The sequence below is a fragment of the Ranitomeya imitator genome, chromosome 2 (genome assembly GCF_032444005.1).
Source record: "Ranitomeya imitator isolate aRanImi1 chromosome 2, aRanImi1.pri, whole genome shotgun sequence".
Lineage (NCBI taxonomy): Eukaryota > Metazoa > Chordata > Amphibia > Anura > Dendrobatidae > Ranitomeya > Ranitomeya imitator.
Genome location: NC_091283.1, coordinates 362,154,579 through 362,717,849, shown reverse-complemented (window position 1 = coordinate 362,717,849; position 563,271 = coordinate 362,154,579). Strand labels below are relative to the sequence as shown.

At 45.8% G+C, this 563,271-nt stretch overlaps 2 protein-coding genes and 1 pseudogene across 3 annotated transcripts; all 3 read left to right on the top strand.

Annotated features, from left to right (window-relative positions):
* Positions 1–111,332: 111,332 nt before the first annotated feature.
* On the top strand, positions 111,333–195,896 carry LOC138663858 (zinc finger protein 665-like). The gene is made up of 11 exons (XM_069750213.1): positions 111,333–111,398; positions 131,008–131,157; positions 131,283–131,462; positions 131,537–131,660; positions 131,745–131,842; positions 153,956–154,105; positions 154,235–154,414; positions 154,498–154,621; positions 154,701–154,798; positions 156,414–156,504; positions 193,093–195,896. The coding sequence occupies exons 2-11, from the start codon at positions 131,080–131,082 to the stop codon at positions 194,865–194,867; spliced, it is 2,898 nt and encodes a 965-aa protein (XP_069606314.1). The 5' UTR covers positions 111,333–111,398; positions 131,008–131,079; the 3' UTR covers positions 194,868–195,896.
* Positions 195,897–214,102: 18,206 nt separating this feature from the next.
* Positions 214,103–428,773, top strand: LOC138663855 (zinc finger protein 182-like). Of its 2 annotated transcripts, XM_069750208.1 has the most exons (12): positions 214,103–214,201; positions 242,305–242,348; positions 281,129–281,278; positions 282,796–282,975; positions 283,059–283,182; positions 283,262–283,359; positions 391,127–391,276; positions 397,673–397,852; positions 397,936–398,059; positions 398,137–398,234; positions 398,426–398,516; positions 426,793–428,773. In XM_069750208.1, exons 3-12 carry the CDS (start codon positions 281,201–281,203, stop codon positions 428,322–428,324), a joined length of 2,655 nt encoding a protein of 884 aa, XP_069606309.1. In that variant the 5' UTR covers positions 214,103–214,201; positions 242,305–242,348; positions 281,129–281,200; the 3' UTR covers positions 428,325–428,773. The 2 variants fall into 2 exon arrangements, with proteins under 2 accessions (XP_069606309.1, XP_069606311.1); XM_069750210.1 differs by lacking the exon at positions 242,305–242,348 and having other exon boundaries at positions 214,126–214,201.
* A 44,287-nt stretch (positions 428,774–473,060) lies between these two features.
* LOC138663856 (zinc finger protein 605-like) lies at positions 473,061–512,875 on the top strand (annotated as a pseudogene).
* The last annotated feature ends 50,396 nt before the right edge of the window (positions 512,876–563,271 follow it).

Here is a 563,271-nt window from a genome sequence, read left to right as displayed (position 1 = left end):
CTATTAGGAGGACTGTAGGTTACGCTCTATTAGGAGGACTGTCAGTTGCGCTCTATTAGGAGAACTGTCGGTTGCGCTCTATTAGGACTGTCGGTTGCGCTCTATTAGGACTGTCGGTTTCGCTCTATTAGGACTGTCGGTAGCGCTCTATTAGGACTATCGGTAGCGCTCTATTAGGACTGTCGGTTGCGCTCTATTAAGAGGACTGTAGGTTGCGCTCTATTAGGACTGTCGGTTGCGCTCTATTAGGACTGTCGGTTTCGCTCTATTAGGACTGTCGGTAGCGCTCTATTAGGACTGTCGGTAGCGCTCTATTAGGACTGTCGGTTGCGCTCTATTAGGAGGACTGTAGGTTACGCTCTATTAGGAGGACTGTCGGTTGCGCTCTATTAGGAGGACTGTAGTTTGCGCTCTATTAGGACTGTCGGTAGCGCTCTATTAGGACTGTCGGTTGCGCTCTATTAGGACTGTCGGTTTCGCTCCATTAGGACTGTAGGTTGCGCTCTATTAGGAGGACTGTCGGTTGCGCTCTATTAGAACTGTCGGTAGCGCTCTATTAGGACTGTCGGTTGCGCTCTATTAGGACTGTCGGTTTCGCTCCATTAGGACTGTAGGTTGCGCTCTATTAGGAGAACTGTCGGTTGCGCTCTATTAGGACTGTCGGTTGCGCTCTATTAGGACTGTCGGTTTCGCTCTATTAGGACTGTCGGTTTCGCTCTATTAGGACTGAAGGTTGCGCTCTATTAGGAGGACTGTCGGTTGCGCTCTATTAGGACTGTCGGTAGCGCTCTATTAGGAGAACTGTCGGTTGCGCTCTATTAGGACTGTCGGTTGAGCTCTATTAGGACTGTAGGTTGCGCTCTATTAGGAGGACTGTCGGTTTCGCTCTATTAGGACTGTAGGTTGCGCTCTATTAGGAGGACTGTCGGTTGCGCTCTATTAGGACTGTCGGTAGCGCTCTATTAGGAGAACTGTCGGTTGCGCTCTATTACGACTGTCGGTTGCGCTCTATTAGGAGGACTGTCGATTTCGCTCTATTAGGACTGTAGGTTGCGCTCTATTAGGAGGACTGTCGGTTGCGCTCTATTAGGAGGACTGTCGGTTGCGCTCTATTAGGACTGTCGGTTGCGCTCTATTAGGACTGTAGGTTGCCCTCTATTAGGAGCACTGTCGGTTTCGCTCTATTAGGACTGTAGGTTGCGCTCTATTATTAGGACTGTCGGTTGCGCTCTATTAGGAGAACTGTCGGTTGCGCTCTATTAGGACTGTCGGCAGCGCTCTATTAGGAGAACTGTCGGTTGCGCTCTATTAGGACTGTCGGTTGCGCTCTATTAGGACTGTAGGTTGTGCTCTATTAGGAGGACTGTCGGTTTCGCTCTATTAGGAGGACTGTCGGCTGTGCTCTATTAAGACTGTCGGTAGCGCTCTATTAGGACTGTCGGTTGCGCTCTATTAGGAGGACTGTCGGTTGCGCTCTATTAGGAGGACTGTCGGTTGCGCTCTATTAGGACTGTCGGTTGCGCTCTATTAGGACTGTAGGTTGCGCTCTATTAGGACTGTCAGTTGCGCTCTATTAGGACTGTCGGTTGCGCTCTATTAGGACTGTCGGTAGCGCTCTATTAGGAGGACTGTCGGTTGCGCTCTATTAGGACTGTAGGTTGCGCTCTATTAGGACTGTCGGTTGCGCTCTATTAGGACTGTCGGTAGCGCTCTATTAGGAGGACTGTCAGTTGCGCTCTATTAGGAGGACTGTCGGTTGCGCTTTATTAGGAGGACTGTCGGTTGCGCTCTATTAGGACTGTCAGTTGCGCTCTATTAGGACTGTAGGTTGCGCTCTATTAGGACTGTCGGTTGTGCTCTATTAGGACTGTCGGTTGCGCTCTATTAGGACTGTCGGTAGCGCTCTATTAGGAGGACTGTCAGTTGCGCTCTATTAGGACTGTAGGTTGCGCTCTATTAGGACTGTCGGTTGCGCTCTATTAAGACTGTCGGTAGCGCTCTATTAGGACTGTCGGTTGCGCTCTATTAGGACTGAAGGTTGTGCTCTATTAGGAGGACTGTCGGTTTCGCTCTATTAGGACTGTCGGTTGCGCTCTATTAGGAGGACTGTCGGTTGCGCTCTATTAGGAGGACTGTCGGTTGTGCTCTATTAGGAGGACTGTCGGTTGCGCTCTATTAGGAGGACTGTCGGTTGCGCTCTATTAGGACTGTCGGTTGCGCTCTATTAGGACTGTAGGTTGCGCTCTATTAGGACTGTCGGTTGCGCTCTATTAGGACTGTCGGTTGCGCTCTATTAGGACTCGGTAGCGCTCTATTAGGAGGACTGTCGGTTGCGCTCTATTAGGACTGTAGGTTGCGCTCTATTAGGACTGTCGGTTGCGCTCTATTAGGACTGTCGGTAGCGCTCTATTAGGACTGTCGGTTGCGCTCTATTAGGAGGACTGTCGGTTGCGCTCTATTAGGAGGACTGTCGGTTGCGCTTTATTAGGAGGACTGTCGGTTGCGCTCTATTAGGACTGTCAGTTGCGCTCTATTAGGACTGTAGGTTGCGCTCTATTAGGACTGTCGGTTGTGCTCTATTAGGACTGTCGGTTGCGCTCTATTAGGACTGTCGGTAGCGCTCTATTAGGACTGTCGGTAGCGCTCTATTAGGACTGTCGGTTGCGCTCTATTAGGACTGTAGGTTGTGCTCTATTAGGAGGACTGTCGGTTTCGCTCTATTAGGACTGTAGGTTGCGCTCTATTAGGAGGACTGTCGGTTGCGCTCTATTAGGAGGACTGTCGGTTGCGCTCTATTAGGAGGACTGTCGGTTGCGCTCTATTAGGAGGACTGTCGGTTGCGCTCTATTAGGAGGACTGTCGGTTGCGCTCTATTAGGACTGTAGGTTGCGCTCTATTAGGACTGTCGGTTGCGCTCTATTAGGACTGTCGGTTGCGCTCTATTAGGACTGTCGGTAGCGCTCTATTAGGAGGACTGTCGGTTGCGCTCTATTAGGACTGTAGGTTGCGCTCTATTAGGACTGTCGGTTGCGCTCTATTAGGACTGTTGGTAGCGCTCTATTAGGACTGTCGGTTGCGCTCTATTAGGAGGACTGTCGGTTGCGCTCTATTAGGAGGACTGTCGGTTGCGCTTTATTAGGAGGACTGTCGGTTGCGCTCTATTAGGACTGTCAGTTGCGCTCTATTAGGACTGTAGGTTGCGCTCTATTAGGACTGTCGGTTGTGCTCTATTAGGACTGTCGGTTGCGCTCTATTAGGACTGTCGGTAGCGCTCTATTAGGAGGACTGTCAGTTGCGCTCTATTAGGACTGTAGGTTGCGCTCTATTAGGACTGTCGGTTGCGCTCTATTAGGACTGTCGGTAGCGCTCTATTAGGAGGACTGTCGGTTGCGCTCTATTAGGACTTTAGGTTGCGCTCTATTAGGACTGTCGTTATCGCTCTATTAGGAGGACTGTCGGTTGCGCTCTATTAGGATTTTAGGTTGCGCTCTATTAGGACTGTCGGTTGCGCTCTTTTAGGACTGTCGGTTGCGCTCTATTAGGAGGACTGTCGGTTGCGCTCTATTAGGACTGTCGGTTGCGCTCTATTAGGACTGTCGGTAGCGCTCTATTAGGAGGACTGTCGGTTGCGCTCTATTAGGACTTTAGGTTGCGCTCTATTAGGACTGTCGGTAGCGCCCTATTGGAGGACTGTCGGTTGCGCTCTATTAGGACTTTAGGTTGCGCTCTATTAGGACTGTCGGTTGCGCTCTATTAGGACTTTAGGTTGCGCTCTATTAGGACTGTCGGTTGTGCTCTATTAGGACTGTCGGTTGTGCTCTATTAGGACTGTCGGTAGCGCTCTATTAGGAGGACTGTCAGTTGCGCTCTATTAGGACTGTAGGTTGCGCTCTATTAGGACTGTCGGTTGCGCTCTATTAGGACTGTCGGTAGCGCTCTATTAGGACTGTCGTTTGCGCTCTATTAGGACTGTCGGTAGCGCTCTATTAGGAGGACTGTCGGTTGCGCTCTATTAGGACTTTAGGTTGCGCTCTATTAGGACTGTCGTTATCGCTCTATTAGGAGGACTGTCGGTTGCTCTCTATTAGGATTTTAGGTTACGCTCTATTAGGACTGTCGGTTGCGCTCTTTTAGGACTGTCGGTTGCGCTCTATTAGGAGGACTGTCGGTTGCGCTCTATTAGGACTGTCGGTTGCGCTCTATTAGGACTGTCGGTAGCGCTCTATTAGGAGGACTGTCGGTTGCGCTCTATTAGGACTTTAGGTTGCGCTCTATTAGGACTGTCGGTAGCGCTCTATTGGAGGACTGTCGGTTGCGCTCTATTAGGACTTTAGGTTGCGCTCTATTAGGACTGTCGGTTGCGCTCTATTAGGACTTTAGGTTGCGCTCTATTAGGACTGTCGGTTGCGCTCTTTTAGGACTGTCGGTTGTGCTCGATTAGGACTGTCGGTTGCGCTCTATTAGGAGGACTGTCGGTTGCGCTCTATTAGGACTGTCGGTAGCGCTCTATTAGGACTGTCGGTTGCGCTCTATTAGGAGGACTGTCGGTTGCGCTCTATTAGGACTTTAGGTTGCGCTCTATTAGGACTGTCGGTTGCGCTCTTTTAGGAGGACTGTCGGTTACGCTCTGTTAGGAGGACTGTCGGTTGTGCTCTATTAGGAGGACTGTCGGTTGCGCTCTATTAGGAGGAGTGTCGGTTGCGCTCTATTAGGACTGTCGGTTGCGCTCTTTTAGGAGGAGTGTCGGTTGCGCTCTATTAGGAGGACTGTCGGTTGTTCTCTGTTAGGAGGACTGTCGGTTGTGCTCTATTAGGAGGACTGTCGGTTGCGCAATATTAGGAGGAGTGTCGGTTGCGCTCTAATAGGACTGTCGGTTGCGCTCTATTAAAAGGAGTGTCGGTTGCGCTCTATTAGGATTGTCGGTTGCGCTCTATTAGGAGGACTGTCGGTTGCGCTCTATTAGGACTTTAGGTTGCGCTCTATTAGGACTGTCGGTTGCGCTCTTTTAGGACTGTCGGTTGCGCTCTATTAGGAGGACTGTCGGTTGTGCTCTATTAGGAGGACTGTCGGTTGCGCTCTATTAGGAGGAGTGTCGGTTGCGCTCTATTAGGAGGACTGTCGGTTGTGCTCTATTAGGAGGACTGTCGGTTGCTCTCTATTAGGAGGAGTGTCGGTTGCTCTCTATTAGGAGGAGTGTCGGTTGCGCTCTATTAGGAGGACTGTCGGTTGCTCTCTGTTAGGAGGACTGTCGGTTGCTCTCTATTAGGAGGACTGTCGGTTGTGCTCTATTAGGAGGACTGTCGGTTGTGCTCTATTAGGAGGACTGTCGGTTGCGCTCTATTAGGAGGACTGTCGGTTGCGCTCTATTAGGAGGACTGTCGGTTGCTCTGTATTAGGAGGACTGTCGGTTGCTCTCTATTAGGAGGACTGTTGGTTGCGCTCTATTAGGAGGAGTGTCGGTTGCGCTCTATTAGGACTGTCGGTTGCGCACTATTAGGACTGTCGGTTGGGCTCTATTAGGAGGAGTGTCGGTTGCGCTCTATTAGGAGGACTGTCGGTTGCGCTCTATTCGGACTGTCGGTTGCGCTCTATTAGAAGGAGTGTCGGTTGCGCTCTTTTAGGACTGTAGGTTGCGCTCTATTAGGAGGAGTGTCGGTTGCGCTCTATTAGGACTGTCGGTTGGGCTCTATTAGGAGGAGTGTCGGTTGCGCTCTATTAGGAGGACTGTTGGTTGTGCTCTATTAGGAGGAGTGTCGGTTGTGCTCTATTAGGAGGATTGTCGGTTGTGCTCTATTAGGAGGACTGTCGGTTGCTCTCTATTAGGAGGACTGTTGGTTGCGCTCTATTAGGAGGAGTGTCGGTTGTGCTCTATTAGGACTGTCGGTTGCGCTCTATTAGGACTGTCGGATGGGCTCTATTTGGAGGAGTGTCGATTGCGCTCTATTAGGAGGACTGTAGGTTGCGCTCTATTAGGACTGTCGGTTGCGCTCTATTAGGAGGAGTGTCGGTTGCGCTATATTAGGACTGTCGGTTGCGCTCTATTAGGACTGTCGGTTGCGCTCTATTAGGACTATCGGTTGCGCTCTATTAGGACTGTTGGTTGCGCTCTATTAGGAGGACTGTTGATTGCACTCTATTAGGAGGACTGTCGGTTGCGCTCTATTAGGAGGACTGTCGGTTGCGCTCTATTAGGAGGACTGTTGGTTGCGCTCTATGAGGACTGTCGGTTGCGCTCTATTAGGACTGTCGGTTGCGCTCTATTAGGACTGTCGGCTGCGCTCTATTAGGACTGTTGGTTGCGCTCTATTAGGACTGTCGGTTGTGCTCTATTAGGAGGACTGTAGGTTGCGCTCTATTAGGACTGTCGGTTGCGCTCTATTAGGACTGTCGGTTGCGCTCTATTAGGACTGTCGGTTGCGCTCTATTAGGACTGTAGGTTGCGCTCTATTAGGAGGACTGTTGGTTGCGCTCTATTAGGAGGACTGTCGGTTGCGCTCTATTAGGAGGACTGTCGGTTGCGCTCTATTAGGAGGACTGTCGGTTGCGCTCTATTAGGAGGACTGTCGGTTGCGCTCTATTAGGACTGTGGGTAGCGCTCTATTAGGAGGACTGTCGGTTGCGCTCTATTAGGAGGACTGTCGGTTGCGCTCTATGAGGACTGTCGGTTGCGCTCTATTAGGACTGTCGGTTGCGCTCTATTAGGACTGTCAGTTGCGCTCTATTAGGACTGTCGGTTGCGCTCTATTAGGACTGTCAGTTGCGCTCTATTAGGAGGACTGTAGGTTGCGCTCTATTAGGACTGTCGGTTGCGCTCTATTAGGACTGTCGGTTGCGCTCTATTAGGACTGTCGGTTGCGCTCTATTAGGACTGTCGGTTGCGCTCTATTAGGAGGACTGTCGGTTGCGCTCTATTAGGAGGACTGTCAGTTGCGCTCTATTAGGAGGACTGTAGGTTGCGCTCTATTAGGACTGTCGGTTGCGCTCTATTAGGACAGTCGGTTGCGCTCTATTAGGACTGTCGGTTGCGCTCTATTAGGACTGTCGGTTGCGCTCTATTAGGACTGTCGGTTGCGCTCTATTAGGACTGTCAGTTGCGCTCTATTAGGAGGACTGTAGGTTGCGCTCTATTAGGACTGTCGGTTGCGCTCTATTAGGACTGTCGGTTGCGCTCTATTAGGACTGTCGGTTGCGCTCTATTAGGACTGTAGGTTGCGCTCTATTAGGACTGTAGGTTGCGCTCTATTAGGAGGACTGTAGGTTGCGCTCTTAGGACTGTCGGTTGCGCTCTATTAGGAGGACTGTCGGTTGCGCTCTATTAGGACTGTCGGTTGCGCTCTATTAGGAGGACTGTCGGTCGCGCTCTATTAGGACTGTCGGTAGCGCTCTATTAGGACTGTCGGTTGCGCTCTATTAGGACTGTCGGTTGCGTTCTATTAGGAGGACTGTCGGTTGCGCTCTATTAGGACTGTCGGTAGCGCTCTATTAGGACTGTCGGTTGCGCTCTATTAGGAGGACTGTCGGTTGCGCTCTATTAGGACTTTAGGTTGCGCTCTATTAGGACTGTCGGTTGCGCTCTTTTAGGACTGTCGGTTGCGCTCTATTTGGAGGACTGTCGGTTGTGCTCTATTAGGAGGACTGTCGGTTGCGCTCTATTAGGAGGAGTGTCGGTTGCGCTCTATTAGGACTGTCGGTTGCGCTCTATTAGGAGGAGTGTCGGTTGCGCTCTATTAGGAGGACTGTCGGTTGTGCTCTATTAGGAGGACTGTCGGTTGTGCTCTATTAGGACTGCCGGTTGCGCTCTATTAGGAGGAGTGTCGGTTGCGCTCTATTAGGACTGTCGGTTGCGCTCTATTAGGACTGTCGGTTGCGCTCTATTAGGAGGACTGTCGGTCGCGCTCTATTAGGACTGTCGGTTGCGCTCTATTAGGAGGACTGTCGGTTGCGCTCTATTAGGACTGTCGGTTGCGCTCTATTAGGACTGTCGGTAGCGCACTATTAGGACTGTTGGTTGCGGTCTATTAGGAGGAGTGTCGGTTGAGCTCTATTAGGACTGTCGGTTGCGCTCTTTTAGGACTGCCGGTTGCGCTCTATTAGGAGGACTGTTGGTTGTGCTCTATTAGGAGGACTGTCGGTTGCGCTCTATTAGGAGGAGTGTCGGTTGCGCTCTATTAGGACTGTCGGTTGCGCTCTATTAGGAGGAGTGTCAGTTGCGCTCTATTAGGACTTTAGGTTGCGCTCTATTAGGACTGTCGGTTGCGCTCTTTTAGGACTTTAGGTTGCGCTCTATTAGGACTGTCGGTTGCGCTCTATTAGGAGGACTGTCGTTTGCGCTCTATTAGGAGGACTGTCGGTCGCGCTCTATTAGGACTGTCGGTTGCGCTCTATTAGGACTGTCGGTAGCGCTCTATTAGGACTGTCGGTTGCGCTCTATTAGGACTGTCGGTTGCGCTCTATTAGTAGGACTGTCGGCTGCGCTCTATTAGGACTGTCATTAGCGCTCTATTAGTACTGTCGGTTGCGCTCTATTAGGAGGACAGTCGGTTGCGCTCTATTAGGACTTTAGGTTGCGCTCTATTAGGACTGTCGGTTGCGCTCTTTTAGGACTGTCGGTTACGATCTGTTAGCAGGACTGTCGGTTGTGCTCTATTAGGACTGTCGATTGCGCTCTATTAGGAGGAGTGTCGGTTGCGCTCTATTAGGACTGTCGGTTGCGCTCTATTAGGAGGAGTGTCGGTTGCGCTCTATTAGGAGGACTGTCGGTTGTGCCCTATTAGGAGGACTGTCGGTTGTGCTCTATTAGGAGGACTGTCGGTTGCGCTCTATTAGGAGGAGTGTCGGTTGCGCTCTATTAGGACTGTCGGTTGCGCTCTATTAGGAGGAGTGTCGGTTGCGCTCTATTAGGACTGTCGGTTGCGCTCTATTAGGAGGACTGTCGGTTGCGCTCTATTAGACTGTGGAGACCTGGGTGTCGTAACCAGTGCCTTCCCCCCTCCCATCACTCCCGTAATGAAACACACACAGTCCTAGGTGGGTTGAACAGGCCGGTCACAGTTTATTAATTACATAAGCAGAGAAAGGCAATTACATATCGTAACGAGCGGCTCGCGCCGAGCTCCTGTCCGTGATCGACAGGGGAATTGGCCCAACGAGCGGTTACGACCTTTGCCCTCCTCCGCTTCTTCCGCTGTGACTTAATAAAGGCTACCAGGGTTAGTTATATCAACATACGTATGTAAATACATTTTTTTTTTTTTTTTATAAATATTACAACATAATTCACACATTTAATTACACATTTACATTATCCTGCGGGTTAGTTTCATCATTAGCCTTTAAAAGGGAGGGTGGGTGGGACAAAAGCTTCCAGGTGTCCGCCGAGAGTGAAAGAGAAAGTTCCCGGCTGGACACCAGGATTTAACCCCTGTAGGAGTGGCCGTAGGACCCCTCCCCTCTAGTGACTACTGGCCGGCTGGGGGTCTTCTAATTAGTGCATCACTAAGGGGGGAGTGATGCTAGGGGGGAACTGGCACGGACATCCTTTTCGTGCAGCTCTCTCTGTGTGCTCCCCAGTCAGAGACGCGCACCTTATTCAGTACCGCGTCTGCCAGACTGTGGAGACCTGGGTGTCGTAACCAGTGCCTTCCCCCCTCCCATCACTCCCGTAATGAAACACACACAGTCCTAGGTGGGTTGAACAGGTCGGTCACAGTTTATTAATTAAATAAGCAGAGAAAGGCAATTACATATCATAGTAACATAGTAACATAGTTAGTAAGGCCGAAAAAAGACATTTGTCCATCCAGTTCAGCCTATATTCCATCATAATAAATACCCAGATCTACGTCCTTCTACAGAACCTAATAATTGTATGATACAATATTGTTCTGCTCCAGGAAGACATCCAGGCCTCTCTTGAACCCCTCTACTGAGTTCGCCATCACCACCTCCTCAGGCAAGCAATTCCAGATTCTCACTGCCCTAACAGTAAAGAATCCTCTTCTATGTTGGTGGAAAAACCTTCTCTCCTCCAGACGCAAAGAATGCCCCCTTGTGCCCGTCACCTTCCTTGGTATAAACAGATCCTCAGCGAGATATTTGTATTGTCCCCTTATATACTTATACATGGTTATTAGATCGCCCCTCAGTCGTCTTTTTTCTAGACTAAATAATCCTAATTTCGCTAATCTATCTGGGTATTGTAGTTCTCCCATCCCCTTTATTAATTTTGTTGCCCTCCTTTGTACTCTCTAGTTCCATTATATCCTTCCTGAGCACCGGTGCCCAAAACTGGACACAGTACTCCATGTGCGGTCTAACTAGGGATTTGTACAGAGGCAGTATAATGCTCTCATCATGTGTATCCAGACCTCTTTTAATGCACCCCATGATCCTGTTTGCCTTGGCAGCTGCTGCCTGGCACTGGCTGCTCCAGGTAAGTTTATCATTAACTAGGATCCCCAAGTCCTTCTCCGTCAGATTTACCCAGTGGTTTCCCGTTCAGTGTGTAATGGTGATATTGATTCCCTCTTCCCATGTGTATAACCTTACATTTATCATTGTTAAACCTCATCTGCCACCTTTCAGCCCAAGTTTCCAACTTATCCAGATCCATCTGTAGCAGAATACTATCTTCTCTTGTATTAACTGCTTTACATAGTTTTGTATCATCTGCAAATATCGATATTTTACTGTGTAAACCTTCTACCAGATCATTAATGAATATGTTGAAGAGAACAGGTCCCAATACTGACCCCTGTGGTACCCCACTGGTCACAGCGACCCAGTTAGAGACTATACCATTTATAACCACCCTCTGCTTTCTATCACTAAGCCAGTTACTAACCCATTTACACACATTTTCCCCCAGACCAAGCATTCTCATTTTGTGTACCAACCTCTTGTGCGGCACGGTATCAAACGCTTTGGAAAAATCGAGATATACCACGTCCAATGACTCACCGTGGTCCAGTCTATAGCTTACCTCTTCATAAAAACTGATTAGATTGGTTTGACAGGAGCGATTTCTCATAAACCCATGCTGATATGGAGTTAAACAGTTATTCTCATTGAGATAATCCAGAATAACATCCCTCAGAAACCCTTCAAATATTTTACCAACAATAGAGGTTAGACTTACTGGCCTATAATTTCCAGGTTCACTTTTAGAGCCCTTTTTGAATATTGGCACCACATTTGCTATGCGCCAGTCCTGCGGAACAGACCCTGTCGCTATAGAGTCCCTAAAAATAAGAAATAATGGTTTATCTATTACATTACTTAGTTCTCTTAGTACTCGTGGGTGTATGCCATCCGGACCCGGAGATTTATCTATTTTAATCTTATTTAGCCGGTTTCGCACCTCTTCTTGGGTTAGATTGGTGACCCTTAATATAGGGTTTTCATTGTTTCTTGGGATTTCACCTAGCATTTCATTTTCCACCGTGAATACCGTGGAGAAGAAGGTGTTTAATATGTTAGCTTTTTCCTCGTCATCTACAACCATTCTTTCCTCACTATTTTTTAAGGGGCCTACATTTTCAGTTTTTATTCTTTTACTATTGATATAGTTGAAGAACAGTTTGGGATTAGTTTTACTCTCCTTAGCAATGTGCTTCTCTGTTTCCTTTTTGGCAGCTTTAATTAGTTTTTTAGATAAAGTATTTTTCTCCCTATAGTTTTTTAGAGCTTCAATGGTGCCATCCTGCTTTAGTAGTGCAAATGCTTTCTTTTTACTGTTAATTGCCTGTCTTACTTCTTTGTTTAGCCACATTGGGTTTTTCCAATTTCTAGTCCTTTTATTCCCACAAGGTATAAACCGCTTACACTGCCTATTTAGGATGTTCTTAAACATTTCCCATTTATTATCTGTATTCTCATTTCTGAGGATATTGTCCCAGTCTACCAGATTAAGGGCATCTCTAAGCTGTTCAAACTTTGCCTTCCTAAAGTTCAATGTTTTTGTGACTCGTAACGAGCGGCTCGCGCCAAGCTCCTGTCCGTGATCGACAGGGGAATTGGCCCAACGAGCGGTTACGACCTTTGCCCTCCTCCGCTTCTTCCGCCACGGAGGATCCCGTGTATTACCTACGCGGGACTCCGACCCCACCCATCAATGTTAGGGCCTGTTCAACCCCATCCTGTAAACCCAACAAAAAAATATTGAGGCCAATGTCCGTTAGGTGAACTCCGTCTGGTCTTAATTGTGGCGTGTTATCCCCTTGTAGCGGGCGGTGAAGGATCACGATACCGCCTCTTCCTCTCACATATTTTCCCATCCGAGCATTGAATTTGCTCCTTGTCCGCTCTATGGCTTTTTTATCTCTTGCTCCTCACCAAACGGCCCGTGGTGTTATATCCGACCACACCAGTATTATGTTCCTGAATAGACAGCTGAACCTTTCCATATCCGTTGTCACCCATTTGTACAATTCGGCCACCTTTTGTTTGCCAAGGTCATTGCCACCCGCGTGTACCACCATTATCACCGGGTATTCCGCCATCCTTGCTATGCCAACCATCTCCTTGAACACCTGTTTCCACTGGAGGCCTCTGACACCCCTCCAGTTAACTTTTATGCCCGGGAGGTAAAGATTTGTTCCTCCTGGCCGCAGTTTGGCCCTCTTTTCGGCCCAGTAAACGTAGGAATCTCCTACAACCCAAACTTCAACCCCTGTAAGAGACAACACATGTTAATTAAGCAAGTCAGGTCTTATGTATCTGGCGAAGCATGCGGACTTCCGACAACCCATTCTCTGCACTTCGTCCTCTGACACACCTGCCCTAGCTTTTAGGGGGCCGCCCCCTATCCGGAACGAATGTGTCCCATACTCTTTTGGATTTGTGCCAGTTTTTTCCAAGCATAGCTTGAACATCGCCTGGAATTGGTACTTGGTCAGAGGGGACCCGTCTGTATGAGTGAAGAAAAATCTACCAGCGTGTCTTATCATGGCGTATATTCTAACCATTTTTAGCGGACAAGCTGGGCCATCTGTGGAGTTAACCAGTACCCATATGCCCCTACCGGTGGGATCGCATTTGGATTTTCTAACCCTGATGCGCAGGGCGTCGCTGCATATAACTATGTCCTCATTAATTAGGCCTCCTTCCGACGCGTTTTTTGACCACGGTAGCAATTCGCTGATACGCAGTGCTCCGAAAAAGACGGTCGCAAAAGCTGCTGATATGAGGGCCGCCTCATATTGTGATGAGCAGACTGACGGGGATATCGCAATCCGGTCCTGCAATAGTCTCAGTGTAATGGGGCGGCGACATTCTTGGCTTGGCTGAAGCCTTTTCCAACCTTTTATGGCCTGTCTTATGCAGAAGGACTTAGTTACATCTACCCATCCCAATAATTGAAAGAAAAATGCTAGCCCCGATAACTTCCGTTGTGCCGAGGTGCCCGACGCCCCACCTTCCCTCAACCGTAGTAGAAAATCAGTTGCCACCGCGCTTCGTGCTCCGTCGCATTCATCGACTGGCCTACCCTGAATTAGTGAGCACCACTCCTCCCAAGCCTTACCATACACCTGCCAGGTAGCTGGCGAAACGGAGGCCCGGATTAAGGGCATCAATGATTGGCCACTGTATCCCACAGGGACAGTGGACAGAATACCCCGGGGTTGCGCGTTGGGCTGCTGGATTCTGAAAGCCTGCCAATTGTAAAATAACAATGGGTTAATGGTATTATCGTCGACCTCCACCACCACGGTGGCTCTACACCAAATATTGTTATCAAGGCATATCAGCGCTAGCCGGCGCAAGAGAGCGAGTATGGGCAGGGATGAAGAAGACATGTGATTTAAACTCTTCGCTGTTTTCGCATTTTTGTTTGGAAACGAATGTTCATGTTCCTCAACTGATCGGCCCATATCTCCATCGCTGCTGCTACCGCAAACAATTCCCATAGGGCTGGGTCTTGCCCCCACTTTGTTGCCGTCCATTTCTCTGGCCAACCAGATTTGCACCATTGGTTTTTATAGATTGCTGCAAAACCCTCTTTTTTGTTCCACCCTATTGTCAGCCCTAAATCCCCGCTTGCGATCTCACTAGCCATGACGCGCGTGTGACCGTTGTACGATTGTAGGAACGTCTGCCATACTAGCAGATCTGCTTTTAGCAAACGAGTGAGTCTAATTCTATGGCCGGGCTGAGAAGCGCCTTTTGTAACCAGAGATAGTCTGCGCGAGAAAGCTCTGCCGAGAGGCATTACACGGCAGGCAAACGTCAGAAGACCCAATAACGCCTGTATTTGCTGTAGGGTTACCTTGTTAACTTCGCGGAAGCCTTTCAACGTTTGCAGGGTTTTTTGTATTTTACCCTCTGGTAAGCGGAACACCATCATGTTGGTATCTATTTCAATGCCCAAGAAAGGCAATACATTACATGGTCCCTCCGTTTTCTCCGGTGACAAGGGCACGCCGAATTTGAGTGAGATAGATTTGAATTTTTCTAGTAGGTCATAGCAGAGTTTAGAATTTCTGGGGCCGACGAACAGGAAATCGTCGAGGTAGTAGATTAGGGATTTATTGCCCGTCTCGTACCGAACTACCCAATCTAGGAAGATGCTGAATAGCTCGAAATAGTGACATGAGATGGAACATCCCATTGGGAGGCACCTGTCGAAGTAATAGTATTGGTCCACTTTACAGCCCAGAAGGTGGAAACATTCGGGGTGTAAGGGTAGTAAACGGAATGCCGATTCTATGTCGAATTTGGCTAGCAGGGCGCCAGGTCCGGCAGCCCGGACTAATTCTACCGCTTTATCGAACGACGCGTATGAGACGGAAGCTTCTTCTGGGGAAATTGCGTCGTTAACCGAATCGCCCTTTGGGTGAGATAAATGATGAATTCAGCAGTATTTACCGGGTTCCTTTTTTGGTATAATGCCTAACGGTGATATTTCCATGTTTTTGAAGGGGAGCGACTGAAAAGGGCTGGGTGTCCCCCCCGCAAGCGGAGCAATCATGTCTGAATTTGCATAACACGTGGAATCGACAGTTTCCCTCGTTGAATAGCCAGCAGGCCCCGGGTTTTCGCACGACCACTGAGTTCTGACCTGCGGCTGCGGAGTAATTAGTGGTCGTGGCCGAAAAGGGGGGCTGCTTTTGGGACAACATCAGACGCAACCACAAGTCTGTCGCTTTCACCCCCCAGCCTAGATTGGGCTGTAGGGCCAGACGCCTGCGGAACTCCTCGTCGTACCGACGCCAGGCTGAACCGCCGTGCGACTTGTATGAACTATATATCATGTCCTGATATATAAACATTTCAGAGCAGCGTTCCGGATGCTTCTGGCCCATAATACAGCCCAATACTGAGAAGGCCTGGAGCCAATTATTCTTGGTTAAAGCAATTCTTGATCTCCCCCTATTGGTCCGCTGATAACAGCGACCATATATCAATATAATCGTTGCTCCATATCTTCTGTCTAGTTTCCTGATCGATATGAGCGCCTAGCGGGCTGATCCCGCAGAAGAAGGCATCCTTGTGTAGGTTAGCGGACTGTGGTCTTGTATTGTTCACCACTTTCCCACCAGAGTGTGATAATTGCAGGATTAACTCCTTTACCGCTGAGGTTAGCTCCATTTCTTGTAACATTTCCTTGCCACCCTTGGCACACTCACCGCTGTGGGACTCTGGACGAGTGTACTCCGATCCTGAAGGAACCCCCACAAATGTTGACGGGGTGATTTCACAGGACGGGGAAACTCTGACTCCCGCTACAGCGAGGGACTGGCCGATGTGCTGGCCGATGCACTGATTATCGTGCGTTGGAGCCCGATTACAACCACATAGTGGCGGATTAATGGCTCTGTCTTCAGCGACTGTGTGGTTGTTGTGGCTGGAACCCGCGGGGGATTGTTCTCCCCGGCTGATAGCCCTAGAGGGTGCCCGCGAATGTACAGCACCATGGAATTAATGGGGGTTATATAAATAAATAAAACAAATAATAATAATAATAATAATATATGCCGGGGTACAGCCATCTATATATATACTGAGGTGCAGCTAACATCAGGGGTACAACGTATATATAGGTGAAGCGAATATCTTCCCAGTGGAACTGGCATGTTCCCCTCAGGGCCTCACCCCTCCCCCAGCATACAGCCTGTTGTAATAGGCATCACACTACTGGAAGTACAGGCCTCCCCCCTCCTTCCTTTGGGACACATGGTAATGGCGTCTCACTGTAATGGTGTTAAGATGGTTGTAGTATATACATGACTATATGCCATACCCTATACTGAGTTATCTGATATATCAGCAATGAATAATGCAAAATATCTGTAGGTCCGACACCCGTACTATACAAAAGCATATACCTATATATCCATATACATATATACACATGCATATACACATATATATATATATCTACATATAATGTAATACCGATAAATCCGCCATGAATCCTCCAGCAATATGTATATACCATCATATATTATACCCAGTGTCTATGATATATAATAATAATGCATAAGGATATTAATAGAGTGAGATATTGATGTAACCCCTTTGCACCATGAAATTAATGGCAGTATATAAATAATATAATAGTATCAAAATACATTATCCAGGACATTAGCTTCAATTTTAACATATGCGTCAACTAAGTACTGTTGTGTCAGTTTCCCACCGTTTAAAATAGTATTGAAGTAATTTCGGACAGACAGACGAAAACTGTAGTATTGCAGCTGTGTAATTCTTCTTGAAGTTCCTTGTTGGTTTAGGTTTTCATGCCACCCTTGTTCACCTCTTGGAAAGAATGGCAGACGCGGTACTGAATAAGGAACGCGTCTCTGACTGGGGAGCACACAGAGAGAGCTGCATGTAAAGGTTGTCAGTGCCAGTTCCCCCCTAGCATCACTCCCCCCTTAGTGATGCACTAATTGGAAGACCTCCAGCCGGCCAGTGGGCACTAGAGGGGAGGGGTCCTACGGCCACTCCTACAGGGGTTAAATCCTGGTGTCCAGCCGGGAACTTTCTCTTTCACTCTCGGCGGACACCTGGAAGCTTTTGTCTGTCCCTGCTGTGATGTCGGACCCCCTTCTTGTTGAGGCCTTGCTGATGAGAGCGGTGCAGGAAGGTGAGTTCTGGCTTCAGGCCGTTTTCATAGGCAGCAGGGCTCACCTCCCTGTGCCCTCTCCTGACCCCCTGCTCACTGTTCCCTTATCCGGTCCGGAAAATTTGTCCTCCCTCCCCCCCTGCGTCTCCGGGTCCCCCCCTAGGCCTAGCTCACCCCCGCTGCGTGCCAGCCCGCCGGCTCCCGACGGGTTGGAGGTCGGAGCTGTCCAGAGCCATGTGCGAAGGCTCTCTGCTGCCGGCGGTCAGGTGGCCTCCAGAAGGCGGCCCTCAGGAAGCGGCGGGGGAGGGCCGGGCGCCGCACTCATCGCAAACGAGGGGTAATCCCCCCGGGCGTCGCGGCCCGCGCCGTGCAGCTGGCAGCGTCGCCTCCTCCCCCTGTGCCTCTGGTGGCCGGCGGTGTGCTGGCTAGCGGCGCCGGGCGGCGTGAGGCTTCGCCTCCTTCCCTGGCCGCTCCGGCGGGTGCCGCGGCTGTGCGGGGGGGGAAGGCGGTCTGCCCGCCTACCCCGCGCCCCGGAGCGGCTCCAGGTCGGTGAAGGGGCGGCCTCGCCGCGGCCGGCGTCCTCGGGCACCGCTTGCTGCATCGGTCCGACGCTCGGTGGAAGCTCCGCCCACCAACTTCTTGTCCCCGCCCACGTCCGGTCACCGCCTCTCATTAGCGCTGGTAGCAGCGCCGGCCAGGCCTCTGTTACTTTCCCTGCGGGCACATAAATACCGCCCGCAAGGTGTAACCTGGAGGCTACCAATAGCCCCCCACGTTCCCCAGATTTCTCACCAGGTCTGACCTCCTGCCCACCCCCGGCAGACGTCGCGCTGATGCCTGCTCGGGGGTATCAGGGGTCGGGACGAAGCGGTTACAGCGCAGCTGGAGAGCGCATTGTTCGGTCCCATAGGACCGAGCAGGGCGCTCAACAGCTGCACAACGGGAATCACTGCGTAACTAGGCCTGACCCCCAGCCTACCCCCCGGCAGACGTTGCACTAATGCCTGCACGTGGGTATCATGGGTCAGGCTGTACAAGGCTCAAGGCATCTGAAGAGCGCATTGTTCGGTCCAATAGGACCGAGCAGGGCGCTCAACAGCTGCACAACGCGAATCACTGCGAAATATCAGTAAAAGCACAAAAAACATGGACACATTCACACCTCCCCCCACAGCCCAAATTCATAATAAAGATTATCCGTTAACCGCTGCCCCGTCAAAGCCCAGCAATGGGATTGAATACAGTTATCTCTTAACATCCCCCCCCTTCCTCCTTCTAATTAGTACTACGGGGCCATATACTGTCATTAATCCCCCTTGGAATAATGTTAGAATCCCCCCCGCTTAGTGACGGCGGAAGAACGTCTTCCCAATCCTCATATGATAACTCCCGTCGCCATCCGCTCTACCCCTCTAAACACCCCTCCCGGCGCAGACGCAGCTCTCATACGGGCCGCCGCAGATCGCGGGCCTCAGGATAGCTGTCATCAGCAACATCCGAGGGGTCCGAAGTATCGCAGAGAACGTATAGGAGTTATCGTGCACGTGAAAAAACCCGTAAATCACGCTCACATGCTAGGGCTATCAGCCAGGGAAGGACAATCCCCCGCGGCTTCCAGCCACGACAACTGCAATGCAGTCGCTGAAGACAGAGCCATTAATCCGCCACCACGTGGTAGTAATCGGGCTCCAATGCATGATACTCAGTGCATCGGACAGCACATCGGCCAATCCCTCGCTGTAGCGGGAGCCAGAGTTTCCCCGTCCTGCGACATCACCCCGTCAACATCTGCGGGGGTTCCTCCAGGATCGGAGCACACTCGTCCAGAGTCACACAGCGGTGAGTGGGCCAAGGGTAACGAGGAAATCTTACGCTACACGGTTAACATAAAGGAAATGGAGCTAACTTCAGTGGTAAAGGAGTTGAGCCTACAACTATCACATCCAAACGGAAAAGTGGTGAACAAAAGATCTGGATCAAAAATAGCTTTAATTATAGATCAGGAAATTAGACAGAAAATCAAGGGCAACGATTATATTGACATATGGTCGCTGTTATCAGCGGACCAACAAACGGTGGATAAAGCTAACAATAGGGGTTTCGATAGGGGGAGATAAAAAATCGGATTAACCATGAATAATTGGCTCCAGGCCTTCGCAGTATTGGGCTGTATTATGGGTGGCCCCCTGGCTAAAGCTCTACCCCAATAAGGAAGCGGCTCAGCAACTGCAATCAGGCTTCTCCGACGGGTTCTTTATTCCCTTTAGGCTAACAAGAACGCCAACCCTATCCGATAACCTAAAATCGGCTCGCGAATTCCCCAAAATTCTTAGACAAAAAATTGGGAAGGAGGTAGAATTGGGTAGGGTAGCAGGCCCCTTTAAGTCGCTCCCCTTCAAAAACATTAAAATTTCTCCGTTAGGCATCATACCAAAAAAGGAACCCGGTAAATACCGTTTAATCCATCAGTTATCTCACCCAAAGGGCGATTCGGTTAACAATGCTATTTCCCCAGAAGAAGCTTCTGTCTCGTATGCGTCTTTCGATAAAGCGGTAGAATTAGTCCGGGCAGCCGGACCCGGCACCCTGCTAGCCAAATCCGACATTGAATCGGCATTCCGTTTACTACCCGTGCACCCCGAATGTTTCCACCTTCTGGGCTGTAAAGTGGACCAACACTATTACTTCGACATGTGCCTCCCGATGGGATGTTCCATCTCGTGTCACTATTTCGAGCTGTTCAGCACCTTCCTAGATTGGTAGTTCAGTACGAGACGGGCAGTAAATCCCTAATTCACTACCTCGATGATTTCCTGTTCGTCGGCCCCAGTGATTTTAATCTCTGCTCCGATTTACAAGAAAATTCAAATCTATCTCACTCTAATTCGGCGTGCCATTGTCACCGAAAAAAAAACGGGGGGACCATGTAATGTATTGCCCTTCTTGGGCATCGAAATAGATACCAACATGATGGTGTTCCGCTTACCAGAGGATAGAATACAAAAAAAAAAAAAAAAAAAAAACAACAAATGTTGAAAGGCTTCTGCGAAGTTAAGAAGGTAACCCTGCAGCAAATGCAGGCGTTATTGGGTCTACTGACCTTCGCCTGCCGTGTAATGCCGGTCGGCAGAGCATTCTCACGCAGACTATCTCTGGCAACAAAAGGCGCTTCTCAGCCCGGCCATAGAATTAGGCTCACTCGTTTGCTAAAAGCAGATCTGCTGGTATGGCAGACGTTCTTACAATCGTACAACGGTCACACGGGCGTCATGGCTAGAGAGATCACAAGCAAGGAATTAGGGCTGACATTAGGGTGGAACAAAACAGAGGGTTTTGGCAACAATCTATAAAAAACAATGGTGCCAATCTGGTTGGCCAGAGAAATGGACGACAACAAAGTGGGGGCAAGACCCAGCCCTATGGGAATTGTTTGCGGTAGTAGCAGCGTTGGAGATATGGGCCGATCAGTTGAGAAACATGAACATTCGTTTCCAAACTAAAAATACGAAAACAGCGAAGAGTTTAAATCACATGTCTTCTTCATCCTTGCCCATACTCGCTCTCTTGCGCCGGCTAGCGATGATATGCCTTGAAAACAATATCTGGTGTAGAGCCACCGTGGTGGCGGAAGTAGACGATAATATCATTAACCCATTGTTGTTTTCCAATTGGCAGGCTTTCAGAATCCAGCAGCCCAACGCGCAACCCCGGGGTATTCTGTCCACTGTCCCTGTGGGATACAGTGGCCAATCATTGATGCCCTTAATCCGGGCCTCCGTTTCGCCAGCTACCTGGCAGGTGTATGGTAAGGCTTGGGAGGAGTGGTGCTCACTAATTCAGGGTAGGCCAGTCGATGAATGCGACGGAGCACGAAGCGCGGTGACAACTGATTTTCTACTACGGTTGAGGGAAGGTGGGGCGTCGGGCACCTCGGCACAACGGAAGTTATCGGGGCTAGCATTTTTCTTTCAATTATTGGGATGGGTAGATGTAACTAAGTCCTTCTGCATAAGACAGGCCATAAAAGGTTGGAAAAGGCTTCAGCCAAGCCAAGAATGTCGCCGCCCCATTTCACTGAGACTATTGCATGACCTGATTGCGATATCCCCGTCAGTCTGCTCATCACAATATGAGGTGGCCCTCATATCAGCAGCTTTTGCGACCGTCTTTTTCGGAGCACTGCGTATCAGCGAATTGCTACCGTGGTCAAAAAACGCGTCGGAAGGAGGCCTAATTAATGAGGACATAGTTATATGTAGCGACGCCCTGCGCATCAGGGTTAGAAAATCCAAATGCGATCCCACCGGTAGGGGCATATGGGTACTGGTTAACTCCACAGATGGCCCAGCTTGTCCGCTAAAAATGGTTAGAATATACGCCATGATAAGACACGCTGGTAGATTTTTTCTTCACTCATACAGACGGGTCCCCTCTGACCAAGTACCAATTCCAGGCGATGTTCAAGCTATGCTTGGAAAAAACTGGCACAAATCCAAAAGAGTATGGGACACATTCGTTCCGGATAGGGGGCGGCCCCCTAAAAGCTAGGGCAGGTGTGTCAGAGGACGAAGTGCAGAGAATGGGTTGTCGGAAGTCCGCATGCTTCGCCAGATACATAAGACCTGACTTGCTTAATTAACATGTGTTGTCTCTTACAGGGGTTGAAGTTTGGGTTGTAGGAGATTCCTACGTTTACTGGGCCGAAAAGAGGGCCAAACTGCGGCCAGGAGGAACAAATCTTTACCTCCCGGGCATAAAAGTTAACTGGAGGGGTATCAGAGGCCTCCAGTGGAAACAGGTGTTCAAAGAGATGGTTGGCATAGCAAGGATGGCGGAACACCCGGTGATAATGGTGGTACACGCGGGTGGCAATGACCTTGGCAAACAAAAGGTGGCCGAATTGTACAAATGGGTGACAACGGATATGGAAAGGTTCAGCTGTCTATTCAGGAACATAATACTGGTGTGGTCGGATATAACACCACGGGCCGTTTGGTGAGGAGCAAGAGATAAAAAAGCCATAGAGCGGACAAGGAGCAAATTCAATGCTCGGATGGGAAAATATGTGAGAGTATCGTGATCCTTCACCGCCCGCTACAAGGGGATAACACGCCACAATTAAGACCGGACGGAGTTCACCTAACGGACATTGCCCTCAATATTTTTTTTGTTGGGTTTACAGGATGGGGTTGAACAGGCCCTAACATTGATGGGTGGGGTCGGAGTCCCGCGTAGGTAATACACGGGATCCTCCGTGGCGGAAGAAGCGGAGGAGGGCAAAGGTCGTAACCGCTCGTTGGGCCAATTCCCCTGTCGATCACGGACAGGAGCTCGGCGCGAGCCGCTCGTTACGATATGTAATTGCCTTTCTCTGCTTATTTAATTAATAAACTGTGACCGACCTGTTCAACCCACCTAGGACTGTGTGTGTTTCATTACGGGAGTGATGGGAGGGGGGAAGGCACTGGTTACGACACCCAGGTCTCCACAGTCTAGCGGATACAGAAGAGCATCAAGGTTGCTGTGCAAAATGCTAATTCGTTGTGTCTTAGGAACCAAAGGGTTGTTTTGGTCTGGCTTAAGATGGACTAATATATCCCTTTGAAAAGGAGGTTCTCCATCATCGTTTTGAAAAACAACTGCGACCTCACTTACACGTGGTTTGTTGTAAAGTCGGGGATCCTGTTTACGTTCTTGTTTAATGGCCATGACAATAAAAGGCATTTCAGTACCATTTTGTATAGCCCTCTGTTCCTCCTCAGCTTGAACGTCTTTTAGCATGCGATATGCGGCAGCAAATGGGCTTATTTTTTGTAAATGTACAGCAATTTGGCTCATCAGTTCAGCATCACACTTTTCGTTTTCTTTTAGGTTCATCCTTTGTTCTGTAGCCTCATTTGTATCAATGATGTATAATTGTGCAAATTTTGGTGGTTGTCCTATTTCTGGGTGAAGTGTTCCAGTGCGATGGTAGATCTGGCCATGAATTTTAAAACAATAAGGTCCGAATCCAGGGGGCGGTGCAATGTTGGCACCGAATGAAGCAAACGCATGAGAACTGTTGATGCTTCTGATATTTTCCATAAAATTTCTACTATGTTGATGCATTCCTTTCATTAACTGCTCAAACAGATCTGAGTAGTGAGGTCTCGGTAGCATAACTTTTCCTTTTTGGCAGCATTGAGTAAACTGATTGTCAGATGGTTTTTCATCAATGAAATTCAGAGAGTCGCATTTAGAGCAAACTGCATTCATATTCCCACAGTAGTGTTCATGAATTGTACTTTCATTGTCTGTTACATAATGTGCAAGTTGTTGAATATTGTCCTGGTCGTGCCTTAGTTGGTAGAGCGTTCGTTTTTTATGAATTTGGCGATCATGTTGTTCCTGTTGCACAACAGTTTGTTGTGGTGTCTCTGGCTGACGACAGTGTATGTGAGATTCCGTATCCTGGGCTTGTCTGGCGGCAGTTTGTTGTGGTGTCTCCTGTTGGCAAAGTTGTCTGTGAGATTCCACATCCTGGGCTTGTCTGGCGTCAGTTTCTTTTGGTGTCTCCTGTTGGCGACGTTGTCTGTGAGATTCCACATCCTGGGATTGTGGCCCGATTCTAACGCATCGGGTATTCTAGAATATGCATGTCCCCGTAGTATATGGACAATGATGATTCCAGAATTCGCGGCAGACTGTGCCCGTCGCTGATTGTTCGAGGCAACCTATGACATCATCGTCGCCATGGCAACCATTATGACATCTATGTCGATACTGTGCCCGTCGCTGAATCAGAAACGTGAGATGTCTACGTCCTTTATGACATCATCGTCGCTGTGCCCGTTGCTGATTGGTCGAGGCCTGGCGGCCTCGACCAATCAGACGCGGGATTTCTACGTCCTTTATGACATCATCGTCGCTGCGCCCGTTGCTGATTGGTCGAGGCCTGGCGGCCTCGACCAATCAGAGATGCCGGATTTCTACGTCGATGCTGTGCCGGTCTCTGATTGGTCGAGGCCTGGCGGCCTCGACCAATCAGAGAGCCGGGATTTCCAAGACAGACAGACAGACAGACAGACGGAAAAACCCTTAGGCAATTATATATATAGATATAATAGTATCAAAATACATTATCCAGGACCCATATACCGGATAGTTTGCCCTAGTAGTACTTGTGATACATCCGTTATATATATCAAACCCTTAATAGTCAATAATATCCATGTTGTTTTGGGGAGGTTATATAAAACAGTATCCATACAAGCACCATGCCTGTAATGGGGTATATCCCTGGACTAAATTGCAGTATATACATCCTTGTCATGCATTATATTGAAGAATCCCATATACTCACCATGCACTCATCTGCAAAACGTCTACCTCATCGCCATACACCAACTTACTACAGTATCTATAAATACCCCCAGTCCCATATATAAACCCTATGGCAGTATGCATATATGTATGTATATCTATATACACATGTCTGCTATGAATAATCGGGCAGTAATCCATGGCATAACAGCCCTGCAGTACATAATAGAACAGCATTGTCTATATATATTACTATATATGTACCCGTGTCTGCAGCCATGCCACAGGTAAACTTGAGGCAGCTAACATATAGAAATCCCTGAGGGCAAAGACCTCCCAGGATATAATGATCCTATATATATATACAGGATCAGATACTGCAGCAGTACATGGTGTATAAGGTACATGTCCCCGCATCCCTCATAATGATGTCCCCAATATTATACTCTCTGCAGCAGCAGACATGCTTCCTGTTTTCATTGTTTGCTTGAAGGATTGTGTATGTGAAATGATGAGGGGAGTAGTTGTCTGAGGATTTCCAGTGTCTTTCCAGAAGCTTCCAGGTGTCCGCCAAGAGTGAAAGAGAAAGTTCCCGGCTGGACACCAGGATTTAACCCCTGTAGGAGTGGCCGTAGGACCCCTCCCCTCTAGTGACCACTGGCCGGCTGGGGGTCTTCTAATTAGTGCATCACTAAGGGGGGAGTGATGCTAGGGGGGAACTGGCACGGACATCCTTTTCGTGCAGCTCTCTCTGTGTGCTCCCCAGTCAGAGACGCGCACCTTATTCAGTACCGCGTCTGCCAGGACTTTAGGTTGCGCTCTATTAGGACTGTCGGTTGCGCTCTTTTAGGACTGTCGGTTGCGCTCTATTAGGAGGACTGTCGGTTGTGCTCTATTAGGAGGAGTGTCGGTTGCGCTCTATTAGGAGGACTGTCGGTTGTGCTCTATTAGGAGGACTGTCGGTTGCTCTCTATTAGGAGGAGTGTCGGTTGCTCTCTATTAGGAGGACTGTCGGTTGCGCTCTATTAGGAGGACTGTCGGTTGCTCTCTATTAGGAGGACTGTCGGTTGTGCTCTATTAGGAGGACTGTCGGTTGCGCTCTATTAGGAGGAGTGTCGGTTGCGCTCTATTAGGAGGACTGTCGGTTGCTCTCTATTAGGAGGACTGTCGGTTGCTCTCTATTAGGAGGACTGTTGGTTGCGCTCTATTAGGAAGACTGTCGGTTGCGCTCTATTAGGACTGTCGGTTGCGCACTATTAGGACTGTCGGTTGGGCTCTATTAGGAGGAGTGTCGGTTGCGCTCTATTAGGAGGACTGTCGGTTGCGCTCTATGAGGAGGACTGTCGGTTGCGCTCTATTAGGACTGTCGGTTGCGCTCTTTTAGGAGGAGTGTCGGTTGCGCTCTATTAGGACTGTCGGTTGGGCTCTATTAGGAGGACTGTCGGTTGCGCTCTATTAGGAGGACTGTTGGTTGCGCTCTATTAGGAGGAGTGTCGGTTGTGCTCTATTAGGAGGACTGTCGGTTGTGCTCTATTAGGAGGAATGTTGGTTGCGCTCTATTAGGAGGAGTGTCGGTTGCGCTCTATTAGGACTGTCGGTTGCGCTCTATTAGGACTGTCGGTTGCGCTCTATTAGGAGGACTGTAGGTTGCGCTCTATTAGGAGGAGTGTCGGTTGCGCTCTATTAGGACTGTCGGTTGCGCTCTATTAGGACTGTCGGTTGCGCTCTATTAGGAGGACTGTAGGTTGCGCTCTACTAGGACTGTCGGTTGCGCTCTATTAGGAGGAGTGTCGGTTGTGCTGTATTAGGACTGTCGTTTGCGCTCTATTAGGACTGTCGGTTGCGCTCTATTAGGACTGTTGGTTGCGCTCTATTAGGACTGTTGGTTGCGCTCTATTAGGAGGACTGTCGGTTGCGCTCTATTAGGACTGTGGGTAGCACTCTATTAGGAGGACTGTCGGTTGCGCTCTATTAGGAGGACTGTCGGTTGCGCTCTATGAGGACTGTCGGTTGCGCTCTATTAGGACTGTCGGTTGCGCTCTATTAGGACTGTCGGTTGCGCTCTATTATGACTGTTGTTTGCGCTCTATTAGGACTGTCGGTTGCGCTCTATTAGGAGGAGTGTCGGTTGCGCTCTATTAGGAGGACTGTCGGTTGCTCTCTATTAGGAGGACTGTCGGTTGCTCTCTATTAGGAGGACTGTTGGTTGCGCTCTATTAGGAGGAGTGTCGGTTGCGCTCTATTAGGAGGACTGTCGGTTGCGCTCTATTAGGAGGAGTGTCGGTTGCGCTCTATTAGGAGGACTGTCGGTTGCTCTCTATTAGGAGGACTGTCGGTTGCTCTCTATTAGGAGGACTGTTGGTTGCGCTCTATTAGGAAGACTGTCGGTTGCGCTCTATTAGGACTGTCGGTTGCGCACTATTAGGACTGTCGGTTGGGCTCTATTAGGAGGAGTGTCGGTTGCGCTCTATTAGGAGGACTGTCGGTTGCGCTCTATTAGGAGGACTGTCGGTTGCGCTCTATTAGGACTGTCGGTTGCGCTCTTTTAGGAGGAGTGTCGGTTGCGCTCTATTAGGACTGTCGGTTGGGCTCTATTAGGAGGACTGTCGGTTGCGCTCTATTAGGAGGACTGTTGGTTGCGCTCTATTAGGAGGAGTGTCGGTTGTGCTCTATTAGGAGGACTGTCGGTTGTGCTCTATTAGGAGGAATGTTGGTTGCGCTCTATTAGGAGGAGTGTCGGTTGCGCTCTATTAGGACTGTCGGTTGCGCTCTATTAGGACTGTCGGTTGCGCTCTATTAGGAGGACTGTAGGTTGCGCTCTATTAGGAGGAGTGTCGGTTGCGCTCTATTAGGACTGTCGGTTGCGCTCTATTAGGACTGTCGGTTGCGCTCTATTAGGAGGACTGTAGGTTGCGCTCTATTAGGACTGTCGGTTGCGCTCTATTAGGAGGAGTGTCGGTTGTGCTGTATTAGGACTGTCGTTTGCGCTCTATTAGGACTGTCGGTTGCGCTCTATTAGGACTGTCGGTTGCGCTCTATTAGAAATGTTGGTTGCGCTCTACTAGGAGGACTGTCGGTTGCGCTCTATTAGGACTGTGGGTAGCACTCTATTAGGAGGACTGTCGGTTGCGCTCTATTAGGAGGACTGTCGGTTGCGCTCTATGAGGACTGTCGGTTGCGCTCTATTAGGACTGTCGGTTGCGCTCTATTAGGACTGTCGGTTGCGCTCTATTATGACTGTTGTTTGCGCTCTATTAGGACTGTCGGTTGCGCTCTATTAGGAGGAGTGTCGGTTGCGCTCTATTAGGAGGACTGTCGGTTGCTCTCTATTAGGAGGACTGTCGGTTGCTCTCTATTAGGAGGACTGTTGGTTGCGCTCTATTAGGAAGAGTGTCGGTTGCGCTCTATTAGGACTGTCGGTTGCGCACTATTAGGACTGTCGGTTGGGCTCTATTAGGAGGAGTGTCGGTTGCGCTCTATTAGGAGGACTGTCGGTTGCGCTCTATTAGGACTGTCGGTTGCGCTCTTTTAGGAGGAGTGTCGGTTGCGCTCTATTAGGACTGTCGGTTGGGCTCTATTAGGAGGAGTGTCGGTTGCGCTCTATTAGGAGGACTGTTGGTTGCGCTCTATTAGGAGGAGTGTCGGTTGTGCTCTATTAGGAGGACTGTCGGTTGCTCTCTATTAGGAGGACTGTTGGTTGCGCTCTATTAGGAGGAGTGTCGGTTGCGCTCTATTAGGACTGTCGGTTGCGCTCTATTAGGACTGTCGGTTGGGCTCTATTAGGAGGAGTGTCGGTTGCGCTCTATTAGGAGGACTGTAGGTTGCGCTCTATTAGGACTGTCAGTTGCGCTCTATTAGGAGGAGTGTCGGTTGTGCTGTATTAGGACTGTCGGTTGCGCTCTATTAGGACTGTCGGTTGCGCTCTATTAGGACTGTCGGTTGCGCTCTATTAGGACTGTTGGTTGCGCTCTATTAGGAGGACTGTTGGTTGCGCTCTATTAGGAGGACTGTCGGTTGCGCTCTATTATGAGGACTGTCGGTTGCGCTCTATTAGGACTGTGGGTAGCACTCTATTAGGAGGACTGTCGGTTGCGCTCTATTAGGAGGACTGTCGGTTGCGCTCTATGAGGACTGTCGGTTGCGCTCTATTAGGACTGTCGGTTGCGCTCTATTAGGACTGACGGTTGCGCTCTATTATGACTGTTGTTTGCGCTCTATTAGGACTGTCGGTTGCGCTCTATTAGGAGGACTGCAGGTTGCGCTCTACTAGGACTGTCGGTTGCGCTCTATTAGGACTGTCGGTTGCGCTCTATTAGGACTGTTGTTTGCGCTCTATTAGGACTGTCGGTTGCTGTCACGATATGGTATGAAATATCATAAGTAGTTCTCTAGCCTGTGTGGGCTAAGCCCCCCTTCTTGGAGCAACAGTTTGTAGCTGCAAATTCCTGGCTTTCCTTCTCTGAGAGTATGGGGGAAGAGAGGTTTTATTGCTCTGGGGTTGTAAATTCCAGGCTCAGAGGAAAGTCCCTCACCCCTCCCACATTCTCTAGTTCAAACTGGAAAAGTGGCTCCAAGATTCAGGAAAGATTCTTTGTTTAGTTTTTGTTAGATATTAGGCAAACGATTTAAGCTAGAAATACGAAAATATATATTTTTATTCTCACTCGGTGTATCTACACAACCCGCGAAACACGAGCTTCTAACTCCATCTGGTAAAGAAGTAGGGATTTCTCTGGAAATATGTATCCCAGATAGGACATATTTGATCTCATTAGAATGCCCACGTTAATCTGAGATGAATTATGAGTTTGGTCTGACTCTGACATGTTTTGTAGTGAAGTTATAGAAATCAGAGAGAATAGTTTAAAGTTTAGGCAGAATGTAGAGAGAGGAGGGTCTGGATAAGCCAGCCTTTCTGTGATGTCACAGCCTTAATGTTTTAAGTGTCTGGCAGGCTCTGAGGAGTCACTTTCTGCTAGATTTCTTCCTGACTTCTTGTCCTCTCCTGAAGCCAGCAGCATCCCATGGACTGGGATATATGGAAACTGCCCTAGCCTGATTGCCTGCAATGCGTTGAACATGTGAGTGATACTTTTTTCTCATTTAATCCCTGTTTATTTCATAATTACCCTTGTACATATTTGCAATTGTCTCATTTGTAACTTCTTTATAAAATATTTTTTCATAAAGCACTGCCTAATTAATTTCAATGGAATATACTATTATATATTAGTTCATTCATCCATGCTCTAAACTTACCCAGTCTTCTGAAGTGAAATACGCTACTGTTACTGTTGAGTTGGGTTAGCTTCGGACCCGTTTAATCGAAGCTGGTGGCAGCGAAAGTGTGCAGACTGTTGAGCGATGCTGAAGCGACTGCGGGGTTAATAATTATTGTTCCTGCCTGTGTGGGAGTAGTTATCGCGTCGCTGCAGCGTGCCCAATAGCCAGTACATAGCAGGCAGCCTTTCTGGCGACTAATTACCCAGGGTGCAGTACCTAATCTGACCTGAGAGAAAGGGGGGCGCCAGAGAGCTGCAAGTGTTAAGTGGAACTGTAAGCGGGATATATATAAATCCCTGCAGTTTGTGGTATATTGAAAGCAGTGGGATACCTAGAATAAGCCCCTGCTGTAAGCTAAGAGGTCAATAGCCTTGTGTGTGGTTTTTTTCATCACATCGTGGAGTGGAGGGATAACTAAGATAAGCCCCCTGCACATGTGATAGCCGTCTGTTGGCCTAAAGTCACCTCAATCCGTGACGTAGGGGTGACGGTCACGGTGTGAATCCTGACCCATTGGTGACAGCAGTCAGGGGGAATCGTGACAATTGGTGGCAAGGCGGTGGGATATCTTAGAGCATTAGTGATTTGGTTTGAGTAATCATTCCTCTCACTAAAAACTTGCAGAAAGTTATTGCGAGGACTCTGCGCAAATAAGTTTGGAGAACGAACTCAGTGCTTTTTAGTTGTGAGACAATTGCGTACTGGTAATTATCCCTTCCCTTTCTCTTTGTTTTTCTATCCTATCTTTTATTTGGCAACCATGGCTGCGAAAGGGGAAGCCTGGTACAACCAGCAGAAGAAGGACTTTCTTGCTGGGATATGCACGTGCCATGGCCTGAACCCCCAGGGCAAGACCAAGGCTCAAATGGTCGCTGAACTGGTGCAATTTGAAGCAGACCAAGCCAGGCCACAGAGCCCAGAGGCCGCAGAAGCCAGCACGAGCGAACATGGTGCTGCAGCAGAGGTCCAACCACTGAATACGGGCCCTACTGGCAACCAGGGGGGTGCAGACCTCCTCCTGCAGCTGGCTCTGCAACAATGCTCTGCAGATGACCTAGAGAGGCGTCTGCAGCTGATCCAGCAATACCAGGAGCGAGCCGAGCGAGAGGCCGAGCGGGAGGCTGAGAGAGCCGAGCGCCAAGCCCAGCGAGCACATGAACTGGAGATGCTCCGGCAGGGGGGGATGCCCTCCACCGCCCAGAGACGTGAGCCCAGCAGCGCTCAGATACCTAAGCCCCGGCCCGATCACTTTCCTGTTATGGAGAAGGACGGGGACTTGGACACTTTTCTGCGGGCCTTTGAGAAAGCCTGCAGGCAGTACCAGCTGCCTACAGATGAATGGGCCCGATACCTGACACCAGGGCTGAGAGGTAAAGCTCTGGAGGCGTTTGCTGCCCTCCCTCAAGAACAAGATGGTGACTATGAGGCCATCAAAAAGGCTCTGATAGCCAAGTACCAGCTTACACCCGAGGTGTACCGTAGAAAGTTCCGGACCCTCCAACGTGGCCCACACGACAGTTACAGTGATGTGGTGCATGGACTGGGGACCCACTTTGACCAGTGGACCCAAGGACTGTCAGTGACCACCTTTGCACAGCTGCGAGACCTGATGATCAAAGACCAGTTCTTTCATCTTTGCCCAGCTGAGGTGCGACAGTTCGTGATGGACAGAGAACCCAAAGACGTGACGAAAGCAGCACAGATTGCCGATGCCTATGAGGCCAACCGTAGATCGGAAGGGCGGAAGCCAGTCACCACCAGCTGGAGAGGGGGTAAGCCTGCAACCAACGCCAGTACCCCTGCCAGCCAACACACCAGAGGTCCTGGCCCCGTGGCCAACAGCACCAGACCGACCACCGAACCTCGCACGTGTTACACCTGCCGTCAGACTGGTCATATCAGTCTCTCCTGCCCAACCAAGCAGAAGAACACCCAAGCCAAGGACCCAGGGCCTAATGCAGCAGTTCTTTTAGTGGGTGGTGTGGTTGGGAGGGTGTGTGACAACGTACAGCCCGTCACTGTGGGAGGCCATGTTGCTACAGGCCTCAAAGACACCGGGGCTGAACGAACCCTCATCCGACCTGAACTGGCGGCCCCTGAAGAAATCATTCCGGGGAAAACCCTAACTGTCACTGGGATTGGGGGCATCAGCTGTCCCTTACCGATGGCCCGGGTTTTTATTGATTGGGGTGCTGGGAGCGGGGTGAAGGAAGTGGGGCTGTCTGATAATTTGCCCACTGATGTTTTGTTGGGGACTGATTTGGGGAGGTTGGTTGCCCACTACGTCACTGATACCCCTCCCCAATCTACTAATGAGGGTAAAGTTAACCCTGATGATGATGATGATGGGAGATCGCATGTGTTACCTGATCATGCTTTATCTTGTAATGATGCATCTATTAACCATTTTTTCCCTAGGATTGATGGTGAAAATGTTGTACCTGTGCCAGCTGAACCTGATAATGATTTTTCTGTGAAGGTTAATGTGTCCATAGGTACAGGCGTGCCCAGCCACGTCGCTCTGCGGAGTGAGACGGTTGAGGAACCCCTAACAGGGGCAAGTGTCGGTGCTACAGGAAATGGGGAGATGCATGGGAACCGTGAGGAAGGTGATGCCATGAAAGTGACCAGTGCCACCGAGGAAGGTAACTGGCCCATAAGTAGCACTGCCCCTGAAGTGTTGGGGGTGGATGGGGAGGTAGAGCCCATAGCAGCGCCGGCTGATGGGCCTGTAGAAATCCCCGGGGAGACAGCCTACGTAGCTGCTGTCACCCGCAGTCAGAGTGCCCGGAACGCAGATAACTGTCAGCCTTCCGGACCCTCCTCAGTCATTACTGTGACTGAACCAGAGGTGGACCCAGAACAGGTCCAAGAGGGTTCCCGTGGGGAAGGGACCCTGACGTCGCTTCTGGCTTCCCCTAGCCAGGAGTTTCAGGCCGCTCTGCACACAGATGCGAGCCTAGAGAGTTTGAGACAACTTGCCGGGACGCCCTTCTCCGAGACTGATAAAGAGAAGGTGTTCTGGGAACAAGGAAGGTTGTACCGGGAGACAGTACCCGGAGAATCACAAAAGGAGTGGTTGAGGGAAAGACAGCTGGTCGTCCCGCAGCAATTCCGGGGTGAGTTGTTGCGGATTGCCCATGAGATCCCGCTAGCTGGACACTTGGGGATCAGCAAAACTAAGGCCCGGCTGTCTCAACACTTCTATTGGCCTAAGATGGGGACAGATGTGTCAAACTACTGCCGCTCCTGTATCACTTGTCAAAGAGTGGGGAAGGCGGGGCCTGCTCTTAAGGCTCCCCTGATCCCTTTGCCAGTGATAGAGGAGCCTTTCCAGAGGATCGCGGTGGACATTGTGGTCCCGCTGGCCGTCCCCAGCAGCTCTGGAAAGCAATATATCCTTACTGTGGTAGACTACGCTACCCGGTACCCAGAGGCAGTAGCTCTGTCGTCAACTAGGGCAGATAAGGTGGCGGATGCCCTGTTGGCCATCTTTTCACGTGTAGGGTTTCCCAGGGAAATGCTTACTGATCAAGGGACCCAATTTATGTCTCGCCTAATGGAGGCTCTCTGTAAGAGAATGCAGGTGAAGCACCTGGTATCGAGTGCGTATCACCCACAGACCAATGGCTTGTGTGAACGCTTCAATGGTACCCTCAAACAGATGCTACGCATGCTGGTTGAGACTCAAGGGCGCGACTGGGAGCGGTACCTCCCACACCTGCTGTTCGCTTACCGAGAGGTTCCGCAGGCCTCGACGGGGTTCTCACCCTTCGAGCTCCTGTACGGCAGGCGAGTCCGGGGACCCCTTGGGTTGGTAAGAGAATTCTGGGAAGAGGAGCCGAACCCTTCTGAAGTGTCCATAGTGGAGTATGTCATGCGCTTCCGTGACAAGATGCAGACCTTGACGCAGTTGGTGCATGACAACATGACGCAGGCTCAGGCTGATCAGAAGCACTGGTACGACCAGAACGCCCGGGAGCGGACCTACCACGTGGGTCAAAAGGTGTGGGTGCTGGTCCCTGTACCAACGGATAAGCTTCAGGCAGCCTGGGAGGGCCCGTACGTCGTCCACCAACAGCTCAACCCGGTCACGTACGTGGTCACGCTTGACCACGCTCGGGGTAGGCGAAAGGCCTTTCACGTCAACATGATGAAGGCTCATCACGAACGTGAACCTTTCGTCCTACCGGTCTGCAGATTACCCGAAGACGGGGAGGAAGACACCCTCCTGTACTTGCTGGCCCAAGCCAAGGCCAATGGGTCCATCGAGGATGTGGAGGTAAGCGCCTTGTTAACTGAACCCCAGCGGGTGCAGTTGCAAACCACACTGGAACCCTTCCGGGTCGTATTCTCCAACCGACCTGGGAGGACTGAGTTAGCAGTCCACGAGGTGGACACCGGGAATCACGCCCCACTACGGCGAACACCCTATCGAATCTCTGACCAGGTGCAGCAGACTATGCGCCAAGAGATCGATGAGATGTTACAGCTGGGGGTGATTCGACGGTCAAAGAGCGCGTGGGCATCACCTGTAGTTCTCGTGCCAAAGAAGGACCGGACCACCCGGTTCTGCGTGGACTACAGGGGGCTCAACGCCATCACAGCCTCGGATGCGCACCCAATGCCGCGCATGGAGGAGCTGCTTGAGAAGTTAGCTGGCGCAGATTACCTAACAATAATGGATCTGAGTCGAGGATACTGGCAGATTCCCCTGAGCCCTGAGGCGCAGGAAAAGTCCGCCTTTATCACACCCTTTGGACTGTACGAGTCCACGGTCATGCCCTTCGGCATGAATAATGCCCCTGCCACTTTCCAGCGGATGGTCAACCTCCTGCTTCAGGGACTGGAGACGTACGCCGTGGCGTACTTGGATGACATTGCCATCTTCTGTCCTTCCTGGAAGGAACACCTGCAGCATCTCGAGGAGGTGCTCGGGCGAATTCACCAAGCAGGACTGACTATCAAGCCGGGAAAGTGTCAGATGGGCATGAGGGAGGTTCACTACCTGGGGCACCGGGTAGGCGGGAACACCCTGAAGCCAGAGCCTGACAAAGTGGGAGTGATCGTGAACTGGCCCACTCCCGTGACCAAGAAACAGGTGATGTCCTTCTTGGGCACTGCAGGGTACTATAGGCGCTTCGTAAAGCACTATAGTAGCCTGGCAAAACCTTTGACAGACCTCACCAGGAAGAAGCTACCTCACATTGTCAACTGGACAGATGGCTGTGAGGGGGCCTTCCAGGCGTTGAAAACCGCACTGTGCAACGCCCCTGTGTTGAAAGCAGTCGACAGCAGTCGACCGTTCTTGGTGCAGACCGACGCCAGCGAGTTTGGCCTTGGTGCTGTGCTCAGCCAGGTTGACTCGGAGGACCAAGAGCACCCCGTGTTATACCTGAGCCGGAAACTTTTGCCGAGGGAAGTGGCCTACTCCACAATTGAGAAGGAGTGCCTGGCCATAGTCTGGGCCCTGCAGCGCTTGCAGCCCTACTTGTATGGTCACACTTTCACTGTGGTGACCGACCACAACCCTCTTTGCTGGCTAAACGCCATGTGTGGAACCAACGGCAGGTTGCTACGCTGGAGCCTTGCCCTTCAGCAGTTTGACTTCACCATTGAACATAAAACGGGCAAAGAGCATGGGAATGCAGATGGACTCTCCCGCCAGGGTGAACCTACTGAGGTGCCCATGGAGGCATACCATGGGGTACTGCCTCCCTAGCGCACACCAAAAGGGGGAGGTGTCACGATATGGTATGAAATATCATAAGTAGTTCTCTAGCCTGTGTGGGCTAAGCCCCCCTTCTTGGAGCAACAGTTTGTAGCTGCAAATTCCTGGCTTTCCTTCTCTGAGAGTATGGGGGAAGAGAGGTTTTATTGCTCTGGGGTCGTAAATTCCAGGCTCAGAGGAAAGTCCCTCACCCCTCCCACATTCTCTAGTTCAAACTGGAAAAGTGGCTCCAAGATTCAGGAAAGATTCTTTGTTTAGTTTTTGTTAGATATTAGGCAAACGATTTAAGCTAGAAATACGAAAATATATATTTTTATTCTCACTCGGTGTATCTACACAACCCGCGAAACACGAGCTTCTAACTCCATCTGGTAAAGAAGTAGGGATTTCTCTGGAAATATGTATCCCAGATAGGACATATTTGATCTCATTAGAATGCCCACGTTAATCTGAGATGAATGATGAGTTTGGTCTGACTCTGCCATGTTTTGTAGTGAAGTTATAGAAATCAGAGAGAATAGTTTAAAGTTTAGGCAGAATGTAGAGAGAGGAGGGTCTGGATAAGCCAGCTTTCTGTGATGTCACAGCCTTAATGTTTTAAGTGTCTGGCAGGCTCTGAGGAGTCACTTTCTGCTAGATTTCTTCCTGACTTCTTGTCCTCTCCTGAAGCCAGCAGCATCCCATGGACTGGGATATATGGAAACTGCCCTAGCCTGATTGCCTGCAATGCGTTGAACATGTGAGTGATACTTTTTTCTCATTTAATCCCTGTTTATTTCATAATTACCCTTGTACATATTTGCAATTGTCTCATTTGTAACTTCTTTATAAAATATTTTTTCATAAAGCACTGCCTAATTAATTTCAATGGAATATACTATTATATATTAGTTCGTTCATCCATGCTCTAAACTTACCCAGTCTTCTGAAGTGAAATACGCTACTGTTACTGTTGAGTTGGGTTAGCTTCGGACCCGTTTAATCGAAGCTGGTGGCAGCGAAAGTGTGCAGACTGTTGAGCGATGCTGAAGCGACTGCGGGGTTAATAATTATTGTTCCTGCCTGTGTGGGAGTAGTTATCGCGTCGCTGCAGCGTGCCCAATAGCCAGTACATAGCAGGCAGCCTTTCTGGCGACTAATTACCCAGGGTGCAGTACCTAATCTGACCTGAGAGAAAGGGGGGCGCCAGAGAGCTGCAAGTGTTAAGTGGAACTGTAAGCGGGATATACATAAATCCCTGCAGTTTGTGGTATATTGAAAGCAGTGGGATACCTAGAATAAGCCCCTGCTGTAAGCTAAGAGGTCAATAGCCTTGTGTGTGGTTTTTTTCATCACATCGTGGAGTGGAGGGATAACTAAGATAAGCCCCCTGCACATGTGATAGCCGTCTGTTGGCCTAAAGTCACCTCAATCCGTGACGTAGGGGTGACGGTCACGGTGTGAATCCTGACCCATTGGTGACAGCGGTCAGGGGGAATCGTGACAGTTGCGCTCTATTAGGAGGACTGTTGGTTGCGCTCTATTAGGAGGACTGTCGGTTGCGCTCTATTAGGAGGACTGTCGGTTGCGCTCTATTAGGAGGACTGTCGGATGCGCTCTATTAGGACTGTGGGTAGCGCTCTATTAGGACTGTCGGTTGCGCTCTATTAGGAGGACTGTCGGTTGCGCTCTATGAGGACTGTCGGTTGCGCTCTATTAGGACTGTCGGTTGCGCTCTATTAGGACTGTTGGTTGCGCTCTATTAGGACTTCGGTTGCGCTCTATTAGGAGGACTGTAGGTTGCGCTCTATTAGGACTGTCGGTTGCGCTCTATTAGGACTGTCGGTTGCGCTCTATTAGGACTGTCGGTTGCGCTCTATTAGGACTGTCGGTTGCGCTCTATTAGGACTGTCGGTTGTGCTCTATTAGGACTGTAGGTTGCGCTCTATTAGGACTGTAGGTTGCGCTCTATTAGGAGGACTGTAGGTTGCGCTCTATTAGGACTGTGGGTTGCGCTCTATTAGGAGGACTGTCGGTTGCGCTCTATTAGGACTGTCGGTTGCGCTCTATTAGGAGGACTGTCGGTTGTGCTCTATTAGGACTGTCGGTTGCGCTCTATTAGGAGGAGTGTAGGTTGCGCTCTATTAGGACTGTCGGTTGCGCTCTATTAGGAGGACTGTCAGTTGCGCTCTATTAGGACTGTCGGTTGTGCTCTATTAGGAGGACTGTCGGTTGCGCTCTATTAGGACTGTCGGTTGCGCTCTATTAGGACTGTAGGTTGCGCTCTATTAGGAGAACTGTCGGTTGCGCTCTATTAGGAGGACTGTCGGTTGTGCTCTATTAGGACTGTCGGTTGCGCTCTATTAGGACTGTCGGTTGCGCTCTATTAGGACTGTAGGTTGCCCTCTATTAGGAAGACTGTCGGTTTCGCTCTATAAGGACTGTAGGTTGCGCTCTATTATTAGGATTGTCGGTTGCGCTCTATTAGGAGGACTGTAGGTTGCGCTCTATTAGTACTGTCGGTTATGCTCTATTATTAGGACTGTCGGTTGCGCTCTATTAGGAGGACTGTAGGTTGCGCTCTATTAGGACTGTCGGTTGCGCTCTATTAGGACTGTCGGTTGCGCTCTATTAGGACTGTCGGTTGCGCTCTATTAGGACTGTCGGTTGCGCTCTATTAGGACTGTAGGTTGCGCTCTATTAGGACTGTAGGTTGCACTCTATTAGGAGGACTGTAGGTTGCGCTCTATTAGGACTGTCGGTTGCGCTCTATTAGGAGGACTGTCGGTTGCAGTCTATTAGGACTGTCGGTTGTGCTCTATTAGGAGGACTGTCGGTTGCGCTCTATTAGGACTGTCGGTTGCGCTCTATTAGGAGGACTGTCGGTTGTGCTCTATTAGGAGGACTGTCGGTTGTGCTCTATTAGGAGGACTGTCGGTTGCGCTCTATTAGGAGAACTGTAGGTTGTGCTCTATTAGGAGAACTGTCGGTTGCGCTCTATTAGGAGGACTGTCGGTTGCGCTCTATTAGGAGGACTGTCGGTTTCGCTCTATTAGGACTGTAGGTTGCGCTCTATTATTAGGACTGTCGGTTGCGCTCTATTAGGAGGACTGTAGGTTGCGCTCTATTAGGACTGTCGGTTGCGCTCTATTAGGAGGACTGTCGGTTGTGCTCTATTAGGACTGTCGGTTGCGCTCTTTTAGGACTGTCGGTTGCGCTCTATTAGGAGGACTGTAGGTTGCGATCTATTAGGACTGTCGGTTGCGCTCTATTAGGACTGTCGTTTGCGCTCTATTAGGAGGACTGTCGGTTGCGCTCTATTAGGACTGTCGGTTGCGCTCTTTTAGGACTGTCGGTTGCGCTCTATTAGGAGGACTGTAGGTTGCGCTCTATTAGGACTGTCGGTTGCGCTCTATTAGGAGGACTGTCGGTTGTGCTCTATTAGGACTGTCAGTTGCGCTCTATTAGGACTGTCGGTTGGGCTCTATTAGGACTGTCGGTTGCGCTGTATTAGGAGGAGTGTCGGTAGCGCTCTATTAGGACTGTGGGTAGCGCTCTATTAGGAGGACTGTCGGTTGCGCTCTATTAGGAGGACTGTAGGTTGCGCTCTATTAGGACTGTCGGTTGCGCTCTATTAGGAGGACTGTCGGTTGCAGTCTATTAGGAGGACTGTCGGTTGCGCTCTATTAGGACTGTCGGTTGCGCTCTATTAGGAGGACTGTCGGTTGCGCTCTATTAGGACTGTCGGTTGCGCTCTATTAGGAGGACTGTCGGTTGCGCTCTATTAGGACTGTCGGTTGCAGTCTATTAGGAGGACTGTCGGTTGCGCTCTATTAGGACTGTCGGTTGCGCTCTATTAGGAGGACTGTCGGTTGCGCTCTATTAGGACTGTCGGTTGCGCTCTATTAGAACTGTCGGTTGCGCTCTATTAGGAGGACTGTCGGTAGCGCTCCATTAGGAGGACTGTCGGTTGCGCTCTATTAGGACTGTCGGTTGCGCTCTATTAGGAGGACTGTCGGTTGCGCTCTATTAGGAGGACTGTCGGTTTCGCTCCATTAGGACTGTAGGTTGCGCTCTATTATTAGGACTGTCGGTTGCGCTCTATTAGGACTGTCGGTTGCGCTCTATTAGGAGGACTGTCGGTAGCGCTCTATTAGGAGGACTGTCGGTTGCGCTCTATTAGGACTGTCGGTTGTGCTCTATTAGGAGGACTGTCGGTTGCGCTCTATTAGGAGGACTGTCGGTTTCGCTCTATTAGGACTGTAGGTTGCTCTCTATTATTAGGACTGTCGGTTGCGCTCTATTAGGAGGACTGTAGGTTGCGCTCTATTAGGACTGTCGGTTGTGCTCTATTAGGAGGACTGTCGGTTGCGCTCTATTAGGAGGAGTGTCGGTTGCGCTCTATTAGGACTGTCGGTTGCGCTCTATTAGGAGTGTCGGTTGCGCTCTATTAGGACTGTCGGTTGCGCTCTATTAGGAGGACTGTCGGTTGCGCTCTATTAGGACTTTAGGTTGCGCTCTATTAGGACTGTCGGTTGCGCTCTTTTAGGACTGTCGGTTGCGTTCTATTAGGAGGACTGTCGGTTGTGCTCTATTAGGAGGACTGTCGGTTGCGCTCTATTAGGAGGAGTGTCGGTTGTGCTCTATTAGGAGGACTGTCGGTTGCTCTCTATTAGGAGGACTGTTGGTTGCGCTCTAGTAGGAGTGTCGGTTGCGCTCTATTAGGACTGTCGGTTGCGCTCTATTAGGACTGTCGGTTGGGCTCTATTAGGAGGAGTGTCGGTAGCGCTCTATTAGGAGGACTGTAGGTTGCGCTCTATTAGGACTGTCGGTTGCGCTCTATTAGGAGGAGTGTCGGTTGTGCTGTATTAGGACTGTCGTTTGCGCTCTATTAGGACTGTCGGTTGCGCTCTATTAGGACTGTCGGTTGCGCTCTATTAGGACTGTTGGTTGCGCTCTATTAGGAGGACTGTTGGTTGCGCTCTATTAGGAGGACTGTCGGTTGCGCTCTATTATGAGGACTATCGGTTGCGCTCTATTTGGACTGTGGGTAGCACTCTATTAGGAGGACTGTCGGTTGCGCTCTATTAGGAGGACTGTCGGTTGCGCTCTATGAGGACTGTCGGTTGCGCTCTATTAGGACTGTCGGTTGCGCTCTATTAGGAAGACTGTCGGTTGCCCTCTATTAGGACTGTCGGTTGCGCTCTATTAGGAGGACTGTCGGTTGCGCTCTATTAGGACTGTCGGTTGCGCTCTATTAGGACTGTCGGTTGCGCTCTATTAGGAGGACTGTCGGTTGCGCTCTATTAGGAGGAGTGTCGGTTGCGCTCTATTAGGAGGACTGTCGGTTGTGCTCTATTAGGAGGACTGTCGGTTGCTCTCTATTAGGAGGAGTGTCGGTTGCTCTCTATTAGGAGGACTGTCGGTTGTGCTCTATTAGGAGGACTGTCGGTTGCGCTTTATTAGGAGGAGTGTCGGTTGCGCTCTATTAGGAGGACTGTCGGTTGCTCTCTATTAGGAGGACTGTCGGTTGCTCTCTATTAGGAGGACTGTTGGTTGCGCTCTATTAGGAAGACTGTCGGTTGCGCTCTATTAGGACTGTCGGTTGCGCACTATTAGGACTGTCGGTTGGGCTCTATTAGGAGGAGTGTCGGTTGCGCTCTATTAGGAGGACTGTCGGTTGCGCTCTATTAGGACTGTCGGTTGCGCTCTTTTAGGAGGAGTGTCGGTTGCGCTCTATTAGGACTGTCGGTTGGGCTCTATTAGGAGGAGTGTCGGTTGCGCTCTATTAGGAGGACTGTTGGTTGCGCTCTATGAGGAGGAGTGTCGGTTGTGCTCTATTAGGACTGTCGGTTGGGCTCTATTAGGAGGACTGTCGGTTGTGCTCTATTAGGAGGACTGTCGGTTGCTCTCTATTAGGAGGACTGTTGGTTGCGCTCTATTAGGAGTGTCGGTTGCGCTCTATTAGGACTGTCGGTTGCGCTCTATTAAGACTGTCGGTTGGGCTCTATTAGGAGGACTGTCGGTTGTGCTCTATTAGGAGGACTGTCGGTTGCTCTCTATTAGGAGGACTGTTGGTTGCGCTCTAGTAGGAGTGTCGGTTGCGCTCTATTAGGACTGTCGGTTGCGCTCTATTAGGACTGTCGGTTGGGCTCTATTAGGAGGAGTGTCGGTAGCGCTCTATTAGGAGGACTGTAGGTTGCGCTCTATTAGGACTGTCGGTTGCGCTCTATTAGGAGGAGTGTCGGTTGTGCTGTATTAGGACTGTCGTTTGCGCTCTATTAGGACTGTCGGTTGCGCTCTATTAGGACTGTCGGTTGCGCTCTATTAGGACTGTTGGTTGCGCTCTATTAGGAGGACTGTTGGTTGCGCTCTATTAGGAGGACTGTCGGTTGCGCTCTATTATGAGGACTATCGGTTGCGCTCTATTTGGACTGTGGGTAGCACTCTATTAGGAGGACTGTCGGTTGCGCTCTATTAGGAGGACTGTCGGTTGCGCTCTATGAGGACTGTCGGTTGCGCTCTATTAGGACTGTCGGTTGCGCTCTATTAGGAAGACTGTCGGTTGCCCTCTATTAGGACTGTCGGTTGCGCTCTATTAGGAGGACTGTCGGTTGCGCTCTATTAGGACTGTCGGTTGCGCTCTATTAGGACTGTCGGTTGCGCTCTATTAGGAGGACTGTCGGTTGCGCTCTATTAGGACTGTCGGTTGCGCTCTATTAGGACTGTGGGTTGCGCTCTATTAGGAGGAGTGTCGGTAGCGCTCTATTAGGACTGTGGGTAGCGCTCTATTAGGAGGACTGTCGGTTGCGCTCTATTAGGAGGACTGTCGGTTGCGCTCTATTAGGAGGACTGTCGGTTGCGCTCTATTAGGAGGACTGTCGGTTGCGCTCTATTAGGACTGTCGGTTGCGCTCTATTAGGAGGACTGTCGGTTGCGCTCTATTAGGACTGTCGGTTGCGCTCTATTAGAACTGTCGGTTGCGCTCTATTAGGAGGACTGTCGGTAGCGCTCCATTAGGAGGACTGTCGGTTGCGCTCTATTAGGACTGTCGGTTGCGCTCTATTAGGAGGACTGTCGGTTGCGCTCTATTAGGAGGACTGTCGGTTTCGCTCCATTAGGACTGTAGGTTGCGCTCTATTATTAGGACTGTCGGTTGCGCTCTATTAGGACTGTCGGTTGCGCTCTATTAGGAGGACTGTCGGTAGCGCTCTATTAGGAGGACTGTCGGTTGCGCTCTATTAGGACTGTCGGTTGTGCTCTATTAGGAGGACTGTCGGTTGCGCTCTATTAGGAGGACTGTCGGTTTCGCTCTATTAGGACTGTAGGTTGCTCTCTATTATTAGGACTGTCGGTTGCGCTCTATTAGGAGGACTGTAGGTTGCGCTCTATTAGGACTGTCGGTTGTGCTCTATTAGGAGGACTGTCGGTTGCGCTCTATTAGGAGGAGTGTCGGTTGCGCTCTATTAGGACTGTCGGTTGCGCTCTATTAGGAGTGTCGGTTGCGCTCTATTAGGACTCTCGGTTGCGCTCTATTAGGAGGACTGTCGGTTGCGCTCTATTAGGACTTTAGGTTGCGCTCTATTAGGACTGTCGGTTGCGCTCTTTTAGGACTGTCGGTTGCGTTCTATTAGGAGGACTGTCGGTTGTGCTCTATTAGGAGGACTGTCGGTTGCGCTCTATTAGGAGGAGTGTCGGTTGCGCTCTATTAGGAGGACTGTCGGTTGTGCTCTATTAGGAGGACTGTCGGTTGCTCTCTATTAGGAGGAGTGTCGGTTGCTCTCTATTAGGAGGACTGTCGGTTGTGCTCTATTAGGAGGACTGTCGGTTGCGCTTTATTAGGAGGAGTGTCGGTTGCGCTCTATTAGGAGGACTGTCGGTTGCTCTCTATTAGGAGGACTGTCGGTTGCTCTCTATTAGGAGGACTGTTGGTTGCGCTCTATTAGGAAGACTGTCGGTTGCGCTCTATTAGGACTGTCGGTTGCGCACTATTAGGACTGTCGGTTGGGCTCTATTAGGAGGAGTGTCGGTTGCGCTCTATTAGGAGGACTGTCGGTTGCGCTCTATTAGGACTGTCGGTTGCGCTCTTTTAGGAGGAGTGTCGGTTGCGCTCTATTAGGACTGTCGGTTGGGCTCTATTAGGAGGAGTGTCGGTTGCGCTCTATTAGGAGGACTGTTGGTTGCGCTCTATGAGGAGGAGTGTCGGTTGTGCTCTATTAGGACTGTCGGTTGGGCTCTATTAGGAGGACTGTCGGTTGTGCTCTATTAGGAGGACTGTCGGTTGCTCTCTATTAGGAGGACTGTTGGTTGCGCTCTATTAGGAGTGTCGGTTGCGCTCTATTAGGACTGTCGGTTGCGCTCTATTAAGACTGTCGGTTGGGCTCTATTAGGAGGACTGTCGGTTGTGCTCTATTAGGAGGACTGTCGGTTGCTCTCTATTAGGAGGACTGTTGGTTGCGCTCTAGTAGGAGTGTCGGTTGCGCTCTATTAGGACTGTCGGTTGCGCTCTATTAGGACTGTCGGTTGGGCTCTATTAGGAGGAGTGTCGGTAGCGCTCTATTAGGAGGACTGTAGGTTGCGCTCTATTAGGACTGTCGGTTGCGCTCTATTAGGAGGAGTGTCGGTTGTGCTGTATTAGGACTGTCGTTTGCGCTCTATTAGGACTGTCGGTTGCGCTCTATTAGGACTGTCGGTTGCGCTCTATTAGGACTGTTGGTTGCGCTCTATTAGGAGGACTGTTGGTTGCGCTCTATTAGGAGGACTGTCGGTTGCGCTCTATTATGAGGACTATCGGTTGCGCTCTATTTGGACTGTGGGTAGCACTCTATTAGGAGGACTGTCGGTTGCGCTCTATTAGGAGGACTGTCGGTTGCGCTCTATGAGGACTGTCGGTTGCGCTCTATTAGGACTGTCGGTTGCGCTCTATTAGGAAGACTGTCGGTTGCCCTCTATTAGGACTGTCGGTTGCGCTCTATTAGGAGGACTGTCGGTTGCGCTCTATTAGGACTGTCGGTTGCGCTCTATTAGGACTGTCGGTTGCGCTCTATTAGGAGGACTGTCGGTTGCGCTCTATTAGGACTGTCGGTTGCGCTCTATTAGGACTGTGGGTTGCGCTCTATTAGGAGGAGTGTCGGTTGCGCTCTATTAGGACTGTCGGTTGCGCTCTATTAGGACTGTCGGTTGCGCTCTATTAGGAGGACTGTCGGTTGCGCTCTATTAGGACTGTCGGTTGCGCTCTATTAGGAGGACTGTCGGTTGCTCTCTATTAGGAGGACTGTCGGTTGCGCTCTATTAGGACTGTCGGTTGCGCTCTATTAGGACTGTCGGTTGCGCTCTATTAGGACTGTCTGTTGCGCTCTATTAGGACTGTCGGTTGCGCTCTATTAGGAGGACTGTCGGTTGCGCTCTATTAGGACTGTCGGTTGCGCTCTATTAGGAGGACTGTCGGTTGCGCTCTATGAGGACTGTCGGTTGCGCTCTATTAGGAGGACTGTCGGTTGCCCTCTATTAGGACTGTCGGTTGCGCTCTATTAGGAGGACTGTCGGTTGCGCTCTATTAGGACTGTCGGTTGCGCTCTATTAGGACTGTCGGTTGCGCTCTATTAGGACTGTCGGTTGCGCTCTATTAGGACTGTCAGTTGCGCACTATTAGGACTGTCGGTTGGGCTCTATTAGGAGGAGTGTCGGTTGCGCTCTATTAGGAGGACTGTCGGTTACGCTCTATTAGGACTGTTGGTTGCGCTCTTTTAGGAGGAGTGTCGGTTGCGCTCTATTAGGACTGTCGGTTGGGCTCTATTAGGAGGAGTGTCGGTTGCGCTCTATTAGCAGGACTGTTGGTTGCGCTCTATGAGGAGGAGTGTCGGTTGTGCTCTATTAGGAGGACTGTCAGTTGTGCTCTATTAGGAGGACTGTCGGTTGCTCTCTATTAGGAGGACTGTTGGTTGCGCTCTATTAGGAGGAGTGTCGGTTGCGCTCTATTAGGACTGTCGGTTGCGCTCTATTAGGACTGTCGGTTGGGCTCTATTAGGAGGAGTGTCGGTAGCGCTCTATTAGGAGGACTGTAGGTTGCGCTCTATTAGGACTGTCGGTTGCGCTCTATTAGGAGGAGTGTCGGTTGTGCTGTATTAGGACTGTCGTTTGCGCTCTATTAGGACTGTCGGTTGCGCTCTATTAGGACTGTCGGTTGCGCTCTATTAGGACTGTTGGTTGCGCTCTATTAGGAGGACTGTTGGTTGCGCTCTATTAGGAGGACTGTCGGTTGCGCTCTATTATGAGGACTGTCGGTTGCGCTCTATTAGGACTGTGGGTAGCACTCTATTAGGAGGACTGTCGGTTGCGCTCTATTAGGAGGACTGTCGGTTGCGCTCTATGAGGACTGTCGGTTGCGCTCTATTAGGACTGTCGGTTGCGCTCTATTAGGCAGACTGTCGGTTGCCCTCTATTAGGACTGTCGGTTGCGCTCTATTAGGAGGACTGTCGGTTGCGTTCTATTAGGACTGTCGGTTGCGCTCTATTAGGACTGTCGGTTGCGCTCTATTAGGAGGACTGTCGGTTGCGCTCTATTAGGACTGTCGGTTGCGCTCTATTAGGACTGTGGGTTGCCCTCTATTAGGAGGAGTGTCGGTTGCGCTCTATTAGGACTGTCGGTTGCGCTCTATTAGGACTGTCAGTTGCGCTCTATTAGGAGGACTGTCGGTTGCGCTCTATTAGGACTGTCGGTTGCGCTCTATTAGGAGGACTGTCGGTTGCTCTCTATTAGGAGGACTGTCGGTTGCGCTCTATTAGGACTGTCGGTTGCGCTCTATTAGGACTGTCGGTTGCGCTCTATTAGGACTGTCTGTTGCGCTCTATTAGGACTGTCGGTTGCGCTCTATTAGGAGGACTGTCGGTTGCGCTCTATTAGGACTGTCGGTTGCGCTCTATTAGGAGGACTGTCGGTTGCGCTCTATGAGGACTGTCGGTTGCGCTCTATTAGGACTGTAGGTTGCGCTCTATTAGGAGGACTGTCGGTTGCCCTCTATTAGGACAGTCGGTTGCGCTCTATTAGGAGGACTGTCGGTTGCGCTCTATTAGGACTGTCGGTTGCGCTCTATTAGGACTGTCGGTTGCGCTCTATTAGGACTGTCGGTTGCGCTCTATTAGGACTGTCGGTTGCGCTCTATTAGGAGGACTGTCGGTTGCTCTCTATTAGGAGGACTGTCGGTTGCGCTCTATTAGGACTGTCGGTTGCGCTCTATTAGGACTGTCGGTTGCGTTCTATTAGGACTGTCTGTTGCGCTCTATTAGGACTGTCGGTTGCGCTCTATTAGGAGGACTGTCGGTTGCGCTCTATTAGGACTGTCGGTTGCGCTCTATTAGGAGGACTGTCGGTTGTGCTCTATTAGGACTGTCTGTTGCGATCTATTAGGACTGTCGGTTGCGCTCTTTTAGGACTGTCTGTTGCGCTCTATTAGGAGGACTGTAGGTTGCGCTCTATTAGGACTGTGGGTTGCGCTCTATTAGGATTGTCGGTTGCGCTCTATTAGGACTGTTGGTTGCGCTCTATTAGGAGGACTGTCGGTTGCGCTCTATTAGGACTGTCGGTTTACTCTCTATTAGGACTGTGGGTTGCGCTCTATTAGGAGGAGTGTCGGTTGCGCTCTATTAGGACTGTCGGTTGCGCTCTATTAGGACTGTCGGTTGCGCTCTATTAGGAGGACTGTCGGTTGCGCTCTATTAGAACTGTGGGTTGCGCTCTATTAGGACTGTCGGTTGCGCTCTATTAGGACTGTGGGTTGCGCTCTATTAGGACTGTCGGTTGCGCTCTATTAGGACTGTCTGTTGCGCTCTATTAGGAGGACTGTAGGTTGCGCTCTATTAGGACTGTCGGTTGCGCTCTATTAGGACTGTCGGTTGCGCTCTATTAGGACTGTCGGTTGCGCTCTATTAGGAGGACTGTCGGTTGCGCTCTATTAGGACTGTCGGTTGCGCTCTATTAGGACTGTGGGTTGCGTTCTATTAGGAGGAGTGTCGGTTGCGCTCTATTAGGACTGTCGGTGGCGCTCTATTAGGACTGTCGGTTGCGCTCTATTAGGAGGACTGTCGGTTGCGCTCTATTAGGACTGTCGGTTGCGCTCTATTAGGACTGTCGGTTGCGCTCTATTAGGACTGTGGGTTGCGCTCTATTAGGACTGTCGGTTGCGCTCTATTAGGACTGTCGGTTGCGCTCTATTAGGAAGACTGTCGGTTGCCCTCTATTAGGACTGTCGGTTGCGCTCTATTAGGACTGTCGGTTGCGCTCTATTAGGAGGACTGTCGGTTGCGCTCTATTAGGACTGTCGGTTGCGCTCTATTAGGACTGTCGGTTGCGCTCTATTAGGAGGACTGTCGGTTGCTCTCTATTAGGAGGACTGTCGGTTGCGCTCTATTAGGACTGTGGGTTGCGCTCTATTAGGACTGTCGGTTGCGCTCTATTAGGACTGTCGGTTGCGCTCTATTAGGACTGTCGGTTGCGCTCTATTAGGACTGTCGGTTGCGCTCTATTAGGAGGACTGTCGGTTGCGCTCTATTAGGACTGTCGGTTGCGCTCTATTAGGAGGACTGTCGGTTGCGCTCTATGAGGACTGTCGGTTGCGCTCTATTAGGACTGTCGGTTGCGCTCTATTAGGAGGACTGTCGGTTGCCCTCTATTAGGACTGTCGGTTGCGCTCTATTAGGAGGACTGTCGGTTGCGCTCTATTAGGACTGTCGGTTGCGCTCTATTAGGACTGTTGGTTGCGCTCTATTAGGAGGACTGTCGGTTGCTCTCTATTAGGAGGACTGTCGGTTGCGCTCTATTAGGACTGTCGGTTGCGCTCTATTTGGACTGTCGGTTGCGCTCTATTAGGACTGTCGGTTGCGCTCTATTAGGACTGTCGGTTGCGCTCTATTAGGAGGACTGTCGGTTGCGCTCTATTAGGACTGTCGGTTGCGCTCTATTAGGAGGACTGTCGGTTGCGCTCTATGAGGACTGTCGGTTGCGCTCTATTAGGACTGTCGGTTGCGCTCTTTTAGGAGGAGTGTCGGTTGCGCTCTATTAGGACTGTCGGTTGGGCTCTATTAGGAGGAGTGTCGGTTGCGCTCTATTAGGAGGACTGTTGGTTGCGCTCTATGAGGAGGAGTGTCGGTTGTGCTCTATTAGGAGGACTGTCGGTTGTGCTCTATTAGGAGGACTGTCGGTTGCTCTCTATTAGGAGGACTGTCGGTTGCGCTCTATTAGGAGGAGTGTCGGTTGCGCTCTATTAGGACTGTCGGTTGCGCTCTATTAGGACTGTCGGTTGGGCTCTATTAGGAGGAGTGTCGGTTGCGCTCTATTAGGAGGACTGTAGGTTGCGCTCTATTAGGACTGTCGGTTGCGCTCTATTAGGAGGAGTGTCGGTTGTGCTGTATTAGGACTGTCGTTTGCGCTCTATTAGGACTGTCAGTTGCGCTCTATTAGGACTGTCGGTTGCGCTCTATTAGGACTGTTGGTTGCGCTCTATTAGGAGGACTGTTGGTTGCGCTCTATTAGGAGGACTGTCGGTTGCGCTCTATTATGAGGACTGTCGGTTGCGCTCTATTAGGACTGTGGGTAGCACTCTATTAGGAGGACTGTCGGTTGCGCTCTATTAGGAGGACTGTCGGTTGCGCTCTATGAGGACTGTCGGTTGCGCTCTATTAGGACTGTCGGTTGCGCTCTATTAGGAGGACTGTCGGTTGCCCTTTATTAGGACTGTCGGTTGCGCTCTATTAGGAGGACTGTCGGTTGCGCTCTATTAGGACTGTCGGTTGCGCTCTATTAGGACTGTCGGTTGCGCTCTATTAGGAGGACTGTCGGTTGCGCTCTATTAGGACTGTCGGTTGCGCTCTATTAGGACTGTGGGTTGCGCTCTATTAGGAGGAGTGTCGGTTGCGCTCTATTAGGACTGTCGGTTGCGCTCTATTAGGACTGTCGGTTGCGCTCTATTAGGAGGACTGTCGGTTACGCTCTATTAGGACTGTCGGTTGCGCTCTATTAGGAGGACTGTCGGTTGCTCTCTATTAGGAGGACTGTCGGTTGCGCTCTATTAGGACTGTCGGTTGCGCTCTATTAGGACTGTCGGTTGCGCTCTATTAGGAGGACTGTCGGTTGCGCTCTATTAGGACTGTCGGTTGCGCTCTATTAGGAGGACTGTCGGTTGCGCTCTATGAGGACTGTCGGTTGCGCTCTATTAGGACTGTCGGTTGCGCTCTATTAGGAGGACTGTCGGTTGCCCTTTATTAGGACTGTCGGTTGCGCTCTATTAGGAGGACTGTCGGTTGCGCTCTATTAGGACTGTCGGTTGCGCTCTATTAGGACTGTCGGTTGCGCTCTATTAGGACTGTCGGTTGCGCTCTATTAGGACTGTCGGTTGCGCTCTATTAGGAGGACTGTCGGTTGCTCTCTATTAGGACTGTCGGTTGCGCTCTATTAGGACTGTCGGTTGCGCTCTATTAGGACTGTCGGTTGCGCTCTATTAGGACTGTCTGTTGCGCTCTATTAGGACTGTCGGTTGCGCTCTATTAGGAGGACTGTCGGTTGCGCTCTATTAGGACTGTCGGTTGCGCTCTATTAGGAGGACTGTCGGTTGTGCTCAATTAGGACTGTCTGTTGCGCTCTATTAGGACTGTCGGTTGCGCTCTTTTAGGACTGTCTGTTGCGCTCTATTAGGAGGACTGTAGGTTGCGCTCTATTAGGACTGTGGGTTGCGCTCTATTAGGAGGATTGTCGGTTGCGCTCTATTAGGACTGTCGGTTGCGCTCTATTAGGAGGACTGTCGGTTGCGCTCTATTAGGACTGTCGGTTGCGCTCTATTAGGACTGTGGGTTGCGCTCTATTAGGAGGAGTGTCGGTTGCGCTCTATTAGGACTGTCGGTTGCGCTCTATTAGGACTGTCGGTTGCGCTCTATTAGGAGGACTGTCGGTTGCGCTCTTTTAGGACTGTGGGTTGCGCTCTATTAGGACTGTCGGTTGCGCTCTATTAGGAATGTGTGTTGCGCTCTATTAGGACTGTCGGTTGCGCTCTATTAGGACTGTCTGTTGCGCTCTATTAGGAGGACTGTAGGTTGCGCTCTATTAGGACTGTCGGTTGCGCTCTATTAGGACTGTCGGTTGCGCTCTATTAGGAGGACTGTCGGTTGCGCTCTATTAGGACTGTCGGTTGCGCTCTATTACGACTGTGGGTTGCGCTCTATTAGGAGGAGTGTCGGTTGCGCTCTATTAGGACTGTCGGTTCCGCTCTATTAGGACTGTCGGTTGCGCTCTATTAGGAGGACTGTCGGTTGCGCTCTATTAGGACTGTCGGTTGCGCTCTATTAGGACTGTCGGTTGCGCTCTATTAGGACTGTGGGTTGCGCTCTATTAGGACTGTCGGTTGCGCTCTATTAGGACTGTCGGTTGCGCTCTTTTAGGAAGACTGTCGGTTGCCCTCTATTAGGACTGTCGGTTGCGCTCTATTAGGACTGTCGGTTGCGCTCTATTAGGACTGTCGGTTGCGCTCTATTAGGAGGACTGTCGGTTGCGCTCTATTAGGACTGTCGGTTGCGCTCTATTAGGACTGTCGGTTGCGCTCTATTAGGAGGACTGTCGGTTGCTCTCTATTAGGAGGACTGTCGGTTGCGCTCTATTAGGACTGTGGGTTGTGCTCTATTAGGACGGTCGGTTGCGCTCTATTAGGACTGTCGGTTGCGCTCTATTAGGACTGTCGGTTGCGCTCTATTAGGACTGTCGGTTGCGCTCTATTAGGAGGACTGTCGGTTGCGCTCTATGAGGACTGTCGGTTGCGCTCTATTAGGACTGTCGGTTGCGCTCTATTAGGAAGACTGTCGGTTGCCCTCTATTAGGACTGTCGGTTGCGCTCTATTAGGAGGACTGTCGGTTGCGCTCTATTAGGACTGTCGGTTGCGCTCTATTAGGACTGTCGGTTGCGCTCTATTAGGACTGTCGGTTGCGCTCTATTAGGAGAACTGTCGGTTGCTCTCTATTAGGAGGACTGTCGGTTGCGCTCTATTAGGACTGTCGGTTGCGCTCTATTAGGACTGTCGGTTGCGCTCTATTAGGACTGTCTGTTGCGCTCTATTAGGACTGTCGGTTGCGCTCTATTAGGAGGACTGTCGGTTGCGCTCTATTAGGACTGTCGGTTGCGCTCTATTAGGAGGACTGTCGGTTGCGCTCTATGAGGACTGTCGGTTGCGCTCTATTAGGACTGTCGGTTGCGCTCTATTAGGAGGACTGTCGGTTGCCCTCTATTAGGACTGTCGGTTGCGCTCTATTAGGAGGACTGTCGGTTGCGCTCTATTAGGACTGTCGGTTGCGCTCTATTAGGACAGTTGGTTGCGCTCTATTAGGACTGTCGGTTGCGCTCTATTAGGAGGATTGTCGGTTGCTCTCTATTAGGAGGACTGTCGGTTGCGCTCTATTAGGACTGTCGGTTGCGCTCTATTAGGACTGTCGGTTGCGCTCTGTTAGGACTGTCGGTTGCGCTCTATTAGGACTGTCGGTTGCGCTCTATTAGGAGGATTGTCGGTTGCGCTCTATTAGGACTGTCGGTTGCGCTCTATTAGAACTGTCGGTTGCGCTCTATTAGGACTGTCTGTTGCGCTCTATTAGGACTGTCGGTTGCGCTCTATTAGGAGGACTGTCGGTTGCGCTCTATTAGGACTGTCGGTTGCGCTCTATTAGGACTGTCGGTTGCGCTCTATTAGGACTGTCGGTTGCGCTCTATTAGGTGGAGTGTCGGTTGCGCTCTTTTAGGACTGTCTGTTGCGCTCTATTAGGAGGACTGTAGGTTGCGCTCTATTAGGACTGTCGGTTGCGCTCTATTAGGAGGACTGTCGGTTGCTCTCTATTAGGAGGACTGTCGGTTGCTCTCTATTAGGACTGTCGGTTGCGCTCTATTAGGACTGTCGGTTGCGCTCTATTAGGACTGTCTGTTGCGCTCTATTAGGACTGTCGGTTGCGCTCTATTAGGAAGACTGTCGGTTGCGCTCTATTAGGACTGTCGGTTGCGTTCTATTAGGACTGTCGGTTGCGCTCTATTAGGACTGTCTGTTGCGCTCTATTAGGACTGTCGGTTGCGCTCTATTAGAAGGACTGTCGGTTGCGCTCTATTAGGACTGTCGGTTGCGCTCTATTAGGACTGTCGGTTGCGCTCTATTAGGAGGAGTGTCGGTTGCGCTCTTTTAGGACTGTCTGTTGCGCTCTATTAGGAGGACTGTCGGTTGCGCTCTATTAGGACTGTCGGTTGCGCTCTATTAGGACTGTCGGTTGCGCTCTATTAGGAGGACTGTAGGTTGCGCTCTATTAGGACTGTCGGTTGCGCTCTATTAGGACTGTGGGTTGCGCTCTATTAGGAGGAGTGTCGGTTGCGCTCTATTAGGACTGTCGGTTGCGCTCTATTAGGACTGTCGGTTGCGCTCTATTAGGAGGACTGTCGGTTACGCTCTATTAGGACTGTCGGTTGCGCTCTATTAGGAGGACTGTCGGTTGCTCTCTATTAGGAGGACTGTCGGTTGCGCTCTATTAGGACTGTCGGTTGCGCTCTATTAGGACTGTCGGTTGCGCTCTATTAGGAGGACTGTCGGTTGCGCTCTATTAGGACTGTCGGTTGCGCTCTATTAGGAGGACTGTCGGTTGCGCTCTATGAGGACTGTCGGTTGCGCTCTATTAGGACTGTCGGTTGCGCTCTATTAGGAGGACTGTCGGTTGCCCTTTATTAGGACTGTCGGTTGCGCTCTATTAGGAGGACTGTCGGTTGCGCTCTATTAGGACTGTCGGTTGCGCTCTATTAGGACTGTCGGTTGCGCTCTATTAGGACTGTCGGTTGCGCTCTATTAGGACTGTCGGTTGCGCTCTATTAGGAGGACTGTCGGTTGCTCTCTATTAGGAGGACTGTCGGTTGCGCTCTATTAGGACTGTCGGTTGCGCTCTATTAGGACTGTCGGTTGCGCTCTATTAGGACTGTCTGTTGCGCTCTATTAGGACTGTCGGTTGCGCTCTATTAGGAGGACTGTCGGTTGCGCTCTATTAGGACTGTCGGTTGCGCTCTATTAGGAGGACTGTCGGTTGTGCTCAATTAGGACTGTCTGTTGCGCTCTATTAGGACTGTCGGTTGCGCTCTTTTAGGACTGTCTGTTGCGCTCTATTAGGAGGACTGTAGGTTGCGCTCTATTAGGACTGTGGGTTGCGCTCTATTAGGAGGATTGTCGGTTGCGCTCTATTAGGACTGTCGGTTGCGCTCTATTAGGAGGACTGTCGGTTGCGCTCTATTAGGACTGTGGGTTGCGCTCTATTAGGAGGAGTGTCGGTTGCGCTCTATTAGGACTGTCGGTTGCGCTCTATTAGGACTGTCGGTTGCGCTCTATTAGGAGGACTGTCGGTTGCGCTCTTTTAGGACTGTGGGTTGCGCTCTATTAGGACTGTCGGTTGCGCTCTATTAGGAATGTGTGTTGCGCTCTATTAGGACTGTCGGTTGCGCTCTATTAGGACTGTCTGTTGCGCTCTATTAGGAGGACTGTAGGTTGCGCTCTATTAGGACTGTTGGTTGCGCTCTATTAGGACTGTCGGTTGCGCTCTATTAGGAGGACTGTCGGTTGCGCTCTATTAGGACTGTCGGTTGCGCTCTATTACGACTGTGGGTTGCGCTCTATTAGGAGGAGTGTCGGTTGCGCTCTATTAGGACTGTCGGTTCCGCTCTATTAGGACTGTCGGTTGCGCTCTATTAGGAGGACTGTCGGTTGCGCTCTATTAGGACTGTCGGTTGCGCTCTATTAGGACTGTCGGTTGCGCTCTATTAGGACTGTGGGTTGCGCTCTATTAGGACTGTCGGTTGCGCTCTATTAGGACTGTCGGTTGCGCTCTTTTAGGAAGACTGTCGGTTGCCCTCTATTAGGACTGTCGGTTGCGCTCTATTAGGACTGTCGGTTGCGCTCTATTAGGACTGTCGGTTGCGCTCTATTAGGAGGACTGTCGGTTGCGCTCTATTAGGACTGTCGGTTGCGCTCTATTAGGACTGTCGGTTGCGCTCTATTAGGAGGACTGTCGGTTGCTCTCTATTAGGAGGACTGTCGGTTGCGCTCTATTAGGACTGTGGGTTGTGCTCTATTAGGACGGTCGGTTGCGCTCTATTAGGACTGTCGGTTGCGCTCTATTAGGACTGTCGGTTGCGCTCTATTAGGACTGTCGGTTGCGCTCTATTAGGAGGACTGTCGGTTGCGCTCTATGAGGACTGTCGGTTGCGCTCTATTAGGACTGTCGGTTGCGCTCTATTAGGAAGACTGTCGGTTGCCCTCTATTAGGACTGTCGGTTGCGCTCTATTAGGAGGACTGTCGGTTGCGCTCTATTAGGACTGTCGGTTGCGCTCTATTAGGACTGTCGGTTGCGCTCTATTAGGACTGTCGGTTGCGCTCTATTAGGAGAACTGTCGGTTGCTCTCTATTAGGAGGACTGTCGGTTGCGCTCTATTAGGACTGTCGGTTGCGCTCTATTAGGACTGTCGGTTGCGCTCTATTAGGACTGTCTGTTGCGCTCTATTAGGACTGTCGGTTGCGCTCTATTAGGAGGACTGTCGGTTGCGCTCTATTAGGACTGTCGGTTGCGCTCTATTAGGAGGACTGTCGGTTGCGCTCTATGAGGACTGTCGGTTGCGCTCTATTAGGACTGTCGGTTGCGCTCTATTAGGAGGACTGTCGGTTGCCCTCTATTAGGACTGTCGGTTGCGCTCTATTAGGAGGACTGTCGGTTGCGCTCTATTAGGACTGTCGGTTGCGCTCTATTAGGACAGTTGGTTGCGCTCTATTAGGACTGTCGGTTGCGCTCTATTAGGAGGATTGTCGGTTGCTCTCTATTAGGAGGACTGTCGGTTGCGCTCTATTAGGACTGTCGGTTGCGCTCTATTAGGACTGTCGGTTGCGCTCTGTTAGGACTGTCGGTTGCGCTCTATTAGGACTGTCGGTTGCGCTCTATTAGGAGGATTGTCGGTTGCGCTCTATTAGGACTGTCGGTTGCGCTCTATTAGAACTGTCGGTTGCGCTCTATTAGGACTGTCTGTTGCGCTCTATTAGGACTGTCGGTTGCGCTCTATTAGGAGGACTGTCGGTTGCGCTCTATTAGGACTGTCGGTTGCGCTCTATTAGGACTGTCGGTTGCGCTCTATTAGGACTGTCGGTTGCGCTCTATTAGGTGGAGTGTCGGTTGCGCTCTTTTAGGACTGTCTGTTGCGCTCTATTAGGAGGACTGTAGGTTGCGCTCTATTAGGACTGTCGGTTGCGCTCTATTAGGAGGACTGTCGGTTGCTCTCTATTAGGAGGACTGTCGGTTGCTCTCTATTAGGACTGTCGGTTGCGCTCTATTAGGACTGTCGGTTGCGCTCTATTAGGACTGTCTGTTGCGCTCTATTAGGACTGTCGGTTGCGCTCTATTAGGAAGACTGTCGGTTGCGCTCTATTAGGACTGTCGGTTGCGTTCTATTAGGACTGTCGGTTGCGCTCTATTAGGACTGTCTGTTGCGCTCTATTAGGACTGTCGGTTGCGCTCTATTAGAAGGACTGTCGGTTGCGCTCTATTAGGACTGTCGGTTGCGCTCTATTAGGACTGTCGGTTGCGCTCTATTAGGAGGAGTGTCGGTTGCGCTCTTTTAGGACTGTCTGTTGCGCTCTATTAGGAGGACTGTCGGTTGCGCTCTATTAGGACTGTCGGTTGCGCTCTATTAGGACTGTCGGTTGCGCTCTATTAGGAGGACTGTAGGTTGCGCTCTATTAGGACTGTGGGTTGCGCTCTATTAGGACTGTCGGTTGCGCTCTATTAGGAGGACTGTCGGTTGCGCTCTATTAGGACTGTCGGTTGCGCTCTATTAGGAGGACTGTCGGTTGCGCTCTATTAGGACTGTGGGTTGCGCTCTATTAGGACTGTCGGTTGCGCTCTTTTAGGACTGTCTGTTGCGCTCTATTAGGAGGACTGTAGGTTGGCTCTATTAGGAGGACTGTCGGTTGCGCTCTATTAGGACTGTCGGTTGCGCTCTATTAGGAGGACTGTCGGTTGTGCTCAATTAGGACTGTCTGTTGCGCTCTATTAGGACTGTCGGTTGCGCTCTTTTAGGACTGTCTGTTGCGCTCTATTAGGAGGACTGTAGGTTGCGCTCTATTAGGACTGTGGGTTGCGCTCTATTAGGAGGATTGTCGGTTGCGCTCTATTAGGACTGTCGGTTGCGCTCTATTAGGAGGACTGTCGGTTGCGCTCTATTAGGACTGTCGGTTGCGCTCTATTAGGACTGTGGGTTGCGCTCTATTAGGAGGAGTGTCGGTTGCGCTCTATTAGGACTGTCGGTTGCGCTCTATTAGGACTGTCGGTTGCGCTCTATTAGGAGGACTGTCGGTTGCGCTCTTTTAGGACTGTGGGTTGCGCTCTATTAGGACTGTCGGTTGCGCTCTATTAGGACTGTGGGTTGCGCTCTATTAGGACTGTCGGTTGCGCTCTATTAGGACTGTCTGTTGCGCTCTATTAGGAGGACTGTAGGTTGCGCTCTATTAGGACTGTCGGTTGCGCTCTATTAGGACTGTCGGTTGCGCTCTATTAGGAGGACTGTCGGTTGCGCTCTATTAGGACTGTCGGTTGCGCTCTATTACGACTGTGGGTTGCGCTCTATTAGGAGGAGTGTCGGTTGCGCTCTATTAGGACTGTCGGTTCCGCTCTATTAGGACTGTCGGTTGCGCTCTATTAGGAGGACTGTCGGTTGCGCTCTATTAGGACTGTCGGTTGCGCTCTATTAGGACTGTCGGTTGCGCTCTATTAGGACTGTGGGTTGCGCTCTATTAGGACTGTCGGTTGCGCTCTATTAGGACTGTCGGTTGCGCTCTATTAGGAAGACTGTCGGTTGCCCTCTATTAGGACTGTCGGTTGCGCTCTATTAGGACTGTCGGTTGCGCTCTATTAGGACTGTCGGTTGCGCTCTATTAGGAGGACTGTCGGTTGCGCTCTATTAGGACTGTCGGTTGCGCTCTATTAGGACTGTCGGTTGCGCTCTATTAGGAGGACTGTCGGTTGCTCTCTATTAGGAGGACTGTCTGTTGCGCTCTATTAGGACTGTGGGTTGTGCTCTATTAGGACTGTCGGTTGCGCTCTATTAGGACTGTCGGTTGCGCTCTATTAGGACTGTCGGTTGCGCTCTGTTAGGACTGTCGGTTGCGCTCTATTAGGAGGACTGTCGGTTGCGCTCTATGAGGACTGTCGGTTGCGCTCTATTAGGACTGTCGGTTGCGCTCTATTAGGAGGACTGTCGGTTGCCCTCTATTAGGACTGTCGGTTGCGCTCTATTAGGAGGACTGTCGGTTGCGCTCTATTAGGACTGTCGGTTGCGCTCTATTAGGACTGTCGGTTGCGCTCTATTAGGACTGTCGGTTGCGCTCTATTAGGAGGACTGTCGGTTGCTCTCTATTAGGAGGACTGTCGGTTGCGCTTTATTAGGACTGTCGGTTGCGCTCTATTAGGACTGTCGGTTGCGCTCTATTAGGACTGTCTGTTGCGCTCTATTAGGACTGTCGGTTGCGCTCTATTAGGAGGACTGTCGGTTGCGCTCTATTAGGACTGTCGGTTGCGCTCTATTAGGAGGACTGTCGGTTGCGCTCTATGAGGACTGTCGGTTGCGCTCTATTAGGACTGTCGGTTGCGCTCTATTAGGAGGACTGTCGGTTGCCCTCTATTAGGACTGTCGGTTGCGCTCTATTAGGAGGACTGTCGGTTGCGCTCTATTAGGACTGTCGGTTGCGCTCTATTAGGACAGTTGGTTGCGCTCTATTAGGACTGTCGGTTGCGCTCTATTAGGAGGACTGTCGGTTGCTCTCTATTAGGAGGACTGTCGGTTGCGCTCTATTAGGACTGTCGGTTGCGCTCTATTAGGACTGTCGGTTGCGCTCTATTAGGACTGTCGGTTGCGCTCTATTAGGACTGTCGGTTGCGCTCTATTAGGAGGATTGTCGGTTGCGCTCTATTAGGACTGTCGGTTGCGCTCTATTAGAACTGTCGGTTGCGCTCTATTAGGACTGTCTGTTGCGCTCTATTAGGACTGTCGGTTGCGCTCTATTAGGAGGACTGTCGGTTGCGCTCTATTAGGACTGTCGGTTGCGCTCTATTAGGACTGTCGGTTGCGCTCTATTAGGTGGAGTGTCGGTTGCGCTCTTTTAGGACTGTCTGTTGCGCTCTATTAGGAGGACTGTAGGTTGCGCTCTATTAGGAGGACTGTCGGTTGCTCTCTATTAGGAGGACTGTCGGTTGCTCTCTATTAGGACTGTCGGTTGCGCTCTATTAGGACTGTCGGTTGCGCTCTATTAGGACTGTCTGTTGCGCTCTATTAGGACTGTCGGTTGCGCTCTATTAGGAAGACTGTCGGTTGCGCTCTATTAGGACTGTCGGTTGCGTTCTATTAGGACTGTCGGTTGCGCTCTATTAGGACTGTCTGTTGCGCTCTATTAGGACTGTCGGTTGCGCTCTATTAGGAGGACTGTCGGTTGCGCTCTATTAGGACTGTTGGTTGCGCTCTATTAGGACTGTCGGTTGCGCTCTATTAGGAGGACTGTCGGTTGCGCTCTTTTAGGACTGTCTGTTGCGCTCTATTAGGAGGACTGTCGGTTGCGCTCTATTAGGACTGTCGGTTGCGCTCTATTAGGACTGTCGGTTGCGCTCTATTAGGAGGACTGTAGTTTGCGCTCTATTAGGACTGTGGGTTGCGCTCTATTAGGACTGTCGGTTGCGCTCTATTAGGAGGACTGTCGGTTGCGCTCTATTAGGACTGTCGGTTGCGCTCTATTAGGACTGTCGGTTGCGCTCTATTAGGAGGACTGTCGGTTGCGCTCTATTAGGACTGTGGGTTGCGCTCTATTAGGACTGTCGGTTGCGCTCTTTTAGGACTGTCTGTTGCGCTCTATTAGGAGGACTGTAGGTTGCGCTCTATTAGGACTGTCGGTTGCGCTCTATTAGGAGGACTGTCGGTTGCGCTCTATTAGGACTGTGGGTTGCGCTCTATTAGGACTGTCGGTTGCGCTCTATTAGGAGGACTGTCGGTTGCGCTCTATTAGGACTGTCGGTTGCGCTCTATTAGGACAGTCGGTTGCGCTCTATTAGGAGGACTGTCGGTTGCGCTCTATTAGGACTGTGGGTTGCGCTCTATTAGGACTGTCGGTTGTGCTCTTTTAGGACTGTCTGTTACGCTCTATTAGGAGGACTGTCGGTTGCGCTCTATTAGGACTGTCGGTTGCGCTCTATTAGGACTGTGGGTTGCGCTCTATTAGGACTGTCGGTTGCGCTCTTTTAGTACTGTCTGTTGCGCTCTATTAGGAGGACTGTAGGTTGCGCTCTATTAGGACTGTCGGTTGCGCTCTATTAGGAGGACTGTCGGTTGCGCTCTATTAGGACTGTGGGTTGCGCTCTATTAGGACTGTCGGTTGTGCTCTATTAGGACTGTCTGTTGCGCTCTATTAGGAGGACTGTCGGTTGCGCTCTATTAGGACTGTTGGTTGCGCTCTATTAGGACTGTAGGTTGCGCTCTATTAGGAGGACTGTCGGTTGCGCTCTATTAGGACTGTCGGTTGCGCTCTATTAGGACTGTCGGTTGCGCTCTTTTAGGACTGTCGGTTGCGCTCTATTAGGAGGACTGTAGGTTGCGCTCTATTAGGAATGTCGGTTGCGCTCTATTAGGAGGACTGTCGGTTGCGCTCTATTAGGACTGTGGGTTGCGCTCTATTAGGACTGTCGGTTGCGCTCTTTTAGGACTGTCTGTTGCGCTCTATTAGGAGGACTGTAGGTTGCGCTCTATTAGGACTGTCGGTTGCGCTCTATTAGGACTGTCGGTTGTGCTCTATTAGGAGGACTGTTGGTTGCGCTCTATTAGGACTGTCGGTTGCGCTCTATTAGGACTGTCGGTTGTGCTCTATTAGGAGGACTGTAGGTTGCGCTCTATAAGGAGGACTGTCAGTTGCGCTCTATTAGGAGGACTGTCGGTTGCGCTCTATTAGGAGGACTGTTGGTTGCGCTCTATTAGGAGGACTGTCGGTTGCGCTCTATTAGGACTGTGGGTTGCGCTCTATTAGGACTGTCGGTTGTGCTCTATTAGGACTGTCTGTTGCGCTCTATTAGGAGAACTGTCGGTTGCGCTCTATTAGGACTGTCGGTTGCGCTCTATTAGGACTGTAGGTTGCGCTCTATTAGGAGGACTGTCGGTTGCGCTCTAATAGGAGGACTGTCGGTTGCGCTCTATTAGGACTGTGGGTTGCGCTCTATTAGGACTGTCGGTTGCGCTCTTTTAGGACTGTCTGTTGCGCTCTATTAGGAGGACTGTCGGTTGCGCTCTATTAGGAGGACTGTCTGTTGCGCTCTATTAGGAGGACTGTCGGTTGCGCTCTATTAGGACTGTGGTTTGCGCTCTATTAGGACTGTCGGTTGCCCTCTTTTAGGACTGTCTGTTGCGCTCTATTAGGAGGACTGTAGGTTGCGCTCTATTAGGACTGTCGGTTGTGCTCTATTAGGAGGACTGTTGGTTGCGCTCTATTAGGACTGTCGGTTGCGCTCTATTAGGACTGTCGGTTGTGCTTTATTAGGAGGACTGTAGGTTGCGCTCTATTTGGAGGACTGTCAGTTGCGCTCTATTAGGAGGACTGTCGGTTGCGCTCTATTAGGACTGTAGGTTGGGCTCTATTAGGAGGACTGTCGGTTGCGCTCTATTAGGAGGACTGTCGGTTGCGCTCTATTAGGACTGTCGGTTGCGCTCTATTAGGACTGTCTGTTGCGCTCTATTAGGACTGTAGGTTGCGCTCTATTAGGACTGTAGGTTGGGCTCTATTAGGACTGTCGGTTGCGCTCTATTAGGACTGTAGGTTGCGCTCTATTAGGACTGTCGGTTGCGCTCTATTAGGACTGTCTGTTGCGCTCTATTAGGACTGTAGGTTGCGCTCTATTAGGACTGTCGGTTGGGCTCTATTAGGAGGACTGTCGGTTGCGCTCTATTAGGAGGACTGTCGGTTGCGCTCTATTAGGACTGTAGGTTGCGCTCTATTAGGACTGTCGGTTACGCTCTATTAGGACTGTCGGTTGCGCTCTATTAGGACTGTCGGTTGCGCTCTATTAGGACTGTCGGTTGCGCTCTATTAGGACTGTCGGTTGCGCTCTATTAGGACTGTCGGTTGCGCTCTATTAGGACTGTCGGTTGCGCTCTATTAGGACTGTAGGTTGCGCTCTATTAGGACTGTCGGTTGCGCTCTATTAGGAGGACTGTCGGTTGCGCTCTATTAGGACTGTCGGTTGCGCTCTATTAGGACTTTAGGTTGCGCTCTATTTGGAGGACTGTCGGTTGCGCTCTATTAGGACTTTCGGTTGCGCTCTATTAGGACTGTCGGTTGCGCTCTATTAGGACTGTAGGTTGCGCTCTATTAGGACTGTCGGTTGCGCTCTATTAGGACTGTAGGTTGCGCTCTATTAGGAGGACTGTCGGTTGCGCTCTATTAGGACTGTCGGTTGCGCTCTATTAGGACTGTAGGTTGCGCTCTATTAGGAGGACTGTCGGTTGCGCTCTATTAGGACTGTCGGTTGCGCTCTATTAGGACTGTCGGTTGCGCTCTATTAGGACTGTAGGTTGCGCTCTATTAGGACTGTCGGTTGCGCTCTATTAGGACTGTCGGTTGCGCTCTATTAGGAGGACTGTCGGTTGCGCTCTATTAGGACTGTCGGTTGCGCTCTATTAGGACTGTCGGTTGCGCTCTATTAGGACTGTAGGTTGCGCTCTATTAGGACTGTCGGTTGCGCTCTATTAGGACTGTCGTTTGCGCTCTATTAGGAGGACTGTCGGTTGCGCTCTATTAGGACTGTCGGTTGCGCTCTATTAGGACTGTAGGTTGCGATCTATTAGGAGGACTGTCGGTTGCGCTCTATTAGGACTGTCGGTTGCGCTCTATTAGGACTGTAGGTTGCGCTCTATTAGGACTGTCGGTTGCGCTCTATTAGGAGGACTGTCGGTTGCGCTCTATTAGGACTGTAGGTTGCGCTCTATTAGGACTGTCGGTTGCGCTCTATTAGGACTGTGGGTTGCGCTCTATTAGGACTGTCGGTTGCGCTCTATTAGGACTGTCTGTTGCGCTCTATTAGGAGGACTGTAGGTTGCGCTCTATTAGGACTGTCGGTTGCGCTCTATTAGGACTGTCGGTTGCGCTCTATTAGGAGGACTGTCGGTTGCGCTCTATTAGGACTGTCGGTTGCGCTCTATTACGACTGTGGGTTGCGCTCTATTAGGAGGAGTGTCGGTTGCGCTCTATTAGGACTGTCGGTTGCGCTCTATTAGGACTGTCGGTTGCGCTCTATTGGGATGACTGTGGGTTGCGCTCTATTAGGACTGTCGGTTGCGCTCTATTAGGACTGTCGGTTGCGCTCTATTAGGACTGTGGGTTGCGCTCTATTAGGACTGTCGGTTGCGCTCTATTAGGACTGTCGGTTGCGCTCTATTAGGAGGACTGTCGGTTGCTCTCTATTAGGAGGACTGTCGGTTGCGCTCTATTAGGACTGTGGGTTGCGCTCTATTAGGACTGTCGGTTGCGCTCTATTAGGACTGTCGGTTGCGCTCTATTAGGACTGTCGGTTGCGCTCTATTAGGACTGTCGGTTGCGCTCTATTAGGACTGTCGGTTGCGCTCTATTAGGAGGACTGTCGGTTGCTCTCTATTAGGAGGACTGTCGGTTGCGCTCTATTAGGACTGTCGGTTGCGCTCTATTAGGACTGTCGGTTGCGCTCTATTAGGACTGTCGGTTGCGCTCTATTAGGACTGTCTGTTGCGCTCTATTAGGACTGTCGGTTGCGCTCTATTAGGAGGACTGTCGGTTGCGCTCTATTAGGACTGTCGGTTGCGCTCTATTAGGAGGACTGTCGGTTGCACTCTATGAGGACTGTCGGTTGCGCTCTATTAGGACTGTCGGTTGCGCTCTATTAGGAGGACTGTCGGTTGCCCTCTATTAGGACTGTCGGTTGCGCTCTATTAGGAGGACTGTCGGTTGCGCTCTATTAGGACTGTCGGTTGCGCTCTATTAGGACTGTCGGTTGCGCTCTATTAGGAGGACTGTCGGTTGCTCTCTATTACGAGGACTGTCGGTTGCGCTCTATTAGGACTGTCGGTTGCGCTCTATTAGGACTGTCGGTTGCGCTCTATTAGGACTGTCTGTTGCGCTCTATTAGGACTGTCGGTTGCGCTCTATTAGGAGGACTGTCGGTTGCGCTCTATTAGGACTGTCGGTTGCGCTCTATTAGGACTGTCGGTTGCGCTCTATTAGGAGGAGTGTCGGTTGCGCTCTTTTAGGACTGTCTGTTGCGCTCTATTAGGAGGACTGTAGGTTGCGCTCTATTAGGACTGTCGGTTGCGCTCTATTAGGAGGACTGTCGGTTGCTCTCTATTAGGAGGACTGTCGGTTGCGCTCTATTAGGACTGTCGGTTGCGCTCTATTAGGACTGTCGGTTGCGCTCTATTAGGACTGTCTGTTGCGCTCTATTAGGACTGTCGGTTGCGCTCTATTAGGAAGACTGTCGGTTGCGCTCTATTAGGACTGTCGGTTGCGTTCTATTAGGACTGTCGGTTGCGCTCTATTAGGACTGTCTGTTGCGCTCTATTAGGACTGTCGGTTGCGCTCTATTAGGAGGACTGTCGGTTGCGCTCTATTAGGACTGTTGGTTGCGCTCTATTAGGACTGTCGGTTGCGCTCTATTAGGAGGAGTGTCGGTTGCGCTCTTTTAGGACTGTCTGTTGCGCTCTATTAGGAGGACTGTCGGTTGCGCTCTATTAGGACTGTCGATTGCGCTCTATTAGGACTGTCGGTTGCGCTCTATTAGGAGGACTGTAGGTTGCGCTCTATTAGGACAGTGGGTTGCGCTCTATTAGGACTGTCGGTTGCGCTCTATTAGGAGGACTGTCGGTTGCGCTCTATTAGGACTGTCGGTTGCGCTCTATTAGGACTGTCGGTTGCGCTCTATTAGGAGGACTGTCGGTTGCGCTCTATTAGGACTGTGGGTTGCGCTCTATTAGGACTGTCGGTTGCGCTCTTTTAGGACTGTCTGTTGCGCTCTATTAGGAGGACTGTAGGTTGCGCTCTATTAGGACTGTCGGTTGCGCTCTATTAGGAGGACTGTCGGTTGCGCTCTATTAGGACTGTGGGTTGCGCTCTATTAGGACTGTCGGTTGCGCTCCTTTAGGACTGTCTGTTGCGCTCTATTAGGAGGACTGTAGGTTGCACTCTATTAGGACTGTCGGTTGCGCTCTCTTAGGAGGACTGTCGGTTGCGCTCTATTAGGACTGTGGGTTGCGCTCTATTAGGACTGTCGGTTGTGCTCTATTAGGACTGTCTGTTGCGCTCTATTAGGAGGACTGTCGGTTGCGCTCTATTAGGACTGTCGGTTGCGCTCTATTAGGACTGTAGGTTGCGCTCTATTAGGAGGACTGTCGGTTGCGCTCTATTAGGACTGTCGGTTGCGCTCTATTAGGACTGTCGGTTGCGCTCTTTTAGGACTGTCGGTTGCGCTCTATTAGGAGGACTGTAGGTTGCGCTCTATTAGGACTGTCGGTTGCGCTCTATTAGGAGGACTGTCGGTTGCGCTCTATTAGGACTGTGGGTTGCGCTCTATTAGGACTGTCGGTTGCGCTCTTTTAGGACTGTCTGTTGCGCTCTATTAGGAGGACTGTAGGTTGCGCTCTATTAGGACTGTCGGTTGCGCTCTATTAGGAGGACTGTCGGTTGCGCTCTATTAGGACTGTGGGTTGCGCTCTATTAGGACTGTCGGTTGCGCTCTATTAGGACTGTCGGTTGCGCTCTATTAGGACTGTCGGTTGCGCTCTATTAGGAGGACTGTGGGTTGCGCTCTATTAGGACTGTGGGTTGCGCTCTATTAGGACTGTCGGTTGCGCTCTTTTAGGACTGTCTGTTACGCTCTATTAGGAGGACTGTAGGTTGCGCTCTATTAGGACTGTCGGTTGCGCTCTATTAGGACTGTCGGTTGCACTCTATTAGGACTGTGGGTTGCGCTCTATTAGGACTGTCGGTTGCGCTCTTTTAGTACTGTCTGTTGCGCTCTATTAGGAGGACTGTAGGTTGCGCTCTATTAGGACTGTCGGTTGCGCTCTATTAGGAGGACTGTCGGTTGCGCTCTATTAGGACTGTGGGTTGCGCTCTATTAGGACTGTCGGTTGTGCTCTATTAGGACTGTCTGTTGCGCTCTATTAGGAGGACTGTCGGTTGCGCTCTATTAGGACTGTTGGTTGCGCTCTATTAGGACTGTCGGTTGCGCTCTATTAGGACTGTGGGTTGCGCTCTATTAGGACTGTCGGTTGCGCTCTTTTAGGACTGTCTGTTACGCTCTATTAGGAGGACTGTAGGTTGCGCTCTATTAGGACTGCCGGTTGCGCTCTATTAGGACTGTCGGTTGCGCTCTATTAGGACTGTGGGTTGCGCTCTATTAGGACTGTCGGTTGCGCTCTTTTAGTACTGTCTGTTGCGCTCTATTAGGAGGACTGTAGGTTGCGCTCTATTAGGACTGTCGGTTGCGCTCTATTAGGAGGACTGTCGGTTGCGCTCTATTAGGACTGTGGGTTGCGCTCTATTAGGACTGTCGGTTGCGCTCTTTTAGGACTGTCTGTTGCGCTCTATTAGGAGGACTGTAGGTTGCGCTCTATTAGGACTGTCGGTTGCGCTCTATTAGGAGGACTGTCGGTTGCGCTCTATTAGGACTGTGGGTTGCGCTCTATTAGGACTGTCGGTTGCGCTCTATTAGGAGGACTGTCGGTTGCGCTCTATTAGGACTGTCGGTTGCGCTCTATTAGGACTGTCGGTTGCGCTCTATTAGGAGGACTGTCGGTTGCGCTCTATTAGGACTGTGGGTTGCGCTCTATTAGGACTGTCGGTTGCGCTCTTTTAGGACTGTCTGTTACGCTCTATTAGGAGGACTGTAGGTTGCGCTCTATTAGGACTGTCGGTTGCGCTCTATTAGGACTGTCGGTTGCGCTCTATTAGGACTGTGGGTTGCGCTCTATTAGGACTGTCGGTTGCGCTCTTTTAGTACTGTCTGTTGCACTCTATTAAGAGGACTGTAGGTTGCGCTCTATTAGGACTGTCGGTTGCGCTCTATTAGGAGGACTGTCGGTTGCGCTCTATTAGGACTGTGGGTTGCGCTCTATTAGGACTGTCGGTTGTGCTCTATTAGGACTGTCTGTTGCGCTCTATTAGGAGGACTGTCGGTTGCGCTCTATTAGGACTGTTGGTTGCGCTCTATTAGGACTGTCGGTTGCGCTCTATTAGGACTGTGGGTTGCGCTCTATTAGGACTGTCGGTTGCGCTCTTTTAGGACTGTCTGTTACGCTCTATTAGGAGGACTGTAGGTTGCGCTCTATTAGGACTGTCGGTTGCGCTCTATTAGGACTGTCGGTTGCGCTCTATTAGGACTGTGGGTTGCGCTCTATTAGGACTGTCGGTTGCGCTCTTTTAGTACTGTCTGTTGCGCTCTATTAGGAGGACTGTAGGTTGCGCTCTATTAGGACTGTCTGTTGCGCTCTATTAGGACTGTCGGTTGCGCTCTATTAGGAGGACTGTCGGTTGCGCTCTATTAGGACTGTCGGTTGCGCTCTATTAGGACTGTCGGCTGCGCTCTATTAAGAGGAGTGTCGGTTGCGCTCTTTTAGGACTGTCTGTTGCGCTCTATTAGGAGGACTGTCGGTTGCGCTCTATTAGGACTGTCGATTGCGCTCTATTAGGACTGTCGGTTGCGCTCTATTAGGAGGACTGTAGGTTGCGCTCTATTAGGACAGTGGGTTGCGCTCTATTAGAACTGTCGGTTGCGCTCTATTAGGAGGACTGTCGGTTGCGCTCTATTAGGACTGTCGGTTGCGCTCTATTAGGACTGTCGGTTGCGCTCTATTAGGAGGACTGTCGGTTGCGCTCTATTAGGACTGTGGGTTGCGCTCTATTAGGACTGTCGGTTGCGCTCTTTTAGGACTGTCTGTTGCGCTCTATTAGGAGGACTGTAGGTTGCGCTCTATTAGGACTGTCGGTTGCGCTCTATTAGGAGGACTGTCGGTTGCGCTCTATTAGGACTGTGGGTTGCGCTCTATTAGGACTGTCGGTTGCGCTCTTTTAGGACTGTCTGTTGCGCTCTATTAGGAGGACTGTAGGTTGCACTCTATTAGGACTGTCGGTTGCGCTCTATTAGGAGGACTGTCGGTTGCGCTCTATTAGGACTGTGGGTTGCGCTCTATTAGGACTGTCGGTTGTGCTCTATTAGGACTGTCTGTTGCGCTCTATTAGGAGGACTGTCGGTTGCGCTCTATTAGGACTGTCGGTTGCGCTCTATTAGGACTGTAGGTTGCGCTCTATTAGGAGGACTGTCGGTTGCGCTCTATTAGGACTGTCGGTTGCGCTCTATTAGGACTGTCGGTTGCGCTCTTTTAGGACTGTCGGTTGCGCTCTATTAGGAGGACTGTAGGTTGCGCTCTATTAGGACTGTCGGTTGCGCTCTATTAGGAGGACTGTCGGTTGCGCTCTATTAGGACTGTGGGTTGCGCTCTATTAGGACTGTCGGTTGCGCTCTTTTAGGACTGTCTGTTGCGCTCTATTAGGAGGACTGTAGGTTGCGCTCTATTAGGACTGTCGGTTGCGCTCTATTAGGAGGACTGTCGGTTGCGCTCTATTAGGACTGTGGGTTGCGCTCTATTAGGACTGTCGGTTGCGCTCTATTAGGAGGACTGTCGGTTGCGCTCTATTAGGACTGTCGGTTGCGCTCTATTAGGACTGTCGGTTGCGCTCTATTAGGAGGACTGTCGGTTGCGCTCTATTAGGACTGTGGGTTGCGCTCTATTAGGACTGTCGGTTGCGCTCTTTTAGGACTGTCTGTTACGCTCTATTAGGAGGACTGTAGGTTGCGCTCTATTAGGACTGTCGGTTGCGCTCTATTAGGACTGTCGGTTGCGCTCTATTAGGACTGTGGGTTGCGCTCTTTTAGGACTGTCGGTTGCGCTCTTTTAGTACTGTCTGTTGCGCTCTATTAGGAGGACTGTAGGTTGCGCTCTATTAGGACTGTCGGTTGCGCTCTATTAGGAGGACTGTCGGTTGCGCTCTATTAGGACTGTGGGTTGCGCTCTATTAGGACTGTCGGTTGTGCTGTATTAGGACTGTCTGTTGCGCTCTATTAGGAGGACTGTCGGTTGCGCTCTATTAGGACTGTTGGTTGCGCTCTATTAGGACTGTAGGTTGCGCTCTATTAGGAGGACTGTCGGTTGCGCTCTATTAGGACTGTCGTTTGCGCTCTATTAGGACTGTCGGTTGCGCTCTTTTAGGACTGTCGGTTGCGCTCTATTAGGAGGACTGTAGGTTGCGCTCTATTAGGAATGTCGGTTGCGCTCTATTAGGAGGACTGTCGGTTGCGCTCTATTAGGACTGTGGGTTGCGCTCTATTAGGACTGTCGGTTGCGCTCTTTTAGGACTGTCTGTTGCGCTCTATTAGGAGGACTGTAGGTTGCGCTCTATTAGGACTGTCGGTTGCGCTCTATTAGGACTGTCGGTTGTGCTCTATTAGGAGGACTGTTGGTTGCGCTCTATTAGGACTGTCGGTTGCGCTCTATTAGGACTGTCGGTTGTGCTCTATTAGGAGGACTGTAGGTTGCGCTCTATTAGGAGGACTGTCAGTTGCGCTCTATTAGGAGGACTGTCGGTTGCGCTCTATTAGGAGGACTGTTGGTTGCGCTCTATTAGGAGGACTGTCAGTTGCGCTCTATTAGGACTGTGGGTTGCGCTCTATTAGGACTGTCGGTTGTGCTCTATTAGGACTGTCTGTTGCGCTCTATTAGGAGGACTGTCGGTTGCGCTCTATTAGGACTGTCGGTTGCGCTCTATTAGGACTGTAGGTTGCGCTCTATTAGGAGGACTGTCGGTTGCGCTCTATTAGGAGGACTGTCGGTTGCGCTCTATTAGGACTGTGGGTTGCGCTCTATTAGGACTGTCGGTTGCGCTCTTTTAGGACTGTCTGTTGCGCTCTATTAGGAGGACTGTCGGTTGCGCTCTATTAGGAGGACTGTCGGTTGCGCTCTATTAGGACTGTGGGTTGCGCTCTATTAGGACTGTCGGTTGCGCTCTTTTAGGACTGTCTGTTGCGCTCTATTAGGAGGACTGTAGGTTGCGCTCTATTAGGACTGTCGGTTGTGCTCTATTAGGAGGACTGTTGGTTGCGCTCTATTAGGACTGTCGGTTGCGCTCTATTAGGACTGTCGGTTGTGCTTTATTAGGAGGACTGTAGGTTGCGCTCTATTAGGAGGATTGTCAGTTGCGCTCTATTAGGAGGACTGTCGGTTGCGCTCTATTAGGACTGTAGGTTGGGCTCTATTAGGAGGACTGTCGGTTGCGCTCTATTAGGAGGACTGTCGGTTGCGCTCTATTAGGACTGTCGGTTGCGCTCTATTAGGACTGTCGGTTGCGCTCTATTTGGACTGTTGGTTGCGCTCTATTAGGACTGTCGGTTGCGCTCTATTAGGACTGTCGGTTGCGCTCTATTAGGACTGTCGGTTGCGCTCTATTAGGACTGTAGGTTGCGCTCTATTAGGACTGTCGCTTGCGCTCTATTAGGACTGTCGGTTGCGCTCTATTAGGAGGACTGTCGGTTGCGCTCTATTAGGACTGTCGGTTGCGCTCTATTAGGACTGTCGGTTGCGCTCTATTAGGACTGTAGGTTGCGCTCTATTAGGACTGTCGCTTGCGCTCTATTAGGACTGTCGGTTGCGCTCTATTAGGAGGACTGTCGGTTGCGCTCTATTAGGACTGTCGGTTGCGCTCTATTAGGACTGTAGGTTGCGCTCTATTAGGAGGACTGTCGGTTGCGCTCTATTAGGACTGTCGGTTGCGCTCTATTAGGACTGTCGGTTGCGCTCTATTAGGACTGTAGGTTGCGCTCTATTAGGACTGTCGGTTGCGCTCTATTAGGACTGTAGGTTGCGCTCTATTAGGAGGACTGTCGGTTGCGCTCTATTAGGACTGTCGGTTGCGCTCTATTAGGACTGTAGGTTGCGCTCTATTAGGAGGACTGTCGGTTGCACTCTATTAGGACTGTCGGTTGCGCTCTATTAGGACTGTCGGTTGCGCTCTATTAGGACTGTAGGTTGCGCTCTATTAGGACTGTCGGTTGCGCTCTATTAGGACTGTCGGTTGCGCTCTATTAGGAGGACTGTCGGTTGCGCTCTATTAGGACTGTCGGTTGCGCTCTATTAGGACTGTCGGTTGCGCTCTATTAGGACTGTAGGTTGCGCTCTATTAGGACTGTCGGTTGCGCTCTATTAGGACTGTCGGTTGCGCTCTATTAGGAGGACTGTCGGTTGCGCTCTATTAGGGCTGTCGGTTGCGCTCTATTAGGACTGTAGGTTGCGCTCTATTAGGAGGACTGTCGGTTGCGCTCTATTAGGACTGTCGGTTGCGCTCTATTAGGACTGTAGGTTGCGCTCTATTAGGACTGTTGGTTGCGCTCTATTAGGACTGTCGGTTGCGCTCTATTAGGAGGACTGTCGGTTGCGCTCTATTAGGACTGTAGGTTGCGCTCTATTAGGACTGTCGGTTGCGCTCTATTAGGACTGTCGGTTGCGCTCTATTAGGAGGACTGTCGGTTGCGCTCTATTAGGACTGTCGGTTGCGCTCTATTAGGACTGTCGGTTGCGCTCTATTAGGAGGACTGTCGGTTGCGCTCTATTAGGACTGTAGGTTGCGCTCTATTAGGAGGACTGTCGGTTGCGCTCTATTAGGACTGTCGGTTGCGCTCTATTAGGAGGAGTGTCGGTTGCGCTCTATTAGGACTGTCTGTTGCGCTCTATTAGGACTGTCGGTTGCGCTCTATTAGGAGGACTGTCGGTTGCGCTCTATTAGGACTGTCGGTTGCGCTCTATTAGAACTGTCGGTTGCGCTCTATTAGGACTGTCTGTTGCGCTCTATTAGGACTGTCGGTTGCGCTCTATTAGGAGGACTGTCGGTTGCGCTCTATTAGGACTGTCGGTTGCGCTCTATTAGGACTGTCGGTTGCGCTCTATTAGGACTGTCGGTTGCGCTCTATTAGGACTGTAGGTTGCGCTCTATTAGGAGGACTGTCGGTTGCACTCTATTAGGACTGTCGGTTGCGCTCTATTAGGACTGTCGGTTGCGCTCTATTAGGACTGTAGGTTGCGCTCTATTAGGACTGTCGGTTGCGCTCTATTAGGACTGTCGGTTGCGCTCTATTAGGAGGACTGTCGGTTGCGCTCTATTAGGACTGTCGGTTGCGCTCTATTAGGACTGTCGGTTGCGCTCTATTAGGACTGTAGGTTGCGCTCTATTAGGACTGTCGGTTGCGCTCTATTAGGACTGTCGGTTGCGCTCTATTAGGAGGACTGTCGGTTGCGCTCTATTAGGACTGTCGGTTGCGCTCTATTAGGACTGTAGGTTGCGCTCTATTAGGAGGACTGTCGGTTGCGCTCTATTAGGACTGTCGGTTGCGCTCTATTAGGACTGTAGGTTGCGCTCTATTAGGACTGTTGGTTGCGCTCTATTAGGACTGTCGGTTGCGCTCTATTAGGAGGACTGTCGGTTGCGCTCTATTAGGACTGTAGGTTGCGCTCTATTAGGACTGTCGGTTGCGCTCTGTTAGGACTGTCGGTTGCGCTCTATTAGGAGGACTGTCGGTTGCGCTCTATTAGGACTGTCGGTTGCGCTCTATTAGGACTGTCGGTTGCGCTCTATTAGGAGGACTGTCGGTTGCGCTCTATTAGGACTGTAGGTTGCGCTCTATTAGGAGGACTGTCGGTTGCGCTCTATTAGGACTGTCGGTTGCGCTCTATTAGGAGGAGTGTCGGTTGCGCTCTATTAGGACTGTCTGTTGCGCTCTATTAGGACTGTCGGTTGCGCTCTATTAGGAGGACTGTCGGTTGCGCTCTATTAGGACTGTCGGTTGCGCTCTATTAGAACTGTCGGTTGCGCTCTATTAGGAATGTCTGTTGCGCTCTATTAGGACTGTCGGTTGCGCTCTATTAGGAGGACTGTCGGTTGCGCTCTATTAGGACTGTCGGTTGCGCTCTATTAGGACTGTCGGTTGCGCTCTATTAGGACTGTCGGTTGCGCTCTATTAGGACTGTCGGTTGCGCTCTATTAGGAGGAGTGTCGGTTGCGCTCTTTTAGGACTGTCTGTTGCGCTCTATTTGGAGGACTGTAGGTTGTGCTCTATTAGGACTGTCGGTTGCGCTCTATTAGGAGGACTGTCGGTTGCTCTCTATTAGGAGGACTGTCGGTTGCGCTCTATTAGGACTGTCGGTTGCGCTCTATTAGGACTGTCGGTTGCGCTCTATTAGGACTGTCTGTTGCGCTCTATTAGGACTGTCGGTTGCGCTCTATTAGGAAGACTGTCGGTTGCGCTCTATTAGGACTGTCGGTTGCGTTCTATTAGGACTGTCGGTTGCGCTCTATTAGGACTGTCTGTTGCGCTCTATTAGGACTGTCGGTTGCGCTCTATTAGGAGGACTGTCGGTTGCGCTCTATTAGGACTGTCGGTTGCGCTCTATTAGGACTGTCGGTTGCGCTCTATTAGGAGGAGTGTCGGTTGTGCTCTATTAGGACTGTCGGTTGCGCTCTATTAGGAGGACTGTCGGTTGCGCTCTATTAGGACTGTCGGTTGCGCTCTATTAGGACTGTCGGTTGCGCTCTATTAGGAGGACTGTAGGTTGCGCTCTATTAGGACTGTGGGTTGCGCTCTATTAGGACTGTCGGTTGCGCTCTATTAGGAGGACTGTCGGTTGCGCTCTATTAGGACTGTCGGTTGCGCTCTATTAGGACTGTCGGTTGCGCTCTATTAGGAGGACTGTCGGTTGCGCTCTATTAGGACTGTGGGTTGCACTCTATTAGGACTGTCGGTTGCGCTCTTTTAGGACTGTCTGTTGCGCTCTATTAGGAGGACTGTAGGTTGCGCTCTATTAGGACTGTCGGTTGCGCTCTATTAGGAGGACTGTCGGTTGCGCTCTATTAGGACTGTGGGTTGCGCTCTATTAGGACTGTCGGTTGCGCTCTTTTAGGACTGTCTGTTGCGCTCTATTAGGAGGACTGTAGGTTGCACTCTGTTAGGACTGTCGGTTGCGCTCTATTAGGAGGACTGTCGGTTGCGCTCTATTAGGACTGTGGGTTGCGCTCTATTAGGACTGTCGGTTGTGCTCTATTAGGACTGTCTGTTGCGCTCTATTAGGAGGACTGTCGGTTGCGCTCTATTAGGACTGTCGGTTGCGCTCTATTAGGACTGTAGGTTGCGCTCTATTAGGAGGACTGTCGGTTGCGCTCTATTAGGACTGTCGGTTGCGCTCTATTAGGACTGTCGGTTGCGCTCTTTTAGGACTGTCGGTTGCGCTCTATTAGGAGGACTGTAGGTTGCGCTCTATTAGGACTGTCGGTTGCGCTCTATTAGGAGGACTGTCGGTTGCGCTCTATTAGGACTGTGGGTTGCGCTCTATTAGGACTGTCGGTTGCGCTCTTTTAGGACTGTCGGTTGCGCTCTATTAGGAGGACTGTAGGTTGCGCTCTATTAGGACTGTCGGTTGCGCTCTATTAGGAGAACTGTCGGTTGCGCTCTATTAGGACTGTGGGTTGCGCTCTATTAGGACTGTCGGTTGCGCTCTATTAGGAGGACTGTCGGTTGCGCTCTATTAGGACTGTCGGTTGCGCTCTATTAGGACTGTCGGTTGCGCTCTATTAGGAGGACTGTCGGTTGCGCTCTATTAGGACTGTGGGTTGCACTCTATTAGGACTGTCGGTTGCGCTCTTTTAGGACTGTCTGTTACGCTCTATTAGGAGGACTGTAGGTTGCGCTCTATTAGGACTGTCGGTTGCGCTCTATTAGGACTGTCGGTTGCGCTCTATTAGGACTGTGGGTTGCGCTCTATTAGGACTGTCGGTTGCGCTCTTTTAGTACTGTCTGTTGCGCTCTATTAGGAGGACTGTAGGTTGCACTCTATTAGGACTGTCGGTTGCGCTCTATTGGGAGGACTGTCGGTTGCGCTCTATTAGGACTGTGGGTTGCGCTCTATTAGGACTGTCGGTTGTGCTCTATTAGGACTGTCTGTTGCGCTCTATTAGGAGGACTGTCGGTTGCGCTCAATTAGGACTGTTGGTTGCGCTCTATTAGGACTGTAGGTTGCGCTCTATTAGGAGGACTGTCGGTTGCGCTCTATTAGGACTGTCGGTTGCGCTCTATTAGGACTGTCGGTTGCGCTCTTTTAGGACTGTCGGTTGCGCTCTATTAGGAGGACTGAAGGTTGCGCTCTATTAGGACTGTCGGTTGCGCTCTATTATGAGGACTGTCGGTTGCGCTCTATTAGGACTGTGGGTTGCGCTCTATTAGGACTGTCGGTTGCGCTCTATTAGGACTGTAGGTTGCGCTCTATTAGGAGGACTGTCAGTTGCGCTCTATTAGGAGGACTGTCGGTTGCGCTCTATTAGGAGGACTGTTGGTTGCGCTCTATTAGGAGGACTGTCGGTTGCGCTCGATTAGGACTGTGGGTTGCGCTCTATTAGGACTGTCGGTTGTGCTCTATTAGGACTGTCTGTTGCGCTCTATTAGGAAGACTGTCGGTTGCGCTCTATTAGGACTGTCGGTTGCGCTCTATTAGGACTGTAGGTTGCGCTCTATTAGGAGGACTGTCGGTTGCGCTCTATTAGGAGGACTGTCGGTTGCGCTCTATTAGGACTGTGGGTTGCGCTCTATTAGGACTGTCGGTTGCGCTCTTTTAGGACTGTCTGTTGCGCTCTATTAGGAGGACTGTCGGTTGCGCTCTATTAGGAGGACTGTCGGTTGCGCTCTATTAGGAGGACTGTCGGTTGCGCTCTATTAGGAGGACTGTCGGTTGCGCTCTATTAGGACTGTGGGTTGCGCTCTATTAGGACTGTCGGTTGCGCTCTTTTAGGACTGTCTGTTGCGCTCTATTAGGAGGACTGTAGGTTGCGCTCTATTAGGACTGTCGGTTGTGCTCTATTAGGAGGACTGTTGGTTGCGCTCTATTAGGACTGTCGGTTGCGCTCTATTAGGACTGTCGGTTGTGCTTTATTAGGAGGACTGTAGGTTGCGCTCTATTAGGAGGACTGTCAGTTGCGCTCTATTAGGAGGACTGTCGGTTGCGCTCTATTAGGACTGTAGGTTGGGCTCTATTAGGAGGACTGTCGGTTGCGATCTATTAGGAGGACTGTCGGTTGCGCTCTATTAGGACTGTCGGTTGCGCTCTATTAGGACTGTCTGTTGCGCTCTATTAGGACTGTAGGTTGCGCTCTATTAGGACTGTAGGTTGGGCTCTATTAGGACTGTCGGTTGCGCTCTATTAGGACTGTAGGTTGCGCTCTCTTAGGACTGTCGGTTGCGCTCTATTAGGACTGTCTGTTGCGCTCTATTAGGACTGTAGGTTGCGCTCTATTAGGACTGTCGGTTGGGCTCTATTAGGAGGACTGTCGGTTGCGCTCTATTAGGAGGACTGTCGGTTGCGCTCTATTAGGACTGTCGGTTGCGCTCTATTAGGACTGTAGGTTGCGCTCTATTAGGACTGTCGGTTGCGCTCTATTAGGACTGTCTGTTGCGCTCTATTAGGACTGTAGGTTGCGCTCTATTAGGACTGTCGGTTGCGCTCTATTAGGACTGTCGGTTGCGCTCTATTAGGACTGTCGGTTGCGCTCTATTTGGACTGTCGGTTGCGCTCTATTAGGACTGTCGGTTGCGCTCTATTAGGACTGTCGGTTGCGCTCTATTAGGAGGACTGTCGGTTGCGCTCTATTAGGACTGTCGGTTGCGCTCTATTAGGAGGACTGTCGGTTGCGCTCTATTAGGACTGTCGGTTGCGCTCTATTAGGACTGTAGGTTGCGCTCTATTAGGAGGACTGTCGGTTGCGCTCTATTAGGACTGTCGGTTGCGCTCTATCAGGACTGTCGGTTGCGCTCTATTAGGACTGTAGGTTGCGCTCTATTAGGACTGTTGGTTGCGCTCTATTAGGAGGACTGTCGGTTGCGCTCTATTAGGACTGTCGGTTGCGCTCTATTAGGACTGTCGGTTGCGCTCTATTAGGACTGTCGGTTGCGCTCTATTAGGACTGTCGGTTGCGCTCTATTAGGAGGACTGTCGGTTGCGCTCTATTAGGACTGTCGGTTGCGCTCTATTAGGACTGTCGGTTGCGCTCTATTAGGACTGTAGGTTGCGCTCTATTAGGACTGTCGGTTGCGCTCTATTAGGAGGACTGTCGGTTGCGCTCTATTAGGACTGTGGGTTGCGCTCTATTAGGACTGTCGGTTGTGCTCTATTAGGACTGTCTGTTGCGCTCTATTAGGAGGACTGTCGGTTGCGCTCTATTAGGACTGTTGGTTGCGCTCTATTAGGACTGTAGGTTGCGCTCTATTAGGAGGACTGTAGGTTGCGCTCTATTAGGACTGTCGGTTGCGCTCTATTATGAGGACTGTTGGTTGCGATCTATTAGGACTGTGGGTTGCGCTCTATTAGGACTGTCGGTTGCGCTCTTTTAGGACTGTCTGTTGCGCTCTATTAGGAGGACTGTAGGTTGCGCTCTATTAGGACTGTCGGTTGCGCTCTATTAGGACTGTCGGTTGTGCTCTATTAGGAGGACTGTTGGTTGCGCTCTATTAGGACTGTGGGTTGCGCTCTATTAGGACTGTCGGTTGTGCTCTATTAGGACTGTCTGTTGCGCTCTATTAGGAGGACTGTCGGTTGCGCTCTATTAGGACTGTCGGTTGCGCTCTATTAGGACTGTAGGTTGCGCTCTATTAGGAGGACTGTCGGTTGCGCTCTATTAGGAGGACTGTCGGTTGCGCTCTATTAGGACTGTGGGTTGCGCTCTATTAGGACTGTCGGTTGCGCTCTTTTAGGACTGTCTGTTACGCTCTATTAGGAGGACTGTCGGTTGCGCTCTATTAGGAGGACTGTCGGTTGCGCTCTATTAGGAGGACTGTCGGTTGCGCTCTATTAGGACTGTGGGTTGCGCTCTATTAGGACTGTCGGTTGCGCTCTTTTAGGACTGTCTGTTGCGCTCTATTAGGAGGACTGTAGGTTGCGCTCTATTAGGACTGTCGGTTGTGCTCTATTAGGAGGACTGTTGGTTGCGCTCTATTAGGACTGTCGGTTGCGCTCTATTAGGACTGTCGGTTGTGCTTTATTAGGAGGACTGTAGGTTGCGCTCTATTAGGAGGACTGTCAGTTGCGCTCTATTAGGAGGACTGTCGGTTGCGCTCTATTAGGACTGTAGGTTGGGCTCTATTAGGAGGACTGTCGGTTGCGCTCTATTAGGAGGACTGTCGGTTGCGCTCTATTAGGACTGTCGGTTGCGCTCTATTAGGACTGTCTGTTGCGCTCTATTAGGACTGTAGGTTGCGCTCTATTAGGACTGTAGGTTGGGCTCTATTAGGACTGTCGGTTGCGCTCTATTAGGACTGTAGGTTGCGCTCTATTAGGACTGTCGGTTGCGCTCTATTAGGACTGTCTGTTGCGCTCTATTAGGACTGTAGGTTGCGCTCTATTAGGACTGTCGGTTGGGCTCTATTAGGAGGACTGTCGGTTGCGCTCTATTAGGAGGACTGTCGGTTGCGCTCTATTAGGACTGTCGGTTGCGCTCTATTAGGACTGTAGGTTGCGCTCTATTAGGACTGTCGGTTGCGCTCTATTAGGACTGTCGGTTGCGCTCTATTAGGACTGTAGGTTGCGCTCTATTAGGACTGTCGGTTGCGCTCTATTAGGACTGTCGGTTGCGCTCTATTAGGACTGTCGGTTGCGCTCTATTAGGACTGTCGGTTGCGCTCTATTAGGACTGTCGGTTGCGCTCTATTAGGACTGTCGGTTGCGCTCTATTAGGACTGACGGTTGCGCTCTATTAGGACTGTCGGTTGCGCTCTATTAGGACTGTCGGTTGCGCTCTATTAGGAGGACTGTCGGTTGCGCTCTATTAGGACTGTCGGTTGCGCTCTATTAGGAGGACTGTCGGTTGCGCTCTATTAAGACTGTCGGTTGCGCTCTATTAGGACTGTAGGTTGCGCTCTATTAGGAGGACTGTCGGTTGCGCTCTATTAGGACTGTCGGTTGCGCTCTATTAGGACTGTCGGTTGCGCTCTATTAGGAGGACTGTCGGTTGCGCTCTATTAGGACTGTCGGTTGCGCTCTATTAGGACTGCCGGTTGCGCTCTATTAGGACTGTAGGTTGCGCTCTATTAGGAGGACTGTCGGTTGCGCTCTATTAGGAATGTCGGTTGCGCTCTATTAGGACTGTAGGTTGCGCTCTATTAGGACTGTAGGTTGCGCTCTATTAGGACTGTAGGTTGCGCTCTATTAGGACTGTAGGTTGCGCTCTATTAGGACTGTTGGTTGCGCTCTATTAGGACTGTAGGTTGCGCTCTATTAGGAGGACTGTCGGTTGCGCTCTATTAGGAGGACTGTCGGTTGCGCTCTATTAGGACTGTCGGTTGCGCTCTATTAGGACTGTCGGTTGCGCTCTATTAGGACTGTCGGTTGCGCTCTATTAGGACTGTAGGTTGCGCTCTATTAGGACTGTAGGTTGCGCTCTATTAGGACTGTCGGTTGCGCTCTATTAGGACTGTCGGTTGCGCTCTATTAGGACTGTCGGTTGCGCTCTATTAGGACTGTCGGTTGCGCTCTATTAGGAGGACTGTCGGTTGCGCTCTATTAGGACTGTCGGTTGCGCTCTATTAGGACTGCCGGTTGCGCTCTATTAGGACTGTAGGTTGCGCTCTATTAGGAGGACTGTCGGTTGCGCTCTATTAGGAATGTCGGTTGCGCTCTATTAGGACTGTAGGTTGCGCTCTATTAGGACTGTAGGTTGCGCTCTATTAGGACTGTAGGTTGCGCTCTATTAGGACTGTAGGTTGCGCTCTATTAGGACTGTTGGTTGCGCTCTATTAGGACTGTAGGTTGCGCTCTATTAGGAGGACTGTCGGTTGCGCTCTATTAGGAGGACTGTCGGTTGCGCTCTATTAGGACTGTCGGTTGCGCTCTATTAGGACTGTCGGTTGCGCTCTATTAGGACTGTCGGTTGCGCTCTATTAGGACTGTCGGTTGCGCTCTATTAGGAGGACTGTCGGTTGCGCTCTATTAGGACTGTCGGTTGCGCTCTATTAGGACTGTAGGTTGCGCTCTATTAGGACTGTCGGTTGCGCTCTATTAGGACTGTCGGTTGTGCTCTATTAGGAGGACTGTTGGTTGCGCTCTATTAGGACTGTCGGTTGCGCTCTATTAGGACTGTCGGTTGTGCTCTATTAGGAGGACTGTAGGTTGCGCTCTATTAGGAGGACTGTCAGTTGCGCTCTATTAGGAGGACTGTCGGTTGCGCTCTATTAGGAGGACTGTTGGTTGCGCTCTATTAGGAGGACTGTCGGTTGCGCTCTATTAGGACTGTCGGTTGCGCTCTATTAGGACTGTCAGTTGTGCTCTATTAGGACTGTCTGTTGCGCTCTATTAGGAGGACTGTCGGTTGCGCTCTATTAGGACTGTCGGTTGCGCTCTATTAGGACTGTAGGTTGCGCTCTATTAGGAGGACTGTCGGTTGCGCTCTATTAGGAGGACTGTCGGTTGCGCTCTATTAGGACTGTGGGTTGCGCTCTATTAGGACTGTCGGTTGCGCTCTTTTAGGACTGTCTGTTGCGCTCTATTAGGAGGACTGTCGGTTGCGCTCTATTAGGAGGACTGTCGGTTGCGCTCTATTAGGAGGACTGTCGGTTGCGCTCTATTAGGACTGTGGGTTGCGCTCTATTAGGACTGTCGGTTGCGCTCTTTTAGGACTGTCTGTTGCGCTCTATTAGGAGGACTGTAGGTTGCGCTCTATTAGGACTGTCGGTTGTGCTCTATTAGGAGGACTGTTGGTTGCGCTCTATTAGGACTGTCGGTTGCGCTCTATTAGGACTGTCGGTTGTGCTTTATTAGGAGGACTGTAGGTTGCGCTCTATTAGGAGGACTGTCAGTTGCGCTCTATTAGGAGGACTGTCGGTTGCGCTCTATTAGGACTGTAGGTTGGGCTCTATTAGGAGGCCTGTCGGTTGCGCTCTATTAGGAGGACTGTCGGTTGCGCTCTATTAGGACTGTCGGTTGCGCTCTATTAGGACTGTCTGTTGCGTTCTATTAGGACTGTAGGTTGCGCTCTATTAGGACTGTAGGTTGGGCTCTATTAGGACTGTCGGTTGCGCTCTATTAGGACTGTAGGTTGCGCTCTATTAGGACTGTCGGTTGCGCTCTATTAGGACTGTCTGTTGCGCTCTATTAGGACTGTAGGTTGCGCTCTATTAGGACTGTCGGTTGGGCTCTATTAGGAGGACTGTCGGTTGCGCTCTATTAGGAGGACTGTCGGTTGCGCTCTATTAGGACTGTCGGTTGCGCTCTATTAGGACTGTAGGTTGCGCTCTATTAGGACTGTCGGTTGCGCTCTATTAGGACTGTCGGTTGCGCTCTATTAGGACTGTAGGTTGCGCTCTATTAGGACTGTCGGTTGCGCTCTATTAGGACTGTCGGTTGCGCTCTATTAGGACTGTCGGTTGCGCTCTATTAGGACTGTCGGTTGCGCTCTATTAGGACTGTCGGTTGCGCTCTATTAGGACTGTCGGTTGCGCTCTATTAGGACTGTCGGTTGCGCTCTATTAGGAGGACTGTCGGTTGCGCTCTATTAGGACTGTCGGTTGCGCTCTATTAGGAGGACTGTTGGTTGCGCTCTATTAGGACTGTCGGTTGCGCTCTATTAGGACTGTAGGTTGCGCTCTATTAGGAGGACTGTCGGTTGCGCTCTATTAGGAGGACTGTCAGTTGCGCTCTATTAGGACTGTCGGTTGCGCTCTATTAGGAGGACTGTCGGTTGCGCTCTATTAGGAGGACTGTTGGTTGCGCTCTATTAGGACTGTCGGTTGCGCTCTATTAGGACTGTCGGTTGCGCTCTATTAGGACTGTCGGTTGCGCTCTATTAGGACTGTAGGTTGCGCTCTATTAGGAGGACTGTCGGTTGCGCTCTATTAGGAATGTCGGTTGCGCTCTATTAGGAGGACTGTCGGTTGCGCTCTATTAGGACTGTGGGTTGCGCTCTATTAGGACTGTCGGTTGCGCTCTATTAGGACTGTAGGTTGCGCTCTATTAGGACTGTCGGTTGCGCTCTATTAGGACTGTCGGTTGCGCTCTATTAGGACTGTCGGTTGCGCTCTATTAGGAGGACTGTCGGTTGCGCTCTATTAGGACTGTCGGTTGCGCTCTATTAGGAGGACTGTCGGTTGCGCTCTATTAGGACTGTGGGTTGCGCTCTATTAGGACTGTCGGTTGCGCTCTATTAGGACTGTAGGTTGCGCTCTATTAGGACTGTAGGTTGCGCTCTATTAGGACTGTAGGTTGCGCTCTATTAGGACTGTTGGTTGCGCTCTATTAGGACTGTAGGTTGCGCTCTATTAGGAGGACTGTCGGTTGCGCTCTATTAGGAAGACTGTCGGTTGCGCTCTATTAGGACTGTCGGTTGCGCTCTATTAGGACTGTCGGTTGCGCTCTATTAGGACTGTCGGTTGCGCTCTATTAGGACTGTCGGTTGCGCTCTATTAGGAGGACTGTCGGTTGCGCTCTATTAGGACTGTCGGTTGCGCTCTATTAGGACTGTAGGTTGCGCTCTATTAGGACTGTCGGTTGCGCTCTATTAGGACTGTCGGTTGTGCTCTATTAGGAGGACTGTTGGTTGCGCTCTATTAGGACTGTCGGTTGCGCTCTATTAGGACTGTCGGTTGTGCTCTATTAGGAGGACTGTAGGTTGCGCTCTATTAGGAGGACTGTCAGTTGCGCTCTATTAGGAGGACTGTCGGTTGCGCTCTATTAGGAGGACTGTTGGTTGCGCTCTATTAGGAGGACTGTCGGTTGCGCTCTATTAGGACTGTGGGTTGCGCTCTATTAGGACTGTCGGTTGTGCTCTATTAGGACTGTCTGTTGCGCTCTATTAGGAGGACTGTCGGTTGCGCTCTATTAGGACTGTCGGTTGCGCTCTATTAGGACTGTAGGTTGCGCTCTATTAGGAGGACTGTCGGTTGCGCTCTATTAGGAGGACTGTCGGTTGCGCTCTATTAGGACTGTGGGTTGCGCTCTATTAGGACTGTCGGTTGCGCTCTTTTAGGACTGTCTGTTGCGCTCTATTAGGAGGACTGTCGGTTGCGCTCTATTAGGAGGACTGTCGGTTGCGCTCTATTAGGAGGACTGTCGGTTGCGCTCTATTAGGACTGTGGGTTGCGCTCTATTAGGACTGTCGGTTGCGCTCTTTTAGGACTGTCTGTTGCGCTCTATTAGGAGGACTGTAGGTTGCGCTCTATTAGGACTGTCGGTTGTGCTCTATTAGGAGGACTGTTGGTTGCGCTCTATTAGGACTGTCGGTTGCGCTCTATTAGGACTGTCGGTTGTGCTTTATTAGGAGGACTGTAGGTTGCGCTCTATTAGGAGGACTGTCAGTTGCGCTCTATTAGGAGGACTGTCGGTTGCGCTCTATTAGGACTGTAGGTTGGGCTCTATTAGGAGGACTGTCGGTTGCGCTCTATTAGGAGGACTGTCGGTTGCGCTCTATTAGGACTGTCGGTTGCGCTCTATTAGGACTGTCTGTTGCGCTCTATTAGGACTGTAGGTTGCGCTCTATTAGGACTGTAGGTTGGGCTCTATTAGGACTGTCGGTTGCGCTCTATTAGGACTGTAGGTTGCGCTCTATTAGGACTGTCGGTTGCGCTCTATTAGGACTGTCTGTTGCGCTCTATTAGGACTGTAGGTTGCGCTCTATTAGGACTGTCGGTTGGGCTCTATTAGGAGGACTGTCGGTTGCGCTCTATTAGGAGGACTGTCGGTTGCGCTCTATTAGGACTGTCGGTTGCGCTCTATTAGGACTGTAGGTTGCGCTCTATTAGGACTGTCGGTTGCGCTCTATTAGGACTGTCGGTTGCGCTCTATTAGGACTGTAGGTTGCGCTCTATTAGGACTGTCGGTTGCGCTCTATTAGGACTGTCGGTTGCGCTCTATTAGGACTGTCGGTTGCGCTCTATTAGGACTGTCGGTTGCGCTCTATTAGGACTGTCGGATGCGCTCTATTAGGACTGTCGGTTGCGCTCTATTAGGACTGTCGGTTGCGCTCTATTAGGACTGTCGGTTGCGCTCTATTAGGAGGACTGTCGGTTGCGCTCTATTAGGAGGACTGTCGGTTGCGCTCTATTAGGACTGTCGGTTGCGCTCTTTTAGGACTGTCTGTTGCGCTCTATTAGGAGGACTGTCGGTTGCGCTCTATTAGGAGGACTGTCGGTTGCGCTCTATTAGGAGGACTGTCGGTTGCGCTCTATTAGGACTGTGGGTTGCGCTCTATTAGGACTGTCGGTTGCGCTCTTTTAGGACTGTCTGTTGCGCTCTATTAGGAGGACTGTAGGTTGCGCTCTATTAGGACTGTCGGTTGTGCTCTATTAGGAGGACTGTTGGTTGCGCTCTATTAGGACTGTCGGTTGCGCTCTATTAGGACTGTCGGTTGTGCTTTATTAGGAGGACTGTAGGTTGCGCTCTATTAGGAGGACTGTCAGTTGCGCTCTATTAGGAGGACTGTCGGTTGCGCTCTATTAGGACTGTAGGTTGGGCTCTATTAGGAGGACTGTCGGTTGCGCTCTATTAGGAGGACTGTCGGTTGCGCTCTATTAGGACTGTCGGTTGCGCTCTATTAGGACTGTCTGTTGCGCTCTATTAGGACTGTAGGTTGCGCTCTATTAGGACTGTAGGTTGGGCTCTATTAGGACTGTCGGTTGCGCTCTATTAGGACTGTAGGTTGCGCTCTATTAGGACTGTCGGTTGCGCTCTATTAGGACTGTCTGTTGCGCTCTATTAGGACTGTAGGTTGCGCTCTATTAGGACTGTCGGTTGGGCTCTATTAGGAGGACTGTCGGTTGCGCTCTATTAGGAGGACTGTCGGTTGCGCTCTATTAGGACTGTCGGTTGCGCTCTATTAGGACTGTAGGTTGCGCTCTATTAGGACTGTCGGTTGCGCTCTATTAGGACTGTCGGTTGCGCTCTATTAGGACTGTAGGTTGCGCTCTATTAGGACTGTCGGTTGCGCTCTATTAGGACTGTCGGTTGCGCTCTATTAGGACTGTCGGTTGCGCTCTATTAGGACTGTCGGTTGCGCTCTATTAGGACTGTCGGATGCGCTCTATTAGGACTGTCGGTTGCGCTCTATTAGGACTGTCGGTTGCGCTCTATTAGGACTGTCGGTTGCGCTCTATTAGGAGGACTGTCGGTTGCGCTCTATTAGGAGGACTGTCGGTTGCGCTCTATTAGGACTGTCGGTTGCGCTCTTTTAGGACTGTCTGTTGCGCTCTATTAGGAGGACTGTCGGTTGCGCTCTATTAGGAGGACTGTCGGTTGCGCTCTATTAGGAGGACTGTCGGTTGCGCTCTATTAGGACTGTGGGTTGCGCTCTATTAGGACTGTCGGTTGCGCTCTTTTAGGACTGTCTGTTGCGCTCTATTAGGAGGACTGTAGGTTGCGCTCTATTAGGACTGTCGGTTGTGCTCTATTAGGAGGACTGTTGGTTGCGCTCTATTAGGACTGTCGGTTGCGCTCTATTAGGACTGTCGGTTGTGCTTTATTAGGAGGACTGTAGGTTGCGCTCTATTAGGAGGACTGTCAGTTGCGCTCTATTAGGAGGACTGTCGGTTGCGCTCTATTAGGACTGTAGGTTGGGCTCTATTAGGAGGACTGTCGGTTGCGCTCTATTAGGAGGACTGTCGGTTGCGCTCTATTAGGACTGTCGGTTGCGCTCTATTAGGACTGTCTGTTGCGCTCTATTAGGACTGTAGGTTGCGCTCTATTAGGACTGTAGGTTGGGCTCTATTAGGACTGTCGGTTGCGCTCTATTAGGACTGTAGGTTGCGCTCTATTAGGACTGTCGGTTGCGCTCTATTAGGACTGTCTGTTGCGCTCTATTAGGACTGTAGGTTGCGCTCTATTAGGACTGTCGGTTGGGCTCTATTAGGAGGACTGTCGGTTGCGCTCTATTAGGAGGACTGTCGGTTGCGCTCTATTAGGACTGTAGGTTGCGCTCTATTAGGACTGTCGGTTGCGCTCTATTAGGACTGTCGGTTGCGCTCTATTAGGACTGTAGGTTGCGCTCTATTAGGACTGTCGGTTGCGCTCTATTAGGACTGTCGGTTGCGCTCTATTAGGACTGTCGGTTGCGCTCTATTAGGACTGTCGGTTGCGCTCTATTAGGACTGTCGGATGCGCTCTATTAGGACTGTCGGTTGCGCTCTATTAGGACTGTCGGTTGCGCTCTATTAGGACTGTCGGTTGCGCTCTATTAGGAGGACTGTCGGTTGCGCTCTATTAGGACTGTCGGTTGCGCTCTATTAGGAGGACTGTCGGTTGCGCTCTATTAGGACTGTCGGTTGCGCTCTATTAGGACTGTAGGTTGCGCTCTATTAGGAGGACTGTCGGTTGCGCTCTATTAGGACTGTCGGTTGCGCTCTATTAGGACTGTCGGTTGCGCTCTATTAGGACTGTAGGTTGCGCTCTATTAGGACTGTTGGTTGCGCTCTATTAGGACTGTAGGTTGCGCTCTATTAGGAGGACTGTCGGTCGCGCTCTATTAGGACTGTCGGTTGCGCTCTATTAGGACTGTCGGTTGCGCTCTATTAGGACTGTCGGTTGCGCTCTATTAGGAGGACTGTCGGTTGCGCTCTATTAGGAATGTCGGTTGCGCTCTATTAGGAGGACTGTCGGTTGCGCTCTATTAGGACTGTGGGTTGCGCTCTATTAGGACTGTCGGTTGCGCTCTATTAGGACTGTAGGTTGCGCTCTATTAGGACTGTCGGTTGCGCTCTATTAGGACTGTCGGTTGCGCTCTATTAGGACTGTAGGTTGCGCTCTATTAGGACTGTCGGTTGCGCTCTATTAGGACTGTCGGTTGCGCTCTATTAGGACTGTCGGTTGCGCTCTATTAGGACTGTCGGTTGCGCTCTATTAGGACTGTCGGATGCGCTCTATTAGGACTGTCGGTTGCGCTCTATTAGGACTGTCGGTTGCGCTCTATTAGGACTGTCGGTTGCGCTCTATTAGGAGGACTGTCGGTTGCGCTCTATTAGGACTGTCGGTTGCGCTCTATTAGGAGGACTGTCGGTTGCGCTCTATTAGGACTGTCGGTTGCGCTCTATTAGGACTGTAGGTTGCGCTCTATTAGGAGGACTGTCGGTTGCGCTCTATTAGGACTGTCGGTTGCGCTCTATTAGGACTGTCGGTTGCGCTCTATTAGGACTGTAGGTTGCGCTCTATTAGGACTGTTGGTTGCGCTCTATTAGGACTGTAGGTTGCGCTCTATTAGGAGGACTGTCGGTCGCGCTCTATTAGGACTGTCGGTTGCGCTCTATTAGGACTGTCGGTTGCGCTCTATTAGGACTGTCGGTTGCGCTCTATTAGGAGTACTGTCGGTTGCGCTCTATTAGGAATGTCGGTTGCGCTCTATTAGGAGGACTGTCGGTTGCGCTCTATTAGGACTGTGGGTTGCGCTCTATTAGGACTGTCGGTTGCGCTCTATTAGGACTGTAGGTTGCGCTCTATTAGGACTGTCGGTTGCGCTCTATTAGGACTGTCGGTTGCGCTCTATTAGGACTGTCGGTTGCGCTCTATTAGGACTGTCAGTTGCGCTCTATTAGGACTGTCGGTTGCGCTCTATTAGGACTGTCAGTTGCGCTCTATTAGGAGGACTGTAGGTTGCGCTCTATTAGGACTGTCGGTTGCGCTCTATTAGGACTGTCGGTTGCGCTCTATTAGGACTGTCGGTTGCGCTCTATTAGGACTGTCGGTTGCGCTCTATTAGGAGGACTGTCGGTTGCGCTCTATTAGGAGGACTGTCAGTTGCGCTCTATTAGGAGGACTGTAGGTTGCGCTCTATTAGGACTGTCGGTTGCGCTCTATTAGGACAGTCGGTTGCGCTCTATTAGGACTGTCGGTTGCGCTCTATTAGGACTGTCGGTTGCGCTCTATTAGGACTGTCGGTTGCGCTCTATTAGGACTGTCAGTTGCGCTCTATTAGGAGGACTGTAGGTTGCGCTCTATTAGGACTGTCGGTTGCGCTCTATTAGGACTGTCGGTTGCGCTCTATTAGGACTGTCGGTTGCGCTCTATTAGGACTGTAGGTTGCGCTCTATTAGGACTGTAGGTTGCGCTCTATTAGGAGGACTGTAGGTTGCGCTCTTAGGACTGTCGGTTGCGCTCTATTAGGAGGACTGTCGGTTGCGCTCTATTAGGACTGTCGGTTGCGCTCTATTAGGAGGACTGTCGGTCGCGCTCTATTAGGACTGTCGGTAGCGCTCTATTAGGACTGTCGGTTGCGCTCTATTAGGACTGTCGGTTGCGTTCTATTAGGAGGACTGTCGGTTGCGCTCTATTAGGACTGTCGGTAGCGCTCTATTAGGACTGTCGGTTGCGCTCTATTAGGAGGACTGTCGGTTGCGCTCTATTAGGACTTTAGGTTGCGCTCTATTAGGACTGTCGGTTGCGCTCTTTTAGGACTGTCGGTTGCGCTCTATTTGGAGGACTGTCGGTTGTGCTCTATTAGGAGGACTGTCGGTTGCGCTCTATTAGGAGGAGTGTCGGTTGCGCTCTATTAGGACTGTCGGTTGCGCTCTATTAGGAGGAGTGTCGGTTGCGCTCTATTAGGAGGACTGTCGGTTGTGCTCTATTAGGAGGACTGTCGGTTGTGCTCTATTAGGACTGCCGGTTGCGCTCTATTAGGAGGAGTGTCGGTTGCGCTCTATTAGGACTGTCGGTTGCGCTCTATTAGGACTGTCGGTTGCGCTCTATTAGGAGGACTGTCGGTCGCGCTCTATTAGGACTGTCGGTTGCGCTCTATTAGGAGGACTGTCGGTTGCGCTCTATTAGGACTGTCGGTTGCGCTCTATTAGGACTGTCGGTAGCGCACTATTAGGACTGTTGGTTGCGGTCTATTAGGAGGAGTGTCGGTTGAGCTCTATTAGGACTGTCGGTTGCGCTCTTTTAGGACTGCCGGTTGCGCTCTATTAGGAGGACTGTTGGTTGTGCTCTATTAGGAGGACTGTCGGTTGCGCTCTATTAGGAGGAGTGTCGGTTGCGCTCTATTAGGACTGTCGGTTGCGCTCTATTAGGAGGAGTGTCAGTTGCGCTCTATTAGGACTTTAGGTTGCGCTCTATTAGGACTGTCGGTTGCGCTCTTTTAGGACTTTAGGTTGCGCTCTATTAGGACTGTCGGTTGCGCTCTATTAGGAGGACTGTCGTTTGCGCTCTATTAGGAGGACTGTCGGTCGCGCTCTATTAGGACTGTCGGTTGCGCTCTATTAGGACTGTCGGTAGCGCTCTATTAGGACTGTCGGTTGCGCTCTATTAGGACTGTCGGTTGCGCTCTATTAGTAGGACTGTCGGCTGCGCTCTATTAGGACTGTCATTAGCGCTCTATTAGTACTGTCGGTTGCGCTCTATTAGGAGGACAGTCGGTTGCGCTCTATTAGGACTTTAGGTTGCGCTCTATTAGGACTGTCGGTTGCGCTCTTTTAGGACTGTCGGTTACGATCTGTTAGCAGGACTGTCGGTTGTGCTCTATTAGGACTGTCGATTGCGCTCTATTAGGAGGAGTGTCGGTTGCGCTCTATTAGGACTGTCGGTTGCGCTCTATTAGGAGGAGTGTCGGTTGCGCTCTATTAGGAGGACTGTCGGTTGTGCCCTATTAGGAGGACTGTCGGTTGTGCTCTATTAGGAGGACTGTCGGTTGCGCTCTATTAGGAGGAGTGTCGGTTGCGCTCTATTAGGACTGTCGGTTGCGCTCTATTAGGAGGAGTGTCGGTTGCGCTCTATTAGGACTGTCGGTTGCGCTCTATTAGGAGGACTGTCGGTTGCGCTCTATTAGACTGTGGAGACCTGGGTGTCGTAACCAGTGCCTTCCCCCCTCCCATCACTCCCGTAATGAAACACACACAGTCCTAGGTGGGTTGAACAGGCCGGTCACAGTTTATTAATTACATAAGCAGAGAAAGGCAATTACATATCGTAACGAGCGGCTCGCGCCGAGCTCCTGTCCGTGATCGACAGGGGAATTGGCCCAACGAGCGGTTACGACCTTTGCCCTCCTCCGCTTCTTCCGCTGTGACTTAATAAAGGCTACCAGGGTTAGTTATATCAACATACGTATGTAAATACATTTTTTTTTTTTTTTTATAAATATTACAACATAATTCACACATTTAATTACACATTTACATTATCCTGCGGGTTAGTTTCATCATTAGCCTTTAAAAGGGAGGGTGGGTGGGACAAAAGCTTCCAGGTGTCCGCCGAGAGTGAAAGAGAAAGTTCCCGGCTGGACACCAGGATTTAACCCCTGTAGGAGTGGCCGTAGGACCCCTCCCCTCTAGTGACTACTGGCCGGCTGGGGGTCTTCTAATTAGTGCATCACTAAGGGGGGAGTGATGCTAGGGGGGAACTGGCACGGACATCCTTTTCGTGCAGCTCTCTCTGTGTGCTCCCCAGTCAGAGACGCGCACCTTATTCAGTACCGCGTCTGCCAGACTGTGGAGACCTGGGTGTCGTAACCAGTGCCTTCCCCCCTCCCATCACTCCCGTAATGAAACACACACAGTCCTAGGTGGGTTGAACAGGTCGGTCACAGTTTATTAATTAAATAAGCAGAGAAAGGCAATTACATATCATAGTAACATAGTAACATAGTTAGTAAGGCCGAAAAAAGACATTTGTCCATCCAGTTCAGCCTATATTCCATCATAATAAATACCCAGATCTACGTCCTTCTACAGAACCTAATAATTGTATGATACAATATTGTTCTGCTCCAGGAAGACATCCAGGCCTCTCTTGAACCCCTCTACTGAGTTCGCCATCACCACCTCCTCAGGCAAGCAATTCCAGATTCTCACTGCCCTAACAGTAAAGAATCCTCTTCTATGTTGGTGGAAAAACCTTCTCTCCTCCAGACGCAAAGAATGCCCCCTTGTGCCCGTCACCTTCCTTGGTATAAACAGATCCTCAGCGAGATATTTGTATTGTCCCCTTATATACTTATACATGGTTATTAGATCGCCCCTCAGTCGTCTTTTTTCTAGACTAAATAATCCTAATTTCGCTAATCTATCTGGGTATTGTAGTTCTCCCATCCCCTTTATTAATTTTGTTGCCCTCCTTTGTACTCTCTAGTTCCATTATATCCTTCCTGAGCACCGGTGCCCAAAACTGGACACAGTACTCCATGTGCGGTCTAACTAGGGATTTGTACAGAGGCAGTATAATGCTCTCATCATGTGTATCCAGACCTCTTTTAATGCACCCCATGATCCTGTTTGCCTTGGCAGCTGCTGCCTGGCACTGGCTGCTCCAGGTAAGTTTATCATTAACTAGGATCCCCAAGTCCTTCTCCGTCAGATTTACCCAGTGGTTTCCCGTTCAGTGTGTAATGGTGATATTGATTCCCTCTTCCCATGTGTATAACCTTACATTTATCATTGTTAAACCTCATCTGCCACCTTTCAGCCCAAGTTTCCAACTTATCCAGATCCATCTGTAGCAGAATACTATCTTCTCTTGTATTAACTGCTTTACATAGTTTTGTATCATCTGCAAATATCGATATTTTACTGTGTAAACCTTCTACCAGATCATTAATGAATATGTTGAAGAGAACAGGTCCCAATACTGACCCCTGTGGTACCCCACTGGTCACAGCGACCCAGTTAGAGACTATACCATTTATAACCACCCTCTGCTTTCTATCACTAAGCCAGTTACTAACCCATTTACACACATTTTCCCCCAGACCAAGCATTCTCATTTTGTGTACCAACCTCTTGTGCGGCACGGTATCAAACGCTTTGGAAAAATCGAGATATACCACGTCCAATGACTCACCGTGGTCCAGTCTATAGCTTACCTCTTCATAAAAACTGATTAGATTGGTTTGACAGGAGCGATTTCTCATAAACCCATGCTGATATGGAGTTAAACAGTTATTCTCATTGAGATAATCCAGAATAACATCCCTCAGAAACCCTTCAAATATTTTACCAACAATAGAGGTTAGACTTACTGGCCTATAATTTCCAGGTTCACTTTTAGAGCCCTTTTTGAATATTGGCACCACATTTGCTATGCGCCAGTCCTGCGGAACAGACCCTGTCGCTATAGAGTCCCTAAAAATAAGAAATAATGGTTTATCTATTACATTACTTAGTTCTCTTAGTACTCGTGGGTGTATGCCATCCGGACCCGGAGATTTATCTATTTTAATCTTATTTAGCCGGTTTCGCACCTCTTCTTGGGTTAGATTGGTGACCCTTAATATAGGGTTTTCATTGTTTCTTGGGATTTCACCTAGCATTTCATTTTCCACCGTGAATACCGTGGAGAAGAAGGTGTTTAATATGTTAGCTTTTTCCTCGTCATCTACAACCATTCTTTCCTCACTATTTTTTAAGGGGCCTACATTTTCAGTTTTTATTCTTTTACTATTGATATAGTTGAAGAACAGTTTGGGATTAGTTTTACTCTCCTTAGCAATGTGCTTCTCTGTTTCCTTTTTGGCAGCTTTAATTAGTTTTTTAGATAAAGTATTTTTCTCCCTATAGTTTTTTAGAGCTTCAATGGTGCCATCCTGCTTTAGTAGTGCAAATGCTTTCTTTTTACTGTTAATTGCCTGTCTTACTTCTTTGTTTAGCCACATTGGGTTTTTCCAATTTCTAGTCCTTTTATTCCCACAAGGTATAAACCGCTTACACTGCCTATTTAGGATGTTCTTAAACATTTCCCATTTATTATCTGTATTCTCATTTCTGAGGATATTGTCCCAGTCTACCAGATTAAGGGCATCTCTAAGCTGTTCAAACTTTGCCTTCCTAAAGTTCAATGTTTTTGTGACTCGTAACGAGCGGCTCGCGCCAAGCTCCTGTCCGTGATCGACAGGGGAATTGGCCCAACGAGCGGTTACGACCTTTGCCCTCCTCCGCTTCTTCCGCCACGGAGGATCCCGTGTATTACCTACGCGGGACTCCGACCCCACCCATCAATGTTAGGGCCTGTTCAACCCCATCCTGTAAACCCAACAAAAAAATATTGAGGCCAATGTCCGTTAGGTGAACTCCGTCTGGTCTTAATTGTGGCGTGTTATCCCCTTGTAGCGGGCGGTGAAGGATCACGATACCGCCTCTTCCTCTCACATATTTTCCCATCCGAGCATTGAATTTGCTCCTTGTCCGCTCTATGGCTTTTTTATCTCTTGCTCCTCACCAAACGGCCCGTGGTGTTATATCCGACCACACCAGTATTATGTTCCTGAATAGACAGCTGAACCTTTCCATATCCGTTGTCACCCATTTGTACAATTCGGCCACCTTTTGTTTGCCAAGGTCATTGCCACCCGCGTGTACCACCATTATCACCGGGTATTCCGCCATCCTTGCTATGCCAACCATCTCCTTGAACACCTGTTTCCACTGGAGGCCTCTGACACCCCTCCAGTTAACTTTTATGCCCGGGAGGTAAAGATTTGTTCCTCCTGGCCGCAGTTTGGCCCTCTTTTCGGCCCAGTAAACGTAGGAATCTCCTACAACCCAAACTTCAACCCCTGTAAGAGACAACACATGTTAATTAAGCAAGTCAGGTCTTATGTATCTGGCGAAGCATGCGGACTTCCGACAACCCATTCTCTGCACTTCGTCCTCTGACACACCTGCCCTAGCTTTTAGGGGGCCGCCCCCTATCCGGAACGAATGTGTCCCATACTCTTTTGGATTTGTGCCAGTTTTTTCCAAGCATAGCTTGAACATCGCCTGGAATTGGTACTTGGTCAGAGGGGACCCGTCTGTATGAGTGAAGAAAAATCTACCAGCGTGTCTTATCATGGCGTATATTCTAACCATTTTTAGCGGACAAGCTGGGCCATCTGTGGAGTTAACCAGTACCCATATGCCCCTACCGGTGGGATCGCATTTGGATTTTCTAACCCTGATGCGCAGGGCGTCGCTGCATATAACTATGTCCTCATTAATTAGGCCTCCTTCCGACGCGTTTTTTGACCACGGTAGCAATTCGCTGATACGCAGTGCTCCGAAAAAGACGGTCGCAAAAGCTGCTGATATGAGGGCCGCCTCATATTGTGATGAGCAGACTGACGGGGATATCGCAATCCGGTCCTGCAATAGTCTCAGTGTAATGGGGCGGCGACATTCTTGGCTTGGCTGAAGCCTTTTCCAACCTTTTATGGCCTGTCTTATGCAGAAGGACTTAGTTACATCTACCCATCCCAATAATTGAAAGAAAAATGCTAGCCCCGATAACTTCCGTTGTGCCGAGGTGCCCGACGCCCCACCTTCCCTCAACCGTAGTAGAAAATCAGTTGTCACCGCGCTTCGTGCTTGATCGCATTTATCGACTGGCCTACCCCGAATTAGTGAGCACCACTCCTCCCAAGCCTTACCATACACCTGCCAGGTAGCTGGCGAAACGGAGGCCCGGATTAAGGGCATCAATGATTGGCCACTGTATCCCACAGGGACAGTGGACAGAATACCCCGGGGTTGCGCGTTGGGCTGCTGGATTCTGAAAGCCTGCCAATTGTAAAATAACAATGGGTTAATGGTATTATCGTCGACCTCCACCACCACGGTGGCTCTACACCAAATATTGTTATCAAGGCATATCAGCGCTAGCCGGCGCAAGAGAGCGAGTATGGGCAGGGATGAAGAAGACATGTGATTTAAACTCTTCGCTGTTTTCGCATTTTTGTTTGGAAACGAATGTTCATGTTCCTCAACTGATCGGCCCATATCTCCATCGCTGCTACTACCGCAAACAATTCCCATAGGGCTGGGTCTTGCCCCCACTTTGTTGCCGTCCATTTCTCTGGCCAACCAGATTTGCACCATTGGTTTTTATAGATTGCTGCAAAACCCTCTTTTTTGTTCCACCCTATTGTCAGCCCTAAATCCCCGCTTGCGATCTCACTAGCCATGACGCACGTGTGACCGTTGTACGATTGTAGGAACGTCTGCCATACTAGCAGATCTGCTTTTAGCAAACGAGTGAGTCTAATTCTATGGCCGGGCTGAGAAGCGCCTTTTGTAACCAGAGATAGTCTGCGCGAGAAAGCTCTGCCGACAGGCATTACACGGCAGGCAAACGTCAGAAGACCCAATAACGCCTGTATTTGCTGTAGGGTTACCTTGTTAACTTCGCGGAAGCCTTTCAACGTTTGCAGGGTTTTTTGTATTTTACCCTCTGGTAAGCGGAACACCATCATGTTGGTATCTATTTCAATGCCCAAGAAAGGCAATACATTACATGGTCCCTCCGTTTTCTCCGGTGACAAGGGCACGCCGAATTTGAGTGAGATAGATTTGAATTTTTCTAGTAGGTCATAGCAGAGTTTAGAATTTCTGGGGCCGACGAACAGGAAATCGTCGAGGTAGTAGATTAGGGATTTATTGCCCGTCTCGTACCGAACTACCCAATCTAGGAAGATGCTGAATAGCTCGAAATAGTGACATGAGATGGAACATCCCATTGGGAGGCACCTGTCGAAGTAATAGTATTGGTCCACTTTGCAGCCCAGAAGGTGGAAACATTCGGGGTGTAAGGGTAGTAAACGGAATGCCGATTCTATGTCGAATTTGGCTAGCAGGGCGCCAGGTCCGGCAGCCCGGACTAATTCTACCGCTTTATCGAACGACGCGTATGAGACGGAAGCTTCTTCTGGGGAAATTGCGTCGTTAACCGAATCGCCCTTTGGGTGAGATAAATGATGAATTCAGCAGTATTTACCGGGTTCCTTTTTTGGTATAATGCCTAACGGTGATATTTCCATGTTTTTGAAGGGGAGCGACTGAAAAGGGCTGGGTGTCCCCCCCGCAAGCGGAGCAATCATGTCTGAATTTGCATAACACGTGGAATCGACAGTTTCCCTCGTTGAATAGCCAGCAGGCCCCGGGTTTTCGCACGACCACTGAGTTCTGACCTGCGGCTGCGGAGTAATTAGTGGTCGTGGCCGAAAAGGGGGGCTGCTTTTGGGACAACATCAGACGCAACCACACGTCTGTCGCTTTCACCCCCCAGCCTAGATTGGGCTGTAGGGCCAGACGCCTGCGGAACTCCTCGTCGTACCGACGCCAGGCTGAACCGCCGTGCGACTTGTACGAACTATATATCATGTCCTGATATATAAACATTTCAGAGCAGCGTTCCGGATGCTTCTGGCCCATAATACAGCCCAATACTGAGAAGGCCTGGAGCCAATTATTCTTGGTTAAAGCAATTCTTGATCTCCCCCTATTGGTCCGCTGATAACAGCGACCATATATCAATATAATCGTTGCTCCATATCTTCTGTCTAGTTTCCTGATCGATATGAGCGCCTAGCGGGCTGATCCCGCAGAAGAAGGCATCCTTGTGTAGGTTAGCGGACTGTGGTCTTGTATTGTTCACCACTTTCCCACCAGAGTGTGATAATTGCAGGATTAACTCCTTTACCGCTGAGGTTAGCTCCATTTCTTGTAACATTTCCTTGCCACCCTTGGCACACTCACCGCTGTGTGACTCTGGACGAGTGTACTCCGATCCTGAAGGAACCCCCGCAAATGTTACGGGGTGATTTCACAGGACGGGGAAACTCTGACTCCCGCTACAGCGAGGGACTGGCCGATGTGCTGGCCGATGCACTGATTATCGTGCGTTGGAGCCCGATTACAACCACATAGTGGCGGATTAATGGCTCTGTCTTCAGCGACTGTGTGGTTGTTGTGGCTGGAAGCCGCGGGGGATTGTTCTCCCCGGCTGATAGCCCTAGAGGGTGCCCGCGAATGTACAGCACCATGGAATTAATGGGGGTTATATAAATAAATAAAACAAATAATAATAATAATAATATATGCCGGGGTACAGCCATCTATATATATACTGAGGTGCAGCTAACATCAGGGGTACAACGTATATATAGGTGAAGCGAATATCTTCCCAGTGGAACTGGCATGTTCCCCTCAGGGCCTCACCCCTCCCCCAGCATACAGCCTGTTGTAATAGGCATCACACTACTGGAAGTACAGGCCTCCCCCCTCCTTCCTTTGGGACACATGGTAATGGCGTCTCACTGTAATGGTGTTAAGATGGTTGTAGTATATACATGACTATATGCCATACCCTATACTGAGTTATCTGCTATATCAGCAATGAATAATGCAAAATATCTGTAGGTCCGACACCCGTACTATACAAAAGCATATACCTATATATCCATATACATATATACACATGCATATACACATATATATATATATCTACATATAATGTAATACCGATAAATCCGCCATGAATCCTCCAGCAATATGTATATACCATCATATATTATACCCAGTGTCTATGATATATAATAATAATGCATAAGGATATTAATAGAGTGTGATATTGATGTAACCCCTTTGCACCATGAAATTAATGGCAGTATATAAATAATATAATAGTATCAAAATACATTATCCAGGACCCATATACCGGATAGTCTGCCCTAGTAGTACTTGTGATACATCCGTTATATATATCAAACCCTTAATAGTCAATAATATCCAAGTTGTTTTGGGGAGGTTATATAAAACAGTATCCATACAAGCACCATGCCTGTAATGGGGTATATCCCTGGACTAAATTGCAGTATATACATCCTTGTCATGCATTATATTGAAGAATCCCATATACTCACCATGCACTCATCTGCAAAACGTCTACCTCATCGCCATACACCAACTTACTACAGTATCTATAAATACCCCCAGTCCCATATATAAACCCTATGGCAGTATGCATATATGTATGTATATCTATATACACATGTCTGCTATGAATAATCGGGCAGTAATCCATGGCATAACAGCCCTGCAGTACATAATAGAACAGCATTGTCTATATATATTACTATATATGTACCCGTGTCTGCAGCCATGCCACAGGTAAACTTGAGGCAGCTAACATATAGAAATCCCTGAGGGCAAAGACCTCCCAGGATATAATGATCCTATATATATATACAGGATCAGATACTGCAGCAGTACATGGTGTATAAGGTACATGTCCCCGCATCCCTCATAATGATGTCCCCAATATTATACTCCCTGCAGCAGCAGACATGCTTCCTGTTTTCATTGTTTGCTTGAAGGATTGTGTATGTGAAATGATGAGGGGAGTAGTTGTCTGAGGATTTCCAGTGTCTTTCCAAAAGCTTCCAGGTGTCCGCTGAGAATGAAAGAGAAAGTTCCCGGCTGGACACCAGGATTTAACCCCTGTAGGAGTGGCCGTAGGACCCCTCCCCTCTAGTGCCCACTGGCCGGCTGGGGGTCTTCCAATTAGTGCATCACTAAGGGGGAGTGATGCTAGGGGGGATCTGGCACTTACAACCTTTACGTGCAGCTCTCTGTGTGCTCCCCAGTCAGAGACGCGTTCCTTATTCAGTACCGCGTCTGCCAGGACTGTCGGTTGCGCTCTATTAGGAGGACTGTCGGTTGCGCTCTATTAGGACTGTCGGTTGCGCTCTATTAGGACTGTCGGTTGCGCTCTATTAGGACTGTAGGTTGCGCTCTATTAGGAGGACTGTCGGTTGCCCTCTATTAGGAATGTCGGTTGCGCTCTATTAGGAGGACTGTCGGTTGCGCTCTATTAGGACTGTGGGTTGCGCTCTATTAGGACTGTCGGTTGCGCTCTATTAGGACTGTAGGTTGCGCTCTATTAGGACTGTAGGTTGCGCTCTATTAGGACTGTAGGTTGCGCTCTATTAGGACTGTTGGTTGCGCTCTATTAGGACTGTAGGTTGCGCTCTATTAGGAGGACTGTCGGTTGCGCTCTATTAGGAGGACTGTCGGTTGCGCTCTATTAGGACTGTCGGTTGCGCTCTATTAGGACTGTCGGTTGCGCTCTATTAGGACTGTCGGTTGCGCTCTATTAGGACTGTCGGTTGCGCTCTATTAGGACTGTCGGTTGCGCTCTATTAGGAGGACTGTCGGTTGCGCTCTATTAGGACTGTCGGTTGCGCTCTATTAGGACTGTCGGTTGCGCTCTATTAGGACTGTCGGTTGCGCTCTATTAGGACTGTCTGTTGCGCTCTATTAGGAGGACTGTCGGTTGCGCTCTATTAGGAGGACTGTCGGTTGCGCTCTATTAGGACTGTCGGTTGCGCTCTATTAGGAGGACTGTCGGTTGCGCTCTATTAGGAGGACTGTCGGTTGCGCTCTATTAGGACTGTCGGTTGCGCTCTATTAGGACTGTCGGTTGCGCTCTATTAGGACTGTCGGTTGCGCTCTATTAGGACTGTAGGTTGCGCTCTATTAGGACTGTCGGTTGCGCTCTATTAGGACTGTCGGTTGCGCTCTATTAGGACTGTCGGTTGCGCTCTATTAGGACTGTCGGTTGCGCTCTATTAGGACTGTCGGTTGCGCTCTATTAGGACTGTCGGTTGCGCTCTATTAGGACTGGCGGTTGCGCTCTATTAGGACTGTCGGTTGCGCTCTATTAGGACTGTCGGTTGCGCTCTATTAGGACTGTAGGTTGCGCTCTATTAGGAGGACTGTCGGTTGCGCTCTATTAGGACTGTCGGTTGCGCTCTATTAGGACTGTAGGTTGCGCTCTATTAGGACTGTCGGTTGCGCTCTATTAGGACTGTCGGTTGCGCTCTATTAGGACTGTCGGTTGCGCTCTATTAGGACTGTCGGTTGCGCTCTATTAGGACTGTCGGTTGCGCTCTATTAGGACTGTCGGTTGCGCTCTATTAGGACTGTAGGTTGCGCTCTATTAGGAGGACTGTCGGTTGCGCTCTATTAGGACTGTCGGTTGCGCTCTATTAGGACTGTCGGTTGCGCTCTATTAGGACTGTCGGTTGCGCTCTATTTGGACTGTCGGTTGCGCTCTATTAGGACTGTCGGTTGCGCTCTATTAGGACTGTCGGTTGCGCTCTATTAGGACTGTCGGTTGCGCTCTATTAGGACTGTCGGTTGCGCTCTATTAGGACTGTCGGTTGCGCTCTATTAGGACTGTAGGTTGCGCTCTATTAGGAGGACTGTCGGTTGCGCTCTATTAGGACTGTCGGTTGCGCTCTATTAGGACTGTCGGTTGCGCTCTATTAGGACTGTCGGTTGCGCTCTATTAGGAGGACTGTCGGTTGCGCTCTATTAGGACTGTCGGTTGCGCTCTATTAGGACTGTCGGTTGCGCTCTATTAGGACTGTCGGTTGCGCTCTATTAGGACTGTCTGTTGCGCTCTATTAGGAGGACTGTCGGTTGCGCTCTATTAGGAGGACTGTCGGTTGCGCTCTATTAGGACTGTCGGTTGCGCTCTATTAGGAGGACTGTCGGTTGCGCTCTATTAGGAGGACTGTCGGTTGCGCTCTATTAGGACTGTCGGTTGCGCTCTATTAGGACTGTCGGTTGCGCTCTATTAGGACTGTCGGTTGCGCTCTATTAGGACTGTAGGTTGCGCTCTATTAGGACTGTCGGTTGCGCTCTATTAGGACTGTCGGTTGCGCTCTATTAGGACTGTCGGTTGCGCTCTATTTGGACTGTCGGTTGCGCTCTATTAGGACTGTCGGTTGCGCTCTATTAGGACTGTCGGTTGCGCTCTATTAGGACTGTCGGTTGCGCTCTATTAGGACTGTCGGTTGCGCTCTATTAGGACTGTCGGTTGCGCTCTATTAGGACTGTAGGTTGCGCTCTATTAGGAGGACTGTCGGTTGCGCTCTATTAGGACTGTCGGTTGCGCTCTATTAGGACTGTAGGTTGCGCTCTATTAGGACTGTCGGTTGCGCTCTATTAGGACTGTCGGTTGCGCTCTATTAGGACTGTCGGTTGCGCTCTATTAGGACTGTCGGTTGCGCTCTATTAGGACTGTCGGTTGCGCTCTATTAGGACTGTCGGTTGCGCTCTATTAGGAGGACTGTCGGTTGCGCTCTATTAGGACTGTCGGTTGCGCTCTATTAGGAGGACTGTCGGTTGCGCTCTATTAGGACTGTCGGTTGCGCTCTATTAGGACTGTAGGTTGCGCTCTATTAGGAGGACTGTCGGTTGCGCTCTATTAGGACTGTCGGTTGCGCTCTATTAGGACTGTCGGTTGCGCTCTATTAGGACTGTAGGTTGCGCTCTATTAGGACTGTTGGTTGCGCTCTATTAGGACTGTAGGTTGCGCTCTATTAGGAGGACTGTCGGTCGCGCTCTATTAGGACTGTCGGTTGCGCTCTATTAGGACTGTCGGTTGCGCTCTATTAGGACTGTCGGTTGCGCTCTATTAGGAGGACTGTCGGTTGCGCTCTATTAGGAATGTCGGTTGCGCTCTATTAGGAGGACTGTCGGTTGCGCTCTATTAGGACTGTGGGTTGCGCTCTATTAGGACTGTCGGTTGCGCTCTATTAGGACTGTAGGTTGCGCTCTATTAGGACTGTCGGTTGCGCTCTATTAGGACTGTCGGTTGCGCTCTATTAGGACTGTAGGTTGCGCTCTATTAGGACTGTCGGTTGCGCTCTATTAGGACTGTCGGTTGCGCTCTATTAGGACTGTCGGTTGCGCTCTATTAGGACTGTCGGTTGCGCTCTATTAGGACTGTCGGATGCGCTCTATTAGGACTGTCGGTTGCGCTCTATTAGGACTGTCGGTTGCGCTCTATTAGGACTGTCGGTTGCGCTCTATTAGGAGGACTGTCGGTTGCGCTCTATTAGGACTGTCGGTTGCGCTCTATTAGGAGGACTGTCGGTTGCGCTCTATTAGGACTGTCGGTTGCGCTCTATTAGGACTGTAGGTTGCGCTCTATTAGGAGGACTGTCGGTTGCGCTCTATTAGGACTGTCGGTTGCGCTCTATTAGGACTGTCGGTTGCGCTCTATTACAGTGGCGTAGGAAGGGGGGTGCGGGGGGGGCGGGCCGCCCCGGGCGGCACACTGCGGGGGGCGGGTCGGCCGGCGCTGCAGAAGGAGGAGAAAAAAAAAAAAACGTGGGCCCTTTAAGTCTTCGGGCGCCCGCCCCCTTCCCCCGGTGCCAGCGCTAATAATACTCACCTCTCCTGGTTCCTGCGGCTGCGCGGTAGCTGCAGCCAGCGTCTTCAGCGCCCTCTGACTCTGCGACGTCTCAGGGCAGAGGGTGCGATTGTATCATCACTGCGCGCTCAGCCTCTCTGTCCTGAGCGTCGCAGAGCCGGAGAGACGCTGACTGCACCGGACCTGCACTGGGAACGGGAGAGGTGAGGATTTTACTTTTTTTTTTTTTTCTTTATGTCTGTCTGGGGGCAATGCTGGAGACCCTGGGGCAGATTTCTGGACACACTGGGCAATGCTGGACACTGGGGCAGATTTCTGGACAGACTGGGGCAGATTTATGGACACACTGGGCAATGCTGGACACTGGGGCAGATTTCTGGACAGACTGGGGCAGATTTATGGACACACTGGGCAATGCTGGACACTGGGGCAGATTTCTGGACAGACTGGGGCAGATTTCTGGACACACTGGGCAATGCTGGACACTGGGGCAGATTTCTGGACAGACTGGGGCAGATTTCTGGACACACTGGGCAATGCTGGACACTGGGGCAGATTTCTGGACAGACTGGGGCAGATTTATGGACACACTGGGCAATGCTGGACACTGGGGCAGATTTCTGGACAGACTGGGGCAGATTTCTGGACACACTGGGCAATGCTGGACACTGGGGCAGATTGCTGGACACACTGGCGGCAATGCTGGACACACTGGGACAATGCTGGACACACTGGGGCAGATTGCTGGACACACTGGGGCAGATTGCTGGACACACTGGGGCAGATTGCTGGACACACTGGGGCAGATTGCTGGACAACATGGGGGTAATATGCTGGACACACTGGGGGCAGGACTTGAGGCATGGGCAGAATGTAGATACGGGGCAGGATGGATACGATGGAGACTGATGGGGCAGGATGGGGAGATCATATGGGGTAGAATGGATACTCATGAGGGCAGGATGGGAGAACATATGGCTGGAGCCAGGAATGAGATAAACGGGGCCAGGATGGGGGATATTACCATAGGGGCTAATTAAGGGATATTATTACTGCAGTGATGTATTTATTTTATTTTTTGAGTATACTGTTTTAAATGGGGGGCGGTCCTGTTACTGTGCAGAGTGACACTATATCGCCTTTTTTTCTTCGTGGTGTAATGTAGAAGTTGTTAAAAATTAAGTAATGTGTTCTACAAGCGGAGCTCGAGATAACTGTGTTATTTCCTGCAGAAACGAGTCCTGGCTAGAAGAAATGATGGCGGTCTGTGCTGGATAAAAGATGAAGGACTTCATCTAGAGACGTCACTGGTGAGTCAGTGTTACCTATACACTGACACTATATACTGTATACTATATACAAAGGTCCTGTGTACAATGTCACCAGTGATCACTGTACCTATACATTATATGCAGAGCTCCTGTGTATAATATCACCAGTGATCTCAGTATTACCTCTACACAGACACTGCATACTAAGTACAGATCTCCTGTGTATAATGGCACTTATGGTGATAGTATGGTGCTTTTTTTTTATTACTGATCAGTATTGTAGTATTCAGTCACTATGTGGTGGTAATATGTGGTCTGGAAATGGTGTTGTGGTATTTGTCCCTTGTATGTACTATTTGGTCACCAAGTGGTGGTAATATGTGATCTGGTCATGGTGAGGCGGTATTTGTCCCTTGTATATAGTATTATTTGGTCCCTATGTGGTCTGGTCATGGTGTGGTGGTGTTTCTTCCTGTATGTGATATTATTGGTCTTGGTATAGTGGATTCTGTTGTGTATGGCGGTCATTTGTTCTCTCTGATTTTAATTATTTAAAAGTCACAGGTTTGGCATGTGGGGGTGACACCATTAGGCCCAGTTTAAGTTCTACAAAACAGGAAAACTATTTTTGGTACCTTTGTGTGTATTGAGCAGGGGGGGGGGGGGGGAGGGGGGGGGGGGGGCGCCAAACTCGGGAGCAGCCCCGGGCGGCAAAAGCTCTAGCTACGCCTCTGCTCTATTAGGACTGTAGGTTGCGCTCTATTAGGACTGTTGGTTGCGCTCTATTAGGACTGTAGGTTGCGCTCTATTAGGAGGACTGTCGGTCGCGCTCTATTAGGACTGTCGGTTGCGCTCTATTAGGACTGTCGGTTGCGCTCTATTAGGACTGTCGGTTGCGCTCTATTAGGAGTACTGTCGGTTGCGCTCTATTAGGAATGTCGGTTGCGCTCTATTAGGAGGACTGTCGGTTGCGCTCTATTAGGACTGTGGGTTGCGCTCTATTAGGACTGTCGGTTGCGCTCTATTAGGACTGTAGGTTGCGCTCTATTAGGACTGTCGGTTGCGCTCTATTAGGACTGTCGGTTGCGCTCTATTAGGACTGTCGGTTGCGCTCTATTAGGACTGTCGGTTGCGCTCTATTAGGAGGACTGTCGGTTGCGCTCTATTAGGACTGTCGGTTGCGCTCTATTAGGACTGTCGGTTGCGCTCTATTAGGACTGTAGGTTGCGCTCTATTAGGAGGACTGTCGGTTGCCCTCTATTAGGAATGTCGGTTGCGCTCTATTAGGAGGACTGTCGGTTGCGCTCTATTAGGACTGTGGGTTGCGCTCTATTAGGACTGTCGGTTGCGCTCTATTAGGACTGTAGGTTGCGCTCTATTAGGACTGTAGGTTGCGCTCTATTAGGACTGTAGGTTGCGCTCTATTAGGACTGTTGGTTGCGCTCTATTAGGACTGTAGGTTGCGCTCTATTAGGAGGACTGTCGGTTGCGCTCTATTAGGAGGACTGTCGGTTGCGCTCTATTAGGACTGTCGGTTGCGCTCTATTAGGACTGTCGGTTGCGCTCTATTAGGACTGTCGGTTGCGCTCTATTAGGACTGTCGGTTGCGCTCTATTAGGACTGTCGGTTGCGCTCTATTAGGAGGACTGTCGGTTGCGCTCTATTAGGACTGTCGGTTGCGCTCTATTAGGACTGTCGGTTGCGCTCTATTAGGACTGTCGGTTGCGCTCTATTAGGACTGTCTGTTGCGCTCTATTAGGAGGACTGTCGGTTGCGCTCTATTAGGAGGACTGTCGGTTGCGCTCTATTAGGACTGTCGGTTGCGCTCTATTAGGAGGACTGTCGGTTGCGCTCTATTAGGAGGACTGTCGGTTGCGCTCTATTAGGACTGTCGGTTGCGCTCTATTAGGACTGTCGGTTGCGCTCTATTAGGACTGTCGGTTGCGCTCTATTAGGACTGTAGGTTGCGCTCTATTAGGACTGTCGGTTGCGCTCTATTAGGACTGTCGGTTGCGCTCTATTAGGACTGTCGGTTGCGCTCTATTAGGACTGTCGGTTGCGCTCTATTAGGACTGTCGGTTGCGCTCTATTAGGACTGTCGGTTGCGCTCTATTAGGACTGGCGGTTGCGCTCTATTAGGACTGTCGGTTGCGCTCTATTAGGACTGTCGGTTGCGCTCTATTAGGACTGTAGGTTGCGCTCTATTAGGAGGACTGTCGGTTGCGCTCTATTAGGACTGTCGGTTGCGCTCTATTAGGACTGTAGGTTGCGCTCTATTAGGACTGTCGGTTGCGCTCTATTAGGACTGTCGGTTGCGCTCTATTAGGACTGTCGGTTGCGCTCTATTAGGACTGTCGGTTGCGCTCTATTAGGACTGTCGGTTGCGCTCTATTAGGACTGTCGGTTGCGCTCTATTAGGACTGTAGGTTGCGCTCTATTAGGAGGACTGTCGGTTGCGCTCTATTAGGACTGTCGGTTGCGCTCTATTAGGACTGTCGGTTGCGCTCTATTAGGACTGTCGGTTGCGCTCTATTTGGACTGTCGGTTGTGCTCTATTAGGACTGTCGGTTGCGCTCTATTAGGACTGTCGGTTGCGCTCTATTAGGACTGTCGGTTGCGCTCTATTAGGACTGTCGGTTGCGCTCTATTAGGACTGTCGGTTGCGCTCTATTAGGACTGTAGGTTGCGCTCTATTAGGAGGACTGTCGGTTGCGCTCTATTAGGACTGTCGGTTGCGCTCTATTAGGACTGTCGGTTGCGCTCTATTAGGACTGTCGGTTGCGCTCTATTAGGAGGACTGTCGGTTGCGCTCTATTAGGACTGTCGGTTGCGCTCTATTAGGACTGTCGGTTGCGCTCTATTAGGACTGTCGGTTGCGCTCTATTAGGACTGTCTGTTGCGCTCTATTAGGAGGACTGTCGGTTGCGCTCTATTAGGAGGACTGTCGGTTGCGCTCTATTAGGACTGTCGGTTGCGCTCTATTAGGAGGACTGTCGGTTGCGCTCTATTAGGAGGACTGTCGGTTGCGCTCTATTAGGACTGTCGGTTGCGCTCTATTAGGACTGTCGGTTGCGCTCTATTAGGACTGTCGGTTGCGCTCTATTAGGACTGTAGGTTGCGCTCTATTAGGACTGTCGGTTGCGCTCTATTAGGACTGTCGGTTGCGCTCTATTAGGACTGTCGGTTGCGCTCTATTTGGACTGTCGGTTGCGCTCTATTAGGACTGTCGGTTGCGCTCTATTAGGACTGTCGGTTGCGCTCTATTAGGACTGTCGGTTGCGCTCTATTAGGACTGTCGGTTGCGCTCTATTAGGACTGTCGGTTGCGCTCTATTAGGACTGTAGGTTGCGCTCTATTAGGAGGACTGTCGGTTGCGCTCTATTAGGACTGTCGGTTGCGCTCTATTAGGACTGTAGGTTGCGCTCTATTAGGAGGACTGTCGGTTGCGCTCTATTAGGACTGTCGGTTGCGCTCTATTAGGACTGTAGGTTGCGCTCTATTAGGACTGTCGGTTGCGCTCTATTAGGACTGTCGGTTGCGCTCTATTAGGACTGTCGGTTGCGCTCTATTAGGACTGTCGGTTGCGCTCTATTAGGACTGTCGGTTGCGCTCTATTAGGACTGTCGGTTGCGCTCTATTAGGACTGTAGGTTGCGCTCTATTAGGAGGACTGTCGGTTGCGCTCTATTAGGACTGTCGGTTGCGCTCTATTAGGACTGTCGGTTGCGCTCTATTAGGACTGTCGGTTGCGCTCTATTTGGACTGTCGGTTGCGCTCTATTAGGACTGTCGGTTGCGCTCTATTAGGACTGTCGGTTGCGCTCTATTAGGACTGTCGGTTGCGCTCTATTAGGACTGTCGGTTGCGCTCTATTAGGACTGTCGGTTGCGCTCTATTAGGACTGTAGGTTGCGCTCTATTAGGAGGACTGTCGGTTGCGCTCTATTAGGACTGTCGGTTGCGCTCTATTAGGACTGTCGGTTGCGCTCTATTAGGACTGTCGGTTGCGCTCTATTAGGAGGACTGTCGGTTGCGCTCTATTAGGACTGTCGGTTGCGCTCTATTAGGACTGTCGGTTGCGCTCTATTAGGACTGTCGGTTGCGCTCTATTAGGACTGTCTGTTGCGCTCTATTAGGAGGACTGTCGGTTGCGCTCTATTAGGAGGACTGTCGGTTGCGCTCTATTAGGACTGTCGGTTGCGCTCTATTAGGAGGACTGTCGGTTGCGCTCTATTAGGAGGACTGTCGGTTGCGCTCTATTAGGACTGTCGGTTGCGCTCTATTAGGACTGTCGGTTGCGCTCTATTAGGACTGTCGGTTGCGCTCTATTAGGACTGTAGGTTGCGCTCTATTAGGACTGTCGGTTGCGCTCTATTAGGACTGTCGGTTGCGCTCTATTAGGACTGTCGGTTGCGCTCTATTTGGACTGTCGGTTGCGCTCTATTAGGACTGTCGGTTGCGCTCTATTAGGACTGTCGGTTGCGCTCTATTAGGACTGTCGGTTGCGCTCTATTAGGACTGTCGGTTGCGCTCTATTAGGACTGTCGGTTGCGCTCTATTAGGACTGTAGGTTGCGCTCTATTAGGAGGACTGTCGGTTGCGCTCTATTAGGACTGTCGGTTGCGCTCTATTAGGACTGTAGGTTGCGCTCTATTAGGACTGTCGGTTGCGCTCTATTAGGACTGTCGGTTGCGCTCTATTAGGACTGTCGGTTGCGCTCTATTAGGACTGTCGGTTGCGCTCTATTAGGACTGTAGGTTGCGCTCTATTAGGAGGACTGTCGGTTGCGCTCTATTAGGACTGTCGGTTGCGCTCTATTAGGACTGTCGGTTGCGCTCTATTAGGACTGTAGGTTGCGCTCTATTAGGACTGTCGGTTGCGCTCTATTAGGACTGTCGGTTGCGCTCTATTAGGACTGTCGGTTGCGCTCTATTTGGACTGTCGGTTGCGCTCTATTAGGACTGTCGGTTGCGCTCTATTAGGACTGTCGGTTGCGCTCTATTAGGACTGTCGGTTGCGCTCTATTAGGACTGTCGGTTGCGCTCTATTAGGACTGTCGGTTGCGCTCTATTAGGACTGTAGGTTGCGCTCTATTAGGAGGACTGTCGGTTGCGCTCTATTAGGACTGTCGGTTGCGCACTATTAGGACTGTAGGTTGCGCTCTATTAGGACTGTCGGTTGCGCTCTATTAGGACTGTCGGTTGCGCTCTATTAGGACTGTCGGTTGCGCTCTATTAGGACTGTCGGTTGCGCTCTATTAGGACTGTAGGTTGCGCTCTATTAGGAGGACTGTCGGTTGCGCTCTATTAGGACTGTCGGTTGCGCTCTATTAGGACTGTCGGTTGCGCTCTATTAGGACTGTCGGTTGCGCTCTATTAGGAGGACTGTCGGTTGCGCTCTATTAGGACTGTCGGTTGCGCTCTATTAGGACTGTCGGTTGCGCTCTATTAGGACTGTCGGTTGCGCTCTATTAGGACTGTCTGTTGCGCTCTATTAGGAGGACTGTCGGTTGCGCTCTATTAGGAGGACTGTCGGTTGCGCTCTATTAGGACTGTCGGTTGCGCTCTATTAGGAGGACTGTCGGTTGCGCTCTATTAGGAGGACTGTCGGTTGCGCTCTATTAGGACTGTCGGTTGCGCTCTATTAGGACTGTCGGTTGCGCTCTATTAGGACTGTCGGTTGCGCTCTATTAGGACTGTAGGTTGCGCTCTATTAGGACTGTCGGTTGCGCTCTATTAGGACTGTCGGTTGTGCTCTATTAGGACTGTCGGTTGCGCTCTATTTGGACTGTCGGTTGCGCTCTATTAGGACTGTCGGTTGCGCTCTATTAGGACTGTCGGTTGCGCTCTATTAGGACTGTCGGTTGCGCTCTATTAGGACTGTCGGTTGCGCTCTATTAGGACTGTCGGTTGCGCTCTATTAGGACTGTAGGTTGCGCTCTATTAGGAGGACTGTCGGTTGCGCTCTATTAGGACTGTCGGTTGCGCTCTATTAGGACTGTAGGTTGCGCTCTATTAGGACTGTCGGTTGCGCTCTATTAGGACTGTCGGTTGCGCTCTATTAGGACTGTCGGTTGCGCTCTATTAGGACTGTCGGTTGCGCTCTATTAGGAGGACTGTCGGTTGCGCTCTATTAGGCCGCCGTCACACATGCGAGTTTTACGGACGTAAGAGCGCAGAATCTACGTCCGTAAAACTCGCAAAAAATACGGCACAATTATTCTCTATGCCCCTGCTCCTATTTGCCGTATTTTACTGATCAGTATTATACGGCTTTCTACGGCCGTACAAAATCGCAGCATGCTGCGTTTGTCACCGTACTGCGCAAGAAATACGCCAATGAAAGTCTATGGAAGCGTGAAAAATACGGATTACACACGGACAAGCAGTGTGACTTGCGAGAAATACGCAGCGCTGTTAGAGAGAAAAGCCGGTAATTCAGTGCAGTGTACAGTAAAATCACACTGACAGCTTACAGTAGAATAGGTAGAATAAATGTGTACACATAGAATAGGTATATATATATATATATATATGTCAGTGAGACACATATATGTATATATATTAATATTTATTCCAGCGCTATACAGCTTGAAAGCCTGTAATTCAATTACCGGCTTTTTCTTTCTCCTTCCTAAAACCCGACATGATTTGAGACATGGTTTACATACAGTAAACCATGTCTTCTCTCCATTTTTTTGCAGATTCCACACTACTAATGTCAGTAGTGTGTATCTGCAAAATTTGGCCGTTCTAGCTCTTAAAATAAAGGGTTAAATGGCGGAAAAAATTGGCGTGGGCTCCCGCGCAATTTTCTCCGCCAGAGTAGTAAAGCCAGTGACTGAGGGCAGATATTAATAGCCTGGAGAGGGTCCACGGTTATTGGCCCCCACCTGGCTAAAAACATCTGCCCCCAGCCACCCCAGAAAAGGCACATCTGGAAGATGCGCCTATTCTGGCACTTGGCCACTCTCTTCCCATTCCCGTGTAGCGGTGGGATATGGGGTAATGAAGGGTTAATGCCACCTTGCTATTGTAAGGTGACATTAAGCCTAATTAATAATGGAGAGGCGTCAATTATGACACCTATCCATTATTAATCCAATACTAGTAAAGGGTTAAATAAAACACAAACACATTTTGTACAATTATTTTAATGAAATAAAAACAATGGTTGTTGCAGTATTTTATTCAACGCCCAATCCAGTCACTGAAGACCCTCGTTCTGTGAGTAAAAAAACATAATAAACCAACAATATACTTACCCTCCGCAGATCTGTAACGTCCAACGATGTAAATCCTTCTGAAGGGGTTAAAACATTTTGCAGCAAGGAGCTTTGCTAATGCAATGCTACTCCTCGCTGCAAAACCCCAGGGAATGAGGCTAAAAATAGATCAATGATCTATATTTAGCTTTATTTGCGGTGAGGCGCCCTCTGCTGGCTGTTCATAGATCGTGGGAAATTACCTAGAAAGCCTGGGAGCTTTTTACGCCATTTAACCCTTTATTTTAAGAGCTAGAACGGCCAAATTTTGCAGATACACAATACTGACATTAGTAGTGTGGAATCTGCAAAAAAAATGGAGAGAAGACATGGTTTACTGTATGTAAACCATGTCTCAAATCATGTCGGGTTTTAGGAAGGAGAAAGAAAAAGCCGGTAATTGAATTACCGGCTTTCAAGCTGTATAGCGCTGGAATAAATATTAATATATATACATATATGTGTCTACTGACACATATATATATATATATACCTATTCTATGTGTACACATTTATTCTACCTATTCTACTGTAAGCTGTCAGTGTGATTTTACTGTACACCGCACTGAATTACTGGCTTTTCTCTCTAATATATGTGTCTACTGACATATATATATATATATATATATATATATATATATATATATATATATAGACAGTATACATATATTTTCTTTTCTTTTTGGGACACATGGATCACTTCTATAGCGGTATGTTGGTTTTGCAAGCCTGCGAGAAAACCACGCAGTACGGATGCCATACGGATTACATACGGAGGATGCCATGCGCAAAAAACGCTGACACACCCTGCCTACGGAGGAGCTACGGACCACTTTTTTCGGGACTTTTCAGCGTATTACGGCCGTAATATACGGACCGTATTGTTTTACGCTGTGTGTGACGCCGGCCTTAGGAGGACTGTAGGTTGCGCTCTTTTACAGCTCTCTGTGACGCTCCGCCCCCTCCTCACAATGTCGCGGCTGCAGACACGACTGGTGACAGACGGGAGACGTCACATTCTGGTGACACTGAACAATCAGCGCTAAATGATTATATATATTACTGAAAGTGACAATAACAATGTAAGATTCATAAGTCAGGAAAATTAAAATGTTTTTGTCAAAATCCATGAAATAGAGAACAGTGTAATGAACCTTCCTTTCTGACCGGTGATGTCTGCGCTATTCACACCTGGAGAAATTCCATAAAAAACGCATAAAAAAAAGAAGAGGGAACTAGAATGGAGTCTGTATGAAGAGCTCCAGGAACCAATCAGCATCCGGGCTCAGGCTGTAAGCACCGCCCCTTCATGTGACATCATCCACTCACATGGTCACATGGGTCTGACGTCACACAGGTCCTTTACCTGCTCGAGTACAGCAGCTGCCGTATAAGAAGCTGCAGGTACAAGGGGGCGAGGTGTGAGGAAAGGTTTATGGGGGCTGTGTAATGCCGGGGGCTGTGTAATGCCGGGGGCTGTGTAATGCCGGGGGCTGTGTAATGCCGGGGGCTGTGTAATGCCGGGGGCTGTGTAATGCCGGGGGCTGTGTAATGCCGGGGGCTGTGTAATGCCGGGGGCTGTGTAATGCCGGGGGCTGTGTGGCGGGATCGGGGGCTGTTGAATGCCGGGGGGTGGTGTGGTGGGATCGGGGGCTGTGTAATGCCGGGGGATGTGTGGCGGGATCGGGGGCTGTTGAATGCCGGGGGGTGGTGTGGTGGGATCGGGGGCTGTGTAATGCCGGGGTGGGGTGTGTTGGGATTGGGGACTATGTGGTGGGTTCGGGGGCTGTATAATACTGGAGGATGTTTGGGATTGGTGGCTGTGTAATGCCGGGGGCTGTGTGTTGGGATCGGGGGCTGTATAATGCTGGGGGATGTGTGGCTGGATTGGGGGCTGTGTAATGCCGGGGGCTGTGTAATGCCGGGGGCTGTGTAATGCCGGGGGGGGTGGTGTGGTGGGATCGGGGGCTGTGTAATGTCGGGGGCTGTGTGGCGGGATCGGGGGCTGTGTGTAATGTCGGGGGCTGTGTGGCGGGATCGGGGGCTGTGTGTAATGTCGGGGGCTGTGTGGCGGGATCGGGGGCTGTGTGTAATGTCGGGGGCTGTGTGGCGGGATCGGGGGCTGTGTGTAATGCCGGGGGCTGTGTGTAATGTCGGGGGATGTGTGGCGGGATCAGGGGCTGTGTATTGCCGGGGGCTGTGTAATGCTGCAGTATGGGAGAAATCATCGGGGGGGGGGGTAGACTTATTATTGGGGAAACCAGCACGAAGACACGGATGTTGTTGGACTGTAAGGCTATGTGCACAGGTTGCGGTTTTTGATGTGGGTCCGCAGCGTTTTTGGATGAGCGGAATTGCATCAAATCCGCAGTGTAGTACACAACCAATGTTAAGGCCCCTTCACACTAAGCGACGCTGCAGCGATACCGACAACGATCCGGATCGCTGCAGCGTCGCTGTTTGGTCGCTGGAGAGCTGTCACACAGACAGCTCTCCAGCGACCAACGATCCCGAAGTCCCCGGGTAACTAGGGTAAACATCGGGTAACTAAGCGCAGGGCCGCGCTTAGTAACCCGATGTTTACCCTGGTTACCAGCGTAAAAGTAAAAAAAAAAAACACTACATACTTACCTACCGCTGTCTGTCCCCGGCGCTGTGCTTCTCTGCACTCCTCCTGTACTGTCTGTGTGAGCACAGCGGCCGGAAAGCAGAACGGTGACGTCACCGCTCTGCTTTCCGGCTGACCGACGCTCACAGCCAGTGCAGGAGGAGTGCAGAGCACAGCGCCGGGGACAGACAGCGGTAGGTAAGTATGTAGTGTTTTTTTTTTTTTTTTACTTTTACGCTGGTAACCAGGGTAAACATCGGGTTACTAAGCGCGGCCCTGCGCTTAGTTACCCGATGTTTACCCTGGTTACCAGTGAAGACATCGCTGGATCGGTGTCACACACGCCGATCCAGCGATGTCTGCAGGGAGTCCAGTGACGAAATAAAGTTCTGGACTTTCCCCAGCGACCAACAACATCACAGCAGGAGCCTGATCGTTGGTCGCTGTCACACATAACGATTTCCTTAACGATATCGTTGCTACGTCACAAAAAGCAACGATATCGTCAACGATATCGTTATGTGTGAAGGTACCTTTAGTCAATGGGAAATCCAGAATTGCTGTGGGAAAATCCACGCAGATTTGCATCGTTTTATGTTCTGCAGCATGTCACTTCTTTTTGCGGATCTGCACCCATTGACTTCCATTGTGTCAGTCAAATCTGCAGCAAAACCGCTGGTGTTAAAAGATCTGTGGATTTGCTGCGGAGTTAAGTGCGAAAAATGCTGCAGATTGGCAGGGGGAAGAGTGTGGGGCGGAGACTGTGTGCGGAGAAGTGTGTGTGTGTGTGTGTTTGGGTAGCTATTGCCGGATGGGACGACTTTTACCATCCGGCTATTCCTGCTTCGGTGACGGCTAGGTACTGGGACAGTATTAATCCTATCATCCGGCCACTGTGTTCAAGTGTAAAAAAAACAAAAAAAAAACAAAACATACAGTACACACATTTACATGTGCAGTATATACTCGAGTATAAGCCGAAAACCAAAAGAAAATGGACACCAGAGCTAAAAGTAAACAATTTTATTGAAACAACAATCTAAAAAATACATCAGTACTACATATAAGAACCAGACTCAAATCCAATAGGAGTCTTAAATAGTCGCAAAGCGCCGCAGACCTCCAAAATACACAATGAACCATGATAAAAAAAATCAATAATATTTATTAATAATTTCAATAATAAAAAACAATAATAAACCAGAGAAAACCTCCAATGAAAAAGGAGCGAACTATCCACATAACATCAAAAATGAAACACATCAGAGTACACAATAGCAAGATACCTAACCTAGACCAAATGAACAAGTCTGCCTACATCACCCAAATTAACACAAGCCGAATGGTGACGTCATCCTCCAAACACAGCGGCTCAGTGTAATGAGGTAAAGCCAAGTAAAAAGTGGGGCTTAATTACTTTTTCACTGCCATACGGCATGTACACAGTAGCGCAACCCACTAATCTACAATGCTGCTTTCCAAAAGGGGGGGTCTGTGGCATGTAACAAGGTAGGCTATTGATATACTTACAGAGATGTATGATGTCCGTGGGTCCGTTCCTTTACCCCGACGCGCGTTTCGTAACACTTCCTCAGTGTTGCTTCCTCGGGGGGCGCTAGTGAAAGAGGGAATGAAGGTCTCCTTTTATGTGTATGACATAAAAGGAGACTTTCATTCCCTCTTTCACTAGCGTCCCCCCCCCCCCCCCGAGGAAGCAACACTGCGAAACGCGAGTCGGGGCCCCTCTTTCCACGCACGGCAGCAGGTTGGTTCGTTTCTCACTTGTCATGTTTTGATACTATGCAGGTACAGCTTATTTTCTACCCACTTTTGCATATGGGTTTTCCCTGGATTTGCGGACATGCATCATTGCTAGTATAGTTATATTGGGTACCCTGCTACATAAGGTTCGCATAAGACACTTTATTTGCGCTTGTATTTATACTTTGGAACCTCCCTGCACCTATATATTATTTGAGGCCATGTTCACACAGTGCGTTTTTTTTCTGCGGAACCGCAGCGTTTTTGCCGCTGCGGTTCCGCAGCTGTTTTCCATGCAGGGTACAGTGTACTGTACCCTATGGAAAACAGGAACCACTGTGCACATGATGCGGGAATCGGGGAAAAAAAGTCGCGCTGAATAGCCGCGGTAAAAAAGAAGTACCATGTCACTTCTTTTTTCGGAGCCGCAGCGGTTCTGCACCCATTGACCTCCATTGTGAGGTCAACCCCGCAGTAAAACCCGCAGATGAAAAAAATATCTGCGGGTTTTACTGCGGTTTGTGGTGCGGGGAAGCAGGCGGAAGTGCGTGGGCGGAGTGTGGCTGCCCCCCCCCGTGCTCCGATCCCGCCCCCCCGTGCTCCAATCCCACCGCCCCGTGCTCCGATGCCCCCCCGTGCCCTAATCTCCCCCCCTTATACTTACCCGGCGTCCCGGTGTCCGTCCGGCCGTCTTCTCCCTGGGCGCCGCCATCTTGCAAAATGGCGGGCGCATGCGCAGTGCGCCCGCCGAATCTGCCGGCCGGCAGATTCGTTCCAAAGTGCATTTTGATCACTGAGATAGGTTATATCTCAGTGATCAAAATAAAAAAAAATAGTAAATGACCCCCCCCCCCTTTGTCACCCCCATAGGTAGGGACAATAAAAAAAATTAAGAATTTTTTTTTTTCCCACTAAGGTTAGAATAGGGTTAGGGGTACAGTTAGGGGTAGGGTTAGGGGTAGGGTTAGGGTATTTTCAGCCATTTTAACTGCATAGAAAACTGCATTAAAAAAAGGATCAAAAAAGGACAAAAAAAGGACCTGCGTTTTCTGCCAAGAGCTGCAGTTTTTTAAAAAACAGTCCTGAAAAAAAAAAAGGATGGAAATCAGGAACGTGTGAACATACCCTGAGAGCTTTTTGTTTATTGTGTTTACCACATGCCCGGCTATTTATCTGACACTATAGTCTCTTATTGTTTGTTTGCCTAATTACCATCTTATTTATTAATATATGGTATCGATACGTGTATTTATATACCTTTGACAGGATTGCAATTGATTACTTGCTCATTTAATTATAGGGTCCGTGTGTGGCACTAGTGTCGCCTTTCTTTTTCTCATTGTGTCTTTTTACTCTGGTTCTTATATGTAGTACTGATGTATTTTTTAGATTGTTGTTTCAATAAAATTGTTTACTTTTAGCTCTGGTGTCCATTTTCTTTTGGTTTTCTATTATATTCATCATGGCGGAGTATTTATCTCCGGTGCCCTCTTTATAGGCTTATCAAGTATAAGCCGACCTGAGTATAAGCCGTCCCCTCCCCCCCCCCCCTAATTTTGCAACAACAAACTGGGAAAACTTATTGATTCGAGTATAAGCCTAGGGTGGGAAATGCAGCAGCTACCGGTGAATGTCAAAAATAAAAATAGATACCAATAAAAGTAATTGAGACATCTGTAGGTTAAGTGTTTTTGAATATCCATATTGAATCAGGAGCCCCATATAATGCTCCATGCAGTTCATTATGACCCCATAAGATGCTCCATATTAAAATATCCCCCATATAATGCTCCATAAGATGCTCCATATACATATGTCCCATATAATGCTCCATGCAGTTCTTTATGGCCCCATATAATGCTCCATGCAGTTCTTTATGGCCTCATAGATGCCCCATATAATGCTCCATGCAGTTCTTTATGGCCCCATATAATGTTCCATGCAGTTCATTATGGCCCCATATAATGCTCCATGCAGTTCATTATGGCCCCATAGATGCCCCCATATAATGCTCCATGCAGTTCTTTATGGCCCCATAGATGTCCCATATAATGCTCCATGCAGTTCTTTATGGCCCCATAGATGCTCCATATAACATTGTGCCACATGTAATGCTGCTGCACTAACAAAAGAAAAAAGACATACCTCTTGTCGCTACCCGCTGCTCCTCAGCGTCCCGTCTCTCCGCACTGACTGTTCAGGCAGAGGGCGGTGCGCACACTAATACGTCATCGAGCCCTCTGACCTGAACAGTCACTGCAGAGGACGCAGAAGACGGAGCTTCGGTGGAATGCGGAAAAGTGAATATGAAATACTCAACTGCTCCCAACGCTCCTGACACGGTCCCTGCATGTCCCACGGTCTCCGGGCGCTGCAGCTTCTTCCTGAAGTGAGCGGTCACATGGTACCGCTCATTAAAATAATGAATATGCGGCTCCACCCCTATGGGAGTGGAGTCCATATTCATTACTTTCATGAGCGGTACTAGTGACCGCTGAACAGGGGAAGAAGCTGCCGCGCCCGGAGACCGTGGGACATGCAGGGACCGTGTCGGGAGCAGGTGAGTATTTGACAGTCGTCGCTCCCCCTCACCCGCCGACCATGACTCGAGTATAAGCCGAGAGGGGCACTTTCAGACCATTTTTTTGGGCTGAAAATCTCGGCTTATACTCGAGTTTATACAGTACACATACAGTAAACTCACCATACAGCTAATCCCCGATGCCCTCGATCACCTGCAAAATAAAATAATAAACCAACAGTATACTCCCTGTTTCTATGTAATCCATTTAATATCGAGTCTCCCACGACAATCTCCCGTGTAGAACTGTTACATCTGTAGATTTTACCGCTCTATAGGGGCTCCGGTGATACAGTGACAGCAGGTATCCTCCTGCACTGTATTACTCCACCGCCTAGAGGTTACCGGAGTCCGTCCAGTCACTTGCGTCACCGCTGCGTGAGAAATTCCCACGCAGTGGTGCCGCAAAGTGAGAGCATGAACTCCGATGAGACACTGACCGGAGATAATACTCCCGCAGTGTATCATCGGAGCCCCTGTAGAGCGGTCACATCTCCCTATGTTACAGCTCTACACGGGAGATCATCGTGGGACTCTCATTATTAAATGTATTACATCGGAACTGAGTATTTGTGGTGTTGTTTTTTGGGTTTTTTTTTGCATGAGATCTAGGGCGTTGCATGGATTAGGCGTAACAATAATATGGTCAAATGGTGTTGTGTTTTAGTTCATTAAAAGAGTCTTTTTAACCCCTTAACAACTATAGGATTACTAGATTGTGACCCGATTCTAACGCATCGGGTATTCTAGAATATGCATGTCCCCGTAGTATATGGACAATGATGATTCCAGAATTCGCGGCAGACTGTGCCTGTCGCTGATTGGTCGAGGCAACCTTTATGACATCATCATCGCCATGGCAACCATTATGACATCTACGTCAATACTGTGCCCGTCGCTGATTGGTCGAGGCGAATTCGCGGCAGACTTTGCCCGTCGCTAATTGGTCGAGGCAACCTTTATGACATTATCGTCGCCACTTTGTGCCCGTCGCTGATTGGTCGAGGCCACGGGACGCTGGATTTCCAGGACAGACAGACAGACAGAAAAACCCTTAGACAATTATATATATATAGATTAATTGATAGGTATCTTATAGATGCCTGTCCATTACTAAACCGGGCTTGATGTCACCTTACCATACAAAGGTGACCTCAACCCCCCACAACTATTACCCCACTTTCTACAGCAACAGGGTAAGTGGGAAAAGAGAGGCTAAGTGCTGGAATTGGTGCATCTTAAGGTACCGTCACACTAGACGATATCGCTAGCGATCCGTGACGTTGCAGCGTCCTGGCTAGCGATATCGTCCAGTGTGACAGGCAGCAGCGATCAGGCCCCTGCTGTGATGTCGCTGGTTGGGGCAGAAAGTCAAGAACTTTGTTTCGTCGCTGGATCTCCCGCTGACATCGCTGAATCGGCGTGTGTGACGCCGATTCAGCGATGTCTTCGCTGGTAACCAGGGTAAACATCGGGTAACTAAGCGCAGGGCCGTGCTTAGTAACCCGATGTTTACCCTGGTTACCAGCGTAAAAGTAAAAAAAACCAAACACTACATACTTACCTACCGCTGTCTGTCCCCGGCGCTGTGCTCTGCACTCCTCCTGTACTGGCTGTGAGCGTCGGTCAGCCGGAAAGCAGAGCGGTGACGTCACCGCTCTGCTTTCCGGCCGCTGTGCTCACAGCCAGTACAGGAGGAGTGCAGAGAAGCACAGCGCCGGGGACAGACAGCGGTAGGTAAGTATGTAGTGTTTTTTTTTTTACTTTTACGCTGGTAACCAGGGTAAACATCGGGTTACTAAGCGCGGCCCTGCGCTTAGTTACCCGATGTTTACCCTGGTTACCCGGGGACTTCGGGATCGTTGGTCGCTGGAGAGCTGTCTGTGTGACAGCTCTCCAGCGACCAAACAGCGACGCTGCAGCGATCCGGATCGTTGTCGGTATCGCTGCAGCTTCGCTTAATGTGAAGGGGCCTTAACTCTATTCACAAGAAAACTGTCATATCTGATCTCTCATTGAGACCTAATGGTCCTGTGGCATTGACTCGCAGTATCCATTTCTCCTCCCTCTGAAGTAACAGTCTATGCAGATCCCCACCTCTTGGAGGGAGTTTAACTCTTTCTAGGCCGGCAAACCGCATCACTGCTGCATTACCTTCATGTTGGTCTCGTAGATGGCTAATCAACCGAGGGACCCCTTTACCTGTCTTAATGGAATTGCAGTGTTCCCTAAATCTGACAAAGAGCGGGCGGATAGTCTTGCCAACATAATAAAATCCACAGGGACAAAAAATTACATATACTACATGCGTTGTTTTACATGTTATCAAATCCTGAACTACATGTCGCACAGGTCCTATCTGAATGCATTTATCTACTAGATGGAACTTACAAAAATTGCACTGACCACATTTGAAATTGCCTTCGGTGTTCCGGTTTGTAGCCACATGTGTCTTTCGGAAACTACTCTATTATGGACCAAGATGTCTTTCAAGTTTTTACCTCTGCGGCAGGCAAAGAGAGGTCCGTGGCTAGTGGGGTCTGTGAGAGCGGGGTCTTTTTCTAGGATATGCCAATTATTTCTAATGGCCGTTCTAATGCAATTATCCATAGGGCTAAATTTAAAACTGAAGACAAATCTCTTTTGTAACGTCTTTTCTTTTTTTGCCCTTACTCCTATATTGTCCTCTACCTCCGCCTTTTTTTGTGCATTATCCAACACTTTTCGGGGATAACCTCGTGCTCTAAATCTATTATAGAGTTCCTGGGATTGTCTTTTGAAACCTTCATCACTATTGTTTATCCTTTTAACCCTCAGAAATTGGCTATATGGGAGGGAATTTTTTTATATACTGGGGATGTGCACTATTATAGTGTAGAAGGGAATTAGTGGCTGACGATTTTCGAAACACTTCTGTCAATATCGAGCCTTCATGAACCCACAACTTCACATCTAAAAATTCCAAACTTAACCCACCAAAAACTGATGTCAGTCTCATGTTCATGGTGTTAACCTGTTCTAAGTGACAGACAAATTGGTTGAACTCCTCTTCAGTCCCGTCCCAAATAATAAAAACATCATCCACGAATCTTAGAAAAAGTTTTATATGGCTTAAGAAGGGGTTGGTGTCTGCATACACATAGCGATTTTCAAAGATGGCCAAAAATAGGTTGGCTAGGGTACATGCAACGGGCGTACCCATTGCAGTCCCTTCTACTTGCGCAAACCACTCGGAGTCAAATTGGAAGGCATTGTGTGTCAATATATATTGTAAGCCATCACAAATAAAATTAATCGTCTTTGAATCTGTTGCTGTGCAGGAGAGCACCTCCCTAACTGCTTGTACCCCTTGATTTTGCGGTTTACGGGTGTAAAGGCTCTCTATGTCTATTGAGGCCATAACAAAGGTTTCTTGCCAAGTGAATTTTTTCAAAACCTCTAAAAAATTCTTTGTATCCCGTATATAGGAGGGAATGTCAATTAAAAGGGGATGTAAGAGCCAGTCAAGATATCTAGATAATGGTTCTGTCAGTGAGCCTACCCCTGAAACTATGGGGCGGCCAGGTGGAGCTGTCAGAGATTTATCTATTTTCGGTACATAGTACCAGTGTGGCTTTTTCGGAAATTTTGGGAGTAACTTTTCCACCTGCTTTGCTGAAATAATTCCCCCTTCCAAATATGTTCTTAAAAATGTGCGTAAATCATTACTATATTTTGGTGTGGGGTCTATTTTTAGTTTAGGGGTAGGCTCACTGACAGAACCATTATCTAGATATCTTGACTGGCTCTTGCCGTATACAGCAAAATCAAGGGGTACAAGCAGTTAGGGAGGTGCTCTCCTGCACAGCAACAGATTCAAAGACGATTAATTTTATTTGTGATGGCTTACAATATATATTGACACACAATGCCTTCCAATTTGACTCCGAGTGGTTTGCGCAAGTAGAAGGGACTGCAAGGGGTACGCCCGTTGCATGTACCCTAGCCAACCTATTTTTGGCCGTCTTTGAAAATCGCTATGTGTATGCAGACACCAACCCCTTCTTAAGCCATATAAAACTTTTACTAAGATTCGTGGATGATGTTTTTATTATTTGGGACGGGACTGAAGAGGAGTTCAACCAATTTGTCACTTAGAACAGGTTAACACCATGAACATGAGACTGACATCAGTTTTTGGTGGGTTAAGTTTGGAATTTTTAGATGTGAAGTTGTGGGTTCATGAAGGCTCGATATTGACAAAGTGTTTCGAAAATCGTCAGCCACTAATTCCCTTCTACACTATAATAGTGCACATCCCCAGTATATAAAAAATTCCCTCCCATATAGCCAATTTCTGAGGGTTAAAAGGATAAACAATAGTGATGAAGGTTTCAAAAGACAATCCCAGGAACTCTATAATAGATTTAGAGCACGAGGTTATCCCCGAAAAGTGTTGGATAATGCACAAAAAAAGGCGGAGGTAGAGGACAATATAGGAGTAAGGGCAAAAAAAGAAAAGACGTTACAGAAGTGATTTGTCTTCAGTTTTAAATTTAGCCCTATGGATAATTGCATTAGAACGGCCATTAGAAATAATTGGCATATCCTAGAAAAAGACCCCGCTCTCACAGACCCCACTAGCCACGGACCTCTCTTTGCCTGCCGCAAAGGTAAAAATTTGAAAGACATCTTGGTCCATAATAGAGTAGTTTCCGAAAGACACATGTGGCTACAAACCGGAACACCGAAGGCAATTTCAAATGTGGTCAGTGCAATTTTTGTAAGTTCCATCTAGTAGATAAATGCATTCAGATAGGACCTGTGCGACATGTAGTTCAGGATTTGATAACATGTAAAACAACGCATGTAGTATATGTAATTTTTTGTCCCTGTGGATTTTATTATGTTGGCAAGACTATCCGCCCGCTCTTTGTCAGATTTAGGGAACACTGCAATTCCATTAAGACAGGTAAAGGGGTCCCTCGGTTGATTAGCCATCTACGAGACCAACATGAAGGTAATGCAGCAGTGATGCGGTTTGCCGGCCTAGAAAGAGTTAAACTCCCTCCAAGAGGTGGGGATCTGCATAGACTGTTACTTCAGAGGGAGGAGAAATGGATACTGCGAGTCAATGCCACAGGACCATTAGGTCTCAAAGAGAGATCAGATATGACAGTTTTCTTGTGAATAGAGTTAGGGTACCGTCACACACTGCCATTTCGATCGCTACGACGGTACGATTCGTGACGTTCCAGCGATATCGTTACGATATCGCTGTGTCTGACACGCAGCAGCGATCAGGGATCCTGCTGAGAATCGTACGTCGTAGCAGATCGTTTAGAACTTTCTTTCGTCGCTGGATCTCCCGCTGTCATCGCTAGATCGGTGTGTGTGACACCGATCTAGCGATGCGATCTAGCGATGCGTTCGCTTGTAACCAGGGTAAACATCGGGTTACTAAGCGCAGGGCCGCGCTTAGTAACCCGATGTTTACCCTGGTTACAAGCGTAAAACTAAAAAAAACAAACAGCACATACTTACATTCTGGTGTCCGTCAGGTCCCTTGCCGTCTGCTTCCCGCACTCAGTGACTGCCGGCCGTAAAGTGAACGCAGAGCACAGCGGTGGCGTCACCGCTGTGCTTTCACTTTCACTTTACGGCCGGCAGTCACTGAGTGCGGGAAGCAGACGGCAAAGGACCTGACGGACACCAGAATGTAAGTATGTGCTGTTTTTTTTTTTTTACGCTGGTAACCAGGGTAAACATCGGGTTACTAAGTGCGGCCCTGCGCTTAGTAACCCGATGTTTACCCTGGTTACCCGGGGACCTCGGCATCGTTGGTCGCTGGACAGCTGTCTGTGTGACAGCTCCCCAGCGACCACACTACGATTTACCTACGATCACGGCCAGGTCATATCGCTGGTCGTGATCGTAGGTAAATCGTATAGTGTGACGGTACCCTTAGTCTTCCTATAGTACTGGATAAGTAGTTCATTCATTAAAGGCCCCTTCACATTAAGCGACGCTGCAGCGATACCGACAACGATCCGGATCGCTGCAGCGTCGCTGTTTGGTCGCTGGAGAGCTGTCACACAGACCACTCTCCAGCGACCAACGATGCCGGTAACCAGGGTAAACATCGGGTAACTAAGCGCAGGGCCGCGCTTAGTAACCCGATGTTTACCCTGGATACCATGCTAAAAGTAAAAAAAAACAAACACTAGATACTTACCTACAGCCGTCTGTCCTCCAGCGCTGCGCTCTGCTTCTCTGCTCTCCTCCTGTACTGGCTGTGAGCCGGAAAGCAGAGCGGTGACGTCACCGCTCTGCTTTCCGGCTCACAGCCAGTACAGGAGGAGTGCAGAGCACAGCGCTGGAGGACAGACAGCGTTAGGTAAGTATCTAGTGTTTGTTTTTTTTTACTTTTAGCATGGTATCCAGGGTAAACATCGGGTTACTAAGCGCGGCCCTGTTCTTAGTTACCCGATGTTTACCCTGGTTACCAGTGAAGACATCGCTGGATCGGTGTCACACACGCCGATCCAGCGATGTCAGCAGGAGTCCAGCGACAAAATAAAGTTCTGGACTTTATTCAGCGACCAACGATCTCCCAGCAGGGGCCTGATCGTTGGTCGCTGTCACACATAACGATTTTATTAACGATATCGTTGCTACGTCACAAATAGCAACGATATCGTTAACAATATCGTTATGTGTGAAGGTACCTTAAGTGTTACGTGTTGTTTTTAATCTGTTTGTTCTTTTAATCTGATTAGTAAGTGTCTGGTTGTCTCAGCTGACGCTGGGGTAGGGGCGGCAACTTTGTAGTGTTCTGACCGCATAAAGTTCCCCTCCCCCCAGCCTTACCTTAGACCCGTAGAAGCGCAGCAGCGTGAAACGGCCGTCGTCTCGTGACACCCACGTTCTCCTGTGAGACCTTGCTATACATTTTATGCCGCAATAAATATTGAACATTTCTTCTGGATGGTGAGTGCTCCTTTCTACTTCTACTTCGTTGTACTGAACATTCCCCACATGTCCTCTCAGTGGCGGGTGTTCCCCTCAGTGGCAGGTATTCTTCTCAGTGGCGAGTATTCTTTTCAGTGGCGGGTATTCCCCTCCGTGGCGGGTGTTCCCTCAAGGCACAGAGTGCTGTTATCCTGATAACAAAGACAACATCTCTAATCGCGCCACTTGGGTACTGCCAACCTGACAGTGTCTGTAGGTTACTTAGCAAAATCCTGCTGACATGTTCATAACACAAAATACTCAATAAATAACATTTCCCACATGTCTATCGTATAATTGTCTAAGGGTCACTTCCGTCTGTCTGTCCTTCTGTCACGGTTATTCATTCGCTGATTGGTCTCGGCAGCTGCCTGTCATGACTGCTGTGACCAATCAGCGACGGGCACAGTCTGATTAGTCCCTCCCCTACTCCCCAGCACTCTGCCCGGCACCCGCTCCATAATCCCCTCCACTCACCGCTCACACAGGGTTAATGGCAGCGATAACGGCCCGCGGTGTAACGCACTCCGTTACCGCTGCTATTAACCCTGTGTGTCCCCAACTATTTACTATTGATGCTGCCTATGCAGCATCAATAGTAAAAATGTCATGTTAAAAATAATAAAAAAAACAACCTGCTATACTCACCCTCCGCCGCCTTTCCCGCTCCTCTCCACGCTCCCGGGACCGCTCCATTGCAAGCGGCAGCTTCCGGTCCCAGGGCTGGTGTGCGACAAGGACCTGCCGTGACGTCACGGTCATGTGACCGCGACGTCATCATAGTTCCTGCTCACACCAGCTCTGGGACCGGAAGCTGCCGCTTGTAATGGAGCGGTCCGGGGAGCGTCGCGAGGAGCGGGAAAGGCGGCGGATGGTGAGTATAGCAAGACTTCAACGGGCCTTCGGAAGGTAAGTATATGTTATTTTGTTTTTTTTTACGTCTCTATACTACGTGGCTCTGTGCTGGGCAATATACTACGTGGCTGGCCAATATACGTGACTGGACAATATACTATGTGGCTGGACAACATACTCCGTCGCTGGGCAATATACTACGTGGCTCTGCTATATACTATGTGGCTGGGCAATATACTACGTAGCTGGGCAATATACTACGTCACTGGGCAATATACTACGTGGCTGGGCAATATACTACGTGGCTGGGCAATATACTACGTGGCTGGGCAATATACTACATGACTGGGCAATATACTACGTGGCTGGGCAATATACTACGTGGCTGGGCAATATACTACGTGGCTGGGCAATATACTATGTGGGTTGTGCAATATACTACGTGGACATGCATATTCTAGAATACCCGATGCGTTAGAATCGGGCCACCATATAGTTTTACATAAGCATCATTTTTGAAACAATTTTATTTTAAGAAGTTAGAAGGGTTAAAAGTTGATCAAAAATGTCTGTTTTCCAACAAAATTTACAAAACCAACTTTTGTAAAGATAACATTGCTTTTGAAGTGACTTTGAGAGACCTATGTGACAGAAAATACCCAAAAGTGACACCATTTTAAAAACTTTTATACTGTTGCGCAGTGAAGAAAAAATGATTGGAAATGGATCAAACTGTGAACAAAATGTGTCAAACAATTTTCTGCTGAAGAGCAGAATCCTCCCCTTAAGTGACCCCATTTTGGAAATTACACTCCTCTGGAAATTTATCTACAGGTGTCGTGATGATTTTGATTCAATGATTGTTTTCCAGGAAAAAAACAGTAGTGGATGTTGCTGAGTGAAAATCGCAAATCTGTCAGTGTTGTGCCCAGTACATTGTAGTGCCCAGTACATTGTAGTGCCCTGTACATTGTGCCAACTTGTGCTTCTGGAGATATGGACCCCGTAAATTAGACGGACTCTCATCGCTACAGAAATACCAAACGTGGACTCTAAATGTGGTTTAAGTTCACTGTGGGACCCATAAGAGAGGGGAGGTATTTGGATTTGGGGTGCTGAACTCGTTGGATCTTTTTGGGGGTGGGAGTGGGGGAAGGGGGTCATTCACATTTCCAGAGTCTTTGTGCTACGAGTAACGTGAAAGCCCCCTAAATTTCTATTGACGTATCTGAGTGGGGAATGGTTTTTTGTGAATGAGTTGAAGCACTTGTTGAGAACATTTAGCTTAACAAGCCCCATACTTCCCCATCTGTCTCCTTCCTGCCCCATGTACCTGCCCCATCCATCTCCATCCTGTATCGTGTTCCTGCCCCCATTCGTCTCCATCCTTTTTTGTGTTCCTGCCCCCATCCGTCTCCATTCAGTCCCATGCTCCTGCCCCCATCCGTCTCGTTCCTGTCTCCATCCTGTCCCATGTTCCTGCCCCCATTTGTCTCCATCTTGTCTCGTGTTCCTGCCCCCATCCGTCTCCATCCTGTCCCATGGTGCAGAATCATGGGGCAGAATGGAGACACATAGTCCATATGTCTCTATCCTGCAGCCCAAACATATTGCGGCTTGCTGCTTTCAATAAATAAAAACCCACTTTCTTCTTACCTGGCCGCCGTCCAGCAGCGTCGTCCCATCCAGCCATTTCAAGCGCGGACTTGCCGGTGAATGACAATGACGTCATGCGCCGGCGACATGCTCACTGATATAAGCTGCCAGCCTGTGATTGAACCTGTGCGGCAAGTTTAGTTACTGCACTAGCAGAATCCTGCTGCCGGGCCTGGTGATGGGGCTGACTACGGGCCCCCTTTGATCACTGGGCCCCATACGTCACTAAGGGCAGTAAATCCCTGATGGTGGCCCTGCTTGAAGCTTTCTGTAGGTTACTCAGCATAATCCTAGTGACAGGTTCCCTTTTAAAAACTTTTTTTTAGACTTTTTTCAACAATCCTCATTAGTGCGATGATGATCATACAACATACAAGCCTCTGATTGCTGCGGTGATGCCCTGTACTACTGTGTTATCCCTTCCTGTCAGTGTAAATACTAATGGCCCCAAACACACTAGATAACTGTCAGCCAAATGATCATGCTGACAGCTTTCTCTCCCAATTCCCCCTATAAGTGAGAGGCTTATCTCCAGGGAGAACAAAGTATCAGCTTCTGAAATTCAATTGCCAGATCCTCCTCTCACCTGACATCATCTCCAATTCCAGCCGACTTTAGTCTGATGTGTATAGGAGCCTTTAGAGTTTCCTTAAAAATAATGTTTTAAAAAAATAAAAATTCCACCACTGTTTGGGTCCCAAACGGCTCAGTGATACACTGTGGGAGTGATCACCTCCTGTCAGTGTATCGCCGTGTGAGATCGGCGTGGGACACTCGGTATTACATGGACTACGGCGGACAGGGAGTATATGTTAGTTTATTATTTTTGATCGCTTGCAGGAGATGCAGGGGTTATGGATTAGGTGTTCGGTGAGTATGTATATTGTATGTGATTGTCAATGTTTTCAATTTTTTTTTTTGCACCACTTACGCGTGGAAAAAACGCTGCAGAAAAGCAGCAAATCCGCAACGTGTGCACATAGACTCTGTCATACCCTTAGGCTATCATGTGCCTCAAACTCTAAACAGTGTAGGTACGAAATGTGTGCTGATAGTCACTGTTATACTATGTGCTGCTGTATAGAAGTTTATTAATGTTACTGTATTCGTTTAACCCCTTACTGACATCGGGCGTACATTTACGCCAATGTCGTTTCCCCCCCACCTTTGATGTGGGCTCCGGCGGTGAGCCCACATCTTTTCCGAGAAATGTCAGCTTTTCTGAACAGCTGACATGTGCCCGCAATAGCTGCAGGTGAATCGCGATCCACCCGTAGCTATTAACTAGTTAATGCTGACAAATGCTGACAGCTGCATTTAAACGGCGTTCCGGAAATCATGCCGGAAATATGTACACTGGTGACCTGTGTCATGCGATCGCGAGTCACCGGTGTGTCGGCATGACAACCCGAGGTCTCCTGGAGACCTCCATGGTTGTCGGTGCCGGATTGCTGTGAGCGCCACCCACTGGTCGGCGCTCATAGTAAGTCAGTAATTCAGCTACCTAGAGTCGAACTGATTATCGCCTCTATGTAGCTGAGCCGATCGGGTTGTAGCAGCTGCTAGCCTCCCATGGAGGCTATTGAAGCATGCCAAAAGTTAAAAAAAAAAAAAAAAAATTTAAAAAAAAATATAAAAGTTCAAATCACCCTCCTTTCGCCCTCAAAATAAAAAAATAAAACATACACATTTTGTATCGCCAAGTTCAGATTCGCTCGATCTATCAATAGAAACAAAGGATTAACCTGATCGCTAAATGGCGTAGCGAGAAAAAACATCAAACCGCCAGAATTACGTTTTTTTGGTTGTTGCAACATTGCATTAAAATGCAGTAACGGACGATCAAAAGATCGTATCAGCACCAAAATGGTACCATTAAAAACGCCTGCTTGGCACGCAAAAAATAGGCTGCCCCCAACCCAAGATCACGAAAAATGGAGACAGTACGGGTATTGGAAAATGGTACAATTTTTTTTTTCTTAGCAAAGTTTGTAATTTGTTTTTACCACTTAGATAAAAGAACCTAGACATGTTTGGTGTCTATGAACTCGTAATGACCTGGAGAATCATAATGGCAGGTCAGTTTTAGCATTTAGTGAGTCTAGCAAAAAAGCCAAACAAAAAACTTGTGTGGGATTACACATTTTTGCAATTTCACCGCACTTAGAATTTTTTTCCCGTTTTCTAGTATACGACATGGTAAAACCAATGGAGTAGTTCAAAAGTACAACTCGTTTCGCTAAAAATAAGCCCTCACATGGCCATATTGACGGAAAAAATGAAAAAGTTATTGCTCTGGGAAGAAGGGGAGGGCAAAACGAAAACGAAAATCCAAGAAAAGCTGCGGGGGTTATGGGGTTAATGGTATTATATAGTAATTAAATGTCATTTATGCATTTTGATTTGGGAAAGATGTGAAAGATAAGATAAGAGGGCAGCTATAAATTAGGATAGGATTGGGTTTAGTATAGTGGGGTACAACAGTGGGAGCAGTGTACAGTACTGTATTATAGTTGTAACGTTAAAGTGCTGGAGAGTGATTTAGGATAAGGCAGAACAGGCCAGACAATATGGAAAGGCACAGAACGCTTGGGAAAAGCAGAATGCAGTCGGCCGCCACTTGATACGATGGTATCCCTGATAGAGAAATATCCCAAGCGACATGCAGCTGTAATCGCAGCAAAAGGTGACGCAACAAAGTATTAAAGTTAAAGGGGCCTAATAATATTGCACGCCTCAATTTTCAGTTTTTGAATTTCCACAGAAATTTAAAATAATCCAATAAATTTTGTTCAACTTCACAGTTGTGTTCCACTTGTTGTTGATTCTTCACCAAAATTTACATTTGGTATCTTTATGTTTGAAGCATGATATGTGGGAAAGGTTGAAAAGTTCCAGGGGGCCGAATACTTTCGCAAGGCACTGTAAGCACCTGTTTTCTGTTTGGAAGTGATGGTCAGTCTTTTGATATTTGTATACTTAGGCTCTTTGACTGAGCACTCCACCCCTCAGCCTCAGGCGTTTTTAATTACAGCAGGATCCTACCGTCCCATATAAATGTAGGCTTCAGCCTAAGAGAGGATTCACATTAGGTAGTTTCCCAGCAATAGGAATTGCCTTATCGTGGCTGCTGGTACACATTAAAGGGAATCTTGTCACCCCAAAATTTGCCTATAAGCTGCGGCCACCAGCATCAGGGGCTTATCTACAGCATTCTGTAATGGTGTAGATAAGCCCTCGATGTAACCTGAAAGATAAGAAAAATGATAGATTATACTCACCCAGGGGCGGTCCCGCTGCAGTCCGGTCCGATGGGCGTCATGGTCCGTGTCCGGGGCCTCCCATTTTCATACGATGATATCCTCGTCTTTGCTTCCTGTCTCGGCTCCTGCGCAGGCGCACTGATTTGCCCTGTTGAGGGCAGAGCAAAGTACTGCAGTGAGCAGGCACCGGGAAAGGTCAGAGAGGCCTGGCTCCTGCGCACTGCAGTACTTTACGCTGCTCTGAGCAGGGCAAATCAGTGCGCCTGCGTAGGAGCCGCGGCAGGAAACAAAGAAGAGGACATCATCGCATGAAGATGTGAGGCTCTGGACCCGGACCGCGACGCCCATTGGACCGGACAGCAGCAGGATCGCCCCTGGGTGAGTATAATCTATCTCGTTTTTCTTTCAGGATACATCGGGAGCTTATCTACAGCATTACAGAATGCTGTAGATAAGCCCCTGATGGCAGTGGCCTTAGCTTATAGGCAAATTTTGGGGTGACAGACTCCCTTTATTTGGCCAATTTATGCACAAAGTATTCTCATTTTTCCTATTTTCTAGAGCAGCAATGCAATTTAAATTTCATATATTTTATATTTCCATGCTCTAGCACTACTTTATTTGTTGGTTGTCTAAAAGTTAGGCTACTTTCACACTAGCGTCGTGCGCTGCACGTCGCGATGCGACATGCAGACGCAACGACGCTAGCGTTGTTAGTGCCGCACAACGGGTGCAGCGGATGCAGATTTTCATTGCATCCGCTGCCCCATTGTGAGGTGCGGGGAGGTGGGGGCGGAGTTCCGGCCGCGCATGCGCGGTCGGAAAAAGCGGTTCATCGGCAGCAAAAAACGTTACATGTAACGCTAGTGTGAAAGTAGCCTTAGCTGTGCATGTGTATTAGGGTGCATCAAAATAGGGACCGTTGGCTACGAGAAGTGAAGAAGTGTGGTGTGGATGTGTAAAGAGGCTGAGGGGTGCGCTTAGCTCATTGTCGGAGTATTGAAAGGACAACTGAGTGTGAGAAGTGGGGTCTTACTCTCCCAGGGATGGGCGCTCATCTTCGCAAGCTGCACCATTCATCTTCCAAGGTGTTCCTTCAGTTCATTTGGTATGTGCTTATTAGCTGTGTTTGGTCTCTGAGCCATAACCATTGAACATGTTACATCCCTGCATTTGCATATGTATGGTAGAGGTATTTGCACATGCACGCTATTATAGAAATACGGTCAGCTGATATTAGTTATAGGATGTATCCCTGACACCTATGATATTACATCTGCTCATCTTCTTCCCATTAAGGTTCCTACAGTATTAGATCCTCTCAGCGGAGATCTTCTGTTTAAGAGAATTTTCCTGATTGACCCATCAAGAATGGATAGAGACAGGGACAAGATGGTGGAGAGAATATTACAACTTAACCTAGAGATCCTCCTTCGGCTTACTGGAGAGGTGAGAGATTCTCATGACGTCACATTACATCATTCTTATCTATGGGAATAACAGCGAGAACTGGAGAGGTGAGGACTCTGGAAATGTCTATAGTGAGATTTATTAATGTGTCTCTCCATAACCAGGATTACACATTAGTGAAGAAGACCTCTAGTGAGCGCTGTCAGGACCCTGTATCTGAGGGATGGGGAAGACCCTTGAGCCCAATCACGAGACCTCCACCTCACCCCCAAATGCATGAGGATACCAATGACCAGAAGATCCTAGAACTCACCTACAAGATGATTGAGCTACTGAAAGGAGAGGTGACACTGCTGGGACATTATACAGTAACGCTATGAAGTGATCAGGGGGTTGACAGTATCATTTTATGTATCAGGTTCCTATAAGGTGTCAGGATGTCACCGTCTATTTCTCCATGGAGGAGTGGGAGTATTTGGACGGACACAATGATCTGTACAAGGACATCATGATGGAGGTTCCCCAGCCCCTCACATCACCAGGTAACGGAAAGGACTAAATACACATGACTTAGAATTTATCTGTATGTAAAGAATTAATTGACTCCCTGTTTGTGTTTCCTCAAGTTTTATCTATTAAGAGGACAACACCAGAGAGATGTCCCCGTCCTCTTCTTCCACAGGACTGTAAACAAGAAGATCCCAATGTTCCTCAGGATCATCAGGTAGATGGAGAGAAGGTGTCATGAGATCTCCCCTATGCTGTGTAGACGATTATGAAGGTCTTGTGCTCAGTCTTGTGTTATCCACCAATATTATATAGTAATTAAATGTAATTTATGCATAGTGATTAAAGATATGAAGAATAAGATAAGAGGGCAGCTATAAATTAGGATTGGATTGGGTTTAGTATACTGGGGCACAATAGTCAGGAAAACTAGGGTGCCAGTATAGGAATAGTCTAGGAAATAAGGGGATTTCCAAGGTGGGCGGGGTAAGAGTGAGTAAGTTTGTCAGTGGGATACTTCCTGATTCTCAGTCAGTCAGTGGGAGCAGTGTACAGTACTGTATTATAGTAGTAACGTTAAGTAAGAAATTGTTGGAGAGTGATTTAGGAGAAGGCAGAACACTTGGGAAAAGCAGTAGGCGGTCGTCCACCACTTGGTACGTTGGTATCCCTTAGAGAATCTGGGGCCTATGGCTCGAATTAGGACAGAGGAACCTTTTTCATCTCCCAGTGAAGAGGAGCTGGAGTGGGAACCAGTATGGAAAACTGTGCGCAGGAATATGGGGACCCCAGAGCCAGGACAAGCATCTCAGAGGCTAGAGGAGTCAGCATTGAGATGGGAAGCTCCAACTGAAAACATGAACTTGTGCTGTACTGAAACCAGGGCTGTGGAGTCTGTAGGCTAAATCTCCTACTCCTCAATTTCCATGAGTCCGACTCTGACTCCCTCATACATGGCCCATGTTTAATTTTAAGTGACAAATTTACTGTGGTAAAATGGTAACATCAGGCTTTTAATCATTATTATGATTCAATAATCAATCCATTTAGATAGAAGATAGAACATAAAATATATTTATTGGAATACAACTTTAGAACAAAAAACTTTTTCGAATTTACAATTTATTATACACTCTGCAGTAAGTGTAAAAAAAAAAAAAAAGTTCTCAACAAAAACGTACTGAATAGCATTTGTGCAGTCTATGAATTTGTTCTGAGAAATGGTATTGCGTCCATCAGATCCTCCTTTATAGATTACCTCAAATCTGACCTAATAAGGCTAGAGAACAACCTCTCTACACTAACTTGGGTTGGTGGCAAAGCAGTGACCACATGGCAACATCTCTAACAATTTCAGGGTATAAAGGAATTGCCTCATGCACAGTCAGTTTTGATGAACGATTGAACTCTCCTACTTCTTTGAGAGCAAGTGAAAAACGTTGCTGAACAATGGTCAATCTGTTTTCTATGGGAGTGAAATCTTTTTCTCTGCCGCAATGCTTTGCCTGCTCCATGTCGTCTAAATACATTTTTCGAAATCAAACTCCTCATCTGATGAGGATGAAGAAACGGCGGCAGCAGCAGCACTGGCAGGACCTGAGTCCTCTTGCTCTTGGCTGTCCTGTAGCCCACGCATCCTAACTGCTACCTCAATCAGAGCTTATTTTTCTTTAGTAAGCTGTTGATCATCCAGCAATATACGATGACTCTGGTCCACATAAACAGCTGCTAGAAGAATTTTATTTTCTAATAGCAGTTTCTTTCTCTGTTTCGTTGAAGCAGCTATGCCATCTGCGATTAAAACCTCCTCTTTGGGACAGGCAAAACAACATGTTCTTCCACTCCTTTATAAAAATGCCAGGATTTAAATCCTCATCTTGTAACTTTTTAGTCACTGTAAATAGGTGATGAAGCAATTCCTTCAATTCAGCCACCTGTGTCCATTGACCTTCATGTAGTGTTACCTGAGGGTTGGCCATATCTACAAGGAAGGGTTTCAGCTCAAGCAATTGCTCAATCATTAAATAGGTGCTGCCCCAAGTGGCTTGTTCCACAATTGCCCCTTTTCTAGCACGTCTCTTCAAGATGGAATCAATTTTAGCAGTTCTGGCAGCAATAGCCAATTTCCTCACTTTGCTAATCAAAGTTCCAGCATGTCCCTCTTGCAGACTATCTCTTATTGCCAGCTGAAACGTGTTCACAACACAGTGCATGTGCTGAATAGGAAAGAGGTGTGAAGCAGCTTCAACAAGATCATCTAATTGTAAATAATCATTTTGCTGTTCTTCTGTAATAATATCTGCTTTTTCCTCCATTATGGGAACAGGACTGTAGCCTTTTATCTCCAACATACTGAATGTGAAATGTTCTTCTAGCTGCTGTTCACCTTCATTATTCTCATTCATTAGTTTAATTGTACTTATCATGCTTGCAGCATTATCCGTTACAATAGCAAGAACCTTTATTTTTAGTTCATAATCTTGAAGAACTTTTTCCACTAAGGTGTGGAGAAACTGGCTGCTATGAAGAGCTTTAGTATCTTTTACTGCCAGCGTCTTAGTAACAATTTTTTGTTGTCACAAACATATCGAACATTGATACCAAAATAGTTCACTCTGCGGCATGTGCAGACATCCATTTTAAGAAATAGAAAGCGTCTCTTGAGAGTCTTTTTAAGATCTTCCTCTTGGTTAAGGGCTTCTTCAATCACTAATTTTTTAATACTTTCTCTTTCAAGAGAAACACAAAGTATGTGGGCCATTTTTCCATTAAAGGGAACCTGTCACCCCGAAAATCGCGGGTGAGGTAAGCCCACCGGCATCAGGGGCTTATCTACAGCATTCTGTAATGCTGTAGATAAGCCCCCGATGTTACCTGAAAAAGGAGAAAATAGAATTATTCTTACCGTTAATTCGGTTTCTAGTAACCCACCACGACAGCACACCTGGAGGATGTTACCCCTTTCCTAATAGGGACAGGAAATGACAAGAGGTTAAATAACCCCTCCCTCATCCTCCCCTCAGTGTTATTATAAAGGACCACAGGAGAATGAATGCTTCAAATTATATTTATTCTTTTCAGAACGTATATTAAGCAAAGGGAGGGATTACTCCTGCTGTCGTGGTGGGTTACTAGAAACCGAATTAACGGTAAGAATAATTCTATTTTCTCTAGTAACCCCCCACGACCGCACACCTGGAGCAGTACCCAAGAGTAATTTTTAGGGAGGGACTACAGCACTAAGGACTTTTTCTCCGAAGGCTAAGCCTTCTTTTGACATCAGGTCAAGCCTGTAATGTTTGGAGAACGTATGGACCGAGGACCATGTAGCCGCTCTGCATATTTGCTCGATGGAAGCACTGGCTTTCTCGGCCCAGGAGACAGCTGTTGCTCTAGTAGAATGGGCTGTAAGCTTTCCTGGTGGTGGAAGGCCTTGAATTTGATAAGCCTCCAGGATTGCTCTTTTGATCCAATTTGCAATTGTGGATCTGGAAGTCTTCTTCCCCTTATCCTGGCCGAGAAGATGAATAAACAGATTTTGATCTTTCCTAATCTTTTCTGATGCATGAAGATAATAGAGTACCATTCTTCGAACATCCAAAGTATGGAAATGTTCCTCTTCCTCATTCTTTGGTTCTTGATAGAATGATAGAAGAATTATCTCCTGCGATTTGTGGAAATCGGAGACGACCTTTGGGAGAAAGGATGGGTCTAATCGTAGGATAAGCCTGTCCTGAAGAATCTTCATGTAGGGCTCGTTGATTGACAGGGCTTGTAGTTCACCCACTCTTCTGGCTGTTGTTATAGCTACCAGGAAGGTGGTTTTCCAAGCGAGTTTATCCATGGTTATGGAAGATAAGGGTTCAAATGGTGGCAGTGTAAGTCCTTTCAGGACTATATTCAGGTCCCAGGATGGAACTATATTTATGGGTCTTGGAGATATGCGGGATGCCGCCGTCATGAATCTTCTTACCCATCTATGGTTGGCTAAAGACTGGTCAAAATAAGAGCTCAAGGCTGCCACTTGTACCTTGAGGGTGCTGGGTCTGAGACCCTTCTCCAGCCCATCTTGTAGAAAATCCAGGATCTTGGCTAGGTTTGGTTTATCTGGGTTAGGTTGCTCAGGAGCACACCATGTGATGAACGTCTTCCAGATCTTTTGGTAAATAGAATTAGTAACCGTTTTGCGACTTTTTTGTAATGTTTCAATTACCCTCTTTGATAGTCCTCTAGTTCTCAGAATTGAGAATTCAGAAGCCAGGCATTTAGGTGTAGCCTCTCGGGATCTGGATGCAGTATTGGCCCCTGGTAGAGAAGGTCTTTGACCGGTGGAAGTGCTATTGGCCCATCTATCTTTAGACTGATGAGGGCCCCAAACCAACCTCTTTTGGGCCAAAGTGGAGCCACTAGGATCACCTTGAGTTTTTCTGCCCTTATTTTCTGCAGGACTTTTGGTAGGACCGGCAATGGCGGGAAAGCGTATGCTAGCGAGAATGTCCATGGCTGGACCAATGCGTCCACAGCTAACCCCGGATTCATCGGATCTAGCGAGAAGAACTGGTCTACCTTTGCGTTCTGACTGTTCGCGAACAAGTCCACTTCTGGCTGTCCCCATCTTTTGACTAGCATCTGAAAGACTTCTGGGTTTAGGCTCCATTCTCCTGGATGGACCTCTGTTCTGCTCAGGAAGTCGGCTTGTACGTTTATCTCCCCTTTTATGTGTAGGGCGGATATGGAGAGAACATGTTCTTCGGCCCACGAAAATATTCTTGCGGATATTCTTTTTTTTAAATTCGTTTATTAATTACAGGACAGATCATACACACATTTGCTTGTATACATCATTATCCATTAGTTAGTTATAGAAAATTACCATACATAGCCGTGTATAAAATATTATAAAGATAATAAACTGTGTATGTTAATCAGTAACATCTTATTTAAACCTTAACTACATTAACTTCTAATAAAGCCTCCAAAACTAACATAACATAGTGCCTCTTGCAGGAGAGTTCTAAATAGACTCCGCCCTGTGAGTAAATAGTGTCCGCATAATCGTACACCCTTTTTATACGTATACTGAGTTATTTTGATCTAAACAGTATGGCCGGATGAGTTCCATCTTCCCCATATCTTCTCAAATTTGGCTGGACAACCCCTGTTTTGATATAGCGTCCGCTCATATGGAATAATTGAGTTCACTAAGTCAATCCATGCCCTAAGAGATGGACAGGAACCTCCCATCCAACGCATTGCTAACACCTTTCGTGCCATAAATAGCGATTCTCTCAGAAAGATTCCCGTGTGGTGATCCCATGTCTCTGCCTCCCATACCCCAAACAGGCATACCAGTGGCTCAAGTGGAACAGGGATCGACACCAAGGATGTCAATAGTACCGTTACCTCTTTCCAAAATTGAAAAACAACAGGACATTTCCAGATCATATGAATGAAATCTGCGTCACTGGAATGACACCTCAAGCAGTCTGATGAATGAAGATGGCCCATTTTAAATAGACGAGTCGGGGTCAAATAGGATTGATATATAATATACAGTTGGGTCATCCTATTATTGATTGATGGGGAGACCCTAGTCGGGGATTCCAAGATTTCATCCCATTCTTCTCCTAGTGTATCTGGAAGTAGCCTCCCCCATTTTCCCTTAATTAAATCTAAGGTGGATTCTTCGCCTATGGATAACATATAGGTATATAAAGAAGAGATGAGTCCCTGAGGCCCTTGTGATTTGAGAATTCCTATTAATGGTAAAGTTGAAATAGTTCTACCTGCACCCGTATGCCGTACATATGATTGGAAAGCAGATCTTAATTGTAAATAACGGAAAAATTGAGATCTCGGTATATTGTGAGTATTTTGTAATTGTTCAAAAGAAACAAAAATTCCTTGGCTATGTATATCACTCACTGTGAGGACACCATACGATATCCAAAATTCAGTAGATGGATGGCCTAATAATCCCGGGAAATAGCTATTGTTCCACAATGGCATTTCGGCTGCTATATCAACAGATTTTGTAACTTTTTTAATTTGCCTCCATATCGAACGGGCCAATCGGAGCAAAGGAAGCAAACGAGGGACAGTAATTTTCTCCATTTCCAAAAAGCCCAGCGGGCAATCAATCTGAGCTGAATGTAATACATGGCTTTCAGAGTTGGGAAGAGACTCCCCGGGCATCCATTTATTTATCATTTTTGCCTGCCCAGCAAGGTAGTACAGATAGAAGTCCGGCAAGGCAGCCCCACCCCCCTGTTTGGGTCTCTGTAGAATGGATAATTTAAGTCTAGGCCTAGCTTTCCCCCATATGAAGGATGTGGTAAGGGAATTCAGGGTTGCAAAGAAAGATTTAGGTATTAAAACGGCACTATGTTGAAGACAATAGCTCAATTTTGGGAGTAATATCATTTTGATCAGGTTAATACGACCAGCCACAGATAGCGGGAGCTTGTCCCAGGTAGCAAATTTAGATTTAACCACGTCCAATAGTGGATATATATTGAGATGCAAATCTTGGTGACTGCATTGAGACATATGTATTCCAAGGTATTTAAAATTGGAGACAATGGGCAGCAGCGAGAGGGTTTCAAGGCATGGCATTGGGGTATGGGAGAGAGGCATCAAAGCAGATTTATCCCAATTTATATATAGACCAGAAAATGTACTAAATTTATCAATCATCGTTATTACTTTTGGCAATGTATCTTCTGTCTGGTCCATAAACACCACCATATCGTCTGCATAAAGACCAATAATGTCCACCCGGTCAGCAATATGTATCCCTTTAATGTCTACAGAGGACCTCATCCGTATTGCCAGGGCTTCTATAGCCAAGGCAAATAGAGCTGGGGAGAGAGGGCATCCCTGACGAGTTCCCCTATGTAAGGAAAATGGTGCAGATACAGAACCGTTTACCACCATACGTGCCCCAGGTTTCGCATATAGTGTACCTATCCCTCTTAGAAATTTATTCCCAAACCCATATTTCCGTAAGCATGCAGTTAAAAAGGACCACTCAAGGGAGTCAAAAGCCTTAGCTGCATCCAACGAAGCTAATGCCCACTTATTGTCTGGCTCTAATGAACTATATTGAATGACCGATTGCACTCTTCTAATATTAATAGAGGTATTTTTCCCGGGCATAAAGCCAGTTTGATCTGGGTGTATGAGATCTAGTATGATCGCATTCAATCTAGTAGCCAGAATTTTAGTGAAAATTTTGTAGTCCACATTCACTAAAGAAATTGGTCTATATGATCCACAATCCAGAGGATCCTTCCCCTCCTTCCTAAGCACAATAATATTAGCATCATAAAACGATTCGGGTACCGATTCTCCCTCCCATATTCCCCTTAGTACCTTCAGCAATATAGGTGCTAATTTATCACGATATTTTCTATAAAATTCAATGGGAAATCCATCAGGTCCCGGGGCTTTCCCGGTGGCCATATCTGCTATAGCATGTTCTACCTCTTCCAGAGTAAATTCAGCCTCCATAAGAGCTCGTTGGGATGGACTCAGCGAGGGGAATGTTATATCCGATAGATAATCCAGGCATTCATCGACATCTAAACCACTCTTAGACTTATACAACGAAGTATAATAATCATAAAAGCCCTGAAGTATTCCATCAGTAGAGGACACCAATGAGCCATCGGACACCCGGATCTGCAATATTGTGTTGGAGGTGCTATGCTGGCGCACCAAGAAGGCCAGGAGTGTGCTGGCTTGATTCCCTAGCTCAAAGTAGGACTGACGAGTAAAAAATAATTTGCGCTTTGACTTAGCATCTGTATGTTGGGTATACAATCTCTGGGAAGTAAGCCACTCAATTCTATTACTGCTGGACTGATTAGCTATATAAGTGGCCTCTGAGTCTTTTAATCTTTGCTCTATCTCCTCGTCCTCCCTCGCCGTCACTCTCTTAATATAGGAAATGGTAGAAGACAAGCATCCCCTCAAGTATGCCTTCAGGGTATCCCAGAATAGACCAAGGTTTTGGATTTCCGAATGTGTCAGCACAAAGCTATTCAACTGATCAACCGTCCTATCACTAGAGTCTATCAATTTTAACCAAAAGGGATTTAATTTCCAGGACCTATTGCTATTATCGGATTGCCCATATTTAAGTTTAAGAATGATCGGGCTATGATCTGAGATCCCCCGGTTACCATGTTCGATGCTATCCACCCATAGCGCCAAGCCACCCGACCCAAATATATAGTCTATTCGAGACAAAGACTGCCTAGTAGACGAGTGGCAGGTGTACCCCTTAACTTCTGGATGGTTTATTCTCCATAAATCTAGCCACCCACTCCCTTCCATAAATAGTGCTAATTGTGAGGGGTGCTGAGGCACAACTTCCCCTGAGTCCACATCGTCCAATCTCAATCTATCCATGGACTGATTCATTATTAAATTAAAGTCTCCCATACAAATAACATTGGCTTCCGGATATTTTAAGGAGAAGCCCAGAGCCATACGTAGGATTGACATGTTAGCGGGAGGGGGGTTATAGATACACAACAACACATACTCTCGTGAGTTAATAAATGCATGCACAAAGACGAAACGACCCTCCGGATCACGTCTCGCCTCTTTAGCCTCCCATCTGACCTCCTTGTGTATCAGCAGAGAGACCCCTCTTGAATAGCTAGTGTGGAATGCGTGTAGGGACCACTGTACCCATGGCTTTTGTATACATCGAACCGTGTCTCTTGTCAGATGTGTCTCTATCAGAGCTACGACTTGAGGGTGATATCTTTTAATCTGCGAAAACACCTTAATTTTCTTTCGAGGAGTTTTTATACCTCGTATGTTCCAGGTCATACATATAAGTTCAGCCCCCATATTTACTCTTAAAGGGAGCATTGATATATATCATTATCATTCGGGTGCAGTCTAACGGCACCGCACCGAGCAAAGAATTAGCATTAGAGGCAGCCATGCTTAATAAACATCCAAAACTAGTATATAAAACCAAACTAAACAAAACTTGAACAGTAGGGGAGCATATTTCCATACTCCCACAGTCAAATTGAATAGGGGATACCCTCACTGGACTCAGTGTCCGGTATTGTTGATATTTTCCGCATCCAGACAGAAAGCTCTATCTATGTTGCCATTAATCAGGGAGCTCAGGTTAGGGGTCTTCCGCATTCGACCCCCCGCGAGACCGCAACCACTCAGTCGCCTCCGCTGGATCCGTGAAGAATAAGGAGGAGCCCTTATAAACGATGCGAAGCCGGGCCGGATAAAGCATGGAGTAAACGATGTTCTTATCTCTAAGTTGTTTCTTGATATCCATAAATCGTGCTCGCTGCTTTTGAAGTTCCATAGAAAAATCTGGAAAAATCGATATGGTAGCATTATCGAATTTGATGAGGCCCTTCTGCCGTGCTAAGCGGAGGATGATATCTCTGTCTCTACAATTAAGGAGACGCGCCAGGAAAGGCCGCGGCGGGGCTCCAGGAGGAAGAGGCCTGGTCGGGACCCTATGGGCCCTTTCCACCGCGAATGTCGAGGAGAATCCATCTCCCAGTGATGACTTGAGCCATTCCTCCAGAAACTGTTCAGGCTGCTGACCCTCCGACCGCTCCGGGAGACCTATAATTCGGATATTATTGCGGCGCAGTCTATTTTCCAAGTCGTCTGCCTTTTGCTTCCAGGCATTTACGGATCCGGCAGCTTTGGTCAGTTTAGCCTCCATAGGGGCGATAGTGTCTTCAATATGAGACACCCTCGTTTCAACCTCCGTGATGCGCCCTCTCATAGTTTGCATGTCATGACGCAGGCGTCCCACCTCAGTATGCACATCTTCTATTTTCTCCGTAAGCGGATATTCTTTTTAGATCTTCGTGTCTTGTACTTCCCTGGTGGCGAAGGTGGGCAACTGTTGTCATGTTGTCTGAGTATATTTTTAAGTGGGAATTTTGTACAAGAGTTACCGCCGCTTTGAGAACTTCTTCTACTGCTTTTAGCTCTTTGAAATTCGAGGATTGTTGTGCTATTTCGGCTGACCAGAATCCCTGGAATATGTGCTGGTCTACCGTAGCTCCCCAACCTTTTCCACTGGCATCTACTGTTATGGTCACTGCTGGTACCTGCAACCAGGGAACTCCTCTCATTAAGTTCTCTTTTTGTAGCCACCATGTTAATGAGGACTTTACATGCGGTGGAATCCGGATCTTTTTGTCTAGAGAACCTGGGGATCCGTCCGAGCTTGACAGAATATGTGTCTGAAGTATCCTGGTGTGGGCTTGAGCCCATGCCACCATCTGGATGCAAGATGTCATGGTACCTAGAACCGACATGGCCCATCTTAGAGATACTCTCTTCTTGTCCCGCAATGTTCTTATCCTTGATGTAAGCAGGGACCGTTTTTGTTCGGGCAAGAAAGATGTTTGTCTGTGGGAGTCTGGTAAGACCCCTAAAAAGATCTTCGTTGTGGACGGAACCATATCCGATTTTTTTGGGGTTTATCACCCAACCCAGGGATGACAGGATCTGGACTGTTGTTTGAAGATGTTCCTGTAGAATTGGAACCGTGGGAGCCACTACCAAGAGGTCGTCGAGGTATGGGATTATACATATCCGCCAACTTCTGATGTACGCCATCACCTCGGACATGACCTTTGTAAAGATCCTTGGAGCTGATGATAGTCCGAATGGGAGGACATTGAACTGGAAGTGGTCTATAACTTCTCCTCTGGTGACTGCAAACCTTAGAAATTTCCGATAGGTTGGATGGACTGGGACGTGATAATATGCGTCCTGTAAGTCGATGGTTGCCATGACAAAGTCTTGCCCTATTAAGGGTACTGTCGATCTGACGGACTCCATTCTGAATCTTCTGTAGGTTACATATTGATTCAGCGGTTTCAGATTGATTATCATCCGATGGGTTCCGTTTGGTTTCCTTATCAGAAATAGGCTGGAATAATGGCCCTTGTTTCTTTCGTCTTTTGGGACTGTGGAGATCACATTGTTGATTATGAGATCTTCTATCCCAGTTATCAGGGTGGACTGTAGCTTCGGTGTTGATAACGTTGTAGTTTTCATTCTTTTTTGGGGATATGATGTAAACTCTATTTTCATCCCCTCTTTGACCAATCTTAAGGTCCACTGATCCACACTGATCTCTTGCCAGACTGGGAGGAAGTTCGAAATCCGACCCCCCACTATGACGGCGTCATTGCTTTCTCTGGTTTTGGGGTTGTGAAAGAAAAAGATTCCTGTCCTTCCCTCCTTTCGGATAGCTCCAGCGACCTGTTTTACCCTTTCCTCTGTATTGAGGAGTATGCTCCTGCTGAGCGTGGAAGGGTCTTTTCCTAGGGTTTCTAGGTTCTGGTAAGGTCTTTTTCTTGTCTGAACCCTTCTCCAAAAGGTCATCCAAGGCTGGTCCAAACATATACTTTCCTTTAAAAGGAATAGAACACAGCCTCATCTTGGAAGTCATATCCCCAGACCAGGATCTTAGCCAGAGTGCACGCCTTACCGAGTTTGACAGTGCGGATGATCTCGCCGTCACTCTCACGGATTCTGCGGAAGCATCTGCTAAAAAGCCTGTTGCTTTCTGGAAGATAGGCAAGGAGGCTAGAATATCTTCTCTCGGGGTACCTGAGGACAAGTGCTCCTCTAGCTGCCCCAGCCAGCGATGCATCGATCTAGCCACGCAGGTGGATACTGAATTGATGTTCAGTAAAGACGCTGACGTTTCCCACGACTTCCTTAGTAGTCCGTCCATCTTACGTTCCAGAGGGTCTCTCAGTTGGGAGGCATCCTCGAATGGTAGCGTGGTCTTTTTGGCTACTCTGGCAATCTGGACGTCCACTTTTGGAACTTCAGACCAGCATGACGCTGTCTCGGCATCCACAGGAAATCTGTCTTTAATTTCTGCTGGAGTAGTCAGCTTCTTTTCTAGGGATTCCCACTCGTCCAGAACTAAATCCCGGATGTTTTGGTGACTAGGAAACACCTGACGCTTCCTAGAACGAAGTCCTCCAAACATCTCTTCTTGCACTGACTGGGCCGTCTTCTCTTCCTCAACCTCCATAGTTTTCCTTACAGCCGTAAGGAGTTCTTCTATATCAGATGAAGAGAAGTAGTATCTCTCTTGCTGGACAGTTTCAGAGTCCAGGGATAATTCACCCTCCTCTGGGGGTTCGTCCGACGTCTCTCCTTGAGAGTCCTCCTGCTCTTCCTCCTGTGGATTAAGTTTCCTTTTCCCTTCCCCCATGATGGCACACCTGAGAGAGGATCCGCCCAGCCAGGACAGGAACCCCTACTGAAAATAAAAGGGCGGTACCTCTCGGTCGCTTCAGTTGGGTTTCCTGTCCTGACAGGGACCCTCGTGCTGAACACGGCGGTGATTCCACTTACCCAGGTCCCGTCCCGGCGTGGAAGAAACAGGCAGCGCCTGTGCGTCGGGTTCGGGAGTCTGGATGCGCCGTCCGCAGGTCCCCCGGGTCTCTGCGTCCGAGCGGGCGTTGTTGCAGCATGGTCGGATATCCTGGGTCCTTCCGTGGCTGCCACGCCGCCCTCCTCCCTCTGCCGGCATCCAGGTGCGGTGGCCGCTTCCGGGTCGCCCGTCTGACGTCACGCGCAAGGCACGCTGGGAATGGGCGTGCCCGTGTGACGTCGGGGGCGGGCGCCGGATCCAAGATGGCGGCGCCCATGAAGAAACGCCGGCAGGTGGAATAAGGTCTCCGGCGGCGCGGCAGAGGAGGGGAGGGGCCACTATTGGGCACCGGAGGAGGCGGGGAGTGCAGTGGTCCCCCATAAAAGGGTGCCTGACCACAGAAGACGCGCTCATGTCCATAAACTTCAATATGGAAGTAGGACAACAGGAGCAGCAGCAGCAGCCGCCGCCATCACAGCAGCAGCAGCAGCGCAAGGAGCTCTCATCAGATGCTTTGCCGAGCCACCAGCACAGGAGCAGTCGCTCAAGTGGTAGAAGTGGCAGCCGTCCTGTTCGGCAAGATTCTTCAGCGTCCAGGAAGGACACTACACGTGCATCTGTCCAGCCTCCAAAATCGGTACCCTTGACTGTCGGCGGTGGTGAGTGATCTACGTGAATGTCGACCTTATGGTAACAGGGTCCATTTTTTCTGTTTGATCACTAGGGGTCGAGGAAATCTAGCGGCAAAACAAAGAACCGTGAATGTGCCCTTTGTAAAGTTCCGCTTGCAGTTCAGTGGCAGAAAGACCTCTGCGCTGACTGCATTAATAGAACTATTCAGGAAGAGACCCCTAATTTTGCCTCTAGCCTTAAAACCATAATTCAGGCAGAGATAAGACTCCCTAAAACTGGCCCTCAAAAAAGCGGGGAGGAAAAGCCGTAAGGTGCCTACGGATTCGGAGGCCTCTCAGAAATCATTCCAGTCTCCCTCTACCTCTTCCGCCTCTATCCAGTCCTCAGATTCCTCCTCAGATAGTGATACGGGGGGGCGTCCATGTTTCCCGACTGAGGATGTAGAAAAATTAGTTAAAGCGGTCAGGACTGCTATGGGTCTTAAAGAGGAAAAGACGCCTAGATCAATTGAGGATGTCATGTTTAGCGGTCTAGAAGAGAAAAGAAAACGAACATTTCCGGTCAATGCAAAAATCAAAGCATTGATCGAAAAAGAATGGAAGAAACCCGAAAAAATGGGTACCCTACCTTCTTCATCAAAAAGGAGATATCCCTTTGAAGAAAAAGATTCTGAATCCTGGGAAAAAATCCCTAAGATTGACGGTGCGGTAGCCAAATCTTTGAAAAAGTCATCCCTGCCGTTGGAAGATTCAGGGGTCCTAAAAGATCCACTAGACAAGAAAGCGGATGGCTTCTTGAAACACATCTGGGAAGCCGCGGCAGGGGGCTTGAAACCAGCTATAGCTGGAACGTGTACAGCTCGCGCCCTTATGGTCTGGTTACAGCAAATTGAAGACCAGCTAAGAAATAAAGTTCCTAGGAATGATATTCTGGCAAACATATCCCTAGTTCAAGGGGCAGCAGCCTTCTTGGCAGATTCTTCCGTGGATTCTGCGAAATTAACGGCTAGGGCAGCTGGCCTGTCCAACGCGGCCAGGAGGGCCTTATGGCTTAAAGGGTGTCCGGGAGATTTGCCATCAAAACATAAGCTTTGCTCCATCCCATGTGACGGTCAACTCCTCTTTGGGAAGAAGTTAGAAGAGATATTGGAACAGGCAGGAGACAAAAAGAAAGCCTTTCCAACCTTCCCTAAAGATCCTAAAAAAACCTTTTTTTCGGAGGAGATTTAACAGAGGCCGACCTCCGGGAGATAGGAGAAATTGGGATTTCAAAGATAAAAGGAGAACGGGCTATATGTTCAAAGGGCCCTCTACCTCAGCAAAAAAGTCCCCCCAATGACATTACATCAGAGGTTGGAGGAAGACTCTCCCTCTTCTATCCAGCCTGGATAAACATCGCCCCGAGCACCTGGGTTCTGAATATTATAAAAGACGGCCTAAAAATAAAATTTATCCGTCCACCCAGTCACAATTTTATAATGACTCCTCGGAGGAAAGTCCAGCAGGAACAGTTAGTTCTAGAAACAGAAGTCCTTGGTCTAATTCAAAAAAATGTTTTGCAAGAAGTCCCGGTTCAGGAAGTAGGAAGGGGGTTTTACTCCCCCCTCTTTCTGATACAAAAACCCGATGGCTCTTGGAGAACCATAATCAACCTAAGAAAACTCAACCACTCGATAGACAACCACTCCTTCAAGATGGAGTCCATCAATACAACTACAAAGCTTCTGTTCCCTCACTGCTTCATGGCAGTAATAGACTTGAAGGACGCATATTATCATGTTCCAATACATCGCGGATACTGGAGATACTTGAGAGTGGCACTCTACATACAAGACCAAGTGAAACATTACCAATATACAGCCCTTCCATTCGGCCTATCCACAGCTCCCAGGGTTTTTACCAAGGTGATGGCAGAGGTAATGTCATACCTCCGTTCCCGAAATGTCGTCATCGTCCCATACTTAGACGATTTTCTGGTGATAGGGAAGACAGAGGCCGATTGCTCCCATCAGATAACGGTTGTGATAGCAACTCTAATAGAGCTGGGTTGGATGATAAATGTTCCCAAATCGAAGTTGGTCCCAGTGAAGATACAGTCCTTCCTAGGTTTAATACTAGATTCAGAACGTCAACTCTGCCTCCTTCCGGAGAACAAAGTAGCCAAAATAATCAACTTGACCACTGCAGCAATACACCAACCCGAGATGACCCTGAGAAAAGCAATGTCCCTACTAGGCTCGTTAACATCTTGCATTCCGGCTGTAGGGTGGGCACAATTCCACCTGAGACAACTACAGTGGGAAGTTCTGTCAGCTCAAAGACTTTTAAAAGGGCGTTTGGAAGGAAATCTATGTCTTCATCAGGATGTAAGAGATTCCTTAGTTTGGTGGACCATAAAGGAACATCTCACTATGGGAGTCCAGTGGCAGAAACCGGTCGAAGACGTCATCACGACCGATGCAAGCGGGTCAGGTTGGGGAGCTCACTTGAGATCCCATTCAGTTCAAGGAACTTGGTCCTCCCAAGAAAGGAGCTCTGGCTCAAACGTGAAAGAACTATGGGCAGTAGAAAAATCCTTGAAACATTTTTTTCCCCTACTCCAGGGGCGCCATGCTCGAATTATGACGGACAATCGAACAGTAGTGGCCTACATCAATCACCAGGGGGGGACGAGGTCTTGGAACCATATGAAGGTGTCAAACTTACTATTCCATTGGGCAGAAAAACACCTATCTTCCCTAACAGCACTACACATAAGAGGTGTAGAAAACTCACGAGCAGATTTTCTGAGTCGCAGAATTCTGAGACAAGGGGAATGGTCCCTGAATCTCGGGGTATTCCAACAAATAATACAGACCTGGGGTACACCAGAGATAGACTTATTTGCTACCTCACACAACAAGAAAGTGAAAAAATTCTGCTCACTGAACCCAAAGGAACATCCTTTCGCGGTAGATGCTCTACTAATACCGTGGAAATTCTCTCTGGCTTACGCATTTCCCCCGATAGTGTTGATTCCAGCAGTAGTCCGGAAAATCAGGGAAGACCGAGCGAAAATAATACTCATAGCTCCATTCTGGCCAAGAAGACCTTGGTTCTCCCTTCTAAGGCAGATGTCGTTAACAGACCCATGGATTCTGCCAGATGTACCGGACCTGTTAACCCAGGGACCAGTGACCCACTCTCAGGTGAAGGGCTTCCATCTGGCAGCCTGGAATTTGAGAGGGCACTACTAAGTCGCCAAGGATTCTCTCCGGGCTTAATCTCCACCTTGTTAAAAAGCAGAAAGCCTATAACATCCAGAATCTACGGTAGGACCTGGAAGAAATTTTTAAACTTCTTGGGTGAACCGTTAGGGGATGTAGCTCCAGTGGGTCCCATCCTAGAATTTCTACAAACAGGTTTGCAATTAGGATTAGCAACTAGCACCCTTAAGGTACAAGTTTCAGCCTTAGGGGCCCTATATAATTGCAACCTAGCATCTAATAGGTGGGTTTCACGATTTATAAAATCCTGTGGCAGGTCTAGACCGGTTATTATCCCCAAAATTCCCCCTTGGGATCTAAATCTAGTATTGGAGGCTTTAACCAAAAATCCTTTTGAGCCCTTGCAGGACATATCACCTAAATTACTCACCCTGAAAACAGTCCTACTAGTAGCCCTAACATCGGCCCGTAGGGTAGGTGATTTACAAGCTCTATCGATATGCCCTCCTTACACTCAGATTCTTGATGACAGGATAATCCTAAGACCAGATCCAGCGTATCTCCCCAAAGTAGTCCAAAAATTTCATAGGAGTCAGGAGATTACGTTACCTTCATTCTGTAGTAATCCTAAAAATCCGGGGGAACAAAGGTTCCATATGTTAGATGTGAGGAGATCCATGTTACAATACATGACCATGACTAGTCAGTGGAGGAAAGATCAAACCCTATTTGTAGCCTTTCAGGGTAATAAAAAGGGATGTGGGGTAGCTAAAAGTACCATTGCTAGATGGATCAGGGAGGCCATTAGTCTATCCTATTCTGCAAGTGGCACTCCGGTTCCTGACGGCATCAAGGCTCACTCCACCAGAGCTATGGCTACCTCCTGGGCAGAGAAGGCTGAGGTATCAATTGACCAAATTTGCAAGGCCGCTACCTGGTCCTCACCCTCGACTTTTTTCAAACACTACCAGCTAGACCTTTCCTCCTCTGCTGACCTAACCTTTGGTAGAAGGGTGCTTCAAGCGGTGGTCCCTCCCAAAGGTTTTTTCTTTCTACAAAAGTCTCTCAGGTGTGCCGTCATGGGGGAAGGGAAAACACCAAGGTTACTTACGGGTAGCCGGTTTTTCCGGAGCCCATGACGGCACCCATATATTCCCCCCCTTTTATTACCTTTTCGGTGTGCACTATTGTTTTTGGGTGCTTTTAGTTATTATAATGTGGTGTTGGATTGCCATGTGTACTAACCAGGGGGGCCTCTCATGCTCTGAAAACCAACTGAAGCGACCGAGAGGTACCGCCCTTTTATTTTCAGTAGGGGTTCCTGTCCTGGCTGGGCGGATCCTCTCTCAGGTGTGCCGTCATGGGCTCCGGAAAAACCGGCTACCCGTAAGTAACCTTGGTGTTTTCTTAGCCTCAGGAGGGGCACTAGGAGATGGTGTAGGCTGGGAAAGAGTGGCCAGAGATGTTTTAATCTCCTGCTGGATTAAGGTTTTAATCTCTTCTATCAGGGATGGCTGTTCCTCTCTGATTATTTTGTCTGTGCATTCTTTGCACAATGATTTCTTGTATGAAGAGGACAGCTTCTTCATACAAACTGCGCATTTGCGGGTAGTTTTTGTTTTGCTTCCTGATGTGGGTTCCTTGTCCCCCTAAAAAGGAAGGGAAGAAGGAATCATAAGACTACAACCCACATCAGGGAGTGGACACCCTGGGCCAGATTACTTACTGGGGCCGGGATGGTGCTGGGATCTGCAAGAGCAGAGCGCGAGGCAGACGTCTCCATGATTTTCACCACACTGTGGTCTTACCTGAGACGTCTTCTTGTCCGGGGCTCTTAAATAGGCGACCGGACACAGCACCTGTCCTCCTGTGAGAGGACCTCCTCCTCCAATGTCAGGATGTGGGGGGAGAAAGACCGCCGATATCCACGCTAACTGACATGCGTTCCAGCGTGGAACGCAAAGGAGCCTCCTGAGTACTGAAGCCGGCCGGCGTCTGACGTCACTTCCTGCCGCCGGCTTCAGACCGGAAGCCCTCATCGCGCGCACAGCGCTGGAGGAGGAGAGGGGCTGGAGAGCTCAGGGATGCCTCCAGCCGAAGAATGCCGCCCAGACCTTGCCTTGTCGGTGCGGACTGGTGGCGGAAGTCCCGAGTCCTGGAGAGACGGGAGCAGCGCTCGGGGAAGAGAGGTAAGTCTGCTCCCCAGCTGCCGGGCATAGAATCTGTTTCTCCCTGGTGACCGCTGCCGGCACAGCACACCTGGGATGACCTCTTCATCCCTAGTAGGGACAGGAAAAAACACTGAGGGGAGGATGAGGGAGGGGTTATTTAACCTCTTGTCATTTCCTGTCCCTATTAGGAAAGGGGTAACATCCTCCAAGGTGTGCTGTCGTGGGGGGTTACTAGAGAAAAAGACGTTAGATTATACTTACCCAGGTGCGGTCCCGCTGCTGGTCAGGTCGGATGGGTGTCTCTGGTCTGCTGCGGCGCCTCCCATCTTCATTACAAGACGTCCTCTTCTGATCTTCAGCCACGGCTCCGGCGCAGGCGTACTTTGCTCTGCCCTTTTGAGGGCAAAGTACTGCAGTGCGCAGGCCCCGGGCCTCTGACCTTTCCTGCGCACTGCAGTACTATCCTCTGCCCTCAAAGGGCAGAGCAAAGTACGCCTGCGCCGGAGCCGTGGCTGAAGATCAGAAGAGGACGTCTTGTAATGAAGATGGGAGGCGCCGCAGCGGACCAGAGACACCCATCCGACCTGACCAGCAGCGGGACCGCCCCTGGGTAAGTATAATCTAACGTCTTTTTCTCCTTTTTCAGGTAACATTGGGGGCTTATCTACAGCATTACAGAATGCTGCAGATAAGCCCCTGATGCCGGTGGGCTTACCTCACCCGCGATTTTCGGGGTGACAGGTTCCCTTTAAGAGCTATAAAAAGCTGTTCGTGCAAATAATGATAATGGTACACTGTCCTTCACAACAAGCTCGATGAGCTGTCTTTTAAACACCTCTTCTGTCATTATTACAGTAACTTTGTCACTTACAAAATATCTTGTAACTGATGTTTGAGACGCTCTTTCCTCCTCCTTTGCCTGGTGGGAAGTGCTGATCTCTGGTTTCTTGGTGCTGCTGTTTTTTTTCAATCACAGCTTTGTAAACTTCTGGGTGGCAGCATTGTAAATGTCTTCTTAGGTTGGAAGCTCTTGAAGGAAAATTTTTATCACTGCCTGATTTTGGCATCACAGCATTTGTTTTCATCTGGGTCACTTATACACTGACGCACAAAATGTTTTTTATCTTGAGTCCCTGTGAAAGCTCAAATAAAGCTGACTTCATAAGATGCTTCTTAGACATTTTGAAATTATGTAAATTTGCTCTCAAAATATAGCCCTGTAAAAGAAATCAGGCTGGGTTCACTTTGCGTTAACAGCAGCCTGTTCAATACATGCGTTAATGGGCTGCTGTTAACTTAAGTGCCGATATGTCATCGCGCTAGCGCAGATAGAGCATCTGCTAGCTCTATCTGTGCTAGCAGTGACGGACCCGAAAACACTGCAGCCCGCGTCCCAGGGTCCGTCACTCAATGACGGCACATCGCTAGCGCACGCCCATTGTGGGTGTGCACTAGCGATGCGTCCGACATAGGACGTTATGCCGCGGTGTAACGTAGTCCATCTAACAGATGCCTATAACGCAATGTGAACCCAGCCTAAGGTATATTGTAATTCTTGCAAGAACAGGTAATCGGGCACTGTATAATTTAGCATATAAATAAAACAACCATTGCATAAATCAATAGGACAGATGATCAGAATAAAGTTTTTAAAATATGTTAAATAGCTTTATGCTGAACTTTCAATGTCAGGCTTGTCTCGGGGTACAGCTCACTAAATCCTTCACATCATATGTCTTCACAGTCTATGAAGAGGGGAGGAGGGAGGGAGCATGTTTGTGCCGAATCATATTGCAGAACACACACAAATATATATTTTCTCATCGATCCTGTTACTATTTCTGAATTTGAGATGTTAGAAAACAGTGTTTCCCCTTATATTCTATGTAAAGTGTATATAAGTCATCAGGGCAGCTAATTACTCCAAACATGAGCTAAGAGGAAAAAGAAACTAAAACATCAAGAATACATAGACAACATATACTATTGATTTATGCACAGTTTATTGAAAGTTTAGATATGCTTTAAGAAGTACTTGCCTTAATCCTGCTTTCCTGTTCACTCCAAAATTTCTGAGATAAATGCAGGCATTTCTTCCCTGTGTGTTAATTTTTCCCCTTATCTGTAGAGGAGGAGCCTCACTACTTATCATAAACATAAACTGCAGCAAAGATTCATCTCAGCTAAAAGTCTAGACCTTAGATCAGGAATAAGACAGACAATTGTAGGACAGTTCATAACTTTCCCAAATTCTTATGAAAAAAATATTCCCCACAAACTGCATTGAACTACTGTACCCAATTTATTATATATTTTAGGAGTCGGTCCATTTTATACCGACTCCGACTTCACCAAAATGGGCTCAAACTCCGTCTCCACAGCCCTGACTGAAACTGCCATGGATTGTTTGTTATTAAGTAAAGTTACAATGTTAAAGCGGAATACGTTGTCTGTTCCTGAGTGTGTGATATCGTCCGGAGACAGGACTATGGGATCTGCAAACGCAAATGTGAGTTTTGTGCAATACTCCCACACCACACGTCAGAAGGGACATTGTTTTCTTTGCGGGATGCCAGGGTGTGGGAACACAACAGCCACTCGCCATGACTACCACCCTGGCTACCTCACCAAACCACAGAAATATAATATCAAGTCTTTGCACCAGCATTTTGTGCATACAATTACCCATCCTCCTCTCACCTGAGACCTATAATATCTCCTCCAGAAATCTCATTGTCTGATCCAGGAGAGACGACATGAATTGTAGATCTTTCCTAATTTTCTGCTCCTCAACCAGAATGTTCAATCCGTAAGATGTTTGTGTATTTAACCCGTTTATCTTTGTGCTGTTCTTGCTTTGTGTGTAAATCATTATATCATTAGAATTTTTAGGGCATTTTTTTATTTTTTTTTTAGCGTTAAGCTTTATTTTTTTCATGTCAAATCTAAAATTTCATAAGCTTGCTCCTACCTATCAGGTGGTTCTAAAAGTTAGCTGTGCATGGGTATTAGGGTGTCATTCAGGGCAGGTGTCTGTGGCCTACCAAAATGGCCTGTGGTGGCTGCAAGAAGTGTGGTGTGGATGTGTGAGCTGGCTGAGGTGTGCACCACTTTATTGGTTGATACATAGGGAGATGGCTACTCTTAGTAAGCATCTGTGCACACCTGTTTTCTGTTTGGAAGTGATGGTCAGTCTTTTGATATTTGTATACTTCGGCTCTTTGACTGAGCACTCCTCCTCTCAGCCTCAGGCCTTTTTAATTACAGCAGGATCCTACTGTCCCATATAAATGTAGGCTTCAGCCTAAGAGAGGCTTCACATTAGGTAGTTTCCCAGCAATAGGAATTGCTTTGTCGTGGCTGCTGGTACACATTAATTGGCCAATTTATGCATGTAGTATTCTCATTTTTCCAATTTTCTAGAGCAAATTTCATATTTCCATGCTCTAGCGCTACTTTATTTGTTGGTTGTCTAAAAGTTAGCTGTGCATGTGTATTGGGGTGTATCAAAATAGGGAGCGGTGGCTACGAGAAGTGAGGAAGTGTGGTGTGGATGTGTGAGCTGGCTGAGGGGTGCGCTTAGCTCATTGTCAGAGTATTGCAATAGTTGAATGGACAACGAGTGTGAGAAGTGGAGTCTTAAATTCACAGGGATGGGCGCTCATCTTCGCAAGCTTCACCATTCATCTTCCAAGGTGTTCCTTCAGTTCATTTGGTATGTGCTTATTAGCTGAGTTTGGTCTCTGAGCCATTACCATTGAACATGTTACATCCCTGCATTTGCATATGTATGGTAGAGGTATTTGCACATGCACGCTATTATAGAAATACAGTCAGCTGATATTAGTTATAGGATGTATCCCTGACACCTATGATATTACATCGGCTCATCTTCTTCCCATTCAGGTTCCTACAGTATTAGATCCTCTAAGCGGAGATTTTCTGTATAAGAGAATTTTCCTGATTGACCCATCAAGAATGGCTAGTGACAGGGACAAGATGGTGGAGGGGATATTACAACTTACCCTAGAGATTCTCTTCCGGCTTACTGGAGAGGTGAGAGATTCTGATGACGTCACATTACATCATTCTTATCTATGGGAATAACAGATGGACAGAAGTGGAAAGGTGAGGACTCTGGAAATGTCTGTAGTGAGATTTATTAATGTGTCTCTCCATAACCAGGATTACACAGTAGCGAAAAAGACCTCTAGTGAGCGCTGTCAGGCCCCTGTGTCTGAGGGATGGGGAAGACCACTGAGCCCAATCACAAGACCTCCACCTCACACCCTGATACATGAGGACATCAATGACCAGAAGATCCTAGAACTCACCTACAAGATGATTGAGCTGCTGAAAGGAGAGGTGACACTGCTGGGAATGCTGGGACATTATACAGTAATGCTATGAAGTGATCAGGGGGTTGACGGTATCGTTTTATGGATCAGGTTCCTATAAGGTGTCAGGATGTCTCCATCTATTTCTCCATGGAGGAGTGGGAGTATTTGGAAGGACACAAAGATCTGTACAAGGACGTCATGATGGAGGTTCCCCAGCCCCTCATATCACCAGGTAATAGGACTAAATACACAAGACCTAGCATTATCTGTATGTAAAGAATTAATTCAGTCCTTGTTTGTGTTTCCATAAGTTCTATCTATTAAGAGTGCAACACCAGAGAGATGTCCCCGTCCTCTTCTTCCACAGGACTGTAAACAAGAAAATCTCAATGTTCCTCAGGATCATCAGGTAGGTGGAGAGAAGGTGTCATGAGATCTCCCCTATGATGTGTAGATGGCTGTGAAGGTCTTGTGCTCCGTCTTTTTTATCCAACAGTATTACCGTATATACTCGAGTATAAGCCGACCAGAGTATAAGCCGACCCCCCCTAATTTTGCCACAAAAAACTGGGAAAACTTATTGACTCGAGTATAAGCCTAGGGTAGGAAATGCAGCAGCTACCGGTGAATTTCAAAAGTAAAAATAGATGCACCATACCGTTCATTTTTGCCCCATAAGATGCTCCATATAAAGCTGTGCCACATATAATGCTCCATACATTTCATTATTGCCCCATAGATGCTCCATATAAAACTGTGCCACATATAATACTCCATACTGTTCATTATTGCCCCATAAGATGCTCCATATAAAGCTGTGCCATATAGAATGCTCTGCACCGTTCATTATGGCCCCATAGATGCTCCTTATAAAGCTGTGCAATATAGAATGCTCTGCACCGTTCATTATGGCCCCATAGATGCTCCGTATAAAGCTGTGCTATATATAATACTCTGCACCATTCATTATGGCCCCATAGATGCTCCTTATAAAGCTGTGCCCCATATAGAATGCTCTGCACCATTCATTATGGCCCCATAGATGCTCCATATAAAGCTGTGCACCATATAGAATGCTCTGCACCGTTCATTATGGCCCCATAGATGCTCCGTATAAAGCTGTGCCATATAGAATGCTCTGCACCGTTCATTATGGCCCCATAGATGCTCCATATAAAGCTGTGCCCCATATAGAATGCTCTGCACCATTCATTATGGCCCCATAGATGCTCCTTATAAAGCTGTGCCCCATATAGAATGCTCTGCACCGTTCATTATTGCCCCATAGATGCTCCATATAAATCTGTGCAATATAGAATGCTGCTGCTGCAATAAAAAAAAAATGACATACTCACCTCTCTTGCTGCCCGCAGCTCCTCAGCGTCCCGTCTTAGCATCTCTCCGCACTGACTGTTCAGGCAGAAGGCGGCGCGCAGATTAGTATGTCATCGCGCCCTCTGACCTGAACAGTCAGTGCAGAGGACGGGAAGACGGAGCGGCGCCCGACGGGTGGAACGTGGACAGGTAAATATGACATACTCACCTGCTCCCGGCGTCCCTGGCTCCTTATCCCGGACAGATGGTCTCCGGGTGCCGCAGCCTCTTCCTCTGTCAGCGGTCACTGGCACTGCTCATTACAGGAATGAATATGCAGCTCCATCCCTATGGGAGTGGAGTCCGTATTCATAACTTTTAATGAGCGGTCCCACGTGACCGCTGAACAGGGGAAGAGCTGCAGCACCCGAAGACCATGGGACAGGCAGGGACATCGCCAGGAACCCCGGAAGCAGGTAAGTATGCGACAGACCTCTCTTCCCCTCACCTGCCGCCGACCGTGACTCGAGTATAAGCCGAGAGGGGCACTTTCAGCCCAAAAATTTGGGCTGAAAATCTCGGCTTATACTCGAGTATATACGGTATATGTTTTATACTTGTGTAATGAGAATGTTGGAAATGGCAGGATTAGAACTGATCATAGATGTGACTTCTCCATCTGTCTGTGACTTTTACAATATTTGTTTCAGGGTGAAGATCTGACCCATATTAATACTACAGAGACATATGTGAGGGATGATGAGCAGTGTAAAGTGGTGATTCCTACAGATCATGACTCGGGTGAGTAGTAACCTCTAAATGCAGAAAAGTCATAGATTATTCTCTGTCACCGGCTGACTCTGCTGTATTGGTGGTCTTGTTCTGTTGTATCGCAACTAAAGTGAAATAAAACTTGGCAATTAACTTTAATGCAAGAATCCAGAAGTAATTTTAAAGTGAATCTGTCACCCCAAAATTCGCCTATAAGCTAAGGCCACCGGCATCTGGGGCTTATCTACAGCATTCTGTAATGCTGTAGGTAAGCCCCCAATGTCACCTGAAAGATTAGAAAAACAGGTTATATTATACTCACCCAGGGGCGGTCCCGATGCGGTTAGTGTCTGATGGGCATCGCGGTCCAGTGCAGGTCCTCTCATCTTCATGCGATGACATCCTCTTCTTTTCTTCCTGTCGTGGCTCCTGCGCAGGCGTGCTTTGTCTGCCCTGTTAAGGGCAGAGCAAAGCACTGCAGTGGGCAGGTGCCAGGAAAGGTCAGAGAGGCCCAGCACCTGTGCACTGCAGTACTTGTCTCTATCAGTTTTGTACATCGAGAGACTGGAATTCTTGCCCATTCTTCCTTGGCAAACAGCTCGAGCTCAGTGAGGTTTGATGGAGATTATTTGTGAACAGCAGTTTTCAGCTCTTTCCACAGATTCTCGATTGGATTGAGGTCTGGCCTTTGACTTGGCCAGTCTAACACCTGGATACGTTTATTTGTGAACTATTCCATTGTACATTTTGGTTTATGTTTGGGATCATTGTCTTGTTGGAAGACAAATCTCCGTCCTAGTCTCAGGTCTTTTGCAGACTCCAACAGGTTTTCTTCAAGAATGGTCCTGTATTTGGCTCCATCCATCTTCCCGTCAATTTTATCCAACTTCCCTGTCCCTGCTGAAGAAAAGCAGGCCCAAACCATGATGCTGCCACCACTATGTTTGGCAGTGGGGATGGTGTGTCCAGGGTGATGAGCTGTGTTGCCTTTACGGCAAACATATCGTTTGGCATTGTTGCCAAAAAGTTCGGTTTTGGTTTCATCTGACCAGGGCACCTTCTTCCACATGTTTGGTGTGTCTCCCCGGTGGCTTGTTGCAAGCTTTAAACAACACTTTTTATGGATATCTTTGAAAAATGGTATTTTTCTTGCCACTCTTCCATAAAGGCCAGATTTGTGCAGTGTACGACTGATTGCTGTCCTATGGACAGACTGTCCCACCTCAGCTGTAGATCTCTGCAGTTCATCCAGAGTGATCATGGGACTCTTGGCTGCATCTCTAATCAGTCTTCTGCTTGTTTGAGATGAAAGTTTAGAGGGACGGCCGGGTCTTGGTAGATTTGCAGTGGTATGATACTCCTTCCATTTCAATATGATCGCTTGCACAGTGCTCCTTAGGATGTTTAAAGTTTTGGAAATCATTTTGTATCCAAATCCAGCTTTAAACTTCTCCACAACAGTATCACGGAACTGCCTGCTGTGTTCCTTGGTTTTCCTGATGCTTTCTGTGCTTCAAACCTGAGGGTATGCGCACACGATGATGGAACCTCTGCGGATTTTTCCGCACCTGTTTTTGTAAATCCGCAGGTAAACTGCACTGCGGAATTACCGCAGAGTGTGCACATACCCTGAGACTATCAGAGAGCAGGTGCATTTATACGGAGACTTGATTACACACAGGTGGATTATATTTATCATCATTAGGCATTTAAGACAACATTGGATCATTCAGAGATCCACAATGAACTTCTGGAGTGAGTTTGCTGCACTGAAAGTTTAGGGGCCGAATAATATTGCACGCCCCACTTTTCAGTTTTTGAATTTCCACAAAAATTTAAGATAACCAATATATTTCGTTCAACTTTTCAATTGTGTTCCACTTGTTGTTGATTCTTCACCAAAAATTTACATTTGGTATCTTTATGTTTGAGGCATGATATGTGGGAAAAGGTTGAAAAGTTCCAGGGAGCCGAATACTTTCGCAAGGCACTGTAGGTGCTCTTGGTTCGTTAGCCTAGGCTAGCTGATATCAAAAGTTTATCAGGAGGGGAGTCCAATAGGGCAGGTGCAATATCTTTTTCTGCAAAATGCACTTTCAATCTAAGAGTACGGAAAAAACGTTGTAGCTCCATATCAATATTAAAAGTATTAAACCGATACTGCGGACAGAATGAGAGACCTTTTTTGTAATAAATGGTATTCAGCAATGCCCAGAGTCCGTGTGGATATAGTCATCACCAAAGGGCATGTACCTGTGAGCGAGTCACTCTCTGTTCTGTGTCTCTTCTTTTGTTGCCCTCTGAGAAGCCTCTTCCTCTTGGGCCTCTTGTTCTCTTACCTTAAAGGGACACTGTCACCTGAATTTGGAGGGAACAATCTTCAGCCATGGAGGCGGGGTTTTGGGGTTTTTGATTCACCCTTTCCTTACCCGCTGGCTGCATGCTGGCTGCAATATTGGATTGAAGTTCATTCTCTGTCTTCCATAGTACACGCCTGCGGAAGGCAATCTTGCCTTGTGCAGGCATGCACTAAGGAGGACAGAGAATGAACTTCAATCCAATATTGCAGCCAGCGGGTAAGGAAAGGGTGAATCAAAAACCCTGCCTCCATGGCTGAAGATTGTTCCCTCCAAATTCAGGTGACAGTGTCCCTTTAAAAACTGTTTAGTCCTGGGTGAGGATCCCTTCTTTCGGATTCAGAACCTGATGTGGAGTGGTCGGAGGAAGACCTGTAGTTGGATCTGGTGTAAGAAGAGCGAGATTTTGGGTTCTCACACCAACAATATACATGATCTTGTTCGTAGTCGTCTGTGTCTCGTTGAAATTTAATTCATTTCCTGTTCTCTGTGGCCCTTCTATATTAGTCTGTGACAGTTTTTTTTTTTTATTTAAATAGATTTTTATTAACAATATAAAGAGGAACATCAGAATGCCATTTACATTGCATTATATCACATACACATTTTCTTATTTTAATAAACCCCAACATTACCCCAACTACCCCCCTCCCCCCTACGACAGCTCAGTCTCAATCTTCACCCCACTGAGGCCTTCTCTGCCTCGTGTAATTTATCCTCATCCAGGTCTTAGGAAACTCGACGACTATACTCCTCAATCCAAATCAAGCCAAGGAGACCATATTTTATTAAACATTTCTATTTTCCCCCTTTTTTTGTACACCCCCTTTTCCAATTTTAGACCATGTTGAACATATTGGAGAAATTCCCTTCTCACAGGTGGTTCCGCATTTATCCAATTTCGTGCTATTACTTTCCTGGCCATGTAGAGTAGCCTAGCGATTGCAATCTTCCAAGTATTGTCAACTCCAATTTCTTCCACATATCCCAGCACGCATACTATCGGGTCTCTAAGAACTCTGCACTTATACGCTGCTTCAACTCGGCTCAAAACCACCACCCAAAAGGCAGCCAGTCTCGGACACGTCCACATCATGTGATATATTCCTGCATTCTCACTCGCACACCTCGGACACTCAGAATTGGCACGCAATCCCGCTTTGTATAGCACTTCCGGAGATTTATATACCCTATGCAGAATGTATAGCTGCGAGAGCCTATATGGTTCACTCAAGGATAGTCGCGGAACCCACTCCATCACCGATTCCCAGGTTTCATTTTCCATCGGTCCCACTTCTCTCTCCCACTTAGCTCTCGCCTTTATAGGGAAATCTAGCAGGAACGTGTGCATTAGGTCCTTATACAGAGTGGAAATAACTCCCCTTGTAGTTCCGTCACCACACACATACTCCAACACTATATCATCTTGAACCCTGATATCAGCCTTCTTATTCTGAGCTCTAAAGGCATGTCTCATCTGCGCATACTGATATTCCCCTGTGGATCGCAAACCAAATTCTTCCTGCAATTGGGAGAAGGACTTCAGTTCCTGTCGCTGGATTATCTGGTGAACAAAGCAAATTCCCTTATTCTGCCATTCCAATAGTCCTCCCAAGGCCTCAAATTCCTTTAAATTGTGGTTAGACCATATCGGTGTGAATTTAGTCAACCCTTTAACCCCACGAATCTGCCTTAGTCTATTCCATAATTTACGAATCAGGAACAGGGTTGGGTATACTTTCCCCAGAGCGCTCAAAGAGCCATCTTCCAAACACCTGGCCATCGGTCGTCGGTCCGTCACCTCTTCCATTAGCTGTTGTACTGCACTGGATGTCGCCCCTCGCGCCCAGCCCTTCAAATGCTGGCTCTGGGCCGCAAGGAAGTATATTTCCGGGTTGGACAAAGCCAAACCACCATCTTCCTTGGGTCGCTGAAGCGTCTCCAGGCTAATACGTGGATATTGTCTTCCCCATATCAAACTTCTAAAAAGGGCGTTAATCTGCCTGAACTTCCCCCGCGGGATCCAAATTGGTGCGTTATGTAGAACATAAAGAATTTTAGGCATCAGGACCATTTTAATAAGGTTTACCCTACCGACGACCGATAGATGTAGCTTATTCCAGGCATCTACCTTTGCCTTGAGTACCCCCATAACAGGAGTCAAATTTCTTTGCAGGAACTCCGCAATTGGCACCGAAATCCATATTCCAAGGTATTTAAATTGGGAAACCACCTTCAGCCTCTCATCCCCAACATCCTCACTCACATTCTCTCCTACGTCATCCACTCTAAAAAGAACCGTCTTATCCCAATTAATTGTTAGTCCCGACACAGTACCAAATCTCTCAACAATTTCAACGGCCCCTCTTAGTGAATCGTCTGGATCCGCCAGGAACAGCAAAACATCATCCGCGTATAACGCTATTTTTTCCTCTACTTTCCCATACCTAAACCCAGGAACCCCATCCGACTGGCGAATCTTAGCAGCAAGAGGTTCTACAGCCAACGCGAACAGGAGGGGTGAAAGCGGGCATCCCTGCCTAGTACCCCTAGCCAGCCCTATAGGTCGAGATAGCTCCCCGTTTACTCTAATTCTAGCGGACGGTAATGAGTACAACAGCTGTATCCAGGCCACAAACTGCGGACCAAACCCCATACATTCCAGCACCTGCCAGAGGTACCCCCATTCGACACTGTCAAACGCCTTATGTGCATCTAGCGATACAATCACTCTTCGACCACAGTTGTCAGACTCTACCTGCAAATTTACATATAACCTCCGCAAATTGATCGCCGTTGATCTATCCGGCATAAAGCCAGATTGGTCCGAATGCACCAGACTCGCAATAACACTAGAGAGGCGGAGAGCCAAAACCTTGGCCAGAAGCTTGACATCAATAGTTAGTAAAGAAATTGGGCGGTACGACTCCGGTTTCCCCAAGTCCTTATCCTCCTTTGGAATGACCACTATTATGGCCTCTCTCATAGAGGCTGGCAAGCGCCCACAGGACCTAGCTTCCTCCAATACCATTTTTAATCTAGGAATCAACACTTCTGCCAACCCTTTATAGATCTCAGCGGGTAGCCCATCGACCCCAGGCGCCTTCCCATTAGCCATAGACCTCAATGCCCGACTCAATTCCTCCTCAGTGATAGGGGCCTCAAGGCTCTCCCTATCTGCCTCACTCAGTCTCGGCAGATCCAGACCTTCCAAGAAAGTCAGTGTGTCCTCGACCGATTCACCAACCCGAGAGGAATACAAATCTGCATAGAAGTCCGCGAAGGCTCTCAAGATTTCAGGCGTTTCCGTTCTTTTACCTCCACTAGCAGAGTCCAAAGAATGTATATATGAAGAACCTCTCTGAGCAGCAGCCACTACCGACAGCATATGTCCCACTGTTTCTCCCTCCTGATGGAACAATACCCTTTGGAAATCCCGCTTCCTCTCGGCTTTGCCTAACAGATTTTTTTCCAAATAATTTTGTGCGTTTTTCATCCTTCTCTCTGCCTCAGGGGTTCCCAGTGTAGCCATCCCGTCTTCTGCTTCCTTCAACTCCTCAACTGCCACTTTTTCTGCCTCTCTCGTCCTCCGCTTATACCTACTAATGTCCCTAAACAGTAGTCCCCTCAGATACGCCTTCATTGCATCCCAAATCGTAAGAGCATCAGTACTTCCATCATTTAAGAGAAAGAATTCCGCTACCTCCCGTCCTATACTTTCCAACTCAATACTCTGTAACCAATTAGGATGAATCTTCCATTCTCTCCCACTTAGCGAGTGAGCCCCCTCCAATCTAACCTCTACTTCAATTGGACTATGGTCCGACAAGGCCCTTGGCAGATATCTCACCTCCCCAACCAATGTGTCCAAAATCCTGTTACCCAGAGCCATATCAATCCTAGAGAGCGTGGCATGCGCCGGTGAATAACATGAGTACCCTCTCTCCCCAATATGTCTAACCCTCCAAAGATCAATCAAACCTATCTCCTGTATATAGGTGCCAAATGTTGTTGTGTGTCCCTCCGACCTATTCTGAGTATTTTTATTTTTATCCCAATATTCATCACAGATATTGTTTAGATCCCCGATAATTATTAACGGTGCCGGCCCCCATCTTTCCACTCGCTCCATTACTTCTCTAATTTTCCTGCTAGAGTAGGGAGGCGGAATATACATCGCTGCAACACACAACATCACTCCATACAGTATACACCGTATTAGTACGTACTGCCCATCCACATCCACACATACCTTCACCTCCTCATACTGAACTCCCGCTGGAACCAAGATTGAGACTCCTCTTGCATACGTGGAGAAGGTAGAATGATATCCCTTCTGGATCCACCGTCTATTCAGAACATCCACCTTTTCCCTTACCAAATGCGTCTCCAGCAAGCATATCATTGAGGCCCGTTGGTCTCTTGCATATTGCAAACACGCGGCACGTCTAGATTTCTCCCCTAGGCCTCTCACATTCCAGCACAAAATCTTAAAACGGGTCCCCATCACTTGGCTCATCTTCACTATAAGTATCGTCAATTTTGAGCCCAAGCTGTCTAACTACCCTCCCCCCCCCCCTCCCAACTCCCCCTCCCACCCTTCCCCCCTCACATCTAACCATTCCACCTCTTTTCAAGAGTGGGGCATCATCGCCCGTAGCGAACACTCCGTTTGGCATTACCTTCCCAACCCTCCTCCCACCACTGTACATAACAGGATTTCAGACATTTTGAAAAATAACGTATCTCAAAACATTTTAACGTAGAATTATTTACACACGCAAGAAACCTGCATACACTTAAAATATGCCGCATACCCTTCCTCCCCCTTTCCCAGCAACCATTACACCATCCCTTTAACTTTAACTGAATACAATCCAGCTCCCTTCTTCACCCCCCCATACCCCCTGGTTTGTCAATCACATGACTCTTTGCCAACTGACAGATAAGTAAACAAGATCAGACTCTTCCCACAGTTTCAGTCTCCTTTTCCTTTAAGCTTTTTAGCATTAATATCGATCCACTGGGTAGCGTCCTCCGGCTTCTGAAAAAAATGAATTTTATCAAACGCCACCACCCTCAGTCTTGCTGGAAACATCATGGAGTATTGCACTCCCAACTCCCTCAGCCGTCTCTTGATACCCGTGAACATCATCCGTTGTCTCTGCACCAAAGTAGAATAGTCTGGGTATATAGCAATCTTTTGGCCTTCAACTGTCAAATCCGTCATGTCTCTGGCCTTCCTCAGGATAATGTCTCTGTCTCTATAGTTTAGAATTTTGGCGAGCATGGTACGGGGATTCGCTCCAGGGACAGGTGGTTTCGGCGGAACCATATGCGCTCTTTCTACCGCGAACACTTTTGTTAGCGCCATATCTCCAAATGTTTCTAACAGCCATTTTTCAATATATTCCGTTGGATTCCTCCCTTCAGCTTTTTCAGGGATGCCCACTATGCGAATATTGTTTCTGCTGGACCTGTTCTCAAGGTCCTCATTTTTCGCAGCCAATTCAGCTATTGCTTGAGTGAACTTTTTCTCTGCTTTTTGCAGCTGCACTATATGGTCTTCTACAGTGCTCACTCTCTCCTCTACCTCCCCCACACGTTTGTCAATCTTCTGCATGGCTGCGTTTATCTGGGCTGTGTCTCCCTTAACCTCCTGTATCTGTAAGGTCAGAGACTGTTTACATGAAGAGACTAGTGCAAAAACGTCTCTTAGGGTAGGCTCCGCTTCTGGCGCCATTTCCTCGGGTCCCCCTTCTGCCACCGCCATTTTACTCTCCTTTCTCCCCTGTTGTACCTCATGTTCTCCTGCTGGGCTCTCCTCCTCCTCCTCCTCTTCGGTATCAGCTCCGGCTCCCTCCTCTGCGACCTCCGCTCTCGCAAACTGCTGGAGCTTTGCCGCTACCTCCATGCGCTTTCTACATGCGGCGTTCTCCTTGTCTACCTTCTCCCTCGTGTCGGCGCCGTCTTGGATTGCGCCTGCATCCCCGGCTCCCGCGTCCTTCTGCCGTCTCCTGGTCATGTTCGCCGGCTCCAGCACCACCGCTCAGCACCGCCGGACCCTCCAAGTCTCCCCGCAGCCGGTAAGCCCCCGCAGGGACCAAACAGCAGCGGCTCTGCAGGATTTTAGAATGTACAGCGAAGGGAGCTCACAGCCGCACGTCCGCTCACATGGACTCTCAGGCCACGCCCCCCCTAGTCTGTGACAGTTTTAATGCTGGACTTTAAAGGGAACCTGTCACCCCGCTCAGGCGTTTGTAACTAAAAGAGCCACCTTGTGCAGCACAAATGCTGCATTCTGACAAGGTGGCTCTTTTAGGTATGACGGGGATGATAATGCTGCAAGAGGAGGCGGCGCCCGGAGCGCACAGGCCCGGAGTGACGGCTGTGCTGCATCTGATTAGGAAGGAAAGACCCGCCTCCCTGAATGCAGCATTTGTGCTGCACAAGGTGGCTCTTTTAGTTACAAACACCTGAGGGGGGTGACGGGTTCCCTTTAAAGTGGCAAGTTCTTCGGATGTACCAGAAGAGGCTAATTGGCTCTCAATATTGTTAATTTTACACTTCGCCACGACAGCACCCACTAGAGAGAGGAGATCCGCCTATAGGAACAGGAAACCTACAGATATAAAAGGGGCGGCCCACCTCTCCTCCTCAGTTGGTTTCCTGTTCCTTTGGGAACTGAAGGAAGAAGAGCTATGGAAAGAAAATAGCATCCGGAAAAGTGGGGCCATATGTTGGCCTCCTCCGCCACTCCACGGAGGCCGATATCAGCAGGATGACCGAGGGATAATGCCGTACAGTGTGCCGGAGAGCTCTCCTGTCCCGGAAGCGATGAATACTTCCGGGGCAAACCAGAAGAGGCAGGGCAGCCATCGGGAACCGCGTCGGATTCAAAATATAAAAACAGAAGCAAGGCAGCCACTGATGTGCTAAGATGTCACCCCCACAGGAGGCTCATGACGTGCACCCACCAGAGGTGGAGTCTCTGGCGCAGAGCGCTGGATCCAGGCGCTCCAGCAGAGGTTCCGCGGACAGAAGTTGGAAGGGTGATATGGCAGATGCAACCAGGACTCGGACTGTACCCTGTCCTCCAGAACCGGTATTGTATTGCTTCACTGGTTGAGTGTATGGGACTCTACCTTTTAGGCTGACTTCTCTTGCAATATACCCCTTCTTTCAGACCAAGAAGAGACAGAAATCAAAACATAAATACTGTGCCCTATGTACTCAGCCCCTCCCTGACTCCTACCCAAAGAGACTGTGTCAGGATTGCATTAATAAAACAATGCAGGAGGAGGCTGTGGTGTCATCCGTAGACATCCGCACAATGATGAGGGAAGAGTTGCAGGCCCTGAGTCAGACCAGTATACCCCAAGGGCACAAAAGTAAGAGGAAGGAAAGGTCCCCCATCCTCCGCTCGGAATCAGACTGTGACATTAAGGAAGCCTCCGAGTCATCTTCGTCACCTCTTTCATCGAACATTGAAGGACGCTCGTGTTTCCCTATAGATAATATGGACAACCTAGTTAGATCAATTAGCAACACTAAAGGGTGCACAGATACCAAAGGGGCCCAAACGACACAAGAAATAATGTTTGCAGGCCTGTCAGAAAGGAAAAGGAGGGCCATTTCTGTAATCCAAGCAGTAAAAGCCCTAATTAAAAGGAAATGGGATAAACAAAATCAGCGGGGCTTCCTTCCCTCAGCTTCTAAAAGGAAGTATCCGTTTAGTGAAGAGGAATTACTAAGCTGGTCTAAAGTCCCTAAAGTAGACTTGGCAGTAGCCTCCACTTCCAGACAGTCAGCTCTACCCATGGAAGATGCGGGTATGTTATCGGATCCACTGGATCGCAAAGCAGAATCTTCACTAAAAAGGTCCTGGGAAGCTGCTACAGGTATTTTTAAACCAGCTATAGCCAGTACATGTACGGCTAGGTCCATGCTGATTTGGATCAATCAGCTGGAGCAGCAAGTTCATCATAAAGTGTCCAGAGACAAATTGCTATCTGCCATTCCCTTAGTCAGAGGGGCAGCAGCATTTATGGCGGATGCTTCGGCTGACTCTTTACGCCTGGCAGCATGGTCGGCTAGCCTGATTAATAATGCAAGACGAGCCTTATGGCTTAAAAGCAGGAAGGGGGACACGCAGTCAAGTCGAAACTCTGCGCTATTACGTGTCAGGGAGAACATTTATTAGACGACCATTTAATAAAAGAGGAATGTCGGAAAGACAGGGCCGTTGGGTTACAAGAGAAGACAAACAAAAAGGTGCCATGTTTAAAGGATCCTCCTTCCGGAAGGGTGGCGGATACCGATAGCCCTGATCCTCCAGTAGGAGTCAGACTGAATTTTTTTCCCAGGAATGGGAGGCAATAATAAGTGCCTGGATTTTGAGCATAGTTAAAACGGGGCTGAGATTAGAGTTCCATCACATTCCCCATGAATCGCTTATCATTACATCTCTCAGGTCGCCGATACAACGGGCGGCTCTTGAGTCAGAAATTCGCAGTCTATTGTGCAAAGGATTCAAGGGAATGGAGCACACTCAGCAAATCAGGTGGTGCAGGCTGTATTTGGGAAGAACCCAATACCAGTCAAATAAGCGAGAAAACAGCTGCACTCTCTCAGGTTATAGCTTGCAAAGTGGTGTATTTATTCACATGTGTTTGACATTCAAATATATGTACACATACAGCAGGATAAGAAAAAAAGTGACGTTTCGACCCAATTCCGGGTCTTTCTCAAACTGCAAGTAAACATAAAATACAATTAGTGTTTATGTACATAGAGCATAATGCGTGAAATTAATATTTACAACTATATATACAACTGTAATCACTAATAAAAATTCCATGAGTCCCCTTAAGGTGAAGGATCTTTTTGAAGGTACAATAGATGCACTGCAAGTCCTTTCCCTGGTTGCCAGTGGATATACACAGTATATGGATGGTTTTGTACCGCGAGATTTAGGACCAGAGACACAATAGTGGAGAGAATATGTGTGGTCAAAATGAATAATCTAGGTTGCCCAGTGGTGAACTAAATACATAATGGTATATAGTGGATGAAAACCTAGTGCACTGACCGGAGTAGCTGATACTGTTTGAAAATTTGAAATTAGGTCCCAAAAAGGGCTGCGGGTAGAAAAGGGGGATAAGAGGGGGAATCCTTAGTAAGGAGAAATGAGGTCTGTGTGGTATGGAAGGAAATGTAGATTGTGGGCAAGTTACCAACCTCCTCTCGGTGTAGCGCTGGGGTATCCTGCTTCCTGGAAGTGTGTGGGCTAATGTGAGCGTTGTAGCTCCATTTATAATGCCTGCTGGCCATAAAGTGAGGCCATGTCAGGGCGAGATGTGGAGCGCAGAGTGCGAGCTGCATGGATTGTGTCTAGGCGTCAGATATGATGCAATGGCTGGGTTCCCTACATAATGCTGCTCATACTTTATAAGAAAGGCCCAGAGTGTGTCGGGAGTCCACCTGGGTAAACTGCTAATGTGAAACCCCATAGGAGGTATATATTGGAAAAAATTAAAAATAAAAATAATAATAATAAACAAAAATGGAAAAATGGGAATAAATATACATAGACTGTGGGAAAAGAATGGAAATAAAATTGTTTATTATTATTATTTTTAATTTTTTTATTTTTTCCAATATATACTTCCTATGGGGTTTCACATTAGCAGTTTACCCAGGTGGACTCCCGACACACTCTGGGCCTTTCTTATAAGTATGAGCAGCATTATGTAGGCAACCCAGCCATTGCATCACATCTGACGCCTAGACACAATCCATGCAGCTCGCACTCTGCGCTCCACATCTCGCCCTGACATGGCCTCACTTTATGGCCAGCAGGCATTATAAATGGAGCTACAACGCTCACATTAGCCCACACACTTCCAGGAAGCAGGATACCCCAGCGCCACACCGAGAGGAGGTTGGTAACTTGCCCACAATCTACATTTCCTTCCATATCACACAGACCTCATTTCTCCTTACTAAGGATTCCGCCTCTTATCCCCCTTTTCTACCCGCAGCCCTTTTTGGGACCTAATTTCAAATTTTCAAACCGTATCAGCTACTCAGGTCAGTGCACTAGGTTTTCATCCACTATATACCATTATGCATTTAGTTCACCACTGGGCAACCTAGATTATTCAGTTTGACCACACATATTCTCTCCACTATTGTGTCTCTGGTCCTAAATCTCGCGGTACAAAACCATCCATATACTGTGTATATCCACTGGCAACCAGGGAAAGGACTTGCAGTGCATCTATTGTACCTTCAAAAAGATCCTTCACCTTAAGGGGACTCATGGAATTTTTATTAGTGATTACAGTTGTATATATAGTTGTAAATATTAATTTCACGCATTATGCTCTATGTACATAAACACTAATTGTATTTTATGTTTACTTGCAGTTTGAGAAAGACCCGGAATTGGGTGGAAACGTCACTTTTTTTCTTATCCTGCTGTATGTGTACATATATTTGAATGTCAAACACATGTGAATAAATACACCACTTTGCAAGCTATAACCCGAGAGAGTGCAGCTGTTTTCTCGCTTATTGTGCAAAGGAGTTCTGATAAAGGTTCCGGAGGGAAGGGGATTTTACTCCCCTTTGTTCCTGGTCTCTAAACCAGATGGGTCGTTTAGGACGATCATTAATTTAAAGAAGTTAATCACATTTATCTGCAATCATAAATTCAAAATGGAGTCAATTAAGTCCACCATAAAACTTCTATTTCCTAGATGTATGATGGCCGGTCTGGATCTGAGAGATGCATACTATCATCTTCCCATACATGGGGAACATCAGAAATACCTCAGAGTGGCAGTGTCCTTTGCAGGAGAGATTCACCACTTCCAGGTCACGGCAATGCCCTTCGGTCTCTCTGTGGCACCCCGAGTTTTCACGAAGGTGATGTTAGAGGTTATGGCTTTCTTATGTCAGAAGGACACGTTAATTATACTGTATCTTGATGATTTTCTCATAGTAGGAAATTCGACCACCCAATGTAAAAATTGTCTAGCTGACACAATTTCGTCCTTGCAGGCATTAGGGTGGATCATCAGTTTAGAGAAATCCAGGCTCGTACCACAGACCCTCCAGTCCTTTTTGGGTCTTCACCTAGACTGAACGAGTCAGAGATGCCTACTTCCAGAGGTAAAAATATTACTCATAAAAGAAAAAATTAAAACGGCAATGGACAGACCCCGGATGTCTCTAAGGGAGGCAATGTCCCTGCTAGGTTCCCTTTCCTCATGTATCCGGGGGTCCAATGGGCCCACTATCATACCCGGAAGCTGCAACATCAGATCCTCCTTGAGGTGAAATGTTTGCGGGGTCATCTTGAAGGAATACTAACTCTATCCACTGAAGTCTTATCCTCTCTGGTTTGGTGGTTAGATAATACCCATCTATCTAGAGGTGTCCCATGGGTGGTGAAACCCTCCTGTATAATCACAACGGACGCTAGCCCTATGGGATGGGGTGCTCATATGAAAAATAATGTCACACATGGTCAGTGGAATATAAGGGAATTACAAGAGTCGTCAAACTGAAAGGAGTTAAATGCGGTTAGTTATGCACTGCACTATTTTTTCCCACAGCTTCAAGGAAAACACGTAAGAGTCATGTCGGACAACACCACAGCAGTCGCCTATGTGAACAGACAAGGCGGAACCAGATCAGAAAGCCTAATTTCTTCCACAGAGAAAATTTTCGTTTTAGCCGAAGGTCATTTGCTATCCCTTTCTGTTCTTCATATCAAGGGCAAGGACAATTTAAAAGCCGATTTCCTAAGCCGCCATACATTGAGGCAAGGAGAATTGTGTCTGAACCACCAAATATTCAGGAAGATCGTCGACATGTGGGGTCTTCCTTAAATAGATCCTTTTGCAACAAGAAACAACAAGCAGGTACAGAGATTCGCCTACCTGAACGTAACAGATCAGCATAGTGGATGCCTTTCAAGGTCCATGGCATTTCAAACTAGCGTATGCCTTCCCGCCAATAATACTATTGCGACTGGTCATCAGGAAAATCAGGGAGGAGAGAATGAGAATAATCCTGATCGCACCATTCTGTCCCAAGAGGCCATGGTTCTCCTGACTGCAGGCCATGTCAGTATCAGACCCATGGGTCCTCTCTTCAGTCCCAATCTGCTCTCTCAAGGTCCATTCTTCCATCCTCAAGTGGAGAGTTCCACTAAAATATTTATCTCTAAAGACAACTCATTTGGTAGCACTGACATCAGCCAGAAGGGGTAGTGATATCCAAGCACTATCCATAGATCCACCTTTTTTTTATTAGTATCCCAGGATAGTTTAATACTAAAACCGGATCCCTCGTATTTCATGTTTTTCCGAACTATAATATATTTTGGTGATTCATCAGCATGATAGAACATTATATCTATAGATAATTTGTGTATTATCGTTCGGTAGTTGATCTGTACTATCCGATACCCTCTCTTAAAAAAACAAAAAAACACCAATACCAGATAGTGTTGAGGAACAATCATTTGAGAGTAATTTTCAAATATATATGGAGTTTCCAATTTAGTGGCTCAAGAGTATTTTTCTAAGAGCACATACAGATCAACTATAATAGTACTAACAACACTTTATTTTTTTGTGTGTTTGGTGTTGGCTTTGATAGGGATTCCTTTGGAGGGTCTTTTAGGGTCAGTCTACGTTGAACGGGGGCACTATATCATTTCCCAGGGTGCCAACCTCTGCTGTAAGGAAGGGACATTGATAGGGGAAGGCACCATCTATCCTCCCTAGCCCATTTTCCTTATTTGTTCAATAAAAGAGTTCTGACCATTTTTTTGCATGAGCAATCATACACTGCTCAAAAAATAAAGGAACACTAATATACCACATCCTAGATATCTCTGAATGAAATATTCCAGTCATTGTGGAATGTGTTCAGAACAATAAAACAACAATTATGTAAATCAAAATGAATATCCAATGAACGTCAGAATTTGGAATGATATTAAAAATCAAAGTGGAAAATCAAATTACAGGCTGATCCAACTTCAGTGGAAATGCCTCATGACAAGGAAATGATGCTCAGGTTCTGTGTGTGGCCTCCACGTACCTGTATGACCTCCCTACAATGCCTGGGCATGCTCCTGATGAGGCGGCGGATGGTCTCCTGAGGGATCTCCTCCCAGACCTGGACAAAAGCATCTGCCAACTCCTGGACAGTCTGTGGTGCAACATGACGTTGGTGGATTGTGTGAGACATGATGTCCCAGATGTGCTCAATCGGATTCAGGTCTGGGGAACCGGCAGGCCAGTATATAGCTTCAATGCCTTCATCTTGCAGGAACTGCTGACACACTCCAGCCACATGAGGTCTGGCATTGTCCTGCATTAGGAGGAACCTACGGCCAACCGCAACAGCATAGGGTCTCACAAGGGGTCTGAGGATCTCATCTCTGTACCTAATTGCAGTCAGGCTACCTCTGGCGAGCACATAGAGGGCTGTGCGGCCCTCCAAAGAAATGCCACCCCACACCACTACTGCCAAACCGGTCATGCTGAAGGATGTTGCAGGCAGCAGATCGGTCTCCATGGCATCTCCAGACTCTGTCACGTCTGCCGAATGTGCTCAGTGTGAACCTGCTTTCATCTGTGAAGAGCACAGGGCGTCAGTGGCGAATTTGCTAATCCTGGTGTTCTGTGGCAAATGCCAAGCGTCCTGCACGGTATTGGGCTGTGAGCACAACCCCCCTCTGTGGGCGTCTGGCACTCAGACCATCCTCATGGAGTCGGTTTCTAACCATTTGTGCAGACACACGCACATTTGTGGCCTGCTGGAGGTAATTTTGCAGGGCTCTGGCAGTGCTCCTCCTGTTCCTCCTTGCACAAAGGCAGAGGTAGCGGTGCTGCTGCTGGGTTGTTGCCCTCCTACGGCCCCCTCCTACGGCCCCCTCCACGTCTCCTGGTGTACTGGCCAGTCTCCTGGTAGTGCCTCCAGCCTCTGGACACTACGCTGACAGACACCGCAAACCTTCTTGCTACAGCTCGCATTGATATGCCATCCTGGATGAGCTGCACTACCTGAGCCACTTGTGTGGGTTGTAGAATCCGTCTCATGCTACCACGAGTGTGAAAGCACAACCAACATTCAAAAGTGACCAAAACATCAGCCAGAAAGCATTGGTACTGAGATGTGGTCTGTTGTCCCCACCTTGTAGAACCACTCCTTTATTGACGGTGTCTTAATAATTGCCAATAATTTCCATCTGTTGTCTATTCCATTTGCACAACAGCATGTAAAATTGTCAAACAGTGTTGCTTCCTAAGTGGACAGTTTGATTTCACAGAAGTTTGATTTACTTGAAGTTATATTCTGTTGTTTGTGTTCCCTCTATTTTTTTGAGCAGTGTAGTTTCGTAAGGATTATATGAAAAAGTATTGGATGACCTAGCGTACAGTGTGTACAGTGTGCATACGGAAGGGAAAATGTGTTATAAAGCATATCGTATCACATGCCCTGGAGACCTTAAAGGGAACCTGTCACCCCCCCCCCCCCCCCAGGCGTTTGAAACTAAAAGAGCCACCTTGTGGCTCTTTTAGTTATTGGTGCTGTAAATGCAGAAATAATCCGTTTTGTAATTTGTCCGAAACACCGGTCTTCAGTCCTGGTGGCAGGTCTTTCCCCCCCTGCTGCAGACGCCTCACAGCCGTCACTCATGTCTTCTTGGCGCCGGGTGCCGCCTCCTCAGCGCTGTTTGTTTTGAAATTTGCCGGCGCCTGCGCTCTTTTGTCTTGCCTGGGGCAGGCGTAGTGAGCGCTGCCCGTCTGTCCTCATATGCAGTCTCGCTGACTGCGCCTGTGCGGCCACCCTGCTTGTGAATCCCAGCCCCTCAGTGTCTTATGATTTTTTTCACACTGCGGGGCTGGGGTTCCTGGGCATGCGCATTGCGACCTGGGTGAGTGGCTTAGACACGCAGTGCGCATGCCCAGATATTTATCCCTAATCCCTTGAATGGGCCCCCCTGTCTAGCCAGGGCCCCGGTACTTGCCCGGGTACGCCAGGTGCTGACGCCAGCCCTGTATCCACCCCTCTGCCCAAAGCCGGGGGTTGTGGCACCTTTAGTCACTAGACAGGGCATCTGCGTTGGCATGTAGTTTTCTTGGCCTATGCTCCACATGGACGCTGAAGTCCTGTAGCGCTAAAAACCTCCTAGTCATTCTTCCCTTTCTTTTCCCTTATCCATCTCGTGGGTATATGTTCTGACACTAACCTAAACTTTCAGCCCAACAGTAAGTACTTCAATCTGTCACTCGCCCATTTGATTACTATGCATTCTTTTTTCACAATGACATAATTCTTCTTTCAGTAGGAGAGTTTCTCACTTAGATATAGGATTGGATGTTCCTCCCCATTTATTTCTTGTGACAACACAGCTCCCAACTTGACTTCTGAAGCGTCCATCTGGACCACAAACTCTTTCTTGAATTATGGTTAGGCCAAGATTGGCTGCTTACACAGGGCTAGCTTCAACTCCTGGAAAGTCACCTCTGCTTTGGAAGTCCACGTGGCCACTCATTACTTTGTATCCTTAAAGAAGTTGGTCAAGGGTGCAGTTCTCATGGCAAAATTCAGGATGAACCACTGATAACATCCCACAATTCCAAGAAAAACCCTAATCTGTGTCTTGGAGATTGCTTGCAGCAATTTTGGATTTGCCCACATTTTGTTTTCCTGCAGCTTGATTTTGCTTATACTGACAATATATGGTCTCCTCCTTCCCCGTGGTGCACTTCTTTGTGTGTTATGGCAAACCTCGCCTTCCTCAGCGCATCCAGTACCGCCAAGACCTTCTGCAGGTAACTTCTAGGACCTGGTCCATGTCCCTCTGGAAGGTGGCTGTGGGCTCCTCGCAGACCAGAAGACATGCTGGTGTATTGGAAACGCCCATCAGGTGTAGAGAAGGCCATCTACTCTTTGGCCGTTTGTAACATGGGGATTTGCCAGTTCCCTTTCGTTAGGATAATCGTGACAAAACTGACATTCTCCATCTGACTTTGTCAAAAGGACAATGGGACTGGACCAGCCACTCTTTGACTCTTAGATGACACCCAGGCTCAACATTCTCTTCACCTCCATCAAAATTATGGAAACCATAGTTTTTCTGCGGTCACTCTGGCGACTGGGTCGTCCTTAGAGTCCACGCGAATATAACGAATGCCCAGTAATTTTCCAGGGATCAACTAGTGGAGGAATGTGGCCATTGCCAGGGTCACCAAACTCACCGTCTCCAAGAGTCCAGACACCAGTACTCAGTTTACCATAATGGGACATGTCTGCGGCTCCTTACAGGGTTGACAGTCCACACTGCAGGCTGGTTAAGCAGAATACAAACTGCGCCGCCCTAGGCTGCAGTCAATGGGTTCGGTGGACATGGGACAGCAATTGACTATGTGCCCCATATTCTGACACGTCCCAACAGTATCAGGGTCTTAACCCCAACCCTTTGTAACCCCTCAACAGGCTCTTGGGACCTTAGAAGCCCCCCATTTGTAGCTCTAGTACTCCTTTTTTGAGAGTCAGTCGCCTTTTGGGTACCCCCAGTACAGGGGTGCGTTGGCACCTGGTTTCCTTAATGACTTCATCACCTAGTACCTTTCTACTAGGCCATACATGTTATCCGCATTTCGATGCTCTCCCTGGCTAACCAAGGTCTGCACCGGTCTAGGAATCGAGTGAATAAATCTATCCATAATAAAACGCTCAACCATCTGGGATGGGGTAGAGGACTCTAGCTGCAACCACTTCTGGACAAGATGTAGCAAATCAAACATGTGAGAGCTGAGGGGGAAGTTTGTTCTCGAAATACGCCTAGTGGTGGACCCGTTGTGCTCTGACAGACAAAGTAACTCCTAAGCGTTTCAATATTTCAGTCTTTAGTTTGGCATACTCCTTTGCGTGCTATAAGCCGAGGCCATAATACGCTTTTTGGGCTTTGCCAGATAGGTAGGGTGCCAGCATCTCTTCTCACTGCTCCGGCCGCAGCTTCTCCTGCTCTGTGACCCTTTTGAACACAGCCAAAAATGCCTCGACATCGCCCCCAGGATCATCTTTTGTACAGCACGTCTCACCGCCTTCCGGACGTGTGAGTCATCACCTGAACTTGGGGATGGGGTTGTTGCCCTGCTACGGACTGCATCTGTGAGGAGTTCCATCTGTTGTGTACACACCTTCTGTTGCTCGTTTGCAGCTGCACCAATAGTTTATTCGCTTCCAGTTTTGCTAGCTGTTGTTGCTGAACTTGCTGTTGCTGGACTTGGACCAGGTGCTTGATCAGCTCCTCCATTTTGTCCTACCGCTCTTCGATCCCAATAGTCGCCTTCACCTAGGATATGCAGTTTGTCCACATCCGTCACACTTGTTTCCTGGGAATCTTGCCCACATTCTCATCCAACCGGGTCACTTGACTGCTTAACAAGGAAGTCAGAGGAATGCTGTTCATTTAAATCTTCACCTGGTTTATTAAAAACATGCTTCATAAACCAGTCCAAAACAAAATAGACATATTCTGTCTTGTTGTTATAAACCAGGGGTGGGGAACCTTTTTTTCCAGCCGGGGGCCATTTGGAAATTTCTACCATCATTCGGGGGCCACATAAAAATGATTTACTTGAAAATTACCCCGGTATATTTAGTCAAACAATTAATTACGGTAAGTCACCCTTAATGTGACGGCTGGAGCTGCTTCTCTTTGGTGATGCTGTGATGTTAGATGATACTGATCATGTTGCTTCTCGCAGCTGCTTTTCCAGGGGTTACACAAAGATCACAGGGGGATGGGGCTCAAAGATCATAGGAAGGCACATAGCTGGAGGGGACAGAGATCACGGGGCACAGATCACATGGGAGCACAAATATCACAGGAGGGTACATAGCAGGGGGGCACAGGCATCACAGGGGGGCACATAGATCACAGGGGGCACAAAGCTGGGAGCCACAGAAATCACAGGGGGCACAAAGCTGGGAGCCGCAGAAATCACAGGGATGCACATTGCAGGGGGGCATATAGCTGGAGGGCACAGAAATTACAAGGGGGCACAAAGATCAAAGAAGGGCACATAGCTGGAGGGGACTGGGATTACAGGGGGCACAGATCACTTGGGAGCACAATTATCACAGGGGTACATAGCAGGGGGGCACAGGGAACACAGGTGGACACAAAGCTGGGAGCCACAGAGATCACAGGGATGCACTTGGCTGTGGGGCACAGAGATCACAGGCACCAAGATCAAAAGAGGGGGCACATAGCTGGGGGCACAGAGATCACGGAGGGGCACACAGCTGGGGGGCACATAGCTGGAGGGGTCAGACATCACAGGTGGCACAGATCACATGGGAGCACAAATATCACAGGGAGTACATAGCAGGGAGCCACAGGGATCACAAGGGGCAAATTGATCAAAGGGGGGCACAAAGCTGGGAGCCACAGAGATCACAGGGATGCACATAGCTGGAGGGCACAGAAATCACAGGGGGAAGAGATCACAGGGGGTACCTAGCTGGGGGGCACAGAGATCACAGGGCAGAGAGATCACTGCGGGGCACAGAAATCACGGGGGCACAGATGACATGGGGGCACGGATCACGGGAGGTGTACAGAGATAACATGGGGGCACATAGCTCGGAGGCAGATTACATGGGGCGTATAGTTGGGGGGGCAAAGAGATCATATTAGGGCACAGCGGGGTCACAGAGATCACATTGGGCACATAGCTGAGGGGCACAGATCACCTGCAGACAGAGCTGCCAGCACAGAGAGCGTTTTGGACTCTGGCAGCAGGTCCTCTTCCGGGACAGGAGAGCATTTGGTGCTAACCCAGCCCACCCCAACACTAAACTTGCCCACCTCAATGACATAATTCCTGTGCAGGGCAGGTAGCGTTCTGTGATGAACGCTGCATACCGTGCACTTGGTGACTAAAGGGGCCGGCAGCTGGCAGGATACGGCTGCCGCCCGGGCATTGCGGACTCTGGGGATCTCCCGCGGCCTGCATGAAAAGCCACCGGAGGTTCCCCACCCCTGGCATAAACGAACAGCACTCCTTATAACTGCAGGGTCCATCCGCTCAGAAAACAGGGCTCAGCTCTGTTTAACAAGAGCACAGCTGTGAATGTCAGCTCACCTTCTGGGCACGCAGAACTCTGAGTCCAGAGGCTAACCCTTTACCTTCTGGACCACACCATAGAGTGGAGGTATGTTGTACAGTCATCCCGCCCAGCTCTTTCCAGGCTCATGTCACTGAAGCGAATAAACTCAGCTAAACATATCTCCCCTCCAGTATATTACCAGTGACCCTCTAACACTACATGAAAAAAGTTACATCTATGCCATGATGCGTCTCTAAGCTATGTGTAGATGATGGATCTAATTACTTCATGTCATGAATTTCATGTTGTTTTCGATCCTAAGGAATTATAATTACTGGAGAAATTACTGCACAATCTCTCCTGAAGCGGGGAGCAGTAATACTTTTTCTACCTTTTTAGTCAGGACTTCTATGAGCTCCAATGGTCCATCATAAATGAGTGCAACTCCAGTTTACTGCACTATGTTGAAAAGTTCTCTCTAAATGTCTAATATTTCTTAAAGAATCTCATCTGACAGAAAATATTGTCCACTATGGTAGTTTGGATTGCTGAGAGCTACCAGGTCACATTCTATAATTACAGAGATGTCACAGTTTTTGTCTACAGTAGTTATTGCACAAAATCCTCTCATTTAATCGCTTTCTTCCTCACCAAGTTTTGTTCCTAACCAGGCCCCATATTTCAGATACGACATCAGTCACTTTATGTAGTAATAGCTTTAAAATGCTTAACCTGATCCAAATGATTCTGAGATTGTTGGGTTTTATTCCATGACACATTTTACATTTTGGTTGTGCTATTTTTAAGTCTTTGTTTAGAGTTTATTTATGGAAAAATCTGAAATTTGCCAAATATTTAAAATAATTAGAAAGGTCTAACATTGATTTTGCGTGCCATTAAAACAAATCGTAATACAACACAAAATATTTAATAAATAGCACTTTCTACTTTATGTCCACAGCATTTTTCAAACATCCTTTTATTTGTTAGGACTTGAAAAGGCTTTAAAAAATTGTCATATGTTCAAGAGGATTTACAAAATCTATTTTTCCAGGACATCCCTCCTGACAGCACCACCAGGAGGTAGTCCTTCATGTCCTTGATAGGAATAGGAACACAGAAGAGGTTAAATAGCCCTTCCGGGTGTCGGGAGTCTGGTCGAGCAGGGGGGCTCCCGGTAACAGCTGCATCACATCTAGAGGGCTCTGGGGCTGCGGAGGCCCTGTCTGGGGGGCAGGCTCCAGAATCACGCTGATACCCGAGAGGTTAATCAGTGTCCCATCGAGCTGTGTGCTCTCGGGGTCTGCCGTATCCCTCCCCAGGGGGCTCTGGGCAGCTTCTGTTGTTCCAGCTTCGCGCAACTTCTGGTCGGTGGTGCGCTCCCCTGGGTTCTTACGGTGTGCCACTTCATCAGTGGGTGCAGCGGTGATGCAGCTTCTAGGGGTGTGTCCGCCTGGCACCAGGACTAGGCCGGGAACATGGCGATGGATCCCGGCGTTTCACCTTCTGCCGGTGTGCATTCCAGTTGCAGCGTGCGCAGTACGGCCAGAGCAGCGCCGGAATTAACAGCAGCTGGGCTCTGAAGGATGACGATTCAGATGTACTGAAGCTGGAAAAGGCTGACTACTTAAAGGATGGACAGCTGACAGCACACCTGACTTAGTATGGAGAGTGCTAGCCATTCTGACGTCCAGTCCTTAGAGCCATCCATGGACCATGTGAGTAAGGCGTAGTAAGGTCTCTTAACTTGGCACCAGTTCCAATAGCTACAGGGACCTTATTAATATAGTGTCTGCCTAGACGGTCCTCCTCAGCAGCCAAAAGGAAGGCTAACAAATGTCCTTTATGCAATGCCAGATTCCCAGAGAGCTACGATAAAAAAGCTCTGTGAAGGATATATTTCCAAATTATTTAAGGAAGAGCAAACCTCACTACTGGCCAGTATAAAAACAATGATTAAGGAGGAGGTACAGGTGACATTTTCTGCCCTAATGCCATCCCAATCACCCTGACCTAAGAGACCCAGATAGGACTTGGACCCGAGTTCAGAGGAAGGAGAGGTATCTGGCTATTCTGATCCAGACTCTGGAGAAGGTGAGGGTTCCTCAGTAGTGCTTCCGAAACAACAGAAAAGATATTGGTTTTCCTCTGACAATACAGACTTGCTCCTGCAAGCCATTAGGGGCACCATGAAGATTGAAGACTCCACTGAACCACTGACTGTCCAGGATGAAATGTTTGGAGCTTGAGAATCCATAAAAGCAGGGTCTTTCCAGTTAATCACACAGCGATGATATTGAAAGAGTGGGAGGACGTGTAGAAAAAGCTGGTGGTCCCAAGGGATTTTAAGTACCGCCTTCCCTTTGATCCAAAAACGACTAAGGTATGGGAAATGGTACAAAAAATTGACATACTTGTAGCAAGGGTCTGTAAGAAAACAGCCAATCCCTTTGAAGACTCTTCTGTCCTTAAGGATCTGGTTAACAAAAGATCGGAGGACCTCCTTAAGAATGCCTGGGAATCATCTGCAGCTATTATGAAGGCGAACATAGCAGCCACTTCGGTAGCCAGGTCAGTTAATCTATGGGTGGATTATCTGGAGTCATATTAAAAGTAAGACTCCCATGGAACAAATCCTGAAATCCCTACCTTTGCTGAAAATGGCGACCGACTTTATGGCAGATGCTTCAGCAGAGTTAGTCCGCTTTGCAGCAAGAAATAATGTGTTGTCAAATTCGGCAAGGCGAGCTTTGTGGTTAAGATCGTGGACAGGGGATACCCAGTCATAGAATAAGTTGTGCTCGATACCCTTCTCTGGCCTACACATATTCGGACTAGTCCTGGATGAGTTGCTTGAAAAAGCTTCAGATAAAAATAAGGGCTTCGTCGAAGAAAAATCAAAGAGAGTTCTGTCGTTTCTGAGGACTCGCTCTCATCCCAGCCAGGATTACAAGGTTAAGTCGGGCAGGTGAAGCTATCCCAAGGATGGCAAGGGTAGAGCTCTGGTTCCTTTCAAGACCGAGGACCAAGACCCTGCAGACAATGGTGCCAGAGGCGTTTAGACTCCAGCACTTCCTGAGAGGCTGGCAGGAAATTACCAAAAATCCATTGATTCTGCAGACAGTCGCACGGGTACGGGATAGAGTTCACCCACTTACCTCCCAAGAGATACTGTCTAACCCCTACCCAGTCTCCAGCGGTCCACCGGAGACTCCTAAAAGACATACAAGAATTTATAGAATTGTGGGTAATAATTCAGGTGCCACATTCCCAAAAATTCCCCAGACATTATTCCAGTCTGTATTCCATAAAGATGCCAGGAGGGGAATACCGAACAATAATCAATCTGAAACCACTAAACTGATGGGTGATCTACAAACAGTTCAAAATGGAGTCACTCAGGTCGATCATACAGCTGATAAGAAAGGACTCCGTAATGAGCACGCTAATAATAATAGGTGTGCTAATACATAATAAGTTGTGCCTATTACCATGTACCTATCCATACCTCGCTCCAAAAATACCTCAGGTTTGCGATAAAGAACCAGGAGAAGGTGTTGAGTTCCCACTGCTGCACAGGGGAAATCTCGAACCATGTCCTCTGCGGTCTCCCATTCTTCTCCAGCCACAGTGGAGTCTGCTCAGCAGAGACGTCGGTCCCAGCATCTGGCTCAAGCTGATACTGTGCATCTGGTTACAGCTGCCGCTCCAGGTTCAGCCTTTGTAACCAGCATTGATCAGCGGCGAGCAGACGTTCCAGGGAATAAGTCCTGCTTTTCATGTACTGAGCATGCTCGTGGGATGATCTCTCATAGGAGGTCGGAGGTCACATGCTCAGGTCCTGTAGCGGCTCCGATTGGACCACTAGGAAGGTCCCGAAAGGTTACATCTATAAAAGGCTCACATGGCCGCACTTGCTAACGTGTGTGTGTGTGGATGTTGATGGATGAAAGCTCCGAATCATTCTCGTCCCTAGTGTTGTTGACTGTTCGCGAATGGTGGAAGCTATCTAGCACCTGACAGTGCTACCCTGCACAGCTAACACGATACAGCGTCTAATAGCAGTGACCGCCAGTGCGGCGCCGTGCACTAATAGAGCGCTTTCCTGGCCCAAGTCTGGGTGGTTAGTGGCGTCCGACAGAGCGGCACTGCACGCAGAGACTTGGGACAGAGTACTGTGACTCTTTGCTTGCGCTCTTTGTGCGGTTCCGCGGCCCTATGACGCAACAGGGTTTGCTTCCTTCATAATGGGTGAAGCTAACCCGTGTGTGTATCCACATTATACCGCCATATAGTCCGTCATTACTCAGCAGCAGGTTCCATCTCTGCACGGTGGACCCTGAAGTGCGAACGCACCTTATACCATCCTTATAATTATTTGGTGCGTTCCGCTATCCCTAACATTATACTAGTGCCAGGGTCTGGCTAGTAATGGCGGACGAACAGCGACTGCAGCTGTACATCAAGCAGCTGGAGGGCAGATTGGCGGCTCTCGAGTGCACAACCTCGGCTGTGGATGTTACCGCAGTAGCTGTTCAGGCTGTTAGCATGGCTGCAGCTAGTTTGTCCACTGCCACCACTGTTATGACCTTATCCTGCCTCCCGCTGACAGATAGGTACTCTGGCGATAGCAAGCTATGCAGGGGATTCTTGAACCAGTGTGCGATACATCTTGAGCTTCTGGCTGCATGTTTCCCCTCAGAGCGGGCTAAAGTGGGATTCATTATATCTCTTTTGTCGGACAGGGCGTTGGAGTGGGCTACGCCGCTGTGGGAGCGCGACGATCATGTGGTGCAGAGTGCTCCGCTGTTCCTGAGCACTCTGAAACAGGTCTTTTTGGGACCTCAAGTCACCCATGGTATGGCTTTCGAGTGCACAACCTCGGCTGTGGATGTTACCGCAGTAGCTGTTCAGGCTGTTAGCGTGGCTGCAGCTAGTTTGTCCACTGCCACCACTGTTATGACCTTATCCTGCCTCCCGCTGACAGATAGGTACTCTGGCGATAGCAAGCTATGCAGGGGGTTCTTGAACCAGTGTGCGATACATCTTGAGCTTCTGGCTGCATGTTTCCCCTCAGAGCGGGCTAAAGTGGGATTCATTATATCTCTTTTGTCGGACAGGGTGTTGGAGTGGGCTACGCCGCTGTGGGAGCGCGACGATCATGTGGTGCAGAGTGCTCCGCTGTTCCTGAGCACTCTGAAACAGGTCTTTTTGGGACCTCAAGTCACCCATGGTACGGCGCTCCGACTGCTGGCACTGACACATGGCTGCTCCTTGGTCAGCCATTTTTCCGTCCACTTCCGGACTTTAGCATCTGAGCTGGAGTGGCCGGATAAAGCCGTCATCCCCTGTATTTTAGAGGGGGCTGGCTGACCATGTGAAGGACGCTTTGGCCACTAGGGAGATTCCCGCCACACTGGAGGAGCTAATAGCGGTTTCAACTCGCATTGACCTTCGTTTTAACGAGTGAAGGTTGGAGCGAGCCCAATGTAGGCAGAGGTTTCAGCTGGCTCCCACCTTCGCCATACCTCTGGAATCTCCGATCCAGGCGTCCGAGCCACATCAGGCCATGGAGGTGCCACGAGAGGGATCGAAGTCCCGGACCGCTCGTGCACTCAAGATCTGTCATGTCTGCCGGCAGTCAGGACATCTTGCCTCCAGTTGTCCCCAGTGGTCTGGAAAACATCAACATCTAGTGGTTGTAGGAGGAGGTACACTAGACACGGCGACGTTTTCCTCCAAACTGTCCTTCAAGGGGACAATTTCTATAGGCCCATCCATTCTTACGGTAGAGGTTTGCGTTGATTCCGAAGCGGAATGCAATTTTATGTCATTTGCCTTCGCCCAACGGCACGCAATACCCATGGTAATGCTCGCCAAACCTGTGACCATACGAGTGGTAAATGGGTCGACACTGCCCTCACAGATAACACACCAGACCATCCCATTTACTTTATCCATGTCTCCATCCCATCATCTCCCTGCTAGTCATTCCCGAGGGAATTGATTAGGTCCTGTTAGGGATGAAGAAATATAAGCCAGCTCACCCGTGATGCATGAACCAAACTTCAGGAGCACGGACCCGCTGTGTCCAGGCGTATAGAGTCCAAAAAAAAGAAGAGAATGTCCAGCTTCACTGAATCCGTAAAAAAGAGTTTTCTTTATTCACACACTTTAAGCATAGAGGATACAGACTTCAGCACGAACCATATGGGTAAGAATTTCAACGCGTTTCTGGAGACTAAGCTCCCTTAATTAAGGTTGATTAAGGGAGCTTAGTCTCCAGAAACGCGTTGAGATTCTTACCCATATGGTTCGTGCTGAAGTCTGTATCCTGTTAGGGATACCATGGCTACGCTACCACTCTCCTCATATCGAGTGGTCCTCAGGGAGAATTCTGGGATGGAGTGAATCTTGTGAGGGTAGATGTCTGAGGGAGTGCGTTCAGGTTGCTACTACTGAAGTACCCGCAGACCTTTCCTCTTTCCCCAAGCACTATTGGCCCTATGCGGACATGTTATCCAAGAGGGCTGCGGAGCCCCTTCCACCTCGCCGCCCCTATGATGGTCCTATTGACCTCTTGCCTGGTGCAGAGCCTCCCTGGGGTCGAGTCCCCTATCTCTCCCGGAGACGGAAGCGATGACCCAATACATCCAGGAGAATCTGGCAACAGGATTCATTAGGAAGTCAGTGTCACCTGCAGGGGCAGGGTTCCTCTTCGTGCAGAAGAAGAACGGAGAACTACGTCCATGCATAGATTACAGGGGTCTTAATGCCATCACCGTTAAGAACAAATACCCTCTGCCTCTGATATCTGAGCTGTTCGATAGGTTGCGGGGAGCGAGGGTATTTACTAAGCTTGATCTGCGTGGTGCTTACAACCTGATTCGCATCCGTGAGGGGGACGAATGGAAGACGGCATTTAACACCAGGGACGGGCACTATGAATACCTGGTGATGCCTGTAATGCTCCTGCCGTTTTCTAAGGCTACTTTCACACTAGCGTTAACTGCAATCCGTCACAATGCGTCGTTTTGCAGAAAAAACGCATCCTGCAAAAGTGCTTGCAGGATGCGTTTTTTCCCCATAGACTTGTATTGACGACGCATTTGGGACGGATTGCCACACGTCGCATCCGTCGTGCGACGGATGCGTCGTGCTTTGGCGGACCGTCGGGAGCAAAAAATGCTACATGTAACTCCGCCCCCACCTCCCCGCACCTTACAATGGGGTAGCGGATGCGCCGGAGAAATGCATTTGCTACCTCCGTTGTGCATTGCGATAAACGCTAGCGTCGGAATCTCTCCCCGACGCATTGTGACGGGGAGATTCCGACGCTAGTGTGAAAGTAGCCTAAGACTTTGTGAGTGATATCTTCCGGGATATGCTCACCACCTCGGTCCTAGTCTATCTGGATGATATTCTCATCTACTCTCCAGATATAGACTCCCACCAGAGAGATGTTTGCAAAGTCTTCGACCTCCTACGGGCAAACTCCCTAAGTGCAAAGTTGGAGAAGTGTGTGTTTGAGCAGGAGTCCTTGCCTTTCCTGGGCTATATCATCTCCGTCTCGGGGATTGGCCATGGATCCTGCCAAGCTACAGGCTGTGATGGACTGGCAGAAACCCCATTCTCTTAAAGCGGTGCAGCGCTTTATGGGGTTCATTAATTATTATCGCCAGTTCATTCCCCACTTCTCAATTTTGGTAGCTCCCTTGCTTGCCCTCACCAAGAAGGGAGCAAATCTCATTTTGTGGTCGGAGGAGGTCTCCAATGCCTTTCTCTCTATTAATAGTATTGAAAGATAGGAGACAAAAAAAGCGCAAATAGGGTCTTATCCCCAGGATTGTTCTTAATCAATTGTGAGAGAACTGCTCACCTGGTAGTACACAGTACAAGCGTGTAGTTGTCAGCTGCTGCAGATCCACAGGTCGGCGTTGCGACCTCTCAGAGCCGTTATAATAAATGAAATGTGGATTACATCTGCGCTGCTGCGACAAATAATAGATCCAGATATACTGTTAGGGTGTTCGGGTGGTTTATTCAACGCGTTTCGAAGCTCAAAGGCTTCTTCTTCAGGAAGTTTCCACACAAAGATATATCTTTGTGTGGAAACTTCCTGAAGAAGAAGCCTTTGAGTTTCTCTCTATTAAGTCACACTTCACTAGCGCTCCCATTTTACATCGCCCCGATGTTGATAAACCATTTATCATGGAGGTGGATGCCTCTTCCGTTGGTGCTGGAGCAGTCCTCTTGCAGAAGGATGCTCAAGATCGGAAGCATCCTTGCTTCTTCTCCAAGACCTTCACACCAGTGGAGAGGAATTATTCCATCGGGGACAGGGAGTTGCTAGCCGTGAAGTTGGCCTTCTCGGAGTGGAGACACCTCCTGGAGGGGGCTCGTTTTCCCTTTCACGTTTACACCAACCACAAAAACTTGGTGTATCTACAGACTGCCCAGCGGCTAAATTTTCGCTAGGCTAGATGGTCCCTGTTCTTCTCCTGGTTCCATTTCACCCTCCATTTTCTCTCCGGGGAGAAGAACATTTGTGCCAACGCTCTCTCCCGCTTCGTAGTGTCATCAGAGGAGAAGGAGCCTATGTCCCGGAACACAGCGAAATACTTCTGGTACATAGTGCGCGGGCGCATGCTCAGTAATGCTTTTTGGCTTTGCCCGCAGTAGGGCAAAGCATACTGCGTGTGCGCTACTGAAGACTGCATGGCGCACGCGCCAACTATGGCCCACGCATACTCTTATTCACTAAAATATTGCGGAAAACGGGGACAGACAGGCTGGAGAAATGACAAGGATACGCCGCCCATCTGACCGGTAAAAACTCATTTTAATATCTCGCCAATTTGAGGTGACAGGTTCCTTTTAATCCTGTAGTTTATCGCCTGGCCCTTTCTCCACACCTTGGTATCATTGATACATTTCATGTGTCCCTCCTAAAGCCCGTCCACATGTCCTGGTTGTCTGAGTCACCTGCCGGGACATTGGGTTCGTCCACGGACGATTATGAGGTGAACGCCATCGTTGGATGCAAGGTGGTACGGGGCAAAAGGTACTATCTGGTGGACTGGAAGGATTGTGGTCCCGAGGACAGGACCTGTGAGCCTATTAAGCACATTCGGGCTCCTCCGCTCATTGCTGCCTTTGAGCAAAGCGAGGCTCCAGGGAGGGCCCTAGGAGGGGGGTAATGTTAGGTGTCGAGTTCCCACCGCTGCACAGGGGGAATCTTCAACCATGTCCTCTGCGGTCTCCCATTCTTCTCCAGCCGCAGTGGAGTCTGCTCAGCAGAGACGTCGGTCTTAGCGTCTGGCTCAAGCTGATACTGTGCCTCTTGTTACAGCTGTCGCTCCAGGTTCAGCCTTTGTAACCAGCATTGATCAGCGGCGAGCAGACGTTCCAGGGTCTAAGTCCTGCTTTTCGTGTACTGAGCATGCCCGTGGGATGATCTCTCATAGAAGGTCGGAGGTCACATGCTCAGGTCCTGTAGCGGCTCCGATTGGACCACTAGGAAGGTCTCGAAAGGTTACATCTATAAAAGGCTCACATGGCCGCTCGGCCATGCGCTAGTATAAACTTGCTAACGTGTGTGTGGATGTATGCCTGCCGATGGATGGATGAAAGCTCCGAATCATTCCCATCCCTAGTATTGTTGACTGTTCGTGAATGGTGGAAGCTACCTAGCGCCTGACAGTGCTATCCCGCACAGCTAACAAACGATACAACGTCTAATAGCAGTGACCGCCAGTGCGGCGCCGTGCACTAATAGAGCACTTTCCTGGCCCAAGTCTGGGTGGTTAGTGGCACCCGCCAGAGCGGCACTGCACACACTCTTGTGCTGTAAAATATTATTTCTACTAATCTCTGACATCCCAGTAGCGATGTAGAGCGCAAGACGTCTAGAGGAACTCTTTCCCTGAGACTTGGGACAGAGTTCTATGACTCTTTGCTTGCGCCCTTTGTGCGGTACCGCAGCCCTGTGACGCAACAGGGTTCGCTTCCTTCATACCGGGTGAAGCTAACCTGTGTGTGTATCCACATTATACATTCCATCTCTGCACGGTGGACCCCGGGCTGCGAACGCACCTTATACCATCCTTATAATTATTTGCTGCGTTCCGCTAGCCCTAACAGAAGGTTCAACATTTCCAGTTGCAGTGTCTGCCGTTTGGTCTCTCATCTGCACTCCGAATCTTTACAAAGCTCATGGTGGAAATAATGGCCTTCCTAAGAGAAAAGAACATCCTCATCGTCCCATACTTGGACGATCTCCTTCTAGTAGCAGACTCGCCAGAGCAGATGGAGGAATATTTAACAACAACCTTGTCAGTCCTGGATAGGCTAGGATGGTTCATAAACCTGAAAAAATGAAGTCTCAGGCAAGAAAGAAAGAAGGTGTTCATGGGTGTACTCCTAGATTCCGAACAGGAGCATCCATTCCTTCCTCTGCACAAACAACGGACAATCAAACAGGAGATACAGGCTGTGCAGAAGCAAAAGTACATCTCCATCAGGAAAGCCATGAGGATTCTAGGTCTAATGAACTCATGAATTCCCAGTGTCCAATGGAGTCAGTTCCATTCAAGAATCCTACATCCTTTCGGCCTGGGACAGCAAAGAGACATCTTTGGACAACAAAATGTTGATATCCGGAGAGGTAAAAGTCTGTTGTTGTGGACCAGAATAGCAAATCTCGGGAAAGGAAGACCCTGAAAAGTGTTGCCCTGCGTAATCATCACTACGGATGCAAGCCTCAGCGGTTGGGGAGCTCACATGGAAGGACGTTACCTCCAAGGAGCATGGTCCACATCAGTATGCAGCAACTCTTTGAACCACAGGGAGCACGGAGCAGTTTGGGAAGCACCGAAGAGATGCCAAGAAGAGCTAAAAGATCTACATGTCAGAATCTTTTCGGACAATTCGACCACAGTATCCTTCCCCCTACATCAGGGAGGTCCGAGGCACCGTCACTTACAGGATTTTTCAGAAACAATATTTTCCGGGGTGGAACGCATGGTAAAGTCTATCGCACTTTAGGCAATATCTCTATCATTAGTGGTCCGATCTCTGGTGGTTTTTAATGATATATTGCCTTATAAATCATCTATATAGATGGATCGCATAAGTATAAGCCTGTTATGCGATATATACAATAAAGGCCTGAATATAAGGGACATGATTGTCTTACTCCCTTTGTGGTTTATGTGACACTGAATATAGCACCATTATTAGCCCCATTGATCTTACACTGCAGTGTCTGAGAGTGCGTCCGCGCATGCGCAGTACCGCGCTAACGGACTGATACACTGCATCGGCGCTGTGCTGTAGCAGTGGTGTGCTGGCGCATGCGCGGACTGTGCGGTTCGGCTGATACGCACATAGAGGGCACATCAGCATGCAGGAGGTGTCCCTGTAATGCGGCCGTCATCTGCGCATGCGCACGATCGATGCGACGTAGCTGGTGAGATTGCTTACGTCATGAGTGAGCGCAGCCTGGCGCTGGATGATGAGCGCTGTCACCTTTTATACGCAGGGTCGGCGGCATACTAGGGGATGGATATACATCCTCCTGAGAGTGGGCGCACTATACCAGACATGTGCAGTACCAATGTGCCTCAATGTATGCTGAAACTCCCTATCAGAACAATGTGACATAAAACGGTAGGGGGCAAAGTATTCACTATATTGTCTGAATAAGTATGTCTGCCACAGCAGGCAGTGGCCATTGTATATTTCATAGGCTTTAGGCACTTCTGTTATTTCAGGAGGGCTCCTTCAACATGGCTCTGGTCTGGGGCTTTAGTGTTTTGTATCTATACACCGCCCCATTGCTAGTCGGCTCATTAACCCATGTATATAAGTGCACCAATTGTGATTCCATGCAGCATCTACATATCAAGGCCTCCTGATGATCCGCTTGGGTGAAACACGTAGAGGCGTATGAAACATCAATACTGATAAGTATCGGTCCCACCCTCTGATTATTATGGATAATATCTAAATTATATGCTATCTTCGGCTGAAGATAAGCATTTGTGTTTGCTGTGGTATCTTGTACTTTGCCTGCATTGTGTATGTACACATTTAATTCTGACCACCATCAGTCTGGGATATAATCATCAGGGCTTCCCAGGGTCAGTCTTCGGTGAGTGGGGGTGCCACTTCCGCTGACAAGTAGGGTGCCAACCCCCACAGTCAGGCAGGGTTACAGCAACAGGGTACAGAGGTAGTGAGGCCCATGTTTTAATGCACGAGCAGTTTTTTTATTTTTATGCACATTGTTGGTCTTTTGTCCGTGTATCTCACCCTGCCACAAACCTAACGTATATATATGGACATATATAAATACATATATATATTTATACACTTAGCTATTAAAACCTGCCCATCCTTTTCCTGTCCAGTATCTGTGCTGGTCCAAATGTGACACCTACACTAGGGTTCATATTAGGAGATACAGGGTCAGCCGACGGTGAGTGGGGGTGCCATTCTCGTATCTGTGTATAGGGTGCCAACCTCCACTGATAGGTAGGCATTTGTAATAGGTATTGCGTGGCAGGGTCATTTCGAGTGCACGGTTGTGTGTTCCATGTGAATATCTGGTTGTAGTTGTGGTATGGTTTTAATTGGATTTAAATAAATTGTTATATTTTATCCGTGTTATCGTAAGAATCTAAAGATTTTTTGGTATTCAATTAAAGTCTATCACAGCAGTGCATTTGAGAGGCTCAAAAAATCGGATGTCAGACTTTCTAAGCATGGAAAAGGTTCAACCCTCAGAATGGTCTCTAAGCGAAGAGGTCTTTTATCAGCTGACCAAGCACTGGGGTACCCCAAAAATAGACTTATTTGCATCCAGAAGGAATACAAAAACACAGGAATTATTTTCAATAAATCCAGGAGACAATCCGACCTGGGTGGACGCCTTGGCACAGAGCTGTAATATGGAGCTTGCATACGCCTTCCCATCACTCACTCTAATACCAAGAGAACTGAAGTAGATCCAGGAGAGCCAGACAGCGGTGATACTAATAGTCCCCTATTGACCCAAGAGGAGCTGGTTTTCCCTATTGAAGTGGATGGCGTTAGAAGACCCAATACTCCTACCATCAAGGTGGGACCTTCTGACGCCGGGCCCTCTTTTTCATCAAAACCTAGGGATGTTACAGTTGTCAGCCTGGATCCTGAGAGGTAGAGCCTGAGATCAAGGGGTCTGTCGGAATCTGTCATCTCTACTATCCAAAAGAGCAGGAAGCCAGTAACCTCGGCTATATATCTAAAGATCTGGAAGAATTTCTGTTCGCAAAGTACAGTCCCAGTCTCCATCACTCAGGGCCCAGATATTCCTCATATTTTAGATTCCTTCAGTCAGGTTTTCATAGGGGTCTGAGGCCTAGTACATTGAAGGTACAGATATCAGTTCTGGGATCGTTCTTGGACTTCCTACTGGCCAACCATCCCTGGGTAGTAAGATTCATTAAAGCTATTCAGTGTATTAGACCTACAATACGTAGTTCGGTGCCCCCCTGGGATTAGTCTTAAAAGAATTTCTTAAAAGTCCATACGAGCCACTGGACCAAGCAGACCTAAAAATCCAAGAGGACTGTATTATCCTAAGACTGGATCACATTTCTTCCCAAAGTGGTTACTGACTTCCACAGAAGCCAAGAGATCGTGTTACCCACTTTCTGTCAAAAGAACAGCTTCAAAATCTACTTTAACTAGATGGATAAAGTCGACAATAAGCACAGCAATATGTCTCAGCGGCAAAGACTCTGCCAGAAAACCTCAGGGCTCACTCGCTGAACGCAATCTTGGCTTCATGGGCAGAGAGCGCTGGGGCATCCATGGATAAAATCTGCAGAGCTGCAACTTGGTCAAATTTAAATACCTTTTGCAGACATTATAAGTTGGACATACGGCCTTTGGGAGGAAAGTCCACCAAGCAGTAATCCCGCCCTAGTAGGAGTTATTTGGTATTTCTCCTGGTTGTGCTGTCAGGAGGGACGTCATGGAAAGTAGGAATTAGTTCTGCCGGTAATGGTGTTTCCAGGAGTCCATCATGACAGCACCCCTTATATAGCCTCCCTTGGATTTCCTGTCTATGTGATATGAACATGTGTAGAGCAGAAGTTCAATAAAGTAGTTTTTGCATCCATCCTGGTGTGGGAAAATAACTGAAGGGTGGTGGTGAGGAGGGGCTATTTAACCTCTTCTGTGTTCCTGTCCCTATCAAGGTTACGAAGGACTACCTCTTGGTAGGACTAATTCCTACTTTTGGAGACCAAATCACTTTTGGAGTTACTTGGAGGGCCTATGTTTTAAAAAAATTGAACTCAAAGTAGCAAAAAAACACTTTTAAGGTGTATCACAATAAATGTTGATGTAACACCAATTTTTTTTAATTTTACCAGGGAAAATATAATGTGGAGTCCATTTTTTGTTATTTTGCAGCTTCTCCTAAATAGCACAATATCATTCTTTCTGGGCACATGGCAGGGCTCAGTAGGAAAGGAGGGCCATTGGTCTCTGGGGATGCAGATTTTGTAGAATAGATGTGGGCCTCATTTGCAGATCCCCTAAGGTCCCAGAACAGGAAAAAAAAAGGAGAGAATCGCATAAAATTGACTCAATTTCCCTCACTGAATTCATCTTCAGGAATAGTGACTATTTTGACTCCATAGGTATTCTCTGGAAACTAGCACACAGTGAATGTTGGAGAATGACCGTTGCAAATATGCCATTTTAGTAACCAATAAGTGGTGCCCAGCTTGTGCTTCTGGAGGCGCACACACTGTAAATGTTTAAGTGGGTTCTTCCCGTCACTGCAATGCCAAACATGTGGACACTAGCAGTTTTTGGGCACACTGTAAGGTTCAGAAGCGAGGGGGACATTTGGCTTCGGAAACTCAGATTTTGCTGGATTTGGTTACGGAACCCATGTTGCTTTTCAAGGTCTACTGTTAGATTTTTAACTGTTTTTGTCGTAGTAAATAATTCAAATTTTCTACATAACTTGCAATTTCTTTGGGTATTTTAGAAATGTTATAAAAATATAATTATATTTTATTTAAAGAATCATCTTTATTCTTGACAGATGACTGCACAAGGAGGTCAGAGGGACAATTGGCATCTTCAATTTCTAAATTAGATGACCTTGATATCAATCAAGATATAACTGACGTCTATACCACTTGTCCAGATATATCCTCATCCTTTCACAGCAAAGATCTATTATCTCATCCTTTTAAACAAGTCCCATCTTCTGATTCATCACAGACTATTAAGAAAAATAAAAGTCACAAAAGAGGAGATAAATATCAGAGTGCTCTTACAGCAAACAAGCCATTTTCAAGTTTAGAATATGATAAAAGTTTTTCCCTCAAAACATCTTTTGTTACACATCAGAGAAGTCACACAGGGGTGAAGCCATTTGCATGTTCAAAATCTGAGAAATGTTTTGCAGATAAATCAACTCTTGCTATACATCACAGAATTCACACAGTGGATAAGCCATATTCTTGTTCTGAATGTGGGAGATGTTTAACAGCTAGGTCAAGTTTTATTAGACATCAGAGAATACACACAAGGGAGAAGCCATTTGCATGTTCAGAATGTGAGAAATGTTTTGCAGATAAATCAACTCTTGTTATACATCAGAGAATTCACACAGCGGATAAGCCATATTCTTGTTCAGAATGTGGGAAATGTTTTACAGCTAGGTCAAGTTTTATGAGACATCAGAGAAGACACACAGGGGAGAAGCCATTTGCATGTTCAGAATGTGGGAGATGTTTTACAGATAGGTCAAGTTTTATGAGACATCAGAGAATACACACAGGGGAGAAGCCATTTGCATGTTCAGAATGTGGGAAATGTTTTACAGGTAGGTCAAATTTTCTTCAACATCAGAGAACTCACACAGGGGAGAAGCCATTTTCATGTTCAGAATGTGGGAAATGTTTTGCATATAAAAAGCTTCTTGTTATACATCGGAGATGTCACACAGGGGAAAAGCCATTTTCATGTTCAGAATGTGGGAAATGCTTTGCACATAAAGAGCATCTTGTTAGACATCAGAGAATACACACAGGAGAGAAGCCATTTGCATGTTCAAAATGTGAGAAATGTTTTAAACTTAAATCATATCTTGTTTCACATGAGAATATGCACACAGGTGAGAAGCCATTTTCTTGTTCAGAATGTGGGAAATGTTTTGCCGTAAAATCATGTCTTGTTGTACATCAGAAAATTCACACTGGGGAGAAACTATTTTCATGTTCAGAATGTGGGAAATGTTTTGCATATAAATCAATTCTTGTTAAACATGAGAGAACTCACACAGGGGAGAAGCCTTTTTCTTGCTTAGAATGTGAAAAATGTTTTACTAAGAAATCATATCTTGTTGAACATCAGATAACTCACACAGGGGAGAAGCCATTTGCATGCTCAGAATGTGACATATGTTTTGCTAAGAAATCATATCTTGTTAAACATCAGAGAACTCACACAGGGGAGAAGCCATTTGCATGTTCAGAATGCGAGAAATGTTTTGCAGATAAAGCAAGTCTTGTTTCACATGAGAAAATACACACAGGGGTGAAGCCATTTTCATGTTCAGAATGTAGACAATGTTTTGCACATAAATCACAACTTGTCATACATCAGATAATTCACACAGGGGCGCCACCATTTTCATGTTCAGAATGTGGGAAATGTTTTGCATGTAAATCACAGCTTGTCTCACATCAGAGAGTTCACACAGGGGAGAAGCCATTTTCATGTTCAGAATGTGGGAAATGTTTTAAAACCAAAAAGAACCTTACCAGACATCAAATATTGCACAAAGGGAGAAGTCAGTCCCATACCTAGAAGGTGGGAAATATTTTACTTGATAATCATATTTTTTTGACCACAAAATAAAATTCACACAGGAAGAAATCATATATTTTTGACAAACTGTACAAGAAAGCACAAGAGTCAAAGTAATGTCAAATAAGTAAACGAAAAAACAAGTTAGAACTCACACTAAAATAAAAACATATGCAGTTACTAATATACATGCTATATAAAAAGCAAATTAAATGCAATATTCCAAGTTCACTGAATATGTCTGTTATATATTCACGGTGTAGGACCCTCACGTGCCTCCTCTCTTGGACGCTGATTGCACGGTCACCTGCGGCACCTCATTGTTTATTAATGTTCATACGCTGTGATGTCATGTACTGTAATGTGAAATGTAATGTATATATACTGTATGTATTGTATTACATATAGGATTAGGGCTAGAATAGGATCTTGCATAATATAGGATTATAGGAGTTAGGATAGAAGAGGGCACATTAGAAGTAAAGGATTAGGATAGCATGGGAGAGTCAGTGGCAGACAAACAACACAGGGGTTAAACAAATGCGAGGCACAGTACAGAGCAGGAAAGCTTAGGACTGGAGCTTCCTGATTAAAGGCAGAAGCACAGGCAGCCTGCCCAAGGGCAGGGTGTGTGAGCAGTAGTACAGACAGAGTTGCAGGCCATGGGGATAAAGCTGTTGCAGTAAGGGACCGGAGGGGAATAGTGCAGACGGGCACCAGCTCGACAGGACCATCCCCAAGAAGGATCCGGGGTCTATGACTGGGGCGGGAGCAGCTGTGATAGCATTCCCAGCACCTCTTCCCACTGGAACTGGACGAGGGGCAGATGAGGAGCTAGTGATGGGGAAAATACATATGAGACATGGACTATATAGCGATACGGCTGGGATTGCCAAGAAAATGGAAGCTGATAGGAAGAATAGGGCCTGTCTGGATGACATGGAAAGATCTGACAGCTCTGTGTTTGACTTGTGCTGCCAAAGCGACGAGTGCCTCAATGTTAAGTAAAGTTGAATTTTTGAACAAGAACATGGAGTCTGGAGTGATATGTGGGACTCATGCATCTGAATCTGAAGTGACAGAGACCGAAGGGATTCCAGCAACTAAAGTGAGTACGCTTCTGCAAGCACCACAGACAGGACTTTGTTTTATATCTGTGGGGCACCAGAGTGTGGGAATACTACAGCCCATTGCCACGACTACCACCCTGGCCACCTTACAACTACTGCATGTGGACAAGAGTATTCCTACACCTCCCCATAAACCTACCAAAAAGTAACCAACATTTCTTCCTCCCTCTTCTTCCTAACTCCCAATCTCAGCAATCTGCCATTCATTAATCTCAATCCACAATCTCTGTGTGAGAACAAACATCTTTAACTTTTCTATATCACAATAATAAACATGTTCATATTTCAAATTACTATTTACATATATGATCCATCGCCTTATTTCTGCCATTATCGTCTTCATGCAGTGGCGACACTGCTCCTATTTGCATATATGATCCATTCCTTCTTTGTTGGAATGTCTGGTGTAATCCATTCCAATTAAATTATTAACCAACAGGCCAGACCGAATAGCAAATATAAGGGTTGGGCGTCACTTGGGAAATAGCGATCACAAAATAATAAGTTTTCATGTATCCTTTAAAAAGATGTGTAATAGAGGGGTTACAAGGACACTAAACTTCAGGAAGGCAAATTTCCAACGGATGAGAGAGAATCTTGGTGCAATTAACTGGGACGATATCCTGAGACACAAAAATACACAAAGAAAATGGGAGACGTTTATTCGCATCCTGGATAGGACCTGTGCACAGTATATACCGTATGGGAATAAACATACCAGAAATAGGAGGAAACCAATATGGCTAAGTATGGGTTACCTAAAGTTCATAAGGGTATTACACCTCCTCCAATGCATTCCATTATATCTGGGATGGGCTCTCTTGTCAAACATTTGAGTCAATGGGTAGATTCGCTGCTGCAGCCTTTGGTTGTAAGAGTCCCAGGATTTCTCAGAGATTCAAAAGATGTTTTGCAGCAGTTATCCAATGTTACATGGAATGAGAATTTCTGTTGGATGGGCTGTGATGTCATTTCTCTTTATACATGTATTCCGCAAAGTGTCATTATCTCAGCATTGGAATTTCATTTGCATAAACAGTGATTATACTGATGACTTATGCAACTATATCATGCAAGCTGTATTTTTTTTGATGACTCACAATTATTTTTCCTTTGACCAACAGTTTTTTCTTCAATGTAAGGGAGTCTCTATGGGAGGTAAACATTCCGTCCGTAGCCAATTTAGTGATGTCATATTGGGAGGATTTGTTTTTGTACTCCAATGACAATCCGTTTTTGTTGGATATTTTCTGGTATGGTAGATAGATCGATGATTTACTGCTTATTTGGAGTGGTGATGTGTCTGCCATGCCAGAATTTCTTAATTATCTCAATTCCAATGATTTTAATCTTCGCTTCACTTATAAGGCTGATTCCCATGTGATTTCGTTTTTGGACTTGAATCTACATGGTATTGTGGGTAATGCCATTGTTACCTCTACATATCGTAAGCCATTGTCAGGCACTAGCATCTTACATGCCTCTAGTAGTCATCCTAGACATACTAGGTTGGTGAACTAACCAGGATTACTAGAAATTGTAATAATGCTGGTATTCTCAAACAAGAAATTGATTCATGCTGTGATAGACTTGAAAAGAAGGGTTATTCTAACTGGTCTCTTGACAGAGCAAGAAACATTGTAAAGCGTAAAAAGCGAAGCGATATGTTTCTGCCCGGGGACGTAATAAATTGTAACGAAAATCGAAAAATATTTTGTTCCATCAAATATAGTCCCCAATTTAATAGTATCAAGTCTCATACTAAAAAACATCCCAATTCTATATGAAGATGATACTATGTCCACTATATTGGCGTCAGGCTGTCAAGTGGTTGCAAAAAAAGCCACCACTTTATCTGACATTCTTTCTCCAAGCTTCTTTAATCCTGGCAACACTTCTTGTACCTGGTTGCATCATACTGGCTTCTATCACTGTGGAGCTGCCAAATGCCGAACATGTGCGCATTCTGCTATCGCACATTCCTTTTATGACAGTGGTAATAGACCAGAGTTCAAAATACAGCAGTTTATTAACTGCATTAGAAAAAATGTAGTATATATGATTGCATGTATCAAATGCAATCTGAGTTACATAGAATGCACCACTCGTATCTTAAAGCTCATATTTCAGAACATATTACTGACATTCTTTCTACCAATAGCATTCGCTCCATGTCATATGCCTCTAAGCATTTTGTCACCTGTCATCAGGGAAAAACGGACTTTTTTCGGATCATTGGCATTGAAAAACTTGCGATGTCAGCCAGAGGAGGAGACTTTAAAAGACGCTTAATGATGCATGAAGCTTATTGGATGTTCTGTCTGAACACTTGCTATCCTGCGGGCTTAAATGCTCGCAAAGAAATTATGTTTCATTATTAGTTGTTTGTCTTTTGTTGTTGTTTTTTTTTTTTTTTTGGGGGGGGGATTTTTTTTTTCTTTAAGGGAGTCCTTATGGGAGCCTTTGCTTCATGTTATGCCTTTAGTATCTTGTTATCTGTTATTAGTGGAACATGGACTATCTTTGGATTACCAGCATTGAGAGATTTGCGATATTGGCTATAGGGGGAGACTTTAAAAAACCGCTTAATGATGCGTGAAGTTTATTGAATGTTCTGTCTCAATACCTGTTATCTTGCGGGCTTAAATGCTCGCAAAGAAATCATGTTTTACTGTTAGGTCATCACTTTTGTATATTTTTATTTTCTCTTGTGTATTTGTATTTTGTATATTATGTTTTTCTTATTCCTCTCTTTTGTGGAGATATATATATATATATATGTGTGTGTGTGTGTGTGTGTGTCAAATGTTAGTCCCAATCATTCTGATTGGTTACGGCTGGTATTTAATCCTGCTGTGATGCATATGGAGCAGCTTTGAAAAAGAACACACTGTTCGAAACGCGTAGCCTGCTGCTACTCACTCTCTTGTTCACCATGTTTTTGGACTTTGCATTTTACTCTCAATAAATTGGACTATTTTTGGAAGCTGGATTTTTTCTCCTGTACTGTTCTACTATTTACGTGATGACTGCACGGTATCCGAGCTTCCCCACAGCACATGCCTAGCAGGTGAGCTGGTTTCACCCTTTTTTTTTTTTTCTCCTTTGCCTGATCAGTAACATAGAGGTCTCAAGGACCTCTATGGTTACCATTCTGATGCATCGCTGACCCCCGATCATGTGACGGAGGTCAGCGATGTGCTCATTTCCGGCCGGATGGCCGGAAGCACCGGTTAAATGCCGCTGTTAGTGTTTGACAGCGGCATTTAACTAGTTAATAGCGGTGGGTGAAGCATGATTTCACCCGCTGCTATTGCGGGCATATGTCAGCTGTTCGAAACAGCTGACATGTCCCGGCTTTGATGCGGGCTCACCGCCGGAACCCTGTATCAAAGCGGGGGATCTGACCTTGGATGTACTATCCCGTCCGAGGTCAGAAAGGGGTCAACAGCGCACACAGATTTTTTTTTCGTGATCACTATTATTCACTGAATATTAGCGATCACAAGACGTTTTATAACGGCAATGAGGAAATAAAGCCCCTTAGTGGCCCCCGTTTTAATGCGAATCAGCGGTCGTTAAGGGGATAGTGCTATTTTGATAAAAAATAAAAAAAAAATCACAAGTCATTCTACCACGACAAGGTGTACTCATCAGTATGACCTTATCCTGTTTCCAGTATTAAAACCTTACCTTTGTGTTACACGACCCCAATGTAAAGGACAAAGCAGGACAGGATCCCAACTGAGACCCCCATCCATGGGAAGCTATATACTGTGACTGCCTAGTGTGAACACTTACCTATGGCTAACACAACACAGTTGGTTCTGAGCTTCCTATATAAGCAGGCTTTACCACGTTATTAGCCATAGCTAAGTGTTCACACTAGGCAGTCAGCTCAGGTACCCATCCGATCTGAGATTACCTTGGACGATTGGTGGATGGGCTCACAACTTTTGGCCAAATCTTGTGCTAAGAATCTCATGTGTTTTTTCATATATTTCACAAGCCATTATGCTATTCCCATTTCATGTATTGCACATTTCCTTGCTCTAGCACAGTAAATTTTGAGTGCAGCCATTGATCTATTTTCTATCGAACCCCTCGACTGAGTTCGCCATCACCACCTCCTCAGGCAAGAAATTCCAGATTCTCACTGCCCTAACAGTAAAGAATCCTCTTCTATGTTGGTCGGAAAATCTCTCTTCAAGACGCAGAGAATTCCCCCTTGTGACAGTCACCTTCCTTGGTATAAACAGATCCTCGGAGAGATATTTGTAGTGTCCCCTTATATACTTATACATGGTTATTAGATCTCCCCTCAGTCTTTTTTCTAGACTAAATAATCCTAATTTTGCTAATCTCTCTGGGTATTGCAGTTCCCCCATCCCCTTTATTAATTTTGTTGCCCTCCTTTGTACTCGCTCTAATTCTTTTATATCCTTCCTGAGCACCTGTGCCCAAAACTGTACACAGTACTCCATGTGCCGTCTAACCAGGGATTTGTACAGAGGCAGTATAATGCTCTCATGTGTATCCAGACCTCTTTTAATGCACCCCATGATCCTGTTTGCCTTGGCAGCCGCTGCCTGTCACTGGCTGCTCCAGGTAAGTTTATCATTAACTAGGATCCCCAAGTCTTTCTCCATGTCAGATTTACCCAGTGATTTTTTTCAGGGCCGCCATCAGGGCATTACTGCCCTTGCTACTGTATATGGCCCAATCAGCAGAAGCAAAAAGGGGGGTCCGGACAAGCTGGCAGCCTAAATGCATAACAACACACTGTAGTGATTTAAAGAAACACCTACAGTGTTGTTAATTCACCCGGAGGACGGAAATGGGCGCTGTACCTTTAAGTTGCAGCCTGCAAAAGTGCCTCATGGTCCTTCCTCATTCCGAAGCAGAGCAGACAGACCTGAGAGCCGTGTGTTGTCGATGGACACTGTGTGAGGAGACTGCATCCGGTGATGGGAGTCTGTGTCTGACAGCGTGTGGCTGCTGAGGTGAGACAGGTGAGGGGACTGGGGTGCTGCGTTCCACAGGGGAAGGCAAGTGAGGGGACTATCTATGTATTCATAGTGTGAGATCAGTGGCCCAAAGTCATTTAACCCCTTAAAAACATCAGTTACTTATTCAAATGTGTGAAAATGGGTTGTTTGCTCAATTTGATGCCAATTCTGATGCTCAGTACCCATTTGGGCCAGGCTGGAGGGACCTGGGTTTGATGCAGGGCATCAATGTCTGTGTATTCTTAGTGTGAGATCAGTGGCCCAAAGTCATTTAACCCCTTAAAAACACCAGTTATTTATTGAAAGGGCCGAAATCGACTGCCCACTTTGATGCCAGTTCTGATGCCCAGAACCCATTTGGGCCAGGCTGTAGAGAACTGGTTTTGATGTGGGGCGCCCTGTTCTATATGTCTGCACTGTGATATCAGTGGCCCAAAGTAATTTAACCCCTTAAAAACATCAGTTACTTATTCAAATCTGTGAAAATGGGCTGCTTGACCACTCTAATGCCAGTTCTGATGTATTCTTACTGTGAGCTCAGTGGCCCAAAGTCATTTAATCCCTTAAAAACATCAGTTACTTATTCAAATCTGTGAAAATGGGCTGTTTGCCCACTTTGATGCCAGTTCTGATGCCTATGTCATCTGGGTAATTTCGCAATGCATCACTGGGAACGGAAGCTGGCGGCAGCATCGGAACAGCTTCGGTGGACGCCGGAGGGTAAGTATATAACAATTTTTTATTTGATTTTTTTTAACAGGGATATGGTCCCCACACTGCTATATAATACGTGGGCTGTGTTATATACTGTGTGGGCTGTGTTATATACAGAGTAAAGAAAAAGCGCAAAATATAGTCCCCACAATTCAATAATAAATTGAAAGAGGCTTTATTACAACAACAACAATGACTTACTAAGTCAGCATGCCCTAGTTCTGCCCTGATATAATAATGAAATGTTCAAATAACTGTAGTAAGCCAACGGATCGATCTCACTTAGAACTAAATCATATATAAATACCCACCTGACAATTGTCATATATACAAAATATAAACATGCATGAATCAATGTATAAAGTCATGGATCACCAGAGTGGAGACAGTCCATCATTGGCTCAAACACACATGCAAACACTCAGAATGTGTTTGTAACAAAATGCTAAGGCAGAAATAAGCCAAATAGGGATCATATGTGTGAACAAGCCTGTTATGAAAGGCAATTCAGAATCACAATGGACATGGAGGTCAGAGCACATACAGTGAACTGACAATAACCCAAAATAATAGAACGAGCTCTGAGATGTGGGAACTCTGCAGACCGCAATCCCTAAGCCTATCAAACCACACTAAAGGTAGCCGTGGAGCGCTCCTGACCAGAACCTAGGCGCCTCGTCACAGCCTGAGAAACTAGCTAATCCTGAAGATAGAAAAATAAGCCTACCTTGCCTCAGAGAAATTCCCCAAAGGAAAAGGCAGCCCCCCACATATAATGACTGTGAGTAAGATGAAAACACAAACATAGAGATGAAACAGATTTAGCAAAGTGAGGCCCGACTAGCTGAACAGAACGAGGATAGGGAAGATAACTTTGCGGTCAGCACAAAAACCTATAAAAAACCACGCAGAGGGGACAAAAAGACCCTCCGCACCGACTAACGGTACGGAGGTGGTCCCTCTGCGTCTCAGAGCTTCCAGCAGGCGAGAAAAAACCAATAAAGCAAGCTGGACAGAAAAATAGCAACAAAATAACATAAGCAAAACTTAGCTTTGCAGAGCAGCAGGCCACAGGAATGATCCAGGGAAAAAACAAGTCCCACACTGAAACATTGACAGGAAGCATAGATCAAAGCATCAGGTGGAGTTAAGTAGAGAAGAAGCTAACGAGCTCACCAGATCACCTGAGGGAGGAAACTCAGAAGCTGCAGTACCACTTTCCTCCACAAACGGAAGATCCCAGAGAGAATCAGCCGAAGTACCACTTGTGACCACAGGAGTGAACTCTGCCACAGAATTCACAACAGTACCCCCCCCTTGAGGAGGGGTCACCGAACCCTCACCAGAGCCCCCAGGCCGACCAGGATGAGCCACATGAAAGGCACGAACAAGATCGGGAGCATGGACATCAGAGGCAAAAACCCAGGAATTATCCTCCTGAGCATAACCCTTCCATTTAACCAGATACTGGAGTTTCCGTCTTGAAACACGAGAATCCAAAATCTTCTCCACAATATACTCCAATTCCCCCTCCACCAAAATCGGGGCAGGAGGCTCAACAGATGGAACCATTGGTGCCACGTATCTCCGCAACAATGACCTATGGAATACGTTATGTATGGAAAAAGAATCTGGAAGGGTCAGACGAAAAGACACAGGATTAAGAACCTCAGAAATCCTATACGGACCAATAAAACGAGGTTTAAACTTAGGAGAGGAAACCTTCATAGGAATATGACGAGAAGATAACCAAACCAGATCCCCAACACGAAGTCGGGGACCCACACGGCGTCTGCGATTAGCGAAAAGTTGAGCCTTCTCCTGGTACAAGGTCAAATTGTCCACTACCTGAGTCCAAATCTGCTGCAACCTGTCCACCACAGTATCCACACCAGGACAGTCCGAAGACTCAACCTGTCCAGAAGAGAAACGAGGATGGATCACAGAATTGCAGAAAAACGGTGAAACCAAGGTAGCCGAGCTGGCCCAATTATTAAGGGCGAACTCAGCCAAAGGCAAAAAGGACACCCAGTCATCCTGATCAGCAGAAACAAAGCACCTCAGATATGTTTCCAAGGTCTGATTGGTTCGCTCGGTCTGGCCATTAGTCTGAGGATGGAAAGCCGAGGAAAAAGACAAGTCAATGCCCATCATACCACAAAAGGCTCGCCAAAACCTCGAAACAAACTGGGAACCTCTGTCAGAAACAATATTCTCTGGAATGCCATGCAAACGAACCACATGCTGGAAGAACAAAGGCACCAAATCAGAGGAGGAAGGCAATTTAGACAAGGGTACCAGATGGACCATCTTAGAAAAGCGATCACAGACCACCCAAATGACTGACATCTTTTGAGAAACGGGAAGGTCAGAAATAAAATCCATAGAGATATGTGTCCAAGGCCTCTTCGGGACCGGCAAGGGCAAAAGCAACCCACTGGCACGAGAACAGCAGGGCTTAGCCCGAGCACAAATCCCACAGGACTGCACAAAAGCACGCACATCCCGCGACAGAGAGGGCCACCAAAAGGATCTAGCCACTAACTCTCTGGTACCAAAGATTCCAGGATGACCAGCCAACACCGAACAATGAAGTTCAGAGATAACTCTATTCGTCCACCTATCAGGGACAAACAGTTTCTCCGCTGGGCAACGATCAGGTTTATTAGCCTGAAATTTTTGCAGCACCCGCCGCAAATCAGGGGAGATGGCAGACACAATTACTCCTTCCTTGAGGATACCCGCCGGCTCAGATAAACCCGGAGAGTCGGGTACAAAACTCCTAGACAGAGCATCCGCCTTCACATTTTTAGAGCCCGGAAGGTACGAAATCACAAAGTCAAAACGGGCAAAAAAACAACGACCAACGAGCTTGTCTAGGATTCAAGCGCTTGGCAGACTCGAGATAAGTCAAGTTCTTATGATCAGTCAATACCACCACGCGATGCTTAGCTCCTTCAAGCCAATGACCCCACTCCTCGAATGCCCACTTCATGGCCAGCAACTCTCGGTTGCCCACATCATAATTACGCTCAGCAGGCGAAAACTTCCTGGAAAAGAAAGCGCATGGTTTCATCACTGAGCAACCAGAACCTCTCTGCGACAAAACAGCCCCTGCTCCAATCTCAGAAGCATCAACCTCGACCTGGAACGGAAGAGAAACATCTGGTTGACACAACACAGGGGCAGAAGAAAAACGACGCTTCAACTCTTGAAAAGCTTCCACGGCAGCAGAAGACCAATTGACCACATCAGCACCCTTCTTGGTCAAATCGGTCAATGGTTTAGCAATACTAGAAAAATTGCAGATGAAGCGACGATAAAAATTAGCAAAGCCCAGGAACTTTTGCAGACTTTTCAGAGATGTCGGCTGAGTCCAATCATGGATGGCTTGGACCTTAACAGGATCCATCTCGATAGTAGAAGGGGAAAAGATGAACCCCAAAAATGAAACCTTCTGCACACCAAAGAGACACTTTGATCCCTTCACAAAGAATTAGCACGCAGGACCTGAAAAACCGTTCTGACCTGCTTCACATGAGACTCCCAATCATCCGAGAAGATCAAAATGTCATCCAAGTACACAATCAGGAATTTATCCAGGTACTCTCGGAAGATGTCATGCATAAAGGACTGAAACACTGATGGAGCATTGACAAGTCCGAACGGCATCACGAGATACTCAAAATGACCCTTGGGCGTATTAAATGCAGTTTTCCATTCATCACCTTGCTTAATTCGCACCAGATTATACGCACCACTAAGATCTATCTTTGTGAACCAACTAGCCCCCTTAATCCGAGCAAACAGATCAGATAACAATGGCAAGGGGTACTGAAATTTAACCGTGATCTTATTAAGAAGGCGGTAATCTATACAAGGTCTCAGCGAACCATCCTTCTTGGCTACAAAAAAGAACCCTGCTCCTAATGGCGACGATGACGGGCGAATATGCCCCTTCTCCAGGGATTCCTTCACATAACTGCGCATAGCGGTGTGCTCAGGCATGGACAAATTAAACAATCGACCTTTTGGGAATTTACTACCAGGAATCAAATTGATAGCACAATCACAATCCCTATGCGGAGGTAGGGTATTGGACTTGGGCTCATCAAATACATCCCGGTAATCAGACAAGAACTCTGGGACCTCAGAAGGAGTGGATGACGAAATTGACAGAAATGGAACATCACCATGTACCCCCTGACAACCCCAGCTGGACACCGACATGGATTTCCAATCTAATACTGGATTATGGGCTTGTAGCCATGGCAACCCCAACACGACCACATCATGCAGATTATGCAACACCAGAAAGCGAATAACCTCCTGATGTGCAGGAGCCATGCACATGGTCAGCTGGGTCCAGTATTGAGGCTTATTCTTGGCCAAAGGCGTAGCATCAATTCCTCTCAATGGAATAGGACACTGCAAGGGCTCCAAGAAAAACCCACAACGCTTAGCATATTCCAAGCATATTCAGGGCAGCGCCTGAATCCACAAATGCCATGACAGAATATGATGACAAAGAGCAGATCAAGGTAACGGACAGAAGAAATTTTGACTGTACAGTACCAATGGTGGCGGACCTAGCGAACCGCTTAGTGCGCTTAGGACAATCCGAGATAGCATGAGTGGAATCACCACAGTAGAAACACAGACCATTCAGACGTCTATGTTCTTGCCGTTCAACTCTGGTCAAGGTCCTATCACACTGCATAGGCTCACTTTTAAGCTCAGGTAATACCGCCAAATGGTGCACAGGTTTACGCTCACGCAAGCGTCGACCGATCTGAATGGCCAAAGACATAGACTCATTCAAACCAGCAGGCATAGGAAATCCCACCATGACATCCTTAAGGGCTTCAGAGAGACCCTTTCTGAATATTGCTGCCAGCGCAGATTCATTCCATTGAGTGAGCACTGACCACTTTCTAAATTTCTGACAATATACCTCTATCTCATCCTGAGCCTGACAAAGAGCCAGCAAATTTTTTTCTGCCTGATCCACTGAATTAGGCTCATCGTACAGCAACCCAAGCGCCAGGAAAAACGCATCGATATTACTCAATGCAGGATCTCCTGACGCAAGAGAAAACGCCCAGTCCTGAGGGTCGCCGCGAAAAAAAGAAATGACGATCCTAACCTGTTGAATTGGGTCACCAGAAGAGCGAGGTTTCAAAGCCAGAAATAGTTTACAATTATTTTTGAAACTCAGAAATGTAGTTCTATCTCCAAAATACAAATCTGGAATAGGAATTCTCGGTTCAAGCAAAGAATTCTGGACCACAAAATCTTGAATATTTTGAACTCTTGCCATGAGCTGATCCACACATGAAGACAAACCTTTAATGTCCATTGCTACACCTGTGTCCTGAACCACCCAAATGTCTAGGGGAAAAAAAAGACAAAACACAGTGCAAAGAAAAAAAATGGTCTCAGAACTTCTTTTTTCCCTCTATTGAGAATCATTAGCACTTTTGGCTTCCTGTACTGTTATGAAAGGCAATTCAGAATCACAATGGACATGGAGGTCAGAGCACATACAGTGAACTGACAATAACCCAAAATCATAGAACGAGCTCTGAGACGTGGGAACTCTGCAGACCGCAATCCCTAAGCCTATCAAACCACACTAAAGGTAGCCGTGGAGCGCTCCTGACCAGAACCTAGGCGCCTTGTCACAGCCTGAGAAACTAGCTAATCCTGAAGATAGAAAAATAAGCCTACCTTGCCTCAGAGAAATTCCCCAAAGGAAAAGGCAGCCCCCCACATATAATGACTGTGAGTAAGATGAAAACACAAACATAGAGATGAAACAGATTTAGCAAAGTGAGGCCCGACTAGCTGAACAGAACGAGGATAGGGAAGATAACTTTGCGGTCAGCACAAAAACCTATAAAAAACCACGCAGCGGGGACAAAAAGACCCTCCGCACCGACTAACGGTACGGAGGTGGTCCCTCTGCATCTCAGAGCTTCCAGCAGGCGAGAAAAAAACAATAAAGCAAGCTGGACAGAAAAATAGCAACAAAATAACATGAGCAAAACTTAGCTTTGCAGAGCAGCAGGCCACAGGAATGATCCAGGGAAAAAACAAGTCCCACACTGAAACATTGACAGGAAGCATAGATCAAAGCATCAGGTGGAGTTAAGTAGAGAAGAAGCTAACAAGCTCACCAGATCACCTGAGGGAGGAAACTCAGAAGCTGCAGTACCACTTTCCTCCACAAACGGAAGATCCCAGAGAGAATCAGCCGAAGTACCACTTGTGACCACAGGAGTGAACTCTGCCACAGAATTCACAACACAAGCCCCCATTGTGAACTTCCCCTGATGAAGCTGCTTTGAGGCAGCGATACGCGTTGGGCAGAGCTAGGGCATGCTGACTTAGTATGTTTAGATATTTGTGCGGTCTTTGTTGAGATACTTGGTGACTGTCAGTTCACCATGGGGGCTTGTTCACACGTGTGATCCCTATTTGGCTAAGGGTACCGTCACACACTGCCATTTCGATCGCTACGATGGTACGATTCGTGACGTTCCAGCGATATCGTTACGATATCGCTGTGTCTGACACGCAGCAGCGATCAGGGATCCTGCTGAGAATCGTACGTCGTAGCAGATCGTTTAGAACTTTCTTTCGTCACTGGATCTCCCGCTGGCATCGCTAGATCGGTGTGTGTGACACCGATCTAGCAATGCGATCTAGCGATGCGTTCGCTTGTAACCAGGGTAAACATCGGGTTACTAAGTGCAGGGCCCTTGCCGTCTGCTTCCCGCACTCGGTGACTGCCGGCCGTAAAGTGAAAGCAGAGCACAGCGGTGACGTCACCGCTGTGCTGTGCTTTCACTTTCACTTTACGGCCGGCAGTCACAGTGCGGGAAGCAGACGGCAAGGGACCTGACGGACACCAGAATGTAAGTATGTGCTGTTTGTTTTTTTTTACGCTGGTAACCAGGGTAAACATCGGGTTACTAAGCGCGGTCCTGCGCTTAGTAACCTGATGTTTACCCTGGTTACCCGGGTACCTCGGCATCGTTGGTCGCTGGAGAGCTGTCTGTGTGACAGCTCCCCAGCGACCACACTACGATTTACCTACGATCACGGCCAGGTCATATCGCTGGTCGTGATCGTAGGTAAATCGTATAGTGTGACGGTACCCTTACTTCTGCCTTAGGGTACCGTCACACAGTGGCATTTTGATCGCTACGACGGCACGATCCGTGACGCTCCAGCATCGTAACAATATCGCCCCAGCATCGTAGACTACTGTCACACTTTGCAATGTACGACGCTGGAGCGATAATTTCATGACATATGTGCGATGTAGAAGCCGTTGGTTACTATGCGCACATCGTATACAATATCGTGCACACCTTTGTTACACCATGCGATCATGCCGCCACAGCGGGACACCAGACGACGAAAGAAAGTTTCAAACGATCTGCTACGACGTACGATTCTCAGCGGGGTCCCTGATCGCAGGAGCGTGTCAGACACTGCGAGATCGCTGGAACGTCACGGATATATCGCTGGAACGTCACAAATCGTGCCGTCGTAGCGATCAAAATGCCACTGTGTGACGGTACCCTTAGTGTTTTGTTACAAACACATTCTGAGTGTTTAACAGAAGAGAAAATATGGCACTCACCCCTGGAAATGCTGTGATGAAGTCCTTTATTTGCCACAAACAGCAATCAGGTACACATGGAGAGGCGGCAGGACGTGGACAAGAGAGGGTGCGGGGAACCGGTAAGGAGTACGGCCGTTTCGCGCAAGGCGCTTCAACGGGTCCAGGTGCAAAATACACATATGTCACTTCCTTTTAAGGGGATGGACAATCACGTGAGCAGAACATACAATTGAGTGAAAAGTTAAAAAGAATGTTCAATTTGCACATAGAAACGCGTACAAGGACACGATATAGCTATTTTAACAATATCTATAGGCTGTAAATATATTATCAGGAAAAATCATTTTATAAAACAATCATTTTATAAGAAAACCGCCATATCAAGTTTATCATTGAGCCCGATGGGGCCTTGGGCATTAGTATCCAGGATCCACCTGGCTTCATGTTGGAGCAGAATCTTATAGCGATCGCCACCTTGGTGGGGGGTTTTTACAATTTCCAGGCCGGCAAAACGCAGGACATCAGGATTAGCCCCATGTTTATTTTTCACATGTTTGATTAATCGCAGAGAACCTTTTCCAGTTAAAATTGATCTATGATGTTCCCGGAATCTAGTAATTAACGGGTGGATGGTTTTCCCAATATAAAAGAAAAGACATGGACAGAAAATAATGTACACCACATATTTGCTCCGACAATAAATGAAATCACGGACAGTATGTGTTATGGAACCTATGCGCAACGGATTCGATGTTAGATGAAAATGGCAATAATTACAGTTACCGCATTTATGATTACCTTTGGGTCGGGACATTTCTTGCCAATTTTGACTTTCAGATAGAAGTCTATTGTGGACCAAGATATCACCGATATTTCTGGTACGTTTGTACGCAAATTGTAGTTTTAACGACGTGAGTTTAGACAGATCCCTGTCTTTTTGTAACACATGCCATTATCCATCTCACTATGCGTAAAAGCGAAAGTGAATCTTTGTTCTTTTTGTGATGATCCTTTAATTTTTTTACAATTCTTTAAAAGTGCATCTTGTGATAATTTATTAACCCTGTGTTCGGCTTCCATTAGAATGGTGGAAGGATACTCTCTTTTTAGAAATCCTGACTTGAGGTCGGTGAGTTGCTCTTTAAGAATTAAGTCATTACTATTAATTTTTCTATACCGAACCATTTGACTGTAAGGGATACATTTTTTCGTTCGTATAGGGTGCGCACTATTAAAGTGAAGCATGTTATTCGTTGCAGTGGATTTTTTATGTACCCGAGTGATTAATTCACCATCGGAGACATTAATTTTAACGTCGAGAAAGTCTAACTGGTTTTCACCGAAAGTGGACGTGAACTGCATATTTTCTTTATTCACGCTATTAATGTGCGCTACAAAATTATCAAACTTGCTTTTAGAACCGTCCCAAATCATAAAAATGTCGTCCGCAAATCGTACATAAAATTTCATGTGTCTCAAAAATGGATTTGCAATCAATGTGATATACTCTTCCTCGAACGCGGCCAGAAATAAATTAGCAAAAACGCATGCGACCGACGTACCCATGGCCGTACCGGTGCATTGCCAAAACCATCTGTCCATGAATTTAAACGCATTGTGCGATAGTACAAAATCCAGACTTTCTATAATAAAAGCAATAAAGTTGGGATCTTTTTCCGTATTGCTTAAAATTCTCTTGATGGCCTCCAAACCTTTATTGTCTGGAATACGGGTGTATAGGCTAACGACGTCTATGGAGGCAAGAGAGAACCCCGGTTGCCAGTCCACGATTTTCAGAGCTGACAGGAAATCTCCAGTGTCCTTCACAAAAGATGGAATTTTCTGTAAAAGTGGTTTTAAAAGCCAGTCTAAAAACTGAGATAATGGCTCTGTTAGGGAATCGTTCCCCGAAATTATGGGACGTCCTGGGGGGTGCGTGGCATTTTTATGTATTTTTGGGAGGCTATACCAATGTGGTATTTTTGGATATTCTGGTAAAAGTTTTTCAGCTCTTTTTTTAGATAGAGTTCCATTTACCACAAATTTATTCAACAAAGAGCGTAGTTTTTCTTTAAACTTAATCGTTGGATTACTATCTAATGATAAGTATGTTGATTTATCATTAAGTTGAGATAGAGCTTCAGCTTTGTAATAACTTTTATCCAGGATGATAATGTTCCCCCCTTATCTGCTTTTCTTATAACCACGTCCTTCCACCGTTGCATTTCCCATAGGGCTTTTTCTTCATTTGGAGTTAAGTTCTTTCTGGGTTCTTTATATATGATAGCCTCAACATCTTTCAAGACTAAATCATGAAACAAATCAATTGAATTTCCAGGGGAAACAACGGGCATATAGCTGGAACGAATTCCCCCCCTAAAGGGTTCAATCAATGTTGGAACGGAATCTAACTTCCTCGGTTGATCCTCATCGTCCATTCCCTCATTTAAATATGCTAATAAACAGATATCATCAATTTCGTCTGTTTCCGAAGGTGGGAAAGCCATAAAGCCTAAATTTCCTATCACGGCCGGTTTTTCCGTTGTAGGTACAGCCGTCCCTGGGGGAGTCAAATCTTTGTTGACAAATTGTTTGTGTAAATGAATTTTCCTCACACTTTTAAATAGGTCTATTTTAAAATTAGTTAAGTTGAAGCGTTCAGGCAAACAAAAATTTAATCCCAGCGACAAAACTCGTTCTTGGTCTGCTGACAAATCTTTATTAGACAAATTAACAATTCGAAGTTTATCGCCTGCAGTGTTCACCTCCTCCAGGACACCTGCTTGCGTTTCTTTTGTTTTATTACGTTTGCAGCCCCCTCGCCGGGTTCTTCTCCTAAAGGGACGGTCTGAGATGCTGTAGTTGCGGTTGCCATAATTGCAGTAGCACGATCATCCCCCTGATCCTCCAGTCCACTTGAATCGGAATCTGTGATCCATCCATCTTTCATTGCTCTTTTTTTATTATTATTATTGAAGTTTTTTCCGGGGCGGTTTTTTGAAAAAAATCTTCTTTTATTTTTATTCCAGGAGAAGACTTGCCCCATGTCAAAATCATTTTTATCCCTTAGGAATTTTTCTTTTTTCTTTTGCTTCGTATCCATTTGGATTATTACTCATTTTTTCTCTAATTTTTTAAGGAAAGATTTAAAATGTGGTTCTGCCACTCTCATGGATAATTCCTTTTTTGCTTTCTCGAGCAGCTCACACAATTTACTATACTCTTTTTCATTTTGTGATATCACTAGTAAAAGCAGTTTTTGTGAGCATTCAAGGTGAATCTGCTCCCATGCATCCTTAAAAAACGCATCTTCCATAAATTGTGAAATGTCTTTGTATACTCGCAATCCTCTAGGGACCCGGTGGCAGTCCACATACGATTTTAATAATTTTATTGTCCAATACAGTCTAATTTCTTTTTCAGCCAACGTATGTATTCTTAATTCCAAAGTCTTTGTACTTATCATTTCTAGTTCTTCTTTATGGTTACAATCCATAAAGAATTCCACCGCACCCTCTCTGCCTGCCAATAAACCAAGCTCCGCTGGTGTGCTGGAGTCCGAATCAATCATAATATCATCAGGAGTTTCCATTCTGCCAAATGCCGCTTACCTGAGCTGACTGCCTAGTGTGAACACTTACCTATGGCTAACACAACACAGTTGGTTCTGAGCTTCCTATATAAGCAGGCTTTACCACGTTATTAGCCATAGCTAAGTGTTCACACTAGGCAGTCAGCTCAGGTACCCATCCGTTCTGAGATTACCTTGACGATTGGTGGATGGGCTCACAACTTTTGGCCAAATCTTGTGCTAAGAATCTCATGTGTTTTTTCATATATTTCACAAGCCATTATGCTATTCCCATTTCATGTATTGCACATTTCCTTGCTCTAGCACAGTAAATTTTGAGTGCAGCCATTGATCTATTTTCTATCGAACCCCTCGACTGAGTTCACCATCACCACCTCCTCAGGCAAGAAATTCCAGATTCTCACTGCCCTAACAGTAAAGAATCCTCTTCTATGTTGGTCGGAAAACCTTCTCTCTTCAAGACGCAGAGAATTCCCCCTTGTGACAGTCACCTTCCTTGGTATAAACAGATCCTCGGAGAGATATTTGTAGTGTCCCCTTATATACTTATACATGGTTATTAGATCTCCCCTCAGTCTTTTTTCTAGACTAAATAATCCTAATTTTGCTAACCTCTCTGGGTATTGCAGTTCCCCCATCCCCTTTATTAATTTTGTTGCCCTCCTTTGTACTCGCTCTAATTCTTTTATATCCTTCCTGAGCACCGGTGCCCAAAACTGTACACAGTACTCCATGTGCCGTCTAACCAGGGATTTGTACAGAGGCAGTATAATGCTCTCATGTGTATCCAGACCTCTTTTAATGCACCCCATGATCCTGTTTGCCTTGGCAGCCGCTGCCTGGCACTGGCTGCTCCAGGTAAGTTTATCATTAACTAGGATCCCCAAGTCTTTCTCCATGTCAGATTTACCCAGTGATTTTTTTCAGGGCCACCATCAGGGCATTACTGCCCGTGCTACTGTATATGGCCCAATCAGCAGAAGCAAAAAGGGGGGTCCGGACAAGCTGGCAGTCTAAATGCATAACAACACACTGTAGTGATTTAAAGAAACACCTACAGTGTTGTTAATTCACCCGGAGGACGGAAATGGGCGCTGTACCTTTAAGTTGCAGCCTGCAAAAGTGCCTCATGGTCCTTCCTCATTCCGAAGCAGAGCAGACAGACCAGAGAGCCGTGTGTTGTCGATGGAGACTGTGTGAGGAGACTGCATCCGGTGAGGGGAGTCTGTGTCTGACAGCGTGTGGCTGCTGAGGTGACAGGTGAGGGGACTGGGGTGCTGCGTTCCACAGGGGAAGGCAAGTGAGGGGACTATCTATGTATTCATAGTGTGAGATCAGTGGCCCAAAGTCATTTAATCCCTTAAAAACATCAGTTACTTATTCAAATCTGTGAAAATGGGCTGTTTGCCCACTTTGATGCCAGTTCTGATGCCTATGTCATCTGGGTAATTTCGCAATGCATCACTGGGAACGGAAGCTGGCGGCAGCATCGCGCGCATCGGAACAGCTTCGGTGGACGCCGGAGGGTAAGTATATAACTATTTTTTATTTTATTTTTTTTAACAGGGATATGGTCCCCACACTGCTATATACTACGTGGGCTGTGTTATATACTGTGTGGGCTGTGTTATATACAGAGTAAAGAAAAAGAGCGCAAAATATAGTCCCCACAATTCAATAATAAATTGAAAGAGGCTTTATTACAACAACAACAATGACTTACTAAGTCAGCATGCCCTAGTTCTGCCCTGATATAATAATGAAATGTTCAAATAACTGTAGTAAGCCAACGGATCCATCTCACTTAGAACCAAATCATATATAAATACCCACCTGACAATTGTCATATATACAAAATATAAACATGCATGAATCAATGTATAAAGTCATGGATCACCAGAGTGGAGACAGTCCATCATTGGCTCAAACACACATGCAAACACTCAGAATGTGTTTGTAACAAAATGCTAAGGCAGAAATAAGCCATATAGGGATCACGTGTGAACAAGCCCCCATGGTGAACCTCCCCTGATGAGGCTGCTTTGAGGCAGCGACACGCGTTGGGCAGAGCTAGGGCATGCTGACTTAGTAAGTATGTTTAGATATTTGTGCGGTCTTTGTTGAGATACTTGGTGACTGTCAGTTCACCATGGGGGCTTGTTCACACGTGTGATCCCTATTTGGCTTACTTCTGCCTTAGTGTTTTGTTACAAACACATTCTGAGTGTTTGCATGTGTGTTTGAGCCAATGATGGACTGTCTCCACTCTGGTGATCTAAGACTTCATACATTGATTCATGCATGTTTATATTTTGTATGTATGACAATTGTCAGGTGGGTATTTATATATGATTTGTTTCTGAGGGAGATTGATCAGTTGGCTTACTAAAGTTATTTGAAAATTTCATTATTATATCGCATAGTCTGTTAGACACCCAATGTTTTTTTTTCCCAGCCATGGACATTTGACATAATTCTCCCTGGAAATCCTTTCATTGCCTCTTTTATACCAGATCTATCATGTATTCACAATATTGACTGCCTTTATAATATTTTTTGAAGATTTTTGTAATTTTGCACATTTCCTATTTCACTTGCCTTTAATTGTCTTGCATGTCGCTCCATCATGATTTTAACTGTTTTAATTAAATTTTTTGTCTGGCTTGGCATTGCTGTTGTAATAAGGCCTATTTCTATTGATTATTGCCTTGTATGCACTATATTTTGCGCTCTTTTTCTTTACTCTTTATAATTCTGGTTGCGCATTGAGTAGCACCTGACTGGTGTAATTGTATTTTATTAAGTGGTGCCCACCTTCTTTCCATTTCAGGCTGTGTTATATAGTACGTGGGCTGTGTTATATAATACGTGGCTCCTATATACTATGTGGCTCCTATATACTATGTGGCTGCTATATACTACGTGGCTGCTATATACTACGTGGTTGTGCTATATACTACGTGGCTGTGTTATATACTATGTGGCTGTATTATATACTACATGGTTGTGCTAAGTGCGGCATAAATACATATTCTAGAATACCCGATGCGTTAGAATTGGGCCACCATCTAGTGTTTTCATAATTGCATATAGAAAGGGGTGGTTAGTTAATTACCACATGGTCAAGCTCCTCTGTTATTGCTTATCTATATATATGGAATATTGTGATTAATGCACATATAAATGCTGATTAAGCAAATAAAGTGTAACTGTCGCCTTTTCTGCAATTAAGCTAAAAATTGAGACATTGACTGACTCGGCACATCTGCTCTAGTTCCTCTTTTCATCTTGGAAAGTCCCAAAGAGCTGCCTGGTTTGTGGCGGCCATTTTAAGCAATTGATTATAGTGTATATATTAGCTGTGAGTATTTATGAGTATATAAGCAAATTAGATCTGTATGAAATATATACATATTTCCATCACATCCCCCTTAGATATCACTTGCCCTAATCCTAACCTCCTGTTCCAAAGCGCTCTTTTATGCTGCCGGTGAGCTGACACATGCCTAGTGCATATACCCCCTCCATACAGAATTTTCGCGAATGGGCAGTCAGGAGATCTGTCCCTAATGAGGGTTCATGGCATTGCAATCAAAGTCTTATATTGAGCAGCACGCTCAGTCAAAGGTGTGTATTCTTCATCAGTTAGATCATCTATCCGGACAGGCGGGGCATCCACAGCATCATTCTGGCTTGGGTGTATCTGCTGGTATGGGAGCTTTCTTTTAAGGCCGGGGTCACACTGTCGACAAAAACGGACAAGTGCAATGCGATAAAAAATTGCATTGCACTCGGACCAATGTTAAACTATGGGGCAGCTCCCAGCAGCCAATTTTTTCTCGGCTGTTTCCCTCGGGCCGAGACAATCGCAGCATGCTGCGATTGTCACCGACACTCGGCCGACTATCGGCTCACTCGCACCCATATAAGCCTATGGGTGTGAATGAGACAACGCACATCACTCTGATATCATCCGAGAGATGTGCGTTATATGGTGACCCCTGAAATGGAGGAGATGGAGAAATTAGTTTCTCCGCCTCCTCCGCAGCTGTGCTCCTATCCGCTCTGTGCAAGAGGCTCGGAGCAGGAGCTGAGGGTCATTAACATATCGCATCCAATGCTCTCGCATCGGATGCAATAAGCTAGTGACCCCAGCCTAATGCGATGCGTGGATCCAAGTAGGTCTTCCCTCCAGTTTCACAGAGGTTGGTGTAGTCAGCAGCACTTGGAAATTACCATCATATCTGGGATCGAGTGTTCTCCTTACAAACTTTTTCACCAACATCCTGTCTCCTGGCTTCAAGGAGTGCGTACCAGATACTGAATCTGGATCTATCAATGAAGAGAAAACTCGAGAATGGATATTAGTGAGTTTTTTGGTCAGTTCAATTACATAAGCAGACAAAATATTATATTGCATAGTCAGCTGCTGAGGGAAGAATACCCCTAACCTAGGACTAGGCCATAACAAAATTTCATATGGTGTCAGGTTTTCCGGGCCTCTGGGAGTGTGCCTTACACTAAATTATTGATTTTGTCTGTGAGGGGTTGAACTTCGTATTAACTCATAACGCGTTCATGTTTATGGACGCGTGGTATTTACAAGAAGTTGGTACTGCGATGGGAACTCCGGCAGCTTGTACTTTCGCCAACTTATTTTTGGGATTCTTTGAAGAGAGATTCATATATTCCACACAAAACAACTACTTGAAACAGATAAAGTTATACTTTAGATATGTCGATGACATTCGTTGTGTGGGATGGGTCTGTGGATACCTTTAATATGTTTGTTCGATATCTTAATCAACAAAAAACGATGAATATGTCATTTAAATTGTATGGTGGACAACGTTTAGAATTTCTCGATGTACTGGTAGAGATATCAGAGGGTTCAATCTGTACTTCATTGTATTGTAAACCCACAGCGACTAACGCTATGATGCATAAGGCTATGTGCACACGTAGAATGGTCCACTGCGGATTTTTCCGCAGCGGATTTGATAAATCCGCAGGGCAAAAACACTGCATTTTTCCTGCGGATTTATCACGGATTTACCGCGGTTTTTGTGCGTATTCCACTGCGGTTTTACACCTGTGGTTTTCTATTATGGAGCAGGTGTAAAACCGCTGCGGATTCCGCAGAAAGAATTGACATGCTGCGGAATGTAAACTGCTGCGTTCGCGCGTGTTTTTTCCCGCAACATGGGCACAGCGTTTTCGGTTTCCCATAGGCTTACATTGTACTGTAAACTCATGGGAAACTGCTGCGGACCCGCATAGGAGTGGCTTACACTAAATATTGCGATCCGGAGTGTCTCATGCCATGGTTTGTTTGTCTCTTGGGCATCTTTCAACATTCTGTTCTTAAATATCCCATTTAGTCTTTCCACTTTTCTGCTACTTTGGGGATGTAAAATAGTAAAGGTATTAAATAGCAACATTACGAAAATCTTTAATATATGTATATATCTGTTGCTGTATGATGGATACAATCACAACCCAGTCGTGAAAAACCAGATGTAGAAGGAGGTGTGGAAACCACAAGAGAAACGACCAATACTGGGTAAATCACACATATAAATACTTTGTATTTTGTGAATAAAGACTATTACAATCATAAAAACTTGATAATCTCTGGACGACAATGGTACAGAGTGAAACAATGGTGGCGATCACCCCAACAAGTCGCCACTGTACAAAAAGACGTGCAGACCGGATGACACAGGCTACCATATAAAAGGACACACACATATACAGTTAGGGCCAGAAATATTTGGACAGTGACACAATTTTCGCGAGTTGGGCTCTGCATGCCACCACATTGGATTTGAAATGAAACCTCTACAACAGAATTCAAGAGCAGATTGTAACGTTTAATTTGAAGGGTTGAACAAAAATATCTGATAGAAAATGTAGGAATTGTACACATTTCTTTACAAACACTCCACATTTTAGGAGGTCAAAAGTAATTGGACAAATAAACATAACCCAAACAAAATATTTTTATTTTCAATATTTTGTTGCAAATCCTTTGGAGGCAATCACTGCCTTAAGTCTGGAACCCATGGACATCACCAAACGCTGGGTTTCCTCCTTCTTAATGCTTTGCCAGGCCTTTACAGCCGCAGCCTTCAGGTCTTGCTTGTTTGTGGGTCTTTCCGTCTTAAGTCTGGATTTCAGCAAGTGAAATGCATGCTCAATTGGGTTTAGATCTGGAGATTGACTTGGCCATTGCAGAATGTTCCACTTTTTGGCACTCATGAACTCCTGGGTAGCTTTGGATGTATGCTTGGGGTCATTGTCCATCTGTACTATGAAGCGCCGTCCAATCAACTTTGCAGCATTTGGCTGAATCTGGGCTGAAAGTATATCCCGGTACACTTCAGAATTCATCCGGCTACTCTTGTCTGCTCTTATGTCATCAATAAACACAAGTGACCCAGTGCCATTGAAAGCCATGCATGCCCATGCCATCACGTTGCCTCCACCATGTTTTACAGAGGATGTGGTGTGCCTTGGATCATGTGCCATTCCCTTTCTTCTCCAAACTTTTTTCTTCCCATCATTCTGGTACAGGTTGATCTTTGTCTCATCTGTCCATAGAATACTTTTCCAGAACTGAGCTGGCTTCTTGAGGTGTTTTTCTGCAAATTTAACTCTGGCCTGTCTATTTTTGGTATTGATGAATTGTTTGCATCTAGATGTGAACCCTTTGTATTTACTGTCATGGATTCTTCTCTTTACTGTTGACTTAGAGACAGATACACCTACTTCACTGAGAGTGTTCTGGACTTCAGTTGATGTTGTGAACGGGTTCTTCTTCACCAAATTAAGTATGCGGCGATCATCCACCACTGTTGTCATCGGTGGACGCCCAGGCCTTTTTGAGTTCCCAAGCTCACCAGTTAATTCCTTTTTTCTCAGAATGTACCCAACTGTTGATTTTGCTACTCCAAGCATGTCTGCTATCTCTCTGATGGATTTTTTCTTTTTTTTTCAGCCTCAGGATGTTCTGCTTCACCTCAATTGAGAGTTCCTTTGACCGCATGTTGTCTGCTCACAGCAACCGCTTCCAAATGCAAAACCACACACCTGGAATCCACCCCTGACCTTTTAACTACTTCATTGATTACAGGTTAACGAGGGAGACGCCTTCAGAGTTAATTGCAGCCCTTAGAGTCCATTGTCCAATTACTTTTGGACCCTTGAAAAAGAGGACGCTATGCATTACAGAGCTATGATTCCTAAACCCTTTCTCCGATTTGGATGTGGAAACTATCATATTGCAGCTGGGAGTGTGCACTTTCAGCCCATATTATATATATAATTGTATTTCTGAACATGTTTTTGTAAACAGCTAAAATAACAAAACTTGTGTCACTGTCCAAATATTTCTGGCCCTAACTGTACGTGGACACATCCACAAAGAGTGCTTGCTAAAGTGTGACATATACTTGTGTTATAAATCCTAATATATATATATGCGGTGGGATGCCAGTGTAAAAATACACTATAATATGCCACAGTGGGTTAATATTATAAGGCACCACAACCACCTAGATCACAATAAAGCAGCACACTGGCAAGACAACAGCACTATGTGTGCGTACGGATTAATATGCCCCATGTGTGCGCCTCTCCCCCATGGCCAGATATGACCATCCATCCCATAATAGAGCTGCCAGAATATATCCCAGGGCAAACGGCCACAATCGCAGCTGCAAATTACCTGTGAAAGGGGGGGCACTTGGAAATAGCCGGGTCTGGTCCACACGTCCGCCCGACGCGCATTTCGGAGCGGAAGCTCCTTCGTCAGGGGGCGTGTCGGCTAGCTCTGATGACGGGGTATAAATACAAAGAGGCTGCTGATTGCTGGGACGACAACCGGAAGTGACGCAGGCGCTACTATGGTAACCGGCGACTCCAGGCGGCGGCGTCATGCAAAGACGTCGCCGCAACCATCCATGCATATGACGCCACAGGCCGCCCATGGTAGCCGGGCCAAGTGCGCCTGCGTGCAGGCGGCGCCGCAGCAATCCAACAAGCCCCAACCAAAACTACAATACTGGTAGTACCGGTACCCACAGAACTGGGACGGAACAACAACGCAAAAAGTAAATACACAAAGGGACAGAGGGAAGGAGGAGAAAAAAAAGAATAAGACGACCCCACTTAGAACACTCAACAAAATATAAGGCCGAAACCACCGACCCTCAATGACCCTAACCATAAAGGGACATAACATACACGATCCCTGAATGGTAAAAATCAAAAATACACGTATCATGCAATGGACATGAAACAGTTATGTAGGACGACGATATTCATCAGATCTCCATCTTCATACATCCTCCTGCCGTGTCCAACAAAAAAGAACTTGAACCCCATTACAGAGTCATTCGACATAACCGAATCTGTTATGTGTCTAGAAATAAAATGATAAAAAGTTAAAAACAAGTACAGAAACCACTCAATGCGAAGAACCGCCACCAACCTCCGGAATGTAATAGACGGCCGATTAGGTAATAACTTGGCCAGCGTTACATCCGTTCTCAGGATCGACCAGGCACGTTCCAACACATTTCTTATAGCGCCTGCCCTAGAGTTATAATTGGTCACAAACCTAACCACTTCAGACTCATCGCCACCAATGGATGGATGGTGGCGATGAGTCTGAAGTGGTTAGGTTTGAGACAAGGTGGATGTGGACTTTGAACACGGTCCACTCCCATGGATTAAATGAAACTATTAGTTTTGCGCCTTTTCTGTGATCTAGGCTTAGGTACGGTTGGTGGCGGTTCTTCGCATTGAGTGGTTTCTGTACTTGTTTTTAACTTTTTATCATTTTATTTCTAGACACGTAACCGATTCGGTTATGTCGAATGACTCTGTAATGGGGTTCAAGTTCTTTTTTGTTGGACACGGCAGGAGGATGTATGAAGATGGAGATCTGATGAATATCGTCGTCCTACATAACTGTTTCATGTCCATTGCATGATACGTGTATTTTTGCTGTTTATTTATATGTTTTTGTTATTTTTTATATTTAATCCTTGGCACCCATTACTTGCGGGGTATAGCTTTGTGGGTTTCCCCTTTTTAGGGGGGCTCGCTATGTGGTGATCCAGTACCATTTAGGGATCGTGTATGTTATGTCCCTTTATGGTTAGGGTCATTGAGGGTCGGTGGTTTCGGCCTTATATTTTGTTGAGTGTTCTAAGTGGGGTCGACTTATTCTTTTTTTTTTTCCCCTCCTTCCCTCTGTCCCTTTGTGTATTTACTTTTTGCGTTGTTGTTCCGTCCCAGTTCTGTGGGTACCGGTACTACCAGTATTGTAGTTTTGGTTGGGGCTTGTTGGATTGCTGCGGCGCCACCTGCACGCATGCGCACTTGGCCCGACTTCCATGGGCGGCCTGTGGCGTCACTATGCATGGATGGTTGCCATGGTTATGGCGATTGTTATGGCTGGCAATCAGGCAACACAGCGTGCAGTAATCAGCGCACATACAGAGATCTGGCAAAAACCCAAAACAATAGGACGAGCTCTGAGACGTGGAATCTCTGTAGACTGCAGTACCTGAACTGTCCTCACACAACTGGAAGCAGCAGTGGATTGCGCCTAACAACTACCTATGCAACTCGGCACTGCCTGAGGAGCTGACTAGCCTGAAGATAGAAATACAAGCCTGACTTACCTCAGAGAAATACCCCAAAGGAATAGGCAGCCCCCACATATAATGACTGTTAGCAAGATGAAAAGACAAACGTAGGAATGAAATAGATTCAGCAAAGTGAGGCCCGATATTCTAGACAGAGCGAGGATAGCAAAGAGAACTATGCAGTCTACAAAAAACCCTAAAACGAAAACCACGCAAAGGGGCAAAAAAGACCCACCGTGCCGAACTAACAGCACGGCGGTGCACCCCTTTGCTTCTCAGAGCTTCCAGCAAAAGATAATAACAAGCTGGACAGAAAAAACAGAAAACAAACTAGAAGCACTTATCTAGCAGAGCAGCAGGCCCAAGGAAAGATGCAGTAGCTCAGATCCAACACTGGAACATTGACAAGGAGCAAGGAAGACAGACTCAGGTGGAGCTAAATAGCAAGGCAGCCAACGAGCTCACCAAAACACCTGAGGGAGGAAGCCCAGAGACTGCAATACCACTTGTGACCACAGAAGTGAACTCAGCCACAGAATTCACAACAGTATCCCCCCCTTGAGGAGGGGTCACCGAACCCTCACCAGAACCCCCAGGCCGACCAGGATGAGCCACATGAAAGGCACGAACAAGATCTGGGGCATGGACATCAGAGGCAAAAACCCAGGAATTATCTTCCTGAGCATAACCCTTCCATTTAACCAGATACTGGAGTTTCCGTCTAGAGACACGAGAATCCAAAATCTTCTCCACAATATACTCCAATTCCCCCTCCACCAAAACAGGGGCAGGAGGCTCCACAGATGGAACCATAGGTGCCACGTATCTCCTCAACAACGACCTATGGAATACATTATGTATGGAAAAGGAGTCTGGGAGGGTCAGACGAAAAGACACCGGATTGAGAATCTCAGAAATCCTATACGGACCAATAAAACGAGGTTTAAATTTAGGAGAGGAAACCTTCATAGGTATATGACGAGAAGATAACCAAACCAGATCCCCAACACGAAGTCGGGGTCCCACACGGCGTCTGCGATTAGCGAAAAGCTGAGCCTTCTCCTGGGACAAGGTCAAATTGTCCACTACCTGAGTCCAGATCTGCTGCAACCTGTCCACCACATAATCCACACCAGGACAGTCCGAAGACTCAACCTGTCCTGAAGAGAAACGAGGATGGAACCCAGAATTGCAGAAAAATGGAGAGACCAAGGTAGCCGAGCTGGCCCGATTATTAAGGGCGAACTCAGCCAACGGCAAAAATGACACCCAATCATCCTGGTCAGCGGAAACAAAACATCTCAGATATGTTTCCAAGGTCTGATTGGTTCGTTCGGTCTGGCCATTAGTCTGAGGATGGAAGGCCGAGGAAAAAGATAGGTCAATGCCCATCCTACCACAAAAGGCTCGCCAGAACCTCGAGACAAACTGGGAACCTCTGTCAGAAACAATATTCTCAGGAATGCCATGTAAACGAACCACATGCTGGAAGAACAAAGGCACCAAATCAGAGGAGGAAGGCAATTTAACCAAGGGCACCAGATGGACCATTTTAGAAAAGCGATCACAGACCACCCAAATGACAGACATCTTTTGAGAAACGGGAAGGTCAGAAATGAAATCCATCGAAATATGTGTCCAAGGCCTCTTCGGGACCGGCAAGGGCAAAAGCAACCCACTGGCACGTGAACAGCAGGGCTTAGCCCTAGCACAAATTCCACAGGACTGCACAAAAGCACGCACATCCCGCGACAGAGATGGCCACCAGAAGGATCTAGCAACCAACTCCCTGGTACCAAAGATTCCTGGATGACCGGCCAGCACCGAACAATGAAGTTCAGAGATAACTTTACTAGTCCACCTATCAGGGACGAACAGTTTCTCGGCCGGACAACGATCAGGTTTATTAGCCTGAAATTTCTGCAACACTCTCCGCAAATCAGGGGAGATGGCAGACACAATGACTCCTTCCTTGAGGATACTCGCCGGCTCAGATAACCCCGGAGAGTCGGGCACAAAACTCCTAGACAGAGCATCCGCCTTCACATTTTTAGAGCCCGGAAGGTATGAAATCACAAAATCAAAACGAGCAAAAAATAACGACCAACGGGCCTGTCTAGGATTCAAGCGCTTGGCAGACTCAAGATAAGTAAGGTTCTTATGATCAGTCAAAACCACCACGCGATGCTTAGCACCCTCAAGCCAATGACGCCACTCCTCGAATGCCCACTTCAGGGCCAGCAACTCTCGGTTGCCCACATCATAATTACGCTCAGCAGCAGAAAATTTCCTGGAAAAGAAAGCACATGGTTTGAACACTGAGCAACCAGAACCTCTCTGTGACAAAACCGCCCCTGCACCAATCTCAGAAGCATCAACCTCGACCTGGAACGGAAGAGAAACATCAGGTTGACACAACACAGGGGCACAGCAAAAACGACGCTTCAACTCCTGAAAAGCTTCCACGGCAGCAGAAGACCAATTAACCAAATCAGCACCCTTCTTGGTCAAATCGGTCAATGGTCTGGCAATGCTAGAAAAATTACAGATGAAGCGACGATAAAAATTAGCAAAGCCCAGGAATTTCTGCAAACTTTTTAGAGATGTCGGCTGAGTCCAATCCTGGATGGCCTGAACCTTAACCGGATCCATCTCGATAGTAGAAGGGGAAAAGATGAACCCCAAAAATGAAACTTTCTGCACACCGAAGAGACACTTTGATCCCTTCACGAACAAGGAATTAGCACGCAGTACCTGAAAAACCATTCTGACTTGCTTTACATGAGACTCCCAATCATCTGAGAAGATCAAAATGTCATCCAAGTAAACAATCAAGAATTTATCCAGATACTCACGGAAAATGTCATGCATAAAAGACTGAAAAACAGATGGAGCATTGGCAAGTCCGAACGGCATCACCAGATACTCAAAATGACCCTCGGGCGTATTAAATGCCGTTTTCCATTCATCTCCCTGCCTGATTCTCACCAGATTATACGCACCACGAAGATCAATCTTAGTAAACCAACTAGCCCCCTTAATCCGAGCAAACAAGTCAGAAATCAATGGCAAGGGATACTGAAACTTAACAGTGATCTTATTAAGAAGGCGGTAATCAATACACGGTCTTAGCGAACCATCCTTCTTGGCTACAAAAAAGAACCCTGCTCCCAATGGTGACGACGATGGGCGAATATGTCCCTTCTCCAGGGACTCCTTCACATAACTGCGCATAGCGGTGTGTTCAGGTACGGACAAATTAAATAAACGACCCTTAGGGAATTTACTACCAGGAATCAAATCGATAGCACAATCACAATTCCTATGCGGAGGAAGGGCATCAGACTTGGACTCTTCAAATACATCCTGAAAGTCCGACAAGAACTCTGGGATGTCAGAAGGAATGGATGACGAAATAGACAAAAATGGAACATCACCATGTACTCCCTGACAACCCCAGCTGGTTACCGACATAGAGTTCCAATCCAATACTGGATTATGGGTTTGTAGCCATGGCAACCCCAACACGACCACATCATGCAAATTATGCAGTACCAAAAAGCGAATAACTTCCTGATGTGCAGGAGCCATGCACATGGTCAGCTGGGCCCAGTACTGAGGCTTATTCTTGGCCAGAGGTGTAGCATCAATTCCTCTCAACGGAATAGGACACTGCAAAGGCTCCAAGAAAAATCCACAACGTTTAGCATAATCCAAATCCATCAGATTCAGGGCAGCGCCTGAATCCACAAACGCCATGACAGAATATGATGACAAAGAGCACATTAAGGTAATGGACAAAAGGAATTTGGACTGTACAGTACCAATAACGGCAGAGCTATCGAACCGCCTAGTGCGTTTAGGACAATTAGAAATAGCATGAGTAGAATCACCACAATAGAAACACAGTCTGTTCAGACGTCTGTGTTCGTGCCGTTCTACTTTAGTCATAGTCCTGTTGCACTGCATAGGCTCAGGCTTACTCTCAGACAATACCGCCAGATGGTGCACAGATTTACGCTCGCGCAAGCGACGACCGATCTGAATGGCCAAGGACATAGACTCATTCAAACCAGCAGGCATAGGAAATCCCACCATTACATCCTTAAGAGCTTCAGAGAGACCCTTTCTGAACAAAGCCGCTAGTGCAGATTCATTCCACAGAGTGAGTACTGACCATTTTCTAAATTTCTGACAATATACTTCTACATCATCCTGACCCTGGCATAAAGCCAGCAGATTTTTCTCAGCTTGATCCACTGAATTAGGCTCATCGTAAAGCAATCCCAGCGCCTGGAAAAATGCATCAACATTACTCAATGCAGAATCTCCTGGTGCAAGAGAAAACGCCCAGTCCTGTGGGTCGCCGCGCAAAAAAGAAATAATAATCAAAACCTGTTGAATAGGATTACCAGAAGAATGAGGTTTCAAGGCCAAAAATAGCTTACAATTATTTCTGAAGCTCAGGAACTTAGTTCTGTCACCAAAAAACAAATCAGGAATCGGAATTCTTGGTTCTAGCATCGATTTCTGATCAATAGTATCTTGAATCTTTTGTACATTTACAACGAGATTATCCATTGAGGAGCACAGAGCCTGAATATCCATGTCCACAGCTGTGTCCTGAAGCACTCTAATGTCTAGGGGAAAAAAAAGACTGAAGACAGAGCTAAGAAAAAAAAATGATGTCAGGATTTCTTTTTTCCCTCTATTGGAAATCATTGAATTGGCTCCTTGTACTGTTATGGCTGGCAATCAGGCAACACAGCGTGCAGTAATCAGCGCACATACAGAGATCTGGCAAAAACCCAAAACAATAGGACGAGCTCTGAGACGTGGAATCTCTGTAGACTGCAGTACCTGAACTGTCCTCACACAACTGGAAGCAGCAGTGGATTGCGCCTAACAACTACCTATGCAACTCGGCACTGCCTGAGGAGCTGACTAGCCTGAAGATAGAAATACAAGCCTGACTTACCTCAGAGAAATACCCCAAAGGAATAGGCAGCCCCCACATATAATGACTGTTAGCAAGATGAAAAGACAAACGTAGGAATGAAATAGATTCAGCAAAGTGAGGCCCGATATTCTAGACAGAGCGAGGATAGCAAAGAGAACTATGCAGTCTACAAAAAACCCTAAAACGAAAACCACGCAAAGGGGCAAAAAAGACCCACCGTGCCGAACTAACAGCACGGCGGTGCACCCCTTTGCTTCTCAGAGCTTCCAGCAAAAGATAATAACAAGCTGGACAGAAAAAACAGAAAACAAACTAGAAGCACTTATCTAGCAGAGCAGCAGGCCCAAGGAAAGATGCAGTAGCTCAGATCCAACACTGGAACATTGACAAGGAGCAAGGAAGACAGACTCAGGTGGAGCTAAATAGCAAGGCAGCCAACGAGCTCACCAAAACACCTGAGGGAGGAAGCCCAGAGACTGCAATACCACTTGTGACCACAGAAGTGAACTCAGCCACAGAATTCACAACAGGCGATGTCTTTGCATGACGCCGCCGCCTGGAGTCGCCGGTTACCATAGTAGCGCCTGCGTCACTTCCGGTTGTCGTCCCAGCAATCAGCAGCCTCTTTGTATTTATACCCCGTCATCAGAGCTAGCCGACACGCCCCCTGATGAAGGAGCTTGCCAGTGTGCTGCTTTATTGTGATCTAGGTGGTTGTGGTGCCTTATAATATTAACCCACTGTGGCATATTTTAGTGTATTTTTACACTGGCATCCCACAGCATATATATATTAGGATTTATAACACAAGTATATGTCACACTTTAGCAAGCTCTCTTTGTGGATGTGTCCACGTATATGTGTGTGTCCTTTTATATCGTAGCATGTGTCATGCGGTCTGCACGTCTTTTTGTACAGTGGCTACTTGTTGGGGTGATCGCCACCATTGTTTCACTGTGTACCATTGTCGTCCAGAGATTATCAAGTTTTTATGATTGTAATACTTTGTATTTTGTGAATAAAGACTATTTATATGTGTGATTTACCCAGTATTGGTCGTTTTTCTTGTCGTTTCCACACCTCCTTCTACTTTGGGGATGGTAGGGAGTGTGTAGTCCTAAATCTGACCCTACTGCTGACCAGATCTCTCGTGTCAGGTTTGCTGTGAATGCGGATCCCTGATCACTCTCTATCACGTCTGGAACCCCAAATCTGCATACTATTTCTGAAAATAGCTTCTTTGCAGTAGTCTTCACTGACTGGTTCCTCACTGGGAATACTTCTGGCCATCCTGAGAACACATCTAGGACCACGAGGGCATATTCAAATCCTCCACTTGGTGGCATCTGGATGTTGTCTATCTGGATCCTCTGGAAGGGGTACAGTGGTCTGGCAAGATGATGTGGGGGAACTTTCTCCACTTGTCCAGGGTTGCATTTAGCGCAGGTCAAACCGCTGCTAGTGAACTTGGCTGTTAGGGTGGAAATCCACGGCGCGAACCAGTAAGCACAGATCAGATCATTCATTTGTGTCTTCAATCTGTGTGTGGGCCCATGTGCTCATTGAACCACCATAGGGTACATGCTTTGAGGTAAACAGGATTTGGAGTCCATTGCGTATACCCTTCCTTCTTCATGTGTTGCTCCCTTCCGCATCCAGTTCTCCTTCTCCTCGTTTGGAGCCTGATCCTGCAACTTCTTGAAAAGATCCCAGGACATCATTTTGTCAAATTTCTTGTCCTCAGTCACCATGTAGTAGCCGTCCGGCTCTACAACCTTTCCCACCTCTCCATATTGTCTTCCTTTGGCTGCTTCTTTGGCTTCCATGTCAGCCATGTTATTGCTCCCTGCTTCTGCTGTGTTCAGTTTTCCATCTGCTTTGACTTTTAATATTGCCACCACCTTCGGTAGTTGGAGTGCATGCAGCAAACCTCTGGTTTCATGATGCTTCAAGGTTGTCCCGCTTGCCGTGATGAAGTCCCTTGCAGCCCAGATGGGTCTAAAGTCATGGGCTATGCCAATGGTGTACCTGGAATCTGTATAAGGCTATGTGCCCATGTTCAGGATTTTTAGTGTTTTTTTTCTCATTTTGTCGGCGGATTTCCGCTGCAAAACCGCTTTAAAAATGCTTACATGAAGCATCCCATTATTTTAGTGCATTCCACAATTTTTGTTCCCATACATTGTGGAAAAAAACGCAGCATGTTCATTAATTTAGCATATTTTGTCGTGGTTTTGCCGCTATATTATTGCGGGAAGCTCCGGAAAAATCATGAAAAAACGCCAAAAAAAGTGCAAAAAACGCAAGAAAAATCCCAAAAAAAAGCGGATTTCCTGCACAGGGAGTCCGGTTTTGCTCAGGAAAATTCTGCAGACATTCTGCAGCCTAAATGTTAGCAACTTTTGCCTTTTGCATTCTGGCAGGCTTTCGTCAGTGCTATCACTTCTGCTTTCTGGGCTGACAGGCTAGGTGGCAGACTTCAGGACCATAAGATTTCTTGATTACTAGTCACTGCAAATCCTGTGTGGAATCTTCCTTCATCATCTGCAAATCTGGAGCCATCTATGTACAGGATCAACTCTGGGTTGGTCAGTGGCTCATCTACCACATTGGGTAATCCTGCTGTTTCCTGTTGCATGATGCTGAAACAATCATGGTCGTCAGTTTGGAGCAAATCCAGATCCTTGTGAAAGGTATCATGAAGATTTTGATCTGAAGAGTCCATATCTGCATACCCCCTTGGTAGTGGGAGTAGAGTGGCCAGGTTGAGGACTGTGCATCTCGAGATGGTGACATTGTCAGGCAAGAGCAGAAAGCACTGGAGGCAGAGATGCCTGGCGGTGGAGAGATGTTTTGGCTGAGTATGGTTGAGAATTGCTGAGATGTTATGCAGAGCCAGGATCTTCAGTGGATGTCCAAGAATGATGTCAGCAGTCTTGTCCAGGAGGGCGTGTGCTGCAAACACTGCCCTCATGAAGGAGGGGGCTCCCCTTGCAACTGGATCCAGGCGACCTGAAAAGTAGCCCCAGTGAATCTGCACCAGTGAATCTGCACCAGGACTTCAGTGGCATGGCCTTCTTTTTCCATCGGGTATAGAGGAAATGGCTTCTTGTAGTCAGGTAGGCCTAGTGCTGGTGCTAAGAATATGGAGTCTTTCAGTTTCTTGAACGAGTTGAAGGCTGCATCTGAGAGAAGGAACAGGGTCACATTAACCCCTTCATGACCCAGCCTATTTTGACCTTAAAGACCTTGCCGTTTTTTGCAATTCTGACCAGTGTCCCTTTATGAGGTAATAACTCAGGAACGCTTCAATGGATCCTAGCGGTTCTGAGATTGTTTTTTCGTGACATATTGGGCTTCATGTTAGTGGTAAATTTAGGTCAATAAATTCTGTGTTTATTTGTGATAAAAACGGAAATTTGGCGAAAATTTTGAAAATTTCGCAATTTTCACATTTTGAATTTTTATTCTGTTAAACCAGAGAGTTATGTGACACAAAATAGTTAATAAATAACATTTCCCACACGTCTACTTTACATCAGCACAATTTTGGAAATAAAATTTTTGTTTGCTAGGAAGTTATAAGGGTTAAAATTTGACCAGCGATTTCTCATTTTTACAACGAAATTTACAAAACCATTTTTTTTAGGGCAAAATAGAAGAGAAAATCCAGCTTCCAAGAATATCAAAATTTATTAAAGATAAAATCCAAAGTCCAAAAACATAGTTCACAGGAAAGGAGATAGCAGCATGCTACGCGTTTCGAACACTAGGTTCTTTTTCAAAGCTTTGAAAAAGAACCTAGTGTTCGAAACGCGTAGCATGCTGCTATCTCCTCTCCTGTGAACTATGTTTTTGGACCTTGGATTTTATCTTTAATAAATTTTGATATTCTTGGAAGCTGGATTTTCTCTTCTATTTTGCTCTATTGTCTCACGTGAAGACTGCACGTTATCCGGGCTTCCCCACAACAAATGCCTAGTAGGTGAGCTGGTTTTTCTTTATATTTTTTTTATGGACCACCTCACATTTGAAGTCAGTTTGAGGGGTCTATATGGCTGAAAATACCCAAAAGTGACACCATTCTAAAAACTGCACCCCTCAAGGTGCACAAAACCACATTCAAGAAGTTTATTATTCCCTTCAGGTGCTTCACAGCAGCAGAAGCAACATGGAAGGAAAAAATGAACATTTAACTTTTTAGTCACAAAAATGATTTTTCAGCAACAATTTTTTTATTTTCCCAATGGTAAAAGGAGAAACTGAACAACGAAAGTTGTTGTCCAATTTGTCCTGAGTACGCTGATACCTCATATGTGGGGGTAAACCACTGTTTGGGCGCACGGCAGGGCTTGGAAGGGAAGGAGCGCCATTTGACTTTTTGAATGAAAAATTGGCTGCACTCTTTAGCGGACAGCATATCACGTTTGGAGAGCCCCCGTGTGCCTAAAAATTGGAGCTCCCCTACAAGTGACCCCATTTTGGAAACTGGACCCCCCAAGGAACTTATCTAGATGCCTAGTGAGCACTTTAAACCCTCAGGTGCTTCACAAATTGATCCGTAAAAATGAAAAAGTACTTTTTTTTCACAAAAAATTTCTTTTCGCCTCAATTTTTTCATTTTCACATGGGCAATAGGATAAAATGGATCCTAAAATTTGTTGAGCAATTTCTCCCGAGTACGCCGATACCTCATATGTGGGGGTAAACCACACGGCAGGGCTCGGAAGGGAAGGCGCGCCTTTTGACTTTTTGAATGGAAAATTAGCTCCAATTGTTATCGGACACCATGTCGCGTTTGGAGAGCCCCTGTGTGCCTATGCATTGGAGCTCCCCCACAAGTGACCCCATTTTGGAAACTAGACCCCCCAAGGAACTTATCTAGATGCATACTGAGCACTTTAACCCCCAGGTGCTTCACAGAAGTTTATAATACAGAGCCATGAAAATAAAAAATAATTTTTCTTTTCTCAAAAATGATTTTTTAGCCTGGAATTTCCTATTTTGCCAATGGTAATAGGAGAAATTGGACCACAAATGTTGTTGTCCAGTTTGTCCTGAGTACGCAGATACCCCATATATGGGGGTAAACAACTGTTTGGGCGCACGGCAGGGCTCAGAAGGGAAGGCACGCCATTTGGCTTTTTAAATGGAAAATTAGCTCCAATCATTAGCGGACACCATGTCGCGTTTGGAGAGCCCCTGTGTGCCTAAACATTGGAGATCCCCCACAAATGACCCCATTTTGGAAACTAGACCCCCAAAGGAACTAATCTAGATGTGTGGTGAGCACTTTGAACCCTCAAGTGCTTCACAGTGCTTCACAGTGCTTCCTCTCTGGTCTCAGTCTACCACCCTACCCGTGCCCTCCGCTCCGCTGATGACCTCAGGTTAGCATCCTCAATAATCAGAACCTCCCACTCCCGTCTCCAAGACTTTACACGTGCTGCGCCGATTCTTTGGAATGCACTACCTAGGATAATACGATTAATCCCCAATCCCCACAGTTTTAAGCGTGCCCTAAAAACTCATTTGTTCAGACTGGCCTACCGCCTCAATGCATTAACCTAACGATCCCTGTGTGGCCTATATTAAAAAAAAAAAAAAATTAATTAACTGGTTCATGCAGCTTTACATGAACACCCAAGCCTTACACTATGGCTGGTCCGAATAACTATAGCAATTGTTACCATCCACCTCTCGTGTCTCCCCTTTTCCTCATAGTTTGTAAGCTTACGAGCAGGGCCCTCACTCCTCTTGGTATCTGTTTTGAACTGTATTTCTGTTATGCTGTAATGTCTATTGTATGTACAAGTCCCCTCTATAATTTGTAAAGCGCTGCGGAATATGTTGGCGCTATATAAATAAAAATTATTATTATTATTATTATTATTCACAGAAGTTTATAACGCAGAGCCATGAAAATAAAAAAAAAAAATTTCTTTTCTCAAAAATGATTTTTTAGCCTGCAATTTTTTAATTTTCCCAAGGGTAACAGGAGAAGTTTGACCCCAATATTTGTTGTCCAGTTTCTCCTGAGTACGGTGATACCCCATATGTGGGGGTAAACTACTATTTGGGCACTTGCCGGGGCTCGGAAGTGAAGTAGTGACGTTTTGAAATACAGACTTTGATGGAATGCTCTACGGGCGTCACGTTGCGTTTGCAGAGCCCCTGATGTGACTAAACAGTAGGAACCCCCGACAAGTGACCCCATTTCGGAAACTAGACCCCGAAATGAAATTATCTAGATATGTGGTGAGCACTTTCAACCCCCAAGTGCTTCACAGAAGTTTATAACGCAGAGCCGTGAAAATAATAAATACGTTTTCTTTCCTCAAAAATATTTTTTTAGCCCAGAATTTTTTATTTTCCCAAGGGTTACAGGAGAAACTGGACCCCAAACATTGTTGTCCAGTTTCTCCTGAGTACGCTGATACCCCATGTGTGGGGGTAAACCACTGTTTGGCCACACGTCGGGGCTCAGAAGGGAAGTAGTGACTTTTGAAATGCAGACTTTGATGGAATGGTCTGCGGACGTCACGTTGCGTTTGCAGAGCCCCTGGTGTGCCTAAACAGTAGAAACCCCCCACAAGTGACCCCATTTTGGAAACTAGACCCCCCAAGGAACTTATCTAGATATGTGGTGAGCACTTTGAACCCCCAAGTGCTTCACAGACGTTTACAACGCAGAGCCGTGAAAATAAAAAATCATTTTTCTTTCCTCAAAAATGATGTTTTAGCAAGCAATTTTTTATTTTCTCAAGGGTAACAGGAGAAATTGGACCCCAGTAATTGTTGCGCAGTTTGTCCTGAGTATGCTGGTACCCCATATGTGGGGGTAAACCACTGTTTGGGCACATGTCGGGGCTCGGAAGTGAGGGAGCACCATTTGACTTTTTGAATACAAGATTGGCTGGAATCAATGGTGGCGCCATGTTGCGTTTGGAGACCCCCTGATGTGCCTAAACAGTGGAAACCCCCCAATTCTACCTCCAACCCTAACCCCAACACACCCCTAACCACAACCCTAACCCCAACACACCCCTAACCCTAACCACAACCCTAATTCCAACCCAACCCTAACCCTAAGGCTATGTGCCAACGTTGCGGATTCGTGTGAGATTTTTCAGCACCATTTTTGAAAAATCCGCGGGTAAAAGGCACTGCGTTTTACCTGCGGATTTACCGCGGATTTCCAGTGTTTTTTGTGCGGATTTCACCTGCGGATTCCTATTGAGGAACAGGTGTAAAACGCTGCGGAATCCGCACAAAGAATTGACATGCTGCGGAAAATACAACGCAGCGTTTCCGCGTGGTATTTTCCGCACCATGGGCACAGCGGATTTGGTTTTCCATATGTTTACATGGTACTGTAAACCTGATGGAGCAGTGCTGCGGATCCGCAGCCAAATCCGCACCGTGTTCTAAAGGTATGTGCACACGCTGCAGAAAACGCTGCGGATCCGCAGCAGTTTCCCATGAGTTTACAGTTCAATGTAAACCTATGGGAAACAAAAATCGCTGTACACATGCTGCAGAAAAACTACACGGAAACGCAGCGGTTTACATTCCGCAGCATGTCACTTCTTTCTGCGGATTCCGCAGCGGTTTTACAACTGCTCCAATAGAAAATCGCAGTTGCAAAACCGCAGTGAAATGCGCAGAAAAACCGTGGTAAATCCACAGCGGTTTAGCACTGCGGATTTATCAAATCCTCTGCGAAAAAATCCGCAGAGGACCAGAATACGTGTGCACACCCCTAACCCTACCCCTAACCCTACCCCTAACCCTAACCCTAGTTCTTACCCCAACCTTAGTGGAAAAAAAAATTATTTATTTTTTTATTGTCCCTACCTATGGGGGTGACAAAGGGGGGGGGGGGTCATTTACTATTTTTGTTATTTTGATCACTGAGATAGGTTATATCTCAGTGATCAAAATTCACTCTGGAACGAATCTGCCGGCCGGCAGATTCGGCGGGCGCACTGCACATGCGCCCGCCATTTTGGAAGATGGCGGCGCCCAGGAAAGAAGACGGACGGACCCCGGGAGGCTAGGTAAGTATAAGGGAAGGGAAGATCAGGGCACGGGGGGGGCGTCGGAGCACGGGGGGGTGGATCAGAGCATGGGGGGGGTGGATCGGAACACGGGGGGGTGGATTGGAGCACGGGGTGGGGGATCGCTGTGCGGGGGGGTGGATCGGAGCATGGGGGGGAGAACGCTGTGCGGGGGGGGAATCGGAGTGCAGGGGGGGTGTGATTGGAGCACGGGGGGTGTGATTGGAGCACGGGGGGAGCGGACAGGAGGACGGGGGTGCGGAGCACAGGACGGAGGGGAGCGGACCACAGATTGGGGGGCTGGGCGGTCGATCGGTGGGGTGGGTGCGTGCACATAAGTGTTTCCAGCCATGGCCGATTTTGCAGCATCGGCCATGGCTGGATTGTAATATTTCACCAGTTTTTTAGGTGAAATATTACAAATCGCTCTGATTGGCTGTTGAAAGTGAAACTGCCAATCAGAGCGATCGTAGCCACGGGGGGGGGGGGGGTGAAGCCACACCCCCTGGGCTAAACTACCACTCCCCCTGTCCCTGCAGATCGGGTGAAATGGGAGTTAACCCTTTCACCCGATCTGCAGGGACGCGATCTTTCTGTGACACAGCATATGCGTCACAGGTCGGATTGGCACCGACTTTCATGACGCATACGCTGTGTCACAGGTCGGGAAGGGGTTAATGCAATCGTACAGAGGCTGCATTAAGACCGACGCATCAGGGATCCAAGTTCTGCAATACAAAACTAAACCAAGGAAGGCCTCTAGCATCTTTGGAGTTGTTGGGGGAGCCATCTTCTCCACAGTGGCCTTCCGGTCATCCATCAGGTGTCTCGTCTGGTCGGCAATACAGTGTCCCAGGAACATAACCCGCTTATGACATCACTGGACGTTTTTCGAGACATTGCATTTTTTCCCCACCAGGTAGAGTAGGAGAGACAAGGAATGGGCTGTGCAGGTATCGATATCAGTTGCACAAATTAGAAGATCATCCATGTATTGTAGAAGAGTGACCTCTGCATGTTCTGTAATCCAGTTTGCAAGGATGGAGGACATTGCTTTGGTGAACTGTGAAGGGCTGTTCTGGGCCCCCTGGGGCATCACTACCCATGTGTACTGTGCCCCTGATGCATGACGGCAAACAGGTACTGGTCGTCTGGGTGAAGGGGAACACTGAAGAAAGAGTTGGCCAGATCGACCACTGTGAACACTGTTGCTGTAGCTGGCACATTTGAGAGCAGAGTGTGTGGATTTGGCACATTCTGAGCTTGGCTGGTTCTCCTTTTACAGTCTTTTCCTTGACCGGGAAAAGCGGGATATTGCAAGGCGATGTGCAAGGATACCTATTTCCAGCTAGACCTTCAGTTGGTCAGAGACAGCTTGACTCTGGGCGATGGACAGGGGATACTGGGCCTTACAAGGGTACGGGGTACCTGGCTCGAGTGACACCCGTGCTGGGACAATTTGAAGTTTTCCCACGTTTTGGGGTCCCTTGGACCATAGACTTTCTGGTACTACGTCCATTAGCTCCTTGGGTAGGCCTGCATTGGTTGTTTGAGGTTCTTGTAGAGCCGCCAGCATGATTGATTCTTCTTGGGTCAAGGGTAAAGAAAGTGTCATGGTCCCATCTGTCTGGAACACTGTGGTCGCCTTCAGCTTCTGCAGTAGGTCTGCTCCCAGCAGGTTGAGTGGACGGGTCCTTGACACCATGAACTGGGACAGAATAGAATGCCCTGGGTGAGTCCACACACTCAGGGGCTTTGTAAGCTGGGAATTTCTGACTTGACCATCAATCTACATGCAAGAAAATAAAGAAAATAAATTGTCACATAATTCTATGGAGGTATGGTCTGGCATGAAACAACTAACTGGGTTTAAGGCAAAGCCAGAGCGTGGGGAAGTGGATCTACCCTTGGTTAATGAAATGAATGAGTTTTTCAACAGATTCACCAACCCAAGCACAGCGTCATCAGGAATGGAGGATGGAGCTGGGAAACGATCAGCAGCACTGACATTGGGGGATAAACTGCCTGCTTTCACTGTCTACCAAAGCGATATGAGAAAACAGTTTAGTAGACTAGCTATTGGCAAAGCAGCTGGGCCTGATGGCCTCAGCCCACGTGTCCTCAGAGTGTGTGCAAACCAACTGTGTACTATCTTCCAGCACCTGTTTAATTGGAGCAGTGATGGAGCCCCTCAGGGTACAGTGTTGTCACCCTTCCTCTTCACATTGTATACAGCTGATTTTTAGTATAAATCAGATTTTTGTCACCTCCAAAAATTCTCAGATGACTCAGTGATTGTAGGGGGCATTGTGCGGGATCGGGGGAGGAGGAATATAGAAGGGTGGTTTCTGACTGTGGATTGGTGCCGGACTGTCTAGAACTAAATGTGAAGAAAACCAAGGAGTTGGTGGTGACTTACAGAAGGAAAAAGAAGGGCTACTTACCGATCAATAGTATTGGCCAGGAGGTTGAGATTGTTGAGAGCTACAAAAATGTGGGGGTTCGCCTTGACGGTAAACTCGATTGGAGGTGTCATATAGTAAGGGTATGTGCACACGCCAGGATTTCTTGCAGAAATTTTCCTGACAAAAACCTGACATTTCTGCCAGAAAGCCGCATGCATTTTTTTCGTGTTTTTTTCATGCGTTTTTGACGTGTTTTTTTTGCGTTTTTTGTGCGCTTTTCCCAAATACATAGAATAGCGGGAAAAACGCAGAAAATCCGCAAAATTAATAAACATGCTGCTTTTTTTTACCACGATGCATTTTTTTCGCGGAAAAAACAATCATGTGCACAAAACATGCAGAATGCATTCTAAATGATAGGATGCATAATGTATGCATTTTCAATGAGTTTTTATAGCGTTTTTACTGCGAAAAAAAAACGCAAAAAAACCTGAACATGTGCACATAGCCAAAAGGTTTAAAAACAAGGAATGAGCAGACTGTACTTCTTTGGAATCTCAGGTCACTCAATGTGTGCAGTAAAATGCTGGAAATGTTCTACCAGTCCGTTGTGGCAAGCGCCATTTTTTTGCTACCGTGCTGGGGCAGTAGTGTGCGAGTATCTGATGCTAATAAGCTCAACAAACATCAAGAAGGCAAGAAGTCCATCTGGACTCTTTTGAGGAGGTATTGAAGGATAGAATTCAGAAGAAGTGTAGGGCTATAATGATCAATAATACACTCCCACTATACGAGTTGTTCTTGAAGCAGAAGAGCACATTCATCAGCCATCTAATCCTACTAAGGTGTAAGAAGGAGAAATTCAGGAAATCGTTTGTACCTACTGCTATAGGGATCTAATATATAATTGCCTAGAATACTACTTCCTGCAATTTGTGCCAACTTCCGTGGCTTTGTCCGGAGCTAATGTCCGGAGATAAGTGACGTCAACAGTGTCCAGTGTCTGATTGGTTGCCGCCTGCTGCGAGCGACCAATCAGAAACGTGCCGTACTGTGACATACTCCGCCCGCCATTTTGGTGTGATTTTTGAATTTTTACCTCACAGCAAGTTTCTACTGCGTGGAGGCGGGCCCAGTGACGTTGCTCTTCAAGCTCCTGCCGAATTTCGTCAAAAAAATGATAATACCATTTACCAAAACTATATATATTTAGTTGTGAAGTGGTTCAGTGACATTTTCACACCAATTTTGAACTTTTGTTTGGTGTTTTCTCCATATACTGCCTATTATTTTTGTTCTTTCTTACTATTATTTATTAATTGTATTATTCTTACATTTGAATAAATAAAGTATATATGGATTCTAGACTCCCGATTCTTTAGAATCGGGCTGCCATCTAGTATATAATAATTTCCTAAGGGTGGTAGACAGCAATGACTGATTGCAGGTGTGCTAATGTCAATTAACAGTGACTTACTGTATATACCTGAACTACCCACATTTATTTGTTATGTAATGTTGATATACTTGTGCCAGATTTTGTCCTAATATTTTATGTACTGCTGTTTGTATTGCTGCTGTAATACCGTAATAAAGTGTATTATATCGTATTGTATCTTAAGACACAGAGGATTCTGGTAGGCAGGTGGGGTCGGGGAGTTCCACATGTCTCAATCCACTTCTGGCTGCACCCGTGTCCACAAGAAAAGATCTGACAACCCCATCCACTTTCAGAGTAACTTGAGGTATTGGTCCCACTGGTGGGGTTTTGCATGTTAGGAGCGTGGTGTCTTGTGGACCTGTCATGCCCCTGTCCTATGGGTGAAGCTCTTCACTGCTTTCTGTGCTTTTTCCTTGACCTGTTTCTCTGGGCCAACACTTGGGTTGTGTGGGTGCCCTGCACTGGTTCTGGAAATGGCCAAACCTGCCACAGTTGTAACACTTGACATTTCTTCTGTCTTTGTGGGGTGGTCAGCATAAGAGAGGTTGTCTTCTGCACTCCAGGTTGGGATTCATTCCCTTTGGCTACTGTGGGCAGGGTGTCCATTGCTATTGACCTGTACTCGGGTCTAGCCATTATCAGTGGATCCCTGATTGGTTCTCTAAGTCCATGCACAAAGGCCTGTGCTAACATTTGCCTGTGTATTTGGTCATGAATGGTGAAGCCTAAGTCTTGGAAAACTTGTATTACTCTGCCATGAAACTTTTCTGCAGACTCTGTCTTGTCTTGGCTCATTTCATGTAAACTGAGGGCTTATCCTCCAATCTGCCTTTGGCCCACTCTCTGACCTGTTCAATTAGCTGTGGCCCTGAGCGCTTGCATCTAATTCTGCTGGAAGTTTGATGTGTTCCTTCATGATTGGCCAGAATGCATCACCTGTTTTTATTTCCATTACGGCCCAGAGATCATTCCAGGTTGCTGCATATGTTCGTTGGTTCTGCTGCATTCTTCAGTAAAATGGCATAGAATGCATGTCTGGGTCTGGCAGATTATTCAGAATACTGGTCTCTTGACTTGGGGTGAAATGTACATGGTGTAAGGGTGGTGTCTCTATCTGCCCCTGCCTTCTTGGTGCCTGTGGGTTTCTTTTCCTAGTACTGGGGAGCCTGTATGATGTTCCCTCTTCATTATCAGAGGAGTAATTGTGATACTGTGTATTGGGGTCATGCACGGGCTGATATTTGGACTTAGAAGTTACTTTTTTATGTGAGGATGCTCCCTCCCTTGACTGGAGCTGCAGTGGATTATAGCTCCATGTTGGTGTGAATGTTGGCAGCTCTGACCTGTGCTGAAATTTTACATTATCAGCTGATGGTCCCCCCTTTGCACCCCGGGCTGAGCTGCCTTCTGGCTGTAGTGTCTGGGGGCTGCCTGTGGTACTGTGGGCAAGGAGGTTCTCACCCTCTTCTCCCGATATCATGACTGGCAATGGCTGTGCTGTGCATGGGACATAGAAAGTGCCTTGTGTTGTCAGCACTGGATATAGAGACACAGCCAGTAATGAAGGAGGAGGAGAGTGGTGAGGAGAAAAAAGAGAGATGTGTGGCAGAGGAGGAGAGATGTGTGGTAGAGAAGGAGGGGAGAGGTGTGGAGAAGGAGAGAGGTGTGGCAGAAAAGGAGGAGAGGTGTGAAGAAGGAGAGGGGAGTGATAGAGGAGGGGGAGGAAGAGAAAGAAGTGAAGAACTAGGAAAAGGGTGTGACAGAGGAGGGGAAGGAGGAGAAAATTCCTCCTCATTTTGTGTAGCCTGAGAGGGCATAGTTAAAACAATGATGCCATCTCCCTGTAGGGAGGAGTGGGGAGTGCCACACTCTGCGCAACTTTCCCTATACCATGGATTCTGTTGGGAGCAGACTGCACATATCCAATATCTCCCGTCCCCATATGGGGGAGGCACTGTTGGCGTAACACCTTTCCCAATCTTATACATATAAAAATAATTTCCTGGTTTGTTCACATATCTTTCTGTACCTCCTAAACGATATAAGTCGGCTGCTACTTTATACCATGAATTAGCAACTTAGCGTCAACTAACTTTGCTTTTTTCCTTTTCAATATGCCATGCCATTCCACAGCCTGAAGTTTGCCTTCCTTATGAATCCCACATACTTTCATGAGCCTTCTGAAATTCTTCACATATTTAACACCTTCTTGTTCAGCTACCATCTGAGGGGCAGTTTTCTCATCAGGAAGTAAAAGACCCTTCTTTTTGCCCACTTTTTTCCCATTCCAAAAACCTCAAAAAGTTGATACAGCTTCTAACACTTTGTCTCAGACACTTCCTCTTTTGTCCGCTGGTATATCTAAAATCACTAAAGTCACGTATCTAAAAACAGGTATCACACAGCTCAGTTTCAGTTCCTCAAAGTTTCTGTGCTGCAGCTAGAAGTTACCTCAGAATGCAAAACAGGAAACAGAGCAAAAACAGATGTGACAGTGTGATTTACAAGGGATATTTCCCTGCTATCAGCTTAGGAGAAGTGTTCAAAATGCCTCATGCTACAACTCTATAATCAAAGCGAACGTACTTTACATTACAAACATCAATGGACGTCCAGGGAGAATCGAAGCCCTCTGTATTATTGGCTCGAGGGCCTGTGTTCAGGCACCAAATTAACTCAAGGGACTGGTGGAAGGTTATGAGCAAAAAAAACTTTTATAGTCGTATGTTTCAGTGATCTAACCAAGCAGGGCCGGCTCTGTGTCTCAATAAACTTCATCTAGTGATATGAGTTGTGTACAGGATTGTGAGGATTGTGCTGGTGTTTTGCAGGTCCCGGAGGGCCAAGGAAAGCTATCATTAAAGACGGGGGAAAGGTAGGAGATGGACATGCTGCCCACATTCCACCTTAAAGATATATGTCATTATAATGATTGTGTGTTCAATGACATACATTGCTAGTGATGAAGCTGTATTCTTGTTAGCATCACGCCTGAGTCCTGCTCTGACACACAGGGTCTCCGGCGTGTCTCTTCACTCACCCGTGCTGCGGTCAGTTCTTGCCTTCCCCATGCTCCGCATGCTTCCAGCAGGTACTCTAGCTATGTCCTTAGGGCACGCGTGCGTGCACTCCCGCCCTCTTAAAGGGTTAGTGCGTGCACTTGCTATTTCCTCCCCAGCCAATAGCTGTGGGACATTATGCATATATTGCTTCTTCTCCACTGGGGAGGTTCCTGAGCAATCTTCCTGTTTAGCAGTCTACGGCTACGTTCACATTTGCGTTGTGCGGTGCTGCGTCGGCGACGCAATGCCCAACGCATGCAAAAACGCATGCAAAACGCAGTTTTTTGTGACGCATGCGTTGATTTTTGCATGATTTTTGGCGCAGAAAAAACTGCATCATGCAGCATCCTCTGTGCCCTGACGCTTGCGCCAAAATGACGCATGCATCACAAAACGCAAGACAACGCATGTCCATGCACCCCCCATGTTAAATATAGGGGCGCATGACGCCTGCGTCGCCGCGGCTGTGCCCGACGCAGCACCGCACAACGCTAATGTGAACGTAGCCTAAGTTGTGTAAGGTTGCATACCAGTCCCTGCTGCTCTCAACTGCAGATCCTGCTTGCTGCACTCTGATACAATCCTGCCTCCTGCATTCTAATGCAGACCCTGCCTGCTGCATTCTGATGCAGACTCTGCTGCACTCTGATGCAGATCCTGCCTGCTGCATTCTAATACATACCCTGCCAGCCGCTCCTTCCAGTCTGTCCTCTGGGTCTGCGCGTCCGTTGGTATGTCCTGGAGTGGCATCTGGCGCTCATTGGGAGCCAAGTCTAACATCACCATCAGAGGCTCTAGTGAAGTCAGGTGATCACTTAGTCACGCCCCTCCAGGCTCTCCACGGTCCGTGGCACAGTGGTTCCACAAACCACGTCCGTGACAATTCTGCCCAGCAACAGGTAGATAACATGGACAGTTAGAGTTAATTTTTGAGACCAGTTCAAAGGGGGAGAAGCTAATCTAAAACTAAACAATTTCCTATTGAAATGACATATAGAAAAGATGAAAGGTCCAATGTGAGCAGTGCCGCATGATGTGAGTGTCCTTACTGAGAAAGGAGACAGAGATTGCGTGATCTGGAACAGAAAGGAGGAAGAGAGACTGAGTGGTTTAACGGAGACAAGTTCTGGGAGAGGATGCCTGCTAGTATGGCCCATGCCCAGAGTTTATACAGTGGGGAAAAAAGTATTTAGTCAGCTACCAATTGTGCAAGTTCTCTCACTTAAAAAGATGAGAGGCCTGTAATTGACATCATATGTAGACTACCACTATAAGAGTCAAAATTGAGATAACAAGTCCGGAAAATCACCTTGTCTGACTTGGCAATATTATTTTGCATATTATGGCGGAAAATAAGTATTTGATCATTAACAAAAGTTCATCTCAATATTTTGTTATATATCCTTTGTTGGCAATGAGAGTGGTCAAACGTTTTCTGTAAGTCTTCACAAGGTTGGCACACACTGTTGGTGGTATGTTGGCCTATTTCTCCATGCAGATTTCCTCTAGAGCAGTGATGTTTTGGGCCTGTCGCTGGGCAACACGGACATTCAAATTCCTCCAAATATTTTTTATGGGGTTCAGATCTGGAGACTGGCTAGGTCAATCCAGGACATTCATATGATTCATACGAAGCCACTCCTTCGTTGCCAAATTCAAATAGCCCCCTCCCTTCTGAGCCACAAAGTGTACCTAAACCACATATATCATCCACGTTTGGCATTTCTGTAGTGATTAGAGCCCACCTAATTTATGGGTTCATATATCCAGAAGCACAGGCTGGGCATAACGTACTGGTGACTGCAACGTACTTGTTACTACAGCGTACTGGTCACTACAACAGCAGTTTGCATTTTTCACTCAGCAACATCCACTACTGCCTATTCTGGAAAAAAACCCATGGAATCAAAATCATCACTACACCTGTAGATAAATTCCTAAAGGGGTGTAATTTCCAAACTGCGGTCACTTGAGGGGAGATTCTGATTTTCTGGCATTTAGGGGCTCTTTATATAGAGTCTGGAAACTATTCTATAATAATTTGTTCTCCAAGAGTCAAATAGCGCTCCGTCCCTTTAGAGTCTCGCTGTGTGGCTAAGCAGCAATGTACCGCCACATATGGGGTATTGCCAAGTTCAGAAGAAATTGTTTCACACATTTTCGCACCATTTTTACCCATTTTCCAGTGTTAAAATGTAAAAGCTAGGGCTAAAACAATTTTTTGTGGTAAAAATGTAATTATTTCTTTCTTCACTGCCCAAAGGTATCAAATTCTGAGACACACTTGTGGTGTCAATATGATCACTGCACCCCTAGATGAACTCATTCAGAGGTGTAGCTTGTAAAATGGGGTCACGTATGGGGGTTTCTGCTGTTCTGGCGCCTAAAAGGCTCTGCCAATCTGATATGGCCCCTTCAAACCAATGCAGCAAAACCTGCACCGTAATATGGCGCTCCTTCCCTTTCATGCCCTGCCGTGCTCCCAGACAGTAGTTTTTCACCACATACTGGATATTGGCGCACTCAGAAAAAATTGCACAATAAACTTTAGGGTCCAAATTTTCTTGCTACCCTTGTGAAAATAAAAAAAGTAGGGGCTAAAATAGCTTTTTTGTGGTAAAAATATTTTTTTATTTTGACGGCTCAATGTTATAAAATTCTGTGAAGCCCCTGGAGGTTCAAGGTGCTCACCAGACATCTAGATAAATTCCGTGAGGCATCTAGTTTCCAAAATGGGGTCACTTGTTGGGGGTTTGCACTGTTTAGGCACCTTCACGGGCTCTCCAAACACAACATGGTGTCCGCTATCGATTCCAGCCAGTTTTGCATTCCAAAAATCAAATGGCGCTCCTTCCCTTCTGAGCTCTGCCGTGCTCCCAAACAGTAGTATTCCCCTACATACGGGGTATTTGCGTGCTCAGGAAAAATTGCACAACAAATTTTATGGAGCAATTTCATCTTTTAACCTTATAAAAATGCAAAATATGGAGCTAAAATAGATTTATTTGGAAAAAATGTGATTTTTTTTATTTCCACGGCTGTACATTATAAACTTCTGTGAAGCATCTGTGTGTTCAAGGTGCTCAATAAACATCTAGATAAGTTCCGTAAGGGGTCTAGTTTCCAAAATGGTGTCACTTGTTGGGGGTTTCCACTGTTTAGGCACATCAGGGGCTCTCCATACGCGACATGACAACCGCTAATTATTCCAGCATATTTTACATTCAAAAAGTCAAATGGCACTCCTTCCCTTCTGAGTCCTGTCGTGCGCCCAAACCGTAGATTTCCCTCATATGTGGGGTATCGGCATGCTCAGGAGTAATTGCAAAACTAAATTTGTATATTACATTTTCTCCTGTTACCCTTGAAAAAGTAAAAAAAAAATTAGGTCTAAAGGCAAATTTTTGTGAAAGAAAAGTAAATGTTTGTTTTTAAATTCCACATTTCACTAATTCTTGTGAAGCACATGAAGAGTTAATAAACTTCTTGCATGTGGTTTTGTGCACCTTGAGGGGTGCAGTTTTTAGAATGGAGTCACTTTTTGGCATTTTCTTTCATTTAGACTCCTCTAAGTGACTTCAAATGTGAGGTGGTCCCTAAAAAAAAATGGTTTTGTAAAATTTGTTGAAAAAATGAAAAATCGCTGGTCAAATTATAACCCTTATAACGTCCTAACAAAAAAAAAAATTTGGTTCCAAAATTGTGCTGATGAAAAGCAGACATGTGGGGAATGTTATTTATTAACTATTTTGTGCAATATGACTCTCTGATTTAAGGGCATAAAAATTTTAAAATTACGACATTTTCAAGATTTTTGCCAAATTTCCGTTTTTTTACAAATAAACGCAAGTCATGTCAAAGAAATTTTACCACTAAAATGAAGTAAAATATGTCACAAGAAAACTTTCTCAGAATCACCGAGATCTGTTGAAGCGTTCCAGAGTTATGACCTCATAAAGTGACAGTGGTCAGAATTGTAAACATTAGCCCTGTCACCTAGGCAAAAAAAGGCCCAGGCACGAAAGGGTTAAACAACTACAATACGAATTTTATCACGAATTTCATCAACCAAGGTATCATTTTATCAGTATAAAGGACCATGTCCCCATTTTGCCTCATGATCTTGGACCATGGTTCTCCATCCTTCCCCTGTGATGGAAAGATGTATATATTTTATATAGATCTTGCTTTCATATATACTCATATATACTCACAGCTAATATATATAGACTGCAATCAATTGCTTAAAATGGCCAGACAGCTCTTTTTTCCAAGATGAAAAGCGAAAGAAGACCAGATGTGCTGAGTGCTGAGTCACTCAATGTCTCAATTTTTTGCTTAATTGCAGAAAAGGAAACAGTTACACTTTAGTTGCTTAATCGGCATTCATATGTGCATTAATCACAATATTCCATATATATTTAGATAACCAATAACAGAAGAGCTTGACCATATGGTAATTAACTAACCACCCCTTTTTATATGCAATTATAAAAACATGTATGCACAATAAACCATCAGTATTGATGGAATGTTATTCTGTCACCGTGGGTGTACAGTGTCAGTATATATTACTGTAGCTGTGAGCATATATGAGTATATATGCAAGTGAGCTCTATATGAAATCTACTATATAAAGCTGAATGTGTGTATGTGTGTATGTATGTCCGGGATTGGCATCTGCACCGTCGCAGCTACAGCCACAAAATTTTGCACAGTCACACGTCTGGAACCCGAGAGCGTCATAGGCTATATTGTGAGGTGAAATTTTAACCCCGCGCGTTCCAATTCACCAAACAATTTTGCCCCTATCTACATAATGGGGAAAAAAGTGAAAGGAAAAGTGTTGGAGGCGTTGAAGCTACAGCCACAAAATTTTGCACAGTCACACGTCTGGACCCCGAGAGTGTCATAGGCTATGTTGTGAGGTGAAATTTTAACCCTGCACATTCCAATTCACCAAACAATTTTGCCCCTATCTACATAATGGGAAAAAATGAAAGGAAACGTGTTGGAGGCAAATTGACAGCTGCCAGATGTGAACAAGGGGGACTTAAAGAATGAGAGCGATGGCGCCAAAGAGTATATGCCGTACAGTTGCTAAGGTGGGGCCCCGACATCGATACTCACCACACACGGGGATATGAACACACACACAAAATGCGCCACACACTTCCACGTGCTTGAACACATATCATCCTCAGCACACATTTCACCACACATTCTCCAACCTCGCCACATAAAAGTCGAAACACAAAAGTCGCCGCTCAAAACTCGCCACATGCAAAAACTAGGCTCTTGCAAATCTCGCCACAAGTGCAAAACTCACCTCATGGAAAACTCGCCACACGCAAAACTTGCACATGCGGAAAAATTGCCACATGCACAAAAGTTGCAACACATGCAAAATTTCTTCACACAAAACTTGCACATACTCAAAAGGCACCACACAAAACTCGCCACGTGCAAAACTCGCCATGCGCAAAACTTGCTGCACACAAGTTGCTACACTAATCTGTCACATGCAACTCGACACACAAAAAGTTGCTACACGCATGTTGCCACACACAACTCATCTCACAAAAGTCGCTACATACATGTCGCCACACGCAACTCAACACACACAACTTGACAAACGAAACTCGCCCTAAAACACACACAAGTCTGGTCTTATCCTTCAAAAATAAAAATCTGATTAATAAGCAGACAAACTACAACAAATGTACCATAAAGGAAATACGGCAGCTGTCAGTCACATGACCTGTCTATTATGTGTATGTGTGAGCTAATATATACTGCCAGGGGGAGGGCTTCCTGCTGGCTGGGGATTTATCAGGCTGCCAATTTATCTTACAAATACTGAGGTAAAAATACTGAGCAAATAACGTGTTAACGAGGTCTAATACAGGAGATCACACAGGTATATACTATATACAGGGGAGATGACACACAGATATATACTATATACAGGAGAGATGACACACAGGTATATACTATATAAAGGAGGAGATGACATACAGGTACATACTATATACAGGATGAGATGACATACAGGTATATACTATATACAGGAGCAGATTACCTACAGGAATATACTATATACAGGAGGAGATGACATACAGGTATATGCTATATATAGAAGATGACATACAGGTATATACTATATACAGGAGGAGATGACACACAGATATATACTATACACAGGGGAGATGACACAGGTATATACTATATACAGGAGGAGATGACATACAGGTATATACTATATATAGGAGGAGATGACATACAGGTATATACTATATATAGGAGGAGATGACATACAGGTATATACTATATATAGGAGGAGATGACATACAGGTATATACTATATACAGGGGAGATGACACACAGCAGGTATATACTATATACAGGGGAGATGACATACAGGTATACTATATACAGGAGATGACATACAGGTGTATACTATATATAAGGGAGATGACAAACATGTATATACTGAGGTGAAAATGAGAGGTGTGAGGTGAAAATAGTGTAGTGATCGGAAAATGACAGATGTGAGGTCGAAATGACAAGTGTTAGGCGGGAATGAGGGAGAAAATGGGAGGTGTGAGGGAGAAAATGAGAGATGTCAGGGGGAAAATTAAAGATGTGATTGGGAAAATGAGAGGCGTGATGGGAAAATAAGAGAAGTGACGTGCTATAACTAACCACAGATATTTACTATGCCCAGGCAACGCCGGGCTCTTCAGCTAGTATATATATATAGTTCCATCACAATCCCCCCTTAGATATCACTTGCCCTAATCCTATCCTCCTGTCCCAAAGCGCTGGAACTCTTTTGTGCTGCCGGTGAGCTGACGCATACCTAGTGCATATACTCACCTCCGTACAGACTTTCACAAATGGGCGGTCAGGAGATCTGTCCCTAACGGGGGTTCATGGCATTGTAATCATAGTCTCGTAGTCAACAACATGCGTCATCAGGTAGGTCATCTATCCGGTGAGGCAGGACATCCACAGCATCATTCCGGCTTGGGTGTATCTTCTGGCATGGGAGCTTTCTTTCAATGCGATGCTTGGATCCAAGTGGGTCTTACCTCCAGTTTCACAGAGGTTGGTGTTGTCAGCAGCACTTGGAAAGGACCATAGAATCTGGGATCGAGTATTCTCCTTACAAACTTTTTCACCAACAATCAATCTCCTGGCTTCAAGGAGTGCATACCGCATACTGAATCTGGATCTATCAATGAAGAGAAAACTTAAGAATGGATATTAGTGAGTTTTTTGGTCAGTTCAATTACATAAGCAGACAAAGTATCATATTGCATAGTCAGCTGCTGAGGGAGGAATACCCCTAACCTGGGACTAGACCCAAACAAAATTTCATATGGTGTCAGGTTTTCCGGGCCTCTGGGAGTGTGCCTTACACTAAATAGTACGATCAGGAGTGCTTCATGCCATGTGTTGTTTGTCTCTTGGGCAACTTTCAACATCCTGTTCGTAAGTATCCCATTTAGTCTTTCCATTTTCCCACTACTTTATGGATGGTAGGGAGTGTGTAGGCCTAAATCTGACCCTACTGCTGAACAGATCTCTCGTGTTAGGTTTGCTGTGAATGCGGGTCCCTGATCACTCTCTATCCCGTCTGGAACCCCATATCTGCACACTATTTCTGAAAGTAGCTTCTTTGCAGTAGTCTTCTGGTTCCTCACTGGGAAAGCTTCTGGCCATCCTAAGAACACATCTACGACCACAAGGGCATATTCAAATCCTCCACTTGACGGCATCTGGATGTGGTCTATCTGGATCCTCTGGAAGGGGCACAGTGGTCTTGCCAGATGATGCGGGGGAACTATCTTCTCTCATCCAGGGTTGCATTTGCCGCAGGTCAAACAGCTGCTAGTGAATTTGGCTGTTGGGTGGACCAGATGGGTCCAAAGTCGTGTGCTATGCCATGCGAGTACCTGGAATCAGTATAAATGTTCACAGCTTTGCCTTTTGCAAGGTGGCAGACTTTCGTCACCGCTATCAGTTCTGCTTCTTGGGCTGACAGGCTAGGCGGTAGACTTCTGAGCCATAACATTTCTTGACTGCTGGTAACTGCACATCCCGTGTGGAATCTTACTTCACCAGCTGCAAATCTGAAGCCATCTACATAAAGGATCAACTCTGGGTTGGTCAATGGCTCATCCATTACATTGTGTAATCCTGCTGTTTCCTGTTGCATGATGCTGAAACAATGATGGTTGTCAGTCTGGAGCAAATCCAGATCCTTGTGAAAGGTATCATGAAGATTTTGAAGTGAAGAGTCCATATCTGCATACCTTTTTGGGAATGGGAGTAGAGTGGCCGGGTTGAGGACCATGCATCTCGAGATGGTGACATTATCAGGCAAGAGCAGTGAGCACTGGAGTTGGAGATGCCTGGCAGTTGAGAGATGTTTTGGCTGGGTTTGGTTAAGAATTGCTGATATGTCGTGCGGAGCTAGGATATCCAGTGGATGTCCAAGAATGATGTCAGCAGTCTTGTCCAGGAGGGCGTGCACTGCAAATACCACCCTCATGCAGGAGGGGTCTCCTCTTGCAACTGGGTCCAGGAAAGCTGAGAACTAGCCTAGAGGTCTCTGCTTTTCCCCGTAAATCTGTGTCCGGACTCCGGCGGCATGGCCTTCTTTTTCCATCAGGTATAGACGAAATGGCTTCTCATAGTCAGGTAGGCCTAGTGCTGGTGCTGAGACTATGGAGTCTTTCAGTTTCCTGAATGAGTTGAAGGCCGCATTCAGACAAGGAACGAGGTCACATTGACGCAATCCTACAGAGGCTGCATTAACACCAAGGCATCAGGGATCCAAGTTCTGCAGTATAAAACTACACCAAGGAAAACCTGTAGCGTCTTAGGGGAGCCATCTTTTCTATTGTGGTCTTCTGGTCATCTGTCAGGTGTCCTACAGTGTCCTAGGAACGTCACTCACTTCTGACCACTGGACTTTGGATTTCGAGCTCTTGCATTGCCGCTCGGCCAGGTAGAGTAGGAGAGACAAAGATTGGGCTGTCTTTGTGGGATGGTTGCTCTTCCAGGTCAGTGGGCACCATAAGAGAGGCTGTTTTCTGCACTCCTGGGTGGGACTCAATCCCTTTGCTACTGTGAGCAGGGTGTCCATTGCTGTTGAGCTGTATCACTATCAGTGGTTTCCTGATTGGTTTTCTAAGTCCATGCACGAAGGCCTGTGCAAAACATTTGTCTGTGCATATGTTCGCTGGTTCTCTTGCATTCTTCGGTAAACTGGCATTGAATGCATCTCTAGGTCTGGCAGAATATTCATAGCATAAGGGCAGTACCTCTATCTGCCCCTGCGTTCTTGATGCCTGTGGGTTACTTTTCCTAATACTGGGGAGCATGTATGATGTTCCCTCTTCATCCTCATCAGAGGAGTAGTTATGATATTGTGTGCTGGGGTCATGCACGGCCTGATATTTGGACTTAACAGTTGCCTTTTTGTGTGAGGATGTCCCCCTGCCTTAGGCTGTGGTGGATTAGGATTATAGTTCCATGTTGATGTAAATGTTGGCATCTCTGACCGGTACTGAGATTGTACATTATAACAGATGGTGATGTCTCCCTCCACTCTGTACCTCAGGCTGAGCTATCTGCCGTCTGATGTGTCTGCGGGCAGGGAGGTCACACTCTTCTCCCGATATCATAGCTGGCAATAGCTGTGCTTGGGACATAGAGAGTGCCTTGTGCTGTAAGCACTGGATACAAGGACACCATGCTGTTTGGATTTGGCATTGGCCCAGTTGGAAAGTAAAGAGAAAGAAGTGACAGAGAAGGAGAGGGAGGAGGAGGAGAGTTGTGTGAAGAAGGAGGAGAGAGGTGTGAAGAAAGAGGAGAGAGGTGTGGCAGAGAAGGAGGAGAGAGGTGTGACGAAGGATGGGAGACGTGTGGCAGAGAAGGAGGAGAGAGGTGTGAAGAAGGAGGGGAGAAGTGTGGTAGAGAAGGGGGGATGAAGAAGAGAGGTGTGAAGGAGGAGAAGGGAGTGAAGGAGGAGAGGGGAGTGAAGAAGGAGGAGAGAGGGAGGAGAGAGGTGTGACAGAAAGAGGAGAGAAGGAGGAGAAAGGTGTGAAGAAGGAGGAGGAGAGAGGTGAAGAAATATGAGAAGGGAGTGAAGATGGAGGAGGGGGAATGATGGAGGAGAAATGGAGGAGAGAGGTGTGTCAGAGAAGGAGAAATGTGGAGAGAGGTGTGAAGATGGAGGGGAGAGGTGTGACAGAGAAGGGGGATGAGGAAGAAAGGTGTGAAGAAGGGAGTGAAGAAGGAGGAGAGGGGAGTGAAGAAGGAGGAGAGAGGGAGGAGAGAGGTGTGAAGAAAGAGAAGAGAAGGAGAAGAAAGGAGGAGAGAGGTGTGAAAGAGAAGGGAGTGAAGGAGGAGAGGGGAGTGAAAAAGGGGGCGAGAGGAGGAGATAATTCATTCCCCTTCTGTGCAGCCTGAGAGGGCATGATTGGAACAATGATACCCTCTCCCTGTAGGAAGGGACGGGGAGCTCTACATACTGCGCAAAATTCCCTATACCATAGATTCTGTTGAGAGAAGACTGCACATGTCCAACATCTCCCGTCCCCATATGGGGGAGGCGCTGTTGGCTACACCTTTCCCCATCTTATACACATAAAAATAATTTCCTGGATTGTTCACGTTTCTGTACCTCCTAAACGATGAAAGTCAGCTTTTGTTTATAACATGAATTAGCATAATTCAGCAACTTAGCGTCAACTAACTTCCCAGTTTTCCTTTCTCAATACATCAAACCACTCTGCAGCCTGGAATCTGCCCTCCTCGTGAATTTCACAGATTTATACCTTCTAAAATTGCCCCATGAACTTGCACCATGTGTCTCAATTCTGCTCCATATTCCGGCACCATGTGTCTCCATCCTTCTCCACGATCCTGCACCATGTGTCCATCCTGCCCCATGTTCCTGCCCCATCTCTATCCATCCTGTCCCATGTACCTGCCCCGTCTGTCTCTATCCTGCACCATGTGTATCCATCCTGCCCCATCTGTCCCTATCCTCCCATATGTTCCTGCCCAATCTGTCTCCATCCTGCCCCATGTTCCTGCCCTATCTTTCTCATTCTTGCCCCATGATCTTGACCCATCTGTCTCCTTCCTGCCCCTTGATCCTGCCCCATCTTTCTCTATCCTTCCCCATGATCCAGCATATGTCTCCATCCTGCCACGCCTTCCTTCCCCATCTGTCTCAATCGTACCCAATCCGTGTCCCTCCTGCCCCATCTATCTCCATTCTTCCCCATATGCTTCCATCCTGCCCCATGCTCCTGCACCCTGTCTCCATCCTGCTCCATGTTTGTCCTCCATTTGTCTCCATCTTGCCCCATCTGTCTCCATCCTACCCAATGTTTCTGCCCCATCTATCTCCATCCTGCCCCAGGAACCTACACCATCTGTCTCTATCCTGTCCCATAATCCTGCCCAATCTGTCTCCATCCTGCATCATGTGTCTTCATACTGCCTCATGATCTTGCACCATGGATCTCCATCCTGCGCCATGTTCCTCCCCCATCTGTGTCCATTCTACCCCATGGTCCTGCCCCATCTATCTCGATCTTACTCCATTTGTCTCCATCCTGCCCTATGATCCTGCACCATGTCTCATCCTGCCCATGATCTTGCACCGTGCCTCATCCTCTCCTATGTTCCTGCCCCATCTGTCTTCATCATGTCCCATGTTCCTGCCCCATCTGTCTCCATCCTGTACCATATTCCTGCCCCATCTGTCTCCATCCTGTCCCATGTTCCTGCCCTATTTGTCTCCATCCTGTCCCTCCCATGATGCCATATGTCATATTCCTGCCATATGATCCCTCCTCGTCTGTCTTATTCCTGCCCCATTATCATAATAATAATAATTTTATTTATATATATAGCGCCAACATATTCCGCAGCTCTTTACAAATTATAGAGGGGACTTGTACAGACAATAGACATTACAGCATAACAGAAATCACAGTTCAAAATAGATACCAATGTTCTATCAGCGTTATTATTCTACATGTGCACAGAGATGGTAGTATCTTTCCACCTTAGTAGGTGTTAGTTTGTTGTCCTTTATGCTGCATTTATAATCATATGCTGGTTCCCCTAGGATTGTATGCCCGGCTTGAGGGCCACTCTAACTTCCAGACATGGTCTGTGTATATGTGGGATATATGTAATAGCATTCTATATGTATTCCAGTACTGGGGGCTTTACTCAGGATAACTCACTAGCTGTACTCTAGGCTTATGTGTATATACCCTTATGTATTTTTTTATCTTCATGCTCTGTTGTACATAAATACTTGGCACTAGTCCAGTGTAATAACGGGGCTACTTTTATGTATAATAATATTTAAATGCTGCGAGCTGGGCCAGGTATATATAAAACTTCATTTTTTGGTATTATGTTTTGATGGTTTAGTTCTACCATCTATAAAATCTGTATCCAGGACAGTTGTACCCATGAATTAAACATTTTTTGTACCTCTATCATATTACATGTCCAGGGGGAGGTTCTTTATTGGAATCTATGAAGTTACACTTGTGTGTGTTTTTAAATGTTCTTAAACTGTAGTGTCGTTTGTGTGTTTTTGATCGACATAATAAAATATTTGTAGTTATTTCTATATATTTTGGTTTATTATTTGGTGGTCCCCTATATATAGCATGACATCTTTTTCTTGGTGGTTACGGATCTTACTATAGGTCATTCTGTGGGTTGAACCCCTGTTTTTTCGCTATTTTGTTTGATGGTGCCCTCCATCTTTCTGTTATATCTGTGTCCATTCTACCCCATGGTCCTGCCCCATCTATCTCGATCTTACTCCATTTGTCTCCATCCTGCCCTATGATCCTGCACCATGTCTCATCCTGCCCATGATCTTGCACCGTGCCTCATCCTGTCCTATGTTCCTGCCCCATCTGTCTTCATCATGTCCCATGTTCCTGCCCCATCTGTCTCCATCCTGTCCCATGTTCCTGCCCTATTTGTCTCCATCCTGTCCCTCCCATGATGCCATATGTCATATTCCTGCCATATGATCCCTCCTCATCTGTCTTATTCCTGCCCCATTATCATAATAATAATAATAATTTTATTTATATATATAGCGCCAACATATTCCGCAGCTCTTTACAAATTATAGAGGGGACTTGTACAGACAATAGACATTACAGCATAACAGAAATCACAGTTCAAAATAGATACCAAGAGGAATGAGGTTCCTGCTCGCAAGCTACAAACTATGAGGAAAAGGGGAGACACGAGAGGTGGATGGTAACAATTGCTTTAGTTATTCGGACCAGCCATAGTGTAAGGCTCGGGTGTTCATGTAAAGCTGCATGAATCAGTTAACTGCCTAAGTATGTAACAGTACAGACACAGAGGGCTATTAACTGCATAAAGTGTATGAGAACATGATACAAGGAACCTGATTATGTATTTTTTTTTAGTTTTTTTTATGATAGGTCACACAGGGATTGTTAGGTTAATGTGATGAGGCGGTAGGCCAATCTGAACAAATGAGTTTTTAGGGCACGCTTAAAACTGCCCCATCTGTCTCCATCCTGCCTCATGATCCTGCCTCATCTTTCTACATCCTGTCCCATGTTCCTGTCCCATCTGTCTCCATCCTGCCCCAGCTGTCTCCATCCTGCCCCATCTGTCTCCATCCTGCACCATGTGTCTCCATCCTGTCCCATGTTCCTGCCCCATTTGTCTCCATTCTGTCCCATGATCCTGCCCCATCTATCTTCATCCTACCCCATGTTCCTGCCCCATTTGTCTCCATCCTGCCTCATGATCCTGCCCCATCTTTCTCCATCCTGTCCCATGTTCCGGCCCCATCTGTCTCCTTCCTGCCCCATGTTCTTGCCCCATCTTTCTTCATCCTGTCCCATGTTCCAGCCCCATCCACCTCATTCCTGCCCCATGATCCTGCCTCACCTGTCTCAATCCTGCCCCATCTATCTCCATTCTGCACCATCTCTCTCCATCCTGCCCCATGATTCTGCACCATGTGTCTCCATTGTGCCCCATCTATTTCCATCCCGCCCTATGATCCTGCACCATGTGTCTCCATCATGCCCCATGTTCCTGTTCCATTTTTCTCCATCCTGCCCAACTGTCTCCATAATGCCCCTTGAGTTTGCACCATGTGTCTTCATCCTGCTCCATCTGTCTCCATTCTGCACCATCTCTCTCCATCCTGCCCCATGATTCTGCACCATATGTCTCCATTGTGCCCCATCTATTTCCATCCCGCCCTATGATCCTGCACCATGTGTCTCCATCATGCCCCATGTTCCTGTTCCATTTTTCTCCATCCTGCCCAACTGTCTCCATAATGCCCCTTGAGTTTGCACCATGTGTCTTCATCCTGCTCCATCTGTCTCCATTCTGTCCCATGTTCCTGCCCCATCTGCAGAGGCGTATCTAGGGTTTCTGGCACCCAGGGCAAGAATTCATTTTGGCGCCCCCCCCCCCCAGGACATACGCGATTTTCACACTTAGTCATGTACCGACGAGCCTCTCTCCCTAATGCTCTCAATATTCAGTGAAAAATTGAAAGAAGCAGAAGTGGAGCTCGTTGTCACAGGCCCATAAGTATGAAAATCGCATATGAGTGAAGTGTCCATGTGACGACTACTGGAACCTGCAGAGCTGAATCCTGACATCGCAGCTTCTGAATTCTCACAACGAATGCATTGCACACTTTTAGGCTTCTCTCTTGCCGGTGGACAGTCATGTCAACACAAGTATGTGATTTGTATACTTCTGACCACATTCCGACTAGACGTGCCCGACCTCGCTCAGCTCATTTTCATTGATTGAGGCCACACATGTCTAGACAGTAAGTGACCGCATGTATGTAAATCGCCAGCACGAGAGAATCCTGACAGCGTGCAGTGCGCACTCTGAGAACTCATAAGTCTGCAATCACAAAGAATGACTGCAGACTCATTACAAACCTGGACATCCCCTTTAATGCTCCTAACATAAATAAAAACATGACAGTTAGTTAGTATCACAAATAACATTTACATCCAGGTACCTTATAGATGACGTCATCTCTGGAGTCATTCTTCTTTTCTTCATCTTGTCCAGACCCCATGATGAGTTTTCTCATCCACAGCTCGTCGCTGCAGACTTCCATCTTCTCTGCTCTTTTGCAGAAAATCTCCACATGATGCCCTTAATGATAAAAGTGTCATTATAATGCTCCTGTATAAAAAATTGCCCCTCACTATATTGTCTGCACAAAATATGACCCCCACACTGTCCCTCTTATGGTACATGCTCTTCACACTGACCTCTCCTTTCCATACCGGCCCCTTCTTCACATTGTCCTCTCATACTGTGTCCCCCCTATAGGGCCCAGTATTTATACTGTACTCTCATCAAACTCCCCCTCCTTGGTATACTGTCCCCTCCTGACTGTGCCCTTACACTGTCCCTCATGCTTCGCCCCCACTACTCAGTTTCTATTCTGTGCCCACTCACTTTTCTCCCCCCATACTGTCTCCTCACACTATCCCCTCCCTTCTCATACTGTCTCCTCTCACATCCCCCTGTTTACCATACTGTCTCCTCATATATATGCCACCTCACTTTCTTTACTGCCTGATCACCTGACTCCCCATACTCACCTGACTCCCATCCCATCATCCTCACTCCCTGTACTCTGTACACATACATTTTTCACATTGCTACTCATACTGTGTCCACATACATTCCCCCGTTCGCTCCTCATGCTATCTGCACCCATCCCCCATACTGTTTCCTCAGATATGCCCCCCATTCCCCAGTACAGTTTCCTCATACATGCCCCCCATTCCCCCAGTACTGTTTCCTCAAACATGCCCCCCATTCTCCTTTACTGTTTCCTCATATATGCCCATTATTTTCCTCTACCCCACCCCATCATTGCTCTCTTCAATACCTCCATCTGTGCCTTCTCCACCACCACTATCATTGCTTTCTCCCCCACCACCCCATAATTTCCCATTCCACAACCTCGATCATTTCCTCCTTCCCCAGCACTCCCATCATTGCCCATTCCACCACCTCCATCATTTCCTCCTTTGCCTTTTCCACCATATCCATCATTTTCTCTTCCCCCACCATCCCCATCATTGCCCTTTCTACCACCATCATCATTGTCCTTTCCGCCGCCATCACCATATTTGCCCATTCCACCACCTCCATCATTTTCTCCCCCTCCAATATCATCAGTGTGCTTTCCACTGCCACCATCCTTGTCCATTCTACGACCTCCATCATTTCTTCCCCCCCTCATTATTGCCCTTTCCACCACCTCCATGATTTCCTCCTCCCCCACCATCATTGCATTCTCCCCCACCACCATCATTGTCCATTCCATTTTCCACCTCCATCATTGCCTCCCCCCACCCCCATCATTGCCCATTCCACCACCTCCATCATTTCTTCCCCTCCACCCCCATCATTGCCCATTCCACCTCCATCATTGCCACCTCCATCATTGCCCATTCCACCACATCCATCATTTCCTCCTCCCCCTCCATCCCAATTATTGCCCTCTCTCCGTCAGCCCCATCATTGCCCTCGCCTCTCCTCCCCGTACTCACACAAAACCATTTGCATCTCTGCACATTCACCCGCAGCGCTACGCATGCATGCACACACAACACACACACAGCACCTCTCACCTATATACACACACGCACAACACACACACAGCACCTCTCACCTCTATATATACAAACACACACAATTTACTACCGTTGCCCCTGGCCCCTGCTCCCTCCCAATCCTGCAGGCTCCATATAGCCGACCCCAACCAGCCCCCTTAAATTTCAAACATTATCTGATTCTTCGGTCAGTGTCTTCAGCTCCATTACCCCGTGGTCTGGAGCTGGAGCACTTACCACCAACCGCAGCGCAGCCTGTGCCCTGCTGTGTCTGTGAAGAGTGACATCAGCAGCTGCTGGCGCTTCACTGATGCGGAAGTGCCAGCGGCAGTCAGTGCCTCAGCGGTCAGAGCTTACAAATGGATCACAAGGCAAGCCAAGGGTACTAGCGACAGCGGCGGCGGCGCTGTACACTTGGGATTCGATGCGCAGCACTTTCTCTGAGCCGGCTGTCAATTTGACAGCCGGCTCAGAGAACGGGATTATCTCAGTGTGGGGATGGCAGAATGCCGCCGACGAGGAGCCTCCTTGGACTGCCACATCATCAGGAGGCCTGCTGGCGCCCCCCTGTTGGCTGCGCCTGGGGCACATGCCCCGGCTGCCCCCCTTGGATACGCCACTGCCAATCTGTCTCCATCCTGCCCTATGATCTTGCACCTTCAGTCTTCATCCTGCCCCATGTTTCTGCCCCATCCATCTCCATCCTGCCTTATCTTTTTCCATCCTGCCCCATGATCCTGCACCATGTGTCTCCACCCTGCCCCATGATCCTGCCCTATTTGTCTCCATCCTGCCCCATAATCATGCACCATGTGTCTTCATCCTGGCCCATTCGTCTTCATCCTGCCCCATCTGTCTCCATTCTGCCACATCTGTCACCATCCTGCCCCATGATCTTGCACCAGGTGTCTTCATACTGCTTCATCTGTCTCCATCCTATCCTATATGTCTCCATTCTGTCCCATGTTCTTGCCCCCTCTGTCTTCATCCTGCTTCATCTGTTTTCATCCTATCCTATCCTGTTCTTGCCTCATCTGTCTCCATCCTGCCCCCTGATACAGCCCTATCTGTCTCCATCCTGTCCCATCTTCCTGCCCCATCTGTCTCCATCCTGTCCCATGTTCCTGCCCCATTTATCTCCATCCTGTCCCATGATCTTGCCCCATGATCTTGCCCCATGATCCTGTCCCATATGTCTCCATCCTGCCCCACCTGTCTTCATCCTGCCCCATGATCCAGCATCATATCACATGTTGCAGAATCATGGGGCAGAATGGAGACACAGTGTATGTGTCTCTATCTTGCAGCCTAAACATATTGCGGCTTGCCACTTTGAATAAAAAACATAATTCTTACCTGGTCGCAGGCCAACAGCGTCATCCCATCCAGTCATTTCAAGCGCGGACTCGCTGGTGAATGACAATGACGTCATGCGCCGGTGACGTGTCCGCTGAAGTAAGCTGCCAGCCTGTGATTGAACCTGTGCGGCAAGTTCAGTTACTGCACCAGCAGAATCCTGCCGCTGGGGCCCAGTGAGCAGAACACGGGGGGCCCACTATGGGCCCCTTTGCTTACTGGGCTCCATATGCCAGTAAGAGCAGTAATTCCCTGTTGGTGGCCCTGCTTGAAGCTTTCTGTAGGTTACTCAGCATAATCCTAGTGACAGGTTCTCTTTAAAAAGCTTTTTTAGACTTTTTTCAACAATCCTCATTAGTGCAATCATACAACATACAAGCCAGAGAGCTTTCTAGGTAATTTCCCACGATCTATGAACAGCCAGCAGAGGGCGCCTCACCGCAAATGAAGCTAAATATAGATCATTGATCTATTTTTAGCCTCATTCCCTGGGGTTTTGCAGCGAGGAGCAGCCTGCATTAGCACAGCTCCTTGCTGCAAAATGTTTTAACCCCTTCAGAAGGATTTACATCGTTGGACGTTACAGATCTGCGGAGGGTAAGTATATTGTTGGTTTATTATGTTTTTTTACTCACAGAACGAGGGTCTTCAGTGACTGGATTGGGCGTTGAATAAAATACTGCAACAACCATTGTTTTTATTTCATTAAAATAATTTTAAAAAATGTGTTTGTGTTTTATTTAACCCTTTACTAGTATTGGATTAATAATGGATAGGTGTCATAATTGACGCCTCTCCATTATTAATTAGGCTTAATGTCACCTTACAATAGCAAGGTGGCATTAACCCTTCATTACCCCATATCCCACCGCTACACGGGAATGGGAAGAGAGTGGCCAAGTGCCAGAATAGGCGCATCTTCCAGATGTGCCTTTTCTGGGGTGGCTGGGGGCAGATATTTTTAGCCAGGGGGGGGCCAATAACCGTGGACCCTCTCCAGGCTATTAATATCTGCCCTCAGTCACTGGCTTTACTACTCTGGCGGAGAAAATTGCGCGGGAGCCCACGCCAATTTTTTCCGCCATTTAACCCTTTATTTTAAGAGCTAGAACGGCCAAATTTTGCAGATACACACTACTGACATTAGTAGTGTGGAATCTGCAAAAAAAATGGAGAGAAGACATGGTTTACTGTATGTAAACCATGTCTCAAATCATGTCGGGTTTTAGGAAGGAGAAAGAAAAAGCCGGTAATTGAATTACCGGCTTTCAAGCTGTCTAGCGCTGGAATAAATATTAATATATATACATATATGTGTCTCACTGACATATATATATATATATATACCTATTCTATGTGTACACATTTATTCTACCTATTCTACTGTAAGCTGTCAGTGTGATTTTACTGTACACCGCACTGAATTACCGGCTTTTCTCTCTAATATATGTGTCTACTGACATATATATATATATATATATATATATATATATATATATATATATATATATATATATAGACAGTATATATATATTTTCTTTTCTTTTTGGGACACATGGATCATTTCTATAGCGGTATGTTGGTTTTGCTAGCCTGCGAGAAAACCACGCAGTACGGATGCCATACGGATTACATACGGAGGATGCCATGCGCAAAAAACGCTGACACACCCTGCCTACGGAGGAGCTACGGACCACTTTTTTCGGGACTTTTCAGCGTATTACGGCCGTAATATACGGACCGTATTGTTTTACGCTGTGTGTGACGCCGGCCTTACTCGCATGTGTGATCCCGGCCTTAGTGAGAGGCTTATCTCCAGGGAGAACAATGGATCAGCTTCTGAAAATCAAATGCCAGATCCTTCTCTCATCTGACATCATCTGCAATTCCAGCCGACGTTTGTCTGATGTGTATAGGAGCCTTTAGAGTTTACTTAAAAAGAATGTTTTAAAATAATAAAAACACCATCACTGCTTGGGTCCCCCACCAGTTTCTTAATTCCTGCTCCGTCCCAAAGAACTTGCAATTCCTACAGTCAGTCCGTTGCAGAAGTCGTGGCCAACATACCCAGTGCTGGTGAGCATGAACGGGACGTCTTAGTCAGCAATTCAACATATTTTCCAGTCCATGCGAGACAAGAGACAATACAACATCTACAAGTTCTATCTTCTGATATATTTCCCCTTTTATTATCTCCAATAATTGTATTATTGCGTTGGATTATTTATGATATTACATTGGCTCATCTTTTCCCTATTCAGATTTCTGCAATATCGGATCCTCTCAGTGGAGATCTTCTATATAAGAACATTTTTTCTGATGTACTTATCAAGGATTTTCAGCATTGGGAAGCTGTAAGTGTGTGACAGAGGCTGTCATGTGCCTCTCCCTCTCTAAACAGAGTAAGAATTAAATGTGTGCTGACAGCCACTGTTATACTATGTGTTGCTGCATAGAATTTTATGAATGTTACTGTATTTGCTTAAAGGTATTCTGTCACCCCAAAAATCGTATATGAGCTAAGCCCACCGGCATCAAGGGCTTATCTACAGCATTCTGTAATGCTGTAGATAAGCCCCGATGGCACTTGAAAGATAAGAAAAACAGGTTATATTATACTCACCCAGGGGCGGTCCCGCTGCGGTCCGGGTCCAGCGCCTCCCATCTTCATAGGATGACGTCCTCTTCTTGTCACAGCTCCTGCACGGGCGTACTTTTTCTGCCCTGTTGAGGGCAGAGCAAAGTTCTGCAGTGCGCAGGCGCCGGGAAAGGTCAGAAAGGCCCAGCGCCTGCGCACTGCAGTACTTTGCTCTCCCCTCAACAGGTCAGATAAAGTACACCTGCGCTGGAGCCGCGGCAAGAAGACAAGAAGAGGATGTCGTCGAATGAAGATGGGAGGCCCCGGACCGGACTGTGACGCCCATCGGACAGGACCGCCCAGGGCAGGCGTCAGCACCCGGTGCACCCGGGCAAGTGCCGGGGCCCTGAGCAGGCAGGGGGCCCACTGTCGACGTTGGGGACACTGGCGTGCTATAGTGCCGGCCCCCACGAGTGGACCCCCGCCTGCTCCGGGCCCCAGCTCTTGCAATACTTACCTCTCCCGGTTCCAGCGCTGCAGCGTCTTCCATCCTCTGACTGTGACGTTCAGGTCAGAGGGCGCGATGACATCACCAGTGCGCTCCCTATGCCTGAGCAGTCGCAGCACAGTGAGCAGGAAGACGCTGACGGTGAGGAGTCCAGAGCAGAGCAGCATCAAGCAACGAGAGGTGAGTATTTAATTTTTTTTTTATATTTGGAGCAATATATGGGGACCATCAGAAGGGGCCCATATGTGGAGCATTATATGGGGCTAATTCTATAGGGAGCATCTTATGGGGCCAATAATATAGGGAGCATCTTATGAAGCCAATTCTATAGGGAACATTATATGGGGCCAATTTAATATGGAGCATCTTATGGGGCAAATTCAATATGGAGCAGTATATGGGGCCAATAATATATGAAACATCTTATGGGACTAATTATATATGGAGCATTATATGGGGCCCATTATACATGGAGCATTATATGGGGTCCATTATACATGGAGCATCTTATGGGGCCAAATATTTTTGGAGTATTATATGGGACCCATTCTGTATGGAGCATCATATGGGGCCCATTCTGTATGGAGCAATATATGGGACTCAGTATACTGTATAGGGCTGAACATATACTGTATGGAGAATTATATGTGGCTCACTATACTGTATGGAAAAATAATTAGAATTGAGAGTCCTCAGTGGTTGATACCTTTTACTGGCTAACTGAAAAGATCGTAACAAATTGCAAGCTTTCGAGACTACTCAGGTCTCTTCATCAGGCAACGACTAAAACAAATTCTGAAGAATCACATATTTATGCACAACATAGCATAGGAAAAAAGGGAAAAACCATGGATAAGACAGGTGACATGAAGTAGAATTACCATGGGTGATAAACAGTTACGTCCATAAATATTGGGCCAATTCTTAGATAAGGATTGTTTTATTGTCCTGTGATTAGGGTCTCTGTTGTGATGACCCCACATGGTCTAAGGGGCAAGTTCCTTAGTTGATGTAAAAAGACATAAATCCGTACGACACATTCATTCCTGCAGTGTGAGTGTCAAAGGTCGTCATCAGTTTATATGTGTCTTTTTACATCAACTAAGGAACTTGCCCCTCAGACCATGTGGGGTCATCACAACAGAGACCCTAATCACAGGACAATAAAACAATCCTTATCTAAGAATTGGCCCAATATTTATGGACGTAACTGTTTATCACCCATGGTAATCCTGCTTCATGTCACCAGTCTTATCCATGGTTTTTCCCTTTTTTTTTTCTATGCTATGTTGTGCATAAATATGTGATTCTTCAGAATTTGTTTTAGTCTTTGCCTGATGAAGAGACGTATGTAGTCTCGAAAGCTTACAATTTACCATCTTTTCAGTTAGCCATTAAAAGATATCAACCACTGAGGACTCTCAATTCTAAATATTTTTCTATCTACTGTCTTGCACGGTACCAAGATATATTTCTTTCCTGTATACTGTATGGAGCATTATATGGGGTCAATTCCGTATGGAGCAATATATGCGGCTCATTCTGTATGGAGCACTCCGTGGTGCCCATTGTACTGTATGGAGCATTATATGAGGCTCATTATTCTGTATGGAGCATAATATTGGGCTCATTATTCTGTTTGGAGCAATATATTTGGCTCATTATTCTGTAGAGAGGACTATGTGGTGCCAATTATACTGTATGGAGCACTATAAGGGGCCATTATACTGTATTGGGCAATGTATGGGGCTCATTATTCTGTATAAAGGACTATACTGTCCGGTTTCTGAGCTAATGTAGAATGTACAATAGATATCACTCATGTAATGTAAGAAGTGAAATCTTTGGCATTGTACTATACCTTTATTTCTCTGCCATATCAGTGCATTATGAATTGTGGTATGTGTTAAAGGGGCCCACTGGGACTCTTTCGCCCAGGGCCCATGAAAACCTGGAGCCAGCCCTGGGTGAGTATAATAGAACCTCTTTTTCTCATCTTTCAGGATGCATTGGGGGCTTATCTACAGCATTGCAGAATGCTGTAGATAAGCCCCTGATGGCGGTGGGCATAGCTCAGATACGATTTTGGGGGTGACAGACTCCCTTTAATGGTATTATATAGTAATTAGATGTCATTTATGCATAGTGATAAGAGAAAGATGTGAATAATAAGATAAGAGAGTATAGCTATAAATTAGGATATGATTGGGTTTAGGATAGTGAGGCACAATAGAGTCAGGAAAACTAGGGTGCCAGTATAGGAATAGTCTAGGAAATAAGGGGATTTCCAAGGTGGGAGGAGTAAGAGTGCGTGTCCACTGTCCAGATTGTGGGCGCTTTGGACAGAGTGGAAAACTTGTTCCGCCCAAAGCACCGCCCCCTTCTGTATGCTCAGGAATTCCGGATGTGTTCATTGCACACATCCGGAATCTCTGCACCCCACAAATAGGGCCCTGCGATTTACCTTGTGGCGACGGAGCGTTGCCGCAAGGTAAACAGACATGCTGCTTTTTAGAAAGACGCGCCGCATGTCCGTAAACGCAGGGCCGCCAGATGCATGTTCGCACGCATAGTGGAGACGGGATTTCATAAAATCCCCTCCACTATGCGGTAACATCTCGGCGCTGCGGATTGAACGCTGCAGTTGTACAAAATGAGTTTTGTGCAATGTTCCCACTCCCCACATCAGACGGGACATTATGTTTTCTTTGCGGGGTGTGGGAACACAGCAGCCTCTCACTAGGACTACCACCTTGGCTACCTCACAAAACCGCAGAAATATAATATCAAGTCTTTGCATCATCTTTCTGTGCATACAATTACCCATCCCCCTCTCACCTGAGACCCTGTATAATATCTCCTCCAGAAAATCTCATTGTCAGATCTAGGAGAGACGGCGTGAATTGTATATCTGTTCTAGTGTCTGCTGTGATCTCCTCTGTCAAAAGGTTCAATCTGTAAGATGTTTCTGTATTTAACCCCTTTATCTTTGTGCTGTTCTTGCTGTGTGTGTAAATCTTTATACCATTATAATTTTTGGGGCATTTGTTTTTTAGGGTGTGTGTTCATGTTCAGGAAACGTTACGTGTTTGACGCTGCATAGAGCCGCAGCGTCAAACACGCAGCGTCCAGATGTTACAGCATAGAGGAGGGGATTTCATGAAATCGCGTCTCCACTATGCGTTAGAACACACAGGCGGCAGACCCGCGTAAACGGACATGCGCCGCATCTTCAGAACGCAGCATGTCTGTTTACAATGGTCCGTCGCCGTAAATTTCCCATAGATAATCATTAGATGCGGTAAATCAGCACCTAATGATTAGTCATATGCGTAGTAACTGCATTAACGCAGCTTGCTACGCATGTCTACTAAACTCACACGCCGCCTTACCTGTCCCGCCGCCGGAAGTCCGCGTCCACTGCACTTCTCGCGCTAAGCTAAGTTCTCGCGATAACTTAGCTTACCGCGAGAACTGCCATGCAAGTGACCGGGGGTTATCTCCGGTCACACTAGGCTGGTTCTCACGGTCAACTGACCGTGAGCGCTAGAATGTAGGTGGTCACTGGAGAGTTATCTCCAGCGATCATCTACAAGCTCTGCTATGTCAGGCATCCAGATGTAGCAGAGCTGGACTCGTCATGGGACACTCGTTACTACGGACTATGTCGGACACGTAACAACACATAAACTGTTGGTTTATTATTTTTTATTTTTTTCTAGGAGACGAGGGTGTCACAGGAATGAGCGTATAATAAAAATATGGTCAAAACTGTGTGGTGTTTTATTTCATTAAAATACTTTATTCTGCATGTGTATGTGTTTTATTAACCCTTTCATAGGATTAGTAATGGTAGGTATCCTATTGACGCCTCTCCATTACTAAGCCGGCCTAATGTCACCTTACAAAGGTGACATTAACCCCTTATTACCCCATATCCCACCGCTACTCGGGAGTGGGAAGAGAGGGGCTAAGCGCCGGACTTGGTGCATCTTACAGATGCGCCATTTCTTGGGCGGCTGAGTGCTGGTATTTGTAGCTGGGGGGGGGGGGGCAATATCTATAGGCCCTCTCTAGGCTATGACTATCAGCCCGCAGCTGTCTGCGTAGCCTTCTGGCTATAAATTATAGGGGGACCCCATGTCATTTTTTTGGGGGGGTCCCCCTATTTTTATAGCCAGTAAAGGCTACGCAGACAGCTGCGGGCTGATATTCATATCTATCGTATCTATCTATAATATCTATCTATCGTATCTATCATATCTATCGTATCTATTTATCTACTATCTATCTATCGATTTATCTATCAATATATCTATCTATCGATATATGTATATATAGATAGATATATTTATAGATATATCGGTAGATAATAGATATATCGATAGATAGATCATATCTATCTATCTATATCTGTCTATCTATCATATCTATTATCTATTTATCTATTATATATCTATCAATATATCTAAGTTTCAAAAAATCTATCTATATATCTTATCTATTATCTATCTATCAATATATCTATTGATATATCTATATATAATATATATACTGTAGATAGATATATTTATGGATAGATATATCAGTAGATAATAGATATATCAATAGATTGATACGATAGATATCTATCGTATCCATCTATCATATCTATCTGTCTATCTATCGTATCTACCTATCTATCTATTATCTATTTATCTACTATCTATCTAACTATCGATTATCTATCAATATATCTATCGATATATCTATATATAGATAGATAGATATATTTATAGATATATCGGTAGATAATAGATATATCAATAGATAGATAGATACGATAGCTGGATACAATAGATAGATAGATACGATAGATAGATACGATTTATCTATCTATGATCTATCTATCAATATATCTATGTATCGATATATCTATATATAGATAGATATATTTATAGATAGATATATCGGTAGATAACACTGGTCAACGCAATTATTCTGGCAAAAGGTTTTAAAACATATTTTAAGTCAATCAGGATTTCAAGATATTTTCAATTTTTGATGAAAATTACTCCTATCTAATGTTTTATGATAAAAACACATGATTTTCGGTACTACATTTTGTATATTTTTAATCAAGGAATAACAAAGATTACAAAGTCTATGTACAGCAAATCAAATATACTTACAGAATTAAACTACAAAATATAATAACACATATATATGGCACACAGATGAATGGCAAATGGCAGTTATTTGAACTTTCTTTTCTTGGCTGATCTGTGATGTACAGCTTCTGGGTTGTCTCTCATCAAGCTCCAGCAATAGTCAGCCATCATATGCGAGTCCCACCGGCCTTGATACCGTTCTTCCATTGTTTTAATGTCGGACTGAAAATGCTCCCCTTGTTCCTCGCTCACATCCCCAAGGTTCTCTGGAAAAAAGTCCAAATGGCTGTGTAAATAGTGAATCTTGATACTCATTCTACATCCGAGATTTTGCAGACTCATTAGTAGCTCTTCCACAATCTCTTCATAGTTGTCTGCTTTCTTATTCCCTAGAAAATTCTGCACCACATTACAAAATGCATTCCAAGCTCTTTCTTCTGTCTCATTCATTGATGTGATAAAATTTGGGTCTCTCATAAGTGTTCTTATTTGAGGTCCATCAAATATTCCAGCCTTTTTCTTCTCTTCACTAAGACCAGGAAAAGTTGAACATATATACCGTATATACTCGAGTATAAGCCGAGATTTTCAGCCCAAAATTTTGGACTGAAAGTGCCCCTCTCGGCTTATACTCGAGTCAAGGTGGGTGGCAGGGTCGGCGGGTGAGGGGGTGAGGGCGCTGAGGTATACTTACCTAGTCCCAGCGATCCTCACGCTGTCCCTGCCGTCCCACGGTCTTCTGTGCTGCAGCTTCTTCCCCTCTTCAGCGGTCACGTGGGACCGCTCATTACAGAAATGAATAAGCGGCTCCACCTCCCATAGGGGCGGAGCCGCCTATTCATTCCTCTAATCAGCGGTGCCGGTGACCGCTGATAGAGAAAGAAGCTGCGGCACCGAAGACCAGGCTGAGGGACAGCGCGAGGATCGCCAGGACTAGGTAAGTATGGCATATTCACCTGTCCTCGTTCCAGCCGCTGAGCCTCGCTCCATCTTCCCGGCCGGCGCCTCCATCTTCCCGGCGTCTGCGCTCTGACTGTTCAGGCAGGGGGCGCGATGACGCATATAGTGTGCGCGGCGCCCTCTGCCTGATCAGTCAGAACGGAGACGCCGGGAAGATGGAGGCGCCGGAACGAGACGTCGGGAGCTGCAATCAAGGGAGGTGAGTATGTGTGTTTTTTTTTTATTGCAGCAGCGGCGGCAGAGATTTATGTGGAGCATCTATGGGGCACAGTGAACGGTGCAGAGCACCGTATATGGCACATCTATGGGGCACAATGAACGGTGCAGAGCACCGTATATGGCACATCTATGGGGCACAGTGAACGGTGCAGGGCACCGTATATGGCACATCTATGGGGCACAGTGAACGGTGCAGAGCACCGTATAAGGCACATCTATGGGGCACAGTGAACGGTGCAGAGCACCGTATAAGGCACAGCTAGGGGGCACAATGAACGGTGCGGAGCACCGTATATGGCACAGCTAGGGGGCACAATGAACGGTGCGGAGCACCGTATATGGCACATCTATGGGGCACAGTGAACGGTGCAGAGCACCGTACATGGCACATCTATGGGGCACAATGAACGGTGCAGAGCACTGTATATGGCACATCTATGGGGCACAGTGAACGGTGCAGAGCACCGTATATGGCACATCTATGGGGCACAGTGAACGGTGCAGAGCACCGTATATGGCACATCTATGGGGCACAGTGAACGGTGCAGAGCACCGTATATGGCACATCTATGGGGCACAGTGAACGGTGCAGAGCACCGTATATGGCACATCTATGGGGCACAGTGAACGGTGCAGAGCACCGTATATGGCACATCTATGGGGCACAATGAACGGTGCAGAGCACCATATATGGCACATCTATGGGGCACAGTGAACGGTGCAGAGCACCGTATATGGGGCACAGCTATGGGGCACAATGAACGGTGCAGAGCACCGTATATGGCACAGCTATGGGGCACAATGAACGGTGCAGAGCACTGTATATGGGGCACAGCTATGGGGAAATATGAACGGTGCAGAGCACTGTATGGCACAGCTATGGGGAAATAATGATCTATTTTTATTTTTGAAATTCACCGGTAAATGCTGCATTTCCACCCTAGGCTTATACTCGAGTCAATAAGTTTTCCCAGTTTTTTGTGGCAAAATTAGGGGGGTCGGCTTATACTCGGGTCGGCTTATACTCGAGTATATATGGTAGTTAAAGCATTCTCCACTGTGATTGAGAGCTTTGACGAACTGCTTCATCAATCCAAGTTTTATGTGTAAGGGAGGAAAGACAATGTCCTTCCTATCCACTAGAGGATCATGGATGACATTCTTATCGCCAGATGCCAAACTCTGTCGCTGAGGCTATTCAAATTTCACCCAATACTCTGCTGTAGCTCTACTGTTCCAGTAGCACAGAAAACAAGGTGTTTTGTGTACCCTTCTTGCAGATCCAAAAGAAAGTTAACCGTTTTCAAATCAACACAAATTAACCACCCATGAACATTATATTGTAACCTCTCTAGAACAATCTTTGTTCTGTCTTCTTCCACGTAGGATGCTGTGTGGATTCCAACATATGGCTAAACCTTCATCCACATCCCAGTAAACAGACTGTGTTGATGCTTAAGTCTTATTTATTAGGGTGATGATAACCAAAACTATAACGTTGAACAACAATGGTGGACAGTATTCATAGTAGATAATCGAATAGTGAATGATGTTGATGTACAAGGTGGATGTTCAGTGAATAATCATAGTGGATGACTGGTGAAAAACTGTAAAGAATAACAGCATTTCAGTATATGCACATACAGGGTGCAATCACATAAATAACTGGGACATTACAGCAAGAATTATACAGAGTGCATTACACAGTAACTCTAACAGCACTGCCCTATTCTATACAAGAATGCATCTATCTACATGCAGAGTACACCTGAACCTAACTGCAAGCTGCAAAGCACATCTGCCTAACTATATCTGACTATAGGAGCTGCATAAGGCTTAAAGGGACTCTGTCACCTGAATTTGGCGGGACTGGTTTTGGGTCATATGGGCGGAGTTTTCGGGTGTTTGATTCACCCTTTCCTTACCCGCTGGCTGCATGCTGGCTGCAATATTGGATTGAAGTTCATTCTATGTCCTCCATAGTACACGCCTGCGCAAAGCAATCTTGCCTTGTGCAGGCGTGTACTATGGAGGACATAGAATGAACTTCAATCCAATATTGCAGCCAGCATGCAGCCAGCGGGTAAGGAAAGGGTGAATCAAACACCCGAAAACTCCGCCCATATGACCCAAAACCAGTCCCGCCAAATTCAGGTGACAGGTTCCCTTTAAATACTAACACAAAACATAAGATGCATTAAACCTTTATAAACGTACCGAGATCCGTTAGGACAGGGGTAAGGAAGTAAGCGAGACAGGAGCACGTGTGCCTCTGTTCAGATCTGAGGAAAAATGGCTACTGAAGCTTGTCTTCACAAGAAGAATGTGGGCGGAACTAACCCATAAGACATTGCTCTAGGAGGGAAAGGTTGGTAAACAACATGAAAAGTAGGTAACTGATGACCTCCAGTGGCCACAACTTGAATAACAAGATAATTAACATTCTGCACATTAAGATGGGCAGAACACTCCCCGCTTGGCGTCAACAGATGCCACAATTAGGTTCCTTTGGGGAAAATAATAATACAAGCTCGGTAACGGGCCTGAGGAACAGTTTGTTCTCCCCAAGCTTGCACACTCTGACCTCTACTTTCCGCACTTTCCCATCTTTACTGGGAAGGGTCTTAATGACTAGGCCGAGTGGCCACTCGTTCCGATGTGACTGACTGTCTTTGACGAGTACAACATCGCCAGATTGAATGTTTGGGCGGTCTTTCTGCCACTTTGTCCTGGTTTGCAGAGTGGAGAGATGCTGTTTCCTCCATCTATCCCAGAAGACGTTGGACACGCTTTGTACTTGCCTCCATTGTCGTCTGTAGAGGTCTTTGTCATTGAATTCTCCGAGTGGAGCTTTCGGGACACAGGTTTTCTGTGTAAGTAACATTGCAGGAGTAAGGATGGATGGATCTCCAGAATCACTAGAAAGTGCTGTCAGTGGCCTGGCATTCATGATGGCTGAGGCCTCTGCCAAGAACGTGGATAAACTCTCTTGTGTAAGTCTGGTGTTAGCTTGCAAGAAGATAGAGTCTAATATTCTGCGTGCTATCCCTATCATCCTTTCCCACGCGCCTCCCATGTGCGAAGAGTGTGGTGGATTGAAGGTCCAGGTACATCCTTGCTCACCTAGATACCTTTCCACATTAGCGATGTCCAGATTGGAAGGGATTTGGAGTTCTCTTGCCGCTCCGACGAAATTCGTACTTCGGTCAGAACGAATATGCTTCACCGGGCCTCTGATTGCGATGAAGCGTCGAAGTGCATTTATAAAACTTGATGTGTCCATTGATTCAGCAAAAAAAGAAGAAAGCAGATGCACTCACCAGATGCAGTTACAAAGCGTCCTTTATTTCAGTGCCAGCCGGCACATAATTCACGGCACGGGGGAGAGGGAAGTGGACAGGGAGAGTGCGACAGGTAAGACGACGGCCGTTTCGCGCTGCCTGAGAGCGCTTCTACGGGTCCATAGTCAGACGGGAAATGACGCCAGGCTAAGTAGGCAAACACATACGAACTACACCTGCCTCATTAACCCGCCTGACACCAGAGAAAGTGCACAGGTACATTAAAAGCAATTATAATTAAAAACAAATGCATAGTACTGCCAAAGAGAAGAGAGACATATAATCTAGACTTCCAATCAATATGAAATGTTAACATATAACATCATAATTTTATCACGAATTTCCACTAAATTCGTACTTCGGTCAGAACGAATATGCTTCACCGGGCCTCTGATTGCGATGAAGCGTCGAAGTGCATTTATAAAACTTAATGTGTCCATTGATTCGATTACTTCGATATGAACGGCTCTGATGGACAGACACGTGAATAGAACTGCCCAACACTTTGCTTCTGTAAGTATTTTTCTAGTCCGTCGTGTAGCCACAGACCAAGGACCGAATACATCTAGTCCAACGTTGGTGAAGGGGGGTTCAGTACTGAGTCTGTCGGGTGGAAGATTGCCCATCTTCGGAATTTGGAATGTGCCCCGGAGTTTGCGACACGTAACACAGTCGAAGATGAGTTTGCTCACTCTTCTCTTAGCTCCAACTATCCATAGTCCAGCTGCCCGTAGGTTTCCTTCAGTGAACAAACGGCCTTGGTGTCTCACTAAGACATGATGATGTTGAATCAGCAGGGTTGTTACGTGATGACGTCCAGGAATTATCACCGGGTGCTTCTCTGAAACTTCTACCTCAGCTTCTTGAAGACGACCACCGACTCTCAGCAGCCCTTCTTGATCGACAATCGGATCGAGCTTCCTCAGCCCACTGACCTCAGGAATGGGTTGTTCCTTGTTGAGGTTGTCTATTTCTCTGCCATAGGTTTCTCTTTGTACGGCATGAAGTATTATAACCTTGGCTCTTTCCAGGTCGGGAGCAGTAAATGCAAGCCTGCAGTGATGCCAACCTTTACAAGGTCTCTGGCTGTCAGGTAGTGCTGACTTGTAGGACTGGGTTACATGAAATAGACAAGCTATAGCTCGAACATGTGACTTCCAGGTGGAGAACCTGCTGAACCGGTGAGATTCGAGGTGGCAGCTTGAAATCTCTGTATGTAGAGCAGACACTTGAGGTCGGATCTCTTCGTCTGTGTCTGGACCCACAAGTTCGAAAGTTTCAGGCCTGCTGATGTGGGGCATCGAACGGTACAAAGAGGTAGGACCTGTGAACCATGAAGTGTCCTTCAGATAACTGGGAGCAACGGATCTAGTCGCGTGGTCCGCAGGATTGTGGTGAGTAGGTATGTAGTGCCACTGATTAGGGCCGGTGGATCTTCTTACCCGAAATACCCGGTTGCTGACGTAGACGTAGAAGCGTCGTGTCTCGTTACAGATGTACCCCAGTACCACCTTGCTATCGGTGTAGAACTCTGCATCTTTGATCTTCAGACTCATCGCATCCGAGATCAGTTCAGCCAACTCAACTGCAAGGACAGCAGCACAAAGTTCCAGTCTGGGTATCGTGTGTTCCCGAAGTGGCGCCAATTTCTTGTTGTTGGGTAGGCATCTCCTCTGAGGTCGAAATGGTAGAGGTGCAACCCAACTATTCGACGTATCCTTGACTATTTGTTCGTCCATGATGTCCAAGAATATCCTGTCTTCTATAGACATCGCTACCTTGTCTTCCTTCGTCCTGTGGAAGACTGTACATCCTATGTGGTCTTGTTCACCTTCACAGGCGTGGTCTTCGTTGATAGGAACTGAGAAAGGGCAAGGTAGGGGAGTGCTGCTCGGTAGTTCCTTTACCAGCAGACTATTGTGACACGGCTGGAAGAGAGATGGACGTCCATTTTCTAGTGTGCTGGTAAGCATACTGTTGACTGAGACCGGCTTGTGTGCTCCTCCTAGACAGACATCTCATACAATGACCCATCCAAGGTCTTGCCTCTGAGCGTATGGAGCATTCCGTGAGCCGTTGATATATTCTCTAGTCTTGTGGACTCGTAGTATATCTCTTCCCAGAAGTAAAGCTATTGGTGCTTCTGGTTCCAACTCAGGTATCAGGTGGGCTATACGCTTCAGGTGGGGGTGATACGTTGCCACCTCTGGTGAAGGTATCTCAGACCTATTGTCAGGAATCTGGTTGCACTCCAGGATGGTCGGTAGTGACAGACAGGTCTGGCCATCCATGGACTCCACTTTGTATCCGGTTGCTTTCCTCCCCGCCGTCTCGACGGTACCTGAATCTGTCCTAAGGGAGTAGGGAGAACTGGGGCCTACAATGTTGAAGTTGTCAAAGAAGATGGACCTGGCTAAAGACCTATTACTTTGATCATCTAGGATTGCATATATCATGAGCGCTTTGTCTCTGTGGCCTGTTGGATAGACTCGGACAAGGCAGATTTTTGAGCAGGATCTTCCTCCCTTGAGTCCCTTACAGATCTCCGTACATTGAGAGGTGACCGCAGGGGTGTCTTCGTCGGTGTTCTTCTGTTTCTCATCGTGCTCCTCTGATTGTGATAACACTCCTGGAGGTGTTCCAGGATACAAGGCTGTATTGTGATCCGTGCTGCTGCATTCTGCACATTTCACGCTAGCTCCACAGTTCCTGGCGAAGTGAGAGGTTGTAGCACAGCATTTGAAGCAGATGTTGTTTTCCTTGAGGAAACCTTTGCAATCCTCTAAAGTCTTCTCCCTGAAGGCTCTGCACTTTAGTAGAGGATGTGGTTTCCTGTGTAGAGGACACTGCTTACTGACATCCTGAGGTTTGCTCTCTTCCGTAGGGGGCTTAGTTGTCTTGTGTGGAGGACCTGTGGAATCAATATCAGTTTTATGGACTGCCACGGGTGTCTTACTGGGTTTGACACCAGGGGTAGTGGAACATGACAGAGTGAAATCAAAACTAGGGTCATTTGTGATCTTGGCTTGCTGGGTGACAAACTCAACAAATACAGTAAAAGGAGGGAATGGTACGTTATGAATTTGTTTATACCGTGAACCATGTATAATCCACCTTTCTTGAAGATTGTAAGGAAGTTTTTGTAATATTGGATTGACACCCCTAGCAGTGTCTAAGAATGCCAATCCAGCCAAGTGACCTTCCTTCTGGGCGACCTGTAACTCTATCAATAAATCACTCAATTCTCTAAGTCTTTGATAACCCTTGGGCCCTATCTTAGGGAAATCATCAACTCTTTTGAATAAAGCATTCTCTATTACTTCTACGGACCCATAGCATTCGTCAAGTCTTTCCCACACTTTACGTTAACCTATGTGTGGGTATTCTATGTTAATGTCTCTTAGTCTTTTAGCATGCTCAACCGATTCAGTTCCAAGCCACTTTACCGGGAGATCTAACTCCTCACTACTAGAAAGGTCCAGTCCCTGAATGGCGTTCTGGAACGAAGCTCGCCACGACCTATAGTTTTCGGCTTTGTCAGTGAACTTTACAAGTCCTTTCGTTACCAGTTCTCGGCGGGCAAAGAACTTTGCCAAGTCTACGGTGGCTTGATCAGTGTTGGTACGAGCTGGTATGTTATAGCCATGTCTAGTGTGTGGTGCATCACCATACCTGTGAGACGCTCTTGGCTTCGGACAGTCTGGATAGTACCTTTCTGGTGAAGAAGATGTCTCTTTAAAGTGAGGTGGGAGCTGTACCTTCTTCTCAGTGGAACGGTAGCTGTGGTCGACTCCTCTGTGTTGGACGTCTTCTTGTTTGTAGTAGCGAAGTTCAGGGTTGGATCGATGATAATCGACGTAGGCTGATCGATGTAGTCTGTCGAGGGTGTTGTCCATGCTGGAGTGTCGATGGACGTACTCTGCAACGCGCTGAGCTGGATCTTGCTGCTCTAGATCTGTTCCAAGAACGTTGCTGCGTCCCTCATAATCAGGATCCATGATGGCTTCCAAGTACTCTGCCTTAGCTATTGCAGCTGCTGCCTCTTTGTCTACCATAAGTCTTTCTAGAGACACCTGCAGGCGCGCACCTTCTGCTTCTTGCTCTGCCCGCAAACGTGCGGTTTCAGCCTGCAAACGTGCATTTTCTGCTTCATGCTCTGCTTGTCTCAGCTTTAGATGCATTTCTTTCTCGGCGAAGGAAGACCTCGCTTTGGCTGCTTCAGCACGAGCGACAGCAGCCAGCTCTGCTAATGATGACCTGCTAGAGCTTGCTCGTGACCTCGTCTTGAGTGAGGATGTGCTGTTTCGAGACATTGTGCGCTTAGCTGCGTACTGCTGAGTGTTTTGGCGGGAAACTGAGTCTATGTGCGGTGAGCTTCCACGTTGCGGGAATGATGTAGCGCTTCTTGGCGGGGTGCAGTATAGTTCTGCGGCTGTATGGCGGCTGCTGTAGTACCCGAATGCGGAGCAGTGTGGGTGTTAGCGGTTCCGTACAGTCTGATCAACTACAGCCTGTGACCGGCTATCAGTTTCACTGAAGGCAGCTAATCTGTTCTTACTTTACAATCACCGCCTGCGACTGGCGGTCTCGTTTTTCACTGTTCTGTCTTCCTCCATGTAGGATGCTGTGTGGATTCCAACATACGGCTAAACCTTCATCCACATCCCAGTAAACAGACTGTGTTGATGCTTAAGTCTTATTTATTAGGGTGATGATAACCAAAACTATAACGCTGAACAACAATAGTGGACAGTATTCATAGTAGATGATTGAATAGTGAATGATGTTGATGTACAAGGTGGATGTTCAGTGAATATAATCATAGTGGATGACTGGTGAAAAACTGTAAAGAATAACAGCATTTCAGTATATGCACATACAGGGTGCAATCATATAAATAACTGGGACATTACAGCAAGAATTATACAGAGTGCATTACACAGTAATTCTGCAGCACTGCCCTATTCTATACAAAGATGCATCTATCTAAATGCAGAGTACACATAAACCTAACTGCAAGCTGCAAAGCACATCTGCCTAACTATATCTGACTATAGGAGCTGCATAAGGCTTAAATACTAACACAAAACATAAGATGCATTAAACCTTTATAAACGTACCGAGATCCGTTAGGACAGGGGTAAGGAAGTAAGCGAGACAGGAGCACGTGTGCCTCTCTTCAGACCTGAGGAAAAATGGCTACTGAAGCTTGTCTTCACAAGAAGAATGTGGGCGGAACTAACCCATAAGACATTGCTCTAGGAGGGAAAGGTTGGTAAACAACATGAAAAGTAGGTAACTGATGACCTCCAGTGGCCACAACTTGAATAACAAGATAATTAACTTTCTGCACATTAAGATGGGCAGAACAATCTTGATGTTTTTATATTCTTCTTTAAGTTTTACAGAATGACCTATTGGTACAGAGCCATACTTATTTCCATTGTGTAACAGAACACATTTTAAACTTCTTTTGGAACTATCAATAAAAAGCCTCCAATCCCTTGAATCATATGCTGGAAGTCCCATAAAGAGAAGTAGTCTTCAACATCGTTACAATAGACAAGCTGGCCATCTGAATGGAAGTACTTACGCAGTTCTGCTTCCCTGTTACGATAAAATGGGGCACTTGTACCGGGTTCCAACATTCGATTCTCTTGTAGTCTTGAAGCCAATAGTTCAGCAGACTCTTTTGGTAGATAAAGATCTCTAACCAGATCATTCAAAGCAGACTGAGTAAACAGAATTGGTTTGTCACAATCTTCATCACGTGGCTGAAAAATATCTGGACTGTCTTCTTCATCAGTATAACAATGTGAGGAGAGTTCTGTGTTAACGTTTTCTGGAAGCGCAGTAAATTTTGGAACAGGTATGTCTTCACTATGGGCGACTGGTCGAATAGATGAAGGGATACTCGGGTATTGCAAATATTGCTTGTTATTCTTATTGAAACCTTTTACATCGACAAGGCAGAAATAGCAGTCTTCTAAATGATTGCTTGGTTCTCTCCAAACCATAGGAACTTCAAACAGAAGTTTAGCATTCCTTGAGACCATGATCTCAAGCTATCAATATAGGTTTTGCACACTTTGTGAGGAGCCCAATGCTTGTCTTGGTTTCCAAGTTTTACTTTGAAGTACGCAAAATACACCCTCTTAACAAAGTCCGTAATGTTGCACCTCAGAGTCTTCACAGTAAAGTTTCCCCAGATGTAACAAAAAATATTTGGATCATTTGAGCACTGTCTTCTGCGAGATGTAGAGGCCATTGTTAGATCAGCAAAACATCCTGCAGAGAAATACAAGATAAAAGTTGATAGCTACCTGAGTTGTTCATTGAATTTCTAAGGGCCTCAGGATGCGTGTTCGCACGCATAGTGGAGACGGGATTTCATAAAATCCCCTCCACTATGTGGTAACATCTGGACGCTGCGGGTTGAACGCTGCAGCCCGTGGACACGCACCCTAATAGTTGAATGGACAACTGAGTGTAAGAAGTGGAGTCTTAAACTCGCAGGGATGGGTACTCATCCCCGCAAGCTGCACAATTCATCTACCAAGGTGTTCCTTCAGTTCATTTGGTATGTGCTTATTAGCTGTGTTTGGTATCTGAGCCATAATCATTGAACATGTTAGATCCCTGCATTTCCATATGTATGGTAGAGGTATTATTTTGAACATGCACTTTATTATAGAAATACAGTCAGCTGATATTAGTTATAGGATGTATCCCTGATACCTATTGTAGTGAAATATGTGCATATATATATATATATATATATATATATATATATATATATATATATATATATATAATGTGTGCAGTGGACTATGTATAGATTTATTGTGTCACTGGCAATAATGTAACATCTGTCGTGAAGGCTGCAGGTCTCACCCAGATGTTACTATGTATTTCCCTGAGACAAGTAGACTTCTGTCTCCAATCTCACCAGGGGTCCTGCTGGAAGCCAAGAAGAAAGTTAACATTTGACACCTCCTATCTCTTGGAAGAGATATGTCAATTACGGCCTGATAGTATCTCTGTGAGAACTTTTACACAAAGGATCTCAAGAGAAAATAATATATTCATTGGTGATTGGTGGTCCAATCAAAAACAGGCAATTATGATATTAACCTGCGGGGCCGGTCTAGAAACCTGACCTCCAGACCAAAGCTATAAATTAGAGCTGTATACCTAGAATCGTGTTCGCATGTGAGGGCAGCCTGAGAAGCTGATGTGTTCCACCAACTCCATTCACCCCCCTCCTCAGGGAGCAGAAAGCAAACTTTCCTAGTTATTTTTATACTGTTTTGCATAAGTTGTATGTCTTTTTATTATCCTATTTTTACACCTTATTCTTACTGTAAGCACTGAACCTTTTTTTGTATTAAAGTATAAAACTTTAACAAGTTGAACCTTGAATGTTCTAAAAGAATCCATTGCCTAGGGTGTGTGAGCCTTATGAGTGGTAGACATTATTAGTATTAATATTTCCGGGACTCATCGCCCGTGTGTTCGATGAGTTGTGGCAGCGTGTATGAGCGGGTGTGTGGCCTTGGTCGGTGTGTGATTTATGCTCCCATTACAGCATAGGAGAGAGGTTGAATGCTGGACTGAGAGTGGGGAGATAGATTAACTCTTGCAGGCACAACCCCAAGTCATGTGCTGAGAGCGGGCACGTGACGAATTAGTGACACCACGGAGAAGGGATCCATGACACCTATGATATTACATCGGCTCATCTTCTTCCCATTCAGGTTCCTACAGTATTACATTTTCTTATCGGAGATTTTCTGTATAAGAGAATTTTCCTGATTGACCCATCAAGGATGGATAGGGACAGGAACAAGATGGCGGAGAGGATATTACACCTGACCCTAGAGATCCTCTTTCGGCTTACTGGAGAGGTGAGAGCTTCTGATGATGTCACATTACATCATTCTTATGTATGGGAATAACAGATGGATAGAACTGGAGAGGTGACTACTCTGAAAATGTCTGTAGTGAGATGTATTAACCCCTTTATTTTTGTTTTTTGCTCCCCTTCTTCCCAGAGCCATAACTTTTTTTATTTTGTGGTCAATATGGCCATGTGAGAGCTTGTTTTTTGCGGGACGAGTTTTACTTTTGACCGACATCATTGGTTTTAACATATCTTTTACTGGAAAATGGGGAAAAACATTAAAATGCTGTGAAATTGCAAAAAATGCAATCCCACAGTAATTTTTTGTTTTGCATTTTTACTATGTTCACTAAATGCTAAAACTGACCTGCCATTATGATTCTCCAGTTCATAGACACTAAACATGTCTAGGTTCTTTTTCGTATCTAAGTGCTGAAAAAATATCCAAACTTTCCAAAAGAAAAATATTGCGCTATTTTCCGATACCCTTAGCGTCTACATTTTTCATGATCTCGGGTTGGGTGAGAGCTTATTTTTTGCTCGCCGAGCTGATGTTTTTAATGATACCATTTTGGTGTAGATACGATCTTTTGATTGCCCGCCATTGCATTTTAATGCAATGTCGTGGTGACCAAAAAAAACATAATTCTGGCTTTTTAACCTTTTTCTCGTTACGCCGTTTAGCAATTAGGTTAATCTATTTTTTTTAATTGATAGATCGGGTAATTCTGAACCCAGCAATACCAGATATGTGTATGTTTGTTTGTTTGTTTGTTTTTTTATTTGAATAGGGCGAAAGGGGGGATGATTTCTTTTTATTTTTTTTATATTTTTAAAAAACTTTTTTTTTAACTTTTGGCATGCTTCAATAGTCTCCATGGGAGACTTGAAGCTGCCATAACTCGACTGGCTCTGCTACATACAGGCCATGATTGGGTGGGCGGCGGTCATAGCAATCAGGCAGTGACCGCCATAGAGGATAGAGGTCTGCAGGAGACTTCTGTTTGTCATGCCAACCCATCGGTGACCAGCGATCACGTGACGGGGTCACTGATGGGTGGGATTTCCGGCCGATGGTCCGAAGCGCACGTTAAATGCTGCTGTCAGAGTTTGACAGCGACATTTAAGGCTGCCATCACACTAGCAGTATTTGTTCAGTATTTTACATCAGTATTTGTAAGACAAAACCAGGAGTGGGTGATAAATGCAGAAGTTGTGCATATGTTTCTATTATACTTTTCCTCTATTTGTTCCACTCCTGGTTTTGGCTTACAAATACTGATGTAAAATACTGAACAAATACTGCTAGTGTAACGGCAGCCTAATGGGTTAACAGCTGCGGGAGGATCACAATTCCTCCTGCAGCTGTTAATGGCACATGTCAGCTGTTCAAAACAGCTGACATGTGCCAGTAAAGATGTAGGCTCACCTCCGGAGCCCACATAAAAGGAAGGGTGCCCGACATTGACATACTATCATGCCCGATGTTGGAAAGGGGTTAATGTGTCTCTCCATAACCAGGATTACACAGTAGTGAAGAAGACCTCTAGTGAGCGCTGTCAGGCCCCTGTGTCTGAGGTATGGGGAAGACCCCTGAACCCAATCACGAGACCTCCACCTTATCCCCAAATACATGAGGACAACAATAACCAGAAGATCCTAGAACTCACCTACAAGATGATTGAGCTGCTGACTGGAGAGGTGACACTGCTGGGAATGTTGGGACATTATACAGTAATGCTATGAAGGGATTGGGGTGATGACAGTATCATTGTATGTATCAGGTTCCTATAAGGTGTCAGGATGTCGCCATCTATGTCTCCATGGAGGAATGGGAGTATTTGGAAGGACACAAAGATCTGTACAAGGACATCATGATGGAGGTTCCCCAGCCCCTCACATCACCAGGTAATAGGACTAAATACACACGGCCTATAATTATCTGTATGTAAGGAATTAATTCACTCCCTGTTTGTGTTTCCTCCAGTTCTATCCAGTAAGAAGTCAACACCAGAGAGATGTCCCCGTCCTCTTCTTCCACAGGACTGTGAACAAGAAAATCTTAATCTTCCTCAGGATCATCAGGTAGATGGAGAGAAGGTGTCATAAGATCTCCCCTATGATGTGTAGACAATTGTGAAGGTCTTGTGCTCAGTCTTATTTTATTCACCAGTATTAGATTGCAATTAAATGTCTTTTATGCCTAGTGATTAGAGAAAGATGTGAAGGATAAGATAAGAGGGCAGCTATAAATTAGGATAGGATGGGGTTTAGTATAGTGGGGCACAACAGAGTCATGAAAACTAGGGTGCCAGTATAGGAATAGTCTAGGAAATAAGGGGATTTCCTATGTGGGTGGGGTAAGAGTGAGTGAGTGTCAGTGGGATACTTCCTGATTCTCAGTCAGTGGGAGCAGTGTACAGTACTATATTATAATTGTAACGTTAAGTAAGAAATTGCTGGAGAGTGATTTAGGAGTAGGCAGAACAGGCCAGTCAGTATGAAAAGGCACAGAACGCTTGGGAAAAGCTGTATGCGGTCAGCCATCACTTGGTACGATGGTATCCCATAGAGAATCCGGGGTCTATGGCTCGAATCAGAACAGAGGAACCTTTATCATCTCCCAGTGAAAGGGAGCCAGAGTGGGAACTAGTACAGAAAACTGTGCGCAGGAATGTGGGGACCCCAGAGCCAGGACGAACATCTCAGAGGCTAGAGGAACCAGCAGTGAGAAGGAAAGCTCAGGCTGAAAACATGAACTTGTGCTGTACTGAAACTGTCATGGACTGTTTGTTATCAAGTAAAGTTACACTGTTAATGCGAATACGGTGTCTGTTCCTGCGTGTGTGTTATTGTTGGATCACCCCCACGTAAGGGCAATGGGGTACTTGGTACCGGGTCCTTCAGCTCCCTCAGCGAGGATGTCACCGTGGCCCGAACCGGACCGTGGCCCTATAAGGGGCGCCCAATAAAAGGCAGAGTTTGAAGATAACGGTAGTGTTCATGATGCCACTTGTGGTATTCGGTCAGGGTGACCGACGCTGCTTAGGGGTCCGCTGGGGTGGTGTTATGGCAGCTAGATGGTATACCTTCCCACAGGTGAAGTATTTCCCCAGGGCTTCCCAGAAGTGTAGATGGTGATGGTGGATGATGTAAGGCGCGGCAAATAACGAGGACACAATGGGTGCAGTCTCTTTACCTTTACTGAAGGCTTCAGCATCCACAGTCCAGAGTGCCGGATGACAGGGTAGGCAGGGTCCGGCCGGTCTGATGGCAATTCCAGAGTCCCCTTATCCAGGTGGAAATCAGTAGCCTACCCGTTGCGCACAGTAACGTAGTAGGTCCCTACTTGCATTAGCTACCATAAGGTCCTCACTGTTGTTACTTCTCTCTCTCTGTCCCCCCAGATGGATAGGACAAACCCGTATGACGGTGATGGCCTGAGGCTATTTTATAGGGACCCTAGTAACGACCCTCCTCCGTGATTGCCACCGTGTCTGCTTAGGTGTTTAGGGCGGACAGCCAACTTGGAATCGACTACCCTGCCGGTCTCTGAAGTAAAGCGTAGAGTCTATTACTCCCTCGGTGTTCCGGCCACCGGATCTGCGCTTCACATGGAGGCAGCCTGCTTCTAGCTGGTCTCCCACTGATGTTTCACTCCTGTTGCTATGACTTCTGTGCTCACTCACTACAGCACACTTCCTTTCGTGTACTTTCTTAGGAGGCTGCCACATGGGTTTCAGGCGCAGCTCTGTGTCCTTCTTTCCTTCCTCCTCAGACTACAGTCTGGATCTGACCAGGGATCACCCCAGCCAGCTCGACCTGGAGACCTTTCCTCGTCGGCGCCCAGCCAGGAGCTCTCCTTTCCTCTGACTCCCTCTGACTCTGCCTAACTTCCTAACCAACCCACCAGTTTTACCCTATGCGAGGAGTGACCTAGTGAATAGAACCCTTAGCTCCCCCTGGTGGACCGGTGTGTGAAGTGTGAGTCTGTGGCTGTGATACCTGGCAGGGTGAACTCCTTTGGTGCTATCAGACGTAACATCACTCCCCCTGGCGGAAGAGCAACATTACTGCAATGAAAAGGACTCTGGGGCGCTGCATTGTCCGGAGACGGGACTATGGGATCAGCAGCATCTGCAAACGCAAACGTGAGTTTTGTACAATACTCCCACTCCCCACATAAAATGGGACATTATGTTTTCTTTGCGGGGTGTGGGAACTCATCAGCCTCTCGCTAGGACTACCACCCTGGCTGCCTCACCAAACCGCAGAAATATAATATCAAGTCTTTGCGCCATCTTTCTGTGCATACAATTACCCATCCTCTCACCTGAGACCTATAATATCTCCTCCAGAAAATCTCATTGTCTGATCCAGTAGAGACGACGTGAATTGTAGATCTTTTCTCATTTTCTACTGTGATCTCCTCAACCAGAAGGTTCAATTCGTAAAATGTTTCTGTATTTAAGCCGATTATCTTTGTGCTGTTCTTGCTTTATGTGTAAATCTTTATATCATTACTAGATGGTGGCCCGATTCTAACGCATCGGGTATTCTAGAATATGCATGTCCACGTAGTATAATGCCCAGTCACGTAGTATATTGCCCAGCGACGTAGTATATTGCCCAGCTACGTAGTATATTGCACAGCCACGTAGTATATTGCCCAGGACAGGAGTGGTACTGTGTAGTGTATATATACAGGACAGGAGGAGTGGTACTGTGCAGTGTATATATACAGGACAGGAGGAGTGGTACCGTGCAGTGTATATATACAGGACTGGAGAAGTGGTGCTGTGCAGTGTATATATACAGGACAGGAGGAGTGGTACTGTGCAGTGTATATACAGGACAGGAGGAGCGGTACTGTGCAGTGTATATATACAGGAGGAGTGGTACTGTGCAGTGTATATATACAGGACAGGAAGAGTGGTACTGTGCAGTGTATATATACAGGACAGGAGGAGTGGTACTGTGCAGTCTATATATACAGGACAGGAGGAGTGGTACTGTGCAGTGTATATATACAGGACAGGAGGAGTGGTACTGTGCAGTGTATATATACACACAGGAGGAGTGGTACTGTGCAGTGTATATATAAAGGACAGGAGGAGTGGTACTGTGCAGTGTATATATACAGGACAGGAGGAGTGGTACTGTGCAGTGTATATATACAGAACAGGAGGAGTGGTACTGTGCAGTGTATATATACAGAACATTAAAAGTGGTACTGTGCAGTGTATATACAGGACAGGAGGAGTGGTACTGTGCAGTGTATATATACAGGACATGAGGAGTGATTCTGTGCAGTGTATATATACAGAACAGTAAAAGTGGTACTGTGCAGTGTATATATACAGGACAGGAGGAGTGGTACTGTGCAGTGTATATATACAGGACAGGAGGAGTGGTACTGTGCAGTGTATATATACAGAACAGGAGGAGTGGTGCTGTGCAGTGTATATATACAGAACAGGAGGAGTGGTACTGTGCAGTGTATATATACAGGACAGGAGGAGTGGTACTGTGCAGTGTATATATACAGGACAGGAGGAGTGGTACTGTGCAGTGTATATATACAGGACAGGAGGAGTGGTACTGTGCAGTGTATATATACAGGACAGGAGGAGTGGTACTGTGCAGTGTATATATACAGGACAGGAGGAGTGGTACTGTGCAGTGTATATATACAGGACAGGAGGAGTGGTACTGTGCAGTGTATATATACAGGACAGGAGGAGTGATTCTGTGCAGTGTATATATACAGAACAGGAGAAGTGGTACTGTGCAGTGTATATATAAAGAACAGGAGAAGTGGTACTGTGCAGTGTATATATACAGGACAGGAGAAGTGGTACTGTGCAGTGTATATATACAGGACAGGAGGAGTGGTACTGTGCAGTGTATATATACAGGACAGGAGGAGTGATTCTGTGCAGTGTATATATACAGAACATTAAAAGTGGTACTGTGCAGTGTATATATACAGAACAGGAGGAGTGGTACTTTGCAGTGTATATATACAGGACAGGAGGAGTGGTACTGTGCAGTGTATATATACAGGACAGGAGGAGTGGTACTGTGCAGTGTATATATACAGAACAGGAGGAGTGGTACTGTGCAGTGTATATATACAGGACAGGAGGAGTGGTACTGTGCAGTGTATATATACAGGACTGGAGAAGTGGTGCTCTGCAGTGTATATATACAGGACAGGAGGAGTGGTACTGTGCAGTGTATATATACAGGACATGAGGAGTGATTCTGTGCAGTGTATATATACAGGACAGGAGGAGTGGTACTGTGCAGTGTATATATACAGTACAGGAGGAGGGGTACTGTGCAGTGTATATATACAGGACAGGAGGAGTGGTACTGTGCAGTGTATATATACAGGACAGGAGGAGTGGTACTGTGCAGTGTATATATACAGTACAGGAGGAGGGGTACTGTGCAGTGTATATATACAGGACAGGAGGAGTGGTACTGTGCAGTGTATATATACAGGACAGGAGGAGTGGTACTGTGCAGTGTATATATACAGGACAGGAGGAGTGGTACTGTGCAGTGTATATATACAGGACATGAGGAGTGATTCTGTGCAGTGTATATATACAGAACAGTAAAAGTGGTACTGTGCAGTGTATATATACAGGACAGGAGGAGTGGTACTGTGCAGTGTATATACAGGACAGGAGGAGTGGTACTGTGCAGTGTATATATACAGGAGGAGAGGTACTGTGCAGTGTATATATACAGAACAGGAGGAGTGGTACTGTGCAGTGTATATATACAGGACAGGAAGAGTGGTACTGTGCAGTGTATATATACAGGACAGGAGGAGTGGTACTGTGCAGTGTATATATACAGGACAGGAGGAGTGGTACTGTGCAGTGTATATATACAGGACTGGAGAAGTGGTGCTGTGCAGTGTATATATACAGGACAGGAGGAGTGGTACTGTGCAGTGTATATATACCCGACATGAGGAGTGATTCTGTGCAGTGTATATATACAGAACAGTAAAAGTGGTACTGTGCAGTGTATATATACAGGACAGGAGGAGTGGTACTGTGCAGTGTATATACAGGACAGGAGGAGTGGTACTGTGCAGTGTATATATACAGGAGGAGAGGTACTGTGCAGTGTATATATACAGAACAGGAGGAGTGGTACTGTGCAGTGTATATATACAGGACAGGAGGAATGGTACTGTGCAGTGTATATATACAGGACAGGAGGAGTGGTAATGTGCAGTGTATATATACAGGAAAGGAGGAGTGGTACTGTGCAGTATATATATACAGGACAGGAGGAGTGGTACTGTGCAGTGTATATATACAGGACAGGAGGAGTGGTACTGTGCAGTGTATATATACAGGACAGGAGGAGTGGTACTGTGCAGTGTATATATACAGGACAGGAGGAGTGGTACTGTGCAGTGTATATATACAGGACAGGAGGAGTGGTACTGTGCAGTGTATATATACAGAACAGGAGGAGTGGTACTGTGCAGTGTATATATACAGGACAGGAGGAGTGGTACTGTGCAGTGTATATATACAGGACTGGAGAAGTGGTGCTCTGCAGTGTATATATACAGGACAGGAGGAGTGGTACTGTGCAGTGTATATATACAGGACATGAGGAGTGATTCTGTGCAGTGTATATATACAGAACAGTAAAAGTGGTACTGTGCAGTGTATATACAGGACAGGAGGAGTGGTACTGTGCAGTGTATATATACAGGACAGTAAAAGTGGTACTGTGCAGTGTATATATACAGGACAGGAGGAGTGGTATTGTGCAGTGTATATATACAGGACAGGAGGAGTGGTACTGTGCAGTGTATATATACAGGACTGGAGAAGTGGTGCTGTGCAGTGTATATATACAGGACAGGAGGAGTGGTACTGTGCAGTGTATATACAGGACAGGAGGAGCGGTACTGTGCAGTGTATATATACAGGAGGAGTGGTACTGTGCAGTGTATATATACAGTACAGGAAGAGTGGTACTGTGCAGTGTATATATACAGGACAGGAGGAGTGGTACTGTGCAGTCTATATATACAGGAGGAGTGGTACTGTGCAGTGTATATATACAGGACTGGAAGAGTGGTACTGTGCAGTGTATATATACAGGACAGGAAGAGTGGTACTGTGCAGTGTATATATACAGGACAGGAAGAGTGGTACTGTGCAGTGTATATATACAGGACAGGAGGAGTGGTACTGTGCAGTCTATATATACAGGACAGGAGGAGTGATTCTGTGCAGTGTATATATACAGAACAGTAAAAGTGGTACTGTGCAGTGTATATACAGGACAGGAGGAGTGGTACTGTGCAGTGTATATATACAGAACAGGAGGAGTGGTACTGTGCAGTGTATATATACAGGACAGGAGGAGTGGTACTGTGCAGTGTATATATACAGGACAGGAGGAGTGGTACTGTGCAGTGTATATATACAAGACAGGAGGAGTGGTACTGTGCAGTGTATATATACAGAACAGGAGGAGTGGTACTGTGCAGTGTATATATACAGGACAGGAGGAGTGGTACTGTGCAGTGTATATATACAGGACAGGAGGAGTGGTACTGTGCAGTGTATATATATATACAGAACAGGAGGAGTGGTACTGTGCAGTGTATATATACAGAACAGGAGGAGTGGTACTGTGCAGTGTATATATACAGGACAGGAGGAGTGGTACTGTGCAGTGTATATATACAGGACTGGAGAAGTGGTGCTGTGCAGTGTATATATACAGGACAGGAAGAGTGGTACTGTGCAGTGTATATATACAGGACATGAGGAGTGATTCTGTGCAGTGTATATATACAGAACAGTAAAAGTGGTACTGTGCAGTGTATATACAGGACAGGAGGAGTGGTACTGTGTAGTGTATATATACAGGACAGTAAAAGTGGTACTGTGCAGTGTATATATACAGGACAGGAGGAGTGGTACTGTGCAGTGTATATATACAGGACAGGAGGAGTGGTACTGTGCAGTGTATATATACAGAACAGGAGGAGTGGTACTGTGCAGTGTATATATAAAGGACAGGAGGAGTGGTACTGTGCAGTGTATATATACAGGACAGGAGGAGTGGTACTGTGCAGTGTATATATACAGGACAGGAGGAGTGGTACTGTGCAGTGTATATATACAGGACAGGAGGAGTGGTACTGTGCAGTGTATATATACAGGACAGGAGGAGTGGTACTGTGCAGTGTATATATACAGGACAGGAGGAGTGGTACTGTGCAGTGTATATATACAGGACAGGAGGAGTGATTCTGTGCAGTGTATATATACAGAACAGGAGAAGTGGTACTGTGCAGTGTATATATAAAGAACAGGAGAAGTGGTACTGTGCAGTGTATATATACAGGACAGGAGAAGTGGTACTGTGCAGTGTATATATACAGGACAGGAGGAGTGGTACTGTGCAGTGTATATATACAGGACAGGAGGAGTGATTCTGTGCAGTGTATATATACAGAACATTAAAAGTGGTACTGTGCAGTGTATATATACAGAACAGGAGGAGTGGTACTGTGCAGTGTATATATACAGGACAGGAGGAGTGGTACTGTGCAGTGTATATATACAGGACAGGAGTGGTACTGTGCAGTGTATATATACAGGACAGGAGGAGTGGTACTGTGCAGTGTATATATACAGTACAGGAGGAGGGGTACTGTGCAGTGTATATATACAGGACAAGAGGAGTGGTACTGTGCAGTGTATATATACAGGACAGGAGGAGTGGTACTGTGCAGTGTATATATACAGGACAGGAGGAGTGGTACTGTGCAGTGTATATATACAGGACACGAGGAGTGATTCTGTGCAGTGTATATATACAGAACAGTAAAAGTGGTACTGTGCAGTGTATATATACAGGACAGGAGGAGTGGTACTGTGCAGTGTATATACAGGACAGGAGGAGTGGTACTGTGCAGTGTATATATACAGGAGGAGAGGTACTGTGCAGTGTATATATACAGAACAGGAGGAGTGGTACTGTGCAGTGTATATATACAGGACAGGAGGAGTGGTACTGTGCAGTGTATATATACAGGACAGGAGGAGTGGTACTGTGCAGTGTATATATACAGGACAGGAGGAGTGGTACTGTGCAGTGTATATATACAGGACAGGAGGAGTGGTACTGTGCAGTGTATATATACAGGACAGGAGGAGTGGTACTGTGCAGTGTATATATACAGGACTGGAGAAGTGGTGCTGTGCAGTGTATATATACAGGACAGGAGGAGTGGTACTGTGCAGTGTATATATACCGGACATGAGGAGTGATTCTGTGCAGTGTATATATACAGAACAGTAAAAGTGGTACTGTGCAGTGTATATATATACAGGACAGGAGGAGTGGTACTGTGCAGTGTATATACAAGACAGGAGGAGTGGTACTGTGCAGTGTATATATACAGGAGGAGAGGTACTGTGCAGTGTATATATACAGAACAGGAGGAGTGGTACTGTGCAGTGTATATATACAGGACAGGAGGAGTGGTACTGTGCAGTGTATATATACAGGACAGGAGGAGTGGTAATGTGCAGTGTATATATACAGGAAAGGAGGAGTGGTACTGTGCAGTATATATATACAGGACAGGAGGAGTGGTACTGTGCAGTGTATATATACAGGACAGGAGGAGTGGTACTGTGCAGTGTATATATACAGGACAGGAGGAGTGGTACTGTGCAGTGTATATATACAGGACAGGAGGAGTGGTACTGTGCAGTGTATATATACAGGACAGGAGGAGTGGTACTGTGCAGTGTATATATACAGAACAGGAGGAGTGGCACTGTGCAGTGTATATATACAGGACAGGAGGAGTGGTACTGTGCAGTGTATATATACAGGACTGGAGAAGTGGTGCTCTGCAGTGTATATATACAGGACAGGAGGAGTGGTACTGTGCAGTGTATATATACAGGACATGAGGAGTGATTCTGTGCAGTGTATATATACAGAACAGTAAAAGTGGTACTGTGCAGTGTATATACAGGACAGGAGGAGTGGTACTGTGCAGTGTATATATACAGGACAGTAAAAGTGGTACTGTGCAGTGTATATATACAGGACAGGAGGAGTGGTACTGTGCAGTGTATATATACAGGACAGGAGGAGTGGTACTCTGCAGTGTATATATACAGGACTGGAGAAGTGGTGCTGTGCAGTGTATATATACAGGACAGGAGGAGTGGTACTGTGCAGTGTATATACAGGACAGGAGGAGCGGTACTGTGCAGTGTATATATACAGGAGGAGTGGTACTGTGCAGTGTATATATACAGGACAGGAAGAGTGGTACTGTGCAGTGTATATATACAGGACAGGAGGAGTGGTACTGTGCAGTCTATATATACAGGAGGAGTGGTACTGTGCAGTGTATATATACAGGACAGGAAGAGTGGTACTGTGCAGTGTATATATACAGGACAGGAAGAGTGGTACTGTGCAGTGTATATATACAGGACAGGAAGAGTGGTACTGTGCAGTGTATATATACAGGACAAGAGGAGTGGTACTGTGCAGTCTATATATACAGGACAGGAGGAGTGATTCTGTGCAGTGTATATATACAGAACAGTAAAAGTGGTACTGTGCAGTGTATATACAGGACAGGAGGAGTGGTACTGTGCAGTGTATATATACAGGACAGGAGGAGTGGTACTGTGCAGTGTATATATACAGGACAGGAGGAGTGGTACTGTGCAGTGTATATATACAGGACTGGAGAAGTGGTGCTGTGCAGTGTATATATACAGGACAGGAGGAGTGGTACTGTGCATTGTATATATACAGGACAGGAGAAGTGATTCTGTGCAGTGTATATATACAGAACATTAAAAGTGGTACTGTGCAGTGTATATACAGGACAGGAGGAGTGGTACTGTGCAGTGTATATATACAGGACTAGAGAAGTGGTACTGTGCAGTGTATATATACAGAACAGGAGGAGTGGTACTGTGCAGTGTATATATACAGGACAGGAGGAGTGGTACTGTGCAGTGTATATATAGAGGACTGGAGAAGTGGTACTGTGCAGTGTATATATACAGGACATGAGGAGTGATTCTGTGCAGTGTATACATACAGAACAGTAAAAGTGGTACTGTGCAGTGTATATATACAGGACAGGAGGAGTGGTACTGTGCAGTGTATATACAGTGGGGCAAAAAAGTATTTAGTCAGTCAGCAATAGTGCAAGTTCCACCACTTAAAAAGATGAGAGGCGTCTGTAATTTACATCATAGGTAGACCTCAACTATGGGAGACAAACTGAGAAAAAAAAATCCAGAAAATCACATTGTCTGTTTTTTTAACAATTTATTTGCATATTATGGTGGAAAATAAGTATTTGGTCAGAAACAAAATTTCATCTCAATACTTTGTAATATATCCTTTGTTGGCAATGACAGAGGTCAAACGTTTTCTGTAAGTCTTCACAAGGTTGCCACACACTGTTGTTGGTATGTTGGCCCATTCCTCCATGCAGATCTCCTCTAGAGCAGTGATGTTTTTGGCTTTTCACTTGGCAACACGGACTTTCAACTCCCTCCAAAGGTTTTCTATAGGGTTGAGATCTGGAGACTGGCTAGGCCACTCCAGGACCTTGAAATGCTTCTTACGAAGCCACTCCTTCGTTGCCCTGATGGTGTGCTTTGGATCATTGTCATGTTGAAAGACCCAGCCACGTTTCATCTTCAATGCCCTTGCTGATAGAAGGAGGTTTGCACTCAAAATCTCACGATACATGGCCCCATTCATTCTTTCATGTACCCGGATCAGTCGTCCTGGCCCCTTTGCAGAGAAACAGCCCCAAAGCATGATGTTTCCACCACCATGCTTTACAGTAGGTATGGTGTTTGATGGATGCAACTCAGTATTCGTTTTCCTCCAAACACGACAAGTTGTGTTTCTACCAAACAGTTCCAGTTTGGTTTCATCAGACCATAGGACATTCTCCCAAAACTCCTCTGGATCATCCAAATGCTCTCTAGCAAACTTCAGACGGGCCTGGACATGTACTGGCTTAAGCAGTGGGACACGTCTGGCACTGCAGGATCTGAGTCCATGGTGGCGTAGTGTGTTACTTATGGTAGGCCTTGTTACATTGGTCCCAGCTCTCTGCAGTTCATTCACTAGGTCCCCCCGCGTGGTTCTGGGATTTTTGCTCACCGTTCTTGTGATCATTCTGACCCCACGGGGTGGGATTTTGCGTGGAGCCCCAGATCGAGGGAGATTATCAGTGGTCTTGTATGTCTTCCATTTTCTAATTATTGCTCCCACTGTTGATTTCTTCACTCCAAGCTGGTTGGCTATTGCAGATTCAGTCTTACCAGCCTGGTGCAGGGCTACAATTTTGTTTCTGGTGTCCTTTGACAGCTCTTTGGTCTTCACCATAGTGGAGTTTGGAGTCAGACTGTTTGAGGGTGTGCACAGGTGTCTTTTTATACTGATAACAAGTTTAAACAGGTGCCATTACTACAGGTAATGAGTGGAGGAAAGAGGAGACTCTTAAAGAAGAAGTTACAGGTCTGTGAGAGCCAGAAATCTTGATTGTTTGTTTGTGACCAAATACTTATTTTCCACCATAATATGCAAATAAATTGTTAAAAAAACAGACAATGTGATTTTCTGGATTTTTTTTCTCAGTTTGTCTCCCATAGTTGAGGTCTACCTATGATGTAAATTACAGACGCCTCTCATCTTTTTAAGTGGTGGAACTTGCACTATTGCTGACTGACTAAATACTTTTTTGCCCCACTGTATACAGGACAGGAGGAGTGGTACTGTGCAGTGTATATATACAGGACAGGAGGAGTGGTACTGTGCAGTGTATATACAGGATAGGAGGAGTGGTACTGTGCAGTGTATATATAAAGAACAGGAGGAGTGGTACTGTGCAGTGTATATATACAGAACATGAGGAGTGGTACTGTGCAGTGTATATATACAGAACAGGAGGAGTGGTACTGTGCAGTGTATATATACAGAACATGAGGAGTGGTACTGTGCAGTGTATATATACAGAACAGGAGGAGTGGTACTGTGCAGTGTATATATACAGGACAGGAGGAGTGGTACTGTGCAGTGTATATATACAGGACTGGAGAAGTGGTGATGTGCAGTGTATATATACAGGACAGGAGGAGTGGTACTGTGCAGTGTATATATACACAGGACATGAAGAGTGATTCTGTGCAGTGTATATATACAGAACAGTAAAAGTGGTACTGTGCAGTGTCTATACAGGACAGGAGGAGTGATTCTGTGCAGTGTATATATACAGAACAGTAAAAGTGGTACTGTGCAGTGTCTATACAGGACAGGAGGAGTGGTACTGTGCAGTGTATATATACAGGACAGTAAAAGTGGTACTGTGCAGTGTATATATACAGGACAGGAGGAGTGGTACTGTGCAGTGTATATATACAGGACAGGAGGAGTGGTACTGTGCAGTGTATATATACAGAACAGGAGGAGTGGTACTGTGCAGTGTATATATACAGGAGAGGAGGAGTGGTACTGTGCAGTGTATATATACAGGACAGGAGGAGTGGTACTGTGCAGTGTATATATACAGGACAGGAGGAGTGGTACTGTGCAGTGTATATATACAGGACAGGAGGAGTGGTACTGTGCAGTGTATATATACAGGACAGGAGGAGTGGTACTGTGCAGTGTATATATACAGGACAGGAGGAGTGGTACTGTGCAGTGTATATATACAGGACAGGAGGAGTGATTCTGTGCAGTGTATATATACAGAACAGTAAAAGTGGTACTGTGCAGTGTATATACAGGACAGGAGGAGTGGTACTGTGCAGTGTATATATAAAGAACAGTAGAAGTGGTACTGTGCAGTGTATATATACAGGACAGGAGAAGTGGTACTGTGCAGTGTATATATACAGAACAGGAGGAGTGGTACTGTGCAGTGTATATATACAGGACAGGAGGAGTGGTACTGTGCAGTGTATATATACAGGACAGGAGGAGTGATTCTGTGCAGTGTATATATACAGAACATTAAAAGTGGTACTGTGCAGTGTATATACAGGACAGGAGGAGTGGTACTGTGCAGTGTATATATACAGAACAGGAGGAGTGGTACTGTGCACTGTATATATACAGGACAGGAGGAGTGGTACTGTGCAGTGTATATATACAGGACAGGAGTGGTACTGTGCAGTGTATATATACAGGACAGGAGGAGTGGTACTGTGCAGTGTATATATACAGGACAGGAGGAGTGGTACTGTGCAGTGTATATATACAGTACAGGAGGAGGGGTACTGTGCAGTGTATATATACAGGACAGGAGGAGTGGTACTGTGCAGTGTATATATACAGGACAGGAGGAGTGGTACTGTGCAGTGTATATACAGGACTGGAGAAGTGGTGCTGTGCAGTGTATATATACAGGACAGGAGGAGTGGTACTGTGCAGTGTATATATACAGGACATGAGGAGTGATTCTGTGCAGTGTATATATACAGGACGGGAGGAGTGGTACTGTGCAGTGTATATATACAGGACAGGAGGAGTGGTACTGTGCAGTGTATATATACAGGACAGGAGGAGTGGTACTGTGCAGTGTATATATACAGGACAGGAGGAGTGGTACTGTGCAGTGTATATACAGGACAGGAGGAGTGGTACTGTGCAGTGTATATATACAGAACAGGAGGAGTGGTACTGTGCAGTGTATATATACAGGACAGGAGGAGTGGTACTGTGCAGTGTATATATACAGGACAGGAGGAGTGGTACTGTGCAGTGTATATATACAGGACAGGAAGAGTGGTACTGTGCAGTGTATATATACAGGACTGGAGAAGTGGTGCTGTGCAGTGTATATATACAGGACAGGAGGAGTGGTACTGTGCAGTGTATATATACAGGACAGGAGGAGTGATTCTGTGCAGTGTATATATACAGAACATTAAAAATGGTACTGTGCAGTGTATATACAGGACAGGAGGAGTGGTACTGTGCAGTGTATATATACAGGACTAGAGAAGTGGTACTGTGCAGTGTATATATACAGAACAGGAGGAGTGGTACTGTGCAGTGTATATATACAGGACAGGAGGAGTGGTACTGTGCAGTGTATATATACAGGACTGGAGAAGTGGTACTGTGCAGTGTATATATACAGGACATGAGGAGTGATTCTGTGCAGTGTATATATACAGAACAGTAAAAGTGGTACTGTGCAGTGTATATATACAGGACAGGAGGAGTGGTACTGTGCAGTGTATATATACAGGACAGGAGGAGTGGTACTGTGCAGTGTATATATACAGGACAGTAAAAGTGGTACTGTGCAGTGTATATATACAGGACAGGAGGAGTGGTACTGTGCAGTGTATATATACAGGACAGGAGGAGTGGTACTGTGCAGTGTATATATACAGGACAGGAGGAGTGGTACTGTGCAGTGTATATATACAGGACAGGAGGAGTGGTACTGTACAGTGTATATATACAGGACAGGAGGAGTGGTACTGTGCAGTGTATATATACAGGACAGGAGGAGTGGTACTGTGCAGTGTATATATACAGGACAGGAGGAGTGGTACTGTGCAGTGTATATATACAGGACAGGAGGAGTGGTACTGTGCAGTGTATATATACAGGACAGGAGGAGTGGTACTGTGCAGTGTATATATACAGGACAGGAGGAGTGGTACTGTGCAGTGTATATATACAGGACAGGAGGAGTGGTACTGTGCAGTGTATATATACAGAACAGTAAAAGTGGTACTGTGCAGTGTATATACAGGACAGGAGGAGTGGTACTGTGCAGTGTATATATAAAGAACAGGAGAAGTGGTACTGTGCAGTGTATATATACAGGACAGGAGAAGTGGTACTGTGCAGTGTATATATACAGAACAGGAGGAGTGGTACTGTGCAGTGTATATATACAGGACAGGAGGAGTGGTACTGTGCAGTGTATATATACAGGACAGGAGGAGTAGAAAACCATCCTCAGGAGGAAGAAGCAGAGTTACATCTCTACCAAGCTTAACCAACTCCAAGATGCCCTCCAAGACAACTCCTTCTGGGAACTATGGAACCACATGGGCACCAAAGACAAGAAAAACAACAACCATATCCAAAATGGCAACCCCTGGCTCCAATACTTCAGAGACCTCTATAAAGACATTCCAAAGGAAGGACTAAGCCAAGAACAGGAAAACATAATGGCGAAACTAAAAGCAATGGAGGAAAAAATCAAAAACTTCCAAAACCCGGTGGATACACCTATAACACTACAGGAAGTAACTGAGAGACTCTCCTCCATAAGATGTAGAAAAGCCGGTGGCCTGGATGGAATCCTACCAGAAATGCTGAAGTACAGCCCACCAGAAATACAGGCTGCAATGGTTAAACTCTTCAATATTGTACTGAGTGCCGGCTACTTCCCTCGTACCTGGAACCAAGGCCTCATCACACCCATCCACAAGAGTGGGGACAGGTATGACCCAGCCAACTACAGAGGCATATGCGTCAGCAGCAACCTGGGAAAACTGTTCAACAGTATCCTGAACAAGAGGATCCTCACCTTCCTCACCGAGCACAACGTCCTCAGCAAGAGCCAAGCAGGGTTCATGCCGAACCACCGCACCACTGACCACATCTATACTCTGCACAGCCTCATTCAGAGACACGTCTACAATACAAAGAATGGGAAGATATACGCCTGCTTTGTGGACTTTAAAAAGGCCTTTGATTCAGTGTGGCACCCGGGCTTATTCCTGAAACTGCTGGAGAGTGGAATAGGAGGAAAGACCTACGATGTCATCAAAAGCTCCTACACCGAGAACCGCTGCAGCGTGAGTGTGAACGGCAAAAGAACGGCTTATTTCCAGCAGAGCCGCGGAGTCAGACAAGGCTGCAGCCTAAGTCCAACGCTCTTCAACATCTACATCAACGAGCTGGCTACCGCCCTGGAATCCTCCTCAGCACCAGGTCTCACCATCCACGACGCCCAGGTGAAATTCCTGCTGTACGCAGATGACCTGCTGCTGCTATCACCAACTGAGAAAGGCCTCCAGGACAACCTGAAAATCCTAGAGAAATTCAGCTCCACCTGGGCTCTACTGGTCAACCTAAAGAAAACCAACACCATGGTGTTCCAGAGGAGAAAGAGAAGATCAGACCAACACCCATCATTTATCCTCAACAACTGCGACCTCACAGGAACAGACAAATATACCTACCTGGGCCTAGAGATTCACCGGTCAGGGAGCTTCAAACAAGCCGTAGAGACCCTGAAAGACAAGGCCTGCAAAACCTTCTATGCCATCCGAAGGACACTCTACCATCTGAAGCCACCAGTGAGGGTCTGGCTAAAAATCTTCGACTCCATCATCGCCCCAATCCTCCTGTATGGCAGCGAAGTCTGGGGTCCTCACACCTACCCAGACTGGTCAAAGTGGGATTCCAGTCCAACAGAAATATTCCACCTGGAATTCTGCAAGCACCTTCTCCAGGTCCATCGGAGCACCTCCAACAGTGCTTGTCGGGCCGAGCTGGGCAGATTCCCTCTACACCTAACAGTTCTAAAGAGGGCGCTGTCATTCCGGGCTCACCTGCATAGGAGCAATCCAAGCTCCCATCACCATAAAGCCCTGATACATGTAGGTGAAACAGAAAAACCAGAACCCTCGGAACAGCCCAGCCAAACCCAACCGGACCAGAACACCAATCACAACAACCTGACAAAAGCCGGAATCAGGAAGATGGCAGACGAAGGCCAGGAGAGGTATGTCAGTGACTGGAAGAATGATATCGTCAGCTCACAGAAACTGACCATGTACCGGAGTCTACAGAGAGACTACAGACTGGCGCCATATCTGGAGAAACTCCCGGACCCCAGAGACCGCCAGATCCTGAGCCGATATAGACTCAGCGCCCACAGTCTGGCCATCGAATGTGGCCGACACAGGCAGAGCTACAAGCCCAGGGAGGAAAGACTGTGCCAACACTGTGACCAGGAGGCCATAGAGGTCGAAACCCACTTCCTGCTACACTGCTCCAAATACTCAGCAGTGAGGGACACTCACTTCAGGAGACTCTCACATCTCTTCCCAGACTTCATCACCATGAAGGAGGAAGAGAAAACATATATCCTGCTGGGAGAAGAAGAGAGAGCAGTGGAGATAGCAGCGCGGTATGTGAGCGAATGCTATAGACTGCGAGAAAGAGAACTATGATGCCATGGACTATAGCCCCCAACCTGGACCTGCCCCATCCACCTCCCCTATGCCATGGACTATAGCCCCCACAATGGACCTGCCCCATCCACCTCCCCTATGCCATGGACTATAGCCCCCACAATGGATCTGCCCCATCCACCTCCCCTATGCCATGGACTATAGCCCCCACCCTGGATCTGCCCCATCCACCTCCCCTATGCCATGGACTATAGCCCCCACCCTGGATCTGCCCCATCCACCTCCCCTATGCCATGGACTATAACCCCCACCCTGGATCTGCCCCCATCCACCTCCCCTATGCCATGGACTATAGCCCCCACAATGGATCTGCCCCATCCAACTCCCCTATGCCATGGACTATAGCCCCCACAATGGACCTGCCCCATCCACCTCCCCTATGCCATGGACTATAGCCCCCACAATGGACCTGCCCCATCCACCTCCCCTATGCCATGGACTATAGCCCCCACAATGGACCTGCCCCATCCACCTCCCCTATGCCATGGACTATAGCCCCCACCCTGGATCTGCCCCCATCCACCTCCCCTACAGCTCCTACCCAACATCCCCACAGTCCCTATCCCTATTGCCTTTATACACTTGCTTTGGCAAAACTGATGTGTATCTGGTCCTGCCAATAAAGCTTCTTTGAATCTTGAATCTTGAGTGGTACTGTGCAGTGTATATATACAGGACAGGAGGAGTGGTACTGTGCAGTGTATATATACAGGACAGGAGGAGTGGTACTGTGCAGTGTATATATACAGGACAGGAGGAGTGGTACTGTGCAGTGTATATATACAGGACAGGAGGAGTGGTACTGTGCAGTGTATATATACAGAACAGGAGGAGTGGTACTGTGCAGTGTATATATACAGGACAGGAGGAGTGGTACTGTGCAGTGTATATATACAGGACAGGAGGAGTGGTTCTGTGCAGTGTATATATACAGGACAGGAGGAGTGGTACTGTGCAGTGTATATATACAGGAGGAGTGGTACTGTGCAGTGTATATATACAGGACTGGAGAAGTGGTGCTGTGCAGTGTATATATACAGGACAGGAGGAGTGGTACTGTGCAGTGTATATATACAGGAGGAGAGGTACTGTGCAGTGTATATATACAGAACAGGAGGAGTGGTACTGTGCAGTATATATATACAGGACAGGAGGAGTGGTACTGTGCAGTGTGTATATACAGGACAGGAGGAGTGGTACTGTGCAGTGTATATATACAGGACAGGAGGAGTGGTACTGTGCAGTGTATATATACAGGACAGGAGGAGTGGTACTGTGCAGTGTATATATACAGGACAGGAGGAGTGGTACTGTGCAGTGTATATATACAGGACAGGAGGAGTGGTACTGTAACATAGTAACATACATAGTAACATAGTTAGTAAGGCCGAAAAAAGACATTTGTCCATCCAGTTCAGCCTATATTCCATCATAATAAATACCCAGATCTACGTCCTTCTACAGAACCTAATAATTGTATGATACAATATTGTTCTGCTCCAGGAAGACATCCAGGCCTCTCTTGAACCCCTCGACTGAGTTCGCCATCACCACCTCCTCAGGCAAGCAATTCCAGATTCTCACTGCCCTAACAGTAAAGAATCCTCTTCTATGTTGGTGGAAAAACCTTCTCTCCTCCAGACGCAAAGAATGCCCCCTTGTGCCCGTCACCTTCCTTGGTATAAACAGATCCTCAGCGAGATATTTGTATTGTCCCCTTATATACTTATACATGGTTATTAGATCGCCCCTCATTCGTCTTTTTTCTAGACTAAATAATCCTAATTTCGCTAATCTATCTGGGTATTGTAGTTCTCCCATCCCCTTTATTAATTTTGTTGCCCTCCTTTGTACTCTCTCTAGTTCCATTATATCCTTCCTGATATATATACTGTGCAGTGTATATACTGTGCAGTGTATATATACTGTGCAGTGTATATATACAGGACAGGAGGAGTGGTACTGTGCAGTGTATATATACAGGACAGGAGGAGTGGTACTGTGCAGTGTATATATACAGGACAGGAGGAGTGGTACTGTGCAGTGTATATATACAGAACAGGAGGAGTGGTACTGTGCAGTGTATATATACAGGACAGGAGGAGTGGTACTGTGCAGTGTATTCAGGCGCGGGCTGGGCCGGGTGGAAAAGGGGCATGTGCCCCCCGGGCCGGTCACCAAGCAGCTGATTCGGGCTGCTGGTGGCCGGCGCTGTGTTCTCTATGTCCTGGCAGCTGCCTCACAGTGGAGCTGCAGACACGCCCCCTGCTCCCTGTGTGCGGCCGGCTGCAGAGGTAGAGGAACACTGCTGCATGTAACTGCTGGAGATCTGCATGTGGATGGCCCAGACATCAGTGAGTACCTTCAGCTCTGTGTGTGGTGAGGAGGTGAACGCTGCTGCTCACCTCCTGATAAGTCCAGGGCCGGTCTCTATAGTATCAGTGGCCGCTCTGCTGATGCTCACAGATTTATTGCAGGAGTCTGAACTTTCACCCTGTCAGTGCCAGGTCATCGGCTCCAGGGTCACCAGACTGCAGGAAAGTTCAGCCTCCTGCAATAAATCTCCCTATACCGAGAGTGAGCACAGACTGTCTACAGAATCCAGCACTGGAGTGATCACGCCTGAACCTGGTGACCAGACATCACATGCTATATACATGGCCCTGTATATATACAGTGCATGTATGTCCAGGGCCAGGTGCAGGATTGATCCATCCAGTGTATATAACATTGTATATCTGTGCCTATGGTATACCACTATCAGGGGCGTAACTACAGAGGTTGCAGCGGGGCCCGGAGTGTTAAGGGACCCCTAAGCACGCAGAGCTACAAAATGGGCCACCGGCCCTCTAAATCCTCTGCACAGGCCCTGGTGCGTGCTCTCTTGGTGAACGCGCTGACCAAGGCCGTGGCGGCCCACATGAGCACAGCCCTCATTTGTGCTTGCGTACACGGCTGCAGCTTTTGTCAGTGAAGGCAAACAGGAGAGCGCACGCACCAGGGCCTGTGCAAAGGTTTGAAAAGGCCGCCACCGCACGCAGAGACACCTGAGCCTCACCGTGTCTGACCCTGGCCAGAACCAGCATCAGAGAACAGAGCTCTCCTCACCAATCCCCGTCCGGCATCCGCCCCACGTCCTTAGCACCTCCGATGCCGGCTGGACAGTGGACCCTCCTCATCCTCCACTATCTCAGGTGAGAACCAAGATGAAACCTTTTGTAAGTATATGCAGCATTTGCAGTTTGACCTGTCTAATGTATATTGTATACTGTTGTACATACATTATATAGGTGAAACTGCGGTACGTACATTATATAGGTGATACCACTGTGTGTAATATACTGCGACCGCTGTGTATAGGCCATATAGGTCAGCCGCAGTGTTTATGTGCGTGTGTGTGTGTATATATATATATATATACATACACAGACACACACACACACACATTTGTACACACACAGCGTCTGGCCTTTATGGGCTATACATAGCGGTCGCAGTATATTACACACAGTGGTATCAGCTATATAATGTACATACCGCAGTCGCGGTTTCACCTATATAATGTATGTGTGAGTGAGTGTGTGTGTCTATGTATGTGTGTGTGTGCGCGCGTGCATGTATGTATGTGTATGTATGTATATATATATACCGTATGTGTGTGTGTGTCTATGTGTGTGTGTGCGTGCATGTATGTATGTGTGTCTATGTATGTGTATATGTGTGTGTCTGTGTGTGTGCATGCATGTATATATGTGTGTCTATGTATGTGTATATATAGATATGTGTGTGAGTGTCTGTATGTGTGTCTACGTGTGTGTATGTATGTATGTATGTATGTATGTATGTATGTCACAGAAATACTTATCTTCAGGTGCAGGGCCCCAAGACAATCAGTCCAGCGATCATCCACAATTGCAAGTATCCAAAAACGAGGCAGCACTCCATAGTTCAATATAAAAACGTGCAGGGTTTAATTTACCCACATATTCTGGCAACGTTTCAGCTCACAATGAGCTTTTCTCAAGGCTTGAGAAAAGCTCATTGTGAGCTGAAACGTTGCTAGAATATGTGGGTAAATTAAACCCTGCACGTTTTTATATTGAACTATGGAGTGCTGCCTCGTTTTTGGATACATATATATATATATATACACGTAATTGTTGGATTATAAGACGCTCCGGATTATAAGACGCACCCCAAATTTTGAGGAGAAAAATAAGAAAAAAATATTTTTTAATAAAATGGTGGTGCTTCTTATAATCCATGCGTCTTATTGCTTACTGGGTGCAGTGAAGGGGGGTCTCAGGGTCGTTGCTGGAGGAGGCAGGAGTGGGGTGATGCTGCAGGCCAGGATGAGGGGGGCGCTGATGTGCGGTGTGATGGTGTGGGGGGTCTTGTGCTGGTGCATGTCTGGTGCTGCTGCTGGGTGTCTCTGGATGCCTGGCGGTTGCTGGCCGATGCTGCGGGTGTCTCCGGTGCCCAGCAGTGCTGCGTGGGTGTCCGGCGCTGCCATTTTGCGACAGGCCAGAGCCCCAGTAATTCCACGGTTCCCTGTGTGTGTGCTGTGGACTCCGAGAATATGGCCGAGAATATGGGCTAATAAAGAGTCCACTGCTTAAAGGGATTGTCTCCCACTAGGACAACCTCGTCTTAAACTAAATGTTCGGTCGTGATAAATTAATAAAACCTATACTCACCTCCTGTGCCAGCGCCGTTCCCACAGAGGCTGTGATGTGGTGTTATGACACGTGATGCCCGGAACCAATCAGTGCTGGTGTCACTGTCTTCGCCTTCAGACAAACTGAACATGAAGAGGACGTGCAGGGTGAGCTGCTTGATCCCGGACGTCTTCTTCATGTTCAGATTGTGCGAAGATTGAGACAGTGACACCAGCAATGATTGGTTCCGGGCATCACGTGTCATAACACCACATAACAGCCTCTGTGGGAACGGCGCTGGCACAGGAGGTGAGTATAGGCTTTATTAATTTATCGGGGCCGAACATTTAGGGGTTGTCCTAGTAGTGGACAAGCCCTTAAATATTTGGTGCTGCTCAGTTTTATATACTGTATATAGCCTGCGTGGTGTAAATCTAAGTATCTGTGTATATACACCGCACAGTGCCACTCCTCCTGTCCTGTATATATACACCGCACAGTGTCACTCCTCCTGTCCTGTGTATATATACACTGCACAGTGCCACTCCTCCTGTCCTGTGTATATATACACTGCACAGTACCACTCCTCCTGTCCTGTATATATACAATGCACAGTACCACTCCTCCTGTCCTGTATATATACACTGCACAGTACCACTCCTCCTGTCCTGTATATATACACTGCACAGTACCACTCCTCCTGTCCTGTATATATACACTGCACAGTACCACTTCTGTATATATACACTGCACAGTACCACTCCTCCTGCCCTGTATATATACACTGCACAGTACCGCTCCTCCTGTCCTGTATATATACACTGCACAGTACCACTCCTCCTGTATATATACACTGCACAGTACCACTCCTCCTGTATATATACACTGCACAGTACCACTCCTCCTGTATATATACACTGCACAGTACCACTCCTCCTGTATATATACACTGCACAGTACCACTCCTCCTGTATATATACACTGCACAGTACCACTTCTCCTGTCCTGTTCTCGGATAGGCGACATTGGTCTTTGGGAGGGTTAATATTGGTTTATTATTTTCAGGAATACTATGGGAAAATAAAAAATATATATATATTGGAAAACACATTTAAATGGATTATACCAAGTAATTCCCTTTCCCGAGAACTTTGTAGTTGCTGGGGTCCGAACGCTGGGACCCCCATGATCTCGAGAACCGGCGCTCTAAAGAAGCGATCAATCGTGCGCACTGCGACGGCATTCAAACATAGCTCTTCCAATAACGCCTTTAAGAGGAGCGTTGAAGAACACAACACAGTATAGGAAAATCCACTGATCGGGTGTCGGGGAGTGTTATAGTCTGTGGGCTGGTGGGGTTTGTGTGGCATTGCTCCTTTTTTGTTCCAGTACGGCCCTGGACAGCTCTGCAGGGAGGCTGCCATACTTTGTACTGGTTTTATTCCCTGCACATAGTAGGGCAGCTGAAGGGTTCAGGTAGCAGTGTCATCACCCTGTGTTGTTCTGTAGCCCACATTCCCACCCTGACTATATACAGTGGCAACTAAGGGGTAGACAGCAGTTCCTTATGAATAGTAGGGTCAGTGGGTAAATGTGTCTACCTGTTTTACAATGGTATGGCCCAAATGTGAGCTGAGGTAAAACATTGCCAGAAGCTAAGAGGCACTAACATGTCCATACACGGGCACTAATGCCCTCACACTTCTGCCAGTATGTACTGCTGTGTGTGTGGCAGTAGTTTTTCTAATAGTCTTATCACACCTGTCTGCCATACTTCCTTGAGGCGGGATGGGAACTAAAGTTGACGTGTTCTAATATTGAGCTCCCATTTCCCAGCTCTGGAAATTCACCACTTACGGTTGGAGGATTGGCAGTGATTACATGGTTTAGAGGAGCACACTTCCATTTATAAGGGGTTGACCCCGTCAGGCTGGGTTTACAGGAGGGATACCCTCCGCGAGGCTGGAGGTTGTGGTGTGTATACAGAATGTAAACTTCACTCTTGTGAACCCAGCCTACAACTAATTATGTAATGGTGCATGTATTACTAATGCAGATGACGTTTGCGTGTGTCGCCATTTCTAATTCATCTATATATTTTGGCATGGGGGGACCCCATTTGACAGTTCGCAGCGGGGCCCATAACTTTTGTAGTTACGCCACTGCTCTGTAGTAAGCTCCGTTCTGTTCCCATATGTCTGTAGTAAGCTCTGTTCTGCTCCCATATCTCTGGAGTAAGATCAGTTCTGCTCCCATATCTCTGTAGTAAGCTCTGTTCTGCTCCCATATCTCTGGAGTAAGATCAGTTCTGCTCCCATATCTCATAGTAAGCTCTGTTCTGCTCCCATATGTCTGTAGTAAGATCAGTTCTGCTTCCATATCTCATAGTAAGCTCTGTTCTGCTCCCATATCTCTGTAGTAAGCTCTGTTCTGCTCCCATATCTCATAGTAAGCTCTGTTCTGCTCCCATATATCTGTAGTAAGCTCTGTTCTGCTCCCATATGTCTGTAGTAAGATCAGTTCTGCTTCCATATCTCATAGTAAGCTCTGTTCTGCTCCCATATCTCTGTAGTAAGCTCTGTTCTGCTCCCATATCTCATAGTAAGCTCTGTTCTGCTCCCATATATCTGTAGTAAGCTCTGTTCTGCTCCCATATGTCTGTAGTAAGATCAGTTCTGCTCCCATATCTCTGTAGTAAGCTCTGTTCTGCTCCCATATCTCTGTAGTAAGCTCTGTTCTGCTCCCATATGTCTGTAGTAAGCTCTGTTCTGCTCCCATATGTCTAGTAAGCTCCGTTCTGCTCCCATATGTCTGTAGTAAGCTCCGTTCTGCTCCCATATCTCTGTAGTAAGCTCCGTTCTGCTCCCATATGTCTGTAGTAAACTCCGTTCTGCTCCCATATCTCTGTAGTAAGCTCTGTTCTGCTCCCTTATCTCTGGATTAAGATCAGTTCTGCTCCCATATCTCATAGTAAGCTCTGTTCTGCTCCCATATCTCTGTAGTAAGCTGTGTTCTGCTCCCATATCTCTGTAGTAAGCTCCATTCTGCTCCCATATCTCTGTAGTAAGCTCTGTTCTGCTCACTTATCTCTGGAGTAAGATCAGTTCTGCTCCCATATCTCATAGTAAGCTCCGTTCTGCTCCCATATGTCTGTAGTAAGCTCCGTTCTGCTCCCATATCTCTGTAGTAAGCTCTGTTCTGCTCCCTTATCTCTGGAGTAAGATCAGTTCTGCTCCCATATCTCATAGTAAGCTCTGTTCTGCTCCCATATATCTGTAGTAAGCTCTGTTCTGCTCCCATATCTCATAGTAAGCTCTGTTCTGCTCCCATATCTCTGTAGTAACCTCTGTTCTGCTCCCATATCTCTGTAGTAAGCTCCATTCTGCTCCCATATCTCTGTAGTAAGCTCTGTTCTGCTCACTTATCTCTGGAGTAAGATCAGTTCTGCTCCCATATCTCATAATAAGCTCCGTTCTGCTCCCATATCTCTGTAGTAAGCTCCGTTCTGCTCCCATATCTCTGTAGTAAGCTCTGTTCTGCTCCCATATCTCTGTAGTAAGCTCTGTTCTGCTCCCATATCTCATAGTAAGCTCTGTTCTGCTCCCATATCTCATAGCAAGCTCTGTTCTGCTCCCATATCTCTGTAGTAAGCTCCGTTCTGCTCCCATATCTCTGTAGTAAGCTCTGTTCTGCTCCCTTATCTCATAGTAAGCTCCGTTCTGCTCCCATATCTCTGTAGTAAGCTCTATTCTGCTCCCTTATCTCTGGAGAAAGCTCAGTTCTGCTCCCATATCTATGCAGCAAGCTCAGTTCTGTTTCCATATCTCTGTACCAGCATGTTTTTAAAGCCTGTTATGTCTGCTGCTTTAATGCAATGGCCAGAGGTAAGCAGGAAAAAGGAGGGCCACCGCAACTGAAGGGCCACTGCCTTGTGATTGCCCCCCAGGCTGAAAAGTGCCAGCCAGCCCCTGAGTGTATATATACAGGACTGGAGAAGTGGTGCTGTGCAGTGTATATATACAGGACAGGAGGAGTGGTACTGTGCAGTGTATATATACAGGACATGAGGAGTGATTCTGTGCAGTGTATATATACAGAACAGTAAAAGTGGTACTGTGCAGTGTATATACAGGACAGGAGGAGTGGTACTGTGCAGTGTATATATACAGGACAGTAAAAGTGGTACTGTGCAGTGTATATATACAGGACAGGAGGAGTGGTACTGTGCAGTGTATATATACAGGACAGGAGGAGTGGTGCTGTGCAGTGCATATATACAGAACAGGAGGAGTGGTACTGTGCAGTGTATATATACAGAACAGGAGGAGTGGTACTGTGCAGTGTATATATACAGGACAGGAGGAGTGGTACTGTGCAGTGTATATATACAGGACAGGAGGAGTGGTACTGTGCAGTGTATATATACAGGACAGGAGGAGTGGTACTGTGCAGTGTATATATACAGGACAGGAGGAGTGGTACTGTGCAGTGTATATATACAGGACAGGAGGAGTGGTACTGTGCAGTGTATATATACAGGACAGGAGGAGTGGTACTGTGCAGTGTATATATACAGGACAGGAGGAGTGATTCTGTGCAGTGTATATATACAGAACAGTAAAAGTGGTACTGTGCAGTGTATATACAGGACAGGAGGAGTGGTACTGTGCAGTGTATATATAAAGAACAGGAGAAGTGGTACTGTGCAGTGTATATATACAGGACAGGAGAAGTGGTACTGTGCAGTGTATATATACAGAACAGGAGGAGTGGTACTGTGCAGTGTATATATACAGAACAGGAGGAGTGGTACTGTGCAGTGTATATATACAGGACAGGAGGAGTGGTACTGTGCAGTGTATATATACAGGACTGGAGAAGTGGTGCTGTGCAGTGTATATATACAGGACAGGAGGAGTGGTACTGTGCAGTGTATATATACAGGACATGAGGAGTGATTCTGTGCAGTGTATATATACAGAACAGTAAAAGTGGTACTGTGCAGTGTATATACAGGACAGGAGGAGTGGTACTGTGCAGTGTATGTATACAGGACAGGAGGAGTGGTACTGTGCAGTGTATATATACAGAACAGGAGGAGTGGTACTGTGCAGTGTATATATACAGAACAGGAGGAGTGGTACTGTGCAGTGTATATATACAGGACATGAGGAGTGGTACTGTGCAGTGTATATATACAGGACAGGAGGAGTGGTACTGTGCAGTGTATATATACAGGACAGGAGGAGTGGTACTGTGCAGTGTATATATACAGGACAGGAGGAGTGGTACTGTGCAGTGTATATATACAGGACTGTAGAAGTGGTGCTGTGCAGTGTATATATAAAGGACAGGAGGAGTGGTACTGTGCAGTGTATATATACAGGACATGAGGAGTGATTCTGTGCAGTGTATATATACAGAACAGTAAAAGTGGTACTGTGCAGTGTATATATACAGGACAGGAGGATTGGTACTGTGCAGTGTATATACAGGACAGGAGGAGTGGTACTGTGCAGTGTATATATACAGGACGAGAGGTACTGTGCAGTGTATATATACAGAACAGGAGGAGTGGTACTGTGCAGTGTATATATACAGGACAGGAGGAGTGGTACTGTGCAGTGTACATATATACAGGACAGGAGGAGTGGTACTGTGCAGTGTATATATACAGGACAGGAGGAGTGGTACTGTGCAGTGTATATATACAGGACAGGAGGAGTGGTACTGTGCAGTGTATATATACAGAACAGGAGGAGTGGTACTGTGCAGTGTATATATACAGGACAGGAGGAGTGGTACTGTGCAGTGTATATAGACAGGACAGGAGGAGTGGTACTGTGCAGTGTATAGATACAGGACAGGAAGAGTGGTACTGTGCAGTGTATATATACAAGACAGGAAGAGTGGTACTGTGCAGTGTATATATACAGGACAGTAAAAGTGGTACTGTGCAGTATATATATACAGGACAGGAGGAGTGGTATTGTGCAGTGTATATATACAGGACATGAGGAGTGATTCTGTGCAGTGTATATATACAGGACAGGAGGAGTGGTACTGTGCAGTGTATATATACAGGACAGTAGGAGTGGTACTGTGCAGTGTATATATACAGGACAGGAGGAGTGGTACTGTGCAGTGTATATATACAGGACAGGAGGAGTGGTACTGTGCAGTGTATATATACAGGACAGGAGGAGTGGTACTGTGCAGTGTATATATACAGGACTGTAGAAGTGGTGCTGTGCAGTGTATATATACAGGACAGGAGGAGTGGTACTGTGCAGTGTATATATACAGGACATGAGGATTGATTCTGTGCAGTGTATATATACAGAACAGTAAAAGTGGTACTGTGCAGTGTATATATACAGGACAGGAGGAGTGGTACTGTGCAGTGTATATACAGGACAGGAGGAGTGGTACTGTGCAGTGTATATATACAGGAGGAGAGGTACTGTGCAGTGTATATATACAGAACAGGAGGAGTGGTACTGTGCAGTGTATATATACAGGACAGGAGGAGTGGTACTGTGCAGTGTATATATACAGGACAGGAGGAGTGGTACTGTGCAGTGTATATATACAGGACAGGAGGAGTGGTACTGTGCAGTGTATATATACAGGACAGGAGGAGTGGTACTGTGCAGTGTATATATACAGGACAGGAAGAGTGGTACTGTGCAGTGTATATATACAAGACAGGAAGAGTGGTACTGTGCAGTGTATATATACAGGACAGTAAAAGTGGTACTGTGCAGTATATATATACAGGACAGGAGGAGTGGTACTGTGCAGTGTATTTATACAGGACATGAGGAGTGGTACTGTGCAGTGTATATATACAAGACAGGAAGAGTGGTACTGTGCAGTGTATATATACAGGACAGTAAAAGTGGTACTGTGCAGTGTATATATACAAGACAGGAAGAGTGGTACTGTGCAGTGTATATATACAGGACAGTAAAAGTGGTACTGTGCAGTATATATATACAGGACTGGAGAAGTGGTGCTGTGCAGTGTATATATACAGAACAGTAAAAGTGGTACTGTGCAGTGTATATACAGGACAGGAGGAGTGGTACTGTGCAATGTATATATACAGGACAGGAGGAGTGGTACTGTGCAGTGTATATATACAGGACAGGAGGAGTGGTACTGTGCAGTGTATATATACAGAACAGGAGGAGTGGTACTGTGCAGTGTATATATACAGAACAGGAGGAGTGGTACTGTGCAGTGTATATATACAGGACAGGAGGAGTGGTACTGTGCAGTGTATATATACAGGACAGGAGGAGTGGTACTGTGCAGTGTATATATACGGGACAGGAGGAGTGGTACTGTGCAGTGTATATATACAGGACAGGAGGAGTGGTACTGTGCAGTGTATATATACAGGACAGGAGGAGTGGTACTGTGCAGTGTATATATACAGGACAGGAGGAGTGGTACTGTGCAGTGTATATATACAGGACAGGAGGAGTGATTCTGTGCAGTGTATATATAAAGAACAGGAGAAGTGGTACTGTGCAGTGTATATATACAGGACAGGAGGAGTGGTACTGTGCAGTGTATATATACAGAACAGGAGGAGTGGTACTGTGCAGTGTATATATACAGGACAGGAGGAGTGGTACTTTGCAGTGTATATACAGGACAGGAGGAGTGGTACTGTGCAGTGTATATATAAAGAACAGGAGAAGTGGTACTGTGCAGTGTATATATACAGGACAGGAGGAGTGGTACTGTGCAGTGTATATATACAGAACAGGAGGAGTGGTACTGTGCAGTGTATATATACAGGACAGGAGGAGTGGTACTGTGCAGTGTATATATACAGAACAGGAGGAGTGGTACTGTGCAGTGTATATATACAGGACAGGAGGAGTGGTACTGTGCAGTGTATATATACAGGACAGGAGGAGTGATTCTGTGCAGTGTATATATACAGAACATTAAAAGTGGTACTGTGCAGTGTATATATACAGAACAGGAGGAGTGGTACTGTGCAGTGTATATATACAGGACAGGAGGAGTGGTACTGTGCAGTGTATATATACAGAACAGGAGGAGTGGTACTGTGCAGTGTATATATACAGGACAGGAGGAGTGGTACTGTGCAGTGTATATATACAGGACAGGAGGAGTGGTACTGTGCAGTGTATATATACAGGACTGGAGAAGTGGTGCTGTGCAGTGTATATATACAGGACAGGAGGAGTGGTACTGTGCAGTGTATATATACAGGACATGAGGAGTGATTCTGTGCAGTGTATATATACAGAACAGTAAAAGTGGTACTATGCAGTGTATATACAGGACAGGAGGAGAGGTACTGTGCAGTGTATATATACAGGACAGTAAAAGTGGTACTGTGCAGTGTATATACACAGGACAGGAGGAGTGGTACTGTGCAGTGTATATATACAGGACAGGAGGAGTGGTACTGTGCAGTGTATATATACAGGACTGGAGAAGTGGTGCTGTGCAGTGTATATATACAGGACAGGAGGAGTGGTACTGTGCAGTGTATGTACAGGACAGGAGGAGCGGTACTGTGCAGTGTATATATACAGGAGGAGTGGTACTGTGCAGTGTATATATACAGGACAGGAAGAGTGGTACTGTGCAGTGTATATATACAGGACAGGAGGAGTGGTACTGTGCAGTGTATATATACAGGACAGGAGGAGTGGTACTGTGCAGTGTATATATACAGGACAGGAGGAGTGGTACTGTGCAGTGTATATATACAGGACAGGAGGAGTGGTACTGTGCAGTCTATATATACAGGACAGGAGGAGTGATTCTGTGCAGTGTATATATACAGGACAGGAGGAGTGGTACTGTGCAGTGTATATATACAGGACAGGAGGAGTGGTACTGTGCAGTGTATATATACAGGAGGAGTGGTACTGTGCAGTGTATATATACAGGACAGGAAGAGTGGTACTGTGCAGTGTATATATACAGGACAGGAGGAGTGGTACTGTGCAGTCTATATATACAGGACAGGAGGAGTGATTCTGTGCAGTGTATATATACAGAACAGTAAAAGTGGTACTGTGCAGTGTATATACAGGACAGGAGGAGTGGTACTGTGCAGTGTATATATACAGAACAGGAGGAGTGGTACTGTGCAGTGTATATATACAGGACAGGAGGAGTGGTACTGTGCAGTGTATATATACAGGACAGGAGGAGTGGTACTGTGCAGTGTATATATACAGGACAGGAGGAGTGGTACTGTGCAGTGTATATATACAGGACAGGAGGAGTGGTACTGTGCAGTGTATATATACAGGACAGGAGGAGTGATTCTGTGCAGTGTATATATACAGAACAGTAAAAGTGGTACTGTGCAGTGTTTATACAGGACAGGAGGAGTGGTACTGTGCAGTGTATATATACAGGACTGGAGAAGTGGTGCTGTGCAGTGTATATATACAGGACAGGAGGAGTGGTACTGTGCAGTGTATATATACAGGACATGAGGAGTGATTCTGTGCAGTGTATATATACAGAACAGTAAAAGTGGTACTGTGCAGTGTATATACAGGACAGGAGGAGTGGTACTGTGCAGTGTATGTATACAGGACAGGAGGAGTGGTACTGTGCAGTGTATATATACAGAACAGGAGGAGTGGTACTGTGCAGTGTATATATACAGAACAGGAGGAGTGGTACTGTGCAGTGTATATATACAGGACATGAGGAGTGGTACTGTGCAGTGTATATATACAGGACAGGAGGAGTGGTACTGTGCAGTGTATATATACAGGACAGGAGGAGTGGTACTGTGCAGTGTATATATACAGGACAGGAGGAGTGGTACTGTGCAGTGTATATATACAGGACTGTAGAAGTGGTGCTGTGCAGTGTATATATAAAGGACAGGAGGAGTGGTACTGTGCAGTGTATATATACAGGACATGAGGAGTGATTCTGTGCAGTGTATATATACAGAACAGTAAAAGTGGTACTGTGCAGTGTATATATACAGGACAGGAGGATTGGTACTGTGCAGTGTATATACAGGACAGGAGGAGTGGTACTGTGCAGTGTATATATACAGGACGAGAGGTACTGTGCAGTGTATATATACAGAACAGGAGGAGTGGTACTGTGCAGTGTATATATACAGGACAGGAGGAGTGGTACTGTGCAGTGTACATATATACAGGACAGGAGGAGTGGTACTGTGCAGTGTATATATACAGGACAGGAGGAGTGGTACTGTGCAGTGTATATATACAGGACAGGAGGAGTGGTACTGTGCAGTGTATATATACAGAACAGGAGGAGTGGTACTGTGCAGTGTATATATACAGGACAGGAGGAGTGGTACTGTGCAGTGTATATAGACAGGACAGGAGGAGTGGTACTGTGCAGTGTATAGATACAGGACAGGAAGAGTGGTACTGTGCAGTGTATATATACAAGACAGGAAGAGTGGTACTGTGCAGTGTATATATACAGGACAGTAAAAGTGGTACTGTGCAGTATATATATACAGGACAGGAGGAGTGGTATTGTGCAGTGTATATATACAGGACATGAGGAGTGATTCTGTGCAGTGTATATATACAGGACAGGAGGAGTGGTACTGTGCAGTGTATATATACAGGACAGTAGGAGTGGTACTGTGCAGTGTATATATACAGGACAGGAGGAGTGGTACTGTGCAGTGTATATATACAGGACAGGAGGAGTGGTACTGTGCAGTGTATATATACAGGACAGGAGGAGTGGTACTGTGCAGTGTATATATACAGGACTGTAGAAGTGGTGCTGTGCAGTGTATATATACAGGACAGGAGGAGTGGTACTGTGCAGTGTATATATACAGGACATGAGGATTGATTCTGTGCAGTGTATATATACAGAACAGTAAAAGTGGTACTGTGCAGTGTATATATACAGGACAGGAGGAGTGGTACTGTGCAGTGTATATACAGGACAGGAGGAGTGGTACTGTGCAGTGTATATATACAGGAGGAGAGGTACTGTGCAGTGTATATATACAGAACAGGAGGAGTGGTACTGTGCAGTGTATATATACAGGACAGGAGGAGTGGTACTGTGCAGTGTATATATACAGGACAGGAGGAGTGGTACTGTGCAGTGTATATATACAGGACAGGAGGAGTGGTACTGTGCAGTGTATATATACAGGACAGGAGGAGTGGTACTGTGCAGTGTATATATACAGGACAGGAAGAGTGGTACTGTGCAGTGTATATATACAAGACAGGAAGAGTGGTACTGTGCAGTGTATATATACAGGACAGTAAAAGTGGTACTGTGCAGTATATATATACAGGACAGGAGGAGTGGTACTGTGCAGTGTATTTATACAGGACATGAGGAGTGGTACTGTGCAGTGTATATATACAGGACTGGAGAAGTGGTGCTGTGCAGTGTATATATACAGAACAGTAAAAGTGGTACTGTGCAGTGTATATACAGGACAGGAGGAGTGGTACTGTGCAATGTATATATACAGGACAGGAGGAGTGGTACTGTGCAGTGTATATATACAGGACAGGAGGAGTGGTACTGTGCAGTGTATATATACAGAACAGGAGGAGTGGTACTGTGCAGTGTATATATACAGAACAGGAGGAGTGGTACTGTGCAGTGTATATATACAGGACAGGAGGAGTGGTACTGTGCAGTGTATATATACAGGACAGGAGGAGTGGTACTGTGCAGTGTATATATACGGGACAGGAGGAGTGGTACTGTGCAGTGTATATATACAGGACAGGAGGAGTGGTACTGTGCAGTGTATATATACAGGACAGGAGGAGTGGTACTGTGCAGTGTATATATACAGGACAGGAGGAGTGGTACTGTGCAGTGTATATATACAGGACAGGAGGAGTGATTCTGTGCAGTGTATATATAAAGAACAGGAGAAGTGGTACTGTGCAGTGTATATATACAGGACAGGAGGAGTGGTACTGTGCAGTGTATATATACAGAACAGGAGGAGTGGTACTGTGCAGTGTATATATACAGGACAGGAGGAGTGGTACTTTGCAGTGTATATACAGGACAGGAGGAGTGGTACTGTGCAGTGTATATATAAAGAACAGGAGAAGTGGTACTGTGCAGTGTATATATACAGGACAGGAGGAGTGGTACTGTGCAGTGTATATATACAGAACAGGAGGAGTGGTACTGTGCAGTGTATATATACAGGACAGGAGGAGTGGTACTGTGCAGTGTATATATACAGAACAGGAGGAGTGGTACTGTGCAGTGTATATATACAGGACAGGAGGAGTGGTACTGTGCAGTGTATATATACAGGACAGGAGGAGTGATTCTGTGCAGTGTATATATACAGAACATTAAAAGTGGTACTGTGCAGTGTATATATACAGAACAGGAGGAGTGGTACTGTGCAGTGTATATATACAGGACAGGAGGAGTGGTACTGTGCAGTGTATATATACAGAACAGGAGGAGTGGTACTGTGCAGTGTATATATACAGGACAGGAGGAGTGGTACTGTGCAGTGTATATATACAGGACAGGAGGAGTGGTACTGTGCAGTGTATATATACAGGACTGGAGAAGTGGTGCTGTGCAGTGTATATATACAGGACAGGAGGAGTGGTACTGTGCAGTGTATATATACAGGACATGAGGAGTGATTCTGTGCAGTGTATATATACAGAACAGTAAAAGTGGTACTATGCAGTGTATATACAGGACAGGAGGAGAGGTACTGTGCAGTGTATATATACAGGACAGTAAAAGTGGTACTGTGCAGTGTATATACACAGGACAGGAGGAGTGGTACTGTGCAGTGTATATATACAGGACAGGAGGAGTGGTACTGTGCAGTGTATATATACAGGACTGGAGAAGTGGTGCTGTGCAGTGTATATATACAGGACAGGAGGAGTGGTACTGTGCAGTGTATATATAGGACAGGAGGAGCGGTACTGTGCAGTGTATATATACAGGAGGAGTGGTACTGTGCAGTGTATATATACAGGACAGGAAGAGTGGTACTGTGCAGTGTATATATACAGGACAGGAGGAGTGGTACTGTGCAGTGTATATATACAGGACAGGAGGAGTGGTACTGTGCAGTGTATATATACAGGACAGGAGGAGTGGTACTGTGCAGTGTATATATACAGGACAGGAGGAGTGGTACTGTGCAGTCTATATATACAGGACAGGAGGAGTGATTCTGTGCAGTGTATATATACAGGACAGGAGGAGTGGTACTGTGCAGTGTATATATACAGGACAGGAGGAGTGGTACTGTGCAGTGTATATATACAGGAGGAGTGGTACTGTGCAGTGTATATATACAGGACAGGAAGAGTGGTACTGTGCAGTGTATATATACAGGACAGGAGGAGTGGTACTGTGCAGTCTATATATACAGGACAGGAGGAGTGATTCTGTGCAGTGTATATATACAGAACAGTAAAAGTGGTACTGTGCAGTGTATATACAGGACAGGAGGAGTGGTACTGTGCAGTGTATATATACAGAACAGGAGGAGTGGTACTGTGCAGTGTATATATACAGGACAGGAGGAGTGGTACTGTGCAGTGTATATATACAGGACAGGAGGAGTGGTACTGTGCAGTGTATATATACAGGACAGGAGGAGTGGTACTGTGCAGTGTATATATACAGGACAGGAGGAGTGGTACTGTGCAGTGTATATATACAGGACAGGAGGAGTGATTCTGTGCAGTGTATATATACAGAACAGTAAAAGTGGTACTGTGCAGTGTTTATACAGGACAGGAGGAGTGGTACTGTGCAGTGTATATATACAGAACAGGAGGAGTGGTACTGTGCAGTGTATATATACAGGACAGGAGGAGTGGTACTGTGCAGTGTATATACACAGAACAGGAGGAGTGGTACTGTGCAGTGTATATATACAGGACAGGAGGAGTGGTACTGTGCAGTGTTTATACAGGACAGGAGGAGTGGTACTGTGCAGTGTATATATACAGAACAGGAGGAGTTGTACTGTGCAGTGTATATATACAGGACAGGAGGAGTGGTACTGTGCAGTGTATATACACAGAACAGGAGGAGTGGTACTGTGCAGTGTATATACACAGAACAGGAGGAGTGGTACTGTGCAGTGTATATATACAGGACAGGAGGAGTGGTACTGTGCAGTGTATATATACAGAACAGGAGGAGTGGTACTGTGCAGTGTATATATACAGGACAGGAGGAGTGATTCTGTGCAGTGTATATATACAGAACAGGAGGAGTGGTACTGTGCAGTGTATATATACAGAACAGGAGGAGTGGTACTGTGCAGTGTATATATACAGGACAGGAGGAGTGGTACTGTGCAGTGTATATATACAGGACAGGAGTGGTACTGTGCAGTGTATATATACAGGACAGGAGGAGTGGTACTGTGCAGTGTATATATACAGGACAGGAGGAGTGGTACTGTGCAGTGTATATATACAGAACAGGAGGAGTGGTACTGTGCAGTGTATATATACAGGACAGGAGGAGTGGTACTGTGCAGTGTATATATACAGGACAGGAGTGGTACTGTGCAGTGTATATATACAGGACAGGAGGAGTGGTACTGTGCAGTGTATATATACAGGACAGGAGGAGTGGTACTGTGCAGTGTATATATACAGGACAGGAGGAGTGGTACTGTGCAGTGTATATATACAGGACAGGAGGAGTGGTACTGTGCAGTGTATATATACAGTACAGGAGGAGGGGTACTGTGCAGTGTATATATATACAGGACAGGAGGAGTGGTACTGTGCAGTGTATATATACAGGACAGGAGGAGTAGAAAACCATCCTCAGGAGGAAGAAGCAGAGTTACATCTCTACCAAGCTTAACCAACTCCAAGATGCCCTCCAAGACAACTCCTTCTGGGAACTATGGAACCACATGGGCACCAAAGACAAGAAAAACAACAACCATATCCAAAATGGCAACCTCTGGCTCCAATACTTCAGAGACCTCTATAAAGACATTCCAAAGGAAGGACTAAGCCAAGAACAGGAAAACATAATGGCGAAACTAAAAGCAATGGAGGAAAAAATCAAAAACTTCCAAAACCCGGTGGATACACCTATAACACTACAGGAAGTAACTGAGAGACTCTCCTCCATAAGATGTAGAAAAGCCGGTGGCCTGGATGGAATCCTACCAGAAATGCTGAAGTACAGCCCACCAGAAATACAGGCTGCAATGGTTAAACTCTTCAATATTGTACTGAGTGCCGGCTACTTCCCTCGTACCTGGAACCAAGGCCTCATCACACCCATCCACAAGAGTGGGGACAGGTATGACCCAGCCAACTACAGAGGCATATGCGTCAGCAGCAACCTGGGAAAACTGTTCAACAGTATCCTGAACAAGAGGATCCTCACCTTCCTCACCGAGCACAACGTCCTCAGCAAGAGCCAAGCAGGGTTCATGCCGAACCACCGCACCACTGACCACATCTATACTCTGCACAGCCTCATTCAGAGACACGTCTACAATACAAAGAATGGGAAGATATACGCCTGCTTTGTGGACTTTAAAAAGGCCTTTGATTCAGTGTGGCACCCGGGCTTATTCCTGAAACTGCTGGAGAGTGGAATAGGAGGAAAGACCTACGATGTCATCAAAAGCTCCTACACCGAGAACCGCTGCAGCGTGAGTGTGAACGGCAAAAGAACGGCTTATTTCCAGCAGAGCCGCGGAGTCAGACAAGGCTGCAGCCTAAGTCCAACGCTCTTCAACATCTACATCAACGAGCTGGCTACCGCCCTGGAATCCTCCTCAGCACCAGGTCTCACCATCCACGACGCCCAGGTGAAATTCCTGCTGTACGCAGATGACCTGCTGCTGCTGTCACCAACTGAGAAAGGCCTCCAGGACAACCTGAAAATCCTAGAGAAATTCAGCTCCACCTGGGCTCTACTGGTCAACCTAAAGAAAACCAACACCATGGTGTTCCAGAGGAGAAAGAGAAGATCAGACCAACACCCATCATTTATCCTCAACAACTGCGACCTCACAGGAACAGACAAATATACCTACCTGGGCCTAGAGATTCACCGGTCAGGGAGCTTCAAACAAGCCGTAGAGACCCTGAAAGACAAGGCCTGCAAAACCTTCTATGCCATCCGAAGGACACTCTACCATCTGAAGCCACCAGTGAGGGTCTGGCTAAAAATCTTCGACTCCATCATCGCCCCAATCCTCCTGTATGGCAGCGAAGTCTGGGGTCCTCACACCTACCCAGACTGGTCAAAGTGGGATTCCAGTCCAACAGAAATATTCCACCTGGAATTCTGCAAGCACCTTCTCCAGGTCCATCGGAGCACCTCCAACAGTGCTTGTCGGGCCGAGCTGGGCAGATTCCCTCTACACCTAACAGTTCTAAAGAGGGCGCTGTCATTCCGGGCTCACCTGCATAGGAGCAATCCAAGCTCCCATCACCATAAAGCCCTGATACATGTAGGTGAAACAGAAAAACCAGAACCCTCGGAACAGCCCAGCCAAACCCAACCGGACCAGAACACCAATCACAACAACCTGACAAAAGCCGGAATCAGGAAGATGGCAGACGAAGGCCAGGAGAGGTATGTCAGTGACTGGAAGAATGATATCGTCAGCTCACAGAAACTGACCATGTACCGGAGTCTACAGAGAGACTACAGACTGGCGCCATATCTGGAGAAACTCCCGGACCCCAGAGACCGCCAGATCCTGAGCCGATATAGACTCAGCGCCCACAGTCTGGCCATCGAATGTGGCCGACACAGGCAGAGCTACAAGCCCAGGGAGGAAAGACTGTGCCAACACTGTGACCAGGAGGCCATAGAGGACGAAACCCACTTCCTGCTACACTGCTCCAAATACTCAGCAGTGAGGGACACTCACTTCAGGAGACTCTCACATCTCTTCCCAGACTTCATCACCATGAAGGAGGAAGAGAAAACATATATCCTGCTGGGAGAAGAAGAGAGAGCAGTGGAGATAGCAGCGCGGTATGTGAGCGAATGCTATAGACTGCGAGAAAGAGAACTATGATGCCATGGACTATAGCCCCCAACCTGGACCTGCCCCATCCACCTCCCCTATGCCATGGACTATAGCCCCCACAATGGACCTGCCCCATCCACCTCCCCTATGCCATGGACTATAGCCCCCACAATGGATCTGCCCCATCCACCTCCCCTATGCCATGGACTATAGCCCCCACCCTGGATCTGCCCCATCCACCTCCCCTATGCCATGGACTATAGCCCCCACAATGGATCTGCCCCATCCAACTCCCCTATGCCATGGACTATAGCCCCCACAATGGACCTGCCCCATCCACCTCCCCTATGCCATGGACTATAGCCCCCACAATGGACCTGCCCCATCCACCTCCCCTATGCCATGGACTATAGCCCCCACAATGGACCTGCCCCATCCACCTCCCCTATGCCATGGACTATAGCCCCCACCCTGGATCTGCCCCCATCCACCTCCCCTACAGCTCCTACCCAACATCCCCACAGTCCCTATCCCTATTGCCTTTATACACTTGCTTTGGCAAAACTGATGTGTATCTGGTCCTGCCAATAAAGCTTCTTTGAATCTTGAATCTTGAGTGGTACTGTGCAGTGTATATATACAGGACAGGAGGAGTGGTACTGTGCAGTGTATATATACAGGACAGGAGGAGTGGTACTGTGCAGTGTATATATACAGGACAGGAGGAGTGGTACTGTGCAGTGTATATATACAGGACAGGAGGAGTGGTACTGTGCAGTGTATATATACAGGACAGGAGGAGTGGTACTGTGCAGTGTATATATACAGGACAGGAGGAGTGGTACTGTGCAGTGTATATATACAGGACAGGAGGAGTGGTACTGTGCAGTGTATATATACAGAACAGGAGGAGTGGTACTGTGCAGTGTATATATACAGGACAGGAGGAGTGGTACTGTGCAGTGTATATATACAGGACAGGAGGAGTGGTTCTGTGCAGTGTATATATACAGGACAGGAGGAGTGGTACTGTGCAGTGTATATATACAGGAGGAGTGGTACTGTGCAGTGTATATATACAGGACTGGAGAAGTGGTGCTGTGCAGTGTATATATACAGGACAGGAGGAGTGGTACTGTGCAGTGTATATATACAGGAGGAGAGGTACTGTGCAGTGTATATATACAGAACAGGAGGAGTGGTACTGTGCAGTGTATATATACAGGACAGGAGGAGTGGTACTGTGCAGTGTATATATACAGGACAGGAGGAGTGGTACTGTGCAGTGTATATATACAGGACAGGAGGAGTGGTACTGTGCAGTGTATATATACAGGACAGGAGGAGTGGTACTGTAACATAGTAACATACATAGTAACATAGTTAGTAAGGCCGAAAAAAGACATTTGTCCATCCAGTTCAGCCTATATTCCATCATAATAAATACCCAGATCTACGTCCTTCTACAGAACCTAATAATTGTATGATACAATATTGTTCTGCTCCAGGAAGACATCCAGGCCTCTCTTGAACCCCTCGACTGAGTTCGCCATCACCACCTCCTCAGGCAAGCAATTCCAGATTCTCACTGCCCTAACAGTAAAGAATCCTCTTCTATGTTGGTGGAAAAACCTTCTCTCCTCCAGACGCAAAGAATGCCCCCTTGTGCCCGTCACCTTCCTTGGTATAAACAGATCCTCAGCGAGATATTTGTATTGTCCCCTTATATACTTATACATGGTTATTAGATCGCCCCTCATTCGTCTTTTTTCTAGACTAAATAATCCTAATTTCGCTAATCTATCTGGGTATTGTAGTTCTCCCATCCCCTTTATTAATTTTGTTGCCCTCCTTTGTACTCTCTCTAGTTCCATTATATCCTTCCTGATATATATACTGTGCAGTGTATATACTGTGCAGTGTATATATACTGTGCAGTGTATATATACAGGACAGGAGGAGTGGTACTGTGCAGTGTATATATACAGGACAGGAGGAGTGGTACTGTGCAGTGTATATATACAGGACAGGAGGAGTGGTACTGTGCAGTGTATATATACAGAACAGGAGGAGTGGTACTGTGCAGTGTATATATACAGGACAGGAGGAGTGGTACTGTGCAGTGTATATATACAGGACTGGAGAAGTGGTGCTGTGCAGTGTATATATACAGGACAGGAGGAGTGGTACTGTGCAGTGTATATATACAGGACATGAGGAGTGATTCTGTGCAGTGTATATATACAGAACAGTAAAAGTGGTACTGTGCAGTGTATATACAGGACAGGAGGAGTGGTACTGTGCAGTGTATATATACAGGACAGTAAAAGTGGTACTGTGCAGTGTATATATACAGGACAGGAGGAGTGGTACTGTGCAGTGTATATATACAGGACAGGAGGAGTGGTGCTGTGCAGTGTATATATACAGAACAGGAGGAGTGGTACTGTGCAGTGTATATATACAGAACAGGAGGAGTGGTACTGTGCAGTGTATATATACAGGACAGGAGGAGTGGTACTGTGCAGTGTATATATACAGGACAGGAGGAGTGGTACTGTGCAGTGTATATATACAGGACAGGAGGAGTGGTACTGTGCAGTGTATATATACAGGACAGGAGGAGTGGTACTGTGCAGTGTATATATACAGGACAGGAGGAGTGGTACTGTGCAGTGTATATATACAGGACAGGAGGAGTGGTACTGTGCAGTGTATATATACAGGACAGGAGGAGTGATTCTGTGCAGTGTATATATACAGAACAGTAAAAGTGGTACTGTGCAGTGTATATACAGGACAGGAGGAGTGGTACTGTGCAGTGTATATATAAAGAACAGGAGAAGTGGTACTGTGCAGTGTATATATACAGGACAGGAGAAGTGGTACTGTGCAGTGTATATATACAGAACAGGAGGAGTGGTACTGTGCAGTGTATATATACAGAACAGGAGGAGTGGTACTGTGCAGTGTATATATACAGGACAGGAGGAGTGGTACTGTGCAGTGTATATATACAGGACTGGAGAAGTGGTGCTGTGCAGTGTATATATACAGGACAGGAGGAGTGGTACTGTGCAGTGTATATATACAGGACATGAGGAGTGATTCTGTGCAGTGTATATATACAGAACAGTAAAAGTGGTACTGTGCAGTGTATATACAGGACAGGAGGAGTGGTACTGTGCAGTGTATGTATACAGGACAGGAGGAGTGGTACTGTGCAGTGTATATATACAGAACAGGAGGAGTGGTACTGTGCAGTGTATATATACAGAACAGGAGGAGTGGTACTGTGCAGTGTATATATACAGGACATGAGGAGTGGTACTGTGCAGTGTATATATACAGGACAGGAGGAGTGGTACTGTGCAGTGTATATATACAGGACAGGAGGAGTGGTACTGTGCAGTGTATATATACAGGACAGGAGGAGTGGTACTGTGCAGTGTATATATACAGGACTGTAGAAGTGGTGCTGTGCAGTGTATATATAAAGGACAGGAGGAGTGGTACTGTGCAGTGTATATATACAGGACATGAGGAGTGATTCTGTGCAGTGTATATATACAGAACAGTAAAAGTGGTACTGTGCAGTGTATATATACAGGACAGGAGGATTGGTACTGTGCAGTGTATATACAGGACAGGAGGAGTGGTACTGTGCAGTGTATATATACAGGACGAGAGGTACTGTGAAGTGTATATATACAGAACAGGAGGAGTGGTACTGTGCAGTGTATATATACAGGACAGGAGGAGTGGTACTGTGCAGTGTACATATATACAGGACAGGAGGAGTGGTACTGTGCAGTGTATATATACAGGACAGGAGGAGTGGTACTGTGCAGTGTATATATACAGGACAGGAGGAGTGGTACTGTGCAGTGTATATATACAGAACAGGAGGAGTGGTACTGTGCAGTGTATATATACAGGACAGGAGGAGTGGTACTGTGCAGTGTATATAGACAGGACAGGAGGAGTGGTACTGTGCAGTGTATAGATACAGGACAGGAAGAGTGGTACTGTGCAGTGTATATATACAAGACAGGAAGAGTGGTACTGTGCAGTGTATATATACAGGACAGTAAAAGTGGTACTGTGCAGTATATATATACAGGACAGGAGGAGTGGTACTGTGCAGTGTATATATACAGGACATGAGGAGTGATTCTGTGCAGTGTATATATACAGGACAGGAGGAGTGGTACTGTGCAGTGTATATATACAGGACAGTAGGAGTGGTACTGTGCAGTGTATATATACAGGACAGGAGGAGTGGTACTGTGCAGTGTATATATACAGGACAGGAGGAGTGGTACTGTGCAGTGTATATATACAGGACAGGAGGAGTGGTACTGTGCAGTGTATATATACAGGACTGTAGAAGTGGTGCTGTGCAGTGTATATATACAGGACAGGAGGAGTGGTACTGTGCAGTGTATATATACAGGACATGAGGATTGATTCTGTGCAGTGTATATATACAGAACAGTAAAAGTGGTACCGTGCAGTGTATATATACAGGACAGGAGGAGTGGTACTGTGCAGTGTATATACAGGACAGGAGGAGTGGTACTGTGCAGTGTATATATACAGGAGGAGAGGTACTGTGCAGTGTATATATACAGAACAGGAGGAGTGGTACTGTGCAGTGTATATATACAGGACAGGAGGAGTGGTACTGTGCAGTGTATATATACAGGACAGGAGGAGTGGTACTGTGCAGTGTATATATACAGGACAGGAGGAGTGGTACTGTGCAGTGTATATATACAGGACAGGAGGAGTGGTACTGTGCAGTGTATATATACAGGACAGGAAGAGTGGTACTGTGCAGTGTATATATACAAGACAGGAAGAGTGGTACTGTGCAGTGTATATATACAGGACAGTAAAAGTGGTACTGTGCAGTATATATATACAGGACAGGAGGAGTGGTACTGTGCAGTGTATTTATACAGGACATGAGGAGTGGTACTGTGCAGTGTATATATACAGGACTGGAGAAGTGGTGCTGTGCAGTGTATATATACAGAACAGTAAAAGTGGTACTGTGCAGTGTATATACAGGACAGGAGGAGTGGTACTGTGCAATGTATATATACAGGACAGGAGGAGTGGTACTGTGCAGTGTATATATACAGAACAGGAGGAGTGGTACTGTGCAGTGTATATATACAGAACAGGAGGAGTGGTACTGTGCAGTGTATATATACAGGACAGGAGGAGTGGTACTGTGCAGTGTATATATACAGGACAGGAGGAGTGGTACTGTGCAGTGTATATATACGGGACAGGAGGAGTGGTACTGTGCAGTGTATATATACAGGACAGGAGGAGTGGTACTGTGCAGTGTATATATACAGGACAGGAGGAGTGGTACTGTGCAGTGTATATATACAGGACAGGAGGAGTGGTACTGTGCAGTGTATATATACAGGACAGGAGGAGTGATTCTGTGCAGTGTATATATACAGAACAGTAAAAGTGGTACTGTGCAGTGTATATACAGGACAGGAGGAGTGGTACTGTGCAGTGTATATATAAAGAACAGGAGAAGTGGTACTGTGCAGTGTATATATACAGGACAGGAGGAGTGGTACTGTGCAGTGTATATATACAGAACAGGAGGAGTGGTACTGTGCAGTGTATATATATACAGGACAGGAGGAGTGGTACTGTGCAGTGTATATATACAGAACAGGAGGAGTGGTACTGTGCAGTGTATATATACAGGACAGGAGGAGTGGTACTGTGCAGTGTATATATACAGGACAGGAGGAGTGATTCTGTGCAGTGTATATATACAGAACATTAAAAGTGGTACTGTGCAGTGTATATATACAGAACAGGAGGAGTGGTACTGTGCAGTGTATATATACAGGACAGGAGGAGTGGTACTGTGCAGTGTATATATACAGAACAGGAGGAGTGGTACTGTGCAGTGTATATATACAGGACAGGAGGAGTGGTACTGTGCAGTGTATATATACAGGACAGGAGGAGTGGTACTGTGCAGTGTATATATACAGGACTGGAGAAGTGGTGCTGTGCAGTGTATATATACAGGACAGGAGGAGTGGTACTGTGCAGTGTATATATACAGGACATGAGGAGTGATTCTGTGCAGTGTATATATACAGAACAGTAAAAGTGGTACTATGCAGTGTATATACAGGACAGGAGGAGAGGTACTGTGCAGTGTATATATACAGGACAGTAAAAGTGGTACTGTGCAGTGTATATATACAGGACAGGAGGAGTGGTACTGTGCAGTGTATATATACAGGACAGGAGGAGTGGTACTGTGCAGTGTATATATACAGGACTGGAGAAGTGGTGCTGTGCAGTGTATATATACAGGACAGGAGGAGTGGTACTGTGCAGTGTATATACAGGACAGGAGGAGCGGTACTGTGCAGTGTATATATACAGGAGGAGTGGTACTGTGCAGTGTATATATACAGGACAGGAAGAGTGGTACTGTGCAGTGTATATATACAGGACAGGAGGAGTGGTACTGTGCAGTGTATATATACAGGACAGGAGGAGTGGTACTGTGCAGTGTATATATACAGGACAGGAGGAGTGGTACTGTGCAGTGTATATATACAGGACAGGAGGAGTGGTACTGTGCAGTCTATATATACAGGACAGGAGGAGTGATTCTGTGCAGTGTATATATACAGGACAGGAGGAGTGGTACTGTGCAGTGTATATATACAGGACAGGAGGAGTGGTACTGTGCAGTGTATATATACAGGAGGAGTGGTACTGTGCAGTGTATATATACAGGACAGGAAGAGTGGTACTGTGCAGTGTATATATACAGGACAGGAGGAGTGGTACTGTGCAGTCTATATATACAGGACAGGAGGAGTGATTCTGTGCAGTGTATATATACAGAACAGTAAAAGTGGTACTGTGCAGTGTATATACAGGACAGGAGGAGTGGTACTGTGCAGTGTATATATACAGAACAGGAGGAGTGGTACTGTGCAGTGTATATATACAGGACAGGAGGAGTGGTACTGTGCAGTGTATATATACAGGACAGGAGGAGTGGTACTGTGCAGTGTATATATACAGGACAGGAGGAGTGGTACTGTGCAGTGTATATATACAGGACAGGAGGAGTGGTACTGTGCAGTGTATATATACAGGACAGGAGGAGTGATTCTGTGCAGTGTATATATACAGAACAGTAAAAGTGGTACTGTGCAGTGTTTATACAGGACAGGAGGAGTGGTACTGTGCAGTGTATATATACAGAACAGGAGGAGTGGTACTGTGCAGTGTATATATACAGGACAGGAGGAGTGGTACTGTGCAGTGTATATACACAGAACAGGAGGAGTGGTACTGTGCAGTGTATATATACAGGACAGGAGGAGTGGTACTGTGCAGTGTTTATACAGGACAGGAGGAGTGGTACTGTGCAGTGTATATATACAGAACAGGAGGAGTGGTACTGTGCAGTGTATATATACAGGACAGGAGGAGTGGTACTGTGCAGTGTATATACACAGAACAGGAGGAGTGGTACTGTGCAGTGTATATACACAGAACAGGAGGAGTGGTACTGTGCAGTGTATATATACAGGACAGGAGGAGTGGTACTGTGCAGTGTATATATACAGAACAGGAGGAGTGGTACTGTGCAGTGTATATATACAGGACAGGAGGAGTGATTCTGTGCAGTGTATATATACAGAACAGGAGGAGTGGTACTGTGCAGTGTATATATACAGAACAGGAGGAGTGGTACTGTGCAGTGTATATATACAGGACAGGAGGAGTGGTACTGTGCAGTGTATATATACAGGACAGGAGTGGTACTGTGCAGTGTATATATACAGGACAGGAGGAGTGGTACTGTGCAGTGTATATATACAGGACAGGAGGAGTGGTACTGTGCAGTGTATATATACAGAACAGGAGGAGTGGTACTGTGCAGTGTATATATACAGGACAGGAGGAGTGGTACTGTGCAGTGTATATATACAGGACAGGAGTGGTACTGTGCAGTGTATATATACAGGACAGGAGGAGTGGTACTGTGCAGTGTATATATACAGGACAGGAGGAGTGGTACTGTGCAGTGTATATATACAGGACAGGAGGAGTGGTACTGTGCAGTGTATATATACAGGACAGGAGGAGTGGTACTGTGCAGTGTATATATACAGTACAGGAGGAGGGGTACTGTGCAGTGTATATATATATACAGGACAGGAGGAGTGGTACTGTGCAGTGTATATATACAGGACAGGAGAAGTGGTACTGTGCAGTGTATATATACAGGACTGGAGAAGTGGTGCTGTGCAGTGTATATTTACAGGACAGGAGGAGTGGTACTGTGCAGTGTATATATACAGGACATGAGGAGTGATTCTGTGCAGTGTATATATACAGAACAGTAAAAGTGGTACTGTGCAGTGTATATATACAGGACAGGAGGAGTGGTACTGTGCAGTGTATATATACAGGAGGAGAGGTACTGTGCAGTGTATATATACAGAACAGGAGGGATGGTACTGTGCAGTGTATATATACAGGACAGGAGGAGTGGTACTGTGCAGTGTATATATACAGGACAGGAGGAGTGGTACTGTGCAGTGTATATATACAGGACAGGAGGAGTGGTACTGTGCAGTGTATATAGACAGGACAGGAGGAGTGGTACTGTGCAGTGTATATATACAGGACTGGAGAAGTGGTGCTGTGCAGTGTAAATATACAGGACAGGAGGAGTGGTACTGTGCAGTGTATATATACAGGACATGAGGAGTGATTCTGTGCAGTGTATATATACAGAACAGTAAAAGTGGTACTGTGCAGTGTATATATACAGGACAGGAGGAGTGGTACTGTGCAGTGTATATATACAGGAGGAGTGGTACTGTGCAGTGTATATATACAGGACATGAGGAGTGATTCTGTGCAGTGTATATATACAGAACAGGAGGAGTGGTACTGTGCACTGTATATATACAGGACAGGAGGAGTGGTACTGTGCAGTGTATATATACAGGACAGGAGGAGTGGTACTGTGCAGTGTATATATACAGGACAGGAGGAGTGGTACTGTGCAGTGTATATATACAGAACAGGAGGAGTGGTACTGTGCAGTGTATATATACAGGACAGGAGGAGTGGTACTGTGCAGTGTATATATACAGAACAGGAGGAGTGGTACTGTGCAGTGTATATATACAGAACAGGAGGAGTGGTACTGTGCAGTGTATATATACAGGACAGGAGGAGTGGTACTGTGCAGTGTATATATACAGGACAGGAGGAGTGATTCTGTGCAGTGTATATATACAGAACAGGAGGAGTGGTACTGTGCAGTGTATATATACAGAACAGGAGGAGTGGTACTGTGCAGTGTATATATACACGACAGGAGGAGTGGTACTGTGCAGTGTATATATACAGGACAGGAGTGGTACTGTGCAGTGTATATATACAGGACAGGAGGAGTGGTACTGTGCAGTGTATATATACAGGACAGGAGGAGTGGTACTGTGCAGTGTATATATACAGAACAGGAGGAGTGGTACTGTGCAGTGTATATATACAGGACAGGAGGAGTGGTACTGTGCAGTGTATATATACAGGACAGGAGTGGTACTGTGCAGTGTATATATACAGGACAGGAGGAGTGGTACTGTGCAGTGTATATATACAGGACAGGAGGAGTGGTACTGTGCAGTATATATATACAGGACAGGAGGAGTGGTACTGTGCAGTGTATATATACAGGACAGGAGGAGTGGTACTGTGCAGTGTATATATACAGGACAGGAGGAGTGGTACTGTGCAGTGTATATATACAGGACAGGAGGAGTGGTACTGTGCAGTGTATATATACAGGACAGAAGGAGTGGTACTGTGCAGTGTATATATACAGGACAGGAGGAGTGGTACTGTGCAGTGTATATATACAGGACAGGAGGAGTGGTACTGTGCAGTGTATATATACAGTACAGGAGGAGGGGTACTGTGCAGTGTATATATATACAGGACAGGAGGAGTGGTACTGTGCAGTGTATATATACAGGTCCTTCTCAAAAAATTAGCATATAGTGTTAAATTTCATTATTTACCATAATGTAATGATTACAATTAAACTTTCATATATTATAGATTCATTATCCACCAACTGAAATTTGTCAGGTCTTTTATTGTTTTAATACTGATGATTTTGGCATACAACTCCTGATAACCCAAAAAACCTGTCTCAATAAATTAGCATATCAAGAAAAGGTTCTCTAAACGACCTATTACCCTAATCTTCTGAATCAACTAATTAACTCTAAACACATGCAAAAGATACCTGAGGCTTTTATAAACTCCCTGCCTGGTTCATTACTCAAAACCCCCATCATGGGTAAGACTAGCGACCTGACAGATGTCAAGAAGGCCATCATTGACACCTTCAAGCAAGAGGGTAAGACCCAGAAAGAAATTTCTCAACAAATAGGCTGTTCCCAGAGTGCTGTATCAAGGCACCTCAATGGTAAGTCTGTTGGAAGGAAACAATGTGGCAGAAAACGCTGTACAACGAGAAGAGGAGACCGGACCCTGAGGAAGATTGTGGAGAAGGACCGATTCCAGACCTTGGGGAACCTGAGGAAGCAGTGGACTGAGTCTGGTGTGGAAACATCCAGAGCCACCGTGCACAGGCGTGTGCAGGAAATGGGCTACAGGTGCCGCATTCCCCAGGTAAAGCCACTTTTGAGCTACAGAGAAGCAGCACTGGACTGTTGCTAAGTGGTCCCAAGTACTTTTTTCTGATGAAAGCAAATTTTGCATGTCATTCGGAAATCAAGGTGCCAGAGTCTGGAGGAAGACTGGGGAGAAGGAAATGCCAAAATGCCTGAAGTCCAGTGTCAAGTACCCACGGTCAGTGATGGTGTGGGGTGCCATGTCAGCTGCTGGTGTTGGTCCACTGTGTTTCATCAAGGGCAGGGTCAATGCAGCTAGCTATCAGGAGATTTTGGAGCACTTCATGCTTCCATCGGCTGAAATGCTTTATGGAGATGAAGATTTCATTTTTCAGCACGACCTGGCACCGGCTCACAGTGCCAAAACCACTGGTAAATGGTTTACTGACCATGGTATTACTGTGCTCAATTGGCCTGCCAACTCTCCTGACCTGAACCCCATAGAGAAGCTGTGGGATATTGTGAAGAGAAAGTTGAGAGACGCAAGACCCAACACTCTGGATGAGCTTAAGGCCGCTATTGAAGCATCCTGGGCCTCCATAACATCTCAGCAGTGTCACAGGCTGATTGCCTCCATGCCACGCCGCATTGAAGCAGTCATTTCTGCCAAAGGATTCCCGACCAAGTATTGAGTGCATAACTGAACATTATTATTTGTTGGTTTTTTTGTTTGTTATTAAAAAACACTTTTATTTGATTGGATGGGTGAAATATGCAAATTTATTGAGACAGGTTTTTTGGGTTATCAGGAGTTGTATGCCAAAATCATCAGTATTAAAACAATAAAAGACCTGACAAATTTCAGTTGGTGGATAATGAATTTATAATATATGAAAGTTTAATTGTAATCATTACATTATGGTAAATAATGAAATTTAACGCTATATGCTAATTTTTTGAGAAGGACCTGTACAGGACAGGAGGAGTGGTACTGTGCAGTGTATATATACAGGACTGGAGAAGTGGTGCTGTGCAGTGTATATTTACAGGACAGGAGGAGTGGTACTGTGCAGTGTATATATACAGGACATGAGGAGTGATTCTGTGCAGTGTATATATACAGAACAGTAAAAGTGGTACTGTGCAGTGTATATATACAGGACAGGAGGAGTGGTACTGTGCAGTGTATATACAGGACAGGAGGAGTGGTACTGTGCAGTGTATATATACAGGAGGAGAGGTACTGTGCAGTGTATATATACAGAACAGGAGGGATGGTACTGTGCAGTGTATATATACAGGACAGGAGGAGTGGTACTGTGCAGTGTATATATACAGGACAGGAGGAGTGGTACTGTGCAGTGTATATATACAGGACAGGAGGAGTGGTACTGTGCAGTGTATATATACAGGACAGGAGGAGTGGTGCTGTGCAGTGTATATATACAGGACTGGAGAAGTGGTGCTGTGCAGTGTAAATATACAGGACAGGAGGAGTGGAACTGTGCAGTGTATATATACAGGACATGAGGAGTGATTCTGTGCAGTGTATATATACAGAACAGTAAAAGTGGTACTGTGCAGTGTATATATACAGGACAGGAGGAGTGGTACTGTGCAGTGTATATATACAGGACTGGAGAAGTGGTGCTGTGCAGTGTAAATATACAGGACAGGAGGAGTGGTACTCTGCAGTGTATATATACAGGACATGAGGAGTGATTCTGTGCAGTGTATATATACAGAACAGTAAAAGTGGTACTGTGCAGTGTATATATACAGGACAGGAGGAGTGGTACTGTGCAGTGTATATATACAGGAGGAGAGGTACTGTGCAGTGTATATATACAGGACAGGAGGAGTGGTACTGTGCACTGTATATATACAGGACAGGAGGAGTGGTACTGTGCAGTGTATATATACAGGACAGGAGGAGTGGTACTGTGCAGTGTATATATACAGAACAGGAGGAGTGGTACTGTGCAGTGTATATATACAGGACAGGAGGAGTGGTACTGTGCAGTGTATATATACAGAACAGGAGGAGTGGTACTGTGCAGTGTATATATACAGGACAGGAGGAGAGGTACTGTGCAGTGTGTATATACATGACTGGAGAAGTGGTGCTGTGCAGTGTATATATACAGGACAGGAGGAGTGGTACTGTGCAGTGTATATATACAGGACATGAGGAGTGATTCTGTGCAGTGTATATATACAGAACAGTAAAAGTGGTACTGTGCAGTGTATATATACAGGACAGGAGGAGTGGTACTGTGCAGTGTATATATACAGGACAGGAGGAGTGGTACTGTGCAGTGTTTATATACAGGACAGGAGGAGTGGTACTGTGCAGTGTATATATACAGGACAGGAGGAGTGGTACTGTGCAGTGTATATATACAGGACAGGAGGAGTGGTACTGTGCAGTGTATATATACAGGACAGGAGGAGTGATTCTGTGCAGTGTATATATACAGAACAGTAAAAGTGGTACTGTGCAGTGTATATACAGGACAGGAGGAGTGGTACTCTGCAGTGTATATATACAGGACAGGAGGAGTGGTACTGTGCAGTGTATATATACAGGACAGGAGGAGTGGTACTGTGCAGTGTATATATACAGAACAGGAGGAGTGGTACTGTGCAGTGTATATATACAGGACAGGAGGAGTGGTACTCTGCAGTGTATATATACAGGACAGGAGGAGTGGTACTGTGCAGTGTATGTATACAGGACAGGAGGAGTGGTACTGTGCAGTGTATATATACAGAACAGTAAAAGTGGTACTGTGCAGTGTATATACAGGACAGGAGGAGTGGTACTGTGCAGTGTATATATACAGGACAGTAAAAGTGGTACTGTGCAGTGTATATATACAGGACAGGAGGAGTGGTACTGTGCAGTGTATATATACAGGACAGGAGGAGTGGTACTGTGCAGTGTATATATACAGGACAGGTGGAGTGGTACTGTGCAGTGTTTATATACAGGACAGGAGGAGTGGTACTGTGCAGTGTATATATACAGGACAGGAGGAGTGGTACTGTGCAGTGTATATATACAGGACAGGAGGAGTGGTACTGTGCAGTGTATATATACAGGACAGGAGGAGTGATTCTGTGCAGTGTATATATACAGAACAGTAAAAGTGGTACTGTGCAGTGTATATACAGGACAGGAGGAGTGGTACTGTGCAGTGTATACATACAGGACAGGAGAAGTGGTACTGTGCAGTGTATATATACAGAACAGGAGGAGTGGTACTGTGCAGTGTATATATACAGAACAGGAGGAGTGGTACTGTGCAGTGTATATATACAGGACAGGAGGAGTGGTACTGTGCAGTGTATATATACAGGACTGGAGAAGTGGTGCTGTGCAGTGTATATATACAGGACAGGAGGAGTGGTACTGTGCAGTGTATATATACAGGACAGGAGGAGTGGTACTGTGCAGTGTTTATATACAGGACAGGAGGAGTGGTACTGTGCAGTGTATATACAGGACAGGAGGAGTGGTACTGTGCAGTGTATATATACAGGACAGGAGGAGTGGTACTGTGCAGTGTTTATATACAGGACAGGAGGAGTGGTACTGTGCAGTGTATATATACAGGACAGGAGGAGTGGTACTGTGCAGTGTATATATACAGGACAGGAGGAGTGGTACTGTGCAGTGTATATATACAGGACAGGAGGAGTGATTCTGTGCAGTGTATATATACAGAACAGTAAAAGTGGTACTGTGCAGTGTATATACAGGACAGGAGGAGTGGTACTCTGCAGTGTATATATACAGGACAGGAGAAGTGGTACTGTGCAGTGTATATATACAGAAAAGGAGGAGTGGTACTGTGCAGTGTATATATACAGAACAGGAGGAGTGGTACTGTGCAGTGTATATATACAGGACAGGAGGAGTGGTACTCTGCAGTGTATATATACAGGACAGGAGGAGTGGTACTGTGCAGTGTATGTATACAGGACAGGAGGAGTGGTACTGTGCAGTGTATATATACAGAACAGTAAAAGTGGTACTGTGCAGTGTATATACAGGACAGGAGGAGTGGTACTGTGCAGTGTATATATACAGGACAGTAAAAGTGGTACTGTGCAGTGTATATATACAGGACAGGAGGAGTGGTACTGTGCAGTGTATATATACAGGACAGGAGGAGTGGTACTGTGCAGTGTATATATACAGGACAGGTGGAGTGGTACTGTGCAGTGTTTATATACAGGACAGGAGGAGTGGTACTGTGCAGTGTATATATACAGGACAGGAGGAGTGGTACTGTGCAGTGTATATATACAGGACAGGAGGAGTGGTACTGTGCAGTGTATATATACAGGACAGGAGGAGTGATTCTGTGCAGTGTATATATACAGAACAGTAAAAGTGGTACTGTGCAGTGTATATACAGGACAGGAGGAGTGGTACTGTGCAGTGTATATATACAGGACAGGAGGAGTGGTACTGTGCAGTGTATATATACAGGACAGGAGAAGTGGTACTGTGCAGTGTATATATACAGAACAGGAGGAGTGGTACTGTGCAGTGTATATATACAGAACAGGAGGAGTGGTACTGTGCAGTGTATATATACAGGACAGGAGGAGTGGTACTGTGCAGTGTATATATACAGGACTGGAGAAGTGGTGCTGTGCAGTGTATATATACAGGACAGGAGGAGTGGTACTGTGCAGTGTATATATACAGGACATGAGGAGTGATTCTGTGCAGTGTATATATACAGAACAGTAAAAGTGGTACTGTGCAGTGTATATACAGGACAGGAGGAGTGGTACTGTGCAGTGTATATATACAGGACAGTAAAAGTGGTACTGTGCAGTGTATATATACAGGACAGGAGGAGTGGTACTGTGCAGTGTATATATACAGGACAGGAGGAGTGGTACTGTGCAGTGTATATATACAGAACAGGAGGAGTGGTACTGTGCAGTGTATATATACAGAACAGGAGGAGTGGTACTATGCAGTGTATATATACAGGACAGGAGGAGTGATACTGTGCAGTGTATATATACAGGACAGGAGGAGTGGTACTGTGCAGTGTATATATACAGAACAGGAGGAGTGGTACTGTGCAGTGTATATATACAGAACAGGAGGAGTGGTACTGTGCAGTGTATATATACAGGACAGGAGGAGTGATTCTGTGCAGTGTATATATACAGAACAGTAAAAGTGGTACTGTGCAGTGTATATACAGGACAGGAGGAGTGGTACTGTGCAGTGTATATGTACAGGACAGTAAAAGTGGTACTGTGCAGTGTATATATACAGGACAGGAGGAGTGGTACTGTGCAGTGTATATATACAGGACAGGAGGAGTGGTACTGTGCAGTGTATATATACAGGACAGGTGGAGTGGTACTGTGCAGTGTTTATATACAGGACAGGAGGAGTGGTACTGTGCAGTGTATATATACAGGACAGGAGGAGTGGTACTGTGCAGTGTATATATACAGGACAGGAGGAGTGGTACTGTGCAGTGTATATATACAGGACAGGAGGAGTGATTCTGTGCAGTGTATATATACAGAACAGTAAAAGTGGTACTGTGCAGTGTATATACAGGACAGGAGGAGTGGTACTGTGCAGTGTATATATACAGAACAGGAGGAGTGGTACTGTGCAGTGTATATATACAGGACAGATGGAGTGGTGCTGTGCAGTGTATATATACAGGACAGGAGAAGTGGTACTGTGCAGTGTATATATACAGAACAGGAGGAGTGGTACTGTGCAGTGTATATATACAGGACAGGAGGAGTGGTACTGTGCAGTGTATATATACAGGACAGATGGAGTGGTGCTGTGCAGTGTATATATACAGGACAGGAGAAGTGGTACTGTGCAGTGTATATATACAGGACAGGAGGAGTGGTAATGTCCAGTGTATATATACAGGACAGGAGGAGTGGTACTGTGCAGTGTATATATACAGGACAGGAGGAGTGGTACTGTGCAGTGTATATTTACAGGACAGGAGGAGTGATTCTGTGCAGTGTATATATACAGAACAGTAAAAGTGGTACTGTGCAGTGTATATACAGGACAGGAGGAGTGGTACTGTGCAGTGTATATATAAAGAACAGGAGAAGTGGTACTGTGCAGTGTATATATACAGGACAGGAGAAGTGGTACTGTGCAGTGTATATATACAGAACAGGAGAAGTGGTACTGTGCAGTGTATATGTACAGGACAGTAAAAGTGGTACTGTGCAGTGTATATATACAGGACAGGAGGAGTGGTACTGTGCAGTGTATATATACAGAACAGGAGGAGTGGTACTGTGCAGTGTATATATACAGGACAGGAGGAGTGGTACTGTGCAGTGTATATATACAGGACAGGAGTGGTACTGTGCAGTGTATATATACAGGACAGGAGGAGTGGTACTGTGCAGTGTATATATACAGGACAGGAGGAGTGGTACTGTGCAGTGTATATATACAGTACAGGAGGAGGGGTACTGTGCAGTGTATATATACAGGACAGGAGGAGTGGTACTGTGCAGTGTATATATACAGGACAGGAGGAGTGGTACTGTGCAGTGTATATATACAGGACTGGAGAAGTGGTGCTGTGCAGTGTATATATACAGGACAGGAGGAGTGGTACTGTGCAGTGTATATATACAGGACATGAGGAGTGATTCTGTGCAGTGTATATATACAGGACAGGAGGAGTGGTACTGTGCAGTGTATATATACAGGACAGGAGGAGTGGTACTGTGCAGTGTATATATACAGGAGGAGAGGTACTGTGCAGTGTATATATACAGAACAGGAGGAGTGGTACTGTGCAGTGTATATATACAGGACAGGAGGAGTGGTACTGTGCAGTGTATATATACAGGACAGGAGGAGTGGTACTGTGCAGTGTATATATACAGGACAGGAGGAGTGGTACTGTGCAGTGTATATATACAGGACTGTAGAAGTGGTGCTGTGCAGTGTATATATACAGGACAGGAGGAGTGGTACTGTGCAGTGTATATATACAGTACATGAGGAGTGATTCTGTGCAGTGTATATATACAGAACAGTAAAAGTGGTACTGTGCAGTGTATATACAGGACAGGAGGAGTGGTACTGTGCAGTGTATATATACAGGAGGAGAGGTACTGTGCAGTGTATATATACAGAACAGGAGGAGTGGTACTGTGCAGTGTATATATACAGGACAGGAGGAGTGGTACTGTGCAGTGTATATATACAGGACAGGATTGGTACTGTGAAGTGTATATATACAGGACAGGAGGAGTGGTACTGTGCAGTGTATATATACAGGACAGGAGGAGTGGTACTGTGCAGTGTATATATACAGTACAGGAGGAGGGGTACTGTGCAGTGTATATATACAGGACAGGAGGAGTGGTACTGTGCAGTGTATATATACAAGACAGGAGGAGTGGTACTGTGCAGTGTATATATACAGGACATGAGGAGTGATTCTGTGCATTGTATTTATACAGAACAGTAAAAGTCGTACTGTGCAGTGTATAGATACAGGACAGGAGGAGTGGTACTGTGCAGTGTATATATACAGGACAGGAGGAGTGGTACTGTGCAGTGTATATATACAGGACAGGAGGAGTGATTCTGTGCAGTGTATATATACAGAACAGTAAAAGTGGTACTGTGCAGTGTATATACAGGACAGGAGGAGTGGTACTGTGCAGTGTATATATACAGGACAGGAGAAGTGGTACTGTGCAGTGTATATATACAGAACAGGAGGAGTGGTACTGTGCAGTGTATATATACAGAACAGGAGGAGTGGTACTGTGCAGTGTATATATACAGGACAGGAGGAGTGGTACTGTGCAGTGTATATATACAGGACAGGAGGAGTGGTACTGTGCAGTGTATATATACAGGACAGGAGAAGTGGTACTGTGCAGTGTATATATACAGGACAGGAGGAGTGGTACTGTCCAGTGTATATATACAGGACAGGAGGAGTGGTACTGTGCAGTGTATATATACAGGACAGGAGGAGTGGTACTGTGCAGTGTATATATACAGGACAGGAGGAGTGATTCTGTGCAGTGTATATATACAGAACAGTAAAAGTGGTACTGTGCAGTGTATATACAGGACAGGAGGAGTGGTACTGTGCAGTGTATATATAAAGAACAGGAGAAGTGGTACTGTGCAGTGTATATATACAGGACAGGAGAAGTGGTACTGTGCAGTGTATATATACAGAACAGGAGAAGTGGTACTGTGCAGTGTATATGTACAGGACAGTAAAAGTGGTACTGTGCAGTGTATATATACAGGACAGGAGGAGTGGTACTGTGCAGTGTATATATACAGAACAGGAGGAGTGGTACTGTGCAGTGTATATATACAGGACAGGAGGAGTGGTACTGTGCAGTGTATATATACAGGACAGGAGTGGTACTGTGCAGTGTATATATACAGGACAGGAGGAGTGGTACTGTGCAGTGTATATATACAGGACAGGAGGAGTGGTACTGTGCAGTGTATATATACAGTACAGGAGGAGGGGTACTGTGCAGTGTATATATACAGGACAGGAGGAGTGGTACTGTGCAGTGTATATATACAGGACAGGAGGAGTGGTACTGTGCAGTGTATATATACAGGACTGGAGAAGTGGTGCTGTGCAGTGTATATATACAGGACAGGAGGAGTGGTACTGTGCAGTGTATATATACAGGACATGAGGAGTGATTCTGTGCAGTGTATATATACAGGACAGGAGGAGTGGTACTGTGCAGTGTATATATACAGGACAGGAGGAGTGGTACTGTGCAGTGTATATATACAGGAGGAGAGGTACTGTGCAGTGTATATATACAGAACAGGAGGAGTGGTACTGTGCAGTGTATATATACAGGACAGGAGGAGTGGTACTGTGCAGTGTATATATACAGGACAGGAGGAGTGGTACTGTGCAGTGTATATATACAGGACAGGAGGAGTGGTACTGTGCAGTGTATATATACAGGACTGTAGAAGTGGTGCTGTGCAGTGTATATATACAGGACAGGAGGAGTGGTACTGTGCAGTGTATATATACAGTACATGAGGAGTGATTCTGTGCAGTGTATATATACAGAACAGTAAAAGTGGTACTGTGCAGTGTATATACAGGACAGGAGGAGTGGTACTGTGCAGTGTATATATACAGGAGGAGAGGTACTGTGCAGTGTATATATACAGAACAGGAGGAGTGGTACTGTGCAGTGTATATATACAGGACAGGAGGAGTGGTACTGTGCAGTGTATATATACAGGACAGGAGTGGTACTGTGAAGTGTATATATACAGGACAGGAGGAGTGGTACTGTGCAGTGTATATATACAGGACAGGAGGAGTGGTACTGTGCAGTGTATATATACAGTACAGGAGGAGGGGTACTGTGCAGTGTATATATACAGGACAGGAGGAGTGGTACTGTGCAGTGTATATATACAAGACAGGAGGAGTGGTACTGTGCAGTGTATATATACAGGACATGAGGAGTGATTCTGTGCATTGTATTTATACAGAACAGTAAAAGTGGTACTGTGCAGTGTATATATACAGGACAGGAGGAGTGGTACTGTGCAGTGTATATATACAGGAGGAGAGGTACTGTGCAGTGTATATATACAGAACAGGAGGAGTGGTACTGTGCAGTGTATATATACAGGACAGGAGGAGTGGTACTGTGCAGTGTATATACAGTTAGGGCCAGAAATATTTGGACAGTGACACAATTTTCGCGAGTTGGGCTCTGCATGCCACCACATTGGATTTGAAATGAAACCTCTACAACAGAATTCAAGTGCAGATTGTAACGTTTAATTTGAAGGGTTGAACAAAAATATCTGATAGAAAATGTAGGAATTGTACACATTTCTTTACAAACACTCCACATTTTAGGAGGTCAAAAGTAATTAGACAAATAAACATAACCCAAACAAAATATTTTTATTTTCAATATTTTGTTGCAAATCCTTTGGAGGCAATCACTGCCTTAAGTCTGGAACCCATGGACATCACCAAACGCTGGGTTTCCTCCTTCTTAATGCTTTGCCAGGCCTTTACAGCCGCAGCCTTCAGGTCTTGCTTGTTTGTGGGTCTTTCCGTCTTAAGTCTGGATTTGAGCAAGTGAAATGCATGCTCAATTGGGTTTAGATCTGGAGATTGACTTGGCCATTGCAGAATGTTCCACTTTTTGGCACTCATGAACTCCTGGGTAGCTTTGGCTGTATGCTTGAGGTCATTGTCCATCTGTACTATGAAGCGCCGTCCAATCAACTTTGCAGCATTTGGCTGAATCTGGGCTGAAAGTATATCCCGGTACACTTCAGAATTCATCCGGCTACTCTTGTCTGCTCTTATGTCTTCAATAAACACAAGTGACCCAGTGCCATTGAAAGCCATGCATGCCCATGCCATCACGTTGCCTCCACCATGTTTTACAGAGGATGTGGTGTGCCTTGGATCATGTGCCGTTCCCTTTCTTCTCCAAACTTTTTTCTTCCCATCATTCTGGTACAGGTTGATCTTTGTCTCATCTGTCCATAGAATACTTTTCCAGAACTGAGCTGGCTTCTTGAGGTGTTTTTCTGCAAATTTAACTCTGGCCTGTCTATTTTTGGTATTGATGAATGGTTTGCATCTAGATGTGAACCCTTTGTATTTACTGTCATGGAGTCTTCTCTTTACTGTTGACTTAGAGACAGATACACCTACTTCACTGAGAGTGTTCTGGACTTCAGTTGATGTTGTGAACGGGTTCTTCTTCACCAAATTAAGTATGCGGCGATCATCCACCACTGTTGTCATCCGTGGACGCCCAGGCCTTTTTGAGTTCCCAAGCTCACCAGTCAATTCCTTTTTTCTCAGAATGTACCCAACTGTTGATTTTGCTACTCCAAGCATGTCTGCTATCTCTCTGATGGATTTTTTCTTTTTTTTCAGCCTCAGGATGTTCTGCTTCACCTCAATTGAGAGTTCCTTTGACCGCATGTTGTCTGCTCACAGCAACAGCTTCCAAATGCAAAACCACACACCTGGAATCCACCCCTGACCTTTTAACTACTTCATTGATTACAGGTTAACGAGGGAGACGCCTTCAGAGTTAATTGCAGCCCTTAGAGTCCATTGTCCAATTACTTTTGGTCCCTTGAAAAAGAGGACGCTATGCATTACAGAGCTATGATTCCTAAACCCTTTCTCCGATTTGGATGTGGAAACTATCATATTGCAGCTGGGAGTGTGCACTTTCAGCCCATATTATATATATAATTGTATTTCTGAACATGTTTTTGTAAACAGCTAAAATAACAAAACTTGTGTCACTGTCCAAATATTTCTGGCCCTAACTGTATACAGGACAGGAGGAGTGGTACTGTGCAGTGTATATATACAGGACAGGAGGAGTGGTACTGTGCAGTGTATATATACAGGACTCTAGAAGTGGTGCTGTGCAGTGTATATATACAGGACAGGAGGAATGGTACTGTGCAGTGTATATATACAGGACATGAGGAGTGATTCTGTGCAGTGTATATATACAGAACAGTAAAAGTGGTACTGTGCAGTGTATATATACAGGACAGGAGGATTGGTACTGTGCAGTGTATATACAGGACAGGAGGAGTGGTACTGTGCAGTGTATATATACAGAACAGGAGGAGTGGTACTGTGCAGTGCATATATACAGGACAGGAGGAGTGGTACTGTGCAGTGTATATATACAGGACAGGAGGAGTGGTACTGTGCAGTGTATATAGACAGGACAGGAGGAGTGGTACTGTGCAGTGTATAGATACAGGACAGGAAGAGTGGTACTGTGCAGTGTATATATACAAGACAGGAAGAGTGGTACTGTGCAGTGTATATATACAGGACAGTAAAAGTGGTACTGTGCAGTATATATATACAGGACAGGAGGAGTGGTACTGTGCAGTGTATATATACAGGACATGAGGAGTGATTCTGTGCAGTGTATATATACAGGACAGGAGGAGTGGTACTGTGCAGTGTATATATACAGGACAGGAGGAGTGGTACTGTGCAGTGTATATATACAGGACAGGAGGAGTGGTACTGTGCAGTGTATATATACAGGACAGGAGGAGTGGTACTGTGCAGTGTACATATACAGGACAGGAGGAGTGGTACTGTGCAGTGTATATATACAGGACTGTAGAAGTGGTGCTGTGCAGTGTATATATACAGGACAGGAGGAGTGGTACTGTGCAGTGTATATATACAGGACATGAGGATTGATTCTGTGCAGTGTATATATACAGAACAGTAAAAGTGGTACTGTGCAGTGTATATATACAGGACAGGAGGAGTGGTACTGTGCAGTGTATATACAGGACAGGAGGAGTGGTACTGTGCAGTGTATATATACAGGAGGAGAGGTACTGTGCAGTGTATATATACAGAACAGGAGGAGTGGTACTGTGCAGTGTATATATACAGGACAGGAGGAGTGGTACTGTGCAGTGTATATATACAGGACAGGAGGAGTGGTACTGTGCAGTGTATATATACACGACAGGAGGAGTGGTACTGTGCAGTGTATATATACAGGACAGGAGGAGTGGTACTGTGCAGTGTATATATACAGGACAGGAAGAGTGGTACTGTGCAGTGTACAGGTCCTTCTCAAAAAATTAGCATATAGTGTTAAATTTCATTATTTACCATAATGTAATGATTACAATTAAACTTTCATATATTATAGATTCATTATCCACCAACTGAAATTTGTCAGGTCTTTTATTGTTTTAATACTGATGATTTTGGCATACAACTCCTGATAACCCAAAAAACCTGTCTCAATAAATTAGCATATCAAGAAAAGGTTCTCTAAACGACCTATTACCCTAATCTTCTGAATCAACTAATTAACTCTAAACACATGCAAAAGATACCTGAGGCTTATATAAACTCCCTGCCGGGTTCATTACTCAAAACCCCCATCATGGGTAAGACTAGCGACCTGACAGATGTCAAGAAGGCCATCATTGACACCCTCAAGCAAGAGGGTAAGACCCAGAAAGAAATTTCTCAACAAATAGGCTGTTCCCAGAGTGCTGTATCAAGGCACCTCAATGGTAAGTCTGTTGGAAGGAAACAATGTGGCAGAAAACGCTGTACAACGAGAAGAGGAGACCGGACCCTGAGGAAGATTGTGGAGAAGGACCGATTCCAGACCTTGGGGAACCTGAGGAAGCAGTGGACTGAGTCTGGTGTGGAAACATCCAGAGCCACCGTGCACAGGCGTGTGCAGGAAATGGGCTACAGGTGCCGCATTCCCCAGGTAAAGCCACTTTTGAACCATAAACAGCGGCAGAAGCGCCTGACCTGGGCTACAGAGAAGCAGCACTGGACTGTTGCTAAGTGGTCCCAAGTACTTTTTTCTGATGAAAGCAAATTTTGCATGTCATTCGGAAATCAAGGTGCCAGAGTCTGGAGGAAGACTGGGGAGAAGGAAATGCCAAAATGCCTGAAGTCCAGTGTCAAGTACCCACAGTCAGTGATGGTGTGGGGTGCCATGTCAGCTGCTGGTGTTGGTCCACTGTGTTTCATCAAGGGCAGGGTCAATGCTTTATGGTGATGAAGATTTCATTTGTTCAGCACGACCTGGCACCTGCTCACAGTGCCAAAACCACTGGTAAATGGTTTACTGACCATGGTATTACTGTGCTCAATTGGCCTGCCAACTCTCCTGACCTGAACCCCATAGAGAATCTGTGGGATATTGTGAAGAGAAAGTTGAGAGACGCAAGACCCAACACTCTGGATGAGCTTAAGGCCGCTATTGAAGCATCCTGGGCCTCCATAACATCTCAGCAGTGTCACAGGCTGATTGCCTCCATGCCACGCCGCATTGAAGCAGTCATTTCTGCCAAAGGATTCCCAACCAAGTATTCAGTGCATAACTGAACATTATTATTTGATGGTTTTTTTGTTTGTTATTAAAAAACACTTTTATTTGATTGGATGGGTGAAATATGTTAATTTATTGAGACAGGTTTTTTAGGTTATCAGGAGTTGTATGCCAAAATCATCAGTATTAAAACAATAAAAGACCTGACAAATTTCAGTTGGTGGATAATGAATCTATAATATATGAAAGTTTAATTGTAATCATTACATTATGGTAAATAATGAAATTTAACACTATATGCTAATTTTTTGAGAAGGACCTGTATATATACAAGACAGGAAGAGTGGTACTGTGCAGTGTATATATACAGGACAGGAGGAGTGGTACTGTGCAGTGGATTTATACAGGACATGAGGAGTGGTACTGTGCAGTGTATATATACAGGACTGGAGAAGTGGTGCTGTGCAGTGTATATATACAGAACAGTAAAAGTGGTACTGTGCAGTGTATATACAGGACAGGAGGAGTGGTACTGTGCAGTGTATATATACAGGACAGGAGGAGTGGTACTGTGCAGTGTATATATACAGGACAGGAGGAGTGGTACTGTGCAGTGTATATATACAGGACATGAGGATTGATTCTGTGCAGTGTATATATACAGAACAGTAAAAGTGGTACTGTGCAGTGTATATATACAGGACAGGAGGAGTGGTACTGTGCAGTGTATATATACAGGACAGGAGGAGTGGTACTGTGCAGTCTATATATACAGGACTGGAGAAGTGGTGCTGTGCAGTGTATATATACAGGACAGGAGGAGTGGTACTGTGCAGTGTATATATACAGGACATGAGGAGTGATTCTGTGCAGTGTATATATACAGAACAGTAAAAGTGGTACTATGCAGTGTACAGTGGGGCAAAAAAGTATTTAGTCAGTCAGCAATAGTGCAAGTTCCACCACTTAAATAGATGAGAGGTGTCTGTAATTTACATCATAGGTAGACCTCAACTATGAGAGACAAACTGAGAAAAAAAAATCCAGAAAATCACATTGTCTGTTTTTTTTTAACATTTTATTTGCATATTATGGTGGAAAATAAGTATTTGGTCAGAAACAAAATTTAATCTCAATACTTTGTAATATATCCTTTGTTGGCAATGACAGAGGTCAAACGTTTTCTGTAAGTCTTCACAAGGTTGCCACACACTGTTGTTGGTATGTTGGCCCATTCCTCCATGCAAATCTCCTCTAGAACAGTGATGTTTTTGGCTTTTCACTTGGCAACACGGACTTTCAACTCCCTCCAAAGGTTTTCTATAGGGTTGAGATCTGGAGACTGGCTAGGCCACTCCAGGACCTTGAAATGCTTCTTACGAAGCCACTCCTTTGTTGCCCTGGTGGTGTGCTTTGGATCATTGTCATGTTGAAAGACCCAGCCATGTTTCATCTTCAATGCCCTTGCTGATGGAAGGAGGTTTGCACTCAAAATCTCACGATACATGGCCCCATTCATTCTTTCATGTACCCGGATCAGTCGTCCTGGCCCCTTTGCAGAGAAACAGCCCCAAAGCATGATGTTTCCACCACCATGCTTTACAGTAGGTATGGTGTTTGATGGATGCAACTCAGTATTCTTTTTCCTCCAAACACGACAAGTTGTGTTTCTACCAAACAGTTCCAGTTTGGTTTCATCAGACCATAGGACATTCTCCCAAAACTCCTCTGGATCATCCAAATGCTCTCTAGCAAACTTCAGACGGGACCGGACATGTACTGGCTTAAGCAGTGGGACACGTCTGGCACTGCAGGATCTGAGTCCATGATGGCGTAGTGTGTTACTTATGGTAGGCCTTGTTACATTGGTCCCAGCTCTCTGCAGTTCATTCACTAGGTCCCCCCGCGTGGTTCTGGGATTTTTGCTCACCGTTCTTGTGATCATTCTGACCCCACGGGGTGGGATTTTGCGTGGAGCCCCAGATCGAGGGAGATTATCAGTGGTCTTGTATGTCTTCCATTTTCTAATTATTGCTCCCACTGTTGATTTCTTCACTCCAAGCTGGTTGGCTATTGCAGATTCAGTCTTCCCAGCCTGGTGCAGGGCTACAATTTTGTTTCTGGTGTCCTTTGACAGCTCTTTGGTCTTCACCATAGTGGAGTTTGGAGTCAGACTGTTTGAGGGTGTGCACAGGTGTCTTTTTATACTGATAACAAGTTTAAACAGGTGCCATTACTACAGGTAATGAGTGGAGGAAAGAGGAGACTCTTAAAGAAGAAGTTACAGGTCTGTGAGAGCCAGAAATCTTGATTGTGTGTTTCTGACCAAATACTTATTTTCCACCATAATATACAAAAAAACTGTTAAAAAAACAGACAATGTGATTTTCTGGATTTTTTTTCTCAGTTTGTCTCCCATAGTTGAGGTCTACCTATGATGTAAATTACAGACGCCTCTCATCTTTTTAAGTGGTGGAACTTGCACTATTGCTGACTGACTAAATACTTTTTTGCCCCACTGTATATACAGGACAGGAGGAGTGGTACTGTGCAGTGTATATATACAGGACAGTAAAAGTGGTACTGTGCAGTGTATATATACAGGACAGGAGGAGTGGTACTGTGCAGTGTATATATACAGGACAGGAGGAGTGGTACTGTGCAGTGTATATATACAGGACTGGAGAAGTGGTGCTGTGCAGTGTATATATACAGGACAGGAGGAGTGGTACTGTGCAGTGTATATACAGGACAGGAGGAGCGGTACTGTGCAGTGTATATATACAGGAGGAGTGGTACTGTGCAGTGTATATATACAGGACAGGAAGAGTGGTACTGTGCAGTGTATATATACAGGACAGGAGGAGTGGTACTGTGCAGTGTATATATACAGAACAGGAGGAGTGATACTGTGCAGTGTATATATACAGGACAGGAGGAGTGGTACTGTGCAGTGTATATATACAGGAGGAGTGGTACTGTGCAGTGTATATATACAGGACAGGAGGAGTGGTACTGTGCAGTGTATATATACAGGACAGGAGGAGTGGTACTGTGCAGTGTATATATACAGGACAGGAGGAGTGGTACTGTGCAGTGTATATATACAGGACAGGAGGAGTGGTACTGTGCAGTGTATATATACAGGACAGGAGGAGTGATTCTGTGCAGTGTATATATACAGGACAGGAGGAGTGGTACTGTGCAGTGTATATATACAGGACAGGAGGAGTGGTACTGTGCAGTGTATATATACAGGAGGAGTGGTACTGTGCAGTGTATATATACAGGACAGGAAGAGTGGTACTGTGCAGTGTATATATACAGGACAGGAGGAGTGGTACTGTGCAGTCTATATATACAGGACAGGAGGAGTGATTCTGTGCAGTGTATATATACAGAACAGTAAAAGTGGTACTGTGCAGTGTATATACAGGACAGGAGGAGTGGTACTGTGCAGTGTATATATACAGAACAGGAGGAGTGGTAATGTGCAGTGTATATATACAGGACAGGAGGAGTGGTACTGTGCAGTGTATATATACAGGACAGGAGGAGTGGTACTGTGCAGTGTATATATACAGGACAGGAGGAGTGGTACTGTGCAGTGTATATATACAGGACAGGAGGAGTGGTACTGTGCAGTGTATATATACAAGACAGGAGAAGTGATTCTGTGCAGTGTATATATACAGAACAGGAGGAGTGGTACTGTGCAGTGTATATATACAGAACAGGAGGAGTGGTACTGTGCAGTGTATATATACACGACAGGAGGAGTGGTACTGTGCAGTGTATATATACAGGACAGGAGTGGTACTGTGCAGTGTATATATACAGGACAGGAGGAGTGGTACTGTGCAGTGTATATATACAGGACAGGAGGAGTGGTACTGTGCAGTGTATATATACAGAACAGGAGGAGTGGTACTGTGCAGTGTATATATACAGGACAGGAGTGGTACTGTGCAGTGTATATATACAGGACAGGAGGAGTGGTACTGTGCAGTGTATATATACAGGACAGGAGGAGTGGTACTGTGCAGTGTATATATACAGGACAGGAGGAGTGGTACTGTGCAGTGTATATATACAGGACAGGAGGAGTGGTACTGTGCAGTGTATATATACATTACAGGAGGAGGGGTACTGTGCAGTGTTTATATACAGGACAGGAGGAGTGGTACTGTGCAGTGTATATATACAGGACAGGAGGAGTGGTACTGTGCAGTGTATATATACAGGACTGGAGAAGTGGTGCTGTTCAGTGTATATATACAGGACAGGAGGAGTGGTACTGTGCAGTGTATATATACAGAACAGTAAAAGTGGTACTGTGCAGTGTATATATACAGGACAGGAGGAGTGGTACTGTGCAGTGTATATACAGGACAGGAGGAGTGGTACTGTGCAGTGTATATATCCAGGAGGAGAGGTACTGTGCAGTGTATATATACTGAACAGGAGGGATGGTACTGTGCAGTGTATATATACAGGACAGGAGGAGTGGTACTGTGCAGTGTATATATACAGGACAGGAGGAGTGGTACTGTGCAGTGTATATATACAGGACAGGAGGAGTGGTACTGTGCAGTGTATATATACAGGACAGGAGGAGTGGTACTGTGCAGTGTATATATACAGGACTGGAGAAGTGGTGCTGTGCAGTGTAAATATACAGGACAGGAGGAGTGGTACTGTGCAGTGTATATATACAGGACATGAGGAGTGATTCTGTGCAGTGTATATATACAGAACAGTAAAAGTGGTACTGTGCAGTGTATATATACAGGACAGGAGGAGTGGTACTGTGCAGTGTATATATACAGGAGGAGAGGTACTGTGCAGTGTATACAGTGGGGCAAAAAAGTATTTAGTCAGTCAGCAATAGTGCAAGTTCCACCACTTAAAAAGATGAGAGGTGTCTGTAATTTACATCATAGGTAGACCTCAACTATGAGAGACAAACTGAGAAAAAAAAATCCAGAAAATCACATTGTCTGTTTTTTTAACATTTTATTTGCATATTATGGTGGAAAATAAGTATTTGGTCAGAAACAAAATTTAATCTCAATACTTTGTAATATATCCTTTGTTGGCAATGACAGAGGTCAAACGTTTTCTGTAAGTCTTCACAAGGTTGCCACACCCTGTTGTTGGTATGTTGGCCCATTCCTCCATGCAGATCTCCTCTAGAACAGTGATGTTTTTGGCTTTTCACTTGGCAACACGGACTTTCAACTCCCTCCAATGGTTTTCTATAGGGTTGAGATCTGGAGACTGGCTAGGCCACTCCAGGACCTTGAAATGCTTCTTACGAAGCCACTCCTTTGTTGCCCTGGTGGTGTGCTTTGGATCATTGTCATGTTGAAAGACCCAGCCATGTTTCATCTTCAATGCCCTTGCTGATGGAAGGAGGTTTGCACTCAAAATCTCACTATACATGGCCCCATTCATTCTTTCATGTACCCGGATCAGTCGTCCTGGCCCCTTTGCAGAGAAACAGCCCCAAAGCATGATGTTTCCACCACCATGCTTTACAGTAGGTATGGTGTTTGATGGATGCAACTCAGTATTCTTTTTCCTCCAAACACGACAAGTTGTGTTTCTACCAAACAGTTCCAGTTTGGTTTCATCAGACCATAGGACATTCTCCCAAAACTCCTCTGGATCATCCAAATGCTCTCTAGCAAACTTCAGACGGGACCGGACATGTACTGGCTTAAGCAGTGGGACACGTCTGGCACTGCAGGATCTGAGTCCATGATGGCGTAGTGTGTTACTTATGGTAGGCCTTGTTACATTGGTCCCAGCTCTCTGCAGTTCATTCACTAGGTCCCCCCGCGTGGTTCTGGGATTTTTGCTCACCGTTCTTGTGATCATTCTGACCCCACGGGGTGGGATATTGCGTGGAGCCCCAGATCGAGGGAGATTATCAGTGGTCTTGTATGTCTTCCATTTTCTAATTATTGCTCCCACTGTTGATTTCTTCACTCCAAGCTGGTTGGCTATTGCAGATTCAGTCTTCCCAGCCTGGTGCAGGGCTACAATTTTGTTTCTGGTGTCCTTTGACAGCTCTTTGGTCTTCACCATAGTGGAGTTTGGAGTCAGACTGTTTGAGGGTGTGCACAGGTGTCTTTTTATACTGATAACAAGTTTAAACAGGTGCCATTACTACAGGTAATGAGTGGAGGAAAGAGGAGACTCTTAAAGAAGACGTTACATGTCTGTGAGAGCCAGAAATCTTGATTGTGTGTTTCTGACCAAATACTTATTTTCCACCATAATATACAAATAAACTGTTAAAAAAACAGACAATGTGATTTTCTGGATTTTTTTTCTCAGTTTGTCTCCCATAGTTGAGGTCTACCTATGATGTAAATTACAGACGCCTCTCATCTTTTTAAGTGGTGGAACTTGCACTATTGCTGACTGACTAAATACTTTTTTGCCCCACTGTATATACAGAACAGGAGGAGTGGTACTGTGCACTGTATATATACAGGACAGGAGGAGTGGTACTGTGCAGTGTATATATACAGGACAGGAGGAGTGGTACTGTGCAGTGTATATATACAGGACAGGAGGAGTGGTACTGTGCAGTGTATATATACAGGACAGGAGGAGTGGTAATGTGCAGTGTATATATACAGAACAGGAGGAGTGGTACTGTGCAGTGTATATATACAGGACAGGAGGAATGGTACTGTGCAGTGTATATATACAGGACAGGAGGAGTGGTACTGTGCAGTGTATATATACAGGACATGAGGAGTGATTCTGTGCAGTGTATATATACAGAACAGTAAAAGTGGTACTGTGCAGTGTATATACAGGACAGGAGGAGTGGTAATGTGCAGTGTATATATACAGGACAGTAAAAGTGGTACTGTGCAGTGTATATACAGGACAGGAGGAGTGGTACTGTGCAGTGTATATATACAGGACAGGAGAAGTGGTACTGTGCAGTGTATATATACAGAACAGGAGGAGTGGTACTGGGCAGTGTATATATACAGAACAGGAGGAGTGGTACTGTGCAGTGTATATATACAGGACAGGAGGAGTGGTACTGTGCAGTGTATATATACAGGACAGGAGGAGTGGTACTGTGCAGTGTATATATACAGGACAGGAGGAGTGATTCTGTGCAGTGTATATATACAGAACAGTAAAAGTGGTACTGTGCAGTGTATATACAGGACAGGAGGAGTGGTACTGTGCAGTGTATATATACAGGACAGTAAAAGTGGTACTGTGCAGTGTATATATACAGGACAGTTGGAGTGGTACTGTGCAGTGTATATATACAGGAGAGGAGGAGTGGTACTGTGCAGTGTATATATACAGGACAGGTGGAGTGGTACTGTGCAGTGTTTATATACAGGAAAGGAGGAGTGGTACTGTGCAGTGTATATATACAGGACAGGAGGAGTGGTACTGTGCAGTGTATATATACAGGACAGGAGGAGTGGTACTGTGCAGTGTATATATACAGGACAGGAGGAGTGATTCTGTGCAGTGTATATATACAGAACAGTAAAAGTGGTACTGTGCAGTGTATATACAGGACAGGAGGAGTGGTACTGTGCAGTGTATATATACAGGACAGGAGAAGTGGTACTGTGCAGTGTATATATACAGAACAGGAGGAGTGGTACTGTGCAGTGTATATATACAGAACAGGAGGAGTGGTACTGTGCAGTGTATATATACAGGACAGGAGGAGTGGTACTGTGCAGTGTATATATACAGGACAGGAGTGGTACTGTGCAGTGTATATATACAGGACAGGAGGAGTGGTACTGTGCAGTGTATATATACAGGACAGGAGGAGTGGTACTGTGCAGTGTATATATACAGGACAGGAGGAGGGGTACTGTGCAGTGTATATATACAGGACAGGAGGAGTGGTACTGTGCAGTGTATATATACAGGACAGGAGGAGTGGTACTGTGCAGTGTATATATACAGGACTGGAGAAGTGGTGCTGTGCAGTGTATATATACAGGACAGGAGGAGTGGTACTGTGCAGTGTATATATACAGGACATGAGGAGTGATTCTGTGCAGTGTATATATACAGAACAGTAAAAGTGGTACTGTGCAGTGTATATATACAGGACAGGAGGAGTGGTACTGTGCAGTGTATATATACAGGAGGAGAGGTACTGTGCAGTGTATATATACAGAACAGGAGGAGTGGTACTGTGCAGTGTATATATACAGGACAGGAGGAGTGGTACTGTGCAGTGTATATATACAGGACAGGAGGAGTGGTACTGTGCAGTGTATATATACAGGACAGGAGGAGTGGTACTGTGCAGTGTATATATACAGGACTGTAGAAGTGGTGCTGTGCAGTGTATATATACAGGACAGGAGGAGTGGTACTGTGCAGTGTATATATACAGTACATGAGGAGAGATTCTGTGCAGTGTATATATACAGAACAGTAAAAGTGGTACTGTGCAGTGTATATATACAGGACAGGAGGAGTGGTACTGTGCAGTGTATATACAGGACAGGAGGAGTGGTACTGTGCAGTGTATATATACAGGAGGAGAGGTACTGTGCAGTGTATATATACAGAACAGGAGGAGTGGTACTGTGCAGTGTATATATACAGGACAGGAGGAGTGGTACTGTGCAGTGTACATATATACAGGACAGGAGGAGTGGTACTGTGCAGTGTATATATACAGGACAGGAGGAGTGGTACTGTGCAGTGTATATATACAGGACAGGAGGAGTGGTACTGTGCAGTGTATATATACAGAACAGGAGGAGTGGTACTGTGCAGTGTATATATACAGGACAGGAGGAGTGGTACTGTGCAGTGTATATATACAGGACAGGAGGAGTGGTACTGTGCAGTGTATAGATACAGGACAGGAAGAGTGGTACTGTGCAGTGTATATATACAAGACAGGAAGAGTGGTACTGTGCAGTGTATATATACAGGACAGTAAAAGTGGTACTGTGCAGTATATATATTCAGGACAGGAGGAGTGGTACTGTGCAGTGTATATATACAGGACATGAGGAGTGATTCTGTGCAGTGTATATATACAGAACAGTAAAAGTGGTAGTGTGCAGTGTATATACAGGACAGGAGGAGTGGTACTGTGCAGTGTATATATACAGGACAGTAAAAGTGGTACTGTGCAGTGTATATATACAGGACAGGAGGAGTGGTACTGTGCAGTGTATATATACAGGACATGAGGAGTGATTCTGTGCAGTGTATATATACAGAACAGTAAAAGTGGTACTGTGCAGTGTATATACAGGACAGGAGGAGTGGTACTGTGCAGTGTATATATACAGGACAGGAGGAGTGGTACTGTGCAGTGTATATATACAGGACAGGAGGAGTGATTCTGTGCAGTGTATATATACAGAACAGTAAAAGTGGTACTGTGCAGTGTATATACAGGACAGGAGGAGTGGTACTGTGCAGTGTATATATACAGGACAGGAGAAGTGGTACTGTGCAGTGTATATATACAGAACAGGAGGAGTGGTACTGTGCAGTGTATATATACAGAACAGGAGGAGTGGTACTGTGCAATGTATATATACAGGACAGGAGGAGTGGTACTGTGCAGTGTATATATACAGGACTGGAGAAGTGGTGCTGTGCAGTGTATATATACAGGACAGGAGGAGTGGTACTGTGCAGTGTATATATACAGGACATGAGGAGTGATTCTGTGCAGTGTATATATACAGAACAGTAAAAGTGGTACTGTGCAGTGTATATACAGGACAGGAGGAGTGGTACTGTGCAGTGTATATATACAGGACAGTAAAAGTGATACTGTGCAGTGTATATATACAGGACAGGAGGAGTGGTACTGTGCCGTGTATATATACAGGACAGGAGGAGTGGTACTGTGCAGTGTATATATACAGAACAGGAGGAGTGGTAATGTGCAGTGTATATATACAGAACAGGAGGAGTGGTACTGTGCAGTGTATATATACAGGACAGGAGGAGTGGTACTGTGCAGTGTATATATACAGGACAGGAGGAGTGGTACTGTGCAGTGTATATATACAGGACAGGAGAAGTGGTACTGTGCAGTGTATATATACAGGACAGGAGGAGTGGTACTGTCCAGTGTATATATACAGGACAGGAGGAGTGGTACTGTGCAGTGTATATATACAGGACAGGAGGAGTGGTACTGTGCAGTGTATATATACAGGACAGGAGGAGTGATTCTGTGCAGTGTATATATACAGAACAGTAAAAGTGGTACTGTGCAGTGTATATACAGGACAGGAGGAGTGGTACTGTGCAGTGTATATATAAAGAACAGGAGAAGTGGTACTGTGCAGTGTATATATACAGGACAGGAGAAGTGGTACTGTGCAGTGTACATATACAGAACAGGAGAAGTGGTACTGTGCAGTGTATATATACAGGACAGGAGGAGTGGTACTGTGCAGTGTATATATACAGGACAGGAGGAGTGATTCTGTGCAGTGTATATATACAGAACATTAAAAGTGGTACTGTGCAGTGTATATACAGGACAGGAGGAGTGGTACTGTGCAGTGTATATATACAGAACAGGAGGAGTGGTACTGTGCAGTGTATATATACAGGACAGGAGGAGTGGTACTGTGCAGTGTATATATACAGGACAGGAGTGGTACTGTGCAGTGTATATACAGGACAGGAGGAGTGGTACTGTGCAGTGTATATATACAGAACAGGAGGAGTGGTACTGTGCAGTGTATATATACAGGACAGGAGGAGTGGTACTGTGCAGTGTATATATACAGGACAGGAGTGGTACTGTGCAGTGTATATATACAGGACAGGAGGAGTGGTACTGTGCAGTGTATATATACAGGACAGGAGGAGTGGTACTGTGCAGTGTATATATACAGGACAGGAGGAGTGGTACTGTGCAGTGTATATATACAGGAGGAGAGGTACTGTGCAGTGTATATATACAGAACAGGAGGAGTGGTACTGTGCAGTGTATATATACTGGACAGGAGGAGTGGTACTGTGCAGTGTATATATACAGGACAGGAGGAGTGGTACTGTGCAGTGTATATATACAGGACAGGAGGAGTGGTACTGTGCAGTGTATATATACAGGACTGTAGAAGTGGTGCTGTGCAGTGTATATATACAGGACAGGAGGAGTGGTACTGTGCAGTGTATATATACAGTACATGAGGAGTGATTCTGTGCAGTGTATATATACAGAACAGTAAAAGTGGTACTGTGCAGTGTATATATACAGGACAGGAGGAGTGGTACTGTGCAGTGTATATACAGGACAGGAGGAGTGGTACTGTGCAGTGTATATATACAGGAGGAGAAGTACTGTGCAGTGTATATATACAGAACAGGAGGAGTGGTACTGTGCAGTGTATATATACAGGACAGGAGGAGTGGTACTGTGCAGTGTACATATATACAGGACAGGAGGAGTGGTACTGTGCAGTGTATATATACAGGACAGGAGGAGTGGTACTGTGCAGTGTATATATACAGGACAGGAGGAGTGGTACTGTGCAGTGTATATATACAGAACAGGAGGAGTGGTACTGTGCAGTGTATATATACAGGACAGGAGGAGTGGTACTGTGCAGTGTATATATACAGGACAGGAGGAGTGGTACTGTGCAGTGTATAGATACAGGACAGGAAGAGTGGTACTGTGCAGTGTATATATACAAGACAGGAAGAGTGGTACTGTGCAGTGTATATATACAGGACAGTAAAAGTGGTACTGTGCAGTATATATATACAGGACAGGAGGAGTGGTACTGTGCAGTGTATATATACAGGACATGAGGAGTGATTCTGTGCAGTGTATATATACAGGACAGGAGGAGTGGCACTGTGCAGTGTATATATACAGGACAGGAGGAGTGGTACTGTGCAGTGTATATATACAGGACAGGAGGAGTGGTACTGTGCAGTGTATATATACAGGACAGGAGGAGTGGTACTGTGCAGTGTATATATACAGGACAGGAGGAGTGGTACTGTGCAGTGTATATATTCAGGACTATAGAAGTGGTGCTGTGCAGTGTATATATACAGGACAGGAGGAGTGGTACTGTGCAGTGTATATATACAGGACATGAGGAGTGATTCTGTGCAGTGTATATATACAGAACAGTAAAAGTGGTACTGTGCAGTGTATATATACAGGACAGGAGGAGTGGTACTGTGCAGTGTATATACAGTACAGGAGGAGTGGTACTGTGCAGTGTATATATACAGGAAGAGAGGTACTGTGCAGTGTTTTTATACAGAACAGGAGGAGTGGTACTGTGCAGTGTATATATACAGGACAGGAGGAGTGGTACTGTGCAGTGTATATATACAGGACAGGAGGAGTGGTACTGTGCAGTGTATATATACAGGACAGGAGGAGTGGTACTGTGCAGTGTATATATACAGGACAGGAAGAGTGGTACTGTGCAGTGTATATATACAAGACCGTTAGAGTGGTACTGTGCAGTGTATATATACAGGACAGTAAAAGTGGTACTGTGCAGTATATATATATGACAGGAGGAGTGGTACTGTGCAGTGTATTTATACAGGACATGAGGAGTGGTACTGTGCAGTGTATATATACAGGACTGGAGAAGTGGTGCTGTGCAGTGTATATATACAGAACAGTAAAAGTGGTACTGTGCAGTGTATATACAGGACAGGAGGAGTGGTACTGTGCAGTGTATATATACAGGACAGTAAAAGTGGTACTGTGCAGTGTATATATACAGGACAGGAGGAGTGGTACTGTGCAGTGTATATATACAGGACAGGAGGAGTGGTACTGTGCAGTGTATATATACAGAACAGGAGGAGTGGTACTGTGCAGTGTATATATATATAGAACAGGAGGAGTGGTACTGTGCAGTGTATATATACAGGACAGGAGGAGTGGTACTGTGCAGTGTATATATACAGGACAGGAGGAGTGGTACTGTGCAGTGTATATATACAGGACAGGAGGAGTGGTACTGTGCAGTGTATATATACAGGACAGGAGGAGTGGTACTGTGCAGTGTATATATACAGGACAGGAGGAGTGGTACTGTGCAGTGTATATATACAGGACAGGAGGAGTGGTACTGTGCAGTGTATATATACAGGACAGGAGGAGTGATTCTGTGCAGTGTATATATACAGAACAGTAAAAGTGGTACTGTGCAGTGTATATACAGGACAGGAGGAGTGGTACTGTGCAGTGTATATATAAAGAACAGGAGAAGTGGTACTGTGCAGTGTATATATACAGGACAGGAGAAGTGGTACTGTGCAGTGTATATATACAGAACAGGAGGAGTGGTACTGTGCAGTGTATATATACAGCACAGGAGGAGTGATTCTGTGCAGTGTATATATACAGAACATTAAAAGTGGTACTGTGCAGTGTATATACAGGACAGGAGGAGTGGTACTGTGCAGTGTATATATACAGAACAGGAGGAGTGGTACTGTGCAGTGTATATATACAGGACAGGAGATGTGGTACTGTGCAGTGTATATATACAGGACAGGAGTGGTACTGTGCAGTGTATATATACAGGACAGGAGGAGTGGTACTGTGCAGTGTATATATACAGGACAGTAGGAGTGGTAATGTGCAGTGTATATATACAGGACACGAGGAGTGGTACTGTGCAGTGTATATATACAGGACTGGAGAAGTGGTACTGTGCAGTGTATATATACAGGACAGGAAGAGTGGTACTGTGCAGTGTATATATACAGGACAGGAAGAGTGGTACTGTGCAGTGTATATATACAGGACATGAGGAGTGATTCTGTGCAGTGTATATATACAGAACAGTAAAAGTGGTACTGTGCAGTGTATATATACAGGACAGGAGGAGTGGTACTGTGCAGTGTATATACAAGACAGGAGGAGTGGTACTGTGCAGTGTATATATACAGGAGGAGAGGTACTGTGCAGTGTATATATACAGAACAGGAGGAGTGGTACTGTGCAGTGTATATATACAGGACAGGAGGAGTGGTACAGTGCAGTGTATATATACAGGACTGGAGAAGTGGTGCTGTGCAGTGTATATATACAGGACAGGAGGAGTGGTACTGTGCAGTGTATATATACAGGACAGGAGGAGTGGTACTGTGCAGTGTATATATACAGGACAGGAGGAGTGGTACTGTGCAGTGTATATATACAGGACAGGAGGAGTGGTACTGTGCAGTGTATATATACAGGACAGGAGGAGTGATTCTGTGCAGTGTATATATACAGAACAGTAAAAGTGGTACTGTGCAGTGTATATACAGGACAGGAGGAGTGGTACTGTGCAGTGTATATATAAAGAACAGGAGAAGTGGTACTGTGCAGTGTATATATACAGGACAGGAGAAGTGGTACTGTGCAGTGTATATATACAGAACAGGAGGAGTGGTACTGTGCAGTGTATATATACAGGACAGGAGGAGTGGTACAGTGCAGTGTATATATACAGGACTGGAGAAGTGGTGCTGTGCAGTGTATATATACAGGACAGGAGGAGTGGTACTGTGCAGTGTATATATACAGGACAGGAGGAGTGGTACTGTGCAGTGTATATATACAGGACAGGAGGAGTGGTACTGTGCAGTGTATATATACAGGACAGGAGGAGTGGTACTGTGCAGTGTATATATACAGGACAGGAGGAGTGATTCTGTGCAGTGTATATATACAGAACAGTAAAAGTGGTACTGTGCAGTGTATATACAGGACAGGAGGAGTGGTACTGTGCAGTGTATATATAAAGAACAGGAGAAGTGGTACTGTGCAGTGTATATATACAGGACAGGAGAAGTGGTACTGTGCAGTGTATATATACAGAACAGGAGGAGTGGTACTGTGCAGTGTATATATACAGGACAGGAGGAGTGATTCTGTGCAGTGTATATATACAGAACATTAAAAGTGGTACTGTGCAGTGTATATACAGGACAGGAGGAGTGGTACTGTGCAGTGTATATATACAGAACAGGAGGAGTGGTACTGTGCAGTGTATATATACAGGACAGGAGATGTGGTACTGTGCAGTGTATATATACAGGACAGGAGTGGTACTGTGCAGTGTATATATACAGGACAGGAGGAGTGGTACTGTGCAGTGTATATATACAGGACAGTAGGAGTGGTAATGTGCAGTGTATATATACAGGACACGAGGAGTGGTACTGTGCAGTGTATATATACAGGACTGGAGAAGTGGTACTGTGCAGTGTATATATACAGGACAGGAAGAGTGGTACTGTGCAGTGTATATATACAGGACAGGAAGAGTGGTACTGTGCAGTGTATATATACAGGACATGAGGAGTGATTCTGTGCAGTGTATATATACAGAACAGTAAAAGTGGTACTGTGCAGTGTATATATACAGGACAGGAGGAGTGGTACTGTGCAGTGTATATACAAGACAGGAGGAGTGGTACTGTGCAGTGTATATATACAGGAGGAGAGGTACTGTGCAGTGTATATATACAGAACAGGAGGAGTGGTACTGTGCAGTGTATATATACAGGACAGGAGGAGTGGTACAGTGCAGTGTATATATACAGGACTGGAGAAGTGGTGCTGTGCAGTGTATATATACAGGACAGGAGGAGTGGTACTGTGCAGTGTATATATACAGGACAGGAGTGGTACTGTGCAGTGTATATATACAGGACAGGAGGAGTGGTACTGTGCAGTGTATATATACAGGACAGTAGGAGTGGTAATGTGCAGTGTATATATACAGGACACGAGGAGTGGTACTGTGCAGTGTATATATACAGGACTGGAGAAGTGGTACTGTGCAGTGTATATATACAGGACAGGAAGAGTGGTACTGTGCAGTGTATATATACAGGACAGGAAGAGTGGTACTGTGCAGTGTATATATACAGGACATGAGGAGTGATTCTGTGCAGTGTATATATACAGAACAGTAAAAGTGGTACTGTGCAGTGTATATATACAGGACAGGAGGAGTGGTACTGTGCAGTGTATATACAAGACAGGAGGAGTGGTACTGTGCAGTGTATATATACAGGAGGAGAGGTACTGTGCAGTGTATATATACAGAACAGGAGGAGTGGTACTGTGCAGTGTATATATACAGGACAGGAGGAGTGGTACAGTGCAGTGTATATATACAGGACTGGAGAAGTGGTGCTGTGCAGTGTATATATACAGGACAGGAGGAGTGGTACTGTGCAGAGTATATATACAGGACATGAGGAGTGATTCTGTGCAGTGTATATATACAGAACAGTAAAAGTGGTACTGTGCAGTGTATATATACAGGACAGGAGGAGTGGTACTGTGCAGTGTATATACAGGACAGGAGGAGTGGTACTGTGCAGTGTATATATACAGGAGGAGAGGTACTGTGCAGTGTATATATACAGAACAGGAGGAGTGGTACTGTGCAGTGTATATATACAGGACAGGAGGAGGGGTACTGTGCAGTGTATATATACAGGACAGGAGGAGTGGTACTGTGCAGTGTATATATACAGGACAGGAGGAGTGGTACTGTGCAGTATATATATACAGGACAGGAGGAGTGGTACTGTGCAGTGTATATATACAGAACAGGAGGAGTGGTACTGTGCAGTGTATATATACAGTACAGGAGGAGTGGTACTGTGCAGTGTATATATATAGGACTGGAGAAGTGGTGCTGTGCAGTGTATATATACAGGACAGGAGGAGTGGTACTGTGCAGTGTATATATACAGGACATGAGGAGTGATTCTGTGCAGTGTATATATACAGAACAGTAAAAGTGTACTGTGCAGTGTATATACAGGAGAGGAGGAGTGGTACTGTGCAGTGTATATATACAGGACAGTAACAGTGGTACTGTGCAGTGTATATTTACAGAACAGGAGGAGTGGTACTGTGCAGTGTATATATACAGAACAGGAGGAGTGGTACTGTGCAGTGTATATATACAGGACAGGAGGAGTGGTACTGTGCAGTGTATATATACAGGACAGGAGGAGTGGTACTGTGCAGTGTATATATACAGGACAGGAGAAGTGGTACTGTGCAGTGTATATATACAGGACAGGAGGAGTGGTACTGTGCAGTGTATATATACAGGACAGGAGGAGTGGTACTGTGCAGTGTATATATACAGGACAGGAGGAGTGATTCTGTGCAGTGTATATATACAGAACAGTAAAAGTGGTACTGTGCAGTGTATATACAGGACAGGAGGAGTGGTACTGTGCAGTGTATATATAAAGAACAGGAGAAGTGGTACTGTGCAGTGTATATATACAGGACAGGAGAAGTGGTACTGTGCAGTGTATATATACAGAACAGGAGGAGTGGTACTGTGCAGTGTATATATACAGGACAGGAGAAGTGGTACTGGGCAGTGTATATATACAGGAGGAGTGGTACTGTGCAGTGTATATACAGGACAGGAGGAGTGGTACTGTGCAGTGTATATATACAGGACAGGAGGAGTGGTACTGTGCAGTGTATATATACAGGACAGTAAAAGTGGTACTGTGCAGTGTATATATACAGGACAGGAGGAGTGGTACTGTGCAGTGTATATCTACAGAACAGGAGGAGTGGTACTGTGCAGTGTATATATACAGGACAGGAGAAGTGGTACTGTGCAGTGTATATATACAGGACAGGAGGGGTGGTACTGTGCAGTGTATATATACAAGACAGGAAGAGTGGTACTGTGCAGTGTATACATGCAGGACAGGAGGAGTGGTACTGTGCAGTGTATATATAAAGGACAGGAAGGGTGGTACTGTGCAGTGTATATATACAAGACAGGAAGAGTGGTACTGTGCAGTGTATATATACAGGACAGTAAAAGTGGTACTGTGCAGTATATATATACAGGACAGGAGGAGTGGTACTGTGCAGTGTATATATACAGGACAGTAAAAGTGGTACTGTGCAGTGTATATATACAGGACAGGAGGAGTGGTACTGTGCAGTGTATATATACAGGACAGGAGGAGTGGTACTGTGCAGTGTATATATACAGGACAGGAGGAGTGGTACTGTGTAGTGCATATATACAGGACAGGAGGAGTGGTACTGTGCAGTATATATACAGGACAGGAGAAGTGGTACTGGGCAGTGTATATATACAGGAGGAGTGGTACTGTGCAGTGTATATACAGGACAGGAGGAGTGGTACTTTGCAGTGTATATATACAGAACAGGAGGAGTGGTACTGTGCGGTGTATATATACAGAACAGGAGAAGTGGTCCTGTGCAGTGTATATATACAGGACAGGAGGAGTGGTACTGTGCAGTGCATATATACAGGACAGGAGGAGTGGTACTGTGCATTGTATATATACAGGACAGGAGGAGTGGTACTGTGCAGTGTATATATACAGAACAGGAGGAGTGGTACTGTGCGGTGTATATATACAGGACAGGAGAAGTGGTACTGTGCAGTGTATATATACAGGACAGGAGGAGTGGTACTGTGCAGTGTATATATTCAGGACAGGAGGAATGGTACTGTGTAGTGCAGTGGTTCTCAACCTTTCTAATGCCGTGACCCCGCAATACAGTTCCTCATGTTGCGGTGACCCCCAACCCAAAAAATAATTTTGGTGGCTACTTTAAAACTGTAATTTTATTAGTTATGATTCGGAATGTAAATATCTGATATGCATTATGTATAGAGGTAATACAGAGATCACTGGTGACATTATACACAGGACCTCTATATAGTATACAGTGTATCGTGTCAGTGTATAGGTAACACTGACTCACCAGTGACGTCTCTAGGTGAAGTCCTTCATCTTTCATCCAGCACAGACCGCCATCATTCCTTCCAGCCAGGACTCGTTTCTGCAGGAAATAACACAGTTATCTAGAGCTCCGCTTGCAGAACACATTACTTAATTTTTCACAACTTCTACATTACACCACATGAAGATAAAAAGGCGATATAGTGTCACTCTGCACAGTAACAGGACCGCCCCCCCATTTAGAACAGTATACTCAAAAAATAAAATAAATACATCACTGCAGTAATAATATCCCTTAATTATCCCCTATTAGGCCTATGGTAACACTATTCCCCACCCTGGCCCCGTTTATCTCATTCCTGGCTCCAGCCATATGTTCTCGCATCCTGCCCTCATGAGTATCCATTCTACTCCATATGACCTCCCCATCCTGCCCCACCAGCCTCCATCGTATCCGTCCTGCCCCATGATCCAATCCTGCCCCGTGTCTCCAATCATGCCCCGTATCTACATTCTGCCCATGCCTCAAGTCCTGCCCCCAGTGTGTCCAGCATATTACCCCCATGTTGTCCAGCAATCTGACCCAGTGTGTCCAGCATATTACCCCCATGTTGTCCAGCAATCTGCCCCAGTGTGTCCAGCATATTACCCCCAGTGTCCAGCATTGCCCCAGTGTGTCCAGCATATTACCCCCAGTGTGTCCAGCAATCTGCCCCAGTGTCCAGCATTGCCCCAGTGTGTCCAGAAGTCTGCCCCAGGGTCTCCAGCATTGCCTCAATGTGTCCAGAAATCTGCCAAAGGGTCTCCAGTATTGCCCCAGTGTGTCCAGCAATCTGCCCCATAGTCTCCTGTATTGCCCCAGTGTGTCCAGCAATCTGCCCCATGGTCTCCAGTATTGCCCCAGTGTGTCCAGCATTCTGCCCCATGGTCTCCAGTATTGCCCCAGTGTGTCCAGCATTCTGCCCCATGGTCTCCAGTATTGCCCCAGTGTGTCCAGCAATCTGCCCCATAGTAGTCTCCTGTATTGCCCCAGTGTGTCCAGCAATCTGCCCCATGGTCTCCTGTATTGCCCCAGTGTGTCCAGCATTCTGCCCCATGGTCTCCAGTATTGCCCCAGTGTGTCCAGCAATCTGACCCATAGTCTCCTGTATTGCCCCAGTGTGTCCAGCAATCTGACCCATAGTCTCCTGTATTGCCCCAGTGTGTCCAGCAATCTGCCCCATGGTCTCCTGTATTGCCCCAGTGTGTCCAGCATTCTGCCACATGGTCTCCTGTATTGCCCCAGTGTGTCCAGCAATCTGCCCCATGGTCTCCAGTATTGCCCCAGTGTGTCCAGCATTCTGCCCCATGGTCTCCAGTATTGCCCCAGTGTGTCCAGCAATCTGCCCCATAGTAGTCTCCTGTATTGCCCCAGTGTGTCCAGCAATCTGCCCCATGGTCTCCTGTATTGCCCCAGTGTGTCCAGCATTCTGCCCCATGGTCTCCAGTATTGCCCCAGTGTGTCCAGCAATCTGCCCCATAGTCTCCTGTATTGCCCCAGTGTGTCCAGCAATCTGCCCCATGGTCTCCTGTATTGCCCCAGTGTGTCCAGCATTCTGCCACATGGTTTCCTGTATTGCCCCAGTGTCCAGCAATCTGCCCCATGGTCTCCAGTATTGCCCCAGTGTGTCCAGCATTGCCCCCAGACAGTCAGACTGTGGAGACCTGGGTGTCGTAACCAGTGCCTTCCCCCCTCCCATCAGTCCCGTAATCAAACACACACAGTCCTAGGTGGGTTGAACAGGTCGGTCACAGTTTATTAATTAAATAAGCAGAGAAAGGGCAATTACATATCGTAACGAGCGGCTCGCGCCGAGCTCCTGTCCGTGATCGACAGGGGAATTGGCCCAACGAGCGGTTACGACCTTTGCCCTCCCCCGCTTCTTCCGCTGTGACTTAATAAAGGTTACCAGGGTTAGTTATATCACATACGTATGCAAAAAAACACTTTTTTTTTTTTTTTTTTTTTTTTTTTATATATTACAACATAATTTACACATTTACATTCTCCTGCGGGTTAGTATCATAATTAGCCTTTAAAAGGGAGGGTGGGTGGGACAAACACTTCCAGGTGTCCTGCCGAGAGTGAAAGAGAAAGTTCTCGGCCGGACACCTGGATTTAACCCCTGTAGGAGTGGCCGTAGGACCCCTCCCCTCTAGTGCCCACTGGCCGGCTGGGGGTCTTCCAATTAGTGCATCACTAAAGGGGGGGGGGGAGTGATGCTAGGGGGGAACTGGCACAGACCACCTTTACGTGCAGCTCTCTATGTGCTCCCCAGTCAGAGACGCGCACCTTATTCAGTACCGCGTCTGCCAGACTGTGGAGACCTGGGTGTCGTAACCAGTGCCTTCCCCCCTCCCATCAATCCCGTAATCAAACACACACAGTCCTAGGTGGGTTGAACAGGTCGGTCACAGTTTATTAATTAAATAAGCAGAGAAAGGGCAATTACATATCGTAACGAGCGGCTCGCGCCGAGCTCCTGTCCGTGATCGACAGGGGAATTGGCCCAACGAGCGGTTACGACCTTTGCCCTCCCCCGCTTCTTCCGCTGTGACTTAATAAAGGTTACCAGGGTTAGTTATATCACATACGTATGCAAAAAAACACTTTTTTTTTTTTTTTTTTTTTTTTTTTTATATATTACAACATAATTTACACATTTACATTCTCCTGCGGGTTAGTATCATAATTAGCCTTTAAAAGGGAGGGTGGGTGGGACAAACGCTTCCAGGTGTCCTGCCGAGAGTGAAAGAGAAAGTTCTCGGCCGGACACCTGGATTTAACCCCTGTAGGAGTGGCCGTAGGACCCCTCCCCTCTAGTGCCCACTGGCCGGCTGGGGGTCTTCCAATTAGTGCATCACTAAAGGGGGGGGGGGAGTGATGCTAGGGGGGAACTGGCACAGACCACCTTTACGTGCAGCTCTCTATGTGCTCCCCAGTCAGAGACGCGCACCTTATTCAGTACCGCGTCTGCCAGACTGTGGAGACCTGGGTGTCGTAACCAGTGCCTTCCCCCCTCCCATCAATCCCGTAATCAAACACACACAGTCCTAGGTGGGTTGAACAGGTCGGTCACAGTTTATTAATTAAATAAGCAGAGAAAGGGCAATTACATATCGTAACGAGCGGCTCGCGCCGAGCTCCTGTCCGTGATCGACAGGGGAATTGGCCCAACGAGCGGTTACGACCTTTGCCCTCCCCCGCTTCTTCCGCCACGGAGGATCCCGTGTACTACCTACGCGGGACTCCGACCCCACCCCTCAATGTTAAGGCCTGTTCAACCCCATCCTGTAAACCAGACAGAAAAATATCGAGGCCAATGTCCGTTAGGTGAACTCCGTCCGGTCTTAATTGTGGCGTGTTATCCCCTTGTAGCTGGTGGTGACGAATCACGATACCGCCTCTTCCTCTCACATATTTTCCAATCCGAGCATTGAATTTGCTCCTTGTCCGCTCTATGGCTTTTTTATCTCTTGCTCCGTGCCAGACGGCCCGTGGTGTTATATCCGACCACACCAGTATCATGTTCCTGAATAGACAGCTGAACCTTTCCATATCAGTTGTCACCCATTTGTACAATTCGGCCACCTTTTGTTTGCCAAGGTCATTGCCACACGCGTGTACCACCATTATCACCGGGTGTTCCGCCATCCCTGCTATTCCAACCATCTCTTTGAACACCTGTTTCCACTGGAGGCCTCTGACAACCCTCCATTTAACTTTTATGCCCGGGAGGTAAAGATTTATCCCTCCTGGCCGCCGTTCGGCCCTCTTTTCGGCCCAGTAAACGTAGGAATCTCCTACCACCCAAACTTCAACCCCTGTAAGAGACAACACATGTTAATTAAGCAAGTCGGGTCTAATGTATCTGGCGAAGCATGCGGACTTCCAACGACCCCTTCTCTGCACCTCGGCCTCTGGCACTCCTGCCCTAGCCGCTTCCGTGGCTGCCCCAATGCGGAACGAATGTGTTCCGTACTCCTTTGGGTTTGCGCCGTTTTTTTCCAAGCATAGCTTGAATATCGCCTGGAATTGGTACTTGGTCAGGGGGGACCCGTCTGTATGAGTGAAGAAAAATCTACCAGCGTGTCTTATCTCGGCGAATCTTCTAACCATTTTTAGCGGGCAAGCTGGGCCATCAGTGGAGTTAACCAGGACCCATGTTCCCCTACCGGTGGGATCGCATTTGGATTTTCTAACCCTGATGCGCAGGGCGTCGCTGCATATTACTATGTCCTCATAAATTAGGCCGCCTTCCGACGCGTTTTTTGACCGCGGTAGCAATTCACTGATACGCAGTGCTCCGAAAAAGACGGTCGCAAAAGCTGCCGATAAGAGGGCTGCCTCGTATTGCGATGAGCAGACTGACGGGGATAACGCAATCAGGTCCTGCAATAGTCTCAGTGAAATGGGGCGGCGACATTCTTGGCTTGGCTGAAGCCTTTTCCAACCTTTTATGGCTTGTCTTATGCAAAAGGACTTAGTTACGTCTATCCATCCCAATAATTGAAAGAAAAATGCTAGCCCCGATAATTTCCGTTGTGCCGAGGTGCCCGACGCCCCATCTCCTCTCATCCGCATTAGAAAATCAGTCGTCACCGCGCTTCGTGCTTGATCGCATTTATCGACTGGCCTACCCCGAATTAGTGAGCACCACTCCTCCCAAGCCTTACCATACACCTGCCAGGTAGCTGGCGAAACGGAGGCCCGGATTAAGGGCATCAATGATTGGCCACTGTATCCCACAGGGACAGTGGACACAGGATACCCAGGGGTTGCGCGTTGGGCTGCTGGATTCTGAAAGCCTGCCAATTGGAAAATAACAATGGGTTAATGATATTCTCGTCAACCTCCGCCACCACGGTGGCTCTACACCAAATATTGTTTTCTAGGCATATCAGTGCGAGCCGTCGCAAGAGAGCGAGTATGGGCAAGGATGAAGACGACATGTGATTTAGACTCCTCGCTGTTTTCACATTTTTAGTTTGGAAACGAATGTTCATGTTCCTCAACAGATCGGCCCATATCTCCAACGCTGCTACTACCGCAAACAATTCCCATAGGGCTGGGTCTTGCCCCCACTTTGTTGTCGTCCATCTTTCTGGCCAACCAGATTTGCACCATTGGTTTTTATAGATTGCTGCGAAACCCTCCTTTTTGTTCCACCCTATTGTCAGCCCTAATTCCTTGCTTGTGATCTCTCTAGCCATGACACACGTGTGACCGTTGTACGATTGTAGGAACGTCTGCCATACCAGCAGATCAGCTTTTAGCGAACGAGTGAGCCTAATTCTATGGCCGGGCTGCGAAGCGCCTTTTGTTGCCAGAGATAGTCTGCGCGAGAATGCTCTGCCGACCGGCATTACGCGGCAGGCAAACGTCAGTAGACCCAATAACGCCTGCATTTGCTGTAGGGTTACCTTTTTAACTTCGCGGAAGCCTTTCAACATTTGCAGGGTTTTTTGTATTTTATCCTCTGGTAAGCGGAACACCATCAAGTTGGTGTCTATTTCAATGCCCAGAAAGGGCAATACATTACATGGACCCTCCGTTTTCTCCGGTGACAATGGCACGCCGAATTTGAGTGAGATAGATTTGAATTTTTCTAGTAGATCGGAGCAGAGTTTAGAATTTCTGGGGCCGACGAACAGGAAATCGTCGAGGTAGTGAATTAGGGATTTACTGCCCGTTTCGTACTGAACTACCCAATTTAGGAAGGTGCTGAATAGCTCGAAATAGTGACATGAGATGGAACATCCCATTGGGAGGCACATGTCGAAGTAATAGTGTTGGTCCACTTTGCAGCCCAGCAGGTGGAAACATTCGGGGTGCACGGGTAGTAAACGGAATGCCGATTCAATGTCCGATTTGGCTAGTAGGGCGCCGGTCCCGGCTGCCCGCACTAATTCTACCGCCCTATCAAAAGACGCGTATGAGACAGAAGCTTCTTCTGGAGTAATTGCGTCGTTAACCGAATCGCCCTTTGGGTGAGATAAATGATGGATTAGGCGGTATTTCCCGGGTTCCTTTTTTGGTATGATGCCTAACGGTGATATTTTAATGTTTTTGAAGGGGAGCGACGTAAAGGGGCCTGCTACCCTACCCAATTCTACCTCCTTTCCAATTTTTTGCCTAAGAATTTTGGGGAATTCGCGAGCCGATTTAAGGTTATCGGATAGGGTTGGCGTTCTTGTTAGCCTAAAGGGAATAAAGAACCCGTCGGAGAATCCCGCCTGCAGCTGCTGAGCCGCTTTCTTATTGGGGTAGAGCTTTAGCCAGGGGGCCATCGCGGTTACGCTCACTGGGGTTCTGCCTTGTAGGCCCTTTGTGCGGCTGACGAGTGCACCTTGATGCTTGGTGTCCCCCCCCGCAAGCGGAGCATTCGTGTCTGAACTTGCATAGCGCGTGGAAACGGCAGTTTCCCTCGTTATATAGCCAGCAGGCCCCGGGTTTTCGCACGACCACTGAGTTCTGACCTGCGGCTCCGGAGTAATTAGTGGTCGTGGCTGAAAAGGGGGGCTGCTTTTGAGACAACATCATACGCAACCACACGTCTGTCGCTTTTACCCCCCAGCCTAGATCGGGCTGTAGGGCCAGACGCCTGCGGAACTCCTCGTCATACCTTCGCCAGGCTGAACCGCCGTGCGACTTGTACGAACTATATATCATGTCCTGATATATAAACAATTCGGAGCAGCGTTCCGGATGTTTCTGGCCCATAATACAGCCCAATACTGCGAAGGCCTGGATCCAATTATTCATGGTTAGAGCAATTTTCGATCTCCCCCTATCAAAACCCCTATCGTTCGCTTTATCCACCGTTTGTTGGTCGGCTGATAACAGCGACCATATATCTATGTAATCGTTGCTCCATATCTTCAGTCTCGTTTCCTGGTCTATATGAGCGCCTAGCGGACTGATCCCGCAGAAGAAGGCGTCTTTGTGTAGATTAGCGGACTGTGGTATTGAATTGTTCACCACATTTCCCCTTGCCTGAGATAATTGCAGGATTATCTCCTTTAACGCTGAAGTTAGCTCCATTTCCTTCACATTAACCCCGTAGCGTAACGTTTCCTCGCTACCCTTGGAACACTCACCGCTGTGTGATTCTGGACGAGTGGACACCGATCCTGGAGGAACCCCCGCCGATGTTGACGGGGGGATGTCGCAGGACGGGGAAACTCTGGCTCCCGCTACAGCGTGGGACTGGCCGATGTGCTGAGTATCGTGCGTTGGAGCCCGATTACTACCACATAGTGGCGGATTGATGGCTCCGTCTTCAGCGACTGCGCGGTGATAGTTGTGGCTGGAAGCCGCGGGGGGAGCCCGATTACTACCACATAGTGGCGGATTGATGGCTCCGTCTTCAGCGACTGCGTGATGGTTGTTGTGGCTGGAAGCCGCGGGGGATTGTTCTCCCCGGCTGAAAGCCCTAGAGGGTGCCCGCGATTTAGAGGACTTGCCACGTTCACGATGAATCTTATCCGGACTTAGCGATACCTCGGACCCCTCGGATGTTGCTGATGACAGCCATCCTGAGGCCCGGGATCTGCGGCGGCTCCTATGGGAGCTGCGTCTGCGACGGTGACGGGAGGGGCGTTTAGAGGAGTAGTGGGAACGGCGACGGGAGTTATCGGAGGAAGATTGGGAGGACGTGCGGCGCCTACGCCTTCGTCCGCCGTTATTATGCGGTGCAATGGGGGGATTCTATCAGTAGACAGAGGGGGATAATTGGCCGTAGATGGTCCTGTAACGCTAATCGGAAGGGGGGGCGTCAGGAGGTAACTATATTCATCCCCATTGCTGGGATTTGACGGGGCAGCGGTTAACGGATAATTTTTATTTAGGTTTTGGGCAGTGGGGGGAGGTGATAATGTGTTTGTGTTTGGTGCGTTTACTGAGGTGTCGCCATGATTCCCGCTGCGCGGCTGTTGAGCGCCTTGCTCGGTCCCATGGGACCGAACAACGCGCTCTTCAGCCGCCCTGTGACCTCTCCGGCCTGACCCCTGATACCCCCGTACAGGCATCAGGGCTGCGTCTGCCGGGGGTAGGCTGGTGGTCAGGCCAGGTGATAAATCAGCACGCTGATCGGTCGATTTCGACCGATCAGCGCACTGTGGGGAAAGTGAGGGGTTAAAACCAGCCCCCAGGTTACCCCCTGCGGGCGGCGTATATGTGCCCGCAGGGAAGGCAACCGAGGACTGGCCAGCGCTGTGTTCAGCGCTCATCTGCCGCGACCGGAAGTGGGTGGGCGGGGACCGGAAGTGGCTGGGCGGAGCCTCCCCAGCACTCCGAGCGGTGTCCGAGGCCTCCGGAAGACGCCTGCAGCTGCGAGGCGGCGAGGCCCTCCCCTCCCCGACCTGGAGCCGCTCCGGGGCGCGGGGCACGCGGGCGGATCGCCTGCCACCCGGCGCCACCACCGGCCTCTCCGGAGCGGCCGGGGAAGGGGGCGACACCGTCCGCCGCCGGGCGCCGCCGGATGTAGCCCCGCACAGCCGGGACGGAGGTGTCCTGCCGAGAGTGAAAGAGAAAGTTCTCGGCCGGACACCTGGATTTAACCCCTGTAGGAGTGGCCGTAGGACCCCTCCCCTCTAGTGCCCACTGGCCGGCTGGGGGTCTTCCAATTAGTGCATCACTAAAGGGGGGGGGGGAGTGATGCTAGGGGGGAACTGGCACAGACCACCTTTACGTGCAGCTCTCTATGTGCTCCCCAGTCAGAGACGCGCACCTTATTCAGTACCGCGTCTGCCAGACATAAAGAAAAAAAAAAAAAAGTAAAATCCTCACCTCTCCCGTTCCTAGCGCAGGTCCGGTGCAGCCAGTCAGCGTCTCTCCGGCTCTGCGACGCTCAGGACAGAGAGGCAGAGCGGCGCGCACAGTAGTGACGTCATCGCGCCCTCTGCTCTGAGACGTCGCAGAGTCAGAGGACGCTGCAGCTGCCGGCGCCGCAGGAACCAATAGAGGTGAGTATTAGAGCGGGGGCGGGGCCCGGGGGTGGGGGGAGCTGGCCCTGGTCGTGGCGGCGGATGGCGCCGCCCGAAGATTTAAAGGGGCGTCTTTTTTTTTTCTTCTTCTTCTTCTTCTCCCCCCTTCCTACGCCACTGGTGGCGACCCCTGTGTTTTGGTCGTTCGACCCCCCTCGGGGTCGCGACCCCCAGGTTGAGAACCGCTGGTGTAGTGCATATATACAGGAAAGGAGAAGTGGTACTGTGCAGTGTATATACAGGACAGGAGGAGTGGTACTGTGCAGTGTATATATACAGGACAGGAGGAGTGGTACTGTGCAGTGTATATATACAGGACAGGAGGAGTGATTCTGTGCAGTGTATATACAGGACAGGAGGAGTGGTACTGTGCAGTGTATATATACAGGACAGGAGAAGTGGTCCTGTGCAGTGTATGTATACAGGACAGGAGGAGTGGTACTGTGCAGTGCATATATACAAGTCAGGAGGAGTGGTACTGTGCAGTGTATATATACAGGACAGGAGGAGTGGTACTGTGCAGTGTATATATACAGAACAGGAGGAGTGGTACTGTGCAGTATATATATACAGGACAGGAGAAGTGGTACTGTGCAGGGTATATATACAGGACAGAAGGAGTCGAACTGTGCAGTGTATATATAAGAGGACAGGAAGAATGGTACTGTGCAGTGTATATACAGGACAGGAGGAGTGGTACTGTGCAGTGTATATATACAGAACAGGAGGAGTGGTACTGTGCAGTGTATATATACAGGACATGAGGAGTGATTCTGTGCAGTGTATATATACAGGACAAGAGGCGTGGTACTGTGCAGTGTATATATACAGGACACGAGGAGTGGTACTGTGCAGTGTATATACAGGACAGGAGTGGTACTGTGCAGTGTATATATACAGGACAGGAGGAGTGGTACTGTGCAGTGTATATATACAGGAGGAGTGGTACTGTGCAGTGTATACAGTGGGGCAAAAAAGTATTTAGTCAGTCAGCAATAGTGCAAGTTCCACCACTTAAAAAGATGAGAGGCGTCTGTAATTTACATCATAGGTAGACCTCAACTATGGGAGACAAACTGAGAAAAAAAAATCCAGAAAATCACATTGTCTGTTTTTTTAACATTTTATTTGCATATTATGGTGGAAAATAAGTATTTGGTCAGAAACAAACAATCAAGATTTCTGGCTCTCACAGACCTGTAACTTCTTCTTTAAGAGTCTCCTCTTTCCTCCACTCATTACCTGTGATAATGGCACCTGTTTAAACTTGTTATCAGTATAAAAAGACACCTGTGCACACCCTCAAACAGTCTGACTCAAAACTCCACTATGGTGAAGACCAAAGAGCTGTCAAAGGACACCAGAAACAAAATTGTAGCCCTGCACCAGGCTGGGAAGACTGAATCTGCAATAGCCAACCAGCTTGGAGTGAAGAAATCAACAGTGGGAGCAATAATTAGAAAATGGAAGACATACAAGACCACTGATAATCTCCCTCGATCTGGGGCTCCACGCAAAATCCCACCCCGTGGGGTCAGAATGATCACAAGAATGGTGAGCAAAAATCCCAGAACCACGCGTGGGGACCTAGTGAATGAACTGCAGAGAGCTGGGACCAATGTAACAAGGCCTACCATAAGTAACACACTACGCCACCATGGACTCAGATCCTGCAGTGCCAGACGTGTTCCACTGCTTAAGCCAGTACATGTCCGGGCCCGTCTGAAGTTTGCTAGAGAGCATTTGGATGATCCAGAGGAGTTTTGGGAGAATGTCCTATGGTCTGATGAAACCAAACTGGAACTGTTTGGTCGAAACACAACTTGTCGTGTTTGGAGGAAAAAGAATACTGAGTTGCATCCATCAAACACCATACCTACTGTAAAGCATGGTGGTGGAAACATCATGCTTTGGGGCTGTTTCTCTGCAAAGGGGCCAGGACGACTGATCCGGGTACATGAAAGAATGAATGGGGCCATGTATCGTGAGATTTTGAGTGCAAACCTCCTTCCATCAGCAAGGGCATTGAAGATGTAACGTGGCTGGGTCTTTCAAGATGACAATGATTCAAAGCACACCGCCAGGGCAACGAAGGAGTGGCTTCGTAAGAAGCATTTCAAGGTCCTGGAGTGGCCTAGCCAGTCTCCAGATCTCAACCCTATAGAAAACCTTTGGAGGGAGTTGAAAGTCCGTGTTGCCAAGCGAAAAGCCAAAAACATCACTGCTCTAGAGGAGATCTGCATGGAGAAATGGGCCAACATACCAACAACAGTGTGTGGCAACCTTGTGAAGACTTACAGAAAACGTTTGACCTCTGTCATTGCCAACAAAGGATATATTACAAAGTATTGAGATGAAATTTTGTTTCTGACCAAATACTTATTTTCCACCATAATATGCAAATAAAATGATAAAAAAACAGACAATGTGATTTTCTGGATTTTTTTTCTCAGTTTGTCTCCCATAGTTGAGGTCTACCTATGATGTAAATTACAGACGCCTCTCATCTTTTTAAGTGGTGGAACTTGCACTATTGCTGACTGACTAAATACTTTTTTGCCCCACTGTATATACAGGACAGAAGAAGTGGTATTGTGCAGTGTATATATACAGGACAGGAGGAGTGGTAATGTGCAGTGTATATATACAGGACAGGAGGAGTGGTACTGTGCAGTGTATATATACAGGACAGGAGGAGTGGTACTGTGCAGTGCATATATACAGGACAGGAGAAGTGGTACTGTGCAGTGTATATATACAGGACAGGAGGAGTGGTACTGTGCAGTGTATATATACAGGACAGGAGGAGTGATTCTGTGCAGTGTATATACAGGACAGGAGGAGTGGTACTGTGCAGTGTATATATACAGGACAGGAGAAGTGGTCCTGTGCAGTGTATGTATACAGGACAGGAGGAGTGGTACTGTGCAGTGCATATATACAGGACAGGAGGAGTGGTACTGTGCAGTGTATATATACAGGACAGGAGGAGTGGTACTGTGCAGTGTATATATACAGAACAGGAGGAGTGGTACTGTGCGGTGTATATATACAGGACAGAAGGAGTCGAACTGTGCAGTGTATATATAAGAGGACAGGAAGAATGGTACTGTGCAGTGTATATACAGGACAGGAGGAGTGGTACTGTGCAGTGTATATATACAGAACAGGAGGAGTGGTACTGTGCAGTGTATATATACAGGATTGGAGAAGTGGTGCTGTGCAGTGTATATATACAGGACAGGAGGAGTGGTACTGTGCAGTGTATATATACAGGACATGAGGAGTGATTCTGTGCAGTGTATATATACAGGACAAGAGGCGTGGTACTGTGCAGTGTATATATACAGGACAGGAGGAGTGGTACTGTGCAGTGTATATACAGGACAGGAGTGGTACTGTGCAGTGTATATATACAGGACAGGAGGAGTGGTACTGTGCAGTGTATATATACAGGAGGAGTGGTACTGTGCAGTGTATATATACAGGACAGAAGAAGTGGTATTGTGCAGTGTATATATACAGGACAGGAGGAGTGGTACTGTGCAGTGTATATATACAGGACAGGAGGGGTGGTACTGTGCAGTGTATACATGCAGGACAGGAGGAGTGGTACTGTGCAGTGTAGATATACAGGACAGGAAGAGTGGTACTGTGCAGTGTATATATACAAGGCAGGAAGAGTGGTACTGTGCAGTGTATATATACAGGACAGGAGGAGAGGTACTGTGCAGTGTATATATACAGGACAGGAGGAGTGGTACTGTGCAGTGTATATATACAGGACAGGAAGAGTGGTACTGTGCAGTGTATATACAGGACAGGAGGAGTGGTACTGTGCAGTGTATATATACAGGACAGGAGGAGTGGTACTGTGCAGTGTATATATACAGGACAGGAGGTGTGGTACTGTGCAGTGTATATATACAGGACAGGAATAGTGGCACTGTGCAGTGTATATATACAGGAGGAGTGGTACTGTGCAGTGTATATATACAGGACAGGAGAAGTGGTACTGTGCAGTGTATATATACAGGACAGGAGGAGTGGTACTGTGCAGTGTATATATACAGGACAGGAGGAGTGGTACTGTGCAGTGTATACATACAGGACAGGAGGGGTGGTACTGTGCAGTGTATACATGCAGGACAGGAGGAGTGGTACTGTGCAGTGTATATATACAGGACAGGAAGAGTGGTACTGTGCAGTGTATATATACAAGACAGGAAGAGTGGTACTGTGCAGTGTATATATACAGGACAGTAAAAGTGGTACTGTGCAGTGTATATATACAGGACAGGAGGAGTGGTACTGTGCAGTGTATATATACAGGACAGGAAGAGTGGTACTGTGCAGTGTATAAATAGGACAGGAGAAGTGGTACTGTGCAGTGTATATATACAGGACAGGAGGGGTGGTGCTGTGCAGTGTATACATACAGGACAGGAGGGGTGGTACTGTGCAGTGTATACATGCAGGACAGGAGGAGTGGTACTGTGCAGTGTATATATACAGGACAGGAAGAGTGGTACTGTGCAGTGTATATATACAAGACAGGAAGAGTGGTACTGTGCAGTGTATATATACAGGACAGGAGGAGTGGTACTGTGCAGTATATATATACAGGACAGGAAGAGTGGTACTGTGCAGTGTATATATACAGGATAGGAGGAGTGGTACTGTGCAGTATATATATACAGGACAGGACAGGAGGAGTGGTACTGTGCAGTGTATATATACAGGACAGGAGGAGTGGTAAAATGTACTGTGCAGTGTATATATATACAGGACAGGAGGAATGGTACTGTGCAGTGTATATATACAGAACAGGAGGAGTGGTACTGTGCAGTGTATATATACAGAACAGGAGGTGTGGTACTGTGCAGTGTATATATACAGGACAGGAGGAGTGGTACTGTGCAGTGTATATATACAGGACAGGAGGAGTGGTACTGTGCAGTGTATATATACAGGACAGGAGGAGTGGTACTGTGCAGTGTATATATACAGGACAGGAGGAATGGTAATGTGCAGTGTATATATACAGGAGAGGAGGAGTGGTACTGTGCAGTATATATATACAGGACAGGACAGGAGGAATGGTACTGTGCAGTGTATTTATGCAGGACAGGAGGAGTGGCGCTGTGCAGTGTATATATACAGGACAGGAGGAGTGGTACTGTGCAGTGTATATATACAGGACAGGAGGAGTGGTACTGTGCAGTGTATATATACACACAGGAGGAGTGGTACTGTGCAGTGTATATATACAGGACAGGAGGAGTGGTACTGTGCAGTGTATATATTGTGGTGTAGTGTCAAGTGTTCAACCCCACAGGTTTGAAAAGGAGGGAGGGGGATATGTGGTGTAGTGACCCCTGTTACAGGTAGGGGGCGCTGTATGGGCTTCCCAGAGTGCACATTGAGGCGTAAGGAGGCCATAGGAATGCATGGCAATTACAGATATAAGTGTGTTGATGAGTCAAAGTCCGGCATTATTGTGAATGGCCGGTATGTGTGTCGCAGAGGAGGACGCTCTGCACTGTCAGCCTGAAGTAAGGATGTTCTGGGACCTGTAGTCCTACAAGGGAATTGTGTTGTTTAACTAGGGAGGCTGGCAGGGCTAGTTCTGAGAGATGGGAGGGTCAAACTAGCCACACACACTCCATCTAGTGGAGTGGTTACAACCACATAATGTGACTGAGGTTTGGTCACATGGGCTCTGAGTGTGGACTGTGCTGGAAGGTCCTGAAGAGCCCCATGTGCTGGGAGTGTTGTGTCCCTGAAGAGCACATGGCGGGGCTCTGGACCCGGCACATGCCAGTGCTGCGGGGTCAGTGAGAACGTCTGAAGGATACCTCTGTGTGGGAGAGGTATCCGAGAACCTGTGAGGCGCCAACAGGTAACGGAAAGAGATCCGTGTTATGCTGACCGGGGTCAGAGGAGACATTGAGTATGGGACACCTCTGAGGCCAAGGAACCTGTGAAGGTCGGCAGCAGGTAATGGACGAGGTCCGTGTGTCATGCTGACCGGGGTCAGTGAGGAACTGTGGTAAAGCTGAATATGTGCAGACGGTGTTCAAGCTGTTATCAAGTTCCTGAGGATGTGGTTTATAGCGTTGTGAAATAAACCTAAGAAACTGTGTTTTTGTAAGAAAACCGTGCCTGTATGCGTTATTCCCGTGCCAAGCGAGTGTCCCCCAAGACACGAAGTAGGGGAAACGCTACAATATGCAGAACAGGAGGAGTGGTACTTAATATCCCTCTGTGTCTGTATTGTACACATACTGGCTGTTGACTGGTTAATGCAGTTATGTGCATACCGTATGTAGTATATTATGCTTGTATTGTACAATATAAGCACATTGTACCGTTTACCTTTTATGTCTCCCCCAGTTCCTTATACATTTTAGGATGCAAGCTGTAGGGCCCTCACTCCTCTTGGTATCCGAGTTGTGTGTTACTCTGTTGTCTTTATTGTCTGTAGAAGTCCCCTCTGTAATGTAAAGTGCTGTGGAATATGTCGGCGCTATAGAAATAAAAAATAATATTATTGTTATTTTTATTATATACACAACTCTACATAATATACTATATAAATACATCACCATACTATATACTTTATTATGCTGTATTTATCACATAGGATATGAAACTGCAGTCTATACATCATATAGGAGGCAGAAAGTGCTGGCTTGTATGACATATACCACACTCTCTGCCTCCTATATATCGTACAGACCGCACTCTCAAGCCTCTTATAATATCTATATATATAATTGCCTAAGGGTTTTTCCGTCTGTCTGTCTGTCTGTCTGTCTGTCCTGGAAATCCCGGCTCTCTGATTGGTCGAGGCCGCCAGGCCTCGACCAATCAGAGACCGGCACAGCATCGACGTAGAAATCCCGCGTCTCTGATTGGTCGAGGCCGCCGGGCCTCGACCAATCAGCAACGGGCACAGCGACGATGATGTCATAAAGGACGTAGAAATCCCGCGTCTGATTCGTCGAGGCCACCAGGCCTCGACCAATCAGCAACGGGCACAGCGACGATGATGTCATAAAGGACGTAGACATCTCACGTTTCTGATTCAGCGACGGGCACAGTATCGACGTAGATGTCATAATGGTTGCCATGGCGACGATGATGTCATAAAGGTTGCCTCGACCAATCAGCGACGGGCACAGTGTGCCGCGAATTCTGGAATCATCATTGTCCATATACTACGGGGACATGCATATTCTAGAATACCCGATGCGTTAGAATCGGGCCACAATCTAGTACTTTATATAAGAGGCTGAGAGTGTGGTCTGTAAAGCATATAGGATGCCGATATTGTGGTATGTACAGCATATAGGATGCCGATATTGCGTTATGTACGGCATATTGGCCTCGTATATGACATACAGGCTGTCGGCCTCCTATAAGATATAAAGACTGTCGGCATCATATACTGTACAGACTGCACTCTCTGCCTATGTATGGCATACAGGAGGATGATAGTGTGATCTGTACGGTATATAGGCCTCATCTATGACATAATAGGCCATATAAGGGTATGTTTCCACAGTCAGGAATGGCTCAGTATTTGACGCAGGTAAAATCTGCGTCAAATCTAAGTCTGAGGTAACCTGCGCTTTGGATGCGTTTTTTTCATGCAGAATTGTGTTTTTGTAAGCTAAATATATACAAAAAAAGAATTGTGATGTAATTTCCTTGTCCAATCGCTTCTTTTACATACTCCATTGAACAATACATCTATAGATATATGATAGATATAGCTATAGATAGATCTATCTATCGTATCTATCTGTTATCTATCTTTAGATATACCTATCTATTATCTATCATCTCTCTATTATCTATCCATTATCTATCTATAGATATATCTATCGTATCTACCTATTATCTATCTATCTATCAATATATCTATCTATTGATATATCTATCAATAGATGATCGATATATTATAGATAATAGATAGATAGATCTATCGATATAGATAATGGGTAGATAAGATAGATAGATAGATAATAGATAGATAATAGATTATAGATGATAGATCTATTATAGATAGATAATAGCTAGATATAACCGATAGATAATAAACAGATCCCATCATCCGATACATTCTCGGCCGTATTCAGTGTCCAAGTGAAATCGGAACATGCTGCGATTGTCAGCGTATCTCGGCCGAGAAACGCCAATGAAAGTATATGGGTGCAAGAAAAACTCGCACACCACACGGACCATCAGTGTGACTTGTGAGAAATATGCATCAGTGTCCTATAGAAAACCCGGCAATTCAGTGCGGTGTACAGTAAAATCACAGACAGGTTAGAATAGATAAAATAAATGTCAGTATATATATATATATATATCTATATCTTGTGATGCAGTGACCCCTGTGGCAGCTAGGGGGCGCTGTGTGTGCTCTTTAGGATGTGCATGGAGGCATGTCTATTGTGATAATGGTAGTGGAACAGTGACTGGCAGAATTGTGAGTGGCAGATATATATAGTCGCAGAGGGAGTCTGCGTGGTAAGTCTGATGCAATGTTGTTGTTCTGGTGCCTGTAGTCCCTCAAGAGTGTGTATATGTATGGTGGATTTCCTGGGAGTAGGAGTCCTGAAGAACACGTGGTGGGGCTTGGGACCTGGTGGCCTGGGGTGTTGGACAGAGGTCCTGAATAGCACCTGGACAGGTCACATGCTGGTGTGTTGGATTTCCTGGGAGTAGGAATCCTGAAGAGCACATGCTGGTGTGTTGGATTTCCTGGGAGTAGGAGTCCTGAATAGCACACTGAACAACCTGTGTTGGATTTCCTGGGAGTAGGAGTCCTGAAGAGCACATGGTGGGGCTTTGGACTTGCTAGTGGCCTGGGGTGTTGGTCTGACGTCCTGAATAGCATCTGGACAGGTCATATGCCTGGGGTATTGGACTGACGTCCTGAATAGCACCTGGACAGGTTATATGCCTGGGGTGTTGGACGAGGTCCTGAATAGTACCTGGACAGGTCATATGCCTGGGGTGTTGGACGAGGTCCTGAATAGCACCTAGACAGGTCATATGCCTGGGGTGTTGGACGAGGTCCTGAATAGCACCTGTACAGGTCACATGTGCGGTTCATGTGAGGAGGAGATGCCAGTGTGTTGGTTTTCCTGGGAGTAGGAATCCTGAATAGCACACTGGGCAACCTGTGTTGGAGGACCTGGGAGGAGGCTTCCTGAAGAACTCATGCTGGTGTGTTGGGAGGTCCTGGGAGTAGGGCCGGATCCCTGAATAGCGCACAGAAAGACTATGATTCTGTATGGTCTATGTGGGGGAAGCTACCGTCCTTCGGTGGGTCTGGACTGACTAAGATATGCCGCCCAGGCAAGTTGGTGATCCCTGTGAGGCAGCTTTCCCGGAGGAGTGGACTGGCAAGGAGTCAGCAGGTGGAGCAGGAGCTCCAGTCAGGTATCTATACAGTCTGTTGGTGCTTGTGATGTTCTATGAACTGTGTGGTCTCCCACGGTGACTGAACGGAGTGAGGTTCGGCCTGTTTAGAGACCGCGACCCAGTGTCATATGCGCTGTATGTGACTTGGGACATTGGTGAAGAGTACGGCGTACAGATGCCCATGGTAACTGGGCAAAGTGAGAGGTCCAGCATGTTTAGTGTCTGTGAGACAAAGCCGTAAATGAAGTATTTAAGACAAAGCTGCAAGTTAATATCACTGGTTGGTGCCTATTGTGTTCTATGAAATGTATATAATGAACTGTGCATAACTCGGTTTATGACACTTTAATAAACCGTATAGACTGTGTTTAAGCGAAAAAACGTGCCTACGTTAATCCCGTGCCAAGCGAGTGTCCCCCAATACACTTAGTGAGAGCAATCTTACAATATATATATATATATATATATATCTACTATATAATTGTCTAAGGGTCACTTCCGTCTTTCTGTCTGTCCTTCTATCTGTCTGTCACGGATATTCATCGGTCACGGCCTTTGTCTGTCATGGAAATCCAAGTCGCTTATTGGTCGCGGCAAAACAGCCACGACCAATCAGCGACGGGCACAGTCCGGCGGCAAAATGGCCGCTCCTTCCTCCCCGCAGTCAGTGCCCGCTCCATAATCCCCTCCAGTCAGCACTCACACAGGTTTAATGGCAGCGCTAACGGACCGTGTTATGCTGCGGTGTTACACACTCCGTTAATGCTGCTATTAACCCTGTGTGACCAACATTTTACTATTGATGCTGCCTATGCAGCATCAATAGTAAAAAGATCTAATGTTAAAAATAATAATAAAAAAAAAAAAATCGTTATATACTCACCATCTGTCGGCCCCTCGGATCCAGAACAGGCCTTTCCCGCTCCTCGCGACATTCCGGTGACCGCTCCATGCATTGCGATCTCGCGAGATGAGTGCATCTCGCGAGACCGCAATGCACTCTTGAGACCGGAGCGCGCGAGAAGCGTCGGTAACCGCTTCACCGTGATCCGGGGGCCAACGGAAGGTGAGTATATAACTATTTTTTATTTTAATTCTTTTTTTTTAACAGGGATATGATGCCCACATTGCTATATACTGCATGGGCTGTGCAATATACTACGTGAGCTGTGCAATATACTACGTGGGCTGTGCAATATACTACGTGGGCTGTGCAATATACTACGTGGGCTGTGCAATATACTACGTGGGCTGTGCAATATACTACGTGGGCTGTGCAATATACTACGTGGGCTGTGCAATATACTACGTGGGCTGTGCAATATACTACGTGGGTTGTGCAATATACTGCATGGGTTGTGCAATATACTACGTGAGCTGTGCAATATACTACGTGGGCTGTGCAATATACTACGTGGGATGTGCAATATACTACGTGAGCTGTGCAATATACTACGTGGGCTGGGCAATATACTACGTGGGTTGGGCAATATACTACGTGGGCTGTGCAATATACTACGTGGGCTGTGCAATAGGCTGTGCAATATACTGCGTGGGCTGTGCAATATACTACGTGGCTGTGCAATATGCTACGTGGGCTGTTATATACTACGTGGCTGTGCTATATACTACGTGGCCGTCCGTGAATAATCAGCGACACGTGCAGTCCGGCCACGAATTGGCGCGGGATTTGAACCACGCTTCGCTAATTGGTCGCCGCCAGCCGAATCCTGTGTATTCAATGTATTATTCTAAAATCTTCATAAATAAACTACATACATATTCTAGAATACCCGATGCGTTAGAATCTGGCTACCATCTAGTATATATATATATATATATATATATATATATATAGTGTATATATATACAGTGGGGCAAAAAAGTATTTAGTCAGTCAGCAATAGTGCAAGTTCCACCACTTAAAAAGATGAGAGGCGTCTGTAATTTACATCATAGTTAGACCTCAACTATGGGAGACAAACTGAGAAAAAAAAATCCATAAAATCACATTGTCTGTTTTTTTATCATTTTTTTTGCATATTATGGTGGAAAATAAGTATTTGGTCAGAAACAAACAATCAAGATTTCTGGCTCTCACAGACCTGTAACTTCTTCTTTAAGAGTCTCCTCTTTCCTCCACTCATTACCTGTAGTAATGGCACCTGTTTAAACTTGTTATCAGTATAAAAAGACACCTGTGCACACCCTCAAACAGTCTGACTCCAAACTCCACTATGGTGAAGACCAAAGAGCTGTCAAAGGACACCAGAAACAAAATTGTAGCCCTGCACCAGGCTGGTAAGACTGAATCTGCAATAGCCAACCAGCTTGGAGTGAAGAAATCAACAGTGGGAGCAATAATTAGAAAATGGAAGACATACAAGACCACTGATAATCTCCCTCGATCTGGGGCTCCACGCAAAATCCCACCCCGTGGGGTCAGAATGATCACAAGAACGGTGAGCAAAAATCCCAGAACCACGCGGGGGGACCTAGTGAATGAACTGCAGAGAGCTGGGACCAATGTAACAAGGCCTACCATAAGTAACACACTACGCCACCATGGACTCAGATCCTGCAGTGCCAGACGTGTCCCACTGCTTAAGCCAGTACATGTCCGGGCCCGTCTGAAGTTTGCTAGAGAGCATTTGGATGATCCAGAGGAGTTTTGGGAGAATGTCCTATGGTCTGATGAAACCAAACTGGAACTGTTTGGTAGAAACACAACTTGTCGTGTTTGGAGGAAAAAGAATACTTTGTTGCATCCATCAAACACCATACCTACTGTAAAGCATGGTGGTGGAAACATCATGCTTTGGGGCTGTTTCTCTGCAAAGGGGCCAGGATGACTGATCCGAGTACATGAAAGAATGAATGGGGCCATGTATAGTGAGATTTTGAGTGCAAACCTCCTTCCATCTGCAAGGGCATTGAAGATGAAACGTGGCTGGGTCTTTCAACATGACAATGATCCAAAGCACACCGCCAGGGCAACGAAGGAGTGGCTTCGTAAGAAGCATTTCAAGGTCCTGGAGTGGCCTAGCCAGTCTCCAGATCTCAACCCTATAGAAAACCTTTGGAGGGAGTTGAAAGTCCGTGTTGCCAAGCGAAAAGCCAAAAACATCACTGCTCTAGAGGAGATCTGCATGGAGGAATGGGCCAACATACCAACAACAGTGTGTGGCAACCTTGTGAAGACTTACAGAAAACGTTTGACCTCTGTCATTGCCAACAAAGGATATATTACAAAGTATTGAGATGAAATTTTGTTTCTGACCAAATACTTATTTTCCACCATAATATGCAAATAAAATGTTAAAAAAAAACAGACAATGTGATTTTCTGGATTTTTTTTTCTCAGTTTGTCTCCCATAGTTGAGGTCTATCTATGTTGTAAATTACAGACGCCTCTCATCTTTTTAAGTGGTGGAACTTGCACTATTGCTGACTGACTAAATACTTTTTTGCCCCACTGTATATATATATATATAATATTATATACATAGCTAGATAGCATAAAAGCCGGTAATTCAATTGTTGGCTTTGGCTTAGTCCTACCAAACCCGACGGGATATGAGACATGGTTTACATACAGTAAACCATTTCTTATCCCTTATTTTTTTTTTACATATTCCTCACTAATAATGTTACAAGTGTCTGTGTGCAAAATTTTGGAGCTCAAAATGTTAAAATAAAGGGTTAAATAACGGAAAAAACTGGCATGGGTTCCCGCGCAAGTTTCTCCGCCAGAGTGGGAATGCCAGTGACTGAGGGCAGATATTAATAGCCTAGAGAGGGACCATGGTTATTGGCCCCCCTGGCTAAAAACATCTGCCCCCAGCCACCCCAGAAAAGGCACATCTGTTAGATGCGCCTATTTCGGCACTTAGCCTCTCTCTTCTCACTGCCCTGTGGCATTGGCATATGGGGTAATAAGGGGTTTATGTCACCTTGCTATTGTAAAGTGACATTAAGCCTGGTTAATAATGGAGAGATGTCGATCAGACACCTATCCATTATTAATCAAATAGTAGGAAAGGGTTAAAAAACACACACATTAAGAACAAAGAATTTTATTGAAAGAAACACATGGGGTTTTATTACCTTATGGGCTCTTACTCACTTGCGTGAAATACGGTCGAGTCTCTCATGGTAACACCCGGCTCTGCTGCTGGAACTTGGGAGCGGAGCATGCAGCTCCATGTATTGCTGTGCGGCCGCATACTCCGCTGTGGAGTGCCGGCGGCAGAGCCGGGTTTTAAACTGCGAGACTCAGCCGTATTTCACGCAAGTGAGTATGAGCCCTTATTGTACGCTCAATCCAACTGAAGGCCCTTGTTCTCCTGGAAAAAAAAGCAAATAAAAAAGCAACAATATCCCATACCTGTCTGCCGTACAGTCATGTCCCACACTGTCAATCCATCTGAAGGGGTTAAATACAGTTACAACCAAGAGCGGTGCTAATGCAGCCGCTCCCATCTGTAAAAGACTGGGGAATGAATGAAATGAAGGTAACGGCGCTTTGGTGACTAGCGGTGCCGTCACCGAAGCTGCGCCCCTTGGAGGCATAAACTCATATGAACTGTAGCGTGAGAAAATCTTCCGAATTCCCACGCTACACGCCACATGTCCGTTTACGCGGGTCTGCCGCCTGCATTTCTGAACGCATAGTGGAGACGGGATTTCATGAAATCCCCTCCACTACGCAGTAATATCTGGACCCTGTGCGTGTTTAACGCTGCTGCTCTATGCAGCGTCAAACCCGCAGTGTTTCCTGACCGTGGAAAGACAGCCTAAGAAGAGTACGGTGTGTGTGTGTATGCTATATAGAAGGCCGAGATTGTGATCTGTCATGCATCATGTGTAAAATAAAAAACATTGCTATTGTGCACTGTTGGCCAATGATGGGATCATGGGGGATGGGAATGGATCATGGGGATGGGAATGAATCATGGGGGATGGGGATGGGAATGGACCCTGGGGGATGGGAATGGATCATGGGGGATGGGAATGGATCATGGGGGATGGGAATGGATCATGGGGGATGGGAATAGATCATGGGGGATGGGAATGGATCATGGGGGATGGGAATGGACCATGGGGGATGGGAATGGACCATGGGGGATGGGAATGGACCATGGGGGATGGGAATGGATCATGGGGGGATGGGATCATGGGGGATGGGAATGTATCATGGGGGATGGGAATGGACCATGGGGGATGGGAATGGATCATGGGGGGATGGGATCATGGGGGATGGGAATGGATCATGGGGGATGGTAATGGATCATGGGGGGATGGGATCATGGGGAATGGGAATGGATCATGGGGGATGGGAATGAATCATGGGGGATGGGACTGGATCACGGGGGATGGGATCATTCTTGGGGGATGGGATGGAGGCCCAGGCTGCACTCACCCTGAAAAAATATATTGCACAGCACTTGAAAGCAGCACTGCAGCAGCAGCAGGTTATTGAGTGAAATGTAGCTGGGCCAGCATTTCAGGGAGGGTTTCAGGCTCTGCTCTGCAGGCTGCACTGCAGTTCACCACACAGCCATCGCCCCGTCGCGTTACAGTCTACTGGCCAGGGCAGGAGTCAGGACAGAAGGTGGCACCTTCAAGGTGCCTAGACGGTAGACCAGACAAACTGACAGTGAGTCAGTGTCAGACTCAGTCGGTCATGCACACGGCGGCAGGAGGACAGCAGGAGCCGGGAGAACAGAGTGAACTGAAGTTAGTCACCGACCGACTACTTCAAGTTCTACTCACCAGTCACCACACAGCAGCAGCCAGCACAGCGGGAGCCGGGAGAGCAGAGCTTCACCAATAGAGCGGGAAAAGGAGCGCGGTCAGGTGCGTTACGTGTCACCTCCCACAAAGAGCGTCAAGGTCCTTATCGTCAAGGACCTTATCCTGTGGGCGGAGATGTGACAGTGAGGGAGGCCAGCATCGCGACGTTCTTCAGAGCAGCAGAGCCGAGCCCGCCCAGTTTCATGGTATGTGTGGACACACGCGTCACTCAAAAAAATTAGGACGCGCTTTTAAAGGGCCCGTATTTTTAAAAGGCCCCCCGGGGCCCCCCGCCAGGCCACTCCGACCCTGTGTGCATGGGTATTAGAGTGTCATTCAGGGCAGTTGTCTTTGTGGCCTACCAAAATGGCCTGTGGTGGCTGCGAGAAGTGTGGTGTGGATGTGTGAGCTGGCTGAGGTGTGCACTACTTTATTGGTTGATACATAGGGAGATGGCTACTCTTAGTAAGCATCTGTGCGCACCTGTTTTCTGTTTGGAAGTGATGGTCAGTCTTTTGATATTTGTATACTTAGGCTCTTTGACTGAGCACTCCTCCTCTCAGCCTCAGGCCTTTTTAATTACAGCAGGATCCCACCGTCCCATATAAATGTAGGCTTCAGCCTAAGAGAGGATTCACATTAGGTAGTTTCCCAGCAATGGGAATTGCTTTGTCGTGGCTGCTGGTACACATTAATTGGCCAATTCATGCACAAAGTATTCTCATTTTTCCAATTTTCTAGAGCAGGAATGCAATTCAAATGTCATATATTTCATATTTCCATGCTCTAGCACTACTTTATTTGTTCATCTAAAAGTTAGCTGTGCATGTACATTAGGGTGCATCAAAATAGGGAGCGTTGGCTACGAGAAGTGAAGAAGTGTGGTGTGGATGTGTAAAGAGGCTGAGGGGTGCGCTTAGCTCATTGTCAGAATATTGCAATAGTTGAATGGACAATTGAGTGTGAGAAGTGGAGTCTTAAATTCACAGGGATGGGCGCTCATTTTCGCAAGCTTCACCATTCATCTTCCAAGGTGTTCCTTCAGTTCATTTGGTATGTGCTTATTAGCTGAGTTTGGTCTCTGAGCCATTACCATTGAACATGTTACATCCCTGCATTTGCATATGTATGGTAGAGGTATTATTTTGCACATGCACGTTATTATAGCAATACAGTCAGCTGATATTAGTTATAGGATGTATCCCTGACACCTATGATATTACATCGGCCCATCTTCTTCCCATTCAGGTTCCTACAGTATTAGATCCTCTCAGTGGAGATCTTCTATATAAGAGAATTTTCCTGATTGACCCATTAAGGATGGATAGGAACAGGAACAAGATGTCGGAGAGAATATTACACCTCACCCTAGAGATCCTCTTGCGGCTTACTGGAGAGGTGAGAGATTTTGATGACCTCACATTACATTATTCTTATCTATGGGAATAACAGATGGACATAACTGGAGAGGTGAGGACACTGGAAATGTCTGTAGTGAGATGTATTAACCCCTTAAGCCCCGAGGGTGGTTTGCACGTTAATGACCGGGCCAATTTTTACAATTCTGACCACTGTCCCTTTATGAGGTTATAACTCTGGAACGCTTCAACGGATCTTGGCGATTCTGACATTGTTTTCTCGTGACATATTGTACTTCATTTTAGTAGTAACATTTATTCGATATAACTTGCGTTTATTTGTGAAAAAAACGGAAATTTGGCGAAAATTTTGAAAATTTCGCAATTTTCCAACTTTAAATTTTTATGCCCTTAAATCACAGAGATATGTCACGCAAAATACTTAATAAGTAACATTTCCCACATGTCTCCTTTACATCAGCACAATTTTGGAACCAAAATTTTTTTTTGTTAGGGAGTTATAAGGGTTCAAAGTTGACCAGCAATTTCTCATTTTTACAACACCATTTTTTTTTAGGGACCACATCTCATTTGATGTCATTTTGAGGGGTCTATATGATAGAAAATACCCAAGTGTGACACCATTCTAAAAACTGCACCCCTCAAGGTGCTCAAAACCACATTCAAGAAGTTTATTAACCCTTCAGGGGTTTCACAGGAATTTTTGGAATGTTTAAATAAAAATGAATATTTAACTTTTTTTCACACAAAATTTATTTCAGCTCCAATTTGTTTTATTTTACCAAGGGTAACAGGATAAAATGGATGCCAAACATTGTTGTACAATCTGTACTGAGTACGCTGATACCCCATATGTGGGGGTAAACCACTGTTTGGGCGCATGGCAGAGCTCGGAAGGGAAGGAGCGCCATTTGACTTTTAAATGCAAAATTGACAGGAATTGAGATGGGACACCATGTTGCGTTTGGAGAGCCACTGATGTGCCTAAACATTGAAACCCCCCACAAGTGACACCATTTTGGAAAGTAGACACCCTAAGGAACTTATCTAGATGTGTGGTGACCACTTTGACCCACCATTTGCTTCACAGAAGTTTATAATGCAGAGCCGTAAAAATAAAAAATCATATTTTTTCACAAAAATGATCTTTTCGCCCCCAATTTTTTATTTTCCCAAGAGTAAGAGAAGAAATTGAACCTCAAAAATTGTTGGCCAATTTGTCCTGAGTACGCTGATACCCCGTATATGGGTGTAAACCATTGTTTGGGCGTATGGCAGAGCTCGGAAGGGAAGGAGCGCCATTTTACTTTTCAATGCAAAATTGACTGGAATTGAGATGGGATGCCATATTGCGTTTGGAGAGCCCCTGATGTGCCTAAACATTGAAATCCCCACAAGTGACACCATTTTGGAAAGTAGACCCCTTAAGGAACTTATCTAGAGGTGTGGTGAGCACTTTGACCCAACAAGTGCTTCACAGAAGTTTATAATGCAGAGCCGTAAAAATAAAAAATCATATTTTTTCACAAAAATAATCTTTTCGCCACCAATTTTTTATTTTCCCAAGGGTAAGAGAAGAAATTAGACCACAAAAGTTGTTGTGCAATTTGTCCTGAGTGCGACGATACCCCATATGTGGGGGTAAACCACTGTTTGGGCGCATGGCAGAGCTCGGAAGGAAAGGAGCGCCATTTGACTTTTCAATGCAAAATTGACTGGAATTGAGATGGGACGCCATGTTGCGTTTGGAGAGCCCCTGATGTGCCTAAACATTGGAACCCCTCACAAGTGACACCATTTTGAAAAGTAGACCCCTTAAGGAACTTATCTAGATGTGTGGTGAGCACTTTGACCCAACAAGTGCTTCACAGAAGTTTATAATGCAGAGCCGTAAAAATAAAAAATCTTATTTTTTCACAAAAATGATCTTTTCGCCCCCAATTTTTTATTTTCCCAAGGGTAAGAGAAGAAATTAGACCACAAAAGTTGTTGTGCAATTTGTCCTGAGTGCGACGATACCCCATATGTGGGGGTAAACCACTTTTTGGGTGCATAGCAGAGCTCGGAAGGGAAGGAGCGCCATTTGACTTTTCAATGCAAAATTGACTGGAATTAAGATGGGACGCCATGTTGGTTTGGAGAGCCCCTGATGTGCCTAAACATTAAAAACCCCCACAAGTGACACCATTTTGGAAACTAGACCCTCTAAGGAACTTATCTAGATGTGTTTTGAGAGCTTTGAACCCCCAAGTGTTTCACTACAGTTTATAACGCAGAGCCGTTAAAATAAATTTATTTTTTTTTCGCAAAAATTTTTTAGCCCCCAGTTTTGTATTTTCACAAGGGTAACATAATAAATTGGACCCCAAAAGTTGTTGTCCAATTTGTCCTGAGTACGCTGATACCCCATATGTGGGGGGGAACCACTGTTTGGGCGCATGGCAGAGCTCGGAAGGGAAGGAGCGCCATTTGGAATGCAGACTTAGATGGATTGGTCTGCAGGAGTCACGTTGCATTTGCAGAGCCCCTGATGTACCCAAACAGTACAAACCCCCCACAAGTGACCCCATATTAGAAACTAGACCTCCCATGGAACTTATCTAGATGTGTTGTGAGAACTTTGAACCCCTAAGTGTTTCACTACAGTTTATAACGCAGACCCGTGAAAATAAAAATTCTTTTTTTTTTCACAAAAATGATTTTTTAGCCCCCAGCTTTGTATTTTTACAAGGGTAACAGAATAAATTGGACCCCAAAAGTTGTTGTTCAATTTGTCCTGAGTACGCTGATACCCCATATGTGGGGGGGAACCACTGTTTGGGCTCATGGCAGAGCTCGGAAGGGAAGGAGCGCCATTTGGAATGCAGACTTAGATGGATTGGTCTGCAGGCGTCACGTTGCATTTGCAGAGCCCCTGATGTACCCAAACAGTAGAAACCACCCACAAGTGACCCCATATTGGAAACTAGACCTCCCATGGAACTTATCTAGATGTGTTGTGAAAACTTTGAACCCCCAAGTGTTTCACTACAGTTTACAACGCAGAGCCGTGAAAATAAAAATCCTTTTTTTTCCCACAAAAATGATTTTTAGCCCCCCAAATTTTTATTTTCCCAAGGATAACAAGAGAACTTGGACCCAAAAAGTTGTTGTCCAATTTGTCTCGAGTACGCTGATACCCCATATGTTGGGGTAAACCCCTGTTTGGGCGCACGGGAGAGCTCGGAAGTGAAGGAGCACTGTTTTACTTTTTCAATGCAGAATTGGCTGGAATTGAGATCGGACGCCATGTCGCGTTTGGAGAGCCCCTGATGTGTCTAAACAGTGGAAACCCCCCAATTATAAATGAAACCCTAATCCAAACGCACCACTAACCCTAATCCCAACTGTAACCCTAACCACACACCTAACCCAGACACACCCCTAATTCTAATCCCAACCCTAATCCCAACCGTAAATGTAATCCAAACCCTAACCCTAGCCCCAACCCTAGCCCTAACCCTAACCCTAACCCTAACCGGAAAATGGAAATAAATACATTTTTTTTAATTTTATTATTTTTCCCTAAGGCTAGGTTCACATTGCGTTAGGGAAATCCGTTTAGCACTAGCGGATTGCGCTAACACAATGTCTTTTTAGGTGTCGTGTTTAGTGGTCGCGTTAACGTCCCCGCTCTGGAAGATCGGGGATCGGACCTCGGGCGCGCCGCGGACGCTGCAAGCAGCGTCTGAGGCGCGCCACAAAAGAATGGCACCTTGCTAGCGCGAGCCGAAAATGGCACGCTCTAGCGATGCGCTACACCTGAAAATCACATTGCTGTCAATGGTTGTGCTAACGGACCCGTTGCACGGCGTTAATTGTGACATTTTCGCCGTGCAACGCTGTCCGTTAGCGTTAACCCATTAACGCAATGTGAACCTAGCCTAACTAAGGGGGTGATGAAGGGGGGTTTGATTTACTTTTATAGCGAGTTTTTTAGCGGATTTTTATGATTGGCAGCCGTCACACACTAAAAGACGCTTTTTATAGCAAAAAAGTTTTTGCGTCTCCACATTTTGAGACCTATAATTTTTCCATATTTTGGTCCACAGAGTCATGTGAGGTCTTGTTTTTTGCGGGACGAGTTGACGTTTTTATCGGTTACATTTTCGGACACGTGACAGTTTTTGATCGCTTTTTATTCCGATTTTTTTGTGAGGCAGAATGACCAAAAACCAGCTATTCATGAATTTCTTTTGGGGGAGGCGTTTATACCGTTCCGCGTTTGGTAAAATTGATGAAGCAGTTTTATTCTTCGGGTCAGTACGATTACAGCGACACCTCATTTATATCATTTTTTTTATGTTTTGGCGCTTTTATACGATAAAAGCTATTTTATAGAAAAAATAATTATTTTGGCATCGCTTTATTCAGAGGACTATAACTTTTTTATTTTTTTGGTTATGATGCTATATGGCGGCTCGTTTTTTGCGGGACAAGATGACGTTTTCAGAGGTAACATGGTTATTTATATCCGTCTTTTTGATCGCGTGTTATTCCACTCTTTGTTCAGCGTTATGATAATAAAGCGTTGTTTTTTGGCTCGTTTTTTTTTTTTTTCTTACGGTGTTCACTGAAGGGGTTAACTAGTGGGCCAGTTTTATAGGTCGGGTCGTTACGGACGCGGCGATACTAAATATGTGTACTTTTATTGTTTTTTTGTTTTTTTTTTATGTAAAGAAATGTATTTATGGGAATAATATTTTTTTTTTTCTGCTTTATTTAGGAATTTTTTTTTTATTTTTTTTTTACAAGTGTGGAAATTTTTTTTTTTACTTTTTCACTTTGTCCCAGGGGGGGACATCACAGATCACCGATCTGACAGTGTGCACAGCACTCTATCAGATCGGTGATCTGACATACAGCCGGGCAGGATTAGAGCTGCAGCTGCAGCCTGATCCTGACCCGGAAGTGCTCCCTGCAGGACCCGGATGCAGCCCGGCGGCCATTTTGGATCCGGGGACTGCAGGGAGAAGACGCTCGGTACACGGTGAGCACATCACCGTGTACCGATCGTCTCAGGGAAGCCCGCAGGGAGCCCCCTCCCTGCGCGATGCTTCCCTGCACCGCCGGCACACCGCGATCATCTTTGATCGCGGTGTGCCGGGGGTTAATGTGCCGGGAGCGGTCCGTGACCGCTCCTGGCACATAGTGCCGGATGTCAGCTGCGATAGGCAGCTGACACCCGGCCGCGATCGGCCGCGATCCCCCCGTGAGCGCGGCCGATCGCATATGACGTACTATCCCGTCCATGGGAATTAAGTCCCAGGTCACCTGGACGGGATAGTACGTCATATGGGATTAAGGGGTTAACCCCTTTATTTTTGTTTTTTGCTCCCCTTCTTCCCAGAGCCATATCTTTTTTTATTTTGTGGTCAATATGGCCGCGTGAGGGCTTATTTTTTGATGGACGAGTTTTACTTTTGAACAACACCATTGGTTTTAACATATCACGTACTGGAAAACAGGAAAAAAATTCCAAGTGCCGTAAAATTGAAACAAAAACTGCAATCCCACAGTAATTTTTTGTTTTGCTTTTTTACGATATTCACTAAATGCTAAAACTGATCTGCCATTTTGATTCTCCAGGTCATTACGAGTTCAAAGACATAAAAGATGCCTAGGTTCTTTTTTTATCTAAATGATGAAAAAAATATCCAATCTCTGTTAAAAAAAAAAAAAATTGAGCCATTTTCCGATACCCGTAGCAACTCCATTTTTCGTGATCTCAGGTGGCGTTAGGGCGTATTTTTTGCTCGCCGAGCTGACGTTTTTAATTATACCATTTTGGTGTCGATACGATCTTTTGTTTGTCCATTATTGCGTTTTAATGCAATGTCGTGGTGACAAAAAAACGTAATTCTGTCGTTTTAACTTTTTTTTTTCGCTTCGCGTTTATAGCAATCAGATTAATCCATTTTTTTTACATTTATAGATTCTGAACTTGGCAATACCAAATATGTGTATGTTTGATTTTTGTTTTTGTTTTATTTTGAATGGCGCGAAAGGGGGGGTGATTTGAACTTTTGCATTTTTTATTTTTTTTTATATTTTTAAAAAACATTTTTTTTAACTTTTGGCATGCTTTAATAGTCTCTATTCGGACATGAAGCTGCCAGAACTCGATTGGCTCTGCCACATACAATCGATGATAGGGTGGGCAGCGGTCATAGCAATCAGGAAGTGACAACCATAGAGGATAGAGGTCTGTAGGAGACTTCTGTTTGTCATGCCAACCCATCGGTGACCCACGATCACGTGACGGGGTCACTGATAGGCGGGATTTCCGGAGCCCACATCAAACGAAGGGTGCTTGACATCGACGTACTATCGTGCCCGATATCGGAAAGGGGTTATTGTGTCTCTCCATAACCAGGATTACACAGTAGTGAAGAAGACCTCCAGTGAGCACTGTCACGCCTCTGTGTCTGAGGGATGGGGAAGACCTCTGAGCCCAATCACAAGACCTCCACCTTATCCCCAAATACATGAGAACATCAATTACCAGAAGATCCTAGAACTTACCTACAAGATGATTGAGCAGCTGACTGGAGAGGTGACCCTGCTGGGAATGCTGGGACATTATACAGTAACGCTATGAAGGGATCAGGGTGATGACTGTATCATTTTATGTATCAGGTTCCTATAAGGTGTCAGGATGTCACCATCTATTTCTCCATGGAGGAGTGGGAGTATTTGGAAGGACACAAAGATCTGTACAAGGACGTCATGATGGAGGTTCCCCAGGCCCTCACATCACCAGGTAATAGGACTAAATACACATGGTCTATAATTATCGGTATGTAAGGAATTAATTCACTCCGTTTGTGTTTTCTCAAGTTTTATCTATTAAGAGGACAACATCAAAGAGATGTTCCCGTCCTCTTCTTCCACAGGACTGTGAACAAGAAAATCTTAATGTTCCTCAGGATCATCAGGTACATGGGTGTCATGAGATCTCCCCTATGATGTGTAGATGGCTGTGAAGGTCTTGTGCTCAGTATTGTTTTATCCACAACTATTTTATGTTTTATACTTGTGTAATGAGAACGGTGGAGATGGCAGGATTAGAGCTGATCATAGATGTGACTTCTCCATCTGTCTGTGACTCATACAATATTTGTTTCAGGGTGAAGATCTGACCCATAGTAATGCTACAGAGATATATGTGATGGGTGATGAGCAGTGTAAAGTGGCGATTCCTACAGATCATAACCTAGGTGAGTAGTAACCTCTAAATGCAGAGAAGTCATAGATTATTCTCTGTCACTGGCTGACACTGCTGTATCGGCGGTCTTGTCCAGTGGTATCACAACTAAAGGTCACCATTCTGCCAGTAGACCAGTGCATGGTCTTCTACCCAAAACTGTCCCCATTAGCCTGAGCATTTATATTAGAACTTGCAGTGGAGTCATGCATTGTTGAATCTGTGATGCCAGAAAATTAAATTTCCCCCTTATTAGTAGAGTAACTTTTAATCTTGGCCAAATGTGAATTTCTGTACAATAACAGAAAAATTTCCCTTTATCCTGACTTCTCAGTTTCGGTGAAAAAAGTACCTTTTAACTTCAAAGAGTTCTCGATAAACTACTGTGTAGATCGGCTCATTCGGCTGCTTAATGAGGTAGTCAGAGAAATGATTTTCATTTAAATCTTCACCAGGTTTATTAAAAGATTCTCCATAAACCAGTCCAAAACAAAATAGACATATTCAGCCTTGTTAAGTCATTACAGTCCTCATTACTCCTGGGTCTGGTTCAGCTTTGTTTAACAAGAGCACAGCTCTGGAAGTCAGTTCTCCTTCAGAGCACATAGAACTTTGAGTAAAAAGGCTAACCTTTTACCTTCTGGACCATCCCCTAGGGTGGAGATAGGTGAACAGCCATCCTACCCAGCTCTTTAGCTGTTCACAAAAAACCTGGCCCTATCATGGCCGATTAACCACTCTCAGCACATAACACGCTGGAGCCAACTTCCAGGTTCATATCACTGAAGCTAATAATCTCAGCGAAAGATTTCTCCCCTCCAGCAAATTACCAGTTAGCCTCTTACATATCCTCTTTCTGCTCAAAGCCAGGGGTTGTGGCACCTTTAGTCACTAGACAGGGAAGCTTCAACAGGGCATCTGCGGTAGCGTGTAGTTTTCTTGACCTATGCTTTACATAGAAGCTGAAGTTCTGGGACGCTAAAAACCTCCTAGTCACCCTGGCATTCTTCCCTTCCTTTTCTCTTATATATCTCAGGGGCACATGTTCTGACACTAACCGGAACTTTCAGCCCAACGGGTAGTACTTCAATGTGTCAATCGCCAAATTTGATTACCATGTATTATTTTTTCAAAATGGCATAATTCTTCTTTCAGGATGAGAATTTCCTACTTAGGTATAGGATAGGATGTTCCTCCGCATTTATATCTTGTGACAACACGGCTCCCAACCCGACTTCTGAAGCATCCATCTGGACCATAAACTCTTTCTTGAAGTCCGGTTCGACCAAGATTGGCTTTTTACACAGGACTAGCTTCAACTACTGGAAAGCGTCTTCCGCTTTGGATGTCCACTTGGCCATTGATTACGTTTGTACCCTAAAGGAGGTCGGTCAAGGGTGCAGCTCTCATGGCAAAATTCAGGATGAACCACTGATAACATCCCACAATTCCTAGAAAAGTCCTAACCTGTTTCTTGGAGATTGGTTACAGCCAATTTTGGATTTGCCTACATTGTATTCTCCTGCAGCTTGATTTTGCTCCTACTGACGATATATGGCCTCCTCCTTCCCCCGTGGTGCACTTTTTTGTGTCATGGTAAACAGCGCATCCAGTACCTCCTAGACCTTCTGCAGATAACTTTTCTAGGACCTGGTCCATGGCCCTCTGGAAAGTGGCTAGGGGCTCCTTGGAGACCACAAATACATCCTGGGGTATTGGAAACGGCCATCAGGTGTAGAGAAGGCCGTCTTCTCTTTGGCCATTTGGGACATAGGGATTTGCTAGTTCCCTTTCGTTAGGATAATTATGACAAAAAACTGACATTCTCCATCTGGCTTTGGCAAAAGGACAATGGGACTGAACCATCCGCTCTTTGACTCTTCGATATCACCCAGGCTCAACATTCTTTTCACCTCCATCTAAATCACGTTGCTGAGGATTTTCATGGATTGGATATGTTTTAAGATTTACCCACATTTGTGGTTCCATCAGAATTTTGTACTCGACGGTCTGGGTATATCCCAGCAACTCTGAAAACAGGTCTCTGTTTCCCTGGAGCAGTTCTCGACACTGTTGTTTCTGGACCAGTTATAGTGTCAATGCCTCCTTGACATCATCCTCGTTGGCTGCAGGATTGGCCCCCAGGCATGAAGTGTCCGTCAACTCCCTATCTCACCATGGTTTGAGTAGGTTGACGTATTAGACCTGATGGGGTTTTCTTCTCCCTGGCTGATGGACCTTATAGTTAAGTTCGCTCAGTTTTTTAACCACATCGTATGGCCCTTGCCATTTACACAGAAATGTACTTTACACTGTGGTAATCAGGGCTACGACTCGATCTCCAGGGCTAAATGATTTTAGCCTTGCTGATCAATTGTAAACCCTTGATTAAGCCTCTTGTGCCTTGAGGAGGCTCCCTCCCACAATCTGCATTACCTCTGTAATACTCTCCTGCACCTGGGCCACATGCTCGATGATGTTCTGGTGGGGTTTACCTTTTGTTTCCCAGATCTCCTTAGCAACATCTTTGCAAGATCCCAAGGGTGCCAGCCATACAACAGTTCAAATGAAGAGAACACCGTAGAATTCTGTGGAACTTCTCTGATGTAAAACAGTAGATACGGAAGTAGGCAGTCCAAATCTCTACCATCCTTCTCCAGGACCTTTTTGAGCATGGCCTTCATGGGTTTTTAAACATCTCCACCGGGCTGTCCATTTGCAGATGGTATACTGATGTCCTGAGCTGCGTTATCTGGAAGGAGCTACACCACTCTTTCATCACTTTGAACATGAAAGGAGTTCCTTGGGCCGTCATGAGGATCTCATTTGGCAGGCCAGTCCAGGAAACATTATGGGCTAGTTCTCAGGCTATACTTCTGGCTGAGAAGTTCCTTAGGGGTACCATCTCCGGGTACCGTGTCTCATAGTCCAGGACCATCAGGATATATTGATGCCCTCTGGTGGACTTTACCAAGGGTAGATCCATTGCAATGTGGTCAAGCAGGAATTGTGCTAGAATTTCTGGAAGTGAGAGACTGGGGCGGTTACCGGACAAGTGGGACAGGACCTACAATAGACCTTTTTGAGCATGGCCTTCATGGGTTTTTAAACATCTCCACCGGGCTGTCCATTTGCAGATGGTATACTGATGTCCTGAGCTGCGTTATCTGGAAGGAGCTACACCACTCTTTCATCACTTTGAACATGAAAGGAGTTCCTTGGGCCGTCATGAGGATCTCATTTGGCAGGCCAGTCCAGGAAACATTATGGGCTAGTTCTCAGGCTATACTTCTGGCTGAGAAGTTCCTTAGGGGTACCATCTCCGGGTACCGTGTCTCATAGTCCAGGACCATCAGGATATATTGATGCCCTCTGGTGGACTTTACCAAGGGTAGATCCATTGCAATGTGGTCAAGCAGGAATTGTGCTAGAATTTCTGGAAGTGAGAGACTGGGGCGGTTACCGGACAAGTGGGACAGGACCTACAATAGTTCTAAATCTCTGGGTGACGTGTGCCAATAGAACTTTCGAATAATCTACTCTCGAGTTTTGTCTACACCCAAGACATGAGAATGGGCCAGGTCTAACACCCTATGCCTATAGGGCCCTGGTACTACCAATTGTTCCAATACCTCTACTCCTAGCTTAGTCACCTGATATAGCATATCCCCGTTTATTGCAAAGTGTGGAATCCTAGTGTTAGCCCCCTTTTTTTGAGCTACCCATTTAACACGGTGACATTATCAAACACCCCTTTCAGCATAAGCATCTTCAGTTGAGCAGTCCCACAGTTCTCCCTGGAAGTCCCCAATTCAGTGATGTTGGCCTCATGGGTCGTGGTCTCATCTTCATCTCCAGCAAGCACACACAAGGAGGAAACTGACCTGCCTCCAACCGCAATGGGGGGTTTTAAGGGTGAGCCTGCTCCTTTCTGAGTAATTTGGCATCCCTCTTTTTGCTATAAGTCCCATAATAAGGTAATGGCCTGCCCCATTATAACCGGGTGTATCAGGTCCTTGACCACTCTGACCTCATGGGACTCAGCACCATAGTTTGTTTCTATGGTCAATCTGGCGACAGGGTAGTCCTTAGCATCCATGCTAATATAACGAACGCCCCCAATTCTTCCAGGGATCAACTAGTGGGGGATTGTGGCTATTGCCGGGGTCGCCAAACTCCCCGTGTACAAGAGTTCAGACACCAGTACTCCATTTACTATCATGGGACATGTCTGCAGCCCCTTCCAGGGTTGATAATCCACACTGCAGGCTGGATAAGCGTAATACAAACTGTGCTGCCCTTGGCTGCAGTCTGTGGGTTCGGTGGACATGGCACAACGATCAGCTATGTGCCCCAGACCCTGACACCTCCAACAAATTAAGTCCTTAACCCCAACCCTTTGTAACCCCTCAGCAGACTTTTTGGGACCTTGGATGCCCCCCATTGGTGCCTCTAGTACTCCTTTTTTGAGAGTCAGTCTACTTTTGGGTACCCCCAGTATGGGAGTGCATTGGCATCTGGTTTTCTTAATGACTTCTCGACCACCTTCTACCTTTCTACTAGGCCATACAGGTTGTCCGCATTTCAAGGGTCTCCCTGGCTAACCCAGGTCTTCACCGATCTAGGAATGGGGTGAATAAATCTATCCATAACCCTCTGAGCTGGGGTGGAGGACTCTGGCTGCAACCACTTCTGGACAAGATTTAGCAAGTCAAACATTTGAGAACAGGGTGGAGGTTTGTTCTCGAAATACACCTAGTGGTGGACCCATTGTGCCCTGAAAGACAATGTTACTCCTAAGTATTTCAATATTTCAGTCTTTAGTTTGGCATACCTCTTTGCATGCCATAAGGTGAGGTAATAATAAGCTTTTGGGGGTTCGCCAGATAGATAGGGCGCCAGCACCTCCGCCCACTGCTCCAGCAGCAGCTTCTCCTGCTCTGTGACCCTTTTAAACACAGCCAAAAATGCCTCGACATCGCCCCAGGGGTCATCTTTTGCATGGCACGTCTTACCGCCTTCCTGACGTGTGAGTCATCACCTGAACTTGGGGATGGGGTGGTTGCCCTGCTGCGGACTGCATCTGTGAGGAGTTCCATCTGTTCTTTACGCACCTCCTGTTGCTCTGGTGCAGCTGCTCCAACAGTTTATTAATTTCCAGTTTTGCTAGCTGTTGTTGCTGAACTTGGACCAGGTGCTTGATCAGCTTCTCCATTTTGTCCTACCGCTCTTCGATCCTAATAGCCACCTTCACCCAAGACATGCAGTTTGTCCACAGCTGTTACACTTGTTTCCTGGGAATCTTGCCTACATCCTCCCCCAACCGGCTCACTTGGCTGCTTAACAAGGTAGTCAGACGAATGCTGTTCATTTAAATCTTAACCTAGTATATTAAAAACATTCTTCAGAAACCAGTCCAAAAGAAAATAGACACATTCAGTCTTGTTGGCAGAAACGAACAGCGCTCATTTCAGTCCTTATTACTCCACCTGTTCAGAAAACAGGGCTCAGCTCTGTTTAACAAGAGCACAGCTCTGGAGGTCAGTTCACCTTCAGAATACACAGAACTCTGAATGAGGACAGAGGCTAACCCTTGACCTTTAGGACCATACCATAGGGTGGAGGTATATTGAACAGTCATCTCACCCAGCTCTTTAGCTGTTCACAAAAAAACGGACCTTGTCATGGTCGATTAACTCCTCTTGGCACCAAACATGCTGGAGCATACTTCCAGGTTCATGTCACTGAAGCTAATAAACTAAGTGAAGCATATCTCCCCTCCAGTATATTACCACTGACCCTCTTACACTGCATGAAAAAAAACATTACACCTTTTTGATCCTAAGGAATGATAATTACTGCACAATCTCTCCTGAAGCTGGAAGCACTAATACTTTTCTACCTTTCTAGTTAGGACCTATAGGAGCTCCAATGGTCCATCATAAATGAGTGCAATTCTGGTTTATTGCACTATGTTGAAAAGTTCTCTCTAAATGTCTAATATTTCTTAAAGAAACTCCTCTGACAGAAAATATTGTCCACTACAGTAGCTGAGAGCTACCAGGTCACATACTATAATTACCCAGAGATGTCACAGTTCTTGTCTACAGTTATTGCACAAGATCCTCTCATTTAATCTCTATTTTCTTCACCAAGTTTTGTTCCTAACCAGGCCCCATATTTCAGATCCATCCCCAACGATCAGAGAGCTGCAGTTCCCACGCTGTCAAAAGTCAGCGTGAGCGCTCAGCTGTGATTGGAGGTATAAAGTTTACCTTCGGTCACTGGTGTCAGCTAATGGGACAACTACTTCCATCATCTGACACCTGCTGCCGCTAATAACAGAGAGCAGAAGCGGCGGATGGGAGTATTTATTAGCTGCTCCTGCACTGTAAATAAATAATTGAAAAAAAACCACTTAGGTTCCCCTGTATTTTTGTTAACCAGCCAGGCAAAACTCACAGCTGTCAGCTTCAGCAAGGCTAGTTATCAAGAATAGAGGGGTCCCCATGCCGTATTTTTTAATTATTTAAATATATAATTAAAAAAAACGGCATGAGACCCCCCCCTCATTTTTGACAACCAGCCTTGGTAAAGCAGACAGCTGGGGGCTGGTATTCTCAGGCTGGTAAGGGGCCATGTATATTGCCCCCCCCAGCCTAAATAGCAGCTCGCAGCTGCCCAGAAAAGGCACATCTATTAGATGCGCCAGTTCTGGCGCTATGCCCGATACTTCGCACTTGCCCTGTAGCAGTGGCAAGTGGTGTGATAGTTGGGGAGGTTGATGTCACCTTTGTATTGTCCGGTGACATCAAGCCCAGAGGTTAGTCATGGAGAGGCGTCAATAAGACACCCCCATTACTAACCTCATAGTCATACTGTATGAAAACACAGACACCAAGAATAAAGTCCTTTAATTGAAAAAATGACACATACTCCTTTAATAATCTCAATTAAACCATACTTACAACCTCGTCTAATTCCACCAAAGCCCTCGTTCTCCTGTAATAAAACTAAAATAAAAAACAATAGACCATACCTGTCTGAAACTCTCACGGTGCTAGCGGGGATGTAACCGAGGTCACTACAGCTCAGCCCGACTGGAAATGGAGCGTCAGTGACTGGAGGTAACCTCGATGACGTCACCGCCAGTCACAAAGGCTACGCTCGCAGCAGTTCAGTCACCAATGGTTCTCAACCTGGACGGTCGCATCTTGGCACCGTCCAGGTAGAAAACTGTTTTTTCCCCAGACATGGATTATGGTGTGGGACAGAACGACAGACAGGTATGGTATATTTATATGACCAAAAAGAGAATAGTCTCACAAGGTCAGGAACTGTACAGCATCCATGTGCCTACGAATATATCATAGATCCGTGAGGACTATAAGAATATCAGAAGCAAATAATAGAAAATCAGACTTTGTTTTTTATTATAACTTTTTATATAATACTAATAAACAATATCAGAGAACAGATTTGAGGGCCAAATGAGGATAAACAGAGACAATAAAGGCCCCTTCACATTAAGCGACGCTGCAGCGATACCGACAACGATCCGGATCGCTGCAGCGTCGCTGTTTGGTCGCTGGAGAGCTGTCACACAGACAGCTCTCCAGCGACCAACTATCCCGAGGTCCCCGGTAACCACGGTAAACATCGGGTAACTAAGCGCAGGGCCGCGCTTAATAACCCGATGTTTACCCTGGATACCATGCTAAAAGTAAAAAAAAACAAACACTACATACTTACCTACCGCTGTCTGTCCTCCAGCGCTGCGCTCTGCTTCTCTGCTCTCCTCCTGTACTGGCTGTGAGCCGGAAAGCAGAGCGGTGACGTCACCGCTCTGCTTTCCGGCTCACAGCCAGTACAGGAGGAGAGCAGAGCACAGCGCTGGAGGACAGACAGCGGTAGGTAAGTATCTAGTGTTTGTTTTTTTTTACTTTTAGCATGGTATCCAGGGTAAACATCGGGTTACTAAGCGCGGCCCTGCGCTTAGTTACCCGATGTTTACCCTGGTTACCAGTGAAGACATCGCTGGATCGGTGTCACACACGCCGATCCAGCGATGTCAGCAGGAGTCCAGCGACGAAATAAAGTTCTGGACTTTATTCAGCGACCAACGATCTCCCAGCAGGGGCCTGATCGTTGGTCGCTGTCACGCATAACGATTTCATTAACGATATCGTTGCTACGTCACAAATAGCAACGATATCGTTAACAATATCGTTATGTGTGAAGGTACCTTAAGAAAACAGTTGGGTTTGACAATTACTTATCCCTTTAAGGCTCTTAAGTGGAGAGTCTATTTAAAGAAACCAGACAAAGGGCAAATACACCCCTGTAAAATAACATAGGTGTACCCAAATAGTCAGAAACAGTAACATGTACAATCATAACAAATCATAGGTAGGCCTGGTCTGCTAACCCAATAACTCCCATCAGATGTCTAAAGCAAATAACACTATCAATAAAAGTAATCAATTCATAGGTGAGGACTGATTGTGCAAGCCATTGTTACATCACTAAACTATACCTGAGGCCATGGTTCCTATATGAAGGGACGGATATTTGTCTCTGCACCAAACTGTGCCGCACCTCGACGTGCGTTTCGCCCGCTAGGCTTCATCATGAGGCGTATCCAACTTAAAATTAGGCTCTCTTTATAGTGCGCGTGATAATGAAAATAACATACAGCTGATATGTAGGGTTCCTTACTAGTGGTACGGTAATGTCAATCGTATATTGTAGATAGGACATTACTAAACTCTCACCCAAAAGGGAATCAAACCCCATCTCCTACTAGAGTACTAACAGGACCTTCCTGGACTATGGACCATTCAGAGAGCAGGAAACCTGTTCATATGATAAAGGCGACCTGTGGGTGTGTAAGGACCAGGAGGGAAGCACCAATCGGCACACTCCGATGTGATACCGCGCCCTCATGGCCTACACTGGTGAACGGCGTTGCATGCGATCGGAGGAAGATATGGTATTATCCCCGCGATCACCACAGCAACCAGACGCCGTGCCAGACACGGGCCCGAGGCAGCACACATTCGGCAGTGCGTCTGGTACATGACCTGACAAGTAGAATCTTGACCAGCACATTATTAATGGCAAGTGTTCAGGTTCTAGTCTGACTATCTGTATAGTAGCAAGGATGAGCGAAAAACATTAGACAGATCAGATCAAAAAAGAGAATTAATAATGGCATTAAAGCATGTAAAGTAGGGAAAAACCATTCAGCAAGGCATCAGGGTCTTAAATATTAGTGGATCACCATTTTGGTGAATGGTAACATGGGGAGGAAAAGGTAATGGGATGAAGATTAAGAACATAGCCTATAACTATAATAGCCACCTATATAATCGATCCGAAAGCAGTAAAGGCAAGAACAACATCATAATCATTCTTTTTATCCCTTCTTCTTATCTTCTTGTTCCTTGCTTAATGACTTCGCCAGCTGGTCCCACAACTATAGACACTGACAGAAGCATGGCAGCCACAGGAGAAGCAAGGGTGAATGGCGCGAATGGTCCCCCAAGAGACATCACACCAGGGTAAGGATAATTAGTGAAGTGGTTATCTGAAACCATATCCTGATCTAAAATATTGTAAATAGACTAAGATTAGATATAGGACATATAAAATATGAATAAAAACATAAACGAAGAGAGCTTAATATTAAAAAACGCTTGATCATACACTTAAAGAAAAGACTTGAAGCTAATTAATTCGTTTAGACCAAAGGGAGTGGTGGTGTTTAAGGAGACTATGCATTTGGTCTCTAATTGTAAAAGTTTAAATTGTAAATCACCACCCCTTATTCCCATATATACTCAATCTATCCTACAGACTCTCAGACCTTTTGGGTTACAGTCATTTTGTTCACGAAAGTGTCTTGGGATGTTCTTTAATTTCTCAAAATCCGTGTCAACCTTCCCTGCATTAATAATGTCTCTCACATGCTCCTGTATCCGCACCTTCAAGGCTCTTGTGGTCATTCCTATGTATCAGAGCCGGACTGGCCATTGGGCAATTCTGGCAAATGCCAGAAGGGCCGGTCTGGTTGTGGGCTGCTTTGTCTGCTACATTGTTAACAGAATCAATGTTCTCAGGACACCCATACTGTTAACAGTTGTGATGAAGCACAAAGTCACTGACTCCGTCACTTACCCAGCATGCCATGGGTATCATTTGAAATATTGGTCAAGTAGTAAATCTTTCTTTCCTCCATCCAGGGTAATATTAGTAATATATCCCATCTGGTTCTTGGGGACGAGGACAACATGGGCCTGTGTGGTTTCAAATGCCAGGGCTGAATTTCAGCCCCAGTCCGTACCTGCTATGTATAGTAGGACACAGGGGCATGTGAGATTATAGACGACAGATTCTGTGTTACATGAAATATGGTGAACGATCTTAAAAAATTTATCTCCCTTAGCATTGGAGAACTGTGTGGTCTTTGGAATAAGTTTACAGATGGAACATGTCCCACAAGAGAATGAACCCCATGGTGGACCTTTACTGCCAAACAACAATTGGTTATTTTTAGATAGAATATAATGGCTTTTGGTCAGGATATCACCAAGGTCACGAGATCTCCGCCACGTGATGGATGGAGTATGAGTTATATGGTATTTAAGATCTTTGTCTGTGAGGAGAATGGGCCAGTTTTTTTTAAAGTATATCCCTTATATGGTTCCACTTTGAATTGAAAGTGGAGATAAAACGGGGTTTTACTTCAAAAATTTGTTGTTGTTGTTTTTGTGCGGACTTATATGTCAGTAATGATTGTCTATTGGTTTTGATGGCCCTTGTATAACCTTTTTTGATATCTTTTGATTTGTAACCTCGTTCTTTAAACCTATTGGTAGGGTTTTCTGCCTGTTGATGGAATGTAAGATTATCAGAGCAGATATGGCGTATTCTTAAAAATTGACCAATCGGTATTGATTTTTTAAGTTGTGGTAGATGGGACGAGTTGACATGTAACAATGTATTTGTCGCTGTATTTTTACGAAACACATCTGTGGCCACCATACCATCGGCTAGCCCTTCTTGTGATTAGAATATCAAGAAATGTTATTGTAAATTTACTGTATTTCCAGGTTAGGTTAATATTTTAATCATTAGTATTAAGACATTGGAGGAAATCATCTAATTGTGGCGTGCAGCCCTGCCAGATGAAAAAGATATCGTCTATATAGCGTGACCACGAGATGAGCCTTAAAAAATCAATACTGATTGGTCAATTTTTAAGAAAACACCGTATCTGATCTGATAATCTTACATTCCATCAACAGGCAGAAAACCTTACCAATAGGTTTAAAGAACGAGGTTACAAATCAAAATATATCCAAAAAGGTTATACAAGGGCCATCAAAACCAACAGACAATCATTACTGACATATAAGTCCGCACAAAAAACAACAAAAATTTTTGAAGTAAAACCCCGTTTTATCTCCACTTTCAATTCAAACCGGATGCATATGTGGTGCCCCTGAGGGTCCAGTCACCACAGAGGTACTGCACCTCAGCCAGAGGTGTGGTACCCCACTCTTGGGTAAGGAGGGGGCACCACCCGGTACCCACATACAAGCATCCAACATCACACCACTCCAGGCCAGAGGATCTGGGCGGACCCTATTTAGGGAGGGCCCCATCTCAGGCTGGAGTGGGAACTAAATAGAGAGTGTGGGTGGAGGAAGTAGATAAGGGTAGGAGACTTGGAGGTAGAGTGACAGTTGGAGAGAAAGGGGTGTGGCCAGTCAGTGTGAGGTAAAGTGGGTTTCGTGGCCATGGAAGCACATTTCCTGCCAGAACGCTGATGAGGCGCAGACCGAAAAACACAGAGAAGAGCAGAGAGGAGAGAGAAGGGATCCTAGGGGCCAGGGAAGTTAAGAATCCACCCGTAGTCGAGTGGAGGGACCAGGTCACAGTGGGGACCGGCCCCAGACTAGTAAAGAGACTGTAGGACTCAGCTAGTGAACTCGAGGCTTTAATATCTGTATGTGCGACAGCCAAATCTCCACACAATCACGAAAAAGGCAGCGACATATGGTCAAGGGGACCAAGGAATCGGTACCCAACAGTACCTGAGGCTGCTGGCTTGGGACGCTGTGTGTGAGGCGAAGGGCAGAAGGACGTGAGCCAGCGCAGAAAGAGATGACCTGGGAAGGTACACAAGAAGGGGTCCTGGGAACGTGTACCCAAATTGCCTGAGAGCTGGCTGGACCACTGACCCGGAGGACACGGCACGCGGCTGGTGTTTGTAACCCAAAACGGTGAGTAAAGTGTGAAGACTGCACCCCGCTGTGTCCTCAGAATTATTTACTGCGTCACCTGCCCTGTACCACAAGAGTTATCATCATCAATATATTCTTATATCTGCCCTGGGGCCCCGGTCTACCCATGGGGAGCGGTACCATCTTTGCTGCATCATCATTGGCCCCAGAGGACCTGAACTGCAGCGTTGGCCTTCCCTTGCCGAACACCGTGGGTGGTGTCACAAATCAATCCCATATAATTTTCCCTCTGGCATTTTGATTGCATGCCCAGGGCCACGGAGTCGGGTCATGGCCCTTGTGACCTCCCCAAAGAACTGTCCGACCCGATTCCGAGTACCCCACGGCCCTGGTGGGCGCCGCACATATAAGGGATATACTTTCAAAAAACTGGTTCATTTTCAAATACCATCTAACTCGTACTCCATCCATCACGTGGCGGAGATCTCATAACCTTGGTGATATCCTGACCAAAAGCCATTATATTCCATCTAAAAATAACCAATTGTTGTTTGATATTAAAGGTCCACCATGGGGTTCATTCTCTTGTGGGACATGTTCCGTCTGTAAATTTATTCCAAAAACCACACAGTTCTCTAATGCTAAAGGAGATACATTTTTTAACCCCTTTCTGCCAGCTGACGGAATAGTACGTCAGCTGGCAGATCCCCTGCTTTGAGGTGGGCTCCGGCGGTGAGCCCACCTCAAAGCCGCGACATGTCAGCTGTTTTGTACAGCTGACATGTGTGCGCAATGAGCGCGAGCGGAATCGCGATCTGCCCGCGCCCATTAACTAGTTAAATGCCGCCGTCAAGCGCTGACAGCGGCATTTAACTAGCGCTCCCGCTGCGCGGCCGGAAGTACTCGCACTGCTGACCCCCGTCACATGATCGGGGGTCAGCAGTGCATCGCCATAACAACCAGAGGTCTCCTTGAGACCTCTATGGTTGTTGATGGCCGATTGCTTTGAGCGCCACCCTGTGATCGGCGTTCAAAGCAACCCTGCATTTCTGCTACATAGAGGTGATCTGTACTTCACCTCTATGTAGCAGAGCCGATCGAGTTATGCATGCTTCTAGCCTCCCATGGAGGCTATTGAAGCATGCCAAAATTAAAAAAAAAAGTGATTAAAAATATAAAAAAAATAAAAAATATATAAAAGTTCAAATCACCCCCCTTTCGCCCCAATCAAAATAAAACAATTAAAAAAAAATCAAACATACAAATATTTGGTATCGCCGCGTTCAGAATCGCCCGATCTATCAATAAAAACAAAGGATTAACCTGACCGCTAAATGACGTAGCGAGAAAAAAAATCAAAACGCCAAAATTGCGTTTTTTGGTCGCCGCGACATTGCATTAAAATGCAATAACGGGCGATCAAAAGAATGTATCTACACCAAAATGGTATCATTAAAAACGCCAGCTCGGCACGCAAAAAATAAGCCCTCACCTGACCCCAGATCACGAAAATTGGAGACGCTACGGGTATCGGAAAATCGCGCATTTTTTTTTTTTTTTTTAGCTAAATTTTGAATTTTTTTTCACCACTTAGATAAAAAATAACCTAGACATGTTTGGTGTCTATGAACTCGTAATCACCTGGAGAATCATAATGGCAGGTTAGTTTTAGCATTTAGTGAACCTAGCAAAAAAGCCAAACAAAAAACAAGTGTGAGATTGCACTTTTTTTGCAATTTCATCACACTTGGAATTTTTTTCCCGTTTTCTGTTACATGGCATGGTAAAATCAATGGTATTGTTCAAAAGTACATCTCGTCCCGCAAAAAATAAGCCCTCACATGGCCATATTGACGGAAAAACAAAAAAGTTATGGCTCTGGGAAGGAGGGGAGCAAAAAACGAAAATGAAAAAGCGGAAAAAGCTCCGGGGGTGAAGGGGTTAAGATCGTTCACCATATTTCATGTAACACAGAATCTGTCGTCTATTAACTCACATGCCCCTGTGTCCTAATATACATAGCAATGACCTCGAGAGCCTTGAAGGTGCGGATACAGGAGCATGTGAGAGACATTATTAATGCAGGGAAGGTTGACACAGATTTTGAGAAATTAAAGAACATCCCAAGACACTTTTGTGAACAACATGACTGTAACCCAAAAGGTCTGAGAGTCTGTGGGATAGATCGAGTATATTTGGGAATAAGGGGTGGTGATTTAAAACGTAAACTTTTTTCAATTAAAGACCAAAGGGATAGTCTCCTTAAACACCACCACTCCCTTTGGTCTAAACGAATTCATTAGCTTCAAGTCTTTTCTTTAAATATAAGATCAAACGTTTTTTAATAGGCTCTCTTTGTTTATGTTTTTATTCATATTTTATATGTCCTATATATCTAATCTTATTCTATTTACAATATTTTAGATCTGGATATGGTTTCAGATAACCACTCCATTTATTATTATCCTTACCCTGGTGTGATGTCTCTTGGGGGACCATGCGTGCCATTCACCCTTGCTTCTCCTGTGGCTGCCATGCTTCTGTTAATGTCTACAGTTGTGGGACCAGCTGGCAAAGTCATTAAGCAAGGAACAAGAAGATAAGAAGAGAGGATAAGAAGAAAGATTATGATGTTGTTCTTGCCTTTACTGCTTTCGGATCGATTATATATGTGGCTATTATAGTTATAGGCTATGTTCTTAATCTACATCCCATTACCTTTTCCTCCCTATATTACATTCACCAAAATGGTGATCTACTATTATTTAATACTCTGATGCCTTGCTAAATGGTTTTTCCCTACTTTACATGCTTTGCACTCTAATGCCATTATTAATTCTCTTTTTTGATTTGATCTGTCTTATGTTTTTCGGCCATCTGTACTACTATACAGATGGTCAGACTAGAACCTGAACACTTACCATCAGTAATGTGCTGGTCAAGATTCTACTTGTCAGATCATGTACCCAGACGCACTGCCGAATGTGCGCTGCCTTGGGCCCGTGTCTGGCACGGCGTCCGATTGCTGTGGTGATTGCAGGGTTATCATCATATCCTTCCTCCGATCGCATGCGGCACCATTCGCCAGCATCGGCCATGGGGGCATGGCATCACATCGGAGTGTGCCGATTGGTGATTCCCTCATGGTCCTTACACACCCACAGGTCGCCTTTATCATGTGAACAGGTTTCCTGCTCTCTGATTGGTCCATTGTCCAGGAAGGTCCTGTTAGTACTCTGGTAGGAGATGGGGTTTGATTCCCTATTGGGTGAGAGTTTAGTAAGGTCCTATCTACAATATACGATTGAGATTACCGTACCACTAGTAATTAACCCTACATATCAGCTGTCCGTTATTTTTATTATCACTATAAAGAGAGCTTAATTTTTAAGTTGGGCACTCCTACTGACGAAGCCTAGCGGGCGAAACGCACGTTGAGGTGCGGCACAGCGCTGTGCGGAGACAAATATCCGTCCCTTCCTATAGGAACCATGGCCTCAGGTATAGTTTAGTGATGTAGAAACTGCTTGCACAATCAGTCCTCATCTATGAATTGATTACTTTTATTGATATTGTTGTTTCCTTTAGACATCTGATGGGAGTTATTGGGTTTGCAGACCAGGCCTACCTATGATTTGCTATGATTGTACATTGTTCTGTCTTCACTAAATGAGGCAGGCTCACATGTAGCTATAAAGGCAGCTAAACCGCTATACTGGAGTCAAATAAGGAGACTGTGGTTGAGTCTGTACACATGATGTACATTATGTACGAACATTTAGAAAGCTAGTAACTGAACTAGGAATACAACTGAGTAAGCTAGGCTAATATTAGAGCAGAAATTACCTACAGAAAGCATAAAGACATATCGGCAATGCAATCGCAAGGGGGATGAAGTGCAAGCGTCTCTCCTTGAAAGCAAACTGAAGGAAGTGAAGGAAAATGGAGGGAGATGGAGGCTGAGCTACCATAATGCATTGCAAAGGGGGAGGAGAATCAGACATGAAAAATAGAAAAAACAGAAAATAGGACTGTGAACATGACTCTAACCGCTAGAGGGAGCCAAAATACTACAGAACAATAAAGATATGAATATATCAGTTCCTGTATAGTGGCTACTGAGAAAACTGCAAATTATGCAAACAGATAATCAGAGGTAACAAATTAGATGGCGGAAATAGAACATACATGTTACTCTTTCTGACTATTTGGGTACACCTATGTTTTTTTGCAGGGGTGTATTTGCCCTTAGTCTGGTTTCTTTAAATAGACTCTCCACTGAAGAGCCTTAAAGGGACAGGTAATTTCGTCAAACCCGACTGTTTTAATTTCTTATTGTCTCTGTTTGTCCTCATTTGGCCCTCAAATCTGTTCTCTGATATTGTTTGCTATTTATTCTCACTTTTAATATAAAACTAATAAAGTCTGATTTTCTATTATTTTCTTCTTCTGATATACTTATAGTATTTACAGATCTATGATATATACGTAGGCACACGGGTGCTGTACAGTTTCTGACCTAGTGAGACTATTCTCTTTTTGGTTATATATTCTGAACGCTTTATTGTTGTTTAACCCCTTTTTGACATCGGACGTACTATCCCGTCAAGGTGGGGTGGGCCCGTATGACCACCAATGGGAAAGTACATTATACGCGATCGGCCACGCTCACGGGGGAGTGCAGCCGATCGCGGCCGGGTGTCAGCTGACTATCGCAGCTGACATCCGGCACTATGTGTCAGGAGCGGTCACGGACCACCCCCGGCACATTAACCCCCGGCACACTGCGATCAAACATGATCGCAGTGTTCCGGTGGTATAGGGAAACATCGCGCAGGGAGGGGGCTCCCTGCGGGCTTCCCTGAGACCCCCGGAGCAACGCACTGTGATCGCGTTGCTGCGAGGGTCTCTTACCTCCTCCTCCAAAATGGCTGCTGCATCCGGGTCCTGCAGGGAGGTGGCTTCACTGAGCCTGCTCAGAGCAGGCGCCGGGAAGCCTCCAGAAGTGCACGTCAGATCGCTGATCTGACACAGCACACAGCAAAGTGTCAGATCAGCGATCTTACACTATAACATGATGCCTCAACCCCCCCCCCCGGGGCAATGTTATAGTGTAAAAAAAAAATATTCACACGTGTAAAGAAAAAAAAAATTCCTAAAAAAAACAAAAAACAAATATTGTTCCTATAAATGCATTTCTTTATCTAAATAAATTAAAAAAAAACAATCAAAGTACATATATTTGGTATCTCCGCGTCCGTAACAACCCCACCTATAAAATTATATATCACTAGTTAACCCCTTCAGTAAACACCGTAAAAAAAAACGAGGCAAAAAAACGCTTTATGCTTTATTATCATACCGCCAAACAAAAAGTGGAATAACACGCGATAAAAAAGACTGATGTAAATAACCATGGTACCGCTAAAAACGTCATCTTGTCCCGCAAAAAATGAGCCACCATACAGCGTCATCAGCGAAAAAACAAAAAAGGTATAGTCCTCAGAATAAAGCGACGCAAAAATAATTATTTTTTCTCTAAAATAGTTTTCATCGTATAAAAGCGCCAAAACATAAGGTATCGCTGTAATTGTACTGACCCGAAGAATAAAACTGCTTTATCAATTTTACCAAACGCGGAACGGTATAAACGCCTCCCCTAAAATAAATTCATGAGTAGTTGGTTTTTGGTCATTCTGCCTCACATAAAAAGCGATCAAAAAATGTCACGTGCCCGAAAATGTTACCAATTAAAACGTCAACTTGTCCCGCAAAAAACAAGACCTCACATGACTCTGTGGACCCAAATATGGAAAAATTATAGCTCTCAAAATGTGGTAACACAAAAAATATTTTTTGCAAAAAAAAGCGTCTTTCAGTGTGTGATGGCTGCCAATCATAAAAATCCGCTAAAAAACCTGCTATAAAAGTAAATCAAATTCCCCTTCATAACCCCCTTGGTTAGGGAAAAATTTAAAAATTAAAAAAATGTATTTATTTCCATTTTCCGGTTAGGGCTAGGGTTAGGGCTAGGGTTAAGGCTACAGTTAGGTTTGCGGCTAAGGTTAGGGTTAGGGTTTGGATTACATTTACGGTTGGGAATAGGGTTGGGATTAGGGTTAGGGGTGTGTCACGGTTAGAGGTGTGGTTAGGGTTACCTTTGGGATTAGGGTTAGGGGTATGTTTGGGTTAGGGTTTCAGTTAGAATTGGGGGTTTCCACTGTTTAGGCACATCAGGGGCTCTCCAAACGTGACATGGCGTCCGATCTCCATTCCAGCCAATTCTGCGTTGAAAAAGTAAAACAGTGCTCCTTCCCTTCCGAGCGCTCCTGTGTGCCCAAACAGGGGTTTACCCCAACATATGGGGTATCAGCGTACTCAGGACACATTGGACAACAACTTTTAGGGTCCAATTTCTCCTGTTCCCCTTGGGAAAATACAAAACTGGGGGCTAAAAATAATGTTTGTGGGAAACAAAAGATTTTTTATTTTCACGGCTCTGCGTTATAAACTGTAGTGAAACACTTGGGGGTTCAAAGTTCTCACAACACATCTAGATAAGTTCCTTGGGGGGTCTAGTTTCCAATATGGGGTCACTTGTGGGGGGTTTCTACTGTTTAGGTACATTAGGGGCTCTGCAAATGCAATGTGACACCTGCAGACCAATCCATCTAAGTCCGCATTCCAAATTACGTTCCTTCCCTTCCGAGCTCTGCCATGCACTCAAACGGTGTTTGCCCCCAACATATGGGGTATCAGCGTACTCAGGACAAATTGGACAACAACTTTTAGGGTCCAATTTCTCCTGTTACCCTTGGGAAAATACAAAACTGTGGGCTAAAAAATAATTTTTGTGGGAAAAAGATTTTTTATTTTTACGGCTCTGCGTTATAAACTAGTGAAACACTTGGGGGTTCAAAGTTCTCACAGCACATCTAGATAAGTTCCATGGAGGGTCTAGTTTCCAATATGGGGTCACTTGTGGGGGCTTTCTACTGTTTAGGTACATAAGGGGCTCTGCAAACGCAATGTGACACCTGCAGACCATTCCATCTAAGTCTGCATTCCAAATGACCTTCCGAGCTCTGCCATGCGCTCAAACGGTGGTTCCCCCCCCCCCTACATATCAGGTATCAGCGTACTCCGGACAAATTGGACAACAACTTTTAGGGTCCAATTTTAACTGTTACACTTGGAAAAATACAAAACTGGGGGCTAAAATATAATTTTTGTGGAAAAAAAAAAGATTTTTTATTTGCACGGCTCTGCATTATAAACTGTAGTGAAACACTTAGGGGTTCAAAGCTCTCACAACACATCTAGATGAGTTCCTTAGGGGGTCTACTTTCCAAGATGGTGTCATTTGTGGGGTTTCAATGTTTAGGCACATCAGTGGCTTTCGAAAGGCAACATGGCGTCCCATCTCAATTCCTGTCAATTTTGCATTGAAAAGTCAAATGGCCCTCCTTCACTTCTGAGCTCTGCCATGCGCCGAAACAGTGGTTTACCCCCACATATGGGGTATCGGCGTACTCAGGACAAATTGTGCAACAAGGTTTGGGGTCCATTTTCTCCTGTTACCCTTGGTAAAATAAAACAAATTGGAGCTGAAGTAAATTTTTTGTGAAAAAAAGTTAAATGTTCATTTTTATTTAAACATTCCAAAAATTCCTGCGAAGCACCTGAAGGGTTAATAAATTTCTTGAATGTGGTTTTGAGCACCTTGAGGGGTGCAGTTTTTAGAATGGTGTCACACTTAGTTATTTTCTATCATATAGACCCCTCAAAATTACTTCAAATGAGATGTGGTCCCTAAAAAAAAATGGTGTTGTAAAAATGAGAAATTGCTGGTCAACTTTTAACCTTTATAACTCCCTAACAAAAAAAAATGTTGGTTCCAAAATTGTGCTTATGTTAAGTAGACATGTGGGAAATGTTACTTATTAAGTATTTTGTGTGACATATCTCTGTGATTTAATTGCATAAAAATTCAAAGTTGGAAAATTGCGAAATTTTCAAAATTTTCGCCAAACTTCCGTTTTTTACAAATAAACGCAGGTAATATCAAAGAAATTTTACCGCTATCATGAAGTACAATATGTCACGAGAAAACAATGTCAGAATCACCGGGATCCGTTGAAGCGTTCCAGAGTTATAACCTCATAAAGTGACAGTTGTCAGAATTTTAAAAATTGGTCTGGTCATTAACGTGCAAACCACCCTTGGGGGTAAAGGGGTTAAAGAAGTTGCATCTCTATATGGGAGATTTATATAGGTTTTGTAGGTATGGTATATTGTTGTTTTCTTATTTTAGTTTAATTACAAAACGGGGGCTTTGGTGGAATTAGGCGAGGTTGTAAGTATGGTTTAATTGAGATTATTAAAGGAGTTTGTGCCATTTTTTCAATTAAAGGACTTTATTCTTGGTGTCTGTGTTTTCACACAGTGTGACTATGGGGGTAGTAATGGGGGCGTCTTATTGACGCCACTCCACACAATACCACACAAAATATTTAATAAATAGCACTTATCGTATTTCTACTTTACGTCCACAGCATTGTTCAAACATTCTTTTATTCGTTAGGACTTTAAATGGCTTAAAAAAAAAACTTATTATATGTTCAAGGAGATGTACAAAGTCTATTTTTTGTAGAGGAAATCACTTTTGGAGTTACTTAGAATGCCTATTTTTTTTTTTTTTTTTAGAAAATTGCACTCCTCATAGTAAAAAAAAAACAACTTTTAGGTGTATCACAATAAATGTTGATGTAGCCCCAATTTTTTTTCAATTTTACCAGCAAAAATGGAAAAAAATGGACTGCACATTATATTTTGCAGCTTCTCCTAAATATCACAATATCATACTTTCTGGGCACATGTCAGGGCTCAGTAGGAAATGAGTGCCATTGGGCTCTGGGGATGCAGATTTTGTAGAATAGTTGCAGGCCTCATTTGCAGATCCCCTAAGGTCCCAGAACGGTAAAAAAAAGAGAAAGGGTATGTGCACACATTCAGGATTTCTTGCAAAAATTTCCTGACAAAAACCGGACATTTCTGCCAGAAATCTGCATGCTTTTTTTGCGCATTTTTTGCACGTTTTTTACACGTTTTTTTCCGGAGCTTTAAATAGCATTAAATAGCTGAAAAAACGTGAAAAATCCGCAAAATTAATGAACATGCTGCTTTTTTTACCGCAATGCTTTTTTTCGCGGAAAAAAGCACATCATGTTGACAAAAATTGCGCAATGGATTCTAAATGATAGGATGCATATGTATGCGCTTTTTATGCGTTTTTATCGTGTTTCTATAGCAAAAAATCCTGAACGTGTGCACATACCCAAAATCACATTAAATTTACTCAATTTCCCTTAGTGAAATTCATCTTTAGGAGTATTGACTATTTTCCCTTCTTCCATGACAGGACGACCTGAGAGAGGGTATCCACCCACCAGGACAGGAAACCTACTGAATAAAAAGGCAGTACCTCTTCTCTGCATCAGTTCGTTTCTATGTCCTCTTGGGAACTTGCAGGAAGAAGCAGTACACTTACCCAGGAGGGTGTCCGGGAACATAGGATGCCAACCTCGGGTGAGAAACGCCGACCGGGAGGTTGTTGCAGCACCGTGCAGGCTGAGACCTCCTGAGCAAATGTCTCCTAGCCGACACGGGTCCCGGGTCTGCGTGCGCTGGGGGTTGCAGGAGCACCCCAGCAATGTGAGCTGGGATGCACTTCCAGGTCTGCGCACAGCCGGACACGCTGGAAGAATCCGGCGTGTCCTGGAGCCGATGGCGCCAGAAAGTGAGGTGGCCCGGGTCTGCGCACACGCAGGACGATGTCCAGCTCATCTCGGTGACGTAGCGCACCGGGAACTTCAGGGGCCATCCGGGTCTGCGCATGCGCAGGGCTTTGGGAGTCCCTGCACACAGCAGGTGGGATTTGAAACCTCAGGAGACGAGGTGGATGGGGCCACCTGATATTTAAAGGGAAGTGCCCAGGAAGATGGTGGCATTTCCTGCAGCATCAGAATCATGGATGAGCTACAGCAGCCACAGCAGGAGCGCCTGATGCCACCGCAGGAGCAGCCGCCACCACTACCACCATCTTCTTCGCTGCAGTCAACACAGGAGCCTTTTCAGAGCCGCCAGCAGCATCAGCAAGGATGCAATGGCAGTCATACAAGTGTAGGAAGGAGAACCAAGCTAATGGTCTCTCCTGCGTTTCTGGTCTGCAACCATTGGGACTGTCACCATTGTTTCAGGTGGAAGAGATTACTGCCCGGAGCAGTTCAGCACTTCTGACTGAAGGGGGCGGGTCCGACATAAATAGGAGTTTGAGCGTGAAGACGGCAGACTTGGCGGGGAACGAGCTTGTGAGTAGTGAGATGGTTAGCGCCCTCTTCACGGGCCATGCTCACTAGCTGTGCCTATACCCCCAGCTAGCCAGACTGCCAACACATCCTACCATCAGCCCACAGAGACTTCCTCACCTGGCAGTGATCAGGACGGAGCACATACCTGGCTCCGCTGACCATCGTGGAAGCACCGCTTAATCCCATCCTTGCGGTGCCTGCTAAGGACCGGCCCATGCTTGTGGCTGTGTCCGCTGGGCTGTGTGCTTCTACTGCGGCCTTGCCTACTGAACTTTCTGCTTCTTCTTTGCCTCCGACCATCACCTCTACGTCACCGTGTGCACAGATCAGTAGATCGTGTGACGAAGAACCCCGAGGATTCGTCGTCAAGGAGAAAGTGCATCGCTCAACTGCAGGACCGGATTGGACACTTCTCGTACCACCTGCGGCGCCACCAAGGGATCTTTAAGCCACATTCCTCCAGCGCACAGAGACTGTTAATTTAACCAGTTATATTCTATTGTATTTGAATTTACCCCATCCTCCAACCACATCCTTTACACCCCTGCTTGTGCCATTACTGTCTTTATATATAAAGCACCTGTTAACCCTTGCTTTGCCTCCTGTGTGTCACTTCATCCTAATCACCTGGTAGCAGGACCAGCCTGGAAAGCAAGGCAGGTCACGAGCCCACCGCCAGGGGAAAACGTTCTTCGGAACCAGCTCATCCTCCGTTTCCGGTTCCGTAGATTAATCAACTGAATCGTGAGTGATCTACGTGAAAATGCAGTGCATTAAAGCAGGCCCCCCTTTCTTTGTGTGTTCCTTACTAGAGAAGGCACCTGAAACATAGTTCTAAGCAGAACAATAGGGAGTGTGTCTTGTGCAAGTGGGATCTATCCCGCCACTTATAATAAGAGACTCTGCCCTGGGTGTATACAGCAGACGATCTCATAAGGAATGCCCGGGTGTGCTATGGACCTGAAAGCCATCATCAGATCGGAGGTCCAGGAGTCCTTAAAACAGCTGATGAGGCAAAGAGAAGAGGGGAAGGAAGCCAGAACTATTGTCGTCAGAGTCTGAAGGATGAGTAGATTTCAAAGGGGGAGGATTCAGACCGCGCGGAGTCATCCTCCTCTTCCTCTGATGAGGACACGGGGGGTAGGCCCTGCTTCCCAGCTGAGGGTACTGACAGGCTGATTAGGGCAATAAGGTCCACAATGGGCATATCTGATCCCAAGACTGTTCAGGACATTGTTTGGTGATTTGGATCAGAGGAAGTGGCGTTCCTTTCCTGCTAATGAAAAAATCAAAATGCTCATTAATAGGGAATGGAAAAGGCTGGAAATTAAAGGGTCACTACCATCATCTTCAAAAAGGGGACATCCTTTTGATGAGGAAGAGGCTGGCATATGGGAGAAGACTCCAAAGATCGACATCGCTGTTGCTTTGTTGGTTAATAGATCTACGTTGCCCTTTGAAGACCTAGGGAGTCTCAGGGATTCCTTGGACAAGAAGGCAGAGGTCTTCCTAAAACCAGCCTGGGAGTCATCGGCAGGCTCACTAAAACCTTCAGTAGAAGCTACCTGCATGGCAAGATCAATGATGGTGTGGCTACAGCAGGTTGGTGACCATCTAAGAGACAACACCCCAAGAGAGAAGATCCTAGCAGATCTTCTGCTGTTTCAGAGAGCAGCTTCCTTTTTGGCCGAGGCCTCGGCCGACTCTGTTAGGTTAGCAGCAAGATCGGCAAACCTCTCTAATGCTGCCCGTAGAACCATATGGATCAAAAGTTGGCCGTGAGATGCTCAGTCCAAAACTAGGCTATGCTCTATCCTGTGTGAAGGTTAATATCTTTTTTGGTCAGACCTTGGACGATACACTTGACAAGGGTCAGACAAGAAAAAAGGTTTTCCCAGTGTGTCTCATCCTCAGTTTAAAAGTTCCTTTCGTAGGAGAAGTTATAGCAGGAATAAAGACAGCGATAAAGATCTTGTTCCCGGGCTGTTACATGAGTGTCTTAGATTTGAAGGACGCATATTACCATGAGCCCATTCATCAGGTACACCAGCAATTCCTGAGGATAGCGGTACATATAAACGGACAACTCAGACATTTTCAGTACAGGGCTCTTCCCTTTGATCTGTCCATGACCCCGAGAATCTTCAACAAGATTGTTCTCGAGGTGACGGCACATTTACGGGAAAAGAACGTGTTAGTAGTGCCGTATCTGGATGATATTTTATTGAGCGGCAGAACAAAACTCGAGTGCAGTTCTCAATTAAATCACATCCGAGCCACTATGTCCAAGCTCGGTTGGATGATAAATATCGCAAAGTCGAGACTGCAGCCCCTGAAGATTCAATCCTTCTTAGGGCTTATTTTGGACTCAGAGAAGCAGGATTTTAGCCATAGTGTCAGCAGCATTGATCAACTCATCATGTCTCTGAGGAAAGCCATGTCCCTTCTAGGATCTATAACATCATGCATCCCAACAGTACTGTGGGCCCAATGTCATTCCAGGGCCTTTCAGCAGGATGTCCTAGAGGGAGAAAGGAAGTTTGTTGGATGCCTAGAAGGAAAGATTATGCTCTCCCAGGAAGCGGTAGATTCCATGGCCTGGTGTCAAGATCCAGGGAATCTATAGCAGGGTGTTCCGTGGTTCCTCCAAATATCGGACGTGATCATGACGGACGCAAGTGCGGAAGGATGGGGAGCGCATCTCAGGGACCATATAATCCAGGGAATCTGGTCAGAGGCAGAAGCAGGTGGTTCCTCAAACCGCAAGGAACTGCTGGCAATAAAGCACGCAGTATTAGAGTTCCCCATTTCTAAGGAAACTATATTCGAATAATGTCGGATAATCGAACATCAGTGGCCTATTTCAATCACGAATGGGCACAAAGTCCCAGCCTCTAATGTGGCTAGCTCAGGAAATTCTCCAGGTTATGGAGGAACAACAGCTACAGATATCGGCCCTACACATAAAGGGGAAGCAAAACGAGGAAGCAGATTTCCTCAGCCGGGCAGCCTTAAGACAGGGGGATGGGAGCTGTATCCATCAATTTGCCAGCAGATTCTGGATCTTTGGGGGTAACCAGAGATAGACTTGTTTGCCAGCAGGAAGACAAAGATCTTCTGCTCTCTAAACCCAAGAGAAAAACCATACGCAGTAGATGCAATACAGATTCCTGGGGGTTTCCAACTGGCTTATGCATTTCCCCTGTTAGGCCGGGGTCACACTGGCGTATTACATCCGATGCGAGATCATCGGATGCGATTTGCTAATGACTCTCGGCTCCTGCTCGCAGCAGAGCAGGAGCCGAGTGTCATGCGTCTGTGCTCCGATTCTCTCGCACAGGGAGGATCGGAGCACAGCTGTGGAGGAGGCGGAGAAATGAATTCTCCATCTCCTCCATTGCTGGGGTCCGCTTATAACGCACAGCACTCAGATGTTATCCGAGTGGTGTGCGCTGTCTCAATCGCACCCATAGGCTTATATGGGTGCGAGTGAGCCGAGAGTTTTCCTCGGTCCGAGACAATCGCAGCATGCTGCGATTGTCTCGGACCGAGAAAAACAGCCGACAAAAAGTCGGCTGCTGGGAGCGGCCCCATATGTTAACATTGGTCCGAGTGCAATGCGATTTTTTATCGCATTGCACTCGGCCATTTTAAACGCCAGTGTGACGCCGGCCTTAATGTTGATCCTGGCAGGTCTGAGGAGGATTCTGGAGGAAGGAGCAGATGTCATTCTTATTGCTCCATTTTGGCACAAAAGACCATGGTTCTCATAGATGAGGAAGATGTCCTTGGCGGATCCCTGGATTCTCCCAGCTATTCCGGGTCCCGTCAGGCAGGGCCCAGTGTCACATCCTCAAAACTCAGGTCTACATTTGACGGCCTGGATTTTGAGAGGGTGCTACTAGCGCAGAAAGGGTTCTCTCCGGCCTTGGTTGCTACCCTGATGCAGAGTAGGAGGCCTATAACAACTAGGATATATGGGAGGATATGGGCTAAGTTTTTGGTCTTTCCAGGGCAGCCTATTGGTGGTACTGTCCGAATCAGAGCTATTTTAGAGTTCCTTCAGAGGGGTATGGAGATGGGCCTAGCCACCAGAACCCTTAAGGTACAGGTATCCGCCTTAGTGGCCCTATACAACTATAACCTGGCGGTGGATAGATGGGTGGCTTGGTTCATTAAAGCATGCCAGAGGTCTAGGCCTATACCGGCTCTAAAAATGCCTCTGTGGGACTTAAATCTAGTCTTGGAGGCCTTAACAAGATCACCCTTTGAGCCCCTTCATGAAGTGGCAGATAAGATACTAACACTAAAAACAGTGATTCTAGTGGCCCTGACGTTGGCCCGCAGGGTTAGTGATTTACAGGTCCTATCTATTAATCATCCCTTTATGCAGGTATCAGATGATCAAGTGGTTTTGAGGCCAGATCCAGCATATCTCCCCAAAGTGGCCTCAAAGTTTCATAGGAGTCAGAAGGTAGTTCTTCCCTCCTTCTGTAGAAAACCGTAGACTGCAGAAGTACACAGACTTCACACACTAGACGTCAGGAGGGTCTTGATGCAGTACTTAGACAAAACTAAGCAATGGAGGAAGGATGAGGCCTTATTTGTGTCATTCCAGGGAATCTGGAAAGGGTGTGGTATTACAAGGGGGACCATAGCTAGATGGATAAGGGACGCCATTAGCGTAGCTTACAACTCTAGTAATAGGCCGGTTCCTGGAAACCTGAAAGCCCATTTCACCAGGGCCATGGCAACCTCCTGGGCTGAAAGAGCGGATGTGTCCATCGACAAGATATGTAATGCAGCCACATGGTCTTCCCCTTCCACCTTCTGTAGACACTATCGCCTCAAACTATCCTCGTCTGTTGACCTGTCCTTTGGGAGGAAGGTATTGCAAGAGGTGATCCCTCCCTAAGGGTGCTTTTGATATATTTAAATCTCTCAGGTGGTGCTGTCATGGGAGAAGGGAAAAAAAAATCTTAGTTACTTAACAGTAATGGGATTTGACAGTGCCCATGACGGCACCATTATATTCCCTCCCCCGCTTTGTCACTTGTGGTGTGCACTTTAAGGATATTAAGAAAGATGTATTTGGTGACCGTTATGTTACTATCTGTCTGGAGGTCCTCTCGTGCTCTGAAACCAAACTGATGTGGAGGAGAGGTACTGCCTTTTTATTCAGTAGGTTTCCTGTGCTGATGGGTGGATACCCTCTCTCAGGTGGTGCTGTCATGGGCTCTGTAAAATCCCATTACCTGTAAGTAACTAAGATTTTTATAACTAGCACACAGTGACTGTTGGAGAATGACAATTGCAAAATATGCCATTTTTGTACTCAATAAGTGGTGCCCAGCTTGTGCTTCTGGAAGCACACAAACTGGAAATATTTAAATTGGTTCTTCCCATCACTGCAATGCCAAACACGTGGACACTAACAGTTTTTGGGCACATTGTAAGGTTCAGAAGCGAGGGGGACATTTGGATTTGGAAACTCAGATTTTGCTGTATTGGGTTATGGAGGCCATGTTGCTTTTCAAAGTCTACTGTTAGATTTTTAACTGTTTTTGTCTTAGTAAATAATTAAATTTTCCTACATTAATTTAAATTTATTTGGGTATTAGAAATGTTATAAAAATATAATTCTTGATATTTTATATTTTATTTAAAGAATCATCTTTATTCCTGGCAAAGGACTGCACAAGGAGATCAGATGGACAATTGGCATCTTCAATTTCTAAATTAGATTACCTTGATATCAATCAAGATATAACTGACGTTTATACTACTATTCCAGATATATCCTCATCCTTTAACAGCAAAGAACTATTATCTCATCCTTTTAAACAAGTCAAATCTTCTGATTCATCACAGACTAATAAGAAAAATAAAAGTCACAAAAGATGTGTTAAATATCATACTGCCCTTACAGCAAGCAACCCATTTTCAAGTTTAGAATATGATAAAAAAATTTCCCTCAAAACATCTATTGTTACACATCCAAATACTCACATAGAGGAGAAAAGGTTTTTTTCAGAGTGTGGGAAATATTTTAACCAGAAATTAGAGCATGTTAGACAAAAAAGAGTTAAAGTAAGAGAGAAGCCATATTCATGTTCAGAATGTGACAAATGTTTTGCAGATAAATCAACGCTTGCTAGACATCAGAGAAGTCACACAGGGGTGAAGCCATTTTCATGTTCAGAATGTGGGAAATGTTTTGCAGATAAATCATATCTTGTTTCACATCAGAGAACTCACACAGGGGAGAAGCCATTTGCATGTTCAGAATGTGAGAAATGTTTTACATATAAATCAAATTGTCTTCAACATCAGAGAACGCACAAAGGGAAGGAGCCATTTTCATGTTCAGAATGTGGGAAATGTTTTGCAGATAAATCATATCTTATTACACATCAGAGAACTCACACAGGGGAGAAGCCATTTGCATGTTCAGAATGTGAGAAACGTTTTGCAAATAAATCAACTTTGGCTAGACATCTGAGAATTCACACAGGGGTGAAGCCATTTGCATGTTCGAAATGTGAGAAATGTTTTACATATAAATCAATTTGTCTTGAACATGAGAGAACTCACAAAGGGGAGAAGCCATTTTCATGTTCTGAATGTGGGAAATGTTTTGCAAAGAAATCACATTTTGTTACACATCAGAGAAGTCACACAGGGGAGAAGCCATTTGAATGTTCAGAATGTGACAAATGTTTTGCAGATAAATCAACTCTTGCTATACATCAGAGAAGTCACACAGGGGTGAAGCCATTTTCATGTTCAGAATGTGGGAAATGTTTTGCACATAAATCATATCTTGTTACACATCAGAGAACTCACACAGGGGAGAAGCCATTTGCATGTTCAGAATGTGAGAAACATTTTGCAAATAAATCATCTTTTGCTAGACATCAGAGAAGTCACACAGGGGTGAAGCCATTTTCATGTTCAGAATGTGAGAAATGTTTTGCAAAGAAAACACATTTTGTTAGACATCAGAGAAATCACACAGGGGAGAAGCCATTTGCATGTTCAGAATGTGACAAATGCTTTGCAGATAAATTATATCTTGTTAAACATCAGAGAACTCACACAGGGGAGAAGCCATTTGAATGTTCAGAATGTGAGAAATGTTTTTCAGATAAATCAAGTCTTGTTAGGCATCAGAAAACTCACACAGGGGTATGTGGATGAAATAATAGCTGATAGTATGACCTAAATTGCAATTGCAAGATTGTTTATTGAAAGGAAATTGATTGCTAAATATTGGATTAGAGAGGAGCATCCGTCCAGACGTGAATTTGTTTCCCAATCAGACCATATACTTCAACTGGAAAAGAGTTTTTATACCAAGAGAAATAAGTTGGAACTATTTCAAAAACTATGGCAGGCGTGGTTGGAGGGGACTCATTAAAGATGTACCAGTATACAGAAATGATCAGTTAAGTTTTCTGTGAACTGAACCAATACCTGATATTGATAACTATGGACGAACTGTTGTCTGCTCTTGGAATGGTCTCCATGAGCGTGGGGGGGAAGGGTTGGGGGAGGGGTTATTTACTTGAAAATGTAAAATGAGGATGGATATATGACATGTGATATATGTTTCTTATGTTCTTGTGTTCAATAAAAAAAATGATTAAAAAAAAAAAAAAGAAAACTCTCAGGGGAGAAGCCCTTTTCATGTTCAGAGTGTGAGAAATGTTTTGCAGATAAATCACGACTTGTTATGCATCAGAAAACTCACACAGGAGAGAAGCCAATTTCATGTTCAGAATGTGGGAAACATTTTACCAGCAAAAAGAACCTTACCAGACATCAAATATTTCACAAAGTGAGAAGCCATTGTCATACCTAGAAGGTGGGAAATATTTTACTTGATAATCATATTTTGTTGACAAAAAAGAAAATTCACACAGGAGGAAATCATATATTTTGACAAAGTATACAAGAAAACACATAACAGAGAGTCAAAGTAATGTCAAATAAGTAAATGAGAAAACAAGTTAGAACTAGTGATGAGCGAGTGTACTCGTTGCTCGGGTTTTCCCGAGCATGCTTGGGTGACCTCAGAGTATTTGTTAGTGTTCGGAGATTAAGTTTTCATCACGGCATCTGAATGATTTACAGCTATTAGCCAGCTTGATTACATGTGGAGATTCCATAGCAACCAGGCAACCCCCACATGTACTCAGCCTGGATAGTAGCTGTAAATCATTGAGCTGAGGCGATGAAAACTTAATCTCGGAACACTAACAAATACTCGGAGATCACCCGAGCGTGAAACCCGAGCAACGAGTATATTCGCTCATCACTAGTTAGAACTCATTAAAATTAAAACATAAGCAGTTACGAATATACATCTGTTATATAAAAAGCAAATTAAATGCAATATTCCATGTTCATAGAATATTTCTCAGTTATATATTTATATATTCACTATGTGGATAAGAGTATTGCTACACCTCCCCATAAAACTCCCAAAAAGTAACCAAAATTTCCTCCTTCCTCTTCTTCCTATCTCTCAATCTCAGCAATCTGCCATTCATCAATCTCTTTCAATCCACAATATCCGTGTGTGCACAAACATCTTTAATAGTGATGGGCGAGCACTAAAATGCTCGGGTGCTCATTGCTCGGGTCGAACTACCGTATATACTCGAGTATAAGCCGAGATTTTCAGCCCATTTTTTTGGGCTGAAAGTCCCCCTCTCGGCTTATACTTGAGTCATACGCAGGGGTCGGCAGGCGAGGGGGAGCGGGGGCTGTCTAATTATACTCACCTACTCCTGGTGCGGTCCCTGCACATCCCTGCTTCTTCCAGCGCTGCATATTCTTCCAGTACTGAACGGTCACATGGTACCACTCATTACAGTAATGAATATGTGGCTCCACCTCCCATAGGGGTGGAGCCGCATATTAATTACTGTAATGAGCGGTAACGGTGACCGCTCAGTACAGGAAGAATATGCAGCGCCGGGAGAAGCAGGGACTGCACCGTGCCAGGAGCAGGTAAGTATACGGGGAGGGGGAGCGCAGAGCTGCGCGATATTTACCTGCTCCTCATTTGGGTGCGGCTCCATCATCAGCGTCCTCTGGCTGTGACGCTCAGGTCAGGGGGCGCGGTGATGTTGTCAGTGCGCGCCCTCTGCTGAACGTCAGTGCTGAGGACAGAGCCACACGAGATGCAGGTAAAAGTGCCTTGGTCCTGAGCGACGGAGAGGTGAGTATATGATTTTTTTTTTATCGCAGCCACAGCATATGGGGCAAGTGACTGTATGGAGCATCTATATGGGGCCATAACGATTGTGCAGCACTATAAGGGGCAGTGACTGTATGGAGCATCTATATGGGGCCATAACGATTGTGCAGCACTATAAGGGGCAGTGACTGTATGGAGCATCTATATGGGGCCATAACGATTGTGCAGCACTATAAGGGGCAGTGACTGTATGGAGCATCTATATGGGGCCATAACGTTTGTGTAGCATTATAAGGGGCAGTGAATGTATGGAGCATCTATATGGGGCCATAACGATTGTGCAGCACTATAAGGGGCAGTGACTGTATGGAGAATTTGTATGGGGCCATAACGATTGTGCAGCACTATAAGGGGCAGTGACTGTATGGAGCATCTATATGGGGCCATAACGATTGTGCAGCACTATAAGGGGCAGTGACTGTATGGAGCATCTGTATGGGGCCTTAACGTTTGTGCAGCACTATAATGGGGCAAGTGACTGTATGGAGCATCTATATGGGGCCATAACGTTTGTGCAGCACTATAATGGGGCAAGTGACTGTATGGAGCATCTATATGGGGCCATAACGATTGTGCAGCACTATAAGGGGCAGTGACTGTATGGAGCATCTTATGGAGCCATAATGTTTGTGCAGCACTATATGGGGCAAATATCTTTATGGAGCATCTTATGGGCTTAAACAACTAGTATTTGATTACCAGAGGGATTAATCATAAATATCTCACAGGTATCCACTCTATTTATTAAAATATAACCTTTATTAATCTTTAACAAATAAACAACACACCAAACACCACGAGAAAGAAAACAACCAGGGGCGTGCCTACCCCTAAACTGGCCTAGCTGACCTTACCTATTTGCGGAGGTTGGCACCCTAAAAACCTGCGCAGTGGCGCCCCCGCTCCTCGACGGCTCTCCCTGCTCACCCTATAGGGCCCTATAGTGGCAGGGGGTGAAGAAGATGGTGAATAGGCAGGTGAGAAAGAGAAGAGGTATGTATCTGATCGATAGGTGTATAGACTAATTATACTATATGTAGTCGTTGACTTAGTCCTCTAGTGGAGATATTAGATCCTGTTTGCAATTATCCTCAATATGTATAATTAGAATAACTAGTTGCAGTAAATTACTCAATCTTCCAGTAAATATATTAGATGGCAAATGCAGTGAACCTAGTGGACTTCACTGATGTAACCTGTTACAATGGCTAAACTAATATTTCCGAAGACACCTATGTACTGCAATAATAGCCCTTCATAGCCATACACCGTCCATATTTCCCCACATAGGGATGTATTTAATAAAGTGATGTTTTTACAGATCTTAATAGGTCTACAATGTGTAAACCAATATGAAGGACATGCACCCTATTAGTCTAAATATACCTAACTCTAAATGAAATATATATGCATAGGCCAGGAAGGTAAACTTACATATATAATAATAACAACAAAAGAACAAAAACACACACCAACCACCCTTAAAAACGTATTAAATAATCTTAGTCAAATGGTAACTTAGGACAACCATAACGACCTTTGTCCAATGTTAAAGTCCACTGTCGACTTCCAGGGCATAATGCCCATACACATTCTGTAGCAATTTTAAATAGATAAATTGTACCAAGCTGAAGTTAGTTACTCGACGCGTTTCCCCTCTTAGCCGAGGTTCATCAGGAGGAGGATATATACAAGGTACTTATCTGCAGGTATTGGTATAAGGTGCGTAAATCCAATAACGTGGTCGGGACAATCCCCTGTCTCGGTATGATGCCATGGAGCCGAACCGCCCATACCCCACTCTTATATAGAGATACCAACCCTAATCACAATGGCATTCCCATCATATTTCCGGTCTCTGGGGGCGCCAAGAGATGACAAGAGAACATCGGCGTGCGTGTCAGGCCGATGTGTGCCAGAGATATGCGGTCCACGCCTCGCTATGGTGCTTCCTGCCGTAAGCGCCAGTGAATCTTATGGGGCCATAATTAAAATGATACAGCATGAATTGAAGCATAAAATAAAGGAGGCCCAGGAAGCCTTCAGAATTAAACTTGAAAAGAAACTGTCCCACAATAATACCAGGGAGGTTTGGTCAGGAATGAAATTACTGACTGGGCTTAAGGTAAGGCCTGAACATAAAGGAGGAAAACTGGACAAGGCTAATGAGATGAATGAGTATTTCAACAGGTTTAGCAGTACATGTGCACTGCCAACTGATAGTGGATGGGACTTGGGTGCAAATTCTGCAACATCGATATTGGAGGAGGAGCAGACTAATTTTAGAGTATCCGAAAATGATGTGAGGAGGCAGTTTAAGTCACTTAACATTGGTAAAGCAGCAGGACCAGATGGACTCAGCTCACGTGTCCTTAAAGTTTGTGCAGACCAGCTGTGTACTGTCTTTACACGCCTATTTAATGGAAGTATACAAACACAGAGGGTACCTGTGTTATGGAAAACTTCCTGTCTGGTGCCGGTACCCAAGACTTCTTCTCCTGCAACCCTAAATGACTATCGTCCTGTAGCCTTAACATCTCACGCTATGAAGGCCTTGGAAAGATTAGTGCTTGCTCACTTAAGACCAAGGGTCAATGCTTTTATCGATCCCCTTCAGTTTGCCTACCGACATAGATTGGGGGTGGATGATGCTATTCTTTCTCTGTTACATAAGGTACATTCATTTCTGGAGACTGACGGTACCATGGTGCGAGCGATGTTCTTCGATTTCTCGAGTGCATTTAACTCCCTGCAGCCACTTTTACTACACAAAAAGATGACTGATATGAAGGTGGAGGAGGGGATGAGAAATTGGATAACTGACTACCTATCAGATCGGCCACAGTTTGTACAGATGGGAGCAGTGGTGTCAAGCAGATTTTTGAGCAGTGTAGGTGCCCCCCAGGGAACGGTGCTTGCTCCCTTTCTATTCACACTGTATACTTCAGACTTTCAGTATAAATCTGAACTTTGCCACCTTCAAAAATTTTCAGATGACTCCGTGGTTGTGGGATATATTAGGGGAGATCAGGGGGATGAGGAATACAGAAGGTGGTGTTGAATTTCGTGGATTGGTGCAATGGTAACTATCTACAACTAAATGTTAAGAAAACTAAGGAGTTGGTGGCCAACTATAGCAGGATAAAGATGGAATGCTTACCGATCACTATTGCTGGTCAGGAGGTAGAGCAGGTGGAGAGTTATAAATATTTGGGGGTCCATTTGGATAGCAAACTGGACTGGAGATGCCACTCAGAGTCTGTCTACAAGAAGGGGATGAGCAGATTGTATTTCCTAAGGAAACTGAGGTCTTTTAATGTATGTAGCAAAATGTTAGAAATGTTCTACCAATCTGTAGTGGCAAGTGCCATCTTTTTTGCAATCACATGCTGGGGTAGTAGTGTGCGGGCCTCTGATGCTAATAAGCTGAATAAGATTATTAAGAAGGCAAGTTCTGCTGTCGGATGCAATCTGGACTCTTTTGGGGAGGTAGTGGAGAAAAGAACTCTGAAAAAGTGTATGGCAATTATGAACAATAATGCACATCCATTATATGAGCTATTCATGAGACAGAAGAGCACCTTCAGTAACCGGCTAATACTTCTGAGGTGTAAGAAGGAAAAATGTAGGAAATCGTTTGTGCCAACTGCCATGGGAATGTACAACAATAACATTAGGGTTAAACCACCAAGGTGAATGTCTACTTATTTCTCTACATTTCAGTTCAATCGTTGTGTATGTCCTATTCTAATGTATAATGTATAATGTTCTTCTGTCAACTCTACTGTCATGTCAACTATGTAATTCCTTTATGATTTTTATGATTTAAGTTGTGCTGCTGTGATACCATAATTTCCCACGGGATCAATAAAGTGTTTCGTATCGTATCGTAATCAACCTTTATGCAGCATTATATTTGGCAAATGTGTCTATGGAGCATCTTATGGGGCCATTATTAACCATTATGCAGGATTATATGGGGCATATTTTAATATGGAGCTTCTTATGGGGCCCGTCATAAACTTTATGGAGCATTATGTGGGGCTCTTGATTAAATATGGATATTCAAAAACACTTAACCTACTGATGTCTCAATTAATTTTACTTTTATTGGTATCTATTTTTACTTTTGACATTTACCGGTAGCTGCTGCATTTCCCACCCTAGGCTTATACTCAAGTCATTAAGTTTTCCCAGTTTTTTGTGGCAAAATTAGGGGGGTCGGCTTATACTCGGGTCGGCTTATACTCGAGTATATACGGTAATTGGAATACTTGGGTACTCAACCCGAGCAACGACCCGAATGTAAGTCTATAGGAAACCCGAGTATTTTTACCGAGATCCCCCCGGGGGTCCTTTTACAGTCTAAAAACATCTGAAAATTATGAAAACACTGCTCAAATGACATGGGAACATCATGGAAAGTGTCCCTGGAAGCATTTCTGACTCCTAGGTCACAGCTGTAGGCAATGTTATCAGAGTTTCACAGGTGCACCAAAAAACATAAAACCAAAAACACATGGGCCACCTGCATAGCGAACAAGTCTGTAGGAACCTGTTCACACCACCAAAGAACTTGAAAACACAAAAGCGCTTTTGTGTTTTCAAGTTCTTTGGTGGTGTGAACAGGTTCCTACAGACTTGTTCGCTATGCAGGTGGCCCATGTGTTTTTGGTTTTATAATTGTTCTCTTGTTTCTACAAGACTGGGGAGTTCACCACTCCTCTGTGGGTCATTTGCATTGTAGCTGTTCCATCTCACATGTTCAACGTGGATATTTTCTCTCTGAGCCCTGTTCATACAGGTACTATACAGATGATCAGGTTTTTAAATACATCAGATAAGGTTTATATACATTAGACAGGACTGCTCTATTATGGGTATACCTTGGCGATTGGTGGAGCAGCTTAACATACTTTTTTTGCAAAAAAACGTATTAAATAAATACCCTGTATTTTTTCATTTTTTGACTAGCACTTGCTTATTTACTGTGACAACAGAGTATTTTTTGACCTCTCTGTGCGCTTTTGTGTTTTCAAGCACTAAAAAACATGCAAAATCGAAATCAAAATGGATTTTGCTGTGAAATATGTTAAGGCACATATTTTCCTGGGTAATGACTTGTATATAAGGCAAAATAATTAACCCCAGACCAAAATGTTCCTCGACCACTTATGCTATGTTCACACGCAGCGTTTTTGATGCATTTTTCAACTTTAACCCCTTTCTGTCATTGGACGTACTATTCCGTTCATGTGGGGTGGGCCTTAATTCCCATGGACGGAATAGGATGTCCAGCGCGATCGGCAGCGCTCACGGGGGGAGCGCGGCCGGGTGTCAGCTGCCTATCGCAGCTGACATCCGGCGCTATGTGCCAGGAGCGGTCACGGACCGCCCCCGGCACATTAACCCCCGGCACACCGCGATCAAACATGATCGCGGTGTGCCGGCGGTACAGGGAAGCATCGCGCAGGGAGGGGGCTCCCTGTGAGCTTCCCTGAGACCCCCGCAGCAACGCGATGTGATCGCGTTGCTCCGAGGGTCTCTTACCTCCCTCCCTGTTGCAGGCCCGGATCCAAGATGGCCGCGGCATCCGGGTCCTGCAGGGAAGGAGGTGGCTTACCAAGTGCCTGCTCAGAGCAGGCACTTGGTAAGCCTGCACTGCTGTAAGTTAGATCGGTGATCTGACAGAGTGCTGTGCAAACTGTCAGATCACCGATCTGTGATGTCCCCCCTGGGACAAAGTAAAAAAGTTAAAAAAAAAAAAATTCCACGTGTAAAAAAAATAAATAAAAAATTCCTAAATAATGAAAAAATAAATAAATATTATTCCCATAAATACATTTCTTTATCTAAATAAAAAAAAACAATAAAAGTACACATATTTAGTATCGCCGCGTCCGTAATGACCCAACCTACAAAACTGTCCCACTAGTTAACCCCTTCAGTAAACACCGTAAGAAAAAAAAAACGAGGCAAAAAACAACGCTTTATTATCATACCACCGAACAAAAAGTGGAATAACACGCGATCAAAAAGACAGATATACAGTGGGGCAAAAAAGTATTTAGTCAGTCAGCAATAGTGCAAGTTCCACCACTTAAAAAGATGAGAGGCGTCTGTAATTTACATCATAGGTAGACCTCAACTATGGGAGACAAACTGAGAAAAAAAAATCCAGAAAATCACATTGTCTGTTTTTTTATCATTTTTTTGCATATTATGGTGGAAAATAAGTATTTGGTCAGAAACAAACAATCAAGATTTCTGGCTCTCACAGACCTGTAACTTCTTCTTTAAGAGTCTCCTCTTTCCTCCACTCATTACCTGTAGTAATGGCACCTGTTTAAACTTGTTATCAGTATAAAAAGACACCTGTGCACACCCTCAAACAGTCTGACTCCAAACTCCACTATGGTGAAGACCAAAGAGCTGTCAAAGGACACCAGAAACAAAATTGTAGCCCTGCACCAGGCTGGGAAGACTGAATCTGCAATAGCCAACCAGCTTGGAGTGAAGAAATCAACAGTGGGAGCAATAATTAGAAAATGGAAGACATACAAGACCACTGATAATCTCCCTCGATCTGGGGCTCCACGCAAAATCCCACCCCGTGGGGTCAGAATGATCACAAGAACGGTGAGCAAAAATCCCAGAACCACGCGGGGGGACCTAGTGAATGAACTGCAGAGAGCTGGGACCAATGTAACAAGGCCTACCATAAGTGTTGTGAATTCTGTGGCAGAGCTCCCTCCTGTGGTCACAAGTGGTACTTCGGCTGATTCTCCCTATGAGCTTCCGTTGGTGGAGGAAAGTGGTACTGCGGCTTCTGAGTTTCCTTCCTCAGGTGATGTGGTGAAGTCGTTAGGTGCTGCTCTATTTAACTCCACCTAGTGCTTTGATCCTGGCCTCCAGTCAATGTTCTAGTATTGAACTTGCTTCCTCCTGGATCGTTCCTGTGGCCTGCTGTTCTGCATAGCTAAGTTGCTCCTGTGTTATTTTTGTTTGCTGTTTTTTCTGTCCAGCTTGTTTATTTGGTTTTTCTTGCTTGCTGGAAGCTCTGGGACGCAGAGGGTGTACCTCCGTGCCGTTAGTGGGTACGGAGGGTCTTTTGCCCCCTTTGCGTGGTTGTTTGTAGGGTTTTGTGTTGACCGCAAAGTCACCTTTCCTATCCTCGCTCTGTTCAGAAAGTCGGGCCTCACTTTGCTAAATCTATTTCATCTCTACGTTTGTCTTTTCATCTTAACTCACAGTCATTATATGTGGGGGGCTGCCTTTTCCTTTGGGGTATTTTTCTGAGGCAATGTAGGCTTATTTTCTATCTTCAGGCTAGCTAGTTTCTCAGGCTGTGCCGAGTTGCATAGGGAGCGTTAGGCGCAATCCACGGCTGCCTCTAGTGTGGTTGGAGAGGATTAGGGATTGCGGTCAGCAGAGTTCCCACGTCTCAGAGCTCGTTCTATATTTTTGGGTTAGGGTATGTGTCCACGTGCAGTAAACGCTGCGTGTTTGACGCTGCATAGGAACGCAGCGTCAAACACGCAGCGTCCAGATGTTACAGCATAGTGGAGGGGATTTAATGAAATCCTGTCTCCACTATGCGTGGCCGCAAGATATAGCACAGGGCCCTATGGTGGGGAGCGATGATGCCGGATATGTGCTGTGAACACATCCGGCATCATCGCGTCCCAGAAAGTAGGCGGGGCTTAGCGCAGAGCGGCTAAGCCGCTCCGGCGATACCGCCGGCCATCCTGAAAGTGGACACATACCCTTATTGTCAGGTCACTGTATGTGCTCTAACTTCTATGTCCATTGTGGTACTGAATTGCCTGATCATAACAGTACTGGAGGCCAAGTACTAATGATTCTCAATAGAGGGAAAAAAGAAGTTCTGAGACCATTTTTTTTTCTCTGCACTGTGTTTTGCCTTTTTTTTCCCCTAGACATTTGGGTGGTTCAGGACACAGGTGTAGCGATGGACATTAATGGTCTGTCTTCATGTGTGGATCAGCTCACGGCAAGAGTACAAAATATTCAAGACTTTGTGGTTCAGAATTCTATGTTAGAACCAAGAATTCCTATTCCTGATTTGTTTTTTGGAGATAGAACTAAATTTCTGAGTTTCAAAAATAATTGTAAACTATTTCTGGCTTTGAAACCTCGCTCCTCTGGTGACCCAGTTCAACAAGTCAGGATCGTTATTTCTTTTTTACGTGGCGACCCTCAGGACTGGGCATTTTCTCTTGCACCAGGAGATCCTGCATTATGTAATATTGATGCGTTTTTCCTGGCGCTCGGATTGCTGTACGATGAACCTAATTCAGTGGATCAGGCAGAGAAAAATTTACTGACACTGTGTCAGGGTCAGGATGAGATAGAGGTATATTGTCAGAAATTTAGAAAGTGGTCCGTGCTCACTCAATGGAATGAAGGTGCGCTCGCAGCTATTTTCAGAAAGGGTCTCTCTGAAGCCCTTAAGGATGTCATGGTGGGATTTCCTATGCCTGCTGGTCTGAATGAGTCTATGTCTTTGGCCATTCAGATCGGTCGACGCTTGCGTGAGCGTAAATCTGTGCACCATTTGGCGGTATTATCTGAGCATAAACCTGAGCCTATGCAGTGCGATAGAACTTTGACCAGAGTTGAACGGCAAGAACACAGACGTCAGAATGGGCTGTGTTTCTACTGTGGTGATTCCACTCATGCTATCTCTGATTGTCCTAAGCGCACTAAGCGGTTCGCTAGGTCTGCCACCATTGGTACGGTACAGTCAAAATTTCTTTTGTCCGTTACCTTGATCTGCTCTTTGTCATCTTATTCTGTCATGGCATTTGTGGATTCAGGCGCTGCCCTGAATTTGATGGACTTGGAGTATGCTAGGCGTTGTGGGTTTTTCTTGGAGCCCTTGCAGTGTCCTATTCCATTGAGAGGAATTGATGCTACGCCTTTGGCCAAGAATAAGCCTCAGTACTGGACCCAGCTGACCATGTGCATGGCTCCTGCACATCAGGAGGTTATTCGCTTTCTGGTGTTGCATAATCTGCATAATGTGGTCGTGTTGGGGTTGCCATGGCTACAAGTCCATAATCCAGTATTAGATTGGAAATCCATGTCTGTGTCCAGCTGGGGTTGTCAGGGGGTACATGGTGATGTCCCATTTCTGTCTATTTCGTCATCCACCCCTTCTGAGGTCCCAGAGTTCTTGTCTGATTACCGGGATGTATTTGATGAGCCCAAGTCCGATACCCTACCTCTGCATAGGGATTGTGATTGTGCTATCGATTTGATTCCTGGTGGTAAATTCCCAAAAGGTCGACTGTTTAATTTATCTGTGCCTGAGCACGCCGCTATGCGGAGTTACGTGAAGGAGTCCTTGGAGAAGGGGCATATTCGCCCGTCATCGTCACCATTAGGAGCGGGGTTCTTTTTTGTGGCCAAGAAGGATGGTTCGCTGAGACCTTGTATAGATTACCGCCTTCTAAATAAGATCACGGTTAAATTTCAGTACCCCTTGCCGCTGTTATCTGATTTGTTTGCTCGGATTAAGGGGGCTAGTTGGTTCACCAAGATAGATCTTCGTGGTGCGTATAATCTTGTGCGTATTAAGCGAGGCGATGAATGGAAAACTGCATTTAATACGCCCGAGGGCCATTTTGAGTACCTAGTAATGCCATTCGGACTTGCCAATGCTCCATCAGTGTTTCAGTCCTTTATGCATGACATCTTCCGAGAGTACCTGGATAAATTCCTGATTGTATACTTGGATGATATTTTGATCTTCTCGAATGATTGGGAGTCTCATGTGAAGCAGGTCAGAACGGTGTTTCAGGTCCTGCGTGCTAATTCTTTGTGAAGGGATCAAAGTGTCTCTTTGGTGTTCAGAAGGTTTCATTTTTGGGGTTCATTTTTTCCCCTTCTACTATTGAGATGGACCCTGTTAAGGTCCAAGCCATCCATGATTGGACTCAGCCGACATCTCTGAAAAGTCTGCAAAAGTTCCTGGGCTTTGCTAATTTTTATCGTTGCTTCATCTGCAATTTTTCTAGTATTGCTAAACCATTGACCGATTTGACCAAGAAGGGTGCTGATGTGGTCAATTGGTCTTCTGCTGCTGTGGAAGCTTTTCAAGAGTTGAAGCGTCGTTTTTCTTCTGCCCCTGTGTTGTGTCAACCAGATGTTTCGCTTCCGTTCCAGGTCGAGGTTGATGCTTCTGAGATTGGAGCGGGGGCTGTTTTGTCGCAGAGAAGTTCTGATTGCTCGGTGATGAAACCATGCGCCTTCTTTTCCAGGAAGTTTTCGCCTGCTGAGCGAAATTATGATGTTGGCAATCGAGAGTTGCTGGCCATGAAGTGGGCATTCGAGGAGTGGCGTCATTGGCTTGAAGGAGCTAAACATCACGTGGTGGTCTTGACTGATCATAAGAACTTGACTTATCTCGAGTCTGCCAAGCGGTTGAATCCTAGACAGGCTCGTTGGTCGCTGTTTTTTGCCCGTTTTGACTTTGTGGTTTCGTACCTTCCGGGCTCTAAAAATGTGAAGGCGGATGCCCTGTCTAGGAGTTTTGTGCCCGACTCTCCGGGTTTATCTGAGCCGGCGGGTATTCTCAAAGAGGGAGTAATTGTGTCTGCCATCTCCCCTGATTTGCGGCGGGTGCTGCAAAAATTTCAGGCTAATAAACCTGATCGTTGCCCAGCGGAGAAACTGTTTGTCCCTGATAGGTGGACGAATAAAGTTATCTCTGAGGTTCATTGTTCGGTGTTGGCTGGTCATCCTGGAATCTTTGGTACCAGAGAGTTAGTGGCTAGATCCTTTTGGTGGCCATCTCTGTCGCGGGATGTGCGTTCTTTTGTGCAGTCCTGTGGGATTTGTGCTCGGGCTAAGCCCTGCTGTTCTCGTGCCAGTGGGTTGCTTTTGCCCTTGCCGGTCCCGAAGAGGCCTTGGACACATATATCTATGGATTTTATTTCAGATCTTCCCGTCTCTCAAAAAATGTCAGTCATTTGGGTGGTTTGTGATCGCTTCTCTAAGATGGTCCATTTGGTACCCTTGTCTAAATTACCTTCCTCCTCTGATTTGGTGCCATTGTTCTTCCAGCATGTGGTTCGTTTGCATGGCATTCCAGAGAATATCGTTTCTGACAGAGGTTCCCAGTTTGTTTCGAGGTTTTGGCGAGCCTTTTGTGCAAGGATGGGCATTGACTTGTCTTTTTCCTCGGCTTTCCATCCTCAGACTAATGGCCAGACCGAACAAACCAATCAAACCTTGGAAACATATCTGAGATGCTTTGTTTCTGCTGATCAGGATGACTGGGTGTCCTTTTTGCCTTTGGCTGAGTTCGCCCTTAATAATCGGGCCAGCTCGGCTACCTTGGTTTCGCCGTTTTTCTGCAACTCTGGGTTCCATCCTCGTTTCTCTTCAGGGCAGGTTGAGTCTTCGGACTGTCCTGGTGTGGATACTGTGGTGGACAGGTTGCAGCAGATTTGGACTCATGTAGTGGACAATTTGACCTTGTCCCAGGAGAAGGCTCAACGTTTCGCTAATCGCAGACGCTGTGTGGGTCCCCGACTTTGTGTTGGGGATTTGGTTTGGTTGTCTTCTCGTCATATTCCTATGAAGGTTTCCTCTCCTAAGTTTAAACCTCGTTTCATTGGTCCGTATAGGATTTCGGTGGTTCTTAATCCTGTGTCTTTTCGTTTGACCCTTCCAGATTCTTTTTCCATCCATAACGTATTCCATAGGTCATTGTTGCGGAGATACGTGGCACCTATGGTTCCATCTGTTGATCCTCCTGCCCCGGTTTTGGTGGAGGGGGAGTTGGAGTATATTGTGGAGAAGATTTTGGATTCTCGTGTTTCAAGACGGAAACTCCAGTATCTGGTTCAGTGGAAGGGTTATGCTCAGGAAGATAATTCCTGGGTCTTTGCCTCTGATGTCCATGCTCCCGATCTTGTTCGTGCCTTTCATATGGCTCATCCTGGTCGTCCTGGGGGCTCTGGTGAGGGTTCGGTGACCCCTCCTCAAGGGGGGGGTACTGTTGTGAATTCTGTGGCAGAGCTCCCTCCTGTGGTCACAAGTGGTACTTCGGATGATTCTCTCTATGAGCTTCCGTTGGTGGAGGAGAGTGGTACTGCGGCTTCTGAGTTTCCTTCCTCAGGTGATGTGGTGAAGTCGTTAGGTGCTGCTCTATTTAACTCCACCTAGTGCTTTGATCCAGTCAATGTTCTAGTATTAGACTTGCTTCCTCCTGGATCGTTCCTGTGGCCTGCTGCTCTGCATAGCTAAGTTTCGCTTATGTTATTTTTGTTTGCTGTTTTTTCTGTCCAGCTTGCATATTTGGTTTTTCTTGCTTGCTGGAAGCTCTGGGACGCAGAGGGTGCACCTCCGTGCCGTTAGTCGGTACGGAGGGTCTTTTTGCCCCCTTTGCGTGTTTGTTTGTAGGGTTTTGTGTTGACCGCAAAGTTACCTTTCCTATCCTCGCTCTGTTCAGAAAGTCGGGCCTCACTTTGCTAAATCTATTTCATCTCTACGTTTGTCTTTTCATCTTAACTCACAGTCATTATATGTGGGGGCTGCCTTTTCCTTTGGGGTATTTTTCTGAGGCAAGGTAGGCTTATTTTCTATCTTCAGGCTAGCTAGTTTCTGAGGCTGTGCCGAGTTGCATAGGGAGCGTTAGGCGCAATCCACGGCTGCCTCTAGTGTGGTTGGAGAGGATTAGGGATTGCGGTCAGCAGAGTTCCCACGTCTCAGAGCTCGTTCTATGTTTTTGGGTTATTGTCAGATCACTGTATGTGCTCTGACTTCTATGTCCATTGTGGTACTGAATTACCTAATCATAACAGATAGATATGGGACTGATAGACAGGGCAAAAAAAATTCAATAAAAGCAAAACATTTATTTACTTAATTGCGCTGCCGATGCGGGGGAGGGCTCCCAGAAGAAGACATGGCTGAGGCTCTGTGGCTGCCAGGCAGGCAGGCTCTCTTGCTGTCAGGCAGGCAGGCTCTCTTGCTGTCATGCAGGCAGGTAGACTCTCTTGATGTCAAGCAGGCAGGCAGGCTCTTTTGCTGTCAGGCAGGCTCTTTTGATGGCTGGTATGAGTGAGGGCCTCACTGGCATTGTTTATATATGTGTCCTGGGGGCCAGCCAATTGGTTCTGAGCATGCTCAGATTAAAAAGTGGATCAGGTCACCGGATCCAGCTTTTTCCGGATCCGATACATTCCGGCGCCCTTAGACTTGTGCAGCGCCTCAGAGACCTGGTCGTTGCAGTATGATGCTCTGCCACTAAGGGGAGTGATGGTACGTCTGATGACACTAAAGGAGTTCTCCTGACCAGGTATCACCAGAACACTTTACACTTCACACTCCAGCCACTAGGGGGAGCAAAAGGCTTTATTTATTGGGCCACTCCTCACACTGGTAAAACTAGGGGTTGGGGAGGAAGTTAGTGAGAAGCTGACTGGCTTGGATTCAGGCAACATCCCGTGGCAGGGGGTGTTGCAGGGAGAAGACACAGGGGAGTCCCTGTCAGGCGTGGGAACCTGGCAGGTGCCTAGCAAACAGAACAGAACGTAACGGAACCACGCCTGCAAACCCTGCGGCGGTATCCAAGAGAGAGACACGAAGGGAAGGCTATTGTGGAACAGTGTAAACGAGATCAAGCACAAAGGAGTACCAGTAGGAGTCGTGCCATGAGACCGAGGCAACATCCTACTGAGGCGCGTAGCCGATGGCCGGAACACCGCGGGAGTAACTGACTCTAGGCCTTACTTTGAACTCCGCAGGACAGTTAATTATAGGTTGGCTGTCTCACCTAAACACCTATGAAGACATAGGGGGCAACAGTGGGAGAGAGGCATCTCTAGGGTCCCGGAAGACCTCCAGGCCTTCCCGTCATACGGGTGCGTCCTAGCCATAGCATACCAGGGGGACGTTGAACTAGAAACATCTGGAACCAAAGAGAGAGAGAGCTGTAGAGAACGAACAAACGAGAACAGCAGTTGTGAGGACTATTCCGAATGCTCAGCAGGGTAGGACTACAACACACAAGCGCTAGTGGTAGGCAACGATTTCCATCTGCGAAGGAAACTCTGGATGTGCCCATCGGACCGGCCGGTCTCAGATAGCCCTGTTAAGCGTGCTCTGGATTGAGGATCCTGAAGTCTTCAGTAAAGATGAAAAGAGACTGCAACCCTGTGTCCTCGTTATTGACTGCACCCTTCACCATTATCATCTACCTTACTGGGAAGCCCTGGGGACATACTTCACCTGTGGGAAGGTATACCATCCAGCTGCCATTCCATCACCCCAGCGGACCCCACAGCAGCGTCGGTCACCCTGACTGAACACCACAGGTGGCGTCACGAACCCCTGACAGACTGCACCACCTTTATTTGACGCCTCTTAGCAGGGTCGCGGACCGGGTCTAGCCACCATGACAGCCTCAGAACCGAACCAGAGAGGCCCGGTACCGAGAACTCGTGGCACTGTGTCTCGGGGCGCTCCACTTGCATTGTAGCAAAAAGTCGGAAGCGCCGGATCCGGCCGTTCCAGCTTTTTCGCTGCAGACAAAAAACATTACTGTAGACATTTTCTCCAGACACCGGAATGGAAATTTTCGCCGGATCCGGAAAAAAATAGAAGGAACGGTGGGCAATGCAACGCACTCCGGCACTAATACAAGTCAATGGGGAAAAAACGGATCTGTTTTTGCTTTTTTTGTCGGTTCCGGTTTTTCTAAAAAGAGCCGGAATGAAAAAAAAACTGATGTGTGAAAGTAGCCTTAGCTGACTTTACTACTATTAAAACACCTGCAGTTAAACAACCATTACAACTTGACTCAACAATACATTACACACATGTATGTGTTTTTGCATAAAGAGACAAAGAAAAGAGGGATTGTGAAAGAAAAATAAACATTTTATTTATTTAACAAAAAACAAAAAATGGGTTTTATGTTTGGGGTCTGTATGACGGTGATATATTGTGGACCTTGGGGGTGTTGAGCTGGGATGAGTGAGTTACATTTGATGATGAAGGTGTTACAGGGGAAGGGGCAATTAATTGAAGGATTGGCTCCTGGATGGGACTGGACACATTGGGAGTAGACGACACATTAGGAGTTGAACTGTGGGAAGGGATAGACAAATTGGAAGGCGGACAACCAAGGCAGATAGTGACATATTAGACAACAGAGACACATTGGGAGGTGAGTGTGGAGGTAGTAGGAGCATTTTTGGCCTAGTTTTCTTGCTCCTTGTCTTACGGTGCGGCGCCAAGTCAATAGTTAGAGTCTTTCCGAGTTTCTTTGTTTTGGCCTCTGTAGCAGGGCGTGGTGCTGGAATGTGCATCGTGGTGGATTCTGCTTGCTACAGGGGTGCTGCACTCTGAAGCGAGATGGATGCTGCTTGCTGCAGGGGTGCTGCACTCTGAAGCGAGATGGATGCTGCTTGCTGCAGGGGTGCTGCACTCTGAAGCATGGTGTAGCTGTGAACTGGGGGAACATGCCAGTGATGCTGTGCTTGTTGATGCTGGTAAAATCTGGCCTGCGTCTGATAGCTTCGGGACTGCTGCTGTAATGCCTGGCTGTAAGCAGCCTGGCAGGCCTGCATGACATTCAACTTGAGTTCAGGCGTAAGGTTTTCTGACATGCCCTGCTCTATTGCTGAAAAAAAATGTCTCGCCGGTCTCTGAAGGTCGGTTTCCAGGTGGTCAAGGCGTCAGTGGACATCCTGGAAAAGTGTGTTCACCTGAGTGAACACACTGTCCAGTCTATCTCCAATCACCTTCATCCTATCCTGAAAGACCGAGTTTAAGTGAATAAACTCAGGCATGACTGACCTTTGAAAGAAGGAACATAAATCAGCTCACCCGTGATGCAAGAACCAAACCTCGGGAGCACGGACCCGCTGTGTCCAGGCGTACAAGGTCCAAAAAAGAAAGGAATGTCCAGCTTCACCGAGTCCGTAAAAAAGAGTTTTCTTTATTCACAAACTTTAAACATGGAGGATACAGACTTCAGCACAACCATATGGGTAAGAATCTCAATGCGTTTCTGGAGACTAGGCTCCCTTAATCATGACATTCTAAAAGACCCATGTATCCCACTTAAATAACCCTACACCGGAAAGCACACCGGTGGGATAAGTGATTGACGTAACTGATTTAAAAAGTGGGCGTGAGATGAACATGTATTAAATGTTGCTTAACACAGTGATCTATTTGAACAACATACATATATAAAACAAAAAATGACAACAAACCAAAAATATACAAATGATTATACAAATTTAAAAAGATTTACACAATGAAATCTATAAAAATTAAAATATACATGAATAAAAATTATTATTATAAATTGGACAATTATGCCTACAGTTGTAGATAAACTAATAACTTTATTACAGCAGCAGAAGTAAACTAGCAAAATTACAAAAGAAAAAAAAAATTTAGTACAAGAGGCAAGAGCAAAATATTCATGAGTAAATATAATCGCAGGCAAGAGACGCAACAAGTGTGCTTGTGGCACTGAAATAATAAGTACTTGTATATTTTGATATATACTAAGCTTATTAAGCTTGATCAATACAGAAATTATTTATTGACAAAGAAGGAGAGAGAACTATTCTGAAGTGCGAAGATATGCTTAAGGAGCAAAAAGCAGAAAAGAACACTGAAGATTACGGTATGTAAAACTGCATATTGTTGTCCGATCATTGCAAGCAGGGATTAGTGCTGAGACTCTATCCAAACAAGATTAATTAGTGCACATAACACATTGCACATAGTTGCTGAACATCAAAAGAAAGAAGAGATAAGAATCAAACATCCCCTGCTCCGAAGCGCAGCCACAAGTAAGCCACTTGAGGGAAGAGTAAAAGAAACTGATAATGAAAGTAAAAAAAACCTTTAACCCATCATTAAATGTGTGAGTACAATTAGTTGGATAAGACTGATAAACTAAAACCAGTAATGTGCAGCTAAGTGTGAGTGCTCATCAAGAACAGAGAGTCCAAGAATAATTGAAGCCGCAAGAGAGAAAACGTGGCATATGTTGTTGGTGCTGCAATATGGAAAACCCATAGAAAAAAGCACAAAGGTAGTCAATATATTGTGCAATATAAACTTGTGATTTTAATAATCACAAAAGTGAAATAGTCTCATTCTAAAAATAAATTCCTGCAACTAAATGGATGTAAATGGTATGTGCCAAACATGTAAAATAGCAAAGTCAAACCTAAAAAAAGCCGTATAACGTGGGATACATGGGTCTTTTAGAATGTTATGATTAAGGGAGCCTAGTCTCCAGAAACGCGTTGAGATTCTTACCCATATGGTTGTGCTGAAGTCTGTATCCTCCATGTTTAAAGTTTGTGAATAAAGAAAACTCTTTTTTACAGACTCGGTGAAGCTGGACATGTTGGCATATGCAACTATGCAACAGATTAGGACTTATTATAGGTGAAAGGAGGACTTTATACTAACCAGACAGCAGATGGCGATAGTGTGTAAAGTTATATACTTGCTGTAATGTGGGGAGGGAAGCTCTCAGTTGTTGGTTGTTTTCTTACTTTCTGTTTTGCTTTTCTTCATGAATGTGTTGTGTTCAGTGCACGGACTGTGTGACACTGAATTGTATCTCATGTTTATCCAGTATGAAGTAAATACTGTTTACTCAAGATATCTTGCTGATTGAAGCTCTCTTAAGTACAGCGGTGACTGCAAGAAGACGCACTCTGCAACAGGTTATGGGCCCAGGCACCCCAGACACTACAGGTCTGCACTACAAGCTCAGGCAGAAGGATCCTGGTTTATACCCCAGATAACGGAGCACACACATAAGCTCTGTAAACCGAAGGAACTAAATCCAGATACAGAGTGACAGAGGAATTCATGATCCCAGGAGCTGGATATAATTGCAGATAATTCACAGGACATACAGGATAATATCTTCAGTACAACTCTCTAAACAAGTAAGACTATATAAAGATGATGAGTAACACAGAACTGAAATTTACAGTAGCTAAACTGATTAGTGAAAATTATCAGTTATGGAAATTCAAAGTAGAGATGTTGTTATCTAAGGATGATCTATGGGAAGTAATTGTTACAGCAAGACCAGATCAAGATAATCAGACATGGGATAAGAAGAATATACAAGCGAGAGCCACCATTAGCTTATTAGTGGATGATGCTCAATTAATACATATAAGAAATGAAGAAACAGCTAAGGGAATGTGGGAAGCATTAAGAAAACTATATGAAAGACCTAGCTTGAATCACAAGTTGTTTTTATTAAGAAAGCTGTACAGTATGAGATTGAGTGCAAATGACGATATGCAGAAGCACATATTCTCAATGATGGAAGTGATATCACAGCTAAGATCTATTGGTGAAGATATTAAAGAAAGTCATGTAGCAGCTATATTGTTGTGCAGTTTACCAGATTCGTATACAGCCTTGATAAATGCCCTTGAGACGAGACCAGAAACTGACATTACATTAGATTTTGTTAAAACAAGACTAATAGATGAATATCAGAGAAGAAAAGAACAAAGAAATGATTATTCTACTGAAAAGGACAGTGAAAACGCTCTTAAAGCTACAGATTTCCAAAAACCCTATAATAAAGAGACAAGAGAATGCTTCAGATGTAAGAAAAAAGGTCATTTAAAGAAAGACTGTACCATATGGAAAGCAGAACAACAAAAATTACAACATAATAAGCATACACAGAAAGTAAAAAACACAATTTCCGATTCATGTGAGAATAATTGGAATGGCACATTTAAAGTAACAGACAAGAAATCATCACTTGGTTGGTTTATTGATTCAGGAGCAACGAGTCATATGACAAGTGACAAGAATTTCTTTACTGATCTTGATTTAGATAAGAAAGAAGCCATTTATCTCGCAGATGGAAGCAAAATAACCGCAGAAGGTATCGGACAAGGTATGCTAAATTGTTCAAACAAGTTCGGGCAAGATTCAAAGATACTTGTACAAGATGTGTTGTATGTTCCAAAATTGGAAGGCGGATTATTATCTGTGAAATGTTTAACAGCAAAAGGACTTACAGTGAAATTCAAAGACAATGAGTGTGCAATTATTGCAGGAAACAAGGTGATAACCAAAGTCAAGGCAGATGAACAATTATATCATTTTGACACACCAAAGGAACAGATGAAGGTATGTACACATGATCACAAAAACTGTATTCACATGTGGCATAGACGTCTAGGACATAGACACCCTGACAGTATAAGGGAACTACAGAAAAAAGAATTGACAAAAGATTTAAAGATATCAGATTGCTCAATTACCATAAGATGTGATTGTTGTATAAAATCCAAAGCCACAAGGATATCTATTCCAAAAGAAAGTGAGATGAAAAGCGAAAGACCACTTGATTTGGTGCATACTGACGTATGTGGACCCATAAAAGTGACTACATCAGGAGGCAATAGATACATGTTGACTTTTATAGACGATTACTCAAGATACACAGTCACATACTTAATTAAAAACAAAAGTGAAATTTTTGATAAACTTGTAGACTCTGTAACAAGATCAAGTAACAAATTTCAAAGGAAGCCAATTGTCATCAGAAGTGATAATGGAGGTGAATTTACAGGTCACAGAATAGAAGACTACTTAAGACAAAATGGAATAGAACACCAGAAAACGGTTCCATACACACCTGAACAAAATGGAGTAGCAGAAAGAAAAAACAGAACTCTAACAGAGATGATAAGATGTATGCTGACAGATTCCAAACTACCAGAGAAATATTGGGGTGAGGCAGCAATGACAGCTACATATCTACAGAACCGACTTTTTTTTCCAGAAAACTGACGAAAACTCCATATGAACTGTGGCAAGGTATGAAACCAAGTGTCAGTCATTTAAAAGTTTTTGGATGTAAAGTTTTTATATTCATTCCAACAGAAAAACGTTCCAAACTTCAAAACAGATCCATGGAAAGAATATTTGTTGGATATAGTGAAAATTGCAAAGGATACAGAATCCTAGATCACAAAACAGCGAAATTAGGATTATTTAGTCTAGAAAAAAGACGACTGAGGGGCGATCTAATAACCATGTATAAGTATATAAGGGGACAATACAAATATCTCGCTGAGGATCTGTTTATACCAAGGAAGGTGACGAGCACAAGGGGGCATTCTTTGCGTCTGGAGGAGAGAAGGTTTTTCCACCAACATAGAAGAGGATTCTTTACTGTTAGGGCAGTGAGAATCTGGAATTGCTTGCCTGAGGAGGTGGTGATGGCGAACTCAGTCGAGGGGTTCAAGAGAGGCCTGGATGTCTTCCTGGAGCAGAACAATATTGTATCATACAATTATTAGGTTCTGTAGAAGGACGTAGATCTGGTGATTTATTATGATGGAATATAGGCTGAACTGGATGGACAAATGTATTTTTTCGGCCTTACTAACTATGTTACTATGTTACTATGTTAAAACACACAGAGTTACGGTGAGTAACAGTGTGACATTCATTGAAGATTTGAATGAAGACATTATGATTTCAGTTGAAACAAAAAATGAGAGAGAACAAAGGAAAACCACCGAAACGTCTCTCATACAAGACAAGCACAAGAAAAATCTATGAGCCTACTTCTTGGGAAGAAATATCTAAACTTCCTGTAGAAGAAGCTAATAAATGGATAGAAGCAACAGAAACAGAAATTAAATCCATGCAAGATTCAAATACATGGACACTAACAGATTTACCAGAAAGAAGAAAAACCATAGGATGTAAATGGATTTTTAAAGTTAAATACCAAACAGATGGCACAGCTGAAAGATACCGAGCAAGACTCGTAGCTAAAGGGTATTCTCAAAAATATGGAGAAGACTATGATGAGACATTTGCTCCAGTTGTCAAACACACTACAATAAGAACTTTACTTACAGTTGCAGCAATGAAACAGATGCAACTGAGACATCTGGATGTAAAGACAGCTTTTCTGAATGGAGATTTAACAGAAGACATTTATATGGAACAACCTCCAGGATTCAAAGATGAAAGAAATCCAAACAAAGTTTGTAAACTACAGAAAAGCATATATGGTTTAAAGCAAGCAGCTAAAGCGTGGAATGACAAAATCACGGAAGTACTTAGGCTACGTTCACATTAGCGTTTCCCGACGCAGCGTCGGGAAACGCAGCGGCGACGCATGCGTCATGCGCCCCTATATTTAACATGGGGGACGCATGGACATACGTTGTGCTGCGTTGTGCGACGCATGCGGTTTTTTTGCCGCAAGCGTCGGGCAAAGAAAACGCAACAAGTTGCATTTTTTTTGCGTCGAAATTTCGGCAAAAAACGACGCATGCGTCGCAAAACGCAGCGTTTTTGCGTGCGTTTTGGTGTGTTTTTATTTGCGTTGTGCGTTGCGTCGCCGACGCAGCGGCGCACAACGCAAATGTGAACGTAGCCTTACAAATGAAAAATTTCAAAGAAGCAAAGCTGATCCATGCTTATACACAAAAAGGCTGATTAATAGATGGATTTACATACTCATATATGCATACGACATTTTGATTTGTTTTGAACAAGAAAGGGATAACGAAAATATTCTGAAAATCCTGAAGCAACATTTTGAAATCAAAGACTTGGGAAATGTAAAACAATATCTAGGAATACAAGTACAAAGAGAAGAAGACGGAAGTTTCCTACTGAATCAAAATCACATGATTCAAGACATAACAGAAAAATTTGGATTAAAGGATGCAAAATCAGTAAAGTCTCCAATGGAAACTAATCATCTCAAAGAGATGAACAGTGAACAAAATATGCTACCAAATAATGAAGAATACAGAACAGCAATAGGAAAACTACTGTATCTAGCGACCGTTACAAGACCAGACATCGCAGCAGCAGTAGGAATCCTGAGTAGAAAGGTATCAAAACCAAATAAAGCTGATTGGAATGCTGTGAAGAGAGTAATACGTTATTTGAAAGGAACTAGCAATGTTAAGCTGAAATTACCCACAAGCGATGATTGCATTTTAACAGGATATGTTGATGCAGATTGGGCTGGAGATCCAACTGACAGAAGATCTACCAGTGGACATATTTTTTCCTCTCAGGTGGACCAATAAGTTGGACAAGTAAGAAACAGTCAATTGTGACACTATCTTCAACAGAAGCAGAATATGTTGCCGCAGCACATGCGAGTCAAGAAGTACTGTGGTTAAGACAATTGTTGACAGAATTAGGACAACCACAGTTGGCACCAACAAAACTGAAAGAGGACAATCAAGGATGTCTTGTTCTTGCTCAGATGGAAAGAGTCAATCCAAGAACCAAACATATTGATGTGAAATATCATTTCTTGAGAGATCATCAGGAACAAGGAGTCTTGAAGTTAGAGTACTGTCCTACTGAAGAAATGACAGCAGACATTTTCACGAAGGCGTTGAATGCTGATAAACATCAGAGACTAATAAAAAAGTTGGGTTTGATTGAATAAGTCCTTACTGTTGAGAAAGGGTGTTGGCATATGCAACAGATTAGGACTTATTATAGGTGAAAGGAGGACTTTATACTAACCAGACAGCAGATGGCGATAGTGTGTAAAGTTATATACTTGCTGTAATGTGGGGAGGGAAGCTCTCAGTTGTTGGTTGTTTTCTTACTTTCTGTTTTGCTTTTCTTCATGAATGTGTTGTGTTCAGTGCACGGACTGTGTGACACTGAATTGTATCTCATGTTTATCCAGTATGAAGTAAATACTGTTTACTCAAGATATCTTGCTGATTGAACCTCTCCTAAGTACAGCGGTGACTGCAAGAAGACGCACTCTGCAACAGGACATTCCTTTCTTTTCATGACTGACCTTTCCCAAGCCCTCTGCTGCTGACGAGAAGTACCAACAAAAGCAGTGGCAGGGGGCTGGGAGAGGGGAAAACCTGATGCCTGTTCCCCAGCCTGTGAAGCATGCCTGGTTGCTCCTTAGGGTACCGTCACACAGTGGCACTTTGATCGCTAGATCGGCATGATCCGTGATGTTCCAGCGATATCGTTACGATCTCGCTGTGTCTGATATGCTACTGCGATCAGGGACCCCGCTGAGAATCGTACGTCGTAGCAGATCGTTTGAGACTTTCTTTTGTCGCTGGATCTCCCGCTGACATCGCTGAATCGGCGTGTGTGACGCCGATTCAGCGATGTCTTCACTGGTAACCAGGGTAAACATTGGGTTACTAAGCGCAGGGCCGCACTTAGTAACCCGATGTTTACCAGCGTAAATGTAAAAAAACAAACACTACATACTTGCCTTTGGTGTCTGTCCTCCGGCGCTGTGCTTCTCTGCACTGGCTGTGAGCGCCGGCCAGCCGGAAAGCACAGCGGTGACGTCACCGCTCTGCTTTACGGCTGACCGGCGCTGACCATGCAGAGGAAAGCACAGCGCCGGAGGACAGTCACGGAAGGTAAGTATGTAGTGTTTGTTTTTTTACATTTACGCTGGTAACCAGGGTAAACATCGGGTTACTAAGCGGGCCCTGCGCTTAGTAACCCGATGTTTACCCTGGTTACCAGGGGACTTCGGGATCGTTGGTCGCTGGAGAGCTGTCTGTGTGACATCTCTCCAGCGACCAAACAGCGACGCTGCAGCAATCGACATCGTTGTCGTATCGCTGCAGCGTCGTTTTAGTGTGATAGTACCCTTAGCTGGTGGATGATTGGGACTGTTGAGACTTTTCGTTGATGGGACGATGAGGCGCTGCTCAAACAGAGGAAGATCCAGGTTCTATAGTGCTGCTCCAAGTTGTGTGGAAAATAAAAGAAAAACATTACTAAAATTTTTTTAAAAGTTTTTATAACAGTCAGACAACAGATACTCACGTTCACTGAGCAAGTGCAGGCCTCTAAAAAGTCAGCATACGATTATATTTATACTTCGAAAGCTTTGGAGCAGTACCACTTTTAACTTTCATCTCCTGTCTGAAAACCTTATTGAAGTAATCCTTCATCGAGCGCCAGTGAACTTTCACTCTCTTCACTGTGAAGGGGGAAGAAAAAAAATAATTAATTGTAAAAAAAAGACAACAACATTTACAGCAAAACAGAGACCACATTGCAATACTTACAAAAATCCTTTCTGACTTGTGGCCTTGCATGGTCCCAATCATTCAACAGCGATCTGGCCACTTCTTCCCAGAGTCGTCGAATCAATACTGAGTGGGAATAATTACGGTCACGGGGGTCCTACAACGCTACACTCTCTTGAACCAGTGGAATGGGTAGGTCATTGTCAATAATATGTTGACCTTCCTCACATTGTCGAACCTATAGATCAAATAAAATAAGAAAAAAAAATTAAGTTCTACAGTTTTAAATAGACAAAACTGAAAAAAAAAAACAATTACAAGTCTGATAATGAAAAGAATACTTATACCCTGTCTTTCCTCCTCACGAATTTGAACCCGACGACCCTTGGAAGATCCAATTCCACTTGACTGCTCCTGCTCTTCCGCTCTGGAAGGTTCCTGTAAAGAAAATACATGATTTACCACATGTGTAGTATCAATACATGCCAATCAGTATATCCAATGTGATTATATAATCAGTGTCATGTTCACCCTGGGAAGCAGTCAGGTCTTCACTGGAGGACATGTTTGAAGAGCAGGCAGCAGTCAAGTGAAACACTACAGAAAAGAACAGAAAATAGAACTTGTTTAAAAGAGACAAACACAATGTAGTTTAAGCAAAAAAAAATAAAAAAAAATTTGAAGGCCAATACTTATATTACAGGCAGCAGTCCAACAGCACAGCTGGCATCACAGCACCGGAACAGCAGCTAAACATGTGGACAGCAACACCGCAGCGGAAAAGCAGCTCAACACGGGGACAGAAGCACTACACAGTCTACAAGTAAAAAAAAGGAAAAAAATAAGACACAAAGTGACGAAGGGTATGAAACTGGGCAGAGTGTGAGACTGGGCAGAGGAACATAGTACATGCACTCATACCTTTCCCAGGGCCACAGGAGCAATCTACAACAGGTAATCATGGAAAAGGAAGGATCAAGTCAGGCAAGGAGTCCAGGACAGGAAAAAAAACACAGAAGGAACAGAAAACAAAACAAGTGCAGAGTTCAGAGTGCAGTGAGAGACATACATTTTCAAAGTTGCTATACTTACATCCAGAGTCTTGTGCTTACATCCAGAGTCTTGTGCTTACATCCAGAGTCTTGTTCAGAGTCTTGTGCTTGCATCCAGAGTCTTGAGAGTAATGGACTTCCTGTCTCCACACCCCATTTTATACATCAGGGATTTTGTACGTGGTGACATCATTTCCTGGACATGATTAGTGTGAAGTACGCATGCGTATCGAACGCATGCATACGCATGTCCTTGTGTATCAATGCGTTCCGATAGACAGTGATGTGTTGTTTTGACGCACTCATCCGCATGCGTATGTCTGCACTAAATTGACGCCTCAAAAAAGCAACATGTTGCGTTCGCTGCACACCGTGAAATGACGCATGCTAACGCATGTCCCTGCATAAACATTCTGCTAAAAGTCACTTGAGAGGAGGTGATTATATAAAAACTATGTCTCTTGTTGAAAGTATATGAATTTTTTAATTGAATACCTTGTGGCCCCATGGTGTAAATAAAGGAATATAATTATTTGCATTTGGTTAAAGTTTGGGTTGCTTTGGATTTCGTATAGAAATATGATACTGAGAAAAGGAAAAAGGATTTCTCACTGTACATAGGAAATGAAACCTGCCATTACATTGTTGGGTGTTGCTCCAATACTGCAGACTGACAAAAAATGCATATAGTGAAAAAAGGAGGGGAGCAATGGCACATCCACATTGAATAAAAAAAAAAACGCAAAGTTTATTACATATTCATCAATTAAAATCCACATGATGATTTTCGAAAAAAAACACTGACACCTTTCTGAGGAGTTTCTAGCGGCGCCCTTAGTCATACAGTGCACCCAAATGTGTGCGAAAGCAAACTTTTAAAAGAAAACCACTGCCGAAACATGTGAAACATGTCTCTTAATTATGCAAATTTGTAAATGAGACAAGGATAGATTAATCTGCACAATTAGAATAAAAAAATATTGTTGAGCAATTTTAAGGTATTTATATTACTGACACACTTAAAATGTGCAGTTGGCAACCCCAAATCGCAAGACCAGACAGCCATCTTGGACTTTGTGAGCACATGTGTATGGGTGCTTGGGAATGAAGAAATTTGCTCTATTTTTAGGTGCCACCAGTAGAAAACATACAAACTAACAAGCTTGTGAAAAATAGAGCTAATGACTTTTTTTTAATAAACTATCACCAATCAGCATGATTTCCAAAAATTCAAGGCAATTGTTGGGACCAGAACATGTGAACTTGTGGTTGATATCATTTAAATATTGAACCAAATAAAGTATGGATGCATGATTGCAGGACCATAGAATTAAAAAAAATGTCGTTCAAATAGTAATCCTACCAGATTATGTATCAAAACTAGATTAGTATATTCCTGGTTAATGATAAATAGACTGTGTTGGAGCAGAAAATCTATAGCTGTCATAAATTGTTTGAGTTCAGATTTGTAGGCACTACATCAGTTGAGATGATATAAAACAGCTTATAATGATAAATTATGTGGAATATAAGAATATAAATTTGTGATATCACAAGAGAAAGTTATAGTTGTCCATTAGGAATGAGTGGGCACTAAAGTGCTTGGATGCTCGTTACTCGAACCAAGCAATTCCTTATACTCGCATGCTTGTTTCAAGTCACGAGTCTAATGAGAATCAATGGGAAATCTGAGCATTTTTCCAGCAGACGCTCCAAGGAGGTCTGGAGGCAGTGAAAATGTTGGAATAGATGGAAATAGTGCTGAATGGAAGGAGAACAGCATGGGGAAGACCCCTGGAAACATCTCTGACTGACTGATCGCTGCTGAGAACAATGGTGTCACATTTTTACTCCACTTTAAGGACTTACAATAAAACATTCAAAATCATCAAAAAATTTAAGTTTACAAGAAAAAAGTTAAGGTACATTCTTGCTTGTATAATGATATGTATATGAGGCAAAATTTAGAAATGATATAAATAAAAACATAATTTAAGTAAATCAAAATTGAACTTTTAATTTTCTATTACATTTTTATGATTGTTTTAAACTACAAAATTGGAAATGTCAGTGTAATTTATGAAGGAAGCAGCAACCCCCCAAAATTAGAAGGAACTCAGATACACACTCCTACACTCAGAGGCTTTACACTAAGTGTAAAGCCAGAAAAAATAAGGATAGCAATACAGTCATCCATAGACCCTTGAAGAAAACTACTGGCAGACCTCATTCAAAAATTGAAGAATAAAAACACTATGTGTTGCTGTCATCTGGTGTTGTGGAAAAGTCATGTCTAATCCATGCTTTGTTCCTTCTTATCAGAGTGAGCCTGTCAGCACTTTTTGTTGACAGGTGAAAGTGCCTGTCTGTTATGACCCCCCTGGCGGCACTAAAAACCCGCTCAAGCAAGACACTACCGGTGGGGCAGCCCAACACTTCCAAGGCATAGAGGGACAGCTCATGCCAGGTGTCCAGCTTTGGGACCCAAAAGCTGAAAATTCCAGAGGAATAAGGGAATATGCTAGTTTTGACTGCCAGGTATTGCTTGAACATCTTTAAAAACTTTTCAAAAATACCCAGTCATCAGGGCCTGGATGCTGGGAGAGTGTCATTAAATTGGCCCAGGTCTTTGACAGTGTACCCCTGCTGTACCTGTTGTTTGCCTCCCTCGCCTCTTCTCCTTAATTGAGCAAGGAAGCTTGCCCCTTGCTGCTAGTGTTTTCTGATGGGACTTTTTTCAACATATTTTCCATAATAGCCTTCTTGTATAGCACCATTTTAGTAGACCTCTCCTCAGTGTTGGACTGGAGTAGTTTGGGTCCACCAGAAAAAATTATTCTAGGGGTCCACCATGCTTAAGGGGTACTAACTGCAGATTCCTCCCTTAGCTTCCATCTAGTCAAGCACCCTTATCGGCAGATAATTTTGTGGAAACAAGATAAGTGCTGCCGAGAACAATGATATTCTATAAGCACAGTAAGATTTTATTATTTAGACATGTGCCACATACAGACACTAGACATGACACATACACCAGTCACACACTAGACACAGGATACATACACGTGACACACACCAGTCACACGCTAGACACATGACACACACATGACATACAAACACCAGTCACATACTAGACACAGGATTAGAGATGAGCGGACCCCTCGATGTTCGGATCTTGCTGAACAGTTAAAAAAAAGTCCAGGTTCAAGTACAGAACAGTACGCGGACCTCATTCACTTGAATGGGGGGTCAAAACATCCAGTTTGGACCATATCAATATCCAAACAATATCCCTCACCTGTCCATCGTTGTCCCTCGCTGTAATCCATGTCTGGGGATAAACAGTTTTCAACCTCGACGATGCCAAGATGCAATGGTCCAGGCTGAGAACCACTCAGGATTGAGCTGCTGCGTGTGCAGCTTCAGTGACCAGTGGTGACCTCATCGAGGTGACGGCAGGTCACTGACGCTGTGTTCCCAGCCGGGCACCTGAACTGCGGTGATCTTGGTGAGATCCCCGCTAGAACAGTGAGAAAGTCCCATGGTGCAGATACGAGTTCACCGCAGTTCACTCTAAGTAATTTCTCCCGGTGAACTCACCAATGCGCCGAGAGGCTTTTTCTCACTCTTCCCTTCTCCACACAGCCCCCGACTCCCACCTTTTCCACAAAACTCATCATTCCCCCTTTTCCAGAGAGACCCTCATCATCCCCTATTTTCCACATAGCCCCTCATCATCCCTCCTTCTCCACACAGCCCCTCATCACCCCCCCTTTTCCACATAACCCCTCATCATCATGGCCCCTTTACCACGCAGCCCCTCATTAGCATGCCCCCTTTTTCACACAGCCCCTCAGTATCATCCCACCTTCTCCACACAGCTTCTCATCACCCTCCCTATGCAGCCCCACTCAAGTTACATCAATCCTTTCCAAAATAAATCCTCTGACCACTCATACTGAGTATTGGGTCTTCATTGCTATCGTGCAAGGGTCCATTGTACATCCCCTCAGTCCTCTCCTCACACGGCTCCATTGTGCAGCCCCTCCGTCCTCTCCTCACTGCTCCACGCTTCAACCTCTCATTTCCTTCCTTTCCAACAGCCTCAGCACAGTGCTGCTTCCTGCTATCAGGTCTTCACTGGTCTGATGGAGGCCCTGCCCCTTCTGGTGACATAATTCCCTCAAAAAATTAACTCTGTTGTAGACGCTCCCCTGCTGTGTGCAGTCTGTCTGTGATTATTCCGACTTTGCTGTGCGTGATGCTTTATTCCATACCTGGTGCCGGCTGTCTGTCTGCACTGCTCAGCAACAAGTGAGGTGAAGTGAGAGCTTTCTAGTCACTTGCTGCTGCCGACTTCTATTGATCTCATTGAGCACTCCTCCACAGCTGAGAGCGATGAGCACCACAAGATCAGTAGAAGCCAGCAGCAGCAGGTGATGAGAAAGCTCTCACTTCACATCACTTGTTGCTGAGCAGTGCAGACAGCCAGCCGGCACTGGGTATGGAATCACGCACTCAACGCTGGGTGAACACAATCGTAATACAGGGCAGAGCAGGCACTAATGAATGAGGCAGGAGTCAGGTGCTGGTGAGGGGAAGAGCCCACTGGGGGGTGGGCCCACTGGAGGATTCTTTGATCTCCTGGTGGGCCAGTCCAACCCTGCCTCTCCTCCTCAGGAAGAAGAGATGCAAGATTCTCCTTTGTAGGCCGGGGTCACACTTGCGAGTGCAATGTGAGAAACTTGCATCAATACCGAGCACTGCCGCCGGTATTCGGGACTGGAGCATTCAGCTGCATAGAAATACATGCAGCCACACGCTCCTGTCCCGAATGCCGGGTATGGATGCGAGGTTTTCGCATTGCACTCGCAAGTGTTCCCCGGGCCGTAGTGTGAGTCTAGCAGGGTGAACAACTAGTACTCTCTTTTTGGCCATTATGAATTTAACACTAGGGTCATGGGAAAGGCAGCGGTACATAAAGTTTGCCATATCTATCAAGGTCCCTAAATGATGACTTCTCTCCATCTCCTCCTTATTCCCGTCCATCCATGTAGGAGAGATGGGATGAAGCTTGTGTGGGTATTAGCCTGTTGTGTTCAGCCAGCTCCTGTTCCTCCTCCTCTTCCTCAGCTTCCACCTCCTCATTGTTATCAAATCCGTGCTGAGTAGATGAGACTGGACTGGGTAGTATCTCCCTGCCTCATGTTTTCTTCCATCTCCACCTGGTCTACATGCAAAGCTTCATATTTAATTGTCAGCAGCTGTTTAAGTGGGCACAGATGCGGGATTGTTGCTATGATGGCATCATTGCCGCTCACGATCTTTGTGGAGTTCTCAAAGTCTTTATAGAACTGCACAAATGTCAGACATCCATGCCCAATCTTCAGTTGTTATGTGCGGAGGCTGACCAGTATACCGATGGGCATGTTGGAGCTGGTATTCTACAACTGGCCTCTGCTGTTCACAAAGCTTTGCCAGCATGTGCAGTGTGGAGTTTCAGCACATGGTCACGTTGCACACCAGTCAGTGAGCTGACACTTGAATGTGCTTCTGAAGTACTGCCAAAGTGGCAGCACTTTAGCGGACTTGCGGAAATGGGAACTGACGCGATGCACCTTGACCAGAAGCTCTTGGAAACCTGGGTATGTTTTCAACAACCTCTGAAGTAACAAGTTGAGCATGGTACGTGTGTGAGCTTGCCAAGCTTCACAGCCACCACCAGATTATGGCCATTATCACACATGACTGTCTGGTTGTAGGTTCAGCAGCGAGAGCCACAGATCTGTCTGATCTGTTATTCCTTTGAATAACTCTGCGGCGGTGTGTGGTTTGTCTCCTAGACAAATTAGCTTCAGCAGAGCCTGTTGATGCTTCACTGAGGCAGTGCTGCAAAGCTTCCGGCTGATGTGGATGACATAATCTAAGATGGCACATCAGAGATGGAGGAAGAGGAGGAACAGGAGGGGGCTCAGTAACTGGTGTAGGAGGTGGAGGAAACCCTGATAGAAGTAGTGCCAGCAATCCTCAGTATCTGTAGCATATGTGCTGTGCCAGGGTGGGAATCAGCCCCGGCCTCTACAATGTTCACCCAGTGTGCGGTTATTGAAAAGTAGCATCCCTGTCCACAAGCGCTTGTCCACGTCTCTGTCTTTAAGTGGACAATCCCAGTAAGGACATGGGTGATGTTCCTGGACACGTGCTGGTACAAGGCGGGGACACCACACCAGGAGAAATAATGGTGACTGGGTCTGGGTACAGAGGGACAAAATTTGTACACTTGTAGCAAGCCAATTTTTGTTTTTACTTCAAACCAAAGAAATTTCACACAAAGCTGGTTATACAGTCTGTATGACAATAGTCAATTTTTGGAACAAAATAATTTGTGAAATGTACCAGGACCAGCGTTTTTTTTAAATTTTAAATCTTTACACAAAGCACATTAAACTGTAGCAAGTAATACCCTATGGATGACAAATTCAATACAGAAAATTGTTTTACTGTAAATATTTTGAAAGTGTACTTGATGTACTCCTACACTCAAAGGGTATGTGCACACATTGCGGATTCCATTCCGGATTTTTCCACGGGGATTCTGCAGAATCCGCAGGTAAAACGCCCTGCGATTTACCTGCGGATTCCTTGCGGGTTTTCTGCAGATTTTGTGTGGAATTCGCCTGCGTTTTTACACCTGCGGATTCCTATTATGTAATAGGTGTAAAACACTGTGGAACCCGCACAAAGATTTGACATGCTGTGGAAAATAAACCGCTGCGTTTCTGTGCGGAATTTTCCCCAGCATGTGCACTGCAGATTTTGTTTTCCACAGGTTTACATGGTACTGAACACCACATGGAAAACTGCTGCGGATCCGCAGGGCCAAATCCGCTGCGGATCCAAAGCCAAATCTGCAATGTGTGCACATACACAAAGGCTTTGCACTTCAGGAAACATTTATAAAGGAGGGTCATCCATAAACCCTTGAAGGCACTAAATGTAGGAGCCCATTCAAATATTGTGAACAATTTGCAGTTGTTGAACTTCTACACTCATAAAGGCTTCTTCTTCTTCTCCTTCCTCCTGAGGCTGGGGGGACTGCCTCCAAATGCTTACTGGAGCACGAATTCCCAGGTGCCTGGGCTGTAAGTGATCCAGCTTCATATAGTGCCGGAGCCTCCAAAATGTAGAAATGGGTGACAGTCCCCTGTGTCACCTGCACCATCTCCTGCTCTTGCATAGGAGTTGGGGAACACCAAGGACAGTACAATCTCGGGGGAGGTAGTCCCATCTAGAGGAGCTTCTCCTAGGCCCGATCACTTCACAAGGGTTCATGCTGCTCCCTTCCTTCTCGGATTACACCCACCGCATACCAGCAATGTTGCCCTTCTATTTTGAGGAAAATGACTGTCTACTGGTTGAACAAGGCATAATGACTGGTCCAAAACTCCTCTATGGACCCCATCTCCACTGCCAGTCAAATAGAATGACCTCCCCCCAGGATGACAACTTTTGGTACCTTGCGGTTAACGCGCCCACTATCATGTCTCCAGCCCTGGTCCTTACTCGCACCCTTATCTATTCTGACCAGCCTAGTCCCCACAGTCCGTTCACTAGTTGCTAGATCCTATCTCTCCTGTCTACAGTCCACAAGAACCCCAGCAGTGAAGGCTGCGGCCTGGGTTTCGGACCTTGCCAGTTCCAGCAAAGCGACTAGTTCTGGACTACAGGCTCCTGTCACCTCCGATATCGCACCAGCTTGGCCTGGTTTCGATATTTCTCCGGTCGCTGCCTTTGGAGTCTCATAGGATTCTGGCATCATTGTCACCCACTAAGCACTTAATAACTAATAAACTATGAATGACTAATTGAATCCAGAAACATTTTTTAAAGCTTTTTACGAGTGTTATATACCATCGAAATTTAACAGAAAGCACGTAATACTCTATGGATGACAATATAGTCATTTTTTCACCTCCCCAAAAAAGAATGTTATCACATGCAACAGGTATATATTTAGCAACGGACTGCAATGTCGTAAGCCTTGCGTAGACGCTGTATTCTGACAGTCTCCCTGCTCCTGCAGTTGTTCCTAGGCTGAAAGCAGAATGTATTGCATAGAAACAGAAAAAGAGCAAGAAGAGCCCTTATGAGGACTGTTAGTATAATGGTTCAGCTTCAGCACCAGTATCAACACAACAGGACTCTGATTCGTTACACTGTGCACACAGACCTCGACAAGCAATCTCTCCGATAAGAACTGTCCCTGAGCTGAGCAATGGCATCAGTAAGCCCAGCTTTGCTGCGCCTGTCCTTTTATAATTTCTGTTGGGGTAATGCAGCTAGCCAAACACATTAATGCCATTACCAAGATGGCTACAAGCAGAAAATCTCCGCATGCTTATTATTATTGTAACAAGCGCCAAACTGGAGGGTGGGACTACAAGCTTCAAATCTGAGCACCAGCGAATGCTCATCAAGCGCCGAGCACCCAGATACTTGAGTGATATCTGAGTATCACTGAGCACTTTTGCTCATCCCTAATGTACATCCATTCAATCCTATCAAAAACCTGCAGGACTGATGCATTGCATTTAAAAAAAAAAAAAAAAAAAATAGTAGAAAAGGTTGAAGATGTTGATCAACCCAAGTTCACAAACCTTCACTTAAAGAGCCTATTCAAGATATAGGGTGGAGAGACGGTGAAAATACCTGATTACTGTATATACTCAAGTATAAGCCGACCCGAGTATAAGCCGAGGCATCTAATTTTGCCACGAAAAACTGGGAAAACGTATTGACTCAAGTACAGTATAAGCCGGGTATGCATTGTCCCCTAATCCCTATTCTGGTATGCATGGTTCCTCATCCCTATCCTTGTATGCATGGCTCCTCATCCCTGTCCTGATATGCATGGCTCCTTATCCCGGTCCTTGTCTGCATTGCTCCTAATCCCTGTCCTTGTATGCATGGCTCCTTATCCTCATCCTTGTCTGCATGGCTCCTCATCCCTAGCCTTATATGCATGCCCCCCCAAGAGAAAAGCATAAAAAAAGCCTCCTACTTACCTTCCCTGCGCACCCTTGCATCTTGTTGTTCTTGCTTCCAGCAGCTCCTGCGGCTAAGTGATCATGTGTCCCCGCTCATTAAGGTAATGATGAATATTCACTTCTCTCCACTCAGCTGGGACATGTGATCGCCCGTCCACAAGAGCTGCTGGAAGCCGGAATATCAAGATGCTACGAGGGCGTGCAGGGAAGGTGTGAGTTTTGGTATTTTTTTTGCAGCTGCTGGAAGCCGGAGGCTGCAACTGTGCGCGTGCTATAAGAGAAATACATATTCATTGCCAGTGCAGTGAATATTCATTTATCTTTAGCAGTGGGCACAGTTACTGTGACCCGCTGCTTTGCCGATCCCCCTCTGGCTTTTGGGACAATTACTCATGTATAAACCTATGGGGGCGTTTTCAGCATAAAAAATGTGCTGAAAAACTCGGCTTATACACAAGTATATATGGTTTATGTTTTGAGTAGACCATGAAAGATGGCAGTCGTGGGAAAATCTTTTAACAAAAATTATTTTATTGTCAAAAATGTCTCTTATCCTTGTCTTGGATAAAAGCAGAGCGTTTCTTTGCAAATGATAGTTGGATCAGATGGAACTTTTTTGTAGGTTATATACTCATTTAACATTGTATTTACCGGCTTCTCCTATATTGCCGCCTCCATGACAATGACACAACCGTTTGATTTTTTTTTTATCACTAGATTAGGATTTTTAGTTACATTTTTTTTAAGATTTTGTAATATTTCATTTACTTCGTTCGGCTGCGGCAAATGAACAGAGACTTCAAATCCTTGAATGAAACAGAGCTAAAGCTGGAACACGAAATTCCTTGGGGGGGTAGTAAGCAGGATTTGAAGTTTTTATGTTCACATGTGGCATAAATCAAATTATCATTAGTGTTTTTCCTGGACAGTTATTAAGTCTAACCAAAGCATGTTCTTCTGAAAATAAAAGTTTAACACTGTGAAGATGTGAGGTTGTGGGTTATAAAAATCACCTGTGCAGGTTAACGATGCAACTGCCGGTCGAGGGTGCATACTGCTGTGCGAGATGTGAGCACACTGTGCGAGATGTGAGCACGTTGTGCATTTGGAAAACCAGATTCTGAATCTAAATGTGCAGCTGGCAACACTGAGATCCATAGACAATAATGTGGACAGATTACTGGGAGGGGCTGGTGAGGACCCAGCGGTCATGGTGCACATTGGCACAAATGACAAAGTTAGAGGTAGGTGGAAGGTCCTTAAAGATGATTTCAGGGACTTAGGCCGCAAGCTGAAAGCAAGGACCTCCAACGTGGTATTTTCCGAAATACTGCCTGTACCACGTGCCACGCCAGAGGGGCAACGGGAGATTAGGGAGGTTAATAGGTGGCTCAAGAATTGATGTAGGAAGGAGGGGTTTGGGTTCCTTCAGAACTGGGCCGACTTCTCAGTTGGCTACAGGTTCTACGCTAGGGACGGGCTGCACCTCAATGGGGAGGGTGCAGCTGTGTTGGGGGAGAAAATGGCTAGAAGGTTGGAGGAGTGTTTAAACTAGGATTTGGGGGGAGGGTATTCAATTTATAGGAGGGGAAGATAGTGCAGATAGAGACCTGGGCACAAATAAGGAAGTTGGGGGTGGCGGTGGCATAGGGGGTGGGGTTAGAACAGTTAATAATTTAAGAAATAGAGGTACAGAGAGGAACATCAAGTGCATATATACTAATGCCACAAGCCTTGCCAACAAAATGGACGAATGAGAACTAATGTTGTTGGAGCATAATTATGACATGGTGGGGATATCTGAAACATGGCTGGATGAGAGCCATGACTGGGCTGTTAACTTGCAGGGCTATAGCCTGTTCAGAAATGACCGTACAGATAAGCAAGGGGGAGGGGTGTGTCTATATGTAAAATCGTCCTTAAAACCCATCCTGCGTGATAATATAGGTGAATTTAATGAAAATGTAGAATCCCTGTGGGTGGAGATAAGGGGAGGGGGAAAAAATAATAAATTACTGATAGGAGTTTGTTATAAATCTTCAAAAATAATGGAAACAATGGAGAATATCCTCGTAAAGCAAATAGATGAAGCTGCAACTTAAGGGGAAGTCATTATTATGGGGGACTTCAACTACCCTGAAATAGATTGGGGAACAGAAACCTGCAGTTCCAGCAAAGGTAATCAGTTTTTGACAAATATGAGAGACAATTACCTTTCACAACTGGTTCAGGACCCAACAAGAAGGGGGGCACTGCTAGACCTAATATTAACCATCAGGCCAGACCGCATATCAAATATAAGGGTTGGGGGTCACTTGGGAAATAGCGATCACAAAATAATAAGTTTTCATGTATCCTTTAAAAAGATGTGTAATAGAGGGGTTACAAGGACACTAAACTTCAGGAGGGCAAATTTCCAACGGATGAGAGAGGATCTTGGTGCAATTAACTGGGACGATATCCTGAGACATAAAAATACACAAAGAAAATGGGAGACATTTATTAGCATCCTGGATAGGACCTGTGCACAGTATATACCGTATGGGAATAAACATACTAGAAATAGGAGGAAACCAATATGGCTAAATAGAGCTGTAAGGGGCGCAATAAGTGACAAAAAGAAAGCATTGAGAGAATTAAAGGAAGTAGGTAGTGATGAGGCATTAAATAAATACAAAAAATTAAATAATTTCTGTAAAAAGCAAATCAAGGCAGCAAAGACTGAGACGGAGAGACTCATTGCCAGAGAGAGTAAAAATAATCCTAAAATATTCTTTAACTACATAAATAGTAAGAAACTAAAAAATGATAGTGTTGGCCCCCTTAAAAATAGTCGGGGTGAAATGGTGGATGAGGATGAGGAAAAAGCCAATATGCTAAATGACTTTTTTTCATCAGTATTTACACAAGAAAATCCCATGGCAGACAAAATGACTAGTGATAAAAATTCCCAATTAAATGTCACCTGCTTAACCCAGCAGGAAGTGCGGCGGCGTCTAAAAATCACTAAAATTGACAAATCTCTGGGCCGGATGGGATACACCCTCGAGTACTGCAGTAATTAAATACAGTCATTGATAGACAATTATTTTTAATCTTTAAATACTCCATTTATTATTATTATTATTATTTATTATTATAGCGCCATTTATTCCATGGTGCTTTACATGTGAGGAGGGGTATACATAATAAAACAGTACAATAATCTTGAACAATACAAGTCACAACTGGTACAGGAGGAGAGAGGACCCTGCCCGCGAGGGCTCACAATCTACAAGGGATGGGTGAGGATACAGTAGGTGAGGGTAGAGCTGGCCGTGCAGCGGTTTGGTCAATCGGTGGTTACTGCAGGTTGTAGGCTTGTCGGAAGAGGTGGATCTTCAGGTTCTTTTTGAAGGTTTCTAAAAAATGATAGTGTTGGCCCCCTTATCCATAATAACAGGGTCTGTACCACAGGACTGGCGTATAGCAAATGTGGTGCCAATATTCAAAAAGGGGACAAAAACTGAACTCGGAAATTATAGGCCAGTAAGCTTAACCCCTACTGTGGGTAAAATCCTGGAGGGCATTCTAAGGGATGCTATACTGGAGTATCTGAAGAGGAATAACCTCATGACCCAGTATCAGCACGGGTTTACTAGGGACCGTTCATGTCAGACTAATTTGATCAGTTTCTATGAAGAGGTAAGTTCCGGATTGGACCAAGGGAACCCAGTGGACGTAGTGTATATGGACTTTTCAAAAGCTTTTGATACGGTGCCACACAAAAGGTTGATACATAAAATGAGAATAATGGGGATAGGGGAAAATATGTGCAAGTGGGTTGAGAGCTGGCTCAGGGATAGGAAACAAAGGGTGGTTATTAATGGAGCACACTCGAACTGGGCGGTTAGCAGTGGGGTCCCACAGGGGTCAGTATTGGGCCCTCTTCTTTTTAACATATTAATTAATGACCTTCTAGGGGGCATTCAGAGTAGAATTTCAATATTTGCAGATGACACTAAACTCTGCAGGGTAATCAATACAGAGGAGGACAATTTTATATTACAGGATGATTTATGTAAACTAGAAGCTTGGGCTGATAAATGGCAAATGAGCTTTAATGGGGATAAATGTAAGGTCATGCCCTTGGGTAGAAGTAATAAGATGTATAATTATGCGCTTTATTCTAAAACTGGGAGTATGGGTGGATGACAAACTCATATTCAGTGGCCAGTGTCAGGCAGCTGCTACAAAGGCAAATAAAATAATGGGATGCATTAAAAGAGGCATAGATGCTCATGAGGAGAACATAATTTTACCTCTATACAAGTCACTAGTTCGACCACACTTAGAATACTGTGCACAGTTCTGGTCTCCGGTGTATAAGAAAGACATAGCTGAACTAGAGCGGGTGCAGAGAAGAGCGACCAAGGTTATTAGAGGACTGGGGGGTCTGCAATACCAAGATAGGTTATTACACTTGGGGCTATTTAGTTTGGAAAAACGAAGACTAAGGGGTGATCTTATGTAATGTATAAATATATGAGGGGACAGTACAAAGACCTTTCTGATAATCTTTTTAATCATAGACCTGAAACAGGGACAAGGGGGCATCCTCTGCGTTTGGAGGAAAAAAGGTTTAAGCATAATAACAGACGCGGATTCTTTACTGTAAGAGCAGTGAGACTATGGAACTCTCTGCCGTATGATGTTGTAATGAGTGATTCATTACTTAAATTTAAGAGGGGACTGGATACCTTTCTGGAAAAGTATAATGTTACAGGGTATATACACTAGATTCCTTGATAGGGCGTTGATCCAGGGAACTAGTCTGATTGCCATATGTGGAGTCGGGAAGGAATTTTTTTCCCCAATGTGGAGCTTACTCTTTGCCACATGGTTTTTTTTGCCTTCCTCTGGATCAACATGTTAGGGCATGTTAGGTTAGGCTATGGGTTGAACTAGATGGACTTATAGTCTTCCTTCAACCTTAATAACTATGTAACTATGTAACTATTTTTATTCCATTCATCCATGGTTGCACAACAAATCCAGGTAGATGGCAAAAATACAATGTCCTCAGTCCACAAGTTCCCAATCTGGGATCGGTAGTTCCACTGGCATCATACCAGGCGATACCCGATGTCTCCCAACTTTTGGTATCTCCAGCCGGTTTGGTGTGCAGTCACAGCCTATGTTCCTCCAGACGATGGACATCCCGACTGTAGCTCATGGATACCCCTCCCGCCAACTACCAATCTCTAAAACTCCATAGATCATCCATCCCAGCCTCTCACATTGAAGTCACTCCAACATCTGCCTAATTCAACCCATGTCGCTTTTTTCTCCCTCCCCCTTAAACATTTTCCTTTAGCTCACAGAATGAAGCATATTCCATTACCTGGGACTGCATGCGAGACCCCCTATGGTAATGGCTCCCCTGGGTCTACTATCCTCAACCACACAATGGGCGTAGGGCTGATAGAACAATGGATTGAAAGGATGATTGCTTTACATTTACCTTTAGCAAATGTATCAAAGGTATCATTTTATGTAAGTATATATTTGAGTGCATTGCTGGGTCCATTGTCTTTCCAAAGGTATACTTGATTATGGTTATAATGCATAGTGCCTCTCTGGAATTTTCTTTTTTAGTTTTGGCCATTATGAGGTCTTCCATTTTTCTGTAATAAAGTTTAAACACAATAGACAGGATGGGGCCGTCCCGATGGGTACACCTTGTCGCTGTAGGACGGCTTTTTAGATCAAAATTGCATTAACTAAATTCCTCATGCTATTTGGTGTTTTTCTGGGGCTTTTGTCACAGTGTGAACGTGCTCTCACACTCGGCACATAGTCCGACTTATTTCTTTGGTGTTGAGGCCATTAAGCCAATAATCAGACAAATGAAAGTTGAAGTCCCGTACAGGCACTGAGTACACCAAAAAGGAAAGACAAATTACATGAGTAAAAATAAATATAAAACAACCCCACAAAAATATAAAACACTAGCGGAAAAATGTTCAGCAGCTAAAATAGTTGTTTTCTATGTAAAAATAAAGTGAACAAAAGAACACACTTGTTTTTTTTTCCAAATACCAAATATGTCCTGAAAAATATTACTAAAAACACTGTTTATTTAAAAAGAAAAGAAAACAGAAAAAAGTACAAACACTTGGAATCGCCACGTCCAGAGCGACCCGATCTATAACAGTCTCTGATTATTTCTCCTGTATAATGAACATCGTGAAAACATAAATATAAAGAGTATACATCATCCTGACACACAGAAAATACTCCGCACACCTCCTACACACACAGCTGTGTCGTATGCATGCGCTCTGCTCCGTACACCTCGTACACACGGCTCTGCTCCGTACACATACCGCTCCGCTCCGTACACACATGGCTCTGCTCCGTACACCTCGTACACACACGGCTCCGCTCCGTACACCCTGTACACACACGGCTCTGCGCCGCACACCTTGTACACACGCGGCTCCGCTCCGTACACCTCGTACACACGGCTCTGCTCCGTACACATACCGCTCCGTACACCTCGTACACACACGGCTCCGCTCCGTACACCTCGTACACACATGGCTCTGCTCCGTACACCCCGTACACACACGGCTCCACTCCGTACACCTCGTACACACACGGCTCCGCTCCGTACACCCCGTACACACACGGCTCCGCGCTGTATACCCATGGCTCTGCTCCGTACACATCGTACACACACGGCTCCACTCCGTACAGTTCCTACACACACGGCTCTGCTCCGTACACACGGCTCCGCTCTAAACCTCCTACACACACGGCTCCGCTCCGTACACCTCCTACACACACGGCTCCCCTCCGTACACCTCGTACACACATGGCTCTGCTCCGTACACCTCGTACACACACGGCTCTGCTCCGTACACCTCATACATACACGGCTCTGCGCCGTACACCTTGTACATACGCGGCTCCGCTCCGTACACCTCGTACACACGGCTCTGCTCCGTACACATACCGCTCCGCTCCGTACACCTCGTACACACATGGCTCCGCTCCGTACACCTCGTACACACATGGCTCTGCTCCGTACACCCCGTACACACACGGCTCCACTCCGTACACCTCGTACACACACGGCTCCGCTCCGTACACACACGGCTCCGCGCTGTATACCCATGGCTCTGCTCCGTACACATCGTACACACATGGCTCCGCTCCGTACACCCCGTACACCCACGGCTCCGCGCTGTATACCCATGGCTCTGCTCCGTACACATCGTACACACACGGCTCCACGCCGTACAGTTCCTACACACACGGCTCTGCTCCGTACACACACGGCTCCGCTCTGTAAACCTCCTACACACACGGCTCCGCTCCGTACACCTCCTACACACACGGCTCCGCTCCGTACACCTCCTACAAACACAGCTCCGCTCCGTACACCTCGTACACACACGGCTCCGCTCCGTACAACTCGTACACACACGGCTCCGCTCCGTACACCTCCTACACACACGGCTCCCCTCCGTACACCTCGTACACACACGGCTCTGCTCCGTACACCTCGTACACACGCTGCTCTGCTCTGTACACCTCATACACACACGGCTCCGCACAACTCGTACACACACGGCTCCGCTCCGTACACCTCGTACACACACGGCTCCGCTCCGTACACCTCGTACACACACGGCTCCGCTCCGTACACCTCGTACACACATGGCTCTGCTCCGTACACCCCGTACACACACGGCTCCACTCCGTACACCTCGTACACACACGGCTCCGCTCCGTACACACACGGCTCCGCGCTGTATACCCATGGCTCTGCTCCGTACACATCGTACACACATGGCTCCGCTCCGTACACCCCGTACACACACGGCTCCGCGCTGTATACCCATGGCTCTGCTCCGTACACATCGTACACACACGGCTCCACGCCGTACAGTTCCTACACACACGGCTCTGCTCCGTACACACACGGCTCCGCTCTGTAAATCTCCTACACACACGGCTCCGCTCCGTACACCTCCTACACACACGGCTCCGCTCCGTACACCTCCTACAAACACAGCTCCGCTCCGTACACCTCGTACACACACGGCTCCGCTCCGTACAACTCGTACACACACGGCTCCGCTCCGTACACCTCCTACACACACGGCTCCCCTCCGTACACCTCGTACACACACGGCTCTGCTCCGTACACCTCGTACACACGCTGCTCTGCTCTGTACACCTCATACACACACGGCTCCGCACAACTCGTACACACACGGCTCCGCTCCGTACACCTCGTACACACACGGCTCCGCTCTGTACACCTCGTACACACACGGCTCTGCTACACCCACACTGTAAACCCCTCCTGACCCCACACATAAATTTCCCCTCATCCAGCACCATGACAACCAGCACAGCACAGTCCTGCATAGCTGAGGCCCCTGATCATGTGACCCCTGACTCCTCCCCTCCTGTGACCTCATCACAGGTCCTGTGCGCACAGAACAGCCATATATGTGGTGTGCGGCTCTGCAGGTGGAGGTAGGTGCTGGAGATTCCCCATTACTGGGCGGGGGCAGTAACCCCTTCAGTGCTGAGACTTTTGGTGTTTTTCTGTTGCCACTTTCTAAGAATCGTAACATTTTGTTCCTCTCTGATAGACACATATGACCCAACTATGAAAAACAGGAAGTAAGGAAACATATTGCTCTCATAGTACAGTGGCCTTTCTTGCCACCACACAGTATAATGCTCCCCCAGTACCGCCATCCCCCACACAGTATACACTATTCCAAATTATTATGCAGATGACATTTTTCTCGGATTTTCCTAAATGGTCGGTGTAAATGACAGTCAGTCTAATAAATGTCATCACCCGTGAGAGTATGCCGTACATTGAATTTTATTGAAGAAACCTCCCAATGATAACAGTATAATCTCCAAAATAAATAAAAACTCAAGATGCACTGTTCCAAATTATTAGACACAGTAGAATTTCTAAACATTTGATATGTTTTAAAGAACTGAAAATGCTCATTTGTGGAATTTGCAGCATTAGGAGGTCACATTCACTGAACAAAAAAGCTATTTAACTCCAAAACCTCCTAACAGGCCAAGTTACATGTTAAAGGGACACTGTCACCTGAATTTGGAGGGAACAATCTTCAGCCATGGAGGCGGGGTTTTCGGGTGTTTGATTCACCCTTTCCTTACCCGCTGGCTGCATGCTGGCTGCAATATTGGATTGAAATTCATTCTCTGTCCTCCATAGTACACGCCTGCGCTGTGCAATCTTGCCTTGTGCAGGCATGTACTACAGAGGACAGAGAATGAACTTCAATCCAATATTGCAGCCAGCATGCAGCCAGCGGGTAAGGAAAGGGTGAATCAAACACCCAAAAACCCCGCCTCCATGGCTGAAGATTGTTCCCTCCAAATTCAGGTGACAGTGTCCCTTTAACATAGGAACCCTTCTTTGATATCACCTTCACAATTCTTGCATTCTTGAGTTTTTGGAGAGTTTCTGCTTGTACGTCTTTGCATGAAGTCAGAATAGCCTCCCAGTGCCGCTGTTTTGATGTGAACTGCCTCCCACCCTCATAGATCTTGTGCTGGATGATACTCCAAAGGTTCTCTATAGGGTTGACGTCGGGGGAAGATGGTGGCCACACCATGAGTTTATCTCCTTTTATGCCCATAGCAGCCAATGACTCAGAGGTATTATTTGCAGCATGAGATGGGGCATTGTCATGCATAAAGATGATTTTGCTCCTGAAGGCACATTTCTGCTTTTAGACCATGGAAGAAAGTTGTCAGTCAGAAACGCTATTTACTTTACAGAGGTCATTTTCACATCCACTAGCTGTTTCCCCATGATTCCGGCCCAAAACATGATTTCTCCACCTCCTTGCTGACGTCGCAGTCTTGTTGCGACATGGTGACCATCCACCAAGCATCCACTACTCCATCCATCTGGACCATCCAGGGTTGCTCGACACTCATCAGTAAACAAGACTGTTTGAAAATTAGTCTTCATGTATGTCTGGGCCCACTGCAACCGTTTCTGCTCATGAACACTGTTTAGGAGTGGCCGAATAGTAGGTTTATGCACCACAGCAAGCCTTTGAAGGATCATACACCTTGAGGTTCGAGGAACTCCAGAGGCACCAGCAGCTTCAAATAACTGTTTGCTGCTTTGTAATGGTATTTTGGCAGCTGTTCTCTTAATCCAATGAATTTGTCTGGCAGAAACCTTCCTCTTTATGCCTTTATCTGCATGAACTCTGTGCTCTGTTTCAGTCACAAATCTCTTCACAGTATGATGATCACAAAGTTTTTGTGAAGTATCTAATTTTTTCATACCTTGTCCAAGGCATTGCACTATATAACGCTTTTCAGCAGCAAAGAGATCCTTTTTATTTCTCATATTGCTTGAAAACTTTGGCCTGCTTAATAATGTGGAACATCATTTTTAAGTAGTTTTCCTTTAATTAGAATCACCTGGAAAACTACTTATCCCATGTGTTTAAGATTGATTTCAGTTATCTATTGAGCCATGAGACACAATACCATCCACAAGTTTATTTGAAAAACAAAACAATTAAATCTTTATGACACTTAAATCCAATTTGCATAATAATTTGGAACACGGTGTAATGTCCCCACAGTACCGCCATCCCCCCTCATGCAGTATAATGTTCCCACTGTATCGCCATCCCCCACGCACAGTATAACGTCCCCACAGTACCGCCATCCCCCCACACACAGTATAATGTTCCCACAGTACCGCCATCCCCCACACACAGTATAATGTTTCCACAGTACCGCCATCCCCCACACACAGTATAATGTTCCCACAGTACCACCATCCCCCCTCACGCAGTATAATGTTCCCACTGTACTGCCATCCCCCACAAACAGTACCACCATCCACCCACATAGCATAATGTTCCCACAGTACCGCCATCCCCCACACAGTATAATGTTCCCACAGTACCGCCATCCCCCTCACACAGTATAATGTTCCCACTGTACTGCCATCCCCCACAAACAGTACCACCATCCATCCACATAGTATAATGTTCCCACAGTACCGCCATCCCCGAACACACAGTATAATTTTCCCACAGTACCGACATCCACCCATACACAGTATAATGTTCCCTCAGTACCGCCATCCCCCCACACACAGTATAATGTTCCCACAGTACCGCCATCACCCCACACACTGTATAATGTTCCTACAGTCCCGATATCCCCCCACACACAGTATAATGTTCCCCCAGTACCACCATCCCCCTCACACAGTATAATGTTCCCTCAGTACCGCCATCCCACCACACACAGTATAATGTTCCCCCAGTACTGCCACCCCCCACACAGTTTAATGTCACCACAGTACTGCCATCCCACCACACACAGTATAATTTCCCCCCAGTACCGCCATCCCACCACACAGTATAATGTCCCCCCAGTACCGCTATCCCCCACACACAGTATAATGTCCCCACAGTACCGCCATCCCCCCTCACACAGTATAATGTTCCCACTGTACCGCCATCCCCCACGCACAGTATAATGTCCCCACAGTACCACCATCCCCCTCACACAGTATCAGGTTCCCACAGTACCGCCATCCCCCCCACACACATTGTGATAGTACAAGTTGCCCCCCACAGTATTGCACAACACACCTCCTAATAAATAACTCCTCCCTCCCCTCACTCCTGGTGCAGATACAGAAGACCCCAGGACACAGCACCGACCTCCTGGATCAGTTCCCCAGGGCTGGAGATGTTGCCCCGGGCCGGTGCTATAGATATAAAAAAGATTGGTGGCAAGCATAGCATATACATAGTATATACATGGGAAGAACAAATTCTACCTAATAGTAAACCTGACATAGTATTACAGTATGTACCACCCATAGTATATATCAAGACTTATCTGAACCAAATGCCAAAACCAAAGAAAGCACACCGTCATGAAGTCTGACCAAAAGTAAATGACTATGTAAATTTTATTAAGAAAATATAAATAGAACAAGTAGAAAGGCATGGGAGGGAATATATGCACACACCTGTAACCAGCATACAGAAATTGGGCTGGAGAGACCCCACAAAATCATCATGTTGTAGCTATAGTAACATTCATTGCACAGGCCTATGAAGGAGGCCCTGGTGGACCCTGCTTTTGCACTTAGCCAGGTATTTATCTATATTCTCATGGCCTTCATTAGATGTTAATACTTTTTTAGCCTTACTGGGACACGTGTAATGAATATCTCCTGCAGTATTGCTAATGCCGATTTCCAGTGTCGGTAAAAGAGACAAGAATTGGCGCTATGGAAGATGAGTCTATGAGAAACGTATTCAGCTGCCGACTCCGAGGAAGAAACTGCTTGTTGTGTGTGGTCTAAAATATATAGGATTCATTAGTGGATGGAAAGAAAAGCTGAATATTGTATAATAATACAAATAGTAATACTAAATTTAATGATCCCCGCTACTCACGTGCCACCACTTTGGTCGCCTGCAAGTTTCTGTATTTCCTGGTTAGTAATAATAATTATATTTTTGCAGCATCAACATATTCCACAGCTAGTGATGAGCGAGTATATTCGTTGCTCGGGTGGTCTCCGAGTATTTGTGACTGATCGGAGATTTACTTCTGGTCTATGCAGCTACATAATTTATGGTTGCTAGCCAGCCAGAATACACGTGGGGGTTGCCTGGTTGCTTGGGAATCCCCACATGTATTCAAGCTGTCTAGCAGTCACAAATCATGCAGCTGTGTCAACAAAAACTAAATCTCCGAGCACATCCAAATATTTGGAGGCCACCCGAGCAACGAGTATACTCACTCATCACTATCCGCAGCCCTTTAAAATTCAGAGGAAACATGTACAGAAAATATCAGACATTACAGAGAAAGACATAATTCAACAGACGCTAAGAGGAGTGAGGGCTTTGTTGGCAATCTATGAGGAAATACTGGGGGCACAAAAAAGTAAATGGTAATAAAAGTGCTGGTCATGTATGGTGCAGCCATCAATATAATAAATCGGGTATTCAAGTAACGCTGCATGAACTGGTCACCACCCAATATCTACAGGTGCAGATATGGAGGGCGCGTAAACAGATGATGCAAGGGACTAGATTTGGAGGAAAATTTTGGAAGACCAAGACGGGAATAGTTAGATAAGTGAGGAGAGGGGACGGGCCAGCAGAGATGATAGAGGACATTATAGTGTGGGTCAGAACTGTGGTGCACATTGTTGTTGTGAGAGAGATACGTTTATATTGTATTCTATACCTGATGGGCAACCAGTGCAACGACTCACACAGGTTGGAGGCATCTGTGTAGAGGTTGGACAGGAATATAGTCCTGGCTGCTGCATTCAGGATGGATTGGAGAGTTTAGTAAGTGAGAGACCGATTAGTAGAGTGATGCAATAGTCCAGATGAGAATGAATACTAGCAACAGAGTTTTTGCAGAGTCAAAGGTGAGGAAAAAGTTGGATTCTGGAGATGTTTTTGCGGTGTAGCTGACATGAACTAGTGAATGATAGGGTGCACGGAGTGAAGGATAGATCTGCATCAAACATAACCTCAAGACAGCAGGTGTGCTGCTTAGGAGTTATGGTTGAACCACAAATGAAAATGGTAATATTGGGTTTATGAAGCTTAGTAGAGGTAGGAAACACAAGGAGTTCCGTTTTTGACAGATTCAGTTATAGATATAGGGAGTACATGATGTTATAGGCAGCAGACAAACAATTGCTGGCATTCACCACTAATAAAGTGATGTCAGAAGACAATGTCTATAATTGGGTGTCATCAGCATAGAGCTGGTACTGAAAACCAAATCTGCTGATAGTTTGACCAATAGGGGTGGTGTATAGTGAGGAGAGGCGGGAACCTAAGACTGAACCCTGACAGTAAGGGGAAGAGTCAGCAAAAGATACAATGAAGAGTGGTCAGAAAGGTAGGAGGTCTCAGTAGCTTTAAGACTGATAAAGTGGAGCATAGTGTCAAATGCTGCAGAGAGATCTATGGAAATCAACAGGGAATAGTGACCATTAGATTTAGCTGTTAGTAGGTCATTAGAGACTTTAGTGAGGGCAATTTCTGTAGAGTGTAAGGAGCATAAACCGAATTGCAAAGGATCAAGAAGAGAGTTTTCAAGAGATAGCGGGTCAGGTCTGTAGTTAGCAGCACAATTCAGGTCGAGGCATGGTTTATTAGGTAATGGCAGTATTCTGATGTGATTGAAGAAGGAGAGAAAGATACTGGATGAGAGGTTAAATATTTTAGTTATGTGAGTGGTGACAGCTGGAGAGATGGCTTGAAGGAGGTAAGAGGGAATAGGATCAGTGGTGCAGGTAGTAGTGCGAGAAGATGTGACAGGTTCAAAGAAAGAAAGTGAGCTTGATGAAGTGCGGGAGGGAAGGGAATGCAATAAATCAGTGGATTGGGATAAAATGTCAGCCTTAACAAACATGACAAACATAGCCACATTATAGCACATCAGAGGAGAGAGAAATGGGGTCCCTCGATTTCCCCCCCCCCTCCCCCGGTACCTGTAGAGCCTCTGCAACCCCCCATGAAGTCCCCCAGACCTGCCAGCCGGCAACAATAAGAAATTGTTCCATTGGTTCATTTTGATCACTGTGAAAGACCATATCACAAAAATCAAAATAAAAAAAAAAAGTAAATGAAACCGCCCTTTTTCATCTACTTAGTTAGGTAAAAATAGTAAAATAAAAAAAATGTATTTATTTCCATTAGGGTTAGAGTTGGGATAGGGTTGTGGTTATGGTTGGGATTACGGTTAGGGTTGGGATTAGAGTGGAATTTCTTAAAGAGGTTTAAGGAGAATATGGAGTTATCGTATGTCCTAGGCACACATCATTTACATTTTAGTGATCTCTGGAACAGGCCAAACGCCTTCCAGGATCTCTATCTGTTCTAGCTCCCCAGTGTGGGGAGATACCTGGCTAGTACTAATAGCCATTTGGCGTATCAAATCTGTGTTTTGTCTCTGAGCGTGATGGGGGCCCAGCAGGATACGATGGTGCTTGAACCTCCACTCTATTACATTCCGTTGGGAAGTTATGATCTTTCATACGTTTTCGGACTTTTAGCTACAAAACCCCAAGGGAGGGGGATAAGGACCATCCCGGGGGCACGGAACAGGGAGTAGCCAACCAAGGGGTTAAATGCTTATGCATGGGCATGTGTTTTCTCTCCATCTCTCACTTTATCATGTTCACTTATAAAGGGGGAAACGACGTCAAGTAACGTGCTAGAAGGAATTGGAACCAGCTTGCAGCCCCTTGCTCCCCAGAAATCTAGTACACATGGTCGAACATCAAACCGGTAACTGATATTTTTAATCTTATATCTTTTGTACTATACCTATATTTGAATATCTGACCACTGTATTAGCATAACCATTGTGTATATAGTGTATTGTCTAGTATGCCATTAATTTATATAATTTATCCTTGGGCTGTTCTTTTATTTCGATCCACGAATCCACATGACCGTGTTCTCGGTTTTAACATCACATGCTACCGAGGCTGGTTACTAGCTCGATTTAAACCCGTTAACGGACTTGGCTTATATCTAACGAGGAACTGATGGCAGTCATACCAGGCTGACAGAGCTCTGTTTCACTGGTGCTAGTTAACCCCTTCCCGACCTTTGATGCCACGTAGGCGTCATGAAAGTCGGTGCCAATCCGACCCATGACGCCTATGTGGCGTCATGGAAAGATCGCGTCCCTGCAGATCGGGTGAAAGGGTTAACTCCCATTTCACCCGATCTGCAGGGACAGGGGGAGTGGTAGTTTAGCCCAGGGGGGGTGGCTTCACCCCCCCGTGGCTACGATCACTCTGATTGGCTGTTGAAAGTGAAACTGCCAATCAGAGCGATTTGTAATATTTCACCTAAAAAACTGGTGAAATATTACAATCCAGCCATGGCCGATGCTGCAATATCATCGGCCATGGCTGGAAACACTGATGTGCCCCCATCCCGCCCCACCGATCGCCCCCCCCCAGCCCTCGGATCTGTGGTCCGCTCCCCTCCGTCCTGTGCTCCGCTCCATCCTTTCCTCCTGTCCGCTCCCGCCGTGCTCCAATCCCACCCCCCGTGCTCCAATCCACCCCCCCGCACTCCGATCCACCCCCCGCACTCCGATCCACCCCCTCGTGCTCCAATCCACCCCCCCATGCTCCGATCCACCCCCCGTGTTCCGATCCACCCCCCCATGCTCCGATCCACCCCCCCCCCCGTGCTCCCCCCCTCCACGCCATCATACTTACCGAGCCTCCCGGGGTCCGTCCGTCTTCTTTCCTGGGCGCCGCCATCTTCCAAAATGGCGGGCGCATGCGCAGTGCGCCCGCCGAATCTGCCGGCTGGCAGATTCGTTCCAGAGTGAATTTTGATCACTGTGATAAAACCTATCACAGTGGTCAAAATAAAAAAAACAGTAAATGACCCCCCCCTTCCCTTTGTCACCCCCATGGGTAGGGACAATAATAAAATAAAGAACTTTTTTTTTATAAATCCGCAGTGCTAAACCGCTGTGGATTTATTGAGGTTTTTCTGCGCATTTCACTGCGGTTTTACAACGGCGATTTTCTATTGGAGCAGTTGTAAAACCGCTGCGGAATCCGCAGAAAGAAGTGACATGCTGCGGAATGTATACCGCTGCGTTTCCGTGCAGTTTTTCTGCAGCATGTGTACAGCGATTTTTTTTTTCCCCATAGGTTTACATTGAACTGTAAACTCATGGGAAACTGCTGCGGATCCGCAGCGTTTTCCGCAGCGTGTGCACATACCTTTAAAATTAGGCTATGTGCACACGGTGCGGATTTGGCTGCGGATCCGCAGCATGTCATATGAGGACAACCAGCAGAGGGCTCCCTCTTATGATCTCGAGCCTGGGAGCTTTCTAGGAAAGTTCCCACGATCTAGGAACAGCCAGCAGAGGGCGCCTCACCGCAAATGCAGGTAAATATAGGTCAATTACCTACTTTACCTACATTCTCCGGGGTTTTGCAGACATTACCAGCTGCATTAGCGGAGCTCGTGGCTGCAAAATATTTTAACCCCTTCAGATGGATTTACATCGTTGGACGTGACAGATCCTCGGAAGGTAAGGATATTGTTGGTTTATTTATTTTTTTTTTATTTACAGATCGAGGGTCTTCAGTGAGTGGATTGAGAGTAGAATAAATTAATACAACAACCTTTGTGATTTTTTTTTCATTAAATTAATTTTTAATAATGTGTGTGTGTCTTTTTTTTTTAACCCTTTACTAGTATTGGATTAATAATGGATAGGTGTCATAATTGACGCCTCTCCATTATTAATTAGGCTTAATGTCACCTTACAATAGCAAGGTGGCATTAACCCTTCATTACCCCATATCCCACCGCTACACGGGAATGGGAAGAGAGTGGCCAAGTGCCAGAATAGGCGCATCTTCCAGATGTGCCTTTTCTGGGGTGGCTGGCGGCAGGTGTTTTTAGCCGGGGGGGGGGGGGGGGGGGGGGCCAATAACCGTGGACCCTCTCCAGGCTATTAATATCTGCCCTCAGTCACTGGCTTTACTACTCTGGCGGAGAAAATTGTGCGGGAGCCCACGCCATTTTTTCCCGCCATTTAACCCTTTAATTTACTAGCTAGAACGGCCAAATTTTGCATAGACACACTACTAACAGTAGTGTGCAATATGCAAAAAAAATGGGGATATGAGATGGTTTACTCATGTCGGGTTTAGGAAGGAGAAAGCAAAAGCCGGCAATTGAATTACCGGCTTTCTGCTATATCGCGCTGGATGAAATAATAATATATATACATGTATGTGTCTACTGATATATATATATATATATATATATATATATATATATACACACACACACACAGTATATATGTTTTTTTTTTTTTAACACATGGATCCCTTGTATAGCCGTATGTCGGTTTTGCAAGCCTGCGATAAAAACACGCAGTACGGATGACATACGGATTACATACGGAGGATGCCATGCGCAAAAAACGCTGAAACACCCCGTCTACGGAGGAGCTACGGACCACTATTTTCGGGACTTTTCAGCGTATTACGGCCGTAATATACGGACCGTATTTTCATACGCTGTGTGTGACGCCGGCCTTAGGGGTGTGTTGGGGTTAGGGTTGTGGTTAGGGGTGTGTTGGGGTTAGGGTTGTGATTACGGTTATGGCTACAGTTGGGATTAGGGTTAGGGGTGTGTTGGGGTTAGTGTTGGAGGTAGAATTGAGGGGTTTCCACTGTTTCGGCACATCAGGGGGTCTCCAAACGCAACATGGCGCCACCATTGATTCCAGCCAATCTTGTATTCAAAAAGTCAAATGGTGCTCCCTCACTTCCGAGCCCCGACGTGTGCCCAAATAGTGGTTTACCCCCACATATGGGGTACCAGCATACTCAGGACAAACTGTGCAACAATTACTGGGGTCCAATTTCTCCTGTTACCCTTGAGAAAATAAAAAATTGCTTGCTAAAACATCATGTTTGAGGAAAGAAAAATTATTTTTTATTTTCACGGCTCTGTGTTGTAAACGTCTGTGAAGCAGTTGGGGGTTCAAAGTGCTCAATATGCATCTAGATAAGTTCCTTGGGGGGTCTAGTTTCCAAAATGGGGTCACTTGTGGGGGGTTTCTACTGTTTAGGCACACCAGGGGCTCTGCAAACGCAACGTGACGTCCGCAGACCATTCCATCAAAGTCTGCATATCAAAACGTCACTACTTCAATTCCGAGCCCCGGCATGTGCCCAAACAGTGGTTTACACCAACATATAAGGTATCGGCGTACTCAGGAGAAACTGGACAACAACTTTTGGGGTCAAATTTCTCCTGTTACCCTTGGGAAAATAAAAAATTGCGGGCTAAAAAATCATTTTTGAGAAAAGAAATTTTTTTTTTTATTTTCATGGCTCTGCGTTATAAACTTCTGTGAAGCACTTGAGGGTTCAAAGTGCTCACCACACATCTAGATTAGTTCCTTTGGGGGTCTAGTTTCCAAAATGGGGTCATTTGTGGGGGATCTCCAATGTTTAGGCACACAGGGGCTCTCTAAACGCGACATGGTGTCCGCTAATGATTGGAGCAAATTTTCCATGTAAAAAGCCAAATGGCGTGCCTTCCCTTCCAAGCCCTGCCGTGCGCCCAAACAGTGGTTTACCCCCACATATGGGGTATCCGCGTACTCAGGACAAACTGGACAACAACATTTGTGGTCCAATTTCTCCTATTACCCTTGGCAAAATAGGAAATTCCAGGCTAAAAAATCATTTTTGAGGAAAGAAAAAATATTTTTTATTTTCATTCCTCTGCGTTATAAACTTCTGTGAAGCACCTGGGGGTTTAAAGTGCTCAATATGCATCTAGATAAGTTCCTTGGGGGGGTCTAGTTTCCAAAATGGGGTCACTTGTGGGGGAGCTCCAATGTTTAGGCACACAGGGTCTCTCCAAACGCGACATGGTGTCCGCTAACAATTGGAGCTAATTTTCCATTCAAAAAGTCAAAAGGCGCGCCTTCCCTTCCGAGCCCTGCCGTGTGCCCAAACAGTGGTTTACCCCCACATATGAGGTATCGGCGTACTCGGGAGAAATTGCCCAACAAATTTTAGGATCCTATTGCCCATGTGAAAATGAAAAAATTGAGGCGAAAAGAAATTTTTTGTGAAAAAAAAGTACTTTTTCATTTTTACGGATCAATTTGTGAAGCACCTGAGGGTTTAAAGTGCTCACTAGGCATCTAGATAAGTTCCTTGGGGGGTCCAGTTTCCAAAATGGGGTCACTTGTGGGGGAGCTCCAATGTTTAGGCACACAGGGTCTCTCCAAACCTGACATGGTGTCCGCTAAAGAGTGCAGCCAATTTTTCATTCAAAAAGTCAAATGGCGCTCCTTCCCTTCCAACCCCTGCCGTGCGCCCAAACAGTGGTTTACCCCCACATATGAGGTATCATCGTACTCAGGACAAATTGGACAATAACGTTCGTGGTTCAGTTTCTCCTTTTATCATTGGGAAAATAAAAAAATTGTTGCTAAAAGATCATTTTTGTGACTAAAAAGTTAAATGTTCATTTTTTCCTTCCATGTTGCTTCTGCTGCTGTGAAGCACCTGAAGGGTTAATAAACTTCTTGAATGTGGTTTTGTGCACCTTGAGGGGTGCAGTTTTTAGAATGGTGTCACTTTTGGGTATTTTCAGCCATATAGACCCCTCAAACTGACTTCAAATGTGAGGTGGTCCCTAAAAAAAATGGTTTTGTAAATTTCGTTGTAAAAATGAGAAATCGCTGGTCAAATTTTAACCCTTATAACTTCCTAGCAAAAAAAAATTTTGTTTCCAAAATTGTGCTGATGTAAAGTAGACGTGTGGGAAATGTTATTTATTAACTATTTTGTGTCACATAACTCTCTGGTTTAACAGAATACAAATTCAAAATGTGAAAATTGCGAAATTTTCAAAATTTTCGCCAAATTTCCGTTTTTATCACAAATAAACACAGAATTTATTGACCTAAATTTACCACTAACATGAAGCCCAATATGTCACGAAAAAACAATCTCAGAACCGCTAGGATCCATTGAAGCGTTCCTGAGTTATTACCTCATAAAAGGACACTGGTCAGAATTGCAAAAAACGGCCAGGTCATTAAAGGGAACCTGTCACCTGAATTTGGCGGGACTGGTTTTGCGTCATATGGGCGGAGTTTTCGGGTGTTTGATTCACCCTTTCCTTTACCCGCTGGCTGCATGCTGGCTGCAGTATTGGATTGAAGTTAATTCTCTGTCCTCCATAGTACACGCCTGCACAAGGCAAGATTGCTTTGCGCAGGCGTGTACTATGGAGGACAGAGAATGAACTTCAATCCAATATTGCAGCCAGCATGCAGCCAGCGGGTAAGGAAAGGGTGAATCAAACACCCGAAAACTCCGCCCATATGACCCAAAACCAGTCCCGCCAAATTCAGGTGACAGAGTCCCTTTAAGGTCAAAATAGGCTGGGTCATGAAGGGGTTAAAGGGACCTCTTAGCATGTCAGGTTTGTGAGCGAGTGTGGTGCCACGTCAGCAGCTGCGTGGGCCACATTCTCTCACTCCCCGTGCCTCCCTGGGACCATGTAGACAAGGGATGTCTGTGTAAAACTGTGCCAAGCTGACCTTGCGTATCCCCATGGGGTGCAGAACATCACGTTGGTGCAAGTGAGGAGACTGTACCGCGTGTTCCTTCCGACATAATAGTGAAGTCAGACGGGGTAGCGAGGTGCGAGTTTATCACAAATATAATTATATGTTCTGTGGAATCAATGATGAAAAACATACCTTTGCACTAAGGATATCCCATAAAAAAAATCATACAATCCATGAGGACTGTTTGCGTAGGGGGTGAGTGGGTATTCGAGCTGCTTTTGCTATATTACATTGTACCATTTTTGTAAAACCTATTTCTACTGTTTCATGTGTTATACCTTTGATCGTTGATTCTAATCAGGCTGCTCTTACCACAACCACCTTCACATTTTCCAGTTTACAAAACATTTTTTACCACTTACCAACTACAGCTCGATTTTAATTCTTCCTCAGAATGACAAGATATCACGATACATTTTTGGGTGTGTAGCAGATTTTCTGTCTAGTTACCAGTTGCTCTTCCCTAACTATGTACCCTGTATGATTTGTACTGGTTTGTGCAACAGTATTTATACATACCACAGCGCCCCGTAGCACCAAACTGGGCAGTTGCCTACATTTGCATGCTTTGTTCAAACAGTCCAAGTGGATTGTATTCTTTATTTATGGGACATCCTTAGTCCAAAGGTATATGTTTTTCATCAGTGATTCCATTCCTGTTATTTAGCACACGATTGTGTTGTGTGCAGTACCGTTTGCTCCTTGGTGTGGACTTCCCTCTCATATACTTTTTTTACTCTTCCGGGACCACGGGTGTGTGTCTATATTTATCCTGAATATGTGTTTACCCCTATCGCTAGTAATTGCATTATTGCACAGGATTCTTTATGATGTTACATCGACCTCATCTTCTACCCATTTAGTTTCCTACAATTTCGGCCCGTCAGTGGAGATCTACTATATAGAATAATTTTCCTGATTCATCTGTCAAGGATGGATAAGGAGAGGGACAAGATGGCTGAGAAGATATTACACCTCACTCTAGAGATCCTCTTCCGGCTTACTGGAGAGGTGAGAGATTCTGATGACGTCACATTACATCATTCTTATCTATGGGAATAACAGATGGACAGAACTGGACAGGTGAGGACTCTGGAAAAGTCTGTAGTGAGATTTATTAATGTGTCTTTCCATAACCAGGATTACACAGTAGTGAAGAAGACCTCTAGTGAGCGCTGTCAGGAACCTGTGTCTAATGGATGGGGAAGACCCCTTAGCCCAATTATGGGGCCTCCACCTCACCCCTTGGTGCATGAGGACATCAATGACCAGAAGATTCTAGAACTCGCCTATAAGATCATTGATCTGCTGAATGGAGAGGTGACACTGCTGGGAATGCTGGGACATTATACAGTAATGCTATGAAGGGATCGGGGGGATGATGGTACCATTGTATTTGTCAGGTTCCTATAAGGTGTCAGGATATCACCGTCTATTTCTCCATGGAGGAGTGGGAGTATTTAGAAGGACACAAAGATCTGTACAAGGACATCATGATGGAGGTTCCCCAGCCCCTCACATCACCAGGTAATAGACAGAACTAAATACACACGGCCTATAATTATCTGTATGTAACGAATGAATTCAGTCCCTGTATGTGTTTCCTCCAGATCTATCCAGTAAGAGGACAACACCAGAGAGATGTCCCCATCCTCTTCTTCAGGACTGTAAACAAGAAAATCCAGATGTTCCTCGGGATCATCAGGTAGTCGGCGAAAAGGTGTCATGAGATCTCCCTTATGATGTGAAGACGGCTGTGAAGATCTTGTGTTCAGTCTTGTTTTATCCTCCAGTATTGTATGTTTTATACTTGTGTAATGAGAACGGTGGAGATGGCAGGATTATAGCTGATCATAGATGTGACTTCTCCATCTGTCTCTAACTTTTACAATATTTGTTTCAGGGTAAAGATCTGACCCATATTAATACTATAGAGACACATGTGAGGGGTGATGAGTGGTGTAAAGAGGAGATTCATACAGATACATGGACAGGTGAGTAGTAACCACCAAATGCAGAGAAGTTACAGATTCCTCTTAAGGTACGTACCTTCACACTGAGCAACTTTTGAACGATAGCGATCCGTGACGTTGCAGCGTCCTGGATAGCGATCTCGTTGTGTTTGACACGCAGCAGCGATCAGGATCCTGCTGTGACATCGCTGGTCGGAGCTAGAAGGCCAGAACTTTATTTCGTCGCTGGATCACCCGCTGTCAACGCTGGATCGGCGTGTGTGACGCCGATCCAGCGATGTGTTCACTTGTAAGCAGGGTAAACATCGGGTTACTAAGCGCAGGGCCGCGCTTAGTAACCCGATATTTACCCTGGTTACCATTGTAAATGTAAAAAAAAACCCAACATACTCACATTCTGGTGTCTGTTACGTCCCCCGCCGTCAGCTTCCCGCACTGACTGTCAGCGCCGGCCGGCCGTAAAGCAGAGCACACAGTCCGTGCGGGAAGGTGACGGCGGGGGACGTGACAGACACCGAAATGTGCGTATGTTGTGTTTTTTTTTTACATTTACAATGGTAACCAGGGCAAACATCGGGTTACTAAGCGCGGCCCTGCGCTTAGTAACTCGATGTTTACCCTGGTTACCAGTGAAGACATCGCTGGATCGGCGTCACACACGCCGATTCAGCGATGTCAGCAGGAGATCCAGCGACAAAATAAAGTGCTGGACTTTCTGCTCCGACCAACGATGGCACAGCAGGATCCTGATCGCTGCTGCGTGTCAAACACAACGATATCGCTAGCCAGGACGCTGCAACGCCACGGATCGCTAGCGATATCGTTGAGTGTGAAGGTACCTTTAGTCTTTGTCTGACTCTGCTTTATCAGTTGTCCTGCCCAGTCATTTCACAATTAAAGGGACACTGTCACCTGAATTTGGAGGGAACAATCTTCAGCCATGGAGGCGGGGTTTTTGGGTTTTTGATTCACCCTTTCCTTACCCGCTGGCTGCATGCTGGCTGCAATATTGGATTGAAGTTCATTCTCTGTCCTCCATAGTACACACCTGTGCAAGGTAAGATTGCCTTGTGCAGGCATGTACTACGGAGGACAGTGAATGAACTTCAATCCAATATTGCAGCCAGCATGCAGCCAGCGGGTAAGGAAAGGGTGAATCAAAAACCCCAAAACCCCGCCTCCATGGCTGAAGATTGTTCCCTCCAAATTCAGGTGACAGTGTCCCTTTAAAGGTCAACATTCTGCCTTTAGATGACTGCATGGTCCTCCAACCAAACCTGTCTCCATTAGTTTGAGCATTTATATAAGAACTTGTACTGGAGTCATCCATTGTTGAATCTATGAAGCCAGAAAATAAAAATCCCCCTTTATTAGTAAATTAAATTTAGTATTTTTTAATCTTGAAAAGTTTTCTCTAAGGCTACGTTCACATTAGCGTTTTGCGTGTTTGCGTCGGGCGATGCATGCGTCATGCGCCCCTATATTTAACATGGGGGACGCATGGACATGCGTTGTGCTGCTTTGTGCGATGCATGCGGTTTTTTTGCCGCAAGCGTCGGGCACAGAAAACGCAACAAGTTGCATTTTTGGCTACGTTCACATTTGCGTTGTGCGCCACTGCGTCGGTGACACAACGCAAATAAAAACGCACACAAAAACGCTGCGTTTTGCGACGCATGCGTCGTTTTTTGCCGAAATTTGGACGCAAGAAAAATGCAACTTGTTGCGTTTTCTGCGCCCGACGCTTGCGGCAAAAAAAAAACGCATGCGTCGCACAACGCAGCACAACGCAGCACAACGCATGTCCATGCGTCCCCCATGTTAAATATAGGGGCGCATGACGCATGCGTCGCCGCTGCGTCGCCCGACGCAAACACGCAAAACGCTAATGTGAACGTAGCCTTTCTTGCGTCCAAATTTCGGCAATAAAACGACACATGCGTTGCAAAACGCAGCGTTTTTGCGTGCGTTTTGGTGCGCTTTTATTTGCGTTGTGCGTTGTGTCGCCGACGCAGCGGCGCACAACGCAAATGTAAAAATATTGTACCCTACAACAGTTTGAAAGCTACCATGTCACATATTATAATTACCCAGAGATATCACAGTTTCTCATTTCATGTCATCGATTTTTACTGCTCTATCTTTGTTTCTATCCAGTTCCCATATTTCACATCTGACATGAGTCACTTAATGTAGTTATAACTTTAACCCCTTACCGGCATCGGACGTACTATACCGTCCGATGCCGGCTCCCCTGCTTTGATGCAGGGCTCCGCGGTGAGCCCGCACCAAAGCCGGGACATGTCAGCTGTTTTGAACAGCTGACATGTGCCCGTAATAGGCGCGGGCAGAATCGCGATCTGCCCGCACCTATTAACTAGTTAAATGCCGCTGTCAAACGCAGACAGCGGCATTTAACTACCGCTTCCGGCCGGGCGGCCGGAAATGACGTCATCGCCGACCCCCGTCACATGATCGGGGGTCGGCGATGCTTGTGAATGGTAACCATAGAGGTCCTTGAGACCTCTATGGTTACTGATTGCCCGTCGCTGTGAGCGCCACCCTGTGGTCGGCGCTCACAGCACACGTGCAATTCTGCTACTGCTATGTAGCAGAGCCGATCGTGCTATGCCTGCTTCTAGCCTCTCATGGAGGCTATTGAAGCATGGCAAAAGTTAAAAAAAAAGTTTAAAAAAATGTGAAAAAAATAAAAAAAACATAAAAGTTTAAATCACCCCCCTTTCGCCCCAATCAAAATAAATCAATAAAAAAAAATCAAATCTACGCATATTTGGTATCGCCGCGCTCAGAATCGCCCGATCTATCAATTAAAAAAAAGTATTAACCTGATCGCTAAACAGCGTAGCGGGAAAAAAATTCGAAACGCCAGAATTACTTTTTTTTGGTCGCCGCGACATTGCATTAAAATGCAATAACGGGCGATCAAAAGAACGTATCTGCACCGAAATGCTATCATTAAAAACGTCATCTCGGCACGCAAAAAATAAGCCCTCAACCTACCCCAGATCACGAAAAATGGAGACGCTACAAGTATCGGAAAATGGCGCAATTTTGTTTTTTTTTTTTTTAGCAAAGTTTGGAATTTTTTTTCACCACTTAGATAAAAAATAACCTAGACATGTTAGTTGTCTATGAACTCGTAATGACCTGGAGAATCATAATGGCAGGTCAGTTTTAGCATTTAGTGAACCTAGCAAAAAAGCCAAACAAAAAACAAGTGTGGGATTGCACTTTTTTTTGCAATTTCACCGCACTTGGAATTTTTTTCCCGTTTTCTAGTACACGACATGCTAAAACCAATGATGTCGTTCAAAAGTACAACTCGTCCCACAAAAAATAAGCCCTCACATGGCCAAATTGACGGAAAAATAAAAAAGTTATGGCTCTGGGAAGGAGGGGAGCGAAAAACGAACACGGAAAAACGAAAAATCCCCTGGTCATGAAGGGGTTAAAATGCTTAACCTGATCCAAGTGATCCTGAGATTGTTGGATTTTATTCTGTGACACATTGTACTTTTCGTAAGTGGTAATTTCGGTAAATTTGTTTTGAGTTTATTTATGGAAAAAATCTGAAATTTGCCAAATATTTTGAAGAATAAGAAAGTTAAAACATTGATTTTGTATCCTCTTAAAACAAATAGTAATACCACACAACAGATTTAATAAATAGTAGAAAAAAAAGAGCATGAACCGCACATCCAAAAATCATTTATCTAAAGCCATTAGGCAAAAATTTATATAACTAAACATGAGGTTCTTAGTTTAACATTCTGACCATAGTGTATGAAGCCCACTGCCACGTCAATGTACCAGCAGGGCAGACTGCCTGGTGCCCCACGGCACCCATGCTGCAAGACTGAGTCCCTAAGACTCCAGACCGCGCCGCCCCACCAGCAAAAAACCACAGTAACAATGGCTGCCACACAGCACCCACACCAAATGAAAGGAGCACTGAAACTTGCCTTCCTCCAGCTCTTCAGTGAGAGCAAAAATGGGCTAGACCCCTTACTTTGCAGTCTCCTTAGCAGGATTGAATTAGCAGGAGACTGCAAAGTATGGGGTCTAGCCCATTTTTGCTCTCACTGAAGAGCTTGATGGAGGGGAGTTTCATTGCTCCTTACATTTGGTGTTGGTGCTGTGTGGCGGCCATTGTTTCTGGGGCATTGTGCTGGTGGTGCGGCACGGTCTGGAGTCATGGGGACTCTGTCTTGCAGCATTGGTGCTGTGAGACACCAGGCCGTCAGCCCTGCTGCTGCCACTGTGGAGGTGGTCTGCGCACGGCTCCGCTCCGTGGGGGTGATGGGGACTCCTTTCATTTGGTGCTGTGTGGCGGCCATTGTTGCTGTGGTTTTGTGTTGGTGAAGCAGCGTGGTGTGGAGACCCCGGGCCGTCAGCCCTGCCAATGCATGGCCGCTGTGGTGGTGTTCGGCGCATGGCTCCGCTCCGTTAGGGCGGTAGGACCCACTATGAGGTTTGCCATGACGTGGCAGTGGGCTTCATACAGTCTGATCGGAATGTTAAGCTGAGAACCTCATGTTCAGTTATATATATTTTTGCCGAGAGGCACTGGAGGCGCACGGCTCCGCTCCGTGGGTGCGATGGGTACTCCTTTAATTTGGTGCTGGTGCTGTGTTGCGACCATTGTTGCTGTGGTTTTGTGTTGGTGGAGCAATGCGGTATGGAGACCTCGGGCCATCTGCCCTGCCAATGCATCGCCGCTGTGGCTGTGTTTGGCGCATGGCTCCGCTCTGTTAGGGCGGTAGGACCCACTACGAGGTTTGCTGTGACAAGGCAGTGGGCTTCATACAGTCTGATTGGAATGTTAAGCGGAGAACCTCATGTTCAGTTATGGGGACTCTGTCTTGCAGCATTGGTGCTGTGAGACACCAGGCCGTCAGCCCTGCCGCTGCATTGCTACTGTGGCGGTGGTCTGCGGACGGCTCCGCCCCGTGGGGGTGATGGGGACTCCTTTCATTTGGTGCTGTGTGGCGGCCATTGTTGCTGTGGTTTTGTGTTGGTGAAGCAACGTGGTGTCGAGACCCGGCGCCATCAGCCCTGCCAATGCATGGCCGCTGTGGTGGTGTTCGGCGCATGGCTCCGCTCCGTTAGGGTGGTAGGACCCACTACGAGTTTTGCCGTGACAAGGCAGTGGGCTTCATACAGTCTGATCGGAATGTTAAGCGGAGAACCTCATGTTAAGTTATATATATTTTTGCCGAGAGGCATTTGATATATTGTATGATTTTTGGAGGTGCTGTCCTTTCGCTTTTTTCAGATTTAATAAATAGCATTTATCATATTTCTACTTTACATCAACAGCAGTTTTTGAACATTTTTTTTATATTTTTAAGATGTACAATAACAAATAGTATTGTGGTACCGTGTTAGCCAAAAAAATCGATGTGAATACTTTTCTGCCCAATGATGACAGAAGTATTCTAGGAGTGATATCTTTATTGGCTAACAAGAAAATAATATGTTTGCAAGCTTTCAGAGCACAGTGGACTTTAAAAGGTTTAAACAACCAATTATCATATTTTCAAGGAATTTTAATATACAAAACTTATTTATTGGTGACCAAATTACTTTTGGAGTTACTTGGAGGGCCTATATTTTTTAAAATTGCACTCCTCATAGCATCAAAAACCACATTCAGGAAATGTAACCCTTAAGGTGTATTACAATATGGGAAAATAGAAGAATGACCCCCACAATATATTTTGCAGCCTCTTTTAAATAGGACAGTGTTATGATACGGTGGTCTAGGAGCAACATGGAACGAGCTCTGAAGGAAGTGGTAACTGTACTGACCGCAGTCCCTAAGCTCAACACAACACTAGAAGTAGCCGTGGGATGCTCCTAACTCTCCCTAGGCACCTCGAACACAGCCTAAGAGCTAACTACCCCTAAAGATAGAAGCAGGAAAGCTATCTTGCCTCAGAGAAAATCCCCAAAGGATAGATTAGCCCCCCACAAATAATGACTGTGAGTGGAGAGGGAAAAGACATACACAGAATGAAACCAGGATGAGCACAGGAGGCCAGTCTAGCTAAATAGATAGGACAGGATGGAATACTGTGCGGTCAGTATAAAACACTACAAAAAATCCACGCAGAGTTTACAAAAAATCTCCACACCTGACTAAAGGCGTGGAGGGTAAATCTGCTTCCCAGAGCTTCCAGCAAGACAGAATAAATTCATACTGATAAGCTGGACAAACATAGAAAGCACAGAACGGATAAGTCCACAATCTATGGACAGAAAAGAGCAAGCAAAAACTTATCTTTGCTGAACTGGTCAGGATAACAGGGAAATCCAAAGAGATGAGAATCCAACCAGGAACCTTTTACAAGTGGCACTGGCTGAAGAAAGAGCCAGGCATAAATAGCCGAGCAGAAAAGAAGATGAGTGGAAGCAGCTGAAGACAGCTAAATCCAAGGAGCAGCCATACCACTAGAAACCACAAGAGGGAGCCCAAGAGCAGAACTCACAAAAGTGCCACTTACAACCACCGGAGGGAGCCCAAGAGCGGAATTCACAACAGGACAGTATGTATAACTAGGGTGTCACGTCTCTGGAAGTCCTTGAGTTAGATGGTCACGTTGGATAATGAATCGCAGGTCTTCTTTAGAGATGGTGTGAATTTGTGTTCTATGTTAAATGGATTTAGTTTATCTGGAGCTGAAGAGGTTAATGACCCGCTGTATGCTGGTCAGATAAATGCATCTCCATTTCAGCTGCTTCTGATCGGGTCATTACCTCTTCCTATATAAACTGGTCAGACCTTCTTGTCCCTGCCAGTGAAAGATTCAACTTCCTGTACTATGTGCTAAAGCTAACTGGTTTTTGTAGAGTTGTTGTAGTAGTGATTTGAGGTTTGCTGTAGTACATGTGTGTTTATCTCCTGATCCCTGTTTCCATTTAGTTTATTCCTCCCTGTCCCTATCCTCCTCCCTTTTGTTTATTAGTGCTTTTGTATCATAGAGGTTTTTTGTGGATGTTTACATTACATATTTGTTGTATACCTCATGGGGTAGGGGAAGGGACAGACCAGAGTTTAACAATAGCATAGTAAAATCGGAGACTCTGGCTTCTCTACCTCCAAAAGTACCTCCTGGGACAGGGATAGTTAGGATTCCAGTTCCAGGGACAGTTTAAGGCCCCCCTTACTTACAAAAGACCATCACAACGTGTCAATAAAATACTATTTCGGCACATGGCAGGGCTCCGTAGTAAAGGAGCATCATTTGGCTTTGTGAATGCAGATTTTGCTGGAATAGATAAGGGCACCTTTTGAAGATTTTTAGAAAATCACATAAAATTGACTCCGTTACCCTCAGTGAACTCCTCATCAGGAGTAGCTACTATTTTTATTCCACAAATATTCTCTGGAAACTAACACGCAGTGGATATTGAATGACAATTGCAAATATTTTAGTACCCAATAAGTGGTGCCTAGCTTGTGCTTCTGGAGACACGCACACTTTCAATGCTTAAGTGTATTCTTCCCGTTAGTACAATGCTAAACATGTGGACACTAACATTTTATGGTCACACTGTAAAGGCCCCTTCACAAGCGACGCTGCAGCGATACCGACAACGATCCGGATCGCTGCAGCGTCGCTGTTTGGTCGCTGGAGAGCTGTCACACAGACCGCTCTCCAGCGACCAACGATGCCGGTAACCAGGGTAACATCGGGTAACTAAGCGCAGGGCCGCGCTTAGTAACCCGATGTTTACCCTGGTTACCATCCTAAAAGTAAAAAAAACAAACAGTACATACTTACCTAACGCTGTCTGTCCTCCAGCGCTGTGCTCTGCTCTCCTCCTGTACTGTCTGTGTGAGCACAGCGGCCGGAAAGCAGAGCGGTGACGTCACCGCTCTGCTTTCCGGCTGACCGACGCTCACAGACAGTGCAGGAGGAATGCAGAGCACAGCGCTGGGGACAGACAGCGGTAGGTAAGTATGTAGTGTTTGTTTTTTTTACTTTTAGGATGGTAACCAGGGTAAACATCGGGTTACTAAGCGCGGCCCTGCGCTTAGTTACCCGATGTTTACCCTGGTTACCAGTGAAGACATCGCTGGATCGGTGTCACACACGCCGATCCAGCGATGTCCACGGGAGATCCAGCGACGAAACAAAGTTCTGGACTTTGTTCAGCGACCAACGATCTCCCAGCAGGGGCCTGATCGTTGGTCACTGTCACACATAACGATTTTATTAACGATATCGTTGCTACGTCACAAAAAGCAACGATATCGTTAACAATATCGTTATGTGTGAAGGTACCTTAAGGCTCAAACAAGGGAGACATTTGGCTTTGGGAATGCAGATTTTGCTAGATTGGTTTATGGAAGCATTGCGATTGTTTTTGAAGCTTATGTATGTTGCATTTCAAGGTCTACTGTTAGATTTTAACTGTTTTTGTCTTGGTCAGTAATTGATTTTGGTGGGTACGGAAAGTATTCAGACCCCTTAAAATTTTTCACTCTTTGTTTTATTGCAGCCATTTGGCAAATTCAAAAAAGTCAATTTTTTCTCATTAATGTACACTCTGCGCCCCATCTTGACAAAAAAAACCTGAAATGTAGAAGTTTTTACAAAATTATTGAAAAAGAAAAATCAAAATCTCACATGGTTATAAGCATTCAGACCAGGGGGGATGTGGCCTGCCAGCCAGCCAGCCAGCCTATGGAGATGGCTGCTTGATCGAGAGGAGCTCCAGAGGACCATAAACCGTCTCTACACGGCTTCATATCGACTTGTTTACCCACTCCGACCTGTGTCAGTACGTCATGCACAAGGGGAAACCCTGCAAACCGGCTGTGCCAGCTAAACTTACTGACTTTTATCTGATGGACAAACCAGCTTGTCCCTCCAGTAAAATGGCTCTTCCGTCCTCTGCAGCTGCCTCCTCCTACACATCTCAAGGCCCCTTCACATTAAGCGATGCTGCAGCGATACCGACAACGATCCGGATCGCTGCAGCGTTGCTGTTTGGTCGCTGGAGAGCTGTCACACAGACAGCTCTCCAGCGACCAACGATCCCGAGGTCCCCTGGTAACCAGGGTAAACATCGGGTTACTAAGCGCAGGGCCGCGCTTAGTAACCCGATGTTTACCCTGGTTACCATCCTAAAAGTAAAAAAAACAAACGCTACATACTTGCCTACCGCTGTCTGTCCCCGGCGCTGTGCTTCTCTGCTCTGGCTGTGAGCGCCGGGCAGCCGAAAAGCACAGCGGTGATGTCACCGCTCTGCTTTCCGGCCGCTGTGCTCACAGCCAGAGCAGAGAAGCAGAGCGCCGGGGACAGACAGCGGTAGGTAAGTATGTAGCGTTTGTTTTTTTAACTTTTAGGATGGTAACCAGGGTAAACATCGGGTTACTAAGCACGGCCCTGCGCTTAGTAACCCGATGTTTACCCTGTTTACCAGCGAAGACATCGCTGAATCGGTGTCACACACGCCGATTCAGCGATGTCAGCGGGAGAGCCAGCGACCAAAGAAAGGTCTGGCCCTCTAGCCCCGACCAACGACATCACAGCTGGATTCTGATCGCTGCTGCGTGTCAAACTAAACGATATCGCTAGCGAGGACGCTGCAACGTCACGGATTGCTAGCGATATCGTTTAGTGTGAAGGCACCTTCACTCCTCAGGCTGTAAATCTGCACAGAAGGGAAACTCCTCTGACACCCCCCTCGCAGAACAAACAATGCAGAGATTGCTATCTTCACTAAGAGCATCCTTACAAGAAGACTTGAGGGACATGATAAAACACATTAGGCTACTTTCACACTAGCGTCGTTTGGCCTCCGTCGCAATACATCGTTTTGGAGAAAAAACGCATCCTGCAAAGTTGCCTGCAGGATGCGTTTTTTCTCCATAGACTTTCATTAGCGACGCATTGCGACGGATTGCCACACGTTGCATCCGTCGTGCGACGGATGGACGAGTTTTTGCAGTCCGTCGGGACAATAAAACGTTGCATGCAACGTTTTTTTGTCCGTCTGTTCTGCTTTTTCCGACCGCGCATGCGCGGCCGGAACTCCGCCCCCTCCTCCCCGGACCTTACATTGGGGCAGCGGATGCGTTGTAAAACTGCATCCGCTGCCCCCGTTGTGATTTTATTTCACAGTATGCGTCGGTACGTTGGCCCGACGCACTGCGACGGGCCCGTACCGACGCTAGTGTGAAAGTAGCCTTAAAGGACACATTCAGGAGCTGGGGGAGCGAGCCTCACACATAGAAGCTAAAATGGCACAGATTGCAGAATCGCACAATGCACTCATAGATGCTAATGCAGCTCTGGTGGAAAAGGTATTTTCCCTGAATAACAAACTCTGGGATCAAGAGGACAGAGCAAGGCGTAATAATGTTAAAAACAGGGATATTCCTGAAGCCATTACTGACAAAGATCTGCATGATTACTTTCAAAAGTTGCTAAAGTGGGCGTTGCCTGGCTGGGATACTAGGGATCTTATTGTGGACAGGATCCACAGGGTCCCAAAGCCCAAAAATATAGACCCAGCTCTCCCACGTGATACATTGGCAAGGATTCTTTTTCTTCCTGCTAAAGATACATTCATGCAGAAATTCAAGCAAGATCATCCACCTCCAGACCCTTTCCACAACCTGAAAATCTTCCCTGATTTGTCTGCTGCTACATTGGCCAAAAGGCGGGAATTTGCGGGGCTGTCTAGGATCCTCCATGAAAACAATATTCCGTACCTGTGGGGATTTCCGGTTAAAATGGTGGTCACCCATGATGGGAGACTGCACATATTCCACTCTCCTTTGCAGCTGGAGAAACTAATGAGAGAATGGAACCTAATCGCTCCCCAAGCTCCTTCACTGGTGAAGCCTGGGCTGGGCCATTCACGGAAAAAGCTCTCTCCTGATTGGTATAAGGCTTGAATTTAAGTGTATAGGTCCTGTGCTATACTTTCCAATTCTGGTTTAAGATAGTATAACCCCCTTGCACGCTCATGAACCTAGAGCATGTCGTCCAGCCATGGCTTATGTGGTCCTAGTTGAGCTTGTTGTGTTTTTGTGTTCCCTTTCATTTCCGTCCTTGTTCCCTTCCTGTTGGACGATATGAGATTGCAACAGAAGTTAAGCTGATGTGCTTTAGATTTTTTAAATGAGTATTAAATTCCTTTCATTGAATGTAAAGGGATTGAATTCACCCATGAAGAGGACTTTAATGTGGTAAGAAATTTTTACCTCCAATTGTGACCTTCCCTACATTCAGGAGACTCAATTGCTTAAAGGCCCCTTCACATTAAGCGACGCTGCAGCGATACCGACAACGATCCGGATCGCTGCAGCGTCGCTGTTTGGTCGCTGGAGAGCTGTCACACAGACCGCTCTCCAGCGACCAACGATGCCGGTAACCAGGGTAAACATCGGGTAACTAAGCGCAGGGCCGTGCTTAGTAACCCGATGTTTACCCTGGTTACCATGCTAAAAGTAAAAAAAAACAAACACTACATACTTACCTACAGCTGTCTGTCCTCCAGCGCTGTGCTCTGCACTCCTCCTGTACTGTCTGTGAGCCGGAAAGCAGAGCGGTGACGTCACCGCTCTGCTTTCCGGCTCACAGACAGTACAGGAGGAGTGCAGAGAAGCAGAGCGCAGCGCTGGAGGACAGACGGCTGTAGGTAAGTATGTAGTGTTTGTTTTTTTTTACTTTTAGCATGGTAACCAGGGTAAACATCGGGTTACTAAGCGCGGCCCTGCGCTTAGTTACCCGATGTTTACCCTGGTTACCAGTGAAGACATCGCTGGATCGGTGTCACACACGCCGATCCAGCGATGTCTGCAGGGAGTCCAGCGACGAAATAAAGTTCTGGACTTTGTTCAGCGACCAACGATCTCCCAGCAGGGGCCTGATCGTTGGTCGCTGTCACACATAACGATTTCATTAACGATATCGTTGCTACGTCACAAATAGCAACGATATCGTTAACAATATCGTTATGTGTGAAGGTACCTTAAGTCAGATACCTGGAGAGCGAAACACCCGCAATTCTCTCAATTGCTATTTGCAAATGATCTTAAAAAAGAAAGGTGGAGTTTGTATATGTGTAAAGAAAACAGTTACTTTTAATGTCCTTAACCTTTTATAAAGACTCTGGCGGTCGTTTTTTCATTGTGATATGCACCTTAAAGGGCTCGCCCTACACAATAACCAATGTATATTGCCCAAATTATGGTCAACTGGCTTTCATTCATGGTGTTTTGTTAAAAGTCAAAGAGATATCTCAGGGTTTTGAAATTATCTGCGGGGACTTTATTATTTCGGAGATGGATACCTCCTCTTAAAAGTCAACCCGCAGGATGGACTTGGGTTCATTAATCTCTGAATTGCGTCTCCATGACATACATAGTAACATAGTAACATAGTTAGTAAGGCCGAAAAAAGACATTTGTCCATCCAGTTCAGCCTATATTCCATCATAATAAATACCCAGATCTACGTCCTTCTACAGAACCTAATAATTGTATGATACAATATTGTTCTGCTCCAGGAAGACATCCAGGCCTCTCTTGAACCCCTCGACTGAGTTCGCCATCACCACCTCCTCAGGCAAGCAATTCCAGGTTCTCACTGCCCTAACAGTAAAGAATCCTCTTCTATGTTGGTGGAAAAACCTTCTCTCCTCCAGACGCAAAGAATGCCCCCTTGTGCCCGTCACCTTCCTTGGTATAAACAGATCCTCAGCGAGATATTTGTATTGTCCCCTTATATACTTATACATGGTTATTAGATCGCCCCTCAGTCGTCTTTTTTCTAGACTAAATAATCCTAATTTCGCTAATCTATCTGGGTATTGTAGTTCTCCCATCCCCTTTATTAATTTTGTTGCCCTCCTTTGTACTCTCTCTAGTTCCATTATATCCTTCCTGAGCACCGGTGCCCAAAACTGGACACAGTACTCCATGTGCGGTCTAACTAGGGATTTGTACAGAGGCAGTATAATGCTCTCATCATGTGTATCCAGACCTCTTTTAATGCACCCCATGATCCTGTTTGCCTTGGCAGCTGCTGCCTGGCACTGGCTGCTCCAGGTAAGTTTATCATTAACTAGGATCCCCAAGTCCTTCTCCCTGTCAGATTTACCCAGTGGTTTCCCGTTCAGTGTGTAATGGTGATATTGATTCCCTCTTCCCATGTGTATAACCTTACATTTATCATTGTTAAACCTCATCTGCCACCTTTCAGCCCAAGTTTCCAACTTATCCAGATCCATCTGTAGCAGAATACTATCTTCTCTTGTATTAACTGCTTTACATAGTTTTGTATCATCTGCAAATATCGATATTTTACTGTGTAAACCTTCTACCAGATCATTAATGAATATGTTGAAGAGAACAGGTCCCAATACTGACCCCTGCGGTACCCCACTGGTCACAGCGACCCAGTTAGAGACTATACCATTTATAACCACCCTCTGCTTTCTATCACTAAGCCAGTTACTAACCCATTTACACACATTTTCCCCCAGACCAAGCATTCTCATTTTGTGTACCAACCTCTTGTGCGGCACGGTATCAAACGCTTTGGAAAAATCGAGATATACCACGTCCAATGACTCACCGTGGTCCAGTCTATAGCTTACCTCTTCATAAAAACTGATTAGATTGGTTTGACAGGAGCGATTTCTCATAAACCCATGCTGATATGGAGTTAAACAGTTATTCTCATTGAGATAATCCAGAATAACATCCCTCAGAAACCCTTCAAATATTTTACCAACAATAGAGGTTAGACTTACTGGCCTATAATTTCCAGGTTCACTTTTAGAGCCCTTTTTGAATATTGGCACCACATTTGCTATGCGCCAGTCCTGCGGAACAGACCCTGTCGCTATAGAGTCACTAAAAATAAGAAATAATGGTTTATCTATTACATTACTTAGTTCTCTTAGTACTCGTGGGTGTATGCCATCCGGACCCGGAGATTTATCTATTTTAATCTTATTTAGCCGGTTTCGCACCTCTTCTTGGGTTAGATTGGTGACCCTTAATATAGGGTTTTCATTGTTTCTTGGGATTTCACCTAGCATTTCATTTTCCACCGTGAATACCGTGGAGAAGAAGGTGTTTAATATGTTAGCTTTTTCCTCGTCATCTACAACCATTCTTTCCTCACTATTTTTTAAGGGGCCTACATTTTCAGTTTTTATTCTTTTACTATTGATATAGTTGAAGAACAGTTTGGGATTAGTTTTACTCTCCTTAGCAATGTGCTTCTCTGTTTCCTTTTTGGCAGCTTTAATTAGTTTTTTAGATAAAGTATTTTTCTCCCTATAGTTTTTTAGAGCTTCAATGGTGCCATCCTGCTTTAGTAGTGCAAATGCTTTCTTTTTACTGTTAATTGCCTGTCTTACTTCTTTGTTTAGCCACATTGGGTTTTTCCTATTTCTAGTCCTTTTATTCCCACAAGGTATAAACCGCTTACACTGCCTATTTAGGATGTTCTTAAACATTTCCCATTTATTATCTGTATTCTCATTTCTGAGGATATTGTCCCAGTCTACCAGATTAAGGGCATCTCTAAGCTGTTCAAACTTTGCCTTCCTAAAGTTCAATGTTTTTGTGACTCCCTGACAAGTCCCCCTAGTGAAAGACAGGTGAAACTGCACAATATTGTGGTCGCTATTTCCTAAATGCCCAACCACCTGCAGATTTGTTATTCTGTCAGGTCTATTAGATAGTATTAGGTCTAAAAGTGCTGCTCCTCTGGTTGGATTCTGCACCAATTGTGAAAGATAATTTTTCTTGGTTATTAGCAGAAACCTGTTGCCTTTATGGGTTTCACAGGTTTCTGTTTCCCAGTTAATATCCGGGTAGTTAAAGTCCCCCATAACCAGGACCTCATTATGGGTTGCAGCTTCATCTATCTGCTTTAGAACGGAGATATCTTCATGCTTCAGAGATTTTACTTTCTTTTCTCCTAGACACAAATCGTATAGCAGAATTTACATGTTTTTGGTAAATAGTCTCTCTGTCGCTAACTGTATATCTGCATCTATAAGACCAATTACTTGGTCTGACCATGCCCCAATTACCCTGGAGGTTTCTGATCAGTAATCTCTGAATTGCTCCCCATGCTGGAGACGGAACCCCCGGCTATTACTAAATCATGGGACAATCTCTGATATTACAAAAACTCTAACAGATTACTTCTGGGAAAATGACAATGGTGAAGTAAATGATGAGACATTATTTTCTGCGCACAGATCTGGGATTCGGTGTCAACTCATAAAAATAGCTTCCTATTAGAAAAAAATGAGAGATAAAGAGCGGTCTGATCTCATCGCTCAAATTCAAAAACTAGAGGAGGCAAATAAAAAGTCCCCCACAGTCAAAATTTCAAACGAGATCGGTTATCTTAGATTTAGATTCCGTTCCCATTTAATCAGCCAATATGAACATGATCTTAAAAAATCAAAACTATCCTTCTATGCGATGGGGGACAGAGCTAGCAGACTTTTAGGTAGACGAGGGAAGAAACAACAAATCAAAGCTAAAATAGAATTTCTGAAAGGTCCCAATGATTCCATCATCAGGAACCCCATAGAAATTGCAAATTCTTTTGCTAACTACTATAAGACACTATATAACTTAAAAGATGATCCCTCTACGCTACAACCCTCCCCCTCTTATATTCAAGAATTCTTAGATAGTGTTAACCTTCCCCGGGTTTCCTCTTCACAACTTAATAACCTTAATTTGCCCTTTAATGTTGCAAAAAAAATCAGGTAATCCGTCTTAGTAAATCCAATTCGGCGCCGGGTCCTGATGGCCTACCTAACAAATATTATAGGACATTGCCACAGGTGCTTGCCCACTTTTTGCTTAGGACATTTAACTTCTGGCAAGGAGCTCAGTCAATTGCTCCCTCCAATCTTGAGGCCACTATAGTAACCCTCCCAAAGCCTGGCAAGCCGGCTGATACCCCAGGTAATTTCAGACCAATTTCATTACTGAACTGCGATTCGAAATTATATGCCAAATTGATAGCTATCAGACTACACACAGTCCTGCCTGGGCTAATCTCTGCAGATCAGGTGGGGATTGTCCCCGGCCGCCAGGGTAGGGATGATACTAGACGAACGGTGGACCTTGTGTGGATGGCGTAGCTTTTGAGGACCCACACTGTACTCTCCTGTCACTAGACACAGAGAAAGCGTTTGACAGGGTGCACTGGGGCTACCTGAGGGGGTGTTGGGTAAGTTTGGGATTGAAGGCCCTTTATGCTCAGCCATTCTTTCTGTCTAATCAAACCCAAACGCTAAGATTTTTTCTTCAGGGTTTAAGTCGGAGGAGTTCTCTATTTCTAATAGAACCCGCCAGGGGTATCCTCTTTTGCCTGTGATTTTTACTCTGGTTATGAAACCCCTGGCGGAGGCTATAGGGAGTAACCCGGGGGTGTCAGGCATTAAGGTGGGGGACTCTAACCATCTAATTGGTCTATGTGCGGACAATCTTATCGCCTGCACGAATATTGAGCAATCTTTCCCGGCTATAATGCCCACATTGACAAAATTTTCCTCGGTCTCTAATTATAAACTTAACTCGTCCAAGTCTTTAATCCTTCCAATTGGAGTCCCGACTAACTTGAGGGAAAAATTAACAGCTATGTTACCTTTTCAGTGGACCAATGAAAGTATTTCTTATTTAGGGATAAATCTGTCACCTTCCCGTCTTCTGGTTCAATCTAATGTACTCCCTTTACTTAGCACTCTCGAGAAAGAATTGTTGAGATATTCTAAATTGATCCTTTCATGGGTTGCAAGGATTCAATCCTTTAAAATGGTCTTTCTACCAAAAATAATCTACTTATTAAAGTGTCTGCCAGTGTTGTACCCCAAAGTGTATTTCTAAAATTTGATGGGGAGATTTGTATGGGCTAACAAACCCCCTCGTGTAGTAGCAAAAATTTTGCAATATCCCTACAGGATGGGTGGTATGGGTATCCCCAAAATACAAGCCTACTATAAAGCTACCCTTTTGGTGGTTGCTAATTGAGTAATTTCTTTCCAGGGGTGGGTCAACGAGACGTTCACTTGAAATCGAATATATCAGACCTACAGGACATAAACCAATCCTTTTAACTATGGAGGCAAAAGTTAGGGTCTGGAAACGGGAAGTAATAAACCAGCTGAATATCCCCCTGTCTGATCTGTCGATTAGGTCAGTTGAACCTCATATACCCTATCTAAGTATGTCTTGATGGGAGGCTGCGGGTATTAAATCATTGGGAGACCTTATAGATGACTTTGGCTTAATTCCATTTAATGATATCCTGACTTCTCATCCATCCCTGAGGGGGGCCCTTTTATCAATACCTTCAAGTTAGGCATTTGTTTTACACTGGGCCTACGTCTTGAACTCTACCTTCGACTTCTTCCCGGAAAAGATCACTTTTCTCCTCTGGCAGGGAAAACTCGGGTTTATCTCCTTTTTAAGAGATGCCCAATAATACCCCCTTGGAGAGAACACTCCCATACATGATAAAGTTGGAAAAAGAATTGAAATTCTCTGCATCCCCTCAGAAGTGGCATGATGCTATTAGTCTAGTGCAAAAATTCTCTAGATGTGTTAATCACCTAAAGCAGATTAAAAAACTGCACCTCAGATGGTATCTCTATCCGATGAGAATAGCTCACTTCTCCCCAAATTATTCCCCCTTTTGCTGGAGAGTTTGCAGGCAAATAGGTTCCTTGAGCCATATGTGGTGGGACTGTCTGGTAATTTTTCCATTCTGGCTTAGGGTTTTTGATCTGTGCTCACACATTTTAGGCCAGAGAATACCCCCAGAACCCAGTCTGGCGGTTTTACATCTTGGTCTGGACAATTATCCGGTCAAGATGGGGACAGTTCTTTCACATGTTCTGATTTCCGCAAGATTTTGTGTTGCTGCAAATTTGAAGTCCCTGAACCCTCCCTGGCTTCAAGAGCTTATTAACAAGGTAAATTCTCACTTTGAATTTCGAATACTTACTAGCTTCTTCCCTTAAGCAGAAGGAAAAAGGAGTTTGTTCTTGGGCCCTCTGGCTGGATTTTTCCTTAGTAGCCCCTCTATTGGCCATAACAGATAATGCCCTTCCTTTCTTAGTCTAGATTTGATTGATACTAGGCCCTTTACTTTCTACATCCTCAATATCATTGTGTATTTATTTTAGATCTGTTGCTTGTCTCACTCAGCACCTCCCCCACCCTCTTCCCTTGGTTGTGTTTGTATTTCCCATTATATGAAAATGAGAGTTTTGGCTCAAGTTGTTGCAGGTCAAACTGTTTAACTCACATTTCTGTGGTTTTAATTTTAATATGTGTTGTTGATCTGCGACTCTATGCATTTATTGTACTCTGTTTTGCTCTCAATTAAAGATTTTGGATAAAAAAAAAAGAATTCAGACCCTTTGCTCAGACACTCATATTTAAGTCACGTGCTGTCCATTTCCTTGTGATCCTCCTTGAGATGGTTCTACTCCTTCATTGGAGTCCAGCTGTGCCTAATTAAACAGATAGGACTTGATTTGTACAGGCACACATCTGTCTATATAAGACCTCACAGATCACAGTGCATGTCTGTTTTGTTTCGGTTCAAAGAATTTTGATGAATAAATAAATGCTCACACGACAATTGAATAAGACAAAAATGAATTTACTTAATAAAAGATAAATATAATCAGTCACTCAAAATAGCAAATAATCATACATTACACACTCAAGGTAGAAGTCCATCACTCATCGTCCAGGAAGCAAGAGACCGGGCCCAAGCACATGTGCTCTGTTATATCTCTCAGCTACTAGAGGTGTCCAGCCCCCACGTGTGGGGAGTGATGTCACCAGTCTATTGTCCACTGGCCAAGGTACATCCCCTCAATCCCCAATGAAACCTGATTAACCAGTTTTTTGCAACTGGAGGAGGGGGCTTCATGTAGGACACATGGCAGAAATTCAACAACTGGGGGATGGGCCCCTGAACACATGTGGGGGAATTATATATATGTGATTGAAAACATATCAATATCTCTATCCTTGGTATTAAGTAATTGGAGTGTTGAAATCAATTAAAATATATATAACATAATGCATAATGTCAGACCAAATGACAATCATGAGGTCAAACGAACTGGCCAATGAGCTCAGAGACAGAATTGTGGCAAGGCACAGATCTGGCCAAGGTTACAAAAGAATTTCTGCGGTACTCAAGGTTCCTAAGAGCACAGTGGCCTCTATGATCCTTAAATGGAAGAAGTTTGGGACCAACAGAAGTCTTTCTAGACTTGGCTGTCCAGCCAAACTGAGCAATCGTGGGAGAATAGCCTTGGTGAGAGAGGTAAAGAAGAACCGCAAGATCACTGTGACTGATCTCCAGAGATGCACTAGGGAGATGGGAGAAAGTACCACAAAGTCAACTATCACTGTCTACTATCTACAACAGTCGGGCCTTTATGGCAGAGTGGCCCAATGGAAGCCTGTCCTCAGTGCAAGACATATGAAAGCCAGCATAGAGATTCTAAAAAACACATAAAGGACTCCCAGACTATGAGAAATAAGATTCTCTGGTCTGCTGAAACAAAGATCGGTATGTACGCGGTATGTATGGAGAAAACCAGGCACTGCTCATCACCTGCCCAATACAATCCCAACAGTGAAACGTGGTGGCAGCATCATGCAATGGGGGTGTTTTTCAACTGCAGGGACAGGACGACCGGTTGCCATTGAAGGAAACATGAATGCAGCCAAGTACAGTTATCCTAGGTGAAAACCTTTTCCAGAGTGCTCTGGACCTTAGACTTGCCCCAAGGTTCACCTTCCAGCAAGACAATGACCATACGCACACAGCTAAAATAACAAAGGAATGGCTTTGGAACAACTCTGTGACCATTCTTGACTGGCCCAGCCAAAGCCCTGACCTAAACCCAATTGAGCATCTTTGGAGAGACCTGAAAAAGGCTGTCCACCAACGTTCACCATCCAACCTGATGAAATTGGAGAGGATCTGCAAGGAAGAATGGCAGAGGATCCCCAAATCCAGTTGTGAAAAAATTGTTGCATCATTCCCAAGAAGACTCATGTACTAGCTCTAAAGGTGCCCAATACTGAGCAAAGGGTCTGAATACTTATGACCATGTAACATAGTAACATAGTAACATAGTTAGTAAGGCCGAAAAAAGACATTTGTCCATCCAGTTCAGCCTATATTCCATCATATTAAATACCCAGATCTACGTCCTTCTACAGAACCTAATAATTGTATGATACAATATTGTTCTGCTCCAGGAAGACATCCAGGCCTCTCTTGAACCCCTCGACTGAGTTCGCCATCACCACCTCCTCAGGCAAGCAATTCCAGATTCTCACTGCCCTAACAGTAAAGAATCCTCTTCTATGTTGGTGGAAAAACCTTCTCTCCTCCAGACGCAAAGAATGCCCCCTTGTGCCCGTCACCTTCCTTGGTATAAACAGATCCTCAGCGAGATATTTGTATTGTCCCCTTATATACTTATACATGGTTATTAGATCGCCCCTCAGTCGTCTTTTTTCTAGACTAAATAATCCTAATTTCGCTAATCTATCTGGGTATTGTAGTTCTCCCATCCCCTTTATTAATTTTGTTGCCCTCCTTTGTACTCTCTCTAGTTCCATTATATCCTTCCTGAGCACCGGTGCCCAAAACTGGACACAGTACTCCATGTGCGGTCTAACTAGGGATTTGTACAGAGGCAGTATAATGCTCTCATCATGTGTATCCAGACCATGTGATATCCAGACCATGTATCCAGACCATGTGATAATTCATTTTTTTTTAATACGTTTGCAAAAATTTCTACATTTCTGTTTTTTTTTTCAGTCAAGATGGGGTGCATAGTGTACATTAATGAGAAAAAAATGAACTTTTTTGAATTTACCAAATGGCTGCAATGAAACCAAGTGGAAAAATTTAATCCCTTCACGACGTGCTTCGTACATGTACTGCGCATGTCTTGTCTCTCCCTTTGATGTGGGTTCCAGCGCTGAGCCCACATCTTTCCCAGCACATGTCAGCTGCTTTAAACAGCTGACATGTGCCCCTAACACCCGTAGGTGTAATCGCGATCAACCCACAGTTCTTAACCTGTTAAATGCCACTGTCAATCTCTTTCAGCGGCATTTAATGTGATCACGCCGGAATTGCATCACTAATCCCACCCATCACGCCCATGTCACATGAACGCGGGTTGCCGATGGGTTGGCATGACAACTGTGGTTGTCATTGCCGGATTGCTATAGCAAGTAAACAATTCTGCTACACACAGGCTATGTGATCATCGCCTGTGTGTAGCAGAGGTTATTGGATTATCGCAGCTTTTAGGCTATGTGCACACGTTCAGGAATTCATGCAGAAAATTCCTGTGGAAATCCGGACATTTCTGCCAGATTTCCGCATGAAATCCGCATGCGTTTTTTTGCGCGGTTTTGACACGTTTTTTGCGCGTTTTTTCCCGGACATTTCCCAATGCATTAGACAGTGGGAAATCTGCGAAAAAAACGCTAAATTAATGAACAGGTTCATTATATTTCCGCAATGCGTTTTTCATGCGGAAAAACGCACATCATGTGCACAGAAATTGCGGATTCCATTATAAATGATGGGATGCTTAATGTATGCAGATTATTTGCGGTTTCATAGCAAAAATGCTAAAAAGCCGCAAATAATCTGCAACGTGTGCACATAGCCTTAGTCTCCCATGAAGCCTATTGAAGCAAGTGAAAAGTAGAAAAAAATGTTTTTTTTATAAATATAAAAGTTCTAATCACCCCCATTTCACCCCACTCAAAATAAAATAATAAAAATAGACATATTTGGGCAATTCAGAATGCGGCGATACTAATATATCAAGATATAAAAACAATTAATCTGATTGGTAAACGGCGTAGCGAAAAAAAAGTCAAAACGCCAGAATTATGTTTTTTTTTGTCCCGCAACTTTGTATTAAATTGCAATCTCAGGTGGTCAAAAGATTGTATCTATACCAAAATGATATCATTAAAAATGTCAGCTTGGCACGCAAAAAATAAACCCTCACCCAGCCCCAGATCACGAAAACTGGAGACTATACGGGTCTCAGAATATTATGCAATTTTTTGTAACAAACTTTGGATTTTTTTTCACCACTTAAATAAAAAAAAGCCTAGATTTGTTTGGTGTCTGTGAACTCGTAATGACCTGGAAAATCATAAAAGCAAGTTAGTTTTAGCATTTAGTGAATATGGTAAAAAAAAACAGTTGTGGAATTGCAATTTTTTTTGCAATTTCACCGAACGTGGATTTTATTTCCATTTTTTCCAGTACGCCATATGGTAAAACCAATGGTGTTGTTCAAAAGTACAACTTGTTCCACAAAAGAAAAAGCCCTCACATGGCCATATTGATGGAAAAATAAAAAAGTTATGGCTCTGGGAAGCAGGGGAGCGAAAAATGGAAACACAACAATGAAAATAGGCTGCGGCGCAAAGGGGTTGAAGGGGTGTATCCTATCCTAGGATATTCTGAATATTTTCCGTACCTACTGTAACTTGCAATTTCTTAGGGTATTTTAGAAATGTTATAAAAATGTAAAAAATCATAATTTATTTAAAAATAACCTTTATTCTTGGCAGATGACTTTACCAGGAGATCGGAGGGACAATTGGCATCTTCAATTTTTAAATCAGATAACTTTGATATCGATCAAAATATAACTGATGTCTGTGCCACTATTCCAGATATATCATCATCCTTTCACAGCAAAGATCTATCATTTGATCCTTTTAAACAAGTCCTATCTTCTGATTCATTACAGACTATTAAAAATAAAAGTTACACTAGAGGAGATAAACATCAAAGTGCTCTAACAACAAAGAAGTCATTTTCAAGTCTAGAATCTGAAAAACGTTTTTCCCTCAAAACGTCTTTTGTTATACATCCAAAATTTCAGATAGAGGAGAAAAATATTTCTTCTTCAGAGTGTGGGAAATATTTTAACCAGAAATTAGAACATGTTATACAAAAAAGAGTTCTTGCAGAAGGGAAGCCATATTTGTGTTCAGAATGTGGGAAATGCTTTGCAGCTAAATCAATTCTTGTTACACATCAGAGAACTCACACAGGGGAGAAGCCATATTCATGTTCAGAATGTAAGAAATGTTTTGCAGATAAATCTAATCTTGTTACACATCAGAAAAATCACACAGGGAATAAGCCATATTCATGTTCAGAATGTGGTAAATGTTTTGCATATAAATCAATTCTTTCTACACATCAGAGAACCCACTCATTGGTAAAGCCATTTTCATGTTTAGAATGTGAGAAATGTTTTACAGATAAATCATATCTTGTTTCACATCAGAGAAGTCACATAGAGAATAAGCCATATTCATGTTCAGAATGTGGTAAATGTTTTGCATATAAATCAATTCTTGTTGCACATCAGAGAAGTCACACAGGAGAGAAACCATTTTCATGTTCAGAATGTGAGAAATGTTTTGCACATAAATCATATCTTGTTTCACATCAGAGAGGTCACGTAGAGAATAAGCCATATTCATGTTCAGAATGTGGTAAATGTTTTGCATATAAATCAATTCTTGTTATACATGAGAGGACTCATACAGGAGAGAAGCCGTTTTCTTGTTTAGAATGTGAAAAGCGTTTTGCTAAGAAGTCAAATCTTGTTAAACATCAGAGAACTCACACAGGGGAGAAGCCATTTGCATGTTCAAAATGTGGTAAATGTTTTTCAGATGAATCAAATTTTTATAAACATCGCAGAACTCACACAAGGGAGAAGCCATTTTCATGATCAGAATGTGGGAAATGTTTTGCAGATAAATTATATCTTGTTTCACATCAGAGAAGTCACATAGAGAATAAGCCATATTCCTGTACAGAATGTGGTAAATGTCTTGCATATAAATCACGTCTTGTTACACATCAGAGAACTCACACAGGGGATAAACCATTTTCATGTTCCGAATGTGGTAAATGTTTTGTACATAAAACACATTTTGTTAAACATCAGAGGACTCACACAGGGGAGAAGCCCATGTTCATGTTTAGAGTGTGGGAAATGTTTTGCTAAGAAATCAAATCTTGTTAAACATCATAGACTTCACACAGGAGAGAAGCCATTTGCATGTTTAGAATGTGGTAAATGTTTTTCAGATGAATCAAATTTTATTAGACATCAGAGAACTCACACAGGGGAGAAGCCATTTTCATGTTCAGAATGTGGTAAATATTTTGCAGATAAATCATATCTTGCTTCACATCAGAGAAGTCACATAGAGAATAAGCCATATTCATGTTCAGAATGTTTTAAATGCTTTGCATATAAATCACGTCTTGATGCACATCAGAGAACTCACACAAGGTAGAAACTATTTTCATGCTTAAATTGTGGGAAATAGTTTACCAATAAAAGTAGTCTTACTAAACATCAAATTTTTCGCAGAAGGAGAAGACATTCTCATACCTAAAAAGTGGGAAATATTTAACTCCAAAATCATATTTTGTTGACTATAAAGGAAAACTCACACAGGGAGAAGCCATATATTTTTGACAAACTGTACAAGAACACGCATAACAAAGAGTCAAATTAATGACAAATAAGTAAACGAGAAAGCAAGATGACTTAAATTTGAATTATAATCTATGCAGTTATTAATTTACATCTATCTAAAATTCAAGTTAAATGCAATATTCCATGTGCATTGAATATTTCTCAAATATAAATATATATATTTGTTTATTCACTATGTGGACAAGAGTATTACAACCCATCCCCCTTAAACCTCCCAAAAGTACCCAACATTTCCTCTTCCAATTCAAATCTCAGTGATCTGCAATTCATCAATATCTTTTGATCTACAATCTCGGTGTGTGAAGAAACATCTTTAATTTTTCTATACAACAATAATAAACATGTTCATATTGCAAATTACTATTTACAGATATGATCCATTCCTTTTTGTTGAAATGTCTGGTGTTATCCATTTGACTTAAAATAAAATGTTTCCTTCTCTCCATCTCCCTCATTTAATTTTTTAATGTTGGGGTAAGATTATCTATTCAGACATCCCTATACAGAAATATTAGGGCTACAGCGACATCACATTCAATTATATGCAAAATAATAGCAGTGTATTTAAAACACCTGCAAAAAAGATCAATCCTCATAATTACATTTATTTCCATATACACAGGCAGTGGGAGCTGCACATTCAATCCCAAATGAAAACATGAGCAAAATATACATTTTTTAACTGAAAAAGAAGAAAGTTATAATAGGCAGCTCAAAAAATTAGTAGCAATAATCAACCAATCTGTCTTAAAAAAAATAAATAAAAGAGCAGTGTCTACATTTTCATTTACAAACTGGAATATTTACAGTACAAACTGAAATTTGTTTCCTGACTTCACATTTCTGTTAATCGTTGAAGCATTATTTTGCTGTGTAATCTTTATATCTGTGTGGCATAGAGTCAACTTCAACTAACATCTGACACCTGCAAGCTGTCTGGACTACATACCACAGTTTTTTGCATTGTTTGGTTTTATATCAACAACAGCATTTTTAATGTCACTCCACAAATTCTCAATTAGATTGAGGTCTGGAAATAGGGCTGGCCACGTCTTAAAGCGAATCTGTCAGTAGGATTTTTCTAAGTAAACTACAGGCATTGTCATGTTGACATTGTTACACTGATAGAAATGATACCTGGGGTGAAGAAATCCATCTTGTGGTTCTTGTGTAATGGTTGTGTGAAGTTTTCAGTTAATGAGTCTTATCTTGGTGCTCTAGGCCAGAGAAACCAAGAAGAGGCTTACCCACAGGCCGCCCCGAAGCACAAACATGTTCCTTATGAGAGAGACTGACGGTTTGTGCTTCACGAATAAAAAAAACATGGAATCTCTGTCCAAACCTTCATAGTATGATTATACAGTTGTATTAACTTTATTCCATAAAATCCTATTTTCTGCATAAAAGGTGTGTCTGACTTGAATATATTGACAAAAATATCAATGAGAGGGAGGTCAAATTTCTCCTGAAGGGAAACTGGAGGGCAGGAAGAGCTGGTCAGAGACTGTTCACACCCCCTGATCTCAGATTTTATGGAAAAATATGTTATAAAGGGCCTGACTGATACTAGAATCTAGGAGCAGGCCGCTCCCCCTGATCTGATACATAATGTCCCAGAATGGACAGGGAACACTATAGCACCTTCACCATGACTGAATAGCAGATACTGTCAGGATTAGAAACAGCGCTTTGGATTTCTATAGTTTATGAAGGTTTGTTCAGGAAAATGCTTTATGTCGCTGGAATATCCCTTTAAATCTCGGCTTTTGCTGCAAAGTAATAGAGCTACAGGTCTGGAAGTGCCTGTCCTCCCATCATCCTTATCCCTTTGTAAAACTTATACTTTTAGACTCTAGTGACCTCTGTTCCAAGTCAGATCTGTGAAATACATATTTTTATGGTACAGACGATTAAGTGGGAGCCAAATAGGTGCATTATGATCTATGTGCAGTAACTGGCATTAGGAGCATTTTTATCAGGTTTAAAGGGACACTGTCACCTGAATTTGGAGGGAACAATCCAGCCATGGAGGTGGGGTTTTTGGGTTTTTGATTCACCCTTTCCTTACCCGCTGGCTGCATGCTGGCTGCAATATTGGATTGAAGTTCATTCTCTGTCCTCCATAGTACACACCTGTGCAAGGTAAGATTCCCTTGTGCAGGCGTGTACTACGGAGGACAGTGAATGAACTTCAATCCAATATTGCAGCCAGCGGGTAAGGAAAGGGTGAATCGAAAACCCAAAAACCCCGCCTCCATGGCTGAAGATTGTTCCCTCCAAATTCAGGTGACAGTGTCCCTTTAACCTTCTCACTACAGATAAACATTTCATCCATGTAATGATTCATTGCATGAATTCATCTCCTGCAGTCTCTCTCACCAGTGGTCACCACTCACCTGACTAAAATGTTTAACTTCACTCTTTCTTCAGGTATCTTTCCCTCATCATTTAAACATGCCATCATAACCCCTTTACTTTAAAAAGCCATCCCTGGACCAGAACTGCACTGGTAACTACAGACCTGTCTCTAACCTTTCCTCATCTCTAAACTCCTGGAACGCTTGGTCCACTCCCGTCTAATCTGCTATCTCTCGGATAACTCTCTTCTCGACCCTTTACAATCTTCTTTCCTCTCTGTCACGTGGTCCTGCAAGAGTATAGTAAACAATTCCAAGACCTTTATTTATGCAAAAATACGAAAGGTCCATATACGATCCACAACACAAAAGATAAAATAGTCCAAAATCCGAATGCAGTTCAGTAACAGGATAAAAGTCCAACAATCCAGTACACAGAGGATCAAATAGTCCATATATGCTTCTTTCTCTCTGAGGTGCTGTGAACACATCATCGTTCCACACAGGACTGATCTGTGTCTCACCTCCCTGATATTTTAAGTCTCCCTCCTCATTCACAGGTCAGGAGGGAGAAGGTCTCAGGGCTCATTGTTTCAACAAGCTAGGTCAAAATGTCATTAGCATATTAGCAAACAATACAGTGCTGTGGGGGCTGATATCAGATGACAGCAACAGCGATTCATCAATTAGCAAATAACTCCTTCTACAAGAGAACACCATGAAAATAAGTAAAATAGAAATATGCACAAAAATGATACCCACATAGCATATCACACCATCATACTCTCTTTACACTCCACTGAAACTGCCCTCACTAAAGTCTCTAATGATCGAATAACAGCTAAATCCAAAGGTCATTGCTCCCTGCTGATTCTCCTGGATCTCTCTGCCACATTTGACACCCTGGATCAGCAGCTCCTCCTCACTATGCTCCACTCTGTAGGCCTCAAGGACACAGCCCTCTCCTGGTTCTCCTCCTATCTCTCTGACCGCTCCTTCACTGTATCTTTCGCCGGCTCCCCTTCCTCTCCACGGCCCATTACTTTCGAGGTTCCGCAGGGCTCAGTCCTAGGCTCCCTCGTTTCCTGTTATGATCTGGTGGCCTTGAAGCAGCATGAGACGTACTCTGGGGAAGGTGGTCCCTGTACTGACCGCAAACCCTGAACCTAGCAGCGCAACTAAAAGTAGCCGTGGGGGGTACCTAACACTCCCTAGACCCCTCGGCACAGCCTAAGATCTAACTACCCCTAAAGACAGGAACAGGAAACCTAACTTTCCTCAGAGAAAATTCCCAAAGAATAGATAGCCCCCCACAAATATTGACTGAGAGGAGAGGGAAAAAACATACGCAGATATGAAATCAGATTTTAGCATAGGAGGCCATACTAGCTAAAAAGAAAGAATAGAACAGAGTACTATGCGTTCAGTATAAAAACACTAGAAAATATCCACTGCAGAAAATACGGATCACCACATCTGACTAAAGACATGGGGGGTATATCTGCATCTCCAGAGAAATAGCTAGGCTGCAAAAAATCCTTCACAGACCAAGCTGGACAAGACAAAAACATGAAAATGCACAGAACTATAAGGTCCACTGCAGGTGGACAGCAAAAACAAAGCCAGGACTTCTCTTTGTAGAAAAACACAGCAAACTGGAGAGACCGCAGGGAAGTGAATCCTTCAAGAACAATGGACAACTGGCACTGACTAAAGGATCCTGCAAAGCTATATACCCCAGTCAGTCCTGCAATTAGTAGATACACATGTCCACTCCTGCAATCCAGGCACAACTGCATTACCCTCTACAACCACCGGAGGGAGCCCAAAAGCTGAATTCACAACAGTACCCCCCCCTTGAGGAGGGGTCACCGAACCCTCACCAGAGCCCCCAGGCCGATCAGGATGAGCCCGATGAAAGGCACAAACCAAATTAACGGCATGGACATCAGAGGCAGAGACCCAAGAATTATCCTCCTGGCCATAACCCTTCCACTTGACAAGGTACTGAAGCTTCCGCCTCGAAAAACGAGAATCCAAAATCTTCTCAACAACATATTCCAACTCCCCATCGACCAATACAAGGGCCGGAGGATCAACAGAGGGAACAACGGGCTCCACATATTTCCGCAACAAAGATTTATGGAAGACATTATGAATAGCAAACGAGGCTGGAAGCGCCAGGCGAAAGGACACTGGATTAATAATCTCAGAAATCCTATAAGGACCAATAAATCGAGGCTTAAACTTAAGGGAAGAAACCTTCATAGGAACATGACAGGAAGATAACCAAACCAGATCACCAACCCGAAGCCGGGAACCAACACACCGACGACGGTTAGCAAAACGCTGAGCCTCCTCCTGAGACGGCACCAAATTGTCCACCACATAAGCCCAAATCTGCTGCAACCTGTCGACCACAGAATCCACACCAGGAAGGTCAGAAGGCTCAACCTGCCCAGAAGAAAAACGAGGATGAAAACCAAAATTACAAAAACAAGGCGAAACTAAAGCAGCCGAACTAGCCCGATTATTAAGGGCAAACTCGGCCAATGGCAAAAAAGCCTCCCAATCATCCTGATCAGCAGACACAAAGCATCTCAAATAGGTCTCCAAGGTCTGATTAGTTCGCTCAGTCTGGCCATTTGTCTGAGGATGAAATGCAGAGGAAAAAGACAAATCAATGCCCAGCTTGGCACAAAAGGCCCGCCAAAACCTAGAAACAAACTGAGAACCTCTGTTGGACACAATATTCTCCGGAATACCATGCAAACGTACCACATGGTGAAAAAACAACGGAACCAAATCAGAAGAAGGCAATTTAGGCAAAGGCACCAAATGAACCATCTTAGAAAATCAGTCACAGACAACCCAGATAACCGACATTCTTTGGGAAACAGGAAGATCGGAAATAAAATCCATAGAAATATGCGTCCAAGGTCTCTCAGGGACCGGCAATGGCAAAAGCAACCCACTAGCGCGGCAACAGCAAGGCTTAGCCCGCGCACAAATCCCACAGGACTGCACAAAAGAACGCACATCCCGTGACAAAGAAGGCCACCAAATGGACCTACCAACCAAATCTCTGGTACCAAAAATCCCAGGATGGCCAGCCAGCACCGAACAATGAACCTCAGAAATCACTTTACTAGTCCATCTATCAGGAACAAACAGTTTCCCCACAGGACAGCGGTCAGGCTTGTCAGCCTGAAATTCTTGAAGAACCCGTCGCAAATCAGGGGAGATGGCAGAAAGAATCACCCCTTCCTTCAAAATGCCGACCGGCTCAAGAACCCCAGGGGAATCAGGAAAAAAACTCCTAGAGAGGGCATCCGCCTTAACATTCTTAGTACCAGGAATGTACGAGACCACAAAATCAAAACAGGAGAAAAACAGGGACCATCGAGCCTGTCTAGGATTCAGCCGTTTGGCAGACTCGAGGTAAATCAGATTCTTATGATCGGTCAGGACCACAATACGGTGCTTGGCCCCCTCAAGCCAATGTCGCCACTCCTCAAATGCCCACATCATAGCCAACAACTCCCGATTGCCGACATCATAATTGCGTTCCACAGGCGAAAACTTCCGAGAAAAGAAGGCACACGGTTTCATCAAGGAACCATCAGAATTCCTCTGAGACAAAACGGCCCCTGCCCCAATCTCAGACGCGTCAACCTCAACCTGAAATGGAAGTGAAACATCTGGCTGACGCAACACAGGGGCAGAAGTAAATCGGCGTTTAAGCTCCTGAAAGGCAGAAACAGCCGCGGTGGATCATTTCGTCACATCAGCGCCTTTCTTGGTCAAATCGGTCAGAGGTTTAACCACACTGGAGAAGTTGGCAATGAAACGACGATAAAAATTAGCAAAGCCCAAGAATTTCTGAAGGCTCTTCACAGATGTGGGCTGAATCCAATCATGAATGGCCTGAACCTTAACCGGATCCATTTCTATAGATGAGGGAGAAAAAATGAAACCCAAAAAAGAAACCTTCTGCACTCCAAAGAGGCACTTTGACCCCTTAACAAATAAAGCATTATTACGGAGGATCTGAAATACCATCCTGACCTGTTTCACATGAGACTCCCAATCATTGGAAAAAATCAAAATATCATCCAAATATACAACCATGAATTTATCAAGATAACTCCGAAAGATATCATGCATGAAGGATTGGAACACAGATGGGGCATTAGAAAGTCCGAATGGCATCACAAGGTATTCAAAATGGCCTTCAGGCGTATTAAAAGCTGTTTTCCATTCGTCACCCTGCTTGATACGAATAAGATTATATGCCCCTCGAAGGTCAATCTTAGTAAACCAGCTAGCCCCTTCATCCTAGCAAACAAATCAGTAAGCAAAGGCAAGGGTTATTGACATTTGACCGTGATCTTATTCAAGAGGCGATAATACAGGGTCTCAAGGATCCATCCTTCTTGGCAACAAAAAAGAACCCCGCTCCCAACGGTGAAGAAGATGGCCGAATATGCCCTTTCTCCAAAGACTCCTTAATATAGCTCCGCATGGCGGTATGTTCAGGCACAGACAGGTTGAAAAGTCGTCCCTTAGGGAACTTACAACCTGGAATCAAATCAATAGCACAATCACAGTCCCTATGCGGAGGAAGGGAACTGGATTTGGGCTCATCGAATACATCCTGGAAGTCAGACAAAAACTCAGGAACTTCAGAAGAGGGGAGAAGAGGAGATTGACATCAAAGGAACCTGATCATGAACCCCCTGACAACCCCAACTAGTCACAGATATGGATTTCCAATCTAACACCGGATTATGTAGCTGCAACCATGGAAAACCCAGCACAATATCATCATGCAAATTATGCAACACCAGAAAATGACAATCTTCCTGATGGGCTGACGCCATGCGCATGGTCAGCTGTGTCCAAAACTGAGGTTTATTTTTAGCCAACGGTGTGGCATCAATGCCCCTCGAAGGAATAGGGTTCTGCAAAGGCTGCAAGGGAAAACCACAACGTCTGGCAAATTCTAAGTCCATTAAGTTCAGAGCGGCGCCTGAATCCACAAATGCCATGACAGAAAATGATGATAATGAGCAGATCAAGGTCACAGATAACAGAAATTTAGGATGTATAGTACTGATAGCAACAGAACTAGCGATTCTCCTAGTACGCTTAGGGCAATCAGAAATAACATGAGCAGAATCGCCGCAGTAAAAACACAACCTATTCTGACGCCTGAATGTTTGACGTTCAGCTCTAGACAAAATCCTATCACACTGCATAGGCTCAGGGCTCTGCTCAGAGGACAATGCCACAGTGTGCACAATTCTGCACTCGCGCAAGCGCCGATCAATCTGAATGGCCAGAGACGTAGAATCACTCAGACCAGCAGGCGTGGGGAACCCCACCATAACATCTTTAACGGATTCAGAAAGACCCTTTCTGAAAATTGCCGCCAGGGCATCCTCATTCCATTTAGTCAGTACAGACCATTTTCTAAATTTCTGGCAATACAATTCTGCCGCTTCTTGACCTTGACACAGGGCTAACAAGATTTTCTCAGCCTGATCCACAGAATTAGGTTCATCATATAATAACCCCAATGCCTGAAAGAACGAATCAACATTAAACAAAGCAGGATTGCCAGATTCCAGGGAAAATGCCCAATCCTGTGGGTCACCACGCAGCAGAGATATGATGATTTTAACCTGCTGAATAGGATCACCAGAAGACCGGGGTCTTAATGAAAAAAACAGTTTACATTTATTTTTGAAACTCAAAAATTTGGATCTGTCACCAAAGAATAAATCAGGAGTGGTAATCTTAGGTTCTAAGGCAGGAGTTAGAACAATGAAATCTGAAATACCCTGTACCCTAGCAGCAAGCTGATCCACCCGAGAAACTAACTCCTGAACATTCATGTTAATACTAGACTCCGTAGCCACCCAGAGGTAAAGAGGGAGGAACAGACCAAACAGGCTAAGGAAAAAAAAATGGTTCAAAATCTTTCCACCCTTCTTCTGAGATGCAATTAACTCATTGTAGGCCAGTTGTACTGTTATGATCTGGTGGCCTTGGAGCAGCATGAGACGTACTCTGGAGAAGGTGGTCCCTGTACTGACCGCAAACCATGAATCTAGCAGCGCAACTAAAAGTAGCCATGGGGGGTACCTAACACTCCCTAGACTCCTCGGCACAGCCTAAGATCTAACTACCCCTAAAGACAGAAACAGAAAACCTATCTTGCCTCAGAGAAAATCCCCAAAGGATAGATAGCCCCCCACAAATATTGACTGTGAGAGGAGAGGGAAATAACATACGCAGATATGAAATCAGATTTTAGCATAGGAGGCCATACTAGCTAAAAAGAAAGAATAGAACAGAGTATTATGCGGTCAGTATAAAAACACTAGAAAATATCCACCGCAGAAAATACGGATCACCACATCTGACTAAAGACATGGGGGGTATATCTGCATCTCCAGAGAAATAGCTAGGCTGCAAAAAATCCTTCACAGACCAAGCTGGGCAAGACAAAAACATGAAAATGCACAGAACTATAAGGTCCACTGCAGGTGGACAGCAAAAACAAAGCCAGGACTTCTCTTTGTAGAAAAACACAGCAAACTGGAGAGACCAGCAGGGAAGTGAATCCTTCAAGAACAATGGACAACTGGCACTGACTAAAGGATCCTGCAAAGCTATATACCCCAATCAGTCCTGCAATTAGTAGATACACATGTCCACTCCTGCAATCCAGGCACAACTGCATTACCCTCTACAACCACCGGAGGGAGCCCAAAAGCTGAATTCACAACAGTTTCCTCTCTATACAGTGCCCCTATTGGACAAACAATCAGCAAATTTGGGTTCCAGTATCATCTCTATGCTGACGACACCCAATTATACACTTCTTCCCCTGACATCACCCCTACCCTAATTCAGAATACCAAGGATTGTCTGTCTGCTGTCTCTAACATCATGTCCTCCCTCTATCTGAAACTAAATCTCTCCAAAACTGAACTTCTTGTGTTTCTCCCCTCTACTAACCTCACTCTACTTAACATCGAAATTACCCTGGAGGGTTCAACCATAACTCCCAAGCAGCATGCCCGCTGTCTTGGGGTCATAAGCTTTCCTTTACTCCCTATATCCGATCACTCACTCGCTCTTGTCACCTGCATCTTAAAAAATCTCCAGAATCCGATCTTTTCTCACCTTTGAAACTGCTAAGACTCTTACTGTCGCTCTTATTAATTCTCGTCTGGACTACTGCAACTCTCTTCTGATCGGTCTCCTTCTTACCAAACTTTCTCCTCTCCAATCCATCTTGAATGCGGCAGCTAGGGTCATATTTCTGTCCAGCCGCTTTACCGATGCCTCCATCTTGTGCCAGTCATTACACTGGCTACCCATTCGCTACAGGGTCCAGTATAAACTCATCTCTCTCACCCACAAAGCTCTCGACAGTATGCACCGCCTTATATCTCCTCTCTCATCTCTGTCTATCGCCCACACATGCCCTCCGTTCTACAAATGACCTAAGATTAACATTCCTCGTAATCCGAACCTCATACCTCTGACTCCAAGACTTCTCTATTGCTGCGCCAGCTCTCTGGAATGCACTTCCCCAGATGATCAGACTGATACCTAGCCCCAACCTATTCAAGTGCGCTTTGAAAACCCATCTCTTCAAACAAGCCTATCACATCAACTACTCGGTAAACTAACTTTGCGCCGTTCCCTCCTTCCAAATATTATTCTGAATCTGCACCCTACTATTCATCTGTCTCCACACCCTCCATGCACATGATAACTGCACTTGATACTTGACAATTGCACTTAAACACACGGGCTGATGACCGGATCATGCAGCTTTATATGAAAATCCCTATTATAATTGCCAGACCTGAAATAACAAGCACTTTTCACCTATTGTGTCCCCCCCATTTCCTTGTAGATTGTAAGCTTGCGAGCAGGGACCTCACTCCTAATGTCACTGTTTAAATTCTTAACTTGTATTGAATTTATTGTCTGTACATGTCCCCATTTAATTGTAAAGTGCTGCGGAATATGTTGGCGCTATATAAATACAAATTATTTTTATTTATCTTTTGTAACAACCATTGTAGGTTCAAGTCCTCAGAGTGTAATGGGAATCTACTGACCTCATTTCCTAGATATCTATATTGTTGTACACCCTCAGTGTGAGCACTAAACATCAGTGAAGGATGTTCTAACGGATCAACTGGAATAGAACCGACTTATGCCAGTGCATTGTCAGCTCAGAAAGTCTTCTAAACCAATCTATCTGGTGCCTCGTGGCACGGAAATTCACATTTTATTGGTATGCAAATTTGGCTTGCAAGTGCACAGATGGAGTGAGTACAATCCTCTGCAATTCTTACCTTCTCACAAGCAGTGCCCCCTGCTTCTTTATTGACCATGAAGAATGGAGGTGAATTCTAACAGCTCTTTCAGGTGAACTTGCAGCAGCCTGTCTCTAGCTTCTCCATCTTCATCCTCTCTCCACTGTCGTATATGAGCAGTGTTGTAATCTCCTTCCTCAATAATGTAAAAATATGTCTGCACTCAAGTTAGATTTTACCTGTAAATTGAGGGCAAATGATCAGTCTTATAGAAGGAAAAAAATCTGATTTCTGTGATAAGATATAGTACAAAGTTTCTTTTCTTTGCTTGTACTACTCGTTTATGAGAAGAAAACTGCTTAGATGCCACTGTTTCTTCTCATCGCTGCATCTAAGTGGTTTTCCATCTTTTTTTATTTATTGTCTGCCAGAGTATGCTCCCAAAATAATGAGCAGCACATATTCATCTATTTATCCCATCGCTACTTCTTCTTAATGTTGACTGGGTCTTTTAAAAGTCTGTTCTCTTCTGGCATCTTCAGCATATGACTGCTGTAGACAATGCCCACAACAGTAAAAATCAGAGATACAGAATATGGTAGGGAATCATTGCTTCAATCCATATTGAAAGGATAGCAAATGGATCAAATCTAATTTTGACATTGGTGTTTTTAAAAAGCTTATATTTAAGCAAAGGAACAGTTTGTGAGGTGATAAAACGTTAGGGGAGAAGTTACCAGAAAAACCTAAATTTGTATTTGGGAAAGCCAATAATGTTGGCATTTTGTTTGCTCCAACTGTAAAAAATTACATTAAAAAACTACATTTAGTTTGAAGGTCAACAATAACTATTATTTATTCTCCGTTCCGTAGGGATCTCACTAGGGACTTTTATAATAGTGAAGGAAAGAAGGTGTTTAAATGAACATGTAGGAGAAATTTACAGCAGGGGTGGGGAATTATTTTTTTTCTGCTAATGGCCATTTTGATATTTATACCATCCTTCAGGGGCCATACAAATTGCATGCTTACTGCCCACAAAGTACGTCCTGACACTGTCACTGGTGTCGGGATATAATCTTTCATTGCACGTGACTCATTATTTAGCAGTGAATGCTGAGTTTGCATGCTCACAGAGGAAGAAGCAATTGAAGGGCTGGTCCAAGTATTCCCCAGGAATCTGTCTTGGAGCCCAATAAAATGTCATAGAGGGCCATAAACGGCCCGCGGGCCTGATGTTCTCCACCACTACTGTACAGGATCAGGATAAAATGTCCATGTAATAAGGTATACATAATGGGTACTAAACATCCGTCACACAAACTGGGGAGAAAATGAATTATATTTGTAAGAAGGCAGACCATCCCCCATGTGATATTTCAGTTTTTCTTTTTTTAATAAATTTGCAAAAATTTATTCATTTGTGTTTTTTCAGTCAACATGAGGTGCAGAGTGTACATTAATGAGAAAAAAAATGAACTTTTTTGAATTTACCAAATGGCTACAATGAAACAAAGAGTGAAAAATTTAAAGGGGTCTGAATACTTTCCGTACCCACTGTAGATATCTCCTCTTAACTTTAGTGTGCTTGTAATCCACAATAAAGTTGTGCTTAGAGAATTTGTCAATTATCAAAATTGCGTGATCCTTTTTTTTACATCCATTACAATTTCTATCAATTTTTTAATGTTACAACAGTGAAGTCTGAGATCTCAGAAACAGTCACAGAAGTTCTAATTACTTGCTTTTTGTACATATTCGTTATCACGATTTGTTTGTTCACTTGAAGCAGTGCTACAGAAAGTGACATAACTCATGCAACATGGCAATGTAACAGATGTAACATAACTATCCAGACATTTATATGAAAAAAAACATAAGAAACCTGAATACCTGAGATACCAGCAAAAATTTTCACCAATACATAATTTTCACATTTGATCAGATGAGGCAGCAAGTCAGTTTAAAAATAAATGTGCTTTGCTGGTGATTCAAGATCCACAAAGCAATCACCCGCAAAATGAAAATATCACATGGATATTTATTGGTACTGCCTTTGGTAAGGGTCCAGTTGATGGTATGCAGGAGCGTCTCACAAAATAAGAATATCATCAAGAAGTTAATTTATTTCAGTTATTCAATATAAAAAGTGAAACTCATATAGCCATTGCAAACTGAGTGATCTATTTCAAGTGTTTTTATTTCTGTTAATGTTGATGATTATGGCTTACAGCCAATGAAAACCCAAAAGTCATTATCTCAGTATTTAGAATAATTACTAAAAACAACCCTGCAAATTTTTAAAGTTTTTTAAAAAAAAGTGTTTAAAAAGGTTCCTTACTCTGTTTCAGTAGGATCCACAATCATGGGGAAGACAGTTGACTTGACAAATGTCCAGAAGGCAGTCATTCACACACTCCATCAGGAGGGTAAGCCACAAAAGGTCATTGCTAAAGAAGCTGGCTGTTCACAGAGTGCTGTATCCAAGCATATTAATGGAAAGTGGAAGGAAAAAGTGTGGTAGAAAAAGGTGCACAAGCACCTTTTAATTATTTTAATTTTTTTTAAGCACCTTTATATAAAATAATGTTCGAGGTAGGCCTCTAAAAATTGTCAATGGGAGCATCATTAACACCCATAAAAAATGTATAGTGAGGGTAGCATGATCACCCTATTTCAAGAAAAGCACATCCAGCCCATGAATGGCAGCGCTTCCCAGGACTCACATTCAAAGATGATATTTCATATTTTTTTATTTCATAACTTAAAATAGAAGAGATACAACGCGTTTCGGATACAGTATACATCCTTCTTCAGGTATCATAAAAACACAGTACAAATCCTACTAGTATAAAATTCAATTACACTTATATATAGTATCAAACCTTTTATCCCAGTCTCAGAAACTTGATTTGGGGTGTGGACCAAGTTCAGGAAAACACCCATTGATTGATACAGCCTTGTTAACATTGATGCAAGAAAGAGAGAAAAAAATATATATATCAAAGAAAAAAAAAAAACCACAAGAAAAAAAAAAAATATCCTTTAACCCCTTTACCCCCAAGGGTGGTTTGCACGTTATGGACCGGGCCAATTTTTACAATTCTGACCACTGTCCCTTTATGAGGTTATAACTCTGGAACGCTTCAACGGATCCCGGTGATTCTGACATTGTTTTCTCGTGACGTATTGTACTTCATGATAGTGGTAAAATTTCTTTGATATTACCTGCGTTTATTTGTGAAAAAAAACGTAAATTTGGCGAAAATTTTGAAAATTTCGCAATTTTCCAACTTTGAATTTTTATGCAATTAAATCACAGAGATATGTCACACAAAATACTTAATAAGTAACATTTCCCACATGTCTACTTTACATCAGCACAATTTTGGAACCAAAATTTTTTTTTGTTAGGGAGTTATAAGGGTTCCTTCCCGGGGAAAGGCCTGGCTTTTCATTGCTTGCGTCGAGAAACACGTGATGGTGTCTCCGCAGCTTACTTTACATGCATTTGCATATTTCCCATAAGGGATGGGGGCAGTGTTCTGGATCACTGCGTTGAGAAACACGTGATGGTGTCTCCGCGGTGTTGGATGTTTTGGTCTCCCCGAGGTCATTCATCTGTACCTTCACAGCCTTTCACTAGGCACTGCTCCTAATAGCCAGTTTCCTACTACACACTGATGAGGGACGAAAACCCCGAAACAGCTGTCTGTAGATGGATACCATGCTTGGCATAGGTGGTTTTCCTTTATTGGATGTTTTCCTTTATTGGATGCTGCCCTTCCCGTGGTTGTTCCTTCCCGGGGAAAGGCCTGGCTATTCATTGCTTGCCTCGAGAAACACGTGATGGTGTCTCCGCAGCTTACTTTACATGCATTTGCATATTTCCCATAAGGGATGGGGGCGGTGTTCTGGATCACTGCGTTGAGAAACACGTGATGGTGTCTCCACGGTGTTGGATGTTTTGGTCTCCCCGAGGTCATTCATCTGTACCTTCACATCTCATTTGAAGTCATTTTGAGGGGTCTATATGATAGAAAATACCCAAGTGTGACATCCTTCTAAAAACTGCACCCCTCAAGGTTCTCAAAACCACATTCAAGAAGTTTATTAACCCTTCAGGTGCTTCACAGGAATTTTTTGAATGTTTAAATAAAAATTAACATTTAACTTTTTTTCACAAAAAATTTACTTGAGCTCCAATTTGTTTTATTTTACCAAGGGTTACAGGAGAAAATGGACCCCAAACGTTGTTGTATAATTTGTCCTGAGTATGCTGATATCCCATATGTGGGGGTTAACCACAGTTTGGGCACATGGCAGAGCTCGGAAGGGAAGGAGCGCCATTTGACTTTTCAGTGCAAAATTGACTGGAATTGAGATGGGACGCCATGTTGCGTTTGGAGAGCCACTGATGTGCCTAAACATTGAAACCCCCCACAAGTGACACCATTTTGGAAAGTAGACCCCCTAAGAAACTTATTTAGAGGTGTGGTGAGCACTTTGACCCACCAAGTGCTTCACAGAAGTTTATAATGCAGAACCGTAATAATAAAAAATCTTTTTTCACAAAAATTATCTTTTCGCCCCCAATTTTTTATTTTCCCAATGGTAAGAGAAGAAATTGGACCACAAAAGTTGTGGCACAATTTGTCCTGAGTACTCTGATACCCCATATGTGGGGGTAAACCATTGTTTGGGCGCATGGGAGAGCTCGGAAGGGAAGGAGCGCCGTTTGACCTTTCAATGCAAAATTGACAGGAATTGAGATGGGACGCCATGTTGCGTTTGGAGAGCCACTGCTGTGCCTAAATATTGAAACCCCCCACAAGTGACACCATTTTGAAAAGTAGCCCCCCTAAGGAACTTATCTAGATGTGTGGTGAGCACTTTGACCCAATAAGAGCTTCACAGAAGTTTATAATGCAGAGCCGTCAAAATAAAACAAAAATTTTTTCCCACAAAAATAATTTTTTAGCCCCCAGTTTTGTATTTTCCCGAGGGTAACAGGAGAAATTGGACCCCAAAAGATGTTGTGCAATTTGTCCTGAGTGCGCTGATACCCTATATGTGGGGGAGAAGCAGCGTTTGGGCACATGGGAGGGCTCGGAAGGGAAGAGCGCCATTTGGAATACAGACTTAGATGGAATGGTCTGCAGGCGTCACATTGTGTTTGCAGAGCCCCTAATGTACCTAAACAGTAGAAACCCCCCACAAGTGACCCCATATTGGAAACTAGACCCCCCAAGGAACTTATCTAGATGTGTTGTGAGAACTTTGAGCCCCCAAGTATTTCACTACAGTTTATAACGCAGAGCCGTGAAAAAAAAAAAATTTCCCCTCGAAAATTATTTTTTAGCCCCCAATTTTGTATTTTCTCGAGGGTAAAAGGAGAAATTGGACCCCAAAAGTTGTTGTCCAATTTGTCCTGAGTGCGTTGATACCCCATATGTGGGGGGGAACCAGCGTTTGGGCGCATGGGAGGGCTCGGAAGGGAAGGAGCGCCATTTGGAATGCAGACTTAGATGGAATGGTCTGCAGGCGTCACATTGCGTTTGCAGAGCCCCTAATATACCTAAACAGTAGAAACCCCCCACAAGTGACACCATATTGGAAACTAGACCCCCCCACGAACTTATCTAGATGTGTTGTGAGAACTTTGAGCCCCCAAGTGTTTCACTACAGTTTATAACGCAGAGCCGTGAAAATAAAAAATCTTTTTTTCCCACAAAAATTATTTTTTAGCCCCCAGTTTTGTATTTTCCCAAGGGTAACAGGAGAAATTGGACCCCAAAAGTTGTTGTCCAATTTGTCCTGAGTACGCTGATAACCCATATGTTGGCGTAAACTCCTGTTTGGGCACACGGGAGAGCTCGGAAGGGAAGGAGCACTGTTTTACTTTTTCAATGCAGAATTGGATGGAATTGAGATCGGTCGCCATGTCGCGTTTGGAGAGCCCCTGATGTGCCTAAACAGTGGAAACCCCCCAATTATAACTGAAACCCTAATCCAAACACACCCCTATCCCTAATCCCAACGGTAACCCTAACCACACCTCTAACCCAGACACACCCCTAATCCTAATCCCAACCGCAAATGTAATCCAAACCCTAAACCTAACTTTAGCCCCAACCCTAACTGTAGCCTTAACCCTAGCCCCAACCCTAACCCTAACCCTAGCCCTAACCCTAGCCCTAACCCTAATGGGAAAATGGAAATAAATACATTTTTTTAATTTTTCCCTAACTAAGGGGGTGATGAAAGGGGGTCTGATTTACTTTTATAGCGAGTTTTTTAGCGGATTTTTATGATTGGCAGCCGTCACACACTGAAAGACGCTTTTTATTGCAAAAAATATTTTTTGCGTTACCACATTTTGAGAGCTATAATTTTTCCATATTTGAGTCCACAGAGTCATGTGAGGTCTTGTTTATTGCGGGACGAGTTGACGTTTTTATTGGTAACATTTTCGGGCACGTGACATTTTTTGATCGCTTTTTATTCCGATTTTTGTGAGGCAGAATGACCAAAAACCAGCTATTCATGAATTTCTTTTGGGGGAGGCGTTTATACCGTTCCGCGTTTGGTAAAATTGAAAAAGCAGTTTTATTCTTCGGGTCAGTGCGATTACAGCGACACCTCATTTATATCATTTTTTTATGTTTTGGCGCTTTTATACGGTAAAAACTATTTTATAGAAAAAATAATTATTTTTGCATCGCTTTATTCTGAGGACTATAACTTTTTTATTTTTTTGCTGATGTTGCTGTATGGCGGCTCGTTTTTTGCGGGACAAGATGACGCTTTCAGCGGTACCATGGTTATTTATATCCGTCTTTTTGATCGCGTGTTATTCCACTTTTTGTTCGGCGGTACAATAATAAAGCGTTGTTTTTTGCCTCGTTTTTTTTTTTTCTTACGGTGCTTACGGTGTTACAGCTTTATAGGTCTGGTTGTTACGGATGCAACGATACTAAATATGTGTACTTTTATTGTTTTTTTTTATTTAGATAAAGAAATGTATTTATGGGAATAATATTTTTTTTTTTTTTTCATTATTTAGGATTTTTTTTTTTACACATTTTTTTTAAACTTTTTTACTTTGTCCCAGGGGGGGACAATACAGATCGGTGATCTGCCAGTTTGCACAGCACTCTGACAGATCACCGATCTGTCAAACAGCGCTGCAGCGTTACCAAGTGCCTGCTCTGAGCAGGCACTTGGTAAGCCACCTCCCTCCCTGCAGGACCCGGATCCGCGGCCATCTTGGATCCGGGACTTGCTGCAGGGAGGAGGTAAGAGACCCCCGGAGCAACGCGATCACATCGGGTTGCTGCGGGGGTCTCGGAAGCCCGCAGGGAGCCCCCTCCCTGCACGATGCTTCCCTGCACCGCCGGCACATCGCGATCATCTTTGATCGCGGTGTGCTGGGGGTTAATGTGCCGGGGGCGGTCCGTGACCGCTCCTGGCACATAGTGCCGGATGTCAGCTGCAATAAGCAGCTGACACCCGGCCGCGATCGGCTGCGCTCCCCCCATGAGCGCGGCCGATCGCGCTGGACGTAATATTCCGTCCTTGGGAATTAAGGCCCACCCCACATGGACGGAATATTACGTCCAATGGCAGAAAGGGGTTAAACTCTCTCTATGATATCATTCAATCCATTTGGAAATAATGTTCCCAAACGATATATATCCAAAACGTTTCTTTCCTGTTTAAAAGAACATTCCTGTTTGCAACTCCAGAGGGTATCTGCTCCACTGGAGTTACTTTTATGTTAAAAATTTTATTATGTTTAAGTAGTAGATGCCTTGAGAGACTATGTTTTAAAAAGCCATTTTTTGCTCTATTTCTGTGGCCATTAATGTTTTTTCTTTTTGGATCCACTTCAAAAAAGTGGATTCAAATGGCTTTTTAGATTTCAATAGTGCACATTACAAGAAGTGGAAGGTTAATATACCCCACAGCCAATTTTATCGCATCAGAAAGAATTGCACAAGAGAATCTGATTATGTAGCTCAGTCTAAAATTTAAAAAAGAAAATTCAAGGAAAAAAGATACCCGAAAAATTTGATAAATGGTGCATATAGGGACAACAAAATGAAAACACAGGAGGAATGTTTAAAAGGAAAAACCAGGAAGGGGGATACTTTGACTACTGGTAAGGAAAAAAGTGATGATCGCTGGAAATTGAACAACATTCAGTAGGGGCAATAAAATCATAAGAACTGTGCTTTCTAAATATTGGTACATCTTGAAGCGTGACCCTGTCTTGGGAAAACATCTCCCTGATAAACCAGGGATTACATATAGAAGGGGGAAAACTTTGAAAAATTTGGTGGCCCCCAGTAAATTAAAAAAACAGTTGGATCCAAAAAGAAAAAACATTTATAAAAATAAGGATCAAACTTTATGTGGAGTTCTTCAAGGCACCGGAGTTTTTAAATGTAACTCTAAAAAACGTTGTACCTGTAGGATCCTAGATCATGGGGCTAAAACTATTAAATGCAATAATACTGGTGATGTCTTTGAAATCTCACAAAGACTCACCTGTAGTAGTGATCATGTTGTATATGTCATCACATGCAGTTGTGGTTTGCAGTATGTGGGACGCACTGTACAGACACTGCGGTCCCGCATTAATGGCCACAGAAATAGAGCAAAAAATGGCTTTTTAAAACATAGTCTCTCAAGGCATCTACTACTTAAAGATAATAAAATTTTTAACATAAAAGTAACTCCAGTGGAGCAGATACCCTCTGGAGTTGCAAACAGGAATGCTCTTTTAAACAGGAAAGAAACGTTTTGGATATATCGTTTGGGAACATTATTTCCACATGGATTGAATGATATCATAGAGAGAGTTTAAAGGATATTTTATTTATTTTTTTTCTTGTGGTTTTTTTTTTCTTTGATATATATATATATATTTTTTCTCTCTTTCTTGCATCAATGTTATCAAGGCTGTATCAATCAGTGGGTGTTTTCCTGAACTTGGTCCACACCCCAAATCAAGTTTCTGAGACTGGGATAAAAGGTTTGATACTATATATAAGTGTAATTGAATTTTATACTAGTAGGATTTGTACTGTGTTTTTATGATACCTGAAGAAGGATATATACTGTATCCGAAACGCGTTGTATCTCTTCTATTTTAAGTTATGAAATAAAAAAATATGAAATATCATCTTTGAATGTGAGTCCTGGGAAGCGCTGCCATTCATGGGCTGGATGTGCTTTTCTTGAACTACTCATCCTGTGTGAGCCTTACTAGTGGCTCTCTCACTTGGATCCACCCGAGGCAAGCTGCAAGCCCTGTATATTGAAAAGTATCTCAGAGGGAATTTGGAGGATACACGATCTAAAGCCATTTTAGTCTTTTATCAGGTGAGTGCATAAAATTGTGCACCCTTTAAAGACTATAATATTGTGTTTACGCACTTAGGGCGCCGCGATTTGTCTGTTCTTCTCTCCCAAACAGGGTTTTTTTGTATATGATCACCCTATTGATATTAAGGTAGTGGAGGAGAAGTGGGAGGACGACACCAAAAAGGCGAAATGCTGAAGCGTATACCCATGTTTGGGTGGGAAGGGGTGCATGTAACATATATAGTAACATAGTTAGTAAGGCCGAAAAAAGACATTTGTCCATCCAGTTCAGCCTATATTCCATCATAATAAATCCCCAGATCTACGTCCTTCTACAGAACCTAATAATTGTATGATACAATATTGTTCTGCTCCAGGAAGACATCCAGGCCTCTCTTGAACCCCTCGACTGAGTTTGCCATCACCACCTCCTCAGGCAAGCAATTCCAGATTCTCACTGCCCTAACAGTAAAGAATCCTCTTCTATGTTGGTGGAAAAACCTTCTCTCCTCCAGACGCAAAGAATGCCCCCTTGTGCCCGTCACCTTCCTTGGTATGGGAATAGACCAGAAAAAAAACACTGGATTTGAGTTTGTTACGTTGCTATTGTTCTGTGGTGTTGAGAAGTCTGGACCAATCCAGCTCTTGTTCATTTTGATGAGTCAACCTGTCAGCATTTTCAGTTGACAGGTGGATGCGCCATTGGTTATAATACACGCTCTGACAAAACGCTAGCGGCAGGAAAGGACCTACAAGGCATAGACAGTTCATGCCTAGCTTAGATACCCAATAGATAGCCTAATAATGTCAAGTAAATAAAGAAGAGTTAATACATATAAGAAAGCCTTCAAAAATAAATCTTTATTTCAACAAAAATGACAAAAAATAATATAAAATCAATTAAAAAAGATACACTGCAAAATGTGACTGGAATATAAGCAGAATACATGCATTTACGTGAAATGTTCAATACACTATGAGATAATTGCATTGATCCATGTGGAGAGTGGACAAATACAGTTGTGGCCAAAAGTATTGACACCCGTGCAATTCTGTCAGATAATACTCAGTTTCTTCCTGAAAATGATTGCAATCACAAATTCTTGGTATTATTATCTTCATTTAATTTGTCTTAAATGAAAAAACACAAAAGAGAATGAAGCAAAAAGCAAAACATCGATCATTTCACACAAAACTCCAAAAATGGGCCAGACAAAAGTATTGGCACCCTCAGCCTAATACTTGGTTGCACAACCTTTAGCCAAAATAACTGCGACCAACCGCTCCCGGTAACCATCAATGAGTTTCTTACAATGCTCTGCTGGAATTTTAGACCATTCTTCTTTGACAAACTGCTCCAGGTCCCTGATATTTGAAGAGTGCCTTCTCCAAACTGCCATTTTTAGATCTCTCTACAGGTGTTCTATGGGATTCAGGTCTGGACTCATTGCTGGCCACCTTAGAAGTCTCCAGTGCTTTCTCTCAAACCATTTTCTAGTGCTTTTTGAAGTGTGTTTTGGGTGATTGTCCTGCTGGAAGACCCATGACCTCTGAGGGAGACCCAGCTTTCTCACACTGGGCCCTACATTATGCTGCAAAATTTGTTGGTAGTCTTCAGACTTCATAATGCCATGCACACAGTCAAGCAGTCCAGTGCCAAAGGCAGCAAAGCAACCCCAAAAAATCAGGGAACCTCCGCCATGTTTGACTGTAGGGACCGTGCTCTTTTCTTTGAATGCCTCTTTTTTTCTCCTGTAAACTCTATGTTGATGCCTTTGCCCAAAACGCTCTACTTTTGTCTCATCTGCCCAGAGAACATTCTTCCAAAACGTTTTAGGCTTTTTCAGGTAAGTTTTGGCAAACTCCAGCCTGACTTTTTTAAGTCTTGGGGTAAGAAGTGGGGTCTTCCTGGGTCTCCTACCATACAGTCCCTTTTCATTCAGATGCCGACGGATAGTACGGGCTGACACTGTTGTACCCTCGGACTGCAGGGGAGTTTGAACTTGTTTGGATGTTAGTCGAGGTTTTTTATCCAACATCTGCACAATCTTGCGTTGAAATCTCTTGTCAGTTTTTCTTTTCCATCCAAATCTAGGGAGGTTAGCCACAGTGCCATGGGCTTTAAACTTCTTAATGACACTGCACACGGTAGACACAGGAACATTCAGGTATCTGGATATGGACTTGTAGCCTTGAGATTGCTCATGCTTCCTCACAATTTGGTTTCTCAAGTCCTCAGACAGTTCTTTGGTCTTCTTTCTTTTCTCCATGCTCAATGTGGTACACACAAGGACATAGAATAGAGGTTGAGTCAACTTTAATCCATGTCAACTGGCTGCAAGTGTGATTTAGTTATAGCCAACACCTGTTAGGTGCCACAGGTAAGTTACAGGTGCTGTTAATTACACAAATTAGAGAAGCATCACATGATTTTTTTTAACAGTGCCAATACTTTTGTCCACCCCTTTTTTTATGTTTGGTGTGGAATTATATAGAATTTGGCTTTAGGACAATTCTTTTTGTGTTTTTTTCATTTAAGACAAATTAAATGAAGATGATAATAACAAAGAATTTGTGTTTGCAATCATTTTCAGGAAGAAACTGAGAATTATCTGACAGAATTGCACGGGTGTCAATACTTTTGGCCACAACTGTACATATGTAAGAAGAAGGACCATGCCGCGGGTACCTGTTCTGTGCTGGTTCCGGAACTGTACGGGCTGTCTCCTCTGTTGTCCGGGGGAAAGCTTAAGGGACCGACCAATCCTTGCATGCGGAAGCAAGGGGTGTGGTTAAGGGGGTACAACTTCAGCGTGCGCGGAAACAGGTAGACTTGGTGGGAACACAGAGCGCAGCAGGGACCAGTGAGTGCTCCAGCCCTGGAGCATCCATGCAACGCAGGCCCTTGTCCGAGCCCCACCGCCGCCACTGGCAGAGGCTGTGAGGAATGTGCCCATTGGTCGCCAAAAAATGATTCGGCCCTTACATATTCATTGGACAATGGTGGGCGCAGACAATGTGGTGAACCGCACTCTCCTGGCTACATCAATATATGGACTAAGGGCAGCGGAAGGTACCGGAAACCAACCGCTGTTGCCAGAAGACAGATCTGCGTTATCTTCAGGATTTTCACTGGACAAGTGCCACGCCAGCCGTTGTTGGCATCTTCACCTCCGTGATTCACCCCATCCTGGGAAACATCTGATAGGATAAGTGACCCAACAAGAACTGTTCATACCCTTTCTGCTATCCTTTAACTTTACATCCTAGTTACATTTTTGAACTGCTTACGTCCCTGTTAACCATTTACCTACCTGCGTGGACTATTTCCCTGTTAAAATTATTAACTCTTGCTCTGCCTTCTGTCTGTCACTGCATCCCACAACCTGTTCACACTTGGCATAGTCGGCAGGATGCAGTCTACAGGCACAGATGGGACAGACCAAGCAGTCATGGGTGCTCCAAGGGCTAGTATACCGCTGGGGGCAATGTTAAGCAACCTCCTGAAGTTTACAGGGAGCAACACTTTGCTATGGGACTGGTCTGAGCGGGTCAGGGGTATGTTGAGGATGCACTCCATGAGCCCCACAATGGAGGCAGAGATTGCTATAATAGTCCTGGACGGAGAAGCAAGCAGCTACACCATGTTTCGGCCCCCCACGAACAAGATGCCTTTGCCAAAGTACTATAAATCCTAGAAGAAATGCATGGAGACCCCACAGATGTTGGAGAGTTTTGCATGCGCTTGTTTAGCCATGTCCAAAGGGAGGGGGAATCCGTGACCCTGTACATGAATGCGCTGCAGGAGATCCACGCCGCGATTGCTAAGCGAGATGGCGTAGGTGTAGGACACCCTGACAAAGTTCTGAGAGATCAGCTGGTAGCAGATTTTAAAGATGCGCTGCTTAAACAAGCTTTGCGGGAGTACTTGTGGGTTAATCCGTGCATGTCCTTTGTGGACGTAGGGGCCGAAGTGTGTGAGCAAGAACAGAGGGTGACAAGTACCAGCAGGGAAGGTCCGTAGCGGAGAGGTGTCCGTCCTGTTGGCAACTGAACCAGGCTGGGTGAGAACTTCGGAAGGAAATCCATGACATGTGAGAGGAATGGTCTGACCTGAAGAAGAAACCTCCAGCACCCCTGGACCCCTCTGAAAGCAGAACTAGTTCCGAGCCTCGCCTGCAGAGACGCTGGACATTTTGCTCAAGGATGTGCGTGCCGGGAAAGGACCCTCCACCGCCGTCCATTAAACTAGCAGGCTCCGTGGCTGGGGGATGCCACTCAGAACCTGAGCAGCCAAGAACAAGAGGGAGAAGTCCCACAAATTTGGTTTCTTTGAGTCCTCTTGTTTTGGCCAAGCTGGATGGCCAGGCTTTCCACTGCTTAATTGATACCGGCTTTCAAGTAACTACTATGCCTGAGACTTACTTCAGATGTCATTTCTCTGAGGCGAAATAGCCTGAATGAGGTCCCGTGATCAAAGTGACAGCAGTCAATCAGTTGCCCATCCTGGTCTCGGGTGGTCTGGATGCAAATCGCTGTGAGTGGCAAGGATGTGGGCTGAAAAGGAGTCATGCTGACCGCTGGGGACCCCTGTACTGGCCCCACCTTGACTTTAAGAATGAACATACTGAAGGAACTGGGGAACCTCCTGGTCAACGAGTCAGCTAATGTGTTTTTAATCGATGGAGCCCTCGCACCACTCAGAGAAAAGTGTTCTAACAGTTGATACGAGTGGCTCAAGCCCAAGAGACATCAAGTGGAGGAAAAGCCTTAGGCAAAATGATCGTTCCAGCATCCACCAATCTTATCTTACCACCAGGTGAAACTGTGCTCTCTTTGCCTATCTGAGCCTGTACCCCTCTTGAAGGAGTCGAAGTCCAGAAAGAGCCAGCTGTCACGGAGTAATTACCTCCAGGGCTCCTCGTTGCACAGACTTTAGCCATTGTTCATGACGGAAATGTGCCAGTGCAACGTGTCAACCTCGGGGAGGGCGATCTCACGCTTCTGTTCAAGATTGAAGTAGCACAGATCATGGGAATGCCAGAAGAGTTGATACCACCGGAAGCTGTTCAACTGGCAGTGAAGCAGGGGGATCCCTGGACAGTGGCTCTATCTGTGTCCTCCAAGCCAAAATCTAATCACCTAAAGGAAGGATGCCGAATCCTGGAGCAGATGGGGGCCGAGCTAACGGAAATCTCACCACAACAGGTACAACAAGTGGAAGCGGTACTAGAGCGATATCAGGATGTTTTTGCTCATCATGACGATGATTTCGGGTGTACCACAGCCATCACCCACAGGATTCCAATGGGGAGCACCGCACCTATTAGGGAACGATACCGACAAATCTCACCACAAATGTAGCAATGTAGCAGGAGGTGAAGGAGATGTTGGCGCATATGCTACAGAGCGGAGTCATCCGAGAGACCCAAAGTCCGTGGGCTGCACCCATTGTTCTGGTAAGAAAAAAAGACCGGACCCTGCTCTTCCATGTAAACTACCAGAAACTGAACGCTTGCACTGTGCGATACTTGTACCCACTACCGAGAATTGAAGAATCATTGTCTGCCTTGGGAAAAGCAAAGTACTTCTCATCGTTAGATCTTGCCAGTGGATATTGGCAAGTGCCCATGTCCGAACATCAAATAAATAAGGCAGCACACTGCGGTGCTAAAACATGCAAACATGAAACATGAAAATTGAACTGCATTACTGCACTAGAAATATGAAAAAATGAGAGCGTTTAGCGCATAAATTGGCCAATTTATGTGTACCTGGTAGCCACATTACGGCATCTCTCTTATACCAGGTCCTACACTTGCCTTTCGTCGCTGAGAATAAATGTCTTCATCTGAATGGGTACCTGTGAAACCTCTTCTTAGACTAAATTTCTCTCTCTCTATGGAGGGGTAATGGACCTGCTGCAATTAAAACACCTGTGGCTAGGAGGCGGAGTGCTCAGTCAGAAGGCTAAAGAATACAAATTTCAAAAAACTGACCGTCACATCCAAACATAGAATAAGTGTGAACAGTTGCTGAACCTACAGTCACCAACTCATATAAAGTCAAATAAAAAAGGCAGCACACTGCGGCTCTAAAACATGCAAACATGAAACATGAAAATTGAACTGCATTACTGCACTAGAAATATGAAAAAAATGAGAGCGGTTAGCGCATAAATTGGCCAATTTATGCGTACCTGGTAGCCACATTAGGGCATCTCTCTTATACCAGGTCCTCAGAGCTGTCATCAAATACCTCTGCTTGAAAAAAATGACTACCAAAGACATACACAGCGACTTGGTGGAAACATTGGGGGACTCTTCTCCTCCATATTCCACAGTTGCATGCTGGGCCAAGGAATTTAAGTTGGGAAGAACATCGACGGAAGATGAACATCGTCAAGGACGCCCATCCACGTCCCTCAATGAAGAAAACGTGAAAAAAGTTGAAGAAGTTGTATTGGCAGATCGAAGAGTGACTATCAGGCATGTAGCTGAGGTCCCAGGGATCTCATATGGCAGTATTCAAAGAATCCTTGCAAAAGAATTGCATATGAGAAAGGTCTCCGCGCGTTGGGTGCCAAAAATGTTAACCGACGAGCAAAAGAAGAAACGAGTTGACATTTCAATAGCAAATCTTGAAAAGTTCCAAGCAGACAAGGAAAATTTTTTGTCACGTTTTTTGACCATGGACAAGACCTGGATCCACCACTTTGATCCCGAAACTAAACAACAATCGATGACGTGGAAACGAGCTGACGAACCAACGCCGAAGAAATTCAAAGTGTCAAGCTCAGCAGGGAAGGTTATGGCGTCCGTTTTTTGGGACGATGAAGGAATTATTATGGTGGACTATTTGGAGAAGGGAGCCACTATTACGGGCTCCTACTACGCAGAACAAATAAGAAGATTGTGGGAGGCTATCAAGGAGAAAAGGTGCGGCAAACTGCGGGCTGGAGTGCTGTTTCACCAAGATAACGCGCCGGCTCACAAAGCTGCAGTTGCCATGGCTACCATTCAAGAAGCGGGCTTTGAACTGGTGGAACACCCCCCATTGTGGCCAGATCTAGCCCCCAGTGACTTCTTTCTCTTTCCTCGACTCAAGGAACACCTCTGGGGCAAGAATTTTGATGACAATAGCGACGTGATAACCGCTGTTGGGGATTTTTTTGAGGGTCAAGATCAAGAATTTTTTTCTAAGGGAATTCTAAGTTTAGAAAAGAGATGGACTAAATGTATAGACTTGATAGGAGACTATGTAAAAAATTAAAAAAATTTTTGTATAAATCATTTTATTGGTCACAGCAATAAAGATTAAAGATAAACAGTACAAACTGGTAAATCTGTGCAATGGTAGGCATTAATTACAGGTCGAACAAGAGGAGCATTGTTACATCAATTAAATCTTATAATCTAACTGTCTGGTTAATAAAGCTATTAGCAGTCCCGAGAATATGAGATAATAACAATATAAAACATCCGGGATAGTTGGTAACCATTGATATGTTCTTTTGTATTCATTCAGAATACTATATATATAATCAAACTGGATATGGGGAAGACAAACATAGAAAGTCAGAAGGGGGAAAGAAAGAAGGACAGGAAGAAGAAGAGAGAGATGGAAGAGGGTAGGGGGAATTCAGGGAAGGAGTGTGGCTGCCTCCGTACCCCAGCGGACAGATCGCATGCCAAGAAACGGCCCGGAAGTACACGAAAACAGGTTATACAATGTGTCAGGTTCTGGAAACCCAGAGGTCTAGTTCAGGAGTTTCCCTGAAAGCGATCCAAGGGGCCCATACATTGTAGTTTTTTTCTGCGTTACCTGGTGATTGGTTTATCAACTGCTCCATTCTATAGATGTTATTAAGTTCTGCCACAAATTCTGTACGGGAAGGAAATTTTTCTTGTTTCCAAAACCGAGGAATTAGATTTCTGACTGCAGTAAGAAAGTGTCTGAGGATACCCCTCTTGAATCTAGATATTGACAAGTCGCATAGAGACAACAATGCTATACTTGGTGAAGGTTGGATCTGTATGATAGACAGCTTATTATGAAGTTCAAAGACAGCCAACCACAAATCCTTTATGGGGGGGCAGTCCCACCAGATATGCATGTAAGAGCCTATCTCTTTTAGACATCTCCAGCAGGTGTCAGGGGTCGTGGGGAATACCGCATGCACCATGGCGGGGCATCTATACCATCTTGCTAAAATCTTATAGCTCCTCTCCTGTGATACCGCGCATAATGGCGATCTTGACGAGAAGAGAAGAATTTTTCCCCTGTCTTCAGATGACAAGGGCCTTCCCAGATCGCCCTCCCATTTCGAGAAAAACAATGGCCAACCCTGCAGTGGAGCCCTCCCCTCTTGAAAGATTTTATATAGCAGCGAGACAGTATGATCCGGGGGATTTGCTGATATGCAAAGCATCTCAAAGGAAGTTAGCGGCCTGCTGATATTGGTTTGTTTAGAGATTGAGTGGAAATAACTTTTTAGTTGTTCATAGAAGAACTAATCAACAGAGTGAGATTCTTCCTCTGGGAATAATTCCCTAAGGGACTTCATACCAGTTTCTTTTAAGTAGTCGTGAATGATGGGTTTGGAGTCTTTTCTCTTATGTAGAAATATCTCTCTATTCAGCCCCGCCGGAAAAGCAGAATTGTCATAAATTGGAATTAAGGGGCCTGGGAGAGTTGTAATCTGAAGGTCTTTGTTTCGGTTTTTAATAAGAAGCAGTATGTTTCGTGTGAGGAAGGGTATGTAGGAGCCTGGTCCCAGCCCCCTGCCCCCTGTCCAAAGAACAACGTGGGAGTCACATCCATTAAGATCGTTTTAATAATAATAAATAATAATCTTTATTTTTATATAGCGCTAACATATTCCGCAGCGCTTTACAGTTTGCACACATTATCATCGCTGTCCCCGATGGGGCTCACAATCTAGAATCCCTATCTGTATGTCTTTGGAATGTGGGAGGAAACCGGAGTGCCCGGAGGAAACCCACGCAAACACGGAGAGAACATACAAACTCTTTGCAGATGTTGTCCTGTGTGGGATTAGAACCCAGGACCCCAGCGCTGCAAGGCTGCTGTGCTAACCACTGCACCACCGTGCTGCCCGTTTTCTAGGTTTACCCATTTTTTGTTGTTTTTACTGTGATAAAGGTCTGGGATACAAGTTCCCATTGATGCGTAGCTATAAATTGCGAGATCCGGGAGACCCAATCCACCCGTCAGTTTAGATCTACTTAATGTTGTGTATGAGATACGGGCCCGGTTATGAGACCAAATAAAACGAGTAATCATTTGTTTGAGGCAGGAAAAGAAAGAAGCTGGTAGGTATAAGGGGATTGTTTGAAAAAAATATAAGAGGCGAGGCAGGAGGTCCATCTTAACTGCATTGATCCTACCCAGCCAGGACAATTGGAGCTTGTGCCATTTCTCTAAATCTGAGTTTGTTTTCTGTAGGGTTGGTGCGAGGTTGGTTTCGAACAGCTTAGATGTTTTGCTTGTAATTTTAATACCTAAATAAGTAAGGGAATCAAAGCACCATTTAAATGGGAAGGTCTTCCTAAGATGATCTACCAAAGGGAGTTGGAGTGAAATGTTTAGTATTTCGGATTTATGAGAATTTATTTTACAGTTGCTTAGATATCCGAATTTATGTAGCTCCGAGATGATGTTTGGTAGACTCGTAGAGGGGGCCGTAATATATAACAGGATGTCATCTGCAAAAAGTGCTAGCTTATGTTCTTCGGAACGAAGTTTTATACCAGTAATTGATGGGTTGTTTCTCAAGGCCACAGCTAAATGCTCCATTGTTAGGATATATAGGAGGGGGGAGAGTGGGCACCCCTGCCTTGTACCATTTCTGATCGGAAACATATCCGATAGTGTGCCGTTTACCTTGACCTGAGCACTAGGGGAAGAATACAGGGCGGAGATCCTACGCAGCATGTTTTCTTTTAGGCCAATTTCCTCTAGGGTCTGAGAAATAAATTCCCAATGGACCCGGTCAAAGGCCTTTTCAGCATCAATTGACATGATACACAGGGGGTCCCCCTCTCTGCCCGCTCTGTCAATTAGAGAGATGGTTCGGATTGTATTATCCCTCGCCTCTCGCCCTGGAACGAAGCCCACCTGATCCTGGTTTATTAATTTCGGTAAAAGGGGACATAGTCTATTGGCTAACATTTTTGCAAATACATATACATGTATTTTAATATCTAGGTTTATTAACCCCTTTACCCCCAAGGGTGGTTTGCACGTTAATGACCGGGCCAATTTTTACAATTCTGACCACTGTCCCTTTATGAGGTTATAACTCTGGAACGCTTCAATGGATCCTGGTGATTCTGACATTGTTTTCTCGTGACACATTGTACTTCATGACAATGGTAAAAATTATTTGATAGTACCTGCGTTTATTTGTGAAAAAAACGGAAATTTGGCGAAAATTATGAAAATTTCGCAATTTTCCAACTTTGAATTTTTATGCAATTAAATCACAGAGATATGTCACACAAAATACTTAATAAGTAACATTTCCCACATGTCTACTTTACATCAGCACAATTTTGGAACCAAAATTTTTTTTTGTTAGGGAGTTATAAGGGTTAAAAGTTGACCAGCAATTTCTCATTTCTACAACACCATTTTATTTTAGGGACCACATCTCATTTGAAGTCATTTTGAGGGGTCTATATGATAGAAAATACCCAAGTGTGACACCATTCTAAAAACTACACCCCTCAAGGTGCTCAAAACCATATTCAAGAAGTTTATTAACCCTTCTGGTGCTTCACAGGAATTTTTTGAATGTTTAAATAAAAATGAACATTTAACTTTTCTTCACAAAAAATTTAATTCAGCTCCAATTTGTTTTATTTTACCAAGGGTAACAGGAGAAAATGGACCCCAAACATTGTTGTACAATTTGTCCTGAGTATGCCAATACCCCACATGTGGGGGTAAACCACTGTTTGGGCGCATGGCAGAGCTCGGAAGCGAAGGAGTGCCATTTGACTTTTCAATGCAAAATTGACTGGAATTGAGATGGGACGCCATGTTTCGTTTGGAGAGCCCCTGATGTGGCTAAACATTGAAACCCCCCACAAGTGACACCATTTTGGAAAGTAGACCCCCTAAGGAACTTATCTAGAGGTGTGGTGAGCACTTTGACCCAACAAGTGCTTCACAGAAGTTTATAATGTAGAACCGTAAAAATAAAAAATCATATTTTTTCACAAAAATTATCTTTTCGCTTCCAATTTTTTATTTTCCCAAGGGTAAGAGAAGAAATTGGACCCCAAAAGTTGTTGTACAATTTGTCCTGAGTACGCTGATAGCCCATATGTGGGGGTAAACCACTGTTTGGGCGGATGGGAGAGCTCGGAAGGGAAGGAGCGCCGTTTGACTTTTCAATGCAAAATTGACAGGAATTGAGATGGGACGTCATGTTGCGTTTGAAGAGCCACTGATGTGCCTAAACATTGAAACCCCCCACAAGTGACACCATTTTGGAAAGTAGACCCCCTAAGGAACTTATCTAGAGGTGTGGTGAGCACTTTGACCCACCAAGTGCTTCACAGAAGTTTATAATGTAGAACCGTAAAAATAAAAAATCATATTTTTTCACAAAAATTATATTTTTGCCCCCAATTTTTTATTTTCCCAAGGGTAAGAGAAGAAATTGGACCCCAAAAGTTGTTGTACAATTTGTCCTGAGTACGCTGATACCCCATATGTGGGGGTAAACCACTGTTTGGGTGGATGGGAGAGCTCGGAAGGGAAGGAGCGCCGTTTGACTTTTCAAAGCAAAATTGACAGGAATTGAGATGGGACGTCATGTTGCGTTTGAAGAGCCACTGATGTGCCTAAACATTGAAACCCCCCACAAATGACACCATTTTGGAAAGTAGACCCCCTAAGGAACTTATCTAGAGGTGTGGTGAGCACTTTGACCCACCAAGTGCTTCACAGAAGTTTATAATGCAGAGCCGTAAAAATAAAACAAAATTTTTTTCCCACAAAAATTATTTTTTTAGCCCCCAGTTTTGTATTTTCCTGAGGGTAACAGGAGAAATTGGACCCCAAAATTTGTTGCCCAATTTGTCCTGAGTGCGATGATACACCATATGTGGGGGGAACCACTGTTTGGGCACATGGGAGGGCTCAGAAGGGAAGGAGTGCCATTTGAATGCAGACTTAGATGGAATGGTCTGCAGGTGTCACATTGCGTTTGCAGAGCCCCTAATGTACCTAAACAGTAGAAACCCCCCACAAGTGACACCATTTTGGAAAGTAGACCCCCTTAGGAACTTATCTAGATGTGTGCTGAGCGCTTTGACCCACCAAGGGCTTCACAGAAGTTTATAATGGAGAGCCGTAAAAATAAAACAAAAATTTTTTCCCACAAAAATTATTTTTTAGCCCCCAGTTTTGTATTTTCCCGAGGGTAACAGGAGAAATTCGACCCCACAATTTGTTGTCCAATTTGTCCTGAGTGCGCTGATACCCCATATGTGGGGGGGAACCACTGTTTGGGCGCATGGGAGGGCTCGGAAGGGAAGGAGCTCCATTTGGAATGAGGACTTAGATGGAATGGTCTGCAGGTGTCACATTGCATTTGCAGAGCCCCTAATGTACCTAAACAGTAGAAACCTCCCACAAGTGACACCATTTTGGAAACTAGACCCCCTAAGGAACTCATCTAGATGTGTTGTGATAGCTTTGAACCCCCAAGTGTTTCACTACAGTTTGTAACGCAGAGCCGTGAAAATTAAAAAAAAAAATCTTTCCCCCCAAAATTATTTTTTAGCCCCCAGTTTTGTATTTTCCCGAGGGTAAGAGGAGAAATTCGACCCCAAAAGTTGTTGTCCAATTTGTCCTGAGTACGCTGATACCCCGTATGTTGGGGGAAACCAACGTTTGAGCGCATGGCAGAGCTCGGAAGGGAAGGAGCGCCATTTGGAATGCAGACTTAGATGGAATGGTCTGCAGACGTCACATTGCGTTTGCAGAACCCCTAATGTACCTAAACAGTAGAAACCCCCCACAAGTGACCCCATATTGGAAACTAGACCCCCCAGGGAACTTATCTAGATGTGTTGTGAGAACTTTGAACCCCCAAGTGTTTCACTACAGTTTTTGACGCAGAGCCGTGAAAATAAAAAATCTTTTTTTTTCCCACAAAAAATATGTTTTAGCCCCGAGTTTTGTATTTTCCCAAGGGTAGCAGGAGAAATTGGACCCCAAAAGTTGTTGTCCTATTTGTCCTGAGTACGCTGATACCCCATATGTTGGGGTAAACCCCTGTTTGGGCACACGGGAGAGCTCGGAAGGGAAGAAGCACTGTTTTACTTTTTCAACGCAGAATTGGCTGGAATTGAGATCGGACGCCATGTCGCGTTTGGAGATCCCCTGATGTGCCTAAACAGTGGAAACCCCACAATTATAACTGAAACCCTAATCCAAACACATCCCTAACCCTAATCCCAACAGTAACCCTAACCACACCTCTAACCCAGACACACCCCTAACCCTAATCCCAACCCTATTCCCAACCGTAAATGTAATCTAAACCCTAACCGTAACTTTAGCCCCAACCCAAACTGTAGCCCTAGCCCTAACCCTAATCCTAACCCTAGCCCTAACCCTAGCCCTAACCCTAGCCCTAACCCTAACCCTAGCCCTAGCCCTAACCCTAGCCCTAACCCTAGCCCTAACCCTAACCCTAGCCCTAACCCTAGCCCTAACCCTAACCCTAGCCCTAACCCTAACCCTAGCCCTAACCCTAGCCCTAACCCTAGCCCTAACCCTAGCCCTAACGGGAAAATGGAAATAAATACATTTTTTTAATTTTTCCCTAACTAAGGGGGTGATGAAGGGGGGTTTGATTTACTTTTATAGCGGGTTTTTTAGCGGATTTTTATGATTGGCAGCCGTCACACACTGAAAGACGCTTTTTATTGCAAAAAATATTTTTTGCGTTACCACATTTTGAGGGCTATAATTTTTCTATATTTTGGTCCACAGAGTCATGTGAGGTCTTGTTTTTTGCGGGACGAGTTGATGTTTTTATTGGTAACATTTTCGGGCACGTGACATTTTTTGATCGCTTTTTATTCCGATTTTTGTGAGGCAGAATGACCAAAAACCAGCTATTCATGAATTTCTTTTGGGGGAGGCGTTTATACCGTTCCACGTTTGGTAAAATTGATGAAGCAGTTTTATTCTTCGGGTCAGTACGATTACAGCGACACCTCATTTATATCATTTTTTTATGTTTTGGCGCTTTTATACGATAAAAACTATTTTATAGAAAAAATAATTATTTTTGCATCGCTTTATTCTCAGGACTATAACTTTTTTATTTTTTTGCTGATGATGCTGTATTGCGGCTCGTTTTTTGCGGGACAAGATGACGTTTTCAGCGGTACCATGGTTAGTTATATCTGTCTTTTTGATCGCGTGTTATTCCACTTTTTGTTCGGCGGTATGATAATAAAGCGTTGTTTTTTGCCTCGTTTTTTTTTTTTTTTTCTTATGGTGTTTACTGAAGGGGTTAACTAGTGGGCCAGTTTTATAGGTCGGGCCGTTACGGACGCGGCGATACTAAATATGTGTACTTTTATTGTTTTGTTTTTTTTATTTAGATAAAGAAATGTATTTATGGGAATAATATTTTTATTTTTTTTTTCATTATTTTGGAATTTTTTTTTATTTTTTTTTTTACACATTTGAAATTTTTTTTTTTTACTTTTTTACTTTGTCCCAGGGGGGGACATCACAGATCAGTGATCTGACAGTTTGCACAGCACTCTGTCAGATCACTGATCTGACATGCAGCGCTGCAGCCTTCACAGTGCCTGCTCTGAGCAGGCTCTGTGAAGCCACCTCCCTCCCTGCAGGACCCGGATCCGCGGCCATCTTGGATCCGGGGCTGGAGGGAGCAGGGAGGGAGGTGAGACCCTCGCAGCAACGCGATCACATCGCGTTGCTGCGGGGGGCTCAGGGAAGCCCGCAGGGAGCCCCCTCCCTGCGCGGTGCTTCCCTGCACCGCCGGCACATCGCGATCATCTTTGATCGCGGTGTGCCGGGGGTTAATGTGCCGGGGGAGGTCCGTGACCGCTCCTGGCACATAGTGCCGGATGTCAGCTGCGATAAACAGCTGACACCCGGCCGCGATCGGCGGCGCTCCCCCCGTGAGCGCTGCCGATCGCATATGACGTACTATTGCGTCCTTGGGAAGTAAAGCCCACCCCACATGGACGCAATAGTACGTCTAATGGCAGAAAGGGGTTAAGGAGATCGGACGGTAATTATCGCACGTAGAAGGATCCTTGCCCGGCTTAGGGAGAACTGTTATGTGAGCGATGAGTGCCTGTGTAGGGAACGAGCCCCCAAGAGAAACGAAATTACAAGCCTTCATGAATATTGGACTAAGCAGTGTGTTGAATGACTTGTAAAAGCCTGCTGAGTATCCATCAGGGCCCGGGCTCTTGCCCTCTTTCAAGGCGCCGATGGTTTCAGACACCTCCTCCACTGAGAATTCCTTTTCAAGATCAAGTAGATCACCTTCAGGCAGGGTGGGTAGTTTATGTTCCTGTAAATATGATTTGATTTTATTACGGAGAAAATGTAGTGGGGCCTCTTTATAGTGTCCCGCTATGTTATATAGAGATTTGTAGTATTCGCTAAAGTTGGAAAGAATATCTCTGGTATTAAAAACTTTCTTCCCCTCTTTGTTTTTAATAAAAGGGATGTAGGTATTGGGATTACGTTGATTGATAGCTCTGGCCAAGAGTTTACCACTTTTATTACCGAGCTGGTAGAAGCGGCTCTTAAGTCTTTCTCTGAGGCATTTGGATTTTTGGTCTATTATAGATAGCAGTTTTTGTCTAGCCGAGGAGAGCCTAGCAAATGTACTGGCCTCAAGGTCTCGTTTATGTTTGTTTTCTAGTTGATGGATTTGTTCTGTTAAGCTAAGTATTTCCGCCGCTCTTTCTTTTTTTAGTCTAGCGCCATGAGAAATGAGGACGCCTCTTATTACACTTTTCAACACCTCCCATTTTACAGTGGGGGACGTGGTGTCTTCCTCGTGGTCAGACAGGAAATCTGTGATTGTTTGATCAATCTTGGATTTACATATGGGATCCTGTAACAAGTTTTCATTCAAGCGCCAAGAGAAACCTGGTCTTGAGGCAGAATGAAGTGAGATTGTTAAGTAAATAGGAGCGTGATCCGACCACAATATCGACCCCACGTCCGCCTTTACCTGCATGTCAAGCAACTTATGGGAAACGAAAAAGTAATCTATTCTACTGTAGGTGTTATGTATTTTTGAGAAGAAGCTATAGTCCTTAGTTGTTGGATTAAGAACCCTCCAGACATCTACCAGTCTCATGCTGCGCAGCTGGGATCTTATTTTTTTAATAGAGGATGCAGGATATGAGGACTTACCCGAAGAGACATCCACCGCAGGGTTCATTGGAATATTAAAGTCGCCCCCTAGTATCACAGGAGAGGAACCAGCAAACTCCTCGAGGCGTCTTTTGCATTCGGCTCCAAACTTCTGTTGCCCTTGGTTTGGAAAATAAACGTTAGCGATTACAAGTTTATGTGCTGCCCATGTGATAAGTAGGAAGATATATCTGCCGTTTTTGTCAATTTGTGAGTCTAGGATCTCAGGCACAAAGGATTTGTGGAAGGCTATTGAGACACCTTTTGACTTTGAAAATGGGTTTGGGCAGTGATACCATTTAGGGTAGTTTTTCGTGATACAGTGTGGCACCACACCAGTTTTGAAATGTGTCTCTTGGAGCAGTAACACAGATACCCCCTGTTTGTGACTATCAAATAGGACCCGTCGTCTTTTTTCCGGTATGTTTAGCCCCTTAACATTGAAGGAGCAAAACCTAATTTCATCCATTATCAAATACCTTTACGCCATTCCGTAATACCATGCGCCCCATCCGCCAGAACACGCGACAGCCAGGGGTAGTAGGGAAGAAACAATAGGAAGGAAGGGAAAAAGGCAGGGTAGAGAAGAAATAATAGAACATGGAAAGCATAAAAGAAGGTGCGTTGGGATTGACGCACCGAGTCAGACTATACATCTGTGGAGTTAGGGCAAAAGAATGGGGGAAAAGTCTCCTCCCCTCCCTTCACCCGTGCACCTTAGGTGAGTAAGGGAATCCAAGGGAAACACCGACCCCCCCAGCCCCCCTGAACCTGGTAGGTCCCATGAACGAGGACTAGTTAACACGTAACGTTTGGTTAAACATAGTAATAGTCCCTGCACCGGCGAGATGTCCCGCATGCCATCAGCGAATAAAAAAATAAAAAATAAAAAAAAAAAACGGGGAGGGGGGGGGGGGGGAGGGAAAAAAGGGGAGGGAGGGAAGAAGGACAAATTCACCGATGACAAGCAGGACACCACGCGCCCAGGTGCTTAAAGAATAGAATCAAACCTCTATGTTGAGCCCGTGGCAAGACAGGCTGCCCCACCAGGAGACTCATTCGTTCAACAGTAAGTGTTCATGAGACTACTCAACTGCAGTAGAGTATCTGAATGCATTGCAGCAATGAATAAAAAAAAAAAAACTATTTGGAACTAAGAAGAAAATGAAACAGGAGAAGAGAGAAAAACTTCATGGAGGATCTGAGGAGCCTTCGGTAGTATGACGATTCTTGGAACGGGGAACCTTGAGCCACTTTGGAGGAGCATCTGGGAGTGTTGGAGCCAGAGGCCAATCCGGAAGATTTATTAGTGGAAGTTCAAACGTGCCTAGAAAGTTAGCCAGGTCCCCAATCCGGCGGAAATATGCGCTTTTGCCACCTTTGGATGCTGATAGTTGGAATGGGAACCCCCACCTGTAGGGAATATCTCTTTCCTTGAGAACCTCCAGCAAGGGCTTCAGAGCTTTGCGCAAGAATAGAGTGCGCCTGGATAAATCTGATAGGAGTAGGATTGATTGACCTTCAAACTGGAGGGATCCCCTTTTCCTAGAGGCCATCATGATGGCCTCCTTAATTCTGAAGTAATGTACCCTGCAGATGACGTCTCTAGGGCGTGACTCAGATGTGGGTTTAGGACCAAGGGATCTATGAATCCTGTCGAACTCGATGGTGTTGTCCTCTTGGTCGCCGAGAATGTCCAAAAATATTCTCTGAACTGTACGATCTAGGTCCTGAGGACTCACAGATTCTGGTAGGCCACGTATACGAATATTGTTACGCCTATTGCGATTTTCCAGGTCCTCAAGACCAGATGACATCTCCAGTTTCATGGTGTGGTCCATTAAGATTTCTCTGTGTGCCTGAAGTTCCTGTGATATATTCTCCTGAGTCTTTTCCACATCTTCTATACGCGCCGTGAATTCTGTCTGCAGATTATGTATCTCTTTTTTGTACGAGTTCTCAAGCCTGCACGCGAAACTTTCCAGGTCCGTTTTGGTTGGAAGAGCTTTAATGTATTTACTCAATTCAGCTATATTCATGTCCTCAGGCACGTCTCCATCTCCGCCACTGTTGTCTGTTGATTTTTTAGGGGAGATATGTGAGGTCTGTGGCTCTTTTGAGGAGGAACCATTTTTATGCGGGGTTTGCGACATTTTTGATCTGGTATTCCTTGTTAGGGGTGGCTGGTTTAAGAACCGTTCCATTTCCTCTATATGAGGCTCCTTGTGTAAGCTTATGGGTTGCCCAGAAGTCTTCTTAGTTTTACCCATATATGTTTGCTGCTATTAATTGCAAAATTAAATTTTTTTTTTACTATATTCATTGTGTTTAGTATTGATTATCATTACTTTTGGATCGCCCCTCGTACTTCATGTTAGTGGTAACATTTCTTCGATATTACTTGCGATTATTTATATAAAAAAAAACGGAAATATGGCAAAAAAAATTAAAATTTTGCAATTTTCAAACTTTGCATTTTTATGCCCTGAAATCAGAGAGATATGTCACAAAAAATAGTTAATAAATAAGATTTCCCACATGTCTACTTTGCATCAGCACAAGTTTGGAAACAAAATTTTTTTTTGTTAGGGAGTTATAAGGGTTAAAAGTTGACCAGCAATTTCTCATTTTTGCAACACCTTTTTTTTTTTTAGGGACCACATCACATTTGAAGTCATTTTGAGGGGTCTATATGATAGAAAATAACAAAGTGTGACACCATTCTAAAAACTACACCCCTCAAGGTACTCAAAACCACATTCAAGAAGTTTATTAACCCCTTACGTGCTTCACAGGAACTGAAACAATGTGGAAGGAAAAAATTAACATTTAACTTTTTTTGCAAACATTTTAATTCAGAACCATTTTTTTTATTTTCACAAGTGTAAAAACAAGAAATGTAACCATAAATTTTGTTATGCAATTTCTCCTGAATACGCCAATACCCCATATGTGGGGGTAAACCACTGTTTGGGCGCACCGCAGAACTTGGAAGTGAAGGAATGCCGTTTGACTTTTTTCAATGCAGAATTGGCTGGAATGGAGATTGGACGCCATGTCACGTTTAGAGAGCCCCTGATGTGCCTAAACAGTGGAAACCCCCCACAAGTGACACCATTTTGTAAACTATACCCCTTAAGGAACTTATCTAGATGTGTGGTGAGCACTTTGAACCCCCAAGAGCTTCACAGAAGTTTATAACGTAGAGCCGTGAAAATAAAAAATCTCATTTGTTTATACAAAAATGATTTTTTCGCCCACAAATTCTTATTTTCACAAGGGTAACAGGAGAAATTAGACCACAAAAGTCATTGTGTGATTTCTCCTGAATACGTCGATACTCCATATGTGAGGGTAAACCACTGTTTGGGCGCACCGCAGAGCTTGGACGTGAAGGAGCGCCGTTTTACTTTTTCAATGTAGAATTGGCAGGAGTTCAGATTGGACGCCATGTCGCGTTTGGAGAGCCCCTGATGTGCCTAAACAGTGGAAACTCCCCACAAGTGACACCATTTTGGAAACTAGACCCCTTAAGGAACTTATCTAGATGTGTGGTGAGCACTTTGAACCCCCATGTGCTTCACAGAAGTTTATAACGTTGAGCCGTGAAAATAAAAAATATGATCTTTTTGTCCCCAAATTTTTATTTTCACAAGGGTAGCAGGAGAAATTAGACTACAAAAGTTGTAGTGCAATTTCTCCTGAGTACGTCGATACCCAATATGTGGGGGTAAACCACTGTTTGGGCGCACCACAGAGCTTGGAAGAGAAAGAGTGCCGTTTTACTTTTTCAATGTAGAATTGTCTGGAATTGAGATCGGATGCCATGTCGCATTTGGAGAGCCCCTGATGTGCCTAAACAGTGGAAACCCCCACAAGTGACCCCATTTTGGAAACTAGACCCCCCATGGAACTTGTCTAGATGTGTGGTGAGAACTTTGAATGCCCAAGTGCTTCACAGAAGTTTAGAATGCAGAGTCGTGAAAATAAAAAAATATTTTTTTTTCCACAAAAAAGATTTTGTAGCCCCCAAGTTTTTATTTTCACAAGGGTAACAGGAGAAATTGGACCGCAATAGTTGTTGTCCAATTTATCCCGAGTACACTGATGTGCCATATGTGGGGGTAAACCACTGTTTGGGCGCACGGCAGAGCTCGGAAGGGAAGGAGCGCTGTTTTGGAATGCAGACTTTGATAGAATGGTCTGTGGGCGTTATGTTGCGATTGCAGAGCTCCTGATGTACCTAAACAGTAGTAACCCCCCACAAGTGACCCCATTTTGGAAACTAGACCCCACAAGGAACTTATCTAGATGTGTGGTGAGAACTTTGAATGCCCAAGTGCTTCACAGAAGTTTAGAATGCAGAGTCGTGAAAATAAAAAAAATATTTTTTTTCCACAAAAAAGATTTTGTAGCCCCCAAGTTTTTATTTTCACAAGGGTAACAGGAGAAATTGGACCCCAAAAGTTGTTGTCCAATTGATCCCGAGTATGTTGATGCCCCATATGTGGGGGTAACCCACTGTTTGGGCGCACGGCAGAGCTCAGAAGGGAGGGAGCACCATTTGACTTTTTGAGCGCAAAATTGGCTGTCGTGTTTGGAGACCCCCTGATGTACCTAAACAGTGGAAACCCCCCAATTCTAGCTCCAACCCTAACCCCAACACACCCCTAACCCTAATCCCAACCCGATCCATAATCCTAATCACTAACCCTAACAATCACAACCCTTACCCCAAAACAACCCTAATGTCAACCCTAACCATAACCCTAATCAAAACCCTAAATCCAACACACCCCTAATCCTAATCTCAACCCTAACCTCAAACCTAACCTTAATCCCAATACACCCCTAATCACAACCCTAACCTTAACCCTAATCCCAAACCTAACCCTAATCCCAAGCGTAACCCTAATGCCAACCCTAACCCTAATACCAACTCTAATCCAAACCCTAACCCCAAATCTAACCCTAACTTTAGCCCCAATCCTAGCCCTAACCTTAGCGCCAACCCTAACCCTAGCCCTAAGGCTACTTTCACACTTGCGTCGTTTGGCATCCGTCGCAATCCTTCGTTTTGGACAAAAAACGGATCCTCCAAATGTGCCCGCAGGATGCGTTTTTTTGCCCATAGACTTGTATTCCCGACGGATCGTGACGGATGGCCACACGTCGCGTCCGTCGTGCACTGGATCAGTTGTGTTTTGGCGGACCGTCGGCACAAAAAACGGTCAATGTAATGTTTTTTTGTACGTCGCGTCCGCCATTTCTGACCACGCATGCGTGGCCGTAACTCCGCCCCCTCCTCCCCAGGACATAGATTGGGCAGCGGATGCGTTGAAAAACTACATCCGCTGCCCACGTTGTGCACAATTTTCACAACGTGCGTCGGTATGTCGGGCCGACGCATTGCGACGGCTGTTGTGATAGGCAATTCAGGAACACAATGTGCATAGCGATCAGAGCACATACAGTGATCTGACAATAACCCAAAATAATCGAACGAGCTCTGAGACGTGGGAACTCTGCAGACCGCAATTCCTGATCCTCTCCAAACACAACTAGAGGCAGCTGTGGATTGCGCCTAACGCTTCCTATGCAACTCGGCACAGCCTGAGAAACTAACTAGCCTGAAGATAGAAAAATAAGCCTACCTTGCCTCAGAGAAATACCCCAAAGGAAAAGGCAGCCCCCCACATATAATGACTGTGAGTAAGATGAAAAGACAAACGTAGGGATGAAATAGATTCAGCAAAGTGAGGCCCGATATTCTAGACAGAACGAGGATAGGAAAGATAACTTTGCGGTCTACACAAAACCCTAAAGAAAACCATGCAAAGGGGGCAAAAAGACCCTCCGTACCGAACTAACGGCACGGAGGTACACCCCTTGCGTCCCAGAGCTTCCAGCAAAACAAATAGACAAGCTGGACAGAAAAAATAGCAACAAATAGCAAAGAAGCACTTAGCTATGCAGAGCAGCAGGCCACAGGAATGATCCAGAGATACACAAGTCCAACACTAGAACATTGACAGGAAGCATGGATCAAAGCATTAGGTGGAGTTAAGTAGAGAAGCAGCTAACGAGCTCACCAGATCACCTGAGGGAGGAAACTCAGAAGCTGCAGTACCACTTTCCTCCACAAACGGAAGCTCCCAGAGAGAATCAGCCGAAGTACCACTTGTGACTACAGGAGTGAACTCTGTCACAGAATTCACAACAGTACCCCCCCCCCTTGAGGAGGAGTCACCGAACCCTCACCAGATCCCCTAGGCCGACCAGGATGAGCCACATGAAAGGCACGAACAAGATCGGGAGCATGGACATCAGAAGCAAAAACCCAGGAATTATCTTCCTGAGCATAACCCTTCCATTTAACCAGATACTGGAGTTTCCGTCTTGAAACACGAGAATCCAAAATCTTCTCCACAATATACTCCAATTCCCCCTCCACCAAAACCGGGGCAGGAGGATCAACAGATGGAACCATAGGTGCCACGTATCTCCGCAACAATGACCTATGGAATACGTTATGTATGGAAAAAGAATCTGGGAGGGTCAGACGAAAAGACACAGGATTAAGAACCTCAGAAATCCTATACAGACCAATAAAACGAGGTTTAAACTTAGGAGAGGAAACCTTCATAGGAATATGACGAGAAGATAACCAAACCAGATCCCCAACACGAAGTCGGGGACCCACACGGCGTCTGCGATTAGCGAAAAGTTGAGCCTTCTCCTGGGACAAGGTCAAATTGTCCACTACCTGAGTCCAAATCTGCTGCAACCTGTCCACCACAGTATCCACACCAGGACAGTCCGAAGACTCAACCTGTCCCGAAGAGAAACAAGGATGGAACCCAGAATTGCAGAAAAACGGCGAAACCAAGGTAGCCGAGCTGGCCCGATTATTAAGGGCGAACTCAGCCAAAGGCAAAAAGGACACCCAGTCATCCTGATCAGCAGAAACAAAGCATCTCAGATATGTTTCCAAGGTCTGATTGGTTCGTTCGGTCTGGCCATTAGTCTGAGGATGGAAAGCCGAGGAAAAAGACAAGTCAATGCCCATCCTACCACAAAAGGCTCGCCAAAACCTCGAAACAAACTGGGAACCCCTGTCAGAAACAATATTCTCTGGAATGCCATGCAAACTAACCACATGCTGGAAGAACAAAGGCACCAAATCGGAGGAGGAAGGCAATTTAGACAAGGGTACCAGATGGACCATCTTAGAAAAGCGATCACAGACCACCCAAATGACTGACATCTGTTGAAAAACGGGAAGGTCAGAAATAAAATCCATAGAGATATGTGTCCAAGGCCTCTTCGGGACCGGCAAGGGCAAAAGCAACCCACTGGCACGAGAACAGCAGGGCTTAGCCCGAGCACAAATCCCACAGGACTGCACAAAAGTACGCACATCCCGCGACAGAGACGGCCACCAAAAGGATCTAGCCACTAACTCTCTGGTACCAAAGATTCCAGGATGACCAGCCAACACCGAACAATGAAGTTCAGAGATAACTCTATTCGTCCACCTATCAGGGACAAACAGTTTCTCCGCTGGGCAACGATCAGGTTTATTAGCCTGAAATTTTTGCAGCACCCGCCGCAAATCAGGGGAGATGGCAGAAACAATAACTCCTTCCTTGAGGATACCCGCCGGCTCAGATAAACCCGGAGAGTCGGGCACAAAACTCCTAGACAGAGCATCCGCCTTCACATTTTTAGAGCCCGGAAGGTACGAAATCACAAAGTCAAAACGGGCAAAAAACAACGACCAACGAGCTTGTCTAGGATTCAAGCGCTTGGCAGACTCGAGATAAGTCAAGTTCTTATGATCAGTCAATACCACCACGCGATGCTTAGCTCCTTCAAGCCAATGACGCCACTCCTCGAATGCCCACTTCATGGCCAGCAACTCTCGGTTGCCCACATCATAATTTCGCTCAGCAGGCGAAAACTTCCTGGAAAAGAAAGCGCATGGTTTCATCACTGAGCAACCAGGACCTCTCTGTGACAAAACAGCCCCTGCTCCAATCTCAGAAGCATCAACCTCGACCTGGAACGGAAGAGAAACATCTGGTTGACACAACACAGGGGCAGAAGAAAAACGACGCTTCAACTCCTGAAAAGCCTCCACAGCAGCAGAAGACCAATTGACCAAATCAGCACCCTTCTTGGTCAAATCGGTCAATGGTTTGGCAACACTAGAAAAATTGCAGATGAAGCGACGATAAAAATTAGCAAAGCCCAGGAACTTTTGCAGACTTGTCAGAGATGTCGGCTGAGTCCAATCATGGATGGCTTGGACCTTAACCGGATCCATGTCGATAGTAGAAGGGGAAAAGATGAACCCCAAAAATGAAACCTTCTGCACACCAAAGAGACACTTTGATCCCTTCACAAACAAAGAATTAGCACGCAGGACCTGAAAAACCGTTCTGACTTGCTTCACATGAGACTCCCAATCATCCGAGAAGATCAAAATGTCATCCAAGTACACAATCAGGAATTTATCCAGGTACTCACGGAAGATGTCATGCATAAAGGATTGAAACACTGATGGAGCATTGGCAAGACCGAACGGCATCACTAGATACTCAAAATGACCCTCGGGCGTATTAAATGCAGTTTTCCATTCATCGCCTTGCCTGATTCTCACCAGATTATACGCACCACGAAGATCTATCTTAGTGAACCAACTAGCCCCCTTAATCCGAGCAAACAAATCAGATAACAATGGCAAGGGGTACTGAAATTTAACAGTGATCTTATTAAGAAGGCGATAATCTATACACGGTCTCAGCAAACCATCCTTCTTGGCTACAAAAAAGAACCCTGCTCCTAATGGCGACGATGACGGGCGAATATGCCCCTTCTCCAGGGATTCCTTCACATAACTGCGCATAGCGGTGTGCTCAGGCACGGATAAATTAAACAGTCGACCTTTTGGGAATTTACTACCAGGAATCAAATTGATAGCACAATCACAATCCCTATGCGGAGGTAGGGCATCGGACTTGGGCTCATCAAATACATCCCGGTAATCAGACAAGAACTCTGGAACCTCAGAAGGGGTGGATGACGAAATTGACAGAAATGGAACATCACCATGTACCCCCTGACAACCCCAGCTGGACACCAACATGGAATTCCAATCCAATACTGGATTATGGGCTTGTAGCCATGGCAACCCCAACACGACCACATCATGCAGATTATGCAACACCAGAAAGCGAATAACCTCCTGATGTGCAGGAGCCATGCACATGGTCAGCTGGGTCCAGTATTGAGGCTTATTCTTGGCCAAAGGTGTAGCATCAATTCCTCTCAATGGAATAGGACACTGCAAGGGCTCCAAGAAAAACCCACAACGTTTAGCATAATCCAAGTCCATCAAATTCAGGGCAGCGCCTGAATCCACAAACGCCATGACAGAATACGACGACAAGGAGCATATCAAGGTAACGGACAGAAGAAATTTTGACTGTACAGTACCAATGGCGGCAGACCTAGCGAACCGCTTAGTGCGCTTAGGACAATCAGAGATAGCATGAGTGGAATCACCACAGTAGAAACACAGCCCATTCAGACGTCTGTGTTCTTGCCGTTCAACTCTGGTCATAGTCCTATCGCACTGCATAGGCTCAGGTTTAATCTCAGGTAATACCGCCAAATGGTGCACAGATTTACGCTCACGCAAGCGTCGACCGATCTGAATGGCCAAAGACATAGACTCATTCAAACCAGCGGGCATAGGAAATCCCACCATGACATCCTTAATGGCTTCAGAGAGACCCTTTCTGAAAATGGCTGCAAGCGCAGATTCATTCCATTGAGTGAGCACGGACCATTTTCTAAATTTCTGGCAATATAGCTCTATCTCATCCTGAGCCTGACAAAGAGCCAGCAAATTCTTTTCTGCCTGATCTACTGAATTAGGCTCATCGTACAGCAATCCAAGCGCCAGGAAAAACGCATCGATATTACTTAATGCAGGATCTCCTGACGCAAGAGAAAATGCCCAGTCCTGAGGGTCGCCACGCAAAAAAGAAATGACGATCCTAACCTGTTGCGCTGGGTCACCAGAAGAGCGAGGTTTCAAAGCCAGAAACAGATTACAATTATTCTTGAAACTCAGAAATTTAGTTCTATCTCCAAAAAACAAATCTGGAATAGGAATTCTCGGTTCTAACAAAGAATTCTGAACCACAAAATTTTGAATATCTTGAACTCTTGCCGTGAGCTGATCTACACATGAAGACAGACCTTTAATGTCCATTGTAACACCTGTGTCCCGAAGCACCCAAATGTCTAGGGGAAAAAAAAGACAAATCACAGTGCAAAGGAAAAAAAATGGTCTCAGAACTTCTTTTTTCCCTCTATTGAGAATCATTAGTACTTTTGGCTTCCTGTACTGTTGTGATAGGCAATTCAGGAACACAATGTGCATAGCGATCAGAGCACATACAGTGATCTGACAATAACCCAAAATAATCGAACGAGCTCTGAGACGTGGGAACTCTGCAGACCGCAATTCCTGATCCTCTCCAAGCACAACTAGAGGCAGCTGTGGATTGCGCCTAACGCTTCCTATGCAACTCGGCACAGCCTGAGAAACTAACTAGCCTGAAGATAGAAAAATAAGCCTACCTTGCCTCAGAGAAATACCCCAAAGGAAAAGGCAGCCCCCCACATATAATGACTATGAGTAAGATGAAAAGACAAACGTAGGGATGAAATAGATTCAGCAAAGTGAGGCCTGATATTCTAGACAGAACGAGGATAGGAAAGATAACTTTGCGGTCTACACAAAACCCTAAAGAAAATCACGCAAAGGGGGCAAAAAGACCCTCCGTACCGAACTAACGGCACGGAGGTACACCCCTTGCGTCCCAGAGCTTCCAGCAAAACAAATAGACAAGCTGGACAGAAAAAATAGCAAGAAATAGCAAAGAAGCACTTAGCAATGCAGAGCAGCAGGCCACAGGAATGATCCAGAGATACACAAGTCCAACACTGGAACATTGACAGGAAGCATGGATCAAAGCATTAGGTGGAGTTAAGTAGAGAAGCAGCTAACGAGCTCACCAGATCACCTGAGGGAGGAAACTCAGAAGCTGCAGTACCACTTTCCTCCACAAACGGAAGCTCCCAGAGAGAATCAGCCGAAGTACCACTTGTGACCACAGGAGTGAACTCTGCCACAGAATTCACAACAGACGGCCCCGTACCGACGTAAGTGTGAAAGAACCCTAACCCTGAATTTAGCCCCAACCCTAACCCTAAATTTAGCCCCAACCCTAGCCCTAACCCTAGCCCTAACTCTAGCCCTAACCCTAGCCCTAACCCTAGCCCTAACCTTAGCCCTAACCCTAGCCCTAACCCTAGCTCTAACCCTAACCCTAATTTTAGCCCCAACTGCTCTTCTCCTGTCGGCCAGCAGATGGCGATAGATGGCGGGCGCACTGCGCATGCGCCCGCCATTTTCTTTTCCCCGGCAGCCAGGAGGAGCAGCAGGAGGATCCAGGGACACCGGTAAGTATAATAGGGTCCCCGAATCCCCCTATTTCTCTGTCCTCTGATGTGCGATCACATCAGAGGACAGAGAATTACACTTTGATTTTTTATTTTTTTTGCGGTCGCCGGTAAACAGTTAATTACCGGCGATCGCAAAACAGGGGTCGGTAAAACCGACCCCGATCATGTTCTGATCCCCGGCAGCCGAGACCCCAAAGATTCTCCCGGTGCCGGCCGGCGGGCGCACTGCGCATGCGCCCCCCATTTTGAAGATGGCGGCGCCCACCGGGGGAGATAGGTGAGTATCGGGGGGCTATCACATCGGAGGACAGAGAAATTAAAAAGAGATTGCGGTTTGTTTGTTTTTTGCGATCGCCGGTAAACGGTTAATTACCAGCGATCGCAAATGCGGGGTCGGTAAAACCCCCCCCCGAATCATGTTGTCTGGGGTCTCGGCTACCCCTGGCAGCCGAGACCCCGGAGAAAATCCGACTCTGGGGGGCGCTATTTACTTTTTCCACAGCGCCGTTAATTAACGGCGCTGTGGTTTAAGTACCCTTAGCGGCCGCCGTTAAAAGGCGTATCGGCGGTCGCTAAGGGGTTAATTTTATATCCTATTTACGTTTTTGAATGGCTTACGTCCCCTGTTAACCATTTACCTCCCTGCGAGGAGTATTTCCCTGTTACAGTAAAGTTATTAACTCTTGCTCTGCCTTCTGTCTCTCACTGCATCCCATAGCCTGCTCACACGTAGATATATAATCAATTTATCATATTATTTATAAAGGGTAATTCTTTCTGAGGAAGCGACTGGCATAATGTGCGTCAGAGAGTCCAGGCTGGTATCGATCCTTGGATATGCTCCTCTCCTTGTGAAATGTTTGTTTGCCCTTTTTGGATGTGGGGGATGCCTTTATTAACCCCTTCCCAACATCGGGCGTAATAGTACTCCGATGTCGGACTCCCACCATTTGATGTGGACTCCGGAGGTGATCCCACATCTTTTCCGACACATGTCAGCTGTTTAGAACAGCTGACATGTGCCCGGAACATCCGCGGGTGGAATCGCGATCCACCCGCAGCTATTAACCCATTAAATGCTGCTGTCAAACGCTGACAGCGGCATTTAACAAGCGTTCCGGCCATCGGGACAAATCTGCCCAGTGGTCGGCGTTCATAGCAAGTGAGTAATTCTACTACATAGAGGCGAACTGATCATCGCCTGTATATAGCTGAGCCAATCGAGCTATGGCAGCTTCTAGTCTCCCATGGAGACTATTGAAGCATGCCAAAAGTAAAAAAAAAAATGTTTTTACTAATAAAAAAAAAATTTAAAGTTGAAATCACCCCCACTTTCGCCCCATTCAAAATAAAACAATAAAAAAAAATCAAACATACTCATATTTGGTATTGCCGAGTTCAGAATCGCCCAATCTATCAATAAAAAAAGGATTAACCTGATCGCTAAACGGCGAGAAAAAAGTAAAAATGACAGATCTATGATTTTTTTTTGTCACCGTGACATTGCATTAAAATGCAATAACAGGCGATCAAAAGATCGTATCTGCACCAAAATGGTATCATTAACCCCTTCATGACCCAGCCTATTTTGACCTTAAAGACCTTGCCGTTTTTTGCAATTCTGACCAGTGTCCCTTTATGAGGTAATAACTCAGGAACGCTTCAACGGATCCTAGCGGTTCTGAGATTGTTTTTTCGTGACATATTGGGCTTCATGTTAGTGGTAAATTTAGGTCAATAAATTCTGCGTTTATTTGTGATAAAAACGGAAATTTGGCGAAAATTTTGAAAATTTCGCAATTTTCACATTTTGAATTTTTATTCTGTTAAACCAGAGAGATATGTGACACAAAATAGTTAATAAATAACATTTCCCACATGTTTACTTTACATCAGCACAATTTTGTAAACAAAATTTTTTTTTGTTAGGAAGTTATAAGGGTTAAAATTTGACCAGCGATTTCTCATTTTTACAACGAAAATTACAAAACCATTTTTTTAGGGACCACCTCACATTTGAAGTCAGTTTGAGGGGTCTATATGGCTGAAAATACCCAAAAGTGACACCATTCTAAAAACTGCACCCCTCAAGGTACTCAAAACCACATTCAAGAAGTTTATTAACCCTTCAGGTGCTTCACAGCAGCAGAAGCAACATGGAAGGAAAAAATGAACATTTAACTTTTTAGTCACAAAAATTATCTTTTAGCAACAATTTTTTTATTTTCCCAATGGTAAAAGGAGAAACTGAACCACGAAAGTTGTTGTCCAATTGGTCCTGAGTACGCTGATACCTCATATGTGGGGGTAAACCACTGTTTGGGCGCACGGCAGGGCTTGGAAGGGAAGGAGCGCCATTTGACTTTTTGAATCAAAAATTGGCTCCACTCTTTAGCGGACACCATGTCACGTTTGGAGAGCCCCCGTGTGCCTAAAAATTGGAGCTCCCCCGCAAGTGACCCCATTTTGGAAACTAGACCTCCCAAGGAACTTATATAGATGCATAGTGAGCACTTTGAACCCCCAGGTGCTTCACAAATTGATCCGTAAAAATGAAAAAGTACTTTTTTTTCACACAAAAATTCTTTTAGCCTCAATTTTTTCATTTTCACATGGGCAACAGGATAAAATGGATCCTAAAATGTGTTGGGCAATTTCTCCTGAGTACACCAATACCTCACATGTGGGGGTAAACCACTGTTTGGGCACATGGTAAGGCTCGGAAGGGAAGGAGCGCCATTTGACTTTTTGAAT

Coding starts and splice junctions, on each gene's coding strand:
- LOC138663858 (XM_069750213.1), top strand. CDS start 131,080: ATGGATAGAGACAGGGACAAGATGGTGGAGAGAATATTACAACTTAAC. Junction 131,661..131,744: donor CCAGCCCCTCACATCACCAG/GTAACGGAAAGG, acceptor TGTTTCCTCAAG/TTTTATCTATTAAGAGGACA. Junction 131,843..153,955: donor ATGTTCCTCAGGATCATCAG/GTAGATGGAGAG, acceptor CTTCCCATTCAG/GTTCCTACAGTATTAGATCC.
- LOC138663855 (XM_069750208.1), top strand. CDS start 281,201: ATGGATAGGGACAGGAACAAGATGGCGGAGAGGATATTACACCTGACC. Junction 398,060..398,136: donor CCAGGCCCTCACATCACCAG/GTAATAGGACTA, acceptor TGTTTTCTCAAG/TTTTATCTATTAAGAGGACA. Junction 398,517..426,792: donor TCCTACAGATCATAACCTAG/GTGAGTAGTAAC, acceptor TTTTATTTAAAG/AATCATCTTTATTCCTGGCA.